Source organism: Homo sapiens, chromosome 6, assembly GCF_000001405.40.
Source record: "Homo sapiens chromosome 6, GRCh38.p14 Primary Assembly".
Classification (NCBI taxonomy): Eukaryota; Metazoa; Chordata; class Mammalia; order Primates; family Hominidae; genus Homo; species Homo sapiens.
In genome coordinates, this window is record NC_000006.12 from 121,717,937 (window position 1) to 122,294,652 (window position 576,716).

Consider the following 576,716-nt stretch of genomic DNA (forward strand, 5'->3'; position numbering starts at 1 on the left):
CCTCCAGAACGAGTAATTAATATTATTCGTTTTCCTTTCTCTATAGTGCCTTGCGAAGGCACTGAATAGACACTCTAGTAAATCTTTGATGTTATTACTGATTATGTGCAAACTTAGTGGTGGTAAGGAACAGCCTTCAACACTTGAAAACGTTTAATTTTCATCATAGGCAAACTTCTCCAAATGGGAGGAAGAATTTTCTTCTCACTGAACTATGTAGCGGAAAAGCACTATACAGTTATAAGCCATGTAATAACTCTATGTATTATAATATCAGACTGAATTAGTAAAGGAAGTAAAATTAGTAAAGGAGATATAAAATAGATATTTTCTCAATATGCCTTGAATCTAAGGACAGGACTTCACCTGTCACTGAATAGCTGTGTGGCATTGGTCAGAATATATAATCTCTATAAGTATTTTTTTTATTTGTAGAGGGAGAATAATACTCCATACTGATATTGTTAAGAAAAAACAGGACAGTACATGTAATGAGGTAAATATAGAGGACATGCTCAATACACAACAGCTACTATTGATATTATCATCAATGATGGATTACTTTTTCTTAGCTAAAACTTACATTCCCTTCTACCAAGCAAGACCCCTGAAACTTTAGATGACTCTCTGGGCATAATTGTCCCTCTCAGATTTATCACATGCTGCATTTTCTGCTTTTATCAAATTGCTCATATTCTACCTTCCTTATGTGTGTGTGTGTGTATATATATATATATACACACACACATATTTGTGATTCATAACTGTTCCATTTCTATAGCACAGACCCATACAAATGGAGGCTCTATTTATATTAACTTCTAATGATATAGATGTTTTGATCTGTTCCTCTATATTATTACCATGTACATGATAGAACACTGTCTAAATTAGTAACAAGCTTGAGTGCACATTTGAAGAAGGAATCCTCATAAACTTTCATAATGGAGGCAAATGCAGCAAGGATAACTTTATGTATGCCATCTTGTTCCATCAGCCATGCCTTATAGCTGTTTAGTGCTTTTCAGTTTACAAAACCCTATCCCCACATTATCAACTTTAAATTTTGCAAAAACACAATTAGGATGGGAGGGCAGGTAGCATTATTTCAATACTATAAATGAGGAAAATGAAACTCTCAAAGATTAGCTTGTAAAAAATCACTTGGCTTGTAATGGAGAATCAGGTTCAGAACTGTCTTCTGACTTCTAATTAAAGATATTTTCACTCAATCTCTCTAATTCTTAGTGTCCGTGAATCCTACGGTAAAATTAATCATGCTTGCCAAACAATGGAATTTTAAGACAAACTAGGTAACCTGCTAAAAAATTAATCTTGGTCTTACTAAATAACACAGTGATAAACTATTTTCATGGTGCTGTCTATATTTTATGATTAAGTGAGTTTACAGCATTCTTATCTTAATATATCACCCACTCAACTTTCAGTAACTTTGTGCCTTCTCCTTTCTTCTTTCATTCCTCTGGCATATGAACTGGTTGCAGCTAAGTGAGTCAATCACTATAAAAACAGTTAAAAATATATATTTGATGCAAATGTACTTTGCACAAAAACAAAAATAGGTGCTGGTAAATGGTACCATTGTATAACCTCACTCAAAAAGTTCTGGTAAAATCTATGAAAGATAGTAAGTACATTGGTAGGAATTTGCTGCAGCAGTTATGTAGATAAGAAGACATTTAGGTATGAATATCACTGATCAATATTGTAATAGTCTATTAAAACAAAAACAGTTATTTGAGAGACAAAAATAGGTGATAGCATTTCTATTTTGGGTATTAGAATCAAAGTCTAGGGGAGACACTGCTTTCTGTTTTTGCTAACAGTTGGTTCTTAGGACTCATAATAAGCTAAGGTTATTTTTTGTCCAACACAAATATCATCTCATATTGCCTTAGTTTCCCTATTAGTAAAATAGGAGTAATAAAACTTACTTCATAGAATTTTTGAAGCATAATCACATATACCTGGTATATAATAAATATTCAGTGCATGCTGGCTAGTAGTATCAGCACCAGTATTGTCTTGCCCCTTTCTCCCAAACATTAAACACATGCTGTAGTTGATGTTAAAAATGGTCACAATTCTCTACCCTTTCTTATATCCATGTCTTTTGAAATGTAACTTTACAGCTTCTCCCCAGCTGGCCCTGTGACTTGCTTTGACTAATAGAATGTAGCAGAAATGTCACTCTCCTCTTGTCTCCTGGAATCTCTGCCTCTTCCCTATAAACAAGCCCAGGCTAACCTAATGGAGAATGAGAGAGCAGGTGGATCAGAGCCAGTCACCTCAGTTGTCCTAAGCAAAGCCATAAACACATCAGATACAGAACCACATTGGATAGAGCATCCAAGATCAGCAAAGCTGGCTCATAGTCAATATTCAGCTGATGACAGACACATGAGGGAGCCCAGCCAAGACCTCAAGAACCACTCAGCTTTCCTATGATTTATGAACTATAATAAAGGGTTGCTGTTCTAAGCCACTAAGTTTTGAGATGATTTGTTATGCAGCAATGGCTAACTAATACACAGAATTTGCTGGCCAAGAATTGTAAACACTATGGATTGGGTTTGTTTTTGTCTTTTCCATCTTGTAGATGGAAACTCTGGGGCAGAATGAAGGGTTGTCTATGATAATGTTGAGAATAAATGTTTTAAATCAGGTCTAGAAGACTAAGTATTTTATTTGCTATGCTCAGCCAATAGATGATTTTACCTTAGAATTCTGTGACTTGAGAGCCTGTACTCTTTTTCTTACACAACCATGTAGTGCAGTGTATCAGTATTTGCCTTGAAGTAGGCATAGAGTTTCAGGGGAGGGAAAAAGAGAAGTTAGAGACTAAACATTTTATATTATTTGGCTGTGTCCCACCCAAATCTCATCTTGAATTGTAGCTCCCACAATTCCCACATGTTGTGGGAGGGACCCAGTGGAGGGTAATTGAATCATGGGGGCAGGTCTTTCTTGTGCTGGTCTTGTGACAGTGAATAAGTCTCATGAGATCTGATGGTTTTATAAAGGGGAGTTTCCCTGCACAAGTTCTCTTCTTTTGTCTGCTGCCATGTGAAACATGCCTTTCACCTTCGTGAGGCCTCCCCATCCACATGGAACTGTGAGCCCATTAAACAAACCTCTTTCTTTTGTAAATTACCCAGTCTTGGGTATATCTTGTTAGCAGCTTGAAAACAAACTAATACAACATTCAGGGCCCTTTTATTATGAAGAAAAAAATTCTACCCTTTAGAAACATTTCTTTTTGCTTGGAATTGCTCTGTTTTTAAAACTTGCCAATTCAAAAAAACTAAACTAAGGATCAACATTCAATTTATTTTAACCCAGATTTTGCTCAGATGACAACATCTTTTTAAAGAGCCTCCTTTGTCCTAGGCAGAAGAATAATCAAGCAAGAGAAATGATAAGTAGAACTTAAAAAATAACCAATACTTTATTCTGAACTACAGAGGATGAACAAATAGCACTTAATTTTCTTCTTTCCTTTCTCCTTCTGGTGAGAAATAGGTTAAGGTTTTTAATGCCTCTCTCTGAATAGAACCTTAAAAATTGAAACTACCATTTTTCTTCCTAAATTTTCTTAAGATAGAGAAAATATACAAAACATTAGGTGCTACTATTGCTTAATGTTTCTAAGGGACTAAAATAAGTGACCTGAATAATTAGCTAATTCTCTTTGAGTCTCTTTTAACTTTTAGCCAAACTGTTATGCTATTTACTGATCTCACCATAAATATTTCTTCAGAATAGGAAAAGCAAGATATCAAGTTCCAATTCTTCTTTCTAATAATAGATTTAACTGAAATATTTGTGGGTGGTTTAAAAATGTTAGCCCCACCTTAGATATACTAAACTATAACTTCATATTTCTATAATTAAACAGTTTACCTTTGAGAAAGGTTACTCTAAGTATCTAAGATACTCCTAGAGCAAAATGTCATCCTCTGGGGGTTCTCCTTGTCTGTTCCTGGTCTTCTCCTGGGGTTATCTAATATCTACGGTCATGTATATATAATGCTGGCATTGAGAGAGGACTCTGGTCTTTGTGCCATCTATTGGTCTAGGTTAGCCTCTGTCCAAGGAGTGGCTATTGCACCTGAGCTTGGCTGTTGGGCACCAGTGTATGTGTCTCTGCCATGATCTCCTCATTCAGTGTCATCTATGTACAGCCTGTGCTTCTTCCAGGCCTCTGCTCTTTGCAACACTGGTTGACATGTACACTACATTTTCTTTGACTCTCTCTAGTCCCTCACTCAGTCCAGGAAGAGCTTTTATTTTCTTCTTGAATGTTGAAAAACTACTTTTAAGCAGCTCAAGGTCAAGATTATTAAAATCAGTTTTGGAGATGTAGAATAACCTGGTCTTTTTCTCCTTATAAAATGAAGTGATTAGAATGTCAGATGTTACAATTTTTTTCCTAAGAGATAGTCTAAACCAGTGTTTTTCCTGATGCCAATTTGAGGACCAGGACAGGTTTTTACCACTCCGGTTTGAAATCAGACTGCATCGGACAATCCAATTGATTTTCTTAAAGCTACATTTATTAGTTTACAGTCTGTCTATCATTCTGAGGTTTTAGTCTTTTACATTTTAAAATAGAATTGTGATAGTAGATTACAATTTTTAAAATGGCTTAACTTTGCCAGTAAAAAATTGGCAATATTAAGTCAGTTTCTAAAATATTTTTTGATTACATGCTTGAATTATTTCCACAGATCTTTAAAACCTAAATTTTCAGAAGCCATTGATTCAACCAATCATATTGGGAAAGCTTATATTAACTTGACAATAACAGTAACAAAAAAACAAAGCTTAATCTGCAAAAAAAGAAAACAAAAAACCTAACAAAAAGAATTCTGCATGGCATGAAAAAGCTCCTTATTTCTTTGTAATAGCTATTTATTTGTAATAGCTTTGTAATAGCTATAGTCATAGCTATTTAAGATTTCCAAAACTATAAAATAGAGGTGATAATTCCATCACATAAATTTTTAAGGTAGATCAAATAAAATTGTATTAATAAACTCCCTAGCCCATCATAAGAACTTTCCAATAGTTCATATCACCTCCTCTTTTTCACTTTATAAATAAAAGTTGGATATCAAATAAAAGCAGGTGCTTCCTCCTCAGATATGTATCTTGTATTTCTCACGGGCTTATTTATATCTAGGTTCCTGAAAATTCAAATAAAACTTGACTTTTAAGACAAGTAAGCCACAATTGTATTGATTACATTATAATTATCAGAGATGTTTTATCTTTTTTTGAAGTTCTTTAATAGAACAGTGAATTTTAATTCTTCAGCTTAAAATCTTCTGCTTTGCCTCATTCCCATATAGTAAAGAAGTTTAAATTAGTCAAACTATTGAGGAAAACAAATGAATCACTGCAAAAGGTAAGATTTGTTTTGTAAATACACAATTGACTCCATCCCTTTATTTATCCATCCACTCATCCATGCATCCCCATATCCTAATATTCTAACATTTAAAATGTAGATTTTAGTATTTTAAGCCTTTTTCTTTTAAAAAAATTATTTAAAAATTTTGAACCAAATAGCCACTAAAAGCTTTTGTCAATTAAAGTTATAGTAACTTTTAAAGGTGGGCCACGTGTTTAAACTGACTATATAATTGAAATGCACTCTAGTTAGACATACTTAAATGAATACATTGGGTCACATGAGAAATGTTATCTGGCTCAAATATGACCTACAATATCTAGCCCTTGGTAAGCTGAAGAGACATGCGATGTTTCTCAATGCCTAAATAAATTGATTGTGGTGTGACAGATTCAGTCAGGCTAGGGAAGTTGTTACCTTCCTTTGGATATGAACCAAATCCCAGCAGATTAGGTAGCTGTTTTCCTGACATTCAGTGAAATGACCGTGTGAATTAGCTTAGCTGGCTTGCATTTATTTTGAGTATGCAGAGTATACTGATATAAAGTAACTAATGAAAACTGAGTATGGTTTTATATTACATAAAAATTTGAGGTAACAAGCAATATAAAAAATAAGGAGAGGTCATTTTAAACAGCACTAGACACTCTTAAAGCTAAATGTTATCTCCTCAAAGTTTTACTTATATAGATAAATTCTGAACTATTTATTTTAATCACCTTTAATGCAGGAACCTTAATTTAATCTGACATAAAATCATTTACTTTTTCTCAGAGGTAAGTAAGAATTTTAATTTCTTGTATTAACATTAGACACATACACCTGACCAGTGTTCTTTCTGTCACAATAAAGAAATTAAAGAACTATATGATATGCTTCAACTCTTAATAAATTATAAAATGACAGCCCTCCTTTAAAAAGATCCTCCTGTTTTTTATGATTTGATAAGACCAGAATAAAATTTACTTTGGTGCTCCCTTGAAAAATAGTCTGGTGGAAAAATACATTTAACTACCACCTCTGTAATATAAAAAGGATGTGGGCATTAAAAAAAAGTCTTATTCCTTAGAATGAAACAAAATTAATGAACATGATTAGAATAGAAGGATGAAAGCTTTATGAAAAACCAATTTAACTCTGACAAACACCTGGCAAACCTGAGCATTTTGTCTATTAACTCTCCAGACAGAAGGAATTATTTTTTCTTTCCATGTTCAAATAGATGGCATTTCCTACCCTAACCAAACATCTTAATTTAGCATAAACTTCCTCATACTTGTACCTTTAAATATTATTTGTCATGGTCAATGATACTGCTTTATCTACCTTGTTTCCCACCAAAAATCTATCTGTGACATCCGGACACGTTTAGGGAATACATTTTAACTGAAGTTCCCATGGTCTGCATCATCTATTGTTTGAAACACAATAAACTGGCAGGGAGTAAATCTATAATAAAATAAGCAACAGTTGCTTGGCATCTGGAAACACATGGTGAAATACAATTACTAGGTATTTTGTAGGGCAAGTGGCTACCTCATACAAACCTTATGTCCATTAGTGACTAGCACAGGTATACAATATTTCTTATTTAATATCCTTCACTGATAACAGCTAGACACAGTTTACCTCTCACTGAAAACCAAACATTTCTGTGTCATCCTTCAAGGAACTAAGAAACCATCTTCTGCTTTCATATACAATGGAAAGATATTTTGAGGACTTGGTGACCCTATGCATGTTTCCCTTTTTCACAAATGTGACCAAAAAGAATACAGTTTCTTCTAAGAGGGTTCATAGGAAAAAAAATTAAGCCTTCATAAGGAAACTAGAGTATTATTATCAGACTCTAACATCAACTCATGGGCAGGAAAACATCTTTTAAAAGCTCTTTCAAATTCTGAGCCAGATGGATGGTAAGAAAAAAAAAAAGTATGTTTTCAAGTTTTTTGTGACTAGGGTTTCCATCTTTATAATTGCTTGCCTGCTTCCAAACAAACCCCACAAAAAACAAAAGCCCTTCAAAATGTTAGAATTAATAGCTGATATCTGTAGGATTTGTAGACATGGATCATAAAACTAAATAAATATCGATAAAATAAAATCTTGATTTCTGAGAAGAAAAGCATTTATCCGTGTTATATGTAAAATAACCCAAATGATTAATAAATTATAATTAAGGATATGGAGTTCTATATTTTATACCTTCTAGCTTCCTACCAATAACTAAAATTCAATCTTCCATAATTAAAAATTCTTGTAGATTATTAAGGAGGCAGGCTCCCATTCACACACATACAAAGAAAGAAGAAATCTGACTTCTGAAAAAGAAGAAAGCCTTGATAATCATTTAAAACTGGAACTTTTACATATTTCAAAAGTTAAGAAGTAAAAAACACTACACAGAAAAATCATGTGCCTCTATGTAACCTGTTTGAAAGCAGGGCAGGAATTTGAAAAACAAAATGCATTACGAAAATCTTAGTTGGGAACTTTTCCATCGCACATCAAGTCTGTTTGCTCAAGATTTAATGCTAAAAAGGTCTGCATAAACACTAAATCATGGTTGCTTCTTCAATTATTACCTAACAGTGAGTCTTGACTACTGACTGACTACAGAGAATGGAATATTATGCAAATTAGATGAAGGGAAATACAAATAGCAGAACATGTTGAATCATTTTCTCTTAGTAAATTTCTTTTAATTTCTATTGCCTCCAAATGCTGTTTGATGCACTATTTCTTTAAGTCGTAATTATTTAATGAGCCACTAAAACATTTTCATTGATTTTATTTCAGAATAAAGTTAGTTTGTATTTTATTCATCAAAACTGTCTAAATAATAAACCAACTAGTGAAAATTTCCCAGATTATATTCAACTAAATTCAAATGGAAATTGCATCTAATACTTGACCTACTATGTGATTTAAAAATTAATTTTTAAAAACCTGCATAAAATATAGACATATAATTAGAGGGAAGGAGTTCATTAAATTAAGCAAAATAACAAGAACAACAAAAACTTAATAAGAAGAGTGGCATCACAATTGAATCAAAATAGGAAAGAGAAATAGAAATTATAGTTGAAGAGCTTAGAGTTCACTATTAAGTTCTCTTTTACTGTTGGACAGCCAATAATTTTTAATTTTCAATAGAATGGCTTTAACTCACAAAATAAGTTTTGATTTATAAATACAAGTATTTTACATAGAAAATATAGAATTTAAGTAGAGAAAACTTCATAGTAATATCAAAGAATTATCATTTCAGAACTGTGATTTGTTTCCAAGTCAATTTCCCATCCACATCATGAGTCATTGTTTCTCCAAATGACATTCTTTCCCCTTTAACCAATAACCTTTCTAGAATTAATTTGATTGACCTTCTCACTTTATGTTTTTCTTTCTTCCCTTTTTTTCTAACTTGAATTATGTAAAATATTTATTTTTAGTCTCTGGGTCATCCTGAATATGACTGTAGACCATGTGGGAAATAGCTTTCCCCTTTGTGTAATGGGACAAGCATAACCGGTTAGCAGTTAACATATTACATATCTATTATGGTGCAGGAACATAAAAGTAGGAGGTGGTTAAGGAAATTAATTCTGAAATCAGAATTCTTTAGTCCAAATCTCATCTCTAACACTTACTGGTTTTGTAGTCTTGGGAAAGTGGAATGAAATTTTCAGCTTTTATTTTCTTATCTGGTAAAAGAGAACAATACAAATACTTGGCCTAAATTAAATTTATTGGTGATAGAATTAAAGCCTTTATGGAATTAAGCATCAGAAAGTAAACCTAAGATAGAACAATACATTATTGTGGCAGAGAGCTATTAATTACATTTTAAAACAAACTAGTAGAGTTTTTCACAATTTAATATATATGTATTACAAGTCTAAGAAATAAAACCTATATTTGGTCCATTTTATACACACACACACACACACACACATACACGCACACAAATACACATTCAGTTTCTTAATATATTGATTGACAAGTCAGAAAAAATTATTAAAATAATATAGTGCAAATGAACAGATGGTGGAGCTACATTTTGTATTATGCTTATTAAGCATGAGCATTTGTGTTCTCTTCTTCAAGAATATATTTGTAGCAGAAATTAAGATAGAAATATTTTGCCTTAAACCTCATGGACAATGCAAATATGTAGATGCAAATTGATTTTTTATATCTTTCTTATCTCTAGCATTTCTAAAATAATTTGTCTCATCCGTATACAAAAAAGTGATTATTTGTTAACAAAAATTACACAGGTAATTTTTATCAGGATAACAAAAATAAAGATAAACAAAACTGAGAAAAGTGTTACCAAAATTCCTAGGACCCTGAGATAATTATTTCTAGCAATTTGGTGTATCTCCTATTTGTGTATGATTGTATGTTTCATAAAAATTAGATCTAAATATACATATTGAGCCAGGCATGGAGGCTCACTCCTGTAATCCCAGCACTTTGGGAGGCCAAAGTGAGTGAATTGCTTCAATCCAGGAGTTCGAGACCAGCCTGGGCAATATTGGTGAAACCTCATCTCTACCAAAATACAAAAAAAAAAAAAAAAAAAAATTAGCTGGGCATGGTGGCGCACAGTAGTCCAAGTTACTCAGGAGGCTGAGGTGGGAGGATTGTTTGAGTGAGCTAAGCTCCAGCCTGCACTCCACTGCACTCCAGCCTGAGTGACAGTGTGAGACTCCATCTCAAAAGAAAAATAATAAATAAATAAATAAACCTACACAGTATAGTCTTCACTGGTGATTCCTCTGCCTAGCACAGTGTTTGACATATAGTAGAGCCTCAATATTAATGATTAAATGAATAAATAAATGATTTCTAATAACGAATAGAGGAAGGTCCATTTAGAAATATTTGATCATGTTTATAAAAAAGAAAATTAGCATTTTGGCCAGGCACGGTGACTCAAACCTGTAATCCCAGCACTTTGGGAGGCTGAGGCGGGCAAATCACAAGATCAGGAGTTCGAGACCAGCCTGACTAACATGGTAAAACTGTGTTTCTCCTAAAAATACAAAAATTAGTTGGGCGTGGTGGCACATGCCTGTAATCCCAGCTACTCAAGAGGTTGAGGCAGGAGAATCGCTTGAACCATGGAGGCGGAGGTTGCAGTGAGCCGAGATCACGCCATTGCACTCCAGCCTGGGCAACAGAATGAAACTCCACCTCAAAAAAAAAAAAAAAAAATTAGCATTTTTATTGGGATTATTTTTATATTTAGATCAATTCAGTGGTGAAATGAATATATTAATATGTAAATTAATGCTACATATAAATATATTAAATATATAATATATGTTTATATATTACTATGTTATGCAAACATGTTAAACTGCATTAAGCTTTTCTTTCAACAGAAAATATTTTTTCATTTATGTATGTCTTTTATATCTCACAGAAGAGATATTCAGTTTTCCTCAAATATATTTCAGATATTTTGATTTTTTTGATTGAAGTTATGAAGGAATATAATGGTTACCATTAATAGTAATAGTGGTTATCTTGCTTTGTCTTTAATGTCGAGACATTTTAATATTTAATGTTGTGTTGTTACAGTGTTTCGCTGTTACAGTGTGATGCTGGTAGTTGGTTTCAAAATGTTACAAATGCAAAATGCTTGTTCCTCGGTGCCATAAAGAAATAGCACTCAAACATAAATTTTTTTTTTTAAATTTTTTTAGTATTTATTGATCATTCTTGGGTGTTTCTCGGAGAGGGGGATTTGGCAGGGTCGTAGGACAATAGTGGAGGGAAGGTCAGCAGATAAACATGTGAACAAAGGTCTCTGGTTTTCCTAGGCAGAGGGCCCTGCCGCCTTCCCCAGTGTTTGTGTCCCTGGGTACTTGAGATTAGGGAGTGGTGATGACTCTTAACGAGCATGCTGCCTTCAAGCATCTGTTTAACAAAGCACATCTTGCACCGCCCTTAATCCATTTAACCCTTAGTGGACACAGCACATGTTTCAGAGAGCACGGGGTTGGGGGTAAGGTTATAGATTAACCGCATCCCAAGGCAGAAGAATTTTTCTTAGTACAGAACAAAATGGAGTCTCCTATGTCTACCTCTTTCTACATAGACACATCAACAATCTGATCTCTCCTTCCCTTCCCCACATGTCCCCCCTTTCCACTCAACAAAACCGCCATCATCATCATGGCCCGTTCTCAATGAGCTGTTGGGTACACCTCCCAGACGGGTTGGCGGCTGGGCAGAGGGGCTCCCCACTTCCCAGACAGGGCTGCCAGGCAGAGGCGCCCCCCACCTCCCGGATGGGGTGGCTGGCCGGGCAGGGGCTGCCCCCCACCTCCCGGACAGGGAGGCTGCTGGGTGGAGATGCTCCTCACTTCCCAGACGGGGCAGCTGCCGGGCGGAGGGGCTCCTCACTTCTCAGATGGGGCAGCCGGTCAGAGACGCTCGTCACCTCCCAGACGGGGTGGCAGCGGGGCAGAGACACTCCTCAGTTCCCAGACGGGGTCGCGGCCAGGCAGAGGGTCTCCTCACATCCCAGATGGAGCGGTGGGGCAGAGGCGCTCCCCACATCCCAGACGATGGGCGGCCGGGCAGAGACACTCCTCACTTTCCAGACGGGATGACAGCCGGGCAGAGGCTGCAATCTCGGCACTTTGGGAGGCCAAGGCAGGCAGCTGGGAGGTGGAGGTTGCAGCGAGCGGAGATCACCCACTGCACTCCAGCGTGGGCAACGTTGAGCACTGAGTGAGCGAGACTCCGTCTGCAATCCCGGCACCTCGGGAGGCCGAGGCTGGCAGATCACTCGTGGTCAGGAGCTGGAGACCAGCCCAGCCAACACGGCGAAACCCCGTCTCCACCATAAAATACAAAAACCAGTCAGGCGTGGCGGCGCGCGCCTGCAATCCCAGGCACTCAGCAGGCTGAGGCAGGAGAATCAGGCAGGGAGGTTGCAGTGAGCCGAGATGGTGGCAGTACAGTCCAGCCTCGGCTGGGCATCAGAGGGAGACAGTGCAAAGAGGGAGAGGGCAGTACAGTACATCCTCGGCTCGGCATCAGAGGGAGACCATGTAAAGAGGGAGAGGGAGAGGGAGAGGGAGAAGGAGAGCTCAAACATAAATTTAATTGTCTCAGCAAGGCAATTTTTACCTTTCTGCAGAAGGGGTGCCCCTTGCAGATGAAACAATGGCAAGAGCACACCTGGACAGGGGAGGGGCAGGAGTTCTTATTCCTGATGCAGGTAGCCCCTATTGCTATGTCGTTCCCCTATTAGCTAGGGTTGGACTGCACAGTCTAAGTTAATTCTGATTGGCTATTTTAAAGAGGGCAGGGGTACGAGCCAGAGTGGCAGGGTGAGTGGTTTGGCGGGAAGGATGGTTAGGGACAGGTAACTAAAGGTGACTTAGGTCAGAGCAGGTGACCAAGGGTGACTCAGGTTTTGCAAAGCAGGTGACTGGGATGAGTCAGGAAGGAGCAGGTGACCAGGGGAACAGATGTGAACTACTGATTAGGACTGGTGGGAAAGTTGTTTACTGAAACTAGAAGCGAGGAGCCAAAGAGAACCAGGGAGTTAAACTTTAAAATGGAGAATCGAAGAATATGATAGCTGAACATACTGACATGCTGATTCTTTGAAGAGAAACTTGGGGTTCACTATATTTAACAAAAAGATTTAACCAAGAATATGCTGGGCTCAGTGGTTCACACCTGTAATCCCAGCACTGTAGGAGGTAGAGGCCAGCAGAGGCAGACCACTTGAGCCCAGGAGTTTGAGGTAACATAGTAAGACTACTTACAAGAATTCTTATGGGAAGGTGAAAAGTGGTATTCATTAAACACGGAATTTATAGGCATGCAATATTCCCGAGACTATTGGAAACCTTTATTGATAATCTGCAAGTAGTTATTCTACAAAGAGAAATCCATGCTAATTGATTAGGGAATGATGGAGATAAATATGACCAAAGCTGTGATAAAACAAATTTCTCATCTCAACTTTATATGATCAAAATATCAGAAATGAAAAAAGTATATAAAGAGAAAACTTGGTAACAAATTAACTATACCTCAATAACTCAAGGACGTATAAAGAATAGAGAGACTCCCAGCCTGGGCAACATGGTGAAATCTTGTCTCTACAAAAAATAGAAAAATTAGCCAGGCATGATGGTGCATGCCTGTGGTCTCAGCTACTTGGGAGACTGAGGTGGGAGGATCACTTGAGCTTGGGAGGTCCAGGCTGTAGTGAGCCTTGATTGTGTTACTGCACTCTAGCTAGGGCAAGTTTCAGAGAATAGAGGAGAAAAGGGAAAGCTTTCTAATTTTTTCACTAACACTGTTTTAGATTTGATATCAAAACTTGTAAAAGGGAATCCAGGAAATTAAAATTGTAGACCCACTCAGTTATGAATATAGATGTAAAATCCTAAAGAAATAATTTTTGAATTATTTCAGTTATATATTAAACAACAATAACAATAATATTTCATGAGGAAATATGTTTTCAAAAATTAAAAAAAAACTACCAATGCAATGTATTGGAACACCGATTAAATTAAAAAAGAATATTATCCGGACAGATGTAGACACATTTAATGAAATTCAGAAATCAGTCATTAAAAAAATAAGCCAGCAACCTAAGAACATAAAGTAAAATCCTAAACCTGATTAAGGGTCTTTATCAATAATGGAACAATAAGCAGTACGTATGATATTGCAACATTTCCATTAAAGTTAGGAAGACAAATCTTGTTGACTGTTCAACATTATACTGTACTGGAGAGATACAGCAATATAATAATTATAAAAATGGGAAGAATAAAAATTAGAAAAGAAAGAATAAACTATTGAAATATGATAGTTTACATGAATAAACCTAAGATTTTAATCATGAAACTTTTAAAATTTAAATAAATTTCAATGCTGTGATTGGATACAATACCCATATATGAAAATCATTTGGTTTCTTATGTATTAGCAGTAGTAAATTAGAAAAAAAGAAAGTAATCTAAGATATATTTATAAATACAATGAAAGCTTTTTGAGCTTTGGAAGCAGAATTTTAAAACAACTTATAGACATAAATGAAGAGAAATGCAAAGACAGAAACAAGAATGACAAAGAACCTCCTGTGTTAAGCATGCTTCCAAATCCAAGATGCAAGATACATGAAGACAAGTAGTATGAGAAAGAGAATCCACAAAAGTAACAAAGAAAAATTAGATTTATCCCAGTCTAAATGCAACCTGGGAGAAAAAAAGATTTTAGAATATTTAAGATTAATTTTTTTAACTCATTTACTCATTCAATAATAATTACCATTATTGTGCATATGCCTGTCAGGTGCTGTTCTGATTACATATAGTATAGTGAGGAGAGCTGCAGGGATAGCATGACTACAAATGTAATCAGTGCTGAATTTGTGGGGATCTCAAAGGAAACAGAATTTTATCGTAATCCTGGTTAATACAGGAATTGGTGAGTCAGGCCTTGGGTTTAATTTCTTCTGCCAAATGAAAGGATACATATAACTCTACAGAAAAAAATCTGAGTTCCTTGTACTTGGGGATCCTTCTCTGTAGACAGCTTATTGATACTCCCATTCTGTTTGTTCCAGAAAAAAATATTAATATAAAATAACAGATATTGAAAGTTTTCCCTTAAGAATCTCTAATATTTGGAAAAGTTAAAATAAATGTACTTGTATTAGTCCCTATACTGATATCAACCTATTTTATTAACCAGGCTCATGTCCATCCCTTTTACTATACAATTGTGGTCTAGGTCAGGATCATTCATTGGTCATATAAAGGAAAAGCAAATGTGGATATTTAGAATGCAAACCTTAGCATTTCCTCTTCTGGTAAGCTCAGTGAGTGAGACCATTAGGGCTGAGCCAAAATGCAGGAACTTGTTTCTAAATAGCTTGACCTAAAATAAAGATAATAGAGGAGCTATTTTCTTTGGTTTCCTTTCACAAATGCTTTGGGTTTTTTGTTTGTTTGGATAAAAACACCAAGGATCATTCCACCATTTGGTCAAAATGTATTTCTTGCAGAATCTCTTCTTTCCCAGATGTAGGAAACAGTCCTGTTTATGTTAGTGTAATAAATCTAAGAAATAAAGGAGCTGTTGTCACCTCTTTGTCCAGTTTATAGTAAGGATCAGTGTGAAGCTTACATTCCAGAGGTGTATTCATTCAATTCTACAAGCACCAATTTCATCTGGACTTCTTGATATTTCAACTAAGTGAAGTTACTCTTGGCTCTTTGTGAGTGGTCAGAAATACGGCTTTTTTTCTATTAGCTTCAAAAGGATTTATTTATATTTCATCTTAGTTCTAAATTGCTTTCTCATCTAATATTTTCTTCTGATTTTTATAGCAGCTTGAGAGATACACAAGTATAATAATTCTTATTTTATTCATGAAGAAATAAAATCTCCAAGAGAAGATGTGGATTTTCAGTAGAACTGAAACTTCTGAATCTTTGCTTAGTGTACTTTTATTAAGTTCATTTACTTGAACATTTATTCATCAACACATAATTATTGAGTGCCTAACTTAGGCCAAACTATTGCAGGAACTCTACTGCCTATCAAGTTTGATTGTCACTGTTCTTTATAAGTGTTAGAAAGATTTCTAGTGACAAGAACTTCTGATATTAATTATGAAGAGAACATCTCTACTTTATTTTTTCAGTCTTAAAAACTAGTCTATGTTATTATTACAACTTGTTCAGACATAACTTTGATAATGCTTTCAGCCCAAGTTTATGAGAATTTAAATGTCAATATTTCTGTTATTGACAGCAATTAAGTCAATATTTGATAGCAAACATTTCAACCTTTTTCCTTTAATGAGGGATGAATTTGGCTTGAAAGGTTTTAAAGTCAGACCCTTGACTGTAACCTATGAGCAGCTTTAAAATTTATTAAACCACCAAATATTAGAAGCCCATCATTTACACTCTGATTTGCTCTAATATGCTGTTTGTATTCTCTTTCTCCAAATACTTAATATGATCAGACCCTTTCCTATGACACATTTAAAAATTCACTTTTTTCTACAAATATATACCACAATATTTATTATATAACATATAGCAGATATTCATTGATTTTTTTTGTTGGTGGTGGTGGTAGTTTTTAGTGTCCTGTGAATGCAAGGAAATAACACCAAAACGTGGTAGCAGGGAGGTAGTAGTGAGTTCAGCAGCTCAACTTCCCTACTGCTCTTTGTAGCCAAGAGCATCTCGGATCATTGTTCGTATCCCAATATGGCAGTTTCAATGTTCAGACACAAGGTGGATTTTTTTCTTCACAGATTTATCCAGTTGTTCTACATTATTGATTGAAATGACTTTCCCTTCACTTTTGAATTACTATGGCATATTTATATCAAAGATCAATTGACCATATATGTGTGGGTCTATGTCTGGACCCTATTCTGTTCTACTGATCTATTCTTCTATCCTTATGCCAATTCTAGATTATCTTGATTACTGTAGCTTTATAATTTGGCTTGAAGTCAGATAATGTAAATCCTTTACCTTTACTCTTCTTTTTCAATTTTTTTTTGCTATTGTAGCTCTTTTGCATTTCCATATTAACTTGTCATTTTCTACAAAAAAAGTTCATTGTGATTTTATGTAGATTGTATTCAACCCATAGATCAATTTGTGGACAATTGACATCTTAGCAATTTTGAGCCTTCTAATCCATTAACATGGTATATCTCCATTTAGGTTCACTTAAATTTATTTCAGCGTGTATTGTATCTTTATTGTAAAATTCTTGCCTATCTTTTGTTAATTTTTTAACTTAAGGATATGTTATAAATAATTATGTATATATTTATTGCAAATAATTTTTTAATTTAATTTTTCCAATTGTTGCTAGTATATAGAAATACAATCAGCTGATTTTTATATTAATTTGTATTTTGCCACTTTGCTAAGTTAACTTATTGGTTTTGGGACTTTTATAGATTCCTTTCCATTTTGTAACTAAAAAAAATGTCTGTAAATAAAATTTAGTTTAACTCTTTCATTCCTTTTTTTATTTCTTTTTATGCCTTTGTGTTTCCTTAGGACATTGTTTGGTACCTTCAATATGACTTTTTTTTTGTTTTTTTAAATTATTATTATTTTACTTTTTAAGTTCCAGGGTACATGTGCAGGATGTGCAGGTTTGTTACATAGGTAAACATGTGCCATGGTGGCTTGCTGCCCCTATCAACCCTTCACCCAGGTATTAAGCTCAGCATGCATTAGCTCTCTTCCCTAATGTTCTCACCCCACTCTGCCCTCCCCTGACAGGCTCCAGTGTGTGTTGTTTCCCTCCCTGTGTCCATGTGTTCTCGTTGTTCAGCTACCACTTATAAGTGTGAACCTGCAGTGTTGGTTTTCTGTTCCTGCATTAGTTCACTGAGGATAATGGCTTCCAGCTTTATCCATGTCCCTGCAAAGACATAATCTTGTTCCTTTTTATGACTGCATAGCATTTCATGCTGTACATGTAGCACATTTTCTTTATCCAGTCTATCAGTGATGGGCATTTGTGTTGATTCCATGTCTTTGCTATTGTGAATGGTGCTGCAATGAACATACGTGTGCATGTATCTTTATAATAGAATGATTTATTTTCCTTTGGGTATATACCCAGTAATGGGATTGCTGGGTCAAATGGTATTTCTGGTTCTGAATCTTTGAGGAGTCACCACACTGTCTTCCACAATGATTGAACTAATTTACATTTTCACCAACCCTGTAAAAGCATTCCTATTTCTCCACTACCTCATCAGCATCTGTTGTTTTTTTGACTTTTTAATAATCACCATTCTGACAGGTGTGAGATGGTATCTCATTGTGGTTTTGATTTGCATTTCTCTAATAATCAGATGTTGAGCTTTTTTTCATGTTTGTTGGCTGCATGTCTGTTTTTTTTTGAGAAGCGTCTGTTCCTGTCCTTTGCCCACTTAGTAATGGGGTTGTTTTTTCTTGTAAATTTGCTTAAGTTCCTTGTAGATTCTGGATATTAGAGCTCTGTCAAGTGGATAGACTGCAAAATTTTTCTCCCATTCTGTAGGTTGTCTGTTCACTCTGATGATAGTTTCTTTTGCTGTGCAGAAGCTCTGAGGTTTAATTAGATCCCATTTGTCAATTTTTGCTTTTATTGCAATTGCTTTAGGCAAATTCATCATACAACCTTTGCCCATGTCTGTGTCCTGAATGGTATTGCCTAGTGGGGTATTAAAGTCTCCCACTATTATTGTGTGGGGGTCTGAGTCTCTTTGTAGGTCTTTAAGAACTTGTTTTATGAATCTGGGTGCTCCTGTATTGTGTGCATATATATTTAGAATAATTAGCTCTTATTGTTGTATTGAACCCTTTACCATTATGTAATGCCCTTCTTTGTCTTTTTTGATCTTTGCTGGTTTAAAGTCTATTTTGTCAGAAACTAGGATTGCAACCCCTGCTTCTTTCTGTTTTCCATTTGCTTGGTAAATTTTCCTCCATCCCTTTATTTTGAGCCTATGTGTGTCTTTGCATGTGTGATGTGTGTCTTGAATACAGCACACTGATGGGTCTTGTCTTTTTATCCAGCTTGCCATTCTGTGTCTTTTAATTGGGGCATTTAGCCCATTTACATTTAAGGTTAATATTGTTATGTGTGAATTTGATCCTGTTATTATGATGCTGGCTGGTTAATTTTGCAGAATTGTTAATGTAGTTACTTCATAGTGTTGTTGGTCTGTGTACTTCAGTGTGTTTTTGTAATGGCTGGTAATATTTTTTCCTTTTCATGTTTAGTGCTTCCTTCAAGAGCTCTTGCAAGGCAGGCCTGATGGTGACAAAATCCCTCAGCATTTGCTTGTCTGAAAAGGATTTTATTTCTCCTTTGTTTATGAAGCTTAGTTTAGCCAGATATGAAATTCTGCATTAGAAATTCTTTTCTTTAAGAATGTTGTATATTGGCCCCCAATTTCTTCTGGCTTGTAGGGTTTCCACTGAGACACTTGCTGTTAGTCTGATGAGCTTCCCTTTGTTTCTCTCTGGCTGCCCTTAACATTTTTTCTTTCATTTTGACCTTGGAGAATCTGATGATTATGTGTCTTGGGGTTGATCTTCTTGTAGAGTACCTTAGTGGGGTTCTCTGTATTTCTTCAATTCGAATGTTGGCCTGTCTTGCTAGGTTGGGGAGGTTCTCCTGGATGATAACCTGAAGTGTGTTTTCCAACTTGGTTCCATTCTACCCGTCTTTTTCAGGTACTGCAATCCATTGTAGGTTTGGTCTTTTTACATAATCCCATAGTTCTCGGAGGTTTTGTTCATTCATTTTCATTGTTTTTTCTCTAATCTTTTCTACCTGCCTTATTTCAGCAAGACAGTCTTCAAGCTCTGATATTCTCTCTTCCACTTGGTCGATTTGGCTACTGATACTTGTGCTTACATCATGAAGTTCTTGTGCTGTGTTTTTCAGCTCCATCAGATCATTTATTTTGCTCTCTAAACTGGTTATTCTAGTTAACAACTCCTGTAATTTTTTAAAAAATCATACTTCTTAGCTTCTTTGCATTGGGTTAGAACATAATCCTTTACCTCAATGAAGTTTGTTATTACCCACTTTCTGAAGCCTACTTCTGTCAGTTCATCCATCTCAACTTCAGTCCCGTTCTGTACCCTTGCTGGAGAAGTGTTGTGATCATTTGGAGGAGAAGAGGCATTCTGGATGCTGGAATTTTCAGTGTTTTTGCATTGATTTTTTCCTAATCTTCATGGGTTTATCTACCTTTGATCTTTCAGGCTGTATTCCTTTGGGTGGAATTTTTATGGGGTCTTTTTTGTTGGTGGTGTTGTTCTTGTTGCCTTCTGTTTGTCTGTTTTTCTTCTATCAGTCAGGCCTCTTTTCTGGAAGGCTCTTGCAGTTTGCTGGGGGTCCATTCCAGACCCTGTTTGCCTGGAAATTGCCAGTGGAGGCCACAGAACAGCAAAGATTGTTGCCTTCTCCTTCCTGTGGAAGCTTCATCTCAGAGGGGCACCAACCTGATGCCAGCTGGAACTCTCCTGTATGAGGTGTCTGCTGACCCCTCTTGGGAAGTCTCACCCAGTCCAGAGGCACAGAATCAGGGACTCTCTTAAGGAAGCGGTCTGAGTGTCCCTTAGTGGAGCTAGTGCACTGTGCTGGGGAAATCCCTCACATCTGGACCAGCCAGACTCTTCAGAGCTAACAGGTAGGAAAGATTAAGTCCACTGAAACTGAGACTGCGGCCGCCCCCTCTCGTGTCTTCTTTTCTACCTTCTTTTTGGTTAATCTATTATTTTTACTATTTCATTTTAATCTCTCTGTTTACTTTTTAGCTATTTCTTTCTTTTTGCATTTTAATTTAGCAGTTGGTTTAGAAATTATATGTATCTTTCACTATTATAGTCTGCTTAAAGTTCATTCTCTATGTATTCATAAATTTTGATCATTCCCCTCATCCTTTATTCTATTGTCAAACATTTAACATCAACATGGATAATACATTCTATAATGCACTGTTAATATTTTTTTCTTTAAACATTTAATTTTAAAAAATAAACTATAAGACAAAAAAGATAATCATTAATAGTTACGTGAGTATTTGCCATTCCTGATGCTCTTCATTCATCCCAGTATATCCAAATATTTTTCTTCTGTTATTTGACTTCAGGTTGAAAATTTTGTCTTTGGTGTACAGCTTTTTTTTTTTAATGAATTCTTTAAGGTTTCATTTACACAATGTGTTTTCCTTTCCCCCTCATTTTTCTTTCTTTTTTTTTTTTTTTTTTTGAGATGGAGTTTCACTCTTGTTGCCCAGGTGGAGTGCAATGGCGAGATCTCGGCTCACTGCAACCTCCACCTCCCAGGTTCAAGCAATTCTCCTGCCTCAGCCTCCTGAGTAGCTGGGATTACGGGCATGCACCATCATGCCCAGCTAATGTTGTAATTTTATTAGAGACAGGGTTTCTCCATGTTGGTCAGGCCGGTCTCGAACTCCCGACCTCAGGTGATCTGCCTGCCTCAGCCTCCCAAAGTGCTGGGATTACAGGCGTGAGCCACTGAGCCCGGCCTTCCCTCTCATTTTTCAATGTAATTTTTGCTGGGTATAAACATGGTTGACTTCAAGTCACGTTTATTGATTTTTTTTTTTTTTTACAATTCAATCGTAGAATGGGGTTGTAGATGAGACAAGTATCAAAATTTGATTTGGCTAGATTTAATTGTGGTTTAACAACAAACAAGACCCTGGCCCTGACTAAGGAGTTCACAGTCTATGATATTTATGGAGACAAACTATAAATATATAAAAGTTTAAAAAGTAGTAATTGAAGTTTAATAAATGGATATTCCTGAGGGAAGGAAGGATACAAGAGCTAAAAAGAAATTATTTAGGCAGTTAGTGAGGGTAAGAGAGTCCTTGGCAAGGTTTCCTGTCTTAACAAAAAGCAGCCCCCAAATCATTTCTTTTCTAACAAAGAGCAGCCTGTAAAATCAAGCTGGAGACATAGAAAGGCAAGCTAGAAGATTGCACAGGTGAATGCTGTCAGCTGTGCCAATAGAGAAAAGCTACCTAGGGGCCAGGTATGTTCTACCTGGAAGCTCCATCTTTCTTATTATTTGTCAACCACATGTACAGTAAAGAAACAGGTGGCCGGGTGCAGTGGCTCATGCCTGTAATCCCAGCCCTTTGGGAGGTCAAGGCAGGCTGATCACGAGGTCAGGAGATCGAGACCATACTTGGTAACATGGTGAAACCCCGTCTCTATTAAAAAATACAAAAAATTAGCCAGGCGTGGTGGCATGCGCCTGTAGTCCCAGCTACTTGGGAGACTGAGGCAGGAGAATCGCTTGAACCCAGGAGGCAGAGGTTGCAGTGAGTCAAGATCATGCCACTGCACTCTAGCTTGAGCAACATAGTGAGACTGTCACAAAAAAAAAAAAAAAAAAAAGAAGCAGGCAACATGATACCGGCTATGTAGAGGCCCCATCTGCATAATAAAACATAAGAATGGGGCTGGGCACAGTGGCTCACACCTGTAATGCCAGCACTTTGGGAGGCTGAGGTGGGTGGATCACTTGAGGTCAGGAGTTCAAGACCAGCCCAGCCAACATGGTGAAACCCCGTCTCTACTAAAGATACAAAAATTAGATGGGCGTGTTGGTGGGTGCCTGTAATCCCAGCTACTCAGGAAGCTGCTGCAGGAAAATTGCTTGAACCCAGAAGGCAGAGGCTGCACTGAGCCAAGATCGTGCCACTGCACTCCAGCCTGGGCAACAGAGGGATACTCTGCCTCAAAAAAAAAAAAAAAAAAAGAAAGAAAGAAAGAAAAGAAAAGAGAAGAGAAAGAAAAAGAAAGAAATCAGGGTAAAAACTTAATAATAGGACTATTATACTGGATAAAATATCAAATTGGATGACTTCTAAGATTCTTTGATGGGAGAACCACTTCAAAATCAAGAAGTTTAGAAAGATAATAAACTGACAAATATGGCAGCATATATTCATTTGGGAAAGGAACAACATATTTGATAAAATACTTTGTAGGACAGATAAAAAGATATAGAGAGATAGATATAAAATTAAAACTGTTAACAATGCCCAACAACTTTTTTCTTTTCGGCACATTTATTTACCATTCCATAGAAGAGATGATAAGGAATCCAAAAACATTATTTCAGCTGTCACTATGGCTGTCTGTCTAAGTTACTGTTCATTATGAGACAGGTATTATGAGATAAAATCATATCATTTCTTCTGTTATAAGATAGGAAAACCATATTTCTTACCTACTCAAGCTACATTTAATTCTTAATTGAGGACTAAAATGTTAGGAGGATGCCCTAGAATAAGCTTATTAGACTTAGAGGAGATAAGCTTTTATCCTGGGAAGATTACAGTTATAAAATATAGTGTCAGAAACTATAAGGAATTTTTTTTTCAAGGAGCTAAAAATAGCTATGTGGAATATACACAGGTGACTATTTTCTTCTTCACTTTGACTTTAGATCCTTTTCTAATTAGTTTTTCTTCTCTCTGTAGCCTTTCTTCTCTCTGAAGTCTTTCTTCCTCCTTTTCTCATAAAAACTGAAAGAATATTTTAGTAAATATATATCATTTATATAAACATATATTTTATTATTGAAAAGCATGTTTCCAGTAAGCAAAAATCAAGCCTTTGTAGGCTTTATAAGCAAAAGTTGACACATTGTCCACTTAATTTAATATTGACATTATGAAATGATATCTTTATGTTGATGTAGATTAGAAGTCCTGCCTAATATGGAATCTTGCAGTGATAATAGGCCATACAAAAAGAAGAGAGCTTAATGTGTGGGAATATATGGAAAAATTGAGGGATGTTAGCACTAGAAATATAATACCAAAAAGGACAGAGCATCATAAATTCGTAGTGTAATTATAAGCTGACAGAGAGGAATGGTTTCCCTTGATTTGTTTGAACTTTTTATGTAATATGCAATTTTTGTGTCATATTTGTGAAAGCTATTTTTTTCCAGCTTGTTAGATGATGGCAGTAGTTCTTAATAAATAACACAAGCAATGAGATAAATAACTGTGTCTGTGTGTGTGTGTAGTTATTAAGTATCTATTTATTACACTTGAATGACTACTTTTAAAACTTTTTATATATTTATAGTTTGTCTCCATAAATATCATAGACCGTGAGCTCCTTGGTCAGGGCCTGTGTCTTATTTGTTGGTGGATAAACCACAGTTCAACCTAACCAAACCAAATTTTGATACTTGTCTCATCTACAACCCCATTCTATGTTTGAATTGTAAAAAAATCAATAAGCATGACTTTAAGTCAACCATTTCCACTTGTTCAGTTTTCCTAGGTGGGGTTTTGGGATTGAAGGTATGTAAATATTTCCTTATAGAGTAGAAGATAAGCAGTCTGAGGCTGAGGAAATGGAGCTTCCTCAAAGAAGCCTTCATTGGAGGAGAGGGAGGAGAGGTAGCAGTGGGTATTAGAAATGAAAAATGTTTTTTTTTTTTTTTTTTGAGAGGGAGTCTCGCTCTGTCTCCCAGGCTGGAGAGCAGTGGCGCAATCTCAGCTCACTGCAAGCTCCGCCTCCCGGGTTCACGCCATTCTCCTGCCTCAGCTCCCGAGTAGCTGAGACTACAGGCGCCCACCACCACGCCTGGCTAATTTTTTGTATTTTTAGTAGAGACGGGGTTTCACCGTGTTAGCCAGGACGGTCTTGATCTCCTAACCTCGTGATCCACCCGCCTCGGCCTCCCAAAGTGCTGGGATTACAGGCGTGAGCCACCGCGCCTGGCTGAAAAATGTATTTCTTATTGATTGCTGGTGAGTCGTGAGAGTGGGGAAGCATTAAGAATGAAGAAGCATCTATGATAACCTCAAGAATTCTGTTTTTGCACAGGGACATGCTCAGGCCGAGAACAAAAACCTTTCTTCTTTCTCTTTTCTTTTCTTTGTTTCTTTTTTTCTTTCTCTTTCTTTCTTTTTTTCTTTCTTTCTCTTTCTTTTCTTTCCTTCTTTTCTTTCTTTTCTTCTTTCTTTTTAATTGAGACAGGGTCTTGCCTTGTTGCCCAGACTAGAATGCAGTGGGGCTATCATAGCTCACTGCTTCCTCCAATTCCTGGGCTCAAGGAATCCTCCTGCCTCGGCATCTCGTGTAGCTGAGACTATAGGCGTATGTTACCACACCTGGCAATTTTTTTTTTTTTTTTTTGAGACGGAGTCTCGCTCTGTCACCCAGGCTGGAGTGCAGTGTGTAAAGACCATATCTCGCCAACTTACTCAGACTGGTCTTGAACTCCTGGCCTCAAGGGATTCTCTACCCTCAGCCTCCCAAACCTATATCATCCTAATAGTAGATAAACCTAATATTCATTCATATTTTTGAAGTTATACTATGTTCTAATTTTCTGATTAATTCCCCTAGTTTCTTCCCTTTCACTCTCAGATATATAGTTTTGGTTGACAGTATTTGAAATTTGTTTTGATAAAAAGAAAAAGTTGATTTTTATAATCATGTATCCCCTTTTGCTTATGATAAATCCTCTTTCATGTAAACACTGATGTCTTCAAAGTTGTATTTCAAACACTGAACACCACTCCTTCATCATGTATTCATATCATTTATTATTGATTGGTCCTTTTGGGAATTTTTTTTTACCCAGGTCTCTGAAGCTGCACCAGTTTCCACTTTTTTACATGTACATTCTCTTCAACTAATAGAAAAGCCAAATCAGTTTAAGAAAAAAGTCAACATAATAGCCTTAAAGATTTAGAAATTGCTATAGCTAATTTAATCTGTTGTTTGGATGACTAAATTCTCATGACAGCCAGATCAGCCATGCATATACAAATCATAGAAATTAGAGCTGGCATACATGATGACTGCCCTCTAGTCAATACACTCATCCTGCAGATAGGAAAACTAAAGTGAAGGAGGTAAAGTAGCTCACTCAAGATCCCACTGCTAATTTGTGTCTTTTCCATGGGTTGCCAATGGAAAAGTTAAACTAACATGCTTCATTTCATTTATTCTCACTGAAATTACTTCTTTCACTCTTAATAAGCTTTGAAGGAAGGGAACCAAAAATGTCCAGAGGAGAGGAATCATCACAGCGCTTTTCTGTCTTGTTTCTTTATTTGTTTGAATATTGAATTATGAGATTTCCATTGCTTCTGACCCTTTCTATTTTCCTGTAAATAGTGATGGTCCAAAATTGCCTTTAAGCACTGAGCACCACTCCCTTTTACCCATCCGCATCTAATTATTTCTTTTTTCTTTTCCTCTCTTGTCAAGTTAATAGTGTCTGTCGATGTTTTTAGAGGGCAAATCATGTGTGAAGCAAGACCATTTTTAAAGTTCCTGGCACAATAGATGATCAGTCCAAATATTTGTACAATACATGCTGTGCTTCATGGATGGCTGCTGATAATTGTATTGAGGGCAAGACGCAAGGTTTCCCTCCAAGGCACAGATTCAGATTCAAAAATATTTGATAGAGACAATCAAATTGGAAAGGATGATGGAATTTGTTGCAAATAAGCTGGGAAGAGCAGTTGAAATGAGATCCAGATAACACTGTTATTGTCCTTTACTATTTGTGAGGACACTGAGATGTATTTTGCACAAATGACTCAAATGCATTTTATTAGGAAAAAGACTCCTACAGACTATAGAGGTTTAAAAAATTTCATTTTTTCTTCATAGTCAAATGTTAAACACTTGTAAAGTTAAAGATTGTGCGCTATGTGATTTATGGCTAGAGATGAAGGGAAAAGAGAGAAGAACAGGCACCAGCCAGACAACATCTGCCCTCCAAAGAGTTTGTTTTTATTTTCTTAAAGCATTTGGGAAAATGTTTGGCAGTTACTTTTTCCTAAATCGCTATGATGAAAGCATTGCGTTAACAAGTGTGTCTTAAATGAATAACATCTCATTGTTTGTGAGAGCGTTACCTATCTGTTTTACAGTAATTCAATATTTTTGCCTTCAGTAATAAATGATATCTTATTTTTAGTGTATCTCATTCTTTCATAAGTTTTATTTAACCATGTCCCATCACCTTAATGAGATGGGCAGTGGGTGCTCAAAGGAAACAGGCACCTAAACAGTTAAGAGTTTATCGTCATATAACTTTCATACTCTGTATGTCAGATTGATGCTATGTTTCATGAGTAGAGGCCGCAGTACTCTCTGGGTACTCTGCTTCAGTGAAAAACTTTATACAAATAATATTTGAATAGATTTAAGAAAAAATTTCATGTACTTTATAAATCTTTACAAATAAGAAAATAAGTTCCAAAAAGGCCCCATGTCCTGCCCGTTTTTTCCTAACATTTCTGTTGATCACTGGGTTTATCAAGGATACCTTCATTTCTATTATATTCTGAATTTAAGGGTCCATGTAAGGTTAAAAACTTTTAAAACATCTTCCTACTTTACTACCTATATAACTGACATTTATTAAACACCAATTATGCACTAAACACTATGCCATGTATCATCAGTCATTATAAACCTATAAGAGATATACTTTATTATTCTAATTTGGCAGATTACAAAATTAGGCTCAGGTCAAATATCTTGCTCAAAATCACATAGCTAGTGAGTTGTGGACCCAGAATTTGAACCATAGCAGCTTGATTCCAGATGTTATACTACACTTAAAAAGCACATATATGCAGGTGTTAGATACAATAAATCATAGTACAAGTGCGTAATACATATATATTTTTTCTTTCATCGGGCAGAGTTTAAATTTTAGTTAAGGGTTGGATATTGCTATCAATTTATAGTCATAAAAATATAACCAGAAATATAAAAAGGTGCTCAGCGTAGTGCCTGGGCCATAATAAATGCTCCAAATATTTGTTAAATGACTGAATGAAAGGCATCAGGTAATCAGCATTTAAGTAGTACAGATAATAACTATCATTCAAGCTTACAGAAGGAAGAAAAAAGCATTCCCTTTCTGAAAACATAAATTGCATTTTTAAAATGTCATAATGGGAAAAACTTGACATTGACATTGGTCAGTCTAATAAAATGGACAAAAAACGAACATTTTGAGACTCTCATCTATTCAATATTTTATCTTTGACAGTGACAAAGGTGATGTTTTAACAGTAAGTGCTGCTAATAATAAGTAATGTACTTAAACATCTATTTATCTTATAAATTTTAAGACATCTATAAGTGAAGACCATGTACCTTGGTTTAAATGTCTCCTCCAAAACTCTTGTTGAAATGTAATTGCGATCATTACAGTGTTAAGAGATGGGACCTTTAAAAGGTGATTAGGTCATGAGGATAGAGCCCTCATGAATGGACTAATGCCATTATCTTGGGAGTAGGCTCCTGGTAAAAAATGAATTCAGCCCAATTTTCTTTCTTGAGTGTGTGTTCTCTATGTGAGACCTTCCACAATGTTTTGACCTCATCAGGAGTGGCCCCTTGATCTTGGACTTCTTGGCCTCCAGAACCATGAGCCAATACATCTCATTTTTAAATAAATTACTCAATATGTGGTGTTCTGTTAATAGCAGCAGAAAATTGAATAAGAGATCATGTTTCATAAGCTCGATTATCTAGCATACACCAAAATCTTTGGCACATATTAAGTATGAATTTGCAATTAAATTATGAATTTCTCATGCATGAATTCTAATCACTTTCTGAGATTAGTTTCACAAGTATCTCTAAGGGATAAAAATTCCTTATGTTGAGTACACTCCATTGAAGCAGAGCTCATTTTTATTTGTATTTCATCATTCAAATATACTCAGATGTCTCATTCTACAGCAGGCTCACTCCAGGCTTCCTAACACAATCTTATAGACTCCTCAGTCTTTAGTTTTCATGTCTGACTTCTTGTTTCTTTTACTTTTCTTTCACTATTTTAAGAAGGTTTTGAATCTAGGTAATATAGAATTATCTATGTTCTGTTCTGTATCATATCTTGGAAACAATGTTAGAAGAAAAATATAATTACAAAAACAGCTTGATTAGCCTTTTAAGAGGTAAAATATCCAGCATCTTTATGGAAAAATAATGTAGTCAAATAATTATTTTGAAAGATGTAATTATTTTGAAAGATGTAGAGCATATGTATTGTGTATGTATGTTTGCATGATGACACTTAAATATCAGAAACTAAAAAAAACTCTTTATGAAGAAAGAATACATTATTTAAATATGTAATTTTAAAACTGTTCTATATACATATTCCATATCACTTATTCTACAACACTGCTAATTTTTCTATGTTCCTATTCAAAATGCTTCATATTCATTTATAACATAAAGTACAAATATCTTAACCTGGCATTGAAAGTAAGATCTATTTTAAACTTATCTTCACGATCTTACCTTTGCCATTTCCATTAGAGAAACTTCACATCATACTCATTGACTTATTATCCCTCAAATAAGTTTTTTTTTAACTCCTTCCAAATATTTATTCTTTCTATGTTCTGTTCATTTCAGCTCATTGTGCTCTTTATTTACCTTCTTGGAACACTTGTAATTATTAATTATACCTCGTTTTTTAATTAATCAAATATTTTCCTGCTAAAGAATGGCTTTGTAATTCAAGGATAATTGCCTTGAAAGACAAAAGACCACAGTTGCAATGTTATTTTAGTTTGCCAGTAAGGAGCTGTGTGACCCTGGTAAGTCAATTAAACTTCTTTTATTCTAAGATTTATTAAGTCTAGGTAAACATTTTAGCATACCTTTTTAAAAACACTCTTAATCTAGGAGTCGGTGTTATATAAAATGAAATTTTCAAATTTGTTACTCTTCAATTAAATAGAAATCGTTATATTAGTGATTATCATTCTCTACCCATTAGACTGGCAAAAACGGAAAATGTCTTTAACCTACACTGCTTGTTGAGACATGGTGAAAAATCACTTGTTCACTACTGGAAGAAATGTGAAGTGTTTCTGCCTTTATGGATATATGTATGTATAGATATCATTCAACCAACAAATTTTATCACTAGAAATACCTCATAGAAATAAAAAGCATCAGTATTTACAAATATATATACATGAGTATTAATTGCTGCATGTTTAATATAAAAATTTTCTTCATAGGAGTAAAGTAGCAAATAAAAGTGGATGGAGGAAAAGAGTGTGCCTATCAACAGGTCAAACTGATTTATCATGCACATGAACCATTATGAATAAATGGATTGGACTTATGTGAAATGACTTGTGAGAACTTCCGTGAAGTTTTAGTTGAGTGAAAAGGGAGCAGAATAACATTGAAAATGCAGAATTTATAGGTTGCAATTATAAACAGCATTTTCTACCCACAACTGCTCTTGTGGATTTAGTAGAGCTCTAGAAGTTCTCCTGCCACTTGGCAAAATCTAGGGCAAACTCACAATTTCTGCTCACTGTTAGAAAATAAAATGTCTTTCAGTCATTTGAGCTTACAAAAGATCCAGTTTAGTAACTAATGTGTCCAGTCGATGTGATAATTAAAGACTTCATTCAAAGTTAAAGCTTTTAGTCTCCCTAGCTCTGGTCTGGTGCTGAAGAAAAGGCTATCTGCCTGGCTATGTTTCCGCCCTTTTGGCCATGACTGATTAGGTTTGGTTTCTAACTCCTCGAGCATCAAAGACTGGTAGTAGAGGAAGGGAGGAGGAGAGCTTTGTAAAGGATTAGGAAAGATCTTGTGTGACTAAGTTGTCCTGACTTGGTATTTTCCAGGCTTGGCAAATGTTTAAAGCTGACTCTATTTCTGATGAATGGTTTGTGGGTTCTTTAGAGAACTTCCTATTACTGAGTACGTCTCCTTGCAGTTCACTTGACTTGAGCTGATACAACTCTTTGTCTGCTATTATCCAATTTCTTCCTAGTCCCCTGGGCATCTGGGTGTACACTTCAGCGTCCCTCTGCTGAAGCCTCTTCACCACTCCCAAAAGCCCTCTTGGCAGGATCTACAGCAGCGCCATACCAACCCTCTCTTCTATAGTTCATGTCTTGTTCATGGGAAAGATACACCCCTGGCCCTCTGTTGACAGACCACAGTATATTTCCAATCATAGCTCTCTATTCTGCTGACCCAATCTCCTTCAGCAGTTCTCTCACCTTTTGTCCCTATCAGCACTGAGCTCACATATCAAGCTCTGCCACTGGTTTCTCTGAAATCCCACTCACTAGGCTTGAGGCAAGAGATAAGCCCTTTCATCCAGTCTCCCATGGGAGCAGCGGTTGGCATTCTCAGCTAATTGGTAGCTCTCTCCAGTGAAATCTTCAGTCTTCAACTCTGGGCTCTTCAATCTCCACCCTTTTGTATTCTGCTTGGAAGATGGTCTAAAATTTGCTTTTCAATCCTCTACTTTGTATATTCTGTCTATATGAGCAAGTCATCATGCCTCAGGCAAAACTGAGGCAGAATTACCTTTCACTGCTTTTTTTTTTTTTTTTGAGACAGAGTCTTGCTCTGTCACCCAGGCTGGAGTGCAGTGGCGCGATCTCAGCTCACTGCAAGCTCTGCCTCCCGGGTTCACACCATTCTCCTGCCTCAGCCTCCTGAGTAGCTGGGACCACAGGCGCCTGCCACCACACCCAGCTAATTTTTTGTATTTTTAGTAGAGATGGGGTTTCACCATGTTAGCCAGGATGGTCTTGATCTCCTGACTTTGTGATCCACCTGCCTCGGCCTCCCAAAGTGCTGGGATTACAGGCGTGAGTCACCGCGCCTGGCCACCTTTTACTGTTTTTGATATAATCTCACTTTATATGTACATTAGTTGTCTATTGCTGCATAATAACAATTTTATCACAAATTTAGCAGCTTAAAACATCACAGTTTTATTATTTCACAGTTTCTGTGAGTCAGAAGTTAGGCCATGGCTTAACTGGAACCTCTCTTCAGGGTCTCACAAGACTGTGTAATCAGGGTGTTAGCTGTGGCTTGTCTGGGGAAGGATCCCCTTCCCAATTCACATGTCTGCTGGCAGCACTCAGTTCTTGTAGATTGTTGGACTGAGAGTGTGTGTTTCTCGCAGGCTGTCAGCTGCAGACTGCCCCCAGTTCCGGGCCGTGTGGGCTTTCCTAACGTGACCACTGGCATCCTCAAAGCAGTAAGAGGGAGAAAGCCATTCCTTAAGACAGGCGCTACAATCTTATGTGACATAATCACATACATGTAATCATGTATACTCAATCACCTTTCCTATACTTGACTTATTAGAAACAAGTTGATCCCCCTCCTGCTCAAGGTGAGGGAATTATACAAGGGTGAGAATATCAAAAGGTGAGAATTATGGGGGTCACATTAAAGTCTGTCTGCCACAATGTGATAAACAATTTTAAAAATCAGATATATGTTTGTGTTTGTCTATGAGTGTAGGTATATGTCTATAAAATATTCTGCGGCTACGGAGAAAGACACTAGGCTTTGATACAGGTTATCATGAAGGGAGATAATGGAATGTTTTAGTATAATAAGGAAGAGGAAAATGGGGCAGGGAATCCAAAAGACAAAAAAAAATTGCTCATTTAAAAATAAGCATGCATATTATCACAGTTATTCATTTATATAAAATACATATATATGAACTATATATACATGTACATGAATTATATGTAAAGAAATTAAATGAAAACTATGTTACAAATAAAAAATTAAAAAAGAAAGATTTATTTTCTTGCTTTTCTTATAAGATGCTTTTTCCAAATTTGGTTAATAGAACTGAAGTGTTGTGTTTTTTTTTTTTGAAAACAATGTAAAAACAACAATAGTGCCAAAAGCAAAAACTTTAGCAAATGAACAGCATTTTTATTTTGTATTTATTTTCAACTTTTATTTTAAGTTCCAGGATACATGTGCAGAATGTGCTAGTTTGTTACATAGGTAAACATGTGCTATGGTGGTTTACTGCACATATCAACCCATCACCTAGGTATTAAGCCCAGCATCCATTAGCTATTCTCCCTGATGCTCTTCCTCCCTCTTCCTCCCCTTGCTCCCCCAACAGGCCCCAGTGTGTGTTGTTCCCCTCAGTGCATCCATATGTTCTCATCATTCAGCTCCCACTTATAAGTGAGTTCATGTGGTCTTTGGTTTTCTGTTCCTCCGTTACTGTGCTGAGGATAATAGCTTTTAGCTCCATCTATGTCCCTGCAAAAGAAAGATATAATCTTGTTCCTTTTACGGATGCATAGTACTCCATGGTGTATATGTGCCACATTTTCTTCATCCAGTCTATCGTTGATGGGCATTTGAGTTGGTACCATGTCTTATCTATTATGAATAGTGCTGCAATGAACATATGTGTATGTGTATCTTTATAATAGAATGACTTATATTCGTTTGGGTATATACCCAGTAATGGGATTACTGGGCAAAATGGTATTTCTGCTTCTAGATCTTTGAGGAATTGCCACATTATTTTACTCAATGGTTGAACCAATTTACATTCCTATCAACAGTGTAAAAGTGTTCCTTTTTCTCCACAACCTTGCCAACTTCTGTTGTTTCTTGACTTTTTAATAATGGCCATTCTGACTGGTATGAGATGGTATCTCATTGTGGTTTTGATTTGCATTTCTCTAATGATCAGTGATGTTGAACTTTTTTTCATATGTTTGTTGGCCACATGTATGTCTTTTTTGAAAGTGCCTGTTCCTGTCCTTTGCCCACTTTTAGTGGGGTTGTTTTTTTCTTGTAAATTTAAGTTTCTTGTAGATTCTGGATATTAGTCCTTTGTCAGATGGATAGATTGCAAAATTTTTCTCCTATTCTGTAGGTTGTCTGTTCACTCTGATGACAGTTTCTTTTGCTGTGCAGAAGCTCTTTAGTTTAGATCCCATTTGTCAATTTTTGCTTTTGTTGCAATTGCTTTTGCCATTTTCATCATGAAATCTTTATCCATACCTATGTCCTGAATGGTATTGGCTAGATTTTCTTCTAGGGTTTTTATAGTTTCAGGTTTTATGTTTAAGTCTTAAATCCATCTTGATTTAATTTTTTAATTTTTTTTTGAGACAGAATCTTGCTCTGTTGCCCAGGCTGGAGTGCAGTGGTGCATCTTGGCTCACTGCAACCTCTGCCTCCTGGGTTCAAGTGGTTCTCCTGCCTCAGCCTCTCAAGTGGGAGGAATTACAGGCACTCACCACCACACCTGGCTAATTTTTGTAGTTTTAGTAGAGACAGAGTTTCACCATGTTGGCCAGGCTGGTCTTGAACTCCTGAGCTCAGGTGATCCGCCTGCCTTGGCCTCCCAAAATGTTGAGTTAATTTTTGTATAAGGTGTAAGGAAGGAATCTAGTTTTAATTTTCTGCATATGGCTAGCCTGTTCTCCCAACACCATTTATTAAATAGGGAATCCTTTCCCTATCCCTTGTTTTTATCAAATTTGTCAAAGACTAGATGGTTGTAGGTGTGCAGTCTTATTTCCGAGTTCTCTGTTCTATTCCATTGGCCTATGGAACAGCATTTTTAGTTATGTAATTTACAACTTTAGAACGTTAAACTGTTTCTACGCACAGATGTAACAATCAAAGTGTCTTCAAATGTACACATATACCACAGACATCACACCATGCCCCCCAACCCCTCAACTACATATCAGAGTCCAGCTTTGCTATTAGTTTGCAGGGTAAGAGAATGGAATTTGGTGAAGTGATTGTCAAGTGTTTAAAAACTGTCTAAAAGGTTCTGTTTTGGAGCATCCAAGGAGAAAACAACAAATGAAAATAGTTATCAGATTCAAAATAATTCCAATTGAATAGTAAACCTCAATATTTGGAAGCTGGTAACTACAGAAAGAAAATGATAATAGTATTATTATTTAATTACCTAGACACAATAGTAATCTAGCTTCTTTAACAAAATGAGATATAGATTCAATTTTCCAAAGAACTAAGTATCATATAAATTTTGATAGGTAGAAATTGAATGAAAAAGGCAAAAAGATTTCAGCCTTTTAGGTATATTGAATTGATAGACCTAGCACAAAATTTAGTGTTTGTCACTTTCTCATGGGGGTCTACCTAGTTTATGGCCTTTCTTCCTACTTTCCTTTTCTTCTCTCTCTTGCTGTGGTATGAGTTGCTTTGATTCCTGTCTTTATTTCCTCCTCTTAATCTAGATCCCTTTTAATCTAGATTCAACATTTTTTTTTCTCTCTGACAGAGTTGATGACTTTTCAGCTCTCCTCTTCCATGAAAACATGTTTCCATTATCACACTTAAATTGCTCTCAAAATTATTTGCTTATAAGCTGTCATCTCCAGCAAAGTGGGAGCCCTCGTTTATCTCTTTTTCACCCAATATGTGTACCGCGCTTGGCATTTTGGCAGTATGTATTGATGAATGAATGAGTCTTTCACTTATTTTTATAATGTGTTTGCCTCTGTAGCTTTACTCACCTATACTCTATCCTCCCTTTACTACTTTTCGTTCTGCAAGGCCCAAACGTTTTATAGTTGGAAGGAAACTGAGAAATGAAGCATTCAGTGTTTCTAAGGGTACAGTCTATGAAATCTAGGTTTTAGAGTACCCACTCATTAAAACTGTATATTCCAGAGTGCAAACCCACATCTACTGAAACAGAATCATTTGGGTAGGTTTAAAGAACTGATCTCGTTTACAAGCTCCTGCATTATTATGCAAACTAATTGAGTAATTTATAAATGAAATAAAAAAGAGTCAACTTGAATCCTTAGGACTTGGGAAGCCATTTAGGGACCAATGTGATAATATCCAAAATTGTGACAAAGGTCAATGCATTCCTTAATTTCTTCCTTTCTGAATGTATGTGACTTAAAGGGCACACATGAGTACCAATACTTGGATTTTTTTGGCATGAAATAAACTTATCCTAGAGAATGTGTTCTATTACTTAGATTAATACCATGAAATTGACTTATGTTCAAGCTCTAGTTATGAAGATCCCTGTGGATCGGCATGGGAAGGTGGCCTGTTTGCATTTGGATGTATCTAAATGGAAACATTTACGGCCACTCAGTAATCATTACTGAACTCAGGTAATAAGAATAAATCTGTTCTATGTGCTTAGATTGTATAGTCGGGTATAGTTTTCATAGTCGTTTATCTCATAGGACTTTGTAAGGCTTTTCATTGATTTTGTATTTGTGTGCCCATTATTGAAAGCAGTGGTAGGACTGGTGCACTATTAGATTATTTATATAGCTAAGAAGTCATAGGTTTCTCTTAAGGTGTTGCCTTTTTAGTTGAATTTGAAAGGACTCCAGTGATTATTCCCTTTCTAGGAAAGAGCCTAACTGTAAACAGAAAGAGGTCCACGTAAGAACTATGATATCTATGTTTAGTTGTCATATATTTTCTCTCTCCTTCCCGTTTTTAATTCCCCTTTCTACTTTCCTGTTTCTCTCTCTCCTTCTCTTCTTTTCTTTCTCCATCTCCCTGCTGAATTCTCTGACACATATATACACAATTAAGGAGTGAATAAAACAAGTTAATATCACTCTCAAATTGTTAACAAAACTCAGATGTGTTTCCAATTTAGGACCCAATTACAGTTCCATTTTTAGTTTTTCCATACACAGCTGCATACCATGTTATTCACAATTTTCCCTTTGCCAAAGATAGTTAAACATTGATTTAAGACAATCTGACAACAATGTACATTTTCTTCAAATATTGTCTTCAAAATCACAAATAGTCTTTTATATATTCTTCATAAGAATTCTGAAGTGTTACTCTTAAAGATGTTACTACTTATGTGTATAAATAGAAGTGAAAAAACTAAAATGCATTCCTCCCCATCATTTAGAGGTGCTATGCCAAGTCTTTAAACTCATGTGGACTTGTCTTCCGGGACATGTGCTTTACTTCTACACTGAAAAGATTCACCCCTCATGCTGACTGATGCCCCTCTATGATGGCCTGGCTACTGTCTCCTTTCAATCACCTAAGAAAAATTACTTAGAGAAATTGAAAAAACTTTGAGTAGCATTCTCTAGTCAATCACTTTCTCATAAAACTGAGACCCACGTAGGTTGGAGTGACTTGCCTTTGGTTACAAATGAGGCCATGATGAGGATAGGTATAGAGCCCGTTGCTCATGATGTTCATTTTTTTTCAGGCAGTAATTTCTTGCAGAATTTTGTTCTCCTTCTTGTGCTTTTGGTTGCTCCAGCATAAGCCTTTAAAATGTGGTACTTTTGCTATGAGCTGTGCAAGTTCAAACCAAAAAGAGATAGGCCGGGCGCGGTGGTTCACGCCTGTAATCCCAGCACTTTGGGAGGCCGAGGCGGGCGGATCACGAGGTCAGGAGATCGAGACCATCCTGCCTAACATGGTGAAACCCCGTCTCTACTAAAACTACAAAAAATTAGCCGGGCCTGGTGGCAGGCGTCTGTAGTCCCAGCTACTCGGGAGGCTGAGGCAGGAGAATGGCATGAACCCAGGAGGCAGAGCTTGCAGTGAGCCGAGATCGCACCACTGCACTCCAGCCTGGGTGACAGAGTGAGACTCCTCTCAAAAAAAAAAAAAAAGAGATAATAGATTTTAAGTGGGACTCTGATGTACATTAAATGCTATTATAAGTTGATCTGGAAGGTGATTTTTAGGCTAGTTCTTAAAGAGCAGTTTGGACCACACATCCTTTTTAAAATCCGTAGCTGAATTTGGAGGCTGACATACTGAAATAAATTTCCATAAACCCATTGGAAAAAAATATTTCTTCACATTTACTTCTAGTTTACTCTTTGTCAATCTTTGGATTGCTTCCTGATTGATGAGAACAAGATTTTAAGTTTTATGAGGTAAGTATTATTGTTCCCATGATGCAAGTGAGGAAACTCCCAGGAAGAGTTTATGAACTCTTTGTGAACATGATGAAATATATGAAAATAAGTTACTGAAGCTTTCTATAAGGCTTCTAAAGCCATGATACAGGGAAAATAATATCAACCTCACAGCAGCTGAGGTGATCCAGTGAAACAGTGCCTGTGAAGTTCTCAGCATGGTGCTGGACCACTGTTGGCACCCAGTGTGAGGTTACTATCATAGAGTTCCTAAAGGTTTTAATTTAAAGTACAGGTAGGAAATGATGTTCCTCAGAGAATTTTAAGCATAGCTTAATGAGAGCTATCAGATGTCCTTTGAGTGAATTCCTAAAGGAGCTTTATAAATGAAACTGTTGGGTAGGCCTTCATTTTAGGAATGGGCCATTAGTCATCTAATGTGCTATCTGATAGACTTCAATTAGCCCAGGACTGAAAATTGAGGTTTGATGTGAAACAAATTTTACCACGCTGATAGAGAGTTTGGACTTTCAGGCTGCTAGCACATGGGCATCCTCCACTTCTGGTAAATGTGTTTGGGAGCACAAATCACTTGACTCTGCTTCGATATTCACCAGGCCAGGAGTAACCTTTACATTTAAGAGCAATTTACATTTGCTGATCTCATAAGATAAAGAATCCAATAAAACAAAAACTATGAAAGTGCTATTAATCCTTTGAGAAGAAATGATGTAACTTCAAAGGAGGGCTATGTTGTCTTTATGACAGATTTTGGGTAGTGCCAGGTTAGCAAGTGCAAAGTTATTAAAATTGCTACAGATAGGGATACATACTTCCAACCACCAACTATTACATGATTCACTTCTTAGGATACTTTTAATAATTCTATAAACAATATTATTGTGCCCATAACAATGGGGTAAGATGGGTAATAATGTTGGAAGCTTTTGAATGGTTTTTATAGAAATAGCTGTAATATTTTGAAACAAAAGCAGAACCACTTTGAATTTCCTATCCTTTTTCACTGTCTTTGCTGAAAATAGATATTAGAGACAGAAAGAAGTAAAAGGGTGAAGACAGAAAAACACTTCTACAGAGAAATAAAAAAAAAAGCACTAAAATTGCAAAATAATACCCAACTTGGCAGAGTCTAAAACAAATATGTTTTAAATTTGGCCCTGGAAGATTTCTGTGGTATAATCCACTAAGAAAGACTGAGTAAAGGGCCATCTCCATTTAAATCCTTTCCAATGGCAACTGGAATTTGTGCTGTGCTGGCTTTAGTTAGATCTGAGGGAAGAATTAGGCCCATTTGTTTTTTAAAGAGATTTTAAGGCAGAAGACTAAGCCGGTGTACAAAAGATTTTGGATTGATAAAAATGTAATCATCTTTTTTGAAGCCAATAATAGTATCTATCTAGTTTGCAAGTATTTATTTTGAATTTGCAAGTTAAATGAGTTTTCTAGGGATGGAGTGAACAGGGGTAATGAGTGGCAACTCTGCCTGGGCTGGTCTAGGATAAAGTGGGTCTTAAGGAGCATCAGAGTGATGCTCAGTGATCTTTTGGAGTAGACTCTTGACAGACTAGCCATGATATTTTTGAAAGCATATTTACTAAAGAATATGATACATGCACACAGTTAAGAATACACAAACCTGAGCCTGAGACCTCAATATTATTAATTGTTCATTTCTGGAGATGACACAGACAATCCATTACAAGAAATAAACAAACTGCATTTTGCTGTGTGGATTTATATGAGGAAGCTTAAATGGCAAATAATGGATGATTCTAACAACTTCAGTACCTATTGAGAGCAAGAAATTGAGACATTCTCATCTAATAATAAATTATTCTAAAGTGCAATGTTGCTGAATGAATAGAAAGTGACCTTGAAATCAAGATCACTTTGGTTCTGAGAACCAAGGCATGATAAAGGTGAGGCTTATACAGTTTATGTACAACTGAGCTCCTGAGACCATGTGCATGTGTTCAAGAGACCCATTGTGCTGAGTTATTATTATTATTTGTCTCAGTGATGTGTTCTCATTACAGAAATTGTATACAATTCTTAGAGACTATCCCCTGACATGATGTTTTCCCTATGAGCAACGAACTAAATCCCCATGTATGTGTTGACAGGAAAATTCAAAACAAATTCCTTGAAGGAAGATCATGTCTTCTTCATCTTCGTGCATCTTGGGCCCAGGGATACAAACTACAGAGTTTCTAAACAAGTGGTTTAGGTCCGAGACCTGCCTGAAAATGAACCTCTATTCAGCAATGATAGCACAGCAAAACACACTGTTTTTATACTTTGATTGTGTGTTCCTTTAATATGAATCCAGAAGGTGCTGGGAGAGATTAACCAGGAGCCAGAGCTCCACCAGGCCTCCTTCTTTTGGTGCCTCCGAAGTACATGCAACATTCAACTTAGCCACTTAATAAAAGCTTGCTAATTGGAATGGACGTAAAATACACTATATATATTACACATACATTTTATTCATACATATAATATATATATTTTATACACACACACAGACACACACACGTACAGGAACCTATCATTTGTAAATATTACAACTCAGCTATTAGTGCTCGCTTTAATTCCTGCATCACACGCTGTTAGGAGTCAGTATCCTACCTCACTTTGTGTTGCTATTTCTCTCCTTATGTATATTTCTTTCTTTCTAAGCATAGTGGGTATGAAATCTTCTAGGGCATAAATGACCTTATATACAAATATAAAATTTTTGTTAATAATGATATTTGTAGACACAAAAAGACATCAGTACACTTCAGAATAGATCTACACTGTTTTTGCAATTGTGGATGATATGGCTTAATCTTTATATAGGAATATGGATGTACCATATATGTATTTCTATTATTTAAAGGGCATCATAGATGCTGAGCCACTGTGTATACTTACCAAGTGCTTTACTGACCCCATCAGCCTGATATGGTTTGGATTTGTGTCCCCACCCAAATTTCATGTCGAATTATAATCCCCAATGTTGGAGAAGGGGTCTGGTGGGAGGTGATGGGATCATGGGTGCAGATTTCTTCCTTGCTGTTCTCATCATGATGAGTGAGTTCTCATGAGATCTGGCTGTTTAAAAGTGTGTGGCACCTCCCCCTTCTCTCTCTTTCTCCTGCTCCAGCCATGTAAGACATGCTTGCTTCCCCTTCACCTTCTGCCATGATTGAAAGTTTCCTGAGGCCTCCCCAGCCATGCTTCTTGTACAGCCAATGGAACTGTGAGCCAATTAAACCTCCTTTCTTTATACATTACCCAGTTTTAAGTATTTCTTTATAGCAGTGTGAGAATGGACTAATACAGCCCCTAAAAGTGCTATGGCCTTAACCTTAACCAGCACTTACTCAAAGGATGGGCCACTGAGAGATTCTCACATGACTGTGGCCTGGCTTTTTATTTGAAGAAGGAATTGGTATTTACCTTAAGAATTGGGAAGGAAGGAAGGGAAGAACAGGTAGAAAGACAGGGAGATACAATTTCACTTTCTTTTCAGTGAAATAAACACCAGCTCAAAAATATTTCCACCATAAATCTCTGATTATTGAATATTAATTTCTGGTCTTGGCTTTACAACATCCAAAGGCATTTTCAATTACTATTCAAAATTCATACAGTTTTTCAGACCAAAATAGCTTTGGTTGAATCTAAATGTCAAATTTATTATATATTTTACTATACATTTTTTCCCCCTAGGACATGAGAAAGGAGCTGGTAGAGACAGGAAAAAACTTATCACATAATCAAATAACAAAAAGGTGTTGCATTGCCAAAAAATGTTTGGGAATTTCTTTTCTGGGCCATCCCACTTCCTTATTTTTGTTTCTAGACTGAAATGGTACACAGCATATTCCACTTCCTTTTTCTCTTAAAACCTGTTATAGTTTTGTTTAGTTTGAGGTCAGTCTAACCATGCCCCTCACTTAGAGGCTATATAACCTCAGCGTAGGAGGCTGAAATATTCTCCCTTCTGGTTGGCTGAGGGACACATTAACAAAAGCAGATACTTTAGTATTACTCTAGAATCAGAAGGAAAAACAATGTGAATTTTCTCAGTTTTCCAAACAGCAGCTCTGTGAAAGGAACACGTCCATGTAGCTTATTGGTATTAATTCCATAAAGGCAACCTAAAAATCTAAACTGGGAGCAATTATTGTAAAGCATCTAGTCATGTGAGTTTTATTGAATAATTTATTACTATTAAAACAAAAAAATTTTAAATTCTTTTAACGGTTAAAAAAATGGATATATGGTTTACTGATGGTAAACACTGAAGGACTGGTCTTTGCCTTGGGAATCTTGACAAAAGCTTCTGAAGCCATTTAAAAACCTGATGGATTAGGATGATCATTTTCCAGCCATTTGTTTTTTGGTGTTAATTGCTTTTAATCCTTAGAGACTTATCCATTAATCTGTTTCCTGGGGAAGAAGTTGAATCTTTGTGTCAAGTTTCTAAATCACCATTAAGAAATGCTAACATTAAAAATATTATCTCAGTGGCTGGCAAGATGGCCAAAAAGGAACAGCTCCAGTCTGCAGTTCCCAGCGAGATGAACATAGAAAGTGGGTGATGCCTGCATTTCCAGCTGAGGTACCCGGCTCATCTCACTGGGACTGGTTAGACAGCCGGTGCAGCCTACGGAGGGCAAGCTGAAGCAGATTGGGGCGTCGCCTCACCCGGGAAGTGCAAGGGGTTGGGGAACTCCCTCCCCTAGCCAAGGGAACCCTGGAGGGACTGTGCCGTGAGGAATGGTGCATCCCAGCCCAGATACTACGCTTTTCCCACGGTCTTTGTAACTTGCCGACTAGGAGATTCCCTTTGGTGCCTATGCCACCAGGGCCCTGGGTTTCAAGCACAAAACTGGGTGGCCATTTGGGCAGACACTGAACTAACTTCAGGAGCTTTTTTTTTTCATACCCCAGTGGCACCTGGAATGCCAGCAAGACAGACAGTTCACTCCCCTGGAAAGGGGGTGAAACCAGGAAGCCAATGCTCAGCAGATCCCACCCCCATGGAACCCAGCAAGTTAAGATCCACTGGCTTGAAATTCTCCTTGCCAGCACAGCAGTCTGAAGTCCACTTGAGAGCTCCAGCTTGGTGGAGGGAGGGGCGTCAGACATTACCGAGGCTTGAGTAGGCGGTTTTCCCCTCACAGCCTGAACAAAGCTGCTGGGAAGTTTGAACTGGGCAGGGCCCATTACAGCTCAGCAAAGCCGCTGTAGCCAGACTGCCTCTCTAGTTCCTCCTTTCTGGGAAGGGCATCCCTGAAAGAAAAGCAGCAACCCCAGTCAGGGGCTTATAGATAAAACTCCCATCCCCCCCTGGGACAGAGCACCTGGGGGAAGGGGCGGCTATGGAGGCAGCTTCAGCAGACTTAAACATTCCTGCCTACAGGCTCTGAAGAGAGCAGCAGATCTCCCAGCACAGTGCTGGAGCTCTGTTAAGGGACAGACTGCCTCCTCAGGTGGGTCCCTGACCCCCATGCCTCCTGACTGAGAGATACCTCCCAGTAGGGGTTGACAGACACCTCATACAAAAGAGCTCCAGCTAGCATCTGGCGGGTGCCCCTCTAAGATGAAGCTTCCAGAGGAAGGAACAGGCAGCAATCTTTGCTGTTCTGCAGCGTCCGCTGGTGATACCCAGGCAAACTGTCTGGAGTGGATCTCCAGCAAACTCTAGCAGACCTGCAACAGAGGGGCCTGACTGTTAGAAGGAAAACTAACAAACAGAAAGGAGTAGCATCAACATCAACAAAAAGGTTGTCCACACAGAAACCCCATCTGAAGGTTAACAACATCAAAGACCAAAGGTAGATAAATCCACAAAGATGAGGAAAAACCAGCGCAAAAAGCCTGAAAATTTCAAAAACCAAGATGCCTCTTCTCCTCCAAAGGATCACAACTTCTCACCAGCAAGGGAACAAAACTGGATGGAGAATGAGTTTGATGAATTGACAGAAGTAGGCTTCAGACGGTGGGTAATAACAAACTCTGCCAAGCTAAAGGAGCATGTTCTAATGCAATGCAAGGAAGCTAAGAACCTTGGAAAAGGGTCAGAGGAATTGTTAACTAGAATAACCAGTTTAGAGAAGAACATAAATGACCTGATGGAGCTGAAAATCACAGCACAAGAACTTCATGAAGCATACACAAGTATCAATATCTGAATTGATCAGGTGGAAGAAAGAATATCAGAGATTGAAGATCAACTTAATGAAATAAAGCGTGAAGACAAGATGAGAAAAAAAAGAGAATGAAAAGGAATGAACAAAGCCTCCAAGAAATATGGGACTATGTGAAAAGACGAAACCTACATTTGATTGGTGTACCTGAAAGTGACAGGGAGAATGGAACCAAGTTGGAAAACACTCTTCAGGATATTATCCAGGAGAACTTCCCCAACCTAACAAGGCAGGCCAACATTCAAATTCAGGAAATACAGAGAACATACAAAGATACTCCTCAAGAAAAGCAATCCCAAGACACATATCATCAGATTCACCAAGGTTGAAATGAAGGAAAAAATGTTAAGAGCAGCCAGAGAGAAAGGTCGAGTTACCTACAAAGGGAAGCTCATCAGACTAACAGTGGATCTCTCTGCAGAAACCCCACAAGCCAGAAGAGAGTGAAGGCCAATCTTCAACATTTTTAAGAAAAGAATTTTCAACCCAAAATTTTATATCCAGCCAAACTAAGCTTCATAAGTGAAGGAGAAATAAAAGCCTTTAGAAGACAAGCAAATGCTGAGAGATTTTCGTCACCACCAGGCCTGCCTTACAATAGCTCCTGAAGGAAGCACTAAATATGGAAAGGAAAAACCAGTACCAGCCACTGCAAAAACATACCAAATTGTAGAGACTATTGATGCTATGAAGATACCGTATCTACTAATGGGCAAAATAACCAGCTAATATCATAATGACAGGATCAAATTCACACATAGCAATATTAATTAACCTTAAATCATATTAACCATTAAATCATTCTCAGCAAACTAACACAGAAACAGAAAACCAACACCAACAGAAAACCAAACACCACATGTTCTTACTCTTAAGTGGGAGTTGAACAATGAGAACACATGGACACAGGAAGGGGAACATCACACACTGGGGCCTGTCAGGGGATGGGGGGCTAGGGGAGGGATAGCATTAGGAGAAATACCTAATGTAGATGACGAGTTGATGGGTGCAGCAAACCTCCACAGCACGTATTTACCTATGTAACAAACATGCACTTTCTGCACATGTATCCCAGATCTTAAAATATAATAAAAATAATTATTTCATCTTATCTGCTTATAGTTGTGCTTATAGTTGAGCACTCTCAAGGGGATAAATTTAATTTTAAGGAGCTTAATTTGAACTATGGCTACTGTGAGTATGTAATTGTGTACTCTTAAAACTGTCAGCCTTAAAGTGAGGATGAAGAGCTGGTTAATCATTTGTGCTTATCTAGTACCTTCCAGGCAATAACACTGAGCTCCAACATTTGCACCTAGAGTAAGAGCCTAAGGTGCAAATCATGAAGTGGTTGCTAATTATTCTCTCCTTGTTAATAATAATGAAAAAATGACACAAAAAAGATGTTCACTGTCTTGCCCAAGGTACGAAGTCAGGAATTGGAGGAGTAAATATTTTGAACCTAGGGAGTTTTGCTCCAGAGCTTGCCCCCTTGATCCTGTGATAGACAGTCCCCTAAGACTAGGTGTTAGAGTCGCCATAATCTAAACCACCAAGTTGGAAGATAACCCCAAACAAATATTTTTAACAATACTTTTAAGTCATACATTCTAATGCAAATATTTTAAATTTGATAATAAAAATGTAAGGAAGAAAATCATAGCACAGATATACACTGATCACTGGTATAGTTATATTATTCTGTTAGCTGCTCTGAGAGATACAACTATACATCAAATATGGTTCCTGCCATCTAGGAAATTATAATTTAGTAGCAGAGGAAAGTATATATACAATGTAATGTAATATATGACAGTTATGTGAGTGTGTATACATAATACACTTCAGAAGCTCCGGAGAGATATCACTGTTGATCTACAGTAGATGACATCTAAACTAAAATTTAAAATGTTGATTGACAAGATATTATATAAGGTTTTGACTTTCATGTGAAATTCTTTTAGGCTGCAAGAATGTTTTAAAGATTTTTGTGTTGGCAAGTTACCTGTTCAAGTGAATTTAAAAACGCAAGAAAAATCACTTTGAAAATTGTAAAAGTTGGTAGATATAAAGACATTTTCAGTGATGATGAGAAAGTGATAAAGTTGTTTTAAAAAGCAGTTTGTAGAGTTCTGAAAGAACCTAAAACAGAACTATCATACCACCCAGCAATCCCATTACTGGCTATATACCCAAAGGAATATAAATAATTTTATCAAAAAAACACATGAACTTGTATGTTCATCACAGCACTATTCATAATAGCAAAGACATAAAATCAATCTAGATATCCATCAATGTTGGACTGGATAAAGAAAATGTCATACATGCACACTAGAGTACTATGCAACCATTTAAAAAAAACCAAAATCATGTCCTTTGCAGCAACATGGGTAGAGACAGAGTCCAATATCTTAAGTGAATTAATACAGGAACAGAAGACCAAATACTGAATGTTCTCACTTACAAGTGGGAACTAAACATTGAGTACACATGGACACAAAGGTGGGAACAATAGACCCCAGGGCCTACTTGAGGAAGGAGGGAGGAGGGAAAGTGAGGGTTGAAAAATTACCTATTGGATACTATGCTCACAACCTAGGTGATAAAATCAATTGTACAGGAAACCCCAGAAACACACAATTTACTCATGTAACAAACCTGCACACATACCCTTGAACCTAAAATAAAAAGTTGAAACAGAAAGATAAACAGTAGTAGCCAAGTCTCAGCCAATTACAGGCCACCAGCTCTTCAAACCAGTTTCAAATAAGGCAAACACCCAAATAGGGCAAATACAGAAACAGCTGTAACAAATCTAGCTGTTTCAGTACATCACAGGTCACTTTCCTTTTTCTGTTCATAAATGTTCTACAACACGTGACAACCCTGGAGTCACCCTGAACTATTCTGGTTCTGGGGACTGCCCAAGCAGAGAATCATTCACTATTCGATTAACTTCTGTTAAATTAAAACAATTTAATGGAAGCCGGCATGCAAAATGAATTGAAGGAAGACAGAACATTAGAGACACAGGTGAGCAGAAACAAGGTAATGCCAGGCCTGAATTAGAATGCTGGAATAGAAATGAATACCATTAGGTGAACAAGCAAGAATGAGAAAGAAGGGCAATTAAAGTGAAACTTCAGCATGATTGTATATTATTCTTTAGCCGTATTCAACTGCTCTGGTAGGTGATGAATAAGATTTAGTTTGAATTGGGGTATTGCAAAAGGGTACAATACAAGGCTAGAAGGGTAAGAGAATTAAGAGTGTATGCAAATGAGTAGTCTCAGGGATGAAGTCTGAAATCTGTGTTGGGTTAGGGAAAAAGTGAGGAGGGCGCAAGGGGGCAGTTGGTGGAGTCAATAGTTTGGAATGCAAGTGGAACTAGATGACTGTTGCAACGGGAGATCTAAAATAGTTCAACTGGAATTTTAAGAAGTGGTGGCATGGTCAGAGTAAGTTGTTTGGGATCAGTGTTTTGGATATAGTATGTGCCAAAGTCTAATGTATATACCATTCACTCATCTGGGTCAGAAACAGACCTGGTATGCTCAGATGTTGGGTTTCCAAAATGATAATAGTAATGGTAGTGGGGAGGAAGAAAAGCGGCCAGGTGTTCAGGTTTTAAGGAAATAAGGGAAAATGGCCTGCATATAAATAGTGTTAAAAAGAAACTGAGAAACACATACAAATATAAACAGTTTATTTGAGCAAACATTGATTCATAAATTGGGCAGTTCCAAACCAGAAGTGGTTCTGGAGCTCCACTGAGGAAATGCAAGAGGGAGGCTTTTATAGAACAAACACAGAAGTAAAAAGAAAAAAACAGAACAAAGATTAATTACAGTGATTACAGTTACACAGTTGCCTTATTTGGTCTACCCTATTGGAAAGTCCCTAGTTATACACTTATAAGTTTTTTGGCTGTTTCTGATTGGTTGAGCTTAAGTTCATTTTTCCTTTAATGTAGGCATTTATAAGAAATATTAATAGCTCAAGTTAAGTATGCCTATGCTTAAAAATCATCCAAGGTTTGAATTACATATGAGGCCTTACTGGCTTTGTCTGTGCAGTAATTCTTCAGGCCTGATCTCCATTTTAATTTATTTTAGCAGTAGGAAACAGTATCTAAGTAAGTGGATAGTGAGTGGTTAGTCTTATGAATCTTAAAAGAACAGGGACATCTTGAAGGAAGAATGGGGAGACATCATTTTCTAGAGAAACAATAAGGTATTTATTCTCAGTAATGTAGAAATATTTTAAATGGCCAAAATGAACAAGGTATCTACTCGGGTCAGAGGGCAAATTTTTCCATTGAAGGATAAACATGCAATGTTAATGGGGAAAATTTGAATGAAAAACTTTAATAATAGAGAACATTCACTGTATACTTATGATTTCTGTGTGCTATCTTGCAACAGTATTGCAATTTACGTGTTTATTACCTCATTGGCAGTGGAGGAAAATACAGCTTAGAGAGGTTGAGAATATCCCCAAGGTCGTCACGAAACTTGTAGTGGGAAGGGCTGTATTTAAACCTAGGTCTGTCTGATTACAGAGACTGTGCTTCTTTCACTTCATTGTTATCATTTATTCATTCAACTTATTTATGTGGAATAAAAATATATTAGGAGCTTAACACTAAAAGACAGAGTCCCATTTTCCTATTTTCTAAAAAGTCAATATATTAATTTTCATTGGACACTATATCTACAAGTCATTGTAGGAAATGAAAAATATAAAAGAAATCTCTCTCCTCTAATTGTTTATTATCTATTTATGAGTATACCTACAACTATACACATAAACTGTATACATAAAGATAACGATATGAAAGTCAGCAATTCAGTACTAAATGGGTGTTACAAGCAATATGCACAGCATAAAAGTGTGCAGAGGAGAAACTACCATGGGTAGTTGGGATATTGGGAAGGCTTCATGAAAACTGCAGAACTCCAGCTGGACTGTGAAGGATGGAGTGGATACAAAATGATAGGAGTGAGGAAGATATTTATTTGAGGGAGAATTGAAAATAGGTAGCAATGACGGAAATACTTAAAATCATTCTCCTTTGTGCAAATCTCCCGGCCCAAAACCCCTGAACCTCCCCCTACCCAAAATACAACCAAATAAATGTCCTCACCTATACCCAATTTCAATATGGCTGTGTAGGAATTTTATATGGGAGAGAAGTAGGGCATTGGAACTGGAACAGTAAGTTGGAACCATATCATGAAGGGTCTGAAATGCAAGAATAAATATTCAGACTCCTAGAGAACTTTGAAGACTAAACTGAATGGAAATTTGCAGTAATATCCCCTAGGGAACTCATAATACATTTCCGATTATGGGAGTGCAGAAATAAGAAGTTTAGTATCAACTCTGGCTCTCCTTCCCTGCTAGGGCTAAATGTTAATATTATCCAAGGATGTTTCCAAGTGAATCTCTGCCAGTTCTCTCTTTCCAAGTCACATCTCAGAGTCTCTTCACTTGAATCAAGCTACTCCCAGCTTCTGCACACATCTGGTCCAACACTACTTTGGGATATGTTTTGCTAAGGTTGCTGTTCTGCCTGGAAGGCCCTCATTCCTCAGCTGCATGACCCGAGGTTTCCTTCCTCTAAGACCTTGCTAGCGGCTCCTAGATGCCTTCCAAACCAAATTCTCTTCTATGAGATCAGCTCTTAGCTTTGTATTCCCTGGCACTTATGGAGTATGTTATGGAGGTATGTTATTTTGGCCTTGCTTATGCTGTCTATTTGTTGTCTGTGTGTTACTCTTGTCTTCCTTGGACAGTCAAAGACCTTGTCTCCAGTTTTTTCGTATTCTTCAGTGTAATTAGTGTAATGCTTTGAAGATAAGAAAAGAATATAAAGAAATGCCCTTAAACTTAGCTTTGTTTCACAGCATTAGGCTATGTTATATTTGGTTGAGGATAACAATAATAGCTAACAATACTGTGTCGAATTGAACTATCATTTATAATTTTTTGGATCTGATTAAAAAATAAGATTTTAAAAAAGTTCTGCATCTAAAATGTCATTGTGGTTTGGCAAAAATCTTTTTGTTGTTGTTATTATGAATCTTATCTTAACAATCCTATCTTGGAAAATCTAATGGAAACTTCACTGAGTCTTATCGGGGACATTTATAACTCCTTACAATTTATTTTCTATCTTTAGTTTAAGACAAACAAAAAAGTTATGCATTTTTTTTTTATCTGTAGCCTCTTTAGAAAGAAGTAAGTTGCAAAGCCTAGGTGTTTTAGTAATCAGTTTTCCTGATATCCCGTTTAATTAATGTTTGCCTTCTGTAAAATTTTAAAGCCTAATATCCCTAGAAGGCCCCTTCAAAGTGCAACTTGTACCCTAATAAAACTCCAATCATCCTACAAATGAAAATTTAAAGTGGTACTAGAGTTGATCTCCATGCTCTCAGTCTCTCCTCTTTCCAGGATAGTCCTTCTTTTCCTTCCTTTTAGCACATTTATTAATAAGTTCATGAAAGGGTTTCAAAAAAATTTTTAAGTATAATGAAGGAGAGATCTCCACTTAGTGTTAGCTTGGTTAGGTAAGTGGCTAGAAAGATGTTAATACTTGATTATCTGTATTTAAGGACATTTGCACTTTTGAACCTGAGAGAGTATTTTTATTATAAGTATGTTTACAATTTTTTTATTTTACTTTTATAAAACTATAAAATTCTAGAGTCAGAAAGGGGCCTCCTACATAATCTACATAATCTCCTACATAATCTCCTACATAATCATTTTAAAGAATAAAGATAAACTAATAGACTCATCTAGAGAGATTCAGCCAGTTAGCTTCAGAGCTAAAAGTGGCATTTTCTTTATTAAAACACACAGAGACACACAAGCACACACACATACATGCTGACTAAACTTCTACCACAACCCAGGCCAGTATGAGCCCTAGGGTTACAATATTTTTATGATATGCCTGGCTCTGCAAACTTACAAGGAGTGGGGGAAGATTATATATATATAAGATTTTATATATATACACACACACACACACACACACACACACACACACCTATATAAACGATCAATTATACAGTATAAATTTTTATAATAAATCCATGTGAAAAGTGGTATGGGAATTGAGAAGGGATTTAAGGGAAGTCTTTAGAGAAACAGTTATCTCTAAAGGCTTAGTTCAACCGAGAATCTTCTAAACTGAGAGTAAGAAGACATCAGAAATTGAGGGCATCAAAAACAGAAGAAATAACATGAATGAAAGCTATGGAGGTATTAAAAGCTGCATAGCTCATTCAAGGAATGGTCACAAGTTTCATCTACTAATGGGTTGGAGAGGGACGTGAAGGAGAAGAAAGTGGCATAAAACGATGAGGAAAAGGTAAGTTAGAGCTGGCTTTTGGGTGACTTTGTTCACTATGCAGCCGCTTTCAAATTTTGTACTTTAGAGACATTGAAATTTTTTAAATAACATGATCAGCGTATCAAAAAGGTGAATTGTGAGCATATGGAGCATGGATTAGAGGGAATATGTTATAGAGATAGTTCATGTGAGAAATGAGCAGAATCTCAACTACGACAGTGTCAGAAGAACTAGAGGACAAGTGATAGGTTCAAACCTTTCAGATGCAAGGTCAATAAGTGTCAATGACTGAATAGATTTAGAAGGTGAGAGAAAACCTGAAATTAGCTTCACATTGGATCAACAGGTACCATAAAAAAGATATGAAACTTGGAGGAACTCATTTCAATATTTTGTATATTAAGCCACATTGACAATGGTTACTTCACTAATTTTTTAAAAACTTAGCTAAAAGTTGTCTTCTTTGATATAGGTTTTGTCTAATACAAGTTTTCTTAAGGATAATATTTACACTCGTTTTATATTTTAGTAGTAAAAATTAAATTGAAATTTCAATGTTTAACAATAAATACGAACAAACAGGAATTTTCAATGTATTATGTAATTAGTTTTTGAAAGATCAGATTTCAAAAGAGACTAAGAATTATAAATCTGTAGGTTTATGAATGTTTGAACTTCAGAGGGACATTTTGAGAAACTTGATGTCTTCTTTATTCATATATTTGCATACATACATAAAAATGAGTTATATATATTCATACATGTGTATATAATTTATTTATATGTATGTTATTTAGGACTTATAAGACTTGGAATGTGTCAAGAATTTTTCAAAATGGTTTCCAAATATTGGCTTATTTGTTCTGTATAATAATAAGATAGTATTATTATTACCCTCAGTTTATAATTATGGAAATTGAGGTGCAGTTTCGGAAGCTTAACCAAAGTGACATAGCTAGTAAGTGTCAGAGTCTGACTTTGAATCCTAATGGCCTGGCTCTAGAGTCCTTGATGAGTTTTTTTTTTTTTAACGTAAGAAACTATCATTTGCCATTGCTCTTGTATATGAATATTCAGGTACAGAGCGAATCAACCTTTAATAGTTTGGTTGCTTAAAAACTCTATGTATAAAAGGGAAACTAACATAAAGGTTAGACAAAACTTTGAACAAGAATGTGTTGGATCAATACATTATTCAGTAAATTGATAAGAGAAACATAGTTTGATAATTGAATCTGTAATACAGTTATGGGTCTTTGATGACTCAATACTTCATAGACTGACAAAAGAATATTTATCTACATGTGCAATTTTTAAATTTCATTTCTATAAAAAAGAATGAGAGCAGGCACAGAACTTATAGGTATTATTTAGCATTTGGAAATTAAAGTTTGCCACATACATAAAAATACTTAGGTTTGATAAAGACAAGTTAGTAACATTTTGATATTAAAAATAATTTATTTAGAAATAAAATCTGCAATTGTTAAAGTATCTTTTTCCCCCCAGGAAATAATCCACTTAGACTTTGAGGAGTTAATGGCAGGAGGAAGGTAAAGGGAGTATATCTTTAGTGGGTTGTGTTAGGAAATAAAAAGGGCTGTAATAATAACTATACTCTTTCCTTTCAGCTATTATGGCCTCTTGAAAGTTGCCATCTACACTTGGGGTTCTTACATAGTCTTATTTTATTCAGGCTGCTTTTCCTGACTGTTCTAAACAGTCCTGCTGCTTGAAAGCCTCTCTCTCATTAGACTCTAATGGGAGCATCTCAGGAAATACATGAAACTCATACTAAAAGGGCATTAAATAGATGAATGAACACAGTGCTTATGTCTTTAACCTAGGTCATTTGGAATCAGATTCTGGGCTGTTCGCATTATACTATGGCTCATTCATGGATGACTCATATTAAAGAACTGTCATGATTCTCATTTCTGCTACCCCGTATTGATTAAGTTTCAGAGGTTCATCTGAGAAAAATGACTCAGGGCATGAGAGGACAAAGGTATTCATTCCAGGTATAGATCTAGCTGGGGAAGGTATTTTAGTGAACTTGGAAAAATGCTTGAATGCATTGCAATATATTCCATTACAGGGGGATGAAGACTGTATCTGGTCAGGTTGGTCAGGTATTTACATAAAATTTTCCTTCCTCTAAAATTTTATCCCCTCCCCTGCAAATAACACAAACACATTCACTGACTGTGTTCTATTTATTGCATTGCAAAGATCTGGGATAATACATATACATTCTTCTCAATTTTTATGAAGAAAAAAATCTTGAGCTGCTTCTTAGTATGGGGTAAGAGTCCCACCACCTATATTCTAACCTTCAATTCAACACTAATTAGCCCGATAATCTTTTTTTTTTTTTGAGACAAAGTCTCATTCTGTCACCCAGGCTGGAGTGTAATGGCATGATCTCGGCTCACTGCAGCCTCCGGCTCCTGGGTTCAAGCGATTCTCCTGCCCCAGCCTCCCAAGTAGCTGGGATTACGGGTGCACGCCACCACACCCGGCTAATTTTTGTATTTTTAGTAGAGACGGGGTTTTACCATGTTGGTCAGGTTGGTCTTGAACTCCTGACCTTGTGATCTGCCCACCTCGGCCTCCCAAAGTGCTGGGATTACAGGCGTGAGCCAACGCGCCTGGCCATTAGCCAGATAATCTTGATGAAAATTCCCTACTCTCCTGTTTCTTATCTACAAAAAGATATAATACTATGTCTCCTGCTCCCCAAGATGATTATAATCATTAAAGGATGTAGTCAACACATATTCCAAGAACGTCTTGGTTTTTCTGAGTTGCTCTGTCCTCTTGATTCTGCTAACTGATGAAGAAAAAACTGAAAGTGAGAAATGGAAAGAGAAAATGAAATTTGTGTTTGTGGGCTATGTGGTGCCTGTTTTTTACATTTAAAAGATAATGTATTAGTGATGTATTTAGCTTTTCACACTGATTTTTTTTTTCTCATAATGAATTGGGCCAGCTAATTCAAATTGTGAAACTTATCCATCATAATAGATCAAGTTTGTTCCTAGAATATTGAACTGGGGTTATCTTTCATTGACTCTGCAGGAAGCATTATGACATAGTTTCTAGAGGTATAAAACAAGTGAAAGATAACAATGGCAACATAACAGATGCTAGAATAATACCATTTATGAAAGGGCTTTCGCAACCTTTACCTTGCTGAATCCACACAACTATCCTGGGAGGTAGGGGTCATTATTATTTCCATTCCATAAACAGGGAAACGGGCCAAGACAGATAAACTTCCTCAGCATCACACAGCGAGGAAGGGACAGCTGTGACTTTGACCTAGGTCATTTGGAATCATATACTGGGCTCTTCCCACTATACTACATTTCATTCTGCCCAAAACAATTCTTTTTAGTTAAAACAAAAGAGATGTCATCAATTTTTTTTTTCCTGTTGGTTCCCAGGCCCAGAACTGAAGCTGTTAACAATGAGATAGCCATCTCAGGGAGGATAAAACTTGTAGGTAATAACAGAATGGATAACATTTCCAGAGCACTTATTTCATGCCAGATATTGGTATAAGGACTTTGCACATTTTAATTATTTTAATGCTTATACAAAACTTGAACCCCAATATATTATATTCCTCTTCCCATCCCATAGGCATGCAAATTAAATAACTCACTTATTCCTCTGCAATGAGTTAGTTGAACATCTGAATTTGAACCTAGGGAGCCTGGCTTCAGAGCTCCTAGCATAATCACTTGCACTTAGCCTCTCCCACAAGCCTGCATCAGTTACATTCTGGGGGCATCCTGGCCTTACAGTACAGGGAAAAGGCCAGACCGTCAGACAGAGTAGGCACAAGGAGACTAGGGAGAAAGAAATTGTCCATTGACCAATGTTGAAAGGTGAGAGGGGAAAAGAGAGGTTTAGCAAGGCAGAATAGGTTAATCTTTTCATGATAAACTGTTGGCATCAGGTAGGAAGCTTTGCTGCTTGGCTAGGCACAGGACATGATTCTATTTCCTAAAAACTCTGGGCCAGAACCAGGTAGTACACAATCCCAGAGATACAAAGGAATCAAGTGGTGGGTCTCACTTGACTAGACCACGGTGGAGTAAGCCAGGGACCTGATTGTTGGAAGGGAAATGAAAGGTCGTATCTTACAAGCAAACAAACAAAAACAAAACAGTGCAAGAGCCTATGTACTGGCCCTAGGGCACCAAATCATAATAGGATGATCAGCATGCAGCACAGGTTTGTACCTCAGAACCCCTGAGTGAGACAGAGGCTGCCACAATCAAGGAGATTGGTCTCTAAGAATAGTGTGTGCTCTATCTCAATACAATAAATCCAGATAAAAAGATAAAGATAGCTACTCTTTGAACTTTTGGTTCCCAGTTTGCAATAGTACCCTTCCCATTTAATTTGTAAAGAATAAAATGAGTCATCATCAATATTATTGAAAGAAAGGGCTTCTTAAATTAGTAGGGATTAATTTACTAGGAATAAAGTTGAATTTATTCAAAGGCAAGGATCAGCAAGGACGTGGTGGGAGAAATAGCTACAGCTATTAGATTAAGTGTCTAAGACTCTTTCTGATGTTACCTCCCCTAGGACATTTTGCTGAATCCCCCATGGCTGATTTTATGAACTCTGACTGCAATAACTTTGCATTCTAGGCACACTTACTGCTTTGCACCATAATTAGTTTTTGCTCTTCTTATCCATTTTAGGACTTTGGTTGACGATTGAGTTATTCACAATTAGTTCGTGTCACATAATCATCAGTGGTCTACAAAGACCCCACACACATTTTATTTATCTATCTATCTATCTATCTATCTATCTATCTATCTATCTATCTATCTAATTCATTTTTTCAACAGTCTGTACTCCCACGTCCCTCCACATCATAGGCTGTCATTTTAACGTGTTTCCATGTATCCTTTAATTTGTTTGCTAAATGGGCATCATTGCTTTGTGTGAATGTATTTTAATTTATATGTATGGTATTGTTATAGATTATTTTGTTTCTTCCTTTTAAGCTTGCTCAGCGCTATGTGTTTTAAAGGTATATCTGTTATTTTGTTACATCTAGTTCTTTGCTTCTAACTGTGGCAAAGCATCCCACAGTGTGCTTCCACACTGAGACCTATATTGCCTGCAACTTATTGCTGACTTCAAAAGGGCTGAGCTGAACATCTTGGTGTATGGACCCCGGAGAGCTTAGTGAGAATTCCTCTTACATAAATACCAGAAGACAGATTGCTCATTCATTGCAATTTGATTTCCTATCCGCTCTCCAGAACGATGTGCTTTTCAATTCATGTGTTTGTCTAGACTATACATTTCTTGAAGGCAGGCAAAATTGTCTTATTTCTTATAATATTATGTCTGCATTGTGGAGGAAGTGGTTACTGCATATTTATTGAATACACAAATGGGACCAGATAGTCTAGTTTTTTAAATTTCTAAAGGCAACTAGCATGGTGGTTTATAAATGAAATCCATATTGCACAGTTTGCCTACAAGGAGAGTCCTCTTTCAGTTTACCAGTGAGGGAAAAGGAAACACACACACACACACACACACACACACACACACACACACACACACACACACTATTTAAAAGCTGCCAGAGCTTAGGGACTCTGTCCTGTCTTTGAACTGCTGTTTCCACACAGGAGTGGAAGTGCTTTCTATTATTCTAGTAAAAAGGACATGCTCTGTGGGGCTTCCCATAATTGTTCCAAGAGCCAACAAACTGGATTTCCAATACCACTTCTCCCAGAAATCAACAATGTTTCCTCTCTCACTCTACCTTCCGGTTAAAAAAAAAAAAAAAAGTTCCTGTTTGTGATGAACAGGGGTCAGATTTCTCCGTGGGAATGATCGTAAAGAATTAACATCCTTCTCCAGACAATGTCACAGTGTCACGGAGCACGTTTTACCTTCCCCGTAGGGCCCCCACGTGGAATGGGAACAGCCTGGGATATCCATCAGGGGATGACAGACTTATGGCACCATCACAGGTCAATGCCAGACCAATTAGAAGATGAACATTGGGGTCTATTTAAAATAAAATGATACAGGTTCCTGATATGAAATCAAGGCTGCAGGTGTTAGTAAGTAGCATGATTGCTTAAAACAGTACTTAAGTATTACAAAGCATTAGTCTAAGATCTAAAACAATCTAGTTAATAAATATATGTATTTTTTTCAATTATCCATGCCTAGGAAAAACTAGACAAGAATCAAAATCATAAAATCAATCATTCAGTGTGATGTCTATTTTTTAAATTTCCTACCATGTTTTCATCTTATATAATATTGAAAATTTAACTTTTTATTCAGTGTACAAAATATTTTACCTGAAGCAGAAAGAGAAAATGTTTAATAATAAAGTGGCAGTATAAAATGTAGCATCAATAACTGACCATTTTCATTTCATACTGTGAGCTTGAGAGCACCTCGGAAATGAAAAACCTATATTCCAGAAGTGGCCTTTGTCAAAAGGCAAAGTGGTCTTAGACTTTGTGCCTCTGCACAGGCCTTCTGCATCTGTAAAGAAAGGAGGATATACTGGACAATATAAACTGCATTCTTTTGGATTTGATAAAGTCCTGGAAATTTCACTAAATCTTACTTGTTTCCTATCAGAGGGATTGGGTCAAACCAAACATCTGACCAAGAATTTTGCATTAGTTCCAAAATTACAGCGATTTCCAGGAAAGCTCAGTGAAGGATAAGGAGTTTTAGTTTTCTCAACGTCAGCAGGTTATATTTTCCAAGAAAAGTATTATAACACATAGCAAAAATAAAAATAAATGTGGAGAATCCTCTACAGTGATGGGCACAATTAAATTACAAACAAAGGACAGCTTTCCCAAAATGTATGGTCATATTCTTTACAAACATCCCTTAATGAGAACTGGCTGACCACCTGATCAAAATGACCTTTAACAAGAAATACCTCAAAGATGTCAACTGACACATCATTAATCTCTGAAGTTATGATTAGTCATCACATATTATTTGGTAGTGGTATTAGAGGGAAGTGCATCAATATTAATAACAATGGCTAATGCTTACTGAGTGGTCGCTGCAGTGTACGCAAAATTCTAGGTTGTTTGTATATATATTGATTCATTTAATCCTCACAAAAACTATGAAATGGCTGGTAATATATTTATTTTAGAGATGAAGAATATGAGGCATAGTAAAGATAAGGAATATGTTCAGAGTTTACAGCTAATAGGGAATGGAGCTGGAAGTCAACTCAGTCCTCTAGCTTCAGAGTCCATGCTCTTTTTCATAATGGCATAATAAATACATCTCAAAAAGGGCTTTAAATTTTGAAGAATTCCCCTTCCTTCTTTCTTCCCCATCTTCCTATCCCCAAACTCTACCCTTTCTTTCAGCAAGTGTAATTTAAACACCAGTAAGTGCTAGATAATTCTACATATTGAGAATTCTAAGGTAAATCAAATAAGATCCCTAATCATCAAAGTGTTCACTACTCAGTAGGATAAATAGATTCAACTGCAAGTTAAGATGATACATTATAATAATAACTACAATGGAAAAGCCCAGTTGGCCCAAGAAGCCTGGGAAAGAGATTCCAGAGACAATACTTAACCTGTCTTTGAAGAATGATTACCAGGTGTAGATTGAAGGGATAAGTCATTGTCAATAGGAGAGGCAGTGTGTGTAGAGTCCTAGAAGTTCACATTTAAAGGCACTTCTCTGGAGTAGCAAATACTTTAATGTGACTTCAGTGCACAAACCTGAAAACTGAGAATATATAAATGACAGCTATGCACTCTGTAGATGTGTGGTTTCTCCTTGGTCACATAACAATCATCACCTTGCAATATTTTTAAATTGTGTGTTCCTTTACAATTTAGATGATAAATATGCTGTGAAGAAATCAATTCTGCTCACTATTCAAATCCATTGTTTGCCAACACTCACATTCACCTTTGTGGTTCTCATGATAACTCGTGAATATTACCATTACTGTCATTTTACAGCGCAGCACCTGGAAGCTCAAAGAGATAAGATGGCTTGGCGAAATTGACATTAACACCAAATAGTGGCATCAATGTTTTAACTCCTGATTCAGTTCTGTTGCCCAACACCAAAATCTGTGGCTGGATCATTGCTTTTAACCATAAGTTACCAAAACACTAAGGTAGGCAGAGCAGAAAAACAACAGGATTGTGTCTCTAATGCATCAATAAGTCATTGTACCAGATTTATATGATTTGCAGATTTCTTGATATTTAACAAGAATAAATTTGTTTAAAAATAAATAAATAAAATACAAAGTATCCGGTCAATTAAAAGTGAGATATCACTTCATTTGATGTCTTGCTTTAATTTTCTGCAGTAATGGCACTTTTTATTCTGACAGTTCTCTGCCAAAATATTTTTATTAGCTAGCTATATATTTTTAAACACCTTTCTTTATTTTTATTTTTATTTTTGAGACAGGGTCTCACTTTGTTATCCAGGCTGGAGTGCGGTGGTAGAATCATTGCTCACTGCAGTCTTGACCTCCTGGGCTCCAGTTATCTTTCCACCTCAGCATCCAAGTAGCTGAGACCACAGGAGCATGTCAACATGCTTGGCTAAGTTTTATTTATTTTTTTGGTAGAGACAAGACAGGGTCTCACTATGTTGGACAGACTGGTCTCAAACTCTTGGGGTCAAGTGATCCTCCTGCCTCGGCTTCCCAAAATTCTGGGATTACAGGTGTTGCGCCTGGCCAAAAAATCTTTCTTTAGAAAAAATAAAAGGCAATGCAAGGGGAATGTCAGTTGGGAGATGTTTTAGTCAGCTTGGGCTGCCGTAACAAAATACCGCAGACTGAGTAGTTTAAACAGTAGAGATTTATTTCCCAGTTCTGGGGTCTGGAAAGTCCAAGATTAATACAGTAGGGTAGGTTTCATTCTGAGGCTTTTTCTCTTAGCTTTTAGGCAACTGCCATCTTGTAGGGTGCTCACATAACCTCTTCTTTGTACATAGATGGGAAGAGAGTGAGAGAGGTTCACTCTCTCTTTATAAGGGCACTAATCCCATTATGAGGGGCCCATCCTCATAACCCCATTAAAATCTAATTACCTCCCAAGAGCTGCAGTCTTCAAATACCTCCACATCAGGGGTTAAGGCTTCAACAAGAATTTTGAGAGGACATTTTTCAGTCCATAATAAGAGACAATTTTTCTTGAGTCTTTTGCATTTTTGCATGTTTTTATAAGCAGTGGCACTGACAGCTTTTTTTCCAGACTATCCTTTCAAAGGTGTTGCTAAAGCAAACAGCTTTAGAAGACAGATAATGTCTGCCTTTGGAGAAAAGGGCAGTTTTGTTTTTTGTGCAGTTTAATAAAGATAATGTCTCTCTCTGAGACAAGATTAAGCAGATTTGCTTGCAGTCCATTATAAAGGACTGAGGTTTCCTAAACTTGAGATTTCTCTTCTGTAATACAATCCACTGCATGTGCATGTGTTACAGCCTTTGCTTTGTCACTCTCTGGGAATTAGGAGTAAAGAAATTAGTGAAATAAAATGCTGATATCTTGACTACTGCTACTGCTGTGAGCAATAAACTGTCTTTTCTCTCACTCAGGTCTCATTTCTTTCGCCAGCACATCTACATCTATGGCAACCTAATTTGTAGTTTGCAAGTAGGGTAAAATCTCAGACCTTTCACAGTTCTTGACAATATCTAAACCACAAAACAAACAAAAAATACAAAATAAACCAGAAAACTATGTGTGATCAGGCAATAAAACTTTACATATGAATTTATAAATAACCCCTAGGCTAAAATAAAGTATGGTATTGGTACTGCATTACATATTTTAATGTTCCTATTGTTATTATATCCAAGGCTTTCATGTAACATTACAGTCATAATATCTCAAAATAGTCCAGAGTCATGCCAATTTATTCAAGAAGGCCTCATTGTAAGGAGGACAACTTCTCATCCATGGAAATAGCTTGAGTATCAAGAAAATGCTTCACAGATTTTTAACGCAAACTAATTCAATGAAGCAGTAGGTATTAATTGATTGAACAATTCCTTTATTGAATAAAGTCCATTTATCAGATACATCTAGACTGCTGACAGCTGTGGTGCGCTCCTCTGGCAACTGTAGACTACCGAAACATAAAGGACAGGGAAAGTCCCTGTGGGAAGGAACCTAACATCTCATCTGGAAGAGAGCAAGCAGTAAGCAAATCAATATGATTTCAGATACTATAAAGTGCTTTAAGGATAAAAAATAACAAAGGGATAGAGAGTAATAGGGGCTGATGGAGAACTTAACATATAGAGGAAGGCCTCTTTGAGAAAGTGATGTGTGAGCAGAGACCTGAGTGTCCCAGTTGAGTAATATTTGAGGGAAAGAGTCTTCCAGACAGACAAAACCCAGCCAGTCAGGGACAGGAATGAGCAAAATCTGCTCTTGAAAATGCAAAAACCTAATGTGAGAGAATCAAGTGAGCAAGTGGTAGGAGATAAAATTGGAGGAGAAGGCAAAGGCCCGTTCATCTGGGACTTTGTCAGCCACAGTAAGGCCTGTACATTACCCTAAGTGTTGTGGAAGCCATTCACATGTGCACGGGGGATGCTTGACCGGTGAATAGACTGTAGCATGGTGAACGTGGTAAGCACTTTAGAAGGCTATCGTACCAGTTTAGACATTACAAGAGATGATGGTGATGATGATTACAAGAGGTGATGGGGAGGTACTTAGAAATGGCCATCTTAGGGGTATATTTTGATGGTAGTTACTGCAATATTTGCTGATAGATTGGATGTGTAGTGTGAGGAAAAGGCTTTATTCAGGGATGATTTTCCAGGTTTTTGCCTGAGCAATGAAGTGGTGTCTTGGACTAAGCTAGGGAAGACGGGGAGGAGTTAGTTTTGTGGGGGAAATTATGAGTTCTTTTTTTGCCATATAAAGTTGGATTTCCTATAATAGATTGAAATGGGGATGTGAGTGAGCAGGTTCTGGAGTACAGAGGAAGTTTCCAGATAGTGCTCTGGTTACCTACTGCCACATAACACTCCCGCTCCAATGAAGCTTAGTGGCTTAAAATGACAGCAACATTTATTTTTCTTGCAAACCTGTAATTTGAGTAGGGCTTAATGGGGACGTGTTTCTGCTTCATTTGGCATCAGCTGGGGCAACTTGAAGGCTGGAAGCTGGAATGATCTGCAGCCTGTCTTACTCACTTGTCTGGTGGTTGGGGATGGCCATCAGCCATCTGCTGGGGCTGGGCCAGCACTCCCACACATGGCCTGTCCATGTGGCTGCCTGGTTTCCTCATACATGGTTGTGTTCCAAGGGTGCACATGCCAAGAGAGACAGAACCAGGGTGAAGCTGTATTACCTTTCCCAGTCTAGCCTCAGGAGTCCCACAGCGTCACTTTTGCTTCTTTCTACTTACTAGAAGTAAGTCAATTACTAAGCCTGGCCCCTATTCAAAGGGAGGGGAATCAGACTCCACCTTTGGTAAGAGGTGTGTCAAAACATTTATGGACTTGTTTTAAAACTATTACAGCTTAAAAAAACAGATTTGGAAATCACTGGCATATTGCTGACATTTATACCCATTAGAAGAGATGAAATTGCTTAGGGAGAGAGTAAAGCCAGAAGAGACAGAAGGCCAAGGACTATACCCTGGAAGATCACTGACATGTAGTTTCTCAGAGTTAGAGGAACCAGAAAAGAAGACTCAGAAGGGGAAGCCATTGAAAAAGGGAGAAAACCAGAACAATGTGGTGTCCTGAAAGCCAAGAGATGAAAGGTGCTTCACCAAGGAGAGACAGCGGTGTCTGATACTGTGGATGACTCAGACAGATTAAGCAAGGTGCAGACAATGAACTGGTGACTGGGTGTTGTGAGGTGGAGGTTGCTGGGACTTTGACAAGACAAGAGCAGTTTGGTTGTGTAATGACAACACAAACCTGGTTGGGGGGATTTCAAGATATAACTGGGAGGTGAAAAAGCAAAGACCACTTTTCAGTCTTCTTCCATATGTTCTGTGATGCACAAGGCCCCATGGAGTCATGATATAGAAGGGAAAGGGAGAGAACTTAGGAACAGTGTAAGTGTATGGTAAGTAATTTAGACAGAGTGATTATTTATGACTAGTTGAAAATAATCCCTAAGGACATATTAGCTGCACTTTTTCCCTTACTAAATTTTAAATGGCTGAACAATCTCATTTGAACACATAGGTATGACTATTCATTGATTCTTAAGACTTTTAAGGTAGTTCTTATGTCCTGAATCTAACAGCAGGAAACTTTCAGCAAATGATTGAAAACAAAGCGAGATATTAACGACACAGCAAATTCCCCAAGAAGAGCAGAGACAAGAACCATTTGCATACAAGCACATTTTGTTATTAAATTTTGTTAAATCTCTTTTTCATTTTAATCAGAGAAAAAACAAGGAGTTCAAAATGGGTCTTATGGACATATTTAAGTGTGATTTTTAAACCTATTCTTTAAAACCACATTTTTATATCAATCACATTTTCTAGGTAAGAATATTAATAATAGTTAGTGCTTAGATAGTGATAACTTTCTACTGATCCCTTACCTAACTTTACTATTTCCAATTACTCTTTAAAATACTTAATATTTAATCCCACCATAATGCTATGAGATAGGTTTTTCTTATAAACTAGGAAACTGAGGCTCAGAGGGATCAAATGTCTTGCTTAGCGTCAGCAAAGAGAAGCTGGGGGAGCCAGACTTCCTACTGAACAAGTTGGCTCAGTGTCTGGGCTCCTAATCACAGGGCATACTGCTCCTCAAAAACATGTTCTTCTACCAGAAATGGAAACCAACCTGCAGTTGCTTTACAGCAAGTGTTTCTTTCTGTTTTTTCATTTTCTTATTTTAGTGGACAAATAAAATTTTACTGATATATTTAAAAGGTGTTTTTAAACTCTCAGCCTTGTGGGTGATTTTTTTTTTTTTTATTTTTAGTGTAGAAAAAAATGTACTGCAGTGCTCTAATTAAAAGAGGGCAATGCCAATTGCCCCTGAACTTTCAGAGCAGAGAGTTCTGTCTTGAAAGAAGCTTTGTTTAATAGACAAAGACTATGAAGAAAAAGTAGTGGCAAAGTTTCATCAGGTGTTAAGTTCTGAGCCAATAGCCATCTGCTAGTTCTCAGAAATGTTTAGGATGCCACCTTTCTTCAAGTTAAAATGAGAGGAAAGCCATTAATATGCGATATTAATCATTGCAACCCAGGCCAAAATTCTGTGGGATTAGGATGAGAATCCTGAGTCCACAGTGTAGCCAGTATCATTGCCCACCAATCCAGTGACAGCCAGCTAGAAATAATATTGAATTCAATTCAATAAAAATATATTGCTGGCAGCAGTAGCTCATGCCTGTAATCCCAGCACTTTGGGAGGCCGAGGCAGGTGGATCACCTGAGGTCAGGAGTTTGAGACCAGCCTGGCCAACATGGTGAAATCCCATCTCTACTAAAAATATAAAAATTAGCCAGGTGTGGTGGCGTGCACCTGTAATCCCAGCTACTCAGGAACCTGAGGTAGGAGAATCGCTTGAACCCAGGAGGTGGAGGTTGCAGTGAGCTGAGATCGCACCACTGCACTCCAGCCTGGGCAACAGAGCAAGACTCCATGTCAGATACACACAGACACACACACACGTGTATATGTGTTTGTGTATATATGTGTGTGTGTGTGTATATATATGTATATGTATATATATATATATTTAGCAGCTACTATGTACTGGCATTATTTGTGGTCTTAGGGAACCCAGGAAGCTGACAGTCTCTTTTAGGTGGAAGAGAAACAAGAAAACGGGTAATTAAAGTATATGGTCAGTACAGTAATTATTGTTCAGGGGAGAGATGGGGATAATTTTAAGAGTAGCCGATAGTTCAAATAGGCTTTGAATAATAAATATTTGTGTTTTATAGCAACTAGGTGTGATAGGGGCATAACAGACATTCTAAGCAAAAGGAATACGTGAAAAAGTTTTAAAAGACAAGATACAAGAGACACATGCACGTTACCGTTTTTGTAAAAGTACATGTTTATCATAATATAGTCAAATAATATACAATTAAGGAACTAAAGAAATCCAAAATCTCTATGTGTAGAGACAATCACTTCCATGTTTCCATTAGGAGATGGCCATGAGAATGACACTTGTAGCCTCCCTTCTCACTTGCTCACTCTTTCCTATGAAATGGGAATTGTTTTATCTGATCATGAGCAGACAGAGCCTTAGATAGAGTTTATTTTATTAGGCAAGATGCATTCTGCTCTCTTCCTGCTTCCATGCTGTCATATGGAAGTTTATGTATGCTTATTAGCGCGCGTTCTAGAGACAAATCAGGAGACCCATCACATGCTGTCCCCACTCCTGGAGCCCAGTAAGCACAAAGAGTAAAATTTCCCCTTGTAGATGTGTGGGTAGCAGTCAGATGGCCAAATTAGACTATCTCTTGGATGGGTTGTCTTGAAGTGGGATTTTGCGGGAAGTATTGTGAACTACCTTTGGCTCTAGGACCAATTCAGTATCTACTTCAGACCTAATGGCATAAAAGCTTACGGACACTTTGATTTCTACCTGCTTTCTTTATATACATTCTTTTGTTTATTTGGTTTTGTTTGTTTGAGGCAGGGTTTTGCCCTGTTGCCCAGGCTGGAGCGCAGTGATGTGATCACAGCACACTGTAGCCTCGACCTCCTAGGCTGAAGCAGTCCTCTTACTTCAGCCTCTGAAGTACTGGGGACTACAGGCACATACCACTATGCCCAGCTAATTTTTTTATTTTTATTTTTTGCAGAGAAAAGGTCCTCCCTGTGTTTCCCAGGCTGGTGTCAAACCCCTGGCCTCAAGTGATTCTCCTGCCTTAGCCTCCCAGTGCACTGGGATTACAAGCATGAGCTATGGCATCCGGCCTGAAGAACCATTTTTTAATCCTGTGTTTTATATTCAATCCTCAATTCAAAAACAACTGTTGGCCTAGCGCAGTGGCTCACACCTGTAATTCCAACACTTTGGGAGGCCTAGGCAAGTGGATCACTTGAGGTCAGGAGTTCAAAACCAGCCTGGCCAATATGGCAAAACCCTGTCTCTACTAAAAAATACAAAAATTACCTGGGCATGGTGGCACGCACCTGTAATCCCAGCTACTGGGTGGCTGAGGCAGGAAACCTGGGAGGCAGAGGCTGTGGTGGGTTGAGATCGTGCCACTGCACTCTAGCCTGGGTGACAGAGTGAGACCTTGTCTTAAAAAAAGAAAAAAAAAAAAGCAACTCTTCTTAGTTATACTTCTAAAATATCTCTCATCTATCCACTTATCTCTGCCCATCTTCATCACCTGCACCATGGTTCCAGACATCTTCCTATCTTCCTGGACACTTATAAAGTCCTTCTCATTGGTTTCCTGATTCTACTTGTATCACTCTTTAATGCTACTATCACATAGCAGATGGATTAATAATTTAAAAATAAAAAACAGGCCAAGAACAGAGGCTCATGCCTGTAATTCCAACACTTTGGGAGGCTTGCTTGAGCCCAAGGAATTTTGTACAAACTTCATTTGTACAAAAAATACAAAAATATTAGCCAGGCATAGTGGCACATGCCTGTAGTCCCAGCTACTTGGGCAGCTGAGGTGGAAAAATTGCTTGAGCCTGGGAGGTCCAGGCTGCAGTGAGCCGTGATGGCACTACTGCACTCTGGCCTGGGTGACAGAGCGAGACTCTGTCTCAAAAATAAATAGATACATAAACAGATTATGTTGTTCTCCTGTTTAACATCTTACAAAACCTTTTCATTGTATTTACAATAAAATCCAAGAAACAACAGCCATACCTTACAAGGCTCTTCTTGGTTCTCTATCCTCACTTTGTACAATTGCCTTATATTCTTTCTCTGCTTCTCTACTTTACACTAGTCTTTTTCCATTTTTGTTCTGGAAACAAGTCAAGATTCTTCCAATTCAAGATTCTTCCAATTCATTTTTGTTCTGGAAACAAGTCAAGATTCTTCCAATTCAAGGCCTCTGCACATGTTGTCCACTCTGCCTAGATAGCCTTCCTCTTCTGTTTGTATGGTTCTCCTTATATCTTAATAGGATATAAGGATATCTTAATAATAATATGAACTCTCAGAGAGGCTTTGCTCAAACCAACCTAGGTAAAGTAGCCTTCTTTCCCAAACACAATTATTACATGTCACATCACCTTTCTACATTTCTCTTCTAGAACTTATTACCAGGAATTATTTTGTAAGTTTATTTGTTCATTGTCTTTTCCATTATAGCATATTTATTGTTCATCACATTATTCCTAGTATCTATGACACTGCTTGGCATATAGTGTATGTAAAATAAGTATTTGCTGAAAGATTGAATAATTGAAGTTGTGTTTAGAGTCTTGGATGTTTGAAATATGGATCTCAGAGATGGAAAGCAAGTAGGTGATGGGAAGGCCCAAAATGTGGTCATACATGTGAAGAACTGAAGGTTAAGGTACCCTGGTATAAAAAGGCTGGATGTTTATCCATAAGGACCATCGCCCCAACTGATGATGGGCCCTGGGTTGGGGAAAGTGTCCAATCTGTGTGCTTCTGCTTTTGCCTTTCTTTCTTCAAGTTTCTGGAAAAGCCTTCCCTGGAATGAGATTCCTATTGGTACAACAGACTCGAGGTACAGTTTGACTTCCCTAAATTCTGTCATAATTTCCACTTAATAACTTCATGGATTTTGAGTTCTCATAAACCCAGTGGTGTACTGACGTAGCATTTGCCAACTTTCACTTTGTAAATATTCCCATCATGGCAGATTTCAAGCTACCCACATGACATCAGCAGAGACACAAAATTCCTGAAAATTTAACTGGCTCTTGTGAATTTGTATGAGCTTATTCCCACATACCACTGTGAAGAAGTCCCATAAAAACTTCCTTCTGACTCCCATCAGATACTCCCTTTTTTCCCCAGCTTCCTTTTAAAAATGTTGCTATATTTCCTGGAAGCCATTCATCCTGTTGAATAAACCAAATAGAATAATAGGATTTAGAATTTCCTCAAGCATATTCATACTCCTTTGATAGCAGAAGTAAATTTTCCATGAAGCTACTGAAACTTGAGTATCAGGACCCCTTACTTGGCATGAGTTCCTTCTAACACTCAGGAAGAACCCTAGCGATTTCATATTAGTAATTTTTTAAAAAAATGTTTTCCTTAAATAATATGTGTTTCCCAAATATTCGAAACTTTAAGGCTCTACAACGTCTGAGTCTGCCCCATAGAGAACATGTAATTGGTTACCACATCATAGAGAAAGATGAACATGGCATATATTCTGCAAGTGACTACCACAGTTACCCTGATTTTTACTTCCTAAGTTTGTGAATGAATTGAACCTGACTGCTGTCCCCTCCCCTACCACTGCCAGTGTTTCTGTAGACATTGCTGCTCTGTGGTATTTTTTCTGTCTCCCTATAACCTTGGCTAATCAGGTGGCATATGAACAACCTACAGTACTTAGCATCAGCCAATTTCAAGCCCAGCCTCTTTCAGCAAATCTAGATCACCCATGGACATCGGATTATTGCTATAGTTTTCCTTTGTGGATGGTCCCAGGCCTATCCACAGGCAATTTAGAGTGATGCAGACTCAAAGTTGGTTGGTATTTTCTAGATAGTGAGGACTATACTCTCCTGACACTAGTCTTCAGGACCAGAGTCACCTTTCACCTTTGAAACTGATGCAAAAGGCAAACACAAGGTTTTACAAAGTAAAATAATACCTGTGAAGATACGATGTCAATAATATTTCTTAAAGTATTAGAATTTAAAGATGGAAAACTGGTAGGCATTTTTAGCCAGATAATTCTTCTTCTTGTAATACTTTCAGGCAATACTGCATAAGTACATGGAAATATGAACAGTACGAATGTGGACCCAGAAGGCACTGGGTGGGCCAGTCTGGAAAGAGAGAGCGTATTCACCTATGGAAGCATGCAATTGCATTTCTGACATAATCAGCTGCCTGAATTCCATGCCCAAACTTAGCTAATACATTGTTGTCTGTTAGTAATTAAGAGTTCATTAAAAGTGTTTCCTGGTTCTTTCTTTGGCATTACCTATAAATCAAATTACAGAAAAGTAGATTTGATTTTGAAATCATTTTGGGATTATTTCCTTTTTTGTATATTTTGTTGTTACACAGTATTTACAGACTTAGAAAAGGAAACATGAGAAATACAACCAACTGTGACAAACAAACAAGAAAAACAAAACAAAAAGTAGAAGCAGAACCATGAATTCCAAAGAATACTACATATAAAGCATGAAAAGACAGGTTCCACTGGTTTAAAATTCCAACATAAGGAAAGACAGAATTACTAAGTAGATTTAAAAAACATGAAGGTGTGATTTTATACTATACAAAGGATTTCTTAGCTTTGTTTAAGGTTAAATGATTTCATTTAGTTAGTATCCCAGTACTTTAAGTGTGACTTAGTTTATCAAATTCAAATTTCTTGCAGCTATTCAGGAACAATTTAGTTCAATAAAGTAAAGCAAATCTATAGTATGTTAATAGGTTTCTCCATCATCCATTCTTGAAAGCTCATTTTCTCTCCCAACAATTCCCCAGGTTTCATCCCCCTCTATGAAATTCTGTTTTTTTTTTCCTTTTTGCTCAAACTGCAGTTTGTTCTATGCCCCTGATAGCACTCATTTTACTCTCATATATTCAGGTCAGTTGTCCTCATCTTTCTTGCCCATTAGGTTACTTTTAAGACAGATGCTGTGTCTTATGCCTCTCCGTAACCCATGGTGCCCCCGAACAGAGTTTTAGATATGACAGATAACGTAAGAGTAAAGATGCTTATGAGGTCCTAGATTTTAGAAGATTCCCACTGAGAATGTTAAATATTAGATGTTTTAAGAAATAAAAAGACAGTAGTTTTTAGGCTTAAGATGAACTTTAAGCCACATGTCTGGGTTTGAATCCCAGCTTTGCCACTCTCATACTGTGTGACTGTGGGCAAATTGCTTAAGTTTTCAGGACATCATTTTGCTCATCTCTAAAATGGGGTAATAATAGTTATCTCATAAGCTGATTATGTATACAAAATGGGACAGACACAAAAAGAACTTAAGGCCAGGCACAATGGCTCACACCTATAATCTCAGCACTTTGGAAGGCCGAAATGGGAGGATTGCTTGAACTTAAGAGTTTGAGACCAGCCTGGCGACAGTGTGAGACCCCATCTCAAAAAATTAAAAAAAAAAATAGTGTTAAAAAAAGAGCTTAGAATGGTACCTGGCACATAAACACTTGGTATATGTTTGCAATTATTATTAATCATAAATACATATCGATAAATTGTTTTACATGAATGCATACCACAGGACTGTGTTCCCATTATGTAAAATGAGAACAATGACTTATAAATAAGACCTATAGATTGATTCTGATATTGTGATGATGATATTGGTAATTTTAATTTTTTTCTGTACTCTTAAAAAAATTTCCAAGTTATTTACCTACATGTATTAGTTTATAAATGGGAAATCTGATATTGTTTCTTAAATAACTGAAGATTCATATAAGCAAAAGTTTGAAATAGAAGATAATATAATTTAATAAACTTAGACTAAAAATGTTAATTTGACTTAAAATTATATTGGGAGATTATAAAAATCAAACTCATTTCAAGCATGGACTGCATCAATGAAGAATATAAAGGGAAATATCTATAGGAAACCTCTGGGAACTTTCTGATGAGCTGATGTTACACACTGTTATTCTATGGGAATGTTTGATATCTTCAGATGCTGAGATGGTGTTTGGGTTTCAAACTTTTTGTTAAGGATCAACACTTGAAAAAGGAAGGAGGAAGAAGCAGAACTGGGCAAGGAAGACAAACAGTGTTGCAGGCCCACCAAGGTTTTAGTAACCTGGTGAGGATCTCTAGGGTAGGAATTTTCTGTCTGAGTGTCTCAGGCCAGGTCCTGCCTTGCTTAATCACCAAATGTGGGCTACTTTGAATGTTTTACATATATTATTACATTTAATTCTATGACATTTCAAGGTAATAATGTTATTGGTTTTATATTTATTTTATCCTTAAATTTTCCAGAGAGGACACTGAGGCATAAAGAAGTTAAATGTCTCAAGATCACATAGCTAGCAATGTAATCCCAGGCAGGCTGACTCTAGATCCTGATGAAAGAAGCTCTACGTTACTGTGTTTTAGAGAAAGGAAAGCAGTGACTGCCTTATATGACTTAGGTCACCAGACCTAGCTGAATTTCATTTCGAGGTAATAAAATAAATCATAGATTAAATTTTATCAACATTCTTGGTAACGATTCAGTTTGTGAAAATTTATGGTGAAATAGGTATGATAAATGAACAGATACTATAAAACAAAGTTCTCAAAAGAAAAGGAGGGAGAGTTGTATGCATAAACCGTAAATTAGAAACATTAAAAATGAAAAGAAGGCTCATGAATTCAAAATGAGTTCACATGAATAAATCTCAACAAAAAATAATCTTTTACCAATATGTTTATGCATTTATGGATAATTACAGTAGAATTTTGTTGTAAATGGCATTGCTTTCTGTTGTTAAAGAGATTAAAAACAGAGTTAAGATCTGACTCTAGAATTAGGCTGAATACATATTTGCTTCCATGACATAGTTTGAAGAGGACATTTAAGAAAGTTAAATTTACCAAAGTCTTGTCACAGAGACAAGTATTACCATTCTTACTGATATTACTATTTTGGGATATTTTCAGTGGGTCATTCAATCAACAACTATCTTGGGAGTATCTGTGATGTGTGGGATGCCAAGAACGCCGAAAGTCTTACCTGAGTATAAAATTCTGTGGTTCTTAATTCAAGTTTGCATCCTCTACACTGGGGAGAAGCTAAATATAAGTGAAAGATTATAGGACTGTGTTACTTGGGATTGCTAACGTATCTAGTGGACATTGTTTTTGTGATTATCAAGTTACTCTCCACCATCAATCACAATCAGTAGATATAGGGATACAACTCAGGGTCATTGGTTGAACAGGACTAAACTCACTCAGGGATATGGGTACCTATGCCTTCTTAGGAATAATATTGGAGGAATATGAAGAAGAAAAGAGTAGCTGTGAAGAATCTCACAAAGCTCCAGCAGTATCTTCAAAAAGCTCCGGCAGTATCTTCCATTTTTGCACTGATTTTCTTTCACAGTGTACAAAGTGAAAACAAACAAATGATACCTAGGTGATGAGATGAAGTATTGAAAGACTTGAAGGCTAAGGAAAATACCCAAAGATATCTCTACAAGTGTAGTAACATTCTAAATATTTGAAGAGGTGGGAAGAATAAATCCCTCACTGTCATTTAGAGTATGCTGAGACTAATCCAGCAACCTTAAAGCTCAAGCCACTGCTGATGCATTGACTTTGCACGAATCAAGACCCTAGAGAAAATGGGATAAGCTGGATGTTGACATGAACTCCACTATAGGTAACATTTTCTCTGAAAACAGAAAGGTGGTCTATATTCCATTTTCCCCATGATAACGAAACACAATAATGAAGAAAAATAAGAAAAACCAGCAGAATAAAATTTAGCACACCAATATTTAAGATAGCTTGCAGTTTAATCATTTCAAAAGTATAGCATTTAACTTCAATAACTGATTGAATACTGTATCCCTCAACTCCAGGATACAGTAATCTGGAGTTGAGGGGAAAAATAGCAACTAGTTGATAAAGTCCACAAAAAAATTAACACTTGATTTATCTGTGTTCTATTAAAAAAATACTGAAATTATTAATAGTAGTGATAACGGTAAAAATGAAACCCTGAATTGCAGAACATTTTTTTAATAGAGTTTTCTTTTAGTTAGTTGTTTTGTTTATTCTCAATATACCTGCTCTAATTGTGTGAATAATAGATTGTTTGTTTTACAAGTGAAGAAATTAGGGAAACCTAACAAAAGTAACAAAGGTCAAGTTACCTTTAGCCAGCCTTCCTTCACCAAGAACATCAAATAGAAGCAGGACATGCTACTTTATAAAATGTCTTCTAGTAAAGGGTAACAGTAGCAACGCGTCCTAGTTCTCTTCTATAGTCTTTGCATATTTTTCTTCTTTTGTTCTCCCTCTGTATGTGCCAATTTTTTCTCTTTTCCCACTTGTAATTTTCACATAAAGAAAATAATTATTGCTTCATGGAATCCCATGACACTGCAAAATGAGGAGAGCAGTGGCCCAGAAGGAATGGCAGTAGTTGCATATATACCACAGTGTTGACATCTAAGTATTTAATTAAATCAGACTTTTCCACGGGGATCAGAGAATATTTAAGACTGAATCCCGGTTGAAGGACTCTTGGGCAATCACCACAGCAAGGAAACCAAGAGTTAGATTTTTTTTTTTTCAAACAAAGATATTGGGCAAGTAATGTTAAAAAAACAAAAAGATAGTATGAAATAGCAATTAGTTTTAGATATTTTAATTCTGATGATAATAAAAAAGAAATAATTTTAGCATCTGAAATAGCAAAAGCTGGAGCTTCCTTCCACAGGAATGCAACACCATTCTTGGGGATACAAATCTTGTGGCCGAGATGGTGACACTTAACATCTGTATGAGGATGCTGGCCACCTAGAGGCAAAGCCTGGGAGAGTGATGCGTCAGAGGAACAGAGGAAGGGGCCTTCTTTATCCTCTACTTTTAGTCTTCCTTCTTCTCTATGCTTTAAAAATATTCTTAGCAGTCAAGTTGGGATGCCTATCATTAACCAAATGAAAACGACAGATTCATTTGACTGTCACTTTTACTATTGATACATCTCCTCCCCTGAGGCATTTGTCTAAACAATTTTGCCTGGAAGAATAAACCTTGAAGAGTTGGATTTCCGTTATCATGAATAAAATGGTAGTAACCCACCTTTGGGTTTTTAATTCAAATCCCTTCACATCTTATAGGCATGATTATATACATATATATGAATACATTATATATATATGCATATATCTACATTTTATCAAAACCATCCTTGAATTAATTCAAGCCTCACTTGAATTAGCACATTTGTGCAGTAACTAAGTCAATGGTTAAGCCAATTAAATTCTTTTTTATTTGACAATTTAAATATTAGAGTTTTTCTGAGTTTTCTTTTTTCTTTTTTTTTTTCTGTGAGATGAGTAAGTTTGATGGATTTAAATACTCTTTTTATGCTCTGAATAAGTTTGATGGATTTACATACTCTTTTTATGCTCCTTGTATCCTAGGAGTAGAAAAAAGTTCCTTAAGTCTCTAGTAGCTAACATCCAAAAGTAAAAAACTGATAGACTTGCTATACTAAAATTAAGGCTGTCTATCCAAAAACAACAAAAATATCAATAGACAGACAAGATAATTGGAATTATTAAATAGCAATAAGGGATCATTATCTCTTCTACAAAACATGAATGGAAGAGAAGAAAGACAATAGGAAAAATACATGTAAGGCAGTGGTCTCCAACCTTTTTAGCACCAGGAACTGGTTTTGTGGAAGACAATATTTTTCCATGGATAAGGATGAGGGGATGGTTTTGATATGAAACTATTCCACTTCAGATCATCAGGCATTAGTTAGATTTTCATAAGGAGCACACAACCTAGATCCTCACATATGCAGGTTCACCTCCTGTTGTGCAGCCTGGTTCCTAACAGGCCATGGACCACTACTGGTTTATGGCTCCGGGTTTGGGAATGACTGGTGCAAGGGAAAAGCCTAAATGACCTACAAATATATGGAGAAACTCAAACTCACTGGTAATGAGAAAACAAAATTAAAGTATCAGATACCACCGTTTAGACATGAAAATACCAAAATTATAAAGGTTCATAAAATAAAATATTGGTGCAGATATAGGGAGATGAATACTTTTTTGAGTTTTGTTGATGAGAGTGTAAGTTAATAGAACCAATCTAAGGCAACATAGGTAAGTTAAGCAGATAGATAAGTATCTATATATTTTAAGATTCAGCAATGCAATCCCTGAATATACTTTTTAAATAATTTCTCACTCAGGTCCAGAAGTAGATGTGCTCTCAGGTCCAACAAGTAGATGTGCAGGAGGGAGTTCATCATGGTATTTTTTTGTATTAGGAAACGGAGGTCTTCCTTGGAGTCCTTCACTAGCTAAGGGTGTTGATACATGAAATGGATGCATTTTATGGATTTACATACAGGATTAGAGGCACTGAACCAGGTGTATAAATGACCACATGGGTAGGCTGAATGCACAGTGTTGAGTGAAAAGATAAAATAAGATTTTAGTACAATTTGTGCAAAACCACATGAGTATAAAAAGCAATGCTACATACTCACGTATTTAAATCAAGTACATGAGACAAGATGACTGACAGGTTAAGAATGAGTGGTAAGTGGGAGTAAGGGTTGAGAAGAAAAGGAATAAATTAAATGGAGAGGGGCCTTGCCTAGACTGATTTGCCATGAAATGAGAATGACAACTGAAGGACTTCAAAAAAAGAAATAAAAATGTTAGTAAATGAGAAATTGTATCGTCAACATTTGTGAAAACATCTTACTGCATTTAAAATGAAATTCCAGTAACTTCCCTAGGCCTACAGGGCCCCAGCATGACCAAGGGACTATCTATCTGTCATTATACTTTGGCCCTATTGGCCCTACCTCAGTGTCTGGGACACATCATAATTTTTTATACCTCAGAAACTTTGTTCATTCAGTTTCCTCTTGATGGGAGGCCACTTTCTCCTTCTTTGGGCTTGCTGAATTGTCACTTCTTAGGGGAACAATCCCTGTTCATCCATTCAAAGGGGTCCCCGTCCTTTATTTTATTTTTTTTGAGACAGAGTATCACTCTGTTGCCCAGGCTGGAGTGGAGTGGCGCAACTTCGGCTCACTGCAACCTCTGCCTCCTGGGTTCAAGTAATTATCATGCCTCAGCCTCCTGAGTAGCTGGGATTACAGGGGTCCGCCATGACACCTGGCTAATTTTTGTATTTTCAGTATTGATGGGGTTTTACCATGTTGCCCAGGCTGATCTCGAACCCCTGACCTCAGGTGATCCACCTGCCTCGGCCTCCTAAAGTGCTGGGATTACAGGCGTGATGTAATCCGGGCCCTTTTCCCTTCGTCTTTATCATAGATCCTTCTTTGATTCTTTGTTCACACAACAAACTGTAGTTCTTTTATTTGCCTCTTCACATACCATTTGTCCTCTACCAGCTGGTAAATTCCATTAGGGAAGAAAATATAAATTAATACAAATATGACATGACAATTATTCATTTGTGAATAAAGAGAAATGAAAATTTAAAAATAAATTATGACTTTCCTTCTAAGGTTTTAAAATCCCTATTCCCATCAGCTGATGCTCATAATACTAACCCCCTCCATTATGTGAGAGCTATTTTCCTTGGAGAAACTGAGTCACAGGAGGATTGGTTAAGGTCACTCCATGAGTCAGTAACTTTGCTCGGAATGAAAACCCAGAAGGCTGACTCACTGCATTCTAGGTGGTGAGCGCTCAGCCACAGTCCTCAGCTGCTGTGCCCAGTCAGTCTGAGGTCAGCAACTGATTTAAAGAAATCATAACTGTCTTTAATCAAAACAGATGCAATTCTATAGATATTGACATGTGTTCTGTGGTATTTCTATTTTTCTTAGAAGGAGACTATAAATAAAACAATCAAAGTATGCTAAAACAGTAGGCATGAGAAAGGATTTTTAAAAATTTTATTTACATTGCATACATTGTATAAAAATCCAAAAGCCCTTGAAATAACCATGCATACACCACATTTTACCAAAAACAATATTCTGTGTTCCTCATTACTAACAACTCAAGGGACAACAATACTTTCCAACTGTGTTATAAATGTTTTTTGTTATAAATGAAGTGAGATTTTTACTTGCTGAAATGAATGGTACTTTCGTATACCGAGGCCAATTGCATTGATTCAGCCAGTCAGTTATTCATTCAACATACATTTATTTAGTGTGTGTTATGCACTTTGCAGGGTGACAGACAGAATCCTTACTCTCGTGGAGCTTACATTTATTATTCTATGTGACCATGAATAGATTAAACTCTGCTTGTCCATGAGATGAGCAAAAAAGAGTACACCTATTTTTTTCTTATACTTTTTGCTGAAAAATGATACTATCGTTAAAGCTTTTTCTTATATATATATTTTTCTAAAATTATTGTAGTTTAAAAGCATACTTTACCTGTAGATATTTATTAGTGCTAAATTTTTTTTAAAGTGAAAGTTATTTGAAAACATGTGAATTGCTTGCTATACACACTGAAAATAAGCTGCAGCTGTGTGTAATGAAACGTGGTTTATTGTTCGTCAGAAAGAAAAAGTCGTGATCCATTCTTTCATAAGAATGTGAATATTACAGACTTTTGAAAATCAGACTATGTGTATGGCTATGACAAAACTAAACAGGGGTGAAATATTCAAGTATATGTACTGTGGCCATAGTATACTGTTAAACCTCACAGTAGATATTCAGAATCCAATGTAGTCAAGATCAAGTACAAGTGACTGAGAGTATAATTAAAACGTACACATAGCATCCAAGTAGAAACCTGATAATTAGAGAATTATAGTCTTTCTATGGGCAGGAATATATGTATCTTTTTTAATGATAAATTACAATTCAGGATTTGAAACTCATTTATAAAGGGCATGATACTTTTCTGAAAAATAGGTTTGTAAGATTAGAAAAAGATAAACGTCTAAAAATGGAAGACTTTATACTGAAAAAGAGAATGCCTCCACTTAGTTTTTCATGCAAATAAAATTTCTGTGACTAACGGATACTGGATAACAATATGCTATGTGAAAACCCATGTACGTGGACAGAACTGAGGCCACAAGTCCTGGTTCACAATTATCAGCTTTTAACCACCACTTTATTTTGCATTCCCCTTATTCTCGTTTTTGAGGAATGAACAATGAATAAAAACTTAGAAATGAAGTCGTCAAATTGCAGAAACAATTCTGTGAGAGCCAACACTCTATGGTGAAAAGAGATTGGTAGTTAGAAAAACTGTCAAAATCCCAAGGACGCATATTTTTCCTCTTCGGATTTCAGTTATCCTATGAATAAAGTAGAAATAATGTTTACCCTTTAGAGGAGCTCAATTATGACAATGATGATTGAGGAAGGTGATGATGGTGATGACAATGATAGTAATGATTTATGATGATGGTTGTGGTTGTGATGATTAATTTTATGTGTCAACTGAGCTGGGCTAAGGGATGCCCAGATAGTTGGTAAAGGTTATTTCTGGGTGTGTCTGTGAGGGTGTTTCCAGAAGAGATTATCATTGGAATCAGTAGACTGAGTAAAGAAGATCACCTTCACCAATGTGCATGGGTGTTAGTTAATCCTTTGAGGGCCTGAATAGAACAAAAAGGCAGAGGAAGGGTGAATTTGTTCTCTGCTTGAGCTGGGACATCCATTATTTCCTGTCTTGGACATCAGCACTCTTGGTTCTTGGTGCTTCAGGACTGGGACTTAACATCACTGGCTCACCTCACCAGTTCTCAGGCCTTCAGACATGGTCTGAAATCTACACCATTAGCTCCCCTGGCACACAGGTGCTCAGATTTGGACTGGAACTACTGCAGGTGCTCAAATTTGGACTGGAACTACACCACTGGCTTCCCTGGGTCTCTAGAATGCAGAGGACAGATAATGGTACTTCTCAACCCTCATAATTACATGAACCAAAACCTCATAATAAGTCTCTTTCTAGATATCTTTATGTGTCCTACTGCTTTTATTTCTGTAGAGAACCCTAATTAGGACAGTGGTGATGTCTAACATTTAATTGTGCTTGTCATGTAGCACACTCAGTGTTAGGTGCTGTCCATGCCCTGTGCAATCTAGTGTAGTGGTAATGAAACCACCTTTGCAAAGATTATGACAGTGAGAGAAATCTAACATGGGTGATTGTTGTGGGAAGTCAGGGACACTGAATGGAGGGACCGGCTGAAGCCATGGCAGAAGAACATAAATTGGGAAGATTTCATGGACATTTATCACTTCCGCAATCAATACTCTTATAATTTCCTATGCTTGTCTTTACTTTATTCTCTTAATCCTGTCATCTTCGTAAGCTGAGGATGTATGTCGCCTCAGGATCCTGTGATGATTGCGTTATCTGCACAAATTGTTTGTAGAGCATGTGTGTTTGAATGATATGAAATCTGGGCACCTAGAAAAAGAATAGGATAACAGCAGTTTTCAGGGAACACGGGAGATAACCATAAAGTCTGACTGCCTGCAGGGCTGGGCGGAACAGAGTCATATTTCTCTTCTTGCAAAAGCGAGTAAGAGAAATATCGCTGAATTCTTTTTCTCAGCAAGGAAAAGCCCTGGGAAAAGAATGCACTCCCAGGTGGAAGCCTCTAAAATGGCCGCTCTGGGAGTGTCTGTCTTATGCAGTTCTAGATAAGGGATGAAATACACCATGGTCTCCTGCAGCGCCCCCAGGCTTGTTAGGATTGGGAAATTCCAGCCTGGTGAAATTCTAGTCAGACCAGTTCTCTGCTCTTGAACCCTGTTTCCTGTTAAGATGTTTAGCAGTGACAATACGTGCACAGTGGGACAGGGAACCTCATCAGTAATTCTAATTTCACCCTGGCCTTGTGACCTTTCCCTGTCCATTTGCCTTGTGATATTTTATTGCCCTTGAAGCATGTGATCTCTGTGACCCACACCCTATTCATACACCCCTCCCCTTTTGAAATCCGTAATAAAAACTTGCTGGTTTTGCGGGTCAGGGGGCATCACAGAACCTGCCAACACGTGATGTTTACCCCAGACACCCAGCTTTAAAATTTCTCTCTTTTGTTCTCTTTCCCTTTATTTCTCAGACCAGCTGACACTTAGGGAAAATAGAAAAGAACCTATGTTGAAATACTGGGGGCTAGTACACCCAGTAGGTGATTTTATCTTGTTTCCATGGATAGCCTCACAGGCTGGCTGTCTTTGCTCATTCCTGGGCATAGGCCAAGCTAACCATGAGAGGAATTTAGTTTATAGTTTAACTTGGAAGCAAGGATGATCCCTCCCTAAAATAAATCCCCTCCTTTTTCCTGAGCTGAAACCACCTTTGTAAGACTAATAAAAGGCCACAAGATTAGGAATAAGGTGGGTGGGGGGCACCAAATGCTGCTAACATATAGGTGTAGTTTCTATAATCCCTTAGTGCTCAGGAGTCATGTGGCCAGAAGTCACAAAATTTGTGAATTCCCCATTGCTCCTGTAGATAACATCACAATTGCAGGACTTAGAATTAGTGGATTCAGCACACAAGGACCATTTGCCACACCCCTGTGATTGCATCCCCAACCAATCAGCAGCACCCATTTTCTAGACCCCTGCCCATCAAGCTATACTTGAAAAACCCTAACCTCTAAGTCTTTGGGGAGGTTGATTTGAGTAATAATTCATCTATTAGCATGGCTAGCCTAGCATTAATTAAACTCTTTCTTTACTGTAATACTAAGGTCTCAGTAAATTGGTTTTGTCTGTGCAGCAGGCAGAATGAACCCATCAGGCAATTACACTAAGAACAGGAGCTTTGATGGAAGTCAGAGAACAGGGTCTCAATAGTGGCCTGCCTCTAAACCTCAGTTTCTTTATCTATACAATGAATATAGGCCTGCCCCTAAATCTCAGTTTCTTTATAAAATGGGTGTGGTGGCCCACACCTGTAATCCCAACACTTTTAGAGGTTAAGGCAGGAGGATTGCTTGAGTCCAGAAATTTGAGATGAGCCTGGGCAACATGGCAAAATCCTATCTCTACAAAAAAACTAAAAAATAAACATTAACCTGGGCTTGGTGGTTTGTGCCTGTGGTCCAAGCTACTCCAAGCTACTGAGCACCCAAAGTAGGAAGATCCCTTGAGCCCAGGAGGTTGAGGCTACAGTGAGCTGTGTTCATGCCATGCATTCCAGCCTGGGTGACAGTGAGATCCTGTCTAAAAAAAAAAGGGTTTAATCAGTATATCATATTCTTAAATTTTTTGGTAAAGATCAAGTTAAAAAAAAATATATGTAACCTGCACACCAGAAAGCCTGGTATACGTTGGGTCCCTTTCTTCCTTCTTGATATAACACTTAAATACATGTAGCCACTTCTGATTTGATGAAGAAAAGTTATTAGACCTAACACTGACTTCGATTTCTTTATGTGTGGGGAGAATCACTCACCCCTCCAAAAAAAAAAAAAAAAAAAAAAATAGATAAAACAAACAAAACCCAGAGATGTTATGGGCTTAATTGCATTCCTTCCAAATTCATATGTTGAAGCACTGATCAACAATGCTTTAAAATGTTAAACTGTGACCATATTTGTAAATAGGACCTTTCAAGAGGCAATTATATTCAAATGAGGCACTTAGGATGGGCCATAATTCAATATTACTGATATCCTTATCAGTAAATTGAATTAAATCAGAGGAAATTGACAGCCTGGGCAAGACAGTGAGTTGCTGTTTTTACAAAATTTTTAAAAAAAATTAGCCAGGCATGGTGGCACTTGCCTACAGTCCCAGCTACTTGGGAGGCTGAGGTGGGAGGATCTCTTGAGCCCAGGAACTCAAGGCAGCAGTGAAATATGATCATGCCAATGCATTCCAGCCTGGGAGATAAAGTGAGACCTTGTCTCAAATTAAATAAATAAATATAAAAATAAAAGGAAACTGAGACACACATTGAGAGGCACCAGGGGCATGCACAACCACAGAGCAAAGACCATATGAAGCCATCTGCAAGCCAAAAAGAGAGGCCTCAGAAGAAACCAACTCTGCCAATACCTTAGTCTTGGAATTCAGGCCTCCAGAACTGTGAGAAATACATTTTCCTTCTTTAAGTCATCCAGTCTGTGGTATTTTCTTTATAGCAGCACTAACAAACTAATGCAAGGAGTTTCCCTAACTTCAAGGGGCCAGATTGTCCAAGCACAGCCTGTGATTGACTCATCTGTTTCGCCAATGCTGTGTTGGGGGCACAGGGTTCTAGAAGTTTACCATATAAATTTCACATACAATGTCAGAGGCCTGCTTTTCTTTTGCTCAGAAGGCTGTATTTTTGTGAACTGAATATCTGTGTGATCCATTTTTTGCATATGCCAGTGGTTTAGAAATGTACAATGAGTGAAGCCAAGCATAGAATGTGTTACCAAGGAAAAGAGGATACATATTGTTGATGAACAAATGGATGGAAATGGAAGGAAGTACCCATACTTTCATTCAGCACAAGGTGTCTCCTATCTATGATTCTTTATAAGGTCTAGATATGGTTTGACTGTGTCCCCACCCCAATCTCGAATTGTAGTTCCCATAATCCCCATGTATCACGGGAGGGACCTAGTGGGAGGTAATTTAGTCATGGGGTGGTTTCCCCCATGCTATTCTCATGGTAGTAAGTTCTCACAAGATCTAATGGTTTTATAAGCGGCTTCTCCCTTTGCTTGGCTCTCATTCTTCTCTCTCCTGCCGTCTTGTGAAGAAAAACATGTTTGCTTCCCCTTCTGCCATGATTGTAAGTTTCCTGAGGCTTCCCAAGTCCTGCAGAAATGTGAGTCAAGTAAACCTCTTTCCTTTATAAATGACCAAGTCTCAGTTATGTCCTTATAGCAGCGTGAGAATGGACTAATACAGTAAATTGGTACTGAGAGTGGGGTGCTGCTATAAAGCTTCTACCTGAAAATGTAGAAGTGACTTTGGAACTGGGTGACAAGCAGAGGTTGGAAAAGTTTGGAGGGCTCAGAAGAAGACAGGAAAATGTTGCCAAGCTTGGAACTTCCTAGAGACTTGTAGGGCTCAGAAAACAGGAAGATATGGGAAATTTTGGAACTTTCTAGACATTTGTTGAATGGCTTGGGCCAAAATGCTGATAGTGATATGGACAAAGGTGCTATTATATGGAGATGAGGAACTTGTTGGAAACTGAAGTAAAAGTCACTCTTGCTATGCAAAGAGACTGGTAGCATTTTGCCCCTGCCCAAGAGATCTATGGAACTTTGAACTTGAGAGAGATGACTTGGGGTATCTGGTAGAGGAAATTTCTAAGTGGCAAAGCATTCAAGAGGAAGCAGAACATAAAAGTTTGGAAAATTTGTAGCCTGATGATGTGATAGAGAAGAAAAACCCATTTTCTGGGGAGAAACTCAAGCCTACTGCAGAAATTTGCCTAAGTAACGAGAAGCCAATTGTTAATCACCAAAACAATGGAGAAAATGTCTTCAGGACATGTCAGAGACCTGCATGGCAGACCCTCCCATCAGAAGCCTGAAGGCCTAGGAGGGAAAAATTGTTCATTGGCTGGGCCTAGGGCTCCCCTGCTCTTGGCAGCCTCAGAACATGGTGCCCTGTATCTCAGCTGCTTCAGCTCCAGCCATGGCTAAGAGGGTCCAAATGTACAGCTCAGGCCATTGCTTCAGAGGGTGCAAGCCCCAAGCCTCTGTGGCTTACACATGGTGTTGGGCCTGTGGGTACACAGAAGTCAAGAATTGAAGTTTGGGAATCTCTGCCTAGATTTCAGAGAATATATGAAAACGTCTGATATCCAGGCAGAAGATTGATGCAGGGATGGAACCCTCATGGAGGACCTCTGCTAGGGCAGTGCTGAAGGAAAATTGGGGGTGCTAGCCCCCATATAGAGTCCCCACTGGGGTACTGCCTGGTGGAGCTGTGAAAAGAGGGCCACCATTCTCCAGACCACAGAATGGTAGATCCACTGACAGCTTGCACCATACACCTGGAAAAACCACAGAAACTCAATGCTAGCCCATGAAAGCAGCTGGGAGTGGGGCTGTATCCTGCAAATTTATAGGCGTGGAGCTGCCCAAGGCTGTGGGAGCCCACCTCTTGCATCAGTATGACCTGGGTGTGAGAAATGAAGTCAAAGGAGATCATTTTGGAACTTTAAGGTTTAATGCCTGCCCCGTTGGACTTTGGACTTGCACAGGTCCTATAGCCCCTTTGTTTTGGCCAATTTATTCCATTTGGAATGGGTGTATTTACCCAATGCTTGTACCCCCATTGTATCTAGGAAGTAACTAGCTTTTGATTTTACAGGCTTATAGTTGGAAGGGACTTGCCTTGTCTCATATGAGACTTTGGATTTGGACTTTTTAGTTAATGCTAGAATGAGTTAAGATTTTGGGGGACTGTTGGAAGGGCTTGTGTTTTGAAATGTGAGGACATGAGATTTGGGAGAGGCTAGGGTGGAAGGATATGATTTGGCTGTGTCTCCAACCAAATCTCATCTGAAATTGTAGTTCCCATGATCTCCACATGTCATGGGAGGGACTCGATGGGAGGTTATTGAATCATGAGGGTGGTTTTTCCAATGCTATTCTTATGATAGTGAGTAAGTTTTCATGAGATCTGATGGTTTTATAAGGTGGTTCCCCCTTAGCTTGGCTCTCATTCTTCTCTCTCCTGCCACCTTGTGAAGAAGGACATGTTTGTTTCCCCTTTCACCATGATTGCAAGTTTCCTGAGGCCTCCCCAGCCCTGCAGAACTGTGAGTGAATTAAACCTCTTTCTTTTATAAATTACCCAGTCTTGGGTATGTTCTTGTAGCAGCATGAGAATGAACTAATACAGGTCTTATATTAATGCTTTATTTGTTGAAAACATTCACACTTTATTACCTTCCAAGAAGAAATGTATTTTGACTTCTACATTTGTATGAAAGCCCCTAGGCATCTAGGCTTTCACAAGATGCAATACAAAAAACCAAGCAAGCTACTTTAAAACAATGGCTAGTGACAAAACACATAGGGAGAAGAGAACAACTTACTCTGTGAAATTACGATTGTTTAGAATGCATAAAGGTCACCAGTGGAACAAGTCTCCAGAGTAGTAGCAGGAAAGAAAAACACACATACACAAAATAAGTTATCAAAGAAGACACCAAAGATGATATACAAATTCTCAATTGTTATTGTTTTTGCCTAATATTGAGCAGATCTATTAATAGGCACCCAAGCTATAACCATAATTTAGTTATATTTCTAATGCTTCATCCTCTTGATGTCTCTTTGCACATGCCATTTCCTCTGCCAGGAATGCCCTCCTTGTTGTTGCTCCCTAGGCAACCTCTCATTTCTTTGAGATCCAGATCTCTGTCACGTTCTCTGTGGTACATTTTGACTCTTTCAGACAGCTGTGTCATTCCCTGAGCCACACCTTCTATCCCTCTTGTTAGCAAATCACTGTGTACACCTTTACCATGATCCTTAGCACACACTGTGCCATGACTCCATGTGTTAATATGACCATTTTCCCCAGCAGATCAGGAAACACTTGAAAGCGCGGACTCTATTTTTATTTCCTCACTGCCTCACTCTGCGCCTGTAGAATGAACACAGACATTCAATGTAAGTTTGAAAACAGTCATTTTCAAATATATATGGAAGTATATATTTCAAATATAACATATATGTATATATATCTGTATATATAACATACAATATATAATAATATATACACACATATAGCCTTAGTATATTCTGAGAGTTGAAGAAATTCAAATTTTGAAGAATGATAGCAAGCAAAATGGGAGCTATCATGGAGGCCTCCTTTCCCCTAGAAGTAGCATTGCCAACTGACCATCTTTCTCATGTCTTTCTAATTATTTACCTGCAAATAGATGTGCATACATCCTTCTTCTTTCTTAGGTAACTGGTATTTTACTAAACCTACTGAAGCTACAACATTCTTTTTTCACTTAACAATATTCATGTAGCTATTTTCACTTCAGTAGCTCACTTTTATCAGTAACAGGTGTGTTTCAATAACCACTTACCCATTAATGACCATTTAAGTTCTTAGCTCTTTTTATTTGTTTGCATGCTTGGTTTTGCTAGCACAGCTAATGAAACAGTAATCATCTTTGTACCTATAGCTTTGAGCACATGTGTCGGCATCCATTAAAAGTAGATCACCAGAAATGAAATTGTTCCAACAAAGGAGATGTACATTTAAAATACAAGCAGGTACTTACAATTTTCTTTCCAAAGAGGTTTCATTAATTTAAACTGTACTTGAGGGTATGAGAATGCTCTTTTCAATGAATTCTAAGCATTGCTTAACATCAGCAATCTTTGAATTTGTGCTATTTTGATAGGAAATACTATGTCATTAAGCCTTTTATTTTCCTAATAATTAGTGAGAGTGAATCTAATTTCAAATGTCTATTTAGCATTTATATTTCTTTTGGAATTGTATTTTTAATATTTTTGTCCTTTTTTTTTTCTTTTTTTTTGAGACAGAGTTTTGCTCTTGTTGCCCAGGCTGGAGTGCAATGGCATGATCTCAGCTCACTGCAACCTCCGCCTCCCAGGTTCAAGCGATTCTCCTGCCTCAGCCTCCCTAGTAGCTGGGATTACAGGCATGTGCCACCATGCCTGGCTAATTTTGTATTTTTAGGAGAGATTGGGTTTCTCCATGTTGGTCAGGCTGGTCTCGAACTCCCCACCTCAGGTGATCTGCCTGCCTCGGCCTCCCAAAGTGCTGGGATTACAGGCGTGAGCCACTGCGCCAGGCCATTTTTGTCCATTAAAAATCTGATCACTTCACAATTTTTAGTATATTTTTAGGGGCTCCTTACATAGTTTGATATTAACGTTTTTTGTTAGATGAGTTATAGATGTTTTCTCCCAAGCATCACTTGAGTTTTTACATTTGAATAATGTCTTATCTTTTAAAAGTTTTAAAAAATGTATTTTTTAACACAAGGTCAGATGTATTCGTTTATTTCTTCTACTTTCTGGAATTTTAAAATATAGCTTAGAAAGGCTTACAATATCTCAAGTTATAAAAATATTCTCCTATATTTTATTTATGTCTCATAGCTTAACTTTTTTACATTTAACTTTTTTTTTCTTCAGTGTTTATTTGTATGTTATTTGATATGGAGGGGGTCTAATTTAACAGTTCTCTAAATGAATAAACCATTGTCACAAACCATCCATTACATTGCCCTTATCTTTCCCTTACTGATTTGAGATACACCAGTTTTCATACATTAAGAACATACATATATAGGTGAATTTCCATACCCTATTCTATTACATTCGTCTATTTCTTTATGTCTGCACCAAATCAACAATGTTTTAATTACTTTAACTTTATAGAATCTTGAAGTCTTCTTTTGTTCTTTTTAAAAATGCTTTTAGTGTTAAAGATTTGTCTTTCCATGTGAACTTTAGAATTAGTTTGTCAAGTTTTAATTTAAAAAATCAAAGTAAGATTTTATTTAAAATTCCATGAATTATGGAGTGAGTTGAGGAGTCTCAACTTATTTATGAAGCTGAGTTTTCCCATTTAGAAACATGGCATAATGTCTCTATTTGATTTGGGGTAAATCATTTAATTTATCTGCACATTAGTTTCCTCATCTATGAAATGGGAATAGTAACAGTATTGACTCAAAGGATTGCTATAAAATGAGGATGAAATTAGATAATATAAGGAAAGGCTGAGGTACATTACCTGATATTTAGTAAGTGCTAGTAAATAATAGTTTTTATTATTACTGTAATTATTATTAATCAATTAGACTACTCTGTTTTCCATTACTATTTTATAATTTTCTTAATATATATGGCTAGGTCTTATATATTATCTATTAGATTTAAATTCAGGTATTTTATATTTTCTAATTGATATTGTGGCTGTATGCATTTATTTTAAAAGGTGATATCATAACTGGGAGTGTTTACTAACTCTTACTACTTTTACTGGTTTTCCAGCAAATTTCTTAGATTTTAAAATGAAAAATCATTGTATCTACAAATGCTTTCCAAAATGTATGCTTCAGATTTTACTTGTCTCATTGAATTAGCAATGGTCATAGACTCAAATCTCTATCAAGGCCAATTAACATCAATGAGCGAATTAGGAGCTGAGCCAAAAGGAAGAAAGTGGTGAGAACTTGTTGTAAACTGGGGAATGCATTGCCTGTCTAAAGATATAACAATATGTTGAAGAGGCCAAGCAGAACAGATCCACAGGCTATGTTTGGTCCAAGGAATGCCATTTTTTTGTATCCTGATTTACAAAGTCATCACACTAGAGTAGTCATTCTCAAAGTGTAAACTGGATAATTCCTGGGAGTTCTCAACAGACTTTTAAGGTCAAAACTATTCTCCTAATAATACTAAAACATTATTTGCTTTTTTACTTGGTCAATATTTACACCAAAAAACAATTGGCTTTTTAGTACAAATCAAGGCAGTGGCTCTAAACTCCTAGCACCCATTGCATTTTTTATTGCCACACGCACACAGAGTGAAGAAAATGGCCAGTTTCATTTAAATATATTCTTGATGAAGCAATAAAAATTACAGATTTTATTAAATCTCAACCCTTGAGTACACCCCTTTTAATATCCTATGTGAAGAATTAGGAGTATGCATAAAGCACCTTGGCTGCTTAACTGAGAATAATGGTTGTCTTGAGGAAAAGCACTTATGCAGTTGTTTGATTTACAAGCTGAACTAGCTCCTTTTTTTTTTTTTTTTTTTTTTTTCATGAAACACCGTTTTTCCTTGAAAAGGGGCAGCAGAGAAACTATGGTGATTGGGACTTGTGTGTTTGCAGAAACTTTTTCAAAAGTGAACAAAGTGAGCCTTTACATTAAGGAAAACATCTGACAGTACTTGCTACCAATGATAAAATTCAAGCTTTTAAACAAAAATTAGAATTTTGGAAAGCTTCTAACCAACACTAGGAGCTTCCTGATACTAAAAGATTTTTTCTTTGTGATCAGTGGTGATATTAATGAATTTTTTTGACACTGTATCATGAAATAAGTCAGCATTTAGATCTGCATTACTCAGTGACTCAATATTTTCCATAAGACTAGTGAACAATGTTACAAAACCATGCATAGGCAAAGGATTCATTCAAAGTGAAATATAGACCAATAGATTATAACAGAATGTCAAAAGTTCACTGACAAGGTTTCAGATCCCACATTGCAACTAATCTTTAAGAACCTATAGGTTGTTGAATTTTAGTGTAGTATCAAAGAAGAATATTTACAATCATCCAAAAAGACTGCTCTTCCCCATTCCAACTACATATCTGTGTGAAGCTAGATTTTCTTCATTTACTTCATCTAAAACATTGCAATGCAATAGATAACAATGCAGAAACCAATATGAGGGTCCATTATCGTACATGAAGCCAGACTTTACAAAATGTTTCACAATAAAAAATGTAAATGAAACTTTTTTCACTATTTTTTGAAAAACACAGTTATTTGTGATAAAATTGCTGTTTATAGTAACTGAAAATCATGTCTGTAAAATCACCCATGTGATTTTATTGTTTTTAATGTATTAATGAATATTTTAAAAATCTGTTTTAATTTCTAATATAGTAAATAACAGTAAAAATAAACCATATAAACAAAAGCTCTTGGGCATTCTCAATAATTTTTGAATGTAAAAGAGTTCTGAAACCAAAACATTTGATAACTGTTACACTAGACTTAGTTTACAGAGGTATTTATATTTTTAAAAGATAATTGCTTTTAAAATCTTTTTTGTTGCTATTCTAGGGATGCATTGTATTTGACTGAAAAACTGTTATGAAAATTCATGTCCGGTTTATATTAAAGGAAAATTAAAACAAAAGATTAGCCAGACATGACGGCAGGAACCTGTAGTCAGAGCTGCTTGGAAGGCTGAGGTGGGAGGATCACTTGAGACATGGAGGTTGAGGCTGCAGTGAACCATGATCATACCACTGCACTCCAGCCAACAGAGTGGACAAAGTGAGACCTTGTTTAAAAAAAAAAAAGACAACAAAAAATCATATTTTTGTTATTTTCTAGCTTTCAAAATATGTTAATGCCTACAAAAACAAGAAACTCTAGGCTGACCTTTATTTTTAAAAACATAAAACACATTTATAATGTAAAATCTGTGAAAACTTTAACCTCAAGGAAATGATTTTGTATTACTACATGAACACACAACTTTTACTATTATTTCATTAAAGAGAAGGAAAGAACCAGATGAATCAGGCATGGGTTGTATGGCAATAGAGAGGAAAGGCTTCCTATGGAGGCCAGACACCAAGAACAAGTGTCACTCCTTACATACTGTAATTTGTAGAGCAGAGAGCAGTCTTCCAATCCTAAATACTCTCCTTTTTACTTGGGTATGTGTGTGCGTGCATGTATGTTTGATGGAGGGAATCCAGAAAGTGAAATGTAAGTGAATTTTGCATCACAAAATAGATAACATGAGATATTAATTGAACACTATACACTGATATCAATGAATACCTTAATTAGTTACCTGCTAAGAAAGGAAGATAATAATGTTGTACTTTTCCTTAGTTCAGCTAAAGACAGGGTTCTTTGTCCCATGGCCATGAAAATTCAGGCTCACAGACATTTGAATGGTGAGTAAGACAGGGTTTTATTGGGTGAAAAGGAAAAAAATGGGGAAACAGGACTCTGGCAAGGCCAGAGTTCCCTGCTAGAGCACTTCCCACTCACAGCTTCAATCCCAGGTTCCACACAGGAAGAGGAGGGGCCAGGCTCCTCCCCGCTCCACAAATGGTGCACATGCCCACCGACACTGGGAGTTTTTCTGGGGACCCCGTCTGACCTGGTTGTCTCAGTAAGAGAGTTACCGCAAAGAGAAAGTTGTAGAGGAGAAAAGTGAATACATGGGAGCTGACTGCAACACTAAAAGAGTGCAATTGTTACTCTTTGGCCATTTGTCTAGGGCCTCTCCTTTTTCCTTTGCTCATGTTGGTCTTTTAAACTGCATCTACTGACTCAGGATATCAGGAGGTGCCTACTAAGGCTGGGAGTCAAGTGTGTTTTCTGGCCCCATTAGCCCCTGCCCTACTACTGGACACAGCCGCTTTCAAGATATGGGCTTGCATAGGTGCCCTGGCCAAGAATCAGCCACTCGTAGTACCACAACTTACTAAGGAAAAATATGCTCTTCCCTTTTGCTTGAATCTGTAAATCCTGTCACCAGCACAATGCATTTTTAATAGTAATAAGAGTCAAAGCAAAGGGAAAGTTCAGTGGGTAAAAGGTCTCTGACAAGTCTCCTGCTTCTGATGTAACCCTAGCTTCCTGTGAAGAAATATTATTCTCTCAAATAAAAAACATCAAAAGCACAGATTTTCAGAAACAGGTATTTTTCTACACTTTGGCAATTTAACGTGGTCTAAAGACTATTAAGAAGAATTTTACTAACTATATCCTGAATTACAGAGAACTCAGAGTTGAGAAGAAAAATACCATTACTGAATATTTTAAAAGTCATAGTACTTCAGCTTATTCACCCTGAAATAATTTTGACTGGTTTATTTAATATAACCAAATAACTCATTGTAAATTGGGCTATAAATGTATTGATACAAAATTAAATTTTCAACAAAGTTTTCCTTCAGTGAAATGTAATAGATTGTAATATTGATAAAACTTTATAAATATATGTTGGTAATAATACTTTTGGAATTATATGCCACCGTTTTGTTAATGAATTGAAATAATTTTATCTTTTGGGTGGTAGTTATTCTCATAATAAGCTCAAGAGACATTTAAATTCATTCACATGTTTAAAATTATTTGATATCTTCCCTTAGGTATCACAAAGCTTAATATTAAGAACTAAAGTGAAATGAAATTGTATTACATCTAAATTTATAGACAATTTCTTTTCTCAGCATAATTGAGCAGAAAAAGTAAACTTTTGAGATTAGGAACTTTCCTGCATACTTTGAAAAATTTAGAAAAATGATTGACATTTTGCAAATTTCAAGGTTTACTAAATTGACCAGAATTTTTACTGGAATGTTAAACTAGCCTATCATTAGAAAGTATACCTATTATGTGCTTTTTTTTTTTAAGTAGTCAGAAAGAAAACATTTAGAATAAATATTTTAGGCACTGTCATAATATGTAAAAATGTAATCTGGAAGATGCTCTACAAAGTAAATTCTTAGAGTGACTCATTCTCTATTACTATTCTACAGTAACTTTTTCTAAATAAAGGACTATTTTGAAGTGAGAATCTACTTCACAAGAGAGAAAATAAAAGCTTCTGGACTTAGGAAAGCACATTTAGTCAATATGATAATCTTCTGCTGTGCAGCTCTTGGAGGTCACTCAGCAGATCTGTCATGACAACCCAAGGCGCATTCCAGAATTTGGCTGTCAACCAGCCATCAGCAGTTTAGAATATTCCTGACAGGGAGCACTGACTGTAAAATCATCTCCACGTTTTCATTAATGATATCCCTAACTGTTAAAGTTTGAGGTGCATTATAAAAATCACTGGGAAGTCCCAGACAGACAAGGATGCATCATTCACTCTACCCAGAGGTTGCAAGTTGTCGTGAAAAAGTTCACCATGAGTCCAGGGATTTCAGTTCAAGTCTCGGCGTGGCTATCAACTAACTACATGGCTCTGGAAGAGTCTTACCTCTCTGGTTTCTTCACACGCATCATCCAGCAGTAAGAGATTGGGCCAATGGACCCAGGACATTTCTTCTGGTGACCTTACTACATTCCCGCTGTAGTTACTTTGAGAATTTTTTTTTTTAAACTAGCATGAATATGTATCACTGTTTTTAAAAGAAAAAAAATTAACCTTTAATAATGGCTAGAAAGGCAGAAATTCTGAAAAAAAAATTATGATATTTGAGAGACAAAATATATACCTCATATAGAAACACAGAATTAAAAACCAAATTGCTAATTCATTTTCTTTTTCATCGTCCCTCTCCAGTAATCCTTCTTTAGTTTTTACCAGGAATGTAGGGTATGACCAAAATTAACAAAAGCAATTCTCTGTGCATGGTTAATTCCTAGCCAGTGATCAAGGGTGAAATGCAATGACCATGTATTAAAGGGTCAGAGCGGTGTGTCAGGGGATGGTCCACAAAGCCCTGGGACCCTGTGACCCGAAGTTTGTTTCTTTGTAAAGTTCAAAAAGGGACTCAGTGAAGTGCTAAATAACAAACTTATCCACAGGTGTCTGAGAATGGATTTACTCCACAGGAAATTAAATCAGAGCTGTTGAAGGCTTGAGTTCAGCTTTTTTTTCTGTTTTTTAAATCCAGTTTCTTATAACATAACCTAAGGCCTATTTTCATCACACCACTCACGTCTTTATTTGTGCTTATGGAATGCTGATAATCTGAAGCTTTTTTTTAAAGGTTAAAAAAGGTTTAAGAGCATTTTTAAAAGGTTAAAAAAGGATACGTATCATGAACAAAGTTTTGTATTTGTTTTTTAAATAAAACCTTAGTGTGAAAAACAAAACAAAAAAGCAACACGAAAACAACAGCAGGAGCAAACTGAAGATTCCCTACCTGAGACAGAGAAGAACTAAAATATATAGCAGCACATTTCAAGATACTATATGGTAGAAGATCTCCCTTAGATTAATGTGGCGTTTAGTTCTTTGTTGTATGGACAGGAATGCAGCACATTTTTATTACAAAAATAAGGAGCTGTTCGGGTTGTACTTTTTAGTCTCAAAATTGGAAAGGTAAAACCAATAAAGATGATAGAGCATAAAATAAAACTCTGTGCTAAATAGAGCTTACATTCTAATTTACAAGTTTACTTGGAAACATTTATTCTTGATAAAGGAGACACCTGGCTCTACTTTTCCAACTGCATTGGGCAAGAACTACTAAAAGAAGAGAGAAAAGAAAGGAGAAAAGATTGTGAAAGAATCTTCCAGTATCAATAAATTCAAGCAGAATTTAAAGTTTTGTTACAGAGATGAAAAGCAAAAAAAAACAACATATAGTTCTAGGTTCAATTATGCTTTATCAAAAAAATTCATTTGTTTTCTCTTGATTTTGAGTGAGAAATGCTCTCTCTGAAAGTATTTGTCACTGTTGAAGACCTTTTCCTTGCTTTCCATTTTGTTACCTGGTCTTATTTTTTTTTTCCAATTGCCTAAACTTTCCTTCCACAATTTCTTTTCCTGGCTTTCCTCCCTCTTCTACCTCATTTTTTTTCTGTGGCCATTTAAAGTCAGGGCCAGTCTCCAAAGTCCCCATAGGCACTTTAAATACAAGTCCCTGCAGGGGCAGGTATGGGTGGGCAGTGAACAAGGAGAAGCTGAAAAAGCAGCCAGGCTGCAGACCAAGGAGAAGATGAGCTATACTCATATAGTCAAACACAAATGAAAATCCCCAGAGAGAGTGGCAGAGTGACATGTCACCCTGGTTCTAGCCAGCTCCCCTATTTCTTCTATTCCAGTCCCTCTCGAAGTGGCCTCTACTTCCTTTCAGTCCAAAAGATTCCTGAAGTCTCTCCAATACCCTTTTTTTCCGTTCTGCAGTTATCTCTTTGCTATCTTTGTGTACATTTTTGAAGCATAGCTTTTCCAAGGTGCTCTCCTGACTCATGGTGCTAGAAAAGTAGTTTACTTATCCTAGAGGAAACTGACATTTAAAGGAATCCTCTGTTAATGATGTGTGGCCACACATTATTGTCACTTTAGGCAAGTCACTTAACCTTTCTAAACATTAATGCCTCAGTTGTAAAATGGGGATAATAATACTCACATGGGTTGTTGTGAGATTTAAAAACAAACCCTATTAACGCGTTGCATGGATGTTAGCAACCCTAATTATTACTAGTAGTAGATTAAAAAATTCTCAGTTTTTTAAAAATTGAGATTTCTCTACTTGAACTCTGCTTTTATTGGAAAGCACCCCTGTATTTTTGAAAAGGCAGAAGCCCCACAACTTAGTTTATTTTAACCAATCATTCTCTATCACCTGGCAGTGTTCAGTGATCACTGAAAAATCCCATCCAAGAAGATCTATGAAACTAATATCTTGAATCTAAAATTTAAAAAAAAAACAACTCTTTTTACCAAAAGATATTGACACAGCTCAATGATTATAACATTTCAGTCAGACTAAAGCAATGTCAGAAATAAACCTACAAGGTAAACAAAGCAAAAAAAACTAAAAAGGTTGACTCTTTAGGCCTATTGCCTATTGTAGAAAATTTTAAAAGCAAGCCAATTATTAGACAAGAATATAATCAAAAGTAAAAAATAGAAGTTGAATGATGTATGTCTTCTATTGACAGTATCATTAACAAAACCTACATAGCCATTAAGGTAACCTATTAGTAAGAAAGATTCCCTTTACTGATGGTGTTGAGCTTACGTTATTCATCTTTGCTACTGGCTGCCAGTAAAGATTTACAATAACTTCCAGATGCAAAATGTGCCAGGCTATGGCATGCATGCATGCGCATGAGCACACACACACACACACACACACACACACACACACACACTCTTGGGCTCCAAGGTTTACAAATCTAGTGGTGTGGGCCTTTAGATTCACTCACATAGCCATTTCCCACCAAGGCCATCCATGATTCCAAGATGGCTGAGTGGGGTTGGGAATACATAACACCTAAATTGGCCAGAACCGACATTATCTTTTACTTATATCTCTCCTTGGTTGGAGCTTCCCTAGTATCACTATAAATATGTATAGAATGCAAATGTTTCTGCATTTAAGGCACTGCCTGATCAATGGTAGATAAAGCAGAAATAGTATACATTTGTTTTAGTCATTTTGAACCTCAAAGAGAAGGCATGATGCCTTCTAAATTCTTTTATCCTAGAAGGCTCTTCTACTACTATTTATAGTTATATATTCAAATAGTTATGTAGGAACAGTCAAGTAGAATCTAAGGCCCAATCAATATGTTGTATGAGGGGTTGTACAACTCCAAATATTTACAGAGTCTGAGCCCTAGGTTTCTACTGTCAAAATATTATTACACCCGATTGACATACCAAGGACAGGGAAGTGGGAACAGTTTACCCTAGGTACAGGCAATAAGTGTGCATATTATCTATGGTTGTGTTCTTTATTATTCCCCAACACCAGCAATTCTGTACAATATCAGTGTTAAAATACCCTCGCCTGAAAAAAATCTTTGGTTAATTTAAGTTAAAAATTAGCAAGTTTTTCTGTAAAGGGATAGATAGTAGCCATGGGCAGCAGACTGGATTTAGCTTGTGGGCTGTAGTTGGTGGAACTCTGGCTTAAATTCTAAATAGTTGTTGTGGTTAGTGATGAGTTTTAATAATGTATATAAACTTACAATTAGCATATTTTATTACTTATCTTTTAATAAATGCTATATTCTACATGCACATTAATTCAGAGAGCTCCCAACTATTCAGTGGCCCTGAAACATGCAGACTTTGCTACAGGGTTTAATTTCTAGAGTAAATTCTTGACAGTAAGAAATGGTTTGAGCTTGCTTCTGCCTAGTTCCTGTCTCAAACCCCTGTGGTACTATGTATTTTTAGGTTTAGGCAGTAGCCTACACCTGTAATCCCAGTACTTTGGGAGGCTGAGGCAGGAGGATTGCTTGAGACCAGCCTGGGCAACATAGGGAGAACACCATCTCTCCAAAAAATAAAAAAATTAGCTGGGCATGGTGGGCATGCCTGTGGTCCCAGCTACTCAGGAGGCTGAGGTGGGAGGATTGCTTGAGTCCCGGAGGTTGAGCCTGCAATAAGCTATGATTATGCCACCGCACTCCAGCCTGGGCAACAGAAAAAACCCTGTCTAAAAAAATTAAAAAATAAACAAATAAAATAAACATTAATAACTGTGATGTAATAAGGAAGAAACAGAAAGTGGATTGTTTCATTTTATTATACTATTCTGGGTTAGCAAACTATGGTCCATGGGCTATAACTGGCATGCTAAGAGTGATGTTTACATTTTTTGATATTTGAAAAAAATTCAAAAAATATTTTATAACGTGAAATTACATGAAATTCAAATGTTAGTGTCTAAAATAAAGTTTTATTAGAACATAGTCATACTCATTTGTTCATGCATTGCTGCAACAGCAAAATTGAGTATTTACAAGAGATCATATGGCCTATAAAGCCAAAATATTTATTACAGGTTGAGTATCCCTAATTTGAAAATCCAAAATCTGAAGTACTCCAAAATTCAAAACTTTTTAAATGCTGACATGATGCTCAAAGGAAATGCTCATTGGACCATTTTGAATTTCAGATTTTTAGATTAGGAATGCTGAACCAGTATAGATTGCAAATATTCCAAAAATCCAAAAAAAATCAAAATCCAAAACACTTCTGGTTCAAAACATTTAAGATAACGGATACCCTTGTCTGGTCCTTTATGAAAAACATTTACCAACCCTAGTTGTATGTGACAACCTGGAGTTTTCATATTTGTTTAAAGGTTAAAACAGCAGAACAGGATGTGAATAGTGAGGTATAATATTTTTGTTTTGTAAGTATAAATTTTAGCTCATACATGAACATTTTTTCTAATTTGGGTTGTATATCTAAACTTGAAAGTTACCCTTCTCTTTTGTTTGAAAACAACAAAAGGAAACTAATGATTAATACTGCTGTACATCGTATTATTGTACTAGGGCTGCCATAACAAGACTGAGTGGCCTAAACAGCAAAAACTTATTTTCTCACCATTCTGGAGGCTAGAATCTGCTAGGGACTGAATGTGTTTCCCCAAAATTCATATGTTGAAATGTAACCCCTAATGTATTTGGAGGTGCCCCTTTGAGAGGTGTTTAGGGTTATCTTAGGTCAGTAGAGTAGGGCCCTCATGATGGGATTAGTGCATTTATAAGGTGAGGAGGAGACACGTGATGTCTCCCGCTGTGCAAACACCAAGGATGGTCATGTGAGGGCATAACTGGGAAGAGGGAGCCCTCACCAAGAACCTGACTGTGCTAATCCCAGCACTTTGGGAAGCTGAGGCAGATGGATCACGAGGTCAAGAGATCGAGACCATCATGGCCAACGTGGTGAAACCCTGTCTGTACTAAAAATACAAAAATTAGCCGGGCGTGGTGCCGCGTGCTTGTAGTCCTAGCTACTCCGAATACTGAGGCAGGAGAATTGCTGGAACCCAGGAGGCGGAGGTTGCAGTGAGCTGAGATCACACCATTGCACTCCAGCCTGGCGACAGAGTAAGAAAAAAAAAAAGAAAGAAAGAAATGTTTGTTGTTTAAGCCACCCAGTCTTTGGTATTCTGTTATGGCACCCAAACTAAGACGAAGTCCAAGATCAAGATGTCAGCAGCCTTGGCATCTTCAGAGGCCTCTCTTTGCTTGCACAAGATGCCCTCTTGCTGTGTCTTCACACGTTTTTTTCTCTGTGTTCACATCCCTGACGTCTCTGTTTCTCCAAGGACACCAGTCAGATTGGATTGGAGCCCACACTAATGGCCTCATTTTACTTAGTCACATCTTAAAGGCCCTGTGTCCAAATACAGCCACATTCTGGGGTGCTGGGGGTTAGAGCTTCAACATGTAAATTTTGGGGGGGCACATAATTCTGTTCATAACATACATGATGAAAAAACATATATTCCTAGTTTTTTAAGCCTGAAGGGAAATTAGATTCTAATTGTTCATTTTAGAGCTGAGGGAACAAAAGATCCAGACTTTTTCATGCAAGTGAGTGTGAAAACCTGGGAGCCCAAACCTGAGCTTGATGCTTTTTCTTCTATGGTATATTTGTTTTCTGGAGTTTTTTTTCCAGGTTTTTTCCTTCAAGGAAAAATCAAGCATCATATGTTTTCCATAAAACACAGCAATTTAAGCACTATTTCAAGAGGATAAAACTATTTGTGAAAGGAAAATGTAATTTTAATTACTAAACATCAAAGGAATTACACAAACAATTATTTTTCCTAAATGAGGTGTATTTTAAAACTGAGGAAAATTTTTTTCTGCACATTTCCCAGTTTTCAAAAGTCATTTAGTGATTGTTCACACATGAACAACACACATTGTTATCTGAGGTCTGAGGCCAGCAAGTTTGTTTATAAAGACCTCAGATGATTTCAAAATGCTTGCTGTTTATCACATACATAGGCTTATGAAATAGGCAGGGGAGGGTGAGAGGAGGTATTATCTTATAACATCTACCAGAAAACCATCTTGAAAGCATAACTAAGATTTTTCAGATAAGAAAGAAGCACATAGTGACTTTTTAAAGGATTAAGGTGACCCAGACTTTGCAGGAGCCTTTTAGTCTGTACAGATGTCCAGGAGCTACCCTAGAGTTTTGAATCCATTAGCAGAGATGGGCAAGGTGTACTTTAAAAACTAAAGATAACTGGCTTATTTCCCTGTAGTGTGTCTGGACAATCTGGCAACATTTTAGACTGTTGGCCTACATTTTAGCTACTGGGATTCTGGCCTCAACTTAATTCTGTTCTTTTCTGTAATCTCTGTATGGATGGCATAAATTAGGAGGCTCGATAATACTTATGGAATGCTTTAATGCATACTAATTAAATTTGCAATAATAGCTAAAATTTTTATTTTTTTCTCATGGAAATAATATTGCTGTATTTTATCTTCCTTTGTTTTTACTGGACTAATTTAACACTATCTTATTTTCTTGAAGAATTTGGTTAGTCATCTGAAGAAACATCAAGGAGTTTTTTAGCAAAAGAAATTTTAGAGATAATCTAACCAAAGCACCAGTTCTTAAAGTAGAAGAATCTGAGATGTAAAAAATTGGGGCAATATTCTAATGCCACATAAATAGTCTCAGAGCAAGAACCTGAATCCATGTGTCATAATTCTTCATCTTATTCTTCCTGATATGCCATGCAAAATATAAAAATTTAGGTAAAACTTCATTGATCCTTAAAGAAAATATAATATCAAGTTTTTTCAGTGGAAGAGGAAAGGTTTTCTTGTCTTACCTCTCTAATAGAAGTTTTTGTTTTCTTCCTTCTGCCAACTTTGATCCTTACTAGATATAGTATTCATTTTAGTCAAAGTATAAAGAGAAAATAATTAGGACTTGTTACCATTAGGTCTTGAGAGGTCAATGGTCACTCAGATGGAATTTTGGCAAAGGAGGAAGCTTTAAAGTGGTCATTATATTCTAGAAATTGGTCCTCCAGTTTTCGAGATCATTACACTTTTTTTGTCATTATACTTTAAGATAATGAATCAATTCTTATGAAATGACATACAATAAACTTACTAGAAGTGGGTTTATAAAGAATGTCCAGTGACTAACTTATAATGAAAAAATAAAACTATCAACAGGACAGAATATTTATGTTTACTGAACAGCAAATAGAGTGCCAAATTATAATTGTGGCGTTGCTCAGCATGATTTAATCAGCATCAGGCAAGTTCGACAATTTAAATTGTTTGTGTTGGCAGTCTGTTAGTAATCTGATTTTTTACTCAATAAGCTGATTCACAAATTTTTAGTTAATTTGACATGTTGAGAAGCTAAGGTACAGAGAAACTTTTAAAGAATATATTTTGTGTCTGTATATGAGTTTATGATATTAACAAACATCTTTATATCTGTAAAAAACTATGCATTTTACTAAGCACATTTTATTACATTTATGTTAGTTATTACAGTTGCTTATGATTATTTACATATGTAAGAAAGCACCTGACATGGTTTGGCTCTGTGTCCCCACCCAAATCTCATCTTGAATTGTATTCCTATAATTTCCATGTGTTGTGGGAGGGACCCGGTAGGAGATAATTTGAATCATGGGGGTGGTTTCCCCCATACTCTTCTCATGGTAGTGAATAAGCCTCACGAGATCTGATGATTTTATCAGGGGTTTCCACTTTTGCATCTTCCTCATTTTCTCTTGCCCTGCCTTTCACCTCCCATCATGATTCTGAGGCCTCCCCAGCCATGTGGAACTGTAAGTCCAATTAAACCTCTTTTTCTTCCCAGTCTCAGGTGTGTCTTCAGCAGCATGAAAACAGACTAATACAGCACCTATTCTAAAAAAAATTTGGACATTTTTCAATTTTTCACGGTAATGTTTCAGATCCCTACCTTTATAGTAAAAGGGTCCTTTGGATATGTTTTACTCACTGTTATAATGTTGCTTTAAAATCACCTACAAATAAAAGTCTGTAACTCTGATTTAAATGCTAAGTGATCAGACTCTCTCAGACATAATCCTTACCCTTCAGTAGCCTATGAAGATAGACATGTATATTTATCTGAAATGTCCACTCTTCTTAATTATTCTCTATCAAAATTCCAGTCTCTCATTTTTTTCTAAACTCAACTGAAAACTTCTCACCTCCTTAAAAAGAAAATCCCATGATAAATTCTCTCTTATTCTGATTATGCTGTTTATTATTTCAAAATTGACATACTCACTTTGAGCTCTATTAATATGCATTTGTTGATTTTTAATGTGCTTTTTGTCCATCTTATTTAATGATTGTGGTAGCCAGCCTCTGAGATAGATCACAAATATGCTTCCCTTCTGATATTCATGGCCTTAGTATTATCCTTCCATAGTAGATAGGGCTAAATTGGATAATGAATTGGTCACTGTGAAAATGACAGAGACTTCTGAGGCTAGATCATAAAAGACATTGGAACTTCTTCCTTGCCTCTTGAATCCCATGTTCAGGAGGAGACCACTTCCCATGTTAGGAGGACATTGGAGAAGCCATAGGGAGAGGTTCATGTAATGAGGAACTAAGGCTTCTTGTCAACATTTACGTGAGAAAGCCATCTTGGAAGAGGATCTTGCAGCCCCAGTCAAGCTTTCAGATAACTGTAGCCCAGGCTGACACCTTGACTGCAACTCATGCAAGGAAGGTCTTGAGCTAGAAATACCTAATTCAGCTGCTCTCATTTTCCTGAAAAACTATAAGATAATAATGTATAGTTTTAAAGTTATGTTGGATACAGTGAGTTCTAGATTTCTCTTCAAATAATCAGTATGTCAGTATGTTCAGTTCTTTGTCCTCCATTTTAAAGTTTAACTTCCTTATAGTTTCAGTAAACAACCTTTTCCACCAGTTTTAATCAGTAGTTCACATCATTCTCCTGGTCTCCTGCTCCATTCTGACTTATCCTGGTCACCTGCTTTGACCTGAATCATCCCTGGTCACCTGCTCTGACCTAAGACACCTTTAGTTACCTATTCGGTAATGATTTTTCCCATCAAACTGCTCACCCTGCCATTCTGGCTTATACCACTGCTCTCTTTAAAACAGCCAATCAGAATTAGCTTAGACTGTGTGGTCCAACCCTAGCCAGCAGGGGAATGACACAGCAGTAGGGGGTACCTGTATCAGGAATAAGAACCCCTTCCTCTCCCTTGTTCAGCTGTGCTCTCGCTATTGCTCCATCCATGAGTCACATCCTTCTATAGAAGTAAAATTGCCTTGCTGAGAAAATTTTTTGTCTGAGCGCTAGTTCTTCTTTTTGGCACTGAGGAACAAGCATTTGTTTCTAACAGTTACTAAGTTTTGCAATATTGTGTTATGCACAATAAGTAAGGATCAAATGTTATTCTAATATTTAAGCTATTTGCTGTCATAAAATTTGTCATTTATTTCTTTTTTTGCATAATCCTTCAGGCATAGAAGTAGCAGAAGAGATGTATGAAGTTAAAGACAAATGTAAATAAATAGTGATCTTGCTACTGTGATTTGGTGTCATAGTGTTTCTCTCTGTGAACTCACTGAGGTGCAGGGACCACAGTTTTTATATTTAGCAATCCAAACTAGATGAGCATGTGCCATTATTAACCTTTTTTCCTAGGTCAAATTCTCAATGATGAAATAACTCCAATAGCTGGTAAAATGTCCACATTTTTTCCCCCAAGTCCCCATATTAGATAGTATTCTGTTGCTGTTTTAGGAAACTATTTATTGTTATTTTCACACATACACATACTCTGAATCTGTCTCTCTGTCTCTCTCTCTCTCTCTCATTTTCTCCCTCTCTCCACATATTTTTCCCTCTTCCCTTTCTTCATTTTTTAAATGGCTAGCTGAGGATTAGGCAAAGGAAAATTCTTTGAATATTTTTATTATTGATTAGTAATAGTTTTAAGAGCTTAATACATGCTTGCCTTTTCCCCTCTACTAAGTAGGAATAGTCCCTAAGTAGGAATAATCTCTTCTTTGGAAAGCAAATATAAAAGGATTGCTTCAGTTTTTTATCTTTGACTTCTTAGTATAACTAATCATTTAAAAATATATCTGAATATGAGGTAATCAATGAGAAGTTGAATAGAAATAAAAAATATGTTGATGGGACAAGCAACTAAGAGGGTTTTAACTTACAGCAATTGATTATTTATGATGAAAATTGATAACCATTTCACAAACATTTTGAAATTATTCGTAGAAAAAAATGTTATTATTTAGAAGATATATGAGTCAGAATTCTCCAAAGAAACTGAATGAGTAAAAAACACAGATAGATAGATGATAGATAAATAGATTTTTTTAAGTAAATTGGCTCGTGGTTTTTGGGAGGATAGCATGTTTGAAATCTATAGGGCAGGCCTGCAGGCTGGAAACTGTTGGTAAGAAGTTGATGTTGCATGCTTTAGGTAGAATTTCTTCTTTTTCAGGGAAACCTTAGTGTTTATTTTTCAGACTTTTCAACAGATGGGACAGGCCCACCTACTTTATGGAGAAGAGTCTTCTTTACTTAGCCTGTAACTGCCCAGTGCGTTCACCTTGCCCGCTGCCCAGACAGAGCCAAATTTATCAAGACAGGGGAATTGCGATAGAGAAAGAGTAATTCATGCAGAGCCGGCTGTGCAGGAGACTGGAGTTTTATTATTACTCAAATCAGTCTCCCCGAGCATTCCATGAGTTTGTAAAGATAATTTGGTGGATGGGAGTGAGTCTGGGATAATTTGGTGGATGGGAGTGAGTCTGGGATGGGAAAATTTGGTGGATGGGAGTGTGTCTGGGAGTGCTGATTGGTCAGGTCAGAGATGAAATCATAGGGAGTCAAAGCTGTTTTCTTGTGCTGAGTGAGTTTCTGGGTGGGAGCCACAAGATCAGATGAGCCAATGTATTGATTTGGGTGGTGTCAGCTGATCCATCAAGTGCAGAGTCTGCATCGTACCTCAAGCAGCTTAGGAGCAGTTTAGAGAGGGTCAGAATCCTGTAGCCTCCAGCTGCATGACTCCTAAACCATAATTTCTAATCTTGTGGCTAATTTATTAGTCCTACAAAAGCAGTCTAGTCCCCAGGCAAGAAGGAAATTTGTTTTGGGAAAGGGCTGTTACTGTTTTTGTTTTAAACTATAAACTAAGTTCCTAACAAAGTTAGTTCACCCTACACCCAGGAATGAACAAGGACAGTTTGGAGGTTAGAAGCAAGATGCAGTGGGTTAGTTCAGATCTTTTTTCACTGTGTAGTTACAATTTTGCAATCATGGTTTCAAGTTGACTGCAGATGCTAACCATATCAAGAAAATACCTTCACAGCAACACCTATAGTAGTGTTTGAATAACTGGCTACTCTAGCCTAGCCAAGATGACACATAAAACCAGCCATCAAACAAAGTATACATTTAAAATTAGCCATGTAGATTTCTTTCTATTAGTCATAGGAATTATAAATTCCCAAAATGAGATTAGCATAATAAATGCTTCTATAAGTTCCCCAAATGAGATTAGCATAAGTAAATGCTTCTTCAAAGAAGTCAACCACACATTAATATTTTTGTTGTTCAATAACTGAAAAAAAATTTTTTTAATTAGTGAACTGGTTTAAGTCTTAGCACCATATCTGAAAAGACTTCTTGTGTCTCAGAAAATTTCCAACTTTTGACACTAAACTCCTTCCCTTTCTGGAAATAAAATGAGCAAGTGTCTCTTGCACATAATCTGAGTGAGAAGAAAGTTAAAAGTTGCATAGTCCCTAAAGCACCCATGATTTTTTTCTTTTTATCTGCTGTGAATTATTCACTGGTAGAAAGCTTTGGTTTAATTTTAATCACAAACAGCTGTTTCAGGCAGATGCTCAGGGTTCAAAGACATTATGTACACAATTATAAAAATGTTCATTTTTAGAAAAGAGTGAAATAACATAGGTATAGGATGCCTAGGGTTTCAAATTACATCCTTTTATTTTATTTAAGAATCTATCTACCTAAAATAATTCCTCCCAGCAGCTAAGAAAACAACTCTGTTATTTCTGAAGGCCTGGAAAAGCCAGTGTCAGGTACCCCGGAGAGGCTGACTTTTGTCTTCTCTCCAGATATGCAAATTGTTTATCTCAGAGCAGGGATATTTACACAACCTCCAAACAAATGCTGCTTATCTTTACCATTAGCTCTCTTAACAAGAATCACCCATAGGGGCTGACTCAATTACATCTTTCAAAGTAAATTCTTGGCTACTCGCCCTTCCAATAGGCTGCCAAAAGATACTAGAAGGAATTTCTACCTTCTGCTAACATTTCTGAACCACTTAAAATCCAGCTGAGAATTCCAAGCACTTGCCCTCCTGGGATGTGAATGTTTGTCCTCCTGAGATGTGAATGTTTGTCCTGCCTAGCAGATGTGTTGTCACTTAGCTTCTATCATTTATTATGGCCTGATGGATTTGGTTATTTCTGAAAAGGTGACTCAACACTTAAGTAACACAAGTAGAAAGGCAATATTTTTGCAATAGATTCTGTGCTTAAATTTAAATAAGTTCAGATATGCATTATACAGTTTTGGTAAGCCAATAAACATTGGAACTTCTTTAATAATCTATTTTAGAAAAAAGTTAGTTCAACATTCTGGATGGGAAATAAAGCTACTTATATTCTTCCAAAATGTTATATTAATGACCATTGATAAATGACCCATGGCAAGGTCCTAGGCTGGGTGCTGCCACTGATGAGGTCTTAAAGAAGATATTTACTTCTCTGGGCCTCAATTTCTTTGTCTGCAAAATGGAGGTGAGGCTAAATCAGCAGCTCCCAGACTTGTGATACTAGTGGATTAGTAAAATTAAAAGCAATTGACATAGAATGGATAACCTTTGTAAATTGTGCCAAATAAGAGCATTTTAAAATGCAAACTTCTACCACTGTTATCCTCATCATTTTATTAAGGAAGGATTTTGAATACTCAAAAGTAGAACAGTGTAATCTCAGAATAATACCAGCCTTTTAAATGAAATAAATTTAGATTTAAAAAACGACTACATTGTCCTCATTTATCTTATTTATCTACAGACTTGTAAAAAATTAATAAAAACTGAGTACTTATCCTCCAGCAGTGTTTTGAAATCACAGGTTACAATGATCTCCACGATTTACTTTCTTTCTCACTCATAGCCCAAAATGCTAAATTGGATATTATAATCTTAGAATCTCATTGGTTACTTCTTTGTTTATTTTTTATTTATTTTCAATCCTTTTTCCACCACAGACACTCTTACTTACCTAAATTTCTATGTTAAGGGCATATTTATATTTCTACAGGTAAATCTACAGGTTTATAATAAGTCACTTATTTTCTTTATGTAATTGTATAAGTGCTAAATGATAATAGTTATCTACTGTTTTAGACCTTTATCATGTCATTATTGAGTGTATAAAATATAAGAAACATACTTCAAGAAGGACAGATGAGATTCTCTTCTGTAAATGTTGTGTCAGACATTGGAGAATGGCCTAACTTGTTTTCCCATATAGAGCTTTATTTCACAAATCTATCTGATTTCTGGAGAAATTATTTGCTCTTTCTAAAACCATGTTACAGGCAAATAAAATCTAGTTTTAACACTTTTTTGAAATTAAGTTTTAGAGAAAAAATTTTTCACACTTCTTTGCCATCTTAAAAGAACAATGTGCGAACTTTAACTTTTTTTTTTTTTGATAACTAAGATCATGGCTATAAATGCCAAATACTGTGACTCTGGGCTTCACTAAGGTGAGCAGTGTGGTTTGTTCCTCTACTGAATGCCCTTACATGACTATACTATGCTACTATAATGAACATTCTATGTACTAGAAACTGTATTATTTTGCAAGCATTATCTCATGAGATCTTTAAAATAAACATATTAGGACATGGACATCTTTGAGGTTCATGATTCTGCCTATCACAGTTACCCAGTTTTTTTTAATAAGGAGACCAGGTGAAATAATTTGCATAAACAAGAAGGTAGAAGAGTCAGACCTGAAAACAGACTTTCCATTCTTAGAGCCCATCTTACTGACTACTAATTTTTCCCACAATTTTTATGGCTCTGTCTCTTCCCTCAATAATTTCTGTCTCATTCATTTCCTATTATTTTAACAATACCATGTCTATGTACATACAAGTAATTTATAGCTTGTGATGCATAGCTAGCCCCACACCAGAAAATCAAGGCTATTAGAATTAATGTTGAAATAAGGAAAAGGCTTTGAATCCTGGTAGGTTTCTCTGCAAATATAGTTTATTATTTGAATACTTGATTTCATGACATTGTATGTGTCTTCTTACAGACCTTCTTGCTTATTTTCAGATTCTCTTTCATTTGAGAACACCACACCCTTGATATGAAGCACTAAGTGATGTGGTACTGCATATGATATAAATTTAGTACCTATGTTATCTGCTTTATTGTCTATTGTTTTATGTATCTTCTGTTTATCTAACCATAGTCTATAGCTATATTGCACTATATTATTTCTCCCATAAAGTGAAAGAGTATCAACTCCTTAGTAAGGTCCTTCCATTTCTTTCCTTATTCCTGCATGACATCAACATTTAACTTGTGGTATTCCCATACAAAAAGCAATGATAATCATGATAACTTAAAGCCATACTATATTTTAAAATTCAACCTTAGTTAATAATGACAGACATCGTGTTTTTTTGAAAAGAGATTCTGAGATGAAAATTTACCTGCAGATGGTTTACTAGTGAGTGCTCTTTGTAACAGCACTTTGAAGAGTGAGAGCAGTTTAAGCACAGAGAGTAGTTAAATTGAATGCAGTTGTCATGAGGCTTCAGCCAATACCACAGAAAGCTCTCAAAGTGAGATTGCATTTCAGAGATGCTCCAAATTGAGGCAGGAGGACTGGGTCTTTGCACTCCTGCCTTACGTAGTTATTGGATGAAGGCTTTCCTTGGAAGAAGGCACAGTCTTGAGTAGGACTCAGCTGAGAGCCATCAGCAGGCTACACTACCAACAGATGTGGGAACGACTGCCTTGACCCTTAAAGGGGACATGGCTCCCAGGGCATAGGTTTTGATAGACAAGAGCAATACTTTTAAAAGAAAGAGGGAAGCAAGACGGATACCCAATATATGATGCAGTTTCTACAGAAGTTCCCAGACAATTCGAATTGAGGTAAGGGAATTTATGCCTTTATTGTTCAGTCAGTATCTAACAATCACTGGAAGTGAGCAACATCACTTTGGGTGAGTCAGCTCCCTTGAGTAGTTCACAATGCCTAGAAAAAGACTCAGTTGTGAGTCATCAGTAGGCAATGATCTTACTAGCTAAGGTAAGATCATTTTTGTCTGGAATAAGAACTCATGCTTACTGACCCAATGATATCTTTCAAGGTAAATTCTTGGCTATCTGCCCTTTCAGTAGACTACCCAAAAATATTAGAAAGAGCTTCTAACTTCTGTAACCACATTATCCATTACAAATAAATATTGATTTATAGTCTAGAAATACTTAAACCTATTATCTTCTTCAGATTCAGTCATTTATTTATCTTGCATTCAGCAAATATTCTTAAAATAACTAACGAGTACTCATTAAGCATTGGGCTGGGTGATGGGAAATAGCAGTATATGTTACACCAAGACACAAAGACAAAATGAGGTCCTTCCTTCGCGGAAATTACATTTTTATAAGGAAAGCAGGCAATGAACTGCTATTAATTCACTTAGTTAATATTTTTATTAAGCCTCTATTATTTTAAAGATGCTTCTCTAAATTCTAGATACATCACAATGAATAAGACAGTGTGTCTGTACTCTCAAAGATCCAATGTATTAGTGGGAGAGATGGAAATTATAAGTGACCAAGTAAAAGAATATAACACTTCCAAATAGTGATAAGTGCTATGGAGAAAACAACAATCAGTTGTAATGTAAAAATGCTATATAATGCTAATGTAATGTAAAAATGCTATGGAGAAAATAACAAACAGTAATGTGATGGGAAATCAAAGGGATAGAGGATAGTTCAAGAAAGGAATGGCTAAGCAGGTGACACTTGAGATGAAACTTGAATGATGAGACCAAGCCTGCCATGTAAAGGCCAGAGGGAAATGTGCTCAAGCATAGGTGACAAGTGAATGTCCTGAGGGAAACAGGAAAACAGCTGACAGATGTATGGTTGGGCAGAGTGAGGAGAGGGGGTAGATGGTGATGTTAGTAGGCAGCCCTTGTAGGCCATGGGAAAAGTTTGACTCTTTTTCTAAGCGTTGGGAAACTACTGGAGGATTTTAAGTAGGTACAGACTAAACCTGACAAGTTTCGGGAAAAGGTTTTAATGAATACAATGAAAAAATCAGATATGCGAGGATGCATGTGGACGCAGGTGCTCCTGTCAGAGGGATACTGCAGTAGCCTAGTTAGCAATGTTGGTGATGGGATGGCATAATAACGTTAGAGATGGAAATCAATGAACGTTTATGGAATAATTTTGGAGACAGAGGTGACTGGCTGATAGGCTGAGCACAGGGGGGAAAGAGAGGAATCAAGGATGATTCTATTTTCACTTGAGCCTACAACAGACAAATAAAAAAATGGGATAATAATAGAAGTGGTAAGTACTCTGAGGATGATGTGGTAGGGGGTGATGGGAGCAATATTACTCCACCTGGAGATAGTGTGGTCACAGAAGGATTTTTGTGAAGGTTGCATTTAAGCAGAGATCTGTGGCATGAGAAGGAGCTGGTCATTGAAAAATCTGAGGTTGGAGTGAACAGTTGAAAGGGAAAAGTCCTGACACCAGGACAAGGAATTGGAATCAACAGTAGCCTATTATAACTGGAGCACAGTGAGAGAGGGGAAATATGCTGGGATACGGTTGCAAAGCAAAGCAAGAACCATAAAATAACTACTTAGGACTTTGTTCCTAAACCTGTATTTAAATCAGTAAATTCATTGATTAGATAAAAAGCTCTGAGTGGAAACTGGAAGACGACCAGCATGGCTGGGGACTCAGTGAAGTTCTCAGAACTCCCAGTATTTGGCAGAGCTGATTTGTTTTAACACTTCTTATTTCCTAGGGCCACTTAGAGATCTTTTACTTGTGCTTAAAGATTCCATATGACCGAGTAAATAAAAAGTTCATTTGTGGCTTTTAGTTGTAAACTTAGAATTAATTTTTGGCAGATTTACTAACAATAATAATATAGAACACATGTAATGTTCAAAATACTTTCCATTTTCAACATTTTTTGTAAGACAATGCAAACGTTATTATCCTCATTTTATCAATGAGCTAAAGTGAGTCATGATGTAGTTTAGTGGACTTGGCCAAAATAAATTCCTAATTAATGGAGGAATTAGGATTAGAATCCAGGTCCTTTGTTTCTTAGTCCAGATTCCCTGCTGACACACCCTTTTTTCTCTGTAAATGATGAATCATCACAAAAATAATGTTTAGCAGAACACAATTTTGGACTCTTACTTGGTGTGAGCAAGACTACACAGAGAAGTTGCCGAAAACAGCTTTCTGCACAGCAGGGAATGCTTGAAGACAAAATGGGGAGGAAGAAGCAAACAGGAAAACTCACCAGAAAGTTAAAGGAGAATATTGTTTAAGCCTTTTTCTTCTACTTTTATTTCTAGTCTTTCCGTTTCCTGGAAAATGCCCGTTTTTCTAAGATTGAGAAAAAAAATTAAAATACTGGTCTCTCGCATACCTACTTTCCAACTAGGAAGTTGGTTCTTACACTATTTCTTTCTTTTTATAGTACTTCTTTCCATTTTAACCATATAGGGTGACTATAGATGTGTGTGTGTGTGTGTGTCTGTGTGTGTGTGTGTGTGTGTGTGTGTGTGTGTGTGTACCACTTAGGTTTTAAGTATCTGGAGGGCAGAAATGTATCATTTAGGCATTTGGTTCATGTTACAGTACATTGTGTGAATACTTGACAAGAGTTTTACCTGGCTAGGTGATTGAGCTTTTTTCTTTTAGGTAAGCAATTATAAAAGGACAGTTATTACTTATCATTGTTTCATTACCTAATAAGTGCCTATCCAAAGAATATAGGCATCCTATCTGAAGGTGGGTCTCAATGTGTTCGAATGGGTGCATGTTTAAGTGGGCTGGAGAACTCACATTGATCATAGGCTATGGCTGACTTGACAAAAAGGAGTATAGACCAAAGGCATGTGCCCAAAATAAAACTTCTTGTGAAATTATTCTTTAAAAAGCATTAGCTGGAAATTTGGTTGAATAAGTCTGCAATAACGGCATTAGATCTTTTTGTATTAACTGGCCCTTCAGTAGTAAATGTGTAAGACCCTTACTTTAAATTTATCCAGTGTCTTGAAAATGCATTATTGGGTTCATATAGAAAAACAACTTGACTTTTCTCAATAGTCTGTTTAAGTATATATAGATTCTTCTGTAGTATGAACTTTTGGGGCATATGTGGATAATTGTGAGATTCTCTTATGTTTTTAGTTTTTCCATCTGAAACAGAAAACCACAATCCTTCTTCACCTTGTCAGTCAGTTAACTGCTACAATTAGATGAGCGAACCTAAAATCAATAATGGAAAAAAAAGAGATTACTCAGAAGATTTATTATCATAGGTAGAAAAGTTAGATGTGTCTTTACATTATTATTTTTACTTTAACAGTTTAAAATATTAATGATAACAGCATTATTAAGTAGTATGGGGCTATTTATTTTAACTATAGTTTAAAATATTAATGATAATAATATTATTAAGTAGTATGGGGCTACTTATTTTTAACTATCTCTTTGATGTGGTTGAAACAAACTCTAAGATGAAAGTAATTTCTTTGTTCTCCTCCCCAAACTTTCCCATTTGATCACAGCTACTTACCTGAAACTCACTTACGGTTCCTATTGACAGTCCTGAAAAGATATGTTTGAAAATGTCTTCTTTGAGCAGTCCAAAGTTTCACATGCTGTATACCTCTGTGCTCTCTCTTTCTCTCTATTTAATGAGTGTTAAAAATCACAATTAATGTTTTGGTTGTTTCAAGACCATGAAAAATATTCATCTATTAAGATGAACATTTTTCAGATACAGGTTCTTATCAAAGAGAAATAACATTTTTTTAAAGCTGAAAAATTGAATATAGATATATTGAGTAACAAGAAAGAAGCAAACACTTCTTTGCTTACCTCTCTCTGTTACATCATGTGAGCATTATACATGCACTTGTACTACTTTACCCTTCCCTGCTTTGAAAATTAAAATAGTTTGCATAAATCATTTTTGGCAAATAACTACCATAAAATATACTTTATATAAAGTATGAGCTTCAATACACTGTGGTGACACTCCAGGAAACACTTTGGAACCTCTCTAAGAAGATTTTCAGAAGTTGAGAGGGATTTGTTTCAGGCATGACATAAAATATAAAAATTGAATTTCTTGCACAAACTTAAAACCAAAACATCATATAACCTCTCTGTGTTTTGGACCTATCATGTCTGTCTATTTGGATAAAAACTATTGGATGCACATTTTTTGGTGAGCTGTCAACAGTGAAGCATGAAAACAGATGTGTTTCTGCTATTTTCATTATTAGGGAAATAAAAGCAGCTGTGCTGGGCTGGTGTGCGAAGGAGGCTCTCAGTGAGGCCTTCACACTCAAGAAGCTGGAAAACCTGGCAGTGTGGACCACTGGGGAGAAATTCTGGGCATTGCTGAGGATTTCATTCCTTTCTGGAGTTGTTGGTTGTTTTTCTGATATCAAAGCTCTATGTGAGAATATATGCTAAAGCTAGATAAAGTCATTATGGCTTTAATTTGCATATGGCAATATGAAAGACTATTTTAGAACTGCACTTTTTCGGAATCTGAGACTCTGTCACTTTAACAAGTGAATGTTGCTTATTATATTTGTGTTGGGGGATGGTCAGTGAGAGGTACAAACTGATGAAACTGCTTTGATATAGTTCTGCTAAGACTATCTAGACAAAGAGGACCAAATATGTGTTTTCTAGACACAATACACACAATGGGGAAAAAAATCCAGCGTATTTGGTGAAAGAAAAATAAATCAAAGTATAAAAACAGTCTTCTTTTATGCAATTACAGAACTGACAATAACCAGATGCTAGGGTTTTTTTTTTTTTTTTTTTTTTTTTTTTTTTTTTTGCATCAAATTGGTCTTCTTTGTGCGGAGGGGCTATTTTGGGTCCAGTTTGGAAAATCTGTCACAGAAGTTTACTTGTCTCAAGCTTTTGCTTCCTTCTGTAGGTGTCTGGTGTTTGTGTTTGTATGTGGAAAGAGGAATGGGGAGGAGGATTTTGTGTGTGCATCTGCATGTGTGTGCGTAAGGCTACTTATATATGTGCGTATTAGGTCCATTTTCATGCTGCTAATAACAACATACCTGACATTGGGTAATTTATAAAAGAAAGAGGTTTAATTGATTCACACTTCTTCATGGCTGGGGAGATCTCGGGAAACTTGCAATCACGGTGGAAGGGGAAGCAAACATATCCTTCTTCACATGGCCGCAGCAAGAAGAAGTGCCGAGCAAAAGGGGAAAATCCCCTTATAAAACCATCAGATCTCATGAGAACTCACTCACTATCATGAGAACAGCATGAGGGTAACTGCCCCCATGATTCAATTACCTCCCATCACGTCCCTCCCAAGACACGTGGGGATTATGGAAACTACAATTCAAGATGAGATTTGGGTGGGGACACAGCCAAACAATATCAATGTGGCTACGTGCTTTTCCTGCCTTTACATAGAACAGAAGTTATCTCTTGGCAAAGAGAACAGAGACAAAATGAGAGAACAATGAAACTAGATTTCTCTATATTGATCTGAAGTTTGAACTGATGTTATACTAATGATCAGGATAAAAGATTAAAGCAAAGAGACTGATAAAAGGGAACAGTGACATATTTCACTCTATGCAAAATTATGTAAGTACTGCATTTATTTATAGTATCTTGAGAAATTTTCCCAAGGGGAGAAATGTAAATGGACTACAGATAATCAGAAAAAGTACTAAATTTAAGAGTGTAGGTTTTGCTTTAAAATATAGATACTATGGTTTCTTTAGGTAACTATGATAATAGCTCACCACTCTAGCCTTAATTTGTCAGAATCTGCAAGTGAGGTATAGCTACAGGTGTTTCTAATGAGAAATGAAATTCTGTGGTGTCTTTGTATTCATTCTTACAAACAGCTTGTGTGCAATAATCTACTAAATTTGATTTACTCTTCCTCTTTTTTTTTTTTTTTTTTTTTTTTGATACAGGGTGTCACACATTTGTCCAGGCTGGAGTGCAGTGGCGTGAACGTGGTTCACTGCAGTCTCTAACTCCTGGGCTCAAGGGATCCTCCTGCCTCAGTCTCTTGAGTAGCTACAGTAGTTCACCACTGCACCTAGATAATTATAATTTTTTTTTTTTTTGTAAAGACAGGGTCTCCATATATTTCCCAGGCTGGTTTCAAACTTCTGTCCTCAAGCAATCGATTCTCCCACCTCAACCTCTCAAAGTGCTGGGATTATATGTGTGAGCCACCGCACTGGGCCATAAATTTTAAAAGGCTGTTTATGAAGCAATTTTAAGAGGAGAGTAAAGAAGAAGACCAAATTTAGGTATGGATTTCAAAAAGCCTTGGCAAGATCTCTAAAACTTTTGCCCACACAAGCAATTGTAGAGAGCTACTCAGAGTCTTTCTTTCCCAGGTGAATATTTCTGATGCTACAAATTTAGCTCAAATATTAATTTTTATTTTCATAACATTCCCATTCTCTCCTCTTTCAGTCTCTCTCTCTCTCTTTTCCCTATTATATCTGTCTTTAAATTTATATTACTACTAGCTTATACTCGACCAAGCTTAGAACAACCCAGTGTGAGAAAATGGTTTAAACATCACAGTTATGGAATGGTTATTAGGAATGCTGGTTCAAACATGCTGCTTATCTGATCAACTCTCAATGAAGGGCTTTTTAAAATTTTAACACAAATTTTGTAGCATTCTATTGATTCATATTTTGATTCTCAAAAATAACTATTTCCAGGTTGTCCCTACTGAGTATTTTGGACTCGTATATTGAATGGAAACTCAGGGAACACCACCTGTAAGAGCAGGAGGTAAAGGCAGATGCGAGGGAGGGAGGGAAAGTAGCAGCCTCAGGTTCTCCATTCTCCAGGGAGAAACTCCAGAGATACAAATGCCCACCAAACCCACAGCAAGGCCTTCTGGGAGTAACTTCTAAGTTTTTGTCTCTCTCACTCTCTCATATTCCTACCTTCTCCTAGGACATTCACTTCCCTTTTCTTTGAAACCTATAATATTGGGATCGACCTAAACTTTGTATAGGTGTTCAAATCTATTGTAAAATTCACTGTTTGACCTATTGCAATATGGGCTCTTTCCCTTCCCCTCCAAGTAATTCTCTTACACCACTCCATTCTCCTCCTACTTCTCTGACTTCCCTTGGTTTCATGAGGGGCTTCTTTTTTTAATGTCTTCTAAACTTTTGATGATCTTGTTTTTTTTGTTTGTTTGTTTGTTTTTTGTTTGTTTGGTTTTTTTTCTTTCACATACTTTATCTGAAAGATGTCATTTTATTTCAGGGTATTATCTACGGCCTATTAAAGACTTCCACAATGGATTTTTCCAGTATAGACTTCTCCTGGGAAAAAAACATATTTATCTCCTTCGAATATCTATGCCTGAAATTCAGTCTCTTTCATCTCAACCTCCTCAATCAGTCTCCCTTCCCTGCTCCTTCTCCTGTGACCTTCTCTACAACCCTTTCTCTTATATCATTCACTGCTGAACTACTACCAAATCATGCAGATGTTATTTTAAAAATATTTCTTGATCCTGATATCACCTGAAGAAAATCAAAAGTTCTCCTCCTAGAATATGGCTTCCTGAGGGTAATGAGTGTTTTAAATTAAAAGCCCTTAGAGATCAACAGGCGTTGGAAGAGACTTTTCCCCCATCTACATAAAGATAGGACCCATCAAGGAGAACATTTCTTCTTGTTCCCCTCCCCACATTATCTTATTATCCATTATAGGAAAGAAGACCAAAAAAATATAACTACACCTGAACAGACCCTTTTTCAAGATAATGACTGTCTTCAAGGAACATTTAAATTCCAAAGAGAACTATTTTCACAAGTTAATTTCTGATCTCCGTCCAATCTTTTTCCCTAGTAATTATTTATTGTTCCTTAATAGAATTTCTCTTCCCTCTTTCCACAACCTGTTTTACCAGGCAGGGTCCAAGCTCCATTCTTTCTGTAACCTCAAGATGGTATATACGCTCATGTACCACATTTGGAAAGTTGGGTCTTCATTCTAAAGGCTCCCCTGTGCATATGTTAAATAAATTGTATGTCTTTTCTCCTATTAATCTGCCTTTTGCAAGCTGATTTTTTTCCAGAGAACCTTCTGAAGGCCAGTGGGAAAGTTGGACCCAACATACTTTTCTCATCGCTTCTTGCCTGGATTACTGTAGTAACCTTCTAGCTCGTCTCCCTGTCTCAAAATGTTTGTTACTGAAGCCCATGCCTCACACCACTATCAAAGTGGACCATCAAAAATCCATTTTGCTACCATCTGATTCAAACCATAAAATCGCTCTACTTGACCAAGTATATACATTTCCTACTAACTAGACACCTCTACATTTCAGTCCTCCTCCCCATCCCAGTTTGTTGCCAATGCTTCTTTTCGCACTTTATTTCTCTTACCTTCATGCCCTTGTTCCTGCTGTTTTCTCTGAATCATCCTTCCCTCTTATCTTCATCTAACTGTTGCTCACTCATTAATGTATCAACTCCTTCACAATGCCTTCCTGACTACTCTTCAGGACCGTCACCCTCCTGAAGGGGTAAGATTTCCTCCATGGTTTGGGGCCTCATGATCAAAACAACTGCTTCTGCACCTTAAACTGAAGCGATGATACAGAGTAGCACTGAATCGGTGTTAATAAGCAGGCAATAAGGCTATAGCCCCCAAGCCTCTATATTTTTCTAAAAAATTGGAAAACAGCCAAGTGGCAAAGGTTAAATTAAGGGAAGTGCATCTTCATTCAAGGCAAGTATTTTAAACAGCCTCTAGGTAGCATCTGTTATGTGAAGAAAGTTGAGGGTGGTGAGTAGGAGGGTGGGGACCGGGGTGGGCAGTGAGGTGTGAACAAGAGAGAAAATAGTAAATAAAAAGAAGGCGTGATTTCAGGTTTTAAAATTATGTCCAAAACTTTGGCTATGGTTACTCCCAAATAGAACTGAGTAAGAACGAAAACATGGAAACCTATTAAGCTTTTGAAGACTTTATGTTGTCAAAGAATCCACATGTTATGCTTACAAAGACTTCTAATTATTCAAATCCTAAATCAGACAATTCTGTAAGCCAGATTGCAAAGTTGGGCAGCCATCAAACATACATACTACTTTCAACATGTCCAGAGAGAATGAAAGATAGACTTGAAAGGTACTTCGCAGAGGCCAAAGCCATGAGGTCATGGAAAACAGAGTACTGGAGAGCTCCTCACAGAGAACAGCGTGCTGGAGAGCTTCTCACAGAGGTAAGAATCAGTGACAGTCAGACAGGCTCTATAAGAAACTTACTCTAAGGGAAGGAATCTTTGCAGTTCATATCCAACAGCCCTTGATAATCCCTGTGGACAGATGACTGACATTTCTCATTTTTTCCTATTTAAAACAGATATTATTACAGATCTCCTGGTCTTAATCCACCATTGTAAACTTAGTGTGTGTGTATTGGTAGAGGGGGCAGGGTGGTGGGGAACATATTTTCTTTCATTTCATAGGTTGCCAGGTGCTGAATGGGACTTAGAGAGGCTTTAATATATTCCTTATATGACACTTAGGTAAGCAAAAGAATGGATTGTGGGAAAGATGATTTTCTTCTTATCCATGGTAATGAAATCTTACCTTTTACAAGGCCATCCAAAATAAAGAGTACATGTGTAGCTTTTTTTGCAGCTGGTTGGTTGTGTTGATATGACTTTGTTCTGGCTTCTAGAACAAAAAGAGTATGTGCTTCTAGGTTTTTCTCTTAAAAGGATATCCTTCCCTTGCTCCCTTTTCCTTTCCCAGTTGTGGGAAAGTAAGGGCTGGGCATCATTTGCAAGATGGAAGCCACATATTGTGAAGGTTGGAGCACTGATGTAGATGGAGGATTTATTCTTGAGGCTTGTGGAACTATGATGCAAGCCAAATGACTTGTTTGGGGATTTGGGGACCTTCTTTATCCCATCATCAAACCAGTATCATAATTAATGTAAATTAAAGATAAAAAGTATCCAAATAGGCCAACATAATTAATTCAACTTTATTATTAAACCATGTGTTCATTTGAAGAGTTTTGTGATTTTTACTTTTTCAAAAGCAATTCCAAACTTTCTCCAGAATCTGCAATAGCAAAATCACACATGTATACACAGTTATTTTTCCTTTCACCCACCATCAATTTACTTGAGGGGTATAGTGAGATATAGACTGGAAGTAGGACACCATTGGTGGACAGATGAAAATGAGATAATCAGATTCCACCCTCTTTGGATGTGTATTTTTGGCTCCTTTGAATTCAAATGGCAGATACTTATATTGTTGCATGTTTTTGTTAAATATTAACTTATAGTGGCCCAAATCACCAAGAGTTGAATTGCAAATGAATACAAAAATGATGAAAAGTGAACTTAATTCGAGAAATTTAGGGAAGGGATAGGAGTAAGTACATTTATGAGAGAGCTGAAACGTTGAAGGCCAGGGATTTCCTTGACTCTGGAAATAAGAGAAAATTCTAAAGGCCAATTCATTTGAGCCTGGTCAATATATTGCGAGGGAACTAGATAGTTCTCTTCTCTCTATCTGTGTCCTCTCCTTCCTTGGCTGGAGAGATTATCCTGGATTATCTGTGTGAGCTGTAAATGCCATCAAATTTTCCTTGTAAGACAGAGGCATGGCCGGGCATGGTGGCTCATGCCTGTAATACTAACACTTTGGGAGGCTGAGGCAGGTAGATCACCTGAGGTTAGGAGTTCAAGACCAGCCTGGCCAACATGGTGAAACCTCATCTCTGCTAAAAATACAAAAATTAGCTGGGCATGGTGGTGCTTCACTGTAATCCCAGCTACTCTGGAGGCTGAGGCAAGAGAATCTTTTGAACCCAGGAGGCAGAGGTTGTGGTGAGCCAAGATCATGCCATTGCACTCTAGCCTGGGCAAGAGTGAGACTCTATCTAAAAAAAAAAAAAGAGAGAGAGGAAGAGAGGCAGAGGGAGATTTGACACATAGGGAAGAGTATGTAAAGACAGCAGCAGAGATTGCAGGGATGCAGGCACAAGCCACGGAATGCCAATGAATGCTAGCAGCCACCAGAATCTAGAAAATGCAAGGAACAAGTTCTTCCTCAGAACCTCTATACAGAAGGTCGCCTTGCCCACATCTGATTTTGGTCGTCTGGCTTCCAGGACTGTGACAGAATACTTTTCTGTTGTTTTTAGCTACCAAGGCTGTAGTGAATTTTTTTTTTTTTACAGCAGCTTAAGGATATTAATACAGTGGGCAAGTTATAACTAGATAGCATACTTTGACTTGTCTTCTTTTAAATAATTGTATACCTCAAGGTTACTCACTAATTCATTCCATTTTCTCTGTAAGTAGAGTTCTTTTCTGTAATTGACTGTGGGTGCACATGTGTGTATATGTAGTCATGCTGACTTTGCCCTTTCAGTATTTAAGTAGACAGAGTGATTCTATGGCAATCTTTTCTACATGCCTCATTCTTTCTTGCTCTTTATGACTTCAGTTTTTCGAGCCTGTTTTTGTCAAAAAAATAAAGTTATAAGTAAGTTAATTACTTCAAGTAGTTTCATCTATTACCCCTGCTCTTTGCTGATACATGCAAATACAATTACTGCTTTGCCTGGTCTGGCAGTAGGATAGACATCTGATGGATGAAGTTCTTTATAAGGTATTTTACTTTTCTAAGCATTGCATAGGCTTTTCTTAGGGTCATATCCACGATGGATAGACTATATGTTTTCAAAAAGTGAACAGCTAAGATTTAGAAGTCAGCAAATTGGTCTATAGACAAGGTCAGTCAAAGTCTTTGCTGTATTAAGTCTATGCTCTACTGGGGAAGACGTACAAGAGAGGTATGGATAATATTTGACAAATGTTAAATTACTGTGTTTGTATCCCTCTCCCCCATAAACCATGTTTCATCACAGTGATTTTATTGGGGTTGCGCATGGAAAGGAGGTGTTGACAAATGCTTCAGGAAGAAGGAAGACACAGACATAGTGAAAGTCTATGTCACAAAGCAGGCAGACAGAACACTCCCTTCTTTCACTGGCTTATGGGCAGAAAAAGAGAAAGAAAACATAAGATATCATGAGAAGGAAAACAGTCAGACATGGGGTTTTGATGAAGGATGTGCCCTTTAAGGAAAATTAAGGCAACAAGGGTTTTGGCCCGGCCGCCCATTAGGTCTCTGGGAGGAGCCCATGAACGGAGTGGCCACACAAAATGAAATGGCCCACATCAGGTAAGTAGGTGGATTGGCATACACACACTGAGTCAGAGTTCTGTTTTTCCTCCTGAAACTCCCTTAGGTACTGTGTAATGTGAATGCTGAGTTGACAGCCCAGTCCCTGGCCAAGCCAAGCACACTCAACCACAAGCTCATCAGATATAGATGTCAGCAGCAGACACTAACAGAAAGCCCAAGGGTGGGACTGAGCCAACCACAGCTCACTGGATCCCAGCCAAGTACACAAACAAGGCAGCACAGGATGGTGGTTAAAGACATGGGTTATGGAGCAGTCTGCCTGGATACAATTCTTGTCTCTGTAGTAATTTTGCATAAATCATATTGCCTCTCTCTGCCTCAGTTTCTCCAACTGTAAATCTTAATAAAGGTTGGAATGCTCTTAGACTTATAATGGGATTATGGCCCAATAAGCCCATTGTAAATTGAAAATATCATAAGCTAAAAGTGCATTTAATAGGCCGCACACGGTGGCTTACACCTGTAATCCCAGCACTTTGGGAGGCCGAGGTTGGTGATCACCTGAGGTCAGGAGTTCTAGACTAGCTTGGCCAACATGGTGAAACCCCATCTCTACTGAAAATACAAAAATTAGCTGGGCATGGTGATGCATGCCTGTAATCCCAGCTACTCAGGAGGCTGAGGCGGGAGAATCACTTGAACCCTGAAGGCAGAGGTTGCAGTGAGCCAAGATGGCACCACTGTACTCCAGCCTGGGCAACAGAGAGACTCCGTCTCAAAAAAAAAAAAAAAAGTGCATTTAATATATCTAACCCACTGAACATTATAGCTTAGCCCAGACTTCCTTAATTAAATGTGCTCAGAACACTGACATTAGCCTATGGTTGGGCAAACTCATCTTACACAAAGCCTATTTTATAATGTGTTGAATATCCCATGTAATTTATTGAATACTGTAGTGAAAGTGAAAAACAGAATGGCTTTATGGGTACTCAAAGTAGGATTTCTACTGAATGTGTATTGCATTCACACCATCATAAAGTCAAGAAGCTTTAAGATAAATTATTGTAGGACAGGAACTGTCTGTGTTTACCTGACAGAGTTGTTGTGATGATTAAATTAAGCAATGCATGTAATCAACTTAGAACAATTCTGGGATTATAATAATCATTCATTAAACATGCTTGAGTTACCCAAGAACCAGCATGAGACCAGGAAATTCCCTTTCCATATTGCTGTGATGACACATAAATACTTCCCCTTTTCCAACTTGAGGAAAGCAAGGAGTTCAGAAGATACATGTAAAAGATGAAATAATTATTTCAAACAAATCTAGAGACGATTTAAACCCTTGGATTGAATTAAGTTTTAAAGTGAAATATACTACATAGAATTTCTTTTTCACTTTTCCTTGCTACTAGCTGGTGTGGTTGGGGACAGGCTCATGAGTAAGACCACGTTAGTTAATAGACTAAGAAAAAAATACTTCATTTTCTTTGCCTTTAATAAATTGTAGTATAGATTAAAGCCTGGTTCTGGGCCCAAGTAAATGAATGACCATTTTCTGATAGTAATGATTTGTGACAAAACTTCAGGTGAATAAAATCATGTATAATAACGGGTCAAAGCAGGAACTTTAGAGCCAGGGAAGAACTCCCTGAGAAGGTAACATTGGAGCTTAGACTTGAATTTGAGAAGGAGCCACACTGACTTATATTTGGAGGAAGAGCTTTTCAGATAGATGGAGTAGCAATGCAAAGGTCTGTTGGCCACAATGAATTGCTGTGTTTTCAGAACAGAGGGAGAGCCAATGTGCCCAGAATGATGGAGATGGAGGCATAGGCCATGGAAGTATTTCCAGGCTGTGGTAGGGAGTCTAGGTTTTATTCTAAAAGTAATGAGAAACCATATAATATTTTTAATCAAAGAGTAAGATGACAGATTTACATTTTTACAAGTCACTTATATGCATGGAATATGGATTCTAAAGGGAAATTAGTGGAAGAGATGTAGATTGTCCACTGTAGGTAATCCAGACAAGTGAACCTGGTTTGAACTAGGGTGATGGCAGTGCATATGGGAGAAAGTGGGTGGATACAGAATATATTTGAGTAGTGGAGACAACAGTTTGTGCTGATGCATTAGTTGTGAAGTTGAGAAATTAACAACTTCTTGAATTTTGGCCTTGGCATTGGTGGACAAAAATAAATACCCCTTACCGAGGTGAGAAAGAATGGTTTTTGGGGTTTGTGGCCACAAGACAGAACAGGCATCAAATATTCTGTTTTGAATGTATTTAATTTAAGGTGCTTAGTACATAGCCAAGTATAAACACCAAAAAAGTAAAAAGTATGAATAAATCTAGAGCTCTCAGTAAAATTCATGGCTTTAACATCTAAATTTAGGTGTCACCATCCGTATAGATAGATTTGGCATCATGGGACCATAAGCAATCATCTATTTGGAGAATGTAGATAAAGAAGAGGAGAGTGCTCAGATCTATTTAGGATAAAGCAAAACCAAAACACAACACGTAAAGAACAAAAATGTTTCTTCATCTGTCTTTTGTGTATCTGCCAATACAGTGGAAAAGTGCACGCAGGGTACAAGCTAAACTTGGAACACTGATTCTGACATGGTTGTGGGATTGGAGGAAGTTGAAGGAAAATGTTACCTTTCTGCTGTATGCATTCTGTATTGTTTGAAGACACATGGCTTCAAACATGGAAAGTATCATGACTAATACATGTATCTTATAGATAATTTAGAAGATAATACCAAGCCAAAAAATAAAAGAAACTTTATTCATAACCCCACCCTCAGAAGCAACTACTGCTAACATTTTAACATATAGCCTTCTGGGCTTTTTCTTGTACAAATGTATTTAGATATAGAACCTTAAGTATTTTATTTTTAGTATTTCACAAAAAAAGTTCTCCAGAGTTTGTGTTGTCAGTTTTCATTCTATCACAAGTTGATTTTTCTGAACTCCTAAGTTTTGATACCATTTATACTTCTGATCCAGAGTTTCATTCTGCTTATCCTACTTTTATATCCTTTGACTACTTGTAGTTCCATTTGTGTGCCCTCTCAGAAGCCCAGATTTAATGTATCACACTTGAAATGTATGTTTCCCCAATCTGCACATTCTGAATTTTCCAAACCAGAATTTTCAGGCAGGTTCTTATCCTTGACCTATTCCATTCTCTTACTTTCCATATCTAAAGAGTTAACATGTTCTATATCTTTTATACTCTGTACATCCTTTAAATCCAAATTTAGATATCCTTATTGCCACTGCTTACATTCAAGCTTTTAATGTTTTTATTGTTGTGACAGCTATTTAATTCTTTTGTTGCTGTGTTGTAATCTGATTTTTCTTAAAAAGTAAACCTGAGTATGTCACTCTCTCATCTAAAGCTTCTCAATGACAACCTACTGCCTTCAGGATAAAAGCTGAACTCCATAGTTTCACACAAGCCATTTCCTGATGGGGTTCCTCTGCCTTGGCTGCATTGTATCTTATCACCTTCCTTCTTGCATCTTTATCTCTAGTCACAGGGAGGCACCTGCAGTTTCCAGAATATAATCCAGCCTCCAATTTACCTACAGTTTCTGACAGACTCCCTGGAACCAAATAGTCGTTCAATACATGCTTATTGAATACAAAAATATAAGTTTAAGAAGGCCTCTAAAGCTTACAAGGTGGACATGAGAAGTAGCCGACTGTGTAGAGACGAAAAGTCCAAGTGAAAACATGAGCCGCAAATATCAAAAGGATTCAGAATCAGGAAGGATTATTTGAAACTATAGGGATGTAGTCTCCAGGGATTCATATTCGAATCCGGTGCTGTCCAATAGAAATATGATGTGAGTCACATAGCTAATTTTAAACTTCCTAGTAGCCACATTTTAAAAAATGAAAATAAACAAGTAAAAATAGCTTTATTAATATAATTAATATAGCCAATATATTGAAAATGTTTTCATTTCAACATGTAATTAATATTTAAAAATTAATATTAAAATCATTGAGATATGTTACTTTTTGAATACTAATCAAAATCTAGTACAGGTGTATATACATCACGTCATTACTTTTCTTTTTGAAGTTTTATTTATTTATTTATTTATTTAGAGACAGTCTCGCTCTGTCACCCAGACTGGAGTGCAGTGGTGTGATCTCGGTTCACTGCAACCTCCATCTCCTGGATTTAAGCGATTCTCCTGCCTCAGCCTCTTGAGTAGCTGGGATTACAGGCACATGCCACCACGCCCGGCTTATTTTTGTATTTTTAGTAGAGATGGGGTTTCACCATGTTGGTCAGGCTGGTCTCGAACTCCTGACTTTGTGATCTGCCTGCCTCAGCCTCTCAAAGTGCTGGGATTACAGGTGTAAGCCACCGTGCCTGGCTTAAAGTTTTTTTTTTAATCAACTTGATTAATAAAATAATTTTTCATTAAGTTGAAACAGTAAGATTTTTTGTTGTTGTTCTTTTTTTTTTTTTTTTTTTTGAGACAGGGTCTCACTGTGTCACCCAGGCTGGAGTGCAGTGGTGTGATCAAGGCTCACTGAAGCCTTGACCTCCCTAGGCTCAGTACTCCTCCCACCTCAGCCTCACAAGTGGCTGGTACTACAGGCGTGTGCCACTACACCTAGCTAATTTTTATATTTTTTGTAAAGATAGGGTTTCACCATGTTGCTGAGGCTGGCCTTGAACTGAGCTCAAACAATCCTCCCACCTCAGCCTCCCAAAGTGCTGGGATTACAGGCATGAGCCAGCATGCCCATCCTGGTATACAGTTCTGTAAATTTAACATATGTATAGAATCATGTAATCATCCATAAAAGAAGGATACAGAACAGCTGTATCACTCCAAAAAATTCTTTTTTAAAAATTGACATTTAATAATTGTACATATTTCTGGGATACATAGTGATGTTTTAATACATGCACTATATAGTAATCAGGTCAGGATAATTTGTATATCCATCTAAAACCTTCCTCATTTCTTTGTGTTGGGAGCATTCAATATCCTCCTTCTAGCTATTTGAAATTACATAATATATTATTGTTAACTATAGTCATCCTACAACTTACAGCACATAGTAATATACTCAATATATACAATATAATTAAGCCACATTCTCAATATAGAGTAGTCACATATATTGCTCATATGTACAATAGATAGTATACACATCATAATGCAGATTAGGGCTCCATAATCGCATGTGGCTAGTGACTACTGTATTCCTATAAAATCTTCTAATCTTCTACAGAGAAGAAGCTGGGGTGGGCGCAGGGGGATCTGTTGAATACCGTGTTGCTGTCATTGGAGTAAGAGCAAGCATCCAGAAGTTCAAGTTTGAGGGCTTTAGGAACATTAGTTCACTGTCTGTGGATGGGATTTGAGATGAGTCAGAAAAGTTGAAAGCAGTGACAAGAGTAAAAGAGTTAGGAAGAAATTTCATGAGGAAGAGTGACAATAATAACCATGATGCAGAAACAGGAAGTCCCAAACTAAAAGTTCTGTGAGTGTGGTACAAGAAAATAGACCTACCTCAGGTAGGTTATCAAAAGGTTTATGTGGCTGGTCGTGGTGGTTCATGCCTGTAATCCAAGCACGTTCAGAGGATGAAGCAGGAGGATTGCTTGAAGCCAGCAGTTCAAGACCAGCCTGGGCAGCATAGCGAGATCCCTGTCTCTGCAATAAATTTTTTTAAAGACTTTCCAGGCATATGGTGCATGCCTGTAGCCTCAGCTACTTGGGAGGCTGATGTGGGAGTATTACTTGACCCTGGAGGTTCAAGGCTGTGGTGAGCCATAATTGTGCCACTGCAGTCCAACCTAGGTTACAGGGCAAGACCCTGTCTCAAAAGAAAAGAAAATATTTTTTAAAAGTTTATGTATTTAGACTTTGCAAAAACTGAGTGTATTTGCTATTTTTTTTTTTCTGGTTTACTTTTCATAGCCTCATAAAAACAATTGACTATTTCAGATGTTCTTATAGTTTATTATGTATTTAACAGCACTTTTCATGTGTTGTTACTAAAAATCCAAACCAATGGTTTTCATTTTTGTCACCTTGAATATCAGTGAATTGAAATCTCTAAAATAGTACAGGGTGGCCGTGATCTGTAAACCAACTTGATGACAGTACCCCACCCTTCCCTTCAACAAATATGCTGTGAGCCCAGATAGAGAAACCTAGTACCTTTATTAGATAAGGCCACTAATTATAGTGAGGTAGGGCGCATTCATTCACATCCTCTGGTACTTCTGAAGAAGCAGGAGTAATGATGTGTCAGAACCGATAAAAGGTGCTCAGAAACATGTTGCCTGCTTTTTGTCCATAGGGAATACACATCTGTGACTAAAGACATATTAGACTTTCTATGAAAAACTCAAGATGCAATCTTTATAAGGAAAATTTTCACTATTAGGCTATTTGTTAATAAGTAATACACCAGAGTTTAATTTATGTATTTTTTTCTGATGTAATGTTCCAACTCTTGGAAAGGTAGTTTATGAAATTTTTAAAAAAGAAGAAGCCCAAAATATTACACTAAAAGCAGAAAATCCTTTTACATATTAAATTAATTGGCTATTTGAACAATGTCCTAGTTTTCACCATATCTGCAAGCATCTCATGATATAATATACCACAAATATCAGCAAATGTTATTCTTCTATAGAGTCTTTCTTATGTTACTACTCCTGATTATATTACCCAAAAGGAGAAAACATTTATGGTATTATTTAGCTTTTTTGTTTTTTAACATTCAATAAGCATTTAGTTAGTTTCTCCTATGTCCATTTCAATAAAGAAACTAGATTTTCCTTACTGATTTTGATTTGATTTTTTTCTACCAAACTGAGACATCTTTTAAAATTTAGCACTAAAATAAGAACAATACTTAATTTGTATTACAAATAGCAAAGATTGATGCATGTAGACCACAGAAACTTGGCTACAAAGCTAGGCTTTTGGAGCTAGTAATATGAAGTCTCTCTAATGATGTACAGGTCTTCGTGACCCGTATTTGGTTCAAACTTAGCCCTTTACAGGTGGGGGAAGGTGGGGCAAAGAGTGGGGAACAAGTCGGGTTCTATTAGCAGATTGGGGAGTGAAGGGGGTTCTAAGTGAAGTAAGTCTACCAGCTATTGCACAAATAATGAGTTTTGAATATTGCAGGGAAAACTGTGGTTATTTGTTGCAGGAAAATAAAGTACCTGCCATTTCTGCGTTTGTTTCAGGTTAAATAAATGTTTAAATATATTTTTAAGAAAGACGTGTTCATGGAAACCAGTAATTTTAATTCTACTTGAAATATCATGACATAATTTTCACTTTTTTCTTCTCAAACCCATGCTTCCCAGTTGATCTTAAATTGGGACCCCTTCCTCACAAGTTTTAAACAGGTCTAATTCATGACAGTTCATATCCATATCTGAAATTTATGGCAGCGAATCTCTATGCCAGTGGTCACTATCACATGGCTCCATTCAGTTCCCAGAAGGAAAATAGTGAGTCAAACTTCTCTAACCCCCATCAGGCTTCAGGGAGAGAGAATTTTCTCATCAAAGAGATCCTTGAGAACCCTGTTTTAAAGTCAGCTCCCGTCACTTTGAACCTACAATTTTACTACAATGCGTCTGCTAATTATCTTATACAATCATACACATTTATTTTGAGAACTGTTTCCTCTGCTTCTTCTAAGTTAATTTTCTAAAACTATTTTCTATAGAACTGGAAATAATTTGGCCAGAGGGAATTGTCAAAGCCAGTCCGTAACAATAGAGGAATGAGGTTTAGATAATTTATATTGGCCCAGGATTTACTTTTACTTATAGAAAACTTTTTAAAATTGCTTTTAAAGGCTTCTGTATTGGTCTTTTTGTTTGTTTCTCTGTTTCACTTTTGCTTTTTAATTTTTTATTTATTTATGTATTTTTTGAGATGGAGTCTCCCTCTGTCACCCAAGCTAGAGTGCAGTGGCATGATCTCAGCTCACTGCAACCTCCAGGGTTCAAGTGATGCCGGTGCCTCAGTCTCCCTTGTAGCTGGGATTACAGATGTGTGTCACCATGCTCAGCTAATGTAAACGTATGTATTTTTAGTAGAGATGGAATTTTGCCATGTTCCTCAGGCAGGTCTGAGACTCCTGAGGCTCAAGCAATCCACCCACCTTGGACTCCAAAAGTGCTGGGATTACACATGTGAGCACTGTGCCCAGCCTGCTTTTGCTTTATTAAAGACAAAAATATAAAGTTACTTTCTGAGGGATTAAGTAATACACTAGGCGTATTTAAGACATTTAGTTACTTCACTTGGTTAGTCACTCTGCAGCCACTAAAAGTACAAATCCAATGTGTAATAAGACTTTAATAAGAAGAAATAATTAATGAAAAATTAAAATTAATTTATAGCATTTAGACCAACTATAGTTGAGGCATGTCTTAATAAAGCTTCTTTTAAAAAGGGAGGGAGACCAGGTATAATGGCTCATGCCTGTAATCCCAATGCTATGATAATCCCAGCACTGTGGGAGGCCGAGGCAGAAGGATCACTTAGCCCAAGAGTCTGAGACTAGCCTGGGCAACAGAGTGAGACTGTCTCTACAAAACAATAAAAAGATTAGCTGTGCATGGTGGCATGCACCTGCAGTTCCAGCTACATGGGAGGCTGACGCACAAGGATCAGTTGAGCCTGGGAGGTCAAGGCTGCAGTGAGCTGTATTTGAGCTACTGAACTCCAGCCTGGGCAATATAATGAGATCCTGCCTCAAAAAATTAAAATAAAATAAAAAGTAAATAAAAAGGGAGAAGGTGTTATTATCAAGGCCAAAAGTAAAAATTATAGTGAGATTGATGTTCAAAGTTAATAACACCTGTAGTTTTAACATGTTCTGATGTAGGCTTTACTGTCAAGTAGTTAAAAAAAAAAGACTCAATCTCCATTTATAGGACAGTCAGTGGCCTGTGGCAATCTGTAAGGATGAGAGAGAGAAAAGAGCAGGATTAACATCTCACTCTCCCGTGGGACTGAACCATGGGACCTGCAAATCCCAAGACAGGGGGAGACTCATACAAGGTCACTTGGGATTAGGCATGCAAACTAATGGCCTTACTAATTGTTCCAAGGGGTCCTGTGATTGGGCGTGAAGCCAGCACACTTCAGCCAACAAAGCATTTCAATTAGGTACAGTCGCAATGCCAAGTTCCTTAGCAAGAGCATGTGAAAAGGCTCCTTTTGACTTTTGATCAAATCCATTTAAAATCTTTGCCATGGGACCCTGAAAATCACCCTTATAAAATATGCCTGGAATGTCTCATACCTGGGAACTAATATTATATGTTATTCTTACTATAGAGCTTACGACCAATGAATTGGTTCATAATGCTCTCAAGTAAATGGATTTCAAAACAAAACACTGCTGTAGATCAGGCTGGAGACAGGAAATCCACCCACATTTGCCAGCAATGTTAGACTATCTGCTTTTGAAGGCAGAGTCCTTGTCTTATACCTCTGTGCAGGTGCAGAGCCCAACATATGGTAGACATTTCTTGAATTGTTTTTCTGATTGTATTGATAAGATAAACAGTGGATTCCTTGAGCTTGTAAAATATGCCTCAAACAAATAGGTGGTTTACGGTTTGGAAGACTCTTTTCTACTCTATTTTCTTGGCTACCCATGGTGAGACTTGAAATATTTGTGCTTTTAGGATAGCAGAAGAGATTTTTTCCTACCCTGGGAAATCCAGCCCAGTGGCAGTGTGCCGGCTTCGTGGTGGTTGTCTAATCCCTCCTGCTTTGGAACACTCATTTGTGCGAGATGTGAAGTCTCCTGCCTTGGATCTGATCATAGAACTATGGAGAAGGGCTTTCACTTCAGTACACTTTATTTTCTTTTCAAGTGTAAGAAAAACAAGGTTGGACCCACACGTAGTCCTGGATACTTTGTTTTCAGCTCTTATTTGTCTTTTCTATTGCATTTTTGGTGACAATAGTGATTCACAACCAAAAGAAGGATTCAGATTTATTCTCTTCAAGAGGGATACTCCCATAATTTCAACTCTGCTGAGGTAGATACAATAAGGGAAGTTAAAGAACCCCAAAGCAAAAGAGTTAGGACAGACTGCGCAATTTCTGTGGCCTGTGCACACAATCATCTGCCTGTTCTGCCAAGCTCCCCTATGTGGAATCAAACAAGTCTTCAGAGAAAGGAATTCAATTTGTTGTTTTTCTGGTGAGGAATGCAGGAATTTAGGAGACATTGAACACTTACATCTTAACCATGAAAGTTTGGAGAATGTAACCTGGAAAAATATACTTTTATAAATTTAAACAATATTTGCAAATTCAAATTCCTATATAGACCAACAAGGTAAGAAACAAATTTGTGAAGTGGGGCAGGTATTAGATGAAAGAAGTGTTAGGGCTGTGGCAGAGTGGTACATTTATGCCTGTTCCAAAGTTATTCAAATTATTGAACGTACGCACACACCTTGGGCCAAACATTTCAGTGGCTATATATAGTTTTTTGGCCATTACTTTAACCCATAGATCCTATCTGGAATTTTGTTTAGGTTGTCCATGTTAGGAAAGTTTTTCCACGTGGGACTTAAGCCTAGATCCGCTTACTGTCATGTGACATTTAAAGAGAGGTATGATTTCAAAAGAACTAAAGATTGAGCTATGTGGAAGCAGGGCCTTCTTAGCCCTTCCTAATTCACCCAAAGCTCGATCTGCTACTACAATGACCCAGTGAGGACTGTGTCTGGACCCTCATTCAGTATTCCTCTCCTTGAGCTCCCCCTAGAGGTCAGAGTCCTCCATTAACAGGCCCCCTGCTGTTACTCAGTATCTTCTGAAAGGTGAGATAAATACGCTGGAATAGGAGTGGTACTGGTGTTGCTGATGCTAAGAAAAGAACAATCAAAGGAGAACTAAGAACAATATTTATATATATTTATTCCTCACGTCTTGTTCAATAAATATTGAGGGCATACTACATGCATGAAATTATGATAGGTGTTCTGGAAAATGCAAAAATCACCAATACAATACCTCGCTCTTTGGGGAAACTAAAAGCCCGCATAAAGCAACCATTCTTTCTTCCATCTTAACCATTCGTTCTGACGTCTTACAATTATCTTTCACTAATTTTTCTACTATGTACTTCTTAAGTAATGACGTTCTTAAGAATTCTTTTCGAACTTTCTTTCCTCATTTTACAGACCTTTATTTAGGTACACCTGTTCTTTCTTCTGGTTTCAGTTACCACCTATTTTCTGAAGATTTTCACCTTTATAGCTCTATATCTCTAGACTGCACCCTTCCTGAGTGACAGACTTAAGCTCACAATTTTCTGCTGGAATTCTCCTTTAGAATATTTCAAAGTCAATTCGAATCCAACATATCCCAATGAAAATTCAAGGCCATAAGTATTTGGTGCCATATGTGCAATACTAGCAATAAGTGCTATGAATCTAGATCACTTTGAGCTGAGATGCCTGGGAAAGTCTTATGGCAGAGGTAGACATGGGCAAGACTTCAACAAGGGATTGTTATTGGGCAACACTGAACAAAATCAGGAGCACACCTACCATTGTTTCTTTTCTTTCTTTGTTTCTTTCTTTTTCTTTCTTGCTTTTTTTTTTGGAGACAAAATCTCACTCTGTCACCCAGGCTGGAGTGTAGTGGTGCAATCACAGCTCACTGTAGCCTTAACTTCCTGGGCTCAAAAGATTATCCTGCCTTAGCCTCCTCAGTATCTGGGACTACAGGCCAGTGCAGCCACACCTTGATAATTTTTAAATTTTCTGTAGAGATGAGGTCTCACTTATTGCCTAGGCTGGTCTCGATCTCCTGGTCTCAAGAAATCCTCCTGCCTTGGCCTCCCTAAGTGCTGGGATTACAGGCATGAGCCACAGTGCACAGCCTTATCCCAATACTTTGGAGGTTCAAGCTCAGTTTTGACCTCTATTACAATCCATATATATATATATTTTTTTTTTTTTTTTAAAGCGGAAACTTCCCTCTTGGCAATCTTTTTCATTCTGTCTGTTTTATTTTTCCTCTTCTAATTGAGGAGATTGGAGATTGAAGACCAGATAAGCAGAAGTCCCAGCCATATTCAGCTCACCTCAAAAGTATACATATTTTCCAAACATTTGTAGATTCCTTGATGCCTGGAAACCGAAAAGGACAATCCTGAATCCCAGTTGAGAGGCAGCTTTTGAATGCCAGGCATTTTCTTTATTCACTCTCCCTCCACTTAAGAGTGTGGCTCTGGCTCTGCCTTTGTTTCAGCCAGTAGCTGAATGCAGCCTCTCAGGCTCACAGCACTGCCCTGTAGTCCTCTGAAAGGATTGCTGTTCTTTCTCTTCCCTCCCTAGCAGTGTGGCACTTCCAGCTTAAGCAACTCTCAGCCCAACTGAACTCTTTTATAATCCCACCAGGCAAGCTCTTTTGATACTTATTTCAAAATAAAATAGATGTTTTCTTCTTTATATCTTATGCAATGTTGTTTAGAAGGAACACGGAGAGGATTTTCTGTTCCCTGAGTAATCACAGTAGTTGCTTTTCTTCCTAGAATTGTAGATAATTAAGAACATGATTTTTTTTTTTTTTTTTTTTTTTTAGTGTACGACTAGGTACACCATGAAAATCTTAGCTGTGTTGTACTTTTTCATGAGAAAAAAAGTATCCTTTTTACTGTGATAGCCTCGGGGTAAAATAAGTTATACTATCACAGCTTACAAAAAAGGCAATATAGTTGTGAAAATTCACTAGAAAACAAGAGGCTCTATTAAAGAGTTCTAATATCTTGTGGTTTTTCCTTCCACAATGACAGTTATTAAAATTTTTTAAATTTTATTTATTTTTTTGTAGCCTCTTTATAGAAAACTGTCCATTTCATTTATCAACCAGAGTTATGAAAGAGATCTTTTATAATTGCATCTACTGAAGTTAATTAGGCATATTATATATCATGGCTTGTTTACCATAATACTGGCTTTATTCTTGATTGAAGTGTTATTTGGTGAGTCTGTTTAATGAAGGGTTATGTGTTTTCTTTTGTAATTCTAAAAGTCACAAAAAATTTAGCCCAGATGAATAAATGAAGTTAAGAAGCATTTGAAGAAAGAAAGGAAGTCTCCCAATTTTTGCTAGTTTATTAAGCTAGTGCTTGCATTGGAAAGTAGTGAAAAATCTGTTTTGTTTTTAAAGGCAAAACTAGGCAAAATCGCACTTGGCTTAGGTTTTGATGGGATAGTCATTTGGCTTTTAAAAATGCATCCTACAGATACAAGAGCATGCACAGACTAGGAACCGGCATGACTTGTTTCAAAGTTAAGGACACAAATATGGTTATAATATAGTCATCTCCACCCTACCTCCACCAATCAATCATTTACTCCCCTGTACCTCTTTTTAGAAAACAAAACAAAACAAAATAAAATGATATCTTTCTTTAAGACCCAACTTCGCTTTCCCTGCTAGGCAAAAAAAAGAAGAAGAAGAAAAAAAACAAAAACAAAAAAAACAAAAAAAAAGAAGAAGAAGAAAAATCCAAGAACCCTAGGAAGGGTGACACTTGTCCTGATTCCAACACTAAACAGAAAGGAAACTATCTGCCCAATTAGACTGCTTCTGCCATTGCTGTTCCCTGGCACACAATGTTGATGTTAAGACCTGAGCCTGCAGATTGATGGACAGTGGGTGTGTGCCATCGCTGAGGTATTCTCGCTGTTATATATACATGCCAGGCCATAGGGGTGTCCTGTATTATGTGCCAAGGTGATAGCTCTTTTTAGTTCATACCACCATGCTCCGCTACTGTTGCTGAAAGCACATAAAATGGGAGGAAAGAGTATTTCAGAGGTGTAAAATAGCATGTGTTACACTTCGAGACAGAAGAGGTATGGTCATGTCTAGACAGAGAAATACACTGGAAAACATCACTTTCTAACAGTGGATAACTTTGGACTATAGGATCATAGATGACTTTGTTTCAACTTTCTTAGTCTTCTGCAAGAAAACCACATTACCTTATTATTTAAAAATGTTTTAGTACCCAAAGGAGTAAAAAATCAGTGACAGAGGAAAAAAACAAAACCTAGAAGTGATATTATTTTTATTTTTATTATTATTATTATTTTTGAGATAGGTTCTCACTGTCACCCAGGCTGGAGTGCAGTGGCCCAATCATAGCACTGCAGCCTTGAACTCCTGTCTTCAAACAATCCTCCCACCTCAGCCTCCTGAGTAGCTGGGACTACAGGAACACACCATCATGAATAGCTAATTTTTAATTTTAATTTTTTTATGGAGAGATGGAGTCTCCCTATGTTTTCCAGGCTGGTCTTGAACTCCTGAGCTCAAGTGGTCCTCCCACCTCAGCCTTCCAAAGTTTTGCGATTATAGGCGTGAACCACTGTGTCCAGCTAGTAATATTTTAAAAAGTGTTATGGAGCAGTACTCAAGCTGTATAAGAAGAGGAAAATGAAAAAATGAATTCATCAGATTTAAGGAAAACATTGATGTAGGAATCCAGTTTTCAAATAAAGCCTGGATCTGGGTACTGGCAGATTCTGTGGAGAAGGTTATAGAGAAATAAGAAAGAATGTAGGGCTGAATTCAGCATGGAAGCTTTTCTCACCTGTTTTTTCTATCTCAAAGGTGCCACCCACAGAGATGCCTGAGAATTTTCCTTAGTCCTTCACTCCATTCTATTTCAGGATTTAGCTTTATGTCTTTGTTTTCCTGCATCTTGAATGTGATATATCAAAGTATAAATATTTTTATGCTCATCCTGGTTGGTGTCCTCTGAACTTCTTGGATCTGTTGTTTTGTGACTTTGAGGGGAGACAACCGTCTTGCCCTGCTCAGGTGCAACAGCAGATAACATGCAGATTATCAACTAAAGTAACTAGAATCAGTCATTAACTATGCCCCTTGTCCTTCTTCCTATCTCCTTTTGGCTTTATTGCTATTAAGGCATAGTAAAACCAACAGACCAGGAGATAACTGCCATTGAAAAGGTAGTTTATTATACTCTCAGATCCCAAGAGAAGGAGTACAGGTCATGCCACAGAGGCCGCATAGGGAAGCGCCAGGGTTGGTCCCAAAGCAGAGGGAGAGGGGAAAACTGGTGCCCACGAGCCTTCACCATAGTTTCTATGGGGAAAATGGGCAAGGCAGGGCAATCAGGCTTAGAATGGGAGAGCTTGAAAATTCCAGCAAGTTCTGGGGTATGGGGGTTGTCCCTAGTTGTCTGGCATCTAGCCCTGGGGTGAATTTCAGCAGGTGTATAGTGGCTTGGAGTGTGAGATAAGGGAGGTGGTTGAGGGTATAGACTCTGAATTGGTTCATTTGTATTTGAATAGTGTGCCACTGGGGAGGAGAAACCCCTTTGACAAGAGCGGGGACAAAGGAGGCAGGAGGCTAAGGCAAGATGACTCAGGCATATTATCAGGTTGTCCAGAATTTGATGTATCTGGCATATGCATGTAGGATAGATAAAGCATCAAGCTTACAGAAGCAGGCGACATGGTTAATATACCCTTCTCCCTCTCATCCTCTTTCTCTCTCCCTCTGGCTTTCATACCCCTGTGAAGAGGCTTATGACAAAGGTCCAGTGTACTTTGCTAATGCGTGGTGGGTGGAGAGCAGTGGGAGAGTTGAAAATGGGATGGGGGCAACAGGATGAATCTCCACTCTTGGGTGCCTCACAGCATCCCCAGTTACCTAAAGAACTTCACTTTACTGAAGAAGTCTTTTGTGTGTAAAATCATAGCTAAGGAAGATGTATCATTAAACTAGTGATAGCTGTGTTATCAAAAATTACCCTAATAATAATGAATAATTTTAAAATTATTAAAATGCCTTTATGAATAATTTTTACTCCAAATTTGAATACTTATTAAGCTATGTATGTGTATATATATGGTTTAGAAAATACATATTTAGAAAATATAAACTATATATTTTACAATCTTGATTTGTATATTAAAAATATAAACCCTATATTGTATGTTTTATATTACAAATATATTTATATATGAGATATTACAAATGTTATAAGAATATAAGTGACAATGCATTTATTACACATGGCATTGACCATTCTTACCAACCTCGAACTTTCTAAATCACGAGTCTCCTTCAAAACCTATTTAAAGTTCCACATCCTTGGGGAACTTGGGAGTAAGCCTTGCTCCCTAACAGGCTAATCCTGCCCATGGTATTGCAGCACTGATTACACTTGCTAATCTACCCCAGGTTATGGCCAGTCCTGGCCACTGGACTGCCACAGTGTTCTCCAAATAAAGGCTTTTTCCTGAATATTTCTGATAAGAATACTCCTAAACCTGAGTTTTTATCTTGAGTGTCATTATCTCTGTCCTCCAACTCCCCATGTCCTCACATTCTGTATGCTCAATTCAAGATACTAGAATTCTATCTTGACCTATGTTTTGAGTTTTTGCAATGTTATCCTGCCTTGCTGCTTAGACCTGCTGAAGGGTTTCTGCCAGTACAGAAGCCCAGTCTTTGTACATTATAGATTTCCTAGATGGTGATGACAAGCCTGTCTCTACTGCCAAGTATCTCCTTCTACTGTTATTGATGTGTCCTGCCACCCCAAAGCTGCAATTTACTAACAGATGAGTCTATTTCTAAATCCCGGACATTATCTTAAATTAAACCTTACCTTGAGTAACTAGCCATGCCTAGATGATGAGTTATAAAATAATATACTAAGCATTCCAGCTAGTTTTGCTCTCTTCTCACACACTTTATATCAAACACATTAACTTGTTTTGCAGCCAACTGGATTCGGGGAATCACTTCTCCTGTTACATTCGGAGGAGCCGTACTTCCTCCTGTCTACAATTCATCCTTCCACTTGAGCTTTGAATTCTCCCTGCTCCCTGCTTCTGAGATCTCTCACATGTGATTATTTGATAAATGTCTACCTCCCACAGTAGGCTGTAATTTGTAGATCAGTGATCTTATTCTATTTTTGATTCCTATTGCACCCCTAATGCCTGGTAGACTGCCTGGCACATAGTAAGTGCTCAATAAATATCTGTTGAATAAACAAATGAAAATGCTAAGGCCCTTGAAGTATGGGACTGTATAATGTAAACTCCATCTTAGAATCTACTGTCATGTTACTCAGACTCTCAAAATATATGTAAATGATGAATGAAGACACTCTTGAAGAAATATGTAATTTAATGCTATGTTAGAATTCATAGGCTTCAGAAGATTAATCTTCAATTTCAGAGAAAAGTATTCTGCATAGAAGTTTAGACCTAAATAAAAGAGGACATATCCCTAGATAAAAGTTCAGACTAGCTGTCAATGATATGGTGCATTCCTAGGCTCATTTTGATGGTCAATATCCACATTCCTTTTTTGAAATCTGTTTAAATAATTTTCTCCTTTTCATATGGGCAAGAAAACAGAATTGGTTTGATCAAAAGACTCAATGCAGTTTCTAACCATTGCACAAGCCAACAAAAGGCTCACTCTGTGTTCATTTTTGGGTTAGTCCACATCTCCATCATTTATTATGGAATGTAACTGGTATTTCCTGCTTTCACAAAGAAACATAAACCCCAGTTGAAATGTCAAGAACTCAAAAGGATGGGGCTGTGTTCTCTCCATTCGTAAAACAAGGAATCCTCCCTCCGCAAAAATCCCAAATAAGACCTGAGGGCCTAACAACAGCAGTCCCAGTTCTGTTTGCTCTGTAGCAGTGCTGTCCAGTAGAAACTTAATGCCAGTTTCTTAAATATAAGCCACATGTGTAATTTAAAATTTTCTAGTATCCACATTTAAAAAAAGGTAAGAGAAATGTTGAAAATAGTTTTAGTAATGTATTATTAAAATGTAATGCTGTTTATTTAATTTTAAAAATATTTCAGCATTCTAAACATACAAAAAAACAGAGTGTTGGAGATCATGTTTAAGTACAGAAGGTTCTTGAACTTTCATTGATGCAGTGGCTCTTCGCTTTGTTGACAATGAAATGTTCTACACTTTCTTTAAAAACAAATGGTTTAAAAACTACCACACTTAACTGAAAAAAAAGCAAAAACAAAAAGTAAATACTTTTCAAGCCAGCTGACCACCTTTTGTTCACAGCTAGGAATGGTAGCAGAATGCTATGTGGTTAGATACAGAAACAAGACAACCTGAAGCTAAATGGATGCCCAGTGCATAGTCAACAGGCCCAGCCTCACAGTGCACAGCCTGAGCTACGGCCACTCCCAGAGGCATCTTCTACCACAGCCTCAACATCAAGCAAAGAGCATCAAGAGTTTGTCTTGGTTGTTTTGTTCGTTTTACAAACTATGGATATATGCAATTGATAACTCAGGATTTCTAGCTAATAACCATGTAGTTAACACTACCTTACAAATTAAAAAAAAAAAAATGCCAGAAGCACCTTTAAATGCCTTATCACACTAACAGCAAAGCACACAGAGTGAGGAGAGCATGAAGTTGCCTTTTCATTTTAAAAATATTTGGAAATATGTACAACTTTGATATAGTTTCAGGGTGCTCTAGACCCACTTGACCACTTCATGTAAAGAGTTTCTAGTTTGAGAAACAACAATATGATCATAATCAAACTTTGTAATTAAAACTAATGAGGGCAACAGATACTTCTCAAATAAGAGATGTGTCAATTACAGCTCTCCCCTACTTCAAGGCAGGTGTCCCCAACCCCTGGGCCATAGATAGATACCAGTCAGTGGCCTGTTAGGAACCAGGCCACACAGCAGGAGGTGAGTGGCAAGTGAGCAAAGCTTCATCTGTATTTACAACCACTCCCCATGGCTCACATTACCATCTGAGCTCCGCCTCCTGTCAGATCAGCAGCAGCTCTCATAGGAGAGCAAACCCTGTTGTAAACTGTGCATACGAGGGATCTAGTTTACCTGCTTCTTATGAGAATCTAACTAATGCCTGATGATCTGTCACTGCCTCCCATCACCCCCAGAAAGACTGTCTAGTTGAAGGAAAACAAGCTCTGGGCTCCCACTGATTCTACGTTATGGTGAGTCATATAATTATTTCATTATATATTACAATGTAATAATAATAGAAATAAAGTGCACAATAAATGTACTGTGCGTGAATCATCCCAAAGACCATCTCCCAACCCATCCATGGAAAAACTGTCCCACAAAACTGGTCCCTGGTTCCAAAAAGGTTGGAGACTGTTGCTCTAAGGTATTCACAAGGAGACAAACAGTTTTTTAAATTTTTTACTCCTCTCCCTCCTCCTTATTTTCCATCCTCCTCATTTTCTTTGTTGTCCTCTTCCACCTTTTTCCAGGCAACTTTAGTGGAACCCTTTGGGCCATCAAACTTTCCTTTAGACTTACAGTCAGCAACATCCTTCTCATACTTCTTCAGCTGTGCCACCTTAGTGATGTAAGGCTGCTTTTCACTGTCATTTAAGTTATTCCACATCTCACCCAGCTTTTTGACATGTCTCCAATAGAGATGTCAGGGTTTGTGGATTTGATCTTGTGGCAGAATTCTGAATAGAAAAGGAAGAATCCAGATGGTGGCCTTTTGGGGGCGTTAGGGTTCTTCTTCTTGCCTCCCTTAGCTGGTTCTTAATTCTTTATCTCCCAATCATAGTGTACTTATCTGCCTTCGCCATTTCGTCAAATTTAGACTTCTCTTTCCCAGACATCGTCTTCCACCTCTCAGAGCAATTCTTGGAAAATTCTGTAAAATTAATAGGGAACTCTAGATTTTTCTTTTTATGTTCTTCTCTGCCCATCTGCACAAAGAAGGCATAGGCAGACATCTTGCCCTTTGGTTCCTTCGGGTCAACTTTATCCATCCTGAGTGTATTGTTCCAATATATTTTATTTAGCTTAAAATATCAAAACAGTCATTTCAACATGTAATCAATATGAAAATTATTGAGATATTTTACATGTTTTTCCTATACTAAGTCTTTGCAATCTGATGTGTACTTTACACTTCAATTCAAACTAGCCAAAATTTGAGAGCTTAATCGCAGGGTGTGGCTAATGGTTACACATTGGGCAGCAATTGTTTCCCATACAATTGAGAGAGATGTCCACATTTATTTCTACTGCAGCAATTGGTACCATAATGAGGAAAGGCCAGCTGTTGAAATCTCTGTAAAGTTTTAATAGATTCAGTAAGTAAGATCTAACCAAGTGCTTGAGTTCTCTCCAAGCCTCTGCTCACTGCAGCTGCAGTTGCTAGATTAAGCTCAGCTTTGATACAATGTGACTGGGTTCATGCTGCTGCTCTTATTGCTGCCATCATTATACAACCTTGTCCAGGCTCACTGTGGCCAGACACAGGAAGAACTCTTTTTCCTTTCATGTCAAGTACAGCCAAGTGTGCTTAAGCCAAAACTGACTCGACATCTCAGTCCTACAGCTTTTGTCAGATTCACTCACATGTATACTTTCTGTTTTTCTTACTCTGGGTAACTCTAACGATCAGAAAGCATCCTTCTAGGCCAAGTACCTATAAATGCTAATAATAATAATAAGTAACAAGTAGCTATAAATGCTAGAATAATATATATATAAATTTTTAAATTTATTTTTTTGAGACAGGGTCTCACTGTTGCCCAGGCTAGAATGCAGTGGTGTGGTTATAGCCCACTGCAGCCTCAAATTCCTGTAGTCCAACAATCCTCCCTCCCACCTCAGTCTCCTGAGTAGCAGGGACCACAGGTGCACAGCACCATGTCTGGCTAATTTTTTAATTTTTTGTAGAGATGGGGTCTCTCTATGTTGCCCAGGATGTTTTTGAGCTCCTGGACTCAAGCAATCCTTCTGCCTTGGCCTCTCAAAGTGTTGGGAATACAGGTGTGAGCCACCCCACCACAGCCAGCTGAATATTTTTTTTTTTTTTGAGATGAAGTCTTGCTCCTGTCACCCAGGCTGGAGTGCAATGGCACGATCTTGGCTCACTGCAACCTCCGTCTCCCAGGTTTAAGTGATTCTCCTGCCTCAGCCTCCTGAGTAGTTGGGATTACAAGTGCATGACACCACCCCTGGCTAATTTTTGTATTTTTAGTAGAGACAGGGTTTTACCATGTTGGCCAGGCTGGTCTCAAACTCCTGACTTCAGGCGATCCGCCCACCTTGGCCTCCCAAAGTGCTGGGATTACAGGCATGCATGTGCCACCGCACCTGGCCCTGAATAATATTTTTTAAATAAGGTTTTAACAGACAGGACAAATAAAATTGTGGAGAATTAATAAACCAAGCTTTAGTGTCATGAGAATAGCATAAGTTTTCTTAAATTTTCTTATGTAGTAAATCACAAAGATTATACTGTGGATTCTGATAATTTCCAGCTCATCTTTACTAGAGAGTGATTGATAGTAGATCTAACCTAAGATGATTTTGTTGATTTTTCAAATTGTGTTGCCTGGACCTAATGCATCTGCAGAGCCTGCTGCTGGGGGCCCTGGGGCAGAGGAGAGAGGCAGGTGTGGATAAAGGGTAGCAGGCAGCAGGGCATTGGCTTCTCATTCTCTTCTTCCCAAACCTCCACCATTGTCTTCCATTGTTTTTCTTTCAATGCTTCTGGGCAAGATCCGGTATGGATAAATGGTTTCTGTGCCCAATTTTTAAAAGCCCACCTACCTAAGGGAATTGTCTCTGTTTTGATTCAGTCTGCATATTTTTTGTGCTCCCCATATTACATTTTTATCCTGCCATCTGTGCTGAGATGTCCACTTTTTCCTTAGAGGCTTTACTACTAAGTACTGTCTTTGCTTGTGCAACTGTTCAAAGAAAAATCTTTCAGTACCACATCTTTTAAGCTCATTTTTATTGTGGTTTTTTTTTTTTTTTTTGGCTTTCTGTTAATTTAAGTAATATTCTTACTGTGGGGGAAGAAACTAAATAGAAAAAAGGACATAAAAGTCATCCATAATCACATCACACAGAGATAAAAATGTTAACATTTTGAAAATTTCCTCCTGAATTTTAGTTCATGTGTATTTTAAACTAAATTTGAATCATCTTTTATGTGTTTTTCATTATTGTGATCTTGTGTCTATTTCATTAAAGCATAATCATTATTAACTTTAAAATTCTTTTTTTTAATTTTTAAAATTATACTTTTGTCAATTTTGGCTTCTGTTGCCATTGCTTTTGGTGTTTTAGTAATGAAGTCTTTGCCCATGCCTATGTCCTGAATGGTATTGCCTAATTTTTCTTGTAGGGTTTTTATGGGTTTTGGTCTACATTTAAGTCTTTAATCCATCTTTAATCCATCTTGAGTTAATTTTTTGTATAAGATGTAAGGAAAGGATCCAGTTTCAGCTTTCTGCATATGGCTAGCCAGTTTTCCCAACACCATTTATTAAATACAGAATCCTTTCCCTATTGCTTGTTTTGGTCAGGTTTGTCAAAAATCAGATGTTGGTAGATGTGTGACATTGTTTCTGAGGCCTCTATTCTGTTCCATTGATCTGTATATCTGTTTGGTACCAATACCATGCTGTTTTGGTTACTGTAGCATTGTAGTATAGTTTGAAGTCAGGTAGTGTGATGACTGCAGCTTTGTTTTTTGCTTAGGATTGTCTTGATTATGCAGGCTCTTTTTTGGTTCCATATAAAATGTAAAGTAGTTTTTTCCAATTCTGTGAAGAATGTCAATGGTAGCTTGATGGGGATAGCATTGAATCTATAAATTACTTTGGGCAGTATGGCCATTTCCATGATACTGATTCTTCCTATCCATCAACATGGAATGTTTTTCCATTTGTTTGTGTCCTCTCTTCTTTCCGTGAGCAGTGGTTTGTAGTTCTCCTTGGATAGGTCCTTCATATCCCTTGTAAGTTGTATTCCTAGGTGTTTTATTCTCTTTGTACCAATTGTGAATGGGAGTTCACTCATGATTTGGCTCTCTGTTTGTCTATTTTTGGTGTATAGGAATGCTTGTGATTGTTTGCACATTGATTTTGTATCCTGAGACTTTGCTGCAAGTTGTTTATCTGCTTGAGAAGATTATGGGCTGAGACCTTGGGGTTTTCTAAATATACAATCATGTCATCTGCAAACAGAGACAATTTGACTTCCTCTTTTCCTAATTGAATATTCTTTATTTCTTTATCTTGCCTGATTGCCCTTGCCAGAACTTCCAACACTATGTTGAATAGGAGTGGTGAGAAGGGGCATCCTTGTGCCGGTTTTCAAAGGGAATCCAGTTTTTGCCCATTCGGTATGATACTGGCTGTGGGTTTGTCATAAATAGCTCTTATTATTTTGGGATACATTCCATCACTGCCTAGTTTGTTGAGAGTTTTTAGCATGAAGGGCAGTTGAATTTTATCAAAGGCCTTTTCTGCATCTATTGAGATAATCGTGTGGTTTTTGTCATTGGTTCTGCTTATCTGATGGATTACGTTTATTGATTTGCATATGTTGAACCAGCCTTGCATCCCAGAGATGAAGCTGACTTGATTGTGGTGGATAAGCTTTTTGCTGTGTTGCTGGATTATCTTTACCAGTATTTTACTGAGGATTTTCACATCGATTTCATCAGGGATATTGGCCTGAAATTTTCCTTTTTTGTTGTGTCTCTGCCAGGTTTTGGTATCAGGATGATGCTGGCCTCATAAAATGAGTTAGGGAGGAGTCCTTCTTTTTCTGTGGTTTGGAATAGTTTTAGAAAGAATGGTACCATCTCCTCTTTGTATCTCCAGTAGAATTCGGCTGTGACTCTGTCTGGTCCTGGACTATATTTGGTTGGTAGCTATTAATTGCTGCCTCTATTTCAGAACTTGTTTTTGGCCTTCTCAGGGATTCTTCTTCTTCCCGGTTTAGTTTTGGGAGGGTATATGAGTCCAGTAATTTATCCATTTTTTTCTAGATTTTCTAGCTTATTTGCATAGAGGTGTTTATAGTATTCTCTGATGATAGTTTGTATTTCTGTGGGATTGGTGGTGATATCCCCTTTATCATTTTTAATTGCATCTATTTGATTATTCTCTCTTGTTTTCTTTATTGGTCTGGCTAGTGGTCTATCTATTTTGTTGATCTTTTCAAAAAACCAGCTCCTGGATTCATTGATTTTTGGAAGGGTCTTTCATGTCTCTATCTCCTTCAGTTCTGCTCTGATCTTAGGTATTTCTTGTCTTCTGCTAGCTTTTGATTTTGTTTGTGCTTTCTTCTCTAGTTCTTTTTATTGTGATGTTAGGGTGTCGATTTTAGATCTTTTCTGCCTTCTCTTGTGGGCATTTAGTGCTATAAATTTCTCTCTACACACTGCTTTAAATGTGTCCCAGAGATTCTGGCACATTGTGTCTTTGTTCTCATTGGTTTCAAAGAACATCTTTATTTCTGCCTTCATTTCATTATTTATCCAGTAGTTATTGAGGAGCAGGTGGTTTAGTTTCCATGTAGTTGTGCAGTTTTGAGTGAGTTTTTTAATCCTGAGATCTAATTTGATTGCACTGTGGTCTGAAAGACTGTTATGATTTCCGTTCTTTTGCATTTTCTGAGTAGTGTTTTATTTTCAATTACGTTGTCAATTTTAGAATAAATATTATGTGATGCTGAGAAGAATGTATATTCTGTTGATTTGGAGTGGAGAGTTCTGTAGATGTCTATTAGGTCAGCTTGGTCCAGAGCTGAGTTCAAGTCCTGGATATCCTTGTTAATTTTCTGTCTCATTGATCTGTCTAATACTGATAGTAGGGTGTTAAAGTCTCCTACTATTATTATGTGGGAGTCTAAGTCTCTTTGTAGGTCTCTAAGAACTTGCTTTAGAAATCTGGGTGCTCCTGTATTGGGTGCATATATACTTAGGATAGCTCTTCTTGTTGCATTGATCCCTTTACCATTATGTAATGACCTTCTTTGTTTCTTTTTAGCTTTGTTGAATTAAAGTCTGTTTTATCAGAGACTAGGATTGCAATCCATGCTTTTTTTGCTTTCCATTTGCATGGTAAATATTTCTCCATCCCTTTATTTTGAGCCTATGTGTGTCTTTGCATGTCAGATAGGTGTCCTGAATACAGCACACCAATGGGTCTTGACTCTTTGTCCAATTTGCCAGTCTGTGTCTTTTAATTGGGGCATTTAGCCCATTTACATTTAAGGTTAATATTGTTGTATGTGAATTTGATTCTGCCATTAAGATGCTAGCTGGTTATTTTGCCCATTAGTTGTTACAGTTTCTTCATAGTATTGATGGTCTTTACAAGTTGGTATGTTCTTGCAGTGGCTGGTACCGGTTGTTCCTTTCCATGTTTAGTGCTTCCTTCAGGAGCTCATGTAGGGCAGGCCTGGTGGTGACAAAATCTCTCAGCATTTCCTTTACTCTAAAGGATTTTATTTCTCCTTTGCTTTTGAAGCTTAGTTTGGCTGAATATGAAATTCTGGTTTGAAAATTCTTTTTTTTTTTTTTTCTTTCTTGAGATGGAGTCTCACTCTGTGGCCCAGGCTGGAGTGCAGTGGCATGATCTCAGCTAACCGCAAAATCCGCCTCCTGGGTTCAAGCGATTCTTCTGCCTCAGCCTCCTGAGTAGCTGGGATTACAGGTGTGCGCCACCATGCCCGGCTAATTTTTGTATTTTTAGTAGAGACAGGGTTTCACCATGTTGGTTAGGCTGGTCTCAAACTCCTGACCTCATGATCTGCCCACCTCAGCCTCCCAAAGTGCTGGGATTACAGGCATGAGCCACTGTGACTGGTCCAAAAAGTTTTTCTTTAAGAATGTTGAATATTGGCCCCCTCTCTCTTCTGGCTTGTAGGGTTTCTGCTGAGAGATCTGCTATTAGTCTGATGGGCTTCCCTTTGTGGGTAACTTGACCTTTCTCTCTGGCTGCCCTTAACATTTTTTTCTTCATTTCAACCTTGGTAAATCTGATGATTATGTGTCTTGGGGTTGCTCTTCTCAAGGAGTATCTTTGTGGTGTTCTCCGTATTTTCTGAATTTGAATGTTGGCTTGCCTTGCTAGGTTGGGGAAGTTCTCCTGGATATTATCCTGAAGAGTATTTTCCAACTTGGCTCCATTCTCTCCATTACTTTCAGGTACACCAATCAAACATAGATTTTGTCTTTTCACATAGTCCTATGTTTCTCAGAGTCATTGTTTCTTTTCACTCTTTTTTTCTATAACCTTGTCTTCTCACTGTATTTCTTTGAGTTGATCTTCAGTCTCTGATATCCTTTCTTCTGCTTAATTGATTCAGCTGTTGATACTTGTGTATGCTTCACGAAGTTCTCATGCTGTGTTTTTCAGCTCCATCAGTTCATTTATGTTCTTCTCTAAACTGGTTACTCTAGTGAGCAATTCGTCTAATCTTTTTTCAAGGTTCTTTTTGTTTCATTTTCTGGGATCTCTCTCTCTCTCTCTCTCTACATATATATGTGTGTGTGTGTGTGTGTGTGTGTGTGTGTGTGTGTGTGTGTGGTCTTGAAAGTTTTAAGGAACAGTGATCAGTTATTTAGTAGAGAGAAAGGTTTGTCTGACGTTCTTCTCATGGTTAGACTGGAGACATGACTTATTATTGGTGATGTTATCCTTCATACCTGGGCAAGATAGTGTTGGATAGTTTTCTCCACTATAAAATTTCTTCCCCTTCCTCTCCCTCCTTTTTTAAATCTTCCTTCATATTCGATTCTTTGGGAGCAAATCATTAAGAACAGTCCATATTTAAAGATTTAGGGTAGTAATCATTAAGTTTCACCTCCTGGAAGGGTGATGTCTTTCACATTTAATTGTATTTTGAGATTTCCTTCATTTGCACTTGACTTGTGAATTTTTATCTGCCTTTTAAAAAATTTGTTAATCTGTATCTTTTTTTTGTATGCTACTTTTACAGTTGAATTCTATTTTACAAGCCAATGTATATCTCTTTGTCTTTTATCAGAGGAATTTCTCAAGATTTTATCTTTACTGATTGATTTCTAAGGGATGCTACTTGCTTCTAACATCATGTTAATCAGCAATGTAAGCTCTGGCATAGCTTACCAACCCTAAGAGTGGCAGGGAGTTGCTCTGTGTAATGGTGGAGTACTCAGCTGTCTTCTCCATGGTGGTTGAGTTCTCTGGATGGGATCAGCTTTCTTCACATGTCACTGAAGTGAAAGGGGACAATTGAAACCTATTTTGACAGGGTGAGTCATTTCTAAGCAAGCAATGTGACCTAAAAAGAAATCTCTTATTTTGTAATACCATAATCTTTCTGGTTCAAATTTTAATAGCTACCATTTGTACGTTTGGCATTATCCTGGATGCTTTATGTGTAACATTTTATTTCATCTTCCCAACATTCCTAAGGGTAAGCCTTGTTAAGATGACATATTCCTCCTAGGAAATGGCAGAAGTTTGAAAACAAGCCCATCTTACTTCTATACCTGTGCTCTTTTCTGCTGCACCAATCCCCTAGTAGACAGAAAAATCCCTGACAGCACATTTCTTCTGCTTCCTACCCTTTCCTGGAACTTTCCAAAATGTTACTATTTATCTGATTCAGGCTCAGAGTCACATAGGCAATTTTACTGTCCTGCTTCCATTAAGTAGTGCAAAAATCAGTAAGTGGTGGTCTAATGCAGACACACAACAAATAAAACAGTAAAAGTCATGATGTGAAATTGTAAGGAGAGAAGAAAGCCTACCTTAAATAAATTCAATTCAACAAACACTAAATTAGCCCCCTGCTATATGGAGATCCTTGGGAAGATAAAAGAGTGAATTAGGCACAGTATTTGTACATTAGGAACTCTCAGATTTTGATTGAAGGAAACCAAAATATTTCTCTCCAAAATAGTGAGCACTGTTGAATTACAAACACTGAAAACACAGGGGAACACTCTGTCTCAGGCTCTGCTTGCCTGATAGCAGGCCATCAATCCTTCCTTAAGACAGAACTTGCTTATCAGCCCAGAGAAGTCACCAGAGAAGTTTTCAGGAGGCACCAGAAAAAATTGCAGACACATTTTACTATCTTCCTACATTTTCCTACCTTTTGAAAGACTGAAACTGCTCTCTCCTTTGTCTTTCTACTATATCGGATTGATGGTTCTTTGTTGAAATACTATTTAAGCAAGTCCCCTAAGTCACTGCCTTGGGAGAGAAATGCTTTTGAACTGAGGCCTCTCCTGCATGATGGGTACAGCATGCATTAATAAACTTCCATTTGTCTCTTTTGTTAATCCAATGTTTGTTTTCAGGAAACTCTCTCAACAGAGAACCTAAAAAGGAAAGAAAAGAAATTATGTTTTCTCCCCTACATAATAAATAAGCATGAGTTGCTTTTTATAAGAATGGGAGTATCCAGAACATGAGACTGTATCACGACAATAAGGATCACAGTCAGAGGGCTTGTCTCCATTGACATTTAAGCACCATGCTCTGAGCCCTGAGTCAGTGCTCAGTTGGAAAGCATGACCTCAAGTGGCATGTTGTGTTTTAGCCAAGAAATTGCAAATTTTACAGGACTTAACAAGTTTAATGGACCGTTCAACTTCTCCCTAGTATACAAGGGAGAGAGTATAAAAAGTATACAAGACTTTTTTATTTCAACATTTTTATATTTACCTAGATTTGTATAAAGTAGACACTTCCCAGACTTTGCAGAAAGTTACTAAACATTAGCTCGGCATAGCAAAATATTTCTAATATTATTGTCTTAATATTACCCACATAAATTGATTATAAATTTTTTTCTCCCACTGTGAGTAGTGTCATTTTTTAAAAACCTAATGCATTTCAAGAAAACAGAACATATTTATGATAGATAGTTCAGTTGGTATTTGCAATGTCCAAGTTGACTTGGAAAAATTGAAACTTACCATACTATTATTCCAAAATTTGATCTTAAGTGCCCAAAGTATGTTTAAATCTTAGCTTATAAAGTGCATCTGAAACTAAAATATTACAGATTTTTTAAGCTCAAGACTATATGTACAATCTTCTATCTGATTTGAAATATTTTATTTCAGATTTCAGTGGGGTTATCTTCAAATCTGGTATTTGTTGAAATGGTGTTTGTTCAAAAGTTGGACATTCTGTTACACATTATCTAATTTGGTGGCATTAGTAAGTGGTACCAAGTTTCCTGTGTGCAGTCTTTGTCCCTCTGCAAAACTCGTAAAGGGAATCCTAAGCAGACATCAGTTTAAGATTTTTAAAATTTTAGTGTACTAAAGTTTAAAAATACATAAGTTCTATCAAAGAAGGAAAGTAGAAAAGCACTGTATTTGCTTCAGGGACGTGATATGAACTCTTGCCTTATGTTTTAACTACATTTCAAATTGCAAGAAGTCAAAAAAGATAAAACTTTATGAGCTTATAGTTATTTCTTGTGCAACACTTGCTAGTAAAAATTCTTCTCTGCCTTCATTTATCTTTATTTTTAGTTTAAAAGCTAAAGCCAAGCCAGGAAGAGGAAGACAAGATGAGAAACCCCAAATCAAGGTAAACATTGCTTTAGCAAAGGATAGAATTGTGAAATAAACCAGAAGGAATATTATCATGCCTGTCATCTTGGTATCTCCCCCATTGCAAAAAAAAAACTTGCTTTCTCTTGATATTCTTTCTGTAAAATAGATACTGTTAGAGAAAATATTTCTGCATTCTTATCTTGTAGAAAAATGTGTCATACGTAATGTATTTCTTTCTCTTATTTCCAGCTGATAGAAATATGAAAGATATTTAAGCCTTGCCCAGACGTTGAACAGATTTCTTAATTAATACTGTAGAGGCTAAAACAAAAACACTTTAAAAAGGGCTTAAATTTTATAATCACCTGCACATTTTGGGCTACATCTGAGTTTCAAACTCATATGAAGGTTTCCGAAGATTCTCTATTTCTTCTTATTTTCAGGTATATATACCTAAGTAGAAGGTATTTCAAGAGCTTTTTTAAAAAGATGGGCAGGGCGCGGTGGCTCATGCTTGTAATCCCAACACTTTGGGAGGCCGAGGCGGGTGGATCACAAGGTCAGGAGATCGAGACCATCCTGGCTAACACGGTGAAACCCCATCTCTACTAAAAAGAATATAAAAAATTAGCCGGGCATGGTGGCGGGTGCCTGTAGTCCCAGCTACGCGGGAGACTGAGGCAGGAGAATGGCATGAACCCAGGAGGCGGAGCTTGCAGTGAGTGGAGATTGCGCCACTGCACTCCAGCCTGGGCGACAGAGCGAGACTCCACCTCAAAAAAAAAAAAAAAAAAAAAAGATGGCATTTTGGCATCTTTGCTTCCAGCAGTATTTGGTCAAAGAGGTTCTTTAAAAATTCTATCAACTTTGCATTTCATGAAAGTGGCTAAAAAGAAGAGTCAAAAGCATAGCATTTAAAATATTTTTATTCTATTCAATTCTGGAAAAAAAATGTTGATGGCCTGAAAGGCAAAGATAATTACTACATGATACTAAATATAAAGCACTAAATTTCTTCAATTAAACTGAAATTTTTGATTATTTTAATGAGGGAATCAAATCAATGGATTAGTTAACAAAAATAATTGATCTATTATAGGGACAAAAAAGCAGGAATTGAATAAACAACAGTTGCCATTGGAATACTTATAGTAGTAATAAACTTTTAATAAAAGTAATAAAGTTTTAATGTACAAATTATTAGGATTATAAAATATTCCACTATTTTGTATTAACTGAAGATGATAAAATATGGGAAAATCACTTTTAATTTAGTAAAATTGCTACTCAAAGTTAATTTTTTTTTTTTTTAAAAAAGGGTGCTTGCTAAGATAGTTTTCTCTTCAAGTTAACGGTATATAATAGACACAGTTTTGAAGTAACTCACACTAAATACTTACTTTACTATTGCCTCCTTCATTGCCTCTCAAGTAGACCTGGTCTAGCCCATTCATGGAAAAAAATAATAAATCAACATATCATAACTTGGTAAATATATGAAGCTGAATTCAATTCACCCATCTGATGAACCTGACAGTTAAATTTAAGGAAAATGTCTATCATGTTCCCATGAATTCACAATGAATGACACTGCCCAGTTGTTACATATAAGCTAACTCATCACACGTCTCCACATGCAGACACTTGGCAGTTTTGGTGTGATCAAATAAGCAACAAATTAGTTGTGTGTCAAAAAAGAAAGGAAAAGAAGAAGAAAAAGGAATTTTCTATATCAACATAAGTCCCATAGTAGCTTAACAAATTATAAAATACAAGAATTACAAAAGGCATAGTGGTGAACATAAACCAAAATACTGTAAAAGTTTCAAGAGTTGCTGAAGTTAGATTACTTTGGTTGGTTTCTGCCTTGTGTTCCCTGCCTTTTTTCTTCTCCGTCTTCCTGCCTGCCACTCTATCCCCTAGTAGCCACATACAGGCTGACCCAGAAGATCATGGTAGGTTAGGAAGTAGACCAGGAAGCTCAGCTCACCACGGAGTGGCACTTAAAATGAAGTCATGTTACCAAGAAGACATGATGTTTTGTATGCCTGGATTAAGCCCTATTAACTAGTGTGGGATTTTTAACATTCCCTTCTGTTCTAATTTTCCTGGATACCTGACTTATTTAAAATACCAAATCTGACTCAAACCATCTTTCTTTCCCTAGCACTGCATCTCAATTGCTGTGCCCTATCCACTGCCTGATGCTCTGTTGTGATTGGACAGATTGCCCAGAAATCAGGACGAAGCATCTCACTATCACCCGAGAAATAATAAGTCAAAGGATCTTTCACTGTTGTCCCTTATTTATTCATTCACCCATTTGTTCGTTCATTCATCCATGTATTAATTAATACATTTATATATTTATTCAGTTTCTCCAATCAAAATTTTTTAAGTAGAATCACCAATAATTAGTAACTGATTGGACATAGCTGGAAATAAATGGAGAAGCCTTTACCAATTCTAGTTTTGATAAAATCCAGACTTTACCAAACAGGGAGTCAGATTACATCCCTCGATTTTGCACCCCTCTCCTTCCTGACTCCATGATACACCCTAGTAAAGGAATCTCTCTGTCTATAGCCTATTATTCTCTCTGCTCTCCATGCACTTCTTTTACAGCCTGTCTTTTATGCTGCTTAGGGAGGCTGCTTCCATTCTCATTTCACTTAACAATTCAGAGTGATAATTTCATATTAGAAGTTAAACCTATGTAAATTGCACAACCTTCTTTTTACTATTTAGTATAAATGGCAATTAAATTCCAAATTCCAAAAGCTTTCCTTAAAAGGAATAGTAACTGGATAAGCTAAATATCTTTAGGTATTTATAAAGCATAGTAAAATATTTAATCACCAAATGGAATTTGGTGTATATTTCTTATTTTCAGAAAATCTTTCTTTCTGTGGCTATTCTGTGATTTTATCATGTTACCCTTATAACAGAAAGGAAAAGCTTAATTTGGAGAATAATTGTATTAGTCCGTTCTCATGCTGCAAATAAGGACATACCCAAGACTGGGTAATATATAAAGGAAAGAGGTTTAATGGACTCACAGTCCAGCATGGCTGGGGAAGCCTCACAATCATGGCGGAAGACAAAGGAAGAACAAAGGGACGTCTTACATGGCAGCAGGCAAGAAGGTATGTGCAGGGGAATTCTCCATTATGAAACCATCAGATCTCATGAGACTTATTTGCTATCATGAGAACAGCATGGGGAAAACCCAACCCTGTGATTCAACTACCTCACACTGGGTCCCTCCCATGACACGTGGGGATTATGACAATTCAAGGTGAGATTTGGGTGAGGACACAACCAAACCATACATTTCTGCCCTTGGCCCGTCCCAAATCTCATGTCCTCACATTTCAAAACCAATTATTCCTTCCAACAGGCCATAAAGCTTTAACTCCTTGCAACATTAACCCAAAAGTCCAAGACCAAAGTCTCATCTGAGACAAGGCAAGTCCCTTCTGCCTATGAACCTGTAAAATCAAAAGCAAGTTAGTTACTTCCTAGATACAATGGGGGTATAGACATTGGGTAAACACACCCATTCCAATAGGAAAAATTGGCCAAAACAGAGGGGCTACAGGCCCTATGCAAGTCCAAAATCCAGCAGGACAGTCAAATCTTAAAGCTCAAAAATGATCTCCTTTGACTCCATGTCTCACATCCAGGTCACACTGATGCAAGAGGTGGGTTCCCATGGTCTTGGGCAGCTCCAAACCTGTGGCTTTGCAGGGTACAGCACTCCTCCTGACTGCTTTCATGGGCTGGCATTTAGTGTCTGAGGCTTTTCCAGGTGCACAGTGCAAGCTGTCAGTAGATCTACCATTCTGGGGTTTAGAGAATGGTGGCCCTTTTCTCACAGCTCCACTAGGCAGTGCTCCAGTGGGGACTCTGTGTAGGGGCTAGCACCCCACATTTCCCTTCCACACTGCCCTAGTAGAGGTTCTCCATGAGGGCTCTGCCCCTGCAGCACACCTCTGCCTGGACATCAAGGCGTTTCTATACATCCTCTGAAATCTAAGTGGAGGTTCCCAAACTTCAATTCTTGACTTCTATGCACCCGCAGCCTCAACACCACGTGGAAGCTGCCAAGGCTTGGGATTTACACCCTCTGAAGCCACAGCCTGAGCTGTATCTTGGCCCCTTTTATCAATGGCTGAAGCAGCCAGGACACAGGGTGCCACGTTCCTAGGCTGCACACAGCAGGGGCCACTGGGCCTGGCCCATGAAACCATTTTTTCCTCCTAGGTCTCTGGGCCTGAGATAGGAGGGGCTTCCTTGAAGGTCTGTGACATGCCCTGGAGACATTTTCCCCATTGTCTTGGATTAACATTGGGCTTCTCATTACTTATGTAAATTTCTGCAGCAGGCTTGAATTTCTCCCCAAAAAATGGGTTTTTCTTTTCTATTGCATCATCAGGCTGCAAATTTTTCAGACTTTTATGCTGTGCTACCTCTTGAACACTTTGCCACTTAGACACTTCTTCCATCAGATACTCTAAACCATCTTTCTCAAGCTCAAATTTCCACAAATCTCTAGGGCAGGGGCAAAATGCCACCAGTCTCTTTGCTATAGCATAACAAGAGTAACCTTTGCTGCAGTTATCAACAAGTTCCTCATCTCCACCTCAGACTACCTCAACCTAGACTTCATTGTCCGTATCCCGAGCAACATTTTGGTTAAAATCATTCATCCAGTCTCTAGGATGTCCCAAAGTTTCCCACATTCTCCTGTCTTCTTCTGAGCCCTCCAAACTGTTCCATCTTCTGCCTGTTACCCAGTTCCAAAGTCACTTCCACATTTTCAGGTATTTGTACAGCAGCACACTACTCTACTGGTACCAATTTACTGTATTAGTCTGTTCTCATGCTGCTAATAAAGACATACCTAGGCTGGGTAATTTATGAAGGAAAGAGGTTTAGTGGACTCAGTTCCACATGGCTGGGGAGGCCTCACAATCATGGCAGAAGATAAGGAGGAGCAAAGTGACATCTTACATGGCGGCAGGCAAGAGGACATGTTCAGGGGAACTACACTTTATAAAACCATCAGATCTCATGAGACTTATTCACTATCATGAGAACAGCATGGGAAAAACTCACCCCCATGACTCAATTTCCTCCCACTAGGTCCCTCCCATGACACGTGTGGATGATTACGATTCAAAGTGATATTTGGCTGGGGACACAGAGCCAAACCATATCAATAATGAAAAAAATGTAATGAAGAAATTATGCTTTTCAAAAATATGGCTACTTTTTAAAAGTTATCTTCAGTACACATCTTTTATTTCTATAAAGTATTTAAAACAAATACTTTGTATGTAAAACAGCTTTCCATGGAAAGTATGTGATTGATTGCCAGACAAGTGATAAAGACTAGCTTTGACATGGTCTTTTTCTTTTTTCAAACACGAGAGAACCCCATGTTTGAACGCACTAGTTCAAAGTCCACCTTGTCAGCTAACAATTGGTGATTAGAGGAGACTTAATCCCAGTGTAACTCCCAGAGGTATGCTGACAAAAAAACACTGGTGATTCTGCACTTCCTTCACATAAAAATCTATTCTAAAGAGGTTATTATAAAAGTCTTTTTTCATCCCCTGTATCTTTGAAGAAGTTAGGAATGATAACTATTACCTTTTTGATTATGAATTTACAAATAAATACTAAGTGGAAAGTGTTCATTTTCCTGGCTTAATTATGTCCAGACAAGGCATAATTTTTTACACTGGTCTGCACAAAGCCTAGGTCTTTTTTCTAAGATGTTGGAAAATCAAGTGAAAAAGCATTTTAATATCCCTGTTCTAATTTTCTCTAACTGTTCTTTCTTTCTGAAAACATTGAAAGCTAATAAGACATAAAGAGTTGACCTTAGTTTCAGAAAAAGTAAATTCGCATGCAATTTATTAGGCATCTACAATCTGTTTTAATGATACCAACATTGGCCAATGCCACCTCTTAACAATGAAATTATCCAAAATTTCTGTGTTCTCTATGTCAAAAAGATAAACATCTGTTTATGGCAAACATACAGTTTCCCTACAAACATATAACTATGGAAATAAAGTCATTGGAAGGAAAAATGATCATGCTCAGTATACTGGAGCATGACAGCCTGGTTATCCTGGCTCCACTGTTGGATGTCTAGGATGGCTAATTTTATTCAGAACCTGATGCCCTCTTTTGAGGGAAGAACATCTCAGATAGACCCTTGCAGCCAGTGTCTTTCACTGTAAGTCTCAGGATAATCATCACCTCAATTTCAGTTTCACTGATCTCTGGCCTCCAGCACTTTCTTTCTGCTGTCAGTTTCCTTGGCATTCCACAAGTGGAACCAGAATTCAGATTTGTTTTATTTAGATCAAAGATCAGCAAACTTTTTTTGTGAGAGTCCAGATAATGGGGCCAGGAGCAGTGGCTCACGCCTGTAATCCCAGCACTTTGGGAGGCCAAGGTGGGCGCAGTAGGTCAGGAGATTGAGACCATCCTGGCTAAAATGGTGAAACTCCATCTCTACTAAAAATATAAAAAATTAGCCGGGCGTGGTGGTGGGTACCTGTAGTCCCAGCTACTTGGAGGCTGAGGCAGGAGAATGGTGTGAACCCAGGAGCCAGAGCTTGCAGTGAGCAGAGATCATGCCACTGCACTCCAGCCTGGGCAACAGAGCAAGACTCTGTCTCAAAAAAAAAAAAAAAAAAAAAAAAAAGTCCAGATAATGAATTTTTTAAGCTTTGCAGGCAAAGAGGCAAAATCATGGAAATTACATAGATGTTACATAATCAGAGAGAAAACAAATTTCCACATATTTTTAATTGATGAAATTTAAATATAATAACAATTATAATTGAGTACTACAGCATTCAAGTTATTTTGAGTACTGCAAAATAATATGTATATATATTTTTTTACTTTTTTACTTTGTACCGAAATGAATTGAAATAATTTTAATACAAGTCTAATAATGAGAAGAATGGAGTTCCCCCTTTTGGGGGTTGCAGGTAACATTTGCTTAACTGAAATTCCTAGTGTTTTCTCTTATCAAAATCAGTTACAAGTATCATCTGTTAATGCTATCCATAATGAAATTTTATAGATTTTGTCTTCCAAAACATCTTTTAGCACAGATGGCACTGCCAAATACTGTTATCAATCCACCAGCATATGATTTTAATCATAATTAAAACTTGAAATATATTAACACACTCCTATTAGAGTCTTTTGATATTTGGCTTTTAGCGTGTCACTACATTTTGGATGAATAAGTTCTAATTGAAGGTTAGGTGACTAATTGAAGGTCAGGTGAAAGCTTCTCAATGTCTTAGTGAAATATATTTTGAAATATGAAATTTCCTTTTCATTTGCATCAAGGTCTAAAGAGTTCTGCTGAAACTGCAGTTTGAGTTCAAAGAACATATGCACTAAATATTCATATGAGGATGAAAATCTTGACTGTTGCTTTAACTTTTGCCAACATGTGGTTCAAAATTGTCATTTGAGAAAATATTACTTGCCAAAATGACTTTATTGCAGTATCGTTCACATATAAACTCTAAATTCCCTTGTAATTTTAGATTGAATTAATTAAGTAATCAAGTCTGCAGTAACAGCAAATTTCCAAAGCTGTTTAGTATTAAATAATACTGATTCAGGGCAATTATTCTTGTTCAAGACAATGTCAAAAGCTTAGTAAATTTGTCCAAATAAGCCATTTTCTGCTCTACACTTTTGTTTCCATCATTAGTTATAACACATCTTAGCAGATACCACTTCAGATTTTACTGAATTGTTGCTTTCTCAATTTTTTTGGAAAATATTCTCTCCTGTAATTATCCCACATGAACTGTTCATACACACTAATTCTTCAGTCATCTCAAACTTGGCATTAATTCCTCAAGTGAAAAACAACTCAGTAGTTTTGGTAACCCCTGTTAACTTACCAAGAGCCAAAACTAACCACTAAACACAATTTCCTTTGTTTTTTAATTGACTATTGACATTGCTCCCAATGTCCTCAACTCTTTGAACTGTTATTCTCATTAAAAGGCTAATAATCTTCAGTAGAGTTTTCTCTAGGCAGATATTAACTATAGCTGCAATCAAATGTGATTTAATTAATTCACAATTTGTAAATGAATTTCCTTGACTAACAAATGAGCAATGTGCACATAAACTTTGGTCACAGTCTGATTTTCATTTTTTATTTTTGTGAAGAAATTCTGCTGTGACAAAATAGTCCATGTTAAATTTTTTTGTTATTGCCTTTTTTGTGATTTGGAAGAATACTGTAGTGCATGCATGGTTTTTGGTGACACTGATGTATATTGCATTTTATCACAGCTGTAGTGTCATTGCATAATAAATACAACCCTTCACAATTGAATTCAATAATAAAATAACCTACATTCCATTGTGCCTCAAAGGTACAACTTTCAAACCCCCATTTTCTCTTCTTTTCTTCTTTTGACATAATAAATACCCATTGACAATTTATAAAAATTATGTTGTGGTGGAGCAATATGCATGACATATTGAAATGCTGTTGAGTTACAATTGCATCACTGTGATCTGTAGTACATTGAGCAGGAGTGTGAAGTCATGAGAGTGTCACATATGGTTTCTATTGTCATTACTTAACTTTGCCAGTATAGCACAAAAGCAATGGTATATAGTACATGAACAAATGAGTGTGGCTGTGTTCCAATATTATTTTATCTGTAGATAATGAAATTTGAATTTCATATCATTTTCAAGTGTCACCAGATATTATCTTTTTGAGTTACTTTCAACCACTTAAAAATGTTAAAAAACCGGCCGGGCGCCTTGGCTCATGCCTATAATCCCCGCACTTTGGGAGGCTGAGGCAGGTGGATCACAAGATCAGGAGTTCGAGACTGGCCTGGCCAATATGGTGAAACCCTGTCTCTACTAAAAATACAAAAATTAGCTGGGCATGGTGGCGGGTGCCTGTAGTTCCAGCTGCTTGGGAGGCTGAGGCAGGAGAATCACTTGAACCTGGGAGGTGGAGGTTGCAGTGAACTGAGATTGCGCCACTGCACTCCAGCCTGGGTAACAGAGAAGACTGTCTCAAAAAAAAAAAAAAGTTAAAAACCATTCTTAGCTCATGGATGTACAGATGTACAGAAAGAGGCAAAGGGCCGGGTTTAATCCATGGTTCAGAGTTTGCAATCCTATTTAGACCAAAAATTTCACATGGCTGCCATTTCTATTTTCATTCATTAGAAGAAGAAAGAGGAGAAAGAAGAGGAGAAGGGAAAAGAGGAGGAGGAAAAACAGGATAATTTTTAAATGTCTGAGCTACTTAATCTTCCTCCTGTCCATGTTGTGGAGAGAAGGAGAGATAGAAGAGGAGAGGAAGGAGTAGGGGGAAGATTAGGTATTTATGTACATCTCAGTAAAGCCTGCTCCTCGTGGTCATAGTTCACTTTCTATCTCTAGAATCACACTTGAGCCCCTCGTGACTCTAATTTTGTACTGAAAATATGAAATAACTCACTTCTATAGTCCCAAAGTCAGATTTAGAATAAGTATGTTTTAGGATTATTAGTCATACAAATACTTACTGATTTGTTCTCCATACCTCAATTTAAACCATAAAATGAAGCTGCAAAATGTTTGTAAATTTTCAAATGTCTGGGCTACTCATTCTTATCCATGTTCACATTGTGGGTATACATTTTTGTGCATGTGTTATATATAAACTGGAGCTCTCTCCATTTCTACCTCTGCTCTCAAACATATACCTTAGGAAGGAGAAATCATAAGGAATTTGATTGGAAATACTACTTTGCAGGAAGGGAAACTAAGGCTAAGCAATTTATACTTAGTATGATGTCTTTTATAATGACACCACACTCAGTGGGGCATAATATTAAAAAAAAAAAAAAAAAAAGCCTCTTAGAAGAATAATGGTGGAGTCTATTGTCCTAAAAAGGACAGGACAAAATAAAGCTAAATAACCATAGCCTTTCATTTCACATGTGCATATATATATATCTGTCATGAGACATATATATATGCATTTGCTTTGAATACGAGATTTCATTTTCTAATCTTAGTGACCACTTTGATGAAGATTAACTACCAGATGATCTAGTGTGAAAAAAAGCAAATTTTCCTTTGGAGTATGTACTGAACCTGAACTGAAACTCATATTTACTTATAATCATGTAATTAGAATGCATCCCATCTTCCTGAACAAATGAGATCCTTATAAACATTTAAACTAAGTCAGAGGTGCCATTTGAGTTGGTAGGCATGGAACAGACCAAAAAGGGAAACTTCTACCTGCTGAGGAAAGTAATAAGATTTCCTGAAAAGGGGATAAAGGACTGAAATAAGAAACATGAAAAAGGACTTCTTTAGGAAAATGTGATTTTTCAAATGAAAGAAGGAAGTTGTAAAGGAGGAAATTTTGCAAGGACTTAAGTGTGGAAATATAAAGAAGTAACTACATTAACTACACTGCAAATAGTTCCAATCTCCTTCTTTCTGGTTGTATTACCACCTAGAAATTTGCCCATCTCCTTATGACCTTTGCATATCAAAACGTTTAATGTGGAGGCTGATAATTGAAGGTGGTGTAAGTTAGGAGGATAGACTGAGAAATGGACAGAAGAGATGATAGGGTATCCTTTCAGTGGGATATGGGGTGATTTTAGACCTTTTGGGGGATAATCCAATTTAAGAGTATACTAAGCTATTTTGCTACTCAATAGGGGTAGGAAACTGATCACTTATAGGAAACTACAGGTAATTCAGATGAATCTTTTCCATAACTATGCAAATAAAATTGATACTTCAGAAATACAATCAATTTAAAGGTTTATATTTCATAGTCTCAAAGTGTGATTCACCGTCCACATGTGACCCAGAGATCCATTCCAGAGGCCTAAAAGATCAAAACTATTTACATAATAATACTATGATGTATCTGCCTTTTTCACTTCTACTCTTTTACAAGTTTACAGTGGAGTTGTCCAGCTACAGACATATGATATCACCACAGATGATTGCCAAGGCAAATATGAGATTCCAGATGTTTTCTATTAAGCTAGACATTAAGGAGACTTGCAAAAATGTAAAACAATGCCACCCTTCTCACTGCATTTGTGTCAGTTTTAGAAAATATGACCAATTTTCATAAATATATTACTTAAATTATAATATAAAGTACTATCTGCCACCTCAAGATTATATTGTCATTATATTTCTTCTAGTAGTTCAGTGTTTCAATTTTCTATTATTAATTTTCAGTACATTTGGAACTTACTCTGCCGTGTGGCATGAGGTAGGGATCTAACTTTTTTTTCCAAGCCATCAGCCAGCTCATTTACTAAATAATCTTTTCTTTCTCAGTCATTTAAAATGGCACCTCTATCATATATTAGAGTCCTTTATATACTTATATGTTTCTGGATCTTCTAGTGTATTACATTAATTTGCCTCTATCCTAATACCAGTAATAAACTTTAAAAATTATTAAGATTGTATAATCTATTTTAATGTATAGTACGGCAAGGAAACCCTCACTATTCTTTCTCGCATTTCTTTCCCAAAAAACATTCCTCTTAAAGAAAGCAAATATGTTCAAAAATTGCAAGTAAATGTATGAATTATGTGTAAGCTGTTAGCAAAGCATTGAGTAGTCTTTAGATGGAGTTGAAACTCAGTCTACTAAAACCCCAAAACCCATAATGAGCAACTACTATGTGCCACAGAGGTGCTTTTTAAAGCTTTAAAAAGTGCTTTTTATTAACATATATGTTGGTTTTGGTATAAGCAATTTTTCTTAGCATCTCAACTCATGTTTTAGTCTTGCATGGAATATAAGATATCCAAAAAGTATTAATGTATCATTTCAAGATTTATCTATATTTAGTTTTTCCCAAATCACAAGCCACTATTTTTATAATTAATTATTAGTTTGAAAAGAACAAGAGTTCTAATATATTTTTCATTTTCAGCAAGATTGCTATCTGGTGTGCTAATTATAACAATTATTGTTGTTCAAAAACAAAGCACCACAATTTTCTCTGTTCCATTTTGGGCGATTAGGTTGTCAGGAATATGTAGAAACTTGTCTTGGAAGTTTCCTCACCTGTTCCTTTGTAATAGCAGTGAAGAATGGCTTGATAAGAGACAACACAAATTGGCAATGTCATAAAAGATTTCATTCTCTAAAATCATATGTTAATTTTTTGCGTAAAAGATGATACATATTAACAAATAACAATTAACTACCTTAAGTGTAAACAAATGCAGAAAAGCAGCAACAGTAATAGCTGTACCATTTTAGGAACATTTGAGTGGCTACTCTATAGTTCCCTGTCATTCAAATTATTCATCCATTTATTTGTACTAAATATTTTCTTAATGTCTCTTTTAAAAGATTTTAATGGTTTTTTTAGTTTAATTTATGTAATATGAAGCTACATATATAATATCTATATGTTTCTTTATACAAATGTTTCTTTACTCAGTTCTTCAGGCTTTCTATATAAAATGTCTTAGCATAGCTAAGTTATTCCACATTTTACTGCCTTTGAAATTCCAAGAAGGGTTTCCTGTACTCTGTTGGCCCTTTTTCACTTTCTTTCTGTTCTTTTTCCCCTCAGATTCTCCTGGGCAGTAATATCAAATAGCCATGAGGACATCTGATATTTCCAGAGAGAGGATTTTGTTGTTGGTGGAGGGGGGAAAAACAACAAAAGACCTTTTTGGAAACAGGAAATCATTTTAAATTGACCACATTTAGCATTCCAAAGCTAGAAGCTTTGGAAAGTTTTATTTTATTGCTTTTTGATGTCAGCCTAATGCAGGGTTCCATACTTAGTCTGGATGTCTTAGAATTATTACTTTAGAAAGCGATGCATAAAAACATTCTGCAGAATTGCAGCCTTATGTATGTGCCAATAGTTCTATCCACCTATCTATCTAGTTCCTCCTAAATAAGCTTTGTATATAAAACAAGACTTATATATTGCAAACAAATTCAATGAGTGATAATAAGCAGTGATTTATAGTATAAGATGAAGGAAACTATACTGGTACTCTGTGGATAATTATTTTAATATATGATATATTTGGATTTATGGGCTTGCTTCTAGATATGCAAATTACTTCTATGAATTATAAAATGTTTAGAAGACAATAAACATGACAACATAATTATAATGTGTTAATTTAGTTTATATGGAGACAATTGACAATAACATTACTTTGACCCAAGTAATCCATGTTTAAGTCATAGAATCTATAGAAAACTGATTGAAATATAATTAAAGAGAGATAGATAACATTCCCTCTATACTTTGCTTCTCTCTACTCAAAGTGTGAAATCTTAGACAACAGAGAAGAAAATTAGTAAATTACCCTTTTCCCAATTTTTAAATTTTTGGTTGCAATGGGCAGAACTTGTGGAGAAAGTTGAAACACAGGCTAAGTGCTCATCATTTTTGGAAGATCTTTTTTAATGCATTCTAGGATTACTTAAGTTCCTTTTACATGACCATATGGGAAACTAAAGGAAAACCAAAGATACATCAGCATTTATTTCCTATATGTATCATGTATACATGAGGCAGATAAAGAATTACCATCTCCTCTGGTAAACTGAATTTGTACCTGCCTAAGAGAGAATGAATGACTCTACAATCAAATACTCCAAGGCTTGAGCATCCTGGCATCAATAACAGTCAAGAGAGCCCGCCCAAAGGGAAAGTGGAGTCCAGCACACTGTAATCTGCTTCCACCCATGAAAGGCACTGAAGAGAACATCAGGCCCTGTGTTATTACATAGGTCAAATTCCCAATGCTATTATGGGAAGCTCTGAACACAGTGGTTGTTTGGAGGAGCTCCAGAGGAAGTGCCTCTCCTTACCCCATTGTATGTTCTTGTCACAGAAATCCCATCTGTAGTATTCACTATTGTATCTACAGTGTGTACAACATTGTGATGTTCAATGAATTGAGAATATAATAAATGTTATAAACTGACCCATAGTGATAATCACACTGAGCATTCCAGTCTCAAAGAGACCCAGGGTCAAGCTGAAGATTTTATAGGGCTCTACTGGGAGATGACCATCACAGGAGCTATGCCTGGCAAGAATCCACTAGTAACCACAAGTCACTGAGTACAGAGGGAAGTATGAGAGACAGCAGAAGGAGACCTGCCTTGAGTTGCATCTTTTGCTAACCGGAATTGCCTTTGAAAGCCTAAATCCCAAAGCATAGTTCCCTGCTCTCTGCTGTGTTGCAAAGATTTTAAGTGGCAGATTTGGAATTGAAGGGACAAAGGGAAAAGTGTAGAAAAAGCAAGTGACTCATAGTGTGCCACTCAATTTAGAGCAATGTAGCATGCACTTTTTGTGGATTCACTATGAGTTTGGCAAAGTTGTTAATCCACATCTCTTTTTGTGTCTCAGTTTTACACATCTATAACTTTAATTGTCAGCTCTCTGAGGTTTGGGGGAAGGACTGACTTAACCCACATAAACCTGGATTATACCAGAATCAATGATTCCATTACTGAAGAGTTTTTAAGATCAATAAGTTGCTCTGGGTTAATTACACAAGGACATGCATAAACATGGTTCAGAGTATCCATTTCATATTTTTTTTCCTGAAGTATTCCCTGGCTGGAAACTCTACTTATGTTCATTTTCTCCAGCTCATTCCCTCACACTAGGTACCTCCATTCAAAAAAGATCCATCTATGTAAAGGTCATTTTCATTATATTACAATGAAATTCATTCCAGGAATAGCGGTATTCACAGGCTGCTATAATAGTTGTTACAGGTGGATTTCCTGCTGAAGAGTCATATTCTCCTAAAAGGAGGTTACAAATTTCAAGGAAAGCAAGCTCTGCTAGCTAGACTGACAAGTCCTGAAATGGGTATTGCCAGGTGAAATTGTCTTCTTCATCCTAAACCACTGTTTACCAAAGAATGTGGACTGCCTGTTGAAAATTACAGCCTCAGAGTTTCCTTGGACTATGCTAGAGGCAGATTTTCCAAGTTCAGTGTTCTCAGTGTGCCAGCTTAACCTCTTAAGTTCATACTGTGTGATAAGTGAGAGCCCCGTGTAAATCCTCTTGGCTACTCTTTTTTTTTTTCCTGAAGAATCCACATCTTTACACTTAAAAATGAGTTTTCTGGGATTGTGAACTGCTCAATCATTGGAAATGTGTTCACAGAACTAATCAAGTGAAAAAAAGTGGTGGCTGTAATGAATTTAATATAAAACCTCAAGAGACTATGTCTGATTTCTTGCAAATGAACTGAGGTGGATAACAATGTCAACCTCTGTATGCTGAGATTTCTTGCTACTGCCAGTAAGATGATATCATTCTTTAGCCAAATTCTATTTTACTTATTAATGAAAATTCTGGAAGATATAGAAAACTAGAATGAAAAAGGAAACATCCATAATCTTATATTCTCAGTCAACTATACTGATATATTTATATTTGTCTGTCTAGCAAAATCCATTTTCTATATATGTGTTCTGTGTAGTTATATTGTCAAGCTAATACTTATGGAGCATTTGTTAGCCATATTCCCTAGATTTTCCACTTACTACTTTATTTTATCCTCACCCAAATTCTATTAATTAGTTTTATGTTTTACAGATAAGGAAACCGAAGTTCAGATAAGTCCAGTGAAAGCCCCTAACCACAAAGTTAGTAAAGGAAATATTGAGATTCACATCCATGTCTGTCTGGGTTCAATAACCATCTGTTAGCTGTTACTTTGTATAGCCAATAGTGTAAGGAATGTGTCAAACACAAAAATGTTTGAGAATGGATCATCCCCAACAATAACAACCACTTTAAGAGCAAAAATACTGAGTTGCATTCCTTGAAAAATGTTAACGTGTGCAATTATATTCAACAATGCTAGAGACCACTGAGAACTAAGTATCTTCCTAAAGCAAATGTCGCCTTTCATAGTCAGAGATATTTGGCAACCCTAACAGAGTCACATGCATTCATTTCTTCCATGTGCAGAAGCAAACAGATGTGCATACACTGCAAAGCACAAAGGAGCTTGTCCTGGAGACTATTTTGTCCCAAACGTGACATTCAAGTCCTCTGGGGAAATATGAAGTCATTGGCGTTGTATGCAGTTATAGCAAGACCTCAAGGGGTTTTAGTAGTTTTGGTAAAAAACATATGGATAATTATTAAGAAACAGTATAAAGCCCAAATATACTTACTTTGACTTAAAATGAACTGGAATAATTGGATTCAGATTTTCCCAATGACAAGGGTGATTATACAGAGTTTAGCTTGAGCTCAGGAGTTAGGTGGCACATGTTGAAAATGACACCTGTATCAACACCCGTTCTTTGCCTTTCTTCCTCTGAAAAGTTGGGATAATAACACTTTTGAGCACCATTGTGAGAGAGAGTGCATAATCCATGTAAAGTACTCAGGACTGTGCCTGACTCAGAGTTTGCATTTAAGAAATGCTAGCAATTCAACACTAGAACAGATTAGTTAATGGAATCCTTGAGAACATATTTTTCTCTTTCTTTGTAATGGATTTGGTATAGTATAGTATTTCTTTTCATCTTTCAGTGTATGACTTAAAATTCTAGAAAAAAGCTCTGGACATACATAATTTAAAAACATTGTAGACTTTCATCTCATTTTTCTTTATACGAGACTTAAGTCTTCATGATTTGATTAACATTAAGAGCTCTCACGCTCTTTTCTCTTTTGCCTCAGTTGCCCAAGTCATTTAAAATACTGATCATACACCTTTATTCTGTTTATTAGCTTTGTGTATCTCTGATCTTATAGTATCAAGCCATTTTTTTCTCTGTCTTTTTAATACTTTATTGAGAAAACTCCAAATCACAGTGTTTAAAACTACAAAATTAAAGTGATTAGGCACAGAAAAAATGATTAAGCCAAATGATCATTAGAGAATCAGAAAAGAAGCCTGTACACCTTCATACTGCCCCTTAGTTGGTACGTGACTTGGGCAAATCACTCATGATTCCCCGGTTCAGCTTTCTTATCTGTAAAATGGAGATTATAATATCTGTCAGGCCTTTCTCCAAGGATATTGCGAAACAAGATAGCAAATGTAAAAACTCTCTGTGTACTCTATAGATTGAGGGCATGAAAGCTTGTTTATTTAAGCTGTGGGATATGCGAAAGCTCTGTGTAAACTATAGAGTGCAAAAGTGCACATGACATTGTATGGGAGTTTATATATTTAATCCCTCCTGATGGAGACACTGTGCTATGATCTGGGGTTTTGCAACATGGTAGCAGCTTTCCAGGAAAGGGAGTTTGCAGCTCTAAGTAGAATCTGATAAGAGCCCAATAAGTGATCTTGAGAGTGTGTACTCTAGGTGTCCAGGGAAGGAAAGGAGAATCAGGGACTGACTGAGCTCTTAGGAAACACCTACAAAAGAGGTGGGTTTCTGACCCTTGCATTAAATATTGGGTAGGATGGAAATAAATGGAGGACAGAAGGGGGTGTTCCAGATGGGAGGAACAGCCAGATCAAATATGTACAGTGGTGGAAGAGCACCAAGGTTGAGCAATGGACTGATTTGAATGAGGCAGAACCTTCCTGTAGGGAAGCAATGAGAAATGAAACTGGCAAGGCTGAGAGAGGCTCAATGGGAGGCCAATATAATGATGTACTTTGTTAACACATCACATTTGAAAGGAAGGCCACTGAAGGATTTTTTGAACAGGAGAGTGACGTGGTAAAAACTGAACTGTAGCTTCAGACAAACCCATTTTTAATCCAAACTGGCCTTTTAGCCTATATTTTCTTAGGCATCACTTACTGGACACACATGGTACAGTGGAAAAAGTGTGAGACTCGGAGTCATGGGAGGATCTTTGGAATGTAAGACCTCTTTTCTGGACCTACCTTTGGGCCAGCATGGCAGGCAAAGCCATTGCCTCATATCCTGCTCTTTCCCAACTCTTCTGGAACCATTTCTGCCACATTCTTGCTTCATTGAATTTCTACCAGTGTCCTCCAGGTTAAGAGTACAAAAAAAGGTTAAAAGATGTTTTCACTGAAAAGTCTTCAAAGAGATTTGAAACTGTCCTGTCTGGTATTAATTCTTTTTCTATTCCTTTATTGCTCAATCTTGTTTCGTTGGTCATGTTGTGTTTCAGCATTGAGTGTGCTATTACATCACAATTAGAAGCATATGATTACATTTTAAATGACCATTTCCTGTCCAGATTCATCACTAAAATGGCCTTTATAGTTAGTAAATTCCAACCCACATCTAATGCTATTTTAACATCAGATATGTTCTTACTATTTAGAATTATCTTAAGCCACGCTTTTACATGGAGAGTTTGCAAATCTTTTTTTTATGTGTGGAAGCTTATGTTAATGATGTCTTTGGCCCTTTCTGGGCCAGAAATATTTGGTTCTTAAGGTATTAGTGGATTCCCCATAGATTATTTAGGTTATGACATGCTAGCGATAAGATTTTTCTTCACTTTTAACTAGGGAAAATAAACTCATTCTGCCTATCTGCTCTCTGTTTCTCAAAACTGGAAAGAGGAATAAACTTGTTTTTACATATTCCTTGATTTTTACCTTGGCCTCTAGAGAGTGGCAGAAACTTGTCACTCCATATACACGTGTAGATTTGGAACCAACATTTTTAAAATCATTCTCCACATAATCTAATTTGTACACAAAGGGCAAGTCTGCTATAACTGCCAAGCCAATAAACAGGACTGAATCTAGTCTCCTAGCAAAATGATCAATACGGTATCCCCTTAAAGTGTAAAATAGAATTGTGGGGAGCCTAGATCGCTACAGTAGAGAATCAACCATCTCAGTTTCTATTTCTTTCTCATAGACATTAAATATAACTTTAGTCGAATTGTCTCAATTTCAAGAATGTATTATTTTATTTTTCACATTGTGAAATGATATAGATATTTGATGTCCCAAACAATCATGGTCTGTCTATGGAGCAATGTGAGATCCTTAAAAAACAAGTAAACAATGGTGGAAATGCCTATGGTAATTTGAATCTGGAAACTATGATAATATCATTGCCATCTGAGTTTTAAGTTGTTATAAATGAGAATGGATTTAGAACAGTGTTACTATGAATTTATTCCCCATGCCATAATCAGTAACATTTTATAGATAAAAAAGGATGTTTCAAAATGGTCTTTTAGGGTAATTACTTGTAGTTTATTGTTCTTACACGAAAAATGCTCAGAGCTTAAATTTTCTGAAACTGGACAAGATGGCCAACATGTATTCCTCAATTTTCAACTAAATTGGTTATGCTCTGTTATGATATCTCTTTGGAGAATCATTCAGATAAACCCACTCTCTGTTTCAAATAAAAGGTTGAGGTAATTAAAAGAGATTTTTATAAAAACAACTCTCATCCCTGTTAAGAAAATCAGGAATCATTACTGACATGAGATATAAAAAAAAAACCTCATGGACTCCTTACAAGACTAAAGATCTCTCTTGCGACTTTTTGAAAGCCATACTTTGAATTGCATTTTCAAAGCCAGCACCTCCCCCAGATGACGAAATAAATTGAAAACCGAATGTTTTCAATCAAAGAAAGAATTCTCATGCTGGAAGGGAGAGGAAATAGAAAGATACCATTCTTACGATTATACTTAATTCCAAGTATAGTTATCAATTCTCACCTTTTAAACTCAAGAAGTCATTAATATTTGTACATGCCTATGGCATGGTCTAATGACACAAAAGACATGGTCACTGGTTACATTCATTATGTATATATTTGTGCATACATAAAATGTATGAGAATGGATGTGTAATAGCAGAGTGCATGTTAAGAACATAAAAATAAAGGTACATTTTACTACTGTCACAGCAGTGTACACATAAATTAAAAACTAGAGTCTATGGATTAATTAAACCAGATAGTTCAAGAAAAGATAATATTGCATCATTTGGAAGAAGGATAGGGCTGGGTGTGGTGGTTTACACCTGTAATCCCAGCACTTTGGTATGCTGAGACCGTCCAATCTCTTGAGGTCAGGAGTTCTCTGAGACCAGCCTGGCCAATATGGCAAAACCCTACCTCTACTAAAAATACAAAACTTAGCCAGGCATGGTGGTGCATGCCTGTAGTCCCAGCTATTTGGGAGGCAGGCTGAGGCATGAGAATTTCTTGAACCTGGGAGGTGGAGGTTGCCGTGGGCCAAGATGGCACCACTGCACTCCAGCCTGGGCAATAGGAAAGTGGTTTTGCAGAGAGGAAGCAAAAAAATACCATTGTGTCATTTACGTCTGTGTGACCCCTTGAGCTACTCTCCTTCCTTCTTCATCTGTCCTTGGCCTCAAAAATGGACCTGCATTGGTCACATCCCCGCCCCCCCCCCCCACGCCCGCCCCATGCCCTGTGGCTTTGTACTGTTTCATTTGAGGTTCTGTTCACTTCTCTGTTTCCTCAACACTTTCGGATTAAGAGTGGTAACAGTTCACTGCTGCTGGCCGCCACTCCTGACCTATCTGTGGTGATTTACTTTCTTTCCACTCAAACATTCATAATCTGTTACTTTTTAAATAAATACTCATCTAATTATTTCTATTCTGCTGGGAATTTGGCTGATACATTAATTGGTACTAGAAGTGGCCCCAGGAAACAGATCTCTTGAAAGGAGATCCTAGGATTGGTACATCATATCTTTGAGGAGTACAGAGATAATTTTTTTTGCTGGGGGTGAGAGGAGTCAGATAAGGTATATGGCATATGAGAGCATCATAAATACTCAAGTTATCTCTGGTGGTTGCACATGGGATAATGTCCTAGCGGAGATCAAGTGGTTGTGGCACTTAGCTGTTCTAACAATTAAGATTATTGAGTCACTTAATTTCTTCTTACAGTTCTACAAAATATACATAGGGAAAAAGAGTTATAACTATAAACATGTAATTAAGAAAGTACATATAGAGCCAGAAGGTTTTCTGAATAACTTGGGGTAGGCACTTCTCTCCTATAGTCACAGGGCAGATGCAGCTGACAACCAAGCTCAGGGTATGATTGTAAAGGTTACAAAGTTTTAGCACTAATTATAAACTTGACCTGCCAGGTCTCTTACGCTAAGTAAAAGGTAATTGTCAAGAAGCAATGAAACTCTGCCTCAATGGGTGAGGAAATTTTGGTAGATATAGATGAAGCTAAGAACTATGACTCTCAAATTCCCATAAACTTTCCTTGTCTCACAAGCAAATATTGACTCTTGTTTCAGACCCACTTCACCCGTAGGCCTATAATAAAAGTTGGAGCCCATTACAGACTGGACTGAGAGTACAAAGACTATTCACAAAAGGAGGAATGAATATTCAAGTCATCCCACTAGGTAAAAACCTCTCATCCAGCAGAAGTACTTCCAGATGCTAAGAGAGCTTGGAATTGGATGGTGGAAGCAGGCAGTTATGATCATCAATTTATGCTAGCGGCCAGCTACAGAGGGAGAATTTAGAAGTTATATTTTATGATACTCCATTATTTTTTACTTCCCTTTCCCTTGTATAGCAGGCAAGGCCTGCTGGTTCACGCCTGTAATCTCAGCACTTTGGGAGGCCAAGGTGGGAGGATAGCTTAAGGCCAAGTGTCCAAGATCAATCTGTGCAACATAGCAAGATCACATATCTACAGAAAATAATAATAAAAACTTAGCTGGACATAGTGGCATGCATCTGTAGTCCTAGCTTCTCAGGAGACTGAGGCAGTGGGATCTTTTGAGCCCTGGGGATCAGGATCAGGGTTGCAGTAAGCCGTGATCATACCACTGCACTCCTGACTGGGTGATAAGCAGGAATTGAGTGTGAACTTGACTCAAAAAAAAAAAAGAAGAATTAGAAGAGTTAACTTTTTAGGCTTCAGGAGGTAATATGATTGAATTGATATTATCCCATAGTGATATGATAGTTGATGAGACTTTGTTTCTTCTCTAGTTGCAGGCACAGGCTTTCCATCCAGGCAGAAACATTGAGCAGAAAGTGCTGACTGTCTTGTAGTACAACAAAAAGCCTCCCATTCTTTCTGACTTTGGTCAAGGAGGAGCCTAGTAGGAGACAGGAAGTAGGGAAGAGAGTGACATCAGGGACTTATTCCTAGGGCTGGCTGTGCCCTTAGTGGGAAATTCCTGCTCCTCTCCAGGTGGCCTTCTGTTCTCACCTTTTTCCTAGCGAGTTCCTCTTCTCACCCCTCTGGACATGGGATGGGAGAGGAGAGTGAGAGCTCTATTGATACTAGCGCAGAGTCTCTGCATGATCTGAGCTGTTTCTTAAACTGCATTCACATCTCAGTCATTAGTCCCTTTGTAAACAAACCCTTCTTAAGTTATTCTGATGTGAGTGGGCCATCTGTTTCCTGTGAGGAAGGTCTCTGAATGACACTTAGATGTCTGATAACAAATATGCCAAAACCAACTTTAGAATAAGGAGAAGCAAACTTGGCAAGCTTCACTGTTAAAAAAGAGGTCACTAAGAATTTTCCTCCATTGTGTATCTTTTATGAAAAAGATATCACTGGGCCATCTAAGAGAACACATCCAACTATTTCTGAAATGATGCTGAACTACGGCTGACATTATCCATGAAGCATGCTAAATGTCCCAGTCATGGAAAAACTGGGATCTAGGGCAACACTCTGGAGAAAGACACGATGTCTTAAACTGCTTTGCTTCCCATATATCTAATAATACAACCCCATTTAGCAAAGGCAATCTCTTTTTGAAAAAGGTTTAAGTAAAATTTTTCTCAAGTAATATAAAATTTCCACAATAATCCTTTAAATGCCCCCTCTTTTCATTTATATCCTCAGTCAAAATAAGCATGACTTTATTGTGTAAATCATGTGCTTTGAGAATTTTCAAGTTGTGATGGCGGATTTTCACTGATCCATTCAATCTTTCTTCCTTATTTCTCTCTGGTGGCTAATGACAGGTTATACAGAGAAGGCAACTCATCAGTAATTACATTTTCTATCTGGTTACCAATCTACTAATGGGTTAAGTTAATAAACTCTACCAAACTGTAGAAACACATTCCTAGTAATTAAAATCCATTAGGTTTGCTGCCTCGTACATAAAAACCTGAAACAAACAAAAGGAAACCAAACAAAAATAAGAATAACATTGTCTTATGCCAGAATTAGTTGTTATTATTCTTTTTTTTAGGTGGTGATTTTACCTGACACATTTATTAATTCTGTCAATATTTGAATACCAACTATTAGTTTAGGTACTGGTGATTTAAAAAAAGGCAAAGACAATTAATACATGAATTATGCTTTTGAAGAGTTTCTAGTCTGGTTGAGAAGAAATTGTGAAACAATGGGATAAATACTACGGGAAAGATAAGCCATAGACATACATAGGAGGGACAGTTATGTCAGGTAGGAGATGTTGCAGAAAATCTTTTTTGGGGCATCACATAGAAGAAAGGTTTTGAAGGATAAATAGAATTAGACCAAGAAAGGGAACAAAGACATTCCTAGAAGAGGGACAAACGCATACAAAAGTCTATATGTGAAGATCTGAAACAGCACAATGTTCACATCATCACAGTACCTCACATCTGGAGAAAAAGGTGAGTATGGGAAGATGACGAGTCACAAAGCAAGAGAAGCAGGAAGGAATCAGATCACAAAGTTTGGATCAGGCTAAGAACTTTACAGAAGGTTATAAGGATAATGTCATTTGGAATACTGTTCGTTATAAGGGTCAGATTATCGTATGGTAAATGGCTTAAAAAAAAAGGAAACATACCGGTTGTATAACTAAATCAAGGAACTCACTGTGACTTCCTGAGGATGGTTTTTCCCTGTCTCCCGGGTCCAATGTCAGGCTTTGAAAATGAGTATTCTAGTCCCTGGACTCCCACGTGCACACCACAAGGTCTGGAGGAGGAGAGGGAAGCTTCTATCCTGGCATTTGAAACGAGAGTTCTGAGATTCACCCTAATTGAAACTTTTTAGGTAACATGCCCACTCATAAACCAACCAGGGCCTTCCCCTGGGAGTGGAAAAATTTTTCATGAGGCACATATGTCAAATTCTCAAAACTTAAGCATTTCACAAGTACTGGAAATACTCCCGTTCCCACTTTTTAAACACTTTGCATTTTATTAAGAAGCTCAACTAATGATCTCTTAAAGAGATGCTTTATTTCTACCATAAGCAGTTGGGAAAAGGACTTATTATCATTTGGCCATGGACACATTATAAACCAAATGGAAAAGGACACATCATAAACCAAATGGAATTTCATTATGTTTTAATTTTGACAGCAGGCTTTCCATGTGTTAAAAACCTTTGTACACACCATACATAGATAGAAAGTGTACTTTCAGAAGATCTGAATTCCAATTCCTGCCTCACTACTTACTTCCTTTGGGCCTGTGAGCAAAAGACTCAAATTTTCCAAAGTCTTAGTTTTTCTCACTTGTAAAATACAGATAATTACCTGTGACCTGAACACATTACAAGATTATTAGAATCAAATAACTTCATTAGAAAGTATTATGTAATGGTAAAAAGAAAATAAACCTAAATAGTATTATATTTTCAAATTATTATTCTGTGTAGCTAACTCAACAGGTAAAAATAATTCATTTTCCACTATCTTGCTTTTAAATGAAGATTCTAGGAATATGATTCAACAAAATAAATCTCTGATGTTATGTTTTATAGCCAACTCAGATAACAGTAAGCCTTAAAGGCCTCTATAAAGGATGGCTTCTTGTCTTACCAGAAAATACAGTTTATTTTTTAAATACATATTTATTGCAGAAAATTAGGTAATACTAATAAACATAAAGAAAAACAAATTCAAATGCCCTTAGTTTCACTAGATATACATTATCAGCATTAAATTCTAAGCATATTTTTTCAGACTGTTTTTTACTCATATACATAAATATGCTATATATATATATATAAGTTCACACTATAAGGTTTATAATATGTTCTTACAGCTTCATACAACAAAACATCTTTCAATATTCATCAGATTTAATTTCAAATATAAATTATATGCATGAGGACATATTTCATTCATTGCACATCTAGCGTGAAGTCTGTAATAGGTGCTTAGTAAATATTTGTTGAAAGGAGAAATGAGTGAATATACAATCATTTAAATATTTCTCCCAGCATAAATCAGGCTACATAGTATATTGCAATAAGAAATAATAATACAATACTTTATATTCCTTAAATATATTATTTTGATTTAAAATATCCAGAATGGTTGTGCACATTTACATATTCATCAGCAGTTCATATAATCTTAACAAATTTGCTCTTATTTTAAAACATATTTGCCATTTTGTAAGGTGAAAATCGACATCTCATGTTAATTTACATTATTTGAATCTGACGAGAATTGTACATTTTTATGGTACTTATCCATATTTAGTTTTTTTGTAAATCGCTTATTCAAATAATTTTGGATGTGACTCTGAATCTCTAAAACACATTATCATCTACCAATTCAGTTATTCATATTATAACAATAACAATAAAATGATTAAAGAGATGTGCTGAGAAATATTCAACCAAATTCTATAATGAGAAACATAAACAGGATTTTATAACGTTATTTGCAACAAACTTAATTATGCATTGAAGGCATCAGAATTTCAATGCCTGTTCCTTTTCTAAAGAATAGGTGAGAATTTTTATCCAGTATCAGAACAGCAAAAACAGTATCAGTCTCATATGCATCCTCTCGAGTGGTACATTATTCTGTATTGATTAGTCCATGCAGAGATGTTCACATTTTATTTCAGGCATTTCTTATGAGATTCTTAGTTCTTGCCTAGGTATTTCTCCCACATGCAGTCTTTGAGGATGGCATCTTTGATATTTCTTTTCTTAGAAGTTTTTGTAGTACTTATGCATTCCTCTAATGTGTTTTGCACAATATTGCCTCTGCCTATTCCACACTTTGTCTTTGACTGCTGCATTCTCTCTGGGGTAATCTGCTTGTTCTCATCTCAATGTTCTCATTGTCTCTGGGGTAATCTGCTTGTTCTCATCTTAAATGTGATAGATGTATTTAAGCCCCCTTCATGAGAAGTTGTTTATTCTTAGGAGTTTGAGTTCATCACAGTGCCTTGACAATTTATGAAAATGAATATTAAACTCAAAAAGATAATCCCCGTGTTGAGTATTATTTAATGTACAATATTGTCTAGGCTGTACCTCTAGCAACCAATTAATAAACATGAATATAAAGATTCACAAAATTAAAGTTCATTTTTCATTTGCATTAATATAGACTTTCCCTTCCCTTTGAAGCTGGCTTCTTTTTGCTTTGATTGTTCCTTAATGTTGCTCTGCATCTGGACAGGACTGATTAGTCTCTCAGGTACAATCTCATTTCTAACAGTGTTTGGGTTAACTTTCGCATATGACTCACAGTGATATTACATTAATTATATCTCTTCATTAGATGACTCACATTGATATTACATTAATTGTATCTCTTCATTAGATGAAAAATTTATTAATGGTAGCATTAATTTTTTTTCTCAATCATTTTGTGTACTTTCTAGTGCTTGGAGGGCTACACTTCCAAGAATATTCAATATATAGTGATAAGACATGCTCTTAAAGTCAGTTAGAAAAAGTGCTCTTAATCATAGTCCTTTTGCTTGGATAAATGATTAAATCAAATGTCCTGTCTAAAGATGAACTATCAATATGAAATAATGTGGGATTCACTAATGATATTCGTGATTTTCATTCACCATCTCTGTTGATTACTTGAATTACAGAGTTAAGAATTTGCTTATAAAATTTGTTGCTAATTCTAAATTTACAGGGGTAAGAAAAAGTTGATTAAATGTGAACTTAATTTTTTAAATTATTAATTTAAATATGCTGTGACAATTTGGAAACATTAATCTACAAAAATCTAATGAAGTTTATATATTCAAGTATGTAAAACATTTTTAAGGGCACAAGTCACAAGATTTTATCCAAAAGTGACCAATATAATAATAGAATACAGAATCAACAAAGGGCTCCATTATACAGTATGTTTTCCTATTATTTTTGGTGGTTTGAAAGTAGAGATATTGCTTTACATTGTTATCATTTAGAGTTTTTAACAAAATAGGCATTTCATTAAAATAGAGTACTGTTTCATAGTAACATCAGTTTTACCTTTCTTTCTTCAATGAGTAAACCTCATGCTCTGAAGAGTCCTACATCCTAAGGCATGAGTTTGTCACCCTTAATTTGGATAGCTACCTGATGATGTTGGGTGATCAGACTCAACACCGGGTCGTGGGGATGACGAAGTCCAGCAGAGTCAAAGGAATGAGAAAAGACAGTTTGAGAGAGAAAGTGGGTCCAGGAGGCCATCGCTAAGTATGGAGGCTGCAAAGGCCCCGAGCTCTGGAAGCCTAGACTATTTATTGGTGATCAAACAAAGAAACAGGTGGTGAGAATGTGGGGATGAAAGGGAGGGTTGCATTAAGCACATGATTTACAGCTGTGATGGTTTAGCATCTGCTCGCTCCTTGAGATAATGGAGAGCAGGTTCTTTTAACTCAAGATACAATGGATCCTGGGGGAGCAAGGAGCAAGGAGCCAGCAAGTCTAGACACATTCCAGAGGCCACGAGCCCTGGATTCAATCCAAGCCATGAGGGGTTTTATGCCCTGGGCTTAGATTATGGTGCGTCAGGGTAGCCTTCCACCCTTTAGCACAGAGCTTGGTGTTCCAAAGGCCACAGGGGTTTTAGACCCTGGACCCCGGACATGTTCCAAGACTCTTTTACATTATGTCAGACATGCAAGCCCTGACTCAGCTTTTCCCAACACTCAGCTTTTCTCCCAACACCTGATGAAGTTGATGGATTTTTTTCTGAGGTCCTTTTCAGGTGTCTCCTCTATCATATTTGTGAAAAAAGAATCATTACGATTTAGAGTAGTGAGAAAATGTGGAAAAATTCTCCTCTCCATCCTTTGAACCCCATGGAAATTTATATCTTCATTTGCTTTCATAAAATTTGTCTTATTTCTTTATTATTCTTTCTTTAAAGGTAGGGACTGTGGTATATCATTACACCTCTTGCATCAGTAGGAAACATTTCTTCCGTATGAAAAGTAGAACCAGGAGTTTGGTGAGTTGAATTGGCTGTCAGGAAAACCACATTAAAATTCCCCCCTTGCTGTTAACTATCCAAGTGATATTTGATGAATCACTTACTGGCCTCAGATTTTTTCATCTGTAAAATGAAAGGATTGAACTAGCTGATCTTGAAGCTGATATCTACTCCTAAAATATTACCAAGTATATAATAGTAATAACCAATCTTTAGTCATCCCCATTAACCTAACACACAAGGAACATGTGGAACATGTTTATATCCCAAAATATTTGGATTTCCTTTGCTGCGAATCACCCACAATCTACAAGAAAGTTTGCATTCCACAGTTTTCTTTAGGCTCTTTTTATTAGCAAACATGCTAAGGTGTATTTATGTATTGTATACTGATAACTGCTCCTAATTGGTGCCAACTCTGAGCAAGGAATACTCTGCTGTGTAAGTGACTCTGGAGATGAACCTTACGTAAGAATTGCTTAGATTCTGCTATTTGCATAACTTTGCCATGTTCTTCCAGAGGCCGAGAGACTTGTTGATACAGGCAAAATAATTCAAGCTGAAAGTTTTATTTTATACTCCTGTTTTCTATCTGACTTTCAAACCTGTCCTAGAGCAAGTGAACCAGCACTTTTTTTTCCAGCTTACTTAATTAGGGAAAAATAATAAGGATATATATAAGCTGCTGTGTGTATATACTATATATAGTAAAGATCAAATTAGTTCATTGTAGATAAAATTTTTACTGAAATGTTTCCTCAATTTCTAAAATGATATATGTATGTGTATATATAAAATACAGATATATATATATGTAATTATATATATACTTTGCTGAGCTCCACTTTGACACAGAGGGTGTGACGCAAAGCAGAGTAGCCAACAAAAACCACTTAACTAGGCCCACCTATACAGTATGACCAAGTTGAGGATAAGCCTCACTAAAATATTTCACCTGGCATGTGTTCAAGTTTTGAGGTTGAATGAGTCTGCTTTTGTTTCTCACTAAGCCTGGAAGAAAGGGAACTTGTTAGGGAGGAGGAGAGGAGAGAAGGGAGGAATGAGTTAAGTCCTTAGCATCTTTAGTGCTTTTTCTTTGCTTCTTTTCAAACAAGCACACCACATTGAATAGCATGTGGAAAATTGGCATTTCCAGTGAATAGAAATTAACTGGCAAACAACAAAAGGGAAAACAGAGGAATGCTGCTGGATGCTGTTTGACTTGTCTCATCTTGTCAGAGAAGGAACACCTGTGAATCAAATGATTTAAGATGAATTTACCTACATGTTTGGTTCCTGTTCAGATGTTTTAGATTTCATAGCAATTTTATTTACTTGGGAGGGTTTTTAAAAGTTTGATTCTTCTGTAAGTTAGGAATAAAAAACAGAAGACCTAAAAGTAGTATGGGTGAACAACCATTCAAATATGCCACTTCAGAAAATTTGCTCAGTTTGTTTTCTTTTGGAGAAACACAAGTGCATGCACGCGCACACACACACACACACACACTTATTTAAATAGCCAACAAACCAACACAAATATCTGCAGTGTTCTGACTTTTAGAAAAGATTGCTAATCTGGTATTTTGATAAGAAATTTGTCTTTTTAAGAATAGAAAATCTTCTTCAATATCAAAATCCTCTCATATTCATATACAGTAATTTTGCCCCCCCATAATATGCTGTATGCACTTCCAAGTTGGAAACTAAAACCTCATTTTATTCTAGAGTATTGTAAAAATTTACTGTGAACAACCTGTGCTGTGACATCATCTACTGAGTGAATGTGTATGGGTTTAGTAAAAAGCCAGAAGCCAACCTCATGTCTCACTTGTTCTTTGCTCTTTCTTTGGAGAAGAAAACCATCTGATACAAATACAAATCATATTTTTTATTCAAATCAATGTTTTCCTGAATGTGGAACAGATACTGTTTGTCATGACAACTCAATCATGACTTGTGATTGAAGCAATTAATCAAAGGAGGGTATTTGGTAAAAGAGCATACGTCCAGTGACAGAAATCACCTTTCATGAAGATTACCTCTATAAAAAGTTATATAAGCTTATATTTTAGTGACAAAGTTGTTAAATAATTCATCACATGTAGAGTAACATAACCATGACCAACAATAGTAAGGTCTTAGAGTTTTCATAGGTCTCAGACATTGTCATTAAATTATGGTGACTGATTTGCAAAGGGGTTTAGCTTTCATGATAGTTGAGCATTAACCTCAGGGAAAAATATATAATGAGCAAAAAAAACACCTGCAGATGATGCTGCTCAGTAAAGCTGGACTTCATTATTTTATATCAGGTTATAGTCATCTGAAAAGTAGGGACTTTCAGAATCACAGACTAGTTGAGTTGGAAGGAAACTTACTTCATAATACAACCATAGGCATACCTTGTTTTATTGCGTTTCACAGATAATTGCAATTTTTTTTTTTTTTTTTTTTTACAAATTAATATTGTGACAACCCTGGGTGAAGCAAGTTTATCAGCACCATTTTTCCAACAGCATGTGCTCATTTCATGTCTCTGTTATATTTTGGTAATTTTCACAATATTTCCAACTTTTTCATTACTTTTATATCTGTGATGTATCTTTGATATTACTATTGGAATTGTTTTGGGGCATCAGGAACTGTGCCCATAGAAGATAACAAGCATAATCGATAAATGGTGTATGTGTTCTGACCGCTCTCCACTAGCCAGCTGTTCCCCATCTCTCTCTCTCTCTCTCTCTTCAGGCCTCCCTATTCCCTGAGACACAAAAATATTGAAATTAGTCCAATTAATAAGCCTAGAATGGCCTCTAAGTATTCAAGAGAAAGGAAGAGTTGCACATATCCTGCTTTAAATCAAAACCTATAAATGATTAAGCTTAGCGAGGAGGATATGTTTGAAAGTTGAGATAGGCTAAAAGCTAGGCCTCTTGTACCAGTTAATCGAGTTGTCAATGCAAGGAAAAATTTATTGAAGGAAATTTAAAGTGCTACTTCAGTGAATACATCAATGTTAAAGCAAAACAGCCTTACTGCTGATACGGAGAAAATTTGAGTGGTCTGGATAGAAGACCAAAGCAGCCACAACATTCTCCTAAGCCAAAGCCTGATCTAGACCAAGGTCCTAACTCTTTTCAATTCTATAAAGTCTGATGTAGGTGAGAAAGGAAAATCTCTGAAGCTAGGAGAGGTTGATTCATGAGCTTTAAGGAAAGAACTCTCAGAAAGAAAGATTTCTTTAAAAATACTACTGCTCATTGACAGTGTACCTGGTCACCCAATAGCTCTGATGCAGATGTACATGATTAATGTTGCTTTCAAGCCTGCTAACACACATTAATTCTGCAACCCATGGAACAAGGAGTAATTTTGACTTTCAAGTCTTATTATTTAAGAAATGCATTTTTAAAGACCATAGCTGCCATAGATAGTAATTCATCTGATGGATCTGGGCAAAGTAAATTTAAAACCTCTGGAAAGGATTTACCATTCTAGGTGCCATTAAGAAAATTCATGATTCATTGGAGGAGGTTATAATGTCAACATTAACAAGTTTGGAAGAATTTGATTCCAACCTTCATGGATGGCTTTGAAGAGCTCCAGACTTCAGTGGAGGAAGTAACTGCAAATGTAGTAGAAATAGCAAGAGAAGTAGAATTAGAAGTGAAGCCTGAATATGTAACTGAATTGCTGCAATCTCATAAAAACATTTTAATCGATGAGGAGTTGTTTCTTATGGATAAAGAATATTATTTCCTGAGATGGAAACTACCCCTGATAAATATGCTGTTAACATTGTTGAAATGACAACCAAGGATTTCGAATACTGTTTAAAATTAGTTGATGAAGCAATGATGGGGTTTGAAAGGATTGACTCCAATTTTGAAAGAAGTTCTGCTGTTGATAAAATTCTGTCAAACAGCATCCTACAGAAAAACCTTTCATGAAAGGAAGAGTCAATCAACGCAGCAAATTCATTGTGTCTTGTTTTAAGAAATTGCCACTGCTACATCAGCCTTTCATAATCACTACTCTGATCAATCAGCAGTCATCAACATCAAGGCAAGATCCTCCACCAGCAAAAATATTACAATTCACTGAAGGCTCAGATGATTGTTAGGAATTTTTAGCAATAAAGTATTTTTTAATTAAGGTACATATATTACTTTTAGACATAATGCTATTGCATACTTAATAGACTACAGTATAGTATAAACATAAGTTTTATGTGCACTGGGAAAACAAAACATTTGTGTAACTTGACTTATTGCTGTATTTGCTCTTATGCAGTGTTCTGGAATGAACTCACAATATCTCCAAGGTATGCCTGGATATTACTTCATTGATGAGGAAGCTTAGGCTTAAAGGTATCAAGTGACTGCACAGGAAGTTGTGGGCAAAACTTGGTCAAGACTCAGTTTTCTTAGCCCCCCAAACTGTGTGCACATTCTGTTATGGCACATTTCAGGCAGATTCTGGGGATATGCTTGTCTTCATTCCATATTAGTGCCTCTGGCATCTAGAATTCAAAGAGGGAGGTACCTGTATTTGGGTTGAGAACACCAGACTGAATTTCAAACTACATTTTCTTAGGAAATAGAGGCAGTGCTTCTGATGTGTCCAGGAACACCTGACTACTCACTTTCAATAAATGTACAGTGAAAAGAATATTCTGCTCTCTTTTGAGTGGAGTGAGAAACTCAATTTCTAAGAAAGAAATAAAACCCTTCCCCCAGTGTTTTATCATTTTGATGAGTTTCTGCTAGAAGTTGACATTATCTTTCCAAAGACAAATATTCTTACAAAATCAAAAGAAAGAAGAGAACTGCTATTGTAGTTTTTTTTTGGGGGGGAGGGAAATTTTTAGAAGTGTTCATTAAGTAAAATATTCGAAATATAATTTTTATGTCCTGAACTGGAGTCACCCTATGACTGTTTTGATTTTATTTGTTAGAAATGAAATTATAAAATTTAAAGGAAAGCATGTTTAACAGATTTTGAAAGGTTAATAATTGTTGACTATAGTAGGAGGTGATTAAGAAAGGGTTCAGAAACTTTTTTGCATGGGCCTCTAAATAATTCATCATTTGAATCTGTCCAATGTGTTCAGCTTTCACAGACCAGCTTAGTATCCCTGCCAAATTAAAGTTGGCAACTTAAAAGCTTATTGAATCTTTGGACCAAGTGTTTTCTTGTTGTTTAGAATTTTTCAAAGACAGAATAATTATTTAAGGTAGGAAAGTACTTGCCCATGAAAAGATGTTTTAATACTGTTTCTCTAAGAATAGGGTTCTATTTTAATACCTCATATTTCTCTTGTATCCTAGTGACTCCTCAACACCCATTTTCCTGGTAACTTCCCTCATTTTACTTTGGCTCATAGTAAATGACCTTTAGTTCTATGGGATAGGGTAATTTGACCCTCCAGGAAGCTAATACTGAAAATATTATTCCCAATCATATTATTCTTTGACGTTTACCTTCAAAGCCACTTAATAAAAGCCAGCTGAAACTTACTTTCCCTTTCTCTATTACTAGCTTAGTTTTTCTTAAAAGATGGTGTTTGATCATAATGTTTAAATAGATAACTCAGTTTTATATTTAAAAATGTGATTTACCTTCCGAAAATGCAATAGGCATGAATTGCAAAGTATGTACTGGATGTATGTTGCCTCTAAAACATTGTATTCAAGAATCCTCAAGAGGGCTGTCTATCTCATTTTACTGCAAGTAACACAAAGAAGCCAGATGGGATATTCAACACTGGACTTGAAAAACTCTAGCTAGATCATCGGATTCATTAGGTACATTTTCCACTTTCCATGTTAGTGCAGGCAACAGTGTTGCTAAGTTTCTGCCACTATGTAACAAAGATGCCTTGTTTCCAGGATCCAATACCATTCCTTCACCGCTTTTAAAGACCTCCCAGCAGCCTCCTCAAAGATCTTGATGAGGCTTTGAGAGTTTTCCTAAAAATCTCTTCAAGGCTTCCAGTGCTTTAGATAACACTCTCCATAGGCCTCCCAAGCTTCTTTCTACTACGTCATCCCCAAAGCCACTAATATATTTTGAAACTTTGGCTGCAATAGCACCCCGCTTCCAAGTACAAAAATTTGTATGGGTTGTTCATTATTGTGTAACAAATCACCTAATAACTTAGTGGTAGAAAACAACGACATTATCCCTCATACTCTTTGTGGATTAGCAGTTTGAGAATAGCTTCTTAGCTGTCTCCAGCTAGAGGTCCTTCATAAGATTGCAGTTAGATTTCAGCTAAGAAAGCAACCATCTGAAGGTTACTGGGGCTGGAGGATTCACTTTCAAAGTGATGTGGTCACCTGGCTGGTGGCTGATGCTGGTTGCTGGAAGCAGGCCTCAGTTCATTACCACATAGATCCTTCTCCAGGGATGCTTTAGCATCTCATGGCTTTATAGTGTTAGGAGATGACTCTCCACACATCTCTCACATCTTGTGAGCAGGGGAACTTAAAATTTCCCTTGTTCTGAATTCTCTTTTCAAAGATGTTTGCATAGCAAACTGCCTTGATTAATGAAGATAGTACCCCTCTAGAGCAAAGGGCAGGGATTTTTCATTTTTATCCTCTTTAATAGAGATACTATCTCCTTACGCTAAAGGTCAGACAAGTTTACAGCCGATTATAAAAAATTGAGTTCCCTAAATTTGGGTGTGTATCTTCTTTAATACAACCCAGTACATGTATAAGCATCCCTTGTTCCACTTTGCATTGGTCTGTGGAAATTGGGGCTGAAGTAACTGAACATGCTTAAACTTTGGTTACTTTCACTGTTTTGAGTAATCAGCTGTCCTTTGACTTTGACTCAGGGGTCTTGTTTCTTCTGTTACCATCCACAAAACTGTGGCAAGGTAACTTGTATGTTTGCAAGTAAGATAAAATCTCAGATATTTCATGGTTCTTGATAGGCAGCTGGCTTCCCCTAGAGTGAGTGATCTAACAGACCAATGCAGAAGCTGAGATGGCTTTTTGAATTAGCCTAGAATGTCACATATCATAATTTCTACAATGTTCTATTGGTCAGCCCTGATTCAGTATAGAAAGGGACTATACACAGTTGGGAATACCAGCAGGTAAGACTCATTGAGGACTACCTTGAAACAAAGCTACCACAGCTCTCCTAAAAGTTGTAAAAACCTTAGCTCAGGGATAATACACTGATTATCTTTATGTTCCCTGTAGAGTTCAAACTAGTGCTTTCATACAATATCCACTCAAAAAATATTTGTTGAGTATCATTATGTGGAAGAGTACTGAAATTACTAACAGCATGTGAATTGGGATCAAGTGAATTAAATATAGCATAGTCATAATTCATTTAATGTATATTTAACCTTATAAATTCAACTTTATCAATTGAGGGAAAAAAAGAAAATGGTTTTCACAAAGCAAAGCCCTTTAGCCATAAGCAAATTACTTCCTCTGATGCTCAACCAATAAAAACCAATAATCTATCCCTACTCCAGGGAAAAATAATTTGCTGAACTTCTCGAGAAATAGAATTATATTCAAACCATGTTTATTCTAATCATAAAAGTTTAATGAACTTTAATAGTTAATTTTGACTTAAGCAATCTGTCCCCTATAAATGTATTTAGAACCTAATCACTGAAAATATCCCTACTGCACTGTGCAACATTTTTATGAAATATTAAGATAGGGAAAAGAAGAGATTTTAGGGTGGTGCTATAGTTCATCTAACTATGTCTAAATCAAACTGCCATCTTCAACTCCTGCCCATTTGGTTTATGGTATCAGCTCAGCTAATGGCACAGACTTCTTTGAAGCTCAGTGATTGAGATTTATCAAAAACAAACCAAAACCCAAAAAACCTGCCATGATCTTGGTGGAAATAATTTTCAAATTCTTACGTAGTTATTATATTTTCTGGCTTGGAATCATAATGAGTTTAAAGCATTAATTAGGAACACATTCCATCCTTTGCCTCCCATGGTTAAACCGTTTAATTAAAGACCTTGAAGCCTTCTGGGCAAAACAATCAGGCCATGATGTGATCATCTCCCTCTTGTTTTCTTTGCTTTGTGCTTCTTCATCTTTAAAAACGTAATTCGTTTATTCTAGGACTATTTGGCACTTTCCACTTAGCCAACAGTAGACAAAAGAAGTCAGTAGTAGTTTGGTTTTGTAGATTCTTGAAGTGATTTATTTCTGATGGTTGTAGACAGTCATTTATTGCATAAATATTTGTTGAGCAAGTGCCAGCTAAGAATCCTGATACTGTGCTAGGTGCTTTGAAACAAGTCATAAACCAGATGCAGCTCCTTGTTTGCATCTAAAGGAGTGCTCAGGAAAGAAGGTGAAATGAGACAGAGACATTCCTATCTACAACCCAAAGAGTCAAGTGGTAACGTGCCATGGTAAAATATTATAATAACGCAGATGGTGAAAAGATTATTTCTTGATAAGAGGAATTAAGAGACAAAAGAGACATGGAGGAGATGGGATTTAAGTTCTACTGGAAAGGAATTAGACATGCAGAGGCTGGGATGAGTGAGACTATTAAAAAAAAAGAACAAGGAAGCAGAAGAATGTGAGTCGTCAAAGTAAAGAATATAAAAGGAAATAACAGGGAATAAATTTGAGCTGAGGTAAAGCATGGAAGTTGAAATTCAAATTCTACAAGTGATAGGAAACCACTGAAGATATTTTAGCAGGGTTGCGATGTCATCTGAAGTTTTCCTTAGGACTTGAAGACAAGAGAATGAGGGCGGTAAGACCAATTAATGGGTCAAATCATCTAATGATTTTGGACTTTATTCTAGGACCAAGAATAAGGCATTTTTAAAGAGTTTTAAAGATAAGAACTAGTTATTTAGATTTGTATTTTAAATAGCTCACTCAGGCGGAGGTGCAGAGTTTGGATAGGAAGGGATAAGAATAGAAAGAGAGAAAGGTAAGATGGCTCCTTAACTAGTCTGCCTTTATAGCTGTTAGTATTTGCAGTCTGCCTTTTGCTTGATGATCCATTTTAGACAATAACAACCTCTTCTGGCTTGACTCAGTATCCTCTTTCAAGTATCTTTTTGATTTTCACCTTCTGGTCTCTCACCTTGTGATCATAGAAAGAAACGTACTTGGTTTAAATAGAATCAACACTTTGGATCCACTTACTCCGTGGTTTCCCCAGTAGTGGAATAGGGGATGGTGAGGTGAGAGGAAATTAGAGAACATTACTGCCATTTATCATTGTTATTATAGATTTTCCCGAGTTTAAATTAGAAGTGTGTGTGTGTGTGTGTGTGTGTGTGTGTGTGTGTGTGTGTGTGCATGTGTGGGTGCCCATCTCAGTATCATTGAAGCCACATACCAAAGACTATAAGGTTGGCCCTTAACTGCAGGCATGGGACAAATGAATCAAAATTCATGTCCTAGACTCAGTAGTTTTAGGAAGGATAAACTCTGAAACTTTTAAGTCTATGAATATAAAGGAGAGCAGGCATTGTGTCCAAAACAAAAAGTCTAATTTTGGTTCTGCCAAATGGGATGGATGTTAGAGAAATCCTCTGGAGCAATTGAAGCTAGAAGAAGTGAACATTTTTTGAAGAACCTTTAACAAAGCCTCTGGGCACAAAAGGAATTGAACATATATTTCTATTTCCTCATTTGCTTTCTTTAATTTTTTTAATTTCTAAATTGACACATTGTAATTGTACATATTTATGGGGTACAATCTGAAACTTTGATATCTGTATATGTTATCTAATAATCAAATCAGGGTAGTTAGCACATTTATCTATTACCTTACACACTTTTTATTTATTTGTGGTGAGAACATTCAAAAGCCTCTATTCTAGCTATTTTGTAATATACAATACCTTATTGTTGACCATAGTTACCCTACTGTGCAATAGAACACCAGAACCTATTCTTCCTAATTGTAACCTTGTACCCATTGACCAACCTCTTTCCATTTTCTCCTTTCCTATCTGCTCAGTCTCTGATAACTAGTCTTTAGAGATAAATTTTTTCTAAATTCCACATGAGTGAGATCATGTGGCATTTTCCTTTATCTGCCTTATTTCACTCAACATGGATGTCCTCCAGTTTCATCTATGTTGTTGCAAATGACAGAATTTATTCTTTTTATGGCTGAACAGTATTCCTCTCTCTCTCTGTCTCTCTCTCTCTCTCTCTCTCTCTCTCTCTGTGTGTGTGTGTGTGTGTGTGCAATATTTTCTTTATGTATTCATCCACTAATGACCACTTAGGTTGATTCTATGTCTTGGCTATTGTGAATGTGCTATAATAAACATGGGAGTACAGATATCTGTTTGACATACTGATTTTACTTTTTTGGACATACACCCAGTATTGGGATTACTAGATCATATGATAGTACTGTTGTTAATTTTTGAAGAACCTCCATAGAGTTTGCCATATGGATGTACTAATATACCTTACCACCAACAGTATCTAAGTCTTCCCTCTTCTCTACAATCCCACCAATACTTATTTTCTTTTGTCTTTTTCATAATAGCCATTCTAACTGGATTAAGGTGGTATATCATTGTGGTATTGGTTTGCATTTCGTTGATGATTAGTGATGTTGAGCATTTTTTCCTATACCTCTAAGCCATTTATATATCATGTTTTGAGAAATGTCTATTTGGGTCTTTTGCCCATTTTCAATCTAATTGTTTTCTTGATGTTGAGATGTTTGAGTTCCTTACATATTCTGTATATTAATTCTTTGTCAGGTGTATAGCTTGTAAATATTTTCTCCCACACTGTAGGTTGTCTCCTTACCCTGCTGATTGTTTCTGTTGCTATGCAAACTCTTTTTAACTTGATGTAGTCCCACTTGTCTAATTTGCTTTTGTTGCTTGTCGCTTTCAGGCCTTATTTTAAAAATTCTTTCTCAGCTCAATGTTGTGAAGTGTTTCCCCTTTGTTATCGTGTAATAGTTTAATAGTTTTGGGTTTTACATTTAAGTCTTTAACCCATTTTGAGTTAATTTTTATATATGGTGAGAGGTAGAGGTCTAGTCTTATTTTTCTGCATGTTATATCCAATTTTCATAGCACTGTTTATTGAAACAACTATCTTTTCTCCAATTTGTGTTTTTGTACCTTTGTAAAAAATCAGTTGGCTGTAGCTGCATGAATTTATGGTTTTCTATTCTGTTCCTTTGGCCTATGCATCTATTTTTATGCCACTACCATGCTGTTTTGGTTACTATAGCTTTGTAAAATATTTTGAAATAAGATAGTGAGATGCCTCCAGATTTGTTCCTTTTGCTCAAGATTGCTTTGGCTATTGGGGGCCTTTTGGATTTCCATATGGATTTTAGAAGATTTTCTATTTCTGTGAAGAATGTCATAGGTATTTTGACAGGGATACATTCAATCTATAGATCACTTTGGGTAGCATAGACATTTTAACAATATTTTTTTTTCAATTCATAAACAGTTTATCTTTCCATTTGTGTGTGTGTCCTCTTCAATTTCTTTCATCAGTGTTTTGTAGTTTTCAGGGGACAGATTTTTTATCTCCTGGTTTATTCCTGGGTATCTTTTTTGTAGCTATTATAGATTTTTAATTTCTTTTTCAGATAGTTTACTATTAACATACAGAAATATTTGTAATTTTGTGTTGATTATATATCCTGGAACTTTATTGAATCTGTTTATTAGTTTTAATAGTTATTTGGTATAGTCTTTAAGGTTTTCTGTATGTAGTATCATGTCATCTGCAGACAACAACACCTTGACTTTCTCCTTTTCTATTTGGATGCCTTTTATTTTTTCCTCTTGCTTAATTGCTCTGGCTAGGACTTCTAGTACTATGTTGAACAGAAGTGGTACAAGGGAGGACCCTTGTTTTCTTTCTGATTGTAGAGGAAGAACTTTTTAGCCTTTGCCTACTCATATGTTACCTGTGGATTTGTTATTTGTAGCCTTTACAGTGTTGAGGTACAAACCTTCTATATTTAATTTGTTGAGCGTTTTTATCGTGAAGGATTTTTGAATTTTAATAAATGCTTTTTATGCATCTATTGAAATAAAAATATGGTTTTAAGCTTTCTTTCTGTTAATGAGTTATATCACATTTATTGATTTGCATTATGTTGAACCATCCTTGCATGCCTTGGATTAATCACACTTAATCGTAGTGAATAGACTTTTTTCAGTATTATACTTTAAGTTCTAGGGTACATGTGCACAATGTGCAGGTTTGTTACATATGTATACATGTGCCATGTTGGTGTGCTGCACCCATTAATTCGTCATTTACATTAGGTATATCTCCTAATGCTATCCTTCCCCCCTCCCCCCACCCCATGACAGGCCCGGTGTGTGATGTTCCCCTTCCTGTGTCCAAGTGTTCTCATTGTTCAATTCCCACCTATGAATGAGAACATATGGTGTTTGGTTTTCTGTCCTTGTGATAGTTTGCTCAGAATGATAATTTCCAGCTTCATCCACATCCCTACAAAGGAAATGAACTAATCCTTTTTTATGGCTGCATAATATTCCATGGTGTATATGTGCCACAATTTCTTAATCCAGTCTATCATTGATGGACATTTGGGTTGGTTCCAAGTCTTTGCTATTGTGAATAGTGCCGCAATAAACATACGTGTGCATGTGTCTTTATAGCAGCATGATTTATAATCCTTTGGGTATATACCCAGTAATGGGATGGCTGGGTCAAAAAGTGTCTCTAGTTCTAGATCCTTGAGGAATCACCACACTGTCTTCCACAGTGGTTGAACTAGTTTACAGTCCCACCAATAGTGTAAAAGTGTTCCTATTTCTCCACATCCTCTCCAGCACCTGTTGTTTCCTGACTTTTTAATGATTGCCATTCTAACTGGTGTTAGAATTCTCATTGTGGTTTTGATTTGCATTTCTCTGACGGCCAGTGATGAGTATTTTTTCATGTGTCTGTTGGCTTCATAAATGTCTTCTTTTGAGAACTGTGAATAATCTTATTGTGCTGTTGAATTTGGTTTGCTAGTATTTCATTGTGAATTTTTGCATCTATGTTCATCAGGGGTATTGGTATGCAATTTTATTATTTGTGTGTATCCTGATCTGGTTTTTGTATTAGAGTAATGCTGTATTTATAAAGTGAATTTGGAAGTGTTCCTGCCTCTTTAATTTTCTGAAACAGATTGAGAAAAATTGGCAATAGTTCTTCTTCAAATTCATCTGTAAAGCCATCAGGTCCTAGGCTTTTCTCCAATGGAAGATTATTATTACTGATTCAACTTCCTCACTCATAATTTGTTCAGATTTTCTATTTCTTTATAATTTATTTTTTTCTAGGTTAACAAATCTGTTGCTATGTAGTTGTCTATAATAGTCCTATTTTTTGTATTTCTGTTGTGTCAGTTGTATGTCTCCTTTTTCATTTCTGATTTTGAGTCTTTTTTCATTTTTTAAAATTTTTATAGATAATGGTTTGTTAGATTTGTTTTTCTTTCCAAGAAAGCAGCTTTTCACTCATTGATCTTTTGAATTGTTTTTGCAATCTCTATTTTATTTATTTCTTCTCTGGGCCTTATTATTTTATTTTCTCCTTATATCAATCTTGGATTTAGTTTATTATTGTTTTTCACTTTCCTTGTCAGATTGTTTATTAGAAATCTTTCTTCTTTTGTGATATAGGAGGATATTGCTATTCACTTCCCTCTCACAACTGTTTTTTGTTGTGTCCCTTAGGTTTTGGCATGATGTTTCTATTCTCATTTGACTCAATAAATTTACCTTTTAATTTCTTCATTGACCCAATGGTTATTTGGGAGCATGTTGTTTAATTTCCATGTATTTGTAAATTTTTGATTTGTTTTTTATTTCTAATTTTATACCATTATGGTTAGAATATATACTTTATATGCTCTCTCTCTTAGATTTGTTAAGACTTGTTTTGTATCCTAACATGATCTATTCTGGAAAATGTCCCAAGTGCAGTTGAGAAGAATGTGATTCTGTAGCTGTAAAATAGAGTGTTCTGTAAATGACTGCTAGGACTATTTGGTCTATTGGAATTTCTTTATATGTAAATTGAAGTTTTTCTCTTGATCATTTAAAAATTCTGTTTTGACAGTTTAGGTGTAATGTGCCACACACACAAAAAGACATTTTGGGGTTGAATGGGGAAGCTTTGAGCTTCCTGAATCTGGATGTGTATATTTCTTCCAAGACTTGGAAAGTTTTCAGCTATTATTTTATTAAATAGTTCTTCTGTGAAGTTCTCCATCTCTTCTCTCTCTAACATTTCAGTAATGTGAATATTTGCTTGCTTAATGATATCCCATATTCTCTTTTTTATTCTTTTTATTATTTTTACTTCTTATTTCTTTTTTCCCTTTTTTATTCTTATTTCTTTTTACCCCTTCTGACTGGATCATTTCAAAAGATCTGTCTTCAAGTTCAGGAACTCTTTCTTTTGCTTGATATAGTTTGTTGTTGAAGTTCTCAATTGTATTTTTAAATTTATCCATTGAACTACTTAGCTCCAAGATTTCAGTTTGGCTCTCTTTTATGATATCTATTTCTTTGTTAAATTTCTAATCTAGATCATCAATTGTTTTCCTGATTATGTTAGATTATTTGTCTGTGTTCTCTTATAGCTCACTGAATTTCCTTAAGATCATCATTTTGAATTTCTTTTCTGGCACTTCATACATTTCCTTTCCTTTTGGGTCTGTTACTGGAGAATTACTGTGCCCCTTTGGGGGTGTCATATTTCTTCTTGCTTTTTCATGTTTCCTGTGTCCTTACATTGGTATCTGCACATGTAATGAAACAGTCACCTTTTTCAATTTTATAAAGCAGTGTTTCATAGGGAGAGACATTTTTCTGTAGATGGGTCCTAGGGTGTCAGTTGGGTATAGTATATTGGCTTTGGTTCTCAGTGGACTCAGAAGCAAGGTGTTTGTGCAGTTTCTTCAGTTGTAATTTTCATCAGTGATGTTTCCCACTGCTTTGGTGGCCTAGGCTGTGAAGTTTGTGACAGCAGTGGTGCAGTTTTTCTGGGGATGGTGTCACTGGGCTGGCTATCAGACTAGGTGCATGTGGGAGTGGAAGGCTGGCCAGCTGTGCTACATGCTGTCCAGGAAGCAAGGCTACCACTATCCTGTCTGTAAGGCCATGTGCACATGGGCATAGCAGACCAGCAGGATGGTGCAGTGGCTGTATAGGGGGGCAGGGCCACCTGCATACTGGCTATTGGGTTAAGCATGTGCCAGTACAGGTACAGTGGTCTGGCTGGCTGTGTGGCAGGCTCTCCAGGTGGTAGGACCACTGCTGTACTGGCTATAGAGCCAGATGCAGGCATGCACAAGTGCAGCAGGCCAGCTGGCTCTGTGTTAGCTTCCTCTCTGTGAAGTTTGGCTTATTCTCAGGGTAATTGAATGCTGCATGATTTCAAACACTGGGGTCTCAGCTGCTTTGCTGGGCCTACAGTCTAGGGAGCCAGGGTCATGGTAATGTAGCCACTCATGTGAATATGGTAGAATAATGGCAGAGCCTAAAGGATGGAGACAGGCAGTGGCTACTGACCCCCAGGGCAGGAAGCACTCTAGTAGTGGGTCTGGAGTCAGGGTGGTGCTGTGCTGTAGCAGCCTAGGACACAGGGGAGTAGTAAACAATGTAGGCTCCTACTTTGCAATGTAGTTGTGTGTTCTTCAGGTGACTCTCAAAACTGGATGTGGGGCTTGTAGGAGTATTCTGCAGCAAGGACTGCAGGTGTTTGTGGTGGTAATGGGGACTGCTACAGGTTTCCAGCTATCTTTTTCCTCGTAAGAAGTTCCTTCTGGGTCTGAACCAATTCTGGTGGGGAAGACAATGTAGCAGATGTAGGTGATTTGCTCACCTCTCTATGATGCTGTGCTGAGTTTCTGTGCTGCATAAGAATTTCACCACTACCTGGGTGCTCTCCAGCTTACTTCTTCAGTCAATCCACTTGGAATATATTAGTTTATTTATTGTTTTGGTGCCTTTTTTTTTGGAGGGACAAGCACCAAGTAATTCCAGCTGGCCATCTTGCTGATGTCACTCCTTCCTATTTACTTTCTTAACACCAGAGAGCAGGGTTTGTGATCAAATTTTAGTACTTTAAATTCCCTATGGGTAAGTACTTTTTATACCTTTGGGTTGATAATGAAAATAGTTGAGCCAGTTGTAAATATTTCCTTTTGGTGAGTGACAATACATTTTTTGCAAAATAAATGACTCTAATTTAAAGAAAATTATCTGCTGGCCTCTTTCTATGTTGTTACATTGACTAAAACCCTGTGACTAGATCAACAGTTTCAGATTTAATTAAAATATTAAAATTGCACTCATATGGGTGGCAAACAATGACATGGAAAGAGATTGAGTCTTTTGCCCAAAGTTACATGGCAGAGGTGGTATCATCATTAATACAATTTATTATCAGGGCAATAAGTGGGTTTGAATTTGCAAGGATAAGAAGCTAACCTCAAAACACAACAAAGAAGAATGATTGATGAAATAGATGAGAAGATGACTCACCACCAAAGAATTATGATTGGCACGACTTTTATAACTTGCTTCTTATACTTGATCTCAAAGCACTCAATAATGAAATTAAGAAAACATTTAAAATGTTCAGCTTATGAAATTTATTTGCTTTCCTAAGATGGCATGCCCATTCATGACACTTGGGTTCAATGCACATATTTAATGGTAAGAAATCTAGCTTAGAAAAATAATAAAACAAGGAGCCATCAAAGCCCAAATCCACAGTCATTTTTAAGACACTGTTAAATGTTGCTTGCATCATTAAAAAAATTTTCATGTGCCTATCACTGAAGAATCATATACCCAATCTTAGGTAAAAATAACTGCATTTGCCAATAGTTTGCAGTTGAAATAAAAACAAAACTCTTCAGCCAGAGAAACCTTTTAAAATATTTCAATATTTGCCTATATCAATTTCCTGACATATATTAACTAATTTATGCCCTCAAGAGGTATTTTTTCAAAGACAGATTGTGCAGGTCCTTTTTCTCAAGCAATTTATAGTTTAGAAAGGCAAATCAGCAATACTTATATATCAAGAAATTTTATTAGGTATTTCTGTTAAAAATATTGCCCCACTTTGTAAACATGTGAGAAAATTATATAAGGTGGGTTTGTTTCAAGACTTTTTAAAAAAATTTTTTTTGAAGTAAAATATGCATATAAACTTTGCCATCCTTAGTATTTTTAAGTGTACAGTTCAGTGGAAATAAATACATTTATATTCTTTTTCCCCCCTATATCCCTCCGCCTACCAATCTTAATGAGATCCATTACTTTTTAGCTCTCATATATGAGTGAGAACGTGCAATGTTTGTCTGTCTGTCCTTGGATTATTCACGTAAGAAAATGGCCTCCTGTTTCATCCTTTTTGCTGCAAATGACAAGATTTCATTCTTTTTTATGGCCGAATAATATTCCATTGTATATATATGCCACACTTTATCCATCTATTCATTGATAGATACTTAGGTTGATTTCACATTTTGGCTGTTGTGAATAGTGCTACAACAGACATGAGAGTGCAGATATTTTTTGACATATTGACTTCTTTTCTTTTGGATATACATCCAGTAGTGAAATTGCTGGATCAAATGCAAGTTCTCTTTTTAGCTTTTTGAGGAACCTCCATACTGTTCTTCATAGTGGCTGTACTAACTTACATTCCCACCAACAGTGTATGGAGGTCCACCTTTCTCTGCATCTTCACTAGCAGCAGTTATTGTTTGTCGTTTTGATACAAGCCATTTTAACTGGGGTGAGATTATACCACATTGTGATTTTGGTTTGCATTTCTCTGATTATTAGTGATGTTGAACTTTTTTTATATACATTTGTTAACCATTTATATGTCTTCCTTTGAGAAATGTCTGTTCAGATCTTTTGCCCATTTTTAAATTGTATTATTTATTTCTTTTACTATTGAGTTGCTTGAGCTCCTCATATATTCTAATTACTAATCCCTTGTCAGATGGATAGTTTGCAAATATTTTCTGTGGGTTATCTATTCACTTTGCTGTTTCCTTTGCTATGAAGGAGCTTTTTATTTGGACATAATCCTATTTGTCTATTTTTGCTTTAGTTGCCTATGATTTTGAAATTTTACACAAGAAATCTTTGCCCAGATCAATGTACTGGAGTGTTTCCCAATGTTTTCTTCTTGTAATTTTATAGTTTCAGGTCTTAGATTCAAGTCTTTAATACATTTTGATTTGATGTTTGTGTATGGTGAAAGGTAGGAGTCTAGTTGTATGCTTCTGCATATAGTTACCCAGTTTTCCTAGCATCCTTTATTTAAAAAAACTGTCCTTTTCTGATTGGAAGTTTTCAGAGTCTTTATCAACAATGAGTTGGTTGTATATGCATGAAACTGCTTTCTGTATTTCATTCCACTTGTCCATGTGTCTGTTTCTATGCCAGTACCATAATGTTTTGGTGACTATAGCTTTGTAATATTTTGAAGTAAGTTGGTATGATGCCTCCAGCTTTGTTCTTTTTGCTGAAGATTGCTTTAGCTATTCAGGGTCTTTTGTAGCTCTATAGATATTTTAGGATTATTTTCTGTTTCTGTGAAGAATATCATTGGTATTTTGATAAGGACTGTATTGAATCTGTAAATTGCTTTGGGTAGTATTGCCATTTTAACAATATTAACTCTTCCAATCCATGAGCGTGGAGTATCTTTCCATTTTTCATGTGTTTCATCTTCTATTTCTTTCATCAGAGTTTTGTAGTTTTCCTTTATAGATGTTTTACTTCTTTTGTTAGATTGATTCCTAGGTATTTTAATTTTTTGTAGTTATTATAAATGGAATTGCTTTCTTGATTTCTTTTTCAGATTGTTCACTGTTGATGCATATAAATTTACTATTTTTTGTATGTTGATTTTGTGTCCTGCAACTTTACTGAATTTATTTATCAGTTTTAACAATTTTTTTGGTGGAGTATTTAGGTTTTTCTAAATATAAGATCATGTCATCTGTGAATACAGCTAATTTGCTTCTTCCTTTCCATTTTGGCTTCCCTGTCTTTCTTTCTTTCTTTTTTTTTTTTTTTTTTTTGAGGCAGGGTCTTGCTCTGTCAACCAGGCTGGACTGCAGTGGTGGGATCTCAGTGCAACCTCCGCCTCCTGGGTTCAAGTGATTCTCCCACCTCTGCCTCCCTATCTGCTGAGACTACAGGCACCCGCCACCACACCTGGCTAATTTTTGTATTTTTTTGTTAGAGACAGGGTTTCACCATGTTGGCTAGGATGGTCCTGACCTCAAGTGTTTCGGCCTCCCAAAGTGCTGGGATTAAAAGTGTGAGCCACTGCACCCAGCCTGTATGCCTTTTATTTCTTTCTCTTGCTTAATTGCTCTGGCCTTTCTAGATTTTTAAGTGTATATGTAGGCACATCTATTTTTTAAATTATTTTATTATTTCATTCCTTTTAAATAATTTATTTTTTTAGAGATGGCATCTCACTCTGTTTCCCAGGCTGGAGCGCACTGGTGTGATCATAGTTCACTGCTGCCTCAAACCCCTGGGCTTAAAGAATTCTCCTGCCTTAGCCTCCTGAGTAAATAGGAAAACCGCTTGAACCTGGGATGGGGAGGTTGCAGTGAGCCGAGATCGTGCCACTGCACTCCAGCCTGGGTGACAGAGCAAGACTCCGTCTCAAAAAAAGAAAAAAAAAATAGCTGGGAGGGTTACGTCAAGGGATTACATTCTGGATTTAATCCCTCTCTGTTACCAAATGCCTGAAAATTTCCTGATAGTTTTTGGGGCCCTATCCTGCCCCCCTTATATCTGCCTGTCTACCTACTCTAACAATAATATCTGCCTCATAGGGCTGATAAGAGGATTAAATTAGTTAATATACCTAAAGGACCATCAATTGTGGCTGTCACATAGTAGTAAATTAATAAATATCATAATTGTTAATAGTAGTATTATTTCACCAAAGCAGCAAAGTTACTTTATTGAAGAAAATAAGTTTTAAAGTTAGTTATATAAAAATATTTTAATATTGCACAAGTGAAACTGTGAACTCATTGATTCTTTTTATTTCACATTCAACCAGTTATGATAATGGGAAAACATAATCTGAATGTAACATTTTCTTTTTATTTATTACATGACACACTAGCATTTAGCTCATAATTTTTTTTGACATTTTTTACCCATGAGAGTTAGTTTCAGCTCTTCATTCTTGCTTATAGTTTCTTGAATCCAAGTTTGGTATTCCTCACTTTTCTTATGAACAGGGAGATTTTTCTGAACAGGGAGATAGCACAATTTCATAGAAAATACATGCATGTTTGAATTGAACTTGATTTTTAATTTTTGCATAACATTTTAATTTATGTGTAATGTATGTGTATCTTAGTGGACCAATGATTTAATTGCTCTGAGCCTGAATATCCTTAGGTCTAAATTATAAACTATAAAGCATACCTTGCAGGATTATTATGTTACCTATTATATATTTAAAATAATTTGCAAGTTGATGGCACATAATAGATAATCAATGATGGCATAAAGTTAAACAGAAACATCAGAAAAGAAGCAACATTTCCAACATATAATAAAAATTAGAACAAAAATAAGACTCTTCACCTTTAGTTTTGGAAAAAATTAAATATTTTAAAATTATGCAGTATGGCAGAAGGTTGGAAAAAACTGGAACCCTTACAAATTGTTGATGAAAAGATAAAGGGGTCCATTCTATAGAGAACAATTATGTAGTGTCTATCAATGTTTAAAAGACACATAGTCTTTGACCCAACAATTCCACATTTATTTAACTTAGGTAAGAGAAGAAAATAAGTGCAACATGCCAGAAATCCAGTAAAGCAGTTCAAGTATCAGAAGAGCGTGAATCAAAACCAAGTGCAAGAAGAGGCACCTTGACATTGAACTGAAGGCCACCAGGTACTCACTGGGTCAATGACTCTTCTCATTTTTATGTAAGTATGAATCATCAGGTGAACTACTTAAAATGCACATTCTTGGACGAATTTCTGCAAAGCTGATGATTCTGGTCCTCAGAACATACTCGAAGTACCAAGGTTCAGGTACTTCCTGCTAAAGGAGTACTTAAACAAAAGAATAAAGAAATGGACACTTCAGTCCCCATGTCTACCCCTCCATGTCAGTGGCCAATAGCACTCAAATTCAGAACACCTTTTCTGATGACCCCATACTGTGTCCAGAATCCAGCCCAACATAATGTCCCATTTTCCAAGTGTAAATTGCTCAGGTATACTTGCAATATGTTAAAATGCTAAGCCCCTTTCATATTATTTCATGTGGTGGTAGGGGTGATGGTGGTGGGGTTTCAAACTTAGGCATGCACCAGAATCAGCTGGAAAGCTTGTTTAAATGAAGATTGCTGAGTCCAGTCTGGATGCTGGGTGGAGTTTTAGATTCAGTAAATCTGAGATGAAGCTGAGAATTTGTGCTTTCATAAGTTCCCAAGTTATACAGATGCTGCTGGTCAGGGACCACAGTTTGAAAACCACTATCTTAATGCAATTGCTTCTGTGCAAGAAAACCAAAACCAAAACCCAAACAAAAAAGTTCATGCCAGTACTAAGTGACAAAAACCAAAAAGCTCTAATAAATTCAAAGGAAATATTTTTCTTCTTTGAATAAATCAAACTGGAAAAGCAGGACTTCTCAATCCTCCCAGAAGAAACAGGAAACAGGATTGGAAAGGCAACTTCAAAGCAAAGGGCACTCCCTGGAAAATGCCCCACATCCAAGCTGAGAACAGTAGAAGTGTGCAAAAAGAAAAGTCTTAATCACTCTCTGAAACAAGAGCAACATTGACTCATAAGATGTGTAAGCATTGTTCTTAAATGTAACACTAGATAAGGATTCATCTTGTGAACCATAGGAGGAGGGAAAATATCTGACAGGTACCCATTTAAAAACATTTCATAACCATTCTCTTGATGAGTCTGTTGAGATGAAGTACTCCAGGTTGAGTTGTAATCTTTTACGTAAAACAGGAAGAAAAGAAGTATTCCGTGACATTCTTACTTTCCTCAAGCATTAAGACTAAAGAAATAATCAAAGAGAAGCAAATGTAGAAATGTAATGTAATTCTTTGGATGGAAATAGTGCCTTTAGGAATAAAATTAGGTTTACTTGACAAAGTTTATCCAGGGAATAGTTTGGGGTTGTTAGTGAGCTTGTAAATTGCCACTGTTACTAAGTGACTTTTAGAATACTTATTGTGAACATCAGTAAGCTTGTGGATGGTTTTTCTTTCTATCCCTGATGTTAATTGAACTAAAAATAAACCAGACATTTATCCAGAATGATTTACCACATCAATTATAAATTATGTATTTACAAGATTTCCTCTCAGATTTTTAAATCTTGGATTTTTTAAAGATGAATTAACACCTTACTTTGAGAAAAAAAATTATTTACCTCTGGAAATTCATGGGCAAGTTAGCCAACAATGATAATGTGTATCCTAACAGGTGTAAAAGATTTCTGGGGGCATAAGTTTGCTCTTTAAAAAGGGAAAGGAATTACTAGATTTAGAATAACTTTCCCCAAAGCAGAACCTGGAATTCCTCCAACCCCTTTAAGTTCTTTAAGCCTAATAGTTTCTTTTTGTTGTTTCTAATTATTAAGTTATTATATAAAATTCAAGACCATTTTACACATAAACAGCTAAAAATGAAATTTCCCCAAAGTCCATTAAGGGGATAGATGTTCCTTCTAGAATTTGTATGTTGTCTATCATTTAATCTCTCTATAACTGTGTGTGTGTGTGAGTGTGTGTGTGTATGCTTATCTGTGTAGTAAATATATTTATATGCTTTTATTTGCAAATAATTTGTACCTTGCTTTTTTCATGCAGCACTGTGGAGATTTTTCTATGTTTATTCTATATCAAGATGTCTAGACCTATATCATTCACTTGATAGTAGTATGGGATTTCAGAATAGAGACACTAGTTCAGTTTAATATTTGTCCCATTGATAACTTTAAGCTGTTACCAGCATTTTTGCTCCTTCAATCAATGCTGTAATCAATGTTCTTATAAACACAACTTGGTGTACATATACAACAGCTTCTTAGATGGCATTGCTGAATCAAAGACTACATACTTTCAAAATTTTGATTGATTATGCCAAATTATCCTCCAAAGAGTTTGTATCAATTTATCATTCTACCAACTGTGAGAATTATATTTTATGCATCATCTCTCATAGTGAATGTTATTAAATATTATTTCCCAAATTAATAGGTAAAAAATGACATCTGGTATTCTTTAAGTTTATTATTGTTTATTAGTTAAGTTGAAAGGTCAGTGGAGAATTCATTCTAGTAACAGCAGGAGGAAGAAGGAAATGAGGGCAACAGCAACATTCAAAGAATATTAGATAAGGCAAAAGCTTAGCTGGTGAAATAGAAAGACCTCAAAATACAGTGGTCTAAATAATATGTAAGTTTCTCTCTCTCTCTCTTATGAAATGTCTGGCCAGTGTGGGCTGATGGGGCAGCTCTGCTGCAGGTGATTATTCAGAAACTCAGGTTTATAGCATTTGCTACCCCTAGGATATGATCCTCTTCTGTATGGTAGAAGCTGGGTTGCTGCATATCTATGCAACCTGTGGGAAGGGGATACCTAGCTACAAGGGAGGTTGAGATGTGGTTTCTAGCTAGACATTTATGCATTCAAAACCCCAAACACTAGATTTTAGCAACTTTTTACAGTGGAAGTGATGCTCCTGACAGCTGCTTCTCAAATGGACGAATTGTTGCTTTGCTCCAAAATTCTATGTATATGCCCTGTATGTCCCGGAGGCTTCATATAGTATCCCCAGGGATGAGAAAAAAAATGTTTGCCAGGTGAATAGTTGCTATCCTATTAAGCAGGAGCTATGTTAATTTTCACCAGTCTAGATATCACTTTTAGCATAACAGCTAAAATCAGATAAAATTGTTGATAATTCACAACCATTCTCCAAGGACCATCTAACCTTCTTCCCTGGGGCTGATTTGCAGTGTCCTCAAAAACTTCCCAGGTCTAGAAACTGAATGAGAGGCTATAAGAGGTCGTGAATACCCCCCGCCCTTTGGCAACTCAAGCCAGATTTCTGTTTAAAAGACATACACTTTTTCCAATTATATAGATCAAGTAATACCTCATCAACTGCCCGTCCACTTTATTACAGGGAACATTGTCATTAGCCACCGCCACAGATTCCTGCAGGTCAAAACACTGATTGCCACCCCATCTCTGTGGCCGATTATGGTAATTGCAACCACCTTTTCTCTGAAGGTTAAGCACTACCACATGGCCTTTCCTACCCCAGGATTCCATTATTCTCATTGAAATGAGAGATTCCAAGAAATGAGAGATCCTAATACAATGGCCGCATCCCCCACCTTTATTTTCAGTTTGCCAAAAAGCCACTTCAAAACTTTCTGAAGATGCTATTCTCTTCATAGTGAATTTTCTTACTTGCCTTGATGGAAAAGAGTACTAATTTTTTAATGCCTTCACAGAAAAAGGTACAGTGTTCTCTGGCATCTCTTGATGGACAGAGAAGGAAGGTGTGTATATTGCATATAATAAATCTGCCTCAAGACCTTAATTCTCTAAAGTCTTGTGTTTTTTTTTTTTTCTTCAAATTAGAGCAAGAAAGTTCTGGCAGATTAATATCATGAAATGTTGTTTTTCATTGAATCCAGGCTTCAGAAGCCAACAAAGGAAACTACTAGAGGTGCTTAAAGTTGCCTTGGCTGGCACACTAATTCAAAATACTGGGAAGTGCATCTATTATCTATTGATGAATTGCCTCAATTCACCCTTATATTTTGTCTTCCTCAATATAACACTCTTAGAAACCATCCCTACACAGGTTATAAGGTGCCTGATGATCCAGTTTTAAAAGATCTTTTAAGTCTTATGATATATACTCTCTTTTTGAAATAGGGTTATCAATTCTATACCTGAGGGCTGCTGAGATATAGCTCTAGTTACGGGTACAGAGGCAATGAGAGATAGTGGGGGGTGGCTTTTCAGAAGAACTGGCATCCCTTTGTAGGTCAAAAGTGCAGATTAGGTCATTGAAAGGTCATTTAAAGGTCTTTCTGCACAGAAAGTTTATTTTTCTAACACTGGGAAAGAAAGGCTCCTTTTTGCAAAATAATCTTCAAGTGATTTAGAAAATCAAAGTTTACACGTTCAAATGGGTCTATCCTATCCAAATATCCTCATCCCCAGTCTCACAGTGTAACTTTTCAACCAATGCCCTAACTTTATCATAAGTGCTTTGGTAATTATGTGCATTTATAAAATGCAGCAATTCTGCTACCTACGCAATTATACACTGGGGCCCAGTCTTCAGGCATGTCTGCCCTGTAGTTACTAGATATAAGGGATTCTTTTAAGGTTCATTATAGGAGCTGTCTAGTTTTCCACTAGTGCTTTGTGTTTGAAATTTAAGTTGCTGTGCATTTTTCTTTTTTTTTGGTTAGCTCCCTGCATAGTCATAAGTAGCTAGCCAGCCCATACTTTTTATAATTACCATTATTGGATCCTCCATCCTATGCCAACACTGGCAATAATCTGAGTAATGATGATACCACAGCAAGCCATTACCTATCTCCTATCTTCCTTCAGGAAGATAATGCCTTCATCCAACACTTAACAAACCAGCTTCTGAATACCCTATTGAGGAGCTACTTTATGTGGCTATTCCTGGTAGTAAATACTGTATTATTCAGAATCCCTACAGGAAATGATTCTCCCCAGATGGTTCAAATGCAGAGACTTTAATGAAGGACTACTTATGGATGTGTGTGGTGGGGGTGAAGGGATAGTGAGCCATCCATGGACTAACATCAGTAAGAAAACATATTACTCCCAGGACAAAAAGGTCGGGGAGGAAATGAAGTTACTCAAGCACAGAGGGAGCTAGGATTATTAAAAATATGGGTCACTTGGTTGAAGCATTGGTCTTGGAGGGATGCAGCTAGTGCTAAATATACCTGCCAACACATGGAAACATCAGGGAAGAAATACTCTTACCTCTCTTTTTTGTATTCTCCAGTCTCCTGCCAGTGCTTCCAATCGCTGAACTGAACTGGGAACAAATCAACAAGGGAAACCAAGAGATGCATTCCTTGAAGTTCAGCCTCCAGGCCTCAAGTAAGGCAGAGGAAGAGAATACATAGATCTGTGGAGAAGAGTGGTGATGGTGGGAGCTGCCAATAAAGAACTATCAAAAAAGGTAACTATCTCACATGTCATCTCATTTTATCGTTGTACAAATGCTGTCACCATTTCCCTGCATTTTATAAATAAGAAAAGTGAGGGTCAAAGTGGCCAAGTAAGTAGCTCACATAGCTAGTAAATAGCCATGCCAAGGATGAAACCAGATCTGTCTAGTGCATATTACAGTCCTTCCTCTGCCACACCATATCATGACTTAAACATTTAGATCTGAGCATGAAAATGAAAAGAGATCGAAAGTGATAGAGTTGGGAAGGGGAGTGGGCACACACAAAACATGCGTTTTTGACATTCTTGAAACAATTTTAAATACATGTTCTTAATAGAATTTATAATAATATGAGAAGATTTATTTACAAGTTTTTTACTTACTTGAATGTAGGGCTCATGAGGACAATGATTTTGTTTTTCTTCTTTATTGCTATATTCCTGGTGACAAGATCATTGCACAAAATTTAGTAAATTTTCAAAGAATATTTGTTGAATTAAAAACTAAACAAATGAATAAATTAGTGGGTCAGGATATATGCATGTTCCTTTGGAAAACTAGTAACATAGAACTGTAGCCTGAAATAATAAATTTTTAAATAATTATTCATACCATCAAGCATTTCCTGAATATTTCCAGGAAAAAAATATCAAGTTATATAGGTATCTATTTTCTTGTTTAAATACAACAATTGTAGTTACACCTATGCTAAAGGCAATCAGTTCTGTCTTTACACCAAGTTTTGACCTCTATAATAACAAAATAATATATTGACCACAGTAACCTTTTAAACACTTATTAAGAAACAGTTATATAAAAATTATTTCTCTTATTTAAGATAAAAGTCACTTGTCCTTTCATCTTTTCCTTACACAAACATTTCCAGATTAATTACCCTTTTGTATACCCTCTTCTGTGCATAGTTCAATTTTTCATTAATTTTCTGAAAATGTTAATACTTGGTAACATAAACTTAATATAGTTCTTCATATGTTTACTGACTTATCAAGAGCAAAGTGGAGTGATTGCCTTCCTTTTCTTGGGAAATATATCTCTGTTAATTAACCTATTTGGGAACTACATCTCTATTAATTAACCTATCAGTAAAAACAATTTTCCATTGTGGCCATATTCTGTTGTTAATTCAAATCGAGTATGCAGCGAACTAAAAGCATCAAGTAATTTTCACAAAAACTACTCTTAAACAAAATTCATTGTGTATAGGTCCACCTGATAGTCTTAAGACCAAATTTTGAGTTTAGCCACTGGACAATTTGCAGAAGTGCACCCATATGTGTTTTGCCCACCACTTTATCTGTAACATGTAGCACAGTAGCTCATATACAATAATAAAAGGAATAATAATGGTAAACATTTATGAGTGTTTACTTATTTTCCAGGCACATAATACATATCAGATTACTGTTTCAGTCACTAGAGTTGGCTCCTGACTAGTTAGTGAGACTTTATCATTACCAGTTTTGGTGACATATCTTAAATTCCAGGTTTAAGATGATAGTAGGAATTCATTGTGATGAATTCATTCATTTCCTTGTAATGTTTTTAAGGCTCACTTGGCACTGAATAGAGACCTCAGATTCTAGTCTATTTGATCTGAATAGACTCACAATGAGTATTACCAGAGCTGTTTCATCCCATTTACCTAGCACTCACATTTTGTTACATTTTCCTTTTCTAATTTCTTATTTTTTTAGTTAACTTTTTGTATAACTTTCCTTATTCCGTGCTTTAACCTAAACCATGGAATCAGAGGTAGAGAGAATGAAGGAAAATCACTGCAATAACCAAGGATGTACTGGGGTTTGGGAAGTATAATTATGTTTGATAAACACAAGAGACAGACAAATGTTTCTGAGAATGCTTGCCTATCTGTATAAATGGCTATGAAATCCTGTGTGTTCATTTGTAATTGGCATTACTACATGAGGTTGATAAAATGTGTACAAATCATTTTCTAAAATACAACATTGTCTTAAATGCAACATTTATTTTTAATGGAACCTATCGTATAATATAACACCAGTGGCAAGTCACATCACATTTAATGTGCAGCCTGAGGTGGAGTCCAGAAACAATGGAATATTTTATCTCCCATTGGTCACTATAGATTCAGTAATTTTTCTCAATTCTCCTTCCTGCCATGTGTCTGGCAGTGCATGACTATGAGTGGAGATTTCTCTATTCCACTGATGTTCAGTTTGGCCACATGAAGTTTTTGGCCAATGAATATAGAATTCTGAGTCAAGATCTTAAGAGACATCCTAGGTGTTTGCTTGCCTCCTTGGGCTTCTGTGAGCCACTGTGAAGAGAACATGACTTGGATAGCTCCTGGTTCTAGGGGTATGTGGAGACATACAAAGCCCACTCGTAGTTAACCTGAAGCCTGGGATGCAGCACAGTCAACTCAGCCTACAGCAGAGCCATCCCTAACAAACCACAGACCTGTAGGAGAGGAAATAAACACTTGTGGTTCCAGTGCACTGAACTTTTGAGTAGTTTGTTATGTAGTATCATAGTAGCTAGAGCTGATTAATACAGTTACATTGAATTGGGGGAAATTTTCAAAAGAAAGGATAAGAGCAAACAAAGTTAAAGATGATGTCAGGAAAGGAGCACAAGAGAGAACTTCTCTTTTTAAAAGCTAAGAGAGGAATGAAAGTTATTAAAAAGAAACAAAGTTCCATTTGCCTTCAATTCCTGGCCTGCTCTCAAACACTGGATTAAATTAATTGTTATCCCCATATTAAAATTTCAGTTTTTAGGGTGCCCACTAGTGTGAGTAGTGAATAAAAATATCTAGTAGCAAAGGAATAGTCTAATTTTCTCAAATAGGAATACACTGGGAGATGAAAGGTAGGCACAGACGGGCTGTGTAATTTCAGCCTGCCTGAGTCACAATTTCCAGTGAAATTCTGTGTGCCTCTCAATTAGGTTTAAATGTTAGAGGTCCATTTATAGAGTACAGTATATCTGCTTTTGATATCCCAATCATATGTCATGGAAAAAGTAATAGGGACTTGGGGAAGAAAAGAAAAGAAAAGAAAAAGACAACATTCTTAAGAAAAAAAGTTCTGAAACATGACGTGAGTTGAAGCTTCCTTTGAGTATCTCTTTGCTCCCATCATATTAGGAGAAACTGCATGGAAAAACTGATCCATTATTTTTAAAACTGGAAAATTAGAAAATTACTCTTCAATGCTTTTATGAATATATAACTAATGAGAAATAAATTCAGTTACATTCTTTAACTGCTACCCCCTCCCCCAACATGAGTGATGTCTCTAATTCAGCATGACCTACTGTCAGCTCAGGAAATTTCCATCCTGAGATTTTCCTAGCAGAGTCAAAATCAGTCACCGTCAGAAACAGATAAAAAATGTTTTAAATGAGAGTGCTTGAAACTGCATTTAAATTCTATCTTGAAAAGTTGCAAAGTGCTTGGTTAATAATTTTCCATAGTATCATTTTTAAACTATTTTGGCATGCTCCATAAACAATACGTACATTTACTGTTCACATAGTTAAGAAAAAGACCTTATATTTCTTGGAACAGAGTATCTTTGAGAAAACAGAAATTCATCCCAGTCCACTGACATTATCCAGCTCATTACAGGTGACAGACAGGTTTGGGTAGACCTTGGCCTGGCAGTAGATTGGAATGAAAGGGGAATTTGGAACAGGTTGGTCTCTCAGGTATGGGTTCCAGGTGGAAGAAACATTGTTTGGATTTTGGGAAACCTCCCTCCCTTTTTCCCAGCTGTTTAACAACACATTCTGCAAAGATGTTATTTCTGTACTATTCTAGGCCTACTGTTAAGAGAGTCCCAAGATCCATCCATTTTCCCTTTATTTTTTTCCCCTAAATTTTGTAAGGCTGTTTCAGAAAGCCCAGTGAAGAGGCAGAAACAACACATTTAGGAGACAGAGTCATAAAGGAGATATGGATTCATAATCTAGTCAGTTATTAATTACATAGTGAGTAGACTAAGAAACAAGTAGAAAACTTGTTTCTACTTGTTAAACAAAGTTGAAAACTTGTTTCAGCTTTCTATCACTGGGATAAAGGAAACAAGATGGAAGAAGAAGGAGTTCATAGACAACCCAAATCACAATTAAAGCAAAAATAGTCAAATGGATTTGATCAAAACATTTATTTAGGCAATATTCAACATTTGGGAACAAAAGTACGATTCTGTAGGCATCATTCAAAAGTGTAAAAATAATATAATTTTAGTTCACAAAGACCTTAAATTTCAAATAAACTTTCATAAATCATGAACAAAAAATTTTCTGTTAGTCTGACCTGTTTACATTTAATAAATTTATCTTTTGTCAATTATTGGAGTAGGAGCTGTGCAAGGCAAAATTAAAGCCCATGCTCCCTTCCTTTCCTCACTTAATTCCTCCAGTTTCACAGCCAACATAGTGGCTTTGTCTGGGTTTAGGGCTGACCCTATAATTCACTCTCAGAAGATAGACCTAAGCCAGGGTTAAGTTGGAGCTGGGACTGAATCACCTTCTCACCACCTACAGCACCAAGTGCAGGATCCAATATGTAGCAAAGGCTTCATCAATATTTGTTGTATGAAAACGTGAATAAGAGACTGTTAGCCAGGAGAGGAGTGTTGATGTTTAAGGGGCTCAGTTCTCAACACCTCTCTATTCTGTTTGACTTATGAACTAACTGAGAAGTAGGACAAAAGAGTAAGTCAGATGGGAAACAAAATAATTCCCAATGAAGCTAATAAAATAGAATATGGTTTAAATGTGCGGGCAAGTGAACTTCCAAATACTCATCCTCAGAACTAGATAAACTTACCTACCCAGGTACAAAAAGTACTGGACTACCAGATGCCTTCTCCCAAAAAGAAATGGGGATAGAAAGAAACAAGTTTATATGTATCTAGTTTTTTTCAGATTTACCCATCAGATTGAATGTTGTGTCTTTTTGAAGAGAAGCAAATGAAGGGGTAGAGAGAGGCTAAGAGCATCACACTGGTGGGATTCCTCCACATGGAAGGCAACATTAAAAATGCTAAAGAGCCGGCCGGGTGCGGTGGCTCACGCCTGTAATCCCAGCACTTGGGGAGGCCAAGGCTGGGCAGATCATCAGGTCAGGAGATTGAGACCATCCTGGCTAACACGGTGAAACCCCGTCTCTACTAAAAATAGAAAAAGAAATTAGCCAGGCTTGGTGGCGGGCGCCTGTAGTCCCAGCTACTCGGGAGGCTGAGGCAGGAGAATGGCGTGAACCTGGGAGGCAGGGCTTGCAGTGAGCTGAGATCGCACCACTGCACTCCAGCCCGGGTAACAGAGTGAGACTCCGTCTCAAAAAAAAAAAAAAAAAAAAAAGAATGCTGAAGAGCCATCCCCTCACCTCCCAATAGGGAGGACTGTTACAGAGTCAATAGGTGAGAGCAGGGGCACTTTGTTATACAAAGTAGTGTCCTCTGGTTACTTTTAGTTTCAGGCATTAAATCTCTATATCTTTTTTTGGTCGACTTTTGGGTAATTAGGAAAAATCTTGAAAGTTCCCAAATGTGTTGTCTCACTGTTTGTCTCCACAATTAGCATTAATCAGCCCCCAGATAATGAAATTGACTCCAACTTCCAAAATTGTCCCTTAAACATGGAGACAAATTCTGTGCCCACCATTATGGAGGTGTTACCAAATGAGGCCACTAATAGAATTACACATGAATCATGTGAAAAATTCAATGCTAACTAAGTATTTTAAAACTGTTTGGGGATTTGTGAAATATGATAGACTATAGAAAGCTTTTTTGTTAATTCTGTACATAATAGTATTTTAATACCACAAAACATGCCCAGGAAAATCTTCAAAACAGTCAAATAGGGCCAAGTGCAGTAGCTCACGCCTGTAATCCCAGCACCTTGGGAGTCCAAAACAGGAGGATTGGTTGAGCCCAGGAGTTCAAGACCAAGACTGGGTGACCTAGTGAGAACTTCTCTGTCCAAAAAGTAATAATGATAATAAAATAGCTGGGTTTGGCGGTGTGTGCCTGTAGTCCCAGCTACTCATGAGTCGAGGTGAAAGGATCCTTGAGCCCAGGAATTCAAGGCTACAGTGAGAGGAGATAGCACCACTGCACTCTAACCTGGGTGACAGAGTGAGCATCTGTCTCAAAAACAAAAACAAAAATGTAAATATGAATTTGTATTTTAGTCCCAAGAAAAACAGAACCCCACAAAGATCCAACTTTAACTGATTTTAGGGTAAACAGTCTTAGAAACTACCAAGCAGCACATGGTTCCCATCAGAATATAACTGAGTCTGTTCAGCCAAAAATTCACCTTTGAACTGTCAAATGGTTTAAAAGCCACTGAGAACATGGTCAATATTATTAAATTATACTCAAGAAAAGTTTTATCCTATTTCCTTTTCTATAAACAAATTTTTTCTGTTTCCATTTATTTTAAAGCAGCTAAAGCATATTTCAAATACTGACGAACGATTGAAAGTTGTCAAACAAATGAAATTATATAAATATATTGAAAGGATTACAAAGTTGTACCTGTCTGGGAAACTTAGAAACCGAATAGGAAAGATTTAAAAGAGGAAAACAAAACAAAAAAGCAAATAACCCAGGCCTAAATATTATATTTAGAGAATTAAGTTTGCCATAGAATTGTTTTCTTCTTGAATTAAAGCCAAGTCAGTGGAAACTTTTAATAAAAATCACATATTTGATACAAATTTATGAGTAATTCTGTCTCTATTTTTAGCTATATTTCTTATGGAAAAAATATAAAAAATCATGTAGCTACTTTTTGAGTTCATCTACTATGAAATAGTTCTGATTTCATTTGGGTTAATTACAAACAGATATTTCTTAATAGTTTAGACCACCTCTTCCTTAAACTCTTTTTCTATGATATTTTCATAAAGAGGGCATAATAACCTCTTAAGATTTTATATGTCCTTATAAACTTGTAGTATTATATTATCAAACAGCATATAATTTTGTGCAATCTTCCTTTACAAAATAATTTTAAAGAAAGGTTTTATGGAGAATCACATAAATATAAAAATACGAGAATGTTACAGAAATAAAGCTTCTACATTGCTATGCTTCCTTATCTTTTCGATTTCTTTCACCTCTTGTTTTTCCAACAAACTGCTTATGACTATTTGTCCAACTTCCCAGTGTGCATTGCCTCAGAGAGCTTCTACTCCAATCCAATGCTTTCCACACCCTACATTTTGGACCTAGGTGTTCTCCTCTCGCTTGTGGTTCAATCCTAATTTTGTACTTCCTAGAACTTTTTTTTTTTTTTTGAAGAAGCTATGTAAGTAACTAAAATACAACAGTTTTAAACAAAACTCATTTCTTCTCCCTCAGACTGCCTTTCCATTCTAATGTTGAGCAGCAGCTGGGGCACTGTGTCTATCTGCCTCTCAAGCCAGGAACTTTGCAGTTATACTTTTTCCTCCATCTTTCCTCCCTTACATCTGTTCTTCTCACAACACCTAGTTTGTCATCAAACTACCAAGGTTTTTTGTAGTAAAGTTTTTTCCCCTATGACATAGTACTCTGTTACACCATATCTTCTACAGTGGGATGCACAAAAAGACAGTTTATAGTACAAATATTAATTCCAATAGAATAGAGATAATTCTGCGTTACTGTAGTAATTGAGTTACAGAAAGTTTGGTCTCATTACTCTTTAGGTTGATAAAGTTTGAAGGTAGACATAACTACCTGGTGCCAAAATAACAATCCCAAGTATGGATTATTAGCAGCCTAATAAAAATAGAACACTATTTCTTTTAGATTTAAGGGTATAAAATTATCAATTAATATACATAAAATATTTGAACCCCTTCTACAGCAAACACTTTTGTATTCCTTAAAGGAACTCTCAAGGTGCTGTCACTTGTTCTGGCTTCTGGGACTGCTTATGTACTTTGGGGGCAGCACAGTTTCTGATACTCTGAGTAACAAGTTATTGGCACCTAAGATTCTTTAACCCTGGTGGTACTGTGACACAAATATGGTGATATTGGCTGTTCACACTCCTTCCTATAACTTCTCATTCCTTTTCCTGCTTGCTAGTTGATTTAAGAGCCAGCCATCTTATGAGACAGCTTTAAATTCAGCCTTGACTAGAAGCAGAGGGATGGATAAAATATAGATTTCAAGACCCTTTCATTCCTAGAAATTTTGCGTATTTATTTCTTAAAAAATTATTTGATAAGTAAGTGCAGTGATTCTGTGTTGATGAGTGCAAGAAAAATGTCATCGTATTAACTTTAGTCATTATGCAAAGAGAAGATAGCTGTATATTATTTATATATATATCAATTTAGTTTATATATTTGTAGTTTTTCCTTTGAATACCATTTCTTTGTTAAATAATATGAAAACTTCACAAAAATTACAGCAGGTTAATAAACAGAATTGTAATTTAGTTCATTGAAAGATACACAGATGAGTTTAACTAATCAAAATTCATAGCTATCTTACTAACTGAACTCATTAATCAGCTAACAGTGTAGTAATCAGTATTAATTAGCCATCAGCCACTTTTTTATGGTCATTTTACTAATTAAAATGTTAGCTTTGATTTGAAACATAGGAAATATAAATTGAAAACTACTTATTCTAACTACAGATTACAGTGAATTACAGTCACCAATACGTTATTGGTTTGTTTGTTAAAATTTCTGTGAGATGACATATCCAAGTCTTGTGGGTTATGTGGATAGTTCTACCTTAAAGGTGAATGGATATTTTGCAAGACTTAAAGTAAAATTTCATATCAAGTAAGTGCTAGATCAAATGGAAGAATTAACCATATATTTATATGTTCCTGTCATACCATTTAAGAAAAATAAAAGGAACGTTTTTATTCAAACCTGTAAATTACTCCTGTCATCTCATTGAGCATCTTAAAAGTTTTGAAACAAAACTTCATTTCATTGCAAAGAAGGACTAAGACATTAAGATATATTTGTCTTAAGTAATAAACTTTTCTATCTCCAACACAATAATGAACAAAGCCATTGGTGAAAGGGTGCAATTGAGGGATTGTTGTCCCTCTATTACTCTGATCAGTGTAATCAATATGTTTACAAACAGTACAGGAAACTGGAAAGAGAATAGAAGGAAAAAACAAGAAAATTTGTTTGTACTGTTCGTTCAGGCCCCTATAGCTGTGGGATCCAGGGATTACTCTAAGTAGAACTTCCAAAGGCCCTTTTTTCTTATTTATCTGAAAGACTGTTGTGATACAAAAAACACTCACGAAGGGACCCCCTAGAGATTGTTTCATTAATCTTTAATTCTTAAGGCAAACCTACACACAAATGCTCATATGAGACAAAGGAATTATTTTTATGGAGAATTCCACAGCCTCCACGAACACCCCATTCCAGTGTTTAACAACGGTCATGGAGTTCTGCCTTATTCTATAAAGTCATTCTTTGTCTCGACTTTGTGCTCTGACAAGATTGAGAACATCTGGTCCTCATTCCTAATATAATGACATTTCCTGCTCCAGAGTTCCTCTTTAAATCACCCTCAACCTTCTCTTCTTTAGGCTAAATTCCAGGTCAGCTCACTCTTCTCCAGAGTCATATATGCCGAGCTTTTCAGTATGATTGCCATCCTAATTCGTAAAGAGCCACTCTCCTTTAGCCCAGAACCAGTCCCTTAGCTGAGAGGACCAGAACTTCCCACCTGATTCCTGCTGAGCATTATTACATGACTAACCTTCCACATCTCTGTATGCTCGTTACCTTCATTTAAGTTCTCAAACATGCTCAAGGAAAAGAAACTATTTTATTTCAGAAAGAGACATTTCTTTCCATCAACTTGCTTTCCTTCTCTGTCCCAAGGGAAGATTGCAGATCACACTGAGCTTTGGGAGTCAAGTGGCAGACAGCTGTGGCTTCAGCTTCCAGCAGTCACACGACTCCAGAGGGACTGGAAGGTCAAGGGAAGCATGTAGAACCGCAGGCTGTTCACGTGGCTTGGAGGAGGAGATGACCCACCCTTAATAAAACACCGTCTGCCGGACATGCCATTGGGACTGGCATGCTAATTGAAAACAGCAGGAGTGGCTCTGCAGCTCTTTGACTTTAGCACTCAGCTTAGCATAACTTTTCCTTCCACAGGAAAGGCAGTCCTCGGCCAGTAAAGTGGTGTTTCTTAAAAAAAGAAAAAAATCCAAACAAACCACTGCTCTAGTAGAAGATAAAGAAACACTTATCTTTATTTTCTTTTTTAGGAAGTTCCATAGTATTTAATTAATTAATTTATTTTATTTTATTTTTTCAACTGGACCAAAGCTTGACACTGCTGTCCACAAATATTTTATCAAATTAGGATGGAAAATACCTATTAATCAAATTCATTTTTTTCAATATTATGAGTGCCCTGTTATTTTTACTACAATTTATTTTTCTTTTTTCTACATCAAAGTAAAATGGGCAAATAGTTCAATAGGTTTGTATTATTTTTATGGAATAGCAATGAAGTGCCTACCTCTCCCAACCCCAGTTTTCTTTCCTGGAAGCAACTACTTTATTCTCTTTTAGCTATTGCCTTTATTACTTACCTCTGTTCCTTTAAATAATATGCTTAGTGTTAGTTTTGGTTTTTTAATTTTAAGCAATACATACTGACTTTCTACTATGAAAAATTAACATTTAACATTTGTCACTCCACCTCTTTCTCATTCATTTTTTGTTTCCCTAGCCTCTCAATATAATTATATCATAATTTTGGTTAAATAGGTGATAAGTATTCACATTATTAAAAATAGCATATATATGTATAATGCTATTTACCGATGAGCTATATAGGATAAAATGATTATTCTTCACCATTTATATAGCATTTTATTTTCCTAGAATTATAAATTTTTCTCATTTTTTTCTGTTCATTTAGTTTTCTATATATTTATCATGAATGCATTTTTAAACTCTCACAAGTTATCTGTATCTCCTTTTTAAATGTTTAAACATCAAGTGTTTTATCAGTTCTTTCTTGTGGTTATATTTCTTCTGAAGCCTTTCTTGCACGCTAACTTCTTTGTCTTTAAATTGATATATCATACATGTACATAGTCCTCTAGAGTGTTTTTGATCTGCTGTAATCTGGACTAGTTTCTCTCAAAGCCATCATCATGGTCTTTCCCTTGGCCATTATACTGAGAATTCCATTTGCTTCCCTCTTGAGTGGATCTACTGTTTTCTAGATTCTCTCTCCTTTATGCGGATTTATTCTCTTATTTTGCAGTATTTGAACAACACTGTAAAGATTTCTCCTTGCTCATTTATTAAGCAAGGAGTTCCCTCACTTTCTTCTGTAGTTCTCTGAACCCTTTAATATTGGGGAAAGGATGATGTTGTTTAAATACTATACAGTATTATTAGTCACATTGTACTATGGTCTACTGAAGAAATTAAATATCACATAATTCCATTTTTAATTTTTTAGAATAAGACAACAGATGTCGGAGTAATATCTGTATTTTATTGAACTTTATGATAATATGGCAATCAAGCTATTTTTAAAAAGGCTCTGCTCTGCCACTACAGATAGCTAAAAGTTCAGGATAATATGTAATAAAATTTTAAAAATATATAAACTGGTTTCAAGTGAAAGGAAAATTCTAAGTTGGCAAATACAAAAAAAGAGAACTCAAACCAGATCAGGCTGTGGGGGCAGCTGAGACCATGTAAACCACGGGAGCTATGGATACAGATATCGAATTTAAGGGCTGGGAGATAGGCTATTAATGCCCAGCTGGGAGGAGGAAAAAGTCTTAAAACTGCAAGCTTTGAAGTCTGAGTGGAAAGAAGTCTTCAAATTCTTGCTTAAAATTCTACAGTCCCTTGCCATAGCAATCAGAATTAAGTCCACATTAGCATGGCTTACAAAGCCCTTAATCTGAGAATTTCCTGTGAAATTTCCAGCCTCAGCTATTTCCATGTGGTGCCTGAAACATATATACAGTCTTAATCAACTATACACATGGTCACAAGTAGGCTATACACATGGTCACAAATAGGCTATACACTCTTTCTTTTCCATTTGAAAGTTTTTTATTATTATTATTATTATACTTTAAGTTCTGGGATACATGTGCAGAACGTGCAGGTTTGTTACATAGGTATACATGTGCCTTCATGGTTTGCTGCACCCATCAACCCATCATCTACATTAGGCATTTCTCCCTAATGCTATCCCTCCCCTAGCCCCCCACCCCCCGACAGGCCCTGGTGTGTTGTGTGATGTTCCCCTCCCTGTGTCCATTTGTTCTCATTGTTCAACTCCCACTTATGAGGGAGAGCATGCGGTGTTAGGTTTTCCATTCCTGCGTTAGTTTGCTGAGAATGATGGTTTTCAGCTTCATCCATGTCCCTGCAAAGGACATGAACTCACCCTTTTTTGTGGCTGCATAGTATTCCATGGTGTATATGTGCCATATTTTCTTTATCTAATCTATCACTGATGGGCATTTGGTTGGTTCCAAGTTTGCTATAGTGAACAGTGCGACAATAAACTTATGTGTGCATGAGTCTTTATAGTAGAATGATTTATAATCCTTTGGGTATATACCCAGTACTGGGGTTGCTGGGTCAAATGGTATTTCTAGTTCAAGATCCTTGAGGAATTGCCACACTGTCTTCCACAATGGTCGAACTAATTTACACTCCCACCAACAGTGTAAAAGCATTCCTATTTCTCCACATCCTCTCCAGCATCTGTTGTTTCCTGACTTTTGAATGATCGCCATTCTAACTGGCATGAGATGGTATCTCATTTTGGTTTTGATTTGCATTTCTCTAATAACCAGTGATGATGAGCTTGTTTTCATGTTTGTTGGCCACATAAATGTCTTCTTTTGAGAAGTGTCTGTTCATATCCTTTGCCCACTTTTTGATGGAGTGGTTTGTTTTTTTCTTGTAAATTTGTTTAAGTTCCTTTTAGATTCTGGATATTAGACCTTTGTCAGATGCATAGATTGCAAAATTTTTCTCTCATTCTGTAGGTTGCCTGTTCACTGTAATGATAGTTTCCTTTGCTGTGCAGAAGCTCTTTAGTTTAATTAGATCCCATTTGTCAACTTCGGCCTTTATTGCCATTGCGTTTTGTGTTTTAGTCATGAAGTCTTTGCCCATGCCCATGTCCTGAATGGTATTACCTAGGTTTTCTTCTAGGGTTTTTATGGTTTTAGGTCTTATGTTTAAGTCTTTAATCCATCTTGAGTTATTTTTTCTATAAGGTGTAAAGAAAAGGTCCATTTTCGGTTTTCTGCATATCGATAGCCAGTTTTCCCACCACCATTTATGAAATAGGGAATCATTTCCCCATTGCTTGTTTTTGTTAGGTTTGTCAAAGATCAGATGGTTGTAGATGTGTGGCATTATTTCTGAGGCCTCTATTCTGTTCCACTGGTCTATATATCTGTTTTGGTACCAGTACCATGCTGTTTTGGTTACTGTTGCCTTGTAGTATATATACTATATCAGTAGTGATATACTATATACAGTAGTGATGCCTCCAGCTTTGTTCTTTTTGCTTCAGATTGTCTTGGCTATACAGGCTCTTTTTTGGTTCCATATGAAATTTAAAGTAGTTTTTCCTAATTCTGTGAAGAAAGTCAATGGTAGCTTGATGGGAATAACATTGAATCTATAAATTACTTTGGGCAGTATGGCCATTTTCATGATATTGATTCTGCCCATCCATGAGCATGGAATGTTTTTCTATTTGTGCCCTCTCTTATTTCCTTGAGAAGTGGTTTGTAGTTCTCCTTGAAGAGGTCCTTCACATCCCTTGTAAGTTGTATTTCTCGGTATTTTATTCTCTTTGTAGCATTTGTGAATGGGAGTTCACTCATGATTTGGCACTCTGTTTGTCTATTATTGGTGTGTAGAAATGCTTGTGATTTTTTTTTTTTCTTTTTTTGAGATGGAGTCTCGCTCTGTCGCCCAGGCTGGAGTGCAGTGGCGCAATCTCAGCTCACTGCAAGCTCCGCCTTCCGGGTTCAGGCCATTCTCCTGCCTCAGCCTTCCTAGTAGCTGGGACTACAGGTGCCCGCCACCACGCCCAGCTAATTTTTTTTTGTATTTTTAGTAGAGACGGAGTTTCACCGTGGTTGCCAGGATGGTCTCTATCTCCTGACCTCGTGATCCGCCCGCCTCGACCTCCCAAAGTGCTGGGATTACAGATGTGAGCCACCGCGGTCGGCCAGAATGCTTGTGATTTTTGCACCTTGATTTTGTATGCTGAGACTGTGCTGAAGTTGCTTATCAGCTTAAGGAGATTTTGGGCTGAGACGATGGGGGTTTCTAAATATACAATTATGTCATCTGCAAATAGACAATTTGACTTCCTCTCTTCCTATTTGAATCCTCTTTATTTCTTTCTCTTGCCTGATTGCCCTGGCCAGAACTTCCAATACTATGTTGAATAGGAGTGGAGAGAGAGGGCATCCTTGTCTTGTGCCAGTTTTCAAAGGGAATGCTTCCAGCTTTTGCCCATTCAGTATGATATTGGCTGTGGGTTTGTCATAAATAGCTCTTATTATTTTGAGATATGTTCCATCAATACCTAGTTTATTGAGAGTTTTTAGCATGAAGGGCTGTTGAATTTTGTTGAAGGCCTTTTCTGCATCTATTGATATAATCATGTGGTGTTTGTCATTGGTTCTGTTTATGTGATGGGTTATGTTAATTGATTTGCGTATATTAAACCAGCCTTGCGTCCCAGAGATGGAGCCGTCTTGATTGTGGCGGATAAGCTTTTTGATGTCCTGCTGGATTCAGTTTGCCAGTATTTTATTGAGGATTTTTGCATCAATGTTCATCAGGCATATGGCCTGAAATTTTCTTCTTTGTGTGTGTCTCTGCCAAGGTTTTGGTATCAGGATGACGCTGGCCTCATAAAATGAGTTAGGTGGTGTTCCTCTTTTTCTATTGATTGGAATAGTTTCAGAAGGAATGGTACCAGCTCCTCTTTGTACCTTTAATATAATTCAGCTGTGAATCTGTCTGATCCTGAGCTTTTTTTGGTTGAATACCACATTTTCTTAATTCATCCATTGCTGGACACTTCGGTTGCTTTCACCTCTTAGCTATAATAATAATGCTGCAATGAACATGGCAGTGCAAATATCTTTTTGAGATCTTGTTTCCAATTCTTTCAGATAAATACGAAGAAGTTGGATTGCTAGATCCCATAGTAATTCTATTTTTTAATTTTTTGAGGAAACTTCACACTGTTTCCCACAGCAACTGCACCATTTTACGTTCCCACTGTCGATGACAAGGGTTCCAATTTTCTCACCAATACTTGTTGCTTGTTATTTTTCAGGTTTGGGTTTTTGGTGTTTTTTTATTATTATTATTTATTTGTTTGTTTGTTTCTAACATAATTGCTATGCTAACAAATGTGAGGTGATGTCTCATTGTTATTTTGATTTGTACTTCCCTGATGATTAAGAGAATATCTTTTGTTCAGCATCTTTACATATACTTGTTGGCCATTTGTATGTCTTCCTTGGAGAAATGTCTATTCAAGTCTTTTGCTCATTAAAAAAATGGTTTATTTGTTGTTGTTGATATTATTGACTCGTAGGAGTTCTTAATAGTTTTAGATATTAACCCCTTTACAGATATCTGGTTATTCCAAGATTTTCTCCCATTTCATTAGTTGCCATTCCAATCTATTGATTGTTTCCTTTGCTGTGCAGAAACTTTTTACTTTGATGTTGTCTCATTTGTCTATTTTTGCTTCTGTGGTTTGTGCTTTTGGTGTCATATATAGGAAATCATTGCCAAGACCAATATTATAAAGCTTTTCTCTTATGTTCTTTTCTAGAAAATTTTATAGTTTTCAGGTATTATGTCTAAGTCTTTCATCCATTTTAAGTTGATTTTTGTGTATGGTGTAAAACAAGGGTCCAATTTCATTCTTTTGAATGTGGCCATCTACTTTTTTTTTTGGCACCATTTTTTTGCACCTTTTGTGTTTTTTTTTTTTGTTTTTTTTTTTTGCACCTTTCCCCATTTTGTGATCTGGGCACGCTTGTCAATGATCATTTGTATATGTTTGGGTTAATTTTTAAGCGACCTATTCAATTCTATTGGTCTATATGTTTGTCTTTATGTCAATACCATATTATTTTAATTACTATAGCTTTGTAGTGTGTTTTGAAGAAAGGAAGTATGAGGCCTCCAGCTTCGATATTCCTTCTTAAAATTGTTTTGGCTATTCTGCGTCCTAAGTGGTTCCATATGAATTTTAGGATATATTTTTTTTAATTTCTGCAAGAAATACTTTTAGGATTTTGATAGGGATTACATTAACTCTGTATCTTGCTTTGGGTAGTATGAGAATTTTAACAATATTAAGTCTTCCAATCCATGAACACAGATGTCTTTCCACTTATTTGTGTCTTCTTTAATTTCTTTATTCAATGTTTTGTAGTTTTCAACATACAAGGCTTTCACTTTCTTGGTTAAATTTATTCCTAAGAATTTTATTTTTGGGATTATTGGAAGTAGGATTATTGAAAGTGGTATTATTTTGTTAATTTCCTTTTCAGATTGTTTTTTGTTATTGCATAGAAGTGGTGAGAGTGGGCATCCTTGCCTTGTTCCTGATCTTAGAAAAGATGGTAGTTTTTCACTACTGAGTATAATGTTAGCTGTGGATTTTTCACATATGGCCTTTATCTGTTGAGGTAAAATCCTTCTAGTCTTAGTTTGCTGAGTGATTTTATCATGAAAATGTGTTGAATTTTGTCAAATGCTTTTTCGGCGTTGATTGAGATGACTGTGTAATTTTTATCCTTGTTCTGTTACTGTGGTATATCATATTGATTAATTTTCATATTCTGAGCCATCCTAGTGTTTTAGGGATAATAGCCACTTGGTCATGGTGTATGATCTTTTTAATGTGCTGTTGAGTTTGGTCTATAAGACTTTTGTTGAAGATTTTTGCATCTATATTCATCAGGAATATTGGCCTACAATTCAATTTCTTGTAGTGTTTGGCTTTGTTATTAGGATAATGCTGGTCTCATAAATGAATTTGGAAGTGTTCCACCTCTTTAAAGTTCTGGAAGAGATTGAGAATAATTTGCATTAATTTTTCTTTAAATGTTTGGTAGAATTCTTCAATGAAGCCATCTAGTCCTGGGTTTTTCTTTGTCAAGAGGTTTTTGATTATGTTGTTAGTCCCCTTACTAGTTATAGATTTGTTTAGATTTTCTGTTTCTTCATGACTCAGTCTTCATAGGTTGTATATTTTTGAGAGTTTATCCATTTCTTCTAGTTTATCCAAATTGTTGGCATATAATGGTTATAGTAGTCTCTTATAACAATTTTTATTTCTGTGGCATCAGTTATAATGTCTCCTCTTTCAGTTTTTTATTTTATTTATTTGAGTCTTCTCCCTTTTATTCTTAGTCCAGCTAAGGGTTTGTCAATTTTGTTGATCTTTTTTATTTTTTATTCCTATTCTTTATTTCATTTATCTCTGCTCTGATCTTTATCGTTCGTTTCCTTCTGCTAACTTTTGGCTTAGTTTTATTTTTTCTATCTTCTTGAGGTGTAAAATTAGGTTGTTTACTTAAGATCCATCTTCTTATTAAATCTAGACATTTACCACTACAAATTTCTCTCTTAATACTACTTTTGCTGCTACCCATAAGTTGTAGTGTTTTGTATTTTCATTTTTGTCTGAAGATATTTTTGAATTTCCCTTTTAATTTCTTCTTTGACCCATTTGTTTTTGTAAGTATGTTTTTTATTTTTATTTTCCATATATTTCTGAATTTTCCAAAATTTCTCCTGTTATTGATTTCAGTTTGATTCCATTGTGGTTGGAAAAGTCTTCTTATATCCATTAGGAACTTTTGTGTTACTTAACACATGTTCTATCCCAGAGAAAATCATCTGTGTGCTTGAGCAGAATGTGTATTCTGCTCTTGTTGAGAGTATGTTCTGTTTATGTTTTTCAGATCTATTTGGTATACAGTGTTGGTCAAGTCCTCTGTTTCCTTGTTGATTTTTTGTCTAGTTGTTCTATTTATTATTGAAAGTGAGTGTTGAAATCTTCTGATATTGCGTCACTGTCTGTTCCTTCATTCTGTTCTGTCAATAGTTTATGTACTTAGATGTTCTGATGTTGGGTGCATATATTTATAGTTGTTTTATTTTCCTGATTAGTTGACCTTTTTAATTATTTTACAATGTTTTTCTTTGGTTCTTGTGATAGTTTTTGACTTAAAGTCGACTTTGTCTGATACAAATGTAAATATCCCTGGCTTTCTTTTATTATTATTTGCCTGGACTGTGTTTCTCCATCCTTTCACTTTCAGCCTATAAGCTTTAGGTCTAAAGTGTGTCCCTTGAAGATAGCATATAGTTGGATCCTGTTTTGTATCCATTTAGATACTCTTTCTAGTTTTTGTTTAACTTTTATTGTAGGTTCAGGGGTACATGTGCAGGTTCATTACGTAGGTAAATTGCATGTCATGGGAGTTTGGTGTACAGATTATTTCAACACCCCAAATAATAGGCATTGTATCTGATACATAGTTTTTAAATCCTCAGTCACCTGCCCCCCTGCACCTTCAGGTAGATTCTGGTGTCTGTTGTTCCCTTCTTTGTATCCATATGTACTCAATGTTTAGTTCTCAGTTATATCTGAATACATGCATATTTGGTTTTCTGTTCTCATGTTAGTTTGCTTAGGATAATGGTCTCCAGCTTTATCTATATTGCCACAAAGGGCATGCTCTTGTCCTTTTTTATGGCTGTGTAGTATTCCATGGTGTATATGTACCACATTCTTTATCCAGTCTACCATTGATGGGCATTTAGGTTGATTCTGTGTCTTTTCTATTATGAATAGGGCTGCAATAAATATACACATGCATATGTCTTTGTGGTAGAATAATTTATATTCCTTTGTGTATATACCCAATAATGGCATTGCTGGGTTGAATGGTAATTTTGCTTTGCGTTCTTTGAGAAATTGTGAAACTGATTTCCAAAATGGCTGAATTAATTTACATTTCTACCAGCAGTTTATGAGTGTTCCATTTTCTCTGCAAACTTGCCAGCATGTATTATTTTTGGACTTCTTGATAATAGCCATTCTAACTGGTATGAAATGGTATCTCATTATAGACACTCTGTTTCTCTTGATTTGAGAGTTCAATCTCTTTACATTTAAAGTAACTACTGATAGGGGAGTTATTACCATTATTATCGTGCGAATTGTCTTCTCTCTTATAATTTTTTGCACGTCTTTTCCTCTCTGTCTTCTTTTGTGTTTCATTGATTTTTTTTTTTTTGGTAATGACATGCTTTGATTTCTTTCTCATTTTTTTTTGTATATCTTCTATAGGTGTTTTATTTCTGTTTACCATAGGGCTTACATAAAACATCTAATATATATAACAGTATATTTTGAACTAATGATGACTTAACTTCAACTATGTAGAAAAAACTCTACGCTTTTGTTGTCCCACACAGAATTTATGTTGATGCCACAAATTACATCTTTTTATTTTGTGTATTCATTAACACATTTTATAGTTATTTTAATACTTTTGTCTTTTAACATCCATCCCAGAATTGGCATTGATTTATGTACTGCCATTATAGTATTACAATATTCTGTACTTATCTATATGGTTACCTTTACCAGCAAGTCTTCTACTTTTATATGCTGTCATGTTGCTGTTCAGTGTCCTTTCACTTTAACTTGAAAGATTCCCTTCAGCATTTCTTATAAGTCAAATCTAGTGGTGATAAAACTCTTTAGCTTTCCTTTGTCTGGAAAAGTCTTTATTTCACCTTCATTTTTGAAGGATAGTTTTGCTAGATATTGTGTTTTTGGCTGGCAAGTTTTTTTTTTTTCTTTTAGATTTTTCAATATATTAACCCGCTTCCTTCTGCAAATTTTCTGCTAAGACATCAGCTGATAGTCTTCTCTCTCTGTGTAGACTCTCTTGTATGTGACAATTCACTTTTCTCTTGATGCCTTCAAAATTCTTTTTTGGATTTTGACTATTTGATTATAATGTGTCTCAGTGTTTTCTTCCTTGGGTTTATCTTATCTGGAATTCATTTGGCTTCTTGAATCTGGATGTTCATTTCCTTCAAAATAGTGGAAAGATTTTGGTCGTTAGTTCTTTAAATAAGCTTTTTTCCCCTTTCTTTCTTTTTCTTCCTCTTCTATTTCTGGGACTGTCATAATGTGTATTTTGGTCCACGTGGTGGACCAAAAAAACTCATTAGGCTTCTTCTTTCTAATGAATTCATTAGGCTTCTTCTCTCTTCATCCTTTTTTTTTTAAATTCCTCTCTAACTGAATACTTTCAAATGACCTGTATTTGAGTTCATTGATTCTTTCTTCTGTTTGATCTAGATGATATTGAACCCATTTAGTGAACTGTAAAATTCAATTATATTCTTCAGCTACAAAATTTCTATTTGGTTCTTTTGCATATTTTCTATCTCTTTATTAATATTTGCATTTTATTCTTACATTTTCCTTGATTTCAATGAGCAGTTTTATGATGCTTATTTTAAATTCCTTGTCAGATAATTCACATACCTCTGTTTCTTTAGTGTTGGTTTCTGGAGATTTATTTCGTTCCTTTGGTTTGACCAACTTTAACTATTTCTTTCTGTGCCTTGTTACTTTGTGTTGGGATCCATGCATTTGAAAAAACAGTTACCTCTCCCAGTCTTTATAAACTAGCTTTATACTGAGAAAGACATTCACTAATTAGCCCAACTGGAGATTCTGTGGGCTTCTCAAACCTTTTCTGTGAATATATCTTCTCTAAACTTGTGCATATACATTTCCCATTAGAGAGGTTTTGTCAGGTTCTCTTGCTCTGACAAGTGAGTGTCACAAATTTCCGTACCGGTTTCAATGCAGTTGATTTCACACTCACTTGGGATGCATGAACCTCTTAACTGCTCTCTGGATTTCTAACAAAGATAATTTGTCTGTGTATTGTTATTGAATCAGTGTCTCCACTGGGGAAGGAGGTAATGGAGCTTTCTATTTTGGCATCTTGCTGATGTCCTCCCTCAAAGCATAATTAATTGTATAAATAAGAACAAATTTCTCTAAAGTATCAAATAGTTATTAGAGCACACAGGTTACAAAAGGGTATTTTTGATAGAGCAAAGTTCCATCCTTCCTTTTCTACCTCTCTTTTCCAACTTACACTGTAGTTGAACTTGGGGTTTGGATTGCAAAGCAAATTTCTAAGGAAAAGGGACCTTACAAGGAAATTTTAGAATAAGTCTTACTGATATTTTTAGAGCATCCAAAATAAGTCTCTTGGGAAGTAAGTTTCTAAAATTTCATCACTCAGTCTTTTCTTCATCACTCAGTCTTGAAGTTGGAAAATCATATTTTTTAGTAGCCTTATAAAAAAGTGTCAGAACTTTATGTAATAAGTAGTTCAAATCACCTCAATTTTCCTACTGTTTTCAAATATCTTTGTCATGAAGTGATGAGTCTCAACTGCAAAATTTTTATTAGCTGTCAACTTTCCATTGACCAATGATTCATTTTCTCATGTAATAAATCACTTCCACTCCACTACACAGTAGGAAGCTTCGTGGTGTGTTTCCAGCATAATTAAAAATAGTTTGTTATTCTCAGCTTCTCCTTGACTATTTGAATAAAGATATTAGAGAACCATCAAAGTCTGCATACTCAACACAGGATTGTCACACAGTTGGTCAGAGTGCCAAAAACCAAAGAGAAGGAAACCACAGTTGAAGAAAAAGCATTCTTCTGGCCAAAAGGAAAGATGAGTACAACTGCCTCATACATTCTATTTCTCAAAAACTGGGTTCATATATGTAAAAATTCACACACACATCTATATACCCAAATATACCTACACACACATAGGTATCTATGGACAGCTGATACATATATATGTATACATGTATATATGTATAGGCATATGAATGTATATGAATAGCTTAATATTTATATTCTATACTGTTTGTACATATGCATATACACCAATATTAAGCTATTCATAAATATGCTGTAAGCTTCTTTTTTAATTATTTTTCCTCTAGAATAGAATACATTACTATATTAGATTTTCATTGTTTTGGAGCTCTCATTTGCCACTTACATTTTCTAAAATAAGTTATATTATTTTATTACCAGGTACAGTGAGAGGGGCAGATAAAACAGAGTATAAATAAAATCTTAAGTCAAGAAAAGGTTGACAATAATTAATTTGAAAATATTATTTCCCAAATAGCTTTCTTTAGATTAAAAAAAAATCTAGTCTAGCAAGCCACATGTTATTGGTAGATATTTTGGTCTCTAGCTATAATGCTACTGATAAATTTTATCCTAATATTAATTTTAGAAACAATATAAGCAAATAAATTATTTTCTTTTTCTTCAAATTTTCATTTCTTTACTTCAATATGTTTTTGGGGAGCAGGTGGTAATTGGTTATATGAATAAGTTCCTTAGTGGTGATTTCTGAGATTTTGGTGAACCCATCACCTGAGCAGTGTACATTGTACTCAATGTGTAGTCTTTTATCCATTGCCACCCCTCACTTTTTTTCCCGAGTCCCCACAGTCCAATGTATCATTCTTATGCCTTTATAGTTTATGCCTCCTCATAGTTCAGCTCCCACATCTGAGTAAGAACATACAATGTTCTCCATTCACGTTCTTCATACGATGTTGGTTTTCTATTCCTGAGTTACTTCACTTAGAATAATAGTCTCCAATTCCATCCAGTTTTCTTTGAATGCCATTATTTCATTCCTTTTTATGAATGAGTAGTACTTCATAGTGTATATACCACATTTCCTTTATCCACTGGTCGATTTGATGGGCATTTGGGCTGGTTATATATTTTTGCAATTGCAAACTCTGCTGCTATAAATATGCATGTGCAAGTATCTTTTATGTATAATGACTTATTTTCCTCTGGGTAGATAGCTAGTAGTGGGAATGCTGGATCAAACGGTACATCTACTTTTAGTTCTTTGAGGATCCTCCACACTGTTTTCCATAGTGGTTGTACTAGTTGACATTCCCACCAACAGTGTAAAAGTGTTACCTTTTCATCATGTCCACACCAACATCTATTACTTTTTGATTATGGCCATTCTTGCAGGAGTGAGGTGGTACAACATTGTGGTTTTAATTTTCATTTCCCTTATAGTTAGTGATGTTGAGCATTTTTCCCCATACTTGTTGGCCATTTGTATATCTTCTTTTGAGAATTGTCTATTCATGTCCTTAGCCCACTTTTTGATAGGACAGTTTGTTTTTTCTCTTCCTGATTTGAGTTATTTGTAGATTCTGGATATTAGTCCTTTGTTGAATGTATACATTGTGAAGATTTTCTCCCACTCTGTGGGTAGTCTGTTAACTCTGCTGATTATTTCTCTTGTTGTGCAGAAGCTTTTTAATTTAATTAAGTCCCGTCTATTTATATTTGTTTTTGTTGTGTTTGCTTTTTTGTTCTGGGTCATGAAGTCTTGGTCATGAAGTCTCTGCCAAAGCCAATATCTAGAATAGTTTTTCTGACATTGTCTTCTAGAATCTTTAGGTTTCAGATCTTGGATTTAAGCCTTTGATTCATCTTGAGTTGATTTTTGTGTAAGGTGAGAGATGAGGAACGAGTTTCATTCTTCTACATGTAGCTCCCCAATTATCCCAGCACCATTTGTTGAATAGATTGTCCTTTCTCCACTTTATGGTTTGTTTGCTTTGTCAAAGACAAGTTGGCTGTAAGTGTTTGGCTTTATTTCTGGGTTCTTTATTCTGTTTCATTGTACTATGTGCTTATTTTTATACCTTTACCATGCTGTTTTGGTGACTATGGCCTTATAATATTGTTTGAAGTCAGGTAATATGATGCCTCCAGACTTGTTCTTTTTGCTTAGTCTTGCTTTGGCTATGTGGGCTCTTTTTTGGTTCCATATGAATTTTAAGATTTTTTTCTAGTTCTGTGAAGAATGTTGATGGTATTTTGATGGGAATTACATTGAATTTGTAGATTACTTTTGGCACTATGGTCATTTTCACAATATTGATTCTACCCATCCATGAGCTTGGGATGTGTTTCTATTTGTTTGTGTCTTCTATGATTTTTTTCAGCAGTGTTTTGTAGTTTTCCTTGTAGAAGTCTTTCACCTCCTTGGTTAGGTATATTCCTAAGTGTTTTTTTTTTTAATTCAGTTATTGTGAAAGGGGTTGAGTTCTTGATTTAATCCTCAACTTGTTTGCTGTTGGTGTAGAACAGAGAGACTAATTTGTGTACATTAATTTTGTATCCTGAAACTTTTTCATTTACCAGTTCTAGGAGCTTTTGGATGAGTCTTTAGGGTTTTCTAGGTATACAATTTTACAATCAACAAACAATGACAGTTTGACTTCCTCTTTGCTGATTTGGATGCCATTTATTTCTTTCTCTCGTCTGATTGCTCTGGCTAGGACTTCCCATACTACGTTGAATAGAAGTGGTAAAAGTGGGCATCCTTGTCTTGTTCTACTTCTTAGGGGGAATGCTTTCAACTTTTCCCCATTCAGTATAATGTTGGCTGTGGATTTGTTGTAGACAGCTTTTATTACCTTAAGGTATGTCTCTTCTATGCTGATTTTGCTGAGGGTTTTAATCATAAAGGGATGCTGAATTTTTTCTGTGTCTATTGAGATGATCATGTGATTTTTGTTTTTAATTCTGTTTAAGTGGTGTATCACATTTATTGACTTACGTATGTTAAACCATCCCTGCATCCCTGGTATATAACCCACTTGATCATGGTGGATTATCTTTTTGATATGCTGTTGGATTCGGTTCTCTATGATTTTGTTGAGGACTTTTGCATCTATGTTCATCAGGGATACTGGTCTGTGATTTTATTTTTGTTATGTCCTTCCCTAGGTTTGCTATTAGGGTGATGCTGGCTTCACAGAATGATTTAGGGAGATTCTCTTTTCCTCTATCTTTTGTAATAGTGTCAATAAGATTGATATCAATTCTTCTTTGAATGTGTGATAGAATTCAGCTGTGAAGCCATCTGGTACTGGACTTTTTTTGTTGGCAATTTTTAAAAATTTTATTTCAATCTTGCTGCTTGTTATTAGTCTGTTCAGAGATTCTATATCTTCCTGGTTTAATCTAGAAAGGTTGTATATTTCCAAGAATGTATCCATCTCTCTAGGTTTTCTAGTTTATGTGGATAAAGGTGTTCATAGCAGCCTTGAATAATCTTTTGTATTTCTGTGGTATCCGTTGTAATATCTCCCATTTCATTTTTAATTGGGCTTACTTGGATCTTCTTACTTCTTTACTTGGTTAATCTTGCAAATGATCTATTTTATTTACCTTTGCAAAAAAACCAGCTTTTTGTTTCATTTTTCTTTTGTACTTTTTTGTTTGAATATCATTTAGTTCTGCTCTGATTTTGGTTATTTCTTTTGTTCTGCTGGGTTTGGGTTTGGGTTTGGATTGTTCTTTTTTCTCCAGTTCTGTGAGATGTGACCTTATATTGTCTATTTGTGCTTTTTCAGGCTTTTTGATATAGGCATTTAATGCTATGGACTTTCCTCTTATCACTGCTATTGCTGTATCCCAGACATTTTGGTAGGTTGTATCACAATTATCATTCAGTTCGAAGAATTTTTTAATTTCCATCTTGATTTCACTGTTTGCCCAGTGAGCATTCAGGGGCAGGTTATTTAATTTCCATATATTTGCATGGTTTTGAGGGTTCCCTTTGGAAGTGATTTCCAATTTTATTCCTTTGTGTTCTGAGAGAGTACTTGATATAATTTCGATTTTCTTAAATTTACTGAGACTTGTTTTGTGGCCTATCATGTGGTCTATCTTGGAGAATGTTCCATGTGCTGATGAATAGAATGTATATTCTGCAGTTGTTGGGTAGAATGTTCTATAAATATCTGTTAAGTTCATTTGTTCTAGGGTATAGCTTAAGTCCATTGTTTCTTTCTTGACTTTCTGTCTTGATGACCTGTCTAGTGCTGTCAGTGGAGTATTAAAATTCCCCATGATTATTGTGTTGCTGTCTGTCTCATTTCTTAGGTCTAGAAGTAATTGTTTTATAAATTTGGGAGCTCTAGTGTTAGGTGCATATATATTTAGAATTGTGGTATTTTCCTGTTGGACTAGTTCTTTTATCATTATATAATGTCCATTTTTGTCTTTTTAAACTGCTGTTGCTTTAAAGTTTGCTTTTTGTGATATAAGAATAGCTACTTCTGCTCACTTTTGGTGTCCATTTGCATGAAATATCTTTTTCTACCCCTTTACCTTAATTTATGTGAGTCCTTATGTGTTAGGTGAGTCTCCTGAAGACAGCAGAAACTTGGTTGGTGAATGTGTATCCATTCTGCCATTCTGTATCTTTTAAATGGAGCATTTAGGCCATTTACATTCAATGTTAGTATTGAGATATGAGGTATTATTTCATTCATTTTGCTATTTGTTGTCTGAATACCTTGTTGTTGGTTTTTCTTTGTGTTATTGTTTTATGGATCCTATAAAATTTACTCTTTATGGAGGTTCTATTTTGGTGTATTTTGAGGATTTGTTTCAAGATTTAGAGCTCCTTTTAGCAGTTCTTGTAGTGCTGGCTTGGTAGTGGCAAACTCTCACACCATTTGTTTGTCTGGAAAAGACTGTATCTTTCCTTCATTTATGAAGCTTAGTTTTGCTGGATACAAAATTCTTGACTAATAATTGTTTTGTTTAAGGAGGCTAAAAAATAGGACCCCAATCCCTTCTAGCTTGTAGGGTTTCTGCTGAGAAATCTGTTGTTAATCTGATAGGTTTTTCTTTATAGGTCACCTGATGCTTTTGCCTCACAGCTCTAAAGATTCTTCCTTTCATCTAGACTTCAGATAACCTGATGACTATTTGCCTAGGCAATGATCTTTTTGCAATGAATTTTCCAGGTGTTCTTTGAGCTTCTTGCATTTGAATGTCTAGAATATTCTCCCAAATATGTTTTCCAAACTTTTAGATTTCTCTTCTTTCTTGGGAATACCAATTCTTCTTAGGTTTGGATGTTTAAGATGGTGCCCAACTTCTTGGAGGCTTTGTTCATTTTTAAAATTTATTTTTTCTTTTTTCTTTTTTAATAAATTGGGTTAATTTGAAAGCCTTGTCTTGATGCTCTGAACTTCTTTCTTCTGCTTGTTTGATTCTTCTGCTGAGACTTTCTAGTGCATTTTGAATTTCTCTAAGTGTGTCCTTGATTTCCAGAAGCTGTGATTGTTCTTTATCTATTCTTTCTATTTCACTGAAGAGTTTTCCTTTCATATCCTGTATCATGTTTTTGATTTATCTAAGTTGGACTTCACCTTTCTCTGGTGACTCCTTGATTAGCTTAATAATCAGCCTTCTGAATTCTTTTTCTGGCAATTCAGAGATTTTGTTTGGGTTTGGATCCATTGCTCGTAGCTGGTATGATCTTTTGTGAGTCCTAAAGAAGTTTGTTTTATCATATTATCAGAATTGTTTTTCTGGTTCCCCCTCATTTGGGTAGACTATGTCAGAGGGAAAATCTGAGACTCAGGGGCTGCTTTTCAGATTCTTTCGTCTCAAGGGTGTTCCCTTGATGTGGTGTTCTCCCCCTTCCCCTAAGAATGAGGCTCCCTGAGACCAAACTGTAGTGATTGTTTTTGCTCCTCTGTGTCTAGCCACCCAGCAGAGCTACTGGGCTCCAGGCTGATACTAAGGAGTGTCTGCAAAAAGTACCGTGATATGGTCCGTCTTTAGGTCTTGCAGCTATGGACACCAGCACCTGCCCTGGTGGAGGTAGCAGGGGAGTGAAATTGACTCTATGAGGGTTTTTGGTTGTGTTTTTGTTTAGTGCACTGGTTTTGTGTTGGTTGGAAGTGCACCTCCAGCCAGGAGGGGATGATTTCAAGAGCGCATCAGTTGTGGTCCTATAGGGAATATGCAAATTTGCCCTAGGGATACCTGGTTAAGTATTGGGGTTTCTCAGAAGGTAGGCAGGGCCATAGAGCTCCCAAAACATTATGACTATTGTCTGCAGCTACCATGGTGAATACAGAAAGACTACCAGGTTGGGGCAGGGATAGGTGTGTCTCAGCCCAGCCTCTCCTTGTGTGGGGCTTGTTGTGACTACTGTATGGGATGGGGGTGTGGTTCTCAGTCTAATGAAATTATATTCCCAGGGGGATTATAGCTGCCTCTGCTGCATCATATAGGTCACCAGGGAAATAGGGGAAAGCCGGCAGTCACAGGCCTCACCCTGCTCCCACACAGCCTGCAGTCCTAAAGGCTGGTCTCACTCCCACCATATCCCCTCAGCAGCACTGAGAATATTTCCAGGCAGCTGGTGACAGGCAGAGAACATGTCCCAGACCACCAGCCTCCCTCCTGAGAAAGCAATTCAACTCACAGTTTTTTTGGCATCTTGGAGAGCCTGCAGCAGTGATTCCGTTCCTTCAAAGGGTCTGTGGATTCTCTCGGCTTTCCTGCTATGTTCCTGTGATAGTTCTTGGAGCAAAAGTTCACTATGTGAGTCTCCACGCGCTGCTCTGTGCATCTGGGCAGGAACTGCAAGCTAGTCCTGCCTCCTATCCACCATCATCCTCTGCAAATAAATAATTTTCAACTGGCATTTATTATTAATCTGTTCCAGGCACTTAATACATGTACACATATTGTCTAGTCTCAATGACCACATTATAGAAGAAGATGTAAAGTAACTTGCCAAACATCCCACAGCCAGATAGTGGCAGAGCTAGAATTGATAGTGAGCAGAGAAAAGAACCATGCTCAAAAATCTTTTATTATTCTTTCTTTATTCTTGGTGTTCAATGAGTAATAACACAGTCTATTTGCTCTATAATCTTAAACTAAAACACGATGTGATAGGAAAGGATAAATTATAATAGTATCATCCTACTTCGTTTTATGGTAAAGCAAATCAGTCACCACAAGAGAGAAAATCACCACACACACACACACACACACACACACACACACACAATAAAATTGTGAAATTATACAAAGTATCATTTTGTTGTCAATATGCCCCTCCAAAGACTGAGTTGATTGTACTACACCTTCTCAGAGCTCTATCTGGGAAAGGATAAGAAGGTTCACATACTTCTTTTTTTTTTTTTTTTCCTAAATGGCAAAAAGCCCAGACTTTTTTGTTACCATTCCATGGTAAACATTTGTCTCTCCAGTCACCCAGATTCATGATTCATTTGTTAGGGGCTTAGTGGGCACATTTTGGCTGTCAGCCTGCCATGTGCCCATGCCGGGCATTGAGTGAGTTCTGTATAGAAGAAGTCTCTCCTTTTTGACCATACAAGAGCATGTGGATGGGCTTTCTAACCAGATGCAGTTTAGCAATGAGATAGGTATGCAACACAGGAAAGGCCTAAGGAGGCACCTCGCTCACGAATTACCACGGGTGCCACACTCAGCACTGAGCAGTGTTGGCCATGGACTACATTACAGCACAGTAGCTGTACTGTTTTATCGTGCCTGTTTATGTGTTAGATAGCACAGAGATGTGACTTCTTAAGGAACCATCACTGTTTGAAACACATAAAGCAAGCCTAGAACTGCTATATTATATGACAACTATGTGTTTGCTTTGTTTCATAATGATTCGTAATGGTCTTTTGAGCATTATGAATCAGGCTATACAGCCTCAGTTTTTACTTCATTTTAAAATGAGACTTCTATCAATACCAATTCTAAAAATGTCCATAAAACATCTGCACTGATGCCCCCTAACCTTGTTGGAGCTCAAGCTTTTGCCTTCAAGAAATCATTGTACAGAACAACAACAGTATAAAACTTGAATAGCTGAGAATGTAAATGTAGAGGAAGTAAACAGGCAAAGGATAGTTAAAACCACATCTTTTCTTTCTGTTAGGTTGGTGCCTTCTCTAACACTTTCTATGTTTCTTATTTCATTCATTCTTTTAATGAATAATTATTGTGTGCCTTCTATGTGCAAGGCACTGTAGTAGGAACAAAAATGGAGGAGATAATTTTGAGGCACAGAGTAGTTTGAGGGGTAGGCTGGTGCTGGGAAGTGTGCTAATAAGCCTAGTTTAAATTAGGAAATGAACATAGTATACCCAAATAACAGCAATATTCAAGTGAGAGAGGAATAAATATAAAGAAGTAAAAAAATTCCCATGTATATTGCCTATGCCAAATTTTATTCACAGCCAACCCTGTAGCCAGAAAGAAGTAAATATTTGTTCTCTGCCTCCCTCCTTCCTGAACTCAGAGTTCTGTCTCAAGCATAATAAGCACAATTCAACTTAATTACACATTCAATAGGTTTCAGGTGGGGAGAGGCTATAATTTAAAATATTTTCTATCAGAAAATATATTTTAAAAGCCAAACCATTTACAAGCAAATTTTGAGAACTGTGTGCACCTACATGGAATCATGTTCTTTCCTTTTCGTAGGACTTAACTCGTCATATAACTATATTCGTAATTATGCAATGATATAGAGCTTAGCTAACTATGTAAAGTTAGGCTGAATATGTAGCAAAATTTCATCTTCACAGTTAAAAGTTCAATATCTATTTATGGCCACTGTATTAGTCCATTTTCATGCTGCTGATAAAGACAATACCCAACACTGGGAAGAAAAAGAGGTTAAATTGGACTTATAGTTTCATATGACTGGGGAGGCCTCAGAATCATGGAGGGAGGTGAAAGGCACTTCTTTTTGTTTTTGTTTTGTTTTTGTTTTTGTTTTCACAGAGTCTCGCTCTGTCACCCAGGCTGGAGTGCAGTGGTGCGATCTCGGCTTACTGCAAGCTCTGCCTCCCGGGTTCACACCATTCTCCTGCCTTGGTCTCCCGAGTAGCTGGGACTACAGGCACCCGCCACCACGCCCGTCTAATTTTTTTGTGATTTTAGTAGAGACGGGGTTTCAGCATGTTAGCCAGGATGGTCTCGATCTCCTGACCTCGTGATCCATCTGCCTCAGCCTCCCAAAGTGCTGGGATTACAGGCGTGAGCCACTGTGCCCGGCCAAAAGGCACTTCTTACGTGGTGGTGGCAAGAGAAAGTGAGGAAGATGCAAAAGCAGAAACCCTTGATAAAACCATCAGATCTTGTGAGACTTATTCAGTACCATGAGAACAATATGAGGGAAACTACCCCCATAATTCAAATTATCTCCCATTGAGTCACTCCCACAATGCATGGGAATTATGGGAGTACAATTCAAGATGAGATTTGGGTGAGTACACAGAGCAAAACCATATCATTCCACCCATGACCCCTCCAAATCTCATTTCCTCTCATTTCAAAACCAATTATGCATTCCCAACAGTCTCCCAAAGTCTTAACTCATTTCAGCATTAGCCCAAAACTCCACAGTCCAAAGTCTCATCTGAGACAAGTCCAGTCCCTTCTGCCTATGAGCCTGTAAAATCAAAAGCAAGCTAGTTACTTCCTAGACACAATGAGAATACAGGTATTGGGTAAATACAGCCATTCCAAATGGGAAAAATTGGGCAAAACAAAGTGGTTACAGGGACTATGCAAGTCTGAAATCCAGTGGGGCAGTCAAAATTTAAAGCTCCAAAATGATCTCCTTTGATTCCATGTCTCACATCCAGGTCACACTGATGCAAAAGGTAGGTTCCCAAAGTCTTGGGCAACTCCACCCCTGTGTCTTTGCAGGGCATACCTCCCTCCTGGCTGCTTTCACAGGCTGGTGTTGAGTGTCTGTAGCTTTCCCAGGTGCATGGTGCAAGCCGTCGGTAAATATACCATTCTGGGGTCTGGAGGACAATGGCCATCTTCTCACAGCTCCACTAGGCAGTGCCTTAGTAGGAGCTCTGTGTGGGGGCTCCAAACCCACATTTCTCTACCACACTGCCCTAGCAGAGGTTCTCCATGAGGGCCCCACCCTGCAGCAAACTTTTGCCTGGGCATCCAGGCATTTCCATACATCTTCTGAAATCTAGGTGGAGGTTCCCAAACCTCAATTCTTGACTTCTGTGCACCTGCCAGCTCAACACCACGTGGAGGCTGCCAAGATTTGGGGCTTGCACCCTCTGAAGCCATAAGCCAAGCTGTACCTTGGCCCCTTTTAGCAGTGGCTGGAGCAGCTGGGATATAGGGCACCAAGTCCCTAGGCTGCACACACAGCATGGGGACCCTAGGACTGGCCCACAAAACCATTTTTTCCTCCTAGCCTTCTGGGTCTGTGAAGGGAGGGGCTGCCATGAAGTCCTATGACATGCTCTGGAGACATTTTTCCCATTGTCTTGGGGATTAACATTGGGCTCCTTGTTACTTATGCAAATTTCTGCAGCCAACTTGAATTTCTCCTCAAAAAATGGGTTTTTCTTTTCTACTGCATCATCAGGCTGCAAATTTTCTGAACTTTTATGTTTTGTTTCCCTTTTAAAATGGAATGCTTTTAACAGCACCCAAGTCACTTTTTTTTTTTTTTTTCAGACGAAGTCTTTGTCGTCCAGGCTAGAGTGCAGCTGTGTGATCTCAGCTCATTGTAACCTCCACCTCCTGATACAAGCAATTCTTCTGCCTCAGCCTCCTGAGTAGGTGGGACTACAGGTATATGCCACCACGCCCAGCTAATTTTTGTATTTTTAGTAGAGATGGGTTTCACTATGTTGGCCAGGCTGGTCCCAAACTCCTGACTCAAGTGATCCACCCACCTCAGCCTCCCAAAGTGCTGGGATTACAGGCATGAGTCACCGTGACTGGCCCCAAGTCACATCTTTAATGGTTTGTTGCTTAGAAACTTATTCTGCCAGATACCCTAAATTATCTCTCTCAAGTTCAAAGTTCCACAAATCTCTAGGACAGGGGCAAAATGCTGCCCATCTCTTGGCTAAAACATAGTAAGAGTCACCTTTGCTCCAGTTCCCAATAAATTCTTCATCTTCAACTGAGACCACCTCAGCCAGGACCTTATTATTCATATCACTATCAGGCTTTAGGTCAAAGCCATTCAACAAGTCACAGGGAAGTTCCAAACTTTCCCACATTTTCCTCTCTTCTTCTGAGCCCTCCAAACTGTTCCAGCCTCTGCCTGTTACCCAGTTCCAAAGTCACTTCCACATGTTTGGGTATCTTTTCAGCAATATCCCACTCTACTGATACCAATTTACTGTATTAGTCCATTTTCATGCTGCTGATAAAGACATACCCAAGATTGGGAAGAAAAAGAGGTTTAATTGGACTTACAGTTTGACGTGGCTGGGGATAACTCAGAATCTTGGTGGCAGGTGAAAGGTACTTCTTATATGGTGGTAGCAAGAGAAAATGAGGAATATGCAAAAGGAGAAACCCCTGACAAAACAATCAGATCTCATGAGACTTATTCACTACCATGAGAACAGTATGAGGGAAACCGCCCCATGATTCAAATTATCTTCCACTGGGTTCCTCCTACAACACTTGGGAATTATGGGAGTACAATTCAAAATGAGATTTGGGTGGGGACAAAGAGCCGAACCATATCACACACTATCTTTCTACCTATTATGGATTCAAAACTGTTTGTGTGTGTGTGTGTGTGGATTTCTAGTATGAGACTTTTTATCCTAAACATTTACCAATAATACATTAATTATAACTTAAAGTATTTTCTCCTTGAAGTTAAATTTGTGGTAGAATTCTTAAACTTTAAAAACTTAGAATTCATTCAATCCTTTTTTTGGGTGAAGTTTTTGAAGCAGTGAAAGAAAGGATTTTTTTTTCGATTCTGTACCAAGATCATTCCAACACTACATAATTACAGTCTTGTGAGTAATTTTAAATGATTTTCTGAGAGATCAGCTTAGTTACTGAACAAAATTTAACAAAAAAATTAGTTAAATCTGAAGTTGCTATGCTTATGGTGCAGGTACATTCTTACATTCTTTTTCTTCTCCAAAATTTTTCAGATCCAAACACCATATCAGAGTTAATTGCTTTTTAGGGCTTATATTTAGAGACATTTTAATAAAAGTCATGAGACTTCATCCTGTGTTTTTATGGGACTTGAATCTAAAGAGATGAATCCGAGTGGTTGTTAAATCTGAATTAATATTGTTGACATTCCATTGGCAACACAACTGCTGATTTGGAATATCTGTTGTGACTTTAGTACACTTTAGTCATGAAGATTGAGTGCAAAATATTATAAGATTTCAAAAAAATTTTGAAAAGTTCATTTTGGGTCACAAATGTGGTTCCCACTTGTATTTCTCTAGTTACATTTTAACAGCAGAGTAAATGTCCAGCACGACTGACATTCTGGGAAAAAGAATTAACTAAGAGGTTTTTCAAGTTTTATGAATAGAAAAATCACAAGAGAATTCAGATAGCCCCAAAAAGCTGTTGACATATTATGGTAGAAATCCCTGCTCACTAAGGAGTACTTACAGAATAATCATTCAGAGAAAGGTGAATTTTGGCTATGCCACTTCATAGCTCAGAACTTGTGATTTTATGCAAAATACTTCAACATTCTTGGCCTTGATGTCCACATATGTAAAATGAGAGAAATAATGGATACTATATAGAGTTATTATAAGGATGAAATGAGATCATGAAAAAAAGTGGCTGAGACATTGTAGCTTTGCAATACGTGGTAGCTGTATAGCTGTATATGCCAGGAAAATAAATGCTGAACAATAATGAGTGACTAAATCACAACAATCTTGTGAATTCTGGGCCCGAGTCCTAAAGAACTTGTGAAAAACCACGACCTTTTCATTGACTGGTATGTGTTTTGTGTAAGAAACATGTTTATAATGTATGAGAGATTGAAGTTCAATTCTCTTATTTTCTTTCACTCAAGAGACATCATAGTGTCATGCTCTCAATATTGTTCTTTTTAATACTTATTTGAAGAACTGAGTCTATGCTGCCTAAGAATTTATGATTGGTAATGGGAATTAATCATATAAACTAGACCCTGCGTATGTGTTAGCTAATGCTTTACCTTTGTTTAGTCTAGAAATGCCTTAACTTTATTAAATACCTACCTCTTAAAAAAGTACTAAGAAATTGCATTGTTGGAAATTTTAGGAAAGACTACGTGGGGTGATTTGGGGAGTTGTCCTATAAATTATCTTTGCAGACTTCTGGGTACCCTTCTGCGCATAAGGCAAGTTCTGCCTGTAGCTTCTCTGCTGTTTTCACGTTCCACTTCAGGTAAACGAGGGACTGTGCTGTTTAATCACACGAGCCTATGTGACATAATTTATGCACATAAGCATAATATGATTTATCTGCACAAAAAAAAAGACAAACAATATAGAAAAGCAATGTACACAAAGAAATTCACAACAGTATTTTTTATAGTAATATTAGAAATGACCTAATCACTCACAAGAGGGAAATGACTGGATAATTATCAAATTAAGTCAATGAAATATTAGTTGCTAAAGTAGTAATTATGAACATGACAATGTCATAATATAATGTTACTTAAATAAAACAGAACAAAGATTGCATTTCCTCATCATTACAACTTCAGAAAATATGTAAGCATGGATAAATTCTAGAAGTAAAAACCAAAAATCATACATGATAGTGAAAATTGTGTGTATTTGCCCTTTCTTTTTAACTTTCCTCTACTGCCATAATTATGCTGGTACAAAAGAAATAAATATAGAGTAAGCAATAAAAAATTCAATGTGATCTACAAAATGTATAGCACTGTATAAAATATGTTCAAGTATTATTCTGTATGTAAAAGTTTAACTTCAGACTATTTAAATTAATAATTATAGGTATAGTTGAATACATACAGTAATGTTTGTCAGTTAGTATATCTAAAAAAAAAAAAAACCAGAGTAAATGAATTAGAAGTAGAAGACACAAATTATTGCCTCTACTAAGCCACTAAGTGACAATTTAACTTGAGACGGTTTATTTTTCTGAAACTGAATTTTAACTGTAAAACTCAGGAATTGACCAAGATTCTTTCAGGTATGTTTCCAGTCTGAAGTTTTTTTATTCTGAGCCTAAAGCTCTCTATCCAAGCTTTATGTAATGTTTACACCCTTTATTTCAGGCACTATCCTTATAATAATACTAATTACTACTATTGTATTTATTAGAACATCTGCTGGAAATGTGACTTAATTAAATCTTAAATGATTACAAGTTATATCCACTATTTAAAATTTCTTCTCAGCTCCCTATCAATCTTAAGAATTTTATCTTTGGAGATAGCTAAGGTAAAAATTATATATATATATGATTTCTTTTATATATAAATATATGAAAAATATATATTCTTTCATATATATAAATTTTATATATGATATATATAATTACTCTATCTGAAAATGAAAACTAAAGTGTATTTTTATACCTGCTTTTTGTTCTTTTTAAACTTTTCAACCTAAAAAGTGTTTGTGCACAATTTTAATTTTGCAATTTAATTAGATCATAGAATTATAAGATACAATTTTTTGTAAGAATATAATTGGATAAGGTTTTTTAAATTAACAGACTAATTAAAAATTGGTAAGAATTTGAAGTGATCAAATTAGTTTATGAATATAAAACAAACTACCGAGGGTATTTAGAAATAAGCTCCAGCAAGGAACTTCAGACTGTCTTAAACAAAACATATTCTCATTCTTACCTGCTCCTTACAACTGATTAGAACAATTACAAATGAGCTATAAAGTTAGGGCCATCGAGAGGCAGCTTGCTTTTTGATATTTTCAGTGTCAGGAATGAAATGAATTGCCTTCAATCAAGGACTGGTAATTACCACAATTCAGGAGCTCACCACCTACAGGAAATGAAAAGACAGAACATAAAGTGTGTTATAGCAGCTTACGTTGCTTTGATCTTCAGCAAAACTCCATTTGCTGCAGTATCCTGGCATTCTCCACTTTATTGAATGTGAGGGTTCGTAATGGACACGGCGAGTTACTGACTAATTTCAGTGAGGAAACTCCACCTCTTTCTCTCTTATTTTCATGTTTGACAAGAAGCTCTTTCTCCTACAGATAAACACCTTAAACTTTATCTGATATGGCATGAAGTAAAACAGTGTCAATTTGAGGACACAGACAAGTTTGAATGAGCTACATAAACATTTAGGCTTTGTTGGACCAACTAAATTTTATTATAAATCTCTCCTCAAACACGTTATAGTCTGCACTCAAAGTCGCTTGTCCAATAAAAGCCTATTTATTTTTTACCTCTATATTTACTTGTACCAGCACATAGAAATTTTTAAGACTCAAGAGAAGACAAATCACAAAATATTCAGCACCAGAAACCCCACATTTTAAAATTCCATGGGGTTTGGGGTTTGATTATTTAGCACAAGCTGTGGGTCAGATGAAAGACATTCTGGTCAGAGGGTTTATAATTTTAGATGCTTTATTTCCTGTGTAATATTTATGATGTGGCATTTCTGGAAATAAATGGTCAGGGAAGGTACAGAGAGCAACATTTTCATGAGAGCTGGTAGAAAGTTTGGCGATAGAGATACAATAACAGGTAAAATAAACTCTTCCCATAACCCCTTTTTGTCTTACACACAAGCAACCCCTCTCTTGAGATAGGCTAACCCAATAAAGCCTGGTTGAGGTATGTCTGTTCATTAATCCAACATTTAATAATTCTCTCCCATGTACCAGGCACTGTACAAGGCACCAGATCTGGCAATGACTACCAAGGCAACCTCTAATAGGAGCAAATGCTCATTTAAAACCCTCCAGCCAACATGGCAAAACTCCATCTCTACTAAAATTACACAAGTTAGCTGGGCGCGGTGGTGCGTGCCTGTAATCCCAGGTATTCGGGAGGCTGAGACAAGAGAATCGCTTGAACCCAGGAGGCGGAGGTTGCAGTGAGCCGAGATTGTGCCACTGCACTCCAGCCTGGGCGACAGAGCAAGACTGTTTCAAAAAAAAAAAAAAAAGCCTCCAGCCTAAAATGACTCCTTTAGTTTTTGTCCACTGGTCATTCTATGTAACCCATTTAGAATCTGGCTTTTAAACTAAGATAATTAAAGTGAGATTAAGAAACTATTAAGACTGACAGGAGAAAAATGTCAGCAAGGACCTTTAGGTTTATCTACTGAATTTGTCTCATGAAATGCTATTCAGTGACATTTACTAAACTGAAGTAGCTACAACTATGTACTTCTAATTGGAAAAAAATTTCATGTAGCTTGAATATGGGTATGGGAATAAGGGGAAAATGAGAGTTACTTAACTGCTGTGGTTTGAATGTGTCCCCCAAAGTTCAGGTATTGGAAATTTAATTCTCACTGCAACAGTATTGAGAGTTGGGATCTCTAGGAGGTAATTAGATCGTGAGGGCTGTGCCCTGGATTAATGCTGTTATCACAGGAATGGGTTAATTATCATGGGAACAGGTTCCTGATAAAGGTGATTTCAACTCTGTCTTGCCTTCTCATGCTTTCTTACCCTTCCACCTTCTGCCATAGGATGATGCAACAGAAAAGCCGTCACCAGATACCAGCACCTTAATGTTGGACTTCTCAGCCTCCAGAACTGTAAGAAATAAATCCCTGTTCTTTATAAATTACCCAGTCTCAGGTATCCTGCTATAGCAGCACAAAATGGACTATGATAGAAAATTGGTATGAAGGAGTAGTACCATTGTTATAACAAATACCTAAAAATGGAAGCCACTCTGGAACTGGGTAAGGGGTAGAGTATGGAAGAATTTAGAGGAGCAGGCTAGAAAAAGCCTAAATTGCTGTGTATTACTCCAGGATGGTAAGAAATAAATCTCTGTTCTTTATAAATTGCCCAGACTCACAGCACAAAACAAATTAAGACATTAAGATTTGCCCCATTCTTAGAATTCATTTCTTCCATTTTCCCTTTAATTAAATCAATGCCAGCATCTAAGCAGTGTGCACCTTTTGACCATAGTCTTTCTAATTGACCAGAAGCTTAGATGTGGAAAATGCAAAAACTATGCACATTTCTGATGGGTTTAACTTCTGAGAAATTTTTACAAGGTTTTCCTTATTTTATCTGCTCCAGTAAACCTGTGGTTTCATGAACAGGCCTAGAATTTGAGATTCAGCTTCTAAACTTCAAAGGTGACCTTTCAACCCATTTGTTTATAGACTCGGTATTAACCTTTTGAGTTCTAGAATAGGGTTTTAGAACTTACTTTCATAAAAGTTTATATAGTCAATTCCATTCATTTATGCTAAGGACATAGAATATTTCTAGATTGCACAATATGTTTCTGTGGGAATTGAATGGAAATCCAGGTTTCCTGACAAGAAACAAAGGATCTTTGGGAGGCCGAGACAGGCGGATCACGAGGTCAGGAGATCGAGACCATCCTGGCTAACACGGTGAAACCCCGTCTCTACTAAAAATACAAAACTTAGCCGGGCATGGTGGCGTGCGCCTGTAGTCCCAGCTACACGGGAGGCTGAGGCAGGAGAATGGTGTGAACCCGGGAGGCGGAGCTTGCAGTGAGTCGAGATCACGCCACTGCACTCCAGCCTGGGTGACAGAGCGAGACTCCGTCTCAAAAAAAAAAAAAGAAAAAAAAGAAACAAAGGATCTCTTAGTCTCTCTTGATCCCAGTCACTTCTGAAGAAAAAAAATTATTTACCTGAAGTCCATTGCTTCCTTGTGGGATTCTTTTTTTTTAAATGCTGGATTGTGGATTAAATAAAAAGATCTGAGAAATAGGTCAGAAATTAAATCCTGGTGTTGTCATGGTGTTTTTTAAATAGCACCCTTGAAATTGGTTGCAGAACATACATTTTATCTGATTCTAATTATGTGGAATTTCGAAGTCATTTTGGTAACAGAACTACTCTAACCTGTTATTAAACTCAGGATTTTTTTAAGAAATAAAAATTGCTTGGTAAGAATGTTAACGTTTAAAAAACTATTAATGAATCAGACCAACAAAGCCTACTCAAATGAATCTGTATCTTTATTCATGGTTCAAGCATTACTTCCACTTAACTAAAAATGAATATATCCTCTGGAACTTAAAATAAAGGTTGAAAAAAAATGAATGCATATTTAATCTTTTATGGTTACAGATATAATAGAAAAATTGTTTCTGCCTCAAAACCCTACTTTTAAATAATTAATGAAATATAGACAATAATGTCTCTAAAATTGCATTTCCCAGGGATATATCTATTTAACTCCTGATTCTTTTGTTAACATCACCAATACATGGGAAAAGAAACTGAAGCTTTTTAAATTACATGCTAATATATGGCCATCAATTTTAAGGGATTTTGAAAAGTCCGCAATAGTAAAAATAGAGTAGGAAAAATTATAGTGAAGAAATAAAATAAAATAAATTAGCTAAACAATTAGGCTCTATTTATTTGAAGGAAGTATTTAGAAGTATGTGCTGATTCTTATGTTCTCATACTTCAAGATGAGATCATGTTGGCATGCACTATTAGGGCCCTCACTCTTGTCCATATTGTTTTGGCAAGCTTTAAGCAGGTGGCTCTGTAATATGGTAATACCTTCTCTTTGGATAACTCTTCATTTCAAAGCAATCTGTAGACATTACACCTTTAATTACAGGAGACCTCAAGGCACAAAGCAAAAGAAGAATGAATTTCATCATGGGAATATACAAAGCAAGGCATTAACATCTATAGTTAAATAAGTCAGCATCAAACTTCTTGCTGTACCACCCACCATTTCACACAGTTCAGCTAGCTGACTCGTTCATACTTTAAGGCTAATCAGAATAAATTAATGATTCATCACTAATAAAGATGCAGAGTGTGTACCTTTATTCTTCAGTAGGGTAACGTGACCCTTCTGAGTACTTCTGGAGCAAATGTGTATGAAGTGCTAGGTTTTTTGTCACTAAGTCTATGTACTCAGAAAAGACACAAATTTTCAGTATTCTGGTTTACCACTTGCCAGGCAAAGGAAACTGTAAATAAATGTTTCACCACATATTTATGTGAAAAAAATTAATTGGTGGATGGGCTTTGTTGTGATTCTTAATAATAATGAATCATAGTTTTACACATATAGTAGGATGAAGCATTTGAGATTTGATTCTAGCATTTCTGTCTATGTGTTTATAATTTATCCAATGGAAGTATTAAAAGAAAAGCTTTTTGGGAGGCCTTATTTGAGTTCAGAAGTCTCACACGCACTTCTGTCAAGTGATGTAATAGGAATGTGTTTAAGATCAGCAGATGATATATTGAGTGTAAACATAATGTGCTCATGATGAAAGCCAAAACACTAATTTAATTGATTGGAAGAAAACAGAAATTCACCAGGAGTCAAAATCCCAAATAAGAGGTCCGTGTTTTCAAGGCTTATTTTAATAGTATTAACTACTTCAACAAATTATTTTTCTTTGCTTTTTTCCATTCACTTAAAAATATTTAATGGTTTTATTGAACTATATTTTACATATAAAATTCGCCCGTTGAAAATATGCAACTTGATGATTTTTAGTAAAATTTAGAATTGTGCAAATATGATAGATTCCATTTTAGATAATTTCTGTCATTCTAAAAAGATCTTTAATGTCCATTTTTAGTGAAATCTGCTCCCACCCCCAGTCCCAGCAAACACTGATAAAATTTTCATCTACTTATTTTTGCTTTTCCTAGAAATTTCATATAAAAAGTGTGGTTTGCAAAATAAAATCCCCTGCACTTGTGAATGTTATATCACATTGGAAAGGGGACTTCGCCAACGTAAATTGCGTACAAATGCGGAGATTATCCAGGACTATCTGGATGGGCCCAATGTAATCAATTCAGCCCTTAAAAGCACAGAAACTTTCTCAGCTGGGTCAGAGAGATACAATAATGGAAGAAGAGTCAGAGAGATGCAATGCAAGAAAGACTCAGTCTGCCATTGATGGCTTTGAAGTTAGAGGAAGGGAGCCATGAGTCAAGAAATGGAGGGGACCTCTAGAAGGGAACAGTCAGAGAAATAGATTACCCTCTAGAGCCTCCAGAAAGAGACACGGCCCTGTCAATTTAGCTTAGTGAGACCCATGTCAGGCTTATGGCCTCCAAAATGATAAGATAATACATTTGTATTGTTTTATGTCATTAAGTTTGTAGGAATTATTATGGTAGCAATATAAAACTCATAGAAATGACTTCTTTCATTTTGTATTATTTTGAGATGCATTCATTTTGTTGCATGGATCATTCTATTTTATTGCTGAGTATCATTCTATTGTATTGACACCAAACTTTGTTTTTCCAATCACCTGTTGGTGGGCATTTGGGTCGTTTCCAGTTTTTGGCTATTGTAAGTGATGATTTTATAAACATTTATGTACAAATCTTTTTGTGGATATCTAAATATATGATTCTGTTTCTCTTGGATAAATACCTAAGATTAGAATTGCTGAGTCATATGGTAAAGGGATACTTAACTTTTAAAACCTCCCAAACTGTTCTTCAAAATGGTTGTGCCATTTTACATCCCCACCAATAATGTATAAAGGTTCCAGTTTCTCGAAATATTTGCCAACACTTGGTATGGTCAGTCTTTTTGATTCTAGTCATTCTAGTGGGTATATAATGATATCTCATTGTAATTTTAATTTGCATTATCCTAATGACTGATGATGTTGAGCATGTCTTCATTTGGTGTTTTTATTATTATTTTTAGCCATACATATATCTTCTTTAGTGAAATGCCTATTGAAATATTTTTCCCATTTTCTTGTTGAGTTATTTGTCACCTTATTACTGAGCTTCAAAAGTTCTTTATGTATTCTGTTCAATAGCCAGATGACCTCACCTTCTAGCATTCACACCCTTGAGTAGTGCCTTCCTCATTGCTCCAGGATTGGTCTGACCAACAGAACCAAACAACATATGGCAGAAATGGTGGTATATCACTTCCAAGGTTAGGTTATAAGAGACTGTGTTTTCCATCTCAGCTTCTTTTTCTCCCCTGCCAAACCCCTTTGCATCATTCATTCTGGAGAATCCAGCTGCCGTGTCTTGAGGACAATCAGATGGCCTATAAAGGGCCCCTGGGACAAGGAACTGAGGTATTTTTCCAACAGCCAACAAGGAACCGAGGCCTGCCAACAACCGTATGAGTGAGCACGGAATTGTCTAGCTCCAGATGACTGTGGCTTTGGCCAACAGCTTGTCTTGAGACACCCTGAGCCAGCACCACTCAGCTAAGCCACTTCCAGATTCCTGCCCCTCAAAACTGTATGGCTTGTTGTTTTGAGATGCTAAGTATTAAGAGTAATTCAGCAATAGATGACAACTATATTCTGGATACAAGTGTTTATTATATGTATGATTTGCAAATATATTTCTCACTTTGTGGTTTGTCTTTCCATTTTTGAAATGGGATCTTTCGAATACCATCAGTTTTCAATTTCGATGAAGTCAAATTCGCCAATTTTTATTTTGTGAATCAGGCTTTCAGAATCATGTCTAAGAAATTCTTGCCTAAGGACACACATTGTTTATCGGATGTCTTCTTCTAAAATGTGGATAGTTTTAATTTTTCTACTTATGTCTCAGATCCATGTTTATTTAAATTTGTATATGATGTAAAGTAAGCATCTGAGATTTTTTGTTTTGGTTTGGTTTGGTTTTTGTTTTGCATATAGCAATCCATTTGTTCTAACACCACTTGTGGTAAAGATTATTGTTTTCCTCTTGAATTGCCTAGGCATCTTTGTTAAAAATCAATTTACTGTAAATGTGTGGGTTTTTTACTGGGTTCTTCATCCAGTTTTATTGATCTACATATCTATTATTATACTGATGTCATACTGCATTGATTACTGTAACTTTGTATTAAAATTTGAAATTGCACAGGTCCTCCAACTTCATGCTTCTTTTTCAAAACGTAAATTGGAATCATGGCTATTTGTTATTAACAAACTCTTCTTTCAACAGCATAATAATATTTTTGAAATGAATAAAACAGATGAATCAGTTTTGATAAAAATTAAGATATCCAAAATGTTTTCAGAGGTTTTTACCATAGTAAAAAAAAAATACAAACTTAAATAACTATTATTCACCTATGGTTTTCTCAATGGCTACATTTCATAATGTTAGGACTGATTAACACCAAAAGCAATATCCAATATAAAAAAGCAATGATGTCTTTTGAAAGGATTTTAACTATTTATTGATAGCATGTAACTTTATTAAGAAAACAGGTAACATGAACAAAAATTTAAATTATTTTTCAGCACTTATCTATTGGTCATGAGAATTTAGAAGCTAAATCCTCATATTGCTTTTAGTGGCATAAATTGTTCCAAAAAATGTTTGGAGAATAATTCATAGATTTCAAGGAATATTTTAAGATTACTTTTGTACTGTTTATCAAAACTGCTTATTATTTTCTGTTTTTTTTTGTTTTTTTATTGTTTTTGCTTTTCCTGAAAGAGTACAAATATCAATTGAATTAAACTTTTCTGTATATTATTTCAAAGTATTAAAAATAGTACCCAGTGGCAATTTTTTGTTCATCAAGACACTGTGAAAAATTGCCAATATTATGCAAAAATAAGGTTGTTTTTATTAGGACTATTCCTATTTACTACTTAAATTGGATAAGCTTTAAAGCATCATGTACAGACTTAAAAAGCTTTGTCCTTATTGACACTCAAAAAACCCAGGAAATCTGGACATTTAATTTTCTACTACCTCTTTCATGAAAAAGCATAATAAAGATTTTCTTGTTTTACTCTCTATGTTCCTGTTGTATCAATGCTATCAGTCTAAGAAGAATCATTTAAAAGTTTGATTAAGTGAAATATCTGAGAGTTATTAGCTGGTACACTCATTTTGCAGTCTGTGTAAACAGGATGATTACCTCTAGTGTTGGATCTCTGTCACTATCAGACAATTCCAAAATGAACGAAAATGTCAAAATCTGAAATTTCCTGTTTACTTCTGACTCTGAAAAGAGTCAACAAGGCATATGTGACATTTAGCCTAATTACCATGGTTGCAAAAAATCATTTAGAAAAGTGTCAGTGAACATAAACTAATATCCTTCATCTCATATTAACCGGTTTAATAGTTTTCTCTAAATCTTTATGGAAGATAATTTGGAAAGGTCTTTCATTGTCAGTTTACATTTGAGTTGGGTTGTGTAAATATGTGGAAGTATATCTGGGCATCTTTCAAGATCAGTTAATTTGGGGTTAGGGTTAATCCAAAATTCTTCTATTTGGCATATACTAGCGTATCTACTAAAATTCAATAAAATGGGTAGCCTATATAGAGGTATTACTTATATAAATTATAAGAAGGCTCCAAAAATGATTAGAATATGTTAAATGACACATGTAACAAGATAATAGGCAAATTACTGAAAATTGCTTTTCCTATGAGAGCTAATGCTAAACTTCAGTTTTTGCTGAACTTTAGTTTTTGCTGTTATGTCTGCCACTAGATGAGGTATGTCTGAATATACCACCCAGAGTGCAGGCAGAAATTTCTATGTTTGAAAATTTTAAAAATAAATAAAGCTAGATTTATTTCATGAAATAAAAGTGTTTTGAATCTCACTTAATTAAATAAAAATGGTAAAGAACAAAGCACAGTGATTTCAATGCTGAGATCTGTGCTCCACAGACAAAGATTCCATTTCTGACCGACACATTGATATGCTTTCAGGAAGCAGTAATGCCATCAAAACATTAAGTTCAGATACCCTGAACTCTTTACTGACTGATTTGTCAATCAGCCCTCTGCATTTTTTTCTGATCCAATCTTTTATTACATATGCATTTGTAAAAATTGAAGTCCTGCCATTTGTTACTTTATTTTTCTGTATTTATATATTTTAAATTTTATTAAGAAAACAGGTAACATGAACAAACATTTAAACTATTTTTCAGCACTTACCTGTTAGTCATGAGAATTTAGAAACTAAATTTTCATAATGCTGTTAGTGGCATAGGAAATTGTTCCAAAAAAATGTTTGGAGAATAATTCATAGATTTCAAAGAATATTTTAAGATTACTTCTGTACTATTTATCAAAAACTGCTTGTTGTTTTCTGGGTTTTGGTTTTGGTTTTGGTTTTGTTTTGCTTTTCCTGAAAGAGTACAAATGTCAATTGAATTAAACTTTTCTGTATATTATTTCAAAGTATTAAAAATAGTACCCAGTGGCAATTTTTTTCTCATCGAGACACTATGAAAAATTGTCAATATTATGCAAAAATAAGGTTGTTTTTCTTATTACTATTCCTATTTACTACTTAAACTGGATTAACTTTAAATGGTCCTACTTAAACTGATTCCTCAATCGGACATTTATTCTACGTTATACTAATCTTTTTTCTTTTTCAAATGTTATATTTTAAGTTTATAAATTTGTGTACCATTCAGCAGCTGGGAGAGTAATACAGGAAGGACATTATTTTCCACCAAGTAAAATATAGCACACAAAATGTTAGAAGAGGAGAGCTTGGATGGTTAGGCGAATTATGACAAGCCTTCCATACCTCTCTATGTCCAAGGAAATATAGAATTTTTAAAAGGACTCTACTATATGCACCATATTTTAACTTCCGTTTACATAGGATGGGGGATTTTTTTTACTTTTAAAAAGGAAAGCAAGGAGAGAGTTAGTATCTAGCTTTGTTATACTACATCCTGATTTTGCATTGTTACACTATTGTCCAATGTTTTATAAAGTATGTTGTAACAAACATTTGATGGTGGGAGTCACGAGAGGCTATGTGTAGCCATAATGAAGTGCTAGTCTATCTAAACAGACTTGGTTTCTACTTTACCAAATCAGTAACTTTTCTGATAAGTGGTAAATTTCTTCACACATTTGATCTTATTTTGAGTTAAGGTTTGCAGATTATGTTATAGTTCATTGAAGTCCACAGCAGTTTTCAGTCTTTTCTAAGTCACATTAAACATGTATCATTAGGGGCAGAATGGAAATATGCACAGCTATTTTAATAAAAGCTAGGAGGCCGGGTGCAGTGGCTCACGTCTGTAATCCCGGCACTTTGGGAGGCTGAGGTGGGTAGATCACCTGAGGTCAGGAGTTCAAGACCAGTCTGACCAACATGGTGAAGCCCCATCCCTACTAAAATACAAAAAGTTAGCCGGACGTGGTGATACATGCCTGTAGTCCCAGCTACTTGGGAGGCTGAGGGAGGAGAATCGTGTGAACCCGGAAGGTAGAGGTTGCAGTGAGCCGAGATTATGCCCTTGCACTCTAGCCTGGGCAACAAGAGTGAAACTCTGTCTCAAAAAAAAAAAGCTAGGACGTTCTCTTGGCAAAACCAATATTATTAATAAACATAACCCTTTTTTTTGTTTGTTGCCTATGATGACATTCTTAGATTTCAATAGAAATGAGAAATGTAAATAAGCAGTCATTTCACAATTTAATGGTTCAGACTATGACAAGTTCTAGAAATGAAATTTCCTACCGTCAATGATCTCTGCCTTCCTAGCCTAGTTAACATGGTAAGGAACATCACTTCTGGTAATCCAGTCAGATGCCGTATTCAGTGTGAGTGGCTGAGTGTAAGCAGACATTTTTTCTTGTGTCTCACATGACATTGGCTTGGTCTAAGTCTTGTCTGGCATCCTGTTAAGTCTATATGACACAACTTTTACTATGCTTTTCCAGCTCATTCTTTTCTCGAGTTATGGACTAAAAATGCAGAACTAATATTCCCAAATGTTTTTACTAGACTTCTTCAGAACATTAGGAGTACTATAGATAACACCAGTATTATTGTATTGGTTTCTTTAAATAGTTTTTGAGTTTCTGTTTGTTTTTTTTTTAACTGTCACAAGCAATGTATTGAATATATAGGGAGTTATATTTTAACAGAATTTCAAAATAGAAAAAGAGCATTTTACTTTTTTGGATTCATGGGAATTTTCAAAATCATTATTCAAAAATAATGCTTCTCAAATTTATTGAATCATAGTATATGCTCTTTGCTGGCACACTCAAATCTGACTTTGAATGTCAAAACTAATTTTTTATTGTTTCTCTGTAATTTTCAGCAAGATTACAGACCAATAATCAAAGGAAATAAGGAGATTATGTGACACAGTGTCCTTTATTCTTTTAGAGCAAACTTGGTATTGTTAAATCTACCTGTAACCATTTGGCTTTTCTTTTTAATGAGTGAATGGTCTTGTAATAATTTTAATTCTAGTAAAGATTTTATGTATCAGTGATAAATTAGTGCTGCTAAGATTTGATTTATAATTTTAAATATATGTAGACAGTAAAGAAAATCTGCACATAGGAATTGTTTCAGAAAGAATGAGTTCACTTTCTTTTATAATTATTTGTGATTCTATGTGTGATGGTATGTGTATTTAAGCCTACTTATATACAATCATATAAGTTTTAAAATATAAGATTATCATCAATTTTTCAACTAAGATAAATTATATTTAATTTGGGGCTTAAAAACTCAGGCAATAATAGAAAATAAGGGTTCCCTTCTAAATTTATTGCTGTCAAGATGAAATACCAAATATCATAAGCATTGTCCTTTATAATTCCAAGTATGTTTTACTTTTGAGAGTTTCGTGATGTGCCATTTGGCCTCTTGTTTTACCTCCTTGTTTGCCAAGACAAGTCTCAAAGGGGTGTATGAAAGATATTTGGGGCCAAATAATAAAGTGTGGTTGAAAAACACTTAACCTCCTGTAAATACAGTTTTACTGAGAGAATATCAAGATTTGCATCTCCAGCAATAATACCAGGTAGTCTTGTAAAATTCCTGATGTCTTTGCTTTACTTTGTTTATATGTAGAATTTTAGAGGATCAATGATGTTACATGTAAGATGGTACATAATTTAAGTTTCTAAGTTCAATTTCTCTGTAAATTAAAAATCAGCAAAGTAGTGTTTGATTTAAATGAGACATTTTCTTTGAAAGGATTGTGTCAGAGATTGTTGTCTAGAAGAAAAAAAAGACTTCCTTAACATACACGGTACCTTAAAGAGATTGTGGTTTGTAACTCATTTGACAACTGTCTATAAAAGTGGTTTCCAATATATATGATAATAAATCTTTGCTTAGATCTTATGTCTGCTTATTTATGTTTAATTACAAAGTAGCCTTTGCAGTGGCCCTGCTTCTTCTGGTATTTTATCTTATCATGGAAGCTTACATGTGCAGGTGTTCCTCACTGCTTGGTTTTGCAATGCCATTGGAGATATGTCATGTAAGGTGAGCTGCTGAAATCAGCTACTCAAGGACTATTGCATGACTCCCAAGAGTTCTGTGCTTCCTCCCACAGCTTGTACCTACTAAACAACTTTTGTTGTCAAGGTTCATATAAGACCTACATTTGGAATTCCTGGAAAATTACTCACATTAATTCTTTGAATGTTTCTTTCTTCCTGGAATTATATTTTTTGACCATCAACTTTATGCAATACTCTAGAAAGATAGTAATAGCATTCTCACATTCTCAGCACTACATTTTCTTCTCTATTATTTGTCAAGTATTAAAGGCCCCAGAGGGGTCACCAGGATGAAAACTGAGGATTTGTCATCATAAAATTCCAGATTAAAATTCTAGTTCTGAAATATTTTGCTGTGAGGACAAATTTCTTAAGCTGTCATAGCCACACTTTCCTCACGTATAAAATACAGCTGAGAACAGAGGCTAAATGAGTATTAAGTATCTTTACCTCAGACCATTTAAAATGAAGCTAACTTGTAAAAGTCTGAGCAACAAGGATTAGAGGAAGTACAATGAAATGCATAACAATGAAGCACATAACTTGTGTCATGAGAGATCCTGTGAAAATGTCCTTTAGAAACAGTGACCAATGTATACAGGTTAACTTGTAATGTCTTTAATGTAAAAGAAAAACAAACAAATGCCATTGCTTTTACTATCAATACAACCTCTGGGGTGGGTGGTGGAGTGGGTATGGTTGCTGAATCTTCTCTCTGCCTATAAATATTAATACCACTTGTATGTGTGAACATTTATGTGTGTGATGTGGTTGTATGTAGATGCAGGTGTGGAGGTGAATTGCTTCTAGGCTTGGGTTTAAACCTCAGGCCCACACAGTGGTCTAGACCACTTCTGTGATCTAGACCCTTAATTTTTGTTTCCTCATATTTGAAAGAGGACAATAACAATTTATCTCTAAATGTCACTGAATTAGTATGAAAATCTTGAGATAATTAAAGTGATAATTAAACTGCAAAGTATCATAAAACATAAAGCACTGTTATACAAGCTTTGTATATCTGCACTCAGAAAGAAAATGCCTTCAATGCTCTACCATTTGCTTTCTTTTTGAAATTATAAAATAAAGCACAAAGAAAACCTCATGAAATAAATGTATAATTTAATGCATTGTTGTAAAATCAACATCCTGGTGAACACCATCCAGATCAATAAATAGAACTTTGCCAGCCACCGAGAAGCTTCTGTATGTGCACCATTCAATCATAAGCCCCTTTTGGTCTCTCCAAAGTAGCCACTACTCTAATTTTTATAGCAATTATTTCCTTGCATTTCTTTATAGTTTTATCACCCAAGTAGGCATCCCTAGGAACAATAGTTGGGTCTTACCCCTTTTTTTTAAGGCAATGTCTTCTAAGTTGCTATTCATCTACCAGTTCCCTTCTCTATTCCATTTTGTCTTCCACTTCTCTTAAAAAATACCAATAATTCACATTGGAAGTCTTCCACAATCTGAATTTTATTGATTGATGTTTCTTAGTGAAGTCAGCATAGTTCCTCTGTCCTCTGTGTTCCTTGCAAATTGTTGGCTGAATCCAGATGCTTGATCAGAATGTTTATCATTTTGACAAGACTATGGTTAGTTTTGGGTTTATTCATCAGTGTCTGGTGTTCTCTCTTTCTGGGTGTTATTGGCTGTTGATGCTCAATGCCTAAATCTATTAATTTATAAGAGACTGCAAAACAGTACTTTTAAAATTCTGTCCTTTCTTTTTCACATATTAATGGAAAGAATTTGGTAGAGATAGTCATCCTCATATACTGTTTGTTCACTCAGTGATATTGTTTATATAGGTAAGTCAAGATAATTAATTGATTGTTTTCCTTTTATTTCCCCTGGTTTTAAAATAATGAATTATTATTATATCCTTTTGAAACTCAAGTTATTCCATGGAAATTTCTAAATCTTTTTCACATGACCTTAGTGTTCTTTGATAATTCTAGATTCACCCTCTTCATGCTAAGAACTTGCGATTTTCTTTCTAGGCCTTTTCAGTGTACGGGGCTGTTATTTTTAAACGTACGTATATAAAAATGTCTCATTACTTTATTCTGATACAATTCAACTTCAGGACAGAGTCTTTATTTAACTTCATCTGAAGTGTACCTATTTCTTCATTCTTTCACAAGTGTCCTTGTTTCTCAAAGACACAGAGGATGGTACAATTAAAATACTTTATAAAACCAGATAGTTTTATTTCACATTATACACACAACATTCTCAGAATAACAATTCTCCTTATGATTACTGGAATAGGTCACAGTTTTCCATATTGTTTCTCCAGTCATCTTCTATGTTATTTAGAATAGTTGTACTATATTTACATTGGCAGAACATGTAGCTATTAAAATACTCTCCCTTTTAAATTAAACTCTCATTTAATTTTAGTTCTCCAAGTAAATATTTATTCAAAGGTACATTTTCTTTCTTTCATTATCATTAAATATATTATTCTATTTCTTTAGTGCATAAAGTGTTGCTGCCAAAAGTCTGATGAAAATCTATTTTTTCTTTATAAACCATCAGCTATTTTTTTTCTTTCCTTTAAAGTCCAGTACTTTACTAGAATATGCATTGATATTGATTATTCTGGGTCAGTATTCTCAGATAATCTCAGATGTATGAAACAATGTGGATCTTTCAATTTGTAGTCATATTTTTTTCAGGGATTACATTTTGTTGTGCATTTGTTCTGTTCCCTTGTTTCTCCTTCCCCAACTCCCCTTTTATCCTTTTGTTGGATCTTTTTTATCAATCTCCATAATTTGTCATTGTCTTAAATACCTTTTTATCTCTTCATTTATTTCCAATGTTTAAAAAAGTATTTGCTTTCACTTTCTATTTCTCTTAAAACATTATCTGTTATGGTTTTCTTTTGCATTTTCTCTAATTTTTTATTCATTTCTATTTTTTTATTTCTAATTCATTTCTAAACTCTTTTACCTCATTTCTAGTTATTCTAATTTATGTTTTTTAATGTCTTATAACCATTCCTTATGTGTATAGTTAAACTTATGTACAGGTTGTTTTGTGGCCATATCTTTCTGCCATAATTCCTTTGCCGGTAGGGATATTACTTTACTTCTTATCATCTTTTTTCTTTTAGCAATCGGTGTGCTATTTAATCTCAACACCTTTCTGTTGCTGATTATTTTGCTAGGAGATACATATTTAACATAACTCTTCTATTGTTTTTTGGTTGTTTTTTTTTTTTTTTTTTTTTTTTTGAGATGGAGTCTTGCCATGTTGCCCAGGCTGGAGTGCAGTAGGGTGATCTTGGCTCACTGTAACCTCTGCCTTCTGGGTTCAAGGGATTCTCCTGCCTCAGCCTCCCGAGTAGCTGGGACTACAGGCGCATGCCACCATGCCAGGCTAATTTTTTGTATTGTTAGTAGAGACAGGGTTTCACCATGATAGCCAGGATGGTCTCCATCTCCTGACCTCATGATCCACCCACCTCGGCTTCCCAAAGTGCTGAGATTACAGGTGTGAGCCACTGTGCCCAGCCCCTCTTCTATTGTTTTTGTGAAATGCACAAACATATGATGACTTGCTTTCTAATATTTACTGTCTCTTTATCCTTCGTTTTATCTATAATTTATCTTTTATTCATCTATTTTGCTTACATTCTACTCAACTTTGCTTCCATCCTAGCAGTTTCTCATCAGTGTGGGGCTTTCCTGTAAAAGAAATTTAGCCGGTTGGTTTTCAAAGTTTATGTGGTCCCCACTGGTCCAACCCTTTAAGAAATTACTGACTATTCTGTGGTGGGCAGAATTCTAAAGATTACTCACAAGATTTCTGTTGCCTGGTTATTCAATCAGACACTAATCTAAGTACTCTCGTGAAGGAACTTTACAGGTGTCATTAAGGTTACTAATCAGCTGACCTTAAAATCAGGAGATGGTCCTGGATTATCAAAGTAAGCCAAAATCTAAACACATAAGCCCTGAAAAAAAAAAGGAAATGTCTCAAAGTTGAGCCAAAAGATGCCACAGAAAGAAATTCAGATATATTTGAATTATAAGAGGGACTTGACCTAACACTGCTGTCTTTGAAGATGGAGGAAGAGAGACACAAGTCAAGGATGTCAGCATCTTCTAGAAGCTGAGAATGATTATGGGCCAGTAGTCAATGAGGAAATGGGGACCTCATTTTAACAACCACATGAAATTCTGTTGACAAACTGAATAAGATTATAAATAAATCCATCCTCAGAGCCTCTAGAAAGGAATTCAGCCCAGCTGACACCTTGATTTCAGCCTTGTGGGCCCTGGAGCAGAGAAAGCTTCCAAGCTTATAGGACTTCTCACCTACAGGACTGTGAGATAATAAATTTGTGTTTTTTTAAGCCACTAAGTTTGTGATAAATTATAGCCGCAATAGAAAACTCTGTAGAGCTCTTGTATTCAGATACTTATTTAAGCTGCTGTTCTCAAGTTGGCTCATTTTCCTCTAAAATGAATACTATTGGCTATTTGGAGTTTCTTAAATTCATGTTCATTGAATGTTCTGTTACCTCTTTATGTTTCTTTTTATATAGATGCTGATAAAATCCTGGTCTTTTAGCTGTAGAATTTATCCTCTGCAGTTTGTATTTTGTGGTCTGTAGGGCTGTCATGTAAATTAGTGTTGCTGTTCATGTTATCCACAGGTTTTCAATTTGTATTCAGTTGTTCTATTTTTATATAAGGATTCAGAAGGATTACAAATTTGCTGCTGCCATCTTGCCAGAGTCTCTCTGGTCTTAATGTTCTTGTTAGTCTATGACTCTTACCCAAACTTGATCTTCTTTTATAAACATACTGTAATTATCTCATCTGACCTGTGCCTGCCGGTGATAGCTTACCTTATTTCTCTCAGTACTTTTGAACTCCATTGCCTCATATACTATGTGGGTGTATGTCTATTAATTTGCTACTTTGAAAATGGGATTTGATTGTTTCCTGCTGAGTGATACTTAGTGTTCTTATGCTGTGGACAATGACTGCATTTACTGTATTTTGGTCACTTAAAATGGTGCACAGCATCTAGCAGGTATTTTATACATCAGGTTAGACCTATGTGTCTAATGCAATCATGATTCTTCAATGAGGAAATCCAAGAGAATCCCAAGAAAATCAACTAAGAAACTGTTAAAACCATGAAAACATTTCGTAATAGTCAATGGAGAAAAAGAAAAATATACAAAAAGATCTATGGATTTCTTAAATGCCAGAAATAGTTAAGAAACTATAATAAAAATAATCTATTAGTAATAGCAATAAAAACATAAACAACAATATAATATACTCACCAAGAAAGTGTTACCTATATACAAATCCTCACTGAGAGCCAAAAAAATTTAGCACATGAAGATATATATACACACAATGTTCTTAAATGTGATTTTTCAGAAATAATATCATATAAGTATTAGAGTAAAATTTAAGTGACTGTGTTAGGATTCTCCAGAGTTACAGAACGAATAAGGTAAATAGATAATGATATATGAGAGATTTTTTATTAGAGGAACTGGTTCATGTGATTATGGAGGTTGAGAAGTCCCATGATAGATCAGGTGCAATTTGAAGAACCGGGGAAATCAGTAGCATGGCTGTCCAAGTTTGAAAGCCTCAGAACCAGGGAAACTGATGTTGTAACTCCCAGCCCCAGGGCCTGAGAGTCAGGAGAAGGGAGTGGGTGGTGGTGGAGTGGTGTCACTGGTGCAGGTTCCAGAGTCCAAAGGATGGAAAACCTGGATTTTTAATGTCTGAGGGCAGGAGAAAAAATGTGTCCCAGCTCCAGGAGAGAGAGAGAACAAATTCGTCTTTCCTCTGCTTTTTGTTCTACACTACCCTACCCTTTTTGTTCTACCCTGTAATCCAGTCAAGTTGACACCTAAATTTAACTAGCACAGTGAATATGCATATTGTAGTAAGAAAAACCTCTTCAAGCATACTATTAAAAACAGAAATTATGGCCAGGTGCAGTGACTTATGCCTGTAATCCCAGAGCTTTAAGAGAATAGGGAGGGAGGATCCCTTGAAGTCAAGAATTTGAGACCAGCCTGGACAACATAAAAAGACTCTATCTCTACAAAAAAAAAAGTTAACAAAAATGAGCCAGGCACTTGGCACACACCTGTAGTTCCAACTAGTTGGGAGGCTGAGGCCAGAGGCTGTCTGGGAAGCTTGAGCCCAGGAGCTTAAGGTTGCAGTGAATGAGACCCTGTCTCAAAAAAAAAAAAAAAAAGGGAACAGAAATTATAAAGAAAAGATAGAAAGATTTGATTCTCTGTCTCTCTCTCACTGAAGTTTAATGTACTTTGTTGGTTACAGTATAAGATAATTATCTTGTTTAGCAAAAATATGTTTAAATGGCTTGTTAATTAAAGTGTACATAACCCAAACTCCAGTAATTTGCCCTAAAATCATCATGAATTGAAGAAAATATTTCATTCTAAACATATTAATTACAGTATAATTCATAATTTAACAAATTGGAAATATAAAAAATTGAAAAACATAAATTTTCTAAAATTTATTAAACTAAATTAATTATGCTTCACCCAACCTAGGGCATATAAGTACCAATTTAAAATACTGTTAGTTTTGTGTGTCAGGGGTGTGTGTGCATTGACTAGAAAGATGTTTATAGTAATATAGCAAAACAGCTTACAGAAAGTATATAAATTTATTTGTGATTTTTTAAGAAAAAAAAAATAATCCTGAGTACTTTTCTGAAAACAAGGCTCCCAGACTTTTCCACCATTTAATTACATTTAACCATCTTAGCAATATATTCATGACACAAGGACGTCCTCTTTAGTATTCTTTTTTTTTTTTTAATTTTACTTTAAGTTCTGGGATACAAGTGCAGAACATACAGGTTTGTTACATAGGTATACATGTGTCGTGGTTTGCTGCACCTATCAACCTGTTATCTAGGTTTTAAGTCCCACATGCATTAGCTATTTGTCCTAAGGCTCTCCTTTCCCTTGCCCCCCACCCGCTGACTGGCCCCAGTATGTGTTGTTCCCCTCCCTGTGTCCATGTGTTCTCATTGTTCAACTCTCACTTGAGTGAGAACATATGGTGTTTGGTTTTCTGTTACTGTGTTAGTTTGCTGAGGATGATGGCTTCCAGCTTCATCCATGTCCCTGCAAAGGACACGATCTCATTCATTTTTGTGGCTGCATAGTATTCCACGGTGTATATGTATCACATTTTCATTATCCAATCTATCATTGATAGGCATTTGGGTTGGTTCCATGCCTTTGCTCTTATAAATAGTGTTGCAATAAACATATGTGTGCATGTGTCTTTATAGTAGTTGATTTATATTCCTTTGGGTATTCACCCAGTAATGGGATTGCTGGATCAAATGGTATTTCTGGTTCTAGATCCTTGAGGAATAACCACACTGTCTTCCATGATAGTTGAATTAATTTACATTTCCACCAACAGTGTAAAAGTGTTTCCATTTCTCCACAGCCTTACCAGCATCTATTGTTTCTTGACTCTTTAATAATCACCATTCTGACTGGTGTGAGATGGTATATCATTGTGGTTTTGATTTTCACTTCGCTAATGATCAGTGATGTTGAGCTTTTTTCATGTTTGTTGGTCACATAAATGTCTTCTTTTGAGAAGTGTCTGTTCATATACTTTGCCTGCTTTTTGATGGTTTTTTTTTCTTGTAAATTTGTTTAAGTTTCTTGTAGATTATGGATATTAGACCTTTGTCAGAAAGGTAGATTGCAAAATTTTTTTCCCATTTCTATGGGCTGCCTGTTCACTCTGATGATAGTTTCTTTTGCTGTGCAGAAGCTGTTTAGTTTAATCAGATACCATTTGTCAATTTTAGCTTTTGTTGCTTTTGGCGTTTTCATCATGAAGTATTTGCCCATGCCTATGTCCTGAATGGTATTGCCTAGTTTTTCTTCTAGGGTTTTTATGGTTTTGGGTTTTGCATATAAGTCTTTAATCCATCTTGAGTTAATTTTGTATAAGCTGTAAGGAAGGAATCCAGTTTCAGTTTTCTGCATATGGCTAGCCAGTTTTTCCAGCACCATTTATCAATTAAGGAATCCTTTCCCCATTGCTTGTTTTTGTCAGGTTTGTCAAAGATCAGATGGTTGTAGATGTGTGGTGTTATTTCTGAGGTCTCTGTTCAGTTCCATTGGTCTGTGCGTCTGTTTTGGTACCAGTACTATGCTGTTTTGGTTACTGTATCCTTGTAGTATAGTTTGAAGTCAGGTAGCAAGATGCCTCTAGCTTTGTTCTTTTTGCTTAGGATTGTCTTGGCTATACGGGATCTTTTTTGTGCCATATAAAATTTAAAGTAGTTTTTTTCTAATTCTGTAAAGAATGTCAATGGTGGTTTGAGGGGAATAACATTGAATCTATTAATTACTTTGGGCAGTATGTCCATTTTCTTTTTTTTTTTTTTTTTTTTTTGAGACGGAGTCTCGCTCTGTCGCCCAGGCTGGAGTGCAGTGGCGGGATCTCGGCTCACTGCAAGCTCCGCCTCCCGGGTTCACGCCATTCTCCTGCCTCAGCCTCCCAAGTAGCTGGGACTACAGGCGCCCGCCACTACACCCGGCTAATTTTTTGTATTTTTTAGTAGAGACGGGGTTTCACCGTTTTAGCCGGGATGGTCTCGATCTCCTGACCTCGTGATCCGCCCGCCTCGGCCTCCCAAAGTGCTGGGATTACAGGCGTGAGCCACCGCACCCGGCCAGTATGTCCATTTTCATGACATTGATTCTTCCGATCCATGAAGTTGGAATGTTTTTTCATTTGTTTGTGTTGTCTCTTATTTTCTCAAGCAGTGGTTTGTAGTTCTCCTTGAAGCAGTTCTTCATGTCCCTTGGAAGTTGTATTCCTAGGTATTTCATTCTCTTTGCAGCAATTGTGGATGGGAGTTCATTCATGATTTGGTTCTCTGTTTGTCTATTGTTGGTGTATAAGAATGCTTGTGATTTTTGCACATTGATTTTGTATCCTGAGATTTTGCTAAAGTTGCTTATCAGTTTAAGGAGTTTGGGGGCTGCGACAATGGGGTTTTCTAAATATAGACTCATGTCGTCTGCAAACAGAAACAATTTTATTTCTTCTCTTCCTATATGAATACCTTTTATTTATTTCTTTTGCCTGATTGCCCTGGCCAGAACTTCCAATAATATGTTGACCATGAGTTGTGAGAGAGGGCACCCTTGTCTTGTGGTGATTTTCAAAGGAAATGCTTCCAGCTTTTGCCCATTTATATGATATTGGCTGTGAGTTTTTCATAAATAGCTCTTATTATTTTGAGATATGTTCCATCAGTATGTAGTTTATTGAGAGTTTTTAACATGAAGAGATGCTGAATTTTATCAAAGGTCTTTTCTGCATCTATAGAGATAATTATGGTTTTTTGTCATTGATTATGTGATGGATTACATTTATTGATTGTGTATGTTGAACCAGCCTTGCATCCCAGGGATGAAACTGACTTGATTGTGGTGAATAAGTTTTTGAATGTGCTGCTGAATTAGGTTTGCCAGTATTTTATTGAGGATTTTCACATGGATGTTCATCAGAGATATTGGCCTGAAGTTTCTTTTATTGTTGTGTCTCTGCCAGGATTTGGTATCAGGATGATGCTGGCCTTATAAAATGAGAGGAAGAAGTCCCTCCTTTTCAATTGTTTGGAGTAGTTTCAGAAGGAATGGTACCAGATCCTCTTTGTACCTTTGGATACCTCTGGTGGAATTCGGCTGTTAATCCATCTGGTCCTCGGCTTTTTATAGTTGGTAGGCTATCAATTACTACCTCAATATGAAAACTTGTTATTGATCTATTCAGGGATTCAACTTCTTTCTGATTAAGTCTTGGGAGGGTGTATGTGTCCAGAAATTTATCCATTTTTTTTCCAGGTTTTCTAGTTTATTTGCCTAGAGGTGTTTATAGTATTCCTTGATGGTAGTTTGTAATTTTGTGGCGTCAGTGGTGATATCCCTTTCATCATTTTTTATTTTGTCTATTTAATTCTTCTCTATTTTCTTTTCTATTAGTCTAGCTAGCGGTCTATGTATTTTGTTAATTTTTCTGAAAAAAACAGCTCCTGAATTCGTTAATTTTTTGAAGGGTTTTTTGTGTCTCTCTCTTTCAGTTCTGCTTGGATCTTAGTTATTTCTTGTCTTCTGCGAGCTTTTGAATTTGTTTGCTCTTGCTTCTCTAGCTCCTTTAATTGCGACGTTAAGGTGTCGATTTTAGAACTTTCTAGCTTTCTGATGTGGCCATTTACTGCCATAAATTTCCCTCTTAACACTGCTTTAGCTGCATCCCAGAGATTCTGGTATGTTGTCTCTTTGCTCTCATTGGTTTCAAAGAACTTCTTGATTTCTTCTTAATTTCATTATTTACTCAGGAGTCATTCAGAAGCAGGTTGTTCAGTTTCCATGTAGTTGTGTGGTTTTGAGTTAGTTTCTTAATCCTGAGTTCCAATTTGACTGCACTGTGTTCTGAGAGACTGTTTGTTATGATTTCCGCTCTTTCGCATTTGCTAAGGAGTATTTTACTTCCAATTATGTGGTAAATTTTAGAATAAATGCCATGTGGCACTGAGAAAAATGTATATTCTGTTGATTTGGGATGAAGAGTTCTGTAGATGTCTATTAGGACCATTTGATCCAGGGCTGAATTCAAGTCCTGAATATTCTTGTTAATTTTCTGTCTCAATGATCTGTCTAATACTGACAATGGGGTGTTAAAGTCTCCCACTATTATTCTGTGGGAGTCTAAGTTTCTTTGTAGGTCTCTAAGAACTTGTTTTTTGAATCTGGGTCCTCCTGTTTTGGGTGCATATATATTTAGGATAGTTAGCTCTTCTTTACCATTATGTATTGCCTTTCTTTGTCTTGTTTGATCTTTGTTGGTTTAAAGACTGTTTTGTCAGAGACTAGGATTGCAAACCCTGCTTTTTTTTTTCTTTCCATTTTCTTGGTAAATTTTCCTCTATCCCTTTATTTTGAGCTTATGTGCGTCTTTGCATGTGAGATGGGTCTGCTGAATATAACACAACAATGGGTCTTGACTCTTTATACAATTTGCCAGTTTGTGTCTTTTAACTGGGAGCATTTAGCCCATTTACATTGAAGGTTAACATAGTTATGTTTGAATTTCATACTGTCATCATGATGCTATCTGGTTATTTTGCATACTAGTTGATACAAGTTCTTCATAGTGTCACTGGTCTTTATATTTTGGTGTGTTTTTGCAGTGGCTGGTACTGGTTTTTCCTTTCCACATTTAGTGCTTCCTTCAGGAGCTCTTGCAAGGCAGGCCTCGTGGTGACAAAATCCCTCAGCATTTGCTTGTCTGGAAAGGATTTTATTTCTCCTTTGCTTATAAAGCTTAGTTGACTGGATATGAAATTCTGGGTCGAAAATTCTTTTTCTTTAAGAATGTCGAATATTGCCACCCCGCCCTCTGGCTTCTAGGGTTTCTGCTGAGAGGTCTGCTGTTAGTCCAATAGGCTTCCCTTTGTAGGTGACTTGGCCTTTCTCTTTGGCTACCCTTAACGTTTTTTCCTTTATTTTGACCTTGGAGAATCTGATGATTATGTGTCTTGGGGTTGATCTTCTCTTGGAGTGTCTTAGCAGTGTTCTCTGTATTTCCTAAATTTGAATGTTGGCCTGTCTTGCTAGGTTGGGGAAGTTCTCCTGAATAATATCCTGAAGTGTGTTTTCCAACTTGGTTTCATTCTCCTGTCTCTTTCCGGTACTCCAATCAATCATAGGTTCAGTCTTTTTACATAGCCCCATATTTCTTGGAGGTTTTTTTCATTCCTTTTTGTTCTTTTTTTCTCTAATTTTGTCTGTATGCTTTATTTCAGCAGGATACTCTTCAAACTCTGATACCCTTTCTTCCCCTTGGTCAATTCGGCTATTGATACTTGTGTATGCTTCATGATGTTCTTGTGCTGTGTTTTTCAATTCCATGAGGTCATTTATGTTCCTCTTTAAAATGGCTATTCTAGTTAGCAGCTCCTATAACCTTTTATCAAGATTCTTCGCTTCTTTTCATTGGGTTAGAATATGCTCCTTTAGCTCAGCGGAGTTTGTTATTATCCACCTTCTGAAGCCTACTTCTGTCAATTCGCCCATCTCATCCTCTCCAGTTCACACTTGCAGGAAAGGCGTTGCAGACATTTGGAGGAAAAGAGGCACTCTGGCCTTTTGGGTTTTCAACGTTTTTTTCATTGATGCTTTCTCTTCTTCATGAGTTTGTCTAGTTTTGATCTTTGAGGCTGCTGAGCCTTGGATGGGGTTTTTATGGAGGCTTGTTGTTGTTGTTGTTGTTGTTGATGCTATTTTTGTTGCTTTCTGTTTGTTTTTCTTTCAGTTATCAGGTCCCTCTTCTATACGGCTGCAGCAGATTGCTGTGGGTTCACTTCAGGCCTTATTCATCTGGTTCACTCCAGCATCTGGAGATGTCACTCAAAGAGGCTGGAGAACAGCAAAGATTGGTGCCTACTCCTTCCTCTGGGATCTCTGACCCTGAGGGGCACTGACCTGGTGCCAGTAGGTATGCTCCTGAATAGGGTGTCTGACAACCCCTTTCGGAGTGTCTCACCCAGTTGGGTAGCACAGGGAGCAGGACCCATTTAACAAAGCACTTTGACTGTCCCTTGGTGGAGGAGGTGTGCTTCGCTGGGGGAAAACCCACTTGCTTGAGCTGCCCAGATTCCTCAGAACTAGCAAGAGGACAGACTAAGTCTGCTGGTCCTTGGATACTATGGCTACCCCTCCTGCTAGAGGCTCAGGCTCAGGGAGATCAGAGTTCTGTCTCTGAGCTCCTGGCAGGAGTTGTTGGAGCTACTGCAGGGAGGCCTTGCCCAGTGAGGAGTGATGGGTCAGGGTCAGGCCTGAAGAGGGGCTCTGGCCACAGTCTGCCACAACTGGTGTGTTGGGCTGTGGGGGATACCGCTTGGAATTTCTTGGCTTCAGCAGGGGAAAAGCATGGCCTGGAACTATAGGGATGGCAGCTGCCCCTCCCCCTCCCTAGGAGCTTAGTGTTAGGCAGCTATCAGTCCCAGTGCTGGCTGCTGTCCCTCCCACAAGGAGCTCAAATGGCTTAGATGGCAGGAGGCAGCAGTAGCTATGGTGCTGGCTACCCCTCCCCAACGGGAGCTTAGCAGACTCTAGCTGATTCTAGATTCTAGCTGAGTGGCTTTTGAGAATCTGCACCACTCCATGGTTGGGGCCCTAGGCCCCGGTGGCATGGGCTTACAAGTGGGATCTTCCGATCCATGGATTGCACACTTTCGAGAAAAAAGCAGTTTCCCAGTCTGGGTAGCATCCTCATTCACTGCCTCCTTTGACTGGGGGTTGGGGTCTCCCCTGCCCTGTGTGGCTGTCAGGTGAGCCGCCACACCACACTGTTCTTCCTTCCTCTCCGTGAGCCATGCCAGGCGTGTAGTCACTTCTGATGACAGAACCTGGATATGTTGGTTGCTGGTGCTGGATTTGGGCTGTTACGGTTCTTTTCGTGGGAGCCTCCGATTGCTGCTGCTTTTAGTCAGCCATTTTGGCCCCGCCCCCTTTGGAATTCTTGATATTTGTTTACATCATCTACTGGAAAAGCTGTTATTTGTATTTCTACTTCTCTTCCTATAGAAGGAGGTTGCTGTTTATACCTTTCTGTTAAAAGAAACTTTTCTAATTCGAAGTAATTGTTTAGTTACAGTGATAATATACTTAAAATGGCCAATAGACTTATGAATATCCAGTCATAAGTTACTAAGTAGAACAAAATTTTGGATCAAATAATTTAAAAAATACTTCAAAAGAAAAATAGTGAATTACTCAATTGTTGAGGTTAATATCTGGCTACATTATTTGAATCAGGTAGTTTGAAATTTATATATAATAAATATATAAAATTAATTGCATAAATGTATAGATAAAAAAATTAACAAACTTATTACTGCAATTCACGTGAATATAAAACCTTGCCCTTAGATGACTAGCAAATGGAATAGATACTACAACCCGTGTTCTCAAATTCAGTCTCAAATTTTACTCTATCCAACTGACAATATTAAAGAAGAATTTGAATCTTGCATAAATATTCATTTCATGTCAACAAACATTGAGGCAAAGAAAGAAAAAAAATTGAGTCGCTCCTCAATAATAAATAGAAATATATTTTAACAGTAGGGGTTAAATTTTGTCATTGTGTGGATGTTTTTTATCTGATATTTAGACAACGGTTACAACTTTCTATTTGCATAGATGTGTTAACAGGTACTTGAACAACCTTTGAAAGGAATTATACATATTATTTTTAGTCAGCAGAATTTTCAAAACAATATAGCTATTTAAACATTTAAATAAATAATTTTGCAATAAATAGGAAAATTTTGTGTCTTTTCTTAGCATTTTTTTAAAGTTCAATTTAAACTACATTTAAAAAATTAAAAGTCAACATATAAATTAATCTTTATACTTCAAGATATGAGTTGTGACCATTTAGTGGACTAAAAACAGGGTATTTGCAGAAAAGAGAAAAACACATGGATATTAAATATACAGGTGGATACATTTTTACATATGTATCCTCTTCCATGATACCACCACTAAGGCCAAAATATAGAACATTTCCAGCACCTCAGAAAGCTCTCTTATGTCCGTTACTGTCTACAACATACTAGCCATAAACCAGTATTCTGATTTCTACTGCCATATATAAGATCTGGCTGATCTTGAACTTCAGACAAATGTAATCGTTCAGTGTGTATTCTTCTATGTCTAACTTCTTTTACTTAATATTATCTCTGTGATATTTATACACACTACTACATTGTAGCAGCAACATACTCTAATTACTGTGTGGGATTCCAGTGTATCTCACACAGCAATTAGGGTATGCCAAATCAATGGTTTATCACCATTCATTTCCTCATTCTACTCTTGATGAACACTTGGATTATTTCCAATGGAGGCTTTTATGAATAAAGTGCACATGAACATTCTTAAATAGATCTTTTAAATGGACACATGTGGCCGGGCGCAGTGGCTCAAGCCTATAATCCCAATACTTTGGGAGGCCGAGGCGGGCGGATCACAAGGTCAGGAGATCGAGACCATCCTAGCTAACACGGTGAAACCCCGTCTCTACTAAAAATACAAAAAAATTAGCCGGGCGTGGTGGCAGGCGCCTGTAGTCCCAGCTACTCCGGAGGCTGAGGCAGGAGAATGGCGCAAACCTGGGAGGCGGAGCTTGTAGTGAGCTGAGATCGTGCCACTGCACTCCAGCCTGGGCGACAGAGCGAGACTCTGTCTCAAATAAATAAATAAATAAGTAAGTAAATGAACACAAGCACTTTTTTTTTAGTTATATACGTAAGAGTGGAATTGTCATTTCATAGGGTATAACTATGCTTAGTTTTAGTAGATACTACCATAAATAATTACCCAACATGCTTTTACCAACTTACACTTCCACAAGCAGTAGCGTTAGAGTTCTGGTTGCTTCACTTTGTCACTAACACTTGGTATTGTCAGTCTTTTTTATTTTAGTAATTCTGTTGGATATATGAAAGTGCCTCATTGTGGTTTAAATTGCATTTCCATGATGAGTTATGATGGGTAGCACTTTTATGTTTTGGGGCATTAGATATCCTTTTTTGTGAAGTACCTGTTCAAATCTTATGTCTATTTGTTATTGTGTTTTTTGTAACTCTAAAACTTGATTTATAGAAGTTTTTTGAAATTCCGGGTATAGGTGATTGGCCAGATAATATATTGTAAGCATTCTTTCCCATTATTTTGTCTTTTCGCCCTCTTAATAGTGACTTAATAAACAATAATTCACAATTTTAATGGTCTAAATTAATAATATTTTATCTTTTTGGTTTTATTTAAAACATCTTTCCCTACATTAAAATATTTTTCTATTTTTGTATAGTTTTAATATTTTACCTTTCCCACTTAGATTCATGATCTATCTCGAAATAATTTTTGTATACAATAGAAGGTAGGTGTTTTGTTCCCCTTCCCTGCCGTGGAAAAGACTATCTTTCTTCACTAAATTGCACTGATACCTTTGTTGTAAATCAGGTGACCATATAGGCATGATCTGTTTCTGGAATCTCTACTATCTTTTATTGGTTCAGTTTCAGTCCTTGTGCCAATATTACACTGTGATAGTTACTGTAAATTTGTAAAATCCACCAGTTAGTTCTTCTTTTTCAAGATTTTTCATGCCTTACTTAGGTCCTTTGCATTTCTATGTACATTTCAGCATCAGCTTTTTAGTTTCCAAATACACACACACACACACACACACAAATGCTTGCTGGTAATTTTGATTGTAATTTTGTTGATTATGTTGATCAATTTTGAGAGGATTAGTTTTTTTCCTCTCAGCAATTTAGTTTTAAGCATAGAAATTTTTAATGTCTTATTAGACCTATTCCATGAGTTAAATATTTTATTGCTGTTACCATGTATTATAAATGGTAATTTTTGTACATTTCATTTCTAGCTGTTTATTACTTTTATATAAAACATATATGTAAATTTTATATTGAGTTTGTATCCAGTGACTGTGCCAAATTCACTACAATTTTATAGATTTATTTTTGATTTTCCACATAAAATTCTGTTACCTGTAAATCATGAAAGTTTTCTTTTTCCTTTTTAGTCTTTATAACTTGATTTCTTGATGCCTTTATGCATTGGCTATAAGTATGGTGGTTAGTAGAAGAGATGGTAGTCGACATTCTTGTCTTGATCTTGCATTCAGAAGAAAAGTTTTCAATACATCATCATTATGTTGAGTGTAAGCCTTTTCATAACTATATTTTAACAGATGAAGGGCATTCCTACTGGCTGACAATTGATTTTATCATTAGTGAGGGTTGTTTTATCAAATGCTTTTCAGCATTTATATAAATTGTCATATGGATTTTTGGAGAGGATTCTGTTAATGTGGTAAATTGCATCAGTTGATTTTGAAAGCTAAACCAACCTTGATTCCTAGAAAACAGTCCATTTGGTCAACATAAGTTATCCTTTTAATAAATTACTGAATTAATGTATTACTTTATTTAGTATTTTTGCATTTGTGTTCATGAGGATTATTACCCAGTGATTTTCCTTTTCTTATGATGTTTTACTAGGCTTTAGTTTTAAGGTCATGCTGGTCTTATGAGGTAAAAAACATTTCTCCTTTTTTGATTCTCTGAAAAAACACTGTTTAAGATTGATGATTTATTTTTTTATTTTTAATTTTTTGAGATACATAATAGGTGTGTGTATTTATGGTGTATATATATGTTTATGGTATAAATACAGTAGGTGTACATATATATTTATGGGGTACATAATGTATTTTGATACAGGCATGGAATGTGCATTAATCATATCAGAATAAATGATCCCATCACCACAAGTATTTATCCTTTCTTTCTGTTACAGACAATCCAATTATACTCTTATAGTTATTTTTAAATGTACAATACATTATTGTTGACTGTTGTCACACTGTTGTGCTATCAAATCTAGATTTTATTCATCTTATCTAACCATATTTTTGTGCCCATTAACCATCTCCACTTCCTCTTCTCCACTCCACTACCCTTCCCAGCCTCTGATATAACCATCAAGAAATTCTTGTCTTGTTCTGGTTCCTAAGGGGAATAGTTCCAGGTTTTGCCTATTTGGTATGATGTTGGCTGTGAGTTTGTCATAGATGGCTCTTATTATTTTAAAGTATTTTCCTTCAATGCCTAGTTTTTTCAGGGTTTTTAACATGAAGTGGTGTTAAATTTTATTGAAAGCCTTTTCTGCATCTATTGAGATAATCATGTGGTTTTTAATTTTAGTTCTGTTTATGTGGTGAATCACATTTACAGATTTGTATATGTTGATCCAACCTTGCATCCCAAGGATAAAGCCTACTTGATCATGGTAGATTAGCTTTTTAATTATTTGCTAGTATTTTGACTATTTGCTAGTATTTTGTTGAGGATTTTTGCATCTATGTTTCCCCTGCCCTGCTGTCCGAGTGATCTTTTTAACATCTCTAAAGTCTTTACTAGTGTCCTAAAGTTTATTCCTCATATTGATAATTTGTCTTTTTCTCTTTTATATTCTAGATCATTTTTATTGAGTTTATTTATTAATCTTTTCAAAAACCCACCTTTGGTTTTGGAGATTATCTCTATTACCTATTAGTTTTCTATTTCATTGACATTTATTCTTTTACTTATTATTTTCTTTCTTCTATGTTCTTTTATTTACTTTGAAATTCTCTCTCTAGCTTTTTAAGATGTAAGCTTATATCACTAACCTGAAACCATTCTTATTTTTATGTAAATTTAGATCTGTAAACTTCATAGCGAACATTGCTTTGTCTGCATATCATGTGTCCACATGTCCTGTTTTTATTGGCTTTCAGTTCAAAATATTTTTTATTTCCATTGTGATTTCTTGTTTGACCCATGTTTATTTAAAAGTGTATCACTTGGTTTCCATACATTTGCAGAATTTCTAGTTATATTTTTATTATTGATTTTTTTTAGTTTAATTCCACTGTGATTCAATAATATATTGTTTTATTCAAATCTTCTGAAATTGTTGAGATCTGCTTTATGGGCCTATATTTTGGCAAATATCCCATGCCTACTTTAAAAAAAATGTAAAAAATGCAATTGTTTAGTGCAGTGTTCTGAAATATAAATTAAATAAATCAAATCTTAAATATTTGTGCTATATTTTATCTGTTTGTTCCATCAGTCATGAGACACGTTAAAATCTCCAATTATGATTGCTCCATTTTTCTTTATAGTTCTCTCAATTTTTCTTCTTTTTTTAAAAAGCTGTGCTATCTGGTGCACTCACATTTTGGATTGCTATATTTCTCTACTGAATTATTTCAGGATATGATGAACATCCTAACATATTGCAATTATTTTGAATATTAATTAAAATATATTTACACACACTTTCAAAGGCTCTACACTCATTCCTGTATTTTCCCACTTCCTTTGAGTTGAGTAATTTCTTTTTAATATGTTTTGTATCGCCATTTTGCTAACAAAGTCTTTCAGTCTTTATTCGGCTACACACATCTTATTTTGTTTTTATTTTTGAATACTTTCAATGTGCTTACAATTTTAGTTGGCATTTTGTTTTTCTTTCAGTACTTTAAAGATATAATTCCACTGTCTTCTAATTTTCAGTTTTGGCTGAAAAGCCAACTATTCGTTTCATTTTTTCTTCTTTGAAAGTAACATTTCTTCTTTGACCTCCTAGCTGATTTTAGAATTTTCTCTTTACTTTTGGTTTCCATAAGTTTGCCTAAAATAGGCATAATGGAGTTATCTTTGTGTTTATCTGGGTTGGGATTTGCTGACCTTCATAAACCTAGTGGTTCGTGTCTTTCTTTCTTTCTTTTTATTTTTTGAGATGGAGTTTTGCTTTTGTTGCCCTGGCTGGAGTGCAATGGTGCGATCTCCACTAACTGCAATCTCCGCCTCCCGGGTTCAAGTGATTCTCCTGCCTCAGCCTCCTGAGTAGCTGGGATTATAGGCGCCCACCACCACAGCTGGCTAATTTTTGTATTTTTAGTAAAGACGGGGTTTCACCATGTTGTCCAGGCTGGTCTCAAACTCCTGGCCTCAAATGATCCACCTGCCTCGGCCTCCCAAAGTGCTGGGATTACAAGCATGAGCCACCACGCCCAACCTATTTTAAAATAATACTTGGCCATCATCTCTTCAAAAACTGCTTTGATCCTATTCTCTTTTCCTTTCGAGACAGCAATAACATGTTTATTAGACTATTTTACTATGGTGCTAAATTCTCTTACACATATTCCACACCTACAATGATTGGATTAGAAACTGTTGCTCACCTCTCTAGTTGAAACAGAAACTAGGAAGCTATAGTTCTCACACAGTATCATGGAAAAAATTGTGACTTTATAGACTAATTCCTTTTAAAACAGGATGTGGTTTTTTGTTGTTGTTGTTGTTTTTGCAATTTATATGTAGTTTTCCAACTAATTAAGCCAAGATCATTTTAATGAGAAATCAGAGCTAAAATTGATGGATTATGTTTGTGATGACACAAACTAGCAAACATGTAAGAAGCCACATTGGCTTATTCCTCCCTGCTTGAACCCCTGGCTCTGTAACGAATTGCAGCTCTCCAGAAGAATGCCTTGAAGATAAAACAGAATATAGTATATGGTCCCCCATGTTTCTTGCCTGAGTCACTCTATTCCCTAAAACATAATGACCATAGTCCTTGCCTTTTTCTACACATAAAACAATGTCTGACAGGATTAGTGATTATGCCTCTGTAAGATGTGCGCTTATATCCTGATCTTTTTTAGAAATATTATTTCAAATAGCTTTTGGGGTACAAGAGGTTTTGGGTTACATAGATGAATTGTATACTGGTTACACCCCAGTCTTGATGTGGTTCTGCTTTATTGTAACTTCTGAGAAAGCTCAATGTGATTTTGCATGTACTGAACCCCCACCACCTGTATGTAGCAGTGGGCTGAACTACCATGCCAGAGCAGTCTGACGGAACCGCTCCCAGGTCATAGGTTTAATCGCTAGTCCTGAGGAAGTCTTCTGAATAATATTAATTAATTCTTTAAATACAAATTAATGACTTTCTTTTCTTTACGTGTTCCAAATAAATGCCACTCAAATATGAGAAACAATTAACAAGATATAGAGCAATATTTTTCAAACAGCAAGTGATCACCCCAGCATGGTGGCTCACACTTGTAATCCCAGCACTTTGGGAGGCCAATGCAGGCAGATCACCTGAGGTTAGGAGTTCAAGACCAGCCTAGCCAACGTGGTGAAACCCTGTCTGTACAAAAATACAAAAATTAGCTGGGCGTGGTAGTGGGCACCTGTAATCCCAACTACTTGGGAGGCTGAGGCAGGAGAATTGCTTGAACTCAGGAGGCAGAGGTTGCAGTGAACTGAGATTGTGCCACTGCAACCCAGCCTGGGCGACAGAGTGAGACTCTGTCTCAAAAAAAAAAAAAAAGCAAGTGATTTTCTCTGAATTGCAATGTTGTACATCAAAGCAACCAATCTACTGAAAGTTCTTCAAAACTGCAGGTACTCTAGAAAAAAAAATCAATCCATCTAAGAAAAATATCAAGTTATTTCTATGTTCTTAATACAATGCTAAAGTTCATTCTGAGTCTCTAAATTTTATTACAAATTAATTCTATTACATAATTAAAGTCACCAAATACAAGCTCTCTTACTTAGTTTTTGTAAAAGTTAATGACGCAGGATTTTTCTCAGCCAGTTTCAGGATTTTCTCAGCCAGTTTGACAACCAGGGACCTCCACAGCCAGTGATGCCCCCTCGGCCCTGGGGCCTGGCATCAGAGGTACCCTGCCTACTTTGCCTGCTGGGCTGAGACTGGCTTATGCACTGGCTCAGCCCATGGCTGGGCCAGACATGCCCTAGCTTGCCTGTGTTACAGCTTGTACCCACATTCGGCAGTTTCCGAGCTGATGACCCATGTCCAAGAAGTATGAGATTACACTAACATTTTGAAGGGTGAGGCGGGTGGAGAATAGCTTTACTGAGTGACAGAACAGCTCTTAGCAGAGAGGGGATGCGGGGGCTAGTCCTCCACCCCCACAGTCAGGTGGTTTCTCTCCCTGTGTGGCTGAGTCTGGTGCTTTTATGGGCTCAGAATAGGGGAGTGGGTGCTGATTGGTTTGTGAGTATGGGAAGAAAGGCTAAAGCAAAGGCACTACTCAAAAGTGAGCATGGCAGTGTATAAAACCAATTAGGAAAGGGTAGGTATATGTATTATAAAATAAGTGAAGTATAGAGATCACTCAGAGGAAAGCACACCAAACAGGAAGACAGGTTCTCAATCTGGTTTACCCAGGACTATCTTTGGCTTGAAGGTCAGGTTTCACCAGAGTCCTGCCCCTATGTGCCTAGGCATTTGACTGCCTCTTGTCACTATCATTAATTCATAGAAGTAACTGTACTAAGTAAAAATATATGCATGAATAGCACCCAGAAAAAGTCTGAAAGGGTGTACCGGGACTATTTTTGTTTCAAATTTGGAGAAAACCAACTGAAGTCAACTTAAGCAAAAAAAGAGAATGTATTTGTTTGCATAACTGAAAATCCAGTTTCGACAGGATTTGGTCATAGGCCAATCCCCATCTTACCACCATGGATAGGGGAATGGATGGGTGGAGGGAGATAAAGTATTTGGCCAAACCTAGATGAGTGCTCTAACCTTGGAACCCCAGGCCAAAATGGGGGAAATGTGGATATCTGAGCAAAAATTACAGGTTGAAGGCTGTGTCAAGGATAAGGAAAAATGAAATTGGGAAGGTAACAACTGAAAGAGAGAAATAGAGACAAAAAATAAGAAAACAAAAAGGGACTATTCATTGGGTAGTTGGGGATTACAGTTGAATTTCCCTTTGTTCTGTTTGTAAAAAAATTATGTCTTTCAATTTGAAAAATACACTAAAATATTTGCAGTTATTCTTACTGGGAAGCAAAAGAATAATAGAGACTTAACTTAGTAATAAAACCCAGAGAACTATCATATAAAGAAATCTTAAAGTCCAGATAAAATGATCTGTAAGAGTGAATTTCTAGCTTAATCAGTTTATTAAAAATCCTGCACATCCAGGGTTTCTGGGCATTGCTGAGCAAAAAGTGATTCTTTGGGTTGCCAAAGGCATGCTTCAGTCATCCTCTTCAGGAATATATCTGAGGAGAGTTAATGCCAGAAATGTGTGGAAAAGGCCTCAGGCAGGAATATTCACAGACTCTAAATTGATTGTGGAGTTTCTAATCTCTTTCTCAGGAATTTTAATGTCAGGGAATAGATTAAGAGGTCCAGCTTAGCTCAGAAAACCAAAGTTCAACCTTTAGAGTCAGAATCAGCATCAAAATTCATTCCATGAATATATCTTAGTGTCCCTGTAAAAGAGGAGATACATAATTGATGCACTGAAGATCTCAGCATGATATTGAAATGGAAGCATTTGCAAGATAGGTTTATGAGAAATGAATATGGGCTTTGTTTTGTTCTTACGATAATCTATGTAAAGCATTGCTATAAAGCTAATTTCCTGTATGTGCTAATATGTGCCTTTCCAAAGATAGCTATCCAAAGAAAGAATGGGTCACATCAGGGAAATAATATTTCTACATTTGCAGAAATTGTAAATCTACAATTGTAAATTAGAAAAATTAGCAATGGTATTTCATAATTTATTAGGCTTATCTGCTTCCAATGATGAACATCAAAGTTAAGTGTGTAAAACTTACATTTTCCTGTAATTTATTTCGTTTTGAAATCAAATAAACCAATGTGTAATTATAAATTATTTCTTTTGCAAGGCAAAGCATTAATTCCAGTCTTCTTTATCCTCAAATATCCACGAATAATATGCTTTACATAGCATTGTCAATTATTTGACAAGATAAATAATCCATAATACCAAGTTACTGCCTTGTTAAAAACACACATAGAGTGAATCCTAATGTAAAGTATGGACTTTAGCTGATAGTAATGTGTCAATGTAGGTTCATCGATTGGAAGAAATGCACAACTCTGATGAGCGATGTTGATAATGGGACAGGTTGTACCTGTGTGGGGGTGGGGGTTTCTGTGTAGGGACTCTCTGTATTTTCCACTCAGTTTTGCTGTGAACCTAAAACTGCTCTTAAAAATAAAGTTTATTAATTTTTATTAAAGCACACACAAAATCTTATTTTTATCTATAAATGTTATTCTAAGAAGTATTTCAATAATTGTATTCATAGCTGCAGAAATTCAGGCTATTCACAAAATTTATGCTACCAATTTTTTTTTTTATTATTTAAGTTCTAGGGTACATGTGCACAACATGCAGGTTTGTTACGTATGTATACATGTGCCATGTTGGTGTGCTGCACTCATTAACTTGTCATTTACATTAGGTATGTCTCCTAATGCTATCCCTCCCTCCTCCCCCAACCCCATGACAGGCCCCAGTGTGTGCTGTTCCCCACCCTGTGTCCAAGTGTTCTCATTGTTCAATTCCCGCTTATGAGTGAGAACATGTGGTGTTTGGTTTTCTGTCCTTGTGATAGTTTGCTCAGAATGATGATTTCCAGCTTCATCCATGTCCCTACAAAGGTCATGAACTCATCCTTTTTTATGGCTGCATAGTATTCCATGATGTATATGTGCTACATTTTCTTCATCCAGTCTATTATTGATGGACATTTGAGTTGGTTCCAAGTCTTTGCTATTGTGAATAGTGCCGCAATAAACATACATGTGCATGTGTCTTTATAGCAGCATGATTTATGATCCTTTGAGTATACACCCAGTAATGGGATGGCTGGGTCAAATGGAATTTCTAGTTCTAGATCCTTGAGGAATCGCCACACTGTCTTCCACAATGGTTGAACTAGTTTACAGTCCCACCAACAGTGTAAAAGTGTTCCTATTTCTCCACATCCTCTCCAGCACCTGTTGTTTCCTTACTTTTTAATGATCACCATTCTAACTGGTGTGAGATGGTATCTCACTGCGGTTTTGATTTGCATTTCTCTGATGGCCAGTGATGATGAGCATTTTTTCACGTGTCTATTGGCTGCATAAATATCTTCTTTTGAGAAGTGTCTGTTCATATCCTTTGCCCACTTTTTGATGGGGTTGTTAGATTTTTTCTTGTAAATTTCTTTAAGTTCTTTGTAGATTCTGGATATTAGCCCTTTGTCAGATGGGTAGATTGCAAAACTTTTCTGCCATTCTGTAGGTTGCCTGTTCACTCTGATGGTAGTTTCTTTTGCTGTGCAGAAGCTCTTTAGTTTAATTAGATCCCATTTGTCAATTTTGGCTTTTGTTGCCATTGCTTTTGGTGTTTTAGTCAAGAAGTTTCTGCCAATGCCTATGTCCTGAATGGTATTGCCTAGGTTTTCTTCTAGGGTTTTTATGGTTTTAGGTCTAACATTTAAGTCTTTAATCCATCTTGAATTAATTTTTGTATAAGGTGTAAGGAAGGGGTCCAGTTTTAGCTTTCTACATATGACTAGCCAGTTTTCCCAGCACCATTTATTAAATAGGGAATCCTTTCCCCATTGTTTGTTTTTGTCAGGTTTGTCAAAGATCAGATGGTTGTAGATGTGTGGTATTAATTCTGAGGGCTCTGTTCTGTTCCATTGGTCTATAGCTCTGTTTTGGCACCAGTACCATGCTGTTTTGGTTACTGTGACCTTGTAGTATAGTTTGAAATCAGGTAGCATGATGCCTCCAGCTTTGTTCTTTTGGCTTAGGATTGTCTTGGCAATGTGGGCTCTTTTTTGTTTCCATATGAACTTTAGAGTAGTTTTTTCCAATTCTGTGAAGAAAGTCATTGGTAAGTTGATGGGGATGGCATTGAATTTATAAATTATCTTGGGCAGTATGGCCATTTTCACGACATTGATTCTTCCTATCCATAAGCATGGAATGTTCTTCCATTTGTTTGTGTCCTCTTTTATTTCGTTGAGCAGTGGTTTGTAGTTCTCCTTGAACAGGTCCTTCACATCCCTTGTAAGTTGGATTCCTAGGTATTTTATTCTCTTTGAAGCAATTGTGAATGGGAGTTCACTTATGATTTGGCTCTCTGTTTGTCTGTTATTGGTGTATAAGATGCTTGTGATTTTTGCACATTGATTTTGTATCCTGAGACTTTGCTGAAGTTGCTTATCAGCTTAAGGAGATTTTGGGCTGAGACGATGGGGATTTCTAAATATACAATCATGTCATCTGCAAACAAGGACAATTTGACTTCCTCTTTTCCTAATTGAATACCCTTTATTTCTTTCTCATGCCTGATTGCCCTGGCCAGAACTTCCAACGCTATGTTGAATAGGAGTGGTGAGAGAGGGCATCCCTGTCTTGTGCCAGTTTTCAAAGGGAATGCTTCCAGTTTTTGCCCATTCAGTATGATATTGGCTGTGGGTTTTCATAAATAGCTCTTATTATTTTGAGATATGTTCCATCAATACCTAGTTTATTGAGAGTTTTTAGCATGAAGGGCTGTTGAATTTTGTCAAAGGCCTTTTCTGCATCTACTGAGATAATCATGTGGTTTTTGTCTTTGCTTCTGTTTATATGCTGGATTACGTTTATTGATTTGCATATGTTGAACCAGCCTTGCGTCCCAGGGATGAAGCCAACTTGATTGTGGTGGATAAGCTTTTTATGTGCTGCTGGATTCGGTTTGCCAGTATTTTATTGAGGACTTTTCATAGATGTTCATCAGGAATATTGCGCTAAAATTCTCTTTTTTTGTTGTGTCTCTGCCAGACTTTTGTATCAGGATGATGTTGACCTCATAAAATGAGTTAGGGAGGATTCCCTCTTTTTCTACTGATTGGAATAGTTTCAGAAGGAATGGTACCAGCTCCTCTGTATACCTCTATGCTACCACATTTTTTTACTTTGTTTTCTTTAGGTACTTATTTCTCCTTTTCTCAATTATCTCATACTGATACAATTAATCTCTGTAAAAAATAAATTCCCTGAGCTTCTATTTTTCCAGAGTGCCCTAGAGATGAATCTCAATGCAGCTTTGTAAAGTATGAAGCACAAGGCTTTTTTTATTCTTCCGGGAATATTACATTTCATGTTTCACTTTTATGGAGAAATCAGTAACAAACCACTCCCCCATCTGTTTGCTTAATAGAATATTTCAGTCAATGAGGCTGGTGTCTTGGAGCCAGACAGGCCTGGTGGCATCTGAAACCATTTTCCTAACTGTTTCAGAATCAGCAAAACACAAAGCTGGTTTTACCACGTGCTTTTACTCTTTAATGTTTAAATTTGTGCACATTGTGATGGAAATGTAATCCATCTGTTTCATTAGCACTTAATTCAACAAATTATTGTTTTATAAGAGGAATTTGATGTCCAAGATGCCTTGTGAGTCTTTTTATTCTCCCCATTGGAACCCCTGGGAAGTGGGGTTTTCCAAAGATAAATGTATCTCAGAGTTTAGAAGGCACTGGTGTAGTGAACAATATCATAATATTAATATCCTTTATCCTAGAAAAGTTGTGTCCAGTACCACCAGAAAGATTAATTTAAAATACAGTCTAGTGGATTTAATTATTAAGCTTTCGTTTCCAGTTTCTTGGCTTCTTTCAAATTTTTTCTAATTCCATATATCCCTAAGTGGTATAGTACATTGTTCCCAACCTGAATAATTTTTTTTCCATGCTCTGACCATCAAGAGGTTATGTTTTTCTACCAAAGGCTTTGATTACCACGAAGTGATTCCATTTCCCTAGGGCCTAGCTCTGTGTACATTTGGATGTGTTTGCATTGTCTGTATAGGAAAGCCCCAGGCATATTCCATATCACTAACTCTGCAGGATCTTGATGTGTGTTATATTTTAAAAGGCTGTGTGGACTCATAAATTTTGGAAACACCAGGTTAAAGGAGACTCAATGGGCTTTTTAGTTCAGGATTTTGGGGACTTTACTATTTTAATGAGCACTATGCGTCCCCTAGAGAGGGCAGCATATGGAGCGCTGCAGAACTCTTTCAGCATGGAGCACGCTTTTCTCGGAGCATCTGGACTATTATTCCGTGGGAAAAACTTTGGAAATTCTAACCTACATCTTTTCTCTTTGCATTTATTTCATTACCTCCTGGTGTCTGGTGTCTATTGTCTAAAGACAAACAACAAACTGCCTTCTTTTAACATTTAATTTAATTTTCTTTTCATTACAGAGGGCAGGATTGTTCTGTTTCGCTGAAGAAACAATCCTACCATTAATAGAGTCTGAAGTATCAAAGAATATTTTGCAACTATTTGAATGGAAATCCCCATTTGTGGTTTTAGTGGGCAGTGTGGCAGCTTGGCATTAGAAGAGCTGCATTGCATTTCTTTGATTAATTTCTATCAAATTGTGCTACTGTAGGTAATTTATCTGTTTTTTTAATCCTGTGAGAATTGGCCCATCTTTACTAAATTGCAAAAAGAGGAAGCAGAAAGACATTTTAAAAATAGCTTAAAAGTAAGAAAGAGATAATGTCGGCAGCCTTTTCTATGAAGGTGAGTTCTACCTGTCTGTCTGTCTGTCTATCTAGAAGTACATGCATGTAAGGATATAGAAATTTAGAATTACTTTTTCTCTTTCATCCTAAGGCTCATCTCCCTAAAATGTCTTTTCAGTATTTGTCTCAATTCCATGCCTCAATTTTCTACCTGGTTTAGGAATCACCTTGAGAGATGGATGGGTAGAGAATCTCATGAGAACAGTCACATCCTTTAGGAGGGCCTATATAAATCTTTCACTTCACCAATGCCTTAGGGACATGTGTGTGTGTTTATAGAAAGTGGAGGGAGGTCACAAATTCCTAACTCAGAGGAGGAAAGAAATAAACTTTACTCTTTTCTCAGGTGAGTCAGTTCTACACGAAGAGTGTTGGGAAGCTTCTTTTGGCTGTAACTCTAACTTCAATCTCCATTTTAAGGGCCAAGGATGCCACCTAAACACACAGTAATTGTTTAGTGAAATCACCTGCATTAGACTTGCGCTTTCCCCTCATTCTGCCCATATTCCATCCACCTGGTTTATTCTAAGATGATAAATGATAATGCTCTTTTTTGCTGCCTGAATTCTGCTAATATCTCTCAATATTTTTCCTATTCACGCATAAAGGGATTCATAAAGGATTCATGACTTCCTCTCTGTTTATGTGCAATGTCTTTTGCATTATATATGCCACACTAAATTCATATATTCATTTGTCAACCATTCATGCAACTCTCTACTTTTTCATATATTCATTAATGTATGCATTCATCCATTTAGCAAACATTTATTCTGCATGCACAACACAGCAGTTAAGGGTGTTTTCAAAGTTTTTACCTTCAAACTAAGTAAAAATCATCCCAGATTTCCTACAAAAAGACTTCCAGATGAAATGTAAATACAGAATAAAATAAATATTAAAGGCCAATAGCAACATTAATGGCAGGTTTAATTCATTTTAGCTTAGAAATGGGATTCTTTTCTTGGGCTCATATAATATCCACATAATTCTAGGATTAATCTTGGGTCCAGAATCACAAGGAATAATATTTTGCTTAAATATAATATTCCACATAGGAAACTGAGTCAATATTTTACATTTTCCCTAGGCTCCAGCTTCTGATTTTATTGTGCTATAGTATTGCAATCACCTTTTATTTTAGTTGTTAAATGGAATATCACTTTGGAATGAAAATACCTGAGAGATAGAATGATATAGTATATAGGACAAGTCCCATAATATAATTAAATATGGCACTGATGTTTACTGCATTCTATTTGCTTGTGTTAGCTAAAATTTAAATAGCCAGTGTGGAAAAAGGAAATAATTTATTCAAATGAGTTTTCAAAACGTTGAAATAATTCCCTTTTATGCCTAGATTACCAGCTCTCTTAAATCTTCATAGTTCTGTGATTCTCCAACAAATTTTCCTTTCTCTGCTTCTGTTTAAATCAGATCTCCCCAAGAGAGTTGTCTAAACTCAATGTCTTCAATTTCTTTCTTTTCTTTTGTTAACTAAGTGAATGCTAATTAGGCTTCATCTCAGTCATTATTCCTAACTGTATCATGCCAATTGCCCAGGATAAAGAAATTGGGAGTCATTCTAGACCCTCTTGTGTCTTGCATACCCCACATCCAATCCATCAACAAATCACATCAGTTCTTCCTGTAAATGTTATCCAGGATACAACAGACTGACTCACCACTTCTACAGCTACCATCTTGGTCTAACTTGTGGCACTAATGTTGCCAGACTCATAGGACCCAAAATAAAATGAATGCAAATATAATGTTTATTGCTGGTAAAGCACAGGATTAAAGTAAGAATGCATTCTGGCCAAAGGCTGCCTCTCAGCAAGGGGTCTAGAAAGTCTGTATATAGGCGCCAATCATCTCCTATTTGTAGGACTCTATTGTTTTCTCTCAAAGATCAGGGACCTCCAATGTGTCCAAGAAACACCCAGGTGGATTTCTGACTGGGTTTTTTAATTCCTTGCTGGACATGTGGGCATGTTCTCTGCGACATAACATGCTTTTCCTTTATACAGCTGCTTGTCCTCCTCCCTTGTCTCCTTCAAGTCAATTATTTATCCTCAGCATCAGAGCCCTGTGGAAGTCTCACTGAAACCAGGTACAAATCATCAATCTCACTGTTACCAGTAAACAAAATAATGCTGAAAACCTGGTAATAACCACCCTGAAACTTGCCTTGGCCTCATGGTTACAAAGTAACACTATTATCCTGTATATTTCATGCCTTGACTAAGGGATCAGTGTCATCCAGATACATCTCCTACGTTTAACAAAACAGCTCAGGCCAATTCCAGGCCTGCTGGAATTAACTGACACAGCACAACCCTGTCAGTTCGCTCCTGAATTGTTGCGCTTTTCCCTGCTTCCATTTTGAGGCTTGACAGCCTATTCTTAACATAACCAGAGTGATCCTTTGAGAAAACAAGTGAGAACGTGACACTCCTCTACATAAAACCCTCCATAAATTCCTTCCTTTCATGGCCTAGAAGGCCCACACCGTCTAGACCTCTACCTCCTTCCCTTTCCAGCTTGGTCTTCTCCAACTTTCCCCCTTACTTCCTCCACTCTCGTCACACTGGCCTCCTCACTGTGGAGGTCATGGCTGGAAACAGGCCTGTGTGCCACTGCCCTTCTGCCTGACACGCTCTTCCTTTAGATAGTGCTTGGCCTCCTCCCTCATCTCAGCTAGGTAAATTTTCAAATCTCATCTTCATAGTGAAGCTTTCCACAATGAAAATCGAAAAGATCCCTCTCCAAATGTTTCTTTTTTAATCTTCTGTGCTTTCAGTTTTCTTCAGATAATTCATAACCATCTGATATGCTATATGTTTTACTATCTTTTCTTTACTATCTGTCTTCATCACAGATTGTAATCTCTCTGAGGAAGGAGGCATCTATTTGAGATTCATTGCCAAATCTCCAACTCCTAGAACAATGCCTGCTAAACAGTTGAATGAATGACAGGTTGTAAATTCATATCTGAAAATTTAGAGTATTCATTAGAGGTCTGGGCTTAAAAGCATAGGAATCATCTCTTAAATCAAACACCTGACAGATTTAAAAACAAAAGTCTTATTTCATAATACCCAGGAAATGCTGAACTCCAGGAAGTGTGTAGGGTCTCAGCAAATGAATATACTATCTGGCTGAAGTGGAATTAAGGAAAATACCTCACATGTTCAGGGAAGATCATTGCTTATAAATTTACTTTATACATTTGAGCTTTTAGAATGTAAGCAACTCAAAAATTAGGTAGGTTTTTGTTTTAGTTTTTTAACTATAAATCAAGATACTGTGAGATAAGTTCTTCAAATTCCTGGAAATGAGGGAGCATCCAGAGTTTAGACTTGGCTTCCATTGGGGTGATCATGGAAGGTTTCATGGAGGATAAACATTGAGGCTGGATGATGTAACCACACATCCAGGTGCCCCTGCTTCTACCTGGATTTCTCCTAGGCCTCTTAAACTCTCAAGTCAATAGCTGGGACTTCATCTTTGCTAGATCAAATCTGTGATCCTGTGCTAATCCTAATCTCACTGAATGGAACTAGCATCCACTTAATTGAAAAAAAACCAAACAAACCAAAAAAAAATAGGCCAGGCGCGGTGGCTCACACCTATAATCCCAGCACTTTGGGAGGCCTAGGTGGGCAGATCACCTGAGGCTGGGAGTTCGAGACAAGCCTGACCAACATGGGGAAACCCCATCACTACTGAAAATACAAAATTAGCCGGGCATGGTGGCACATGCCTGTAATCCCAGCTACTCAGGAGGCTGAGGCAGGAGAATCACTTGAACCTGGGAGATGGAGGTTGCAGTGAGCCGAGATCATGCCATTGCATTCCAGCCTGGGCAATAAGAGCAAAACTCTGTCTCAAAAAAAAAAAAAATTAGAAAACTTGGAAAAACATCTTTATGTCTTTTTTTTTCCCCTCAACCCCCAAAACTAACCAAACATCAATTTTAGCAAGTAAATATTGGTATATCTTCCCACTCCTTTCCATGACCCCTAACACTGCTCCAATAATGCCATCATTATTTTTTACCTGGATACTCACCAAAACCTCCTAACTGATCATATTGTCTTCCATCTCACTGACCTCTATGTTCTCCAAACAACCAAAACGCAACTTTCAAAAATGCAGAATGTGTTGCACCTCTGCTTCCATGATTTTCTATTGTTCTTAAACAAAATTAAACCTCTTAACATAACTGTCTTGGAAGGCCATTTGTGCCTCTGCTTTTTTCTCCAGCCTCAACTCTTTCCACCCTTTCCCTTACCTGTTGTGAGTGCTCCCAATTGAGCTACTTTTAGAATCTACAATATACTAGGCTGAAATCTACTATTCCTTCCTGTATAATTTCCTCAGGGAAGTTACCCTGACCTCCATGTTACAACTTTCTACCATACATATAGTCCACAGACTGAAGTCAAATGCTCTTGCATTGCATTTCCACCACATTTGGAAATTCCCCTGACAGAGTACTTACAACACATTACTGTAGTTGCTTCCTTAATCACATCTTTCCCACAAGACCATAGTAATAGTAAAGATTAATTGAGTGATTACTGCATGCCAGATTCTAAGTGTGATACATAAATTCATTCATTACACACAACACCTGATGAGGGATGTCTTCTTTTACAGTTAAGGAAACTAAAGCACAGAGAAGTACAATAATGTATCCGGGTTCATACATCGTGGAAGTAGCAAAATCAGTATTTGAGGCCAGAAAATCTGCTCTTAAGCCCAACAATATTTATGAGAGAACACAACACTATATATATACTTTAAAAACATTTTTTGCTTTAATTATAAATAATTTCACAACTAATAAAACAAACAACAACCACCAAAAAAATAAAGCCTTGAGCTCCTCTTGAAAAATCCATAATCTGTGTGCACTGTGGCCTGTGCCCCCTTATGGCACAATACTCTTTACAAGGGGCATGGAATTTCCAGCTTTCCATGATCTCCACTTTCTGTTGTCACCCTGATAGAACATGTTTCCTCCTTTATCATATTTGTTTACCATTATAAATTTCTTGGGAATAAGGACCTTGCCTATCTTATTGCCCCAGTATTAGGATCCCCAATATTAAGCGAAGTTTCCAGGCAAAATATAGGTATTGGATAAATATTTATCAATTACGTGAAGTAATGAATGCATGAATTGCAGAGATATTAGAGAAAGTAAAGGTGATACATTCAAACAGGGAAAACTACCTAAGTAAAGCAATCTCCTAAAGATATTTTTATAAGGGTGTTATAATTATGTTATCCATTTTTCATGAAATCATAGACTTCTGAAGTTTCTCTGTGTAATTTTCTAATTTTTGTATCTGTGCTGCCGAAGCAAGCACAATTATGTAATTTTCTGTCCTTAAATAGTACTTTCTGGGAGTAAGTAATGACAATTCTTAACTGTACCTCTCGTGCACTCTTGAATTAAGATTTAAGCATCATTTACTGATTTTCATCTTTTATTTGTTACTGTATATGCAACATGCTGTTCAACCAATCATTAACTATATTCTATGTGAGTGTAGTGTGTTAGTATAAAACAATAAACGAACAAAACCCCCAAACCTTCTTAAGTCAATATTATGAAGATGATTAATATCAGTGTTGTGTCAAAGACTTTAAGAACATGTTACGAAGATTGCTGATGATGTGGTTTCTATATCCTAGAGAAACAGCAGGCTCTGGAGTCCCTGGAGAAAGTTGGTCTCTCCCTCCTTTCAGTATAGATTTTCTCTACCCAACAGAAATCAATTAATCTTTTTATGCCCAAGTTTATGCTTCTATAAACTGGAGAAAACCGTTGCTACCTACACTAAGAAGAATGTTCTGACAAATAATGAAGTCATGTCTGAAATGCAATATATAACAACAAAGTATCATGATTTTGAGGGGGTTGGAATTAGCTTGTTTTCCATTTTCTAATTAGTCTGTAATAACTGAAGGACAGTCTAATAATTCTTGACTCCTTTTTCTGGGTTACTCAAGCAGCTCCTAGGAATTCTAAAGTGCACATGTAACACTCTATCTATTGCAAGCTGCTTCATGTATAAACCAATGATATACAAGTAGGGTGCAAGATATTCCGTTAAGAAGAAAATAAGAGGAATTTGCCTCATTTTCAATATTTTCCAAGATAAGCAATGTGACTTTCCCCTTGATTTGGTTATATTCACTTTCTGTAGTAAATGTTCAAAAGTCATTTATTAGGACAGAGGGAAAATGTGCTGTCACTTTCTCTGAACCAATAAAGAAAACTTTGAAGTTTCCAGCAAAAGAAATTTCATTACAGAGCATTGGTGTTTTGGGAAGCATTATAGTGTTGATATAGCAAATGTTAATTAAGTGACCAGTAACTTAAACAGGATCAATCTAACCTCTTCTTGTCACTGATATTTGTGAGGTACGGTTGTTTATAAAGTACTTTTGGGCTTGGAGTAAAGTACGTTTTCCCATATTATTCAGTAATTCACTGCTTCTGTGCAATCTTCAATTATTTTTAGAGTTTGGGATTTGGAGGAAATGCCTTTACAGTTTTAGTTACATTGCAAATTAAATTCTAATTTATACGAAGCTAACTCAGTCTTTCTTCTTTCCAGGAAATGTAACAGAAAGCTGTAAGGGCATTAGCCACCTTGAGTCTTTTTATCAAGGTGTGTTCAGATGGGGAAAGGCACCTAATAGAGGTTTAGTAAAGACTGAAGTTTAGTAAAAACTTTATTATCAAAATCTATTTTATTATAATTATTTTCTTGCACTTTTCTAATTGACTTCTTTTCAAATGGTTATTTACATACTGCTCTTCCTGCATCATATTTCTCATTTTAAAAAGCTTTTGCCAAAAGCCTTTTCCCCCTTCTTTGAATAGGAAAAAGATTTTTTGGTTCTTAATTGAAAAGACATTTGCTTTGGCAACTCTCTTTTCTCTTCGATTAACTGTGAAGCATTCTGAGGTCTGAGAAAGAAGTTTTATCCCTAAGAAGATCAATCCCCAGTTGTTGGTAGTTTAACCCATCTTGGTGGAAAAGACCAGGAGAAGGGGGGAGAAACAAGGGGTCTTAGGTTTACACTGATAAGAAAAGACTGTAAATATTGAATTATATTGTATGACAGTTAAGGCTGACTTCCGACTTGAAGGTGAGGGTGGGTAGAATGGAGAACTTCTACATGAAATGAAAGCCTCTGCCTTCATTTTGAAAGAAAGGGAAGGCTATGCATGTTTACCCTGCATTTGCCTGTAGAATTCAATCATTCCCTGGCATAAGCTCCCCACTAACTTACCAGAAGCCTCCTCACACCCAGACACATATGTTTTCAATTGAAAAGTGCTTACAAAAAGACCACCTGCCAGCAAAGGGAATGTTTTTTGTCTCCCAGTGGGGTTCTTACAGACAGGACTGAATGTAGTTAAGCAGGAACAGAACTAGAAGCCTAAAACCATGATGTTACAGGCTAGCATGCTTATTGAGATTTTCTTTGAAATAGAAAAGGAAAATGTATAAGATACTAAAATGATCATTGTTATTTTGTTTTGTTGGGACTCCATCAGAACTTTGAATCCTTTCTTCCCCGACACTTCCTTTTCATATTTCTTTGTTCAGTCATGTTTTGTGATATGCTTGAATAGTTTTAACTAAATAATAAAGTATTTAAAATAGTTTTAGTTTTTGAGAGGTATGACTTTAAAGCAAATGAAAGGATTTTCCATTGTGAGTGTAGGTGAAAACGAATCCTGTTGTTTACTCTGTACCTATTATACAGTCACCAAAAGCAGAGGGAATCACACAGGTTGCTGAAGAACTAACAGCTGAATCATTTAAGTATTAAAATTAACCTTGAGCATCAAATAGCAAACTTCCACACACACAGAGTGAGGTTGTTTGGATGGAAATTGAGGAAGGGGAGAATGAAAGAGGGGAGAAACTGAATATCCTCGAGTTTAGGAATGGGGTCATTCCTTATTTCTTGTTGCTGCCATTTTCTTTTCACACATACTCAGTCACTCTATGAAGTGTAAACAGATGCTGGGGGACTGAGTTCTGGGATTTGATAACACTTTTTTTTTCTTTTTTGAATGAAAGAAAAGCCGGATGAGGGAAGCCCGGCCGCAGTATTGGGTGAGATAAAAAAGCTGTAAGTAAAAGGTTCACACCTATTTTGTTTCATAAAATTAACCTCACAATCAAATAGCTAGAGGAAATGCTTCCTCCTTTGACATTCTTAGAATCCTCTTCCTCCTCCCCATTGGAGGGCTTTATATTAATCTCACAAGTACAGAGATTGCAAGTAAAACAATTCCATCAGCAGTGATAGCCTTGTGTGGGAAGTCTGAGTGGACCGGCCCTCATGCAAACACTGCAGGCACATTCCACAGGGATGAAAGTGATCTCAGACACCCAGCTCCAGTTGACAAAATCTAGGAGTCAGGTGACAAAGTGGTGACATGGTCAATGATGACAGCCAAGAAGCAGTTCCAAGTTAATATCACATACAGAGACTTGAGCCAGCTTCATTCTGTATCACATTGTTATGTAGCAGAGACAAACAGCAGTGAGGAAAAAAAAAATTAAAAAATTCATTCCACTAGCCTTCATTGTTGTGTAATGAGATAACAATACAAAGGTTTGCTACCCATGGGAGGTCTTTGAGCAATTTACCACCCAGGAACCAAAGTGAACTAGATGAATTCTTCTTAAAACAATAAGCTGAAGGTTCTAACTTGCATGACCTCACCAGGCAAAAGCGAAGTGAAGAAATAGGAATATAATAAGGAAATAGATACATTTCCTATGGTATCTTTCTCATGACATTTTTCTCTTGAGAATTCATGGGCTAGCACTGTTTTACAATAACCTGCTTTAGAAATAGCATGAGAGAAGCATATGCAATCCATGTTTAATGAACTGAGAGTAGTCTTTTGGTTAAATGATGTATTAAATCCCTGCCAAGGCAACCCCTGGTCTATGATCCCCTAGGAAACAAGGATTGAGAGTTTTCCAGAAGTATCCATTGCTTTCTTGTTTCTTATGGAAAAATCTATTTTTTAATGTTTTTTTTGTTGTTGTTGTTCTTTTTCCCAGAAGAACATGTGTAAATCATGAGGTTCATTTTTTCTTGCTCTGCAAAACAAAATCTTTAACTTCTACCAAAGTTAGCATTTATGGTACAGTAGTCCCCCCTTATCCACAATTTTGCTTTTCACAGTTTCAGTTACCGATGGTGAACCACACTCTGAATATATATGTATATATATGTACAAATTATATATATCCAGAAAAAATATATATGGATGTATCTATATATAGAGAGATTTTTTTTTTCTTTTTGAGACAAGGTCTGGCTCTGTCACCTAGGCTGGAGTGCAGTGGTGCTATTTCTACTCACTGCAACCTCTGCCTCCCAGGTTCAAGCCAGCCTCCTACCTTAGCCTCCCGAATAGCTGGAACTACAGGTGTGCACCACCATGCTAGCTAATTTTTGTATTTTTGTAGAGACGGGGTTTCGCCATATTGCCCAGGCTGGTCTCGAACTCCTGAACTCAAGCAATCTGCCCTCTGTGGCCTCCCAAGTGCTAGAATTACAGGGGTGAACCACTGTGCCAGGCCCTGAAAATATTAAATGGGGAAGTCTAGAAATAAACAATTCCTAAATTTTAAAGTGTGCACTATTCTGAGTAGTGTGATGAAACATTGCACCTTCCCAACTGTGACTTGAATTATCCCTTTGTCCAGTATATCCACGCTGGAGACACTACCCGCCCAGTCACTTAATAGCTGTCTGGGTTATCAGATTGACTGTTGTGGTATGTGCTTATGTTCAAGTGACCCTTTTTTTTTTTAATAATGGCCTCAAAGTGTAAGTGTAGTGATGCTGACATATCGTTATAACTATTCTATTATATTGTTGTTAAGCTTTTACTGTGCCTAATTTATAAGTTAAACTTTGTTATAGGTATGTATGTATGTATAAGAAAAATCATAGCAGATATTGGGTTCAGTACTATCCTCAGTTTTAGATATCAACTGGGGTGCTTGAAACATATGCCCCATGGATAAGAGGGCTCACTGTATCTATTTTACTTACAGGCAGTAGCTCAGAACTACACATCTCAGCCAAATTTTCTTCTTATGTTACATGTTTCCAGTTTTAGAATGAAAGCAAAATGTCTCAATGGGAGAGAAAATCTATTACCTTGTTCAGAATACTCATAGAGCATGGCAGAAAAAAAAAATCACTTTTTTTCTCATTTTCATGACGTTAAGACCTTGAATTTGATCTTTCTACCTGTCACCTAGTCTTTTTGTTCCTGCCCTTCCCTCCCAACATCTCTCTCTTGCTCCCTCCTTCCTTGCTTCCTTCCTTCCCTTGACAAAAATTCACAGACAACCATTTACTCTGTACCAGGTAGTTCTGCTAGGTTCCACCGGTGCCAGAAACATCACCTAAGAAGAATAAAAGTTTTCTCTTTTACATTTTACTTCTGAAAATTTGAATTTTATCCTAAAAAGTATAAATCACTTTTCAAAGATATTCCAGAGAATTTTATAAAAAATATTTATTTTAAAACAGAGGTCAGCAAACTTTTTTTTTGTAAAGGGCCAGACAGGAAATATTTTAGGCTTTGTGGGTCGTATGGTCTCTGTTGCAACTGCTCAAGTTTGCCACTGTAGAACTAAAGCAGCCGTGGATGATACCTAAACAAACGGGTGTGACTGTGTTCCAAAAAATTTTATTTACAGAAACAGGTAGTAGGCTAGATTTGGCCCATGAACTGTAGTTTGCTTACCCTGATCTAAAATATTGAAACAAAGCCCACTAGTCCAGACAAGTGCAGTCCAGCTATTAGTGCCAATAGCATCATGCATGAGCCATAGTAAGCATTAAATTACATATCAGAGTACATTGATCTTAAGCAGACTATTAACTATCTCAGGGCTTCAGTCTCTTTATTTACAAATTCATAAAGAAGCCTAATTAGATATTTTGAGTGTTTTTCTAACTATAAACTTTGGTTATGTCTTATATATACAACCAGACTTCACAAGAATAGAAGCTGCTTGCTACAATTTGCTGAGCAATGTATGTAGAGAGCAGGTATCTCTTGTCACTGATAAGACATGAAGGGTGGAAATTGGTCACTCGAGTAAAAATTATAAATTATGTTAAACAAATAATAAAAGGTAAATCACACTTCATAAAAATTTTATGTACATTTCCTCCTGATTCTCATTACAACTATGGTCCTCATTACAACTGCATTAGATAGCAAGAATAGTTACTATTTCCCTTGTCTTTCAGATAAGAAAGTAAGAGATTAGAGAAATTACATGAGTTACCTATTTTTCAACATTTAATGCCTAGCTGGGCAGAATGTGAATGCCAGCCAAGTCTTAATTTAGAGCTCTTCAAACCATGACAGCCTCCTTCCAAATTACATACTTTTGAATTACTTTAAAAATTGCAATATGGGCCAGGCGCAGTGGCTCATGCCTGTAATCTCGGCACTTTGGGAGGCCCAGGCGGGTGGATCACTTGAGGTTAGGAGTTCGAGACCATCCTGGCCAACATAGTGAAACCCAGTCTCTACTAAAAATACAAAACTTAGCTGGGCGTGGTGGTGCGGGCCTGTAATCCCAGCTACTCGGGAGGCTGAGGCAGGAGAATTGCTTGAACCCATGGGGTGGAGGTTGCGGTGAGCCGAGATCACACTCCAGCCTGGGGAATAGAGCGAGACTCCATCTAAAAAAAAAAAAAAATGCAATATTAGTATAAAGTGATAAAACAGCAGTACCAATGTGACTATTAAATTACACCAGCAAAGGTAGGTATTTTGTAATAGAGTTCCATAAAGTAGATAAATGAACCGCTACCACCAACAGAAAAAAAAAAAATCAGTTGAAGAAACTATGTACAGTGCCTGTAGATGACACCAAAATACAAATCTCAAACCCTTAAGTGTATGAGGAGTTCAGGCCAAGCCGAGCTCTTCTGTTCTGCCCATGTTTACAAAGACATGCCATTTTTACTTTCTAGGAAAAAGTATAATGATCAAACTAATAATGTCTTTCTAATTAACTTCTTTAAAAATAAAAATACATTTACAAGCGGGTCACTTTAAAGATTGTGTTTTTCTCTTATTAAAGTTGAAGGTTTAGTCATTCCAGATGACAACAGAAATATTAATTATTTTTAAAAACTTTTTGCTGAGACATACCATTTTTACTTTCTAGGAAAAAGTATAGTGATCAAACTATTAATGTCTTTCTAATTAACTTCTTTCAAAATAAAAATACATTTACAAGCTGGTCACTTTAAAGATTGTGTTTTTCCCTTATTAAAGTTGAAGGTTTAGTCATTCCAGATGACAACAAAAATATTAATTATTTTTAAAAACTGTTTTTGCTGATTTAGTTTTCACTTTTTTTCATGTTTTTCACACTCCATCTGGTTTTATATATTCTGTATCCTTTTCCTTTTTGCCAAGTTGAAAAAAATGCACATGCATCAGTCTGCATCTTCAAAGCATTTTACAAACACTGCCAAATTGAAATTCTTTAGTGGTTAAAATGTTTTTCTCATGAGCTTCTAAAATACCTCAGTAAATGGTTTTTCTTTTGTTACCCAAAAAATTTTAGTTCTCTATTTAGACAAATATTGTCTGTATTTAATTTAGCACTTATTAGAACATACGTATAGTCAAAGCTTTTAAGGAAAAATATGTTAAGAAATAGGGAATCCTTCCTTTGTTTTCATTTTCTCATTAAGTTCAACATTGATTTAGGTGTCAAGCACGGTGCACAATGTATCCTAATATGAAGACAATGAAGTGAGCATGCCTTTAGGAACCCATGATTGTTGAGGGAGACAGATATGACTACACCATTTTATTACAGTAGGCTGTGGTGAGGGCCAGGATGAGAGAACAACGATGACATTGACAATGATGGTGACACTGACGATGATGACAACGACAATAATGGCAGGGGCAACAGCTAATACTAAGTCCTTATTGTATAGAAGGCGTTTTTTAAAAGCTTGCACACAATTAACGCAGTTAATATAGCCAACTGTGAAAGTTATGGTAGGATATTAAAATTTACTTTCAATTGCTTGATTAGTATTCAGCCAAGTTTGACTTTTAAAGACTCTCAATCATTTGTCTTTCCTTGCCTCATGCAGTGGTTTTATCAGCTACCTTTATGGCATAGTTTTCATTCCCCTCTCGCTTTTGATTTTGTAGTCTGCAAAAGCCCCTGTTATGGGCTGAACAGTGCCTCCTCAAAACTCACATGTTGAAGTCTTAATATTTGAGGTTGTATCCACTTTTTTTTTCTTTTGAGACGGAGGCTCGCTCTGTCACCCAGCCTAAGGTGCAATGGTATGATCTCAGCTCACTGCAACCTCCGCCACTCGTGTTCAAGCTACTCCCCTGCCTCAGTCCCCTGAGTAGCTGAGATTACAGGCACCCACCACCACGTTTGGCTAATTTTTGTATTTTAAATAGAGACAGGGTTTCACCATGTTGGCGTGGCTGGTCTTGAACTTCTGACCTCAAGTGATCCACCCACCTTGGCCTCCCAAAGTGCTGTAATTACAGGCGTGAGCCACCACGCCTGGCCTGTATGCACTTTTCTGAAACATAAATATTAGCTATATGTGTAGCTCAGGCTGAAAAAGTTAATATTTTGGAAAGAGTATGTAGTCTCAAAAATTACATACATTATTTTTTGAATTATTTTTAAATCCTGAGAGCTCATAGGGAAAACAAGAACTATTACTGTTTTCTATTAGCTTGTGCTGGTCTAATAGAGCTTTAAATTAAAAATTCTCATAACCTAGATTCTGAGATTCAGGCCTAAAAATGCAGAATGACTATTTGGGATTTAGAGACTTCAGGGATGACAAATATTAAAAAATAATATTAAATCACTTATTTATTTTTTCTATATTAAATACCCCTTTTCTCTATGACCATTACTCCTTCTCCTGGCTCTTCTCTAGCACGGGTCCTGCCTCCTACTTTTGCTTCCCAAACCTTTGTTTGCCACAAAATACTACAAGTCACTAACCCGACCTAATAAGTAACACTTTTTTGTGCCACTGCCTTTACTCACCTGGGACATCTTAGCTGGGTTCCCTTTTTCTCCTTTTCCTAATGCTCCTGGAGAATACATTTTCAATTATTATTAATTTAAAAATCTTTTTGAACTGAAATAGACTTCAGAAAAGTACATACATATGAAATTTATTTTTGAAATTCTTTACTTAATCTAGATTTACAAATGCATTACTTTGAAGTTTGTTATTCTCCTATAATTTTTTAGTCTTGTTATTATTTCCCATTTCATTTGTAACAACTATTTGTAGCTTTTTATCTTGAATATACTTGCTAAAGTGTCTTCTTAATCTTTCAAAACACCGGTTTTTGCTTTTATTTGTCGGTTTTTTACTTTTTGTCCTGTGGTTTGTTGGTTTATGCTTTTATTTATATTATCTTTTTATTTTCTTTTGTCTATTTTATTTTCCCGGGATCCTGTGTTCAGAGCGTAGATCACTTATTTTTCATCTTCTTTTCAAACGGATACATCTAAGTTCATACATTTTTTTTCTCAGACTTGCCTCAGCCCTACCCTCAAGTTTTGTTATATAGCATTTTATTTTGTTATTCAGATCCAGATAGTTTACCGGTTTCATTTTGATTTTTGCTTTAACCTAATAATTATTTGGAATTGTGTGTGTTCATGCATGTGTGTGTGTGTGTGCGTCTTTAATTTTCTTGTATGTGTGGTTTTTTTAGTGGAATTTCTTGTAATTGTCGACAAGTAATTGCAGCCTGTATACTATCACCTTTATGGAATTTGCTGACATTTCCAATGTGGTATAGCACATGGTAAATTTTTGTGGCTGTAATCTGTGTGTTTGAAAATGATATGTAGTCTTAAGTGTATGGTAGACATTTTTGTATAGCTACTCAGTCAGGCTTGTTAAGTGCATTACACAACTCCTCCATATCCCTCCTTATTAGTTGGTGGTTACTTGGTTGGTTTCTGAGAGGGATGTTCAGCCTCTCACTGTGATTACGAATTTGTCCATTTTGCTTTGTAGGGCTATCAGTATTTGCTTTTTATATTCCCCTCTGTGGTACCCCAGTTAATCATCTTCCTTGTCTCACTGGGCCCTGTGGTCCCGGGTGTCTACTACTGAGGCTGTGAAGAAGCCTAGTTACTTCTCAGCTTCCACAGCTAAACTTTCTCTTGCACATTTTGTGTCCTTTGTTCTCTTTTTAATTTGAACTCTGCTTTTAGGATTTCTTTTAATGTCTAGTCCTCTGATAATTCTCCTTCTTGTTTTTGAGCATTGAACATTTAAAATGTTTAAATTATTCTAAAGTAACTTCTACATGAATTTGATAGAAGAGGCTGAGGAGAGGCTAAAGCATATGCTCATTTCAAGCATTTCAAGATTAAACTTGAGTTATTCTAAGACACCTTTAATGGTCTTTCTCTTAAACTCTCCAGATTCTCCTTTTATCATGCCACCTCTTGCCCTGACTTTACAACCTATGTGTGCCCCTTTCGCATTGTTATAAAGGAACTACCTGAGATTGGGTAATTTATAAGGAAAGGAGGTTTATTTAGTTCAGAATTCTACAGACTATACAAGAAGCATGGCTCTGACATCTGCTTCTGTTGTGGGCCTCAGGAAGCTCCCAGTCATGGTGAAGTGGTAAGGGGAAGAGGCTCAGATGAGAGAGGAGGAGGGTACCAGGCTCTTTTTAACAATCAGTTCTCCCATGGAATAACACAGTGAGAACTCACTTATAACCACAAGAAAGGTACTAAGCCGTTCATGAAGGATTTCCCCCATGACCCAAACACCTCTGACTCTAGGCTCCACCTCTAACATTGAGGATCAAATTTCAGCACAAGATTTGGATTTGGAGGAGGCAAAGTGTATCACAACCCCACCAATCTTGTTTCAGTTTCTCAATGCAGAAAGATCTGTCCTGACACAAGACTTTTACATATCAGAATTCTCTGCCTGGAATTGCCATTTTCCCCATGATTGACCTGATAACCATATTTATCCTTGAGAAATGAGATAAAATGTCACTTACTTAGACCCATCTTCGGCAATCTAATATAAATCAGGCCGTTCAATTCTTTTTTTATTCTTTTTTTTAACTTTTATTTTAGGCTCAAGGGTATATATATACAGGTTTGTTATATAGGTAAATTGCATGCTGCAGGAGTTTGGTGTATTAGTCTGTTTTCACACTGCTGTAAATAAATACCCAAGACTGGGTAATTGATAAACACAAAAAGTTTAATTGACTCACTGTTCTGCATGGCTGGGAGGCCTCAGGGAGGCTTACAATCATGGCAGAAGGAGAAGCAGTCAAGGTGGCAGGAGAAACAGAGAGAAGCCCAGGGGAAACTTGCTGTTTATAAAGCCAACAGATCTCGTGAGAACTCCCTCACTATGATGAGAGCATGGGGGAACCACCCCCATGATCCAGTCACCTCCCACCCACCAGGTCTGTCCCTCAACAGGTGGGTGGGACAGGCGTTGAATTATAATTCAAGATGAGACTTGGGTGGGGGCACAAAGCCTAAACATATCATTCGATATACAGATTATTTCATCACCCAGGTAAGGATGTCTATTTTTCCCTTCTTTGTGTCCGTATGTACTCAGTGTTTTAGCTCCACTTATAAGTGATAATATGCAGTATTTGGTTTTCTGTTTCTGCATTAATTTGCTTAGGAAAATGGCTTCCAGCTCCATCTATGTTGCTGCAAAAGACATGATCTTATTCTTTTTATGGCTTCATAGTATTCCATGGTGTATGTGTATCACATTTTCTTTATCCAGTCTACCATTGATGGAGATTTAGGTTGATTCCATGTCTTTGCTATTATGAATAGAGCTGCAGTGAACATACACGTGCATGTGTCTTTATGGTAGAACAATTTATATTTCTTTGGGTATAATACCCAACAATGGGATTGCTAGGTCAAATGGTACTTTCGCTTTAAGTTCTTTGAGAAATTGCCAAACTGCCTTTCACAATGGCTGAACTAATTTACATTTCCCCCAGCAGTATATAAGCATTTCCTTTTATTCACAACATTACCAGCATCTGTTTTTTGGGGTTTTTTTATTTTTTTATTTTTATTTTTATTTTATTTTTGTTTTTAATGATAGCCACTCTGACTGGTGTGAGGTGGTATCTCACTGTGGTTTTGGTTTGCATTTCTCTAATGATTAGTGATGTGGAGCATATTTTTTCATATGCTTGTTTACCACATGTATGCCTTCTGTTGAAAACTGTTCATGTCTTTTGTTCACATTTTAATGGTGTTGTTTGTTTGTTTCTTGAATATTTGTTTAAATTCCTTAGAGATTCTGGATATTAGACCTTTTCTGGATGCACAGTTTGCAAAAATCTTCTCCCATTCTGTAGGTTGTCTGTTTACTCTGTTGATAGTTTCTTTTACTGTGCAAAGGTCTCTAGTTTAATTACGTCCCATTTGTCAACTCTTATTTTTGTTGCAATTGCTTTTGGTGTCTTCATCATAAAATCTTTGCTAGTCCTATGGCCAGAATGATGTTTTCTAGGTTATCTTCCAGTGTTTTCGTAGTTTTAGGTTTTACGTTTAAGTCTTTAATTCATCTTGAGTTGATTTTTGTATATGATATAAGGAAGGGGTCCAGTTTCAATCTTCCACATATGCAGGCCTTTCAATTCTAGTTTCTTGCAGTACCTGTACTTTATTTCAGTTTAGCATATTTCATATACCTAATTAATTATTCACTAATTTATTCTTTCTTCCAAATTTAGTTTCAGATTCAAATTGGTCAGAGACTATGTCTATTTGTTCTTCAATGTATTCTTATTGCCAAGACATTACTGGAAATATGTAGGTATTTAAAGAATATCTGTTAAATGAATAAATAAATACCAGCCCCAAATAGTTGCACACTTTGGGTAGGGGTTAGGAAGATCACAGGAACTAGTATCAAGCTAAAATTCCATATAGACACGACACGTTGATTTTAAGGAGATATATCTAGTCTGAGAATTTAGGAAAATCATAATAGCTACAAGTGCAAGACATTTTGTATTTATTACAGCTAATCTTTACATTAACATTGAAATTTACAGATAAGTTGAGGATTAGGGAAATCAAGTAACTTACACAAGATCAAGTTATTTATAATAGCAGACCTGGGATTCAAAACCAGATATGCTTGTTTCCAAAGCTTTTCCTTTCTTTACACTTCTACCCTTTCCACCACTATGCAATATTTGATATCTAAGAAGTATTACTAATTTTATTTTGGAGGCAATTTATTTTAAGAAAACCAAAATGACATTTTCAGCTTTGGAATTCATCTAAACTGAGACAAATACAAAAATCTAGCTACTAATATAGATTTAAAAAATTATTTGTACAACTGAAGAAATATTGAAAGATATCACTTTGCACTAAGTTGTTAGTTTCTGTGGACTTCTCTAACAAATTTTATTGAGTTCAATTTACCAAAGTAAATAAGCATGACCATAAGAATTGATGGAGATATGTGAGAACCGCTGTTTATTTCTTCATTAAGGCTGCGTAGATGAGCTCCATTTAATACCAAGTCTAGTTCTTCTGTACATTAAGATAGCAACTCAAGTCAGTTTGGGCCATCCAATTCTTCCACATAAAGTTGGCTAAAACATCTGGATGATTGATCAAACATCTGGATGATTGATTAAATATGTGACTGAACTGATGGAACACTTGGGCATCATAAAAACAAACCAAGAGCTATTTTTGCCTGACTCTAAGAAATGGGAAAATAAATACTTCTCTTCAAGACTTTTCTTCACCTGGCTAATAATCTAAATGTGGCTCCTAAGAAGATGAACATTGTGTGTGTTTTATATTCCTCTCATCTCTAGAGGGGTTTTGTTTATTTAGTTTCTGTGGCTGAATGTTAAAACAAAATGAAAAGAACAAATTGGAAAGAGTTTTACAAAAATAATAGGTTCACCCCACCCTTATTACAACATTAATTTATTTAGCCAGTTTTTTAAATAAGTAGTTTTGCAATAAAAGCAATAAATAAAAGATATAAAAACCTAGAATTTCCCAGATTATAAAAATTCAGAAAGAAAAACTTGAGTAATACTTAATATATCAACATGAAATATAGCTACATAAGAAAATGTTAAATGATAAACCCAAGAAAGTAATGAATAAAAGAAGAGAGAAACTGAATATAATACCTTTGAAAGAGTGTCATGTGAAATCCAACAATAATAGCTCAGTTACTACAATGATACACACTGACAAAAAGCTCAAAACATAGTAATTATTAGGCTGGGTGCAGTGGCTCACGCCTGTACTGCCAGCACTTTGGGAGGCCGAGGCGGGCGGATCACAAGGTCAGGAGTTCGAGACCAGTCTGACCAACACGGTGAAATCCGTCTCTACTAAAAATACAAATTAGCTGGGCCTGGTAGCGCATGTCTGTAATCCCAGCTACTCAGGAGGCTGAGGCAGGAGAATCACTTGAACCTGGGAGACGGAGGTTGCAGTGAGCTGAGATGGTGCCATTGCACTCCAGCTAGGCAACAAGAGAAAAAAACTCCATCTCAAAAAAAAAAAAGAATTATTAATTTTATTAAACAATAATTTAGCTAATATTAAAATAATTTATACTTTCTCGAATTACTGATTTTGAAAATTTATTTTATTTACTTTTTTCCATTTTTATTCACTTTTAAATATGTTCATTTCCAGCATAAAGAATGCTGCTGTCTCTCCTCTATGTGGCCCATACATGAAAAGTGTCTATTGGATTTGTTGGAAACAAATAAAGATAAGTGTAAAATGGCAATTAAGAACATAGGTCTGGAGCCATATTACGTTTCCTTCTAAATCACATGTGCAAAAGAGTCACAACCAGTGCATATAAAATTGCCTCTAATTTCTATTTGTATGACTGCAGTAAAGTTATTTAATCTATCTGTGTCTCTATTTGCTTCATTGGCTAATAACAATAAAAATAATGATAACCCTTGTTCAGTTGCAGTGTACCAAAGTAAGAAAGAAAATTTAAAAAAAAAATAAACCAACAAGGTCATTTTGAGAATAAGATTGATCATATACACAAAGCAATAGTACTTGATGTAGAAAAAAATGCTCAAAGCCATCAAGAAGAAAATTTACTGGTATATTTCTAGCATTAGCTATATAAACAGTATTCTATAATTATTTGTTTATATTTGTTTAATGAGCAGTCTAGTGTCCATCTTTTTCACAGAAAAATGCATAGAAAACAATTACACAAACTACTATAGGCAAGGAGAGTGCAAAGGATAAAGTACAGGGAAAATTAGGCTTTTTTTTTTAGTGCAAAGGGGATATAACAGACACTCGTCTTTTGTCACATGCTTCCTTGAACATTTTACAAACTCTTTTTTACAGCCTTGAAATCTTGTTTTGACTCCCCATTCTCTATGTCACAAACCACAAAGGTCACTAATAATTAACCCCTTTTCAGGTTTCATCTTCAACATGCTCCCTCCCACAGCACATGACAACGTAGAGCAATCCCTGTCTCTCTCCCCTTTCCATTTGCCTTAAATAACATGACAGTGTGTTGATTTTTTGTTTTCTTCATTTTCCTCCCAGTCTTCTTTGTTCTTTGATGTATTTTTTTCTTTATGTTGCATGCCTTTTCTTGGACATACTCCAAGACTTTGTATACTAGATAAATGAGATACCATATATGAAACATCAAACCCAGTGTCTGATATATAAGGGATCAAAACATTTAAGTTCCCTTTCTTCTCTTATGCCCTACTTATCTCAGTGATGTCATCATGCTCAGGACTTTAATAATCACTTCCACATAGACAGGGCTTAAATATTTGTCTTCTACTAACTTCTCTCCTCAGATTTACTTCCCTGTTCCTACCTGCCCACTGAATAACCATCAGGTCGACCTCAATTCTTCTTTTCCCTACCCTGACCCACATACCACTACCCCCAACTTCTGTGTAAGTCCTCTAACTTATCTACTTATGGCACTGGTGATTTATTTTGATCCTGCTGTAAATATCAAACCTTGCTTTCACCCTTTGTTGTCACCTGTAAAAATCACTAGGTACTAGAGGATCTACCTTCACCATGTCTATCACGTTCACGTTCTCTTTTAAATTCTCATTATCACCTTACTTGTTCAAGACTGTTAAACACTCAGTGCTAGATAATTTATCATAGACTCAAAACTGCTTATTCCAAATCTATGTTTTCATCATTTTATTGTCACTACTACTACATTAATCTTCCTACATATGTATATGGAGCATTTCTTTGATTATACCAATTTTTTAAAAAGTTTCTCAAATACAAACTCAATGCTTTCTATGTATTTATAGACTTAGCATTCATGATTTTAATTCTTCCACCATGTTTCAAGAAAGCTACATTAGTAAGAGCTCCCTGCTTCTGCCTTGTTCTTTCTTACCCTTTTTTATCTTCCATATGAGATTGTTCCCCTACAATCATGACTGACTGACATTAAACCTATAATTCAAGTCTCAGTGTAGGTACCACGGTCTCCATTGAGTAATTCTATTCACTTTTCAAGCTTAGACAGCGAAAACATATGTAACACAACTTTTCGTTGTTCACAGGATTCACCACAGTGCCTTGCACATTGCAAGTAACTGATACCTGTTTGATGAATGCAAGGATAGATTTGTTTTTCTTGGGTTCCATGTACTTATTATCACTATGTGCTGTAGAATAAAGACCTTTGAGAGCAGGGGCCTTGTCCTGTGTTTCATGTTTCATTTCTCCACAGTTCCCAGTAACGTTCCAAAAACACTTAAAAATAAGAGAAAAGGGTAAATTTTATTTATATTGTTGGTTTTGAAGAGAGCAGATAGTTCTATCTCACAGTTAGAAATATGAAATGACAGCTAGCTGTGGTTAGAATGAGCCATGCCCAGAGGCCTAATTTGAGTTATCAAAAATGCAATTTCAGCAGCAGGAGCAACAACCACTGTAACCACCATCCGTTTGGAGCAAAATATGATAGGCCTTACACTCAAAAAGGCTCAGCATTTGTGATAAAGAAAAATCGAAACAGAAGCCAATAAAAGGAATGGTCAAAGGGTCCTTTGGTGCTGTTGATGTCTTCACCAGCAGACAGGACTGAACACGGGATACTGGAGTTGGGGGGATTCTGAGCCACACCTTGTGTGAAAGGGGCTTAAATTTTCACTTCAGCTTCCTAAGAGGGGATTCACTAACATAGGTCTATTTTCTTCTTGCAGATTTGGTGATGAATAAGGCAAAGTATAGAAGAGGGAGAAGGCCTCCCTTTTCTGGCACACAATACAAATGTGGCCTAAACTCTGTTTTAAAAACAATTTGGGAAAGTGTTCTTTACCGGCTCTTGGTGGTGAGAGGCTTATATGAGGTGATTGATAAGGACCTTAGAGGGTTTTTTTTAAGCATAAATTTTCTCCATTCTCTTTTTTTCTTTTTTTCTCCCTCATGAGTATTTAGACCCTGACCAGTTTTATAGAAAGACCAGCTCAAGGAAAATAGGTTACTGAAAATGAGCTTTAGAGAAAACAGTCCTAGGGTTAAATCCCAACTCTTTCACTAGGGTAAAACAAAGATAATTACAAACAAAATGAAACAAAACAACAAATATGAACAAAAAATAATAGCAGCTTCTATCTGTTGAGCACTTACTCTGTATCAGTCACTATGCTGAGAACTATCCATTTATTTTTTCATTTACTCTTCATATCAGTCCTGTGAGGAAGGTATTACTATTTGCATTGTGCAGGTGAAGAAAATTTAGCTTCAGAAAAGTTTTGGTCTCGATTATGTGAATGTAAAGACTATTTTCTTCATCCTTGTGGTTTGCCCCTCTGATTCTACAATGCTGCCCCTTAATTAACTCCTCTGAACATCAGACAGATGGAAAAGCAGAGTCTAGCCATATTCCCTTCTGATAGTGAATTCTGTGCATTGGATTTAAATTTAGGATATTTTATTCCATATTAAAGAGTTTCTTAACTTTATTTCACTTTGTACTGTTCAGACTTGGCTTACATTTGGTACTCATGAGCAGCAGCAAAAGTAAAATGAATTGCAAGTTACTGGCTCAAAGGAAAGGCTTTTTTTTATACTGAAATTTTTGAGCACTTAAGTAAACAATCAGAAGCATGAGGGCCATATGAACAATATATTAATATGTCTTCACAGAGTTTACAGATTCAAAGCAAACACTTTTGGAAAGGATAAAGATCATTCATTAGTAATTTTTAATCAGTACCATAATTAGAATTCTAAGAAGAATTGTTAAGACTGTGTAATGGTTAATTTTATGTGTCAACTTGCATGGGCCATGATACCCATTATTCTGATTGTTTCTGTGATGTGTTTTTGGATAAGATTTCATTTAAGTCAGTGGACTTTGAGTAGGAGACTGCCCTCTATGCTATTGCTAGGCCTTAACCTATCAGTTGAAGGCCTGGATACAACAAAAGATCAACCTTCCTCAAGCAAGAGGGAATTCTCCAGGAGACTGCTTTTGGACTTCTGCAACATCAGCTCTTCCTGGTCCCTCAGCACACTCACTGCGGTTCTTTCCAGAGTCTCCAGCTTGCCCACCTCCCCTTCATACTATGGGCTCACCAAGCCTCCAAAATCATATGAGCCAATTCCTTAAAATGTTTGTGTGTTTGTGTGTGTGTGTGTGTGTGTGTGTTCAGTTGTCCCTCAGTATCCATGGGGAATTGGATTCAGGACCTCCATAAGTTACCAAAATCCGTGGATGCTCAAGTCCCTAATATAAAATGGCATAGCATTTGCATATAGCCTATGCACATCCTTCCATATACTTTAAATCATCTCTAGATTACTTACAATGATTAGTGCAATATATATGCTATGTAAACAGTTATTTACCCTATTGTTTAGGGACTAATGACCAAAAAGTCTGTACATGTTTGGTAGAGATGCAACTTTAGTTTCTGAATATTTTAGATTCATAGTTGGTTGAATCAATGGATACAGAACTCACAGATACAGAGGGTTGACTGTATATACATATATATCTTGTTGGTTCTGTTTCTCTGGAGAACCTTAAGTAGTACAGACTGTTATAGCAGCATCAATCCATACTTGAGGAAAAGTTTCATCATTCTTTTGAAATTTTGAAATGAATAATTCCATTGGATTAGAAATCTATTAGGATGACCAGCACACATTTTGAGATAATCACATTCAATGAAAGAACACAAAGAGCTATTAGGTTTAAGGGTTTCAATTATTAGAGACCATTTACATAGTTTAAGTTATTTAAATTCTGGTTAATGTTGAGAAAGAAGTTTGTATCAATATAGAAAGAGTGATTAATACATCTCTGCCATTTGCTACTACCAGTTTGTAAGACTAAAGTTTCCTGTAGATTGATGACTATTATGATTTCAGAGAGGTCATCATTTAACAGTGTTGATTAGAAATTTGGTGAAGTCACTTGAAGCACAAATCCTGGTATAAAGGCTATATTTATATTTATAAACTGAAATTTCTTACTAGAACAAATTTTAAAGATTTTCTTTCAACATTTTATAAAAATTAAATTATTTGTTTTTTCCCTAAAACTTTATAATTTATTTTTTATTGTAATTATATAACCGAAATAAAAGGCAATGATTACTTTTTAAACCAGGATCTATGTAGATGCTAAAACCCTCCACACCAGTGTACCACATAAATATTATGTTTCTATGTATCATAATGTGAAAAAGATTAAAAGTGCTGTTGTAGAGAACAAAAAAATTGGACTCTTTTTCTAAAGGCAATATAGAATAATTGAACTCGGTAAAACTAAAAGGACATGAAAGATTTTAATATAATTCTGCTTGCCACATTATACCTAGATGGTTTTGAGGTTTCATGCCAGGAAGTGCTTTAGAGATGTTTCAGATTTTAAAAGATTTCAGCTACAGCTGCCTCATCATGATGAACAAGACAAGACAAGACCAGATACATACAGACCATCTGAGGTTGTTGCAATAATCCAGGTGAGAGATGATGTAGTTTGAATCAGGGTAGTGTCAGTGGTAAGGAGAGAAGTAGAAAGATATAGGAGATATTTATGAATTAGACTCAATGGGATTTTTATTGATTTTTTGTGAAGGGTAATGAAGAGAGAGGGAAAAATAAAGGTTTCTGGCTTAAACAACATAAATTGGCAACAGTACCAATGAAGAGCTCTGTGTTACCCAAGAGTGTGGTGTAGCATGACATTCACATTAATCCTCACCTTCTTCATCCACAGAGCATGTGGCGGCCCTCAGATCCTGTCCTCAAAGAGGCCAAGGAGCACAAGAAAACCATCAGCCCCTTGATATTTTCTGCTTTGACCAAAAATAATGCGAATAGCTTTTTCCTCTTTCACAATGTCTCACAGCCCTTCCCAGAATTCTGGGTCACGTAAAAGGAACACCATTCAGAGCTATCTAACCTAAATTTAGGCAACTATATTGTAGCTTCTTGACCTAATCTGTATTTCCCTGAAGTGGAATCTTACTTCTTAATCATTCCCACCTACCCCCATTATAATATGTATCGTTGTAGTACAAATTGTATTTGTTTAAGGAAATTGGGTGCCTTTGGGGGATTTCCTCTTCAGGAGTGGAAAAGACAACCAGACAGGGAAGTAGTATTAATAGATCAGAACACATTCAAGATTGAGGAGGATCTTGGAAACCTTGATCCATCTTTTTTTTTTTATTTTACAGACAGAAAAATTGCAGTCCAGAGGTAAGGTACCATAGGCTGGGACAAGGGAAGATACAGGACAGAATGTGAAAGAAGGTTACCAGAAATAGAGATGTAGATAAATTAATGAGTCAGCTCAATTCTTCTATCTTAATCACCACAATATTTCACCAAAATTAAGATATCAACAGTTGTAAGGTGTGAAAAAAAGCACTGCCCATTAAATTTTGACAAAATGCTAAGATGTCACCACTGTAAGATATATCTCAATTTCAGATTTGTTAAGTATTAAACATATTTCGGTGTCTTAGAATTGAGAAACTCTGATAGCAAACTTTCCAATCAAAATTCCTATGGCACAACAAACAAAAATTACAAAAAAAATAAAAAACAATTTCTATGGCAGATGGTGACATTTCTAGCCTACTTTTAAAAGTCAAGAATCTCTTAAACACTATGATACCACTATGATACACAATCAGAAATTATATCCACTCAAGACTCTAAAACTCTTATTTTTTTCTATATTATAGAAAAATGAACTTACAATTATGTGTTTGGGCTCATTCAAAATTTTGGTTACAAAAAATTCCAATGATATGTAATTAGTTATTCATATTGAATGACTATAAACCTCTTATATAATTTGAAGAGGTCACAAACCACAGACTTCTACCTTCTGCTTTATTTCAAAGCTTATAGCAGTCTAAGTAACTCTGGAAACATTCAGATGATACAAAATGCACACTTACTTTTATTTTGTAAGCATCCCTTAAACATGAGTCATTAGATAAATTTCTTGTTCTAAGTAAATTTACTGGATTATTATTAAGTAATAAAATATTAAGCCAAAAATGGATAATGAGAGCACATGCTCTAAATTGAAGGAAGGAAAAAATAAGAAAATATGTGATGTAGTAAAGTGCATGAACATGTAAATGTTTTCCAGCCTTCTTAAGTAGGAACTGTTTTTTCTTTTGAGAGTACATTCTTGCATGACATGCATGGAATAACATTTTGGGGGTGTAATTAGAAAAGCAGCACTGAAATCTACCTTCCTGCAATGTGGCATGACTTAACCCTAAGAGGAGGAGTATAATATCAAAGCATACATTTTGCTTTAAGTTGACAGATCACTTGGAATCGTCTCCCAACAGACTTACTATGGTTGAGAAATGCATATTTCAGATTTGTCATAAGAGATTATCGTATGTTCTGCTCACCACATTGCGTCTAGGTGGCCTTTGGGTTTCAATGCTGGGAAGTACACTTCTTATATTTCAGAATTTAAGAGCTTTTGGAAACAACAACCTCATTGCATTCTTCAGAGGGACATGTTACACAAACACTCAGAAAATTACATAGATTAATATAGACTCAAGGAGTCTATATTCAAGGCAAGGAGTTTAATGCAGAAAAACATCAAGACAATATTAAAAGATTCCATACTCCTGACTTTCTTATACAAATCTTGTGTATTGTAAACAAAACAAAATAAAACAGCTCCTTAAAAAATTCTACTTTCAGTTGTATTATCTCTTAGATGTTCTTTTATTAAAGTTTAGAGAATCTCAATATTTGCTATTCTTTTCATTAAAACTTTATTTGAGATTTGCTGGTAATGTCTAACACTGGTTTTATTTGATCTCACATTAAAGTCACAATACTTTTTAAGAGTACAGATGAAATATCATTCAATATAATTTTTCACAAATCTTTAGCAATGTATGGAAATAGAGGGGGCATCAAATGATATCAGAAGTAGAGTTTTCTTTCACACCTTTACTTCCTTCAGTTTCAGGGGAGAAAATGAAGATGATGTGCTTAAGTAAGAAATACCAGACAGAACAGAAGTGAGCAGGGTGCTATAGCTTTGCTGCTGGTTGTCTATTTGATAAACTTTTATTAGAACAGGCAAAAATATGCAAACATCAAATCCATCAAACTGACCAAACTCAGCAACAGTTAACCAAGATTACCCACAAGAAGAAAAAGATAGGAGTGGTACTATATGAATTAGCCATTGGGTGATCCCTGCCATCCAAAAATTGTCATCCAAAATTTTCTTCCTATTTTTTTTAATCCTCAAGGATTATTATAAGTGATTTTCACAATTGCAAAGTAAACTGAAGCTCCAGGAAAAGGATTTTAAAATAGTTTATGTTTAAATATCATAATTTATCTTTACCTACTCCTCGTTTTCTTCTTATGAAAACATGTGTTTTTTTAATCTTGTGGACCATCTTTTTTTTGCAGCCCAAGTAATTGAGATTGACCATGCAATTATTATGTCCAACCACCAGTAGTTCAATTTCATAATAAATTTTATCTTGAGTTTAAACACTAACTAATTCATCATGTACCAAATGACTCTCCTAAGGGTGCATATGTGTACAAGGGTGTGTGTGCATACCTGTGCATCTTCAGAATTGTAAAAAATTTCAATAGGCTACAATCCCAAAAGCGCAAATCTCTTATTGTAATTTATGTGCTAAAAATAATAGTGTACTTTAGTAAATTTCTGACCTACTGACCAACTTTATTTTCAGCAAGATTTCGTGTGGAATTTGTAATTTCATTTATTCAGCCTATTAACTAAGCTAAAAAGACTACGGCAACTCTGCAGAGAGTTACCTAATTTAGTTGTGTAACTGGAAATGAAGATGTGTCCTTCCCTTGTTAGAGCAAGCGGAAGGGATTCAACTGTGATGTTGTTCTAGGGACCTGCGTGGGATTCAGAGATGAGATGCCTTCTGGCTTACTTCACTGTAGGCCATCCTGGGAAATTTCAAGTCGTTCATAAATATACATACCAAAATCAAATTCTAAATTACAAACAGAATAAGATGAGTAAGCAAAGATCAAAGTGAAGAAGGTGTGGAATTTTGGAGTGCCAGTGGGTAGAATGGTGTGCCATGGGAAGGAGAGAGGAGCATCCTGGAGACGCTCCTTTCACCAACAAGGTAAGGGAGTGGTTTATCAAATTTCTTTGGTCCATAGGTATTGACAAACGTTGTGGGCTTCAGGTTCTAGCCTAGGGCAGAACAAAGCCGACAACCTGCAAAACTAGTTAGATCTCTTTTGACTGATAGGATTCAAAGACCAACTAATAGGTTTTATGGCACTTTCACACTCATGAGTCAGTTTCTTGACACATTTTGTCTCCTTGTTTTTTTTATCCTGAGGGCATTTATTTAAATATGTATTCACCACTGACATTTTAGGATATTCTAGAAAACATCAAAGCAGGAAATCTTGTTGAGCAAGACTTTAAACCACCATCCCAACCCAACACATACTTCTAATCTTTGATGCTAGCTAGACATGATTTTATGAAGACGTGAGCTGAGAGTCTTTTACAGCAGTGTGCGTATATGAGAATCAGACTAGTGGTGTTGAGAAAGTTTTAAATGTCATATTCAGCAGTTTAATTACTGTGTGTGTGTGTGTGTGCATGTAATCATGCTTATTTGGCTATTAACCTCAAGGTAAGGGATGAGATTTTTTATACTCATTGAAAGGGAACCTGGGCTAAAAAGTTGAGAGATGCATTCCTATTTTATGTGGCATTAGGGCTAAGTATGCTTGCTTTCCAATCTACAAGGGTGAGTGGAGGCAGAGCACACATATTTGTCGTGTATGGCACAGGCAGCTGAGAGTTGCAGTGAAAAAGGCTGAAAGGCTGAACTGCAATGTGGAAGGCTGAGACATGCTGGTCTCTTGACCCTGTATCTTAGATCATCTTGGTCAACAGTAGAGTATTGTTACATGATATCACACTGCTTCTCCTTTCATGTACTGGATTCATGCTTTTAAAAGAATTTATTGATGTTTCTAGTGCAGATTTATAACTACCAAATTCATCTTAAGTACTCACCTTGCAGGTCACTTCATACTCAAGGTTATAGACAGCATTCCTAAGCTTTGTCCTCATGGAGCTCATTAAGGAGCGTAGAACATAATGGAACTAAAGACTGAGACATAGACAGGTGGAAGTACAATATGGCACCGTTGGCCTTAGCAATGTATATAATACACCAAAGGATGGAAGGATAAATATTTGTTGAAATATTTTTGTTAAAACACATTATTCTGGACTTATGCACAAGCAATAAAAAGATAAAAGTAGACATATGAAGGATTGTTTCAACAAATAGAAAGGGCATTAATAGGTTTTGCCAAAATCCTTAAAGACATAATTTGTATATCTTTTGTCATAAAGTCATGTGACATATATTTATAGAGAAATATAAAAATACATGTGGGCTAAATGTTTGTGGCTAAAAATACTTAATAAATCAAGTGCCCTATTAGAATTTGGCTGGAGATGTTGATGTTATTTTAGTTTCCGTGAGCAACTACTAGGATACTTTTGGCAAATGAGGTGGTTAAAGGAGGGTCGTAAAAAATAATCATAAATTATTACAGGTTTTATGGCATACAATTCACAGTGTTTTCCAAATTTGTGGCCTAAGCTATGTATCTGTGATGGATGAAAATCTCATTTTTTAATTCCAAAAATTCACAAAATATATTTCCAGATTATTGTTTTCAAGGATCCTTTAGCAATAAAATAAGCAGTTAAAATGAATATCCTCTGCATCACACTAAGAAGCAGAGAATAACTTGTGGCTAGGTATCCCAAATTTCAAGTCAGGTTCCTTCTAGACACATCTGTGCACCAAATGAAAATGCAAAGCATTTCATTATATAGTATATCATTTGATTTCCAATTAATAAATGGAAGACTTACTTCTAACAGTTTCTTTCTCTGTTCACATCTAGATATATAATATGAAATGTGGAAGGAAGTTCTAGTTTGATAGTGTCTCAATTACAATTGCCAAAAGTAATTATCTATATTTCCAAAAAAGACAGTCATCTCTCTTTCAGGCAGTAGACAAAACATTTTAAATGGGTTTTAAACACTCCTTCTACATGAGTGTATCTCTTTCCCAATGAACCTCAGTACACTTTGTTATTAGCTATCCTTGCTGTTAGGCAGAGGAATTGCAAAATTTATTCTGCATATCCTTATCTTTACTACTATTGGAAAAGCAGAAAAGATTGCTGAAATAGCTTCATTTACTGAGTGTTGGAACAAACTTACCAGTTAAGAATAATTGTAGAGTATAAATAATGAAAAAATGTATTGAGGAAAGAAAGGAAAAATATTATATTGTCTGTTTTATAATTCAAGCTAAGATGGCAAGAAATGACTTAAAAATGTGTTTTGTTTTTAAATTATAGATTCACAGGAAGTTGAAAATGGAAAAAAGTAGTATTACCTTCCACTCAGTTTCCCCCAGTGGTTGCCTGCTACACAACTGTAGGACAGTATCAAAACCAGAAAAATCAACATTGCTACAATATTAATACTTTATCATGGGTGTAGATTTGTGTAATGACCACCACAATCAAGACACAGAACTGTGACATCACCACAAATGTCACTCTTTTCTCTCCTTATCCTTTTATAGCACTCTCCTGCCGCCATCCATAACCTCTGGCAACCTTTAATTTGTTCTCCATCTCTGTAATTTTGTCATTTCCAGCATGCTATATAAATGGAATCATACAATACACGGCCTTTAGAGACTGGCTCTTCTCCACACAGCATGGTACCCTTGAGATTCATCCAAGCAGTTGCATATATGAACAGTTCATTTATTTTCATTGGAATAAATGCCCAGCAGTATCAATGCTGGGTCATATAATAAGTGTATGTTGAATTTTTAAGAAACTACCAAACTGTTTTCCAGAATGACTGTAACATTTTACATTCTCCCCAGCAATGTATGAGAGATCCAGTTTCTCTGCATCCTCCCCTGCATCTGGTATTGTCACTATTTTCACTTTGGCTGTTCTAATAGGTGTTTGATGATACTTCATTATGGTCTCAGATTGCATTTCCTTAATGCTAATGATTTTGAACATCTTTTCATGTACTTATTGTCATCTGTATATCCTCTTCAAATAAGTTATGTCTATTTATTTTAAATATATTTATAGGATACAAATTGATATCACAGAATATCAAGTGATTTCTTTAAATAGTAAGTATATTTGTTAATCAAATATGTTGGATTTTTCTGTAAAGGGTCCTTGGTGACAACCCCAGGAATTATATGCAATAAAATTACAATGGATATACAATTCTATAATCAAGGACTGTTAGTCGAGTTTAAGAAACATTTTCAAACAGTAAAAAAAAATATAAATAGCAAACTCCCCAAATAAACCAAGTAAAATAAAAAGCTAAACCCTCAATGTTTTCCACATAATTTTAAAACCATGAGTAAGGTTGTAATTGTAAGACAATACAAAGGAAAGTCTGATGATAATGTTTTGTCTAGAAAAAAAATATTTTGTACAGAATAAGTTGATTTAATGAATGTACTCATAACAATCAGAAGGTGAGAAAAGGACATTTAATCTAATCACATTTCTACATAGAATAAGTTGTTCAAATGGGTTTCCTTTGTCCTTGTTTTCATTTCTTATTAGTAACACAAGGAAAGCTACTGACTCCACACACAATGCGATAAGTAGACTTATCATAGGGGAACCAAATGCTGACATGATAGTTATTGAAACTATATTTTGAAAGTAGCTGACAATTCTCCTGAATGATTCAATTAACTTAGGTGAAATTATTTATTAATTCATTTAGGCAGTATTCATTAAGTACCCATAGTCTATCTTAACTAATCAAATACTGTGTAAAACTCTTGGACATATGATATGAACATATAAAACATATTCCATGCTTTTCAGAGACTTAAAATACAATACAGGGAGACAGAATTGTATAAAGCTTAAGAGCACTAATGTTTCCTTAAAATTTTTTAAAGAAAAAGAATGATATCTGATGGTCCAGTATGGTTACCTCTCTGAACTTATAACAAAACTGTTCTGAATATTTACTCGATAGAGTTCATTTACACAGTCCTTTGTTCCTATTTATTTTCACTTATAAACTGTTTTTAAAGTCATGAAAAAAAACAGCAAAAAGAGAAAGATGAAAAGAGATGGTAGCTGAAAGCAACATTCTGTACCTAACAGTTATGAATTATGTTTTATTCATTTTGCTCTATTAATTTCTCCAAAAGATTGTAGTTATTTCTGGCTAATGGAAATACTATGTATATCTGTTGTGTACTGCAAATATATACATATTTTGGTTATTGAATACCTAAATGCATGTATAGATACTACATTGTATATGTGGCCCTGATATGAAAGGCATATTAGAATTTAAGAAGGCATGGTGGGTAGTCATTTCCCATAAATTTGAAGTGTTTCTCAGACTGAAGATCCTAAGGAAGAAAAAAATGCTTGTGTAAAGGAAGAGTGCTCCCTATAGAGCTGGAAGGATTTTTAAAGAAAGGAAATGGAAATGATTTTTCTGAATTTCACTCAGGACCAAATACAAGGACAAGAAAAGATGTGATCTAAGTAGATTTCTTAAGTGTTTCAAATTTGAAAGTGGTTAATGAAGTGTGTTAAAAATATCCATCTCTGAAAAATATCTAGAATAGAATTTCCCTTTCCAAGATCTAATAGATAAGATGAACTGGATTCCTTCTCCAGGTCACTCTAACCTCTGAGAAATCCATGTGTTCTCTTCTGTAAGAACAGAGCCTCCTCCTCTCCTCCCCTACCCTGATCAGGTGAGGCAATTGACATTTTGTAACTGCTTTCTTAATGGGAATACCATAATAAACAGTGCCATCTACTGACTAACGTATGTCATTGAATACCTCTCAATAGTAGCAATTATTCTTGGGATTGGAAATCCTACTGTAATGTTTGTTATATGTTTACATCAGTCACATGTCATAGATACTTAAAGCTGCAGGTAATGTAGATATCATTTCTTTTTATCTTTTTTGGATTTCTAAGAGATGAGGAGATTGAGATCCAAAAAGATCAATTTGCCCAAAATTTTGAAGTAGCATTTTTCATTGAGTACCACTGTCAACTGAATCTTGAGATGGTAGGAAATTTAACATTTAGAGCTAGCAATCAGTCTGCAAAGTTGTCTATCCATTGATAAAAGAGTCTGACAGATGATTAATGAAACAAGCATGAAATCAATATAGCAAAGCAAGTTGGCAAATTGCTGATGTAAAGTTTGGGGAGAAGTACATGCTGACGTGCAGGCTTACAAAAAAAAATGAAAGAGGAAATAAAGTACTTTGCTTCTCTGTTCTTAACAACAGATGGTTGCAACTGTTTGATGATTGTTTTAGATGTGTTTTGTCATCACAAAAACATAATATAAAAAATGAATCCATTATGTTTTAAGACACATCTTGTCAATACCAATTTATAGCTTGAACTAAAATAAATCTAGCTATACTATATAATCTTTGAATTTATGGCAATTAGGCTGAGTAAAATAGGGTCAACTCAATAAAAAGGCTTTTTTTCATTATCAATAATTAAGCCCTATTTGGTTTCTATTTGTGCCCAAGAAACCCACTTAATATTTATTTCTATAAATAATATTCTTAATATTTATTTCTTAATTCTTAATACTTATTTCCATAAATATTAAGTTATTTCTATAAATATTAAGCCACATCTAAATATTGTATTCAGATAGGCTCATAGTTACATCATTCACAACATTTTAGTACAGGGCCTTGTTAATGTAAGGGGCTTAACGAATATTTGTGGAGTGGAACACTGGCGGAAAGATATTCTACCTTCTCATTTAAGGTGGTAAGTTGTCAAGTTGATTACTGTAACGGGCTAAAGTATTTTGTTATTAATGGTTTTAGGCTCATGCAAGTTTATATAAAGCATATGAGAATATTAGAAAATATAAAAGCAAGTTTATGTAAATGAGAATATTAGAAAATTTACAGCAACTTAGGAAATTTGGGGTTAATCAGCAGCCAGGTGAATCATATTAGAAAATATTGCTAAGTACAACACTCAAATTTTATCATATTTTCTACCTTTCAAACTTAGAGGTAAACAAAAGTCCTGAAAACCTAGGTTTGACCATAAGTTGGGACCATACGAGCATAGAAGGTTTGAGAATATGGCTTTCTTTCTCTGCTAACTGTACTCCCAGCACCTTTCCTTGAGTCACACTAGAGTTATCTAAGGAGCCAGAATCCACCAGAACTAAGACACCAAAGGTAATAGCATAGCCAAAGCACTGGAAAAATGTGCTTTCATAAGAGTTGCACTGCTCTGCAGGATACACATGGCTTTGAAAGTGGTTTTGAGATTAAAGACAGGGACTCACACTGAGGGTATATTCCAAGTCTCCACAAAGATGTCCTCTTGGCACAGGATCAGGACAAAGCCTAGAAATGCTGACTGCAGCAACTGAAGCAAATCCCAAAACCACATGACCGTTCAACAGAACACACGGATACTTGTTCTCCACACATGTATGTTGGGGTTTGGATAGGATTTCAAAATAGTTCACACTCAGCATCTTCTATTTCCAGGATCTTATTTGATGACCCCCTTCTCTTTCAATTATTTGATCAGAAGACTTGGAAAACATGACTCGACTTCATTTTCCTATTCATCTCAGAATTAATTTACATGCTGTATTTGCCATTTATGTGGTGCATTTATGTTCTGTGCCTTTTTTTTAAATCTCATGTTAGCAGAAATTTTAGACCTGTTTAAATTATATTTATTTGCAGGTGACTAGTAAAATGAGGATAATACAGTATGAACATGTTCCCTCTTCTTCCTGCTTTCTTTCTTTCTATTATGTTAAGTCCTCAGATACTCAAAACTGAAATACATCTTGATATGGTTTGGCTGTGTCCCCACCCAAATCTCAACTTGAATTGTATCTCCCAGAATTCCCATGTGTTGTGGGAGGGACCCAGGGGGAGGTAATTGAATCATGGGGGCCGGTCTTTCCCATGCTATTGCCGTGATAGTGAATAAGTCTCACAAGATCTGATGGGTTTATCAGGGGTTTCTGCTTTTGCTTCTTCCTCATTTTCTCTTGCTGCTGTCATGTGAGAGATGCCTTTCATCTCCCACCATGATTCTGAGGCCTCCCCAGCCATGTGGAACTGTAAGTCCAATTAAAGCTCTTTTTCTTCCCAGTCTTGGGTATGTCTTTATCAGCAGCATGAAGATGGACTAATACACATCCACTACATGATTACCAATATCTGTGGGCCAGTTATAAACTGCTTCATATAAATTTTGCAGTTAATAAACTGACTTAGGATTTGGTCAGTTTGGTCCCTAAATTTAAGGGAGAAAGGGTGTGTCTGTGTGTGTGTGAGTGTGTGTGTGTAAAAGAAGAAATATCAAAGCATACACATATCTATAGAGGCAACACTAACAACAAATAAGGAACATTCACTATGAGAAGAAGCCCAACCTATTACCCATTAAAAAAATTTAAAGCACAAATAGGTTGTAAAGAAATTTTATTTTATTTCATTTTACTTATTTATTTATTCATTTATTTATTTATTTATAGGAGGTATCTCACTCTTGTTGCCCAGGCTGGAGTGCAGTGTCATGATCTTGGCTTACTGCAATGTCTGCTTCCCGGGTTCAAGCCATTCTCCTGCCTCAGCTCTCCGAGTAGCTGGGATTACAGGAATACACGGCCATGCCCAGCTAATTTTTGTGTTTTTAGTAGAGTCAGGGTTTTGTCATGTTGGCCAGGTCTCGAACCTCTGACCTCAAGTGATTTGCCTGCCTGGGCCTCCCAAAGTGCTGGGATTACAGGTGTGAGCCACCATGTCCGGCCAAGAAGTTTTAAAATGTAGAATGCACCACAGACGAAGAGAAACGGCAAGGCTCTGTTTAATCCTCCCATTTTCCATAGATGTCATTTACAAATTCAGATAGCAGTCTCCTCATACATCAGCAAAAGAGTTCTCCCACCACAAAAGCTCAAAGTCTTTTTTTAAATAGCAAATGAAAACTTGGTAAATGTTTGAAAAATCCTGGCCCTTCAGTAAAACTCTTGTTGAAGAGTGTGCCTGTGTCATTCCAGAAAGAGTACCAACACAAACTGTCAGTTTCATGTAGGTCACAATTGCTCATGGTTTTACAATCATATTAACTTAGAAAGAAAACATACATTTTCCCCATCTCATTCTTATTACTCCTAAAAGAAGAATCCATTAGGGAGTCTGTTTAATTTTACACGTGTGAAAATTCTCTGAGCATGAGACACGGGATTCTAAATATACTTGCTTTTTCCTTATGGTATAACTTTTTCTTTTTTCCTTTGAGACAGAGTCTGGCTCTGTTGCCCAGGCTGGAGTGCAGTGGCGCAATCTCTGCTCACTGCAAGCTCCGCCTCCCAGGTTAATGCCATTCTTCTGCCTCAGCCTCCCGAGTAGCTGGGAGTACCACGCCGGCTAATTTTTTGTATTTTTAGTAGAGACGGGATTTCACCATGTTAGCCAGGATGGCCTTGATCTCCTGACCTTGTGATCCACCTGCCTCAGTCTCCCAAAGTGCTGGGATTACAGGCGTGAGCCACCGCGCCCGGCCTCCTTATGGTATAACTTTCTCACCAGACAAATTCTCTATCATCCAGAGTCATGCCTCAAATTATAATAGCAAATGCAATTCATGAAGGAGTGAAGTTAAAATATGAACAATAATTATTTACTACTTATATATTAGGTAACTAAAGGTGTGACATCTAATAGGATCTAGCCAATTAGTTAAGTGGCAGACAGCAAAGCTCTAAAAAATAAATTCTCTACTTGATTCATGTCTCTCAATTACCACATTTTAAAGTTAAGCTTGAAAGTTATTAAAAATTGCAACCAAAACCCTACCACTAGCAATGATCAAAAAGCAAGCCTGTGGATTTTGGATTAGTTTTAATTCCTACTGATTTGGAAAAAGAAAATCCAAGTCCTTCTCACAAACACCCCCTCCTAATTAATCATCTTTCTAAAGTCGTCTGGTGGGGCAGAACAAAGTCAGCTTCTGCTTCAGCCACTTCAATCCTTTAGAGCCCAATTCATGGAGCTATTTGTATATCCGGGTCTATTCATAGTTTTGAGCATATCTTGATAGAAATAGGCAGATATTAACAACCTCTTCAATTCTATCAAGTAGAGCTTCGACAATAAGTTAAGTTTCAATCCACAGAATCCAGTGGCCGAGTTAGGATTGTTGTGCTCCAACGTGCCATTCCCATGCTACCCTTCAGGTGGATACACCTGTGTTTTCAAAGAGAGTCAGAGGCACACTAGGGAAGCCCATGCAGGGGAAATCTATTGGATGTCATTTAGGATGAGGCATCAGCTTAGGTGTTTTCTCCTTAGTTTTCTCATCCAAATCAGAGCCCTGGCTTGAAGAGTTGTCTAATTGCAGACTTTTTCCCTTCCTTGGGGGCTGTATCTTCTTTACATTTTAATCATTATACTGGGAGGTCTTTTATAAATAGGATGAAAATATAATTAAATATATTTGCAGATGATTTTTGAGAATGAAAGAGAAAGGTGTTAATAATGACACCAGGAAAACAGATATAAACCAGGACTGCCTGAACAAATATGGATATATGGACACTATAAAGCCTCTAGGGTTTTAGAAAAGAAATGAAGACTCTCAATGGGTCCATATACCACCAGTGCTGTTTGGTGAACACTTTGCCATCATTCAAAGCCCATTCCTTTGTAATTATTTTTTGTCTTTCACTTCAAATGTTCCCTGGCAAAGGAATCATCTGTTCTATCCAGCTCTCATCTTTGCAATATATCCAACTTACATTTGGCACAAGTAGATTATATATACATGGTCTTAAACACAGTAGAAGAGATAGTAATAGGAATGAATGAAAAATCAAGTAATATGCTGGTTTGCCAGAGAAATACTGATGTTCAAAATGTTGACCAGGTTCTTCAGGATTGCTTAAAGTTTGCTTGGAACTATTCATCATAATTTATTTGACAGTGTCCTTAGTATTCTCACTAGTGAAATGTCTTATACAAACTAATGAATGATTAGAATACCATTCAGAGAATCATCATCATTACTATGCATGGTTTATCATGTGGGATTTTTTCTTTTGGCTTGAGTGTATTTCAAGTATAAATTTTCTATTCTATAATATTTTTCATTCTAGTCTTTAAAAAGTGGGTATCGAAAATATAGATGCATTTTCCATTGTGTGATTTTTTTCCTTCAGTTTCTAATCGTTAGTAGCTATATAACCTTTGTAGATATTTTGAACTGCTTTTGATAAGTACCTTTTGCTTAATTAGAAAGTTATGTTAAAAAAGAAATGCAAATCAAAACCACAATGATGTACCACTTCATACCCTTTAAGATGGCTAAAATACAAAAGATAATAACAAGTGTTGACAAGGATGTGGAGAAATCAAAACCATCATGCCCTACTGATGAAAATGTAAAATGATGCAGCCACTTAGCAAAATAGTTTGGCAGTTCCTCAAAGAGTTAAGCATAGAGTTATCATGTGACCCAGCAATTCCACTCCATGGTATTGAACCAAGAGAAATGAAGCCAAGTGTACACACAAAAATTCTTACAAATAGTGGTGCTATGAGTGTACATACAAATGCATTTATAGCACCATTATTTGTAAGAACCAAAAAGCAGGAAAAATCTATAAATTAATAAAGGGATAAATAAATAAATTAATTAATGGATCAACTAAATAGAAAGAATAGCTGTCAACTAATAAATGGATATATTCATTCAAGGGAATATTATTCAGAATAAAAAGAAATGAAGTACTGATATATGCTACAACATGGATGAATCTGGAAAACATTATGTTAAATGAAAAAAGCTAGTCACAAAAAAACCTCACATATTATATGATTTCATTTGTATGAAATGTCCAGAATAGGAAAATCTATGAAGACAGAAAATAGATTTGTGGTTTCCTAGGACTGAAAGGATGGGGAGGTTAGAATATGACAGCTAAGGAGTGCAAGGTTTTGTGGGGTAATAAAAATATTCTAAAGTTGATTGTGATGATGGACACTCAACTGTCAATACATTAAACACCAGCGAGTTGTATACTTTAAATGGGTGAATTATATACCATGTGAGGTTTATCTCAATAAAACTGTTTTTTAAAAAAAGGTAGTTAGGATATATTTTTCTTACAAAACTGTAGGCCAAGAACACATTCATTCATAAGTAAGAGACGATCACAAAAAATACATAAAATTAAAATAGAAGCACATTAGCAGGCAAATCAATTGCTAGTTAAATCATGAAATGTGTAACTCAGTAACGAGTGATTTCTAAAAGTCCCACATGAAGGGAGAAAACACAAATCCTAGGCAGTTAAATTCCTAGTTGAGTAATGATAAAAAGATAAGTTGCAGAGCTATGAAGATGAATTTTCATAGCTGGGCAGATCCTTCTAGATTTATTCCTGACAGAAGATCTGCTCATTAAGCCAAGAAGTAGAAATTATGGTTGAACAATATAATCACTTTTAACCTGTACTCGCATATGAATTTAGCATTTCCTCAACTTAGAATAGTGGTTATGAGTGTGAGATATGGAATTTAAATCAGTTTGGGCTTGAATCCTCTGTAATTTAAAAGCTGCATGACCCAATTTAATGTTCTTCACTTCTCTAGGTTTCAGTCTCAGCATCTCTAAAATAATATGTGCTTTATAAGTGCTATAATAAACAGAAATTCTCTTGGTGTATAATAAGCACTCAATTTACTATTTTTATTATTCCTGCTTTTAAAAAAATCAGATACAGGCAGTCATAGCTTGAAGCATCTTTCCTTTGGCAATAGACTTCAGGGAAACATACTGAAGTAAGCACAAATGTCTCCTAATGAGACTGAAACTTTAGTATCGAATTGCCATGTGACTCCATCAGTGATGAGTGAGGATAAAAATCTAAAAAGCACTCGTTAAGTTGAAAATGATACAGTATCTTATCCAATGGAAAATTATCCCAGTTATTCTGACATTGGAGAATCATGAACCGGGGCCATGAAAACATTTCAATGCTCTGTGGAGTAAGTGAACATTTATACACATTTATTCACAATTTGCTGTGTCTCCTGATCTACTTTAAATTTTAAAATATTTTATTTTACCTTTTTTATGCTTTGGTTTTACCTTAGAAAGTATTGGCTAACTTTTTGCTTCTTTCCCAAGCTTTTGTGTTGGAAGAAAATCTAGGAAAATCTCCAAAGTATCCTCAGAAATAACTGATAATGGTGCTTTCAAGTTTTCTGAGATTACTAATAGAAACAATGACACCATCATATTATAAGTCATTTTAATGAAAAATATATTACTTTCCATATTGCAAAATAGTTGAATATTGGAATATAGAAATAATTATTGTTGCAAAATGAAGAGATCACCTATTTTTAAAAAACATATAACCCTTCTAAACTCAATAGGAGAAATAACATCTAATAGCATGGCAAGGAGACATTTCAACATAATACAAAGGATTAAGACTGCTAGATCTGACATCAGACTATTGGGTTTTAGTTTCTGCTTCTCCTGATTGCTAACTATGTTTCTGGGAAATTACCTACTCTGCATTGATTTTATTAACTGTTAAATATTAATATAGTAATAATAATACCTGTCTTATTTTCTGTTTCTGTTAGAATGTGAAAATTATTTAGAAGAAGGCTTGACAGGTATTAACTGTTCAATAAAGGTGTTGTCAGTTAATATTTTTTAACTACTCAAACCAAGAGGGCAATAAAATACCCAGATTCCCTTACGTTAAGATGTTCCAATTATTTATGAGTATGAATTAGAAAATAGCCTTCTTAGAGCAACAGACTATTTTGTGCTGATTTTTGCAACCCTAGTATCCCCTCCAGTGCCTGCGTGTAGTTGGCAGGTGATAAACCAATGTGGACCACACCTCCCCAAGACAGGCATGCCTGGATCCCTGAGTTTAACCTCAACTTTGAAGTCTTTGCCTCAGAAGCCCCTTCTCGTGACACCTAGTTAAAAACAGTTGATCACTCCCACCCTTCTCAGCTCACTACCTATTTTCCTCACATCTCTTAACACTTTCACAAATTTTCTTTTATTTGCTTCCTTATTATTTTTACCCTACTAGGATATAAAGTTCACAGAGCTCATGAGACTTGTTGGTGTTTTAATTTCCATCACATCAGTGCCCAGAACAGTGCCGGAAACATAATAGTTTCTCCACAGATATCTGCCAAATGAAGGAATTTATTTTTGGATGAAGACATAGTGTTATGAAATAGGACAGTAAATTGTAAAGAAGAGATACTTCTTGTTTTTTCATCTTGTTGCATTTTGGGTTTTCTAGAAAGCGAACTTCGGTTTTGAGATGTTTACTAGGGAGTGTCACTTGGATCAATACCTGTGGAAGGAGAGGTGAAATGTGGGGTCGATCAAGGGAGGAACCCACCTATGATTCAGACCAGCAGCCTTGGCCATCTCGGAGTTAATGTGGCTCAACTTCATATTTTTCCTGTGTTAAAACCACATGGCCTTTTCTTCACACCTTTGCCTCAATCAGTCATTGTGTGTGGCCCACCCACAAAATGATGTAACCTTGGCAGCTCACCTCTGCAGCTGAGGTGATCTGAAAGGGCTGACAGCTGAAGGCTGTGGGGCAACAAGTCCTCCTTCCTTACAGAGGGATCTGGGTGGGACGTCACATCACCACACATTCTGTTTTTCCCATTCTTTTATACTTTTCATTTATTCATTCAACAAATACCAGTGTGTATTTTCCATGAGCCAAGCACCATCTCAAGTTCCAGAATGTTAACACTGAACAAAACAAAGTCCTTTCCCTCAAGGAGCTAACATTCTAGAAAGGGAAGATAAGCAACAACCAAGCATACACGCATGTGTAATTAGTCAGGAAATAATAAGTGTAATGAGGAAAACCCCTTCAGGACTAAAGCTAGGAAGTGATATGTTAGCTGACATCTGAAGGAAGTGAGGGAGAAAGCCACACTTACACAGAGCATACTAGGCAGTAGCACCAGCGAGTGAGAAGCCCTAATATATTCAAGCAGCCAGGAGGGGCCAGTGTGGGAGGATTGCAGGCCACAAGGCCAGTGAGGTAATTGGGGGCTGATTTATGAGTTGTATTCTAAAGTTCAGATTTGGAAACAGATTTTTTTTCCAGTAGTTTCCTGAATTTCTGCCCGAAATTTACTCTTTTATCCTGACTAGGGATATTTAGTTTGAGATTTCATGATTCCTCCTATGTATATACTTTTCCATGGACTTATTCGACTGTTTACAAGCAAGGGGCACGAAAAGTCTTTGTAACCAATGATTATAATTTTCTTTCACAGTTGAAATCTCCCAGATGTTTGCTGTGTTTTCCACTATCCCGAGAGAGGCTTTAGATGCGTCTGCTTGTGGAATTAACATGCTACGTCTCATTTTCCTTTCCTTGGAGGATGTGTTCTTTTGAGAGGTTTTATTTTTAATTACTTTTCCTTTCTATTGTTAGTGTCGGTGATTTGAGATGGATACGACATCTATTTTGGTACACAGTGCTCCATAACATTTGTCACAATAGCAGAAGTACTGCTAGACAAAACTAAAACCAAAAAGGCAATGTTCTGCACTCTAATCAGGGGGAAAAATGAGTCATTCCTCCTAGTATTCTTTAGAGAAACCAGGTGGTTTTATCATAAATATTCTACTTAAACATATGTAAGTCATTATGCATCACAAAGGAGACAGGCAAACAAGATCAAAGTTCAAATCTTCAACTGGTATCAATCAAGAGAAGCAAGGACAGAAGATGGGGGTGGGATCAGGTATTCTCAAGGCCCAGAGGAAGCTAATTCACTGAATTGCAGCATCAAACACCTTGTCTCCAAAGCTCACTGCAGCACAACCCAGAGCAAACTTAAGCCAACTTCAGTTGGAGAAACTTCTCCAGCATCTGAGTTCACAACTGCATGCTCAATTTGTCCTGAGAGTCCTCAGAAGGATGGTTCTAGGAGAAATGGTGACTCCTTCTCATGCTTTGCTTGAGGCCTCAGAATGTACACCTATGCCAAAAGAAGTTTAGAATTACTCTCATTCAGCCAGAGATAAGGGAAATAATAGAAAATGAGGGGAAATGTTGCACAGGGTTGAACAGAAATTAAAAACTAGAGAATGATTTCTTACCAACCACATATATTCTTTTCCTCCCTGAAAGTAGGTGAAGAGTGCACTGTAATACTATGCCCTCTCATCTCTCTTTCATAACGGGAAAGACAGAAAACTGATCTTCCTTTGAGAGATGAACAAACTCTGTCTGATACACCCTCAATGGCCCTGATATGAGTTGGAGAATAGTCAGGGTCTACATAAAGGCAGCAAATTCTTCAGCAGGTGCCTTGCGAATAGCCTGCCAGCAGCTGACATTTGACATACTATCTTTGCTTTTCTACCAGAAAGAAGAATATAGAATTGAAATAACATTCCTTATTCATCCACAGCCAAGAAATGAATGACAGGGACCAAAGAGCCTTACAAGGCACACAAATTAAATTAAAAGCTTGGAGCCTTTAGCAAAGACAACAGTAAAATGGGGTTTCAGAAGTCCCAGATTTTTATTTCTCTTGTTTTTCATGTGTGCCTTCCTTTTTTAACTTTGCGTCTACCTCTGACTCTTAAATCACAGCCCTCCCCCTTTTTTTTCCTCTGGTCTTCTATGTTAGATAGGATGCTAACAGGATGGTACAAAGAAATGAGACACTGATATTGCCTGGAGAGTTAAGATGAACTTTATAGGAATGTAGGGCACAAAGTTGAAGTGAACTTGATAGATGGAAAGCAAATGGATATCCCAATCAGAAGTAAAAAACAAGAGCATGCAGTACACACCAAATAGTTTTTGCTGGGAACAGTGGGAAACTGTGCCTGTGGCAGAGGTTGGGAGATGGTGAAAAAGGAGGGGTTGTGGGTGGGCTACGGCAGCTGCTAGGAGCCTTAGTAGAGATAATAACTTTCTTTACATGTCATGCACTCCTGCTCTGTAAATTCCTGCCTCCTCCCCATGACTACAATGTAACTCCATTCCTTAGTCCCAGTTGAAAGGTCCAGTCATTTTCTCCTGTTCTGAGATAGACTGAGTTCTTATGCTGATGGGGATGAAGTTTTGGATGAGGATGAAGAAGAAATAAAGAATCTTCTTTTGGTTCCTGGACCATAAAATATAAAATTCATATATCATCAAGAGTTCTTTGCAAACAACAGAATGGTTCCATTAAGCAACTATACATATATATATATATATATAGCAACTATATATATATATATATATATATATATATATATATATATATATATTATTAGGATACTAAGAACATAACAGAATCATAAGAATATATGAACAAACTTAGGGAAACAGAAGAATCTGACTCTTTGGATCTAGTATCAAGATCTCAGGGACCATCTCCTTAGAGTGCTGCAGTTGAAATGCTCAGATCCAATCACTTTCCTTTTTCATTTGCCTTCCCTTGAGATACAAATTTCCACATGGAAATTGTGATTGACCTAGTGTAAATCACATATCAACTTCTTTGGGATGGGATTAGGGTTGAGGAGGGAGAGATAATCCTGTAACTGCCATCCCAGCAAAACCAGTGCTAATGGGAGAAGGTCAGACATGCACCCAAAAGAAGGGATACCCAGAAGACCAAAACCAGATGGGTCCATTATAATTTGGGACAGGACGTTCATGTTTTCTATCATGACAACAAAAAATATGATGAGGTACAATGGCTCAGGCCTGTAATCCCAGCACTTTGAGAGGCTGAGGCAGGGTGGGCGGGATTGCTTGAGTCCAGGAGTTCGAGACCAGCCTGGACAACTTGGTGAAACCCTATCTCTACAAAAAGTACAAAAATTAGCCAGGTGTGGTGGGTTGTGCCTGTAGTCTTGGCTACTCAGAAGGCTGAGGCAGGAGGATCACTTGAACCCAGGAGGTGGAGGTTGCAGTGAGCTGAGATAGCACTACTGTACTCCAGCCTGGGTGACAGAGTGAGACTCTGCTTAAAAAAAAAAATTGCAGAAGAAAAAGGAAGCTGGGAGGGAGTGGGGAGTAAGGAAGAGAGAGAAAATAAGTAATTAGAAATGTCAGCAATCTCAGATGTCAGGTTTGCAACCCAAGGAACTCAACAAATACACCGTAAAAATCAATAGCACGCTCCTATGAGTAACTACTATGTGCTAGACACCATTATAAGTGTTGCAGATATAAATCTTATTTAATAGTCTCAACAATCCAGTGAGGCATGTCAGGTGTTCCCAACCCTTTTTAAGCCTTAGAATTATATGAGGAGATTTTTAATAATAGCAAATAAGGGGGTAAGCTCCAAGCCTCACTGTTGTTTAAAAGCTCTTCATTTGATTCCAAATGCGAAATGGGTTAATAATCAGTGAAGGGCCAGGCACGATGGCTCACGTCTGTAATCCCAGCACTTTGGGAGGCCAAAGTGGGCAGATCACGAGTTCAAGAGATTGAGACTATCCTGGCCAATATGGTGAAACCCCGTCTCTAATAAAAATACAAAAAATTAGCTGGGCATGATGGCACGTGCTGTGGTCCCAGCCACTCGGAGGCTGAGGTAGGAGAATCGCTTGAACCCGGAGGTGGAGGTTGCAGTGAGCCGAGATTGTGCCACTGCACTCCAGCCTGGCGACAGAGCGAAACTCCGTCAAAAAAAAAAAAAAAAAGAAAGAAAGAAAGGAAGGAAGGAAGGAAGGAAGGAAGGAAGAAAGAAAGAAAGAAAGAAAAGAATCAGTGAAGTAGGCATGATCAACACCTCCATTTTTCAAGAGAAAAACTCAGCTCAGAGAGGTTAACTAGCTCAATAATTACATGATAAAGCCAGTCTGGCTCTAAAATTTGAGTTCATACACTATGTGGTGGCAAAAGCATCCTCTGGCTTAAACATAAATGGATTCAAAGCCTTATGCTCCACTTAGTAAGTATTTGGTCTTGAGCAAATAATTTAACCCCTAATTACTCAGTTATAAAGTGGGCATAATAGTAACTACCTCACTGTGCTTGTGTGAGGATTCCAGAAAATCAGATGCATGTAACATATAAGGTGCTCAGTAAATGGCAGTTACTATTCCTTATACTGAGATATCAGTATTATTAACAAGCTCTCAGGTGGATACAGAAAGCCTCCCTCTTGCCAGGATTTGCTTATTTCCTCCCTGCTGTGAGCTGCTGCCTTTTTCATTGCACATAAACATTGAATTAGCAGAATATAATATTATATATAATTCAGGTCTACTTACTCTAACCTAAGACCTTGAGCTGTTTTCATTTCTAATATATATGTATTAAGTTGAAATCATTATATTCAGAACAGGATTTTAGGCAAAGTCTGGAACTTTAAATGAAATCTGCAACTCATCCTATGGAAAGTGTCTTCTGAAAAAAGACGTGTTATACGACACATGTGTTACATTATCCACTGATGTAATTGGCATTCACTTGTTTTTGTTGGTTTCAGTCTGACCTTTCCTAAAACTTCTCTCTTTCATTTCCATTACTTTATTTGTGAGAAAATGTGGTCTGAAGGTTACACCTGGAGGCAAGAAATGCCATAATTCTAATTCCATAGTCTAATCCCAATTGACTCTCACTGGGGTCCTTGAAAATTAACAATTAATAATTCTAAGATTTGTACCTACAGAGTAAATCAAATTATATAGTAAACCTGGTAACATTTTGAGAAATAAAGCATTAACATATGAAGATTACAAATGAATAAAATGTTTATATTTGCTTTGAGCACCATATTTCCGAAATGACAGCAATATCTTTAAACAGCAGCTATTCTGAAAGGACTGTCTAGTCTTCCTGTCAATAAAGGAAGCTCAAGAGAAGAAAAGTCTTTGCTCAGTACGAAAAAATTCTGCTCAAGGTGTATATGGGAATAGAGATGTGCAATATGCATGGCTTACCATATACAATGAGAGCAGTTGTAAGGTAGAGCAGGGTATATGAAGATATCCAACACTAGTCTCAATTTAACTAAAGTACTGATTCATTGAGTAGTGGGAGTATTTTTAATTACGGTGTCTTGTATAGTTTCAGTAAAGTTTAGGAAAAATTGAATAGTGAAAATGATGACTTTGAAAAATCGAATAGTGAATTATTGACTTTGGGGGCAATATAAAAATATAACCATACATGTTGCTATTCCAATATCACATTTCTGCAGTTGTTACATGCATAGACATTACTGTTCACATGGCAGATAAGGACGAAAAGTGAAAAAAGTAGCCATCAATGTATTTCAAATATGTCAACAATTAAAGTTTATTATCTCAATTCAAGATGCCACTGTCAATGGTTCAAAACAGTATTTGAGGAACCCATTAAAATTAATTCCTTTACATCATTCTTAATATTTAGCACATTATCTTCAGTTTTCAGTAGAGCAAGAGAATAATTTTAAATGTTTTCACCTAATACATTTATGCTTTATAAAACAAAGTAGTGTGAAATAACTTTAATATTATTTGTATTTCTTTACTAAAGGCATTACATTAATAAACGTACCAAACAATTATTTTTTTGCTTTCATTCATTAAAGCGAAATTACATGTTATTTTAAAAATGTAAGTGTTAAGCCTTCCCTTCCATCCATTCTCCTTCCCCCATAATGCAACTCAGATTGCCTCAAGGACATGCTGTAGCTTTGTAAAGTAATGTTTTGCTGATACAGAAGACAATGATTCAAACATAGATTAAATTTCACTCTATAATCTTCAGGACATTTTAAAAATAGAAACTTGTTTGGAAAGTAGTGGTTTGGTGTTTACTGAACCTCAAACTTTCAGAAGGAATTTTTGATCTCTTATTCCCTCTCATAAATCTCTCAGCAACAAACCATATTTCAGTAACATTAAAAAAAAAAGATCGCAACTCTCCCTTTTACTGTACAAAGAATTTTCTCTCTTCTAGACCTTTTTAAAAGGGTATCTCATCTAAAACTCCATAATATAAGTATCTTCCTGGAGTTAATTATCATAATGCTTTCATCTTTAGGACAAGCGAATGTAGGAAATAAGACAAAAAATTTAAAAAGGAAAAGGAAAAAATTTTAAGATGATTTCCTGGGAGTTTCATTTTCTAAACTTTATTGATACTTGAAAATAATTTCCTATTCATCTTCGTTGTGATTTGTTTTGAGACTGTATGAAAGGTTAACTAATTTTTTTCACTTCTTTTCCTCCCATGAATCTGAGTTTTCCTTTGCAGAGCTGATTAAATACACTTGAAGGCTACTGCGATATTTTTCTGATAATCTTGGGGAAAAGCAAAATAAAACCAAAAAATCATGTAAACTATATTATACAAATAATAAAAAGAAGCAATTCAGTGTATGTGTTATACTGAAAAATGATTTCTATTACTTTTGTTCCTTGCCCCATTGCTGTTTGAGCAACTCTGCTCCTTTCTTTCCTCTCAAACGGAGCAAGTCATGACATAGCCCCCTCACGCTGACTACAGCAGCCTCTGGAAACACTGCCAGCGGCACCCGCAGAGCAAATGCAGCACTCCTGAGCGAGGACCACAGGGCAAGAATTGTTTTTAATGTGGGTGTACATTAGTCTCGTTACTTTTGAGTCAAATAAATATAGGAAATTAAATTATGACTTACATAAGAAACAGGAACTTTTTAAAAGTTTTTCTTTCTTTTTTTATTTGGTTGCCTTCATAAGTGGTTAAGAAATAATACTGAATTACACACTTGCATCATTTTGGGGAATTCCACTTATGATGTTTTTGAGGAATTTGCAGCCATTAGTTAAGAATTTCATTTATACTTTCATGGTTAAAAACAACTAAAAGTTAGGTATTCAGATAATAAATTGAAATCACTTGGAATCAACTACGTGTTCTGTGAAGACCATTATTCTTCAAAAGACATTTTATGTATCTGTTATATTGAAATAACAGCGAGGTGTTATTCAGTTCATACTTGAAAATAATTTACTATTCATCTTCTTTGTGATTTTTTCAGGTATATTATTTTAAAAAGTAGACTAATAAATTAATTAAACATTGCATTCTCAGGTTGTCTCACAAGTGTAAGAGTCCAAAACATCCCTAAAATAAAAATCAATTTACACATTTTAAAAATGGTATTGTTCTAGCTCACCATTTAAAATATGCTGTGTGTCATGGTTTATATCTTACCAGTCGCCATTTTTATAATTTATCAGTGTCAATATGTCCATTCCACAAAAGAATCACATGAAAGATATATTTCTTGGGCCAGTGTATATTTGGCCCTAATTTTTTTACAATGAGAGGAAGTGCATAGGTTTTGCATGAATATACATGGGACAAATGAAACAGATCTGTGATGAAGCAAATTGCTTGCATGTGTGGCTTTATCTTTATAGACAAGTGGCTTACTCAGTCAAGCATGTAAGCTGAACTTGACTTCTGCTCTAGAAATTATCCCAACCTCTGCCATACTGCCCACTATACCTCTCAACTCTGCTAGAACAACTTCACTCTGCACACTTCACTGTGGCAGATACTGTGCTACACTGTGTTCTAGACACTGCAGGTACCAAGGACATACCCAGAGGGCTCACAGGGCAGCAGGCACAAGTAGTTACAAAATAAAATAGAGGAAAGCATAATTTATAAAGTTTATGGGGATTCAAAGACCACAGAGATTCTGCACCAATTTAAGGGGGCAAAGGGGTAATAAGAATTTCTTGGAGGACTCTTTTCAATAATAACGGAGGATTCCAAATGGTGAAGATAGTGGAGAAGTTGAAACGCCAGAAAACCCAGGAAAAAGAGGTAGGGAGGAAGACTTTAATGGTAGGCTAGGGATAAGCAATAGGATTAGCAATGTGTTCTACCTTCATTTCTCAAGCAAGACTTGAGCCAATTAACCATGAGCAAGACGGCTTTGCCATGGTAAGACGCACTTGTTAACAATTAAAAATGAAAATCTCTTTCATATGACTGGATACAGCTCTTTAACTCAGTTTAATGGAGCATTCAATGTCAATATAATTTGATGATATTACTTAGGACTGGTTTTTATTGCTTTATATATTTTAAAACTGAACATTTTCTTTCTATATATGCAATAATTTAGCGTGTAAACTAATTGGGGAAGCAATATTCCAATTGGCCATTTTGGTTTATTCATGAAATGAACATGAGTGGTGTCTGTACTCTACCAAATAATTTGTTTATTCAGAGTAATACATTTCTGGAAACTTTATAGACTCCAATCCCAATTTCTCATCATTTTCATTTTTCTATTAGCATTTTTTGTGTTATTAGGAATCAAAACTAATCCATAAATAATAATGCTTCATAGGAATAGTATTTCATGTGTGTGATTCCTCTGGTCTGAAATGTATTGAGATTATGTCTGAACCTATGTCTATTTTGTTTACTCAAGAGAAGGAGTGAATTTTATCATATCTTTTGATTTGATGTTTTCTACAGATTTATAGCATCATATCACCATTCTTATTATTTATCAGAAAACAGTGATCATCCAGGTAAAATATTTTGCCCTCAAGCTAGTAAATGGCATGGCCATTATTCAGATATAGGCCTATTAAATTCCAAGCTACATATTATTTCCACTATATTACAATGTCTTTCTGAAAGAAAAACTATAAGTAAGAACTCACATGCAAAATTGCAGTGTTTCGTTTACATATAGACAAACAAAATTATTTCTGGGATTCATTTATCACTGGTGTTTGTTTATCCTTTTAGGTTGGACATAGTGAAATTTTAAGGTCTTAAACAGGCATTGCCTATTTCATAAACAAAAGAAAGCAGTTAACAGATATTCACTCAGATCATATGTATCCTGAAATTGGTAAGGCACTAAATATTTCACATCAACAGGGATAAAAGCTCAGCAGTGTTTGGGTTTGGAACATCCAACATTTTTTTCCCAAATCTGAAATTCATTTTGCCAAGGAATTTTTCCCTTAATTTTAAAACCATGTTTTGTGTAAAAGATAATAGAGAAATAAAATTCAAATATTTCTGATTCATTTATGGTCAGGCTCATAGATACAAAAGTATCTCAAGCACTAAATAAAGCATTTGGACTTTTTAAACAAATACAATGTTTAATAGAGTGGGGTGTAAATTTATTCAATATTAAAGAACTTAGGGTTAATTTAAAACCCAGGAACTATAGATAACATATGTCACACAGAAGTAAGGAAGAAGGGCAGGAAGAAAAGCTGGAGTGAAAGGATAGAGAGAGGAAGGAAAAGGGACGGGGAAAGGATAAAAGGAAGAAAAGAAATAAAAAGAGAGATGGAAGATAATTATGTCTCTGTTATTTTCATACTGCTTTATGATTTTAAATATACTTTCATACTTATTACTTCATATTTCCTCTACTTTTCAGGTATACTACTTCATATTTCCTAACAGCTTCGAGTGTGATGTCACAATTTCCATTTTATAGCTAACTGAAGAGCTGCAGATTGTTTATGTGAACAGCTTAAGGTCACACAGGGAGTTGAAAGACAGCTCCCTTAAAATCTTTCTGAAACAATTTGGCCTATAAATGGTAGTGCAGCTGTGATTTTAATCAAATCTTCTTAAGCAAGGGCAGAGCTGTACCTTTTGCACAGTGGTTCTCAACTTGAGGGTGCCTCAGACTAACCTGGAGGCCTTGTTAAAACACAGATTGCTAAGCCCCATCCCCAGAGGCTCTGACTCAGGAGCCCCAGAGTAAGGCCCAAGAACTTACACCTCTCTCAAGTCCTCGGGTGAGACTGATGCTGCTAGTCAGGAGACCGTCTTTGGAAACTGCCAATTTTGCCAACCTTCTGGAGCTTTGGCCTCTGTGTAGGGGTGAGCCACTGGGATGCGATGTGAGCCACTACTGCTCGCATCATACGTGAGCTAAGACTAGAAATAGGAGCTTAAATTTAGAATAAAATCTGATTTTTTTCTCCCTCATTTTTAGACTTTACACCAGGAAGAGTTCCTTTTAAAATTGGCCTGGGTGGCAGAGGTCAGAACATACACAATTCAACAACAACTTGCGCCACCCACCTCCAATTCCCTGCTCTACAGGACCATCCTGACTTCCACAGTGACCCGAGCACTGGCATTCCAAGGACTCAAATGACCACCTTCCTCGCCCTTCAATAAGGTTGCCTGGAATTCTTCTAAGTAACACTTATTCCTACACATTAGGGATTTTTCACCTCACATTTCCCTTGCCCAAGAGCAAAAAGCTCAGGGAATGATTGGCTTTTCAAGCTAAAGAGTGGGAGAGTCTGGGGCGGTTGAAGACAGTCTGGGTAGCATTTGAGGGGAGGAGAAATGCAAGTCCAGAGGTGGGGCTGCGGGGCAGGAGGGAGTGGATAGCCAGAGTAATAGGGCTACGGTGTTTGGAAGATGTGGGAGAAACATTCTGGAAAGACAGAGGGGAGGCACAAAGACAAAGGTGGCTTGCTTGCTCCAACAGCTGAGTTTACCCTGACAGGCTTCTGTGTTCACAGTGCCACCCTACCCTCCCAGCCCTAGAGGTGAACCGGTTGATGGGTCAATCTTGAGTAGGTCAGATTAATTTTTTTCAGGGCAAAGGAAAACACTGAAAAAAAGAGCTTAGCTAATGTTTCCAGGGCACCTTGAGAAAAGTATAATCTATAGGAAATGAGAGTATTGATAATATTAGACCCTAAATAATACTAAAACCATTTGAGTAAAAAACAATGATAAGACTTTGGGGCTGCAGGACTATGTCTCTGAGTCTGGGGCCTGTTCAAGAAGTCCTGCAAGAAAGGAGAGCCAGTTTTACCTTTAGAAAAGCTCCTGTACTATTTTCTTAGTTTGTAACTTTAACAGACAAAAGTTCAAGTTCTTCATCCCGAGTCGGGGTGATGTGAGGAAACTGTGACTGTGAATCTCACTGTCGTTTATTTTTCTTCAGTATCTCTCAGTGAAGAAAGTATTTGGATGAATGACAGAAAGCATCCTGAACTGTGCACCTGCAAAAGATATTTCACACATTCCTTTTTGGACATTTTGTTATTTTCCTCTAAGCCGATAGCCTTTCCATCTTGTGCAGGAAAGATCATTAAGTATTTCATAGGCATAAACATTTCATGTTCAAAACTTTTGGTACTTCAGTTGTAATATTGTTATTGTACTACATAAATCTAAAATAAAACCAGCTTCTCTGCCCAGTACCTATCAGCTGCAATTTAGGGGAAGTGCCTTTATATTTATATCCTATGGGCCCAATCAGGTAGAAAGAGAATTATTCTTTATCTTGTCTAATGTCCCCAAATCTCCCAGGTCCCAAGTCACAGAAAGGCAATGTGGTAGCATTCTTCTGGGGACTCATCAGATATATCCTCAAAGTACTTTTGTCAAATACATTATTCTAATCAATGTGAATCCTAAAATGTTATTATTAATAGTATAGTTATATGTTGTCAATTTTTTTTGGAATATGAATCATTTTTGTAAGTAATATGTCATTTGATTGTCTCAAAAATTCTATCAAGTTATCCCATTTTGTGGGTCAAAGAACTAAGGTTCAGGAACATGAAGGGACTTGCTTCAATTAATTGGTCAGGATGTGATGGCGGGGAGATTTGGAGAGGCTCCAGGGTCCAAGGTTGAGCCTTTGTGCTATTCTATGTCACTTGGCTTCTGGCAGAGCACAGATCTTAGATGTTTAGCTCTTCAGTCACAGGATGGAGAGGAGGGAAAGTCAGAAGCACGGAGGCGGTCCTGTTGTGTAGCACTGATTTTCAGAATCTTCCCCCAACACTTCATCTTCCTCCTTGTTCTTTTCCTGGCCAAGCCTTAATTGACCAGTTCTACTTCTAGTTAAGGACCAATTCCTTCTGGCCCAGTGCTACAAGGACATTAGCAATCCCACTCCTTCACGAAGCTGATTGTGAGTCATGCCAGTTCCTCCTCCAGGCAGAACCAGGTGTGGGCACTCTTTCTGAGCTCCGCATCGAACATGGGGACCTGTGATGCAGTGTTTTCAGCTCCCACTGGAGAGATGCAGAGAGGGCGATTTATCAGTGACAGTCAAAAAAGCTGGTTCTGCCTCTTTCTAGAGGCAGATGCAGGGGCCTAGATGTTGTTATTAATCATTCGTAAACGGTTCTGTGTTCAAAATAGCAGTGTTTAAATATTTCAGAACAGGTCCAGCCTCATAAAAAGTGGGTTATGGGCTGTCATGATAACATTTCATCTCCTTCACCATGTTGTGGCCGAGAGAAATAAGCTGTCACTGCCACTTGCATCCCTGACCCTCCAACATGCCAGGGCACAGCAGCCAATGGAGTGTGCTGGCAGCAAGGCAGGGGGGAGAAAGGCAGGACTACTCCATCAAGATACCACCATGAACCAAAAGGGCAATTTTCCCATATTTAGGCTGCCTGTTTGGGTTAACTATCAACCAAAGACCTTTGTTTTTAAACAGAACCTTTTTTCTCTTTCACATTTGATAAATAAAAGCCTTAGACTGAAATTCTTTCTGATTTTACTGCTTCCTTTAAGTTTTACCTCATGACATTTTGGATAGACTGAATGAAATCATAGTTTATTTCCCTCCCTATTCCGGTGCCTACCCTGCCCCGCACCTTTCCCACTTTCCCAGTTCTCGGAATCTGTCTGACGTAACTGTTTAGGGAAGATGGTATTAACCTGATAGCATCTGAGGAACACCTGCCTGCATTATCACTACTTTACTCTGAGTTAGAAACCCCGTGCCCTTTTCAATAACAAGAACAGGGAGAAACCATCGTGAAACACACCACTCAGAAAGGACAGTTTAGGCTCATGATAGGAAAGCAGTCTGCAGCAAACAACAACAGTAAAAAAACAAGAATGAATTTCAAAGAGTGTGGTATCTGGAAAGTAAACTAAATGCCATTTGAAAGTCAAGTCTTACACTTGTGTTTTCATCTCCCTCTGTTCTTACACAGCTTCATAGCTGTGAAAAATAGTCAATAATATTTGTATTTGCTTCTCTATTCATTTTTTTCTCTCCAGCTGATGATAATCTGGCTTTCCTCACCAATGCCAGTGCAAGTGAAATATTAAAGTAACCACTAATCTGGGGCTAAAATAGCAAGTGGACTCTGTTGCTCTGGGAGTAACCCCAACACTGCCCTAGTTTGGTGGTGATGCTTTGGTAGTCAATCAGTGTTTCCCAAGGGAAAAAAGTAGGATGCTAATGTAATCTTCAGTTCCACACATGCATTAGAATCAATTCCAAGCATGTGCAGGTTGTCATTCTTACTGGGTGTCTTTGCTAGGCGTGGACAGTGAGAGAAATTTTCGGTTTATTAGAGCGAATCCAATCCTCGGCTGGCCAAATAATGACAAGACTGCTTTGGGAAATGTAAAAGTAAGAGGCAGGCTAGGAGAGGGATTCCTAGAAAACCAGAAAAAATCTTGAGATAAACATCTTGAATTTCTCTATAGGTGAGACCTCTGGCATTTCTGAAAGAAGCTGAGGGTTCAACCAATACTATTAACCAAGACAATGAAATGAGGACACTATTAAGAACTAGGAAGAAACAGGGAGACTCACATGTCTAACTGGACCCGTTTATATTTGACATGTAGAGTCTATAGTAAGACTTCTGATTTTGAGGAATTCTTAACAAATTTTCTATAAAAACACCAAAATTCTAAAGCTAGGAGCCAGGTTTCTTGCACACTTTTCACAAATAATCTTTTAATTATTATTATTATTTAGTTTTTGATTTGGAAAAGAAAAATGCCATTCTACCTTTAGGCAGTTGGCTCAAAATGCTCAGCTCTGAGAAGAGGAGGAAAAGAAATGAAGATTTAGAGATTTTAGAGACAGAAGGATTTCTCTTAATAATATTCTTCCTCATTGGAACCTTTTTGGCCATTACAACTGTTATATTATGGTTTTGTATGTATCCGTTTCAGGTTATGCCCCTCCATCATCTGATCATCTTTTCCTTAAGAGCAGAGATTGTGCCTTATTCATTATATGCCCTTTAAAGCACTTAGCAGTAGTTTCCAGTAAGTGTTTAATGAATATACATAATCTTTGCCCAAATGCTCTAGAGAAAAAAAAGAGCCTGGGGCATAATATTATGTGTTAGTACTCCATTGGGGAGTGCATTCTCAGGGAAGAAGGAATACAGATAAAGGGGAGAGAGGCAGGGAAGGGGAGAGAATAAATACAAAGGGTGCATGACCTAGCTGGCCACTGCTTGAAATCAAGCATCACTAATTGATCTTATGGAATTGTCTTTAGAGCGAACATGTGGATAAAACATCTCAGGACAGCCCTTCCAGGGAAAAGAAAGAAGATGAATTTTTTAAATATCTCCTGTCTCTCATTTGGCAAAGATTTGCCACATACATAGCTCCCCTGCACTTTCAAGTTGCGTATGCCCAAGCCCTGAGTATGCCTGCAGCCCTTCTACCCGAAACAGGGGTTCGGTTAACCTGCAGCAACAGGTAGACACGAAGTTGATTGGACCACTATCATAGCATCAACTGGGACAGAAGAAGTGGACAAGGACCTGGAAGACATGTGAGACCGAGAGAATCACAGGTGGGGCTGAAGGGGTATCTGATACTTTGCTCACAAATTTGCTAGAGCTCTCAGACTAAGGACTGCCTGAAAAAGCAAGATTCCATAAAACTATCTTTGAGGTTTACTGGGACAAATGTCACTTGACAGTACCTGTGCTGTATGGTTCAGGTACTGTCTTGGAACATTTTTTTTAATGACAAATTTTCTTAACATTCAGTACAATGCCATTTACACTCTATATGAACCATATTTGCTGTGACATATATGTACCAAAAAATAATGCAACATAGTCCTGAGGTCAAGTTTATCAACTGAACATCATATAGTGGAACATACTGCTAACAGTACAAACTCTCATTCCTCCTTGAGAGTTTCCAATAGTGAAAAATCCAAGAGAATTTTTACATAAACACAGATAAGCATGGTGGGTCAGCACATTTCTTCCATACAGATAAATACAATCCAAAACTTATCACGTCAGCTTCTACTCTGATCCTGAGAGGAGATGAAGATGCTTGGATAAGAGAGAATTGTTTTTAAATTGTTCACATTCAAAGGGGTGGGTAAACACCCATACAATTGTATTGGAGTACTAGAGTTACTATACTGTGAATACAAATCCACTGAAGAGAGTGGTTACCTAGGTCCGGGAAAATGCAGGAAAGTTTCAAAAAGAGTTTTCATTTAGGTGAGGCTTTAAAGAATAAAGAAAGTCTCTAGGAGGCAGAGAAAGGGAATGGCATTCTAGACATAAACAACAGCAAGAGAGAAAGGCTCCTTTCCAGTAAACATAGTACTTATTGAACTAAGAAACATCTACTCATCTACGAACTTTGTATGCATATGGTGTTAGGGACTTAAGAGTTTCTCTCATCCAAACCCAGGACTTGAATGTGAATTTGAATTAGAATGAGGAGAAAGGATCGGTCCAAAGAAGCATTAGAATAGAAGCCAGAGAGGATACTGGTACTCAAGTCCCCAGGCACATCCAATGACAATGACAGAAACTCTCCTTTTACATCTCTGCTTCTTGCTCTTGGGTGATCAAGACCCATTACCATTGTCTAGTTTCCCAGTAGGACCTCAGTTGTCAACATTGCATTAAGTGATAGGGTATGGTCGTGAGCAAAGTGAAGGCATGGAGAGTTTCAGAAAATCCTGACCAGGGATGAAAATTTCCCTGGGTTCTACCTACCCACATGCCTTAACTAATTGAGCACAACCTTTGTGCTAGGGTCCATTATCTCTAGTGATTATTTTTATATATTATATGGTAATTTCTAAAAAGCATAAACATTTTAAAAGATTTTTGCTTTTTCTGCCTTTTTGCAAACTAGTAAAAATGCATTGCCTTTTTTATTTTTGAGACAGAGTCTGGCTTTGTCGCCAGGCTGGAGTGCAGTGGCGCGATCTCTGCTCACTGCAACCTCTGCCTCCCGGGTTCAAGCAATTCTCCTGCCTCAGCCTCCCGAGTAGCTGGGATTACAGGCGCACACCACCATGCCCGGCTAATTTTTTTTGTATTTTTAGTAGAGGCGGGGTTTTTCACCATGTTGGCCAGGATGATCTCTATCTCCTGACCTCGTGATCCGCCCACCTAGGCCTCCCCAAGTGCTGGGATTACAGGAGTGAGCCACCACGCCAGGCTGCCTTTTTCTGAATTTTGTTTTTGACGATTGATTTATATATATACTTACTTAAAAAATTTTAGAACACGATTAACGTTTTCTTCGATTCAATAATCCTCTAAAGTAGCATGGTAAACAGAAAGAGGGAAAATTTTATTTCAGGAAATTCTACAAAAAATGAGGAGTATATTTTTAAAAAGTGTTAACTTATATATTGCCTTCTCCATTAAAAAAATTCTGATTACCTTAAGAAAAACTGTATACAACTTTTTAGATGAAAATAATATATTATGCAACCTCTATTTTTTTTTTTTTTTTTTGAGGGTGGTGTTGGAATCCTTAAATAGGTTGCATTTTACTTTTAATTGACTTCTGAACACTCATGTGCTGTGCTGGCAATATTTACTAAAGAGTAATACTTTATCTTCTATTAGCTTAGAAATGTCATAATGTTGAAGCTCCACAGCTAAATTTCTATGGTGAATATCAACTACTTTTGGAACATATTGTTAACCTATTCTACCAAGTGTCAAAAATTTTGCTCAAGAAAGAAATGCAATTTCCTGGACTATGAACCAGCTTTTGGTGCATAGACACATATCTAATATACTTAATGTTAAATCCTGCAGTACTTGCATATCAATGTATTAACAAAAACCCAGAACGTTCCTTTAACTATTTACATACATTTCACAACTTCCCTTTCGATTCAGAATTGCTTCACCTATAATTTTTGTGCTTTCCAGAGCATTACAACAATGTGATACAATGGGGGTTGTTGTGAAAACCACTAGATCATTTCACCTACTCCAAAATGCAGGGGCAGCTTGCTTGCTTAAGTGTCTCAGGCAGATGGATCATATTAACGTCTGTGCACTACAGCTTGCCCTGGCTACCAGGGTGTTTCTGGATGCAGTTCAAAGCGTTGACTTTGATCTATGAAGCTGTATACATTTTAGGCCAGGAACTATTTATCCTAAAATCACCCATAGTGGGCAAGATGAAACAGGGAACCATTGTTGAAGCTGCCAGCATCATAATTCAAAGTTAGTAGCTTTCTCGGTAATGTCCACCAAGTTGCCATTACCTGAAGAATTCAACTGCACTTTTACTATCCTCTTAACTGTATAGCCTAATGTGGAAGATAAAAGTATAACTTTCATATAGCATAATATCTCATGTATTATGACTAAATAAAGTTAAATACTTTGGTATATTTAATTTACATGTTAATATCTTACATATCCTCATTAAAGTATGTAACTTTTTTTAAAGAAATGGAACATCTTAATTTCAGATAAAGTTTTATATGCATAAGGACTTATCACTATTAATGTAGATCCTCAAAATTAAAAAAATGAAATAATCCATAGTTTTTTAAAAAAAGGAAAAGTGATTGAATGTAAATAAGCCAAAATAACAAAAATAATTAAAATCACCCATCATTCTACTGATGCAGGGCAAGTAAGCCCCCAAATTGGGGCTTAGCCCAGGAGGATTCTTGGCTTCACCCAGGAAAGAATTCAAGGGTAAGCTGGTGGGGTTAGGCAGCAACTTTTATTGAAGCAGCAGCAGAGGTGTTATTCCTTGCAAAGCAGGGATACCCCATAAACAGTGTACCCAGAGCAGTGGCTCAGAGGCAGTTCTGCAGTCATATTTATACTCACTTTTAATTATGTACAAATTAAGGGACAGGTTATGCAGAAATTTCTAAAAATAGGGTGGTAACTTCTGGACCATCAGGTTATTGCCATGGAAAGGGATGGCAACTTCCAGGTGTTGCCATGGCAATGGTAAACTGACATGGACCGAGTGGGCATATCTTATGGGGAGGTGCTTTTGCTTCTTCCCTGTTTGAGCTACTCTTCAATCTGGTCTAGAGCCTGAGTTCTGCCTTCTACCTCACTACCACCCAGATTTTGTATAAGGTTTATAATGGCTTTGAATTCAGCAAAAGGCTAAATCTACCATTAACCAAGTGAAGAGACATTCATTTAGCTCCTTATTTATTCATTTATTTATTAACTAAAACAGTGCTACAGACTGAGTTAAAAAGACAAATGAGACTTGGAACCTAGTCTAAATTAAGAGAAATCATGTCAATAATTAATTACAATATACATACTATAGTGTTGTAATAGTAACAGTTGAGGAATATTTAAACGAGAGTAGTGGCCCAGATGACTTAGTAACTAACTCAGTTAGAGGCAGTGAAAGTAAAATTTAAGGAAACTTAAGCTAGATCTTGAGGAATGAATTCAACCGTATCAGACAGACCTAGGGAGAAGAAAGAGGAAAAGCACTAACTCTGGTACTAAGGTCTGGATTTAAATTGTAGGCTCTACCTGACACCTGTTATCTAAATGATCTGCAAGTTACTCAATTACTCTGTGCTTCAGGTTCCTCCTTTCTAAAAAATAAGGATAATATTTACTTCAAATAGTAGCTTGGGGTTTACATGAATTCATCTACCTAAAGTACTTAGAACAGCATTAGCTACTGTTATAGACATGTGAAACATCAGGACACATTTCAGAAACTGTAATTATTTGGGCCCTTGAGTACAGAGAGAGCTGGGGATTTGTAGAAAATGAGGCTAGAGGATAAGTATGGGTCAGATAATGAACAAGCTTAATTACTTGCAATGATAAGGAGTTCGGACTTTATCCTCAAGGCAAAGGAGAGCCAACTGAAATCTATAAAACAGAGGGGTAATGTAATACAATTTTTGTATAAGCAAAATAACTCTGGTGATAATGGGGAGAAGAGAATGGATCTTAGAAAGAGACTGGAGGTGGGGAAAATAGTTCAGAAACAAATCACTACCACAGTCATGCATTGTCAGCAGTTATGGAAGTTCCCTTTGCATTTTCCACATTTTTAATGAAAAGCTGAAAAAAAAAAAAGCTCAAATTGACGTTACCCTAAAAAAGGAAAGAAAGAAAGAAAGAAAAAGGCAAACAACATAAGAAAACAACTCATTAATGCCATTTTCATTCTTCCTTTTCTATAAAACACTCCACGTATCTCCAAAGCTCTATTTGCATCCCACCTCCTTGAGGTCTCCTCTAAGGATTCCAGGCCTAGGGCCAGGGCTATGCTTCATTCACATCTCCAGAGAACTAAGCAGAGCTGTAGATCTAAATATATTTAGAAACTGACAAATAGTTTTTGATTAATTAACATCAAGAGAGGTGTTTAGGACAAATTTCACTGAAACGAGAATGGTGTGCCCTCTGGAAAGGAGGAAAAAAACCTAGCATTTTAATGAAATAAGATGACCAGCTTTACTAGAATCAAAATCTAGAATACCTACGAGCATAATTTAACTATGAAAGAAAAAATTGCCTATGTATAATTTCTTTCTCTCATTCAGGGGCACGCAAAACAGCACTTGTGTTTTGATTTGTTTTAGCTTTTCAATTTTGTATGTTTGTACAGTTGTCAGTAAACCTCATTTAATTATTATTTTACAATATTTATTGGAATAAATTAAAGATATTTTACTACACACTGGTACTTTCTACTCAGATGATATTTATAGGAAAGGTAATCAGTATTTTTCTAACTCATTTCTACTGCAACAATTGGCAGAGATTAGAGCCATTCATACATAAAATATACGTAATTTTTTCTCTTAAAATATGAAATATCCTTCTTGAACCTAATAAACGTTGATTCACGTTCTCCAGTATTTTTAAACCTAAAGAACACTTTTTAGTCTATATTAAAAAATAGCTCCACACTTTCTCTAGAGGAAATTCTACTCCGGGGAAATGTAGAAATGAAAATCTCGGGTGAGTAGCAAGGGCTGGGAATAACTGAATGGCGATATGTCTCTGAATTAGAAGTTGTAATAAACCAGCTGCTTGATCTGGTACAGGGCTTTTCATGCTAAGGCTGGGTAGTGGAAAATGTTAAGGAGAAATTTTCCATTCATCTCGCATACTTCACTGCTTAGAAATATGAACCACCTGTAACAGGAGCCCCAGGGGATTAACAAAAGTCGTGCAGATTACCCGTTAATGGCTCAGACCCCCTTCTGTTTGAAATTCAGCCCTTTTTTTCTCTCTGAACATTTCATGATCTCCTCCACTAATTATCTGGAATTCGTTTGTAATAAATGCCTTATGTTTCCCCTACTGAGGCATGCTTGTTCACTAACATTTCACTTTCTCTGTGTGATGTGAGTACCACAATAGAATTCCAAATGAAGAAAAGATAAACTTTGGGTTGAGTTGTGTTTGCTTTAGAAAAGGAGAGAAAATAAAAGTGTTTATTTGGGCTGGGCTGAATGGTCTGGTCATTGCATTTTCTCTGTTGATTCTTTCATTTTCTACTTCACTACAGACAGAAAAAAATATATATATTTTTTAATTCTTGGGTATAATCAAACTTGTCATTGAACTGAGTGTACAACGTTTTAAAAATTATTTTAAAGATGCCATTCTATTCTTTATTTAGTCAACATACACATATATTTGGATCCAGGACTCCAGCAAATCTATTATGTATCAGCCTTTGGGTTATTGCATGATGCCAAATGATATTCTTAGAGACCTGCATCACTGGAGTGTTTCTAAGAAACATTTAGTACCTGTATGCTTAAGTGCATAAAATTTATTTGCTTTCACGATGAGGAAATAGTTTTTGTTCCTACTTAATAAAATAGCTAAAAGATCATTTTGGCTGCAGCTCTGTCAGTTTCTAGACCAGTGCTTCTCAATAGGGTGCAATTTAGCCACCCCGCAACCCCCGCCAAGACATTTGACATTGACTGGCACATTTTTGTTTGTCACAAGTAGGAAAGGGATGTGTTATGGGTATCTCATGGTTACAGGACAGGGAAGGGGCTAAACATCCTACAACACACGGGACACCCTGCGCAACAAAGAATCACTCTGCCCCAAATGGCAATAGTGCTGAGATTGAGAAAAGTTTTTCTGGACAAAGTTAGCATCTCTGAGCTTCACTTTCATGACCTTTGAAAAGGCCATTGTTCTGAAAATTCCTATAACCTCTTCATGCTAAATAAATGTGGCTGTTTTTCTTTTCATCTGTTAGGAGATATGGACTAGTAGTTACATTATGAATTCCTTTATATCTTTGAAGAGCACTTCTGGACCACAGAGACACAGAAAAGCATTTCATAGATATTCAGGGATGGTTTCAGAACAGGCATAGCAGAATAGCTTACCCCTAACTGGGTGCAGGAGAGTTTTAAAAAATAGCATTGATGAGGCCAGGTGCGGTGGCTCACGCCTGTAATCCCAGCCCTTTGGAAGGCCGAGGCGGGTGGATCACGAGGTCAGGAGATCAAGACCATCCCGGCTAACACGGTGAAACCCCGTCTCTACTAAAAAGACAAAAAATTAGCTGGGCGTACTGGCAGGCGCCCGTAGTCCCAGCTACTCGGGAGGCTGAGGCAAGAGAATGGCGTGAAACCTGGAGGCAGAGGTTGCAGTGAGCAGAGATCGCACCACTGCACTCCAGCCTGGGTGACAGAGTGAGACTCCGTCTCAAAAAAAAAAAAAAAAAAAGCATTGATGAAATGCTATCAATGGACTTTGCAGTTGGCACCAATAAAATCCTGGCTCAGGTATCCGAGGTGAGATATTGAAGGGATTACCATCATATTTACCACATGTCTATTTCAAGGAGCATGCAGGTTTTTGTTTTGTTTTGGTCTCAATTATTTATGATGCATAAAGAAAAAGCTTCTATTTTATTAATAGTTAATCTTTATCTACTTCGGTAAGGGGAAACAAAATTAAGCCTCCTTTTTCAGTTCTATTCACCAGAGAAACAAGATACTTCCTTGTCTGGGTCCCAGACAAACTACTCTGTTTCTATATGCCTGGAAATACTCATTGCTCAAAAAATTGGCATTGACTGACATCAACAGAAATCCTCCAGCTTTTTTTTTTTTTGTCCCTAAAACAAGTCAGGTTTCTTCTTCCATTAGGGGGTTTCACTCACTAGTCCTTTGGCTGACATAGTTTTCCCCAGGAGGGTATCACAGTTGGTTTCCTTTTGCCATTCAGGCCTAAGCTTAGATGATACCTCCCAAGAGAGTCTTCTCCTAACCCTAAAATAAAAGAGTCCCTCTCATTCTGTTTTGCTCCCTTTGAAGTGTTTTATTTTTTTATTTACATATATATATAGTGTGTTTGTGTATATATATATGCTCAACACTTATCAATGTTAACTTATTTTTACATTTTGATCCTCCCCCTCACTAGAATGTAGGAGGGCTTGTCTTAATCACAACTGTTTTTAAAACTATTGCCTGGTAAACAATAGGCACTTGATAATTGTCTGTTGAATAAATATACGAAGGAAGGAAGAAATGGAGGAAGGGAAGTAGGAAGGGAGGAAAGGAGAAAGGAAGGAGTGGATTTTGAAAATCTACTATGTTCCAGCCACTGCTGGAGGTCCTGGAGAGTGCAACATCAGTGAAACAAGGGGATATTTGCCATCTCCTTCTCACAGAATGGACAGGAAGTATAAGTATTGTAGTGGAGGTACAGAAAAGGACTTTGGAACTATCAGAGGAAACAATTTGTTCTGATGCCATGTACATGCTGGGAGGGGAATAAGAGAAATCATGGAGAAAGAGACATTTGAAATGGACCTTGGGGTATTCACACTATTTTGCCAAAAGGGGAAGGATGTTCTAGAAAAGATGGCCTGAATGAATGTTGGGAGGCAAACTTATACAGTATATGGTATATATTAAACAATGAAATATGTGTTTTAAAAAATGTTCATATCTTCCACTAAAATTATTCTAACAAAAATAAAATTATTTTATCAAATAAATTCTTAGATATAAGTATGTTGAGTAATATATGGCAGCTTAACAAATACTTTTGCTATATTTGTGTCTAAGATTTATGCATATTAACATATATTTAAGCCTGTTACTTATATAATAAAAACAATTTTCTCCTTAATTTCTAGAATTAGAGAATATGATTGTTATTTTTTTTTAAATTAGCGTAATATAAAATCACTCGAGAGCTGTTGTCACCAATATTAATGTCTGCTAAGTTATTATGCAACCTCAGCTTTATGGGTCAGTTTTCATGGTTTATTGAAGAAACATTTTAAGTGTTGGCTTATGAGAAATAACGCAGTATCTTCTGCCTACATTCCACTCCTACTCATTACTGCCAATTGCATTTGTTTCCCTAATTTGTGTGCTAGAAATGATACATCTTGAAATTGAAAAATATTGTCAGAATGTGTGAAAGTACACTCCTTCGTAATATGGTTTTATTTTCATTTGTACTCCTGAGTCATTGATATAAAATGTACTCTTCTTTTCTTAAAAAATTCTACCCTGCCCATTTTTCTCCTGTTTTTAAAAATTAGATTTAAAAAAATCTGTTACTATATACATGGCTAAGATTTAAGTGAATGCTTGATGTGTTATAAGAAATACTTAATTTTGTTTGTTTATTATGAAACTAATTATTTCGTTGATTTAATCAGTGTTTTTCAAGAGCCTTGGTTTTGGTAATACAGCAATGTAAACGACAGTAAAAATCTTTGCCCTCAAGAGGCGTTCGAGAGGATAAAAAGGTTTTTATAAAAAAAAATCAATAAATATAATAATTTTAAGTAAATACATGAGACATGAATAAAATAAGACAGACCAAAGTAAAAACAGCAACTGGGAGGAGGCAGTACTAGATTGGAAAATCAGAGAAGTCTTCTCTGAAGAAGGATGATTTGAGTTGAGACCGTAATATAATATAGAACCAGTTGTACAATGATACACTACAATCATCCAGGAAAAAGAAGTAAGCTTTGGTAATATCCAAGGAACTTCAAGAAACTCAGTGTGGCTAAAACCATATGAGAAAGGGAAAGTAAGATAGGAGATGAGTTGCAGGGATAAATACGGGACAAATTTATTCAGGGAAATATAGTCCATAAAAATGTGTTTAAAATTTATACTACTACAATGGGAGGCCATTGGAGAATGTTTAAGTGGAGGAATAATATAATCTGATTTAAGATTTTAAAAGATTATTTTGGTTTTTCTGTAGATAATTGACTATAAAGGGTCAAAAATGGACACAGAGAGAACAGATGGGAAGCTACAGCAGGGTCCAGGGAAGAGATGATGGCCTCTACACTACAATACTAATGTGGAGATGGAATGAGAGGTTGGATTTAGGATACAGATATTGGAGGTGGATTTGGTAGGACTGGCGATGGATTGGATATGGGAACTGGACAAAGAGAAGAGTGGAAGATAGACTTGGCCTTATGTTAGCTGGACCTTATTCTGGAAGCCTAGTCCTGACACTTGCTAGCTGTGAAATCTCAGAAAATATTTTGCCACTTCAAGGCTCTGTTTTCACATCTTTAAAGTCAGGATAAAGACAGTTAGAATTGATAGTATTACAAAAGGAAATTTCTATGCTATATCTAATGGAGTGCTTAGAAGTCAATAGGTGTTTAATCAGTATAATATTTCAAAATAATTAATAAATAGGTATTCAAAAAATATTTATTTATTTATTTATTTATTTTTTGAGATGGAGTTTCACTTTTGTCACCAAGGCTAGAGTGCAATGGTACAATCTCAGCTCACTGTAACCTCTGCCTCCCAGGTTCAAACAATTGTCCTGCCTCAGCTTCCTGAGTAGCTGGGATTACAGGCACCCACCACTATGCCCAGCTGATTTCTGTATTTTTAGTAGAGATGGGGTTTCACCATATTGGCCAGGCTGGTCTCAAACTCCTGACCTCAGATGATCCAGCCTCGGCCACCCAAAGTGCTGGGATTACAGGCGTGAGCCACCATGCTGGCCTATAATTTATTTTGCAGTGCATTGTGACATCTGCAAGACATTTAATGAAACCTTTCCTGATATTTGGTGAAAGAATGAAAAATGACTGAACCTGGTGATAATAATTAGGTGTTGTCATATCTGATTTGTCTGACTGTACCAAACAAGTATTGATTCCTGGATTCTGCCATCTGGAAAGATGTCTCTCTCTGCTATCATCTCCATGCCTCTACCCTTGGACAGGCAAGTGTTCTGCATTTGGTTAACATTTGGATAAAGACAGAGAAGACAGGAAGTTTAGATGACACGAGAATAGAAAGGAGAGCTAATAAAAGAGATGTTGAAATCAGGACTCAAAATATTCTCAACAGGCCAACAGCATGGGCCAGAACAAACAAGAAGAACCTTGAGAGCTAGAAACGTGAAGTTCTACATTTCTGTTAAAAAAAAAGATTAACCTCACATGTACAGGATTAACAGTAACTCATGTGAAAGGGCTTAGCAGTTAGAGTTGACTGCAAGGTCAGAATGAACTTGCAGCATGACTTAGCTGCTAAAATAGTAAAGACAATTTTAGGCTGCATTAATAGAAGTCTAGTGTCAAGGACAAAAAGAAGGGGTGGTTCTACTGTGCTCTGTTCTGATCAAAGCCATCTGGAGCATGTCCATTTTTGAGGCCATGATTTATTCTTTAATTATTAAATAGTGACAATATATCATGTAAGATCGAAATGTAAGAGTACAAAACTATATCAAGCAGAGATCCTGTGCTCAAATGTTTCACAGCAGAATAAGAAACTGACAAATATGTAAATAGCATACAAGGGAGAAAGATAAATGCCTCAGGAAAGATAGCATTAAAAACTAATGTGAATGTTTTAGGTAGATATCGATCACTATCAGCTGTTATAGAAATCAAAGGAGTTGGACTTCATTCTGTAGGTAATGGGACAGTCATTGGAAATGTTTGAATTGGTGAATGATGTAATCAAATCTATGTTTCAAGAAAGAAAATAGGAACCAATACCCAGCAATTTACAGATTAGTCCATATGATCCTTAAAGCACTATCTTGTGCTTGTGGGATTTAGCCGCTTAAGATAGAACCAGAAAAAACTGAGAATTGCAAGAAGATAGATTTTGATTCAATATAATGAAGAAATTTCTACCTAGCATGCTGTCTTAAGATGAAAAAACTGTTGGTAAGCACCTGACCAACCTTTTCAACTCTTTTTGAACAGTTCCAGCGAAGATTACTTGGCCATATTTCAATCCCTACATGAGCTGATGCAGTAGCTGAGCTCAGGGTTTCCTTCTAGTCCTAGAGATCTTAGAGGTCTGTTTTTTCATGGCATATTAATAGGCTGATTAATTAACATGGTGAACAAAACAATTATTTCTGTATTTTGTTAGCTTCATATTTGTTCTTTCTATTGTCTATAAAATACCACTATGTATTTTATAACTTATTATATGATTACATTAAAACGTCTATTTAAACTACTTTTGTCATTATTTTAATTTAAAATTTTAAAATTATTTATTACATATTTTAAGTAATTTGATCAAATCACATTATTTTGTCTTTAGTCCCAGTAAGAGATCTTACCAAATTTAAATAAAGGCCATAACATAAAATTAACCTCAGCTATATGTAGTACTAGATTATCAATTAGTACAACCAACAGGGAAAAGTGGATACTGTATTTCTTCTATATTAACCATACACATATACTCAAAGTATAGAAATGGTGATTTTGCTTTCTAATTAATCACTTTAATTTCAAGGACTATTATAAAATATATTCATGATTTGGATTACAAATTATCATTCTGATTTCTTAACACTTTCAACAAAGCAATATGTCCCAAATTTATGTTAGCTTTATGTTCATTTTTAATATTACCTGTAAAATGCCAAAGCGTATGCAACAATAACATGTGTCTACTTTCTTTTTATACTAGAGAAAGTAAAAATCAATCACTGTGCTGTCAACAGGCAAGGAAACATCCAGGAAACAACAGGAAAGAGGACCACAGCACAGGCTTGTAGTGATGAATTACATTGCGTCCCACGGTTTGCAACTAAATCAACAGTGGTCTGATTAATGGTTCCCTCACATAACATTGCTGTGTGAAAAAGAAAGTTTTGCAAGTTTTCATGAGAGAGTGGTTTTAGTACACCTACAGGCACAGTGTGCGGAAGAATATGCATGAGAAGTTTCTTTAAAAAAAAGTTGATTAAACTTAGACTAATATTTATTAGCAGAAAACTTATCCTGAGAAAAACAGACTCCTATTTGTACTTTATTTATTTAAAAAATTACTAGTTTAGGTAACGTTTGTGTTGCCTTTCAGAATTGTATATTAGAAGTTCCAATTTTTCTAGAAAATGCAAGAGTATAACTGACACAACATTTATGAAATGTAAAGACCCTTTCCTCAATAAGTAAAGAAATTAGAATCAGATAATGTTAAATAACAGAAAACGTAAACACATCCTTGCAACTGCTAGCAGTTTTCTTTTTACAGGAGTGAGCCCAAGTTTGATTTTTTGTTTACAATTTCTGTTTACATTTTTTTCAAAATTTGATTTTTGACCTCGTGTTCCAGTTAGTCCCCATTTTCAGCAACCAGGCTGTCAGTCTCCAGTGGCGGGACATCCACTATCTGCTTCTTCTGCTCCTATTTCCAGGTAGCAGAAATACGTTTTGGGAAAAACAAATCACAATACAAGACAGACAGCCCAATCAGCGAGAACTCCATTTCCATTCTCTCCACCACAAAACTTCTCTGACTTTTTACATAATCTATATGCCTTTTCTTTCTTTGTGATTATTATTATTATTATTAAATATTATTGGCCAGGCAGGGTAGTTCACATCTGTAATCCCAGAACTGTGAGAGGCCAAGGCAGGTGGATCAACTGAGGTCAAGACTAGCCTGGCCAACATGGTGAAACCCCTTCTCTACTAAAAATACAAAAATTAGCCAGGCGTGGTGGCAGGCACCTGTAATCCTAGCTACTCGGGAGGCTGAGGCAAGAAAATTGCTTGAACCCGGGAGGTGGGGCTCACAGTGAGCCGAGATCCTGCGATTGCACTCCAGCCTCGGCAACAGAGCGAGACTCCATCTCAAAATAAACAAATGAAAACATCACTGTTATTAGCTGAAGATCATACTTTATTCATATTTCCTTAGTTTTTACCTAATGTCTTCTTGTCTGTTCCAGGATCCCATCCAAGTCAGGACATTACATTTGGTTAACATGCCTCCTTAAACTCCTCTTAGCTGTGACAGTTTTTCAGACTTAGTTTTTGATGACCTTGACAGTTTTGAGGAATACTGGTCGGGTATTTTGTAACAGTCTTCTCAATTAAGATTTGTTTGGTGTTTTTCCCATGGCTAGACTGAGATCATGAATTTTTAGGAGGAAGAACACAGAGGTAAAATGACGTTTTCATTACATCATATCAAGGGTATATACTATCAACATGACTTAACGACTGTTGACATTAAGCTTGAGGTAGAGTTTGTCAAATTTCTCCAGTGTAAGCATACTCTTGCCTCTCCTTTTATACTGTTTTGAAAGGAAGTCGAAGTCGAAGTCACTATGCTCAGCTCATATTTTTTTTTTTTTTTTTTTTTTGAGACGGAGTCTTGCTCTGTCGCCCAGGCTGGAGTGCAGTGGCGCGATCTCGGCTCATTGCAGCTTCTTCCTTCAGGATTCAAGCGATTCTCATGCCTCGGCCTCTCCAGTAGCTGGGATTACAGGCGCCCACCACCACGCTCGGCTAATTTTTGTGTTTTTAGTAGAGACCGGGTTTCTGCCATGTTGGCCAGGCTGGTCCCGAGCTCCTGGTCTCAAGTGATCCACCCACCTTGGCCTCTCAAAGTGCTGGGAGTACAGATGTGAGCCACCCACCCGGCCTCAGCTCATACTTTAAAAAGTGGGAGCTATACTTTGTTTTCCAAATCATCATAAAATCTAATCACAAATTTCCCTGGAACACCACAGCCACACAGAGATAGCACCTTACTGCTAGCCATCGCCTTTGACATAGAGACAACAACATGTCAGCCAATGCTGTCATATTTTGGGTACTTTCCCAGCTCCCACCCACATGGCTTCTAAGAACAGCTGTGATCCCAGGCTCTTGGGCCCACAGAGGCATGAACCTGCTGAATGAGTCTATAAAGCAGAAAAGATGCCAAGACTGTACAATTCATTAGTTATTCTTCCTCATCTGTGGTTCCTGCTTTTTGCTTAGTTTGCTAAAATTTTCCCCAGTTTTGAATTGATTTTTGGCCATTCTTTCTCTTTCCATTCTTCTTTCCGTATTCTGCCTTATTTCATAACTGCTCTATTCCCGAGTGTCTTCTTACGGGTCACTCATAATGAGTTAACAACAAATCTGATGGGATAAACCTTAAGCAGCATCATGCGCTACTTCCACAGATTGCCGATCACACCCCCATGCCTCCTGCGCTAAAGTTGAAATATGAAATTCCTTTGAGCAAAGAGTGAAACGGAAACTATCTCCATGGTAACATCATCACCAATTAGTTTAATAAAATGCATAATTTAGTGTGTATAATACTAATGAAAAGAGATTCTAAAAGCCAGGATGACACCACTTTTCTGCATTATCTTTCCAAAATGTGTACTAGACATATGGTATCCCCAAGCTACAAATGAGATGCTGAAGACATAAAGACATTCTTTAAAAATGGCCTCTGGTATCAAGAAACTTACAGACCAATTAGCTGCTCCTGTGGTATAACTGAAAGGTTATCACCAACAAAGAGTTTCTTTGCATTTATTCTGAAATTACAATTATTACTGCAACTCTTTGTGAAGGCTATATTAAATTCTCCAGCACCATAATTAAAGAATTACACATTAAATAATAACACATAGTTTTTAAGATTTAAAAGAGTGAACCTATGTAATGTTAGGATGTATTTTATTATTAATTGATTGCTCATGTTCTTTGCTGATTTTTAATTAGGTTATTCACCTCCTTTGTGGGAACTCTTTGTATATTTGGGTTACAGTTCCTTTTTCTATCATAGATTTAAGATGTTTTCTGACGTTTACTGTCTTTTTATGTATTGATCTCATTTTTACCATTCAAAGGTTTTTAATTTTACATGGCCACACTTACTGTTTTCCTACCAGATTTCTCCTTTCATATCCTTTTGACACTCTCACTAAAAACATCAAGTAGAAAATACTGAAGTTCAACACTATGTAAACAATATGACTCCAATTGTGTAAAAATAAAATAAACAAAAAAGAAGGAAGAAAATTGTGCTTCCAGAATTTTCCAAACTTTTCTGGGTTAACATATATTATCCTTATAATCAGATTAGACTATTAATTTAACAAATATTTTTAAATACACAGGTATCTCTCAAAGGGAAAATGCATAAACCCTCCAGTACCCACCAGCATTTCAGCATGGAAAGGCCAGTATTCTTGGGAACAGAGCTTAGAGTAGGTGAATTTTAAGCAAATGTCTGTGGAGACCACTTTTCCTCTTGGGACAGACATTCTGCCAAGACTGGTAAGGCTGATATTACCTGGACACAAGAGAAAGGACATTGAGCCACTGAGAAGTAGAAAGAGCCAAGAAGAAAAAATGAAATGGTTGAATCAATAATATGTCAATTCTTTATTCATATTTGAACGAAGCCTCCCTATTTCAGTTAGTAACTGAAATCAGTAAATAATTTGGAAAAGGCAATAGGGATTAAAAGGTCATTCTCTTTTTCATTAAAATACACTAAATGCACAAAATACACTGAGTCTATAAAGTGCAGCCATTTAGACCAGAGAAATCAAAGAAAATGTGAGAGTTTTAAAACAGTGTCAGTCAACAAAAGACTGAAATTAGCAAAATGGAAAGAAAAATGTTGCCTGAACAGAGAAAGGAAGGACTTAAAATAACTCTGACCAAAATATTAGGAGATATACCTAATGTAAATGATGAGGTAATGGGTGCAGCACACCAACATGGCACATGTATACATATGTAACAAACCTGCACGTTGTGCACATGTACCCTAGAACTTAAAGTATAATAATAAAATAACATAACATAAAATAAAATAACTGACCAAGAACAGGAGGCTAAGGAGTAATCTCCAGACCAAGAGACTGCTCTGTGCACTAAGCATGACTCTATTCAGCCAGTGTGGTCACTGCGCTGGGGAAGAGTCTGACGGTGGGACAGCAGCATTAGGAGTACTCAGGCCCTGAAGCCAGTCTCAGCTTCTCCATTTAGTCATACCAGGTGACATTAAGCAAATCGTTTAGACTTTCCACAAGGTTCACTGTGGAAAGTGTTTGAGATGATGGCTATACGGAACATGGTCCAGCTCTTGCCCCACTGCCTAGACTGGTGCCGCCGACACCTGGTGGGTGCTCTATGAGTTGTTGAACAAATGAACAGAAAGCACTTGATGATGACCTAAGATGAGTTATTCCTTTAGAAAGGACAGTGGACAGTAAATGGTGCAGACACGTGTTACCTTTGCTAAGAAGAGGGACAACTGCTCTGAGCAAGTGTGGTGTGGGATGTGGTTGTAATGGAAAAGCTAGAATTTGATGTGGCCTTTGATGAATGGAATAAATTTAAATGGATAAAGAACAAGAAATAGAAGACACCCAAAAAAAATAGCGTGAGCAGAAGCATTTGAAAGAAGCTGCACAAATCATTTGTGACTCAAACAAATGGAGGATGGCAGGAAATGAGGTGTAAAAGTAGGAAAAGTTGGGAGGTGGATTCATGAGTGTTTTATTATTATTATGTTTTACAACTTACATGTAGGTCATGTATATTTGTTTGTATCTCAAATATTAAATAATATTTTTGAAATGGATTAGAGCTGGAGAGGAAGGTTTGGTGCATCTAATTACTAACTGGAAGGAAGATACCTCTAAATTTATGTTTCAGGGAAAAAAACTCTTATCCCATGTTTCTGGTATAACCATTTCCTCTGCTTTTCTAACATTTTGGAACTGTTCTTGGGGACTTAATAAAATGGTATAAATTTATTTTAGACAAATTATTAATAAAACTTTAAAAGAAGTATGTTGTTGTATTTTCTCTTTTATCTCAGAAATTCAATTCCTGAACAAACTCATTAACATATTTCTGGACATATTTGTGTTGCTACATGACAGAGTATAAGGTTTAGGTCTGAAATAAAGCACCTAAAGTCAATTTAGTGCACAATAGCTTCTTTGGTTTCCTGCTGTTTTACTGACATAATGCATTTTGCTGAGAAACTGCCCTGTAAATCAGCCTGTTTATCAGCATTCCCTTTTGAGAATTTTAACATTTTAACAAATTAAAATGGGATATGCATAGCATCTCATTTCAAAATAATTTTGCATAGAGTTTTTTTTCATAAGAATTAGGAGTTTGCCCAAAATGGAGTAGAGCCTTTACTGGCCCCAGGAGAAAGGTGGGAAGAAGGCTAAATTGCACTGGAGGGAAGGACTGGGGGTGGGAAGAGATGGAGGAAGTATGAATTTCAGAGACAGCAAGGTAGAGGAGTTCATGCTGAGACCAGCAGTTCTGGATAAAAGTGAGGAGAGAAATCTCTGAGTGGGCCTAGGGCCAATGTCTGCAGAGGGGAAGAAAAAAAGCACTGGAGAGGTGCTTCACAGGAAAGGCCAGAAAAAATTCAAACAAGAAACAGATTCACACTCAAGCAAAATGTGAAAATTTGTGCCCATTAAGTGAAGGAAATTTTGATGCTGAGAGCTGACCCAAATCTGCCCTTCCAAAGTGCTGGCAAATTCACAGCAAATTCAAATTAGGGCCATCAGAGGCTGGCCACTAAAACAAAACAATAACAATATTAAAAATAAAAACACTAGCCTAACAGTGGTTATTCATTGGGAGGTTTCTGTGGGCCAAGGTTGGGCTAATTGCATCACACAGATTAATTGCCTTCTTCTTCCAACATGGGTGTCGTTACTCCTACTTTGTAGATGAGGAGAGACCTGAAGAAGTTAGGTAACTTGCCCAAAGTTACAGGATTAATGAGTCCTCAGGGAGGGTAGGAGCTGCCAGAAACTGCGAAGTTCTCTGTGTATGTTCAGGGCACTCCCCACCATATCCCAACACTTTTACAAAGTTGTCTTTAAAATTTTGGCTCATATGTCTCCTAAAAGAATTCTGAAAAGCTTCTACTCACTGGCACATTTATAAGTTAACATCTGTATTTTTCCAAAGCTTAAATAGTTGCAAATGCTGTAATTTCTGCTATAGTTTAAATACAGACATTTTAAAATAAAACTCTTTCATCACTTTTAATTTATCCAGTGGAACTTCTACATTATAGTGTTTTAATACCAACCACTATTCATTTTAAAAATACATGAACAATTTTTAAGTTACTATTTAACCTCTTCTCTTTCTCCCCCTGAACTCCTATTTCCATTCCACTTTCCCCCACAAAATTGTATCCTACTGTAATGTATTTTTGTGCTTGAAATCACTCTGACATAATGTGCTATAATAAAAACATTTACATATTTTTTAATGTTTTATGTTTAATTTTCTGTGCCTTCAGGCTCTAAAGTTAAAATAATTTCTTCAGACTTGAGTTATTATTTTAAATATCATTTGTACACAGTTGACTAAAACAATATAAGCATAATCCAAATGTTGATAGTTATTACACATAAAAGTATAATTTTATGAAGAAAACATTATTAAATGGTATAAGTAGAGCTTTTTTCCAACTGGTTAATGCACTCAGTAATAAATAGTATTTGTTGCTAAAATAAGTCAGGACTGTATTTTTTTTGTGTGTGTGTGACATGGAGTTTCACTCTGTCACCCAGGCTGGAGTGCAGTGGCATGATCTCAGCTCACTGCTACCTCCACCTCCTGGGTTCAAGTGATTCTCCTGCCTCAGCCTCCTGAGTAGCTGTGATTACAGGCACACGCCACAATGCCCGGCTAATTTTTTGTATTTTTAGTAGAGACAGGGTTTCACCATGTTGGCCAGTCTGGTCTCAAACTCGTGACCTCGGATAATCGTCCTGCCTCGGCATCCCAAAGTGCTGGGATTACAGGTGTGAGCCACTGCGCCCGGCCAGGACTGCAAAAAAAATAATAGCAAAAAAGGAGAGAGTGGCCACTTCTGAGAGTAATTTACCAAAGGCGTATTAGTCATCATTGTTACATCATATGTATAAATAAGGAGAAAAGTAGTGAGGAGTCACCATGAACAGAAGACTTTTGCCCATGTTAAGAAAAATGGTTGGCAGGCGCAGTGGCTCATGCCTGTAATCCCAGCACTTTGGGAGGCCGAGGCAGGTGGATCACAAGGTCAGGAGATCGAGACCATCTGGCCAACATGGTGAAACCCTGTGTCTACTAAAAAATGCAAAAAATTAGTTGGGTGTGGTGGCGTGCGCCTGTAGTCCCAGCTACTTGGGAGGCTGAGGCAGGATAATCGCTTGAACCTAGGAGGTGGAGATTGCAGTGAGCCGAGATCGCACCACTGCACTCCAGCCTGGCGACAGAGCAAGACTGTCTCAAAAAAAAAAAAAAAAAAAAAGAAAGAAAGAAAAATATGGTTAATAAATAGTTTCTTCTACAAGTAAGAAAAAAGTTGAAGAAAATATAGTACATTATTTTACACTATAAATGCTAGCTTTTACAGATTATTAAGTTAGATTATTTTTTTCTTACACTTACAGGCTTAACACAAATTCATCAGAATCTAATGTGAAAGTTTTCAGTTCCTCTTTCATGAAAAATATATCAGACACAGATGGGCACCTTGACTAAATGATGCTTTCCAGAAACAAATATTTTGAAAACTCTCTTTGTCACCATAAAGTTGCTTAAAAATATATATATTCTCTAGGACAATGCTTCACGGCAAGATTAAAGGTTAGGATGTCTTCCTTTTTAAAATGGAAGAATGGTAGATATGATATTGTGTATTGTGATGTAATAAGGAATATATGGTGGCCTCTGTCCCTGGATAAATATTAATAGTGTTTCCCTGAGTTCTGTGAGCTGCTATAGCAAATTAATTGAATCTGAGGAGAGGGTCATGGGAACCCTGATTTATAGCTGGCCAGTCAGAAGCACAGGTCACAACATAGGGCTTGCAACTGGCATCTGAAGTGGGGGCAGTCTTGTGGGACTGAGCCCTCAACCTGAGACATCTGACTTTATTTCTAGGTAGATAGTCCAAAATCTAGTTAAATTATAGTACACCCACTTGGTGTCTGCTGGAGATGTGCTTGGTAGGTAGGGGAAATAAACCATGTCAGAAGTGCTGTGTTGAGTGGTGTGTGAGCGTAGAAAAGGCGCTTGGTTTTTCTCCTTTCTCTAATAGTAGGTGTGAAAGTGGATGCAACAAGTAGAATCCACATCACACTCTTAACCACAAATGCATCCCGGAAACATACAAAGAACCCCTTGGAAAGTCTGTGGGCACCCCTAAGAGTACTGATACTCAAGGTTGAAGGCCTTTGAGGCCATAACAAATACGTTTGAAAAGTAGGATGGAAAAGACATCAGCTTTAGAATCAGTGAGATACGGGTTCTAAGCCTGCTGCCGCTCACAACTCCTGTGATTCTGAGCATGCAGCTTAAGCTCTGAGTCTGTTTTCTAATCTGTAAAGATGATAGTCCTAATGCTGGATACCCAGGATTGCTGAGAGGATAAATGAGGCAATATGTGTGAATCTCATGGTGCAGTGCCTGGACAAATGTACTCGATTAGATTTTAAGAAAGTTACCAGCATATTATGCATGATAAATGGGAGGATTAAGGGTGTGTGGCAATTTTATAGTTCCCTGTAGAAGACAAAATATGTTTAAATTATGTGTTTGTAGACTTAGACTTTTACCAGATCTCCAGACATTATTGTGTTCTTTCTTCATGAGAAATTCTTTAGAAAATCCACCAAAAGTAATCCTGTTTTAGCTGTTCTCCCTAACTGAAATATGTATGCTTGTATCTGGAATAAAAGATAAATGATAATTAAATGTGTATCTAAGTGAAGGTGAATAGTTTTTAAGTGTGAAAGTGCTAACAATATACTGTTTAACAGTCATTAACCTCTACATGGTAATGTCTAGATCTCAAGAAAAAATGGAAATAAGTTTGTCATTGAGTTCTCACTTTAATGTTGTCCACTAATTAAGTATATAAAGGTTAGTAGAGTGGGCAAGTTGATTTTTATTTTTAATAATAAAATATTAATTTAGTGTTAATTGCTGATAATTTAATTCAATCAACAATGGACCAGAGATCAGTAAAGTATTTTCAATTTCAGTAAGATGATGAGAACAGATACTAAATTCTGGTTGTGTGAGGGGCAAGTGGAAAGTGAGACAAAGCATATAGACTATTTCATTAAGAAATTTATTGATGTGTGGGATGCAAAAATAAATAAGACATAGTTCCTGGTTTCATGAACATAGCTCAAACTAAAATTATCTGACAATAAAATCATATCACTCAGATCTCAACTTCCACTCTCTCTACCCTCCTGGGAGGTCAGTGAACAGAGCTGAAAGCCCCAACCCTCTAATCACTTGGTTGGTTCCCTTGGCACTGGGATATCCCCTTGTACTGAGATAAATATTTAGTATAAATCATATTTTTTAATCCTCCTAACTATCCTGCTATTATCACTAGTTTATATATGGAAAATAGATTTTTGGAAAATAAAGAGACTTGTATAATGTCGAAAAACTAGTAAGTGGCAGAGCTGAATTTGAACCTATGCATTCTGAATCTAGAGCCCAAACACTACTACTCTAAGCATTATTTCTTAAAATGTGCAGGTGTAAAGAATTGCACTTTAGGTATAGAACTCACCCACAATATGCGCCCACCAAAAAAAACAAAATAAAATAATGGCATGAAGGTAGTGGTAACCTCTCGATGAACTCACAGGACTTATATAGCTCATGTTGTACAAGAATTCAGTAAAAACATTCTCAATGTGAGCTATAAAAACACTCTAGGTCATACTCTGAAGCCAAATGGATTAAAATCAGCCAGTTTACAAAAAGCAGCCTCAGATGTGATGTAGCCCTATTAGGTTTCAGTAAATAAAGAGGTCAGAAGGAGATAGTTTCCATATGAGCAAAGAGGGTTTGTTTCCTAGATCATGCTGTTAATGCTTTTCTCGGGAGCCTACAGTTTTTCACAAATTTTGCAGGGAAAAAATGAATTAAATGCCAAATAACAACTCAGAAAGCTTAAGATTTATACCAAAAATTCTCAATTTACATATTAATTGCTAGAATACTTAATATTTGCCAAATACTGTGCTTTTCCTAAGGTTCTTGTGACCTATATAGTACAACTAGGTGCTAATTAGAGTCATGCACCACATAATGATATTTCAATCAACAATGGACCACATATACAATGATATCCCATAGATTATAATATTGTATTTTTACTGTACATTTTCTATGTTTAGATACACAAATACTTACCATTGTGTTACAATTGCCTATGGTGTTCAGTGCAGTAACATGCTGCACAGTTTTGTAGCCTAGGAGAAACAGGCTATACCCTATAACCTAGGTGTGTACAGCCTAGGATATACCATCAAAGTTTGCGTAAGTACGCTCTATGATATTCCTCAGGAACAAAATTACCTACCAATGAATTTCTCAGAAGATGTCTCAGTCACTAAGTGATGTATGACTATGTATGACTACATAGATTAGAAAACTAAGGTTTCATGTTAAAAGATGGTATTCAATCCCAACCTGACTGTGCTCATCCACTACTCTAGTTCTAACCTGTGAAGAACTTGGGACATTTCAGGAAGAGAGATACTTTAGATGGATTTAAAAGACAAGTAAACAAAGAAGAGCTAGAATAGTGACCAGGTGAGCAAAAAAGAGTTTAAATAATATGACTCATTCAGAGACTTTTTAAAAAGGTGTAAATGTGCTGATGTTCACTGAGCATGGCAGAGCTGCAGAAGATGAGACTGGAGTGAGGAGGGAGTCTGATTCTAAGGGCCTTTTGTGGTGTTGTGTGTAATTGGAATTTTAAAGCAAGTGAGAGGCATCATTAGATTTGCATTTTAGAAAAATTACTCAAAAAGCAAGAAAAGTTTCCCAGGGCACTAGACAGGAAGGACATCAAAGCGCGCATCCCGGGTTACAATATACCTTCTCCCCGCAAATTAGCTGAAGTGCATTCCAATCACATTTACACAACTAATTTTTAGATACTATTTTTTATCTTTTCCCTTGAAAAATTGTAAGCATCACAAATTGTTCTTCAAGATAGAAATAGGTCGGGCGCAGTGGCTCACCCCTGTAATCCCAGCACTTTGGGAGGCCGAGGGGGGTGGATCATGAGGTCAGGAGATCGAGACCATCCTGGCTAGCATGGTGAAACCCTGTCTCTACCAGAAATACAAAAAATTAGCCGGGCGTGGTGGCGGACGCCTGTAGTCCCAGCTGCTCAGGAGGCTGAGGCAGGAGAATGACGTGAACCCGGGAGGCAGAGCTTGCAGTGAGCCAAGCTCGCGCCACTGCACTCCAGCCTGGGTGACAGGGTGAGACTCCAACTCAAAAAAAAAAAAAAAAAAAAAAAAAAGATAGACATAACTGTGGATGTTCTTTGTCCGTTATTTCCTGCAGAGTATTACGTTGTCAGATTGTAACCTTTTTTCTCAAGGCTCTGCCTTTGGACATGATACAAAGATGTTTTAATAGTGAAATTATTTTGGGGCATGGGGAAGGGAAGCCATTAAGCTTATTTATCCTGATGCTACTCTACAATGTGGGGATTTGAGAAGGCAGAAAGTAAAGGCAGGAGACCAGTAATGAGTTTACTGAAAAAATTCAGGTAAAAGTTAATACGTAAACCAAGGCAGTGGAAGCGGATATTAAGGCTTGGCAAATGTGATGGGATGACAAAGGGAAAAGAAAGAATCTAATGAATCTAATGTGGTTCCTAGGTTTCTTGTTTGGGTATCAAGGACAACATAGAGTACAGGAGGAGAAACAGGTTTGCAAGAGAGAAAGTGAAACGGGAAGAATTCCCTTGTCCCCTTCAAAGGCAAGGAATGGGGGTGTGGCTCCCTTCTCCAGTGCCTTGATGCTCAGACCTCTAGGGGAGCATGCAGACAGGCAGGCTGTGGGGCTCCGACCCCAAGGCTGTGTCTAGGGGTGAATGTTTACAGCTCCTGAAGTTTTAGTGGGCATGTGTTACAGGGTGCTCTTTTATTTTGCCGTCTATAGGTGGCTTGTGTTAACCAGCTCAATTAGTCCCTCTACCTTGTCACAAGGACAGAGAACTTTCTGAATCCTGGGTTCTTGCCTTGATGTACCGGAAGAATCGGATCACACGTGGGCTTGGAGAATGAGTGCAAAGTTTTATTGAGTGGAAGTAGCTCTCTGCTGAGGGGGGGCACCACAAGGGAAATGGTTTCCCGTGGAGTTGCCCTGGCTCTCCTCCGACTGCTTAGGCCAAACTCCGCCTTGTCCTTCAGGTTGGTGCTCTGCTGGCATGCTGGCATCTGTTGGAGTGCTGGCATCTGTTGGAGTGCTCTTCCGCCAGCGTGCTCCCTTGATGTCCTCTCGCCACCCACCGCTTGTGTCTTCTTCGTTGATGTGCTCCTCTCCAAGTCTGGTCGCCTGTGTGTCTGCCCGCTAGGGCATCTGGTTTTTATAAGCCCACAATGGGGTAGTGACAGGCCAGGGTGGTCTTAGAAAATGCAACAATTGGGCAGGAATGCAGGAGTGCATTCCTCGCTTAGGTCCGTGGGGGTGGGGCCCTAGCCAGGGACCTGCCTTTATCTAGCACTTCCCTTCCCCACTTCTGTATCATTTAAAGGGACCACGCTGTTCCCCTTTCAGCACTCCCATATCAAAAGCATTGGAGGAGCAATGAAAAGTAATCTTTGGAAAGTTTAGCTTCGTGCATCTATAGCACAGCCAAGTGGAATTGTTTGTAGAAAATTAGATGCATGGTTTTGGAATTCAGGGGAATAAGATATGGATGAAAATAAACGTATGTGAGTTTAATTGATCATCAAATAATTAAGCAGGGGGGTCATTTGGAAAGAATATATATTAGGAAATTTAAAAATAAGCCTGATGTTAGAATCCTAAGCACCATGTATAGGATAAGCTACTAAAAGGAAAACCAAGGAAGAACATTGGAGAGGTGGAATCTAGAGGTAAAACTGACATCAGAGAAGATGGGGTGATATACTTTAAGAAACAAGGCATTGTTAGAGAGACCACTAGTGAGAAAGAGAGAAAAAAAAAGTATTTGATGGACAACAACAAGGTCAACTGTCAATGAAAAATTCATGTAGTGCTTATATTTATTAAGCTTCCCAAAATAGTAGATATAATTCCAAACTTTCCTTTCCTAATCTGTCCACTCAAAGAACAGAAATAAGTGTACCAATTAAGAATATGAGATTATCACATTAATATTAAGTACAAGAATAATAAGAAAAGAGACTGTGTGTGTGTGTGTGTGTGTGTGTGTGTGTGTGTGTATGTATGTGTGCATGTGACACAAAGAGAATACTATGTTAAGGAAAGATTATTAAACAAATGTGCATGATAATTTGCTAGCTGCATGAACAAATCAATTTAGCTCTTAACCTTACACTCTGTCAATATTAACTCTAGATGATTTGAAACATTAAAAGTTTTTAAAGGATAGAAATTAGAAAAAAGTATGTGGGTAAACATTTGACTAATTTTAAGATGAGGAGGGACTTTCTAAGATTAAAATCAGTGAAAGAAAAAAAGAAAACAATTTGCATGTAAATAATTTTATAATATATGCGTATCAAAAATCTTCTAACAAATATTGAAAAATTAGAAAAATGTTTCCAACAAATACTACGGACCATGTACTATTTGCACTGGCAGAATCTGTCTGATGTAAAATTTTGGAAGTGTAGAGTCTACTGATGCCTTGTAACTGTCAGGGGACGGCTTGGACAGTAAATTGTGGTTAGTTTTAATTAATTTCAGCTTTTAGCAGTAGGAGTAGCAGCAGCAGCAATGCATCTTCTACCTCCCAGCCCCGTAGCCAGCATCCACACATGTGTTCCCGAGGCACTTACACATAATTTGTGAGAGCTAGGGTTAAAAATAAGGACCTTGTCTTCCAAATATCAGGAATCTGATTGCTGCTTCTGATAATGGAAGTGCACACACAGAGGCAGGCAGACATTGTTGTACCCCTCTCACTAGGGCTGAAGAAACTTCTAGTGGATTTAAAGGACCAATGCTTTTTTTTTTTTCTGTAATCCAAGAATCCCATACCAAGCAAAACTGTCCTTCAAAAGTGAGAGAGATATTAAGACATACCCAGATGAATCAAAACTCAGAGGATTTACTACTAGACCTGCCCTACAAAAATGCTAAAGGAAGTCTTGCAAGTTGAAATGACAGTACACTAGACAATAAATCTAAGCCATATGAAAAACTAAAGACCCCAATAGAGATAAACACATGGGTAATCATGAAAGTTAGTATTATTTTAACAATGATTTGTAATTTTACTCTTGACTGTTTTTCTATATGATTTAAAGGTTATTATGGGCTAATTGTTTCTAAGTATTATTATAACTTAGATTTGTAAATCCATGTTTTATTTTCTACATAATTTAAGAAACTAATGTGTTAACAAAAACTAATTGTTAGTTTATGTTTTTCAAAACAACATATAAAGATGTAATTCTGTAACATCAATAACTGGAAGGGGTGGGAATAGGACTGTGAAGGAGCAGAGTTTTTTATGTTATTGAAGTTAAGCTGGTATAAATTAAAGTTATAACTTTAGGATATTAAATGTAATCCTGAGGTAACCACAAATAAAATAGTTATAGAATATACACAAAAGAAAATAAGAAGGGAATTAAAATGTTTCATGACAAGAAAATAACTAATTGCACAGGACAATAGTAATGCAGGAAATGAGAAATAAAAAAGCTATAATGCATGTAGCAAACTAATACCACAATGGCAGAAGTAAGTCCCTCCTTATCAGTAATTACTTTAAATGTAACTAGATTAAACTTTTCAGTCAAAAGACAGAACGTGGCAGAATGGATAAATAAGCATGATCCAACTATATGCTGTATGTAAGAATCACTTTGATCCAAAGACACAAATAAGTTGAAAGTGAAAGCATTAAAAAAGATATTTTATGCAAATAGTAACCAAAAAGGGGCAAAGCAGCTATACTAATATCACAAAAAATAAATTCTAAGTTTAAAAAGTTATTTAAAAAAGGACATTATACAATAATAAAAGGATCAATATGGCAAGAAGCTATATCAATTATAAGCATTTATATGCCTAATAACGGACCATCAAAATATATGAAGTAAAAACTGACAGAATTGGAGGGAGAAAGAGATAATTCTACAATAATAGCTGGAAGTTCTACCTATTGAGAGTACCAATACCTACTCTCTGTAATGGATTGAACAACCAAACTGAAGATAAGCAAGCAAAGATTGTACAACACAATAAACCAGCTAGATCTAACAGATATAACAGTACATTGTATCCAATTCCTTGAGAAGAAATTCACATTTTTCTCAAGTACACATGGGAGATTTTCTAGGGTAAACTACAAGTCAAATCACAAATTACATCTTCCAATAGATTTAAAAAATAGATGTTATACAAAGTGTTTTCTGCAATTACAATGGAATGAAGTTAGAGATGAATAATAGAAAACTGAAAAATTCACAAACTTGGAAATTAAACAACACAACTTTAATAACAAATGGATCAAAGAAGCAAGGACAATGGAAATGAGAAACTACTTGGAGATAAATGAAAACAAAAACACATCATATCAAAACTTATGAGATGCAGCAAAAGCAGTACTAAAAGGGAAACTTACAGGTGTAAACACATTTAAAAAAATATATATTTCAAATCAACAACCTAACTTTACAACTTAAATACTGGAAAAAGAAATACAAACTAAACTCAAGCTACCAGAGCGATGGAAACAATAAAGGTTGCAGCAGAAACAAATGAAATACAGAAAAGAAAAACAATAGAGAAAATAATAAAAATACAAACTAAAACGCTAGAAAAACATATTAGAGAATCAATAGAGAAAATCAATGGAACCAATGCAATTGGTTCTTCAAAAAGAGAAATTTGGCAAAACTTTGGCTGGATTAAGAAAAAAAGAGAAAACTCGAATTAGTAAAATCATAAATGAAAGTGGAGATATTACTACCGATTTTACAGAAATAAAAAGATTTGTATTAGAGTTGTATTAGTTCATTCTCGCATTGCTATAAAGAAATAGCGGAGACTGGGTAATTTATTTTAAAAAGAGGTTTAAATAGCTCATGGTTCTGCAGGCTGTGCAGAAAGCATGGAGGCAACTGCTTCCGGGGAGGCTTCAGAAAACTTACAGTCTTGGTGGAAAGTGAAGGGGGTGCCAGCACTTTACATGGCCAGAGCAGGAGGAAGAGGTGGGGGGAGGTGTAACACCCTTATAAATGACCAAATCTCATGAGATAGTGTGCTGTTCACACTATCATGAGAACAGCACAAAGAGGATGGTGCTAAACCATTCATGAAGGACCACTCTCATGATCCAAACACCTCCCACCATGCCTCACCTCCAACATTGAGGATTACAATTTGACATGAGATTTCATGAGGTCACAGAACCAAACCATAACAAGAGTACAATGAATAATTGTATGCCAACAAACTGAGTAACCTAGATGAAATGGACAAATGCTTAGAAATACAAAACCAAGTCCGAAATACAAATAAATAGAAAATCTAAAGAGATCTATAAAAAGTAAGGATATTGAATTAGTGATCAAAAGCCTCCCAACAAAGAAAAGCTCTGTATCTTATGGCTTCATTGGTTAATTCTACCCAAAATGTAAAGAGCTAACATCACCTCTTCCCAAACTTCTTAAAAAAACCAAAGCGGAGAAAACACTTCCCAACTCTTTCTATATCAGCCTTGCCCTGATACAAAAGCAAGACAAAGAAATGACAAGAAAAGAAAACTACAGACCAATAACCCTTTTGAATATTAATGCAAAAATCCTTAACAACACACTAGCAAACAAAATTCAGCAGCATGTTATAAAGATTATACACCATGAGCAAGTAGAATTTATTCGGGAATGCAACGATGGTTCTACATACAAAATTCAATCAATGTAACAAACCACATTGACAGAATTCAGAAAAAAAAATCACATGATCATCTCAATTGATGTGGAAAAAGCATTTGAAAAATTCAAACTTTTATAATAAAAGCATTCAAAAAATGAGGAGTAAAAGGTGCTGTGACCTGAATTGTGTTCCCCCAAAATTCATATGTTGAACCCTAATCCCCAATATGATGGCATTTGGAGACGGGGCCTTTGGGAGATAATTAGGTTTAGATGATATCATGAAGATGAGGCCTTCACGATTAGATTAGTGACTTTATAAGAAGAGGCACCAAAGAGCTTGCCTTTTCTCTCTACTATGTGAGAACACAGTAAAATGGCAATACCTGCAAGCTAAGAAGAGAGTCCTCACCAGAACCTGACCATACCGGCACTCTGATATCATACTTCTAGTCTCCAGAACTGTGAGAAAATAAATTTCTGTTTGTTAAGCCACATAGTTTATGACATTTTGTTAAGGCAGGCAGAGCAACCTAATACAGAGAGAAACTATATCAACATAATAAAAGTCATATATGAAAAACCCACTGCAGGCATCATACTCAATGGTGAAAGACTGAAAGCTTTTTCTCTAAGATCAGAAACAAAACAAGGATGCCTACTTTCATCCCTTTTCTTCAACATAGTACTGAAAGTCCCAGCCAGAACAATTAGTCAAGAAAAAGAAATGAAAGCCATTCCCACTGGAAAGAAGAAGTAAAATGATCTCTGTTCATAGGTGATATAATCTAATATGTAGAAAACTGTAAATGTTCTACAAAGCAGGTCACAGCAAACAGTGTGACCTCAATTTTGTGATACTTAAAGAGGTGGTTTGGAACTGAAAACACTTAGAAGGACATACACCAAAATATTAATATTTATTCTCCATGTTTTTCCAGGTTTGATAAATTCTCTACAATGATCAAGTATTGCTTTTATAATTAGAAATTATGTACAAAAGTGTAAAAAGCCTCTACAAGTTAAAGAAAGAGTGAATTAGTAATAAAAATACTAACCAACATACATGTATTTGGCCATTCTTGCATTGCTATTAAAAAATGCCTGAGACTGGATAATTTCTAAAGAAAATAAATTTAATTGGTTCACTGTTCTACAGGCTGTACAGGAAGCATACCAGCATCTTCTCAGCTTCTGGGGAGGCCTCATGAAACTTCCAATCGTGGCAGAAGGCAAAGTGGGAGCAGGTGTCTCACATGGAAGAGCAGGAGCAAGAGAGAGAGTGATGGGGGAGGTGCCACACACACTTTTAAATGACCCAGTCTCACAAGAACTTACTCTCACAAAGACAGGACCAAGTCATTGAAGGATCCGCCCCCATGACCCAAACACCTCCCACGAGGCCCCACCTCCAGCACCAGGGATTACAATTCAACATGAGTTTTGTGTGGGATCAAATATCCAAACTATATCAATATATAAAAGAGAAATACCAATGGCTAATAAGCATATGAAAAAAATCTAACCTCACTGGTAGTTAAATAAATGTAAATTAAAACCATTACAAATTATTAAAGCGAGAGAAATAAAATGCTCATTGCCAGCAGGGTATCCTCATCTCCTGCTCCAGTGGGAATTAATTGTTACAGGCTTCTGGACAATTGTTCCTGTGACTCCAATTCAAGCTACTTTAACAAGAAGAAGGATTTGGGGGAGTCTACTTCAATCCAAGGGAAAGTTAAAGAATCTGGCCACAAAGAACAAGGATATAGTAGGGCTTCAGGCATTACTGAAATTGGGAACTTAACAGCAATCAGGACATTACCAGTGTTACCATAAGTAAAGTATCTCTCCCTTCATTGCACACTGACTTGCTCTGCATGTTGAAATGGGGCCTTTGCTGGGTACAGTGGCTTATAGCTTATAGCTTATAGCTCTTTGGGAGACCAAGGTGGAAGGATTGCTTGAGGCCAGGAGTTCAAGTTCATCACTATATTACAAAAAAAAAGAAGTGGGTCCTCTGATAGCTTTAGTGCTTTACATTTTCTAGCTTCAGCTACCGGTAAGATTCTGACCTGCCTGTTTCTTAGCCCCTGGTACATAAAGGCTGGGAAGAGCCTCCAGACCTATATTGGGTGATTTATTGGCCCTAGAAAATAAAATGCGGCTGCAGGAGCAAAGTTAAATAAACACATGGAAGGTTCTGTGGAAATTACATAGAAAAGGGAGAACCAGCATTGCCAGAATAAACAGGGTGGTGCTGCATAGTCCAGGCAGTAGGTGTCCACCACATAAAATAAGACCCTTTACATTTGGAACCTTGGACACAAGTCTTATACTCCATCTTAAAGAGAGATAAACAGGAACACTGATACATTGATGCACAGATATTTATTATAAGAGGAATCAGTCAGTTTGTATACATACACACACATATTATAGCACAGCCACCTTTCAAGAGGGGCCTAAACTTCAGCATTTTTCACTCTTCCCACCCTCAATGGAGAAGGGTGTGACAAAGAGTGAGCAAAGCCTGCCCATGAATATTCTCTGGCTTCTCCCCTTCACATGCGGGCCCACACAACTAGATAAGCAAGGCTGCAAAGTTGTGTACCTTCAGCAATTTAAATGTCTCTGGGGATAATTGAACATTTGTTTTTCTCCAAAGGCAATCTCTTAGAAAACAGTAGAATGATGAAGTAACACCATGCCTGGAGGCTGTGGTAACCAAAATTCATCATTTTTACGTATTCCTTAAAGAATATGCTGAGAAAACCATAGTCAAAATAGGGCCATTAAAAAGATTTCTATGTCAAAATCCTATAAACTAACAAAAAATAATAGCCTAGGAAAGTATTTCTGAGAAACATTACTGACTAAAAGTTCTGTAACACAAATAGATAGGTATGTATAAATTTATAAATACAAATATTTAGGTATAAATCCATTGATCACATGCAGCCATAATAAATTAAAAGATATAAAGGAGGTTACAGCATGTACGCCTGGAGAGGCAGAGAGAGAGATATAGAGCTGTAAGTAGAGCTGGAGAAAGGCACTTAAAACTTAAAACAAAAAACAAAAAACTTATGGGCAGGGAATGGTGGCTCATGCCTGTATTCCCAGCACTTTGGGAGGCCAAGGTGGGCAGATCACCTGAGGTCAGGAGTTTGAGAACAGCCTGGCCAACGGGGTGAAACCCCATCTCTACTAAAAATAAAAAATTAGGCATGGTGGTGGGCACCTGTAATCCCAGCTACTCGGGAGGCTGAGGCAGGAGAATTGCTTGAACCCGGGAGGCAGAGGTTGCAGTGAGCTGAGATCGCACCATTGCACTCCAGCCTGGGTGACAAAGCAAGACTCTGTCACCAAAAAAAAAAAAAACAAAAAAAAAAAACCTTTGTACAAAATTCTTACCATCTTTCTGGAAAAATTAGATTTCTGTGTACCAAATGGTTGGTACTGAAATTTTGTTTCAATACATTACAACGACTACACACAGAAAGACTCTATTCTTAATCCCCTTCAATGTGCCAGATACTGCTCTAAAGGCTTTACCTATATGAGCTCATTTAATCATCACTATTAGTCTGTAGGGTAGGCCATGTTTTTATTTCATTTGCAGAAAGGCTTAGTAACTTCCTCAAGATCCTTAGCTGGTACCTGGCAGAGCCAGAACTAGAATCCACAAAGTCTGGTTCCAGCATCTGGGCCTTAGCCACTCTACTGTGTTGACTCCCTTATGATAATTTCATAACACAGCCTACTATTTTGTGTTAGTAAAATTATAAATCCACTTTGTCATTGTATAACATGGGAATACATTTTAAAACAACTATTGAACACTTTTTATTTTGTGTTTTCTGTGAAAAGCAAAGCAGTGGTACTTTACCACAGGGAAAGTGTGTGCTTAAAGCCCACCCACTCTGAGAGTATTATTCACCAGGGATTATATTATTTATAAATATAATTTCCATATCATATCCATAAAGAATGTAAAAAAGAGGCCAGGCACGGTGGCTCACACCTGTAATCCCAGCACTTTGGGAGGCCGAGGCAGGTGGATCACGAGGTCAGGAGATCGAGACCATCCTGGCTAACATGGTGAAACTCCATCTCTACTAAAAATACAAAAAATAAAATTAGCCAGGTGTGGTGGCGAGTGCCTGCAGTCCCAGCTACTCGAAAGGTTGAGGCGGGAGAATGGCCTGAACCTGGGAGGTGGAGCTTGCAGTGAGCCGAGATCGTGCCACTGCACTCCAGCCTGGGCGACAGAGTGAGACTCTGTCTCAAAAAATAAAATAAAATAAAAGTAAAAAAGCACAAATTCTTATTTTGAAAAATATTTCACTTCTCTAACCTTCTAAATCATGCTTCATGTGAAGATAAACCATTGTATTTCAGGGTTGCTTCAAAACATATCTTTGAGGCTGGGCACGGTGGCTCACGCCTGTAACCCCAGCACTTTGGGAGGCCGAGGCAAGTGGATCATGAGGTCAGAAGATCGAGACCATCCTGGCTAACACGGTGAAACCCCGTCTCTACGGAGAAAAAAAAATACAAAAAATTAGCCAGGCGTGGTGGTGGGCGCCTGTAGTCCCAGCTACTCGGGAGGCTGAGGCAGGAGAACAGCGTGAACCCGGGAGGTGGAGCTTGCAGTAAGCCGAGATCACGCCACTGCACTCCAGCCTGGGCGACAAAGTGAGACTCCATCTCAAAAAAGAAAAAAAAAACAAAAAACCTATCTTTGAAAGCAGTGAAAATAAAGCATTCTATTTTATATTTAGATTGTCTATTTCATGACCATTTTAACATGGCATGGGTTAAAATAAAAGTATTTCTCTAATCTATACAGCATAATTAGCAGAAGGTTAAAATCTTGAGATCTGAAATTTTTGTGGGAAAGGTCTCACTTGTTACAATATATAATTACTTTTAATTAGCCTTAATGACTATATTACTCACTTATTTTTAGATACAATGAAATAGATACTGCAAAATAAATTTTATTTGTATAAATATATAAAATAAATAAGTTATTTAACAACCAGTAAATCCAAGTATTTTCTAAGGAGAAAAATGAATAATTTTTTTAAGTTGATTATATATACATTTTAATAAAGTAATTTAGGAGAAATCTTTGCCTATCCTTCTAAGAAAAGTTTTGTAAGAAAACTGAGTTGGCATGCATTGTTGAAACAATGTTGAGGAAATAGTTGAAAGAGCTAAAAAGGCAATCCAGAAAAAGACAAAAATCCCCAAAATAGATTCTGCTGAAAGAATGAGATAGTCAACAATCTGATGAAATGAGATAGTCAACAATCTGGTGAATGACCAAAAATCATTGGTTATTCAAGTGTGTAATTCTAGCACCTAGGAGAGCACCTGCCAATGTGCTAGGGAGGTTTGTTCATGTCTTCAATCAATATTTATTATTTGCATGCTGTATTAGTCTGTTTTCACGCTGCTGTGAAGAACTACATGAAACTGGGTAATTTATGAAGAAAAGAGGTTTAATGGGTTCACAGCTCTACAGGCTTAACAGGAAGCATGACTGGAAGTCCTCAGGAAACTTACAATCATGGCCAAAGGCAAAGGGGAATCATTCACCTTCTTCGCGTGGTGGCAGGAGAGAGCGAGAGCCATAGAAAGTGCCACACCCTTTCAAAACCATCAGATCTTGTGAGAATTCATTCACTCTCAGAACAGCAAGGGGGGAGTCTGTCCCATTATTCAGTCACCTCACACCAGGCCCTTCCTGCAACACAAGGCGATTACAATTTGGCATGAGATTTGGGTGAGGACCCAGAACCAAACCATATCTATGCTTAATGGGGGGCTAAGAAAACATAGAGGGTATAGGCTGGGAGAAGGAGAAGGTGCTGAGGTGATTCAAGTAAGGGCCTTGGTTAAGAGAGGGAGGAAAATGATTCTGTTCTCTAGTTTTGGTTGAAAACCACTGTGAGCCTCTGTTCCTGGGCTATGTGGTTTAAATGATCATTGTATAATTAAATTCAAGTGCATATATTGACTTATCTTTCCTATTTGAGATATTGAAATCAGATAACTGTTTATATAATATTCACATATATTAAAAATAATTAAGCATATTATATGGTAGGTTCTTTATGACATTGTTCCCTAAATATTCTATACCTAGCCTACTTTGTGAAATTTCTCCACCAAAATGTAATCCCTTATTTTCCCTCATATTTTAGTCACTGGGGCATTCTTTCTTACTTATATCTCCAGGTGGCCTAGGCTTCCTCACACTATGGTGGCTTTGTTGTAAAAGTAAGCATTTCAAGGAGATGCTTTTATGACATGACCATGGAAGTCAAATAGTGTCAGTTCAACCATAGTTCCCACCCATATTTAAGGGGAAGTAATAGAGTCTCAACCTCCCCAGTCTTGATGGGAAGAATATCAGTGTTGCTGTGTAAGAAATTCACGTGTGATTAATACAATACAGTAAATAACTAAATATAAATATAGAGCAATTTTAGGAAAATACAATCTGCCACAGTTTACCTTCTGGCCACAATTTACATCCCTTCCATGTGGGAAATGTACTCATTTCTTCTCTCAAGACCCATAAGTATTATCACATTATAATCAGCTCAAAATCCAGGATCTTGTTAATTAATCAGGTTGAAGTGTGGATAAGGCTCAGGTATAGTTCCTTAGGTTCAGCTCAATGAGTATAGTTTCAATCAATTAAAGATTTTTAAAATAAAGAAAAACAAATATTCAACACACAGTGGTGAGATAGGGGTAGGACAACCACTTTGCACGCACCCATTTAAAAAGGGTGAAAGTATGTATGTTTATTGCAGCCCAATTCACAATTGCAAAGATGTGTAACCAACCTAAGGGCCCATCGACCAATGAGTGGATAAAGAAGTGGTATATATACACCATGGAATGTTACTACGCCAGAAAAAGGAATGAAATAATGTCTTTTTGCAGCAACTTAGATGGAGCTGAAGGCCATTATTCCAGGTGAAGTAACTCAGGAATGGAGAACCAAATACCATATGTTCTCACTTAGTGAGAGCTAAGCTATGAATACACAAAGACACACAGAGTGGTATAATGGACACTGGAGCCTCAGAAAGGGGAGGTGGAGGGTGTGGGATAAAAACTGCCTATTGAGTACAACATACATTACTTGGGTGATGAGTGCGCTAAAATCTCAGAATTCACCACTATATAATTCATCCATGTAACCGAAAACCACTTTACACCAAAAGCTATTGAAATGAAATTTTTCTTTTTTAAAGAGGAAAAGTGTGAAGTCCACAAGAGTCAACTGGGCTCACAAGAATCAGTAGTCCTTACCAATTCTGAAATCTAGGAGCACATAATGTTAGTTCCCTGATCAGGGCTTATCCTATTACTGCCTGGGAGTTGTCCACTGTGGTTCCCTGGCCCTACCATAAAGGCTTTTGGGTTCATCTCTGGATTATCTTTTCATTTTCATAAAATTCAGCCCATATTTGCAGTAGAATAGGTTTTTATGCCTGCATCTTACTCATAAAAGTTAGGAAGCCCAAAGACCTCTTTTTTTTTTTTTTGTCTTTTCCCTCCCTGTTCCTTTCAGTTCAAACTTGTATTATTCTTTTAAAAACTTTCAGAGGTTTTGTGTGCCAGTTTGTAATCCACCCACAAATATCTTTGAAAGAAACTGTTATTTCCTGGGAGCTTTGTGAGCCTGAAGAAGGAACACGCCTTTAAGATTCTCAGAAGTCCTACCATTTAACAGAGAGGTTGTGCTAAACATTCTCTTAAGATCCTTACAGGGTCTCTTGTCTGTTTGAAGGGATCTGTGAGATGCCATCTCAAATCCTTCTGGGGTCTTAATAAGGGCTTCATCTTTAGACCAAGTTTTCCTTTCAATGCCTTGAATTTTATCTTAACTAGAGCCATTTTTTTTAACTTTAGAAGCATTTGCTATCTGAAGAGGCTGAGAAAAAAAGTTTGATTCATTTACTTATTTTTAAATTCACAAGTCTTGGTATCTTTACATTAAATGGTTTGCTCCCTATTTTATTTTTCCTATAGGATTTTATTACAAGCAGCAAAAAATCAGATGACATTTTTAACATTCCTTCTGTTACTATGATATCTTCATGTATTTGCACAGACTCTCTTGTTTGGTTGGATTTGAAAACATTATTCTTTTTATTTTTCTGGTTTATTAATCTTTTTGAAAGCACAAATTTTAGGTATTATTGAGCAAGTCTAATTTGCTTTTATTTTCTAATTTATAAATGAATATAATTTGTTAATGAATATTTCACTTTTAATTTTTCTTTAAGTATATTTAATTCTTCTTCTAGTTTGTTAAATTCTTTTCCTTTGAGCATTTAGAGTTATAAAATGTCAGTTGAGAACCATTTGGCCACATGTATTATTATTTATTTTTATTTTTTCTTTATTATTGTTTTTTAATTTTTTTCTTTATTTTTAAATAGTTTGTAATTAGTACTTTTAATTTTTAGATTACTAGAGACAGGTTTGAAACTTACTAGTTTTATTATTTTTTATGGCATTGTTGCCAGAGAATGTGATTTATATAAAATTGTTTATTTTTTTCTCCTTCGAGAATCTTTCTTTTCTTTTCTCTTCAGTCTAATACTTTCAAAGACCATTCCACATGTCTTTGAGAAACTTGTATTTGTTATCATATATACTTATGCATGTAATATATATTATGTCAAGAGTCTTAATTGTGCTATATAATCTTTCTTTCTCTTTAAGTTTAGTCTACTTAGTCTGCTTTTACTGGATATTTTTTAACCCAATCTAAGATCATGTCTTTTTTCAAAAAGAGAACTTGTTTCTCCAGGCTTGTCCTCTCATTCCCTCCCTGTGACATCAAACATTATATTAATTTTTCCTTAAAATTCAGATCATAGTTTTTAAAATTATAAATCAATGTTTACTTTAACTTAATACAATCTACTGGCTCTTTTGCTCACCACTGTTTCTTATATCCCACAACTTTTTCTCTTAAATTTGTATTTTCTTTTGCTAGATTATAACCTTGACTACTTCTCTAACCTTCTACTCTAACTACTCACCCAACCCTAAATCCCTGTCTATTTCTTAGAGTAGTAGTTTAACTTTTTCTTTGTCTCATATCAGTCAAGACAAAAGAAATCAGTAATGATCTACTATTATTTATGCCTATCCCCTTGAGTTTGTTTCTAAATAAAGAGCTTTTTCTACTTGAGAAGAGTTCAGTGAACAACTCTACTGTCATTTATTTTTCTTGTTCCATTTTAAAAATAATTGTTAAACTATAGAAGATATTGTATATTTCTCTTTCTTTGAATAATTTAAAATACACAGAAAAGTGGGAGCCACAAAGAAGACACCATAAATTAATAGATTTGTTGATGAATTGCATTGAATTAAATTCTAGTCAATATCTTGTTTAAAAGCATGAAAATTTGAGAATTCAGCCAGTAGTACTGTACTGAAATTTTATTTGGACTTTTTTTTTTTTTACATGAAAGCTCTACACTGAAGATGAATATTACTAGAAATAAAAGTGAAATTGTCCTAACCGAAGCAGGGGATCCACAATATGACTGCCTACTCTGTCACCCCCCTAACCCAGTAACTCTCCTCTACAAGGCTCTTTGGAGAATTCCCATGAACCCCCAGACGTTTATCAGGACACTTAGACACGGGCATAATATACCCTAACGATTCCTTGTAAGTCAATATTTTTGTCAGCCAATGCTTTAATGGCTTTTATCTTTGGACTTTTATGAAGGAAAAATATAAATAACTACATCTCTAGATTCTAAAATCAAAAGTCATATGGTAGCCTAAAAAGACAGATTTCTGTTCAAAATAGGTGAATATGAAAGTAACAAATAAAATCAAAACAATTCTTTGCTCATCCAGCACGCGAAACTTCTCAAGTGTCAAATAAATAACCAGCTACATCCCAAAGAGAAAAGTCACGTTGGGTTATAGTTTAGCATAACTATGGTGTGCTACCTAATAATCTTTGCTCAGTGACCCCTTAGCTAAGAATGCCTGTATTCTAATTTTATTTGGGTATTTATTTTCTTCAGAAACTGACTTACATATGATCTGAACAGATGTCTCTGCATCAGAAACACATCTGCACCTGATGTTGATACACATCACTTCACACTAAATTTTCATGAAGGAACTCCACATTTACTCAAAATGCAAGCTGAATAAAAAACTATTCGGGACTGGCATGAACCCGGGAGGCGGAGCTTGCAGTGAGCCAAGATCGCACCACTGCACTCCAGCCTGGGTGACAGAGCAAGACTCCATCTCAAAAAAAAACAAAAAAACAAAAAAACAAAAAAACAAAACTATTCAGGACTAGTAGGTTATTTTGTTTTCTAAAAATCTGATTTCTTTTCAGATAGCTAGACATGTCTTTCTGAGATTCTAAATATTTATTTAGAAAGCTCAACGAACCCCTAAAATAGCACAATCACCTTTTATAAATCATGAATGAAATAATGCATATGATGTAAAAGCTGAATTTGATTATTTTGTAATGCAAAGTCCTGCTGAACTTTTTTAAACCCAAACTTTAAACTATGTTTTCAGTTTCATTATGAAATTTAATCAGTATAAATAATATTTATTTTCTCTATTGATATATGTATAGCGTGAGTTAAATAGGAGTAGGAGATTTCTGTATAACAAATTTCTCAGTCAATTTGATTTTAAACCTACACTTTCTCAATTTTTTTAATATCCTCTATCATAAGGTACATCCAATTTGTAAGTAAAGCTAAAATAGATTGTGAGAAATCTCAAATTATTTCTTATTAGACCACATAACATTTTCATAGTCAGAGAAATTGATAGTCCTCTGATATTTGGTCTTCAAATTTCATATTACATTTTTTCAACATTTTATTGCTTTTCACTTGGCTTAATTCTGTATGTGTTGCTGGAGAACAAAAAAAGAAAGTAGTATGTCCAAAGAGAATATGCAACAGCATGTGATGCAGTCTTCTGAACATTATTTCGACATCCCTAATAAAAGTCAGGACATACTTCAAAGTATACATCAAGAACTATTACTTATAAGCCCAGAGCAAACCAAACGGAAAATAATATCCTCAGCAATTTAATTTGGATTACATTCATCCATGTTTACTTCCTTCTGTACACTTAGACACACTAATGCTAAAAAAAATTAATGTTGGCAAGAGGAGCTGTGCTAAAAACTTTTCCTACGACTCTATTCCCTCTTATCTTTCGGAATGCATAATCTGTAAATTCTACTGACAGTGTAAATCAATCAAAAGTGCTTAGAATGCCAAATGAGTGTATGCTTCATAGTTAAGTGTACAATAATGGAAAAGATGAAAAACATTACTGCACCCCTGGTATTGTTGAGAACACTTATGTAATTACACAGCTCATCAGCCCCTGCCAACTAAAAGGGCAACAGCCAGGTGGAGCATCTTGATTTGCCACATCATTCTTTATCAGGAATGTTCAAAAATACGTTATTAAATTTGAAAGAGGGAAGAATCAAAGATCAGCTCTTAAGCCTCCCAGAAAGACATATTTTCTTTTTCTTCTGTCAGCCTTGTTTTGGGAGCAATAATTTCAGTCAGGAAATAAGAATACTTTTTTTATGACAGGCTGATACTCCTCAGGGGTAAACCCCAACTATAATCTTCTTTGACATTTACAATAATTTTGAGTCTTTCCTGTGTGAAATCTTTTTTAAAAATCCAACTCATAAACAATTGTATAACCAGTGGCACACCCAAAAGGGTACAAGCCCTCTTCACAGAGAGAGAATAATTCATAAGAACTTTCAAAGTTAAATGAAAAAAAAAATAAAATGAAGCAAACAAAATTCTTCATCAGTATCTGTCATTTATCAAAATCTAGAAACAATAAGGTTATACTCACAATAAACAGTTACAGATTTTATTGAAGGATAATTTTAGTGCAGTTCTGGAGTAAACTACGAATCTTTCTTCATTAGAGTAAATCTTAGAGTCATTAGGAAATATCCTGTTGTGGGTCTAACTGGATATCTTCTATTTGTGCTCATTTGGTTACAAGTTGGTTATTTTCTTGTTCTGTGGATTCTCATTCTCTATGTGAGATTGTTTCTTCCCACATAGAAGAGATTCTATGCACTGTGCAAGAAATATCCATCTCCAAAGATGTGCAGTACACATATTTTACAATATAAACAGTTTCTCAAACAAATATGTTTATATTAATAGCTGTGTGGGTTTGTACCTTCTGTTGAACAAAGGGTTGTTATAGAAGCATTGTGTAGCATTGCTGCCTTCACTTCACAAGAAGCCACACACCTTCTAAAAAATGCCACCCGCTCTGTTCCTTAGTTCTACCATAGGTTTTGTCAAGCACTTTAGGTTAGCAGAATAATGGAAGAAAAAGGAAAACCAAATTGTTACTGAATACTTACTTTGTGGCAGAAAAGTTACACCATATATAGACCAACTTTTTCTCATTTAATTCGTAAACTAATTCTCTGAGGTAGGTAATTTTGAGAGGTGAAGCCAGCTGGGCTTCTGGGTCAGGTGGGGACTTGGAGAACTTTTCTGTCTAGCTAAAGGATTGTAAACGCACCAATCAGCACTCTGTGTCTAGCTAAAGGTTTGTAAACACACCAATCAAGGCTCTGTGTCTAGCTAATTGCATAGGGAACTTGGAGAACTTTTGTGTCTAGCTAAAGGATTGTAAATGCACCAATCAGCACTCTGTGTCTAGCTAAAGGTTTGTAAACGCACCAATCAGCACTCTGTGTCTAGCTAAAGGTTTGTAAATGCACCAATCAGCACTCTGCCAAAACGGACCAATCAGCTCTCTGTAAAATGGACCAATCAGCAGGATGTGGGTGGGGCCAGATAAGGGAATAAACTCAGACCACCGGAGCCAGCAGCAGCAATGTGGTCAGTTCCCCTTCCATGCTGTGGAGCTTTGTTCTTTTGCTCTTTGTGATAAATCTTGCTGTTGCTCACTCTTTGGGTCTGTGCCACATACACGAGCTGTAACACTCACCACCAAAGTCTGCAGCTTCACTCCTGAAGCCAGCAAGACCAGGAACCCACCAGTAGGAAGAAACTTCGGACATGTCCCAACATCAGAAGAAACAAACTCCGGACACACCATCTTTAAGAACTGTAACACTAACCGCTAAGGTCCACGGCTTCATTCTTGAAGTCAGCGAGACCAAGAACCCAGCAATTCTGGACACAATTTCACCCTTAAATTACAACTAAAGATATCAAGCTAGACTTTAAGAGGTAAAGATCTTTGCCCGGGTAATATCCAGGTTGTTGATGGAGCCAAAATGTGAATAATCTCTGAGCCTCGGCCTGTTTATGTTACAATTCCTAGACTCCATGGAACCTAAAAAACTTCCTGTCATTAGAAATAGGACATCTACTCTGTGGTTTTTCTTGTCTTTATACTATCAAATTTACTCCTGTTTCCCTTTCCTGCCTCAACTTGTAGAAGCAGTTGAGGTAAAAATAATCATTTGTGGCTCCACTGGAAGTTTTTTTTTCAGCGATTTTACTACCCCTACATAACTGACCTTATACAGAAAGGGCATAGCATTGTCTGTGCCAGGGCAAGGGGACTTACAAATGGTGTTCCTCAAGACGTGTTTTTGTACTAATGTTTAATATGGTCCTTAGAAACTTGAAGACAAGAATGGAAGGCATACTTATTCATTTCGCCATCTGCAGCCTTGTGTGCAAATTTACACACAAGAAAAAGAACACTGGCCAGCACCTTTACGAAGTAAAGACAATTTGAAGTTTGAACTCAATAAACTAGAAAGAGAAACAGAATTAAATTCAATAAAGAATGTCTGTCCTCACTATTCTTACTCAACACACTGCTGGAAATTTCTAGATATTCAATAATGCAAGAAAAAGGAAATCAAAGTCAAATAACTTGGAAAAGAAGAAATAAAAGTCCCTGTTTGCTGATGATACAAGGATCCATGTAGAAAATTTCCAGAGACCCACAAAACACCTTTTAGAATTAATAAATGAATTCAGCAAGGTTTCAGGACTCAGTATAAACCTATAAAAATCATTGTATTTCCGTATGCTGGCAATAAACACGTGGACACCAAAATTTAAAATGCAATACTATAATCATTCAAAAAATTAAATACGTAGGTGTAAACCTAACAAAACATGTCCAGGACTTGTATGCCAAAAAATAAAAACCAATGCCAAAAAAAAAAAATCACAGAAGATATAAACAAATGCAAAGACAACATGTTCATGATTTGGGAGACTCAACAAAGCAAAGGTTCCAGTTCTCCCCAAATTGATAAAAAGGGTTCATGCAATTTCTATCAAAATCCCAGCAAGGGCTGGGAATGGTGGTTCATGCCTGTAATCCCAGGACTTTGGGAGGCCAAAGTAGGTGGATCACTTGAACCACTTGAACCCAGGAGGCAGAGGTTGCAGTGAGCCGAGACACTGTGACTGCACTCCAGTCTGGGCAATGAAGTGAGACTCTAAAAAAAAAAAAAAAAATCCCACCAAGTTTTATTTTAGGTATATATCTATACGTATATATACATGTATATATATAATAAAAATATATAATATATATAGACTAAAGGACTAGAATAGCTAAAACAATTTTTAATTTTCAAGAGGAAAAGTATATCAATTAACCAAATTTCAAGACTGATTATATTGCTGTAGTAATCAAGACTATAATATTGACAGAAGGATAGACACACAGATTAATGAAATAGAATGGAGAACCCAGAAATAGCCTCCCAGACACATGCTGAAATACTTTTTATCAAAGATGTAAGAATGATTCAATGGAGAAAGGATAACCTTTTCAATAAATATGCTGAAAGTACTCTACATCCAAAGGCAGGAAGAAAAGAAAAGGAGAAAAGAAAAAGGAAAAGAAAAGTGGAGAGGAGGGAAGGGAAGGGAGAGAGGGAGAGAAAGAAAAGAAAGAAAGAGGAAGCGAAAAAGAGAGAAAGGAAGGAAGAGGAGGAAGAGAAAGGAGGAGGAGAAAGGAGGAGAGAGGAGGAGGAGAGAGGAGGAGGAGAGAGGAGGAAGGGAAGAAGAAGGAAGAGGAGAAGTGGGGGAGGAGGAAGGAAGGAAGGTCGGTCAAACTAAGTGTCATACTTTATACAGTATACAAATTAACGCAAAATGGATCATGGAAATAAATATAAAACATAAATATTTTAGAAAAAAATAGGCGAAAATATTTGAGACTAAAGGCTGGACTTGACACCAAAAGCACAATTCATAAAAGAAAAAAAAGGATAAACTGGCCTTCACTGAATTTTAAAACATTTGCTCTATGAAATATTATGAAAAGCTAAGCTACAGGGTGGGAGAAAATATTTGCAAACCACATATTTAACAAAAAGACTAGTATTGAGAATATATAAAGAACTCTCAAAAGTCAACAGCTGAAAAACAAAAAATTCAATTAGAAAATTTGCAAGACATGAACAGAGTTTTCACCAAAAAAGATGCACGGATGGCAAACGAGCACAGGAAAGGATGTTAAATAACTTATTGCATATTTCAAAATAACTAGAAGAGTGGAATTAGAATGTTTCTAAAACAAAGAAAAGATAAATGTTTAAGGTGATGGCTATTCCAATTAACCTGATTTGATCAACACTGGGTATGTTCATATCAAAATATCACATGTACCCCATATAACTATTATGTGTTCACAAAAATTAAAAATTAAAACATTTTTAAAAAAGATGTTACATTTGATTATCCATTAGGGAAATGCAAATTAAAATCACAATGAGATATCACTGTACACCCAGCAAAATGGTAAAAATTTAGAAGTAGTAACAGCACAAAATGCGGGCAAGTATGTGGAGAAACTAGATCACTTACCCATTGCTATTAGAAATGTAAAGTGGTATAGCCGCGCTGATAAACTGTTTGTCAGTTTCTTTAGAAAGTTTTTAAGAACTAAATGTACAACTACTCACCAACCTGGCAATTGCACTTCTGGTCATTTATCTCAGAAAAATGAAAACTTATACAAAAACCTGTATATAAATATTCTTAACAGTTTTATTTGTAATAGCTAACAACTAGAAATGGCCCCAAATTATTTCAACAGATGAGTGGTTAATCAAACTGTGATAATTGATACCATGGAATAGTACTCAGTCATAAAAAATAGATTTTTGATACACCCAAGAACATAAATGAATCTACAGAGAATTATGCTAAGTGGGAAAATTCAATTCCAAAAGGTTGCATGCTGTAAAATTCCATTTATATAACGTTCTTGAGATGACAAAAATTATAGAGTTGGAGAATAGATTAGTGGTTGTCAAGAATTAAGAATCTTTTTGGTGAAAGAAATGTTTTGTGGTTTTTTTGTTTTGTTTTGTTTTGTTTTTTTGAGACAGGGTCTTGTCATGTCACCCAGCCTGGAATGCAGTGGTGTGATCCATCACGACTCACTGCAGCCTCAACCCGGGCTCATGTGATCCTCCTGTCTCAGCTTCCCAGAATGTTAAAATTACAGGCATAAGCCACTGCACCCAAGCTGTTTTGTATCTTGACTGTATCAATGTCAATTACTTGTTTGTGATATTATACTCTAGTTTTCCAAAATATTACCATTATGGGGAAATAAGTAAAGAGCACATGGAGTTCCTCTGTATTATATCCTACAACTGCATGTGAATCTATAATCATCTCACAAAAAACAGCTTAAGTAAAGATATTTAAAGATTGAAGTAAACAGTAAACTAGAAGGAACACCAGTTAAGGTCAATAAAATCGAGTATAAATTAGTCCTCAAAAAGAACAAACAATTGAACCAGAGAAATTAAAAATTATTTTTTGAATTATTTTAATTCCTAAAAAGCAATATAAAAACACGTCATTCACTTGTGTACATGTTCAATACTTCATTTATTTATTATGCAGAGCCTTATTGGATATTAACTAGAAACTTTGAGGGCATTATCCTTCCCAAGACACTTAAAATTGTACAGAACATTGAAAATGCCATTTCTCATGGACCTTCAACATTGATTAAATGTTTCTATGATGTTATTTTATTACACACAAACATAAAATTAGGAATTATGTCCTTAGGGTTATTGTACTCATGCAACAATGAAGTAAGTGCTGAAATCTGTGGCAGTGCCTGGCTATAACTGGCTTATTCAAATGATCTGGAATGTGCCTGTGCAAACATAAAAATACAAAATGTTCAAAAATTAAAACACAAACATAACATTATCAGAAGTAATATTCAGCCTCTTTGGGGTCCACAGATCTTGTGTGGAAAATTCTAAAGCGTTTATATGCAAATAAATAAAAATGAAAACCTAATAAAATAATAACCACAAAACCTTGTAGATTAACAAGGAGTAATCTAATGATGTATATAGATATATAATACAGAATGTATTTCTCCAGTCCATTTGAGAAAGAGCTGCTATTGGTGACAGGAAAAAATGGGGGAAATATCTGGCCCAAAAGTGAACCAAAAATAGAATCTTAAAACCAAAAAATACATAAAAAAGAGAAAGGATAAAATGAACTAAGCTACCTGGGCTGAAACAAAAGATCCTGAGTGAGTAAGTAAGTAATGCTTAGTAAGCGTGCAATTGAGTTTCTGAGAGCAGATTCTATATTTACACAGATGCATAAGGAACTCAGATTTAATTAAGAATTAATGCAAGAATGATGGTTATGACCTGTCACTAAATATTGCTGAGAAAGTCCCTTCTTTATGTCATTAAATATAGAAAATAAAAATTTTAATCTGCTTGAGATTTATTTGTATTAGGCAATATTCAAATTGAATTAGATGGTTTAAATAAAGAGAATTTAATACAAAAAATCATTACAAAGTTAAGGGAGAGTTAAGGAAACATATAAATGATTTAGAGGCATCAAGAAACTAGCAACAACAATCAGTTACCCACTCCTGGGCTTGAAGGGACAAGAGGAGAAACACAGAGCACACTGAGAGCTTGATCTTGGAGAGAGATCACCCTGCAGGAGCTACAGTCCTTTGGAGATTCAGTTACAAGCAAAGATATCAGGTTGGATTCTCTCTCTCTCCTTCCTCGCTCCTCAAACGTCCAGCATTCCAGAAGGGGCATCCAGGGAATGTAGTCTGTAGGCATCAGCCTCCTGCTTTTAAGAAAGAAGTCAATAATTGCTGTGAAGGTGAAGGAAACAAAGAGAATAACCAAGACATTATTTAACCATAATAATACATAAGGGTATCAGTCAAATGACAATAAACCTATTTCAAACTCTTCCAGATTCATAATCCTGGGACACCTTCACATCTACTTCCTAAAAAAAAAAAATGGAAAATTCATGACATCGTAAAGTAGTGATTTACAAAATTTGACACTTAAGCTAGATGTTTTACCTCTTTAAGAATAAAAAGGCATTGCAATAGCCTTCTGTGATGCCTCTCACCAGGTCTCTGGATCATGGGAAGCAGATTTCCCAATCATTCGAAGTTTTAGCTAATTTGTAAGAGTAGCAAAAAACGAGGTTTTAAAATAGCACTTCAAGGATTTGAACACAGGTAGTAGATGTCTTACTATATAATTAGACTACCAGTTTGATATACACGAGATGGATTATTCCTGATACCATAAATAAAACTATTTTTTATGACAAAGAAAAAGGTTGTTAAAATTTTGAGATTCAGATCAAAACATACAACTATGTAAATCATTACTTCACCATTATTGATTGAAAGCAGTTTTTCATCTAATTCTATTATAAAATATCCCACAACCCAGGCCGGGTGCAGTGGCTCATGCCTGTAATCCCACCCAGCACTTTGGGAGGCTGAGGCAGGCAGATTGCCTGAGCTCAGCAGTTCGCAACCATACTGGGCAACAAGGTGAAACCCTGTCTCTACTAAAATACAAAAAATTAGCCAGTTGTGGCTGCGTGCACCTGTAGTCATAGCTACTTGGGAGGCTGAGGAAGGAGAATTGCTTGAACCCGGGAGGCAGAGGTTGCAGTGGGCCGAGATCGTGCCACTGCACTCCAGCCTGGGCGACAGAGCAAGACTCTGTCTCAAAAAAAAAAAAAAAAAAAAAATCCCACAACCCAAGTATTAAAATCAGATCTCAGTGTTCATTATAAAATTTTCTAGTTATATTTTTAAACCTTTACAAATTTATCACTTTACTAAAAGGTTAAGGGAGTGATTATTTAAGTTTAATATTATGTCATTCTGTTTAACTTTGTATTTCCATGTATGCTAATTTATAGGACAGTACGGAGTATAAATTTTAATACTCCCCAAAGGAGAGTAAAAGTACTTTTGGCATTATGATTTTGAAAAAACCTAATTTATTCAGATTTCCTCACTGATTCATGTTTAGAAACATTAAGTATAAATAATCCATCAAGATAAATTTTAAATGGACTATGCACAATTAAGTTAAACATATTTAGAAAGACCAAAATATCTCAAGCACTAAGGCACTTGCTCTCTAGTAAGTAACTGTTTGGAAATCAAATGCAGACCCAAATTTTCCACCTGTTTCATTCTGAATATGAGAATAAGGATTTAACATGGTTGGAAAGAAAGGTATATCACATCATCTCTTGCAAAAGCCATTATAACCGTTTTATTGGGAAAGGAGCTTGCATAAAAATTTCAGGTGCTAATAAACTATCTATTACCATTTTATATTTCTCTTGGGCTGATTATTCTGGTGAAATATATGTGTATTTCTTTCCAAGTTCACCTTTTAAATTTCTTTAAAATCTTTGTGAAAAGTCACTATTCCAGAAATATATACCTAAAAGGTAGCCCATTGTTTAAAAATTAACATTATAGTATGAATTCTCATGCCCATCTAGATACCCTTCAGATCAATTCAAAGAACAAATAATTTGATGGTGGATATATTTGTGCAAAATATCATGGACACTTCTACCATTGGTACACAACTAGTCCACCCTTCTAATGAACTTGGCTTTCTCCTTTGCTTCAAGATGTTGGTGGTCTTAATTAAGCAACCAAATAGGTCTGGCCTGGTTATTTAAAGCAAAATGGGGCATATTGGGAATTACTAGGGTGGTTCAGGACTTACCAAGCATGGCTGAGTGAAGCAGGATAAAAGGAAGAAAGCAGATACAGCTATACACACAAAATACTGGAACCAAAGTCCAGTCTGGCAACCTTAGTGGCCAGGAATCAGTCTCAGCCTGCAGGTAAGCCAAGTGGGCAAGATAAAAGTGGCAGCTGTTCCAACAGGTAAGAGAAACATAGTGATGGGGAATTTCATGAAGGGGGGTTATATCACCAGTTCCAAGCAGGGTATGAAATACTAGTATCAGAGCAGTCTATTAAAAGGGAACAAAATTTAGTCATCTAGCTGACGTTCTGACTCAGAGAAGTAACATCATCTGACATACATTTTAATAAGGATCTCTAGATGCCAGGAAGGCCATATAGGAGTCTGTGCAATCACCCAGACAACAGACGATGCTGGCTTGAAACACTGTGGTGAATTCTATATGTAATTTTGCAGTGAGCCCCACGACATTTACTGATAAACTAGATATGGAATGTGGGAGAAAGAAAGGCAGTATAGATATTATTTTGAAAGCTAAGCGACTGAAAAATTGAATTATCATTAACTAATGTGAGCATATAGTAGATCATGACTTCTGAAACTTTAACATGGTACTTTTGAAGGGTACTTAAGAGTACTTAACAGATACTACTGTACCCTTAAAGGTACTTAAAAAGGATACAATTAATTATCCTGAGAAAACAGGTGAAACTAGAGTACATTTAATGAGGAGGAAAGACTGTAGGAGGAACTGAAGTGGGGGTGAGGTGTTGGATATCAGAAACTAAGTTTTGGATATGTTAATAGACCTATGAGATATCTTAAGGAGAGGGTCTTAGTTCTTGCAGCTATAACAAAGTACACCATAGACTGTGTAATTTATAAACAACACGAATGTATTTCTCAACTTTCTGGAGGCTGGAAGTCCAAGATCAGAGTGCCAGCATGGTCAGATTTTGATGAGGGTTGGAGCCTACCATCTTCTCATTGTATCCAAGTTGGAGACTACCATCTTCTCATTGTATCCTCATATGGCAGAAATAGAGTAGGAGAGAGCTCTCTGAGGTCCCTTTTATAAGGGCACTGATCCCATTTATAAGGGTGGAGACTCCCAAAGGTCATACCTCCTAATACTATCACATTGGTTGTTAGGGTTTTAACATGTGAATCTAGGAGGTACGGAGACTTCAGTTCGTTGCAGAGAGATTGCATGTAAGTCATGGAATTTATGGTTCTGAATTCAGGAGAGAGTTCTGGACAGGAATACAAATTTTAGTGTCATCAGCACATTGTTGGAATTTAATGTCTTGAGATGAAACTGGATCAGAGCAAAAGGAAGTCAGTAGCTTGCTAAGAGGCCAAAGGACTGAGCTTTGAGCCACTTTTGTATTTAGAAGAAAGGAGGATGGGGACATGCCAGTAATGAATGAATGAATGAATGAATGAATGATATGGAATGAATTCCTGTGACCCATTAAGCCATTAATGTATAAATTTTTCCAATGCAGATATATCTCAATGCAGATATAACCTATTAAAATATATATCTAACTTGTTTTCAGAAGTTAACACCTCTGAGTTTTTCTAATACTAAAATATTGGTAGACTTTCAAATATGTAAGAAAATGATGAATCTTAAACTACTTATTGAAATCTAATCAAACTCTATTTATTCACACTGCCAAAGAATTTAAAAACTCCCACCTTTCATTAAACAGTATTACAATACTCTCATTAAACCTTCTGCTAATGCCCCAGAAATTAAATAGAATACATCACAGCCTGTGTCCTGATCCAACTCTAGCTGAATATTATAATCACTAATAGGAGGTTGCCAAGTTCAAGTTCCCAAGGGATGGTAAGAAACAAAATAAACCTTTGTAAAATTATATTTGTATAAAATTTACCAGGACAATGTTGAGAAAGATCACAAGCCAGAGTGTGGACAATATCCTCATCTGTTAGTCAACTTCTTAGTAAAGCAAAAATAGAAGGCTTCTGGCACAAAATCAAAGACTACATTTTGAAATGAACAAGATTAACAGGAGAACAATCAAGGTTTTAAAATTTTAAATGCCCATCCTAAAAATTCCTTCTAGATACATTTCTTTGTTTAATGTTTTTAAGATTGAGAATAAGTGTTACTTCAACTAAAAATCTATTCTATTCAATTTTTATTACTTTATCATGTAATAAATGCAATTCATAATAGACAAGGGAAAGTAAAATTAAAATTGTTTAAAATATAGTTTTCATGGAGTTGGGAAAGTTTCATTTTTCCTAAGGTCTCTGGTGTTCAAATGCTTTTATAAAATACATAATGTTTTTAAAACACTACCTCTAAACTTGAGAATTTTTTGTAACAAACCTGAGAACAACCAAAAGAGAGAAATTTTGGTCTAAGACCAAATTGTATCTCTAAGATCAAATTGCTTGTAAGATATTTTGTTTTAAATGTTCAAAACACAACTTGTCCAAAACATAGAACACATTTGCCATCTTCTAACTTAAGGTGACAACTTTCCCCAGTATTCCCAGAATTGGCCAAAAAGCCCTCTGCTCCAATTCTCTTGTTTAAAACCTTAAAGCATTTTTACTATTTTTTGTCTTTTTTTCTCATCAACCTTTGTCTAACCAAATACTATTTTTTGAAAATATATTATTTTCGCAGAGCAACTCTGCATAAGAAACATTCACTATTTAAAATACTGTGTTCTTTTCTCATTGATCCCAGGAAATTATGTCATTAAGACTGATGGGTCAAGCCCATCAAGGTTTTGTTTTAGTTTTGAGATAAGGTCTTGTCACTCAAGCTGGAGTGTAGTGGCATGACCACAGCTCACTGCAGCCTCGACCTCTCAGGCTCAAGTAATCCTCCCAACTCAGCCTCCTGAGTAGCTGGGACCACAAGCACACATATTTTTTATAGAGATAAGATCTCACTATGTTGCCAGGGCTGATCTCGAACTTCTGGACTCAAGTGATTCTCCCATCTCAGCCTCCCAAAGGGCTGAAATTATAGGCATGAACCACTATGCCTGGCCTTCATCAAAAGTTTTTTTTTTTTTTTTAAATTCCATTAGCTGTCAACAAAGCATACAAAAGTCCCACTGACAGAGAGCTTATATTCTATTTAGGGATCCAATAAACATATCAATACATTATACTATATGAGAGGGAATAGGTTCTAAAAAGAAAAGAAGAAAGATAGGTGCTACCGAGTGTTGGAAAGAATGTTCAATTTTAAACAGGAAAGGGCTCACTGAGGGTTGATATGTCAGCTAAGATCTGAAAAAGGGAAGGAAAGAAGGCCATGAGGGGGAGATTTCAGGTAAAAGGAACAAGTACAAAGACCTAGAGTTTTGAGGAACAGAAGGAAGCTAGTGTGGCTGGAGCAGAGGGAGCAAAGAGAGATAAGTGTGGGTGCTCTTAGAGAGTTCTGGCTCAAGCCAGAACTTGTTGAGCATTGTGGAACATTTTCAGAACTTTGGCTTTTCCTGTGAGTGAAATTGGCAGCCACTAGAAAATTCTGAGCAAAGAATGACAAGCTTTGATTTACTTCTGATTGCTATTGAAACTAACCCAATAGTCCCATAGGCAGTTTTTTTGGATAAACATAGAAATTGATACTTCTGGTATTAAAGCTTGAAACTTACATTTGTTTTATCAGAGTTCCTTCAGCAGGAAACAACCCTCAGACCTCTCAAAAAGTATCGAAGAACTAAAACTAACCAGATCACCACATCTAGACAATGAGATGCCAGACCCCTCCTCCTCATGATTGCTTTCTTACCCCTTCCTAGTTCCTGTTTTCCAACACATAGTTACATTTCTTCCCTGGTATATAATCCCCTAACTTTAGTCAGTCAGGGATTGAGACTGATCTCTAATCTCCTTGGCTGCAGCAACTGATTAAAGCCTTCTTGGCAATACTCATCATATCAGTGATTGGCTTCCTGTGCTGTGAGCAGCAGGACCTAGACTGATGTTTCGGTAACACTATGTTGAATACAGAATGTAGGGATCAAGAATGGAAGCCAAGAGACCAGTACTCCAGGAAAGGCAGGATGACGAGTGCTCAGAACAGGGTGTGAGGAATAGAGGCAGAGGACAGCATGCAATTCTAGTCTATCCTGAGAGTAGAACCCACTGTATTTAACAACAGATGATGTGCATGTGATGAAACAGCGAGAGTAGTGCCCCTGAGATGGGGATAACTATGGTAAAGCAGATGTGAGAGTGAGATTTGATTCAACTGTGGATATATTAAGTTTGAGATATCTTTTAGATACTCAAGTGAAGGTCTTGGAGGAGTATGAGGTTTAGGGAGATGAGGTCATTAAGTCATGAGAGTAAACAGAAGAGAGCTAAGCTCCAAGGGTATCCAGTATTAGGAGTTCTCTGGGAAGGGAAGAAAACATTTCTAGAATTTCTATTTGGCTCTTTTTCGGATGAAAAAGATGAATTCTTTCTTCATCGTTTGCTATTCTCTTTATGTTTTGATTCTTCATTCTGATCCTTAATCATTCTAAACATACAGCTTTATAGTATCTTTAAGATTGTTTTCCTAATATTGAAAGTTCTTGATGTTCCCACCCTTCCATGGGAGAGTCCTTTTACAATGGATGGCACATTTAGTTTGCAAATGGCCCAAATAAATATTAATTTCTGTATTTGATTTCTCTTCTTGGGGGATCCCAAACCACAAACACATGGGACATATAGCCCAGGATTTTTATTATCTTCAGTGGAGGCTCCTTTTCCAGAACCCAGACAAAAACATACAAGATTCCTGCGCAGTTTCTTTTTAAAATTTTACCATTAGCGTAAAATCTTTTGAGGATCTAGACTTTAATAGAAGATTTCTATTCAAGCCTCCCTTCTCTTGGACATTCAAGGCTCTATCTTCAGTCTTCCCAAGGCATTAAAACCAAACTCAGCACTAGTATTTTCCACCTCTCTGGAGAAACAGTAGGTGAATATCACTGGGTGGTGGAGGATGAGGGGTTATAAGTGATTTTTAATTTCTTTTTATATTTCTGTACACTGTTTTTACAGTGAAAACAAATATTTTATAATGATAAGAAAAGCAAACCAAAAGTGATTTTGTAAGTGTTCTCTGTGATTAAGATACCCACAATATGCAACACATTCTATTCTGTGTAACATGGAATTACCCACATGTCTGAGAAAGAATGCATTTTCTATGAAGATCAACGTTGGAAATATGTGCAGAGCTTGTCCCCTGTGGTACAAGGAAGTCATTGGGACTTCTAAAGGATGCTGAAGTGGCTTTCAATTTTACCTTTAAACCCGGTTGACTGAACTACAAATGAGGTGCCAATTATTTCAGTATGGTAGAAACATCTTAATAAAAATGGAGTATGTCCCAGTCATCTGAATCATTGGTTTACACGACATAAACTTGTGACCTTTAAAGAAATAACCATGTTAATTGTATTTTTTAAATCTGCTTGTTGAATGCAGTCATAATGTGGACTGTCTAAAAAGAAAATTTTCTTCCATTTTATTTTTAAGGTGTCTGACAAATTTTATTAGATAAAGAGATGGAAATAAAGAAGGTTATTATAGGAATGTTTCTACTTAAGAAGTTCTTCCTGGTTGAAATATATTTCTGTATAAAGAAAAATGACTGAGATACCGTTTCAGAGAGACCAGATTCCCTGGTGACTATCTTAACCTTCTACTTTATTTTACCCGTGTAAATACAGCCTCAGAAAATTCTTTCTCCTCTTTTCCCTCTCTAGAAAGAAATTCTCATTTTACTGTAGCTGATTTCTCAATGTAGCAATTTGAGATTTGCTATCTCAGATTTGGTATCTCAGCCATATTTCTCTGTCAAATCGTTGATCTTAAAAAAAAAAAACATGCCAAATGAAGGCAATGAAAGGAATACTTTTATGAAGTTCTCAATTTTGGAAGATGGTTAAATATTGAAAAGTTACTCCTCCCCATTATATCTATTCTTGAATCTTCTTGAAAATTCATATTTTATCTTTAAAATTTTATTTTATTTTAATTGGCAAATTATAACAATTATAGTTATTTATGGTGTTTAATGTAATGTTTTGATATATGTTTACATTGTGAGATGATTAAATCAAGTGAATTAACATAGTCTTCACCTCACATATCAATTTTTGGTAGTGAGAACATTTAAAATCTAATATTTAAGCAATTTGAATATACAATGCATTATGATTTATTATAGTCACTATTCTGTAAAATAGATCACTAAAACTTACTCCTGCTGTCTGGCTGAAACTTTGTCCCTTTTGATCAACACCCTTGTTTCTCCATCCCCTCCCTGCCCCAGGCAGCCTCTGATAACCACCATTCTTCTCTCTATGTCTATGATTATGACTTTTTTAGATCCTGTCTACAAGTGAGATCATGTGGTATTTGTCTTTCAGTGACAAGTCTAAGTCTTATTTCACTTAGCATAATGTCTTCCAGGCTCATCCATGTTGTAGCAGATGACAGAATATTCTTCTTTTTAAAGGTTGAATAGCATTCCATTGTATATATGGCATACCACATTTCCTTTCCCATTCATCTATTGATGGACACTTTGGTTGCTTCAACATATTAGCTATGGAAGAAATGGAGAAAAGAGAATTCTTGTTCATTGTTGGTGGGAATGTAAATTAATACAGTACAGCCATTATTGGAAATAGTTTGGAAGTTCCTCAAAAAACTAAAAATAGAACTAACATCTGATCCAGCAATCCCACTTCTGGGTATAGATCCAAAGGAACTGAAATCAGTGTGTTGAAGAAATATCTGCACTACCGTGTTCATTTCCCTTGAATCTTAATATAGTTTATTGTACATTTACTGAAATAAAAATTCAGACAAATAGGATTCAAGTAATAAGTTGAGTAAATTGAATGTAAAATGAATTTTCAGATAGCACATCTCAAATTGCTACATTGAGAAATCAGCTACAATAAAATGAGAATTTCTTTCTAGAGAGGGAAAAGAGGAGAAAGAAGAATTTTCTGAGGCTGTATTTACATGGGTAAAATGAAGTAGAAAGTTAAGATAGTCACCAGGGAATCTGGTCTCTCTGAAATGATATCGCAGTCATGAAATTCTGTCTCCTCATTTTTCTTTCTAATCATCTCTTTTATTTCAGTGACATGTCTGAGGTGATTTTCAAGCAGAAATACTCTAAATCTATTTTTATAGCTTCCAACGAGGCTTTAACAGAATCATGTGGAATGTGGGTTTTATAAATTCTCCACTACAATTTCTCTATATAGACTCAAAGAAAGGGTTTGAAAGCCTGCTCTTCATCTTTTGTCACCAGATGACAAGTTCTATTCTTTTCAGGAAAGACTAATCTCTGGGAGTTCATCCTGGTAGGTGTGTAGAAAAGTCTAGAAAAATAAGTTTAGATGATCTCCATTTTCCAAAGATCTTTTAAAAGTACTTTAACTTCTTGAAGCAATGCAGACAAGGAAAGAGAAGTTATGATTCAAAATACTCTTGCCAGAATTATATTCTCTATGGGCCAAGGGAGTTTACAGCTACAGACGGAATTAACGAGCAACACATCACATTCTTGCCTTCTTCTCTTGTTCTCCTCTATCAGAAGGATTAGTACAGAAAAATGTTCTGGAATTTCTTAAAAAGAAAAATATACAAAAGTTTCCATTTGGACCTAAACTGTTACTCATCTGCTCCTGGGTTTGCTTTCCTCTGGAATCATAATTGTAAACAGAGTTTCTTAGTAATACTAATGTAACCCTGTAATTAGAAAGTGCATGAAAGAAGCTATATTTCCATTTTCCCTATTTATGCTGTACTTTTTTGGAAAGAGACATGGCGTTTGGGGTTGGGGGCTAAATGAGGGTGGACAATGTTTCTTCTGTGTTTTAGTAAATAGTTTCGAAAAGTTCCTCCATAGAAGCTGTTTTTTTGTTTTCACAATAAATGAAATTATGCTGAAGTATGAAGATGTATTTCCCATTAAGACACAGAGAAACCCAAAATTTCTTCCCACCTTTTGGTTAACAATCTATTGTTCTTCTGTAAATCCAACAGATATGCTTTAAGAAGAAAAGTGGTTGGTAGTGGAGATAGGTAAGACATTTATTTAAATAAGGCACTTTAGAAACTTAGCTTTCTAGCGATTTAATTTAAATGTGGAGAGAAAAAATAACTGCTAGAACCAACAAATTACAGGAGGTAAATTAGTGGAAATACATCATATGTTTACAGATATCTTTTTCCCAATAAGCTTAAGATTCATTAAAGACGGCCGGGCGCGGTGGCTCACGCCTGTAATCCCAGCACTTTGGGAGGCCGAGGCGGGTGGATCATGAGGTCAGGAGATCGAGACCATCCTGGCTAACAAGGTGAAACCCCGTCTCTACTAAAAATACAAAAAATTAGCCGGGCGCGGTGGCGGGCGCCTGTAGTCCCAGCTACTCGGGAGGCTGAGGCAGGAGAATGGCGTGAACCCGGGAAGCGGAGCTTGCAGTGAGCCGAGATTGCGCCACTGCAGTCCGCAGTCCGGCCTGGGCGACAGAGCGAGACTCCGTCTCAAAAAAAAAAAAAAAAAAAAAAAGATTCATTAAAGACATTTTTTATTTTGATTCCTGTAAAGTAAGTAGGAGACATGCATTATATTTTTCAGATTATAATCCAAAATGATAAAGCAAAGAGAGACTTCATAACCTGATAAAGTAATTGGCAAATTCTTCATACCACAGAAACTGACACGAGTGCTCCAGCATTCTACACAGCATTGTAGTTATTAGACTACGTGTGATTAATTTGGTATGAATGAATATTGCAACTAAATTATATTTATAGAAACAGTTAATAGACTTGACCTTAAATGTTCACTAAGTAAGAAAAATAGCCTCCTGTTAGCCAAATACGGTCATGGCTAGGTGGATGTGCTACTAATTACACCAGACTCTTCCCTGAAATATTTCATCACCATTCTGGAATACATGTTGCTTCCCTCTTTAATTATGTGTTTGGACAGCAAGCTGCTTTCTGGAATCAGAGACGTAGCCATTCAGCTTCTATCCTCTGAATTGAACTGGATGACCCTGCCTTATAAAAGAAATAGCAAAAAAGGCACTGACCACAGGTCTGTCTGCTGGATCCAAAGATATATGTATGGGTAGCAGTGTGGGCACTGTTAGGGAGTATGTGTCTTTTTTTTTTTTTTTTTTTTTTTACAATCATCTGTTGAAGGGTCAGAAACTAAAACGGGAAAGAGGAAATAAGAGCATAGAGCTGATGCTGTTGATTGTGAGGCTGACCATTTTATCTTGGAAATTCTTCAAGTTAAGATTGGGGCTTGGTGATGAATGAAGATAAGAGAGGCAAGATGACTCCAAGGAGAGATTCAGAAAATGCAGATCAGGCACTCCCACGGATGTCAGTCTAATCAAGCCTGCAATTGATCAATGTAAAATTTGGACTGTACTAGCTAAATATATTCAAATAGCATGCACCTGTGCCCTATGTTAGGGAGTCTTAATAAGTTAAATTAAATTGCAACCATATTGTTTTTTATTTTGTGCCAACATAACCAAATCTGAAAACAATGCAATAGGAAATTACTAATGCAATCAAAAGTCATTAATATGTCAAAGAGTTATCCTTCTTGTCAAGTTTGATATAGTGTTTCTGTATTTTTCCAAAACCAGTTTCAACCCAACTTCCCTTAGTGGTTTCGAAAATGAAAACAGAGCAAGTTGAGACAGTGTATTATTGCCTCCAACTCTATTCCCACAGGTGGATTTAAGTTAGTGCTACACAATCCAAATTGTTAAAGAATTGGCAGCTGCAATATTGTAGTCTGTAGCTCATTCCAACTATTCTAAGAAGAAGCAACATAACAAGTTTTTTTTTGAATATAGATTCCTTTACTAATATTTAGAATGTTATATGTGGGAGAGATCTTAGAAACCCTTCCATTTTTTTAGATAAGGAAGTTGAGTGCCAGACAGGTTGTTTGATTTGTTCAAGGACACGCAATTAATGTAGAGTAGGAGGGCCAAGAACTCCAGTGTTTTGGCTCATAGTCAGGTGATTGCAATGGGAGACTTCAAATATTTACTATTTCACTTTTTATATGTTTTGTTGTTGTCATGATTATTCTTTTCCCAGTAACTATGACAAAGTTCACTTCAAAGTTCTCAGTTGGAGTGGAAAGAGGGCATGGACTCTGGACATACTGAAATGGAAAAATTGACAGACCTGAAACAGAAGTGAACTAGATAAGTATTCTCAGAAAATGGAACTTTGTTCTTTTTTTCAGATCTTTCTTACTGGCTGCAGTTTGCTTCACTTCTTAGAGTTTATTTGTTCCTTTAGAAAATAAGAATCACATCCTTTGACCTGCCTACTTTAATGGGTGGTAGGAAGTCTGAAATTCAGCAGTTTAGACAAAAACTTTTTTTTTTTTTTTTTTGAGATGGAGTCTTGCTGTTGCCTGGGCTGGAGTGCAATGGCGCCATCCTGGCTCACTGCAATCTCTGCCTCCTGGGTTCTAGCAATTCTCCTGCCTCAGCCTCCGAAGTACTTGAGATTACAGGCATCTGCCACCATGCCTGGCTAATTTTTATATTTTTAGTAAAGATGGGGTTTCATCATGTTGGCCAGGCTGGTCTAGAACTCCTGACCTCATGTGATCCACCTGCCTCGGTCTCCCAAAGTACTGGGATTACAGGTGTGAGCCACCATGCCCAGCCTAGATGAGAACATCTTATAGACTGTAAGACACCTTGAGTATAGGCCATTATCTTAGAATGCCACTCATCTTTTTCAAGATTTCCAAATTGGGTTTTTCACTGGTGAGAAATAATAACATCAGTACAGAAAAATGCTTACCATTGATTAGAAGGAGAAAATTTGGTCCAAAGTCCTCTCCTGCTTAGGACTGTCAAAAATCAGAACAGGCCGAGAGTGGTGGCTCACACCTGTAGTGCCAGTGTTTTGGGATGCTAAGGCAGGAGGATTGCTTAAGGCCGGGAGTTTAAGACAAGGCTGGGCAACACAGCAAGACTCCACCTCTACAAAAACTTAAAAATAAATAGCCAGGCATGGTGGTGTGCATCTGTGGTCCCAGCTGCCTGGGAGGCTGAGGTGGGAGGATTGCTTGAGCCCAGCAGTTTGAAGCTACAGTGAGCCATGATCCCACCACTGCACTCCAGCCTGGGTGACACAGCAAGATCCTTTCTCTAAAAGTAGGTAGATAGATGATAGATAGATAGATAGATAGATAGATAGATAGATAGATAGACAAATTAAAAATCTGGATGGCAAACACACCAAGGGCAAGACCTTGAGGCAGACAGATACATTCGTAAATGAAATGTTTATCAGTTTTAGCCTAGAGTGAGATGTTAAGATAAGTGCTATTTTTCACTTCACTTTCGAAAGTAGTTAAGGCAATTATTTCTGATGACTTGTATTACCTTAGAGAAAAATATGTGTTCATACATCTTATTAAAAAATTCTGTTTGGGTCTGAAACATTATTATAAAACTTTTTTTCTAATGTAATATTTTAAGATGATATTCATATTTTTATAAGCTCTACAGTGTTGCATAAAAATAAAAATATTTAGCATTTAAAATTACTTGGAGTCAATAACTTTCAATTGTTATGCTGTCTAGAATTCCGTACTTTCCTCTGATATAACTTTTTATATTATGAAGCTATTTTGAAAGACTAGAATGAGATTTAGAATTACTACATCTATACCAGATGAATTCTTTTTGAGAGAACTGACAGACTAAATTAATTATGGAAGAAAAAAAGGAAGAAAGAAGAGAGGCAAGGAAGAGAGAGCAAGGGGAAGGAAGGAAAGAAGGAAGGAAGGAAGGATGGAAGGAAGGAGAAATGGAGGGAGGGAGAGAGGGAAGGAGGGAAGGAAGGAAGGAAGAGAAAGAAAGAAAATAAGCCCTTAAAATGAACTATTTAATCATTATTAATTTGTCCATATTTATTGTAAATAATTTTAAATACACTTCTAATGCTTTGTAGTTTTCTGCATACAAGTTATGCTGGTCTTGTCAGTATTGTCTTAGAATCCAAACATTTACAAAGGAAGTAATATTTACATATAATTAAAATAACATTTATTATCTTCTCTTTCAAAGCATCTGTACCTTCTGGTGTCATCAACATTTTCTTCATTACCTATTAAAGTATACTGCTTATTATGCATTTTCCTCCTTCATTTTTGTAAATATTTTATATATAGTAGAGTTCAATTTATAAATGTTCATAAACTTACAACTCAAAAGAAATTTGCCTAATTTACCTAATTCCCATTTCATTGCCTTAGGATGAATAGAGGCCAATAAAGTACGACATGTGGACCAAGCCTAGCCCTGCACCTCTTATTTATAAATAAAGTTTTATTGGAACACTGCTACACTCATTTCTTTGTATATTGCCTATTGTTACTTTTGCATCTCAATGGCAGAAGTGAGAAGTTATGACAGAAGTTGTGTGGCACAAAATATCCTAAAATATTCACTATCTGACCCTTCACAAAAATGTTTTGTAACCCCTGCTTTAGAGGGTCATTGTCAACTTGAGCTTACTAATCATGAGGGGGTGAGTGCTTTCTTACTCAAATCTATCTTCTTGAAAATCCTTGGGAGATACCACGCCTCTCAGAAATTGAACGATAAGATGTATAAGTATATGCACAGTCACTCTGCCTTTTTCTTCCTGTTAGGAATCTACATGATACCTGAGTAGTTGGAAGTGGCTACTCATCCTACTTTCATTGCACATCCTTGATACTGAGTTACCAACTTGTGATTTATCAAACTACTATAAAAATAGCACTATTTTCCTCTCTAGACTTCCCACCTTCCAGACTATATTATCTAGAGTCAGTTCTCAGGATAACTAATATAAATGTCTTTCTTGCCCATGATGTACTAGTATCACCCTATTTTTAGAGTTTTGCTTTAAACCTTTTCTCTAAAATGGCTCAGAATCTCTCATTTCCATTTCTCTCCTTATCTTTACAATCCTTTGTTCCTACACACTTTTGCATATTTATACACACTAACATATGCATATATCACTTATGTATCTATATATTCCTTTACATGATCATATATAACTTTGACCCAGTCCTTCACTATCCTATTCTTACCTCCAAGTATTCTCTTAAACCACATGCTCCATCTAGAATGCACTTAGCCATGAGCCAGCCTCCACAATGTGGATAACATCCCAGAAAATGTTAGGGCAAACAAGAGTATCAAAAGCCTGGGTTCCTGAAAGACCTATTGGAGCAGAGCCACCTATCTACTTTGAACTGCTCATCTATCTCTATGGTTATGTGAAAAAGAAATAAACTTTTTCTTATTTAAGCCACTGTATTGTAGTAGGCATACTTGTTATATCAGCTTAGTCTGTACTCTAATGCATGACTAATTTTATTTATATAATCCTAGATTCCCATTATCTTTTTTAAAAAAATAGTTTTAGTGGTGACAGGTTAAACAGAGAACTCTGGATAATCTAATAACTCTCCTGCTGTGTCTTTCTATGTATCTATTTAGTCCCCATGTAACTTTTTAAAAGTAGCATGTTTCTTCCATTTTGTGTTAATTTCTGTTTGGAATAGAAACACATGTAATCTTTTTGGTAAAATCCAGAGATCTTCCTATCTTGTGAAATTAAAATTTTTGATGCCTTCTCTTGAGTCAAGAAAAATCTCTGTACCTTGATGATTTTGATTCACTAGAATCTTGTAGAGAGATCAGAGGACTATCTGTATCCTGATGAGTGTTTTATCTTCAAACTAAAAGGAGCTATTAAAATAACTTCAGCTATACTTCAATTTAGCCATGCTAATTGTCTCAGTGAATGTTGATAGCTAAATATTCTCTAGAATAACTAAAATTTTTTTCATTGATTTTATGTTTTCCTTCCTTCATAAATGAGCCAACATTGACCTCCTATGCCTAATTATCAAAATGGAATACAGAATGAGAACATTTGCTTTACTTACACAGTAGGAAAAAGCCGAGTAGGATAGGGTCAATCAAATGAGTACAAGCTTCTTAATTTTGGCTAGGGAATTTAACCTTCTGATTTTTTTAAATAATTGAAATGTATGGGGAAAAGATGATCACACAATTATAAAATTCCAGGAAGTATGTATGTCAAATATTTCAAATCTTTTGAGAAAACAGTCCCTGTAGAAATATAAACAGCCAAGATAGTAGGCCTTTCTGATTAAAGAAAGTCTCTCCCACAAGGACCCACCTGATGATCTCAGGAGAGAGTAAACAGTGACTTATAGTGAGTGCGGGATTATATTGAGAGATTTTTGACAAACAGTTCCAAAACTCTGTAAGTTGAAGTTGTTTTAATTCATCATTAAACCAATGTTATTTAAAAAACTAATAATCCTGAAGCAAAATCTACTTATAAAGCTTTGGTTAAATTTACGTTCACATTAATTTTACTTATAGGCTTTAAATTTTCCAACAGAATGACAATTATAAGAAATCTTATAAAGATCAGGGATTTTTTTTTTTTTTTGGCTGACAAGTGAAAACAATTTACCTTTCCAATGGCAAATGGGAATGTGATCAAGCACAAGGAAGGAAACACAATTCCTTGTACTCAAATGGCTAAAATTTAAATACCTTCCTGGTGAAAAATATTTGGAACAAGTTACGCCATCACCTTCAGGATCTCCTCAGTCAGTAATGCCCTGTGGCATGAGGATTGAAGAACTGTTTCTAAGACAGGAGACATCTGTAGTTATCTGTCTCAGAAAGGGAGAAGAGGAAGGGAAAATCCCCTAAAATTATGGAGAAAAATAATAAGAAAGAGACTTAAGCTACCAGAAATCTTCATGAGGCAGTAAAATATGTCACTTTTCCTCTTTTAGTTCAAGAGCACTACATTTTTAAGAGTTCAAATATCTTTTATGTGCCATATTCCTAGTTGATTTCCCAACAATGAACAATATTTTTAGCTTGTTAAATATCATAGTTAAGAAGTGTGGAAAACACTCTTAAACCGTAAGTTCTCATGAAGTCTCAGACAAGAAAATTGAGCTAGTTTGTTTTGATTGAAATGGTGAGTTCATAGGCACCAACCAGCCAAATGCCAAAGTGAGACATTCTGGAATATTAGAATATCACCAGTTTTAGTAAGTTGAAATTTCAGTCACATTATCATATTATGTTACAAATGAATTGCAGTCTCTTGGAAAATATAAGGAAATTAAGTTTTATGTACTCTTTCAGTATTCTGCTCTTCATTTAGCAGGAAAGGAATGTCTTTTTGTAACTGACTTGGACTTTTATCAGATGAAAAAAGACGAAAAGATATTTATTACAGTGTTTTTTTCCATATGAGATAGTTGAAGAGAAAATAAGTGTAATATACTTTATTACCAAAGGATTTTCAGTTATTTTAAGATAGAATCTTATTCTTATTTGCATACTTTGAGAAATTCTCTCTGTGAACCCTGAAGCACCTTAGAGATCAAAGCAATTTTACTGGCAATTTTCCCGAACATTGGCAAGTGTGTCTAGGCCCTTGGAAAAAAATGCTTTTTAAAGTTTGTTTTAAAAGTTTTTCAGTTGTGTTATCTATCTTTGTCAAAATGCCCCATGCAGAGTATGAATAAGCCATTAGAAGGGAAAAATTAATAAAAAGCACTTGTAAGGTGCTTCTGGCTACAGAAACACATCCTTTAAAATTCCTTATTATACTCCACCAGCTCACCCTCTAACTTACTTCTATAACCATCCCAGCTGATTAAGCTACATAATCAAGCTGCACTCACTATAAGTCACTATTTAAGCTACATCATCAGTTGGGATGATTAGAGAAGGAAGTTAGAGGGTAAGCTGGTGTAGTTATTGAAAAAACTTTCTACTTTGTGTTATGATACCACAAATATAGTATTGGGCTACATTGACCATGGGCCCTTTCAGAGAAAGGGATTTTTCAGATGGCAACTACTCAGTTAACATTCTCTGACTCCAGAGAGCCAGAAAAGTAACATTCTGAATCAATTAGCTGAGTTAAGGAGCCAAATGTAATGTGTTTGTTCTACTGGGATGGTTGATACCATTTTGTAACACATCTAGGCTTTCAGGCTGGCGGATTTTGAGTCTCGGTTCTACCACTTACTAGCTGCTGGCAGGAGAGGTGATTGTAGGTGGAAGGAACCTTAGACAAAGTGACTTCATACATTCAACACATTTTTGTTGAGTAGTTATCAGGCATGCAACTATTTGATAGGGATAATAATTCCCACATCACAACATTGCTCTGAGGTTCAAATGAATTAATGAATATTAAGTACTAAACAGAGTGCCAGACATATAATCATGGCTCCACAGAGGGCAGCTACCATTATTGTAATAAGTGAAAACAGCTCATTAAAAGCTTACATTTGGGGATTTACTGTACAAAAATTACATATGTAAAACAATCGTAGACAAGAAGATTGGTTACACAGTGATTAAACCATTTAGGTGATAAGAAAAGATTCTTAAATTCTCTCCAGATATTTGCATTGCCTTATTCTTGCTCATATTATATCCTCCATGTTTATATCCAATAAATAACATACCATATATTAAAAAATAAATTTTTAGTAGAAAAAGCATTATAGGCCGGCCGCGGTGGCTCACGCCTGTAATCCCAGCACTTTGGGAAGCCGAGGCAGGTGGATCACGAGGTCAGGAGATCGAGACCATCCTGGCTAACACAGTGAAACCCCATCTCTACTAAAAATACAAAAAATTAGCAGGGCATGGTGGCAGGTGCCTGTAGTCCCAGCTACTTGGGAGGCTGAGGCAGGAGAATGGTGTGAACTCGGGAGATGGAGCTTGCAGTGAGCCAAGATCACGCCACTGCACTCCAGCCTGGATGACAGAGAGAGACTCTGTCTCAAAAAAAAAAAAAGAAAAAGCATTATAAATATATATGTATACACATTACACACACACACACACACACCTGTTCTCATTGATCAAGGCCAGATGTTCCTAAAGCGTGGTCCATAGAAATCTGAGAATCATCTAAGACACTTTGAGAAAATCGTTTCTATAAAAATATGAAGCTATAACTTGCCTATTTTCACCTTCTTGGCCTTTGCACTGATGGTGCAAAAGCAGTCATGGGTGAAACTGCTGGAGCCTTAGCACAAGTCAAGGTAGTGTACCAGTGGTCATTGTAATTGGCATCATACACTTGCAGTAAGAAAGAAAGGGATACTTTCACTGAAGAATATCAATGATAAAGCAGAACATATTAATTTCATTAAATCTAAACCCTGGGGTACACATATTTTTTACTATTTTGCATGACAAAATGGGATTACGCATAAGGCACTTCAGCTTTATTCCAAAGTATAAAGTAGACTGGTAGTCTTGAGGAAAAGCACTTGTCTGCTTGTTAAGAGTTGTGAGCTGAACTAGCCATGTTTTTCATAGGATTACTTTTACTTTAAATAACTGCTGACAGACAAAGAATGATTATTCAGACTTGGTTATTTGGAGACATTTTGATGAAAATGAATGAAGTGAGCTTGTCATTTCAAGGAAATCAAACATTTTGTTGCCAATAATAAAGAATTTGAGCTTTCAAATGAAATTTAGAATTTTGAAAAACTTGTTATCTGCTCCCATAAACTTGATAATTCCAAATGTGAAATATTTAAATGCTTATCTGTCAATATTAGTTATGATATTAACAAATGTGATTTTTAAATGTTGCGTAACGTGTCAATCTTTGGAAGATCTGTGTAACTCGGAGGACTAATAGTCTTCAGATGACCAATGCATGATCTTACCAAAAAAAAAAAATCTCTTGATAAAATATCTAGTCAAAGTTCAAGGTAGAACAGTGGATTTTAATATAAGAGAATATGAAATGCTTATATACATGATTTCAGATTCAACATTGTAATTACTCTTTAAAAACTACCACTCATTGAGTTTTAGTGTAGTATCAGAGGAGAATATCCACAATTATCTAAAGAAGCTATCAAAATTAATCCTACCTTTTCCAACTATGTATTTCTTGGGTTTTTGTTTTTGTTTGTTTTTGTTTTTTAGAGGCAGGGTCTCAGTCTGTCACCCAGGCTGGAGTGAAGTGGCATAATCATAGCTCACTGTAGCCTCAAACTCCTGAGCTCAAGCAATCTTCTAACCTTAGCTTTCTTACTAGTTGATATTATAGGCAAGCATCTCCATGCCCAGCTAATTTTTTAGAATTTTTTGTAGAGATGAGGTCTCACTATGTTGCCCAGTCAGGTCTCAAACCTCTGGCCTCAAGTGATCCTCCCACTTTGGCATCCCAAAGTACTGGGATTACAGCTATGAGCCACCATGCCCGGCCTCCAACTACATATTGTGTAAGGCTACATTTTCTTAATATACTCCAATCAAAAAAATATATTTCAACAGACTGAATGCAAAAGCAGAAATGAGAATTTACTTGTCTTCTGTAAAGCCAGATAACAAGAGATATACAAAAATGTAAAGCAATGAAACTTCTCAATAATAGTTATTATATTTTTAATATTTATATGAAATAGTTATTTCATATAAAATATATAACTTTGCTATGCATAATAGATTTGTTATTATTTTAAAATAAATATTTACAAAGTTTGTTTTCATTTTTAATAATCATAGATAGTCATAGGTATAATCTACAAAACAAAAAACTCTTTGAGGTTTTCCATATTGTCCAAAGTGAAAATAGATCCTGAGACCAAAATGCCTTCTTGGTGAAAAATATTTGGAACAAGTTACGCCATCACCTTCAGGATCTCCTCAGTCAGTAATGCCCTGTGACATGGGGATTGAAGAACTGTTTCTAAGACAGGGGACATCTGTAGTTATCTGTCTCAGAAAGGGAGAAGAGGAAGGGAAAATGCCCTAAAAATAATGGAGAAAAATAATAAGAAAGAGACTTAAGCTACCAGAAATCTTCACAAGGCAGCAAAATATGTCACATTTCTCCTTTGCTCAAAAGTGCTACATTTTTAAGAGTTCAAACATCTTTTATGTGCCATATTCCTAGTTGATTTCCCAGCAATGAACTATATTTTTAGCTTGTTAAATATCATAGACAAAGGAAAACAAACAATAGAGAAATTTAATAAGGCAAAAAGGTAGTTCTTTATAGAAGACAACAAAATTGATAAGCCCATTGCTAGATTTATCAACAAAAAAGGAAAGAAAACATAAATTACCAAAATCAAGAATGAAAGGAATTCATCAAAGATTCTCCAGACTATAAAGAAATAAATAGTATAAACAACTTTATGCTGACAAAGTTGACAAACCTCATGAAGCCTCCTTGCCAAGACTGATGAGAGATCAAACAGAAATTTTAAATGACTCTCTAAAGTAAATTGAAATTGTTATCGAAAATCTTCCACAAAGAAAAGTCCAAATAGTTTCACTGGTAAAGTCTATAAAACATTTAGGAATAAATATCACTAATCTTATGCAAATTCCTTCAGAAAATAAAGAAGAACACACTTTAGAGTATTTGCTGGTGAATTAGATTTGAGAACTGAGAGAGAAAAAAAGAAATTAATGATGATATATAATTTCGGCCTGTGCAAACTGGATGAATTTGAGGCACCTACTAGGATGGGGGAGGAACAGATGTCTGGGAAGGAGAAAAGATATATTAATAGCAACATTTAGGACATTTAAACTTTGATACGCCAAGTGTGCATGCCAAGTCTGCAATTGGATATATGAGTCCAGAGATCTGAGGAGCAGTGGAGGACGAAGGCTATAAATATGGGATTTACCAGCATATAAAGCCATGACTAGTATTACCTGGAGACTGAATATGGATGGAGAAGAGAAGGTGACACCTCACCAAATAACAAGGAGTGTGTGGAGATGAAAACAGTGGTCTTTGCTGTTAATTGTAACTAAGTGGGCAAGTACCATTGAATTTGGCTATATGAACATCATTGTTGACCTTTACAAGTGCAGATTTAGAAGGGAGTTAAAGAGGAGAGAGAGTCTTCTTGGAGTGGGTTGAGAAGAAAAAGCAGAGACAGAAAACAGAAACAACTTTTTCAATAGGTTTTTTTGTAAAAGAATGGAAAGAAATTTATTAGTAGATTGTAGATATGATGGTCAAGAGAGGGTTTTTTGGTTTTTTTAAAAATGTAATTTTGGTGGTGAAAAATCAATAGAGAGGAATACATTGGTGATGTTGGAGGACTGGGCTGAACTGTGTGAGCTAAGCCCTTGAGAATGGAAGAAGAATAAGCAAAGGAGTTGCAGGAAGGGCAGAGTGTATGGGCACAGACACGGGTTTCTGGTTTGCCGGTGGAAGGAGAGTATTCCTAACAGAGGGCCTCAGTGTTCTTTGTGAGACACACCTCAGTGTTCTTTGCGAGATAGCTGATGAATGGAAGAGAGGAGGAGAGACAGACAGAGGCATCAAATTTTCACGTTGGAGAGGGGAAAAGGGAATCCTTCAGGGAGATGTCAGGATTGTAGGCAGTGTTGAGTAGTCAATTAAGAAATATTGTGAAATTAAAGTGAAACTAGTTAGCTGAGTTGTGTATTTCTTTTCCAGCAATGTTACTTTAACTAGGAGTAGTTGGATAGTTAAACAAGGTCACAGAATTGTCAGAACAAACACATTTGACAGAGTAAGAATCAGGGAGGTTAAGAATTTTTGCACAATGACCTATTTTTCCTCACATCATCAGTGTAGAGCAATTACTAGAGACTTTTTGCTTCAGGTCCACTGCTAAATGATGTACGAAAGGGGTCCATTTTTCTAGAGATTGTAGCCATCTGTCCATGACCTCCACAGTTTTCAGGGAATCCATCATTCAAGGGAATGGTAGTGGCCCAGTGCCCTGAAAATTCTCCTTGGTTTGGGATTCTGCCTTCTTGTATTTTTGGTAGCCATCTGACCATGAACACCATCTCATGTATTTCATCCCTTAGTGCGATATTGAGAACTTATCTCTCACCCTGCACAAGTGAAAACTTGGTTGATACACACTTCTTGAGCCTTGCAGAATTCCTGTCCCTCACTGCAGAGTACAAGAGAGAGTTGACCCTGATCAACTCCTGGTGACAGGAATCAGTGTGACAAAATTTCAGACACAGAAGATTTGATAGGAGCTAGAGCATCGTGACCAAGAAAGTAAATAATGTTGTCCTCATCCAATCTACTTATCCTTTAAGAGGCTTACTGTGGTGTTATTACACTCCTGACCCATAAACCAGCACAAGATGAATTCTGTGCAGGCTGATCTATCTTTAGAGCTCACTGGAGTTCCTGGCTCTTCTCCTAAAGTTCATCATGTGAAATGCTTCAGTCATCATTGACAATGTTATCACCTAACATTCACATGAGCTTTGCCTAACACAGACACTTAAAAATATAGTACTGGGCTCTAAGATCAGTTGCTCAGGATTGAAAATCTATTTCAAAAGACAGGTGTCTGCACATCTAATTAGTTTTCTTCCATTAGATCGTTCAAAGATTGGTAATTATAAGTAACAATATTTATAGTGGCTAATATTTATTCAGCACCATCCTAAACATTTGATTTGGCTAACTCATTTAATCCTCACAACAACCTTAGGTAATGGGCACAATTATTATTCCCAATTTAATAGTGAGAAAATGGAGTCACTGAGTAAGTAACCTATTTAAGGTGAAGAAAAAATATCAGAGCTACAATATGAACACTTGCACTGTGGCTCCAGGAGCTCATAATAACCACACATCATTCCTATAATTTACTAGGCTTAAGTAATAAATGGTTTATTTATTAAATATTGTCATCTTGTTTCTTTAAAGTTTTATTTTAGATTGTTCTATATTTAAAATATTATAGCTCTGATCATTTACCTCGAGGAGCTGTATTTGCATGAAAGAAATCAGATTCGCTAACCTAATACAATTCTTTAAATCCTCTTTCTTATAGTGAGAAAAAAATGTAAGCTTGAATCATATGAACTTGCTTTTGTTTTACACTTTTGAATCACCAAAATGACAATTTTGTATGATTCAACTTACACAGATACAAAGGAAAAGCTACCAACTCATATTCAGTCTAACTCTCTGCTTTATGTCAGTGTCATAAAGGTTTTCACTGTCATTCATGATCTCTTTTCTGGTCTCCCTTGTGTCAGGAATGAACAGCACTCCTTGGGAAAAGAGCGAGTCAAACCTGGGGGCATAGATAGATGGTGACTGAGGAAGAGAATCATTTCTTCTAGAATGGCACTTGGCCCAAGATGTCTGAAGACTCCTGACCTTGGCCTCACTTGCCCTATGAGCTCTTCAGTCCAAGTTCTGAATAATATGAGATGTGACTTGCCTCAGGAAGTAGGAGCAATCCAAGCCTTTATTATCTTACTGTTTTTTCAAAAAACCTCATCTGGAAGCCTAACAGCAAAGTAGTTTGCCTTTCTGATTGAAAAGTTAATTAATGATAATGGTTCCAGGGATACTGTCAGACACCCAGGAATCTTAACACCTACAATGTGTTAAATTCCTCATTTCTCCCACAGGATTTTTCAGTGCTAAAAACAGCATCAATACCAGTATTCTTGGCAAAACCATTGCTAATTGACAATCAGAGGAATTCAACTAATGTGTTTACTGAGTGTGAACAAGAAAGATTGTCACATCCAGAATTTCCAAAATAGCTTTCTTTCTTTAGAATGTGTGTATCTTCCCAAGACAAGCAGCAGTTTTCTCACGTGTTTTTAGCTTGTGTCATTGGCCACAGCTGAGTCAGAACAGAGGTGACTTTTGTGCTATTGCCAGTGCCATTTTCTGTATTTGGTAAGTGTAGCAGTCTGGATGTCCTCACCACATAAAAAGGTTGACAGAATGGCCATTTTTAAATGTGCCCAGCAAGCCTATAGAAGCCATGAGAGGTGGCACCCAAAGGATAAATGGTCGGATCAGGGTACAGGAAGTGGTTATCGTCAACACAAACCATTCTTCCTGTCAGCAAGATATCAATAACATGTCTTTTGCTGGGAGGTGATATGTTTTGTAGGTACAAGTAAGAGAATATAATTTCCATCCACTTCAGAAAGAGATAAGCATGAACACCTAAAAAATCACAGACTAATATGAAGCAGACTCTAGAATAACTAATGAGACTTGGTTTTATAACCTCCTCCTCCCAAATTTCCAACACTGTTGAACGAAACCGATGCCATTAAACAGGAAGATGTATAAACTTATAAGCATATTGGAAGCCATCAACCATGGTTATATTAATATTTTATACTGTAAAAATTGTCTGGAGCTAGAGTGACAAAAACAAAAAAGGAAAGAAGCTACTAAAAGCTGGAAAAGTTGCAAGTGTTTTTTCATAATGCTGAAAATAATATTGCTCTTGGCAGGATCTTGAAGATCATATAATCCAATTGTCTTCTTTTGCCAAATAAGAAAAATGAACCAAGAAGATCTAAGCAACATGTATTTCAAAAGAGTATTTTATTAGCATTCAATAAAACTTTTAAGTTTCTTTAAAACTTTTTAAATTATTTTGCTTCTGTCAAGATTACAGAATGTCTGCACTACTAAATATTGATTGAAAATTGAAGACTCCTAGCTCTATTTAATATATGAAAGCCAGTGAAGTATACTCTATGTACTTTCCTGGCAAATGAAAGACGTACATCTACCATTTATGTCCCACCTTCTTCAGATATCTCAATTAGGAAAGATGTCAACAAAAAGATAGATATTAAGACAGTTTGTTATAGAAAAAATAAGTGATTCTGAGATTAGAAGAGTTGGATTCCCCAAAGTTACAAGCTGTTATATGTAAGGTAAAATTCTTTCTAAGCCCCACTTTGCTCAATTGTAAAAGATACTCAATACTTCCTGGTCTGCCACAAAGTTCGTCAATGCCATATTTAAGCCTTGAGCTGAATTATTCCCAACACACAATTGTGTGCATATTTAAATCATACCTATGTAAGTATATTGAGCAAAAATATTATTTTTGTTCAAAATTATATTTCAAATAGCAAAATTGAATTATACAAATATTGTATAAAAGTAATATAAAAGTAATTCACAGGATTGGTTATGACTTTAAATAAGATGCTGGTACAAAATATTATATAAAATATATGATAAATCTTTGATATATTTTATTCATTTATTAATATATACAAAAATATTTAGTATCTACTCTGTGTAAATCTACTTCTGTGGTGGTTTTTTTTTGAGTAAGAGAACACAGAATTTTAACAATTCCTATTCTGAGAATATATTAGTACAAATGTCTTTGATAAGTTGGGAAAAAAAGGTACTATTATAGTTGAACTGCCAGGCTACTCTTAGAGTGGTTGGCAAATGCTCAGATGAGCCTCATGCAAAATGGAGAGTCCATGCCAGCTGGTACATAAGAAGAAACTGATAAAAACTATATTGTCCCAAATGGACGTATCCTAGACTAAAAGGAAGGAATGAAAGAACGAAAGAAGGAAGTGAGAAGGGAAGGGAAGGAAAGGGAAGGGAAGGGAAATATATTTGCTAATGTTTTTTGGTGACATTTCTCTGTTATTAACTCATTCTTAAATCAATTCCTCTCATCCATCTCCCACCCAATACAATACTGTTCCTCTTTCTGTTGTCTAGATACCACGAGAATTCAAACTACATTTGGAATCCTTCCAGGCTTGTCCTCATCACAGAGTTTTCTCATAAGGGGCACTCAAAAAATACAATTATATTGATAAACTGGTGAATTAGTAAATAAATGAATAGAATGACTTAAAAGTCAGGCTTTAACTATTCCTGTTATTTATATAAATTTGATTATCAAGTAGCTCCCTATCAGAAATAACTTCCCTGGAAAATGGGTGTGTTCTCTCCCTGTGGCTGGCAGACAAGAGTTTATCCACACTTTTAAATCTTCCTTGCACCATGCCCTTTTATACTGCCCCTTCTAGGACAACAGTAGGGTTAACAGTCACGTAATACAACCAGATTTATGTAGGTAAAAAATTCCTTCTAGAGCATCTTTGAGAAATTATTAGTCAGCCTCTTCTTGAACACTTGTTTCGGTAAGACTTACTCTTTAACAAAGCATTATATCCCACTTTTGGTCAACTCTGATTAATAGGACATGACTCCTTATATTGAACCCAAATCTTCTTTTCCTTTTATTGTTAACCTCATGATACTAATATTATATTATCCAGTAGCATACAACAAGCTCCTCCTTCATGATACTCATATTATTTGGAATTTACTATTATTTCTTCTCTTAGTCTTTGCTTCTACATACTAACCATCCCCAATTCTTCCAAACTCATCCAGTTTTCCTCTTAAAATGTGACCAGTAACTGTAAAAACTGGACAGGAAAGATTGAATCCATCAATAATGAGGTCTTAGCAGTCATACAGAAAAGTTATTTGCTAAACTAATTTCATAGCAGAAATGTAAATAATGATAACTTCTTATATTTGCCACTCAAATATTTTTAAAGAAATACTGTCTTTTGTGATCTTAGTAAAACCCTGATGCAGGTATGGCTGACATTATTATTATTTCCAACCATAGTTCATGTTCCTCCCACACATTATAGAAGTTTTTGTTCTCAAGACTTACTGAAAACATCTTTATGTGGAATCTCATCCAGCCTCTAATTCCTCAGCACTTCTTTACCCAAGGAAGTCAATTGCTAATTTCTGACTTCCAAGCTGTATGACTGATGGTTAAGAAGGGTGTGTATGTGCAGGTGTATGTTTCATAAGGAATGTTTGATGATAATGCATTTATATGCCCCTTCAATTACAGGCATAGGTAGCATATCATCAAACTAGATGTTATAACAATAAATGACGCACAATATATTGAAAAAGCCAACAAGCTAGTTGTTATGAGATTGGGCACATTAAATAGTCACATTAGGTATTTGGAAGCATCATTGGGGAACATGGTAAAGGATACCTAAATATTCAATGTTATTTCCATCTAGATAATCAACAGCCAGAAACAACCCGAGTCTTGGGAAGCTGACTTAACTTTTAGCAGAATGGTTCAAATTATATTAAATTGTAAAAATAACTATAAAAAACATAGAACATTCTTTCACTTTTACTATAAGGTAATCATTAAAAATAGTACTGTCTATGACTATTAGAAATGTAGTTGCTTTAGTTAGTCTTTGAATTTTAGGCTGTCATACACAAGTGTTACTTCTTCATACGGTCTCTCGAGGAAATCCTATTCTGAACAGAAAGGTCATTAATTTAAGGATGATGGTCAGTAATTTAAATACAAGCTAGCACAGAGTGTATAAAAAGAATTCAGTAATGGCATTAAATACTATTCTTATAACAATAATCTCACTCAGTAAAGGCATTCTTTACTTGGCTGATTAAAAAATCTTTGCACTTTTAGAGGAATTGATTAAAACACTTGAACTTTCTTATAAAATTTACTATCAAATCTATTGAATTACATCTTTGTTTTTTGTGCCTTTAGCATACAATTTGCTACTTAATTCTTGGAATCATGACAGACACTGTGTTTTTAACTGAATGCAGAATATTCTGATTATATGTAACAAATATTTTAGGAAAGATTGTCTTCTCACTCATTTAAATTGCATGGAATTCCCATTGCCTTGTGATTTTGACCTTTGTAACATCTCACTCTGAGTTAGAAGCCTTGTCTGTGACACCTACTAAATTGATGACTTTGGTTAAACTATTTGGCATCTCTGAAAGCAGGTATCATCTCTCGAATAAGGATGATATCAAAGGGTTATTTGGGAGAATTAAGTGAAATAATGTATGTCAAGCATTCAGCATAATGTTTGGCTTCTCATACACACTCAATGACAGTTTTTATTATCTATTAATAATGCATTTTGGCATCATACATTATGAGATCATTGCCTTTATCCTCTTTACAACTGTTTTTCACAGCAATTTTGGGGTATAATAAAAAGAGAAATGCACTGTCACGGTAGCATTGTGTTCACATTCATATTCATTAAAATGTGCCTGGCTATAATTCTGCTGTAAGTCCATACCATCCCTCCCTATTAATTTTATAAATAATTTTAATAACCTGTTTTGGCTTTTTTACCTGTGACAAACCTAGCTTGTTCAATGCTGTGCCATGATCCAGCCACTTCCTCATAGGCCTGAGCTTGGCCAAGCTAAAGTGTTACACTTGTGCCTTCATGACAGCTGTAATTTTTTTTTTCCAGAATGATCTCTACATGTCTCTTATTTTTAAGAATTAATACATAGGCTGGTTATTGAAGGTAGCCAGGTGGTTCCCTTTGTTGTTGAGCTTGCACGTCTATTTTTTGAAAAGGTACTTGACCACAATATCTTTTATAGTCTCCTTCCCACTCAAAATGAGTATTCTCTAATCTAAATATACAACTCGTCTTGTTTCTTTTTATCTCTTTTTAGTATTGTGATTTGTGTGACATGATTGTAAGGTCTATGGAGTAAGGGATAAGCCCTCCCCATTCTCATGTGCCACCTAATGCCCAAGGCTCAATAAATGTTTGTTGGATTGGTAATAAATTTGCTTCAGGAACCCAGGTCCTAACTAAAAAAAAAAAAATCTTTTAACAGTTCAGGCATATTTACTTTTCTTTTACACAGAATTCTTAAAAATACATGATATATCATTTATCAGCCTACAGAGGTACAATGAAATAAATTATCTCCCCCTGTACTATGAAGGAAAAGATGTCTTAAGGAACCAGTCAATTGGTATAAGACCAAAAAAAATCAAGTAACACATCCTGAACCTTTAAAAAGACAATAGTATTAGCCTATTCAAAATATTTAGTGTAGGGCCAACAAGTTTGAGTCATTTCTAAGCATTTCTGTAATCAGTCCCAACATGAGGCTTAACATTAAGCATAGAAGTATAGTGCTGGGGCTAAGCACAGAAATTTTGGGATCCAAATGCCTAGATTCGAACCCTGGCTTCTCTACCTAATGACTATACAACTTTGTGGATGTTGCTTTCTTTTTTCTGTCTGGGTTTTGGCTTCCCCATATTTAAAAAGATAATAATACCATAATGCCTATCACTCTTCGAAGATACTAGCCTCAATAAATGTTAGTTATTACTACGTGTGCTTAGTCTTCTATACCAAAATCACTTTAGACACTTTTGATTTAAGAAAATAGAAAAGTATAGACAGTATTTTAAAAGATTTTCATCTAAAAATGAATCAAAAAGAAAAAACAGATGTGAGAGAGGAAGTTTATGTTCATGTAAAACCTACTCTTTTTAAGCAGCTACTCCGTTCCAGCCACTACAATAGGAACTATGTCCAAATGTCTTCATCAAAAACAAAGGAAACTAAGGTCCAGATTTAATCTCCATCCATTTATTCAATCATTCAAGTAATTTTTATTGAGATTTTACTATTTACAAGACATTAACATCAGAAGTAGAGCCTGCATTAGATTTGGATCAACTTCTAGATGCGATCATTTATGTCAAAAATTCATTTAAGTATAATTATTTTCTAGACTAAATAAGTGATTCATTATTTTATATAAATGATTATCAAATATAAACTTTCAGTGTGATAAGTTGATGTATATAGAGTTACTGAACCATGACCAATAAATCTTCAAAGAATATCTACACATGGAAAACATAAGAAAGGAAAAAGTAAAAATAAACCTAACTATTTGAAATACACATTTTAAAATATACAGGTCAAATCTTACTAACACCCTCTCTAAAGGTGTCTAATTGTCTGTTAAGCCATGATTTTGTGGCATTAAATATTTCTTAAAATAGTATTAAGTATCCTCTGTAACCCTGAAAAATCTCAATGATTATTCAATAATTTTCTTTGTAATATTTTTCTAATACAATTTAACTATATAGAGCACAATTTTTTTTTTAGGAAAAGAATAATCATTCCCTTTTCATGTCTTTCCTATAAGCACTGGGTATTTTGCTGTTTGTTACCATCTTTACAATCATAAAATTTAGCAACTTTGGGGTCATATAGCAAAAGACTAGATCTTAATGTCATTTTAACATGGCATTTAATAAATATGATTTATTGGCTTACTTGCATTGACTTTCAAAGCTATAGTTACATTTCAGCTCTTGAAGGTTGCTTTGATTGAGCTGAATGTTTGAGATGTGATTCAAGTGGTTTCTTCCTCTAATTCCCACTGAGAGAGCAGTTTCCTGGCTTCAGTGCTCTCCTGGCAGAAAATGAATTCAAAAAAGAAAAATCTGGCTCCAAGGTTTTAAAATTTTATCCATATTCATTACTTTATCGTCTCATATCCAAACCATCACTGACACTGTGGTGGAAACCACAGTACCTTAGAAGTCAAGAATCCAAGATTCTGATACTGATCCTTTTGTTAGCTTTGTGGCCTTGGCTAAGGCATTTAACCACTGGGTAACTCAGTTCCTTTCTCATCATTTGGGTTATAACATATCCACCTTGCAAAGATAAGACAAATAAGATTAAGTCATGTTTATGAAAGGAGTTTGCAGTTTTTAAGATACATGATTACCTTGGTATGATTTGAGTTTGGGAAACTAAGTATAAATATCAAAAGTTATCCCTGAGTTTCCAATCCCAAATGAATTCAGAACCCATTTGTCTTTAGACCCTTTGCTAATTGAGTTGAAATAAGTGCCTTCTGGTTCCTTCCTAGCAGGAAGAACATAAAATTCTCCAGTTCATGAGACTACACTGATCCTAAGAATGTTCATTGATTAGTAAATCAAACAAGTGGTTCAGGATATGGTGATTCAAGAAAAATAACCTCCTGGTTATGCTGTACCCTAAACACCTCACTTTTGAGGTTGTGTATATATTTTTCTTTTTAACATGCCCTTTCCAGAAGTCAGCAATAGGCAGGTAATGGGCAGAGAGTGGATGTCTTCTAGGTCAACTTATCAGAGTGTTGAGTTTGTGTGGTTGCTGCAATCAGCTCCTACATGAGAATAGGACACACCTTAAGGTTCCTCAAACACATCATCACTTGAACTCTTCCAAACAGTATTCCAGATGGAGGCTGTACCCCATCAGTTTTTGAGGATCAAATCTGTCAGAATCAGTGCCTTCACCATTGTATCAGCACTACCCATGCCTCTTATCCTTACGAACTTTGTGGGATAAGAACTCTGCTGGAGTTATGTGTTCCCGCTTCCTGCTTAAGGCATTTAAGTAAGTGGGTCTTCAATGGAAACTATATGTCCAGATAGACACAGAGTGCGAGGCTTCAGGCAGACATAATGAAGCCTGTAACATTATAAATTGAAGGCTAACTCTGAAAAGTGATATTCAATTATATACAACCCCATACAGTGCTAACCGGTCCTCCATCCTCTCACCATACCCTCTTCATAGCACCTTAACAAGCTTTTCAATCGCAATTCTCTTCACCAGAGCTCACACTCCAAACCTCAAAGTCTGACGTTTTCTTTTCACCTCCAAATCTGGGAAGAACATTTGCAGAATTTCCCATTTATCTTTTTGTTTAAAATAGTATTTGTTTAGTGCTGTGTAGTTTACAGTGGTCTATATTGTTGAATTTGATTCATACAACAAACCAGTAAACTACCTATGGAAAAGATTATTTTGCTATTGTGGCTGTTGTATTATAGTTTATGTCCCATCTCTTTTTACAAACATTTGAAGTTATAGAAGTCTCAGCCACATTTTGTAGATGAAAAACTGAGACTCAGAAAGGGTAATTATAAAAAGAAGAAATAGATAATATCCAGGTCCCTAAACTATATATTCAAAGTTTTTCCTGCTAGAAGATGATCTGTTTTCTTTGTAATGGTCCTTATTGACATTATCTTCATCTCTGTTTACTTGTTCTAATTTAGCCAGCAATTCAGTTACTAAACTACAAATTTAAAAAATTATAAATATCTAACTTATTTATTTAATTCCCAGTCCCTGACACATATAATATTAAGATCAGATACAGCAAATAGCCAATGCTTTAGAGTAAGGTGATTTCAAAAACTTCAAATTAGCCTCATGAAGAGAATTTTTCCCTACAAAAAAGTGAGACCAAGAAAAAACAAGTAAAGACGTGTGACTTATTCAATCAAAATGAAAAAGAAGCCATAAGAAAGTTTAACTGATTAAAAAGAATATCTGGAATGTAGCCCCACTCTTTGAATGGGATTCATTTCCTACTGCTTATGAACTTCCAATTTAGTAGTCAGAAACCATGGGTTTATTTTACTGCATAATGTGAAGTTTACATTTTATTAGCACTTAAGTAGTCTAATTTAGAGACCAGTTACTTCTATATTTTTTTGTTTTTTGAGATGGAGTCTTGCTCTGTCGCCCAGGCTGGAGTGCAGTGGCGCCATCTCGGCTCACTGCAAGCTCCGCCTCCTGGGTTCAGGCCATTCTCCTGCCTCAGCCTCCCGAGTAGCTGGGACTACAGGCACCCGCCACCACACCCGGCTAATTTTTTCTATTTTTTAGTAGAGACGGGGTTTCACCGTGTTAGCCAGGATGGTCTCGATATGCTGACCTCGTGATCCGCCCGTCTTGGCCTCCCAAAGTGCTGGGATTACAGGCGTGAGCCACCGCCAGTTACTTCTGTTTTTTAAGTAGGGGATAGCAAATTACAGCATAGCTAAATAATTTTTTAAAACATTTTAGAGTTGTAAAAAAATGCATCAGAAAAATGACACACAAAATACTTGGATCTTTGCAGAAGATGTTTGCTGACCCCCACTTTAAAGGATTTGAACAGCCTTCTAGAATTGAGGAATATTTATTAAAATATCTGTAAAGAGTGAATCACTGTAGCAATAGCTTTTTTTTTTTTTTTTTTTTTTTTTTTTTGAGATGGAGTCTTGCTCTGTCGCCCAGGCTGGAGTGCAGTGGCGCGATCTCTGCTCACTGCAAGCCCCGCCTCCCAGGTTCACGCCATTCTCCTGCCTCAGCCTCCCGAGTAGCTGGGACTACAGGCGCCTGGCACCACGCCCAGCTAATTTTTTGTATTTTTAGTGGAGACGGGGTTTCACCGTGTTAGCCAGGATGGTCTCGATCTCCCGACCTCATGACCTGCCCGCCTCGGCCTCCCAAATTGCTGGGATTACAGGCGTGAGCCACCGCGCCCGGCCGGTAGCAATAGTTTTAATTAAGATCTTAAAATCATACAAAAAGAATTACAACATGTTATGAATTTTTAAATGACAGGTATTGCAACTGTTCTTTGTGCAAAATACTGAGTAACTACTGGGAAAATATTTCAGATGAAAGGAATGACAAAGGCATGTTGCACTTTGCGTCAGCAAGGTATTGACATCTGAAAAAAATGATCTGAAAAAAAGGTTTCACCATTTGTCTTCTTACTTCATTTTAAGAAGTATGTGGAAATGGGATGCTATAGACCAGTGAGAATTTCAGAAATTGAAAACAATTTCATAATAAAACTGCTATATTTGAATATTTTGCATTTAAAGAGAGAATATATTTTATATAAACAGGAAAGTACGTTTGACACTTTAATTATGGAATTAACTTTTATGAGACTTTGTGGGAACAAAAGGTCTTCAAATTGTAAAATGTAAAGATTGCTCTTTTTTTAAGTCTTTAAAAGGGATACTTTTCATTGTATGTTTTGGGTATGGCTTTGGAATAAATTGTTTTATATTTTGCTTGAATATCAAAAAAAGATTAAGGTGACAAATGCAATAGACTTAAGCATTCATCATAAAATGGTAAATAATATTACCTCAGAAGTTATGCTGCTTTCTAACAGCTCTTGAGACAGATCTTCTCTCACTCACTCATTTTGTTGGAAGTACTTTAGTTCTTAGAATATCAGTTACAAGATTGTTCAACTCTAAGCACACAAAAAAAATCCAAGGCCAAAATATAAATTATGTCTCTGTTGCCTGTCTCATTGCTCCCTGGTGCTTTTTACTATTATTATTTTTATTCACATGTAATCTGATCTCAAGTATTCAAATATTTGTAATATTTCAAAACCATAATTTTCTATGAGAATAGGTAAGCCAAATATCTGTTAAAAATGTTTATTAAATGCCAGAAAAATATTATGCATGTTTCAAGACAGTATAAAACCAATTAAAGGAATACAGTTACATTCAAAATAACACAACTTTAACATTTAGTGGGATTTAAGAAAGATTGAACACTGTAGAAATTCCTTTAAATGTAAAGCTTTAAAAACATGAAGATAGAGGCCAGGCACAGTGGCTCACACCTGTAATCCCAGCAATTTGGGAGGCTGAGGCAGGGGATCCCTTGAGGTCAGGATTTCAAGACCAGGCTGGCCAACATGGTGAAACCCCTTCTCTACTAAAAATACAAAAATTAGCCAAGCGTTGCGGCTCACGCCTGCAGTCCCAGCTACTCGGGAGGCTGTGGCAGAAGAATCGCTTGAACCAAGGAGGTGGATGTTGCAGTGAGCCGAGATTGTGCCACTGTACTCCCGCCTGGGCAACAGCGAGACTCTGTCTCAGCAAACAAACAAACAAAAAAACCATTAAGATAATAAAAATAAATTATATCATTCAACTAAATTATGAGGTAGTTATTATTATCAGTAATAGACTGATACAATACAATACAAATGTAAATACAATAATTTACATTTGTACAAAATGTTATACTTTTCGAATCTTTTTTCATATCAGTTCATTATTTGCTGCCTATAATTTCCAGTCTTCAAATCTTGTTGACATTGATAATTCTCAATAATTATTGAAAATTTTAACTGTAGTCCTGATATATACAAAGAAGTTTAGGACAAAGAACTCCAGATTTCCTTAAAAAACTTCCAAAAGGAAATAATGAGAGATGGCATTTGGACAAGAATGAGAAGATATATTTTTTTGCTGTTTCATACAGAAAATGAAATGAATTTGTTTCATTACTTTCCGGTTTCATTTCATTTTTTTCCCACATACTTCTGGCTTATTATGTCCCGTTCCCTCTTCATGATTTTCACAAAGAAAGGAAAAATTGAAGAGCCTGTGTTTCCAGATATAGTAAATCACCATCATGAGGAATTTAAGTGATTGTCACCTATTGTCCTGGATTTTGATATTTTTTCCTTTTTCTATCTGTGTGTCCTTCAACACCTACCACACTTCCCCACATCTGCTAGTCTTTTCATTGGACAAATAGTAGCTGAGTCAGACAAAGACAAAAACTTCAGATTCATCAGCCATTTGCCATACATTGTGTACTAAATCCACTGATAATTGACATGCAGGTGTTTTTTATCCACATTTTTAAAGGAACAAACATATTATTTTCAAATAGACATTTTGCTAATAAAGAAACTGGCTCAGAGAAGAAAGAAATTATAAAGAAATTATATCATTGGTTAGAAAATTATATGGAAAGTCAAATCTCACTAAGTGTGGTATTTTGTGGTTTTGCTATAATGGAACAAGACAAAATGGTCTTCAATTGAGTTTCCACTTAACGTTTAATTTCTTATTACTAAGACATTGGATCTGTGTATAGGAAAATTCAGAGATAGAAAATTAGAAGCTGGATCAGTATCATTTATCCAAATGTGGAAAAAGAAAGGAAAGCCTAAAGAACTTTAGTTACATGACTATTAAACACTGGAGGAGTCAAAAATGGACAATGAAAAATAATGCTAATTTCTTACATTTTTAAATTTTATATCATTTATTCTATTTTAAATATTGAATAATGCCTCCTTGTTATGTATGATTTATGCTAAATTGTTTTTTGTTTACAAAGAAAAGAAAATGATCCTCTATTTAATAAGACCTTGAATTGGGGAACAGCCTACTTATTCTTCCAGCTATTTCTTATGACTGAAATTTATGACAGCTATTTCTTATGACTGAAACTATTGGTATAAAGAATATTGGTAAGATATTGGTTTGATCTTTGGAAGAGATTTTTTAAATATCACCAACTTTCCATTCAAAATAGAATCCTTGAGATCAAGTCAAAGGCCCACTTTGGTGGAGAATAATTTGGCGAATCAAAGATCAATCATTTGTTGGCCAATTTCAAGCTCAGGCACCAGAAGAACTTCAGGAAGGAAAAAAAGGCTTTTGCCTAGCATTTACCTTCACACAGGTTGTACATCTTGCCTGCAAATTAGTCTTTTTTTCCCCAACAGTCAATCCAGTATAGACTGACTTCTATCATGAGGGATTGGTTTATATGTATACATTTATCCTAGCACAAATGGAAAAAGTCCTGGAAGATGAAGGCATTGACGTGCATACATCCATCCATTCCAGCCACTATTAAGAAGATCTTTGAAGGTGCCAAGTGAGAGAAGGCATAGGCCTGACATTTATCTGTTGGTGATACTAACTTTAGACTCCAAATTCAGAAACTCCTATGGACTTTTTTATTAATGGCAAGGAGTCACACTATAGCATAATTACTTCTCAGGCTGTTTCTCATGATACAGAAGTTTCTGTCTGGCTTGTGTAACTATACACCTGAAAATATCCCGGATTTACTGCTTTTGGATGTCACATTTACCTAATGTTCTCTGATGTTGGAGCTGATGGTAATGTAATTGCTGCTATGATTTTGCAAACAACCTCAATATCCTCCCATTCCCCTAAACATACAAATATATATTACTTATTTAACCATCCTGATGTCTTTAAGTTTGTGAATATATAAAGGCAATACTCATGGATAAAAATTTGTAGGACAAACTTGAGCTTGCAGACATACAAAATTTAGTTTTGACCCTAATGCTAATGATATTCTTAAAATGTATGCCATTGAGAAAATTATAGGCAAAAATGACAACATTAGAATAACCTATGACAAAGGAAGATATTTAACACATGGTTCAAGAAGCTGAGAAATGGCCAGGCTTGGTGGCTCACGCCTGTAATCCCAGCACATTGGGAGGCCGAGGCGGGTGAATCATGAGGTCAGGAGATCGAGACCATCCTGGCTAAAACAGTGAAACCCCGTCTCTACTACAAAAAAAAAAAAAAAAAAATTTAGCTGGGCGTGGTGGCGGGCGCCTGTAGTCCCAGCTACTCAGGAGGCTGAGGCAGGAGAATGGCGTGAACCCAGGAGGCAGAGCTTGCAGTGAGCGGAGATGGCACTGCTGCACTCCAGCCGGGACGACATAGCAAGACTCCGTCTCAAAAAAAAAATAAAAAAGAAGCTGAGAAATACAAAGCAAATGATTCAAGGTGTCTCCCAGAAAACTCAATCAAATCCTTCTACAATGAGGCAACATTGGAGATAAAAAGTTCTCATTGATTATAAGTTATGATCACATGACTCTTAAGCTAACATATGACTCTTTGATCATTAGTTAGGTTATGATCAATAATAAATACAAGAAAACATTCTTATCCAATTGGTTGATTAAAGTTTAGTCTGTTGAGCAGAAAGAATGAGCACATCATCACAAAGAGATGGAGGATATCTGTAACTCCATCATTAGTACACTGCAAAAAGGCAGAAACAGGGGGTAGCCTGTAGCTTCCCCAGGGGTAAAGTAACTCTACCTGGAGGTGTCATTTCTAGACCCAACACCAAGGAGGAGGACAGAGCAGACAAAAACGCATATTCTATCAAGCTTGTAGCAAAGTCTGAAAGACCTACATTAGTCAATATAGTAGTCATTTAAGAATCTTATCTGAGATACCACTTCTAAGTACTCTGAATTATTGAATGTGAGTTTTGTCAGCATTCTAAATTGGTGGAGAATACAATTCATGTCTTTTAAAATAAAGACTTATTTAAGCTGGCACCATTAAACTTTCATGATAGGCTTTTGTTCTTTTTAGAGGACTTGTATTTAGGTTCAGTGTTCTAATGACAGGGGTAATGAATCTTTTTTTCATCTCACAGACTACCCTGTTGCCCAGTATCAAGGAAGAAACACAAAGCATGCTCTGGCTGAGTTTGGAGCTCTCAAACATTGTGAAAATTGGGGCGTTTCCTAGGGAGAAGGATAAGTAGCATTACATAATTAGATGTACTAAATTTTCTGCTTAGCAACAAATTTGTGTAAGCAAAAAAATGTATTCAGCTTGAGTTACTCTGATGAATACTATAGAGGCCCTTGGAAGCCTAGAAAATCTTTTAGCCACTTAGGGATGCTAATTTGCAAGGGACAGAAAAGCAATATGCTAATTTTAGTAAACAGCTATTCTTTGAACAAATATTCTGGAATACTGTGAAGGGACAAGAACGGGGAGTACATTGCCATTATTCTCAAAGAAACAAAATAGTTTTATCCCAATATTCTAATTAAATGGGGTTCTATGGAAATTTTACTTCATGGGCAGGGCTGATATTTTTCATAATGCTTATTTGGACATAAAGTCCTTATGCCTTTTTAGTCTGAGAGAGATTTAAAGATTTCTGTTTCCAAGGTAGTGTTTTCCCCCTTCTGAAAATATTTTTGGTGACCTACTTCAACTGGACTCTTTGGGAAAAAACAAAAACAAAAACAAAAAAAAGTTAGCAATCTCTGTTTCACAAACCTCTACCAGTTCAGAAATTTCACTGAAAGCATCTCTGACATCTGTCCCTTCTACTTCTGTCTGATATAAACAATGAGAAGAAATTTATTACCTAGAAAATGATGTCATTTGATTTTTGAACAGCTTTAATTGCTCTGAAGCTTTTCCTTACATTGACATTTTAAATCTGCCTCTCGTTATATTTCTGCCCACGGGTATTAGTTCTGCCAGTTGAAATAACAATATTAGTTTATTCTCTCTCCTATGCAACAATCCTCTGAATATTTAAAGACCATCATTATAATTTTCTTCTCCAGTTTTTATTAACTTCTTCTTCTTTTGCTTATATCACTTTGCATATAATATTTAAAAAATTTGTGATTATTTATGTACTTCTTTCATGCCTTAGGAAAATATATGTTTCTGAAATGCTGTTTAACTCCTCTTTGTGTGATTAGCAGAGTTTTTTTTGCACATAATAGGCATTCAACTTATTATGATAAGCCATGATTTAGCCTGTATTGAAATCTCAGTGGTGCAGCAAGAAGGTAAAACAGAATAAATTTGGTTATGAAACTGTGTTGCAGCAAGAAACGTAACTCAGATGTGGATATTAGGACCAGATGACATGCAGTGGACTGAAACAGTATGCACTCAGACAACTCCTAAGATAAAAAGGAACAAATGGAGGAATCACTTATGGTTACAGATCCTCAATCCGCACTGGTTGCTAGGACCACTGAACTGAGGGCATGCTTCCTTTGGTACAATTAATTTTGTGGGGCAGTACTGTATATTCCCTTATTCTATCATTGTCCCTGATATCTAGTCTTTCACATAGTTTATTTCTTAATTCTATTTAAAATATATAAGCACTCTCTGCTGAGATTGCTTGATCAGACTTAGTGGCCTGACATAGCTCTTTGCCCTATTACTATTTGACGGCAATAACTTCAAAACATATAAACAAAAAGTGCTTTAAAAACTCTAGTTCTATTTGAAAATCAGTTAATGTAGCTCACTATATCCACACAATTTTCCCTGTTAGGAAGGTCAATGGCATGGCTGTTAAAATTCCAGGATGGAAAAACACTGAGTCAGCATTTCTTCACCCTGATCACAGTGTTCCTTTGCCATCACAGAGAGGTTATAAAACAAGACAAATTCTTTTCCAGTTTGATTTGATGCCATACAGATTTGCTGGCATTATGTTTATTTCTCTGTAGAGAATTGCATCACAAACCTCAATGCAACAGGGCAAAACATTGAGAAAATAAACATTCAACTCGATTTAAGTTATGTAGTTGAAGTTCTGGGGGTGCATTACTCTCCATATTTTAAGTATGAAGTACTTAAAATGGAATACTCCATATTGAAGTATTATTCATAGAAGAAGAAAGTATATCTAATTCCCTTCAAATGTTTCAATTTTCATAAAGTCATAAACCCAGAAGGTACATTAGGAGTTGATCTCCTGAAATGTAAACTTTGGAACATCTTTGAACAATACCAGACAAAGGAGCATCAATAAGGAAAGATCATGACAGAATAGCCTACATTCCTCTCTTACTATTCACCAATTCCCTTTTTGTCTTTAAATCATGGCAGGTAAAACCATAAAGGACATTATGTATTTTCAAATTCGGAAAACATATGCTTTTTAGATTTAATAAAGTACAAAAACCCACATTAAAAAACTAAGGTTTTATTCCAAAATTTTAGTTGCTGTCTTCATTTTACAAGGATATAAAATACTTCATAGATATTCAGATCCCCAAGAATTAGAAGATTTGTATTGTATTTCTAGTTCTGCCATTGGTTTCAGACACACAATATTTCTATGTGCTTCAGCCCCCTCATGAGATGGAAAAAATGGATTTCCCCAAACAAATTAGGAATTTTTTCCCACTAAAGTTGTAAGCAACTTCCTGAGTGTGGACAACCCAAAATCCCTTTCTATCCAACTGTGGTGGTTTTCTTTATATTGAACTTAAAAAAAAGAATAAATTGACCTTATAAATTCACCTAAAATAATAGCTAAAGTATTATTTTCAACTTAAGAAGCTCTTCCCATCCTATTTGCAACTCCGAACAATCGTTCAAAATAGGCAGAAAAGGCATCACTTTTCTTTTCACAGACCAGATAACTGAGGATCAGGATGTTAAGCAAGATTTCCTAAGGCCACATTACAATTCTGATGCCTGGCCTAGTGCTCATTCTGCTGCAATATATTATTTATTTACCCATAAACCATACTTTTGAAAATTATTTTCTACTTGTCAAACACTATAGTGGCCTTTTTAGGGCATACAGACAAATTTAAGTTATGATCATCAACCTTGATAAATACTAATGTGATTGTATCCTGAATCCAAAGAGGAACGAACATAGCAGTATACGTACTGAATGAAAAGCAACAAAAATGAACTCTATTTACCCTACATACAAATTGTGAAATGATCTGTATGAGCTGAAGCATTCCAGAAATATTTCATGGCAGATGGTACCACTTAAAACTCAATATTTGGGCAGGTGAATGAAGTTAGGCGGCTTTCTGATTTGGAGAGGGGAAGTATTTGCTAAAACACACAGACAGAAATAGATGTGTGTTCCCAATATGCTAAAGATAGGAAGACACGGGTGTGCCTGAAGCAAAGCACAGCATTCTCTAGTGCTGAAAAAGAAAAAAAAGTTTGGTTAAATAGGGTAGGACAGCACCATTGAGGCCTTGAAAGTGTTGTCACAGAGTTTGTCTTTGAGGTAAATATTATAAAATGACAGTGCTCTAAAGTAAATGAAAGCTCTTGCGAAAGTTCTGTTTAAATAAAATTAGTCTGGCTAATTTTATGTGGACGTGGACGTGTATTCAATTCAAATTGTAGTCAGGGTGTTGTAGCACCTTAAGTTTACAAGGATTATCCTGGAATGGTAAGCCACGACAATGAGGAAGAAGGATTATCCTTTTTTTTTTAATGAGCAGATACTGTTAATAGACAGTAAACAAGAACAATTCAAAGTTTACTGTCTACTGTTAATAAAGAGTAAACAAGAATAGAGAGAGTATAGAAGGCATTGCATCTAGGTAACGAGAAGAATGAAAGCAAAAGGAGTGTCATGAAAAATATCATTGTAGTTAACAGCCACTCGCGTCAGATGTGAAAGAATTATGGACTGATAGAGAAAAAAAGTCAAAGTGCTAAAGAAACTACATCTCGGGATAATCTTTAAAAGTTCGAAATCATTTTCTCATTAACAATATGGGATTGAAAGCAAACATAAGCACAGACACATGAAGTGTATAGAGCTATAGCATAAAGCAGTTTAGTCCATATTATAAGTGTGGTAACATGATGAGTGGGATGTTTTTTGTTGCTCTTGAATTGGTGACTAAGACCCAAGTCTGAGTATAAAGAAATATCCAGGACTAAACAAACTACAGAAAAATGCAAGAATTGGAACCCCTCTCCAAGGGATAACTTAATCTTTTCTTGCCCTTAGTAATTGTGCATTGTCTGAATGTAGAGCATTTCATTTACCCATTTACTTACTGTAAGACATGCTTGTTGTGTGCCACTTTCTTTTTTTTTTAAGAGTCAGAGCCTCGTTTGAGGCTCACTGCAGGCTCAAAGTCCTAGGCTCAAGCATTTCTCCCACTTTCACCATCAGAGGAGCTAGGACTGCAAATGTGCACCACTACGACTGGCTAATTTTTTATTTTTTATTTTGTAGCCATGGGGTCTCACTATATTGCCCAGGCTGGTCTTGAACTGTTGGCCTCAAGTAATCCTTCAATCTCTTATGGCACTTATTTCTGTATCCTGAAATATTGCTATAATCGCTTATTGATTCAGTGATGGTCATGCTGTCAGCAAACAGTTTCATTTCTTTCTTTACAGTCTGTATACTTTTTATGTCGTTATCTTATCTCATTGAATTAGCTACAACTTCCAGTATGATGTTGAATAGTGGTGAGAGGCAACAAACATCCTTGTTTTGCTCCTGATTTTAATGGGAAAGCTTTGAGTTTCTTACCATTAAGTATAATGCTAGCTGTATGTTTTTCATAGATATTCTCAATCAAGCTGAGGAATACAGTAAACTCTATTCCTAGTTTGCTGAGAACTTCTGCTTTGAATGGGTGTTGCATTTTGTCAAATGCTTTTTCTGTGTCTATTGATATGATCATGTGATTTTTCTGGCATGTTAATGTGATGCATTGCATTAACTGATTTTCAAATGTTGAACTAGTTTGCATATTTAGAATAAATCTCACTTGGTCATGGCATATCATTCTTTTTACACATTGTTGAATTTGATTGCTAATATTTTGTTGAGGATTTTTGCACCTATGCTGATGAGAGATACTGGTTTATAGTTTTTATTTTCTGTAATGTCTTTGGCTGGTTTTGGTATTAGGGTAATGGTGGCCTAATAGAATGAGTTAGGAAGTATTCCTTCTATCAATATCTTCTGAGAGAAACTGTGGAAAATTGGTATAATTTTATCTGTAAATTTTGGTAGAATTCACCAATGAATCCATCTGGGCCTGTTGCTTTCTGTTTTGAAAAGTTATTATTAATTAGTGATTAAGTTTCTTTAATAGACATAGGCCTGTTCAGATTGCCTGTGTTTTCTTGTGTGAGTTTTGATATATAGGTTGTCTTTCAAGGAATTGGTCTATTTCATCCTGGTTATCAAATCTGTGGACATACCGTTGCTTGTAATATTCCTTTATTATCTGTATTGATGTCTCATCTTTCAGTTCTGATGTTAATAATTTGTTTTCTCTCTTGTTTTTCCTTTGATAGCCTGACTAAATAATTATTGATTTTATTTATTCTTCAAAGAACAATCTTGGGTGTCATCAATTTTTTTCTATTGATTCTCTGTTTCAATTTCATTTTTTCTGTCCTAATTTATTTCTTTTCTTCTACTTAATTTGATTTTTATTTGCCCTTTTTTTCTAGTTTCCTAAGGTGGACTCTTAGGTCATTTCTTTCAGGTCTTTCTTCTTTTTCTAATATACGTGTTCTGTGCATTTATTTCCCTCTAAGCACCGCTTTTGCAGCACCCCACAAATTTTGATAAGATGTATTTTCACTTTCATTTATTTCAAAGTATTTTTAATTTCTCTGAAAATGTTTTTCTTTGACCCATGTCTTATTTAAAAGTGTGTCTTTTAAACTGCACGTATTTGGGGATTTTTTTTTCATTTGTCTTTCTGCTTTTTGACATTCTAGTTTAATTCCATTTTTGTCTGACAGCAGACATTTCATGATTATTATTCTTTTAAATTTGTTAAAGTATGTTTTGTGGTCTAGAATGTGGTTTATATTGATGAATGTGCCATGTGAGCTTGAGAACAATGTATATTTTGCTATTACTGGATGAAGTAGGAGATGTCAATTATATCCAGTTGATTGATGGCGTTGTGGAGTTCAACTATGTCTCTTCTGATTTTCTGTCTGCTGGATCTGTCCATTACTGATAGAAGAGTGTTGAAGTTTCCCAATTTGATAGGGAATTTGTCTATTTTTCCTCATAATTCTGTCAGTTTTTGCCTAACATAGTTTGACATTCTGTTGTTAGATGCATACACATAAGGAATTGGCATGTCTTCTTGGATAATTGACCTCATACCACTTTGTAATGCCTTCTTTTGTCCCTGATAACCCTCCTTGCTTTGAAGTCTGCTCTGTCGGAAATTAGTATAACTGCTCCACCTTTTTTTGGTGGGGGGGTCTCACTCCGTTACCTAGGCTGGAGTGCAGTGGTGTGATCACAGCTCACTGCAGCCTCAACCCTCCCAGGCTCAAGTGACCCTTCCATCTCAGCCTCCCAAGTAGCTGGGACTGCAGTCACATGCCACCATGCCCAGGTAATTTTAAAATATTTTGCCCAGGCTGATCTCAAACTGGGCTCAAGTGATCCTCCCACTTCAGCTTCCCAAAGTGCTGGGGATTACGGGTGTGAACCACTGCACACAGCCCTGCTTTGTTTTTTATTAGAGTTAGTATGCTGTATTTTTCTCCATCAACTTACTTTTTATTTTTTTATTTTTTTTTGAGACAGAGTCTTGATCTGTCGCCCAGGCTAGACTGCAATGGCGCGATCTCGGCTTACTGCAACCTTTGCCAGGCCACCTCCTCCTCCTTTTTTTTTTTTTCTAAACGAGAAAAACAAAAAGGCAGAGAAGAAAGTATGAAATAACAGACAACAACATTTCTTCAATTTAATTCCCTCTGACAAAGCTTCTAGACATAAGTAAAAAAAAAAAAAAGGGAGAGATGAACATTAAGAAGATGAAATGGAAGCTTTTAAAAAAGACAGATTTTTATACTTGAAAGTGACCACAAAGATATAGAATCTGACCAAGATATTCTTTAAAAAGGTTGAATGAGTCAATAGAAACATGGTTGAAGGCAGTGATTGGGAAATCAATGAAAGCTTCATGGTGGTTTACCACAGTTCAGACTTCAATCAACCAAATTCACAATGGCTTAAGTATGTGGACTATTTTATTAAATATTTGATACTCATAAAATCGGTTCTGATTTTGTATTTATAAATAGAAAATATATTGGAGGCTTTTTTGGAAAAAAATTCAAGTAAACACAACTTGTAAAATGGGAATAGCTATCTCCAGAATGAGTAAAATTCATTATATAAATAAGAACCCCAGTAAACTCCAAACTACACAATAGAATTTGAACTTAGGTACTTTTGGGGGGTGGGAGGGAACATTTTGTTATAAAATGCTTTTTTAAAAAAAAACTGTCTATAGCTCAATTTAGATAAAATGTTAGTTTTATAAAAAATAGTAAACTAGCTTTAATAGAACTTATGAGTCTACAGTAAACAGACATATTATGAGAAAATAAAATAAGAAAGAGCAAAAGCTTATGCTAAAATAAATTTTCTTTCTACGTGGGAATGCCAAGCAGTAGCTTATTCTAGATTCAGTGAAATACTCATGCTTCCTAAATGAGACTAACAAAATACTGGCTCTTATCAAGCTAATATTTATAATTTATGGAAAAGAATTTCAAAACTGCATTCTTCCTAATGTCAGTATTCCTAGAGTGTCTGTAAGGGTTCTCTCACAGCATATATGGCCACAGAAGATCACTTAACTGAAGTTGTTTGTTCCAACAAACAGCCCACCCCCACACTAAAGCATTAAAAAAAAAAAAAACCCTTAGAAGTAGTTATATACTTAAACTGCTGTGCTTTAGATAAAGTTAGACATCAGGAAATGAATTAAATACTCAGGTTTTTATATAAGTAAGTGATGATTCATATTGTGAATCTACACGATGACTTGTATTTGACTGACATCCTTGGAAATTAAATTTTAATATAATACAAGGATTTACAGCCTGACTGCCTTTATTTAGCACATGAAGCAGTAAGAGACAGGAACATAAAATGTTCAAGTCAGTTAAGAGTATGTGTCATTACTTCCCAGTCTTGTCATTTGTTATTTCTGTAACACATATTTTTTATTCTAAGTATTCATTCGAACCCAACATCATCTTCCCTATAGATGGGAAAATGTTTGGTATTGACTTGCTGTAAGATGAGAATTCTCTGCACCAAGTTCTCACAGCAGCAGTCCAGTCCTCCTTCTCCTCCTGAATGTGCCCTGAAATAATTCCAGTTGATTGGAAATACTTGCCAGCAATTTTTGAAGTGTTTTTTCAGCTTGTTGTTAAGAGCCTTCACACCACAGCCCCAAACTTTAATTTCCTCCATTTAAGAAGAAATGGCCATCCAGTCGTCTTTCAGCTGCTGAGGCCTGAAGAAGTTATCTTTCACTGCAGATAACCCTGAGTTCTGGTATGTTCTTCATTAATGAAATCAATCACCAAGAATATAAAAATGAGATAGCTCAATGTGACCTGACAGATAGTGTCCAGAAACATAAGCCAATTGAAATCTGAAAAGCCTTGAGGAATTAAAACGTATTCCATACATTCGTTTAGCTTCCCACTGCAGGTTTTCCCCCAAGATTTGTATCATCTTTTAGTCTTACTGCCTCATCTACAGCCTGTATGTATTCAAAGAAAATAGAACTATATGGAATACGATGCCCTAAAACATAATGCACTTAAAATCACAATCCAATGACAGAAAGGCTTTGAAATAAGAATCCAATGAATAAAATTTCCTACGCTTTTCCAAATTGATAAAACCTTTTGTAAGTGATGAATAACTTATTGATTTAAATTTCCATTATTTTGGCACTTAGACTAAAGTTACGGTATGATTTACTAAAAACACATTTTAGGATGATAAAATTTCATGTCTATCAAGTTTCTGTGTTGCAGCTTGGGAAATGACATTTTAGCTCTTCACTGTGTTACCACCCTGGTATTATAACAAAGTTCTATAAATTTCATTGTCAAAGTTCCAATTCTCTTAATTAAGTATAGCTTTAAGACCTCAAAATGACATTGGAAAATCTTTGCATAATATTGGAAACTCAGGTACACTTAATTTTTTTTTTAACTTTTAAGTTCAGGGGTACAAATTTTGCATCAGTCTTCACATTTATTATATCATTTAACAATATATTTTAAATGGCAAAAATCTACAGAAATGGCTAATTCTGCCCATTGTGACTGAGATAATTTATGAGGAGCATGAAAATTCCCAAAAGATATAACATTTCCAAACAGGTAAAGTATGATTATCCCACACCTTCATACCAATTCCCCCATTCTAGGAGGCAGAAAAGTTTCTTTGAATTTATTTCAGAGGCAAAAATAGAGTCTGCATGATGTCAGCAGGCCTTCTCCCCAGCAGTCTTTGTGTAACTTCAATATGACAAAGGAGATAAATTGATCTCGTTGTGTTACTGACAATTAGACAGGAAACAGTAACTATGCCCTCTTTGGTATTTCAAGCAGCTTCCCTTCCTAGTCTGCATTTCCAGGCTTAGCTCCAAGGAGACAAAGATTTTCCTTTTCACAAGAGAGCCTATCCAACATCAGGGACATCAGTTCAAACCTCTCCCTACAATGATTTTTTTCTAGTGGCAACGTATCTTTAATCCTTCATTATGAGTCCTATCTATAGTACTAGCATTTGAATGTAAGTTCCGTATGACATTAAATTGTGATTAACTCCTCCATCAGTCTTGCCAAAATTCCATGAAGCAGTATTTTCAGGAATTCCGATCAGTCCTTGATATTAAGTTTTCAAATTGTACCACCTCTCTTTTTCATAATGATATTGAATTTAATCAGCACTCTTCTACACACTGTACTTTGTGATGTTCATTTTAATCTCTGGAGGAGTTTCTTCCAGATTTTCAATGTGTTTATCATTTCCCATAACTTAAAAGTCCAACTTTGCTATTTTAGGCAAGAATGCTTAAAATTTTCCCTCCAGCGAGGTCATGGAGTTATATAGTTACTTTTCTGGAAATAATTTCCCAAAACAAACCCTTCATGTGGAATCCAGAGTTCTTGACAGTGTCATTTTCCTTCTAACCTGGCTGCTGTTTAGATGTTGTTATAGAAAAATAAGTATTAATGCATCTGAAACCAATGCTAAAAGTGTCCCTCCTGTGAATCATGTACTCTATCTGTGCTTGCCTGATGAAAAGCTGAATGAAAAGTGGAAAATATACTGAAGAATTCAGATGTGTGTCTATTGTTAGAACCAAATGTGATTTGAATGTGATTTTCAAAAAACTGGGCTTTGATTTAGCTAACATAACCAGATGATGGGCTAGGAAATCAGTCTTCCACATGATGACAATCAACTTCGAGTTTCCAAGAAAAGAAAAAGGAATAAATTTGGAGAACAGGAGAGTTTCCATTTTTCAGTAATCAATGAAACCTCATTTTTAAAAAAGTAAACAATATATGTATATAACAATTTGATTTATTTTGATCAGCTTTATTGAGTTATAATTTATATAAAATATAGTTCACCCATTTTAAATGTGCTATTAGATAAGTTTTGAGAACTATATGCAGTTCATAACACGCACTACAATTACAATATAGAAAACTTCTATCACCCTAAAAAGTTTCCTTGTGCCCCTTTACAGTTTATCTTCTTCCCCCCCCAACCCTGGCTCCCAGAAACCACTGATTTGCTTTCTGTCACTATTATTTTGGATTTTCTAAATTTTCATGTAAATGAAATAATACAGTATGTATTCTTCTGTTTCTATTATCTTTCACTTAACAGAGTGCATTTGAAATTAATCCATGTTGTTGAAATTATCTGTAGTTTGTTCCTTTTTTTTGCTGACTCGTATTCCATTAGTTTGCTTTCCCAGTTCTTCACTTCCTAAATCAGAATTAATTTAATTCCAGAAGAGCTGATAGTGAAAATATGTTTTCCCATTGTGAAAACCCCACCCCTACCCACAAGGATGTAGCCTGATGTCATGAACTCTTAGAGATGGAAACATGGTTGGCTTCAGATCCTTCCTGTGCTCTGGGCTGACCTCTGCAGGTGGTGCTTCCCTGGCTCCATGTCAATTGACTTCTGGCCAATGAGAGGCAAGGCACTGGAGGGCCAGGGGAAGGGAGTAACCCTAGTATTTTTCTCTCCATCCTTTGCTTTGGTCAGCTTTTTTGAAAAAGGCTGTATTTCCTCTTTGGCTTCAGCTAGCAACAGACAAGCCTATCACGGTTCCAGTTTCCATTGAGTCAAACAAGCTCCTAGACTCCCATAACACCAGCTTATTTTGTTCCTTTGGCTTTCAAGTCTAGTTAATGAACACTTCTGTCCTGCTAGTTTCTGGGTCTTCTCTGTTTCTTGTTTGGCTCTCATTTCCACCCTCACCTATGTAACCAGTTCCCTGCCTAAATTTCCTCTGTTGTCACTACTTAGGTATTCTATTTTCCTGGTTGGCCCTGATTACATTTAACAAAGTTTAAGGTACTTGATATTATCCATGGTCGCACAATAACATGTAACCAAAACTTATTTAATTCTCATACTCATGCTGAAGCATAATTATTATTCCCATTTATACATAAAGAAATGAAGCCTAGAAAAATTATGTATCCATCATGTAGAAGGTCACAGTGCTAATAAGTAACAGAGGTTAAGGTGACAAAAGGTTGAGAATAGTCTGAAAGAGCCAATAATGAGCATGGAGAAGTGCTGAGTAGGCTGTATGGTTAGCAGAAGTTAGGAAAGTTTATATATTCTTGAATAATAGTGTAAAAGTATTCTGTAGGCCAGGCGCGGTGGCTCATGCCTGTAATCCCAGCACTTTGGGAGGCCGAGCCGGGTGGATCACGAGGTCAGGAGATCGAGACCATCCTGGCTAACACGGTGAAACCCTGTTTCTACTAAAAATACAAAAAATTAGCCCGGCGTGCTGGCGGGCGCCTGTAGTCCCAGCTACTCGGGAAGCTGAGGCAGGAGAATTGCGTGAACCTCGGGAGGCAGAGGTTGGAGTGAGCCGAGATTGCGCCACTGTACTCCAACCTGGCCAACAGAGCGAGACTCCGTCTCAAAAACAAAACAAAACAAGAAAAAGAGTGTAAAAGTATTTTGTAATCTGTTCCACAGAAATGCAAACTATTTCTGATCCTCTTTTCTGATAAAATTCAATTTCCCAGATCAATAACCATAAATAATGTACCCAAATTTGTCTTAATCTCCTCTAGCAACAACATCATATCTGGCACAACTAAAATCGGGTCTCTTACTTGGTTGAGTTTGTGGTAGTCTATTATCTTCCTCCAGGATCCATCAGCTTATTGCAAGGGCCAGACTCGTAAAGTAAATAGAAATATAATGGAAAGTTTATATATTCTTGAATAATATAGGAATAATGCAGGATGCTGCATTTTGTATGTCTTTAAGGGTGATGCTAATTGCTGCCATTCCTCTTCAGATTAAATACAGTGATTGATTTACTATTCGCTCAAAGAATGGGCGGGAAGAGAGGAATGGGGCAATCGCACAGGATTAGATGTTTTCATTTAATATTTTCTACTACAATAGCTTTTATTCCAAAGGCCAAGGAATCAATGTGGGGAATGTGCTAAATATTAAGTATGTTGACTCACTTGTACAAAGACTGGGGTGATGACCACTGAGTAGGTCTTTGATCCAGGCCTGAGCCCACTGCATTTTATTACCTGGCTCCTCTACATCCCCACTCTAACAGAGCATCATGATGGCAACGTGGACCCTGGATCAAGCGTTCTGAAAATATTTGGACATTCCCCCTTTCCATATTTTATAGTCACCTGAGTAAATGTCTACAGAACCCTTTGTGGAAAGCATTGGGAACACATTACTGTCTACAGTGTCATGCCACTGTAAGGTGTTTCCTCTTAAGGATTAGGCTTCTCTTTTAGTCAGTGGAATCCACATGTGAAACTGGGTTGAGGGCCAGAAATGAAGGCTAAAAATCATGACTTCTAATTGGGGCAACTTACCTCAGCCTCCTGATCATTACCCATAAATTATCTGTACAGGTTGAGTGGTAAATCTTAAGATATCCATGTATTCTGCTGCTAGAGATACATGTTTGATGGTCTCCACAGCTCTGTGCTGGTCAGGCCACCAGGTTGCCTCTCCAAGCTTGCCACTCATTGTGATAATTACCTATATTTGGCTCCTAATTCATAAATGCTACCACCTGGTATTCATTTTCAGTATGTTCCTCATCCACAGTGCTGTTAGTTCTGGAATGGTATTTCCTACTATCAGCCTTGGCCTGCAGAGGCAGGCCACCACTAAATTACTAAGTGATGCAGGCGCCCCTCTCACAAGCATGTTTCTGATGGTTTGGGTGAATAGTGTGTTCTACGGGCCTTCCCATGGAACCTAGTCCTTTACTGGGTCTTCTGAGCTTATGTTGTTTGTTCGCTCTATCATGAGCCTTTCTCTGACTCTTTCAGAGTGTCATGGATATTCTGGCATTTCTGTCTCAGCATGAGCAGCAGATAATGCCTCATATCTTGAATCCAGCCTGTTCCCTTTTGTAAATCAAGTTTTATTGAAACACACACAGCCACTCTCATTTATATATGTATTATTTATGAGAGCTTTTCCACTACAATGGCAGAATTGATGAGTTGCAATCGAGACCATGTGGCCTGCAAATCCTAAAATATTTATTATTTGTCCCTGGTAGCAAAAGTTCCCTTACTGCTCAAGTAGCCCATTGCTTGTTCCATGCTTCTAGAAACCATTCTAGTAGAGTAGTATTTCCAGAGTGTTAAATTCTGTGTTCTGAGAGTCCCAAATTGATAAGTTCTTGCTTATACAACTTTATTTTCCAGCCATTCTGATCAAACACCCTCAGAAACCAGTCTCGTGGGTAGTCTCCCAGCTCTTGCCAGTATATACTGGCTAGGTTCTCTAACTCTTTGGAGGCGCAGTCTCTTTCTCCATTATCAGTCTCTGCCTGTCCCTGACTGTGTCATGTTGTAACTTAACTCTAGTTATGGGTCTAGCAGTTAGAAGGAGAGGAAGGAGCATTCTAAGACAGGTATATGTTGCCTGGCAAAGAAGAAGCCTTTGCTTCATTTTCAAGAAAAGAGGGAGTGCTAGCTTCTAGCAGAGAGGCCACTTGTGCAAATTCAGAGGGTTTGGGGGAGTCGTGCCTTTCATAATTTTTGAGAGTATCAACCCAGATCTCCCATCACCTTTGTTAGGATCCCATTATGTCCCAAGCAGTGCTTAAACCTTGGCATAGCTTTACTTGGAAGTTCAAACTCATTGGCACTCAGCTACTCTGACAATTAAGCCCTGGTCCTCGTCCTAAGCTTACTCTTCCCTCTCATTGCACATGATAATTGTCTCTTTACAAACTTCCAAGGTGCTTGTCAGGCTTTCTTATTGACTTTTAATCATTAAGTAATTGCTCTCCACTCCATTTTATTTTTGTCTGAAGATCAATCAAGTTTGTCATTACAGTTACTAATTCTACCATATTGCTAAATGCTTAATAGAATGTATTAGCTGATTAATTTTCTTTCATCAGTATACATTGCACCAAGGACTCACTGTTTTCCATCTACCACCAGTGATGGGACTCTTCCAGCTAATAACATACATTTTTTTTTCTCCCAGAAAGGTGGGAAAATAGAACACAAAGGAAGGATGCTATAATAAACATCCTGGATTCATCTATTCAACTTTATTTGTAATTAACACTGGTGTCACTTAAAATTTCACTAGTAGGTTAACTATTTCTATCCCACTGTATCTTTTCCCAAGAGAGACCAGGTTTCTTGACTGGAATAAAGTACTTCAAAACTCTGTAACAATTTTATTACTCATATTAACAACAGGCTAATATCCACGAAATGCCAAAGGGTAAAATTAATACTCAGTTGCAAGTATAACCCAATCTATAAGATCATCACTAGAGCCACCCTGCATTAAAAAGCGCTTCCTTTAAATTTAGAAAGATAATAACTAACATTATTTACACTGGATATTTAAAATTATATTGATTTTTGTTTCCCTTTTTTTACAATTTTAACTTTTATTATAGATTAAGGGGTACATTTTCAGGTTTGTTACATGAGTATATTGAGTGATGCTGAGGTATCATTCCCACCACCCAGGTAGTGAGCATGGTACTCAAGAGGTAGTTTTTCTCCCTGCCTGCCTCTCCCATCTAGTACTCACCAGTGTCTATTGTTCTCATCTTTAAGTCTATGTGTATTGAATGTTTAGCTTCCACTTACAAGTGAGAAAATGCAGTATTAAGTTTTCTATTCTTACATTAATTTGCTTAGGACAATGGCCTCCAGTTACATCCATGTTGCTGCAAGAGACATGATTTCATTCTTTTTTATGTCTGCATGGAATTCCGTGGTATATATGTACCACATTTTCTTTATCCAATCCACTGTTGATGGGCACCTAGCTTGATTCCATGTCTTTGCTATTGTGACTGGCACTGCAATGAACATACAAGTACATTTGTCTTTTTGGAAGAATGAATTATTTTCCTTAAGGTATATACCCAGTAGTGAGGTTGCTGTGTTGAATGGCAGTTCTAAGTTCTTTGAGAAATCTCCAAATTGCTTTCCATGGTGGCTGAACTCGTTTGCATTCCTACCAACAGTGTATAAGCATTCTTTTTTCTTCACAGTTTCACCAGCATCTGTTACTTTTTGACTGTTTAATAATTGCCATTTTGACTGGTGTGAGATGGTATCTTATTGTGATTTTGATTTGCATTTTTTTCTGATGATTAGTGATGTTCAGCATGTTTTCACATTTGTTGGCCATGTGTATACCTTCTTTTGAGAAATGTCTGTTCATGTCCTTTGCCCATTTCTTAATTGGGTTATTTGTTTCTTGCTTTTGGATTTGTTTAAGTTTCTTGTAGATTCTGGATATTAGACTTTTCAGATGTATCATTTATGAACATCTTCTCCCATTCTGTAGGCTATCTGTTTACTCTGTTGGTAGTTTCTTTTGCTGTGCAGAGCTCTTTAGTTTAATTGGATGCCACTTGTCAATTTTTGTTTTTGTTGCAATTGCTTTGGGGACTTAGCCAAAAATTCTTTGCCAAAGCCAGTATTGAGAATGGCATTTCCCAGATTTTCTGCTATAATTTTTACAGTTTGAGGCCTTACACTTAAATCTGTAATCCATCTTGAGTTAATTTTTGTATATGCTGAGAGGTGGGGGTCCAATTTCATTCTTCTGAATATGGCTAGCCAGTTATTCATTTACTGAATAGAAAGTCCTTTCCTCATTTTTTGGGAGGGTCAATTTTGTTGAAGATCAGATGGTTGCAGGAGTGTGGATTTATTTCTGGGTTCTCTATTCTGTTCAATTGGTCTATGTGTCTGTTTGTGTACGAGTACTATGCTCTTTTGGTTACTGTAGTTTTACAGTATAGTTTGAAGCTGGGTAATGTGATGCCTCCAGCTTTGTTCTGTTTACTTACTATAGCTTTGCCTATTTGTGCTCTTTTTTTTTGGTTCATATAAACTTTAAAATAGATTTTTCCAATCCTGTGAAAAATGACATTGGTATTTTGATAAGGATAGCATTGAATTTGTAAATTGCTTTGGGCAGTATAATCTGAATGAAAGTTAATATACAGCTTAAATTTTTTCATACATAAGGATTTCTTTGCTTTCACAACACAACTGCTGCAATTTTCTTTCCTGTCTTCTTATATAACAGTGCTAAGAAACATGAAGGTTAAAGAGAGTATTCAGTGACTTCACTGTGGAAATATCATTATTAGGTACTGAAAAAAAATAAGAAAAAGAAAACTGTGGTTTCACTGCAAAGTTTTTAATCATCAATATTTAAGCACACCTAATTCTGATCTAACAGAGCCGAAAGGAGGAACATTTTTATTTGCTCGAGCTTTCAAAGATATCATGGAAAAATAAAATGTCAATAATCGTATACTAACTGTGGAATAACCACATAGGATATCATAACTGGGCAAGTAGCGACTTTCAACATTTTAAAACTTGAACTCAAAAGAATGCAGCTATGTGAAAAAATGCTGATGATGGAAAAAATGGTATGTACGTTAACAGAAAGAGAAAATGAGTTTTTTAAACATAAGGTGAGCAAGTGCAGAAATAGGGTGATTTTAAATGTGGGAAGCAGACTGTGAGTGATTGCTAATTATAAAAAGAAAGATGAAAGAAGCACCTGCAAGAAACAAGTGAGGCAATTATAGCAGGTGGAGAGATATTAATGGCTAAAGAGTGAACAGTATAGGGCAGATAGAATTGGGCATGAATATGGTTGTCAGTCTTGTCATGTTCCATCCACATAGAAACTACAATAGCAGAAGTAAAGAGGAGGGCTGTGTACCCACTTTAATGAAGAATGTAATTCATTAAAATGTAAAGACATCATGCATATTATTTTTTTTCTCATAATCATAACATTTTCTGTAGGTAGACATATAAGAGAGAAGAAATTACATGCTCATTTGCTCCTCTCCAAAGTAAGAAAAGTATTTTATTATATCGTTCTTAAATCTCAGTTTCTCTAACATAAAACCAACTGGATCCAAACCTGCATCTGGCTTTGGAATTTATTTCTTTGGATGCATATCAATGTGTGGGTATCTTTACCTCCGAGCCCGAGATATTCTCAGTACTATGGGTAAACAAACAAAAACACAAAACATGTTTGAGTTATAAGTCTATTTTCTTTTGTAATCTTAGTGTAATAGAATCTCAAAAGTAAAAGTGTGAATTCAGCCCAAACCAGATTCACTAGTTAAACAATAACTGTGAACCACTCCTTCTACTCCTAAATAGAATAGAAATTGTTTTTTATCTACAAATTCTTCTCTTTCAAATTCGCTAGACCATAGAAACCAAATATTATCTAAGAAAAAAACATTTTTGGGGCCGGGCATGGTGGCTCATGCCTGTAATCCCAGCACTTTGGGAGGCGGAGGCAGGCGGATCACGAGGTCAGGAGATCGAGACCATCCTGGCTAACACGGTGAAACCTCGTTTCTACTAAAAAGACAAAGAATTAGCCAGACGTGGTGACGGGCGCCTGTAGTCCCCGCTACTCCGGAGGCTGAGGCAGGAGAATGGTGTGAACCCGGGAGGTGGAGTTTGCAGTGAGCAGAGACCACGCCACTGCACTCCTTCCTGGGTGACAGAGCGAGACTCCGTCTCAAAAAAAAAAAAAAAAAAAATTAAAAGCGTAAACAATATCATTCTGAAATATTAAAACTTAATAACATGTAAATGAGGATAATAATTAAAAAGAGCAAATAAAATCTCAATTTCAATCTGAAACTTAAAAGTTAATACAATGCTTGGTATGAATGTCACTCAATTTTAAATCATGTGACACTCATACCAGGCATTGAATTAACTTTTTTCTGTGACTAGTATATAAATATCTAGGGGCGTGGCCCAGTAAAGTTCTAGATCATTAAAATTCCTTAAAATATTAACCAATTAATCAGGTAAGTGCTCATGACCAATTAGTATACATAGTGTATTAGTCAGGGTTCTCTAGAGGGACAGAACTAATAGGATACATGTATACGTGAAAGGGAATTTATTAAGGAGAATTGACTTACATGATCACAAGGTGAATTCTCATGATAGACCATCTGCAATTTGAGGAGCAAGGAAGCCAGTAGTGGCTCAGCCTGAGTTCCAAAACCTCAAAAGTAGGGAAGCCAACACTGCAGCCTTCAGTCTATAGCCGAAGGCCCGAAAGCCATTGGTGAAAGTCCAAGAGTCCAAAACTGAAAGAACTTGGAGCCTGATGTTCAAGGGCAGGAAGCATCCAGCATGGGAGAAAGATGAAGGCCTAAACACTCAGCAATTCAGCTCATTCCACCTTCCACCTGCTTTTCCTAGCCAGTCTGGCAGCCAATTTGATGGTGCCCTCCCAGATTGAGTGGGTCTGCTTCTGGCAGTCCACTGACTCAAATGTTAATCTCCTTTAGCAACACCCATACAGACACACCCAGGAACAATACTCTGCATTATTCAATCCAATCAAGTTGACACTTAACCATCACACATAGTAATCTGTTATTTAATATCGTTATTTCCAAACAAGAAGACTATACTTTATAATCCAAAAATAAAGAAGCAGCAGAGCGCGGTGGCTCACGCCTGTAATCCCAGCACTTTGGGAGGCCGAGGCGGGTGGATCATGAGGTCAGGAGATCGAGACCATCCTGGCTAACAAGGTGAAACCCCGTCTCTACTAAAAATACAAAAAATTAGCCGGGCGCGGTGGCGGGCGCCTGTAGTCCCAGCTACTCGGGAGGCTGAGGCAGGAGAATGGCATGAACCCGGGAAGCGGAGCTTGCAGTGAGCCGAGATTGCGCCACTGCAGTCCGCAGTGCGGCCTGGGCGACAGAGCGAGACTCCGTCTCAAAAAAAAAAAAAAAAAAAGAAGCAGCAGACCTGAGAAAATAAAAGCTCTATCAGAGCAGGTAAGGGGTGGGGGAGAAATGGTTGATTCATTGCGGGTTTGTATAAAGGTCTGCAGCTAGCTTTTGTGTCTAGAAATAGGCAAAAATATAATTTGTTTGTATGGTTGCATTTAGAAACCTAAATGATAATTAAAATATTTTTTAAATGGAGATGCTGAGGTATAGATGAGAGAGGTAAGTCAGATTATAGACTGGCCATCTGCCAAAAGTTGATGACATACACAACAACAGAAAAAAAAAAAATTTAAAATTTACCAGTAGCAACCATACAAAACAAGAAATCCAATTTTCTTTCTTAAATTTTGAAACATATTTGCCAAGGAAAGGTACAGGATTCTGGCTGGCAGAGTCAGGCCTTAGAAGCTGTATTAGAGGGAGGAAGAAAATCAAATTCTGACAAGTCTTATCAATAGCACATAACGTGTAGATGTGTCCAGAATTGGTGGGTTCTTGGTGGTCTCACTGACTTCAAGAATGAAGCGGCGAACCCCCGCGGTGAGTATTACAGTTCTTAAAGGCGGCGTATCCGGAGTTTGTTCCTTCTGATGTTCGGATGTGTTCCGAGTTTCTTCCTTCTGGTAGGTTCGTGGTCTCGCTGGCTCAGGAGTGAAGCTGCGGACCTTCGCAGTGAGTGTTAGAGCTCATAAAGGCAGTGTGGACCCAAAGAGTGAGCAGCAGCAAGATTTATTGCAAAGAGCGAAAGAACAAAGCTTCCACAGTGTGGAAAGGGACCCGAGCAGGTTGCCACTGCTGGCTCAGGCAGCCTGCTTTGATTCTCTTATCTGGCCCCACCCACATCCTGCTGATTGGTCCATTTTACAGAGAGCCCAGTGGTCTGTTTTGACAGGGTGCTGATTGGTGCATTTACAATCCCTGAGTTAGACACAAAGGTTCTCCACCTCCCCACTAGATTAGCTAGATACAGAGTGTGGACACAAAGGTTCTCCAAGTCCCCACCAGAGTAGTTAGATACAGAGTGTTGATTGGTGCATTCACAAACCATGAGCTAGACACAGGGTGCTGATTGGTGTGTTTACAAACCTTGAGCTAGATACAGAGTGCCCATTGGTGTATTTACAATCCCTTAGCTAGACATAAAGGTTCTCCAAGTCCCCACCAGAGTAGCTAGATACAGAGTGTCCCTTGGTGCATTCACAAACCCTGAGCTAGACACAGGGTGTTGATTGGTGTGTTTACAAACCTTGAGCTAGATACAGAGTGCCAATTGGTGTATTTACAATCCCTTAGCTAGACATAAAGGTTCTCCAAGTCCCCACCAGACTCAGGAGCCCAGCTGGCTTCACCCAGTGGATCCCACACCGGGGCCGCAGGTGGAGCTGCCTGCCAGTTCCGTGCCCTGTGCCCGCACCCCTCAGCCCTTGGGTGGTTGATGGGACTGGGCGCCGTGGAGCGGGGGAGGCGCTCGTCGAGGAGGCTCGGGCCACACAGGAGCCCACGGAGTTGGGGGAGGCTCAGGCATGGGGGGCTGCTGGTCCTGAGCCCTGCCCCATGGGAAGGCAGCTAAGGCCCGCGAGAAATTGAGCACAGCAGCTGCTGGTGCAGGTGCTAAGCCCCTCACTGCCTGGGGCCAGCAGGGCTCGCGGAGCCCTCGCCCACACGGAACTTGTGTTGGCCCGCAAGCACCGCATGCAGCCCTGGTTCCCACTCGCGCCTCTCCCTCCACACCTCCCTGCAAGCTGAGGGAGCCGGCTCCGGCCTTGGCCAGCCCAGAAAGGGGCTCCCACAGTGCAGCGGTGGGCTGAAGGGCTCCTCAAGTGCCGCCAAAGTGGGCACCAAGGCTGAGGAGGCGCCCAGAGCGAGCGAGGGCTGTGAGGGCTGCCAGCATGCTGTCACCTCTCATGAGGACTTGGGCTCTCAGAAAATGCAACAGAATCTTTGAGGCTCACCATTTTACAGGGCTTCAATCTGAATTGAAAAAAAATGACCTGAAACCCCAGAATATACTGCCACAGGACTAAGGGTATAACTCCAACTAGATGTAGGACAAAAATCTCAGATCAGAAAATAGAGGCCAGGTCATCTAACGTAGGCTGCATTCAGGTATTTGCAAAATTACCTCCTTCCTGGCCCCTTCCCACCAGAAGGCTCTGAAAAAGTAGCTAGAACTCACATACTACAGCTCTAAAATTCAGCTCTCAAGGAGGGATGGTTCTCAGATATGGCAGTTAAAGGCAAATTGTAACCACTCACTCTCTAAATAGGGTCCAGTGAAAGGTCTGTTTAGAGCTGCTCCTATTTAGCGTAAGCTAAATGAAGTAACTACACAGCCATACTACACCAAAAAAAAAAAAAAAGAAAAATGGAAGAAATAAATCAAAAATATCACAAGAGATCATAGCATGCAAAAGCCAGATGAAGAATTTATTATGGAAAAAATAATCTAACAAATTCAGTAAAAAGATCATTCCCCACAAATATATTATAAATGAATTTAATAAAAACATATATTCAATAATGTAAGAGTTCAAAGCTAAGATAAACAACCAAATAAAATTGAAAGAGAAGTTCCGGAGCCAGGAAAACAAAAAATCCAAAGGCTATTTGCAAACAAATACATTGTAAACATGAAAGCACAGACATACAAAAAGACATGAGATTACCATTTGTATGTAAAGGAAGTGGCCTAAAAGTTTAATGAAGTAGACAAAACTTGATACAAATGGAAGGAAAAGATTGTCTGGGCCAAGGAAATCAAAAGTGGTGTGGTGCACTCAACATATGGCACAGGAGATATGTTCAAAGACAGAATATAAAAATTTCCTAAAGCACAAAATAAGTAAAACTGTAGACTGAAACATTTAAGAAGTTTTGGAATATAATGCCTATGAGCCTTTCCAGAAAAGTACAAAGTCCAACCAACCAACAGATAAATCAAAAGAAAGATGGCAATAAAAAAGGACTGTGGTGTTTGATGAGTCCTGAATCCACTAAATACAGAAAAAATAAAAGGAAACATCAGTGATATTTATATTACAGAAAAAGAATGTTTTAGAATTTTTGACAAAGAAAAGCAAGTAATATAAACTTTAAAAACTGAAGTTCAAATAAGGGGGGTTAGAGGCAAACTGGGCACTCTCTTATTTTCACATAGGTAGGAAATCACATAATACTATACAAAAAATAAATTTAGACTTTTTGGCATCATCTTGATGCTTTTATATACTTTTTAACTTTAGAGGTATCTTTATGAACTCTTGTGGTAAAAGATTATTTATCCAAGGTACAACAATCCATTTTGTGTGTGTGTTAAAATATTAGTTAATTTTAATACTGCTGTTAAAAAAAAATTCAGTCAAATTAAAGTTAGCAAAATTTATTTGAGCAGAGAATAATTCATAAATTAGGCAACACCCTGAACTAGTGAAGGCTCAGAGAGCTCCCCCAAGTAGTCTGAGCAGAGAGCTGTTATAGGCCAGACACAGAAGGAAAGTAGAGGAATCACCTGATTGGCTATAGTTAGGCATCTGGCTTATTCGGGCATGCCTGTGATTAATGGGAACGTGGCTGCTTGTGACTGGCTGAAACTCAGCTATTTGTTAAACTCCTAAATTAGGTTTTGGTTTGTTTACATACTAAGTTAGGTTATAATTTGTTATGTAGGAGCTCAAACTACAGAGATAGTCTCAGGCTTAAGGCCTCTTGCTTATTTAATTTAATACTGGTAAACTAGCCATTACTATTTGATCACATTTTATAAAATTATTACTATGTGTGTATATGTGTGTTGGTGAGTATACATTTCTCTATTGGCCTAGAAGTATATATAAATATCTGGAATAATATTTACTTAACGCTAATGATGGTTATTGTCAGATTATAAAATTAGGGGTGATATTTTGCTTCCTTCTTTGTTGTTTTCTATTTAGCTTATAATTTCCATGATCCATTATTACATCAACTGTGAAATAATTTTTCTAAAAAATTTGGAAGAATTAATGGTCAAGATGGTGACAGGTCACATACTTGGAAACATTTGGTTGTTTCACAGTTTCCTTGGCTGAGCCTTTATTGACCTAAATTTTATTCTAAAGAATAAAAAGCTGTTAGCCAGCTAAAAATAATGAGTTTTCAAAAAAATTAACTGGACAGCTGAAGAACAATAAATAGGTTTGAGTCCAAAAAAGCACTTGGGAAATGCATTATTGACAGTCAAAAATGATGGTAAAATTTTGCATTTTCTAATGCTTTTTATCTTCAAAGTTCTCTCCACAGAATATTTAATTATTTCTCATAGAATACCCTGATGGTACTAGGAAAAATCATGGTTTTTATTACAGAAAAAAAGGAGCAGTTAAAAAAAATCATGTCTGCTTCCTTCTAAGTTTATGGGTTTCTAATGTTTATTGTTTTCTAATGTCAAGGATATCTTCCAGTGTGGAAGATACAAATTATTTAACAATTTAATTACAAGCTTGCAATTTTAAACCTAAAGAACATTCCATTTTTACATTAATGCTGCTAGACCAATACATTTATACTTTAACCTAAATGTATGCCATCTACCTAGGGTTTATTATCATCTTTTGTAGAAATATAAATTCTGAGTACAAATATCTACTTAGAAATAAAAAAAATTAAACTAGAAAGATCTCTAACACAATCCCTTTCATTTTACAGATGAGAAAACTGAAATCCTGTAGATGAAGGGATATATCATTTGCCAAAATACATTGAAGTTTTGGCAGAACTTAAGTTCAAACTCACAGCCTCTCTCAGACTTTTGTTCTTTCTATGCCACACAGCAATAATTCTCTTGAGTGCCGTTTTCTTAAAAAAAGAAAGATGTCAAAATGTCAAACCAGGTTATCTTTGCATCACATAAAGAAAGATTTGAGCAAAATTTTCTCCTTAAATTCTTATAAATTCAATTTCTGTGTAAATAACAGTATATAAACATCTGAATTATTACATGCAAAAAAACAAAATATTTGATTCTACTATGATTCATAAGGTATTTTAACTGTAGGCAACCAATATGGTAAAGTTACTATATGTTCCCTTGATTAGGAGGTGGAAATGGCTTATCAAAGATATAGTAGTTCAACCAATCTTCTAGGAAGCTCCAATTTTAAAAACATAAATTATTTTTGGAAATTAAGGAATCTTATTCACAAGTTCAATGTACATCAGACATTGTGGTGATTGTCTGCATAGCTTTCACTGAAACAAAATTTATACCTAGAAGAGTTTCATCCTTTTAAAGCTATCATTTCCTGAACACGTTTTAAGGCATTGTTTACTTATTTGTTCACTTGTTTTGATACACCATATTTGTGGTTGGCAATTCTGTTATGTCATTTTATTATGCTTTGCTCTTTATATCTCTTCGAAATGTGTCACTCAAGCTTATAACTTTTTGTTCACTTAAATTCAGTTTAACAGGTATGTACTAAGTACTTGTTATATACAAAGCATTTCTCTAAACATTGAGAGAGATAAAATATGACTACAACACAGCCCTTTTCCTTAAAGATTTAAAATTATGGGGGAAAACACTATACATAGAAATAACTAATATACGAGTTCCAACATAAAAAGTGCTGATGCAAAAGTATAAACAACAGGCACTGGGGGAGGTCAGTAGAAATAAGAGGTGAAAGAACCACTTGTGATACTCCTGACACGTTCTGAGAGCTCAATAGATGGTAGTGGTTTGTTTTTAGTCTTACTGTAGGACCACATCATGCTCCAACTCATCAGCTCACTCCCCAAAGAACATCAACAGTATAAAAACCTATTGTTAGCTGCCATGAGTCTTTTCCATTATCAAGAGAAAATCAACATACAATAAATTAAATCAAACTCACTTATTTTCATAATGCATTTAAAAATTTTACATGTTCATAATCTACTTCCTGTGCTCATTTCTCTCTTTTCCTGCTTAGTTCCAGCAAAGTGACAACACTGGTTGAAGCCAGGATTATAGTCTAGGCTTTTCTATGTTGAGACATAAGTAGCATCTTTAACACCCTCAAAGGTGTATCATGCCAGATCCAAGACATTCACAGGCCTACATTTGTCATAAAAAAATATTATAGCACTATTTCTAAGTTTGCTTATTCAAAAGTCAAGAAAGTTGAGAATTAAATGGAACCACACTCCCTTTTTTGTTTTTTTTTTCCCAAGAAGGAGTCTTGCTCCGTCGCCCAGGCTGGAAGTGCAATGGTGCAATCTCAGTTCACTGTAACCTCCACCTCCTGGGTTTTCAAGTGATTCTCTTGCCTCAGCCTCCCAAGTAGCTGGGATTACAGGCACCCACCACCACACCCAGCTAATTTTTGTATATTTAGTAGAAATGAGGTTTCACCATGTTGGCCTGGCTGGACTTGAACTCCTGACCTCAGGTGATCCGCCTACCTTGGCCTGCCTAAGTGCTGGGATTACATGTGTGAGCCACTGCACCTGGCCAACCACACTCTTTTTAATGAGTGTGTATCATTGTCTTATATCATTTTACTAACAAAGGCAGGATTTTCAAAACTTTGCATTAATTAGAATACCATGTCACATGACTATTTGTAGTCTTAGGAACACTTTGTGCTCTTTAGGCATGGGGGCAGTCAGAGAAAATGGAAAAGAAAAGTGACTTTTCAGGACAGCTTCACCAAAGTGCCAGTTAATACAATCCAGTTGTTTGGAGTGAGGGAAATTTCCCACCAAGTAGTTAATCATCCTTTGCAAAGTCTTGCTGAAACCTTGTACTCCTCTGCCCTTGGCACTTAGAAACATTCCACTCTGTGAGCGCTGGCTGCAAAACAAGATAAAGAGTAAAAATCAAGCGGTAGCTAACAAAATCCTTGCCACTCACAGACATTTATTTTGACTAATCCAAATGCTACAAAATGTATATTCAGATGCCTTTAGTCTGGTCTTGGAAATGAATATCAATATCGGACCCCATTTATTAGATAAAATCATCAAGATTCAATAAAAATTAACATATAACATATCAAAATTTATGGAATACAGCTCAAGTAGTGCTTAAAGATTGAAATGCTTTTATTGATAAAGAAAAAGAGTTTTCAAATCAATAATGTAAGCTTCTACCTAAAGACATCAAATAAAAGCAGCAACAACAGACTTAAAGGAATCAATATAAAGGAAATAATAAGGATTAGAGAAAAAAATTACCGAAACAGAAAACTAGGATATTTTAAAAATTCAATGAAATAAAAAGTTGGTTCATTGAAAAGATCAATAAAATTGACAAATTTGTTACTAGACTGAATGAGAAAATAAGACAAAAATTACCAGTATCAGGAATGGAAGAGGGGTATTACTACCACCCTTACATAAATAAAAAAGATTATAAGCTAATGAAATGAAGAAATTTCTAGGAAGAAATAAATGACCAAAACTGATTGAAGAATTATTTTTCCTAACAGAAGAAGAAATAACAAATCTGAATAGATCTATAGTAAGAAAATAAATTAAATTTGCAATTTAAAGTCTTCCCACAAAGAAAAGCCCAGATCCAGATGAATTTCCTCAGAGAAGAGCTTTGTCAGGGAACCCTGGTATCCTTGCACATCTCCACATAGGCCATGTTGGCAGGCCTCATAGGCAGGTTGACATTAGTCTAAACCAAGTTTTGGTGGATAACCTGGCATTTTTCCTGGATCAAAGAGAAAGAAGCTTCCTAAGACTTACTGCGAGGCAATTTCTCAGTCCTATCTTGTAGGAGACTGCCACAAGAAATTTCTCATCTACCTTCCTACTTTCAGTGAGTGCAGGACTTTCCAACTTTCTCTCTTCTTGGATATAGCTGGAGACCCATGTGGAAACATAAAACTGCTTGGCTATAGTTTAGAGGATACTTCTCCATGACAGAGTGACTTACTCTTGTGTCGTCTATCATCTGGACTTTGGTTTGGTGTCATTTGTGGGATTAGGAGTGTGTGGAGTTGACACCATGCTAACCTTGCTTCTGTTGTCTGTGTAAGTAATTAACTATCTGGTTTCTTTTGAGCTCATCGTCTCATACAACTGATCTATGGAAGTATGTTTGAAAAGTCAACCTAACAGCAGCAGTAGTCTTATTAGCCACTGCACTGATGCTTGGCTGCTTCATTGGTGAATTTTACAAATATTTGAATAAATAATGCCAATCCTTCCCCAGAAAACACAGGCAGAGGAAAGACCTACCAATCATAATTGTTACCCCAATACAAATTACCTTCAAACCATAGCCAAAGAAATACTAAAGGAGAAGAAAAAGAAAACAACTATAGATCAATATCACTCATAAATAAATGTGCAAGACTTCTTAGTAAATGCACACTTAAAAAGACACACCATGACCAAGGATTCATCCTAGTAATGCAAGAATGCCTTAATGTAATATATTCTATCAGTAGAATGAAAGACACAACCCATATGATCACAATACATGCAGGAAAAGTATTTGTAAAATAAGACACCCATTTATAATTAAAAAACTCTCATCAGATTTGGTACAGAAGTGAAACTTCTCACATGATAGAGGGCACATAAAAAATCTCACAGCTGGTATCGTCATTAATGATAAGAGACTGAATGCTTTCCTCCTAAGGTTAGGGACAAGCAAGAATGCCTGATCTTGATGCTTCTATTCAACATTGCACTTGAGGTTCTAAACGTAGATGATAATAATAATAATAACAATAATATTAATCAATTAAAGGCAACCAAATTGGAAAAGAAAAAGCATAAAACTCTTATAAATGATATAATCTTGTTTGTGAAAAATCTCAAAAACCACACATACACACACACACACACAATCTCTTAGAACTAATAAAAAAAAGTTGAGGAGGGTAGCAGTGAGCGATCTCGGTTCACTGCAACCTCCGCCTCCCGGGTTCAAGTGATTCTCTTGCCTCAGCCTCCCAAGTAGCTGGGATTACAGGTGCCTGCAACCATGCCTAGCTAATTTTTGTATTTTTAGTAGAGACGAGGTTTCACTGTGTTGATCATGGTCAATAAATAAAAGTCAATTGTATTTCTTTACACTAGCAATAAACAATCTAAAAACGAAAATAAGGAAATATTACCATCCACAATACCATCAAAAATAATAAAATAGAAAATACATAGGAATAAATTTGACAAAAGAGGTATAAAATTTGTACTCCAAAAATTATATAACATTGCTGAGATAAATTAAAGATGTAAATAAGTAGATGGGCATTTCATGTTCCTGAATCTGATAACTCAATATTGTCAGCATGATAATTATCTGCAAATTGATCTATAAATTCAAGGCAACTCCTAACCAAAAGTATATCATGCTTTTTTTTTGTAGAAATCGACAATCTGATTCTACAACTCATTTGAAAATGCAAATAAAGTAGAATATCCAAAACAATTTTGAAAAAGGACAAAATTGGAAGACTATTTGATTTTAAAACTTATAAAACCTACTAATAAAGGCATAGTAGTTGTATAAATGCAGTATTGGCACAAAAATAGGCATGTAGCTCAGTGGATCAGAATTGATAGTACAGAAACAAATGCTTATATTTATTTCTAGTCAATTAATTTTTATAACAGCCTTATTGATGCATAATTCACATACCATTAAATTTAGTGTACAATTCACTGATTTTTAATACACTCAGAGTTGTGCAACCATTAGTATTATCTAATTTTAGAACATTTTTATCAACCCCAAAGAAACTCTACACTCTAAAAGTCATTATATATTCCCACAATTCTCTACAGCCCCAGGCAACAACTAATCCACTTTTGGTCTCTCTATATTTGCCTTTTCTAGAAATTTCATGTACCCAATATCACACAGCATGTGGTTTTTTGTGACTGGCATCTTTCACTTCGCATAATGTTTTCAAGGTTCATCCATGTTGTAGCATGTATCAGCACTTCATTTCTTTTTATTGTCGAAAAATATTCCATTGAATAAATGTGCCATATATTATCCATTCTATTGGTAGACATTTGGGTAGTTTCCACTTTGAGTTATTAGGAATAATTCTGTTATCAGTATTCATGTACAAGTTTTTATGTGGATGTAACTTTTCATTTCTCTCATGTATATATTTAGGATTTAAATTGCTAAGTATTAAATTAACTCTGTGTTTAACTTTTTGAGGAACCGCTAAACTGTTCTCCAAAGTGGGTGCACCATTTCAACTCCCCATGAGCAATGGATGAAGGTTCTAATTTTTCCAAATCCTCACCAACTTGTTATAATATGTCTGTCTTAATTATAGCTATCCTTGTAGGTTTGAAGAAGTATCTTGTGGTTTTGGTTTGCATTTCCTAATAGCTAATGATATTAAACACCTTTTTATGTGCCTTTGGGCCATTTGTATATCTCCTTTGTAGATTATCTATTCAAGTACTTTACCCACTCTGTAGTTGGGTTGTTTATCTTTTTATTGTTGAGTTCTAAGAGTTCCTCATATATTCTGAATACGTTTCCCATAATATATATGACTTGCAAGTATGTTCTCATATTCTGTGTGTTTTTCTTTTGATTTCTTAATAGTATCCTTTGAAACTCAAATGTTCAAAATTTCAATGAAGCCCAATTTGTCTATTATTTATTTTGCCTTTTATGCTTTAGTCTCCCAAGAAATTATTGCCTAACATAAAGTAGTGATCATTTACTCTCATGTTTGCTCCTAAGAGTTTTACAGTTTTAGCTCTAACATAGATCTATAATCCATTTAGTTCATAATTGTATATAGTGAAAGGTCCAACCTCATTCTTTTGTATGTGGGTTTCCAGTTGTCTCAGCACCATTTGTTGAAAACTATTCTTCGCCCATTGAATTGTCTCAGCACCTTTGCCAAAAATGTATTGACTATAAATATTTATGATTCTCAATTCTATTCTATTAATCAAAATATTTATCTTTATTCCAACACCACACAACCTTGATTACTGTAGGATTTTTTGGCAATAAGTTTTGAAATTAAAAAGTGTGGGTTATCAAACTATATTCTTCTTTTTCAGAATTGTTTTGGTTATTCTGGGTCCCTTACATTTTCCTATGAATTTTAGGGTCAGCTTGTTAATTTTTAGAAAAAGGTGGCTGAGATCTTAATAGAGATGGTGTTAAATCTGTAGATCAATTTATTGAGTATTGCCATCTTGATTATATTTGCTTCTAATCCATAAATATTAAATGCCTTTCTATTTTTTAGATCACAATGTTCTGCAGTTTTCATTGTACAAGTCTTAAACTTTTGTTAAATTTTGTCTAAGTACTTACAATATTTGATACTATTGTAATGATATTGTTTTCTTAGTTTCATTTTTTGGGTTGTTCATTACTAGTACATAGAAATACAAACGCATTTCACATGGTAATCTGTAACAGTGCTGAATTCGTTCATTAGCTCTAATGATTTGGGGGGATTTTTAAGAATTTTCTCTATATAAGATTATGTCATCCCAAACAGATAGTTTAACTTTTCCTTTTCAAATCTGGATGCCTTTTATTTTATTTTATTTTATTTTTCTTGCTTAATTGCCCTGACTAGAACCTCTCATTCAATATTAAATAGAAATGGTGAGAGCAGTCAACTAATGTTTGACAAAGACGAAAAGACAATTCGATAAGGAGAAGATAGTTTTTTCAATAAGTAGTGCTGGGATAATTGGATATCCACGTGCAAATAAAAAAAGAGTACAGCCTCTCACACTATATGAAAATTAACTCAAAATCAGTTATAGATATAAATGTAAGAGTTCACACTCTAAAATTTCTAGAAGAAAACATAAGAGAAAATCTTTGTGAGCTTTTTAAACTTTCAGTTTTTACATTCAATGCCAAAAGCAAAACATATAACAAACATTGATAAATTGGACTTCATCAAAATGAAAAACCTTTGCCGCAAAGGACATCATTATGAAAAGGAAAAGACAAGCCACAGACCAGAAGAAGATATGTGTAAACTATACATATGTGATAGAGGGCTTATATCTAAAACATATAAAGAACTCTTTCAACTCCAAGAGGACATGCAATCCAATATAAATATAGGCAAAAAACTTAAACAGATCACCAAATAAAATATACAGGTGACAAATATGCTAATAAATAAGGAAAAATGTTCAATGCCATCATAAAAATGCAAATCAACTATGAAGTATCACTATTCCACCCAAGAGAATGTCTATAATAAAAAAGAGAGCCAATACAAAGTTTTGACAAGGATGTGAAGAAACTGGAACCCTCATACACTGCTTATGAATGTAAAATGGTATAACCATTTTGGAAAATGGTTTGGCAGTTTCTTAAAATGTTAGACATAAACTTATACAACACACCAACTCCTCTTCTAGGAATATGCTCAAAAGAAGTGAACAATTATATCCACAAAACCACATATATGCAATTATCCATAACAACACTGTTCATAATAATAAGACTATGAATATTCCCAATATTCACCAAATGGAGAATTGATAAACTAAATATGGTATACTCAGACAATAAAATGCTATTCAGCTATAAAATATGCTACAACAAAAATGAATCTTGAATATAATACATTAAGTGAAAAAAACAGATACAACATAACTACAGTTTGTATGATTCCATTTATGTGTGTGCTTTTGTTTGTTTGTTTGTTTTGAGCTGGAGTCTCGCTCTATCACCCAGGCTGGAATGCAGTGGCACAATCTCGGCTCACTGCAACCTCTGCTTCCTGGGTTCTAGTGATTCTCCTGCTTCAACCTCCCGAGGAGCTGGGACTATAGGCACCCGCCACCACACCCAGCTAATTTTTGTATTTTTAGTAGAGACAGGGTTTCACCATCTTGGCCAGGCTGGTCTCGAACTCCTGACCTCAGGTGATCTGCCCACCTCGGCCTCCCAAAGTGCTGGGATTACAGGTGTGAGTCATGGCACCCAGCCATTTATGTGATTTTTTTTAAAAAGGCAAATTTATTAAAACAAGCAGACCAATGATTGCCTCATACTGAAGGTGGGAGTGAAGATTAGCTGCAAATGTGAGTAGGAAACATTTGGAGTTAATGAAAATCTTCTAAAACTAGATTGTGGAAATGCTGCACAACAATATAAATCTAAAAATCACTGAATTATATACTAATAATATGTGACTTCTATGGTTTGTAAATTATAACTCAATATAATTTTTTAACAACCAAAAGGAAATATTCTAATAGTAATTAGCAGCATAACTTTCAGTGAAATCAATAACACAACATTAAACATTAGAATTGAGGTCCTAGTAAGCTTATTAAGTAAAGATAAAATAGAAGATATATAAAGATTTAAGATTAATAAACTGTCATTATTCATACATGATTTGATTCTGTTATCTCTAAAAAAAAAACAATGTAATCTACCTGCAAATTGTTTGAAATATTACAACCACTTAGCAAACTGGACAGAAATAAAATCAATATAAAAATATTAGTTATATAAATGGAGAACAGATTTTATATTTTTATATGTAACACAAAATATATATGTTCATATATAATGTAAACTATATACTACATATATTTTCTTATACAACAAATACATGTACACATATATATATATACACAGACAAAATATAAAGTACTTAGAAATGCTTCTCAAAAAAGTGTACAATACCTCTATACAGAAAATCATAAAACAATGAAGACTTAAACAAAAGATTCCCCATTTGTGTTTATTAATACTTTGTTAGTGAAGAGGAATACTCAAACTGAAAAAAAAGTCAAAATTCACAAAATCTGTGGATTCAATAGAATTTCCAACAAAGTTTTTTGTAGAAATACACAAGCTGATTATAAAATTTATATGGACAAGAACAACTTAAATTTTAGCCAAAACACTTCTGAAGAATAAGTTAGGGGAACTTGTCCTAGAAAATACTGAATTATTATGAATTACTTGGAGTTAAAACCGAATTGTATTGGAAGAGAAAGGGAAGGCAAAGAAAATTCTAAATATAGATTTTTTTTCATATTATAGACTAACTTTTAAAAGATAATGGAACTGAAGTCTATGAAATATCTAGTCATAAAATATTAGTTTTCAAGAATTGATTTCTGTCCATGAAAAAGAGGGAGGCCATGTGACTTGCAGTACTTGTCTGAATGAGTATATATTGTTCCCACATCATTCACATCAGGCTTGACCATATGACTTGTTTTGAGTGATGATAAGATGATGCACAAAGTGGAGAGCTGCACACTCAGGCATATAGTAACAGTTGTTCAGCACATGGTATCACCAAACTGGGTCCTCCTGCCTGAGGGACTGAAGGAATCCATGGAGCTCAGCATGCATGCTTCATCATCCATGCTTCATCATTTTCGTGCAGCATACAAACCCCTGCCCTACTGTTATATGCTAATTGGGCATTCATTTTTATCTGAGTGTTCATAAGTACATAATTTTCAGTGCATTTAAATAAAGGATAAGGACTGACTTTAGTGTAATGTACGTGGATCAGAGATCAGAGTATAGAATATGTTTATTAGCCTTTATTCTAACAGTTAGCTCTCTACCTAACGTAATGCTAGATTTTTCAAAGTACAGAATATACTTGATGTGTGATTTAAATTTTTTTAATTGATTTTTAGATCTCCATAGCTATAAAATAGTCTGTTATTCTCAAGGAGTTGCATTGCCACCAGCATCCCCAGTAAAAGCAGAGGTCATTTTCTCTTTATCACTTAGGTATAAGTAATCAGTGCCACCCACAATTGATCACTGGATCCTTTGAATAAACTTTTCATCAAACAGGTACACTTTCACTAAGTGATTTTGTTTTTCCAGAAAATTCAGAGCAATAGGAAAATAACTCATAAGCAGCAGTATGATTAAGAAAAAGGGTTGTTGAAAACATACGAGACAGATTCAAAATAATTCTTAGGTTCTTCCACAGAATTTTCCTAAAGTCCTAATTAGGAACACACAGTCGTTATTTTACTTCATGTTAAGGAAAAATGCTACAAAATAAGTATAACCAAAATCAAGGGATTTTATCATAATTACATATAAATATATAGCTTAAAGACAGAGTTCTATTTGACATCAAAAGTGGCAAACATTAACTAAAGAAATGAAGCCTACCAAGAAACATTTACAATCTAACTGAAGGACAAATTATACTGTTTAGTCTAGTTTTTTAAAAAACAGTAGAAGGCTTTATAAATGCGTAATAAAATACCAAGAGCTTAGAGACTTAAAATATAGGCTTTGGCCAATTGAACTAGAGAGTCCAGGTATTCTGTGCTGCCAGCTAAAGACTTGATACAAAATATGGAAGTTTTTATGCAGTGAAAGCCCAGAAAGTACTTCCAGTATCCAGGAGGAAAGCTCAGGGAAGGAAGAACAGGAGGAACATGAGATCCTTTCACCAGGACCCACATAAATCTATACAAGATGTGAGGCTGCTGGTAGCAAGAGGACTCAGCACTGGGCAACTCTCATAGAAAATGGAGGACTCCTGGGAAGGAAGGTCAACACTTGGAAATTAAGAACAGGACAGGTAAACACACACCAAGAACTGAAGTACTAAGTTAAGAGAAAACAAAGAAAACCAAACTCTTGATTTCTCCCTATTTCAAGACGTAAATCTGAGGTGAGGCCAAAACTATAGCAAAGGATTATTAATTCCAGCGATAGAGGGTTTGGAGACAGGAGCCAACAAAGACATTGTACCTAAATAAATGTCTGGTACAAAGTCAATGCTCCAATATTTACTTGTGAATTTTAATTGATATACGAAGGACAACATTTGGCATGGTATCTTAAGGGTATACATGGCAACCCCTGAATAGTGAAAACAGAAACGTACGTTTTTTAAAAGGAGAGTAATAAAGAGTTTTTTCTTGCATACATTTTAGGAACTAACTTTCTCCTAAGTTTACATTTCCAAAAACTTGTTAGGTAGCCTCAATAATACAATGTCTGGACTCAAAGAGGTGAGGAGGGGAGTCGCTAAAGTTTAAGATGGCTCTAATAACAAGAAATAATGCAGTACAACAAGAGTCCATTATTTCTTTTTGATAATCCTTTCCTAAATTTTTGCTAACTGTCTAAAAGTGAAATTCAAGAACGTCCTTTGGAGTCTCTTGGGACTAAGGCTCTTATGCATTGTACTTTATCAACTGGCTACATCAAAGACAAGTGCAAAAAAGTTAGATGTATTTTCACATTATATTATAGAGTTTTCAGCTTATATTTACACATTTATAGGCTGGATATTTAGAATGACTTCTTAGTTACATTAGAATCAGTGCCAAAAACAAAATTCTTCTTGCCTCTCTGTCCTCAACAGACACTATGTCAATGTTCTTTCTGTGACCACAAAAGCACTAATTGCAATAAGGAAAAAATTCCTGTGTCCAAGTAACAGACATTATTTTATAATTTAAAAAAATGGCTATTTTTACATAATGATATGAACCCTAGGAAAGATGTCCTGGTCAGTTATAATTTATTAAACATATGATTGCACTCTATTATAAAACAAAATTTATCAATGTTGTTAATATCTTAAGTCTACAACAACCAGAGATCCACGAAACAGGATTTGATTATCCAGTTTGAAGATAACACTGGCCTTCTGCTGCCTCCCACTGCTCAGACTGGGGACATTGAAACATGTGAAACCAAGAGAGGCTGACACTCAGGCAAGTATTTGAGAAGTTTTGAAAATTCACCTGGAGGCAAACATTGAAATCTATAGCTAATATGAATTTTTTGAAATTTCAACCTTTCAGATATAATAGTTCACCTTATACATTGCAGGTTTAAGAAGTAATATAACCAGATGCTAAAAGCATATGCTTTGGATCAGAGCCTTAACATGGAATCCTTACTCTGCTTCTTAATAAGTAACTTACATTTTTAAACCTCTCTAAAACTCTCTTTCTTGATTTATAAAATAATAGGAATAATATTATTAGTTATCTTATGGGATGTCTTGAAGATTCAGATTATATATGTAAAGAACTTATCACATTACCTGGCACAGAGTAGGTACTCATTGTTCGAGAATCTTCATTGTTTTTATTATTATTCTAAACAGTGCAGCTCTTAAAGAATCTTTTAGCCAAGTGTCAGAAATATAATCCTGATTTAGCAGATAACAATGCCAGCCATTGCCAGGTGGGCAGACAGCCTCTGACCATCACCAGCAAGCCCCTGTGGTTAGCTGAATATTGGCTGTCAACACTAGCGCTCGCTTTAGCGAATGGGAAAGGATCCCCTTAGTAAATGTTACTAATGTTTCTAACATGCCCCATAGGTACTGGAAGAGAAATTTGAAGACTTTTTCCAAATCTAAAAACGAATATTGGGTTTGATTCAAGAGAAAAGTCTGCTCATTCCCAAACTGTTTGAACGAATCCTAGAACACAGTGGAAAGTGGTTTTGGTTCATTTTATTTGGGAATCTCTTTTTGATGCCTGTGCCATCTAGCAGCAGGGTCCTAAGGAGTACTTTCTCATGTTAGTCATTAAAGCTAAGGCCTACAAAGTAGTCATAAAACTCAGGCTCCAGCTCTCAACAATTATCAGTATCTAAATGTAATGAATTTTCTTCCCAGGGTCTCCACTGCGCATATAATAAGGAGTGATCAGTATACACTGAATCAATCAGAATTCTTTGTCTAGCAACAGCACTGAATCTGCTAGATGGCAAAGGATAAACACAGAAGAGACCCTTAGGGAAGCTGTTGAGAAGTCAGCATTACTGCCTATTAAATTGAACACCATCCAATTCACATGCATTGTGAGAGGTCTGAAAAATTATCTATTGTTCTTCTCAGACATCCATTTTAGATTACATGTTTAATTTAATGGTTGAGGTCTTTGGGAGTCTGGATCCCTAGTTCTTTTTAACATACTATGCACCATCTGGATAAAATGGAGTACAGGGTAGGTTAACTCTTCCTTTCTGTATTTCTAAATAAAGATGCAAAAGCATTTATTCAGATCAGCCCTCTCATGGCACTACATTTAAATTAGAAATTACAATTATTTTCCACTGCTTTCTCATTTATTTATTTTAATACACTGTACAAAGTGGAAAGAAAGGGTAATAAAAGTGTACTGAGTGATTTTCCAGCAGATAGAAATACCCTCACTTGCATTGCACCTATAGTTGGTATAATTTACCTTTTGCCATTTCAGTGCCATTTTCACTCTAAACTGTGACAGTTGGAAAAAATTATTTTTCTAAGTCACAGTCTGTTGCCAACCAGGGAAACGCATTCCTCAAAGAAAGTGCAAAATTGTTCGGTTCTCCTAACTCTTGCACACTAGCATAAGTAACATTTCAAGTAAGTCACTTCAAGTAGAATTCTGCTACAATCTTCAGTGCCCTTGGACATTAACAAAAATACGATGTTAGCAGGTATTTAACGTGTTCATCAAATTATCCTCCATTCATAGCCTGCTCCAGTCACTCAGTGATTAACCATTACACCTGCTGAGCCTAGAAGCTCTTTCTTAGTGCTCTCTGTGGAAAAGGAAGAGAAATGTCTTATCCAGTAAGTTCACTGTGGCTGCCGCTCTTGGCAATATTGCAAAAGGCTTTTCTGCCTGGAGACAACGTTGGAGGATAAGAAATATTTGAGAGAGGGCTAAACTGGTTGTGAGTTGAAACATGTTTTACCCCAAAGAAAGAAGGATAATATATTCAAGGAGGAAAGAAAAATAATGCAAATACAGTGCTTCATGTATGCTAATAGTACCTTCTGGTTTATTACCACCTCAGGTAGTGCAGACTTCTATAGAAGCGACATAACTTAAGCCCACTTTTCAGGAAATACCAACACAGGTATTTTTGATTTTGAAATGAAAGGAGAGGAAGAAACTGAATTAAATGCTGTAAAATTTATCCAAATTTATGATAACTATATCTTATGTGAATAAATAAGACAGTTTCTTCCATAAAATGTAATTGTTTTGATCAAGCTATTGAGCAAGCACCAGACTAGAATAAGTACTCTCAAAATAATCTGATATGTGAGCAAAAATATATTCACGAAGAAATGTGAATTTCAGATCAAATTTATAAGTCAAAAACTAGAAACACTTTTTATAAATCCAAACAGTTTTTGATTAAGAAAATTATTTACTCTAATAAAATTAAATAATATGCAGCCATTATAGTTCACAACATTTTTATTTACATGGAAAAATATCCATAAAAAGTTACATAACAAAAGTAATGTGAAATAGAGACATCAATGTTTGAAGAAAACTGAGTTATTCTGTCAGAGAAGTGAAGAGATTTGTTTTCTTTCTCTTCTGGAAGAAACGGGGTCAAGAAGAGAGGGGAGGAGAGTGGGTAGGAAAAATAGCCAAATAACATGAGGAAATCACCCAGGAACTTTAAAGAATAAGAATTCCTAAAATTGAATTTTGGATTGCATTTGCCAAAGTAAACCCTGTTTAGCCCTCTAAGACCTTCACTCGGAGGCTGTTACATGCAGAGGGTTTTTGTGAGAAAAGGTTACTTTGGGGAAACTCCACTGATTTCACTTGCATGTCAATGCTTGGAAAGATGTAAAGAAGAACTTCAAATAAAAATGTGCTAGGCAGTAAGTTAGAACTTAAAGTAACAATGAGGCTTAGAGAGGTGCCCCAGGCTTCAAAAGTGTGTGACTCAAGCCCCCTTAGTGGGCGAGTGGCAGAGTAAAGTCCATGCTCTTAATAAATGGTCATCTTTTTTCCTGTTCAGTTGCCCATCTGTGAGCTCTCCAAATCATTCTCTAATGGAAATGATAACTTTGACAATTAGGAAAAGTAAAAGGAAAGCATTAAAATAATGACATTTGAGTACCCACATGAAAAGACCATTCATAAGTTGTTGAAGGATACTTAGGTGACATCCGTGCCTATAGATCAAGTGGCAGATATTGTATCATTTGGTTGGAAAGGGAGCCCAATAGTGAACATGCAAAGAAAGGGCAAAGTAGACCCCAGGACAGAATAGTCAGCATGAGAGAAATCAAATAGAACATGGCTGGGTGTTTTTTTTAAAAAATAGGAGAATCTTAGAGGATGGAAGATGCTATCATTGATCAAATGACACAACTATTTGGTAACTAAGAATCATGGCGTGCTTAAGGTCCTGTGATAAACACTCTATGTATATTATTCCATTTAAATCTCTAAATAAACCCAGGAGGTAGATGCTATGATTATCATCATTTTAAATATGAGAAAACAGGCACAGAATGATTAAATAACTTAGCCAATGTTCATCAGGTAGGAAGTAGTATAGATGTAATTTGAATCTAAATAGCCTAACTTGAAATTCACAAAATAACTTATTAATTACTGTTATGTGCCTAATTATGTGCCATGTTAAAAGTTTCACGTGGGTTATTCATATAATGGACACAAAAATCCCTTGAGATAGGTGCTATTATTATTTACGTTTACAGGTAGTAAAACCAGGTCATTCCGGCTTGTGGGGAAAAGTAACTTATTAGTTCAAACTTTATCATAATGGATGGTACCAGGATCTTTTTATTTGTCCTGATTATAAACTTTGAACCCATAGGCAGAAAATATCCTCTCTTTATTATTCATCTATTTATTCATTCAGAGGATGCTTGCTGTATGATGACCAGATGTTATCGTTTTCCATGATAAAAAAACATGAAGCAACTTTAAGGCAGGAAACATATTTCAGCATGTCAAACTTGCTTACGTATGCCTGGACCATTTTGTGAATTATTTACGTATTCATGATCCCTGGTCACTATCAGTAGCTATGGCTTAGGTGATCTCAACTGATTTTAATATTAGTTGACATAAAGCATCATTAAAGTGATACATTGAGTACAGTTACTGGAAGATTATGAGAAGGGAAAAAGACAAGAGAAAAACAAAGGAAGGGAGTACACTTTTAAAATTATGTTTCCCAAAGCAAAAGTTTAAGCTTTCGAGAGTACGTGAAAATTGGACTGTGATGCTGTACACTCCATTTCAGATGACCATAGCACCCTCTGGTGAATAACATGTATATTTCTCTGAAATAACAAGTGGTGTGCTCCAAAATCTACCTGCTGCTTTTTAAAGTAGCTCTTCTAATTAATTGGGTTTTTTTTAAGTAAGCATATGCTCAGATTAAATTTCCTTTATAACAAAAACTACTTCATTACAAAAGTGAATTTTTTGTAACATGCAAGTTCTACTTCTGGAAAGAAGTAAGAAATACAGGGTTTGGTATCCTGGATTGCTCAAATTAGTTGCAGAACATACTAGTTTAGAGGAAGCAGTGAATTGGATCTACAAAGTTAACATACACCAACAAAATGTTTTTTGTCATTTTAATGTGTAAATTTCACATTTTCACTGGTCTGAAGTACATAAATATATCCAGGCAGCATGCTTCCCTGCCTCTTTTAGCTCTTTACTCATATGTCTGTTTCTTAGCGATGCTTTTACTGATCATCCTATTTAAAAATATAGTTCCCACCACCCTATGCTACTTCTCTGCTTCATCTCTCTCTATAGCTAGGATGACCAAATACATTTTCATCCAGTCTAAGCCACTTTTAAGAGTGAAAGCGAATGTATTAGTATTTACACTGGAACAATAGGCAATGGAAACACTGTGGCATGGTAACCTTACTCATAGCACCTATCACTTTTTAATACACTTATATATATTTTTTTTTTCATTTTCTTTCTTTTCCTGGTAAAATATAAGCTTCACAATCGGCAGGGAGTTCTCCCTGCTTGATTTTTTTTTTTCTCATTGCTGTAACCCTAGTGCCTAAAACAATGCTCATAATAAGTGTTCCGGCCGGGCGCGGTGGCTCACTCCTGCAATCCCAGCACTTTGGGAGGCCGAGGAGGGCGGATCACGAGGTCAAAAGATCCAGACCATCCTGGCTAACACAGTGAAACCCCGTCTCTACTAAAAATACACACACACACACAAAATTAGCCGGGCGTGGTGGCGGGCTTCTGTAGTCCCAGCTACTCCGGAGGCTGAGGCAGGAGGATGGCGTGTACCCGGGAGTCGGAGCTTGCAGTGAGCGGAGATCGCGCCACTGCACTCCAGCCTGGGCAGCAGAACGAGATTCAGTCTCAAAAAAAAGGGGGGGGGGTTCCTTAATATTGGGTGAATACATGAACCCTCCTGTGGTTCACTGAATAAATGAAACCACAGGAGGGTTCATTTATTCAATGTGATTGCAAATTCTTTGTCACTCACTTCATTGAGAAATGGAAGTTTTTTATCTTTCCTTTGAATCCGGGCTGGATTTCTGACTGTCTTGACCAATAGAATGTGGCAGTAATGACGCTGTGACAGTTCCAGGCCTAGCCCTTAAGAAGACTGACAGTTTTTACTTCTTGACTGTGAGAACACTTGTTTTTAACATGCTCCCTCTTGCAATCCAGCTGCCATGCTGTGAGAAGCCCAAGATTTCTCTGGTAGACCAGCCTAGCTAAGCTTTCACCCAACACCCAGGGCCAGTAGCCAGGTTTGAGTGACCCAACTCATTGCTAACTCAGTTGAATCCTCAAATGATTGTAACCCCAGCCAGCATCACATAGAAACAGAAGAACTGCCTGGCTAATTCACAATAAAATGGTTGTTGTGTGAAGTCATGATGTTTTGGATGGTTTGTTATATAGGATTAGATAAGTGAGACACCTGCTAGATACCATGAAGGACAAAAGGGAGTATGAAAAAGTGTATCTAAAGGAACTATTCATTGAAAGAGAATAAAAAGCTCATTTATATGAATAATATTTCTTTGTAAGGTGTTGACTGCCGTAAACAGCAGTTATCACCTAAGCAGTCATCACTACCATAAAAAGCAGACATTTCCTAAGCCAAGGTGACTTAGGAATTTGTAGGAAGGGTGTTCAAGGGAGGTAAAGAAAGTTTCACTAAGTTAAAGTGTTAAGAACACATCACCAGATAGAATTTAGCAACTATAGGTGGAGGGGCAGAGTTATTGGTAGAGGCAGAACTAGCAGCATGAGCACAAAGGTAAAGAGGCATGAATATTTACTGAGCTAACAACAAGAAGTTCAGTTTGGCCAGGGAATGGGCTTTATGAGGAGAAGGGAAAGCCACAAAGGAGCATTAGAAATAGGTCATGAAGTCTTAAATGTTGTGCCAGTAGCTGGATTTCTCTCACAGTTAGATGTGAGTCCGAAATTTTCTTAAATATAAGAAGAAAATAAAATCATTCTAAATTCCTCTTTCTAGAGGTAATCACTGTTAATCTTTTCTTCTTGCATTTATTTTATGGACATATTAGTGCAATTGAGAGATGGGAGACAGAATTTCTATCCTCACTCTTTCACTTAACATTAATTTCCTGATATTTATCCATCTTGTTAAAGATTCTTCGAAGATAAACTTTTAATACTTATATAAAAGCTAGCATATAAAATATAATTTCTTCAATAAATATTCCATTGGTAGATATTTACATTGTTTCCAAATCTGACTATAACTATTAGGTAAATGAACATACATTCATTCAACTATACTTGAGATAGTGCTGTTGGCCTACACCGAAGAATTTTGTAAGAAACAACTCCATGAAATATTGCTAGAGCTGACATAAGGATTTGGCTGAGAATATCAATTACATTGCATAGTTCATGTTTAGTAAGAAAAAAATTATATTTGACATGGGGAGAAAATTCTTTTTTATTATCTCATAGACAGTATGAATCATTAAATTGAATATGACTTCTTATCTCATAGACAGTATGAATCATTAAATTGAATATGACTTCTTTTTCTTTGTTTTCTTGAAATCATATGGGCAAATATGTGGCTCTTTTCTCTTTGCCTCAATTTCTTCATTCATTAGTTATTTCATATTTAATTGTAGCATGTGTATCTTTACAAATAACATTAATTATTTTTGGAGCAAAGCGGTTTGCAAATAAATAGCTGAAAAGATAAAATTAAATGAACATTATTTTAGCCATTTAGGTAAAATTAAGTAAAAGAGAATGATAATATAATGGAATTAAGTATGATATAAACTATTGAACCACAGTCAGTAAATGAATTGATAGATAAATATATCGTTTTTTACATACAAATGTGTATGGTAGAGTGGTAAAAGAAGTTATCTAAATTATATATTTACTCAGGGTCAAGTCCAAGAAAACACAGTTACTTTCCCAAATCATAATCATATGGGGAAATGAGATTTCAAAAATTCCTTGAATAAAGAAAAAGGTTTAATAATTTAAGAGAAGACAAGTGTTGCCTACATGACTTTTATTAAGAAAGAAGACTCACAGGCAGGGAGGGTAATAACTGAACAGGACTTTAAAGAGGATCCAAGTCAAATTAAATAGATGATATAAGTATTTTACCATTTGATCTCAATAGTAGACATGGTGCTCAATAAACTTGTTTCATGTCTTTAAAAATATCATCATACTAACAATATGCAACCGTATAAGTCAAATGGTGTACTGAAAGCACAAGATATTTTTATCTGAAAACATTACTACCCATGTTTTAAGAGGGTTAATTAGCTACATGACGTATCTAGTTGCCTTTCTTTGTAGATTTGAGGGAGGTTTTAGGACTAATTGAATAATTGCACAGTGGTAATGTTTTGGCTGGAATCATACTGTACCTACTTCAAGAACTTTAGCCAGTGAAAGTTAAATGCAGAATCTATTTGTATATCTATTATAATGCAAAAATAAAAAAGAGATGAAGTTTTTTTTAATTTTTATTTATTTATTTATTTTGAGACAGAGTCTTGATTGCCCAGGCTGGAGTGCAGTGGCACGATCTCTGCTCACTGCAAGCTCGGCCTCCCGGGTTCTCGCCGTTCTCCTGCCTCAGCCTCCTGAGTAGCTGGGACTACAGGCGCCCGCCACCATGCCTGGCTAATTTTTTGTATTTCAGTAGAGACGGGGTTTCACCGTGTTAGCCAGAAAGGTCTCCATCTCCTGACCTCGTGATCCGCCCGCTTCAGCCTCCCAAAGTGCTAGGATTACAGGCATGAGCCCCCGTGCCCGGCCAGAGATGAAGTTTTTAAAGAAGTAGAATTTCTTAAATTTTGAGGAGAAATGCGTAATTTATGTAAAATGCCATATTGTCCAGGAGGCAAGATTGTCAATTCAACTAATACTCCTATATTAATATAAATACCTCCATTCTCCAAAGCCATCTAGTGAAAAATTAACTAGAAACATTGAAGTGTCTTTATAATAGTTACTGCACCTGAAATTAATGTAATAAGAAAAAAGAAGGTTAGTGTATATATTGAATGATATTTCCTTTTTTTTAACTTTTAAGTTCAGGGGCACAAGTATAGGTTTGTAACATAGGTAAACTTGTGTCATGGGGGTTCGATGTACAGATTATTTCATCAGCCAGGTATTAAGCTTAGTACCCATTAGTTATTTTTCCTGATCCTGTCTCTCCTCCCACCCTCCACCTTCTGAAAGACCCCAGTGTGTGTTGTTCCTCTATGTGTCCATGTGTTTTCATTATTTAGCTCCCACTTTATAAGTGAAAACATGCAGTATTTGATTTTCTGTTCCTGTGTTAGTTTGCTGAGGATAATGGCCCCCAGCTCCATCCATGTCCCTGCAAAGGATATGATCTCATTTTTATGGCTGCATAGTATTCCATGGTATATACATACAACATTTTTAATCCAGTCTATCACTGATGAGTATTTAGGTTGATTCCATGTCTTTGCTATTGTGAATAGTGCTGCAATAAGCATGTGCATGCATGTATTTTTACAATAGAATGGTTTGTATTCCTTATCAGATATATGTAGTACAAACAAAAAGGAGCATGGTTTTGAGGACCAGATGTTGTGGCTTCAGCCCTGATCACTATGATTCAGGAAATATATAAAGCTAGTTTACATACACAGATTTTCTAATCCTCAACAACAATGTTAAGCTGTATTATGAATGAGAAAACTGGGATGGGGTTATTAATTTCTGAGATCACAAAGCACTGAGTTGGAATTCTGGTTCAAGTTACTGTAATGTCTGCATTCTTTCCACTTCACAAAAATGTGGTGAGATAGTTTGAAGAACTCTGAAGAGGCTGGAATTGTAGCCCACCACAATTTCATACATACTAGCAAAAGACATAAGATTCCTGGTTCAGAAACAAAGAGGTTTTTTACACATAGCACAGCAAGCAACATGAGTTTCATGTTTGAGTTAGTTCCCCCTTTTCCTGCCAAGTTCCATGAGGCAATGTAGAGAGGCCCAGGTGAATGCTGCGCAGATAGTGGGTTTGTCACAGCTTATGAACACTCAGTTTAGGAAACCCCCAATTTTATAAGGAGTGATGCCAGCTAACATGGTTCTCCTTTTCCCCAAAGGGAAATACTTTTTTTCAATTATTATCCTGGTCAGTAAACAAATCTGGCCTCTACCACAGGTATACCTTATCTCTATTTTTCAAGCAGGTTACGACAGTTTGATATCCAAATGTTCTTGAAAAGCTGGCCTGGAACCAAACCCTTCTTAGTCATATAGAAATGTCATGGAGAATTGTCCCACAACAACATTATCTAACGAAACATCTCAATAAAGCAGATCTCTGTGACATCTACTGGACAGTCTGACAAAGCCCCAAGCAGATGTGACTGAGTTGTTCTTGGGGTGTGTTTGCATACATTGATATCTAAATCTCATTCAAATTCAGGTCATTGAGGTTGGGGTCTATCTAATTAGCCAATACACAAAGGGACACCAAGTAGAGATGAGACTAGTACCTTGGCGAAGGACATAAGCAAAACTTGGTGAGATACAAGGGCTTCATTCAAATAGAGTATGCTTGGGGCAGAAATCCATCCTAGACAGGAAAATCTAAGCAGAAAACCAGTTGTATGAATTAAAACAATGTGTAAGGCCAAGCTCCATTCAATTTATTGAGTACTCAGGAAGTTAGGGTCTTATTCCTGGGCAGGGGCTGATTTGTTTTCTGACCAGGATAATAAAGATAATGTCTTCCTTTGGGGCAAAGGTTGTGCAGAGTAGCTTGCAGCACCAGATACTCAGATTATAATAGCAAGAATAATTCCAGGCTTTGATTTAGAAGCTGTTAATATGCTCCTTGTTCAGATTAGAATTAACTTTAAAGCTTGGAGGAATGTGCTGATGAAAGACATCATCAGTTCCAGGGAATAAAAATTGGGGGAAGCAGAAATTGACAGGAAAAAGAGATAAAAAACAAAGTTAGGAGGTCATTTTTTTCAAAGAGATAGGAAATAACCAAATGAAACATCAACAGAAAAAAAAAAAACAAAAAACTTGTGCCTTTCTTTACATGCTAAAGAGCTGCAATCTTTGCCCAGAAATTAGAAGTGAAATGTCAAGCCAGCTCAATAGCAAAGCCTACCTGAAAGGAGAGCCAAAGAATTAAAATTTGCAGAGAAAATGTTCCCTCCTAGCTATTTAAAACAAAACATTATTAAAGAACTCAGTTAAATGAGACCTAAACCGGATTAAATCCAAAGTACTACTTTTTTCTTGTTAACTCCCTAATTACTGGGTACCTAAATGTTTGCAGGGTCTTAGGAATGCTGTTTAAAGGCACTGTATCATTGGGAAGATTATCATCTTTTTGCATAATTTTTACTCTGGTGAGCCATCTTAGAGTCTGTTATATGCAAGTCCTGCAATCATTTATTGTAAAAGGTAATATCATCTGCTGTAACATACTGCAGTCATTTCCATAATAAAAGTTACACTTAAGGCTGACAATATCACTTATTAAAAGGAAGGTATACATATGTATCTCCAATAAATTTCTGAAAATAACTGAGAATAAGCTAAGGGACATGGTTTTTCTCTACTTATGAGTCACGGTATGCTCTTGCTTTAATTTAAAGTTTTGAGAGGGCTGAGGGACCAAGACCAATAACCGCTTATCATCAAACTTTGTGTGGAATAAAGAATAATTTTTATTTTAATCTCATAGAATTGATAAAGGGAATGAGGAGAGATAATTTTTGATTCAAATAACTTTAACTTTCTTATGTTTAATAATACTGCTTGCATAGAAAACACATATGAAAGAATATAAAAAATAAGAAGAAATCTGTTCCATTTTCTCAGCCATGATTTGCTGCCTTAGAAAAAGTGGCATTTTAATTAAATTCACTAATATAGTATTTAAAAAATCAAAAAGTTATAGTTGGTTTCCAAATTTTTAGTCAAATGAAAAAGCTTTTTATACTACCAGCTTTAACAATCATCAATGTAAAATTTTCATTTTAAAACTTGTTATATATGGAAAATTATTTTTATAAGCTATTTCAAGGTCTATTGTCACAGTTTCTTCTGTATCTCTTAAATGTATAAGATCAAAGAAAAGATAAGTTTTAATGACTTATTTAAGTTCACTTTAATTACTATATAATAAGAGTTCCATAATTCCTAAAATAAATGTGATCTTTGTTTTCAAGACTGTTTCTTGAAAAATTTTGGTAGGTTAAAAAGTATTTTTAAATCTCAATATTGCATTTAGTATTTATTCATAACATATCTAAAGTGAGAAAGTCAATGTTAGAAACCCAGAAGACAAAAGTAAGTCGATCTACGGAAAATATTAATATGCCACAGCTTTCCATTTAGCACAACTGAAGTTATGAATTTGTGGTGCTAAGAATGTAATAAGATTATCTGGGGAAATTAGCTCAGGTCGAAGAAAAATATTTTTAACAATCTGTGGGAAAGAGAATTTCTCAGCAAGTGTGGAAAGATGCTTAAGTCTAAACCAAATGTTTTAAACCACCAAATCTCAAAGTGCTAGAAATGTGGGACCTGGAGGTGATGACTGCTCTTCCAAACTATAAGAATGTAAACACATCCGGGGGGTATATGTGCTGTGAGTCTCTGAGTTAGAACATCAGAACAGAGTCACAGATCTGTGATTCCTGGGCTTGACTTTTCCTAGATGAAAAGATTAGAAAAGTAGCAGATAAGCAGCAAAATCTCAGACTCAAGGTTAGATTGTTTATAAAACATGGGTAGTTAGATTTGAGCTATAAAATTAATGAATTCTTGACTTCTTACTTTCACACACTAGAACTTCGCCATGAGCAGGCAACCATTAACATTTAACATTAAAAAAAGTTAAACAGATTTACCCACCAATTTAATAAAAGAAAAACCTTTATTCTAAATATAGAAGGGGAAAATTATGCAGCACATATAAAGGAAACTAGATTTTTACCTTTTAAAATCTTTTTGTGAAAACATCCCATCTACTCAATATTGTTGAATCATAGAAAAAAAAAAAACAGCACTAGACGGAAGTACTTTTTTTTTTTTTTTTTTTTTTGAGACAGAGTCTCACTCTGTTGCCAGGCTGGAGTGCAGTGGCACGATCTGTTTTTTTTGAGACGGAGTCTTGCTCTGTTGCCAGGCTGGAGTGCAGTGGCGTGATCTCAGCTCACTGCAACCTCTGCCTCCCCGGTTCAAGTGATTCTGCTGCCTCAGCCTCCTGATTAGCTGGAATTACAGGTGCCTGCCACCATGCCCAGCTAATTTTTTTGTATTTTTAGTAGAGACGGGGTTTCACCATGTTGGCCATGATGGTCTCGATCTCTTGACCTTGTGATCTGCTCTCCTCAGCCTCCCAAAGTGCTGGGATTATAGGCGTGAGCCACCTTGCCTGGCCTGGAAGTACTATTTTTAAAAGAATTTTACTGAACAGAAGTCCTCTGACTTCAGCAAATTTTTAAATCCAATTTCAGTCTCTAAATAGATTAAAAGAAACAGATTTGAAGGTGACATAATTTATAAAGAAAAACACCTTCTTACCCTGACAATAGTAAGTGACTACAGTGTCAAATCCTCATCACCCACTCCCAGCTGAGGCCATGTCCTTTACCCCCTTGTGATGTTTCTCATCAACCTTGCTGAAACCAAGCCAATTACCTCTGAGGACCCTAAACCAAAGCGACTGACCTCAGAATTGGAATATTTCAGGCCATTCAATTCTGGTGTACATCTTTTAACTCTTTTAATTCTTTGTCATTGCCTTTTTCCTGGACTTTCCCTTTTTTACTCTCATTACCTAACTACTTTATGCTGTCTTCACAACTTCTGCACAATTAATTGCCTCTCTTCCTGCTGCTCTCCTCTTGCAACCCGAATTCATGACCATATAGCTTGGACGTACCATGAATTATCATCTCCAACCTCAGCTAGAGCCTTAGAACTGCCTGACAATCCTGCTATGATATCCCTATCAGTGTGTGTGTGTGTGTGTCTGTGTGTGTGTGTGTGTGTGTGTGTGTGTGTGTGTGTATCTAGAAGTCCACCTTTATTTGCTCATAGATATGCAATGCTAGGAACATGGACAAGAAAGATTTTATTTTGTGGCAACCAAATAGGAAATTTTTTAAAACAATGATGAATATGTAAATAAACTATAGTTAATTTTGTTTTGTTTTTACCGTTTATTTTTGATTCTGGAGGTATATGTGCAAGTTTGATATTCAGGTATACTGTGTGATGCTGAGGTCTGGGGTACAAATGATCCCATCACCCATGTACTGAGCATACATCGTACCCAAGAGGTAGCTTTTCAACCCTTACCCTCTCTAGTAGTCCCCAGTGTCTATTGTTGCCATATTTCATCAGTTATTTATAGCTCATTTGTTCTTAGTATCATTTATTTATTCTTCTAAGTCTAGATGCAATTTGCCAATCAAGGGTCATCATTTTTATCATAATCAATATTGTCAAAAATACAATTGATGTATCACGTTTACTAGGCTCTCAGGGGAATAAAGATAGAAAGTTCACAAAATATTAACTTTTATGTAGAAAACTGAAAGGTTTTAATAACTCTTTAGCACAAAATGTTATTGGTAGAGTTCTGTTTCCATTTCTATTTTTCACACGAGTACATAATCTTTTGGAGAAAAATAGCTTTCCTAAACTCCCTAGGAGCCTAAAACTAATCCACAACTGAAAGTAGAGTTTAATGTTGAAGATCAGAAAACACTGGTGTCACAAATTATACAATTATAATACAAATGCTGTGTTCTGATTAAGGAAGCAAATGTATGATATATATTTTAGTTATATTTTCTTTAAATTTGGCTTAATATTTGGAAAGTTTTTATATTTAAATGGGTAATTTAGTTTCAAAAATGTGTTAAGTCTCTGTGATTGACCAATAATGGCTCCCAAGGATATTCCCATTTACTGATGCCTGGAACCTGTGAATATTAGTTTATGTGGCCAAAAAAAAGTGATTCAGTTAAGATATTGAAAAGGGAAGCTTATGCTGGATCATAAAGGTAGGCCCTAAATACAATTATATATATTCTCCTAAGAGAAAGGTGGATAGAGTTTTGAGACAGACACACATAGAAGTCAGTGATGTAAAGATGATGGCAGAGACTGCAGTGGTGTGGCTACAAACCAAGGAATGCCAAAGATTGATGGCAGCACCGGAAGTCAGAAGAGGCATGAAACAGATGCTCTCCCAGAGTTTCCGGAGGGAGTGTGGCCCTGATGGCATTTTGGTTTCAGATTTCTGGCTACTGAACTGTGAGAGAATGAATTTCCAATGTTTTAAGCCACCTCATTTCGGGCAATTTATTTCAGCAACCACAGGAAACAAATATAATATCATATATTTTGTTATATATTATATAACAAATATAATATTACATAGTGCCTAACACACAATCACTATGTGAGTCTCTAAAAGACACTAAGATTTTTGTAAATAGTTTGAGGGAACGAGTGCATGTTTCCCGAGGACTATTAACTCCCAATTTTTTCAAGGACACTAATATAGAAATAAAAATCATAACACAGTATGATTTATATATTGAAAACATAAATTAGATCCATGAAAACACAAAGAAAAGAGTTATTAAATGATATGGAGCCAAATAACACATTAGAAAAGGTAACTTTGAGAGTGAGTAACTTTGAAGATGACTAAGAGTTCATTAAGCAGAAAAAGTAAAGTGTGGCCACATAGAATAGAATATGAGACTCAAAGAATTAAAGAAGCAAGATAGGTCCAGAGAATAGTGAGCAAATCAAAATAGCTCATAAGTGATAGGGGAATTGAAAGGATATGAAGCAATGCATTATTCTTTAGACAATGGGAAGTCACAAAAGGTTTTCAGCAAGAGCCCAGCATGCCCTGATTTCTGTGTTAAAAGATAACTCTGAAGCATTTATATGGAAAATTCACTTAAGTGGAATAATTCATTCCCCCAATGATGCTCAAAAAATGAAGTGTTACCTTACTAAGTTGGTTCCAATACCAGGCAATGAATTTTCATTTGTTTTGGCAATATAGTGACAAGCTAGTATGCTTAAATTCAACTCCTAGACAGGTTATTAAAATTTCTTTATTCAGCCAGAATAGAATTTTCAGTTCCTTTCATTCCTAAAAGAGTAGGTAGATTCAAATAGGGGGCCTCAATTTAATACAGGAAAGTTTATTTAAAAGTATCCAAATGGGTTTTTTAAGCAGCAGGAATCTGGGAAATGCAGCTTTCCAAAAAAGGTTTCCTATATCCTGATTTTTCCCTCTTTAAATACTAAGTAATGTTCTCCAAAGGCTATTGAGTGTAGAATAAATTCATTATGGCCTCATGGGTAAGAAATTATTAACCTAATTGAGTCCACAACTTATTCTTCCAGAAAAGAAAAAAGAAATCCTTAAGAAAGAAAACTGTTAAGGACTTCTTAAAGGCTAATAAACGCTGATGTTAAAAAATATGGAAAGTAATGTAAACATGTTACTTCTGTTAAGCAGTGGCTATGTTGTACCAACAATGATCTTGCAGTTCTCACTGTGGAAGTAAAGAGAAGTAAAACTACTTCCTAAAGTAGCTACAAGTAAGTGAGCAGAACTTAGAGACAAAAGTCTACATTTTTTGAGTTTAATGAATAATGCAGAAATGCCAGACCAAATACACATTTTGAAACTGTTTTGTTCATCCAACTTGGAGATATTTATTACTTAATGAGCCTATTTTTTAGAACTTCAGTGCTCAAGCCAACTGTTGATGACTGACCAAGAATTACAAAAGCAGTAGTCTTTAATTCTCGGCATTAGCAGCAGCCCACGAAACTTTGAGACCATGACCCAAGTTATACTTCAAAGACAAATGTTTCTATTTTCAAGAATTAAACCAAACCATAGATCTCTGCTGCACTTTTTCCCTTGATCAATAAAGCCGAAAGTAAAGCAAAGGGCCGGCAATTATCTGAGAGTACAGACAATGAACACAGCCAAACCAGTCTTTTATTTTTGCCAGAATATTCTAGATTTACCAGTTAACTGCTAACTCTACATTTCGTGTTTTGCTTTGCTGACCCTAGTAAGTCTTGCTTCTTTTTTTAATCACCCCAATTGTACATACGGAAAGTTCAATGAATGGACAAGAAGATAAAACAACTGTTAATGAATTTATCACTGTATTTTGTACTGGTGATAAATCTACTTGTAAAATTCATGATTCTCAATGGATGAGTGAATGGAAAAAATAATAGTATTTGAAAAACAGTATCTACTGTTCCACTCTATGACACAGTATAGAATTGGCATGAAGCAGAGAAAAACGTCAACAGTCCTTGCTCTCCCAGTCAATAAATCTAACTTTACTGCTGAATCAAAATTTTACAGCCACAAGGACACATGTAATACAATAGTAGTTTTTAAAAAAGATAGCGGTGAGGGTGTTGATAAATATGTGTTGGAAACAGGATGTTGGACTCAAAACCTACCTGAGAGAACCACTGTTTTCCAGCAAAGGCCCACACCCTACACATAGCTAGTTTATTCTAACCTTGATCATATTTCTCCTTAATCCATATAGTTGTGTTAATTCCTCTGAGTTTCAATTGTTCATTATAGTGCTTATTATGTACAAAGCATGGTAAAAGACATTAAGTAGGTATGTTGAGGTTAGTGACCATGTAGTATGGGGACAGGAGTGAGGATCTCTGAGAACCGTTTGCAAGGTTTCCAGTTGGTAATAGCTCCTGTGGGTGTATGTGCCTGTGTGTGTGAGGAGGAAGAAAACGGGATGGGAAGATGGTTTGAATGATTCCCTGATAGATTTTTAAAAATATTTTCAAGCTAACAAGTGTGTGTGTGTGTGTGTGTGTGTGTGTGTGTGTGTGCGCGCATACAGTTTTCAATTCTTTCTTGTCCTAAGATCTAAAGAGTTTGTATGTTTAGAATAATCTTGCAATATTATCAAATTCGTACCTAGATATAAGTCTTGAAAACCTATAGGACTATTGGCTCTCAGCAGGCCTGTTTTATTCTTCTAGAGTCCTAGTCATGCTTCTGAAGCAATATCTGAAGCAATATTAAATTTAAGGATCTCAAAGTAAAAAGAGCATTCAATTAAACATTTGTTGGATTCAGGAAAGATTTACAAAACAAATAAAATTTGAACTGCATTTTCAAGGTTAAAGAGATATTTTCCAGGAAAAGAAGAGCAAATGAATATTCTAGACAGAGGAAAATACATGCTCAAAGGTACAGACATTTGGAACAGCATGGAAATTTTAGGGAAGAGAAAGTAGTTCTGCAAGGCAGTAGATGTCCAGAGAAGTGAGAGAAGATTAAACATAAGTCAAGCCCGTGCCTTTTGCCTCCCACATGGCAAAAGCTCAATCTCGGATTCTCGTCCTGATTCTACACTCCCTTCTTCTGTGTGCATTTCAAACACATTCCCCAAATCTTTATCCCTAAATGCCTACCTTTCACTCTTGCTGATCCTGTACCTCTAGGCAGCATGTTGTATTAGCAAAAGCACCAGTTTGGAACTGGACAGAACTGGGTTTGAATCACTGCTTACTAAAGTAGTAGCTGTGTGGCCGTAAGAAAGTTACTATATCTCTGTGTCCAAGTTTCTTTCCATATAAAATGGAAAAAATAATGCCTTTACAGTTGTGTTATTCTAAAAATTTAATGAGTGTCTCTTAAGAATATGTAATATGTATTTATGACTTTAAAACAAAGTTAGCTGTCCTTTTCCACTACTATAAGAAAGCTCTAGAAAAAAAAAGTATGCCTTTCAAAGGCAGATCATCCTTATGTGAATTCCAGCTTCTTCACTTACCAGCTACATGGTCTTGGGCTTAACTCTCTGATGCTCTCTTTTCTTATGAATAAAAGATAAATAAATAAATCCAATCTCAGAAGGTTATACGGATTAGATATAGTGTATTAGGTTGGTGCAAATGTAATTGTGGTTTTGGCCATTAAAAGTAATGTCATTTGGCCACTACTTTTAATGGCCAAAACTGCAATTACTTTTATGTCAACCTAATACCTCTCCTGTTGTCTGGCAGTTGTGGTTTCTCTTCTCCTGAATATTCTTTCAACACCTATGAGAATATGCTGACAACTGCACTTAACCTTTCCATTGAACCCTGACCAATGTCTTAAGTAGGGGTGATTGCATCACCATCTTCATCTCACACTCAACACCCTTAATGTCTAGGCAGTCACTAGCTATTACTTCTTTCCTCTATCTTAAGGATTGTTAACACCCAACAATATTCTAAAAGTCAAATAGCAAATGGAAAGAAAACTGATGAGATTCCGTTATAGCTCTCCCTAACATTGACTAGAAAATAAAATATATGTTCCAGTAATAATAAGTATGGTGGAGAGTTCGGTCCATTAAAAATTTATAATTAAAGACATAATATGGATCAATTATTTAAAATAAATCTCAAAATTCTACAATCAAGATTGCAGTCTAGTGAAGGGAAAGGAAGGATCCCATGTACCAAGCAAAATACATAGCACATAATTAATGTTATTCTTATCATTTATCTTTGGAAATTAGGTAGGTATCAGTATCCTCATTTTTATACAAATGTAACTGAGTCTTACAGTAGTTAACTTGTCCAAAATCATCAAAAAAATAGAGTTCTCTTCAAATAATTGTTATACTTACTTTAAAATATCAGTTGGCTATTTCATCAGTCTGCAGCTCTCTCCTGTGTAATAGCATAACACATTTATATATGTTGTATTAAACCCCCTCCAGCTTCAAAAACATTTTATTTTTCATTGAGGAAAATATCTCATTATCTCTCGAATTTCATAGCTTGGTAACATGGCATAGAAAGACAAGCTAATCTATAGTAGAAAATAGTGTGTCTAGTTCCTACAGACAATTTAGGAGTATATTCAACCTAACTGTCTTATTTATAATGGTCAGAATAGCATATAAAATAACTTTCAATCCCATAAAATGGAATCAGATCTATTTCCAGCCTTGGGTCAATCATGTCGTTAATGTGTCTGGGTTTCTGCAAACAGCGATAATTCAAATATTTTAATATGCCAAGAAAGTCCTTTGAAACTTTGTAACAATATTCAAATAATTGATTTAAATGCAAAAAGCTTTAATATCATATCTGAAGAAAAAGTCAAATCTATGAATTAACATATAAGTAACAAAGTCTTAGAGTAGCATAGGTAATCATTGCCACAAATGACAGTCATGTTGTTGGCCATCAAAGTTTAAATAGAAGATTCTATATGCCATGATTATATTAGAAATGTTGAAAAAGGGCATTTTATAATATTGCTTTTAGACAAAATACATTTATAAATATGGTATCAATTGAGAACTGACTAGTCATAAATCTATTTATGAGAAAACAGGAATTAAGAGACACATGAAATAAGTGAAATTATCCTCTTCTATCTTGTTTTATTAATGAAAGTTTCTAACATGGTTCCAATCAATGGGAAGATCTTTGTGAATTCTACCTTTATGAGTCTGATTAGAATTTTTTAATCCCACAAAACAACAAAAGTGAAATCTGTTGAATAATATAATTCCTTTCTCTAAATTATTTTTCCAAATTCTCTGCCAAAGCAAACACATAGTACGTGTTAGTCAGCTGGGTCTGCATCAAGTCATCAGTTGCATGAACTGCACTGATTTTGTTGCCAAACCTATTACACTAAATCCCACTCCAAACATCCTTTTAAGCTGCAGAACATTCTAAATGCAGCTTGAATGTACAATATTTTTATATTTTTTTAGCAACTTTTGGGAGTGTTCCTCTTGGATAGAGCCCACATTCTAAATTCTTTAGGTACCTGCTAACAGGAAGGTAAAATATAGACCTTTGTCTTCTGGCACGAAGCATAGAGAAGGGAAAAAGCTCATTTTCTTTATTTTTGTTAAGATTTTATTTAAACATTTCTGAAAACAATAGGAGCTGTTAGAATAGTTTGACAAGAAATGTTATCAGATGGTTGAAATCCAGGATTTTAATGCACATTTAATATACATTGTATTCTTTCTCCTACTGACCCATGTCGCTGAAAAAAGTCACTTTATCACAAAATAGAAAGTACTCATTCATCCTACGGTACTTTTAACCTCACATTAAAAATATAATATTTATTGCTATCTGTTTTTCAAAGATAAGGTTGATAGTAATGATTATCATCTCATTGTTTCTGAAGAAAAAAAGATCTAGAGGAGAACAGTAGCTCTTTCCATGAATAAACATAAATTTTTATTATAACAACAAAAATGCAATCATTTAACAGCCATGATGTGATGCGAGTTGGCTACAATTACCAAAAGCTTGTGTTCACAGTTTATGCATATTCAAATTCTTAATTTAAAATGTTAAATTGAGCAAGTTTCTAAGGTTTGCCTACCTAATTTGGATATAATGTACAGTTATGTGACACTTCACAATGAAGGTGTGTTCTAAGAAAGGCATCATTAGGTGATTTGATTTCATCATTGTGCAAAATACAGTATACTTACACAAACCTAGAGGGTAGATCCTACTACACACCTAGGCTACATGGTACAGCCTATTGCTTCTAGGCTACAAACCTGTATAGCATGTTACTGTACTGAATACTGTAGGCAATTGTAATACAATAGTAAGGATTTGTGTCTTTAAACATATCTACATAGAAAAGGTAGAGTAAAAGTATGGCATAAAAAATAAAATATGGTACACCTGTACAGGCCGCTTGTCCTGAATTGAGCTTACAGAACTAGAAGTTGCTTTGGGTGAGTCAGTGAATGAGTGGTGAGTGAATTTAAAGACCTAGGATGTTGCTGTATACTACTATAGACTTTGTAAACACACTGTACACTTAGGCTACACTCGATTTATTTTTTAAATTTTCTTTCTTCAATAACAAATTAACTTTAGCTTACCATAACTTTTTTACTTTAAAAATTTTTGTTAGTTTTTTGTCTCTTGTAATAACACTTAGGTTAAAAAAAACATATTGTATAGGAGTGCAGTGGTGCGATCTCGGCTCACTGCAACCTCCGCCTCCTGGGTTCATGCCAGTCTCCTGCCTCAGCCTCCTGAGTAGCTGGGACTACAGGCGCCTGTCACCATGCCCGGCTAATTTTTTGTATTTTTAGTGGAGACGGGGTTTCTCCGTGTTAGCCAGGATGGTCTCGAACTCCTGACTCGTGATCCGCCCGCCACAGCCTCCCAAAGTGCTGGGGAAAGTATTTTCTTTATATCCTTATTCTGTAAGCTTTTTTCTGTTATGTATAACAAAAGAAAATACTTTTGATACACACACACACACACACACACACACACACATATATATGTATAACTTTTAAAACTTTTTTGTTAAAAACTAAGACACATACATACACATTAGCCTAGGTCTACATAGGGTCAGGAGCATCCACATTATTGTCTTCCACCTCCACGTCTTGTCCCATTGGAAAATCTTCAGGGGCAATAACGGGCCTTATGGGATGGTGGTCCCATAAGATTATAATAGAGCTGAAAAATTCCTATTGCCTAGGGATGTTATAGTGCAGTGCATTACTCATATATATATACATATCTGTAAAAAAAAACTAAAATAAAAATAATATGTGTAGCATAGTAAACATAAACCAGTAACATAGTTATTAGTATCAAGTATTATGTACTACACATAGTTGTTTGTGCTACATGACTGGCAGCACAGTAGTTTTCTCTACACCAGCATCACCACAAACACGTGAGGAATGGAATGCTTTACACTACAGCATTCCTAGGCAATAGGAATTTTTCAGCTCTATTACAGTTTTATGGGACCATCATCCTATACCCGTCTATCATTGATCAAAATGACCTTATGTTGTGGCTTTTTCTCTCCCATAGTTCGGCAAGTGGGAGGGAGTGTTAGCGCTCATTTACTCCTGCCACCTACAGCTAGCAAGCAGGAGTGCTACAGTTCTTTCACTCCCAGTTTGGCAAGTTCCGGGTTCTTGTCCTGCAACCAAGAGGAATAAAAATAAAGTACACGGACACTGGAGAGTGAGTAAGGCAGAGTAGAATTTTACTGAGCAACGGAAAGTAAGCTGTCAGCATGGAGAGGGGACGCTAAAGTGGGTGGCCATCTGTGAGGCAGAGTCTCAGGTTTTTTATGGGCATAGAATGGGGGAGTGAGTGCTAATTGGTCCATGAGTCCAAATTATCCGGGACTGGCAATTTGGTTTTCAGGCTTTAGGCTGTCCTTGGCTTGAAAGCCAGGTTTCAAAGGGGACCCTCCCCTGTGTGCCTAGGAATTTGTCTGTTTTCCCGTCACTATCAATTATGTGGTACATGACTGTAATTCAACGTAGCATCATATAAAAACATTCACTTTTAGCCAATGATTGAGAACATCAGAAGAAAACATCCACAAACCACCACATTTCCCATATCCTTGGATCTTGTCCCATCTACTCTGTCTTCCCTGTGTTTAAAATGCATGAACTGTTTATCCTTTGTTCCCAGCAAAGGCTGACCTCTCCACTTGCATTCTAATCTCATCTACTCTCTCCAACACAAGAATATTGATTCAACAATTCTTATTTTTCTCTCCTACATTATCAACTCTTCTACCTCTTTTGGGTTTTCCATCAATACATACAAATGTTGATGTTTTTTCCATATAAAAATATTCCTCTTAGTACCTCAAAACACTCCATGTACCTTCTTTTCTTTAGAAGTAAAACTCGTCAAAAGATTGTCTCTTCAAATTCTCTCTTGAAGCCACTCTACTGGAGTTTTTCTTCTACAACATCACTGAAACAGTTCTTTTTGAGGTTGCCAATGACCTTCATACTGGTAAACCCAATGGCCAATTTTCAGTTCTTATATTACTTGACTCCTTCCTCAAAGGCATTTTATACCGTTGATCACGCCCTCCACCTGTAGACATATTCTTTGACTTCAGTTTTCCACAATCCTGGTTGATCTCCCTTTTCAACCACACTTTATTTTCCTTTGATGTTTCCTCTTTACCTTCCCAACAACTTCTGAATGTTGAAATAACCAATGATTTAATTCTTTTATCTCTTTTATATTCTCACTTATTTACTTTCATTCAGTCTTTTCTATGCACTGATGTCTCCCAATGTAGTCTGAACCTCTCCTCTAAACCCCAGGCCCAATTACACATCATATCTCCACTTGGATGTATAAAAGACATGTTGGTTTTTTATATGCAAAGCTAAACTCCTCATCTTTAACCTCCCTCCAAATCTCCTCTTATCCATCTCATATAACGGCAATTCCATCCTTTCAGTTGTTTACAAAATATCTTGCCATCCTTTACAACATTTTTTCTCTTAACTCACATTGAATCTACAGAGAATCCCATCAGCTCTACCTTCAAAGTACATCCAAAATCCAATGACTTCCCACTACCTCCTCCATACTTAGTATCCCAAGGCCTCTTAATTATTGCCAATAACCTCCTCAGTGGTTTCTCTGCCTCCATTCTCTCTCCGCTTTAACCCTGTCTCAATATTGATAAAATTTAGGTCAGATCGGCCGGGCGCGGTGGCTCACGCCTGTAATCCCAGCACTTTGGGAGGCCGAGGCGGGTGGATCATGAGGTCAGGAGATCGAGACCATCCTGGCTAACAGGGTGGAACCCCATCTCTACTAAAAATACAAAAAAAAATTAGCCGGGCGCGGTGGCGGGCGCCTGTAGTCCCAGCTACTCGGGAGGCTGAGGCAGGAGAATGGCGTGAACCCGGGAAGTGGAGCTTGCAGTGAGCCGAGATTGCGCCACTGCAGTCCGCAGTCCGGCCTGGGCGACAGAGCGAGACTCCGTCTCAAAAAAAAAAAAAAAAATTAGGTCAGATCATGACACTATTCCCAAAATTCTCCAGTGGCCCCTCATCTCACTCAGACAAAAAGGTAATTTAAGTGCAATGGCCACAAGGTCCTATGCAATCTGGCTACCTTTGCCTTTCTCATCTCATCTTCTACAATCCCACTTATTTACTCTATTTTAGTTGTGCTGTCCTTCTTAATGTGCTTTGAACTTGCCAGGCATTCTCCCACCTCACAACCTCGCACATGCTTTGTCCTCTCCTTGAAACATTACCCTCTATCTCATGGCATGTTTCCCTCAGCTCCTTCAGGTTTAATACGTGTATTATCTTCTCAGAGTGGTCTTCCCTGAATATACTATATATAATTGCAATCCTTCCTCTCAACACCATCTATCCCCTTTTCCTTGTTTCTCTTTGGCACCCATCAAAATCTAAAATACTGTATATGTTATTTAGTTAGTTTCATTTCTTTCTCACCCCACTTGCAAACTCCAGGAGAGCAGTGTTTTTTGGTGTATTTTGTTCACTCCTATAGACCCACTGCCTAGAAAGTTGTTCCAAATATTATAGGTACTCAATAAATATTTGTAGAATAATTCCATAAGTAAGGGGTGAAGTCCTATGATAATTGAAAGGACAGATTTTGGATGTATGTGAATCCTGCCCCTGCCTCTTACTAAGTAATTTATCTTGAACAATTACTTTTTCTGAGCCCTAATTTCCTCACTATAAAATGGATTTAAGCCAGGTGCAGGGATGGTGTGCCTGTAGCCCCAGCTACTTGGGAGGCTGAGACAAGAGGATCACTTCAGTTCAGAAGTTCAAGACCATCCTGGGCAACATATGACAACAACCCCCCCATCTGTAATTTTATAAATAATACTAATAAAATAAAATGGATATAATGGTACCTAGCACTCAAATTTTTTATAAATTTGGAAGAAAATAATAAAGTATAAGCAAAATAAAACAGGGAAATGTTTTATTTGCAGTGAGATTGATATTGACTATCAATAAAGAGTATTAAAGATTCCCCAAATATATGTTGTAAAGTCTTTTAACTATTAATTAATTTAATAAATTCATTTTACTCAAAATTATATTTCACTAAATGCTATTTTATACTAATAAAATACTAAGTAAAATTTGATATTAAAAGACAATTAAGAAAATTATAGTACATGTTCATCAGTTTTTAATTGTATAATCTAATTTTCTAAAAAATATTTTAGATATACTTTCCATAAAGGTGCTATGTTTTATTTTAATATATAATTATAACATTCAATAAAAGCATTTTAAATATTAAAATAAATTCTGATGGCAATTATTTTGGTGATCATGAAACTTATAAGCTTTATTTTAATGTTAGTCTTCATTGTGTCTAATGGTCCTCAGCCATTGAGCTTACAGTAGAAATTAATCCACCATTTTGCTTCTTATCCTAACATAGAATTTCTCTGCTAACCCACATTCATTTCCAAGGTAAAGAGGATGCAATTGACAAAATCCAATAGCGGCTCCATTTTGACAGACATGGAATTTTATTATCTGTGGATTTCTCTGTCTTCTTACTGTTCAGTATCCAAGATGATTTTCACCAACTCAAACTCCAGAAAAATAAAAAATAACTTTTTTCTACCAAAAAAATAGATTAAGTCCTCCTGATCTAATCTACTCCTCTTAATAGAGAAATAGAGAAGTGAGCACAGACACTCCAAGTAGCTCAGGTTCACAAAGCTAGTTTATTAAAAAATTAGACTTTGAATTCATTTTGCCAAAGCCCAATCCCTATTTTGAAACTTTTTATATACTTTACAGTCTCAATAACCTTTACTCTAGAGTTATGCATCTTAACTGCGGCATTTCCCTTTCTTACCTTAACATGCATACGTGTGATTCTAACAAACATTTTACCTTTGTTGAACATTGTGAATGGAACATTCCATGTGTCACTAAATATTGTTTTCAGGCCATCATAGATTTATCTTATTGGTACAGAAAAAGTTTGGGAGAAAAAATGTATTTCAGTTGTTAACTTTTTAATTTCCTTTTTAAATTGCAATGTAAAAGTAAGTTGAATGTCTAACAATTAGTTGTTTGCATTTTTATTGATAATTCTTACTTTTTATGAGTGTCTTATAATTCCCAACCATGGTCCTAAAAGAAAGAAAACCTGCTCTGCACCACATCTCAACAACACAACATGAATTTGAACAGAGGTTTAACTGCAAAGCTCTTTCTATTAACTGTGCTAACACATGAATTAATTGTATACCATGAAGAGCACTGTGTACTTTCTATAATGAAGAAAGCTTTAAAATAATCCGATGTATTTATTTATCCCTTCTATTTGTGCCTCAAAATATTCCATTTCATAGCTCTTATCTAAGGAGGGTTATTCTAAGATTTTTGGTTAAAGATTATGTTGGATGACATCATTAATTTGAAAGAGATGTCTTTTCAAAAAATGCAATTGTAACTTTTTCTCTAAAAGTATATAAACTTTGTAGTTATAATAATTTTTACTCCTAGCAAAACAGTTTGCTGATAACTAATGCTACCACGCTTATAAACTGTTACCTCCATATCAAAGGACATTTGTATTCAGCAATAGCACATTTGTGGTTTAGGATGTGACATTCCATTTAGTTACACTAACAGTGGTGCAGTAACCATACTAATATTGACTAATGTGGGTCTCCATTTCAAATGAAGTTTGTAGTGTAGAATGATTTGGTGAACATTGTAAATCTCTTTCTAATTCTTCACTATTATATACAACCAAATGACATGTTATTATACTTTGTGATTGATAGAATAATTCCTGATAGCAACATAAACTTTTTAAAGTCTTCACATTTAAAATATTAGTGGAAAACTCCAATATCCTTACTGGAATAAAAACTTGGAAATGTAAATTTCAGTCATTGATAAAGACCTTTCAATGGGCATGCAGCTTTTAATCCAAATGAAGTGAAATATTTAATGTATTAGTATGTATCCACTTAGGAAACATAGGAGTGGAGAAAAATAATGAGAGAAACTTAATGATGAAAAATAATGTCTTAGGAGTGTTTAAATTTCTGGAATCTACTGCCCTCCTGCCTTGCCAATGTCAGAAATGTTCTAAATGTATTTGGCTCACAGTTAAGGTATGCATACACAGTTTGGAGTTCTTCAGAATTTGCCATGAGTCATAAATTAGTTTTGCCTTGACTTCACCAACTGTGTAAAATGACCTTTTTAAAATCATATTTTTTAAAACTATGGTTTCTTTTATGAGAATTCAATAGGATTTCTATTGTTGATCTTGATTTGCCTTGATTCAGTTTTAATATTTTATATGCAAACTTAAGATTTTATCATTTAATGAAAATTTAATTTTATATATATATATCACTACTAGGTCTTTGAAAATGGTGAGATTTTTTCAGTAGCTACTATGGAAATAAAACATCTCAATAGTAAATCATATCACTAAAATCAGTGTTATCTACACAGTGAATCAGATTAAATCCACACAACATGTTTATAGACTGAAAAAATTTTGAGAAGATAGTAAATTCACTATATCTTATAAATCTAGCCATTTCCTGACAGTTCTTTGTAAACATGAATTATTTATTTCACTTTTATGTTTTGAAGGTTGATTTATAATATTGTAGAAAATGGCAAAAATATTTTGTGTCACAGAATATTTTTAAGTTACATAAAATATCTCATTTAATACAGAAAAAAATAAATAGGAAATATACAAATGCAAAATAGAATTAAAATCCCCTACATCCCAAAACACTATCTACTTTTATAGAAAATAGTTATTCAGAAAAATATATCCACACTTATGTTATATTTTAGAGATGTTAGATTACCAGGATCCTAAAAGGATGATTTAGTGAAGAGACAGATATGTAAATAAATAAATTACATAAGTCTGTAAAAGGATATAAGAGAAGAGTAAAAAAAAAAAATCTGAGAGTAAAAAAAAAATTCTGAGAGCAAATGACCTAGCAGCTCATTTTCTTGGGAAATTAAGGTAATTTTAATAGACGATATAAAAGCGGAGTTTTAGGGTATGAGTAAGAGTTTCTCAAACAATTTAAATAGAACCTAATTAATATAGGAAGACACATGGGCTTTGCCCTATAATAAATATAATGGAATCTGATGCTTTCACATAGAAAAGAGACATTATTAGATTGAGATTACAGGATGAAAAAAATATCCAGAAATAGAGTGGAGCATGGGTTTAAGGGAGCAGAAGATTAAAGGCCAATAATTAGATGCTTTCTGTAAAAGAAGCTGGAAGAATAAAGTTTATCGAAAATGGATATGACCTAGATTAGGGCAAGTCCAACTATATAAAATGACGTTTTCATAGTATCAGAGATGCAGACATTATAGTTTACAGAGAAGAAAACATATACAGTAGACACTTCAAGCTATATTTTGCCAGAATATGGTGTGGAAGAAATTTACATAATCAAGTGTTCATCTTGATTTAAAGTATGTACAAAAGGAGATTCAGAAAAAAACTTAAGAGTAATGTCCAGATGAAATGAACAATAAACACTATCATAGACACTAAATAGAAGATCTTAAGAAGTTCTACATGGACAATAGTGTCAAATATCATAGATGGGTTACATGGGATGCTGCCTGGAAATATGCCACTGGGTTTCACAATTGGGAGGTCATAGTGGACCTGAGTGAAGGCAGTTTCAGTAGAGCAGTGGGAATAGAAGTCATATTATATTGAATTGAAGAATGAGGAATAGTTAAATTAGTATAATCAGAGTATTGGAATTAGCCTACTCTTTCATAACATTTAGCCACGAAAGGAAATATGACAAAAGTGCAACAAAGCCAGGTGAAGGAAAGTTTTCACTGATAAATGCTTAAGTAGGCTAAGAAGGAGCCAGTGGAGAAGTGACTAAAGGCTCAGGACAGAGGGAAGAATTTGTGAACTGACACCCTGATGAGACAGAAAGTGATAATAACTCATAGTAGTAATAATTGCTAATAGCTAACAGAAGTGTATATTGTGTATCAGGCTCTTTGTGTTTTCAGTGTTCCATTTAATTCAGTCTGTTTCAGAACCATATGAGGTACATGTATTCATTGTATCCACTTTAGATATAGAGAAATTGAGATGCAGGGAGGTTGACCAACTGGCCCAAGTGGTAGAGGGAAGAAAAAGTCCCAGGCAACTGGGCACCAAAGACTGTTTTCTCTCAGTCACTGTGTTATACTGTCTCTGGGGTCTTTGAAAAGAAAATGAAATATGTGTTATTCTAAAATAGGAGAGAAGGGACTAATGAGTAACATCATAGGTATGTATAGAAGTGGAGGGGATGAGAAACTGAGAATGTACTCACTTGATAACTTGTGTTTTTGATATCAAAATAAAAGACTATTATCTGTTGATAATTAGGCATTTGGAGATATGGTGGAAAATTTAAGAAACTTAGTGAACTTTTAGAGACCAGACCAAGCTGCAGAAGAACAACTATAACAATTAACATTGACCTATTTACCAAATCACCTTTCTTACATTATCTTAAGTCCTTAACAGAAAATCCTACAAGATAGGAATTATTCCTATTTTACATAGATGGAAACAGGATTAAATCAGTTAATAATTTGCTAAATATCACTCAGATATTAAGTGCTGAAGCTGGGATTTGAATCAAGGTCTGTCAACAATGTCCATGCTTTTCTATTCTGCCACAATGTCTCAATAAAGAATAAGAAAGGTGATTACTAAGAGCAAGTAGAAGAGACACTGAGAAGTACTGAGGGCCCAGCTTAGAATGAAAACCGTAACTGTTATGCAGCACCAGTCTGTACAGTGAAGCAATGTTCCACACAAAACCCAGTCAATTTTTGAACCAAAATTAGACATGGGCAGTGACTGTTTTCAATTACGGCAGGGAATTAACTGCTTGGGTAAGGATGGTAGAAGCACAAGCAGTAGAGGGGAAAAGTGGAACCAAGAAGGGACGGGACTACTGAACTAAGAGAAAATGAGTAAGTCAAGGCCATGAAGAAAAATGGCATGTTGAGAGAAGAGACAACTTGAGAGAAATGGAAGAATCACAGGTATTGAAGAGAGTAGGTCTTTGGATTTAAGATTTTGCAAGTGGTATATAAGTTTTAACTAAGAACAGAGATTCTCAAATTCATAAGCAGCTACTTTATGGTTTTCAGGCTTTTGTGGAGATCTAGAGACAATGTTGCTTTTCTTAGTTGCCTAGTTAATTCTGCTGACAACCCTAAGACTTCATAAAAGATTATTTCAGCTTTCGTAAGTTAAAATCTTTATAGAGTAAAACTTTGTTCCCTCTTTAGTATTGATGTTTGAAATAATGTAAAATTTATTTTAATTCAAATTTTTTGATGTTTCAGAATTTTATTAGCAGTGGTCAGTTCTTTAACTGTTTTTGAAATTCTATCAAATACACTGAGTTTTTTGCCAGTATTTTACATTGCACTCAGTAGCTACAGAGTCTAAAGTGTAGAAAGTACAATCACCCTGTTTGGCTGAATCAATCATCATTGTAGACCATGGACAGTGCAAACCACAAACAATAATTTCCTGCTGCTAGAACTTGGCTGATGACCGTAACACCTTCCAGTGAAAAATAATCATTCACCATTACAATAATCAAATAATCATTTTTAACACCACATTCTGAGAATTGTACCCTAACAAGTTCTTTGAGATAATCATTCTAATATTTACTTCAATTTATTTATAATTTAATAAACAAAATTTATTCTAGTTAATTGCAACTGCCAAAACCTGGCCTATACTTACCTGGCAGGGGAGATACCATGATCACGAAGGTGGTTTTCGCAGGCCAAGGCTTATCCATTGCACTCTGGATGTGCTGACCCCTGCAATTTCCCCAAATGTGGGAAACTTAACTGCATAATTTGTTGTAGTGGGGGACTGCATTCACACACACACAAAGAAAAATCTGGCCATTTAGAGTGTCTAAAGCAATGGAAGACCTTGGCGTTACTGCTTGATTGCCTTGATTTATAGAACCTGCCTTAATTTGACTAAGAAAAGTCCAAGTATTGGGATATGGTAATTAATTGTGGGTTTAAACAAGGACAAATCTCTGACAGGATTTTTCAGAGTGCATTTTTTAACTGGTAGTCTAAAATGACATACCTAATCCAGCAAATGTGTTGTCTAAGCACATATTTTTGATGATTATCAGAAATGCACCCCCATGCAATGAGAAAATGGTTTTATATACCCTAGCTCTACTGTAAGAGGCAAACTTTCATATTGAAAAATATTTTAAGAGATATTGTTCTTCATCTTTTTCTTAAGCAGTAAAACTTGGTGAAGGCTGAAGTAAGTATCTTCGGTTTCACGTCCCAGATCCCTGAACATGCCAGATAATCTTCTAGCACTAATTTTGTAATGTTCTGCCTTGCCTGGTTTTAAAATATTGCAAGGAAATATGTTTCTGTTACCCTTCTTGGAAGATTAATTTTCCTCTCATCTTTAATGCCATATACTATTCTTAAGATACCCATGTTGAAATTTTTCTATTACTATGTAATGGAATTTTATACCTTGGAATAAAAATATATGCCATCCACAACAGATAATATTTTATATACATGAGTAGTGAGATGACTTTAGCTATTGGAAGAAGAATTCATTACCACACCCAGAAGAATCCATTCATTCTGAGTAATAAGAAGATAGAAAATATGAAGCAGGCTGGGCACGGTGGCTCATGCCTGGAATCCCAGCATTTTGGGAGGCTGAGATGAGTGGATCACCTGAGGTCAGGAGTTTGAGACCATACTTTCCAACATAGTGAAAGCTCATCTCTATTAACAATACAAAATTAGCCTGGCGTGGTGGCATATGCCTGTAATCCCAGCTACTTGGGAGGCTGAGGCAGGAGAATCACTTGAAACCAGAAGGTGGAGGTTGCAGTGAGCTGAGACTGCACCACTGCACTCCAGCCTGGACAACAAAAGTAAAACTCCATCTCAAAAGAAAAAAAAAAGAAAAAAGAAAAGAAAAGAAAATATGAAGCAAAACTATTTTTAAAAGTAAAATCACATCTTTAAACAATGGCAACTGGTTTTTGTGTTTTATGACATGAAGAAAAATGTGACCTACTTAAAAATATTTTATGAGCTTCCCAAGTATCTTATAAACTATCATTAAATCCAGATTCTGTTTATTTTCTGTTTATTTTTATTGTTTCTTTTGACCTTATTTTTCATTCACTTTTCATTATTTGGCAACAAACTTAACCAATGTATTTATTCTGTGATCCAGAATTAATTCAGTATAGCTTGCAAATGCAAATCTTGAAGTTAATATATTTTATATTGGGACAAAACTCAGAAATATATAGGCGTGTGTGTGTGTATTACTTATTTTATCTAAAATTAAAAAATTATAATTGTCATATTTTCAAGGCATAGTACTTATAATATATTTGATTAGGTACAATATCTTTCAAACTTATTTTTAAAACTAATTTATTCATGATATTACCCATTTGTGAATAAGCATCAAGAGTATAACACTGCAATAATGCCTTTATGCTATATATTAAGTAAATGAAACTATATTTATTATGAAACAATTTTTACAATATTAACTTAGGAAAATTGAGAAGGAAAATTATTTTTTACTATAGAGTTTTATTTATTGTAAAAACTTGCTATGATATAACTTGACAAAGCAGAAGACTGGAAAAAAAATGGGTGGTTTTTCAAATGGGATATTTTAGCCCTGAGATCAAAAGGAAACAAGCCAGACGTATTAATAAAAGGCATAACAGAAGCTGCTATGAGTACAAACAGAGCATAGCATTGATCATTACTTAATTCAACAGGCATATGTTTTTCACTCACATCACAGTTCAAATGGATTTTTGCCGACCAGTCTTTCACTTGGTGCTTTGGGATCCTGGCTTCTCCGTCTTGTGTTGCCGCAATCTTCCAGGGACTCCTCAGTGTCCTCTGCTAGATCCTGTGCGTTTAGTCACCCAATAAGGCAAAGAGCAAAAATGAGGAGTATTATGTAGGATGCCTTCTAGCCAGGTTTTGTAGTGGTACACATCACTTTCATCCACATTCATTTATACAGAACCAGGCAGATGGCCTGACCTAACTTAAAGGGGGATAGGGAAGTCAGATCTTCAGAATTCCTACGAAGAGGAGGAAATGGATTGATGAGTATTATGGCTTGAATTGTGTTCCCCCCAAAAGGGTATGGTGAAGTCCTAATTCTTTTTTTTTTTTTTTTTTTTTTTTTGAGACAGTCTCGCTCTGTCGCCGAGGCTGGATGGAGTGCAGTGGCGCGATCTTCTCGGCTGAAGGCAAGCTCCGCGTCCCGGGTTCATGCCATTCTCCTGCCTCAGCCTCCCGAGTAGCTGGGACTACAGACTACAGGCGCCCGCCACTACACCCGGCTAATTTTTGTATTTTTAGTAGAGACGGGGTTTCACTGTGTTAGCCAGGATGGTCTCGATCTCCTGACCTCGTGATCCGCCCGCCTCGGCCTCCCAAAGTGCTGGGATTACAGGCGTGAGCCACCGCACCCGGCCTAATTCTTAGTATCTTAGAATGTGACCTTATTTGGAGATAAGCCTTTTACAGAAGTAAATCAAGTTAAAATGAGGTCAGCAGCATGGTTCATTAATTCAGTATGACTGTTGTCCCTGTAGAAAGAGAAAAAACTGGGCACAAAAGAAGTCACAAAGAGAGAAACCCAAGTGAAGAAACACAGCAAGAAGACAACCATCTAAAAGCCAGGCATTTAGAGGCTAGGAAAGAGGCTGGAACAGAGCCTCTGCTAGAAGAAAAGAGCATGCTTCAGAGGGAGCATGGCGGTGCTGGCACCTTAATATCAGGCTTGGCCTCCTGAACTGTGAGACAACAAATTTCTATTCTAAACCACCCACCCTATGAAACTCTGATACAGCCTGCACCACCTCATTGCCCAACCCCTGCCCAGCAAACTAATACATGTACTGTCTTGCTCTCTTTTGCCACATTTCCATTTCTGATAACGACAGGCTAGTTTATTCAGAAAAACCTTCCCTAAGAAACCAACCAACTAAAAGTTCTGGGTATAATATGTATAAGCCTTCTTAAAAGCATCAGAGAACTGATAAAGTAAGAAAATAGCAGGCCAAAATGTAAGAAAAGTCATGAAACCGTAGTACCAGAGCAACAAAGCTATTAATACTTTTGCACTGATGACATTTGAGATATAAATAAACTAGCATAAATTTTGGCAGGTCTTCAGGATGAGAAGATTAGAAGAACTAGAACCTATCCAAGTTGGAGAGTCTAATACAGGGCTGCCCAACAGAAATATAATGCAACTTACATATATATTTTCAAATGTTCTAATAGCCACATTTTCAAAAGTGAAAAACAAGTAAATCTAACTTTAATAATATATTAATATTAAACTCAATATGCTCAAAATATTTCAATGTGTAATGATTAGAAAAATTTATAAATTAGATGTATTACTTTTTTGTAGTAAGATATTAAGAACCACTCTGGCCAGGCATAGTAGCATGTGCCTAAAGTTCCAGCTGTTTAGAAGGCTGAGGCAGGAGCATCACTTGAGCCCAGGAGTTTGAGGCTAGGCTAGGCAACGCAGCAAGACTTCATCTCTAAAAAAATAAAAACTAAAAAATAAATGCCCCATATTTTACACTGACAATATATATCAAGTCTGAACAGTCACATTTCAAGCCACATGTGGCCAATGCAGTATTTGACAGCGTAGAAATAAGCCCTCAAATTAAAAGGCACAAATTATCAGGCTAAATAAAAAAACAAGACTTAACTATATACTATCACAATTAATAAACTTTAAATAAGTAGATTCAAATAGATTAAAGATAAAAATAATAGGACTTCCACTGAAACCAAATGGAATAGCATTCCCACAATAGATAAAGTATAGGAAATAATAGTTATCAAGACATTGGACTCAAGTGATGAAGGACAGTGATTGCCCAGACATAGGGAACAAATGAGGTGAGCCTTGTGAATATCCAGAGGACTGCCTGAAGAAAGTTTCCAGTTGTGGAACAAGAAAGAGATCCACAAGGAGTCCTACAGTCTCTCTGAATTGAGGAGATGAACCTAGGAATTGAAGAAAGTTTAGACAACCAGAATTCACAGAGGAAAGTACTGGAGGGAAGAAAGCTACATTGAAAGAGAACTGCAGAGACCTGTAGAAAGGCCCTTGACAAGAACTAAGTACCGACCAGCACATGCATACTACAAAACTACCTGAGGTCAGAAAAAGAACCATTAGAAAGTATGAAAGAGGAAAATGCTTGAAGCCCAAACCAACCAGAGTAAAAATTCTCATAATTCACGAGGAATTGGAAACAATCCACAGAAGAGTTTTGCCCCCTGGAGTGGGGAAAAATTAAGTCTAGACTAAACACTGCTCTGGTCCTGCCTAACAAAAACTTAAAAACAAAATAAAAAAGAATCGAAAATATTTCTAAGTAATTTAGCTGCATCCAAGAACAAAGTTCAGGAACACTTGTGGTAATACAAAAATATTCAGACCACAACAAGAAAAAGATGTAGAATGTCTGGCATCCAATACGAAATGAGCAGGCATGCAAAGAAACAATATGATACAATATACTGTGAAGAGGAAAATCAATGAATCGAAACCAATCCAGAAACTACCAGTTGATAGAATTAATAAAGACAATGAAAGTTCTAACTGTATTTTATCTTTTAAAAAACTAAAAGAAAGATTAAGCATAATATGGACAGACATAGAAGTAAAATACCACATAAACTTTGAAAGATTAAAAATCATGTAAAAAGTGAAAAATACACATAGCATAAATAACAGATTAAAAAATGCAAGATAAAGTACTAGTAAACTTGAAAATATAACTGCAGAAAATATTTCAAATGATAACCAGATAGAAAAAAGGCTGAAAATATAATAAATATAAGTGGAGTACTAGTGTGCTATGAAATAATTTGTAGTCTTAATATACATGTAATTGAAGCCTTTGAAAGAGAGAAGGGTGGCAGTGGACAGAAAAAAATATTTAAAGAAATTGAGTGGAAGTTTTTACAAATTTGAGAAAAACAATTACCCTTCACATCCAAGAAGCACAACAAATTCCAAGCACAAGAAACATGCAAAAAAAAAATTACACTAAATCAGGACATCATCAAATTGCTTAAAATAAAAACAAGAAATGATAGCAGAATTATCACTGAAAGCAATGCAAGCCAGAAGACAGCAGAACAACATCACCCAAGTACAGAAAAAAGAAGAAAAAATAAACTGTCAATCAATAATTCCTGACCCTGCAAAAATATGGAGCATTAACACTGAAAATATTTTATATTATTTTTGTGGGGGTATATAAAGATATTTGCAACAGAACTCTTCTTGCCAGTTCTTTAAAACAGAAAAAATGATCCTAAGCAAAGAGTAGGGTTTTTTTCTTGAAAATTTATCAATTAAATATTTCTTAATTTAAGAATTAGAGAATAAGAGTTGATAATGTTTACTATTGGTGAATAAAGCATTACAAGATATAATGAATATTAATAAAAATAATCACTAATGCTACTTTAATGAGGATAATAGTATTTCATCACTTTTTAAGTTGGCAGGAAGACTTTACATAACAGCTGTCTATGTCTCTTTTATTTTTCTTTGTAATAAAATATCCATTAGCAAATCTAATAGACATATCTTTTGATACATGAAAAATCACTTTAAAAATAAGTAGATGAGGCAGTTTTCTTCAACTATACCCACTTTTAAGCAGTAAATCCTTGAGATTTGTTCCTCTTCTGAATATTTTAAAGGGATATTACCTGTACGGTCTCTTCTTTTTGACAGTAAGGTAGTGACCATAAATATCCATGAGGATCACCCATTCACTTTCTACTTTTTCAGAATACTTAATAAGATCCTTCTGGTTTGAGACTTTGTAGAGGTAGCAAAAGTATATGTTGCTTAGTGAACCCATATCTGGAATACACAGTTCATTATCAGTCATTACGTATACCACGAACTTCAAATAACACACAAAATCAACTAAATGTTCTGTCATTAACCATTGCTATTTCTTTGGAAAACGTTAGCCTCAGAGGCATTGAGTGAATTGTCTTATCATCCATATCACATTCTTTCATTATTTCAGAGTTGAGTAATCTTCTATCCTGGTATATAATGATCATAATATCTGATAACAAAATAATGTTCAAACTATAGAATGTTTTCTAGCTTCTCTGTTAAAAATCCAAAGTTTGTCAATTAAAATTTATATATAGTCTATCAAATATATCTCCCTTGATCTATTTCTTTTCCCAATTTTTACTCTACAAATATATGAAATATTGAAATTTCAGAAAGGGTGCTTATTACTAAAAATGAAAACATTTTAATAATTTCAACAAAATGCTTATGACTTTATTTGGTTTTGATAGGAAGTCTTAAGAATCTCTATAATTTTACAAAGTGTGAGTAGGGTGTGGGAGAATATATTCCAGGCTATTTCTTGGGGACAATTTTTTTATTCTGAAGAACTTGTTTCTAAGATAACTTCTAATTTTCCTCCACTGAAATATTCTCTCAACTTATTGGCTATTTCTTTTGATAATGTAAATTCACAATTCTATCAAGATGGTGTTTAAGTTTTTCTGATTGCAGATAGGCCTTTCAATGACAGTCTGTTAAATTGCTGCTAAGCAAGATGGTACTATCATTAAAACAGGGTCATAAAGCCTGAACACTGAAATGAGGTCTTAGGGGAAGGCACAGGTAGAGGGATGAGAGTGAAGATCATGAATTAAACCTAAGAAAAGTGACTTCAACAGTCACATTTAAGGTTAAGTTCAATCTTTCCTCTATATATTTTAAGGGGAAAGAAACATATCGAATTAGCATGTGAATTGTCATAAAATATTTTCGAACATGTATTATGTTGCAGTGTACTGGCAGTGATATTATACAAACATAAAAAGAATGTCACTTAATTCCTAAACATTTAATCCTTACAAGTTTAAATTTTGAAATAAATATTGTTATTAATTATCTAAACTTTTCCTGTGTTGAATGTTTATTATATACAAGTGAAGAAAGCAAAGAGGTGTGCCATGCTGTAAATATGTACATACTAGATACATACAAGAAAATGATACACAAATTTTAAAAAATGTAAAACTACAAAGATATTTGCCTTTTATACCTAAATGACTTTCTCTATGATGTGGAATACAAAAGCTTGGTAAATTATGTATTTCCATTTCCTCCCTATAAGTCAACAAACTAAATGAAAGTATGTTATGATATTTTCAGTGAGTATAAAACACAGATCATTATTTATTAAGAGTATCCAGTGGGGAACATTTGGTAGGAAGTAAGCAAACACTTTTCAGATGGAAATGCTAGATTTCCTCGTGGTAACTGAGACTACCTGCATTCCTCTGAGGTTCTTTGTGACATCAAAGCAGTTTTTGCTTAACTGCCTGATTGCTTATATTTCCATCCAGCTCAAAACACAGGGATTTCATCTAAGTTACACGACAGACACATAGCATCACAAGCAAAATTTGCCTTTTGGACAGCAAAACAACAAACTGTAGGTAGTTCACTCATTATCAATTTATTTTGCTTGTCAAAAAAATTAATTTATTGAATGCTAACTTTATCAAGTCTTCTGTGAAATATTTTATAAAATATTTGTACAATAGAGTTCCTACCTTCAGGGACCTAACCAAACAGTTAAGGAGACTAATGAGTATAAAACAATTAAAGAAGAATAACAGATAATACAACAAAGTCATATAATAAATTCAGTTTGCAGGATTTAAGTGAATTATTTAAGGATAAAAATCAAATGTCATGTAAAATTTTCCCATTGATTTTAGAAAAGCATTACTTTCTAGATTGGCATGCTGTTGTTATTTGGCTGTTCTTATGATGAACTGATGTCTTTTAGTGGCAAGTTCTATGTCAGCAAATAGAGTTTTTCTCCGATGAGCTGAATCTGTTTGAGCTTTCAATCTATATGATGATGGTGTGTGTCTTTCAATCATTGTTGTCTGCCCTAAATTCTGTAGTTAGTATTATATTTCTTCATCAGTGTATAAATACCACTTAATGACCTCCAGGGTGTTGAATTTTTATTGCTCAGATCCAGATCAGATTAAAAAGGAAAAACATTCAAACACATCTTTTATCACCGTAAGGGCTCTGTTTAGTGTTATACATTACATTCTGCCTCTTGCTAAAAATGATTTTCTCAAGTTTCTTTAAATTTAATTCATGGGGCATCAAGCAATTTTAGGAAAGATGCAGGATTTAAACAAACATGAATAAAAATAAGCTTATTTTGTAAAGAGAAATAGGCTAATAACTTTAAAAGTTTGTCTACAAATGAAAGAAATAAAAAGATCAATTTATTCAGCTTTCAAAGGAATGTAAACCCACAGAATAAAATGGAGCTCTAATATCTTGGCAGGTGTTGAAGAATACCATGCTAGACAGCAAAACCCAAAATGTGACAAGTGATTGCAAGAATGCTGTCAAGTATGTGCATGTGTGTGCACACGCACACATGCAATGTATTTCCTGAATACTGAAGCTAATTTACTACAAACAATATGAATAGCGATCTGCAATTACTCTAAAATGAAATCTATCACTGCTGAATGAAAGAGTGAGAGAGTTAGCTGTCTGATTCCAGAAGCAACCTTCTTCCTCCATTGTAAATAACATACTTTGACAAGTCTATGTGTTATGTGGGCTAAAACAAATGAAAGATTTTGAAAATGTGAATTATTAAAGAGCCAAAATGTGTTCTTATTGAATTATTTACTTTTCTCATAATACAAGTGCTTTTATAAAAACAAAAAGGAAGATACATGCAAGCTATATTGGGGGTTTGTGGAAACCCCAAATTCTTTAAAAACCACTTTGAAATTTCAAATGAAAGCCCAATCAACCAGGTAGAAACAATACACATCTCTAAAAGAGCCACTATTGTCAAATTCCCTCAGATTCTTCTTGGAAATCAAGTCAAAGGAGATTAAATTAAAGACAAATTTCCAAAAAAGTATTCGAGTTAATTTTCAGCTTTTGAATTGATATTTATGAAGTGGCAAACATCTTTTGAAAAAATAAATTTGAATTTGAGCAATATAACTATTATGGTATTTTAGTTCACCTTGAAAAAATCTTGCCCAGCAGTAATGTAACAGGAGAATGAGGGTATGATGATTTAAGAATACTCAGAACTGGTTTTTTAAAAAAGGAGAAATAAAAACATGATCATTTTATAATACATTTTTTATATAAGCCCCTGGGCTTGAGTTTCTTGAATATGAAATGGAAATAGAGCAGAAAGGAATCAGCAGGCCAAACAGAAACCCACCAAATAGACATCTGTAATTGTCTTTTAAAATCTGTTAAAAGCAAGAAAAAAATATTTTTACTTCCTGGGCAATAAAACATAGAAAGTGCCATCTGAACTGAGTGAAAAAAAAAAAAGATTCTGAAAATAATTCCCATTCTGATTATCCTTAAGTATCCTCTGTTATTACAAGAAAAAAAGAGATCATTAGCATTTAGCCTACATATATAAACACCTAGTAACATCAAAAATTCTCTCACTAATTGACCTAATCTCCAGTCTAGGTATGACAATATTTAGTTTTTCACTTTACAAAAAGAAATTTAAGGATTAAGTTTGAAGCTCCAGTAATTTTGGCAAATTTTACAAAAATCTAAAACTTTTGTGCAATAAGAATCTAATTGATTCTTAAAAGTAAGGATCTTAAGGATTTTAAAAACAATGAAGAATTTGCATCATTTCAGTTACTTATAGTATTAAAATATATTTTTGGCAATCTGTTTGTTCCTATTTTGTCTTAAAGTTTCTGAAGACAATTTTGAAACTATCCCATTCTCCTTAAAGCCAGAAGCTCACTTTTAATTTTAAATTGTTTTATTACGAAATGTTAGAAAGGACATAGTTTCTTTCTTTCTTTTTTCTTTTTTCTTTTTTTTTTTTTTGACAGAGTCTTGCTCTGTCACCCAGGCTAGAGTGTAGTGGCATGATCTCGGCTCACTGCAATCTCAGCCTCCCAGGTTGAAATGATTCTTCTGCCTCAGCTTCCCAAGTAGCTGGGACTACAGGTGTGTGCCACCACGCCCAGCTAATTTTTGTATTTTTAGTAGAGACGGGGTTACACCATATTGGTCAGGCTGGTCTCAAACTCCTGACCTCGTGATCCACCCCCCTCGGCCTCCCAAAGTGCTGGGATTAGAGGTGTGAGTCACAGAGCCTGGCCAAAAGGACATAGTTTCAATAGTTTAAAATATAAGACTAGAAAAATTTACCAGGAATCTTTATAACTAGGATTTTATGTTTTATTAAACAAGGGTAATATTGTGAATACTTTAAAGAAAATGTTCATATGGTGTCTAAATAAGTGTGGGAAAGCATTATCTCTTAACTTTCAAACCTGAGCGTCCTAGCAAGCAAGACAGAATTGTATGTAAGGAATAAACCAACAGCCTTCACTGGGCCTTGCCTGCCAAGGTGTTTCTCTAGTCAATCATTTCTAATTTTCCTTACTGTATTCAAATCTCCAACTTCCCCCATAATTCATCCTAGATCTCCCATTTTATTATCAGCACATGATCATAGCTCCTACCTAGCAAGAAAAGTTCAAGCCATGAGACAGGTACTCCAACTCCCCATACGGAATCTAGAAACCTGCTTTTATCTGTGCCCATTCTTTCCTCTTCATCACCTATAAAATAAGAAAGATGCCTCTCCTTTTACATAAGGCCAGTATCTAAACCATGCACTGGAGCCCATCCTCTGCTGTCTTACCAGAAATCGTCCCTTAGTTACTTACTTTATTCTCCCCTTGCTCCATTTTTCCATCAGTATCATACATAAACAGTCTCAATTCACTCTCATCTTTAAAACCTGCCTTCAATCCCCCTCTGGCTACTGACCTTCTCTTCACAGCAAAATTTCTCAAGAGCGTGGTTTACATTTCCTCCTTCGCTTTCATAATCACTTTCATCCCTTTCAGAAATCTGAGTTCTATTTCCAGCCACTCCTTCATATCAAACGTTCAGTAATCAGTGCACTCCACATTGCTAAACCCAGTAGACACTTTTCAGTTTCATCATGCTTGAGTTTTCAACAGTAATCAACAGTGAGCTGTTTTGCTCACCATTCCTTCTTGAAATATTTTCCTCCATATCTATATCTAGATATAACTTTTCCTCTATATCTAGATATAAGCTAGCTGAATGTGAGTCCAGGACTGAGATACACTCAGCCAGTGCTATTCTCCAAAGACAACTCCTCCACCAAGCTGGTATTCGAAGGCAAAAAAAAAAAAAAAAGCATTTATTTGGAGTTTTGAGTGTTTTATTTTAACCACCAGGCTCCTCTCATTAATCAGAAATATTTAAGTTCAGTCTAAGTTTAATGAAATCTAACTGAGTAAACAGAAAAAAAGGAAAGATTACTCAGTTCCTCACTGTCACTCTATTCTGGCACATAGAACATGATCATGTATGACAGGTGTTTGTATAAGAACCATCCCCCCTTTCACCAACCAGGATAAAGTGATAACATTGTACCAAACATCTTTGCTCCCAAATTAACTCTTGCTTCAACCTAAAGCTTCCATATATTCCCTTACACAAATTCCATTTGGCATTTTCTATCATATATGTAAGCATGAAACATATAGCATCTTCACCAATTCCATAATTAATAATTAAAAACTAAAAATTATTTGATCACATGCAGATTGAGTTAGGGTGAGGCCTGATACACCTAAAGCAGTAGCATGCTGTTTTCTTTTCATGCCCTTAAATTTCATATCTCCTAATGTTCTTTTTCCTGCAATATAAACAAACTTGTGGCCAAAGAGTATGATTTCACAGGTAATTTTTTGAGGCTTTTCAGTGTTCAAAAAAAATGGCAAGATATAAATAGGAAGTTAAACTTATTATCATGAAGTCAAATCAAACAAGTAGAACAAAGGTGAGAAAAATTATTGGAAGCTTTATCGGAAGCAAAGAAAGGCATTGCGTGGGTGAAAGCCAATGAGAAAAAGGAAAGAAAAGCTCAAGTAGTCATGAGCTTATATTTTAACATAATCTTTGACTTACCAGGCATACTACTGAGTCTTTTTCTAACTAAATATCTTCAGTACACAATTTGAAAGAAGAGCTTTATCCTTTGAATAGTGGAATATGTTTCCTAACGTGTTCTGGTCTGTTGGAAGAAGGAAGATAATATGCTTATAGTTAACTACAAAAGGCAATGGAATTTTTTGGTATTAATAGATTCTGAAAGGTGATTCAAATATGGTATCAGTTATTAACATCTTTAGGCTATTATTTCGTTTTCCTCTTTTTTCGGTTTTTCTTTGAGGGACAGACTTTTAAAGTCTTTCAAGAAGGTATTCATTTTAATGCATCCTGCATAAAATTTAAGATAGCTATCCAATGCAAATTCATATTCTCAGTCTGCTCAGGCTACCATAACAAAGTACCATAGACTTAATGGCTTAAACAAGAGAAATTTATTTTTTCACAGTTCTGGGGGCTGGGGAGTCCAAGATTGTGGTCCAACAGGGCTCTGTTTTGGTGAGAGCTTTCTTCCTAATTTTTAGAGTTACCTTCTCACTGTGTTCTCAGATGGTGGAGAGAGAGAAAGAGTGACCTTTCTTTCTCTTCTTTTAAAGCCACAGTCCTGTGAGATTAGGGTTCTACTCTTATGACCTACTTTCACCTTAATTACCTCCTAAAGACTCTATCTCCAAATACAGTTACAATCAGGGGGATAGACTTCAACATGTGAATTTTGGGGAAACACGATTTGGACCATAGCATTAATTAATCAATTAAGTATGCTTAAATTATCTTTACTATTATACAATATTATTTTCTACGGATATTTCTTGATCCAAGTAAAAATTTGGTAAGTAAATTAGTATCTTAATTGAAAAATGATAAAGACTGGAATTGCGCAGTCTTGCTGTTGATCACCAAGATTGAGAATCAGGTGTTAGTAATTTTTTTAAGTCTGAAAGATTTGTTCCTGAATGTTTGAGGCCATGATCATTAGTTAACAGGTCATTGATAATATACTTATAAGGTGTTCACACAAAAAAAGTGAATGTCAAAATATACTTTCCTCTACTGTGTTTTTAATTCAAGGTGTAAATCTCTATGTCATAACAAAAACCCTATTGAGTTTATCAGGATTTTACCATAACAACTTGAGTTAGTACTCTCCACCGTGAAGTCCATTGGGATTATGGAAGTTCCAGCCATCATTAAAGCCCCAGAGTCAAGTAATGAACTAGCAGAAAGCATATTATGAAATTATTTTGTCAAATTCACTATAAAACAAGACCAATAAAAAAAGAATTTATGCTCCTTTTCTGACTGCTTACTTTGAGTTTTACTCATTCTCCTTTTGAGTCTTGCAACTAGGACTGATCAATCGTTAATAATCTTTGATAATCTTTAAATATTTTTGAAAATATTTAAAACTAAGAGCAACTATTTTTCCGGCTTTGGTATCTATTTTCTGGAATTATCAGACACCAGTAAGTAATAAACCTGGCCTTTTTGTCTTCTATGTTCCAATCCCTGAACAAATTCATAAAGCAAACTGGAGTTCCCTATGAGAAAATAATTTCTGTGGCATATTTGAAGATGCAGGTGAAAAAGCTAAAAACCCATTGTAAGTGTCTCATTCCATTTGTGCTGCTGTAACAACATACCTGAAACTGGGTAATTTATTTTTTTAAAAAACCTGAAATATATTTTTTACAGTTCTAGAGGCTGGAAAATCAAAGATCGCAGCACAATATCTGATGTTTGGTTGTAGGTCTTTCTGCATCCTCACATGGTGGAAGGCAGAAGGGCAAAAAAGGGAATGGATGCTATAAACTCATTTGGTAGAAGAGCAGAAGAGAAGAAACCCACATCACAGTCTTTTTTATAATGTCATTAATCAAGTTATGAGGACAAAGTCCCTCATGGCTCAAATATCTCCCAAAAGACCCCACCTCCTAACACTGTTGCATTAGTGGTTAGGTTTTCAACACATAAGTTTGGGAGGCAACATATTCAGATTACAGCACTGGGACATCCAATATGAAAGTACAAATATTTTACCAGTTAAGAATACAGTCTTCACTGAGGACCTAACCAAGTAAAAGTTAAATTTTAAGCATTATTTATAAAAACATTATTTGTTATTTTAAAAATCTGCTGTTGATTGTCTACAAAAATGAAGAGCAAGTATGAAATGTTTAATCAAATCCCACAGTTGACAAGCCAAATAGAATTCTTTCTGGTGTTCTAACATATTTTTTGAAAATAATAGCAGAAAAATTTACCATATTTGATTTAATTTTTAATTTTCCTGCAACCACACTTCTTCTGAGGGTACATTAAGAAGTACTGTCACTTTCAAATAGAGGGGGAAGTAAAACAGCTTGGAAGATCAGTCCTGTCTAATTAGTATAGCTGTCTCAACCATCTGACAGAGAATGGCCAATAGGAATAGTAAAAAAAGGAAAGACATGGAAAAAGTCAGAAAGTCAAAACTATCTTCTTAGAAAGAAATCCAGTGTCAATCTGTTATTTTACCATAGATGGGTTGAGTATATCTTCCATGAAATCGCTTCAGTTGGTTTTGTTTGCCCACATGTGTATAGTCCACACTGTGCTACTGGGCACCTTCTCCTAAACCCATAGCCTCCTCCTGACATTCCTCTATCCCAGGAATTCCCTTTTCCTCCTCCCTTTCTGGATAGTGACCCTGTGCTGCTGTCTCTGGAAGTCTACTGCTCTGAGGGACATCCTCCCAGGCAATCCTGTCCAACTGCCACCCAATAAAGCTTGTAGTTACATAACTTCCATCTCATGGTCCTGTCTTTTCCTTGACTTGCAGCCAGAATGCTCAAATTCATCAGTCTCCTTAAGTACATCATGGATTAACGACAATTTGAGAAATGAAATTATGGTTATATCTGGCTCACCAATAAAAGAAAAAGGCAATGTAAAAACCAGTTGGTAATATATGTGATCTATTAAATTATAAATCCACATTTAATAGATCAGAAATGAAAAAATAAAAGCATTAATATAGCTGGTTAATTTGATCTTAATCAATTAAGAAACAAATGCAGGAGAATAGACAATATGATGACTATATTTATTTTAGTACAAATTTTTTAAAATCTGAGGAGATTTCTATTTCCTTGTGATAAAATAGCAAACAATAAGAAAATTATGCAGATGGCAAACCTGTCCTGTGAAGGTTCATGTTGTAAATATCTTAGGCTTTTCAAGCTGCATAGTCACCTCCTTGGCTTCTTTCTCCTCCTCCCCTTCTTCTTTCATCTTGTTTTTCTTTTCTTTTTTTTTTTTTATTATACTTTAAGTTCTAGGGTACATGTGCCCAACGTGCAGGTTTGTTACATATGTATAAATGTCCCATGTTGGTGTGCTGCACCCATTAACTCGTCATTTACATTAGGTATATCTCCTAATGCTTCCCCCCACCTTTGCCCAACCCCACGACAGGCCCCAGTGCATGATGTTCCCCTTTCTGTGTCCAAGTGTTCTCACTGTTCAGTTCTCACCTATGAGTGAGAACATGTGGTGTTTAGTTTTTTGTTCTTGCAATAGTTTGCTGAGAATGATGGTTTCCAGCTTCATCCATGTCCCTACAAAGGACATGAACTCATTCTTTTTTATGGCTGTATAGTATTCCATGGTGTATATGTGCCACATTTTCTTAATCCAGTCTACCATTGATGGACATTTGGGTTGGTTCCAAGTCTTTGCTATTGTGAATAGTGCCGCAATAAACATACGTGTGCATGTGCCTTTATAATAGCATGATTTATAATCCTTTGGGTATATACCCAGTAATGGGATGGCGGGGTCAAATGGTATTTCTAGTTCTAGATCCTTAAGGAATCACCACACTGTCTTCCACAATGGTTGAACTAGTTTACAGTCCCACCAACAGTGTAAAAGTGTTCCTATTTCTCCACATCCTCTCCAGCACCTGTTGTTTCCTGACTTTTTAATGATTGCCATTCTAACTGGTGTGAGATGATATCTCATTGTGGTTTTGATTTGCATTTCTCTGATGGCCAGTGATGATGAGGATTTTTTCATGTGCCTGTTGGCTGCATAAATGTCTTCTTTTGAGAAGTGTCTGTTCATATCCTTCGCCCACTTTTTGATGAAGTTGTTTGTTTTTTTCTTGTAAATTTGTTTGAGTTCTTTGCAGATTCTGGATATTAGCCCTTTGTCAGATGAGTAGATTGCAAAAATTTTCTCCCATTCTGTAGGTTGCTTGTTCACTCTGATGGTAGTTTCTTTTGCTGTGCAGAAGCTCTTTAGTTTAATTAGATCCCATTTGTCAATTATGGCTTTTGTTGCCATTGCTTTTGGTGTTTTAGACATGAAGTCCTTGCCCGTGCCTGTGTCCTGAATGGTATTGCCTAGGTTTTCTTCTAGGGTTTTTATGGTTTTAGGTCTAACATTTAAGTCTTTAATCTCTTTAATCCATCTTGAATTAATTTTTGTAAAAGATGTAAGGAAGGGATCCAGTTTCAGCTTTCTACATAAGGCTAGCCAGTTTTTCCAGCAACATTTGTTGAATAGGGAATCCTTTCCCTGTTTCTTGTTTTTGTCAGGTTTGTCAAAGATCAGATAGTTGTAATGTGTGGTATTATTTCTGAGGGCTCTGTTCTGTTCCATTGGTCTATAGCTCTGTTTTGGTACCAGTACCATGCTGCTTTGGTTACTGTAGGCTTGTAGTGTAGTTTGAAGTCAGGTAGCGTGATGCCTCCAGCTTTGTTCTTTTGGCTTAGGATTGTCTTAGCAATGCGGCCTCTTTTTTGGTTCCATATGAACTTTAAAGTAGTTTTTTCCAATTCTGTGAAGAAAGTCATTGGTAGCTTGATGGGGATGGCATTGAATCTATAAATTACCTTGGGCAGTATGGTCATTTTCACAGTATTGATTCTTCCTATCCATAAGCATGGAATGTTCTTCCATTTCTTTGTATCCTCTTTTATTTCATTGAGCAGTGGTTTGTAGTTCTCCTTGAAGAGGTCCTTCACGTCCCTTGTAAGTTGGATTCCTAGGTATTTTATTCTCTTTGAAGCAATTGTGAATGGGAGTTCACTCATGATTTGGCTCTCTGTTTGTCTGTTATTGGTGTATAAGATGCTTGTGATTTTTGTACATTGATTTTGTATCCTGAGACTTTGCTGAAGTTGCCTATCAGCTTAAGGAGATTTGGGGCTGAGACGATGGGGTTTTCTAAATATACAATCATGTCATCTGCAAACAGGGACAATTTGACTCCCTCTTTTCCTAATTGAATATCCTTTATTTCTTTCTCCTGCCTGATTGCCCTGGCCAGAACTTCCAACACTATGTTGAATAGGAGTGATGAGAGAGGGCATCCCTGTCTCATGCCAGTTTTCAAAGGGAATGCTTCCAGCTTTTGCCCATTCAGTATGATATTGGCTGTGGGTTTGTCATAAATAGCTCTTATTATTTTGAGATACGTCCCATCAATACCTAATTTATTGAGAGTTTTTAGCATGAAGGGCTGTTGAATTTTGTCAAAGGCCTTTTCTGCATGTATTGAGATAATCATGTGGTTTTTGTCTTTGGTTCTGTTTATATGCTGGATTATGTTTATTGATTTGCATATGTTGAACCAGCCTTGCATCCCAGGGATGAAGCCCACTTGATCATGGTGGATAAGCTTTTTGATGTGCTGCTGGATTTGGTTTGCCAGTATCTTATTGAGGATTTTTGCATCGATGTTCATCAGGGATATTGGTCTAAAATTCTCTTTTTTTGTTGTGTCTCTGCCAGGCTTTGATATCAGGATGATGCTGGCTTCATAAAATGAGTTGGGGAGGATTCCCTCTTTTTCTATTGATTGGAATAGTTTCAGAAGGAATGGTACCAGATCCTCCTTGTATCTCTGGTAGAATCCGGCTGTGAATCTGTCTGGTCCTGGATTTTTTTTGGTTGGTAGGCTATTAATTATTGCCTCAATTTCAGATCCTGTTATTGGTCTATTCAGAGATTCCACTTCTTCCTGGTTTAGTCTTGGGAGGGTGTATGTGTCCAGGAATTTATCCATTTCTTCTAGATTTTCTAGTTTTTTTGCATAGAGGTTTTTATAGTATTCTCTGATGGTAGTTTGTATTTCTGTGGGATTGATGGTGATATCCCCTTTATCATTTTTTATTGAGTCTATTTGATTCTTCTCTCCTTTCTTCTTTATTAGTCTTGCTAGCGGTCTATCAATTTTGTTGATCTTTTCAAAAAACCAGCTCCTGGATTCATTGATTTTTTGAAGGGTTTTTTGTGTCTCTATCTCCTTCAGTTCTGCTCTGATCTTAGTTACTTCTTGCCTTCTGCTAGCTTTTGAATGTGTTTCCTCTTGCTTCTCTAGTTCTTTTAATTGAGATGTTAGGGTGTCAATTTTACATCTTTCCTGCTTTCTCTTGTGGGCACTCATTGCAATAATTTTCCCTCTATACACTGCTTTAAATGTGTCCCAGAGATTCTGGTATGTTGTGTCTTTGTTCTCATTGGTTTCAAAGAAGATCTTTATTTCTGCCTTCATTTCATTATGTACCCAGTAGTCATTCAGGAGCAGGTTGTTCAGTTTCCATGTAGTTGAGCGGTTTTGAGTGAGTTTCTTAATCCTGAATTCTAGTTTGATTGCACTGTGGTCTGAGAGACAGTTTGTTAAAATTTCTGTTTTTTACATTTGCTGAGGAGTGCTTTACTTCCAACTGTGTGGTCAATTTTGGAATAAGTGTGATATGGTGCTGAGAAGAATGTATATTCTATTGATTTGGGGTGGAGAGTTCTGTAGATGTCTATTAGGTGCACTTTGTGCAGAGCTGAGTTCAATTACTGGATATCCTTGTTAACTTTCTGTCTCATTGATCTGTCTAATGTTGACAGTGGGGTGTTAAAGTCTCCCATTATTATTGTGTGGGAGTCTAAGTCTCTTTGTAGGTCTCTAAGGACTTGCTTTATGAATCTGGGTGCTCCTGTATTGTGTGCATATATATTTAGGATAGTTAGGTCTTCTTGTTGAATTGATCCCTTTACCATTATGTAATGGCCTTCTTTGTCTCTTTTGATCTTTGTTGGTTTAAAATCTGTTTTATCAGAGACTATGATTGCAATCCTGCCTTTTTTTGTTTTCCATTTGCTTGGTAGATCTTCCTCCATCCCGTTATTTTGAGCCTATGTGTGTTCATCTTTTCTTTCTTAGCAAACCTCTAAAAATGTAAAAGGCATTCTTAGCTCACTGGTCACACAAAAACAGGCCATAGACTAAATGCAGCTATTACTGTAGTTTGACAACCTCTGAAACAGATAAACAAAATAAGGATAGTGTCTTTATGATTTGTCAATATATTACAAGCTCACTACTCATTTTCTATTTTCATGCCTTTGAATTTGCTGTTTTCTTCACCTGAATTGCCTTATCCCTCTTCCGTGGCTAGTTCAAGTCACAATTGCTTTAAGACAAAATTTACATTTTACTTCCTCCAAGACACTTATCTAACAAAAAGTGAAACTAATATTTCTGTTATGAATATAAGTATAGAAGTCTATGAATACCACCTAATTTACTATCTGCAAACAGAACTCCAGGAACCAATATTCACTTGCCTCTTGTACAACTTCACTATGGGTTTTTATTGATAATGTTTCAGCATTATTCTTTTAAGGACATGCTTACTACTTTTTAAGTCTTAACTTATGTGAACAATATAAACCATATTGCATTGTTTTCCTGTTAATATAAATTCTACTAAGTTAATACATTTGTTCTGTTATCTGGCTGCCTTGAAACAACTATACACTCAGGGTGATTCTGCATCAGCTTAATATACAAAAAGAAAAAAAAAACAAGAGAATGTTGCTCCTATCCTAAAAACAAGAAAAAGTCAAATAATCTATAAAATTATACCTATTCTTTAGCCCATAGGAAAGCTGAGTTTGTAAGGCAAACAAATGAACTGAATTCCAAAAAATGACAAGCCCTCTGAGGAGAAACAGAACACATACCTTTGCCAAGGCATGGGAGGAAGAGGTGATCAACACAGAAGTAGGTAAAAGTAAATCACATTAAATTTTGACAAAATTTTAAAGGCTGATATTGACTAGCATATCAGTTCAGAAAAGCTGAAAGTCCTAGAAATAAGAGAAGTTTGCACTCACTCACAAGCTTTTTTCCATGAGCCAATTTCATAAAAATTTAAGGTCTACACAGGAGACTGGGGAGAGCTCCCTTAGTTACACAGGTATGCAAGCGGTGATCAACTACCCCTGAGGAACAGGTACAAAACTTCCATGTACTTTCTCAGACCCTTCAATTATAAAAAGAAAAGGCATTAAGTTGCTGGAGTAGAGGCAGGAAGTGATACTGCCCCTAGAGTCCAGGCAAAACTCCTATGATTCTGGCAGAGGAGTAGAAGCATAACCCAGCTGCCTCTGGAGAATAAATAAGAATCCCTCCTGTTTTCAGAACATAAGCATATAGTCACTGTTTCTGGTGGATGAGTATAAAGGGAAGAAACAAAATCTTCCTGCTCCTGAAAGAGGGGCAGGTAACCTCTTGGATTCAAGATCTTACACAGATAGAAAGCAGAGGTCTATTACCAGTAGGGTAAATGCAGAAAGCACTCTCCTATCCAGTATCCTCCAAAGATACAAGGTAGGGTTTAGCTGACATGAGAAAAAAGGCCAGGTCTATGAAAACTCCACAACCATGTCCCAGGAGCAGAGAACACACTTGAAAATGAAACTACACCAAGATAATAAAGGATCCTCTTTCTCTAACATGAGTGACACAGAGGAGAGGACTATGTGTGGGGAGGGGTAAGAACATGAAGAGAGATCCGCTCCATGGTGCAGGTGTAGAGGAACTGCTGAAAGCTGGAGGTGGAGCAGAAGCAATGAGAAAACCCTCCAACACTCCAGGCCTCACCCCCAGCGCAGGATAACATCCCACCACTATAGGAATTTAAAGGGAGTGATGTAATACAGGTTAAAATAGCAACAACCAAACCCATCTCAAATACTGACAAGATTGACACAATTGTCCATACTAATAAACTGACAAACGAGATGTGCTGATTTCTGAAAGTAAATAGATTTTCCCTCAGACTCTAGTGTTGTTCTATACACAATATCTGGCATTCAGTCAAAAATTACGAGACACACAAAAAAGCAAAGAAAAACCTCATTGTCAAAAGATAAACCAATCAATATCAGACTCAGAGGTGATCCATATGTTAGCTCAATCACACAACAACTTTACAATAACTCTAACTAGCATGTTACCAGGTCTTGTAGAAAAAGTGGGCAAGAACAGGCAGAAAATTTCAGTAGGCATGTCAAATCTATAAAACAAGTGTCAAATAAAAATGCTAGAAATAAAAACAGCACTACGTCAGAGGTGAAGAATTCCTTTGGTATTCTTATCAACACACCTAACCAAACTGAGGGAAAAAATCAGTAAACTTGAAGATAGATTAGTATAAATTATCCAACCCAATACAGAAAGAGCAAAAGAAAGCAGATAGAACAACCAAGAGGTGAAAGACAGTATCAAATGCACTAATATACATGGAATTTGAGTCCCAGAAGAAGAATAAAGAGAAAACCGTATATAAGAAATATTTGAAGACAACCAGTATTACATAGAGAAACAATTATAGCCCACTTCTCATCAATATCTATACACATCAAAAGATGTCAATTTCAAAGTACTAATAGGGTAAAAAAGTCTCTTCAGAAGTCTATGCCCAGTTTAAAAAAAAAAAACTTTTAAAAGTTAAAGTAAAATACATATTTTTTTTGCAAACAAAAACAGAGAATTTATTGCCAGCAGATCTGCACTATAAGAAATGTTAAAGGAATGTGTTCAGTCGGTAGGAGCATAGTACAAGATAGAAATTTAAATTTACATAGGAAAATGAAGAGTGCCAGAAATGGTTAAAAAAGGGGGTAAGTACAAAAGATTTTTCTTGTTATTATTAATTACTTTAAAAAGATAAACTGCTGTGAAAATCAAAAATAGTGAAAATGTATTGTAAGGCTCATATATATGTACGAGTAAAATGCATGACAACGATAGCATAAATAATGAAATGGAGGAAGTGGAATAAATATATTTGAAGTTTATGATCAATTAAGATGTACATGGCAAATTCTAGACCAACCATTAAAAAAAGATGTAGAACGAATAAGGTAATGGAGGAAGTAAAATGAAATACACATAATTGAGTAGTCAAAAAATGAGCAGTTAAAGAAGGACAAGAGAAACAAACTGATGGGACAACAGAGAACAAATAGCAAAATTGTAGATATATAACAATTATATTATTAAACTAATAATTACATTAAATGCAAATGGTCTAAATCTTTCGATTAAAAGGCAAGATTGTCAGGTTAGAAGAAAAATAGCCAACTATATATTATCTACAATAAATCTCTTTGAATATAGAGATAAATAAGTGAGAAGTAAAAAGAAGGTAAAGATATATCATGTAGCACTAATCAAAAAAATGTTGGAATGATTATACTCTAAAAGTAAACCAGAATGAAAAATATTGTCGGAGAAAAGAAAGAGAATACATAGTAATATAGAGCTCAGTTCATCAAGAATACATATTAATTTTAATATACATCCAACAACTGAGCTCTAAAATATAAAATTAAAAATTGGTAAAATTTTTAAAAGAAAAAGACAAATTTATAGTTGAACATCAACACTTGTCTTTGAATCATTGTTAAAGAGAGATATCAATAAGATATAAAAAACTGAAACAACATAATCAATCAACTCGACCTACTTGACATTTATACAACACTCCATCTAAAAACAGAACATACAATATTTTCAAATGGGCATGAAACATCCACAAATGGACATAAAGCAAAACAAACTTCAACAATTTGAAGTCATTTAGGTCATGCAAATGATGTTTTATTATCACAGTGGAATTAAACTAGAATCAATAGCAAAAAGATATTATAAATTACACAAGTGTTTCTAATTTAAATCATGTTTCTAGTAACCATGGATCAATAAAAAAATCATAAAAAGAATTATATTTTTCCTTGAGTAAAAAAGAAAACAATATATCAAAATTGGTGAAATGTAGCTAAATCAAGGCTTAGAGGAAATTGTCTAGCATTAAATACTTAATTAGAAAAGAATAAAGGTCTCAAATCAGTGTTCTAACCTTCCACCTGAAGAAGCTAAAATAGAAGACCAAATTAAACCCAAATTAGACAGAAGAAATAATGAAACAACACAAGATATTTATAGGTTAACTATAGCAATGTACAGTGGAATTTGGTGCAAATTATTTATTTTATTCTCAAATATAAATTTTCCTTAAAACAGTCACCAAATTTTTGAGAAGCAAAGTAATATTGATGGGGATTTTTATAATGAAACCCAATTCATAAAATGGTAAACTTTCTAATATGATTCATCTTTATGGAGATGAAAGTTTGTCTTAAAGATTGCCTAGTCAACTTAGCATACAAGGTTAAAAATTGCTCATTTCCTCTTGGAAAATAAACCTTTGTAACACTTTCATAATATTTCAAATAATCCATGATTTTTTACACATAGATTACTTTTAGAATCTGACTTCTTCCAAAGAAAAACGAAAGCTGCCCAATATTAAACCACTCATGTACTAGATTCTAAAATCTATGAAGCATGGGGCCATTTGGCAACTAGGAAGTAAATTATAATGAAAATCTTCAAACACTGCCAGGTGCAGTGGCTCACTCCTGAAATCTCAGCACTTTGGGAGGCTGAGGAGGGCAGATCACTTGAGGCCAGGAATTTGAGACCAACCTGGCCAAAATGGCGAAACTTCATCTCTACTAAAAATACAAAAATTAGCCAGGCATAGTTTCTCATGGCTGTAGTCCCAGCTACTAATATTTTTATTCTGGGATTTTTATTACTTGACACATTAATAAACATAGTTGTAAGAATCTCATTCTCAATTCAGTGTGCATCCATGATGCAGGTATACACACTCTACTTTTTATTATTAATACAAATAATGGGCTTTATTACAAGTCAACATTTGTTAAACTTTGCTTATAAACAAGATGATTCATCGTTAAGAGTCTCTACCTGCGAAAGCTTCTAAAATAGTAAACTTCAGGAGGTGGAAAAGGGAAAACAGAAGACACATTAATCCAACCTTTCCGTTGAGTGCTGTGTTCACTGAAAATTAAAACTAGATACTTAATAAAAGTCTCCTCCTGAAAAAAGCAACAAAAAGAGATGCATAATGATTAAATTAACTAAGGAATGACCAAAACAAAGTGCAGAAATCAAAGAATTTGAATTAAAAAGTATATTTGTGAGGAATACTAAATTAGAAATGATTATAATTTTACTGTTGTTGCTGATTCAATCCAAATCCAACTCTTAAAATGCCACAGTTACTTCTGTTTCCAAGAAAGACAGTGTAGATGGTTTTCATACTGACAAGCTTGAGTCTAGTATTATAATAGCCAAATCTAATATTATCATAGGTAAAGCCACAAAAACACTAATGTCAGGTAAACCAGATAAACATTCTGCATTATCTCTTATTTTTTCCTGTGTATGGGGCACCAAACTAAGGTCCTCTTGATGGAAATATTATGTTGTACTTACTCAAAAGCAATACATGAAAAGGTAATATATTTCTCTTTTATGGCATGGTTTTCACATAACTTTACATGTATTTAACAAATATTAAATGTCTATAAATAACTTGCTAAGTACCAACCCAGTCAAACATTTATAAATGTTGACTCATCTTCTGGCCTAAAATATTTTTGTTCACTTATTATAATTAATTTAAAAGTTGACACTCTTGGTTTTTAGTTCTGTTCCTGTTTTGTAAATCTTAGGACAGCCCATTGTCGAAAACAATAAAACTCTGACCTGACAGGAAAATGAACTTGAGTGCATTTGCAGGACATTCAAGAAGTCAGCTTGACTAAAACAGATTAAATTAAAAAGAATTTATTATGTGATGGAAGTTCAGAGACAGGAGTGCTAAGAAGTGAATGATTAATAAAGTTAAATGCAGGAAAGAAACCAAAGAGAATAAAGTAACAAAGGATGTTACTGGATCTAAAATTTTCTTATGAAGAATATGCATGAGAAAATTTCCTAAGACAGAAAACCACTTGAAAAGATGGTCATTTATTTGATCTGTGAAGGTAAGTCATAGTTAATACTTATCAAATTGAGTGATTTACTATGACAGCCTCATCCCATTGTCGAGTTGTTCCTCTGAATCAAGCGTGTCCTTTTTTTAAAAAAAAAAAAAAAAGCAGTTTAATAATTTTTTAAATTTTACTTTCAGATGCATCTTTTTGGAATTAAGATCAGTTGAATACAGATATAAATATCCTATTATATTCACTGTGGTTGGTGCAAAAGTAGTTGCGATTTTGAAAGCAATGGCAAAAACTGCAACTACTTTTGCACCAACCCAATAGTATGGCAATTTCCTAATTTCTAATTCAATTTTTCTTGCTATAGCTTAAGCAATTTTTTATTATGATCCATTTTTCTGAAATTATTCTGACTGATATTTATATTTTTAATAAAAGTAGCTGATTTTATCTAATTATATAAAGAATATTTTCCCGAGAAAAATCTCAAAAAAAATAAAATTATTTAAAAAGTAAAAGTCACCTGAATTTCACACCCTGTTATTAATGTTTTAGTGTCTCTCTCTCTCTCTCTCTCATGCATTTCTTTAACATTTTTCAATTTTGTTTAATAATTGCTTGGTGTTGTCATTTATATGGATCTGGATATTAAATATTGTGTCTGTAGTAGAATTCACTACATGGTTAACACAATATGATGTTCATGTCAATCTTCTACGTTTAAAAAAGGCAGCTGGTCATCTAGTTGTGACTCCTTCCATATCTATTCATGTGACTAGAACTGCAGTAGCATCCAAGAGTCATTTCCTGCTGTATATGTAATATCTGTAATCATTTAGGGGTTCTAGGTAACAGTTTTCTGTTTCATATCAGGTGATGGTTACTCATAGGAGAGTGAAAAAAGTGAAGGACAATATATTTTGTTCATTTATCCAACACATATTTAATGTCTACTTTAAAAACAAAACAAAATTTTGCTGCTCAATGGGTAAGATAATCTCAAAATATTATAGGTAACTCAAAAATCTATATGCATTGAGGAATTGTCCAGAATAAAGATTCATCTCCCTTCAAACTGTTGCCCAAATAATAAGCCATGACCTAGTATGATGTCATATTTACATATACATGATTAGATTACCTAAGAAACTAATCAATTATTGCTTAATAAATGAAGGTTTTTATTCTATTAAAGGTAAAAATGATAGAGAAAAAGAAAAATTGACATCTATTGGGCACTTCTACATAGTTTATCTCACTTAACCCTCAGTACTACCTTCCCAGAGAAGTAGTAGAGCTCTCATTTTTATAAATAAGAAAACAAAGAAAATAAGTATTTGACCAAAGGCACACAACTAAGTCTATGACAAAAGAAAGATTTAAACCCACATCCATATGACACAAAGCCGCATATTTCTATTATTCCATATAGGTTCGCAGATGAAAAAAATGTATATTAAGCATGTTAGAAACTCTTCCTTTAGTCTAATGACAAGGTTCTACAGACTGCTATGCTGTAATGTGTAAGAGTAATGAAAAGCTATTTTGGTGTTTTGATGACTCCCAAGGATTGGATATATCAGCCAAGGGGTAGTCAGTAGATCTTTAAAGTAACTTAAGTAATTATATCAACTACATAAACACCTTGTAAAATCATTTTTCAAAGTTAATAAAGAAGTTCTGCTTTCTATTTGGAAGTTTTAAATAGCTAAAGGCAATGTCATAAATACAGAAGTTAAATCTATATTTTGTAAAAAGTAAAAAAGCTAAAAGCTTTGTGGCTTTTATTGACTATTTCTACTCACTAGGGGAAGAGAAGTTAAAAATTATGTAGAAAGTGTCAATACCTTTATTAAAGATTTGCAACATGTCAGCAATTTTGGCTTTATGTCATTGAATCTTCACAAAAATCCTCTTCTATATGAAGAAATAAAAGTTTAAAGTAGATACCACACTCCAGTGCCCACAGGCTGAACCCAGCCAAAGAGGTATTGTTTTAAATATTTTAATTACTTGCCAATATTTAAAAACTAGGGCATTGAAGACAGAAATGCATATATCTATCTACTCTTGAAAGATTTAACATTGAGCATGAAAAAAATACTTCAGATCACCAAATCCTTGACCTGCCAACTTCACTCATTTCACTTTTAACAAATCACATAGGTATTTAAGTTTATGATCCCTGGCTTAATTTATGGTCCAAGGTTATATTGGTAGGAAGTGAGTGACAAGGTTGAAATATTAAGCCACATCTGCTTCTGTCGAAGGTTGATGCTCTCGTTTACAGGTTTCTGTAAGTTCATAATGTATAGAGAAGATTTACATTGAAATTTTCCATAAGTTATTCTTATCTCTCTGCTGTCTTTTATGAATCACTGTTGTATGCAACATTTTCCTAAATACCAAATATTTTATCTCAACCATCTTGATTTTCAGCTGAATTATTCACTTTTCCCATATATTGTGTATAAACTCAAGTCAAAATAAAAGTGGAAAATCATAAGTTAATATCAATATTTTTCTACATCATTTAGGTATGTCATAATAATTCTAAGAAATGCTCAGGTAACACTGAAAAGCCTTTTTCAATTTCAGTGAAAATTGCAAATAATCTTTGCACACAGATTTCCCTCTTATATCAGTATAATGAACCAAATCCTTATAGTGCTTAAAATTTGGGTTAAAATTGACTTCATTTGCTGGGTCTTCCCCAAGCACCTTTAAGATTTAAGAGAACTTCCAAAGACACCCACAGATAATATCTAAGTAACTGACATCATAGAGGAATGACATAATATGTATATATTTAACACTGAATGTATGGACGTAAGTGCAAAGAATACGATTTTCTTTTCTCTTTCTTTCTTTCTTTGTTTCTTTCTTTCTTTCGTTCTTTCTTTCTCTTTCTTCCTTCCTTCCCTTCCTCCCTCCCTCCCTCCCTCCTTCCTTCCTTCCTTTCTTTTCCATTTTTTTTTTCCTTGACGGCATCTAGCTCTGTCTCCAGGCTGGAGTGCAGTGGCGCGATCTCGGCCCACTGCAACCTCCGACTCCTGGGTTCAAGCAATTCTCCTGCCTCAGCCTCCCGAGTAGCTGGGATTACAGGCACGCACTGCCATGCCCAGCTAATTTTTGTATTTTTAGTACAGACGGGGTTTTACCATGTTGGCCAGGCTGGTCTCAATCTCCTGACCTCGTGATCCGCCCGCCTAGGCCTCTCAAAGTGTTGGGATTACAGGCGTGAGCCTTCGCTCCTGGCCAAGGGTATGATTTTCATACAATCATAGGTACAGAGATATGCCCTTCAGCTTAAAGAGGGTAGCTTTGTCAAGATGGGAAGCTTAAAGAAATGCACATCAAATAACCTATTAACTGCATTATTACTGAAGCACTTTCAAAGAACTGACCTCATTATGAGCCACAGCATTTTTTTTAAGACATCTGCAAACAAAGTTGTTTTGGCTACTATTTAAATATAGATGATCCAAGAAAACAAATGAAAAAGTTACTTTGTTTGGCATTAAGTGTTCTATAACCCCTATGAGCACACTGTTATTAAAATAAACCCCAGATGGCTGGCTTTGCATTTTTGTATGTTTATGGTGGCAAACATATATCATCTTGTACTTCAATATATTAAAACCATCTTATTGCTAAGAAAAGCTACTAGTTTACAAAACAAATAAAATATAATCAAATAACATTGTCATGAAAAGTAATCAAAAAAATAATTACTCTTGACTTCACTGAGAGGCAAACCTCACCATGTTGAAATATAATTGTATGAAGTAAGTAGTAATATTGCCCTCTTAAATATGTTTTAGAAAATCAAAGGTTGGGGTTTAGTAAAATATCTCCATAGTAAAATTATGTTAACATTTTAAAAATTATTTCAGGAAACAATGTAAGACCAGAAATTTTTAATATACTCCATCATAAAACTTTTACTTTAAGAAGATTTCACCAAAATTTCATTAGTCTCATCCAACAAAGTTAAAACATCACTAATTATCAGAGAAATCGAAATTAAAATTAAACCACAATAAGACATCATCTTACATCAGTCAGAATGGCTACTATTAACAAGTCAAAAACAATAGATGTTGGCAGGGATGTGGAGAAAAGGAAACACTCATACAATTGGTGGGAATGTAAATTAGTTCAACCTCTGTGGAAAACAATATGATGCAATCTCACTACTGAGTATATACCTAAAGGAAAAGAAATCATTATTTTAAAAAAGACACCTGCACTTATATGTTCATCACAGCAATATTCATATGGCAAAGTCATGGAACCAACTTAAGTGTCCATCAGTGATTGACTGGATAAAGAAAATGTGGTACATTTATAGCATTGAATGCTGTGGTATATTCCCTGCTGCGTATGTACCACATTTAAAAAACTATAAAAAAGAATAAATAATATCCTTTGCAGCAACATGGAAGCATCCAGAGGCCATTATCCTAAGTGAACTAACTCAGAAATAGAAAATCAAATACTGTATGTTCTTACTTATAACTGGGAGCTAAACAATGGGTACACATGGATGTAAAGTTGTAAATAAAAGACACTGTTTAGTCCAAAAGCAGGGAGGGTAAAAGATGGGGTTAGAGTTGAAAAACTATCCATCAGGTACAATGTTTACTATTTGGGTAATGAGTACACTAGAAGCCCAATCCCTACAATATACTCATGTAACAAACATACACATATACCCATTGAATCTAAAATAAAGTTTTATTTTAAAAAATGTATGGATTTTTTAAAATAATATTTTGAATAAGATCACATCAATTAGAGGTGAATGTACCCTAAATCTTTCTGAATGCTCTACACATCCAGAATCATGAGTGTCTTCATAACTAATGTAGAAGCTTCTTTAATTTCCTGACCCTTTATTTCCTGTATGTGGCCCTTCACCTGCATATTTTTCAACAGAGTCTACCTATAGTAATGAAAAGTTGTATTAAAAAAATGACCTGAGATATGTCAGAAAGATGAAGAAATTATCCCTATCCTATCTTACTCCTATCCCCCCACAACACCACAAATTCTGCATGCATCTACAGACAAAAGTGTCTCTGAAGAAGCCTCAGAATTCAAGTAGGAAATTTTGAAACCACAATGGAGACTCAGACCTAGGAATGCAGTTTTGAGAGTACAGGCCAGCATCCAGGTACCAGACTCACCAGCTGTGTTTTTGGTTTCAATCCCAGAAACAGCCCCATTCCCCAAACAGCTTGATTACAGCCCCACCTGGTCTTGATCCTGCAACCAAAATGATACGTCAAGAGGTCCAGGAGAAATAATACTCACTAGTGCCTCAGCAGAAAGTCTTGCCTGCCAGCTAACATTGGTCTCAGCAGTGAGCCTGAAAGTTTACCTGTGGCTTGGTGCCAACACCCCAAGCTGAGGTCCCAGCTTAGAGCTGCTCTTGCAAGGACCCAGAGAGATGTTCACTTATATCTCACAGCTCAGGAATATGACCATCCATGATGGGATCACCAGCCTCCATCCCACAGCATATCCTGAAGAGGTCTAGTCTTAGCCCTGGCCCCTCCCACTGTAGTCAGACAACTATCCTGCCTGTGGAGGGACCTGCAGGGAGATGTGTGCCTGGCAGAGCCAATGAGACAGGCTTGCCAGCCCCCATCTCATAGCAGATCCTGAGGGGGCACACTCTGGGCTCCAGTATTTTTTGCTGCAGTCAGAAAACTACTGCATTTCTGAAGGATACATCTAGAAGGTGCACCTCTCTAGGCAGCTGGAATAGGCTACCAGGTTCAGGTCCCTGATCAGCTTTCCCACATAGCTAGGATACTCCCCTTGGGTCTTCCCCAGGTTCATTTGGGTCAGAGAACCATACCAACCTAAGAGCCCTTGTGGATCTCACAGCAAACCTGGGCTTAGACCTCTAGACCACCCTTTAGTGTTTAGATAGCTACAGTGGTCATGAACTCAGGGAATGCAACAATCAATCTGCTTAGAATCCCTGAAAGGCACACTGAAGAAGGAAGGGCACAAAAAAGCCATACTGTGAAGACTGGAATAAATAACCCCTCAATGGGCAGACAATGTTACACATTCACAAGCATCAGAAACATTCAGGTAAATATGACCTCACCAAACAGACAAAATAAGCTGCCAGAGACTGACCCTAAAGTGATGTGTGATCTCTCAAAAAAAGAATTCAAACAGTTGTTTTAAGGAAGCTTAACGAAATTCAATAAAATGCATGGAAACAATTCAGAAACTGAACAGAGAAATTTAACAGAAAGATTGAGATAATTTTTAAAAAATCAAAGAGAAATTCTGGAGCTGAAAAATATGGTGAATGAAATGAAAAATGCAATACAGAACATCAACAGCAGAATTGATCAAACAGAAGAAAGAATCAGTGAGCACAAAAACAGGCTATTTGGAAATACACAAAGAGAGAAAAATAAAAAAAGAATAAAAAGGAAAGAAGAAAGCCTACAGCATCTGTGGGATAGTATCAAAAGAGCAAATACTTGAGTTACTGAAGTCCAAGGGGGGATTAAGAAAAACAAAAGGATAGAAAACATTCAAATAAATAATAACAAAAAACTTTCTAAATATGCAGAAAGATATAAATATCCAGAAAGATATAAATATCCAAGTACAGGAAGGTCAAAGGTCACCAATCAGATTCAATTCAAATAAGACTACTTAAGGATATATCATAATCAAACTCTCAAAGTTCAAAGACAAAGAGTGGATCATCAAAGCAGCAAGAGAAAAGAAGGAAATAACATATAAGACAGTTCAAATATGCATGGCAGCAGACTTCTCAGAAGAAATCTGGCAGTCCAGGAGAAAGTGAAACAATATATCCAGAATGCTGAAGAAAAAAATATTGCCAATCAAATATACTGTACCCAGCAAAGCTATCCTTCAGAAACAGAGGAGAGATAAAAACTTTCCCTGAAAAACAAAAGCTGAAGGAATTCATTGCTACGAAACCTGTCCTACAAGATATGTGAAAGGAATTTCTTCAAACTGAAAAAAAATGATGCTAATGTGTAACATGAAAATTTCTGAAGATATAACACTCACTTGTAAAAGTAGGTGTACAAACTATACTTACTTTAATACTTACTCTAATACTATACGTGTTGTGTAAACCACTTACATCTTTGGTATGAAGGCTAAAATAAACAACTATTAAAAATAATAACAACGAGGCGGGCGGATCACGAGGTCAGGAGATCGAGACCACGGTGAAACCCCGTCTCTACTAAAAATACAAAAAATTAGCCGGGCGTAGTGGCGGGCGCCTGTAGTCCCAGCTACTCGGGAGGCTGAGGCAGGAGAATGGCGTGAACCCGGGAGGCGGAGCTTGCAGTGAGCCGAGATCCCGCCACTGCACTCCAGCCTGGGTGACAGAGCGAGACTCTGTCTCAAAAAAAAAAATAATAATAATAATAACAACATTAATTTGTTAACAGGCCATATACAAGATCTAAAATGTGAAACCAAAAATTCAAAATGGGGAGAAATGGAGTTAAAATCAAAATAACTTGTTATTACTAAAAGACACTTTTGTAATCCCCATGATAATCACAAAGCAAAAACCTATAATAGATATATTAAAAATAACAAACAAGAAATCAAAGCATACTACTAGAGAAAATGACTTAACTACAAAGGAAGGCAGTAAGAGAAGAAAAAAAGGAAAAAAAAACTCTAGAAAACAAGTAACAAAATCGCGAGTAAGTTCTTACCTATCAATAATTATCTTGAGTGGATTAAATGTAACTGTAAACATAAATGTAAATGGGTTAAATTCATGTAAATGTATTAAATTCTCCAATTAAAATACATAAAGTGGCTGATGGAACAAAACTCAACTATATGCTGCTTACAAGACATGTATTTCACCTGTAAGGACACACATAGAATGAAAGTGAAGGGATAGAAAAAGATATTCCATGCAAATGAAAACCAAAAAAGAGCAGGAATAGCCATATTTATATCAGATAACAGATGTTAAGTCAAAAACTGCAAAAAGAGACAAAGAATTCCATTATATAATGATAAAGTGATCAATACAGTGAGAAGAGACAACAATTGTAAATATATATGCACCCAACATTGGAGCACCTAACTATATAAAGCAAATATAGTTAGAACTAAAGGGGGAGACTGACTGTAGTATAATAATAGTAGGAGACCTCAACATCCCATTTTCAGCAATGGACAGGTTATCCAGACAGAAACAATAACAAAAAAGAAATGAAGTTAAACTGCAACCTACACCAAATAGACTCAACAGACATTTTCAGAATAGACTATCCAACATTTGCAGAATACACATTTTTCTTGATACCACTTGGAACATTCTCTAGGATAAACTATATGTTAGAGCAAAAACAAGTTTTAAATTTTTTAAAAAATTGAAAAAATATCAAGTACCTTCTGACCACAATGGATGAAAACTAGAAATTAATAACAAAAAAATTCAAACTCTACAAATACATGGAAATTAACCAACATGCTCTTGAAACCAATGGGTAAATAAAGGAATTAATTTAAAAAATTTAAAAATTTGTTCAGACAAATGAAAATGGATAAACAACATACCAAAACTTATGGGGTACAGCAAAAAGCAGTACTAACAGGGAAACTTATAGCAGTAAATGCCTACATCAAAAAATTAGAAGAGTTCAAATCATCTAACATTGTGCTTCAAAGAAGTAGAAAGACAAGAACAACTTAACCCAAATTAATAGAAGAAAAGAAATAATAAAAATTTAAAAAAATAAGTAAAGTTTAAACAAATTACAAAAAAACAACAAAACAGTTACTTTCTTGAGAAGATAAACAAAACTGACAAACTTAGCTAGACTGAGAAAAAAAGAGAATACTCAAATAAATGAAATCAGAAATGAAAAAGGAGGTACTGCAGTTAATACCACAGAAATACAAAGGATCATTAAAAGCTATTGTGAACAACTATACATTAATAAGTTGGAAACCCTAGAAGAAATAAAGAAATTTCTGTGTACACACAATCATGATTGGATCACGAGAAATAAACCACCTGAAAAGACTGATAATGAGTGACAAGATCGAATCAGAAATAAAAACTTTCTCACCAAAGAAAAGTCCAGGACCTGATGGCTTTACTGTTGAATTCTACCAGACATTTAAAGAAGAGCTAATATCAATTCTTCTTAAACTCTTCAAAAAATTAAAATGGATGGAATTCTCCCAAACTCATTCTACAATGCCAGCATTACCCTGATACCAAAAACAGACAAGCTCACAACAACAACAAAATACTACAGGCCAATATCCCTGGCTAATATAGATGTAAAAATTCTCAACAAAATACTAGCACACCAAATCCAATTACATATTTAAAAGACCATGATCAAGTTCACCATGATCAAGTGCAATTCATCCCAGGGATGCAAAGATGCAAATCATTAAATGTTACATATCACAGCAACAAAATAAAGGACAAAAACTTTATGGTTATCTCAATAGACATAGAAAAAGCATTTAATAAAATGCAACATGTACTTGTGATAAAAACTCTCAACAAATTAAGTATAGAAGTAATATAGTTATATATATGTATATAATACTGAACAAATAAACAAGAAATAAAGAATTTTGAATACTGGTCATATTCTTAGATCACAGTATTGTCATAGGATCCTTCAGGTGTTGCTTTGCTGTCCAGAAACCTCTGTGACCAGCAGCACCTTGTTCCATCCATTCAGCCCAGTAAGCTGTGCTCAGCTCATGCTACTGGCCCAGATCCCACACTTGCCAAGGGTGAGCCAGGTGTGGAGTGGAGAAGGGTGTATGAGTGAGTGAGTGTGGGGTCTGGCCACTGCACACAGTCAGGCATGCCGGCTGCTGCAGTGGGGCAGACAGCTCCCAATGCCAGCACAGGTACTGGCTCTGTGGGAGCCTGCAGCTGGACCAGACATACTACAAGCAGCTTCCACTACAGGCACCAGCGTCTGGACAAGAGAAATGTGATGGTGTCCAAAAGCTTAGAGACGCCAAGAAGAACAGAACCCAAAGAGGGTATTATAGTGTATCACAACCCTGGCTTGGGGACCCCACGTCTGTGGGGCCCCAGGTCTGGCTTGGGGACCCCAGAGGTCTGGGCTCCCAGAAAGGCAGCAGCTTTTCTCTCCTTCTTGTCTCCTGCAGCATGGTGAGCTGGGGCAGGGAGGTATGTTTCATAGGGGCATGTTTCAGCCAGTTTGTGTTACAGCTCCTTCAGTCCCGCCACCTTGCTCTGGCCTGTGGCTCCTGGGCTGGCCCATCCCTGCCACTACTTCCTGTCATAGGATGCAGCCACCTGGCACCAGTGGATGGTAGGAAGGCTATAGTGTTACAGCAGCTCTGGCTCCAGGAATCTCTAGGTCTAGGTCCCCAGAAGGGTCAGTACTCTTCACTCCTGCAATCTGGGAGCATGTCACTGCCCACAGTTTGGCAAGCCAGCCAAGAACCTGTTATAATTCTTTTAACTCCTGTTGTTCAGTAGGTCCTGAGTTCTTCTCTTGTGTCCAGGAAGAATGAGGTTATGTGAACAACTGGAAGGTAAGCAAGGTGGAAAGGAGCTTTTTTGAGCAACAGAACAGCTCTCAGCAGAGACGGCAGTTCCTATTCACAAGCAGGTCATCCTGACAAGTTTCTGAGTCTGGCTGAGTCTGGGGTTTTTATGGGCTCAGAAGGAAGTGTGTGCTGATCGATCTATGGGTGGCCATCAGTGGGCCTGGAAAAAGCACTCTCCAACTGGTTGAAAAACATCAAGGAAGTACTCACTCCAGGTTGCAAACTCCATCTGGAAATGGCAACCCAGCCCAGCCCCCAGGCTTTAGGCCATGCCTGTTTTGAAGGTGAGGCTTCGCTGGGGACCCCCCTCTTCCCATCTAAGCATCTGCCTGCCTCCTGCTGCCATCAACATGCCATCTATAACACCGGTGCTGTCCCTGCCAAGGGGCACCTGTGGGTCCACGCCAAGCCTCCCTCCCATGCTCATTGGTGCCTAAAGTCTGGAAGGGGCTGAGGCAGCAGGGGGCCAGCATGTCAGTGCCACCCCAAGTGCATGCACTCCTGGCTAGGTTGCAACTGCACCTGGGCTCAGCTACAACTTTGCTCGCACCAGAGCAGGTGCTGGGATCAAGGAGAGGCCAGGAAACAAGAATAGACACTCTCAAGCCTGCAGGGGCAGGGGGCTTCCTGGGGCCCCAAGAGCACAGGGATGCCCAGGTCTGGAGCCATGGCTGGCCAGCTGCAGCTGCGCCCAGGAGGGCAAACTCCCAGCCTATCAAGTCAACTTAGTAGGGTGCAAGGCTTCCACTGGGATCACCTGTTCCTGGCCCCCAATAGCTCCGCAGAGCATGAAGCCCTGCCACGCCTCCCCAACTGCAGCTGGTGTCCTCACAGCAGCTGATCCAGACAGGCCACCACTGCCATCAAGATGAAAATGTGCCCAAAGGATCTCATTGATGATTTCTAAAAACTAAGGGAAGAAATCAATGTCCCCTATTTACTACCCATGAATAATTTTTAAACTGCTACATCTATAAAAAATCTAAGAATCTGGAAAACGTGCATGGCCATCTTAGAGATAATAATAATTTTGTCTAAAACATTTGAATGTCTGTGACTCTGAATTAACACAAACAAGAGTGAGATGGCTTTCCTTTTTCTTTTTTAGGTAAGTCTAAAAGTAGTCTGAGAGCAATTGAAGGTCTTGGGTATTAAAATGGAGAAGACGGGTTAGACTGCCAATTCAGCAATGAACAAAACCAATATGTGGTTTTAATTACAGTTGTCAGGGGAGGAAAATAATAACATGTCAGCAAATTAAAAAAGAAAATTCTATATATTGATAAGTTAGGTGGTAAGAAATGAAAGTGAATGATGTGTTAAAGACAATCTAGGAGATTCTTCAAGATGAGATGTTATAAACAGCCTCCCTGAGGAGGAAATTTTTGAGATGAAACATAAATAAGAAGAAATGCCTCCTATTGAAGATGAGGAGGCAGAATGTTCCAGGTAGAGGAAATATGCATTTTATCAGACATATATGAAGATTAAAGGAAATAGTACAAAGGGATTAATACAGTGGCTGGATATATAGAAAGCACTCTACAACCAGTAACTAATCAAAGGAAAATATTTGCTTATCAATGATCCTCATAATATACATAATTCCTATATGCCACATCTTTGAACATGAAAGTAGGCATATATTTGCATCCATGAAGCTCATCTCTTTGTGACTGATTATTATGGAATGTGGCATATCATATTAATTAATTAATTAATTCTGCCTCTTCATCCCAGATAACAATGTATGGGTAGTGGAGGGAAATTCACATTACTGGAATAGCAAAGATAGAACAGGCCAAGAGAAAATGAAACATCAGGAAAGGAAAAAAAGGAAATGGTTTTAGATTAGGAAAGAAAGAAGGAAGATGGTTTTATGAGTTGTGGTCAAAAGTGAACCCATGAGGCAGAATCCAAGCTATGTTCATCCACTTACCACTACCTCATTCTATATGAAAAGAAGAAAGAAAGACAAAGGGATGTGTGTGTGCGGCGGGGGGCGGCAGCTAAAATGGTGGAATATTTTTCGTATATTATCTTATTTATCCCTCACTCCAGTCTTATTGAAACTACTTGTATCTCCACTTAAAAACTTAGCTTACATAACTATCTGAGTTTAAACAATTCATTTTCCTAACGTGTAACTAGAATTGGCTAGACAATCTTGAAGCATTCCATATAGTTCTAAAAGCTCATGATTCTGATGATAGAAAAAGTTATCCATGTAAGCAATGATAATGGATATGAAGTTTCTAAAAAAAATGGTTATATGACCTATCAGTCTTCATAAAGAGGGGCTTCCAGAATATTTAGCTGGAAACTACAGTCCTAGAAACATGAAACTCAGTTTCTTGAGAAATGGATGAGGAATAAAATATTCAGACTGGGAAGGCCTGGAAAAAGGCCTTCAGAGATTTTGGTGAAAATCTGAATAGCCATCCAAACTAATCAAGTTTTTTCCAAACCAAATATTCAGGCCTTTTGAAGTTTGCCAGTTACTAATCAAAACCCCACTAAACACTTAGTATCTCAGACAGTTTTAAATAACATCAAACCAACTGTCATGTAATATAATGAGTAAAGTCAAATCTGGATTTTGTGTTAAGCTACACAGACACACCAAAACTTGTCTGTGGTTGCATGGGCCAAGTTAAAAAAAATCAAGATAATTTTAATTACTTAAGTTGTATCACTCTTAAATCATTCCACTTATTTTTTTAAAGGGGCTAAGAAAATCAACTTTCCATAAAAACAGAATTATTAATAATAACTATTTGGAAAATGAATAGTTAAAGACTTCAATTATTGTTTAATACTGTTGCAAACACATTGTAATAACTTAAGATTTACTAATGATTAAATGGAAGGCTTAATTGTCCAAGGTTATGATTTATAGGGCTGGGTAGGCAAAATTTAAATTTGTAAATTAATACTTCTACTTTTATATTAATATATTTCATTCTCTCTTAAAATAGATTATAAAAATATTTTATTGTAACAGAACTGTGATATCAATCAGCTTTCTGTGACCATAGTATAATTCTTCTTATGGTTAATTTTCTTTAAAGCATTATTCAAAAATCCCAACTAAATGATGAAAGTATTTCAATATAATCTTCATATATTTTATTGATTTAATTTGACATGAAATAAATGTATTACCACAAAATGCTACTACTGTCATTTTTTTTCACTTTTAATCAACTCATTTCTTTGCTTAAAACAAAATTAATGAAATATCAAAATGGAAAAGCATTCTGTTTTACTGAAGGAACAAAATTTAGTCTTACTGAAACACAGGTTTTCTGGTTTCCCAATATAAGTTCCATATGTACTTATGTTAAAGTGAGAAAAAAAATAAAAAGTTACGTGTGTGTGTATGTGTGTGTGAGTGTATGTGTGTTTGTCTAAACTTACCTAGAAAGGTAAAGGAAAGAGCACTGGGAGTTCTAAGATCGTCATCGTGTTGCTGCCTTCCTCTCCCTCAAGGGTCACCCATTGGGGCACGAAGGACAGCACAACCAAGAGGCCACTTCTAAGAAGCCTCCAGTCACTTGCTGTCATGCTTTTCTATCTGAGTTCTCTACATAGTGCTTATTTAATATTATCTTGCTTATTTAATTATTTCTTCTTTGTTAGTTGGTTGCTTTTCATCTACTCCCACTACACAATATAAGTTTCATGGCGGCAATCATCCTATTTCTCTTCTTCAGTATATATCCTCAATGGTTGGCAACTTATCAGCCTTTAATTTGGTAATGAGTGAATGCACTACATACCACCAGCAAAACTGAAAAGCATACAACTTCCAAATATGTAAGAAGCAAAGGAAAACAGCTAAAACAAAAAAATGGTAAAAATAAAATGAGATCAGAAGAAATACAAGTATTTCCAGCTCTTTCAATAAATAGATAGAATAACAGATAATCCAACTAGTTTTTTAAAGCAGCTTTTTGTTGTTTTCAAACACTATACCCTAAACAGTGACAAAGAAAGATTGAAAATAAAGGAATGAAAGAATGCAAACAAAATCACAATTATACAGTAAATATTAGATATCAATAGTGAGATAATTAATATTAAAGTGAAATTTAATGCTAATGCATAGAAATAGGGAGACATTATAACATAAAACATCATTAAGAATATAATTGGTCAATTAATCAATTTAACTGATTCAAAATATAGACAGTCCCCAACTTACAGGGGTTCAACTTGAGAGTTTTCAGCTTTATGATGATGCGAAAATGATTCACATTCATTAGATACTATGACTGGAGTTTTGAATTTTGATCGTTTCCTGGACTAGCAATATGCGGTATGACACTCTCTCAAGATGCTGGGCAGCTCCACGAGGCACAGCTGCCAGTCAGACACACAATAATGAGGGTAAACAACCGATATTCTACAGTGTTACTGTGTTGCTAGACAGTTTTGCCAACTGTAAGCTAGGTGTTCTGAGCAAGTTTAGGATAGGCTAGACTGAGCTATGACATTCAATAGGTTAAGCATATTTTTGACTTAATGTTATGTTCAATTTACCATGGGTTTATGGGGATGTAACCCCACCATAAGTTATGGAGCATTTATATTTTATAGGTATATGTATATATTTTGTTCGTACATATAAGCATTAAAAGCAGAGAACATACATTCTTATGTTCATAGAACTTAAAAACATGCATTATCTTTATAACAGGTCACAATCTTAAAATTCTAAAAATTTTTAAATGGAGATATTTCATAGGTCTTATTCTTTAAACATACTCTAATAAAATTTTATATAAAAAATACAAAATATATAAATTGAAAAATTTCTGACTTAGAAAAACAGAAATTACAAACTATCCAGAAAATAATTTAAAGCCTCACACTAAATGTGTGGGATGCTGCTCAAATAAGGCTCAGATAAAGATTTATAGCTGAAATGAATTTATTATCAAATAAAAATAACAAATATTTAGGAAAAAAGTAAAAATAACATAATAAACCAAAATACAAAAAGATAATAGCATTAATGAAAGAAAAAAGGAAGTTGAAAGAGACAGAAAAGAGGTAGAAAGAATAAACAAAACAAAATTACTTAAGAAAAAGTAGACCAAGCTAAAAATCACAGAAGAGATGGGAAATACAAAGGCCTAGTATACATTTTTTATCAGTGTAGTTTTTATAGCTGTATTTTATTCCAACTTTAAAGAACAAATACTTTATAATTATCATCACTTTTCTATCATATAGAAAAGAAAAATTCTCTAGTCTATTATAGCAAGCATATTTTGATTCCAAAATTGAATTAAATATAGACCAAAAGGAAAGAAGAGGAAGAGAAGAAACAAAAAGAGAGGAACCAGGGAATGTACGAAAGAAGGGAGGGAAGTATTGGCATAAATATAGACATTACTATATCTAAAAAAAAAAAAAAAAAAAAAATGGCGGGGCACGGTGGCTCACGCCTGTAATCCCAGCACTTTGGGAGGCCAAGGCGGGTGGATCACAAGGTCAGGAGATCGAGACCATCCTGGCTAACATGGTGAAACCCCGTCTCTACTAAAAAAAAATACAAAAAAATGGCCGGGCATGGTGGCTGGCACCTGTAGTCCCAGCTACTCGGGAGGCTGAGGCAGGAGAATGGCGTGAACCCGGGAGGCGGAGCCTGCAGTGAGCAGAGATCGCGCCACTGCACTCCAGCCTGGGTGACAGAGCGAGACTCCGTATCAAAAACAAAAACAAAAACAAACAAACAAAAACTATTACTAAAGGATCTACATTCCTTGCATGAGGGTTTCAGTTTCTCCACACCCCATCAACATTCTCATTGTTCATCTATTTTACTTTCATTGTCCATTCTAGTAAAAGTGGAGTGGTGTCTTCTTGTGGTTTTGATTTGCATTTAACTATTGACTAATGATGTGAGCATCTATTTATGTACTTATTGCAAATTTGTATTTTTTATTTGGAGAAGACCCCTTTCCCCATTTTTAACTGAGTTATATTTTTTGTATTCTTGAGTTGTAAGCATTCTTTATGTATTCTGGATGCTAGTTTCCAAATGATGAAGCTTAATTTACCTATTTTGTTGTTTTTGCTTGTGCTTTTGGTATTATATTTGTGACCTCGCCTAATCCAAGGTCACGAGAATTTATGCCTCTATTTTCTTCTAAGTTTTATAATTTTAGCTCTTACATTTAGGTTTATGAAGAATTTTGAGTTAATTTTTGAATATGATGTAACACAGGAGTTCAAATGTATTCTTTGGCATGTTAGTATACAATGGTCCCTGCATAAATTGTTGAAAAAATATTCTTTCTATTGTATTTCTTAGCAACCTTGTCAAAAACAATTGACTACAAATTTAAGGATTTATTTCTGTACTCTGAATTCTATTCCCTCAATCAGTATGTCTATTATTGTGCCAATATAACATTTTTTTGATTACTGTGACTTTGCAGTAAGTTTTGAAATTGGAAGTGTGAGTACTCCAACTTTTCATCTTTTTCAAGATTATTTTGGCTACTCTGGGTCCCTTGCTTTTCCATGTGAGTTTTAGGTCAGCTTGTCCATTTCTGGAAAAAAAAAAAAAAAAAACAGCTGGGATTTTGATGGAAGATTATATTGAATCTATATATCATTTGAGCACAATGCCATTTTAACAATATGAAATCTTCTGATCCATGAACATCGAATGTCTTCTCATTTATTTAAATCTCCTTTAATTTATTTTAACGATGTTTTGTAGTTTTTAATTTACAAGTGTTAAACTTATTTTTAAAATTTATTCATAAGTACATTTTTCTCCTTGATGTTACTGTAAATGGAATTTCTTTTTAAAATTTTGTTTTTGGATACTTCATTGATATTGTATGAAAATACAGTTGATATTTATATTTATATATTGATCTTGTATTCTGCAACTTGCTGTATTCGTTTATTACCTCTAATAACTGTGTGTGTGTATTCCTTAGGATTTTCTGTAGGCAATACACCTGTCACTTGCTAATAGAGATAGCTTATTTTCTTTCTTTTAAATTTGAATGCCTTTTATTTCTCCTCTTGCTTAACTGCTCTAACTGGAACCTTCGTTACAATGTTTAATAGAAGCGAAGAAATTAGAAATCCTTGTCTGGTCCCTGATCCTAGTGGAAAAGCTTTCAGTCTTTTATAATTTATGATGTAAACTATGAGTTTTTCATAGATGCACTTAGTTTGAGAAAATTAAAACACTCACTTAGGTTGAGTGTTTTAAAAACAGCACTTAGGTTGAGAAAGTTAAAACATTCACTTAGGTTGAGTGTTTTAAAAAACAGCACTTAGGTTGAGAAAGTTAAAACACACAATATTAGTGTGTTGAGTGTTTTTATCTTAAAAGATTGTTGGATTTTGTTAAATGCTATCTCGGTATATATTGAGATAATTTTAGGTGGGTTTTGTCCTATAACATACTAATATGATATATTATATCATTTGATTTTTGCAGGTGAAGTCAACATTGCATTTCTGGGCTAAATCCTACTTGGTTGTCATGTATAATCCAAATTTATTTTGCTGGTTCTGTTTGCTATCATTATCCTGATGATTTTTGCATCTATGCTTGTAGGATATATTGGTCTATAGTTTTTTCTTGTGACATCTCTAGTTTTGTTAAAATGGTAATACTAGCCTCATTAAATGAGTTAGGAAGTGTTACCTAGTCTTAAATTTTGGGGAAATGTTTGTGAAAATTGGTGTTACCTTTTCTTTAAATGTTTGGAAGAATTAACCAAATAAGCCATTTGGGCCCGTGCTTTTCTTGTGAAAAGGTTTGGTTTTGGTTTTTCTGTTTTATTTTATTTATTTATTTATTTTTTAACTAATTCAATCTCTTTACTTGTTACAGGTCAATTAAGACTTCTACTGTCTCTTGCATTAGTTTCAGTAGTTTACATTTTCCAGGAATTAGTTCATTTCATTACGTTATCTCTTGCGTTGACATACAAATGTGTATACTATTACTTTATAATTCTTTCTTATTTCTGTAGGGTTAATAGTAATATTTCCTCTTTTATTTCTTTTTCATTTTTTTCTGTATCTTTATTTTTATTTTTTGTTTTTAATTGACAAGTAATAATTGTGTATATTTACGGAGTACAATGTGAGATTTTGATATATGATAGATTTGTTAATTAGCTTGATTTATTCCTGATTTTAGTAGGTTAAATCATCTCTCTTTTTTCTTGATCAGTCTAGCCAAAGTTTTGTCAACTTTGTTCACCTTTTCATAGAAACAACTTTTGGTACTGCTAATTTTCTTGTTTGTTTTTCTATTGTCTATTTCATGTATGTCTGCCCTAATTTTTATTTCCTTGCTGCTTTATTTAGGCTTTTATTTTTTTTTTTTGCTCTCGTTTTTCTAGTTAAGATGAAGTTTGGGTTACTGATTTGAGATCTTTCATAATATAAGCATTTATAGCTATATATTTCCCTCTAAGGATTGCTGCATCCCATAAGTTTTGGTATGTTACAGAACTGTTCTTAGGGTGTCCTTTTGAGGAGGTAGCTATCAGATAATAAGGATTCAAAGGGCTTTATGCTTGTATTTCTTGTATTTCTTTACCCAAGTTTTCTGTGGATTTAAAATTGGTCAATTTTCAATCACACAGGCTAATATTCTGTTCATATGAAACTCCTCTACAGTCAGACTGCTACTATCTCCTGAATACAGAGAAGCAACTAGGAGGAAGAGTTGGACAAACATCTTCACTTCCAGAGTCAGCTAAAAACTGTTTTTGATCATTCATTCAATTTTAGTATCTGAAGATAGGTTACATGATGGTGATTAAATATTCTGACAGACAGAATAGTGTGATGACATAGACAGGTCTCTTTTATGTGCTTACATTTCTCACAAATTTGAAGGATTCCAACAAAGTGTGTTTTGTCCCGGTTCATATAACTTGGGGCAATACTATAGTACAGAAGGCACAAAACATGCGACTTGTGTTCCAAGAGGTATTTGTATTCATCTTCTCAGAAAAAAAAAAGATGACTCTTGAAAGGCCCAGTTGTTTTTTTAATACATCTAGAATAATGCCAACAATATATACTCAGGACAAAGCAATAAAAAGACAAAAATGGTATTTTATTTCGAAGTATTTATTTACTCCTACTATTGGAAAGTGGGATTTTCTCAAAGTTATAATTTTATTAGCTATAAGTCAAGTTGACAGTTTGAGAACACTGGGAAAATTCCTTATAAAAATATTCCAATAGCCACATGGGTCACTGTCTTATAATTTACTGAAAAAATGTGCAGAAAAATCTACCAGTCATATTTTGACTTATCACTCTCACTGCACTGCTGAGATTTTCCTCTGGAATATCCTATTTGTGGTTTGGAAACATTTTTTTCTTTTTTTATGTGGCTTGCCTTCTTTAGAGGCTTCATATTTTAATGGGCTTTTATCTCATTGTTTATTCTCAACAGCATTCATTTTCTTGGCCATGATTTACCTATCATTTTGTAAGAATTCACTCGATTTTTAGTCTAAATAGCTTCTTTTATGTACTGATAAATTTGACAAATTAGAATATCATTTTCAAAATATATGAAACTTGGAATTTTTTCTTTGCTTAGCATTTTTTTCTAGCAATTGATCATTCATCAAATTTCAGTGATCTATAAATCAGGAGAAAAATGTATATTTTCATTTCTCTCATTGAGTCCAATTTGGCTCTAAGAATCAGACTTGTTTCCCACAGAAATCAAACTTGGCCATTTAATTTCCTTTACCTCAGTCCCAATCCAATTCAAAACAAAGTTTGTCTTTCAAGTCCTACAAACTTATTATACCTAACATTTGACTTGAAGATAATATAATGTTTCTTAACCAAAAAGGGACACAAGGGCCCATATCTTTCACTGGAATTTAAGTTTCTGATTCATTTGGCCTCTACATCTTCTTCAGTTCTCATATATAGTCCTAAAGCTTTTTTACACTGTTTATCTAGACTTCCTAACAACATATATCTGGAGATATCAAATGATAGAAGGCCAAATAATCCTGACCTTTTGGAGAGTAAAGGATACCTGGGTTTAAATAATAATAATAATAAATAAAATAAAATAAATCATGCATGGCTTAATGTTCTTATCTGTCTCAAGGAAAGAAATGGAGATGAGCCAGTTTATAAAAACTTCTTTGCTTCTATTAAGTCCAAATAAGGACCATAGAGGTAAAGGCAGGCAAAGTAATGAAGCACTTTTCTCTCCCTAACTTACAAGACACATCCAACTATTTGAAAGTTTTCTCTTAATAGTTTAAGAATTACTAAAAAAAAAAAAAAGTCATGCCTTCATACTTATGTTGAAAAGTCAGCAATTCTAAATCATGAGAAATTTAAACAGAACTTTCAAACAAAAAGAGTCCTTAGAGATCCAATCAAACACTTTCAAATGAATAAACTGAGGTTCAAAAAGCTAAAGACTTATCAAGATCACACAAATAGTGGCAGATATCAGATTCAAACACAGATCTCTAAAATCCTAGCAATGTCCATTCTCACCAAGCTTCCTACTGTACAAAATGTCTCTTAACTTTAGAATATTTTTCTTACTTAAGAAAGTACAAATACATAATGAGGAAATAATTCCAAATGAAACTCTTTGCTATTGACCACAGGTTTTATAAATATTGTTTAGATGAAAATACCCAGCAAAAATAAGATATATAATTCTATTACAGTCACAGCTACCTAGCTATAAGTTAAATGTTTTCAATAAATTTAAATCTTGTTTCTTAATATTAAACAGATATTTTCAAAATTGACTAAACTTAAAATTAGGTGGGTCAGCCTTCTGCTTCTTTGCCTGCCCCTGTTCTTTTGAAATATAAATTATAAAAATCTCGTTACCTGAATCAAAACTCAAATGTTGTCTAGTGTTAACTATCACTACATAAACATAGTGTTCGCGCATTACACAGTATGTATTGGTTTTTCAAGTCAACAATTTTCCATTGGTAGGCCTATTTCCATTCTATTATTCTGGGGCTTGTACTAAAAAAACACACATGCATTTTAGATAAATTATTTTTCCCCACAATAATTTCACGATTTTGCCTGGTTACTGTTTTGGGACCACAGGATTAAATCCTAATGTTTATAGTCCTTTCATTTTAATTTTATTTCTCTGGACTGCCCATAATCCCTTCTAATCATTTCAGCTATGGCAATTTTACCAACTGTGATAATGCCTGCTCAAACGTTCAGACTTTATGTGTGCAGCGATGTTATTTCATTGGCTTGGCACATTTGTGTCATGTCATCAAGCCTGTGCTTTCTCAATGGCCTTTTAGTTTTGCAGTCATTAACTTAAAGCATTACTTCTAGCTGGAATGATGGTTCTTTACAAACATCAACAAAATGTGCCTCCATTTGCCTTTGCCTTACAACCTGATATCTAAGAGATGGCATATCCATGGTTCCATACAATTAAATTGTATTTATTATAAATATGTAAGTTTTTAAGTATCACAAACCAAGTCCTATCAAATAAAGTGAAAGTATGTATAATATTCCTAAATCCGAAACCATGTAAAAGCTCTTCTTGAAGAAAACTATTCAGCCAAGAAGCTCAACAAAATCTCTAAGAATCAATTTGAGAAATAAAAGTCAAAACATCAAATTGTCAGCGGAAAAACTCCTGAAGCTGAAGCATTTAAGCTTCATGTTTTAAGAAAGATTTTGAGACATTCAACATAGTAATAGCAGCTGCTGTTAAATATTGTCTTATAAGTTCAAAAAACATACTTCATGAGCTACCAGACTCTACTGTTTTATTATACAGGATGCCTAATGAACTGCTATTCTTGTCACTACAGAGAAATTATAGAATAATTCTTAGAAAATGTGCAGGACTGCCTGAAAATGAATGGCTGGTGTTTTCCAGATTGTTATTCTCTCACCCTTCATATAAGATTCAAAGTGGCAGTTTCTGTGACTGATACTCATGTGTCATTTTCAAATGCCAGTGTGACCCACTGCATCTGGTATTTTTCCTGGTAATAGAATTTTGGAACCCTAGCTCAAGGAACACTAGGAAGATACAGATGAGACTACAAGGCTGAATTCCTTAGGGATACACCCTTGGCAGGATGCTCAAAGTTCAAACACGTGAAAGAAAGGCCATTCCAGAGAGTTACACAGATTCAAAATATTTCTGAAAGGCTCCTGGTCAAATTATGGGGAGTTAAACATTGTCAAGGTGATGATAATCACAATAATTCAAATCTGTAAAATATTCTTAAATACATTCATCAATAACATGGCAATGAAATAAAATGTTTCCAGTATTTAATAGAAATCAGCTATCTCTAACTGAAGAAATATACTCATATAATACTAAATGATTAATAATAACTATGCAGTGGTTTATTTTACTCTGTCTCGACGCTTTTGAATTTATAAAAGAACATTTCAGAATCAAAATGATTTTTAATCATTGAGCAGTCAATCAAGCTTTAACAAAGCTTGATGCCATTTAGATGACAAAAATCCAGAAGCTCTTCTGAACCAATTAGAAGATATAAACCCTTGATCCTCTCTAATGAGGCATTTATAAGTCTTGGACTCCTTCAGCTTTCTAAACTTAAAAGCTACAGTGATCCCTCAGAGTTCATTCATATAATTGATGCAATATTTTCCATTTCACCTTTAAAATGCTGAGAAAAGTCCTTGGCATTAACAATTTAACGTCAGTGTAAACTAACAGGAAACTTTGTGAAAGAACCCAAAACAGTTCTCCAACTCACAGAAGATTAGCCCATGAAGCTTCAGAATGTTTTGATAATTAATCTTTCTATAGTGAACCTTTTTGATTATTTAACTTTAAAAACCCAGGTTCATTTCTAGACCACGTTCATTTAACTATAGATTCTTCATCCTCGGATTTTACAAAGCGATTCAAGTTTCATTTAATTTTTTTAATGATTGTAATGTGGAAAGATGCGGTCATTTGTAATCCACCCCATGCCTGAATAATAATGACCACTGGAAATGAATCAAAGGCTGAGCTGCCACTGTTGTTTTCATCATGACTGATCAACTTGACAGTCTGCTCATTTTCACCCTGAAATAAGCAATATGAAATCAGAAAGTCATGTAAAGAATTACACATTTGTTTTGAATTCTTTAATCAGAGGATGCTATAATTTCATAATAAAAAATATGAATGCTTCATTTTAAGAGATTTAGCAATAACTACATGTGGGGTTTGTTATGAGAGATTTCCAATTTTTTCTCTGTATATATTTGTTTGGAACAAGACAAAACATTAGATCATCTTCGAAGATAAGTAATGGAAAATGTCCTGTTCTCAGGCCTATAATATGAAGCCCTTGATAAATCTTGAATGCTTAAGATCATGTTAAAAAGTTATACGACTTTGAATCATTTAGATTAAAAATTTTGGGGAGTTGACCCTTCATACACTTTTTCTCTTCTTTCTCCCTTATGAAAATCATTGTTATCATGAAAAACTAACTGAGCTTTACTTTAAATAAAATAAAGTCATACTTATAATATTCTCAGATACATGACTTAGACAAAGAAAAATCACTACTTTAAACTGAGTTTCCAGACTTTTAAAGTTCACAAAACTCTATTACATACCTCATTTTTGCAATTTCCAACCTAGAAAATTAAAGGACATATACCCATTGTGTCTAAATTAATTAAAAATAATTTGATATTTCAAAATGAGTAAGAGCAAATTCCAAATGTTCTCACCACAAAAAAAGATAAGTATTTGGGTTTATAAATCTGTTTATTAGCTTTAATTATTCCACATTGTATTCATAAGTCATAAACCTCATTTTGTACCCCATAAATATATACTGAACAAATATCTACCAGTGACTTTTTACTAACTTTGAGTAGAAAGGACACTAAGGTAAAATTCAGTGGGAGAAATCAAAAGAGCAACAGATTTGTCTATGAAAAAGACAAATTTCAGTGCTTAAGGAATAGTAAAAACAAAAGTAAGGTAAATCAATTCTTTGAAAAGATTAAAATTTGTCTTCAAACACAGAGCAAATTCATCATTTTTCTAAGAACTGACAATTTCACCTATTTCATGTCACCAAACTTGCTCTCTGGTTGCTAGGAAATAGAGTTACACTTCCCCATTTATGATTCCCAGCTTTTTCTGCTGATAGAGAATGTACAAATCAAAATAGTAATTTCTAGATATGACTCAATAGATACTAACAAAATGAATAAAATTTTTTTTATAAAAATTCAATTTGAAGGAGTCCCCATGATGCCAAACAATAAAGAGAAAAGAGAAATTTGGTCAGTTTTTAATGTTTACTAAATTACATTCTATCTATTGCTTTGAAAATATCTACTAAGGACATAGATTTGCAGATTTAGTCTATATACTGGGATCAAATTTTAGCAAATATTTAAGAATTATTGAACTGTAGAAAAATTAATGATTGTTTGGATTTATAATTATTCATTTATTCAACTACTAGAAAATTTTCTGTGAATACATGATGTTCAATTATTAAGAAATACTCTTTCTAGAAGAGACTGTTCTTTCCCCAGAGTGTGTTCTTGGCATCTTTGTTGAAAATCAATTAACCATAAAGCATAGCTTTATTTCTGCATTCTCTTTTCTGTTTCATTGGTCTATGTGTCTGTTGTATGCCAATACAATACTGTTTTGATTACTATAGCTTTCTAGTATGTTTTAAAATTAGGTAGTATGGTACCTTCAGTTTATTTTTTTTCTTCAAAAGTTATTTTTTATTCAGATTTTTTGTGGTTCCATATAAATTTTAAAGATTTTTTTTCTATTTCTGTAAAAAATGTCCTTGGAATTTTGATAGAGATTTTGTTGCATCTGTAGATCATTTTGGGTAGCATGAACATTTTAACGATATTAATTTTTCCAATGCATGAAAATGGGATATCTTCCCATTATTTGCATCTTCTTCAATTTCCTTCATCAATGTCTCATAGTTTGGCATATAAATATTTCACCTCCTTGGTTAAATGTTCTAAGTATTTTTTGTAGGTATTATTAATGGGATTGTTTTCTCAATTTCTTTTTTGCATAGTTTATTCTTAGTGTGTAGAAACATTACTAACTTTTGTTGTTGATTTTGCAACTTGCAATATTCCTGAATTCATTAATTAGTTCTAACAGTTTTTGGTAGAGTTGGAAATTCTGGATATCCATATGCAGAAGAATGAAATTCAACCCCTATCTTGCACCACATACAAAAATCAACTCAAAATAGATCATAGACTTAAACACAAGACCTGAAACTATAAAACTACCAGAAGAAAACCTAGAGGAAAATCTCCATGCTCCATCACATTGGTCTGGGCATAGATTTTTTTTTAATTTGATTCAAAAATCACAAGCAACACAAGAAAAACAGCCAAATAGGATTATTTCAAACTAAAAAGCAAAGCAACCAAGAGTCTGAAGAGACAACTTACAAAATGGAAGAAAGTATTTGCAAACCATACATCTGACAAGGAGTTAATATTCAAAATACTAAACAACTCAATTTAAAAAAAAAACCAAATTTAAAAAATGGGAAAAGGACCTAAATAGATATTTTTCAAAAGAAGACATACAAATGGTAGATTAAAAAAAAAGTTCAATATCACTAATCATCAGGGAAATGCATATTAAAACTGTAATGAATTATCTTCTCGCATCTATTAGAATGACTATTATAAAAAAGAGAGAGAGAGAGATAGTAAGCACTGAGGCGGATGTGGACAAAAGGAAACCCTTGCACACCATTGATGGGAATATGAATTAGTACAGCCATTATGGAAAACAGTATGGTAATTCCTCAGAAAATTAAAAATAGTTCTAACATATGATCCAAATTCAAAGGAAATGAAATCAATATGTTGAAGAGATATCTGTAATTCTATGTTCATCAACACTTTATTCCCAGTAGCCAAGGTATGGAATTAACCTAAATATCCTTCAATGGATGAACAGCTAAAGAAAATGTGCTTTATACACAAACGAACACACACACACACACACACACACAGAGTGGGATACTATTCAGCATTAAAAACAAAGGAAATCTTGTCCTTTGCAACACAGATGAACCTGAAAAAACATCATGTTAAGTGAAATAAGTTGTTCACAAAGAGACAAATATAGAGTCTAAAAAAGCAGAACTCACAGAAGCACACAATAAATGTGATTTCTAGGGGATAGGAATAGAGGTCATGGTGACTATGGTTAATAACAATGTATTGTATACTTGAAAATTGCTGAGAGTAGATTTTAAAGTATTTTCACCACAAAAAAAGAATACATATGTAAGGTAATGCATATGTTAATCAGCTTGGTTTTGCCAATCCACAATGTATACATATATCAAAACATCATGTTGTATACCAAAAAAATACACAATTTTTATTTGTTAATTAAAAAAATAAATTAAAACAAAAATGTTAAAAACAAAAAAGAATTACTTTTTCTAACTTTCAATCGCAGAACTTTGATCTGAAGCTAAGACATCCCATAGGCAATTTCCAGAGCAGCATGCCATGTTATTCCACATGATAATCTCATATGGAGAACAAACAGCAGGATTTCAGCCCTTCAAAAATATGATTCATTTTTATTCAGGAAAACAAAATTAATCTGTTTAATAAGAAAGTAAAGAAAAATAAGCCCCAAACACAAAGAATTTATTTTTTAAACCATTCTGTATCAGCAGAAGTTTTGTTCCTACATATTTTTTATTTGATGCCAGCATGCTCTTTTTGCAGTTACCACCCCTTTCTGTTAGAATTCTTATTTTTGGATGAGTGATCAATTGCTTCATGTTGATTTTCCCCAGCAAGCTATAGGTTCACCCCAGCTGCAAAAATGTTCTCAACTCTAAGCAAAAGCTCCATAGGCAAAGTCAGCATACGATCTTTCAAATGCAAACAGTGTGACTCTGTAGGAGTCTAACTCAGGAATTTGAGAAAAGGACTTTGTGAGAGTGGTAAGTTTGTGGCATTTATTACTGTTTTTAAATCTGACCCAAAAAAGTTACTAAAACTCCCATAAAATTACTGTATTTAACTCTCAGATAAGACTTCTGACATACGAAGTTCATTTAATTTACCAAAATTTCTCATAGACTAAATACATATCATTAGCTATACTGCAAAAGAAATGTCAAAAGCTTGGAGCAAGTTGTTCAGGGGCACCCTATGTTAGTGCCAAGTTGGACATACAACTTCTAGGCTTCTAATCCAAAGTTGATAGTACTGGGAGTATCCCTATAGTAAAATATTGATAACACACAGACTTTTCCTGATAGATTGAATTTATTTCCTGTTATCTCAAAAAGCACTGGAATTTGATGTGTTGGAATTTGAATAAAATGAAAATTTAAGAAAAGTTCTGCAGATGTTGCATAATTATCATCTTGTCAAAGAAGTCTGATGAAAATAAAACCAAATTTATTTCCTTTATCTTCATCAAATTTTGCAAAGACTTAACCAGCTGCTCTCTAAACTACAAGAACCTGACAAATTTCAGTGGAAGTGGGTCCTGCACCCTGAACATGATTCAAAAGGACTCTAAACTAAGACAACATCAGCATCAGGATTTTATTGCCTTCTATTTATAATGATCATGCTGCAAAGTAAGTGATTCTACCTCCCCCTCGCAAATGTTTCTTTTCATTTGCTCTCAATTTATTTTATTAAATTATCATGAAACTATATCCTGTATTGCAAAATGAAATTTCATTACACAATGGGTTTACATGCAGTGGCAGAGACTTTTATCTACACATCCCCTTTCTCTCTTCTTTCCTGTAAGGAACACTCTTCTCCTTTTAAAGAGGTAGGTACTCAACGAGAGACCACATTTCCCAGCATTTCTTGCAGCTATGTGTGATCAGATGACTGGTTTCTTTCTAATGGTATTTTAACTGGAATTATACCTGCAACTTCAGCCTCCCCTCTTTAAAAGAGAAAATCACTTGCCCTCTCCTTCTCTGTCCCACATCTCACAGTCTAGAAAATAAACTTAGTGTTGAGCCAGTGTCCACCAGACAATCTAGGACAAATTTAAGGAATAGCAGAGCAACAATGCAGAAAGAATAGGGGCTCCTGATTGACTCAGCAGCCTCCTCCAGGTTTCTTACATCTATTTTGCTTGAACCACTGTGTTTTGGGTTCTCTTTGTTGGCACCTCTTGCCTGTATCCAAAAAGTGCAGACATTTATTTAAATTGGAACTCCCTGTACCTACCCCAGTCTACCACTTTCATATGTATTGAAACGTTGCTGGCAGTGACAGTTTTCCCAGATATGTAGCAAAGGCCATTAAGAGATCAGTGTTTTTCCTCTTTTTGAACAAGCAAAAGCTATTTTGTGGTAAGTGACTTGAGCAACTGGGCCTAAACAACCCTGGAGTATCCAGGCTGCTACCCTTTAGCTCCATGACATTTGTTTTTCATCATTTCATTATACCATCAACATTATTTGAAGTTTCTCTTCACTGTGTTCTTGCACTGAATTTTATTCTACCTTTTTTATTACCACCACAAAACACATATTCATGTGTCTCCTTACTATCCATTTTTTGCATGTGTTTGACCAAGGGCAATCAGACAATAGAAAGTATTATTTCACTAATATTCACCAAATTTCCTGGCATTTGACAGGTCCTCCCAAACTGTCCTATTGAAATAATGCTGGATATACTAAAACTACATTAGCAATGTTGCTGGAAGTATTAGTCCAAGGTACCATAGCTCCAATATGCACACATTTCTATCACTGATTTAAGGTTTTTGACAATATTCTACAATCTGCATTTATTGCAAAGATGTCACTCTTCTCTTTTGTTCTTTAATTCATTTTTTCAAAGACAAAGATTAAACTTTCAATGAAATAAGTACAATTGCATCAAAAATGTCTCACATAATATCTGTGACTTCCAATCTTACAGCTAAGGGAAAAAATAACTTTTACCTTTGGTCTCAAAAACCAGAGAGAAAATAACCTTAAAGATGATCTTCTCCAGGAGTTTTAAAACTGCATTCTGGCACCCTACAACTCAAGAATTGGCTTGAGGTATGCCTGCAGTGGGATGGGGAGAGGAAGCTGAGTGGGAAGGACCAGAGTCTCCCCTCCCTGCTTGAAAGGGAAAAGTTTTCTTTTATCTTTATCATATTAGGGTTTAGTTTGAGATTTTGTTTGTAAAAGGGATCTCTTAATAACTGTTTGGAAAGCACTGAGCTAGTCCAAACCAGATGAGGAAATTAAAAGCTCAAGAGCATAAGATTTATCAAAGGTTGGAGCGATGACTGGTGGTGAAGCTAAGATGGGATGCTGGTCTTTCACATCTGGTCCAGAATTTTTACACCCAAGCTATAGAGATTGCTTAATAAAGTGTGGGCACCCAACCACACATAGAGTTAAAATGACATAGGTACTCTAGTGCTCATGTGACTATAGGAACTTCAGCATCAACTTCAAATATATCTATAATTTCCATTTAGCTTATATTTCATAATAGTGATAAATGCTTTAATATCCTGTGCTGTGCCCAGCAACTGAAATGCTAGTATTAATTTTTTCATTTTATAAAAAGTAATTTTTTATTAAAAAATAAAATTATGGGCCTGCCTGGCGTAGTGGCTCACGCCTGTAATCCCAGCACTTTGGGAGGCCGAGGTGGGTGGATCACAAGGTCAGGAGATCAAGACCATCCTAGCTAACACAGTGAAACCCTGCTTTAGTAAAAATACAAAAATTAGCCGGGCGTGGTGGCAGGCGCCTATAGTCCCAGCTACTCGGGAGGATGAGGCAGGAGAATGGCATGAACCCGGGAGGTGGAGCTTGCAGTGAGCCGAGATTGCGCCACTGCACTCTAGCCTGGGCGACAGAGCAAGACTCCATCGCAAAAATAAACAAACAAATAAATAAATAAATACATAAAATTATGATGTGGCAGGAAGCACAAGACTGCAAATTAGAAAACATGATTTTAAATACCACTCTGCAACCAAAGAAATAGCTTATGCTCTTTTTTTTCCCACCATCTCACCTTGATAGGCCTCAAGTTTCTTAGCTTTTAATGCAGTTAGTCTATATGATTTACAAGGTTTTCTCCAGATCTAAAATCTATGATTCTGTCTTTCAGGTAAATTATGTTTATTCCACATCAAAGAATAAAATGTATAACTATTCAAGGTATATCTCTGTGTACAATTTATGCATGCATTAGGATATGCCTATGAATCAATAGAATCTTCAAACTTGTATGTTCCTACTTTGTGTTTTTCTCATTTTTAAAATTAAACTTATTTACATACAGTAAATGTACCCTTTTTAGTGTACAGTTCTGTGAGTTTTGACAAATATATACAGTTGCATAATCGCCACCACAAAATCAAGATATATAACAATTTCGTTCTCTCAAAAGTTTTCCCCATGGTCCGTTATAGTCAATCCCATCTCTAATCCCTGGCAATTGCTGCTCTATTTTCTGTCACTTTAGTTTCATCTTTGCTTTTTTTTTTTTAATCTAGAGACTTTTTACTTTCTTACTTTTGTCTATAATTCTGAAAGTTAAATAATATGCACCGCCTACCTTCATGATTGCCGTATATAAGTTTTCTTATTTAATTTTACCATCTTTATAATGCTGGCAAGTCTGCACCTATTTTATAAATGAGGAAACTGAGACTTATAACAGGAAGTAATTTTCTACAGTCAAACAACTCATAAGCAATGGAGCCCAACTCCCCTGTGACCACAGCACCACAAAACTGGCTCTGGTTCAGCCTGCCTCCAAATTTCTTCTACATGAGAGCAATAGAAACTTCTTTTTGTTTGAGCCTCTGTTACTTGGAGTTTTCTGCTTTATAAAGCCAAATATATCCTCAGTTCTTTTGAGTTCCCTTTTTGGAGTACCCACTTCTCAGGACACATACTACATATCTCATAGCAAGCTTATCAAAGTCAGGGAAGGATCATAGTTTAATTCACAGTGGTACATTTCTGGAGCCCTGATTGTGCCCACAGGTCAAGGTGCATTCTCTTTATTTTACTTGATTTTAGATTCAGGGAGTACATGTGCAGGTTTGTTTTGTGAGTATATTGCATAATGCTGGGGTTTGGGCTTCTGTTAAACCCACCACCCAAATAGTGAGCATGGTACCCACAAATTCATTTTTTTTTAATCTTTATGTCTCAGAACTTGATCTATATTTCAGTTAGTTTCAAACCCAGAGGAGGATAGGGATATTTATTGGTGTCCCTAAATTCCAACAGTTATTTCTATTTCAAATTTACCACGATTGCCCATTCTCCAATTCGTCTTGTGCTACTATAATTTTTAAAACCTGTTTAAAGGCCAGGCATGGTGGCTCATGCCTGTAATCCCAACACTAGAAGGCCAAGGCAGGATGATTGCTTGAGCCCAGGAGTTCCAGACCTAACTGGGCAAGATAGCAAGATAGACCCTCTCTCTACAAAAAAATTTAAAAATTAGCTGGGTGTGGTGGTGGTGGTGCCTGTAGTCCCAGCTACACCAGAGGATCACTTCAGCCCAGTAGTTTGAGATCACAGTGAGCTATGATCACACCACCATTACACTCCAGCCTAGTTAACAGAGAGAAACTCTGTGTATTAGTCTATCTCATACTGCTATAAAGAAATACCTGAGACTAGGTAACTTATAGAAAAAGAGGTTTTAATTGGCTCACAGTTCTGTAGGTTCTATGAGAAGCCCAGCGGCTTCTGTTTCTGGGGAGGCCTCAGGAAGCTTCCAATTATGGCAGAAGGCAAAGGGGGAGTGAGATGTCTCCCATGGCAGGAGCAGGAGCAAGAGAGGGGGCGGGAGTGCTACACACTTTTCAACAATCAGATCTCATGAGAACTCACTATTGTGATGACAGCACCAAGGGGGGTGGTGGTAAACCATGAAAAGCCACCCCCATGATCCAATCGCCTCCCACTATGTCCTGCCCCCAACACTGGGGATTACAATTCAGCATGAGACTTGAGTGGGAACGCAGATCCAAACCATATCACTCTGTCTCTAATAAATAATAATTATGTAAATAAATAAATATAAAAACTATTTAGTCTTGATTTTAGCATGCATGTTAAAAGTCCATTTTATGTCATACTCAAATTCACCAAAGTATTTTTACTTTAGAAGCCAACCGTGGTCACACAAATAGGACAATCTATCTCACGCCCACAGATGCCAGATCCACAGGCCAAGGTTCCCTTCCCTTTAGTCCCCTCAGACCACCATTTATAGCGTAACATACCTTAAGATTTGAAAATCTTAAGGCTATTGACATAAGAAAAATGGTGTCTAGTATAGGAAAGAAGGCTACAATGGCCTATAAATTTTTTTTAAATATACTTACGTGGGAAGAACTAAAGTCTGCATTTTAAAATATTGTGCCTTTCACAGGTGCTTCCTTGTTAAACAATTTGATGAAAGTTAATATTTACTTCACATTGCAATCTGCACACATTTTTATATAAGATATAGGAAGCATACAATTAAAACATGAAACTATTACATGAACAGTATGCAAGCAAGCTACTTGAATTAATTTTTTTTAAAAATAAAGGAAATGTCATCCATGTCCCTGCAAAGGACATGAACTCATCCTTTTTTATGGCTGCATAGTATTCCATGGTGTCTATGTGCCACATTTTCTTAATCCAGTCTATCACTAATGGACATTTGGGTTGGTTCAAAATCTTTGCTATTGTGAATAGTGCTGCAATAAACATACATGTGCATGTGTCTTTATAGTAGCATGATTTATAATCCTTTGGGTATATACCTAGTAACGGGATCGCTGGGTCAAATGGTATTTCCAGTTCTAGATCCTCGTGGGGTGGGGGCAGGGGGAGGGATAGCATTAGGAGAAATACCTAATGTAAATGATGAGTTAATGGGTGCAGCAACCAACGTGGCACATGTATACATATGCAACAAACCTGCACGTTGTGCATATGTACCCTAAAACTTAAAGTATAACAAAAAGAAGAAAAATAAATAAATAAAGGAAATTGTTAATATTTTAGTATCGGAACTACTAGCTCAAGGAAAAATACTGTTATCTGGTATCATGAAGCAAATAACATTACTTATCTTGGAGAAATAGGAAGTCATAGCATGTGTATTCGTCGGGAAGAAATTTTTCTCTATTGTCCATATAGGAAGAATTGTGCTCTTAGTGGCTAGTGGTTTTGATTTTAGTTTATGGACTTTCTGACTCTTGGATTCATTACGTTTCCCTCTTTTTTTTGACTGCTAAAGCTTAGGGATATATTTATATACTTCTTCTACCAAGGGGATATAAATTCATGAGCTAAATTTTATATTCTTTCATCATTCCAGTGGCCATCTTTTTTCCTTAATTTTACCTTCTTTTTGCTTCTTTTAAATTATTTTAAATCGTTAGTACTCTTAAATGTAGATATTCCTTTACTATTTCTTAAATCATTTTGGAACAACACAAATTATAATTTAATTAGCTAGTAAATTATGCTAACATTGGAATTTTTAGCTATCCACTTAAGACATTGAAAGTAATATAGGTATTAGTATAGACTGTGAAAGATAATTATATTTTCCTCTTTCTGAAGTCAATAATCAAAAGATGTTAAAGTTAGTCAGCTTTATTATTTTAAAAGTGTTTATGGAGGTCGTGGCTGTCAGACATATAAATTCAATTTAACTCATAGAGAAATAAAAACATGTGAAAGTAAATAATCCTAATGGTTCAAAAAATCAGAAATTTGATATTAATGCACTACTGACTCCAAGCTCAGACTAACATATCCATTGTTCAACAATAGAATGAAAGTTAAAGTTAATCAGCTTTATTATTTTTAAAGTGTAGTTATATTTAAGTATAACCATACCAATGTATTTTGGTTGGTTCAATTTCTTATTACAAATGAACTCAAATTAAGAGAAAAATACATCTGCAATAATATTTATGTGGATATATGAATCACTTATAATAACATTTTAAATAGAATAAAATAACAAATCAAAAATGCTTAATACTGGGATAGTTTTCACTGACAGTACAGAATTAAAAAAGAGAAAACATCTCTTCTTTTTAGAACTTTTTGCCTTTGTTAGGTCCCTAAGCAATTTTACTCTAAAGTTATTTTACATAAAAATTTTCAATATCATTAGTTTAACTGAATTAGTTCTAGTTTATACCCTAGATCTATTATTACATGTTAATTGTTTTAAGTGCCTCCTCTCATTACCAAAGGTGTCCTAGTTTGAATGATGAGTTAAATGGTTATCCTAAATATGATGGATTTCCATAGTTTTCAAGAATGGTAGCTAGCATAAGGACATTACTCCAAGAATGGGCAAATTAATGATACAATAGAAGAGGGGAGGTCACTCTCTGAATACTATGGCTAAACATCTTCATAAATTGTCATATAAATGATATAGGCTTAGAGCCTACTCAGGAACTTCTAGTGAAAGTGCATGAAGATAATTCTAGTAGGTTAAAATGTATTAACTCCCTATTTCTGTGTGTCCCAGGAACTATACTAAACACTTTATTTGAATTATCTCACTTATTATTCAAAGCAGCCTTGTAGGTATTATTACTACTGCCTTCAATTTACAGATGAGAAAATTGAAGCTTACAGATTATAAGCAATTTACTCAAAGTTACACAGTTAGAAAGCCATAGAAGCAGAATCCAAACTTAAAATTCATACTTGGGCTGGAGCTTTCTATGACTTGCCATACAGATAGCCCATGAATCCATAAAATATCCTCTTGGGTGGTCTTATACCATCAGGAAATCCCTGCTTCACTTCTTCCCAATAACCCCACCGCAACACCCAACATTAATCTCAGAAATTCTTTCCTTAGAGAGCCATTCCCTCTGGCTTTGTTTAGCTAATGTGTAGTAGAAATTTTGTGGTTAACATTCCATTGCTTATTCTTCCCCTTACCTTTTAAATAGTTCCTTATTTAAACTTTCAGATTCATGTATTTATCATGAAGCTGACTCCACCTTCACATCTAAGAGGGAAGCATATGACCTGAGATCAGCTAATTCAGTGCATTCCTTTCCTTTGCCCATAAGGTTTGGCCCATAGCTGGGCAAGTGATAAAACCTGAAAGCCTCAATATTTACAGTCAGAATATTGGCACATAGACTGTTTTACATGATAGACATAAACAAGAACATATAGAATCTTGGGAGCTACCAGCATCCATTCGGGGATCTTAAAGATTAAAAGTAACACCACTATTATAGAGCCAGGAGAAATTGGGTCCTAGGTGGCATTTGATAACCCACTGGATCAACCTTCACTTGTCTTTGGCTTTTTATTTATGTGAGTGTATTGCTTAAGCCAGTTTAAGATAGGTTTTGTATTACTGGCAACTGAAATCAGCTGAATTAATCCATAAGGGATAACAATGGGAAATTGGCCCTGTGATATGGACAGGTCTCTTAGAAGGAGTGACATGTGGGCCGGGTGCGGTGGCTCACGCCTGTAATCCCAGCACTTTGGAAGGCGGAGATGGGCGGATCATGAGGTCAGGAGGTCGAGACCATCCTGGCTAACACGGTGAAACTCCATCTCTACAAAAAAAACAAAAAAATTTAGCCGGGCATGGTGGCAGGCGCCTGTAGTCCCAGCTACTCGGGAGGCTGAAACAGGAGAATGCTGTGAACCCGGGAGGCGGGGCTTGCAGTGAGCAAGACTCCGTCTCAAAAAAAAAAAAAAGGAGTGATGTGGAAAGGTGTATAGCACATTCCAATTTTGCCAAGGGCTGGAAAAATTGCAATATTTTGTAGATCACTGACTCTTTCAGTGTAGTCCATTGCCTATAAAATTATTTTTAAAGCTAAGTTTTTATATTTCATTTTAGCTTGCAAAGGCCATTTCCATCTTACATCATTCTAGCCTCATAACAATTCTGTAAGATTGGTATTATTATTATTACTGCTTTATAGATTTTTTTAAAAAGCTCGGGTGATTTTCCAAAGATTATAAATCTATAAAATGACTAAGAACAAGGATTTGAAATGAAGTCTTTTTTATTTCTGCTACTCCAAGCAGAACTGGATTTCACCTACAAATAAAATTGAATGATGGGCCTTAGTTCTCTAAGGTAGCTGGAAACCATGGCAAATGCCATCAGTGTATTCATACTTTGCCTGGGAATATGATACAAAAATGATGCTTTTAAGAGAAATACGTGCTTAACTATTTGCATCCTACCTTTAACCCCTAGTGATACCCCTAAATTATTTTCTTGAATCACCTAAGTTAACTATATCTTGTTTTCTTCACAGTAATACTGTTTATCAGGGGATTCTCCATGCCTAGGAAAAGCTCTTTGATCATCCGTGCTATTTTCCAGTCCCTACCATTAAATGGAAACAGCTTAAACTTCCAAATAGTAATAATACTAATAGCAATTTAAAAATAATAGCACTTAAATGCTCATCAACAATGCAGTGATTAGGTATCATTACTATGATTGTTATATAGATGAGGAGACCAAGGCTTAGAGACATTAAATGACTTTCCCAAGGCCACACATTTACTAAGTGACAGAACAAGGATGTTATCCCAGATACGTCAGATTCCAAAGATCCTGCCTTTGCTAGATATGCTACAACACTCCTGCCTTTGTGATTTTTGCCCAACCGACATTTTGTTAGAACTTCATCCTACAAGTGTTGGCATGCTGTTCTCCCACTGCCCAGCTCCAACACCCTCATTATGAGATCGACTCTAGTTTCTGACGTTACTCTTTTCTGCCAAACAAAAATTAACATTTTTTCTCATGACCTACACTGAAATTTGTAACATCAGATGATAATAGTCAGATAAATTAATCATTGCTAATGGGTTGATATTTAAGGTGTAACATCTTCTTCTCAGAGAACCATAATATTTTTACAAATGTAAAGAGATATTACAACACACTGACACATTAATCATATGATGATTATTATAGGGCACTATTAAATACTACAAACTAAACATATGTTAGTGGGGCTGAAGGCATGGGAGTCAGAAAATGGGCAGCATTTTGGGTCAACTACATTCTAACATTTATAAAAACTACTGCATGAGCCTCTCAGTCTACCTCTGTGTACGCTGAATCTAGCTAGTGCCTATCCATCACTAATTATATGTATGAGAATTTCTCAAGTAGAACAATAGGGTTAAAAATCCTTCTACATATTCACCCCAAAAGTATAAAGAATACAAATAGGTTTGCGTTGGTCTAACTAAAGAGCTCAATGGTCTGTTGTCAGCTCATTAAACCACATATCTGAAGAAGATGAACAACTATGGGATGTTTTACAGGTTTGCTGACTTTGTGAGAAAGTAAGCAGAGGCAAATGAAGAAAGTATATAAGAATAAACACTTGGAATTAATGGTCCATAAAACCTCAAGTTCTCTGCTGTAGAATAATATTGAAAATCACTTTCCTGATTTCACCTGGTTTGCAAAAATTGTATTCAGACCATCATATTTTTAGTGTTCTGTCCTCGTATCTCAAAAACATTTTGATCCCTCAGAGGCAATCTCTAAACTTCTGTCATTGCTTTTCAAATCACTAAACCAAGAGAATATACCTCGTAACTATAGGAAAACAGATCCCCAGGCAAATGAAAGGAAAGCAAAAATTATTTCATTTATTTTAATATCATCCCTCAGTCATTCTTGGCCTGTAGCCTAATTTTCACTGGCTTTTTAATGAGATTTGTATCTCTGCCCATTTGTGCGAGAACTTATTTTCAAGAGAATGCTATTACCCATACCCACTTTTCTGCAAGTCATTTCTACAGAAACAGGTAAAGCATCAACAGAAAGGGAAGTTGTCAGATCCCTTCAGTAGAGTAGTCAGGTTCCATCAATCAAAAGGTTGATGTCCAAATCAAATTTGTAGCAAAAGAGTAACAGAAAGTCTAATTTTACACATTGCAACAGGCGTGCTGTTCAGAAACTCTTCACATTGTTCTGGGTAGTTTGGTAGTTTTCTAGGTTAAAAAATATCTTTCAAAAAACCACAGTGAAGTGCCTGCCTTCTCACACAGTCTACTGGATTGGGATTTAAGATCCAGCTGAGGACTTACCTATCTTATAAGGCTTATTTAATTCTTATGGTACCAAGCTGGTCCAGAGGCTAGCATCTCTTTCCAAAAGTTGAGAAAATGTAGTTTTTAGCAGGCATCAAATCGTCATATTGGCCACTCTATCTCGTTCAAAATCATGTCCTTCTGTTAATTCAATAATGTCTATAAGGTTGATTAGGCTCATTTGGAGTCACCTTAAATAAGTATAGTTGTGAGAAAAGCTGTTGAATTACTTGCCTACTTGCCCTAAGGGGCTCAGAGACCTGCTCCCTAAGAAACATCTTTGTCTTTGATATCCAGCAATGCCCTTGATTTTTAAGCTCTTTCCCAGACCATGGCCAAAGAGGCTGATTTTGAGTATAATAGATGTCAAAACTACCACCAAGTTGTGTCAATTCTGCCTCCTGTTTCTCTTATCCCTCTATTTCTCTCCATCAGCACTGACACAATCCTACTCCAAGCCAGCAGGTTCTCTCACCCATATCCCTGGAATGTCATCCTAACTGATTCTCTCTCTTCTAATTTTATCCACTTTTCCCTCTGCAATTGAAGGTTTTAAAAACCTAGTAAAGATGTCACGTCTTCTACCCATAATACATTTCCTTAACTTCCTATTTTCCTTAGGATAAGGTTAAAAAAAAAAAAAACTTTAACATGGACTATAAAACATAAGAGGATCAGTTTCTAATCTGTCTACTCTCCACACTCACCATGTACTCTGTTGCCTATAGAATGTTGAAATACTAATCTCAACCTATTTTCAGTTATCCCACCTACCCCACCTTCCATTGGACACTTTATTGACTCACTCATCCTCCAGTCTCAGTTTTAACTCTACTTCCACAGGGAGTTTTTCCATGACCACTGGTCCATGTCATAGCCTTGTGATTCATTCTCACTGCAACCTGCACTTCACCGTTCATGATACTCTTAAGAACTGAAATGATTAATTTTCTATGTTTCCTGCTACACCACAAGTTCTGTGACATCAGAGACTGTGTCTGTACTATGTTTGGCAGCATGTATATCCAGTGCTTAGCACATAAAGGAATCCCAATAAATATTTGTTGAGTGGATTAATGAAGATGATAGGACTCTTTGATTTCTGCTTTGATAGCAGAAGTTTCCAAGAAAAATTTGCCAAATTCTAAAATGAGTGTCCACCCATTTGTCACTATCTTCAGAAATAGACTCTAATTTCTATTGAATTTGCAGATGTCAATGTCCATTTTAAGTACAAGTGGAATGCACAATTGAACATTTTGAACACAATTATGTGCTCTTCTTAGAAAAAGAAATGCATCTAAATACATGTGAATATTTATCTATATACTAATATACCTTCACTCATACGATGGGTGCTCCATGCTTATTGCTTAGGGAAAATAGAGGGAAAAAGTAAATCTGTGTGTCTATGTGTGAATGTACATGTATATAATTATTATAAAATAGCTACATGTTAAAGATATATGTGTTACTGTTTCTGACTGATCTTATTTCTTTGGAGTAATTCTCAACCTACTTTTATAAAGTAGTAGATTCAACCTACTTTTATAAAGTAGTAGATTCAACCTACTTTATTTATTAGTTCAAGAGCAGAAATGAGCCTAATCCTTCAGAATGAAGCCATCACATGATTGGACTACAAGTCTCTAGGGATGTGGAGACAGGAATAAAGGTAAGAGCTGACAGACTGCAATGTAACAGAGATGAAAAAGCAGGCAGGCATTATGGAGTCATACAATCCTGAGTCCTAATTCTGTCTTTGCTATTAACTGTGTGATCTTAAATAGGCTACCTAAAGTATTTGAGCCTCAGTTTTCTTACTTGTAAAATAGAGGTAAGCTAATCCTACCAATGTTTCAGGGTTATTGAAGAATTAACTAATAGAACATATTGAATGTGCTTGTGTATTGCCTAGCATGTAAAGGTCCTATTGTAAAAATATAGAAAACGTAAATGAGATATAAAATGAAGCACGTTATGGATTAACCTATTGCTTTTCCCCTCAACCTATTAAAAATATCTCTAAGGTAGACCACTTTTTTTTCTTGCTTTCTTATATTACCACATATAAAATATTTATGTTTTCATCATTGGCAGTTTCTCCTGCCAATCCCATCGCTTTATACACACACCATTTATTTTCCTTTTTTTATTTTTTTTACTTATTATCATTTAACATATATATGTGTGTGTTTTCTTTTTCTTGCTTATTTTTTAAGAGACAGGGTCTCCTTCTGTCGTTCAGTCTGGAGTGCAGTGGTGGCACAATCATAGCTCGCTGTAACCTCATACTCCTGGGCTCAGGCAATGCTCCTACATCAGCCTCCCCAGTAGTGAGAACTACAGGCATGTACTACCATCCCTGGATAATTAAAAAAAATGTTTTTGTTATATGATGTCTTATTATATCTTGACCAGCAAGGCTGAAATTGAACTTCTAGCCTCAAGTGTTCCTTCTGCCTTAGCATCATAAAGCTCTGGGATTACAGACATGAACCACCATGCCCAGCCTTATTTTCTTATTGTTGTATCCTCCCTCTCCAATATCAACTCCATGAAAGCAGAAATCTTTGTTTGAATTTGACCACTGTGATATCCCCAGTGTCCACAACAGTGCCAGGCTCGTAGTAGGCTCATCATTCTTTTTTGTAGCTAAAGTAGATAATTTTTTAAATAAATCACAGATAGACTTTACAAATGGATAGATTTTGAATATTTTAACATTTCAGCTGGACAAAATATTTTTTCTATTCAAATACTACTGTGCATGAAAATATATCATTAAATCAGGTTCCTACTAAGGGTTTCTCTCTTAAAATACAGACTGTTAGGTCAGGTGCAGCAGCTCATGCCTGTAATCCCAGCTCTTGGAAAGCCCAAGGCAGGTGGATCACTTGAGGCCAGGAATTTAAGACCAGCCTGAGCAACATGGCGAGATTCCATCTCTTCAAAAAATACAAAAATTAGCCAGGCGTGGTGGCACATACCTATAGTCCCAGATAATCAGGTGGCTTAGATGGGAGGATCACTCGAGCCCAGGAGGTCGATGCTGCAGTGAGCCATGTTCCTGCCACTGCACTCCAGCCAGGGCAATAGAGCAAGGTCCTGTCTCAAAAAAAAAAAAAAAATACAGACTCTTTAGGGAAAGTTATGGAGTTAACTAACTTATAACAAGGTGTTAAAGACTAGATCTTTTCCATTTGGCAAGAGAATCTAAGTAATAATAGAAAGTGCTTTGAGTGAAGGAAAAACTGTAACAAAGATGGTAAAGAGAAAGATGGAAAAAAATGTCACCTACTTCAAATTTTGCCTGGCACCCTCTCTGTATAAAATTCCAGACGAGCAGTTAGGAAAAGACACTAAAAATCTGGACCATCACTTGTCTTCTCAATAGCAGACTTTATTGTGACTTCACGATTAATTTAAATAATGTGAGACTACTTAAAGCCATTTCTAAAAGAAGTATAGGTATAGAGAAGTGAACAATTATTCTGGTTTATGTTCAGTTAGAGAGGGTTATCCAAATGACTATAGGGGATGGACTTTTCACCTGCATATTTGGGCATAACTCACCCCTTTTTTCAGCTACCACGAACATAACTTTACAAGGCTTCACAGGAATTTATGGGTTTTTCCATACTCAATGATTTTTAATAATATTTTAAGTATTTTTGAGAATCAGGAACTGAATGCCTAAAAGATTAACTTTCATCAAACAATATTCAAGACAGGCTCTTTGATTTGATTTTTCCCTGTACCTTGACTGTTTACAAAAACATCAAAACATCTGTTTTGTTTACAAAAACAAATTTAGCAGAAAATGTGCACTCTGAGGAAAATGACATAAGATTGCTTCCAGCACCAACTTCAGCTGAATGCTTCTTAATGTAATAATTTTTTATCTACCTGAAGGATTTGGGCAATATACTAATATTCAGAATTTACTTGGATCTGGGAATATCATGATCACCAAATGACTTTATCCAAATACAATGGCGATTAATCTTAATTATTATAGAGCAATCTTAATGATGTTACTAAAATAACTATCAAGAACCCATACTCACAGACTTTTTGCTATTATAACTAATTTTTTAATTACACATTTTACATATATATGTAGAAAAGTGTACACTTTGGAATATAGAAAACTTATCTTAAGCCCTGTATACAGCCTACTGGTATCGTCAAGTTAATCGACCTCTTTAAGTTTCAGTTTCCTTGTAAAACTAGTCTACTAACAACTATTTTATAAAGCTATTACGTCAGCAAGACAGAGTTTAAAAAAATACCGGGAAGGTCTAGCACATAATAGTGCTCAATAAATAACAGTGAAGAAAAAAATAGCTGTTAGGCCTAGGTCAAAGATTATATCCTTTGGACGAACCTTTTCTATCTCTTTCAAGATTACTGTAAACAGACCATAAAATAGTACTGAGAGGTGACAGCGTGCTGGCAGTCCTCACAGCCCTCCTCGCTCTCGGCGCCTCCTCTATCTGGGCTCCCACTTTGGCGGCACTTGAGGAGCCCTTCAGCCCACCGCTGCACTCTGGGAGCCCCTTTCTGGGCTGGCCAATGCCGGAGCCCGCTCCCTCAGCTTGCAGGGAGGTGTGGAGGGAGAGGCGCCAGCGGAAACCGGGGCTGCGCGCGGCGCTTGCGGGCCAGCTGGAGTTCCGGGTGGGCGTGGGCTTGGCGGGCCCTGCACTCGGAGCAGCTGGCCAGCCCTGCCAGTCCTGGGCAATGAGGGGCTTAGCACCCGGGCCAAAGGCTGCGGAGGGTGTACTCGGTCCCCCAGCAGTGCCAGCCCGCTGGCACTGCGCTCGATTTCTCGCCGGGCCTTAGCTGCCTCCCCGCGGGGCAGGGCTCGGGACCTGCAGCCTGCCATGCCTGAGCCTCCCCGCGCTCTGTGGGCTCCTGTGCGGCCCGAGCCTCCCCGACGAGCACCGCCCCCTGCTCCACGGCGCCCAGTCCCATCGACCACCCAAAGGCTGAGGAGTGCGGGCGCGCGGCACGGGACTGGCAGGCAGCTCCACCTGTAGCCCAGGTGCGGGATCCACTGGGTGAGTGAAGCCAGCTGGGCTCCTGAGTCTGGTGGGGACGTAGAGAACTTTTATGTCTAGCTAAGGGATTGTAAATACACCAGTCGGCACTCTGTCTCTAGCTCAAGGTTTGTAAACACCAATCAGCACCCTGTGTCTAGCTCAGGGTTTGTGACTGCACCAATCGACACTCTGTATCTAGCTACTCTGGTGGGGCCTTGGAGAACCTTTATGTCTAGCTCAGGAATTGTAAATACAGCAATCCGCACTCTGTATCTAACTCAAGGTTTGTAAACACACCAGTCAGCACCCTGTGTCTAGCTCAGGGTTTGTGAATGCACCAATCGACACTCTGTATCTAGCTACTCTGATGGGGCCTTGGAGAACCTTTGTGTGGACACTCTGTATCTAGCTAATCTGGTGGGGACATGGATAACCTTTGTGTCTAGCTCAGGGATTGTAAACGCACCAATCAGCGCCCTGTCAAAACAGACCACTAGGCTCTACCAATCAGCAAAATGTGGGTGGGGCCAGATAAGAGAATAAAAACAGCCTGCCTGAGCCAGCAGTGGCAACCTGCTCGGGTCCCTTTCCACATTGTGGAAGCTTTATTCTTTCACTCTTTGCAATAAATCTTGCTACCGCTCACTCTTTGGGTCCACACTGCCTTTATGAGCTGTAACACTCACTGCGAAGGTCTGCAGCTTCACTCCTGAAGCCAGCGAGACCACAAGCCCACTGGGAGGAACGAACAAACTCCAGACGCGCCACCTTAAGAGCTGTAACACTCACGGCGAGGGTCCGCGGCTTCATTCTTGAAGTCAGTGAGACTAGAACCCACCAGTTCCGGACACAGTACTACAAGTCTGGATATGGCCAGTATGATGGTGGGATATATTGACTAACAATCTTGAGATCTAGCTCAGTGTCCCCATAAGGATTTGTATAAAGTCATTTTATGTCAGTATAAAATTGGCCTATATTACTTTGGTGCCCATTCATTTTAAGTGATGGACAAGAAAATAATATGCTTATTTCTGCTCCGAATGTCATACTCCAACATGGAAGAGTGATTCAGTGAAGAGCAGGAGATCCACAGTAATGCTGAGCTATATTTATACCTTTTTTTTTGAGATGAGTCTGCTGTGTCACCCAGGCTGGAGTGCAGTGGCGCAATCTCGGCTCACTGCAAGCTCCGCCTCCTGGGTTCACACCATTTTCCTGCCTCAGTCTCCCAAGTAGCTGGGACTACAGGCGCCCGCCACCATGCCCGGCTTATTTTTGGTATTTAGACCTTTTCTCTAAGAAACTAAAGGCACTTTACCTTATGCCTTGGGATAAGGTTCTGCTGATTATCTGAACAAATAATCTTAAAACAATATTACATCCCCTGTTCCTTGAAGGGTAAGCTGGACTTACCAACTTGTTTTTAAAAAATTGAATATGAAAAGAAGAGTAAGTAATTTTTCCATGGAGAAACCTGAAAAACATGACCTCAGCCGTGTGATGAGTTTCAGTATCAATAATGTTAAGGAAAAAAACAGCAAGCCCAACATAGTCACTCATGCTAAGGCTTCATGTCATCAAACCAAAATCTGAATTGTTTAATTGAGATAGCTGACCTGCAAAATCAGGAGACATTTGACATTCTGAGACTATGGAGCAAGATGGTAGCCAAATGCCATCAAGCCAACAAGATTTTATTTACACGCTTATATGAAAAGTAATCTTAAAACAACCAGACCGCTATTCGTTGATTGTTCCTGCTTTTCCTATTTAACAATAATGATGTCATGTTAATAACATGTACCACTTCATATAATGTGATAAGGTTGGTATTTGCCTCTGTGGTATTCTCAGAGGCAAAACTCATAACCCCAGTATATTCATGACAAAACAATAGGCAAACCCAAATTGAGGAGCATTCTACAAAATCCCTGACCAATATCCATTAAAACTGTAAAGATCACGAAAAATAAAGATTTCACAGACCATAGGAGACTAAGAAGACATAACTAAGCACAATTTATAGCATGAGACTGAAACTTGGAATAGAAAAAAGACCTGTGTTGGGAAAACTAGTTAAATCTGAATAAAATCCAAACTTTAATTCACAGAGTTTAGTAATGTACCAATGTTGGTTTGTTAGTTGTGACAAATTTACCATGGTTGTATAAAAAAGTAACCATAATAGAAACTGGATAATGAATATATGGGGACTCTCTGTATTATCTTTGCAACTTTTTTGTAAATGAAAGTTATTCCAAAGTAAAAAGTTTACCAAAAACTTTAAAAATAAAAAAAAATTATAGATAAATAAGCAGAATAATGTAGCTAATTACAATCTCATTGTATCTTTAATGAAAATAAAATGACCTTGAATATATAAAGTATAAATTTGTCTATTGTATCATCGACATTATGAATCAATAGTTTGACTATTGTGTGTCTCTTAGAAAAGGATGAATGTTTGCTTTACCACTGGTTTTTTAGGGAGTAGTCAACAAATATTTAGTTAATAAGTGAAAGGTTGAATGAGTGAGTATTCTTCATGAATGCTCAAAGTAATGTTCTGTCCTGATCTTTGGAAATTCCATCCACTTGATCAGATTTGTAGTAACATTTATATTATTACCAAGTAAGTATTTGAAATTATATTCTGCTATTCTAAAAAAAAAATGCACTTTGTAGAATCTGCTCTACCTCATTATTATTATTAAAGTTTTTGTCATTTATTTATTTATTTTAGAGATGAGATCTTACTCTGTTGCTCAGGCTGGAGGGCAGTGCAGTGGTGTGATCATAGCTCACCACAGCATCAAACTCCTAGGCTCAAGCACCTCAGAGCCACCATGCCTGGCTAATTTTAAAATAGTTTTTTGTTGCCCAGGCTGATCTCAAACTCCTTTCCTCAAGTGATCCGTGATCTTTAGCCTCCCAAAGCATTGGGATTACAGGTGTAAGCCACTTACTCCCAACCCTTTCCCTCCTGATTATTAAAATAAAGTCTACGCCCATAGCCATAACGTTGATATGAGGATATCTCTGTTTTGGTGTCTTCACTTGGTATTTATGTGACGTCATTAACACTTATTTTTATATTTTGTTAGAAAATCTTGCACTTCTGTAGTTTCCAAGAGCTCTCTTCAGTTAGCTGTAAAAAGTTTGCCAATTAGTAAAGATAAATGCTAGAGACACACAAGCAAGACTAGGAACAATGACAAAAGTAGCAGATTCAAGCAAATGACTGTGGCAGTTTAGAACAAGTCACTGCAGACAGAAGAAGCCACTTAATGGAAATGTGAATAACAAATACATAAATGTAAATGGAAATAATTAGGAAGCTCTGTGGCCAAATGATGAGGTAACCACATGGAATGGAGCAGAACCTAGCAACAAACCTATAGAAAAAGAGAGGTTTTTTTTTTTTTTTTCAGAGACTGAGACACTGGATTGGTGCCTGAAACTGGTACACACAGTGGGAGGAACGGATGAGAGCAAGCATGGACAACCACATCCCTTGCCAAGCAAGCATCAGAGCTAGAATGGCTGGTGAGGTTGGGTTGGATAGAAGCAACTTCTGAAGTGCTATGTAGAAATTATACCTTTGCTTGTGTTCACAGTGCTTCTAGAATGGTGCTTCCTAATTAACCCCACTTAACTTAAAGTGGTTCTTAACCATATAATTTTCAAGGTTTCTATGAACTACCTGAAACGTATATAAAAATATAGGCAGATATGTCCATATTAGTATTTATTATCTGGAGTCAAAGCTTCTCCTTAGGCTGTGGGACTCAAAGACAGGTTGGGTGGAAGAGAATGAGTGGAAGCAAGAGGAAGAGCAGGAATACAAGAAATAACATTCATGGAGTGCAGCCTGCACAACAGAATAGTGTCAAGAGTCTTATCTGAATTAGCAACTCAAATCCTCACAGTTGCATGAGCTAAGTACTGTTATTATCCTCATTTTACAATCAAGCAAAAAAAAAGTGTGCAGCTTGCCCAAATTCACACTGCTCATGGTCAGGACTATCAACTGTAAAGCCCAAACAAATGTTCACAGTGTTATACTGTCCTCTTGGAAACCAAAAACTATCAAAAGTCACTCGCCTACATGGATGGGAATGATAGTTCTAGCAGCAATTTTTTAAAAATAAAACCAGTTTCAACACAGTCAAGAAGACAATGATAAAAGTCAGTAAATTATTCACTAATTTTTTTCAAGGTGCTTAATTTACATTCCGTGAGTTATCTAGGCCATGACAATATCTGGCCTTATAGATAACTTATGTGCTGGTTTTGATTTTTGCTCCTCTACCAAAAAATAGAAAGCTGTTTGAAACAACTTCAAAGTCATGAAGAAAATGTGTTTTAATTTGGCAGTCTGTGTCAATTTAATCTTGGTGACCCAAATGGCAAGCTCCGATTAGAACTCAGAGTTCTGGACTTCTTATTCACTGCTCTCAACCTTAGGGACTTCTAATTTTCATGAAACTTAGACTAGAACTCGTGGGAACAGCAACAGTAGTGCAACCATAGCTAAAGAAAATGAGTGTATCTGGGGAGCCTCATCAAAAAAGAGAAACGTTCTTTCCTTTCATCAACTCAGGGGATTCTAGCAAACTGTCTGCCAACTTTCATGTTTTCACCTTTATTTTTTTCAGCTGAACTTACTGCAGCTCCCATTGGTGAAACCTCTGGGCATGCTTACAAGGTTGTGAAATCAAGGCCTATCCCCGTTGCTAGAGTTTACAATCAAAAGAGCACAGAACAAATACAAAAATAAGCCTCATCACATAGGACTGGCAAACTCAAGGAAGATCTTGGACTTAATTATTTTGAAAACCTAAAATGAAGGGTTTGTTTCAGAAAAGAAAGAGAAGGCAATGAGTTAGATACAGGCATTTGGGCTTCAAAGGCCTGGAGCTGTTAAAAACGTAGGTTTCTTTTCCAGATTACAACTTTTCACACCCACTGGGGTTCATTCTTTTGCAGAAATGCATTCTGCCTTTTAGAAGGAAAATATTATCTTCAGCTCTCTGAATTACTCAAGGCAAACTCTGAAGCCAGGAGCATCCATAATCATATTATCATCACAGACAATAATACAGCATTAGAAACAGCAAGTTCCCTGATACAACTCAATGAAACCCATAGTCAGGTTCTCTATGTCATATTAACATATCCAAGTCAACTCCTATGCTATATTTCTGTCTTTCTCAAAATAAGAGTTATCACTGTTATAGAATAAGGGAATTATCAATGTTATACAAATCTGCTGCCAGCATTGAGTTATTTGGTGCGTGTCAGCCATCCATCATCTGTACACAGAAGCTGCACACAGAATCTGTGTAGACTCAACTACCTGTTTCATTATGATATTCAAATGGAAAAATGCCCAGAGTTCCTGCAAAATAAAGTTACTTACACAGAGCTTACTACATAATACAAACCCAATAAATCTTGACTATTATTTAATTATTGTTAATTTTTCATGATTCTCCCTCTGACATTAACATTTGAAAGAACATCTTCATGAAATCATAGGTAGAGATAACCAAACCTTAGGAAGTTTTATCAGCTTACAGAACAACTAACATACACCAAAAATATATCATTCTATTTAATAGAGAAAAAAAGCTAAGATTTCACAACCTCTCTTCCTGATTCATTTCAGTGTTTAACAACCCTGTCAGGAAATTCCTCAATTATTCTAACCCAGCTACCTCATACTGCAGTTTAAGTTTATTTCCTCATATTCTGGCTTCAATAGAGATAAAGAACAGATGGTCACTATCCTTTGCATAATAATAATATTAATGTTTTATGGGTACAAAGACTTAGTAAATCTTTTCTTGATTATTTTCTTTACCACAAGAAAGTCTAGTTCATTAAACATCATCAGTAGCACTGTGTTTGAATATACTAGACAAGTGTTAAATATCAAGAAAACACATCTATTATTTGTAACGTGCACAAAACATTCTCAAATTTGAATATTTTGAGCAACCATCTGCATACACTATATTTCAGCAAGGTAGCAAATGATGTTTTTGAATATTTACTTGAAGAAGAGAAAATTCTTAATTAAGCAATAGTAGAATAAGTTCTGCAGAAAAATTAAAATGATTTGGATAGAGTTTGTCATATTTTTGAATTCACGTTCAACTTAAAAGATAACCGAATAATTTTAGATTAATTTACCTAGGCCAATATAAACTTCAGAACAAATTATGAAGAAATACTTTATAAAAACAAAACCACAAAGTTCTGAATAAAAAAATAACACCTATCATCAATGAGCCTTTGATAAGACTGATGAAATAAGCAAACATCTGTTAACTTAGCTAAGAAAAGTTGAGAGTATGTCAACTCTCAAATATAAGATAAAAACAAAAATTTTTACTAAAAAGTAGAATGTCTAAAACATGGACAGTTAGAGGATTTTTGTGTATATTTTAAAAGCGAAAGAAAGATTTCTGGCATCAAAAGGGCAATTCGCTTATCTACATCTTCAGGGATTAAATTTTATCATTTTAGTTGTTTGTCATCTTATTGTGTTTCTCTTTTCTGTGTGTTTTTTCCCAGTATATTTGTTGTCTCTGTCTCTCTCACACACACTTTCACATGTCCAGAAACTTTCCAGCTTTTAAAAAACTATTCACTCATAAAATTAAATTCTATTCCTATTAACAAATCACTTATATATTGAAAATTATAAGAATTCAATCTAAAAAGCGTGAATGGCTTTTCGTCTCCCTAGTACTCTGGGATAGAATGTTGATGTTTTACAAGTCTGCTCTAATTTTCACAGGAGTGGACAAACCTACACACAGAGCTGAACATTACATATTTTCCTGACTTGTTTTCTACAATTTTTATACTTACCCAAATCCAACATGCTTTTTCCTAGAAAATGTTCTCAGGTTCTTAAACTGTTCATTTCAGGAAAACTCAATCTACTTGTATGGTTCGGTCTTGTGTATCATCTTACACAGTAACAAAAAAGCAAATTTGATTCATTTAAATTACAGTTAAATTTATTTCTAAAAGACAAATATATCTTTGTCCACTTAAATGGATGTATGTCCATCTCACATGTGTGAGAGATTGGTTGTTAAGAACTCACAGCACCAATATATCCATATTTGTGCTAACAGAGCATGCTAACTTCCTTTTCCTAATCCCTGCATATTTTGTTCTACAGTTGTCCTATAAACATACAATGTAAAAGTACAGCTTCCCATTCATTAGTGGAAACATGTAAGCTATGTGCATGTCAAAATCTTATTTTAAAGAATTTCAAATAAATTTTAAAGAACTCTTTTAAAATTCCTAATTGTGTTAGACTCCTCTTTTGAATATTTTCATGACACCTTCTACTTCTTGTTTACCACAATTAGCATGGGTATAATTATTAAATTACTTTGTAATTACTTGTTTATAATTTTTTAAATTACATTGAAATTATTTGTTTTATCTCCCTCTCCCCTGAAAGCATCTAAATTCCTTGGGTGTAAGAACCACATCTCTGTTGCTCACTAGTGCATTGCTGCATAATGTAGGTAATGGAATATTTATGGAATAAAAGAATTAGTTAATAGATTTCAAGTTTCTGACTTCTAATTAAAATTGGGAATAATATTTTACGGCTCTAAGAAATGGCCTGTGGAAAGTTGGATTCTTGGCACTAAAACCAAATTCATTTGGATTGCTGCTACTTACTATTTCCAGTTCTGTTACTGACTATGATGCCAGTAAGGATAGAGAGAGTGAGGATACATTTCTCTGGCTCATTGAGCCATTTATAAATGAGAGAAAGTGACTATCCTGATAGTCTCTTTATTTTATGCAATTTTAAAGTGTTTGAATGACAGTTATGTCATAAAATAAAGTTATTCCATTAAGCATCTTTACATAAAATGATTTTGCAGTGCAAATCATATCCCTAGAGATGGTTATATAAACTCCTTCACTTAATCAACAGAAAGAAGATGCTTCTCTTGTCCTCACATGTCAGAATTGTAAAGGCATTCTACTATATAAGTTGTGTATCACTTTATGTTCATTATATCCATGACAATGTAAAACTAATTATGGGGAAAATCCCTGAAGCTCATTAGCTTTCATCCTCCCTTTAGGATCAATTATATAAAGAAAATGCGTTTCCGTAAGTAAGTGTTTTTGGCTCATCTCATCTCTATCTCATTTGGTCTTAGTAAACATGAATATTTACTTGAACTTGTCAACTTTTGAACAAGGTGTCCTGCTTCCAAAAATATTTATTTGGATTCTGGCCCACTGACCAAAAAAAAAAAAAAAAAGTCAGAAATCAGCCTGAGTAATACAGTTATGCCAAGACTTATCTGACTGGCAGTCAGGGGGCGACCCACGGAGGGTCAGATCCGCAAAATATTTCTCTCTGTTTCTTTAGACTCAAACAGCGCTGGGAAAGTTTCAAATATTTGGGGCCTGGAGAGCTAATGTTCTCATTCTATTAAAAGTTATTAACAGAAACATCCTTTCTCATCAATACCAGTTATCCAATCCAAAGAATGGTATTAATCACAAAGAATTATCTTAATTTAGCAATCGTAATGCCTGTAAATAATTTAACATGAAAATAAGGAAGATCCAAGTTATTTAAGTAAATTTATTTGAAGGGCAATAGAAGTATGGATGACTCTTTCTTGTGAACTCTAATAAAGTCTTCAAAAGCAATGTAACCTGAACCAGCAGTGGCCTCTATTTGTCTAATATACAGTAAAAGCCTTCACTAGCCTCTCCAGTGAATGATTTGACAAAATAAAACTTGCAACTTGAACCATATTATATGGTACATTAGGCAGAAAATGCCAAGAGCAGAAGGCAATCATCGGATGCGGGATCCGTGAAGCAAATTTACTGGAACTGTTAGTAAATTTACTGGATCATTGCTTTTGGAATTCAACATAAATCATGCAGGTCACTGTATTTAGAAAAAGTGTGTAACTGCCTAGATGAAATGTCAAAGATTGATAACAGAATGCTCCCTGATATTGCTTTTGTTGAGAATGCCTAGCATTTAGCTCAGCTTTTCCTTTCAGATCCAGACAAATGCAATTCAATCCCTATTCAAATAAAGGGCATGGGATAGTCTTTCAAAATCAATAATAGAAAATTGCTTTTGGAAAGCCAAATAGAAAATACACTGCCATTTGCGTATCTTAGGACATAGCCCCACAGATTGTGGTCCTACATTTAATTTGAGTCAACTCTCCAGCCAAAAGTGCTAAGCAGGAGCAAATGCCCAGTAAAAGAAAGTTGCTGCCATCTGCAGGCTTTGTGGAACTTCATCCTAACTAAACATTTTTTTGAATTTAAAGAACAAAGAATCCTTGTAGTAAACAGATTTGATGTATCAGCCTACATTACTCTAAAACCAAACTCTTAGAAAGCTCCTTGCTTACCAGAACCTTCCAGATAATCTCTGAGATTTCTGCACATTAGTCAGACTTTATCTTTTAAACCAGGATGCATTTAATTTTTAAAAGTATGTTAAAACATTGAATGGTTTTAGTAAATTAGCTTTCTTGTATAATGTAATACATAGGCCAGGCGCAGTGGCTCACATCTGTAACCCCATCACTTTGTGAAGTCAAGATGGGAATATCACTTGAGCGCAGGAGTTCAAAACCAGCCTGGGCAACATACCAAGAACCCGTTTCCACACACAAAAATAATTAAAAATTAGCCAGGCATGGTGGTGCACCTATGGTCCCAACTACTCGGGAGGCTGAGGTAGAAGGACCTCTTTAGTCCAGGAGATCAAAGTAGCTGTGAGCTGTGATCATGCCACTGCACTCCACCCTGGATGACAGAGCGAGACCATATCTCAAAAAAGTAAAGAAAGAAAGTAATGCATAAACAGCAGTAAGGATCTCTGATAACCTTTATATTTCCATAGCAGTATTCAACTCTATCTAATTTTTGTCATTTATAACCACCTAATTAATAACCTATAAATTACTACCATAGGCAGTATGGCAAAATGATTAGCAGCTCAAAATCTGAAGTTAGAGGCCTCCTTTTCCAGTTCTGGTTCTACAACTTATTAGTGGTATAACATTGGACAAGTAACTTGGCATCTCTGTGCCTCAGTTTCATCATCATTAAAATAAAAAAATAGACACTCCCTGTGGGTATTGTGAGTTTTAAATAAGGGAATGTACTCAGGGCACTGATAACAGTGACTGACACTTAGTTCATTAAATGTTAGCCTTATAATGATCAATGTTATTATCATAGCAAAACTCACACATGCAGAATTAAAGAATAGCATTTTATTATTTCTGTATATAAATTTGTTTGTGTGTGTGTGTTTATGTGTGTGTGTGTGTGTGTGTGTATATATATATATGCAGGTATTATATACATTCCCATATGTCAACATGGTCCTAAAACCAAAGTGTTTATACCAGTGATTCTTAAATTTGATTGAGCATTGGAATCACCTTAGGAGCTCTTAAAAATTATGAATGCTACAACTTTAGTTACAATGATTATGATGTTAATAAACTTTTTTTTTCAAAGCTCCCCAAGTGATTCTAATGTGTCAACAAAGTTGAGAACAAGTGTTATATATTTAGTTACATGTTTTTATTATAAAACATAAAACTAAAAAATAGATTATTTTAACTGTAGCCATGAATTGAAAATTTGTTATAATATTCATCAACTGTATAACAACTTTTACCATGTCTTGTATATTCCTTTTCAATATTACGCCAAGACCATTTATTTATAAAATAAACCATTTTTCTAGTTGTCAGCAGACTTTACTGGTGAATTGAATAAAAATCCTGTACTTATTTTTACCTACCAGCAACAATACCAGTAAGATTTTGTTATTAAAGTATACCTGATTATTTGGTACGTGTTAGGCGGGGCTATGCTATTGTTAGACTGATAGAAGTTTAGGGACACAGTTATGATAAAGATCATCTACTCCACTACTCAGTCTTTTAAACCTATGCCCACTTTTGAGAAATGACAATGATAGCTAATAATTGACAAAATGTACTAGGAGCTTATCATGTGTCAGCTACTATTCTGTGTGTACTCTGAGGTACTTATGAGGTAACTATTGTTACATCTCAACTTTTGAGTACAGAAATATAAATAACAAAAATGTTGAATAGCTCACTAGCTATAGCCTGGCCTGGCCAGGATTCAAACCCAAGGAGTTGGCTTCAAAACCCACAAGGGCATTTGCTATGAACATTTGGAAATAATAACAAAAACTGTGCACTTTATCAATATATGAATTTTAAAAATAGGTTCTTAATTTTTCTAAATATTTTATAATATTTAATGTACCTTTTAAAACAATTATAGAAACCCAAGAACTCTGATACTTCGGTCTTACTCTCCGAATCGAAAATCATTTCTCTTTTTCAACTTTCCCATTTTACAGAGTCATGCCTTTAGGAGTATTTCTTAAACACCTATACTGAGTGATGAACCAAATATTTAGGTCAGTGCAAATGTAATTGCAGCTTTATTATTATGTTTGCACCAACCTAATACATTCTTTTCTTCAATGACATTTTCAAAAATAGCTATATAAATGAAGAAAAGATATTAAATTTAATAAATGATGGGAAAGTGTCTGAAAATTCAAAAAGGGAGAAATGAATGAAGGTTTCCTGGTAGAAGTAGTGTTAAACTAAATCCCAAAAATGCATTGGGTTTAGATAAATGTAAATAGTTGGGAAAGATGTTTTGGACAAAAGCAAATTATTAGCAAGAGGGCAGAGATAGGAAAGTAGGTGATGAACAGGAAACAAAGTTCAAGTTGTGAGAAGAAAAAGTATGTAAGTGCATATTGGAAGAAATAATGTTGAAGCAGATGAAAGAAGTTCTGACAAATAGACAATTCTGTAAAAGATGTTTGAGGTAGAAGGGTGTAATAAGACTAGAGCTCAGCTTTGGACAGGTAAATCTGGCAGCAATGAATAAAATAGACTGCTACGCTAATAAGATAGACCTAACAAGAGAACTGCAAGAATGGCGGGGGAAATGGAGCAAATACAAAGAGTAAGAATAACATACAGCTAGGCTCTGTACATTTTGAGGAACAAATTAGATAGAAGAATGAAGAGGATTCTGAGCTCATGAGACAGGATAACCGAGAAGGTGAAGGGCTATCAACAAAAATATTAAGCCCGAGAGAACAGCAGATATGAGAAAGTAGACCACAATTTCAGTTTGAAATGTTGAATTGGAGAGATCAGAACAGTCAGGGGACTGTATAGCAGACATCTTTAAAATGTTGCATTGAAATTCAAGCACAAAATCAAGTTTGAGGACACAAATGGTGGGTGCTATCTACATATTGGTTACAGATTGTTTGTAAGATTGGGTGCAAGAGGATACTAATGCAAATCATATAAAGTAAGAAGAAGAAGAAATAATTTTTAAAGTCTTTGGGAAACATCTACATTGAGAGGCAAGCAAAGAAATTGAAAAATAAAAGTCATCAAAGAGAGTAGAAATTCAGGCAAGTGGTAATTAAGAACTTAAAAGTGGAGAGAGTTTTGAGAGAGAATATGTGGTAGACAATATCAAACGTTACAGGTAGCTCAAAGGTAGAAAAACCTGATGAAGTCCATAGAATTTGTTGATTAATAAGTTACTGATATCCTTTTCAAAAGGATTTGTAGTAAGCAGCATAATGGCTCCCCAAAGAAGTTCAAACCTAAATCCTTGGAACCTGTGAATATATCACCTTACGGGCAAGAGGGAGTTTGCAGATGTGACTCAGTTAAGGATTTTGATGGGAAGATTATCCTGGATTATTTGGTGGGTGCTAAATGTAATCACAGTGTCCTTACAAGTGAAAAAGGAAAGCAGGAGAGGGAGAGAAAGAGATTTGATGATGGAAGCAAAGTTCAGAGTGATGAGATTTCTGGCTGCGAGCAAAGAAATACCAAGCAGCCTCTAGAAATGGAAAAGGCAAGGAAAGGATTCTCACCTGGAACCTCCAAAAAGATCCAGTTCTGCCAACATCTTGATTTTAACCTTGCAAGACCGATTTCAGACTTCTGACCTCCAGGACTGTAAGATAATAAGTGTGTGATGTTTTTAAACCACTAAGTTTGTGGTAATTTGCTACCATAGAAATAGGAAACCAGTACAGCATTTCAGTCAAGGGGTAAAATGAGTTACTACTCTTCACATAGACACTTGAGCTCTGGAGTTAAGAGACTGAAATAAAATTCCAATGGCACAACTTACTTAATTTCTCCATGCTTCTGTTACCTTGTCTATAAAGTGAGGATAATAATAGTGCCACCTCGCAGGGTTGTCGAGAGTATTAAGTGAGAAAATACATGTAAAATAATAAGATAAATGTGCATTACACAACAAGGGCTCCATAAATGTTCACTATTCTTCTGTCATGTGATGAAGGATTAAGGAGTACCCTAGGCAGTGAAGAAGTAAAGCACTGAGACCTAGAGATGGCTAAGAACTGTGAAGCTCAGTGATCTCTTGGCTGCATGACTACTTTGAACAGACCCAAGACATTCCCAGCTGTCTTGGCCTCTGGTCCTACAGAGTTTTTGCACTATATCACATGATTTGGGGCAGAGGCTGCTAACTGACC

The 576,716-nt window shown here is 36.1% G+C and overlaps 1 long non-coding RNA gene and 2 pseudogenes across 7 annotated transcripts, besides 6 other annotated features; 2 read left to right on the forward strand and 1 right to left on the reverse strand.

The window, feature by feature from the left end:
* Nucleotides 11,819-12,552: an enhancer, noted in NCBI's record as "H3K27ac hESC enhancer chr6:122050901-122051634 (GRCh37/hg19 assembly coordinates)". NCBI's record gives its function as "activates a minimal SCP1, AML or CMV promoter by ChIP-STARR-seq in primed H9 embryonic stem cells {active_cell/tissue: H9 hESC(primed)}" and the evidence as "EXISTENCE:reporter gene assay evidence [ECO:0000049][PMID:30033119]".
* On the forward strand, nt 49,443-337,606 carry LOC105377979 (uncharacterized). 7 transcript variants are annotated; one of them, XR_001744324.2, is made up of 8 exons: nt 139,844-140,031; nt 147,875-148,121; nt 150,366-150,423; nt 199,408-199,564; nt 204,683-204,862; nt 243,383-243,451; nt 335,072-335,260; nt 336,044-337,606. It is a non-coding gene; the product is annotated as an uncharacterized LOC105377979 (long non-coding RNA). The 7 variants fall into 7 exon arrangements; XR_942936.3 differs by lacking the exons at nt 335,072-335,260; nt 336,044-337,606 and adding an exon at nt 49,443-49,679 and having other exon boundaries at nt 139,975-140,031; nt 243,383-248,752; XR_001744323.2 differs by having other exon boundaries at nt 335,072-337,606.
* Nucleotides 105,375-106,015: an enhancer, noted in NCBI's record as "OCT4-NANOG hESC enhancer chr6:122144457-122145097 (GRCh37/hg19 assembly coordinates)". NCBI's record gives its function as "activates a minimal SCP1, AML or CMV promoter by ChIP-STARR-seq in naive H9 embryonic stem cells {active_cell/tissue: H9 hESC(naive)}" and the evidence as "EXISTENCE:reporter gene assay evidence [ECO:0000049][PMID:30033119]".
* Nucleotides 131,587-131,881: a silencer, noted in NCBI's record as "tiled region #15426; HepG2 Repressive non-DNase unmatched - State 12:CtcfO, and K562 Repressive DNase unmatched - State 12:CtcfO". NCBI's record gives its function as "represses a minimal TATA promoter and a strong SV40 promoter by Sharpr-MPRA in HepG2 and K562 cells {active_cell/tissue: HepG2 | K562}" and the evidence as "EXISTENCE:reporter gene assay evidence [ECO:0000049][PMID:27701403]".
* HMGB3P18 (high mobility group box 3 pseudogene 18) lies at nt 140,201-140,848 on the reverse strand (annotated as a pseudogene).
* Nucleotides 167,407-167,701: an enhancer, noted in NCBI's record as "tiled region #11019; HepG2 Activating DNase matched - State 8:EnhW". NCBI's record gives its function as "activates a minimal TATA promoter and a strong SV40 promoter by Sharpr-MPRA in HepG2 cells {active_cell/tissue: HepG2}" and the evidence as "EXISTENCE:reporter gene assay evidence [ECO:0000049][PMID:27701403]".
* Nucleotides 214,628-215,223: an enhancer, noted in NCBI's record as "OCT4-NANOG hESC enhancer chr6:122253710-122254305 (GRCh37/hg19 assembly coordinates)". NCBI's record gives its function as "activates a minimal SCP1, AML or CMV promoter by ChIP-STARR-seq in primed H9 embryonic stem cells {active_cell/tissue: H9 hESC(primed)}" and the evidence as "EXISTENCE:reporter gene assay evidence [ECO:0000049][PMID:30033119]".
* Nucleotides 493,712-493,875, forward strand: RNU1-18P (RNA, U1 small nuclear 18, pseudogene; annotated as a pseudogene).
* Nucleotides 562,407-562,701: a silencer, noted in NCBI's record as "tiled region #11815; HepG2 Repressive non-DNase unmatched - State 24:Quies, and K562 Repressive DNase matched - State 1:Tss". NCBI's record gives its function as "represses a minimal TATA promoter and a strong SV40 promoter by Sharpr-MPRA in HepG2 and K562 cells {active_cell/tissue: HepG2 | K562}" and the evidence as "EXISTENCE:reporter gene assay evidence [ECO:0000049][PMID:27701403]".